The 500,574-nt window shown below is 41.1% G+C and overlaps 9 protein-coding genes and 1 pseudogene across 13 annotated transcripts; 3 read left to right on the forward strand and 7 right to left on the reverse strand.

Annotated features, from left to right (window-relative positions):
* Positions 1–7,155: 7,155 nt before the first annotated feature.
* LOC308528240 (interferon tau-like) lies at positions 7,156–7,671 on the reverse strand (the record flags this gene model as incomplete). Its single annotated transcript, XM_081103801.1, has 1 exon — positions 7,156–7,671. One exon carries the CDS (start codon positions 7,669–7,671, stop codon positions 7,156–7,158), a length of 516 nt encoding a protein of 171 aa, XP_080959927.1.
* Positions 7,672–10,472: 2,801 nt separating this feature from the next.
* On the reverse strand, positions 10,473–10,966 carry LOC308528261 (interferon alpha-2-like; annotated as a pseudogene). The gene has a single exon. The product of its transcript is annotated as an interferon alpha-2-like (transcript).
* A 2,839-nt stretch (positions 10,967–13,805) lies between these two features.
* On the reverse strand, positions 13,806–14,321 carry LOC308528282 (interferon alpha-2-like; the record flags this gene model as incomplete). The annotated part of the gene is made up of 1 exon (XM_081103853.1): positions 13,806–14,321. One exon carries the CDS (start codon positions 14,319–14,321, stop codon positions 13,806–13,808), a length of 516 nt encoding a protein of 171 aa, XP_080959979.1.
* Positions 14,322–32,678: 18,357 nt separating this feature from the next.
* LOC308528551 (interferon omega-2-like) lies at positions 32,679–33,374 on the reverse strand (the record flags this gene model as incomplete). The annotated part of the gene is made up of 1 exon (XM_081104213.1): positions 32,679–33,374. Exon 1 carries the CDS (start codon positions 33,264–33,266, stop codon positions 32,679–32,681), a length of 588 nt encoding a protein of 195 aa, XP_080960339.1. The 5' UTR covers positions 33,267–33,374.
* A 3,703-nt stretch (positions 33,375–37,077) lies between these two features.
* On the reverse strand, positions 37,078–37,593 carry LOC308527517 (interferon tau-like; the record flags this gene model as incomplete). The annotated part of the gene is made up of 1 exon (XM_081102843.1): positions 37,078–37,593. The coding sequence occupies one exon, from the start codon at positions 37,591–37,593 to the stop codon at positions 37,078–37,080; it is 516 nt and encodes a 171-aa protein (XP_080958969.1).
* A 7,089-nt stretch (positions 37,594–44,682) lies between these two features.
* LOC308527688 (interferon omega-2-like) lies at positions 44,683–45,377 on the reverse strand (the record flags this gene model as incomplete). Its single annotated transcript, XM_081103105.1, has 1 exon — positions 44,683–45,377. Exon 1 carries the CDS (start codon positions 45,268–45,270, stop codon positions 44,683–44,685), a length of 588 nt encoding a protein of 195 aa, XP_080959231.1. The 5' UTR covers positions 45,271–45,377.
* An 18,286-nt stretch (positions 45,378–63,663) lies between these two features.
* Positions 63,664–69,166, forward strand: KLHL9 (kelch like family member 9; the record flags this gene model as incomplete). Its single annotated transcript, XM_081103802.1, has 1 exon — positions 63,664–69,166. The coding sequence occupies one exon, from the start codon at positions 63,664–63,666 to the stop codon at positions 65,515–65,517; it is 1,854 nt and encodes a 617-aa protein (XP_080959928.1). The 3' UTR covers positions 65,518–69,166.
* A 38,889-nt stretch (positions 69,167–108,055) lies between these two features.
* On the forward strand, positions 108,056–108,616 carry IFNB1 (interferon beta 1; the record flags this gene model as incomplete). The annotated part of the gene is made up of 1 exon (XM_081103803.1): positions 108,056–108,616. The coding sequence occupies one exon, from the start codon at positions 108,056–108,058 to the stop codon at positions 108,614–108,616; it is 561 nt and encodes a 186-aa protein (XP_080959929.1).
* Positions 108,617–134,354: 25,738 nt separating this feature from the next.
* HACD4 (3-hydroxyacyl-CoA dehydratase 4) lies at positions 134,355–177,582 on the forward strand. Of its 3 annotated transcripts, XM_081103493.1 has the most exons (7): positions 134,355–134,512; positions 135,833–135,936; positions 141,906–142,033; positions 152,930–153,042; positions 156,900–157,006; positions 175,038–175,163; positions 176,022–177,582. In XM_081103493.1, the coding sequence occupies exons 1-7, from the start codon at positions 134,484–134,486 to the stop codon at positions 176,102–176,104; spliced, it is 690 nt and encodes a 229-aa protein (XP_080959619.1). In that variant the 5' UTR covers positions 134,355–134,483; the 3' UTR covers positions 176,105–177,582. The 3 variants fall into 3 exon arrangements, with proteins under 3 accessions (XP_080959619.1, XP_080959620.1, XP_080959621.1); XM_081103494.1 differs by lacking the exon at positions 175,038–175,163; XM_081103495.1 differs by lacking the exon at positions 135,833–135,936 and having other exon boundaries at positions 134,361–134,512.
* A 6,969-nt stretch (positions 177,583–184,551) lies between these two features.
* Positions 184,552–472,384, reverse strand: FOCAD (focadhesin). Of its 2 annotated transcripts, XM_081103496.1 has the most exons (44): positions 472,329–472,384; positions 438,750–438,838; positions 436,186–436,260; positions 433,850–434,004; positions 416,607–416,711; positions 400,185–400,286; positions 396,262–396,466; positions 392,688–392,894; positions 379,734–379,821; positions 375,174–375,376; positions 365,636–365,893; positions 333,662–333,766; positions 333,153–333,254; positions 332,496–332,626; positions 330,480–330,606; positions 299,568–299,702; positions 298,183–298,233; positions 297,353–297,436; positions 286,169–286,307; positions 281,671–281,856; positions 275,239–275,360; positions 260,050–260,142; positions 253,352–253,440; positions 250,174–250,218; positions 245,203–245,311; positions 242,414–242,530; positions 239,617–239,855; positions 235,995–236,084; positions 228,308–228,455; positions 225,939–226,058; positions 224,490–224,612; positions 223,967–224,044; positions 222,757–222,828; positions 221,386–221,488; positions 219,012–219,092; positions 201,752–201,880; positions 199,310–199,425; positions 196,295–196,555; positions 195,616–195,705; positions 193,059–193,236; positions 191,481–191,578; positions 189,660–189,911; positions 187,385–187,460; positions 184,552–185,210 (listed from the first exon to the last, which is right to left on the reverse strand). In XM_081103496.1, the coding sequence occupies exons 2-44, from the start codon at positions 438,804–438,806 to the stop codon at positions 185,137–185,139; spliced, it is 5,418 nt and encodes a 1,805-aa protein (XP_080959622.1). In that variant the 5' UTR covers positions 438,807–438,838; positions 472,329–472,384; the 3' UTR covers positions 184,552–185,136. The 2 variants fall into 2 exon arrangements, with proteins under 2 accessions (XP_080959622.1, XP_080959623.1); XM_081103497.1 differs by lacking the exons at positions 184,552–185,210; positions 187,385–187,460; positions 189,660–189,911; ... (11 more) ...; positions 225,939–226,058; positions 228,308–228,455 and adding an exon at positions 232,031–233,875.
* Between the last annotated feature and the right edge of the window lie 28,190 nt (positions 472,385–500,574).

Below are 500,574 nucleotides of genomic sequence, written 5' to 3' on the forward strand. Positions count from 1 at the left end.
TCTGCCTCTCTGAGTCCCAGCAATGGCTGCAAAGCTCGGAGGGAAAGCTGCACTCGCTCTGACCAAAGCCAGGCAGTCCCGCTTCTCCCGTTTGAGTCTGGGTCCCTAAAGACTCGCCCGGATCTGGAGCTCAGAGTCTGCGACTCCCTCCGGATTGAAAACGCCAACCGCACCCTCCGCCGCCAGCCCGCTCCGCGCGCGCACTCCGCACCTCAGAATTTGACTTCAGCACTGCGCCTCCTCTGAGTGTCCGTGTGCGTTTCTCTTTACTCCTAGTTGTAGGACTTCCACTCAGCCAGCGTTCCAGTGGTTCTGGGTGATGTCCCTCTGTCTTTTAGTTTCACTTTTGAAGTAGTTGTTCAAAGCAGCAAACTCCGGCGTTAACCTATGCCGCCATCTTGGTTCTCCTCAATCTGTTTATACTCCTGAATTATACACAACTTGTTTTGCTCTGTGGATTTCCATTGTTTATTTTCTGTTTTCAGCTAATTTAAAAAAAAATTTTTAAATCCTCACCCAAGGATATTTTTCCATTGATTTTTAGAGAGAGTGGAAGAGAGAGGGAAAGGCAGAGAGAAATATTGATGTGATATTAATGTGAGAGGAACACATCAAAGACAGAGAGAATTACTGATGTGAGAGAGCCTTGCCTACTGCACGTACCCCCACCAGTGGGGGCCCAGGCCAGGGAGGTGCCTGCAACTGAGGTGTGTGCACTTGACTGGAGTTAAACTTGGGGCCCTTTGGTCCACAGGCCAACTCTCTATCCACTGAGCCAAACCAACTAGGGCTGTTATCAGCCAATTTTGACCATTATTGTTTTACCTTAAGTATTCATAACATTAGGAAATATTCATAACATTAGGAAAAATTACTGAGCATATTAAGAAACCCTTACCTTATCCAGCTCTACCAGAAAATGCAATGTGTTAAAAAGCTGCTGTAGCCAACAGTGTCACAATGAAGTCAATTAGTAACTTAATTAATAATTCCTGGAATCATTATATTATTAGCAGTCGTTACTTTGATGAGGAACTGAATTAGTTATCTATTCCTGACTAACAAATTAACAAATGAATTCTCTTACCAGCTGCTAGAGTAAAGTAGTATTATATGCAAAGTAGTATTACTAAGACATGATAAATTATCCTTGTAGATAATAAAGAAGTGATTTAAATACAATCTAAAATACATTAATATGATTTACTAGTACATTGATTACATGAAATCATTTATTACAAATATCCTATATAATAAAAGGCTAATATGTAAATCGACCAAAGTGCAGAACAACCGGTCACTATGACATGCACTGACCACCAGGGGGCAGACACTCAATGCAGGAGCTGCCCCTGGTGGTCAGTGCTCCCACAGGGGGAGTGCTGCTCAGCCAGAAGCCAGGCTCATGGCTGGTGAGTGCAATGGAGGTGGTTGGAGCCTCTCCCACCTCCACGGCAGTGTTAAGGACCCCTTGAGTGATGTCTGCCTGTCCCTTGGGGAGTGAGCCTAAGCCAGCAGGCAAACATCCCCCGAGGAACATCCCCTGAGGGCTCCCAGACTGTGAGAGGATGCAGGCCAAGCTGAGGGACCCCCCCTGCATGAATGTCGTGCACTGGGCCTCTAGTATACTGCCTAAAAGGAAAAACTCTTCTGAGTAAAAGTAACTCACATTCTTTCCCAGATCCCACACCATCTCCTTCTCCACTTCAGAGTCACTAACATCTCTTCTCTTACTTACGCTTCCAGCTACTTTAATGAGACTGCTTGTTAACTCCACCAACCATCAAGGTCCCCAATGCCACTTATTTTCATGATGTAGTGCGTAGTTTCAATCCAAGCTTTCCATAAATGGACTGGTGTTCTTCGAAGCACATTTATTTTCTTAAATACACTCTCATCCCTTTTCACTCTTGTTAGCCTGCTAATGTGTGGCCAACATACCTCTGTTTGCTTTGTAGCTCTTCTCTTCCTCCCCATTAAACATGGAAGGGCCTCAGAATCAAGTTGAAGCCTCTTACTCACTCCACACTGCCTCCCCACATGACCACCTACGCTCCTGGCTTACAGTGGCCACACATGTAACTCCACCCATTGAATTCCTAGTAAATTGCAAACTCACATACCCAACTGACAATGGACATTTGCATTTGGATGTCAACCAAGCAACTGTAGAGCATATCTACTGCTTTACATTGTCTTTCCTGGCATTCTTCACTCTAGCGGCTGGTGAGAGAATTCATTTGCTTTTCCTTCTCCTCAATATAGCATGTAACATCACTGATATTCATTTTAATTATTGTTCTTTTATGTTTTCCCCCCCACAAAATTCAAAGATACCAGAGAACAGGACTTGGGACATTCAAGGTGCAAGAGCAGCAGCGTAATTTTCAGCCTTTGCCTAGCGCCATGGTCGGCAAACCGCGGCTCGCGAGCCACATGCGGCTCTTTGGCCCCTTCAGTGTGGCCACGAAGTTTCAATCACACTCTACGTGCACGCCCGCACGTGGTATTTTGTGAAAGAGCCACTCTCAAGGGGCCGCAGTTTGCTAACCACTAGCCTAGCATTATAGTAAACTCACATGTATGCTGTCATCTCTAATTGGCTCTCCACTTTGTCACTAGAAAAACAACTGTCCCGGTGTCAGATACAGAGCCACAAACCTAAACTCGAGCTCTCTCTGATTCATCAGCTCATAGCAATGAGACAATGGACCACATGACTTTCTGGTGCATCTTCCCTGAAGTGGCAATTACCTACCTTTATGCTGAGATTCTTTGGCAACCCCCTCACAAAGAATGATGAGTGATCGTTTGCTTCCTGTTTTCTCCATATATTTCTGTGGGGTAGGGATTCCATTTTACTTTGAATTCTAACATTTGGCATGCAATAATTAGAGCATTTCTTTGGGCCACAAAGCAATAGTTTAGGTCCCGAGTCTTTTGTCTGCTTTTATTTAACTCCAAACCTGCTCATCCTTCTATATTTTCTAAGCATGGCTATATTCTCTCTTCTAGATGTCAGGTACATAGGCTTAAAGCTTAGGACCTGCTATAGTCTGAAAGTTTGTGTCCCCATGAAATTCGTATGTTAAAGTCTTAACCCCCAAAGTGGTGGTATAATGTGGTGGGGCCTTTTGGAAATACTTAGAGCATGAATGTGGAGAACCTCATGAATGGAGTTAGTGCCCTCATAGAAGAGGCCTGTGATGGGTCCCTCAGACTTCTGCCGTGGGAGGATAAAGGGGGAAGTCAGAGGTGTGCGACCAGATGCAGGCTCTCATCAGAAACTAACCATGCTGACACCTGATGTGAATTTCAGCCTCTACAACTGTGAGCAAAAGAGTTCTGTTTTTTGCCCTAACCGGTTTGGCTCAGTGGATAGAGCGTCGGCCTGCGGACTCAAGGGTCCCAGGTTCGATTCCGGTCAAGGGCATGTACCTTGGTTGCGGGCACATCCCCAGTAGGGGGCGTGCAAGAGGCAGCTGATCGATGTTTCTAACTATCCCTCTCCACTCCTCTCTCTAAGAAAAAAAAAAAGAGTTCTGTTTTTACAAGCTGCTCAGTCTTTGCTCTTTTGTTAAAGTAGCCCAAATGAACTAAGCTATGACAGGAACTATTTCCTCCTAAAAGATCGCCCAGATTCGGTGAAATGCCCAAGGAGAAAGAAATCACTTTAGCCAACCTTGTTTCCTATCTAGTCCAGTCCCTATCATATCAGGAGCTCAGTCAATATTCATGGAAAGGATAATCATGGTAATAATATGAGAAAGAATAATATCAACATATAACTCATATCTATGTTCATGTAACTCATGTCTAGGAGAGCACAATAGAGCTAAAGTTATTTTGTAAATACTTCATGGTTCTACAAGGGAAATTATGATTGAATCTGGTGTGAGCTGCTATTTTAAAAAATAGCTCATTTGGTTGTGGGATATTTTCTCCAATATATATTTTCAGTATTTAAAATATCAGGATGAGAATCCTGGGCCTGGTCATAAAGGAAGACCCATTCGTTATTATTTCCCTTAAGAACCTGCAAGGTGTTGCCCACTCATACTTATTTGCCTCAGATGGTGAAGAAACAACTTGGAATTTGCCATGTGCCTTGAGACCTCAACTAAACATATGTGGCCATTTTCCAACTTTCGTCTTACTCCTGGGAATCAACCTGAATGCTCCTTTCAAAAGGTCAATGATGCTGGGAACTCCAACCATCGACACCTATGCCTTCTCCCCAGGTCTTAATTTCTGCAATCACTTGCAGTGTTCTTCTTGATCTTGATTAACAAGAATATTGGTTATTTTTTTTTTCACCAAAAAATCTTTAGTGCAAATAGGGTAAAGATAAAGAGTAGTTTTATTCAATAAAGTTATGCCCTGTTCCATTGATTAGCAGATTAGAGTCAATTTCTCAATTTTTTTGCACTTAAGTGCATCACCAGAGAAGAGGTGCAGACCAACTAATGGAGCATAAGTGATATTGCCTTGTGCACTCCTGGCCTTAAAAATACTCCATGTGATCTACCTCAATTTCCTTCTACAACTGGTTAGAATAGACTGGAGTTCCCAGAGAAATTTGGATGCTTTGGAAGTACTTCCGGACGAGAATTCCCAAATTGGGACAAGCCCCATTTTCCTCTTTTCTCTGCTGCAGGTGCTTGCAAAAGGGTGCGTTTTGGGAAAGGCTGCACTTTGGAAAGGGCTGCGTTATGAAATGGCTAAATTATAGGGGAGACACTGCTTTTAGGGAAATGCACTTGGCAGCCTTCTCTCTGTATCAGGCTGATCTCAGAGTAGGAAAGGGTCAAGGACACACCAAGCAACGTTCTGCTGCTTTTCTAGTGAATGAACCAACTTTCATTTGAAATGGAATTTTTGGACTGGAACCCGGATTCTTTGTCCGCCAGAATAGAAGAATGAATCCACAAGAATGAATCCACGGACCAAAGGTGGTATAGAAAAGGTGGAGATTTCTTAAAGCACAAGTACAGACTCCAGGTGTGGAGAGGAAAAGGTCCCACTGAGTTCCCTTTCCCTAAGGCTTATAAAGGCTGCAGATCCTGGTGCCTTGATATCCCCTCTGATTGGTCACTATTCCCTTAGACTGGTTACTATAGTAACTCCTGGGCTCAAACATTGAACCTCACAGGGACATGTGAGGTCCCCCCCTTCCTTATTGTCTTCCTATTCCCTTTGGGCTTTCGTCTCCTTCTGGATGAAGGGCTTCCTTCTTTTTATTTTGTAAATATAGACTTTTGCTGTTCCCAGCTCCCTCATTCTATGGAAATGTACCTGTTGCAGCTTTTCAGCTTTCCTATCATATGGAAATATACCTTCTGCTGCTCTGCAGCCCTCTGCTTCCAACACGGTCCCTTTAATTTCCAAAAATTTTAAAATTTCCTAAACCTATAGTATTTTACCCCTAAATTTCCTGTTTCACATTCAGCAGCAATGGTTCAGGAAGAAGGAGTCACAGGAAAGTGGTCAGGGGGACTTTTCTGAGGCTGCGTTTTGGGAAAGGCTGCATTTGGGGAAAGTTTGCCTTTTGGAAAAAGCTATCATGGGGATAGGCTGCCTTTGGAGAAAGGCTGGGCTTTGGGACACAATGCCATTTTGGAGGGGCTGCGTTTTGAAAAAGAGTGCTTTTTGGGCAAAGGTTGCGTTTTAGAAAAGGCTGCGCTTTGAGAAAAGCTGTAGTTTGGAAAAGGCTGGGTTTGGGACACACTTCCCATTGGAAAGGGCTGCATTTTGGAAAAGGGTGTGTTTTGGGAAAGGCCGCTTTGGGGGAAAGACTGCGTTTTGGAAAAGGCTGCGCTTTGGAAAGGGCTGCGTTGTGAAATGGCGATATTGTAGGGGAGACACTGCCTTTGGGGAAATGCACTTGGCAGCCTTCTCTCTGTATCAGGCTGATCTCAGAGGAGGAAAGTGGTCAAGGACACACCAAGCAACTTTCTGCTGCTTTTCTAGTGAATGAACCAGGGGCCCCTCAGCAGCCATGGCTGAGGGAGAATGAGTCACAGGCAGGTGATCAGGTGGACTTCTGTGAGTGTGAGTTTTGGGAAAAGCTGCCTTTAGGGGAAAGGCTGGGCTTTGAGGGATGGCTGCGTTTTGAGAAAAGCTGTAATTTGGAAAAGGCTGCGTTTTGGAAAAGTCTTTGGTAGGAGAATGGCTGCATGTTGAGAAAGGCATCCTTTTGGGTTAGGCTGCCTTTGGAGAAAGGCTGGGCTTTGGGACACACTGCCATTTTGGAGGGGCTGCATTTTGAAAAAGGGTGCATTTTGGGAAGTGCTTCTTCGGGGTGGGGGGCAAGGGTGCGTTTTGAGAAAAGCTGTAGTTTGGGAAAGGCTGTGTTTTGGTCAAGTCTGTGTGATGGGAAGGGCTGCAGGTTGAGAAAGGCTTCTTTTGGGGGAAAGCTGCCTTTGTGGAAAGGCTGGGGTTTGGACACAGGCTGCCATTTGGGAAGGGCTGCGTTGAGGAAAGGGCTGTGAGAGAATAAAAGATACATTTAGAGAAAGCCTGCCTCCCGCTGTGCACCTGTGTGGAGCGGACTGCAGCTCCCAGGGAAATCTGGTCACACATGTTGAATATGGCACAGCATCCAAGGAGAAGGCGCCCATCACCATCGGTCCCCGTTCAGGAGAGCCAAACAGAAGAGCCCTCTGACCAGGAGAGCTTGCCTTGTGCTCTTAGACGGATGAACAGTAAAGTTCTATAATGACCACGGTCTGGATAGTTTTCTGTGGATCAGTTACAAGAGCCAGCGTGACCTTAACTGGCAAATGTCTTTAACAAAACAGAATCCTGAAGAACCTTTCCATTAATAAAAAATTGGAATGTTCGGTTTGGAAACAGCCACCAGCCCCTACCTACTCCACCACCACCCTACCCCCAAATTAAAAACACAAACGATTATGTCATAAAATTGTTTATTTAAGAAAATAGATCATGTGCCTCTCTCTAAACATCATTTTGTCCACTCGCGGTGTACAAGGTATTTTTAAAATAGCCCCTGGATTTCGATGTCAGGTGTTTCTCCGCTGGTGCAGAAATGTGAGCGGAGATCGCTTTGGGGCTGAGCAAAGGATGCAGGTGAAGAGCGAGAGTCACCAGAAGGATGTCCTTCTGCATTTGTTGACTTTCCTTTGAGGGTGGCTACAGGACCAGAAGGCGGACTGTCACTTCCACTCTAACGATCTCCCAGGCACAGGAGCTGTATCTCTTCTGTCTCAGGTAGGTATGGATGCTTTGGAAGTACTTCCGGACGAGAATTCCCAAACTGAGACAAGTCCGGATGTCTCCTTCCCTCTGCTCCAGGCGCTCCAGGCTGTGATCAAGGCTGGACAGTAGGTGAGACAGGAGGGTGTGGTCCCATGCAGCCAGGCTGCGCTGTGCTCCGAAGAGGTGGAAGATCTGCAGGAGCATCAGATGGTGGAAGCAGGTGCCTTGTGTCTTCTGCATTTGGGTGATTGTCCCTCTATTCCAAGGGAATCTGAAGTCGTTTCTGTCAGCCAGGCACAAGTGAAGGGGAGTCCTTTGCAGTTGCGTCAAAAGATTGAAGATTCTCAGGTTGTCTCCTCTATGGACATAAAGTGCGTCCTCCTCCAGAGAAGCAGCAGGGATGCAGCAGAGCATCACCCCTGCCGCCAGCCACAGAGCGATCTGGGCCATTGAGAGTTCCAGGGGGAACCTCAGGCAGGATGAGCAGCAACTCATCTTCTTGGGAGCCCTGGGAAGCGCGATTCTCTGGCTGGCCGCAAGAGGGAGCAGGTGGCCTTTTCTGATGCTGCCTTTCTGAAGAGCAGTCTTGGGAGCCTTCCTTTCCCATCAGTCTGGTCTCAGTAGCAGAGCAGTCTGAGCCCTACCAAGCGACTTTCTGCTGCTTTTATAGTGCGCTCTGCATTGTGAGAAAGGGTGCTTGAATTTGAATATCGGTGCGTTTTGGTAAAGAAGACTTTTGGGGTAGAGGCTCCTTTTGGGCACAGGCTGTGTTTGGGAAGGACTACCTTTTGAAAAAGGGGTGCGCTTTGGTAAAGGCAACTTTGGGGGAAAGGCTGGATTTTCAAAGTGCCGGGTTTTTGCAAGGACCTTATTTGGGGAAAGGCTGCGTTTGGAGAAGGGCTGTGTTTTGGAAAGGCTGCGTTTTGGGAAGGGCTGCGTTTTGCGAAGGGCTGCGTTTTGAAAAAAGGGTGCATTTTGGTAAAGGCTGCCTTTGGGGAAAGACTGGGTTTTGGGACAGGCTGCTGCGATCTGCGAAGGACTGCATTTTGAGGACGGGTGCTTGGAAAAGGACTGTGTTTTGGTAAAGTCTGCAGTCTGGGAAGGGCTGCATGTTGAGAAAGGCTGCGTTTGGGGAAAAAATCTGGGTTTGGGACAGGCTGCCATTTGGGAAGGGCTGCTTTTGGGAAAAGGCTAAGATGGGGAATGGGCTGCATTTTTAAGAAAAGCTGCGTTTGGGCCAGGCTCCAAATTGGAATCAGCTGCGTTTTGCAAACGTCTGCCTGCCTTTGGGGAAAGGCTGCACTTTGGGAAACACTGTAAGGGGAGTATCCTCTTGGGAAAGTCTGCGCCTGGGGAATGGGTGTGTTTGGCAGAGGGTGCGTTTTGTGAGAGGCGCTGAACCTAGGCACAAGGAGCTGGCAGGAGGCCTTTTCTGCGTTTTGGGAAAGGCTGCTTTTGGGGACAGGCTGTGTTTTGTGAAGGGCTGCGTTTAGGGAAAGGGCGCATTTGGTAAAGGCAGTTTTTGGGGAAAGGCTGGGTTTGTGGACAGGCTGCCATTTGGCAAGGGCTGTTTTGAGGAGGAGACTGCCATAGAAGAACAGGTGTGTTTAGAGAAAGGCTGCTTTTAGAAGAAGGATGTCTTTTGGGGAAAGGCTGCGTTTTGAAAAAGGGTGCAATTTGAAAAAGGTGCGTTTTGGGCAAAGGCTGTGTTTTGAAAGAGGGTGCGTTTGGGGGAAAGGCTGCATTGTACAAAGGGTGTGTTTGGGGGAAAGCCTGCTTTTTGAGAAAAGCTGTAGTTTGGAAAAGGCTGCGTTTGGGTACAGTCTGCGGAGTGGGGCAGGGCTGCATGTTGAGAAAGGCTTCGTTTTGAGAAAGGCTGCACTTTGGGAAAGGCTGGGGTTGGAAGACGCTGCCACTTGCGAAGGGCTGCATTTTCTAAAAGGGTGCGTTTTGGGAAAGGCAGCTTGGGAGGAAAGCCTGCGATTTGGGAAGGGCTGCATTTGGGGAAAGTTTGCCTTTTGGATAAGGCTATCATGGGGATAGGCTGTCTTTGGAGAAAGGCTGGGCTTTGGGACGCAATGCCATTTTGGAGGGGCTGCATTTTGAAAAGGGTGCGTTTTGGGCAAAGGTTGCGTTTTAGAAAAGCTGTAGTTTGGAAAAGGCTGCGTTTGGGTACAGTCTGCGGAGTGGGGCAGGGCTGCATGTTGAGAAAGGCTTCGTTTTGAGAAAGGCTGCACTTTGGGAAAGGCTGGGTTTGGGACACGCTTCCCCTTGGGAAGGGCTGCGTTGTGAAATGGCGATATTGTAGATGAGACACTGCCTTTAGGGAAATGCAGACTTGGCAGCCTTCTCTCTGTATCAGGCTGATCTCAGAGGAGGAAAGTGGTCAAGGACACACCAAGCAACTTTCTGCTGCTTTTCTAGTGAATGAACCAACTGCCCTTCAGCAGCCATGGCTGAGGGAAAATGAGTCACAGGCAGGCGGTCAGGTGGACTTTTGTGAGTGTGCGTTTTGGGAAAAGCAGCCTTTAGGGGAAAGGCAGGGCTTAGGGGAAAGGCTGCCTTTTAAAAGGGGGTGCGTTATGGGGCCAGGCTTCCTTTGGTTAAAGCTGCCTTTTGGGGAAAGGGTGGGTTTGGGGAATGGCTGCTTTTTGAGAAAAGCTGTTATTCGGAAAAGGCTGTGTTTTGGGAAAGTCTTTGGTAGGAGACTGGCTGCATGTTGAGAAAGGCTTCATTTTGGGTTAGGCTGCCTTTGGAGAAAGGCTAGGCTTTGGAACACACTGCCATTTTGGAGGGGCTGCATTTTGAAAAAGGATCCATTTTGATAAAGGGAGCTTTTTGGCAAAGGCTGCATTTGGAAAAAGGGTGCATTTTTTAAGAGGGTGCGTTTTGGGGAAAGAATTCGTTTTGGAAAAGGGTGCATTTTTATTGGAATGGTTGGTTTGGAAACAGCCACCAGCGCCCACCTCCTCCACCACCACCCTCCCCCAAATTAAACACACACACAATTATGTTATAAAATTGTTTATTTAATAAAATAGACCCTGTTCCTCTCTCTAGACATCATTTTGTCAACTCACGGTGTACAAGATATCCTTAAAATAGCCCCTGGACTTCGATGTCAGGTGTTTCTCCGCTGGTGCAGAAATGTGAGCGGAGATCGCTTTGGAGCTGAGCAAAGGATGCAGGTGAAGAGCGAGAGTCACCAGAAGGATGTCCTTCTGCATTTGTTGACTTTCCTTTGAGGATGGCTACAGGACCAGAAGGCAGACTGTCACTTCCACTCTAATGACCTCCTAGGCACAGGAGCTGTATCTCTTCTGTCTCAGGAGGTTATGGATGCTTTGGAAGTACTTCCAGACAAGCCCGGATGTCTTTCCCTCTGCTCCAGGTGCTCCAGGCTATGATCAAGGCTGGACAGTAGTTGAGACAGGAGGGCGTGGTCCTATGCAGCCAGGCTGCGCTGTGCTCTGAAGAGGTGGAAGATCTGCAGGAGCATCAGATGGTGGAAGCAGGTGCCTTGTGTCTTCTGCATTTGGGTGATTGTCCCTCTATTCCAAGGAAATTAGAAGTTGTTTCTGTCAGCCAGGCACAAGTGAAGGGGCGTCCTTTGCAGTTGCGTCAAAAGATTGAAGATTCTCAGGTTGTCTCCTCTATGGACATAAAGTACTTCCTCCTCAAGAGAAGCAGCAGGGATGCAGCAGAGCATCACCCCTGCCGCCAGCCACAGAGGGACCTGGGCCATTGAGAGTTCCAGGGGGAACCTCAGGCAGGATGAGCAGCAACTCATCTTCTTGGGTGCCCTGGGAAGCGCGATGGGGCGAGCAGGCGGCCTTTTCTGATGCTGCCTTTCTGAAGAGCAGTCTTGGGAGCCTTCCTTTCCCATCAGTCTGGTCTCAGTAGCAGAGCAGTCTGAGCCTTACCAAGCGACTTTCTGCTGCTTTTATAGTGTGCTCTGCGTTTTGAAAATGGGTGTGTTTTGGGTAAAAGCTGCGTTTTTAAAAAGGGTGCATATTGGGGAAAGGTTGCGTTTTGAAAAAGGTTGCCTTTTGGGGGGAAAGGTGCTTTTTGGGGTAGGCTGCGTTTTAAAAAGGGTGCGTTTTGTGGAAAGGCTGCGTTTGAAAGGGGTGTGTTTCGGGGAAAGTGCGTTTTAAAAAAGGGTGCGATTTGGCGAAAGGCTGCGTTTTGCAAATGGGTGCGTTTTGTAGAAAGATTGCGTTTTGAAAAGGGGTTCGTTTTGAAGAAAGGCTGCGTTTGGAAAAAGGGTGTGTTTTGGGGAAAAGCTGCGTTTTGAAAAAGGGTGCGTTTTGGGGAAACTTTGCGTTTTGAAAAAGGGTGCCTTTTGGGGAATGGTTGCGTTTTGAAAAAGGTTCGTTTTGGGGAAAGGGTGCGTTTTGAAAAAGGTTGGCTTTTGGGGGAAAAGCTGCGTTTTGGGGTAGGCTGCGTTTTAAAAAGGGTGCGTTTTGCGGAAAGGCTGCGTTTGAAAGGGGTGTGTTTCGGGGAAAGTCTGCGTTTTAAAAAAGGGTGCGATTTGGCGAAAGGCTGCGTTTTGCAAATGGGTGCGTTTTGTAGAAAGATTGCGTTTTGAAAAGGGGTTCGTTTTGGGGAAAGGCTGCGTTTGGAAAAAGGGTGTGTTTTGGGGAAAAGCTGCGTTTTGAAAAAGGGTGCGTTTTGGGGAAACTTTGCGTTTTGAAAAAGGGTGCCTTTTGGGGAATGGTTGCGTTTTGAAAAAGGTTCGTTTTGGGGAAAGGGTGCGTTTTGAAAAAGGTTGGCTTTTGGGGGAAAAGCTGCGTTTTGGGGTAGGCTGCGTTTTAAAAAAGGGTGCGTTTTGCAGAAAGGCTGCGTTTTGAAAAGGGGTGTGTTTCCTGGAAAGGCTGCATTTTAAAAAAGGGTGCATTTTGGGTAAAGGCTGCGTTTTGTAAAAGGGTGCGTTTTGGGGATAGGCTTCATTTTGCACATGGGTGTGTTTTGTAGAAAGGTTGCCTTTTGAAAGAGGGTGCGTTTGGGGACTGGTTGAGTTTTGAAAAAGGTTCGTTTTGGGGAAAGGGTGCGTTTTGGGGATAGGCTGCATTTTGAAAAAGGGTGCGTTTTGGGAAAGGCTGCCTTTTGTAAATTGGTGCGTTTTGTACAAATGTTGCGATTTGCAAAAGCGTGCGTTTTGGGGAAAGGTTGCGTTTTGGAAAAGGATGTGTTTGGGGGAAAGGCTGTGTTTTAAAAAAGGGTGCGATTTGGGGAAAGGCTGCGTTTTTCAAATCGGTGCGTTTTGTAGAAAGATTGCGTTTTGAAAAGGGGTTCGTTTTGGGGAAAGGCTGCGTTTTAAAAAAGGGTGTCTTTTGGGTAAAGGCTGCGTTTTGTAAAAGGGTGTGTTTTGGGGATAGGCTTCGTTTTGCAAATGGGTGCCTTTTGTAGAAAGGTTGCCTTTTGAAAGAGGGTGCGTTTTGGGGATCTGTTGAGTTTTGAAAACGCATTCGTTTTGGGAATAGGCTACGTTTGGAAAAAGGGTGTGTTTTGGGGAAAAGCTGCGTTTTGAAAAAGGCTGTGTTTTGGGGAAACTTTGCGTTTTGAAAAAGGGTGCCTTTTGGGGAAAGGTTGCGTTTTGAAAAAGGTTCGTTTTGGGGAAAGGGTGCGTTTTGGGGATAGGCTGCATTTTGAAAAAGGGTGTGTTTTGGGAAAAGCTGCCTTTTGTAAATTGGTGCGTTTTGTACAAATGTTGCGATTTGAAAAAGCATGCATTTTGGGGAAAGGTTGTGTTTTGGAAAAGGATGTGTTTGGGGGAAAGGCTGTGTTTTAAAAAAGGGTGCGATTTGGGGAAAGGCTGCGTTTTTCAAATCGGTGCGTTTTGTCAAAGATTGCGTTTTGAAAAGGGGTTCGTTTTGGGAAAAGGCTGCGTTTTAAAAAAGGGTGCCTTTTGGGAAAAGGCTGCGTTTTGAAAAAGGGTGCGTTTTGGGGAAAGGCTGCCTTTTGTAAATGGTTGCGTTTTGTACAAAGGTTGCGTTTTCAAAAAGGGTGTGATTTGGGGAAAGGCTGTGTTTTGCAAATGGGTGCGTTTTGTAGAAAGATTGCGTTTTGAAAAGGGGTTCCTTTTGGGGAAAGGCTGCTTTTTTTAAAAGGGTGCCTTTTGGGGAAAAGCTGCGTTTTAAAAAAGGGTGGGTTTTGGGGAAAGGCTGCGTTTTACAAAAGGGTGTGATTTGGGGAAAGGCTGCGTTTTGCCAATGGGTGTGTTTTGTAGAAAGATTGCGTTTTGAAAAGGGTGCATTTTTATTGGAATGGTTGGTTTGGAAACAGCCACCAGCGTCCACCTCCTCCACCACCACCCTCCCCCAAATTAAACACACACACAATTATGTTACAAAATTGTTTATTTAATAAAAAAGACCCTGTGCCTCTCTCTAAACATCATTTTGTATACTCGCGGTGTACAAGGTATTTTTAAAATAGCCCCTGGATTTCGATGTCAGGTGTTTCTCCGCTGGTGCAGAAATGTGAATGGAGATCGCTTTGGGGCTGAGCAAAGGATGCAGGTGAAGAGCGAGAGTCACCAGAAGGATGTCCTTCTGCATTTGTTGACTTTCCTTTGAGGATGGCTACAGGACCAGAAGGCAGACTGTCACTTCCACTCTAACGATCTCCCAGGCACAGGAGCTGTATCTCTTCTGTCTCAGGTAGGTATGGATGCTTTGGAAGTACTTCCGGACGAGAATTCCCAAACTGGGACAAGTCCAGATGTCTCCTTCCCTCTGCTCCAGGCGCTCCAGGCTGTGATCAAGGCTGGACAGTAGTTGAGACAGGAGGGTGTGGTCCCATGCAGCCAGGCTGCGCTGTGCTCCGAAGAGGTGGAAGATCTGCAGGAGCATCAGATGGTGGAAGCAGGTGCCTTGTGTCTTCTGCATTTGGGTGATTGTCCCTCTATTCCAAGGGAATCTGAAGTCGTTTCTGTCAGCCAGGCACAAGTGAAGGGGAGTCCTTTGCAGTTGCGTCAAAAGATTGAAGATTCTCAGGTTGTCTCCTCTATGGACATAAAGTGCGTCCTCCTCCAGAGAAGCAGCAGGGATGCAGCAGAGCATCACCCCTGCCGCCAGCCACAGAGCGATCTGGGCCATTGAGAGTTCCAGGGGGAACCTCAGGCAGGATGAGCAACAACTCATCTTCTTGGGAGCCCTGGGAAGCGCGATGGGGGGAGCAGGCGGCCTTTTCTGATGCTGCCTTTCTGAAGAGCAGTCTTGGGAGCCTTCCTTTCCCATCAGTCTGGTCTCAGTAGCAGAGCAGTCTGAGCCCTACCAAGCGACTTTCTGCTGCTTTTATAGTGCGCTCTGCGTTTTGAAAATGGGTGTGTTTTGGGGAAAAGCTGCATTTTGAAAAAGGGTGCATATTGGGGATAGGCTGCGTTTTGCAAATGGGGCCATTTGTACAAAGTTTGAGTTTTGAAAAAGGGTGTGTTTTGGAGAAAGGTTGCGTTTTGAAAAAGGTTGCCTTTTGGCGGAAAAGGTGCGTTTTGGGGTAGGCTGCGTTTTAAAAAAGGGTGCGTTTTGCGGAAAGGCTGCATTTTGAAAAGGGGTGTGTTTCGGGGAAAGTCTGCTTTTTAAAAAAGCGTGCGATTTGGCAAAAGGCTGCGTTTTGCAAATGGGTGCGTTTTGTAGAAAGATTGCCTTTTGAAAGAGGGTGCGTTTTGGGGATCGGTTGAGTTTTGAAAAAACATTCGTTTTGGGGAAAGGCTGCGTTTGGAAAAAGGTTTGTTTTGGGGAAAGGGTGCGTTTTGGGGATAGGCTGCATTTTGAAAAAGGGTGCGTTTTGGGAAAGGCTGCCTTTTGTAAATGGTTGCGTTTTGTACAAAGGTTGAGTTTTGAAAAAGGGTGTGTTTGGGGGAAAAGTTGCGTTTTGAAAAGGTTGCCTTTTGGGGGAAAAGGTGCGTTTTGGGGTAGGCTGCGTTTTAAAAAAGGGTGCGTTTTGCAGAAAGGCTGCGTTTTGAAAAGGGGTGTGTTTCGGGGAAAGTCTGCTTTTTAAAAAAGGGTGCGATTTGGCGAAAGGCTGCGTTTTGCAAATTGGTGCGTTTTGTACAAAGGTTGCGTTTTGAAAGAGGGTGCGTTTTTGGGATAGGCTGCCTTGTGAAAATGCATTCGTTTTGGGGATAGGCTGCGCTTTGAAAAAGGGTTCCTTTTGGGAATAGGTTGTGTTTTGAAAAAGGGTGCCTTTTTGGGGAAAGGCTGCTTTTTGCAAATTGGTGCGTTTTGGGGAAAATTGCTTTTTGAAAAAGTGTGCGTTTTGGAGAAACGTTGCGTTTTGAAAAAGGGTGCGTTTTGGGATAGGCTGCATTTTAAAAAAGGGTGCGTTTTGCGGAAAGGCTGCGTTTTGAAAAATGGTTCCTTTTGGCGATATGCTGTGTTTTGAAAAAGGATGCGTTTTTGGGAAAAGCTGCGTTTTTAAAAAGGGTGCCTTTTGGAGAAATGGTGCGTTTTGAAAATGGTTGCGTTTTGGGAAAGGCTGCCTTTTGTAATGGGTGCATTTTGTACAAAGGTTGTGTTTTGTAAAAGGGTACGTTTTGGGGAAAGGGTGTGTTTTTAAAAAGGGTGCGTTATGGGGAATGGCTGTGTTTTGAAAAAGGTTGCGTTTTGAATAGGTGCGTTTGGGAGAAATGCTGCATTCTGACAAACGTGCCAGTGGATGAAAGGCTGCACTTTGCACAAGGCTGCCTGCCTTTGGTGAAATACTGTACTTTGGGAAACACCGTATGGGGAGCATTCTCTTGGGGAATGGGTGATTTTTGGAATAGGGTGGGTTTGGGGAAAGGCTGCTTTTGGGGACAGGCTCCCTTTGGGCACAGGCTGTGTTTTGTGAAGGACTGCGTTTTGGAAAAGGGTGGGTTTGGTAAAGGCAGCTTTTGGGGAAGTGCTGGGTTTGGGGACAGGCTTCCCTTTGGCCAGGCTCGGTTGAGGAGAAGACTGCCATAGAAGAACAGGTGTGTTTAGAGAAAGGCTGCGTTTTGAGAAAAGCTGCCTTTGGGGAAGGGCTGTGTTTTGGGAAAGGCTGTGTTTTGGGAAGGGCTGCATTAGGGGAAACTGACTTGAGGAATGGGCTGCATTGGAAGAAAAGCTGCGTTTTGGCCGGGCTCTGTATTGGAATCAGCTGCGTTTTGGAAAAGGCTGCTTTTTTGGGGAACACAGCATGGGGAGCATTCTCTTGGGAAAGTCTGCAGTTGGGTGCGTTATGGGATAGGGTGTGTTTTGGGAAAGGGTGCTTTTGGGCAAAGGCTGTGTTATGTGAAGGGCTGTGTTTTGAAAAAAGGGTGCGTTTGGTAAAGGCAGCTTTTGGGGAAAGGCTGGGTTTGGGACAGGCTGCCCTTTGGCAAGGGCTGTGTTGAGGAGGAGACTGCCATAGAAGAACTGGTGTTTAGAGGAAGGCTGCGTTTTGTAGTTTGGAAGGGCTGCGTTTTGGGGGACGTTTGCCTTTTAGAAAAGGCTATCATTGGGGATAGGCTGCGTTTTGGGGAAGGCTGTGTTTTGGGAAGGGCTGCATTAGGGGAAACGCAGATCTGGGGGAAATGCACACTTGGGGGCCTTCTGTTTGAATCAGTGTGATCTCAGAGTAGAAAAGCAGCCCAGTCCCCACAGGGGAACTGTGAGATGCTTTAGTGCTGAGTGAAAAGGCCTCCATAGGCACCTGTGACTGCTGCGGACGGAGCTCTGCCTGGGCCTCCCCTGGGGCATTATTCTGAGGAAGCCAGCACTCTCCCAGGAGTTTGGGGCTTTCCTTTGACACAGGAACTCCAGCGAGGCCATTTCTACCAAGAATCCCTTTGCTGAGGGATCAGAGGCTGGAGTCAGAGCGTGTTGGGTCGTTTTCACGGATTAAGGAGGGTTTCTGCAGGAGATGCCCACAGATTCAGAGCCAGGTACCTGGGAACCACAGGCTGCGCTGCTGGGGACGCCCTGGACTTGAGTTGGGGGTGTGGTCTTCTGGGGTCACCAGGCCAAAGAGAGCCAGCAGGGATGGAGCAGAGCATCGCCCCTGCCACCAGCCACAGAGATGTGGGCCATTGAGGATCCAGTGGTTCAGGGGACCGCCGCCAGAGAGCATCCCAGGCACAATTAGCAGACACTTCCCTTCTTGAGTTGGGAAGAAGCAGGCAAGCAGTTGCCCTTTTCTGATGCTGAGTTTTGGGAAAAGCTGCATTTGAAAAAGGGTGCGTTTTGGGTTTTAGAAAAGGCTGCGTTTAGAGAAAAGCTGTAGTTTGGAAAAGGCTGCGTTTGGGTACAGTCTGCGGTATGGGGAGGGCTGCATGTTGAGAAAGGCTTCGTTTGGGGGAAAGGCTGCACTTTGAGAAAGGCTGGGCTTGGGACACGCTGCCACCTGAGAAGGGCTGCGTTTTGAAAAAGGGTGCGCTTTGGGAAAGGCCGCTTTGGGGGGAAAGCCTGCGTTTTGGAAAAGGCTGCACTTTGGAAAGGGCTGCGTTGTGAAATGGCGATATTGTAGGGGAGACACTGCCTTTGGGGAAATGCACTTGGCAGCCTTCTCTCTGTATCAGGCTGATCTCAGAGGAGGAAAGTGGTCAAGGACACACCAAGCAACTTTCTGCTGCTTTTCTAGTGAATGAACCAGCGGCCCTTCAGCAGCCATGGCTGAGGGAGAAGGAGCACACGCAGGCGGTCAGGTGGACTTCTCTGAGGCTGCCTTTTGGGAAAGGACTGCTTTCGTGGAAAGACTGGGCTTTGGAAAAGGCTGCGTTTTGGTAAATTCTTTGGAAGGAGAATGGCTGTGTGTTAAGAAAGGCTTCTTTTTGAGAAAGGCTGCGTTTTGGGAAAGGCTGCATTGGGGGAAAGTCTGCCTTTTGGAAAAGGCTATCATGGGGATAGGCTGCCTTTGGGGAAAGCTGGATTTTGGGACAGGCTGCCATTTGGAAGGGCTGCGTGTTAGTCGCTGAAGGAGGACCTCAGGAGGCCAGAGTGGTGATGGATTAAGACTTTATTTGATCATCCGCACACCAGGTGGCTGAGCCTGGATGGCTCCAGCCCCCAGTGACAGGAGTCAGCGGCTTTTAAAGGACTTTTGGCAGGCTTTTTTTTCTGGGTGGAGACTTCTTTATGCATACCCGGAGGGGAGAGAATGAAATTTTGTCACCGCAAGTGAAATGTGGTCTTCAGCAAAGGGAATGTCCATAGTGAAATGACCTGAAAAGCCAGTTCCCTGGGAAGGGGTATGAAATCAATTGCTCGATCAAACTTAACATTCCAGCCTTTTTGTTTTATGGAATAGGAACAAAGGTCATATCTTGTGTAATGACTTCCTGCTGAGGGGGGACAATATCACAAGGGAATGGACTTCGATAGTGGCGGACTGGACGAGGGGTGCAGCAGCATGATCTCCCCAAGAGACTGGTTGGCAAAGGCTTAAAAAAACGGTCCCGTTGAGGGACTTGGGAGGTAAAAGCTGGTCCTGAGGCTGCCACAGCGTCATTTGTCTAGTTTTGCTGCTTTTCTGGGCCTGGAGCTAAAATACAACTGAGACCTAGATGTTATCTTTAGTGGGAAAAGATCAGGGGTCTTAGTTGCCTGACTAGTGATATGAATGGGGAGAATAGGTTACCCTGGGTTTGAGGTTCCTGTTTTTTTTCAGTTTTGCCCCTTGCTGGGCATCCACAAGTTTCTTGTAGGTCCTGAGACAGGGTTTCAAAATAGGTAGAGCAGTGGTTAAGTCCCGATGGCAGTTCCAACCCCTACTGTGATGCCCAGGGTTATTAGGAGAAAGGGCTTTTCGTTTGTGTCAGACCTGATGGGTTACGGACAGAGGTAAAGACTGATTATTGGGGGCCACATCTACACTGGGTGAGAGATAGATGAGAGTACAGGTTCCTGTCCAGCTGATGGGGAGACAGGTGTATGTGTTCTCCCCACAGAGGAAGACAAATCCCTGATCATGGAGACAAGCTGAAAGGTGTAGAGAGAAGAGGTGGGCTAAAGGGTATGAGGTTCCTTTTCCAGTTCCATGCTCCAAGCTGAGAGGGTAGTCGCCATGGCACTACCAATAAGGGGTGGCAGATGGGTGGTTGAGAGTGTATTGCAGTGAAAGTGGGAGGGAATGCCAGAATGGGCTGTTACCCAAGGGAAAAGAGAAAGGGAAGGAAAGGAGCAGTTGAAGCCAGGCACCTGGATGGTTGGGTAAGAAGTAGACAGACTAGCCTGGCTGTGATCAATTAGTTGTAAGACACCACTGCACTTGGACCAGCCAAATTTAGCACTTTAAATTTCCTGAGGTTATAGCTCCCGTCCACTAGCTCCGTGGTCAGCAAACTGCGGCTCGCGAGCCACATGCGGCTCTTTGGCCCCTTGAGTGTGGCTCTTCCTAAGCCTCAGGAGTACCCTAATTAAGTTAATAACAATGTACCTACTTATATAGTTTAAGTTTAAAAAATTTGGCTCTCAAAAGAAATTTCAATCGTTGTACTGTTGATATTTGGCTCTGTTGACTAATGAGTTTGCCGATCACTGCACTAGTTTAACTTCTTATTTTTACTGAACCTTAATCCTTACTGTTTTTACTTTTAAGCCTTAACTTACTTTTACTTTCTTTCAAACAGAGCAACCAACTTGGTTGTCTTCCAGAAAAACAGGTAGGAAAGAGACATGCTGCAATGCATACATCTCAAGTAAAAGTAACTTTCTTTTTCACTTATGGTGTCTCATTAATGGTGAGATTTAATGCTTGAATAATAACTTTTAGCTTACTTGGTAAATAGTAGTGGAAGATATTTTTAAATTTCTTCTTTTTAAGCTTAAATTTACTTCTGAACAGCATTCTTTTCTGTTAGTGCTCATTTGCATATATATGCAAATTTTACTTTGGATTTTACTAGAACCAGTTGCTCATAAAATATTGGCTTCTCATATGAATGAGTGTATATGAGACCTCGATTATATTGTGAAAAGCTAACTTTTCAAGTAATTAAAGTATGCTCCTTTATTGAAAAGCAAAATAAGCAAACCTACATTTGACCCATGAAGCACAGATGTCCGTCCCCCCCAGCCCCCCAGCCAATCTGAAAAGCAGGCTGAGTGGGGGTCTGAGGCATTATGTATGCTCCTGTCTTAAAATTCTGCTGCTGAATATTCTGGTTTAGCTTAAGAAGTATCCAGCAACCTTGTCCTGCCAGGCTTGGAGGCTGAAATCTCACTTTCTTGCTCAGAGTAAAATGACCCTTTTACAATTCTTGCAAATCGTTAACTTTAGAACTTCTTTCTTTCTTTCGACATTTCTCTTTTCCTTCTCATCACATACACGACCTTCACAAATCTCACACTTTCAAATTAGCCTTCAGACCTTCTTTCTATGTCCTTCAAAAATGCATAACCATGCCTCAGACCTTCCATTAAGTATTTCTACTCTATTATTCTTTCTTTCTGTCATACCTTCAGCAACTTGTACAGACCTTTTCTTTCTTTTTTCTTTAAAATGTATTAGAATTCTTCGCTCTTAGAAACCTTAATTTCCCAATGATAACCAAAAAGTAAACAGCCAACATTTCTTAGATTGGCACTTATCAACACACTTTAAGCACACTCTTATTTTCAAGAAAATATACATTCAACCAAGTACAAGAGACCTTCTGTAATAAAAACTAAGAGCAGGCGAATTAAAACATGTCTAGCAATCAGTGTTTCAATATTGTATGCTATTTTAAAATATTTAGATATTTATCATTTAACTAAGCAATGCTCCAAAGTCTTTAAGTTAATAAAGACTTTGGAAATTTATGTATAGGCATATGAGGCTGGAGGAAAGGCAGGGGGAGGAGGGAGCAGGCCTGGCAGCCTGTTCCCAGGCCTCTAGCCCAGCGGTTCTCAACCTGTGGGTCGCCACCCCTTTGGGGGTCGAACGACCCTTTCACAGGAGTCACCTAAGACCATCGGAAAACACGTATATAATTACATATTGTTCTTGTGATTAATCACTATGCTTTAATTATGTTCAATTTGTAACAATGAAAATATATCCTGCATATCAGATATTTACATTACGATTCATAACAGTAGCAAAATTACAGTTATGAAGTAGCAATGGAAATAATTTTATGGTTGGGGGTCACTACAACATGAAGAACTGTGTTAAAGAGTCGCGGCATTAGGAAGGTTGAGAACCACTGGGCTAGCCACTTGGATTCGAAACTGCAGGACTTTTCCCTAGAGATAACATGCTAAGGTTTGGGAGATAATGAGACCAGCTTCTGATAATAGCCAGACTATTTATTAAGTAAGCATGTGCAGTAAAGAAAGTTGTTCTTTGGGAAAGGTGGGTGGGGGTGGGGGTGAGAAGGCGCTGAGGTCAGAGCAGTTTTCAGAGCATTAAAGGGGTGAGAATGTTGGTCTTGGGATCTAAGGGCTCAGTGAGAGGGTCCCTTTGTCATGTCATGTCATAGAGGAGCTTTGCAAGAAGACGAAAATTGTGAACCCGGAGGTGAGAGTACCCAGTGAGCCTGAGAAAGAAGAAAATTTCTTTCTTTTTTTAAATATATTTTTATTGATTTCAGAGAGGAAGGGGGAGAGAGAGAGAGAGAGAGAGAGAGAGAGAGAGAGAGACACATCAATGATGAGAGAGAACCACTGATCAACTGCCTCCTGCACGCCCCCCACTGGGTATCGAGCCCGCAACCTGGGCGTATGCCCTGACCGGGAATCGAACTGGTGACTTCCCGGTTCCTGGGTCGACGCTCAACCGCTGAGCTACACACGGCTGGGCAAGGAGAAAATTTCTTGTTCAAAGGAGGGGACAGTCATGGAGGAGATAAGGAGATAAGGCATTTACAGTCCAAGGAATGGCTCGGCCTTGTGGGGTGAGAGAGTGAAACTGAGGTAGGTGATTGTGGTTTGGGACAACTGGGCTTTATGAGGGGATGCATGGTAGCCCTGGCCGGACACTGAGGTAGAATGAGAAAAGAGCAAATGGGGGTATTTAGTAAGATGCAGTGTAGAGGTGAGGTGGCTAATGGCTGTGAGACTAATCTGTCAACCCCCATAATAGAGCCTGAGGAGGGGACAAGGTCCCAGCGAATTCGGAGAGGGCAGAATACGTGGCCCCAGTGTCAGTTAAAAGGAGATCGGCTTACTTGCCACCACAGTTGTTACCCGAGGCTCTGTCCTGGTGATGTAAGTCTGTGGGGCCCTGTCAGGGCCTGGGCAGCTTCTTCAGTGGCCAGTCCCAGGAGGTCTGGGAGCTCCAAACCAGATCCAGAGGGTGGCCTTGCTGGACTAGCCAAGGTCTGACCCGGAGTGGCCAGACTACAGTCTGATTTCCAGTGGCCTTCCCTTCCTCACCTTGGGCAGGCCCCAGGCAGGGGTCTCGGGTTCGAGGAGGGCTTGACTCAGTGTCCTTCCTTGTTGCATTTGAAGCATGGGCCCAGAGGAGGCTTGGCCTCTGACGTACCCGCGGTCGGAGGACCGGCACTTTGTTTGCGGTTCATGAGAGCGGTGACTAGGAGCTGGAAGACCTCCTTCTGGGCCTCAGCTTGGCCCGATCTCACCTTTGTTTTTGGATTTGGGCCTCCTCAGCTCTGTTATTAGAGACCTTAAAGGCCAGGTTAACGAGGTCTTTTTGAGGGGTTTGTTGGCCCTGGATCTATTTTTTGAAGTTCGCAGCGTATGTCGGGGGCTGGTTGGAATATAAAATGGGTGTTCAGAAGAAGGGTTCCCTCTGGGGAGATGAAGTCTAAGGTGGTAAATTTCTGTAGAGGAGGACAGGAGGACATAGATGTTGTGCTAGGTCAGGACGTAGGGCTGGGTCAGATTCCTTAGTAAAGGTGGTCGGGTTGGAAAAAGACCTGAGACGCCTCTCAATCTGTGTGAGGCTGGACATAGAGAATGGGATGTGGACTCAGACTATGCCCTCAGGTCCTGCTGCCTCCCTCAGGGGTAGAATGGGCACAGGAATAGAAGAGGCTGTTGAGGAGGGTGGTCTTTGGGTGGCCCGAGAGCAAGTGTTAGGTGGGAAAATGCGGTTTTGGAGCTTGCATTCTCGAGCTTTGGGCTCTCAGGGGCCGGGGAGATGGTGGTTGCTGGTTAGGAGGATCTGGGTTTTGGGAATCTGCGGCAGGTGAGCAAGGGGAGAGGGTGGAGGTCAGTGGTCTGCTGGGTCAAGAGTAGATTCAGGATCAGAGGTGTTAAGAGTAAGATGTTTTGTGTGAAGGAGAAAGATCTGATGGGTAGAGTAGGACTGAATGAGGGGAATCTCTGACCATTTTCCATTGCAGTGACAGCAATTATCTAAATTGCTCAGTGTGTTAAAATTGAAAGTGCTGTTTTCAGGCCATTGAGACTTATTATCTAGTTTATGTTGTGACCCAACAGTGTTATAAAGTAAAGTGAGGTGATTGGGCATGATGTCCCCCGTGAGTGTGCAGAGGGAGTGTGGCGTGGCCCACGAGAGAGGAAGGGTGAGCAACAGACCACAAATCCAAAGGTGACTGTTTAGGGCGGGCGTCCTTGCTGCTAAACAAATCACCACGAGAAACGAGAGGTGACCCTCTGGACTGGGCGTCCCCAACCCAGAAGGACCCAAAGCCAAACGGCTGAGGAATCTTCTGGCCTGGCGCTAGGACTTTCGAGAAGTCAGAGAGAGAGTGGGCAGAAGAACCAAGAGAAGGAAAATTGTGGGATGTCACTCACCTAGAGGAGATTCGCCAGTGTGGGATGGAGGCTCAGCAATGGAGAAGGAGAGATTCCCGGTCTGGTTTCCTTCTTGGCTGGCTGGGGAAGACCCCATGAGGGAGGGAGGCCCAATCAAGGCCGGCAATCGAGTCACCTGAGTAGGTTTCAGAGGTAAGCCCAGGACGAGCTGCCGCTGCCTACTGCTCTCCGAGTAGCAAGCTCAGATTGACCGAAGCCGGGACGAAGGCTACACTTCAGCACCAAATGTTAGGTCGCTGAAGGAGGAATGCATGAGGCCAGACTGGTGAGGGATTACGAATGACCAAGGTCTAGAAAGTTTCCTGTTGTTTCTGTCAGCCAGGCATAAGTGAGGGGGCGTCCTTGGCAGTTGCCTCAAAAAATTGAAGATTCTCAGGTTGTCTCCTCTATGGACATAAAGTGCGTCCTCCTCAAGAGAAGCAGCTGGGATGCAGCAGAGCATCACCCCTGCCGCCAGCCACAGAGCGACCTGGGCCATGGAGAGTTCCAGGGGGAACCTCAGGCAGGATGAGCAGCAACTCATCTTCTTGGGAGCCCTGGGAAGCGCGATTCGCTGGCTGGCCGCAAGAGGGAGCAGGTGGCCTTTTCTGGAGCCTTCCTTTCCCATCAGTCTGGTCTCAGTAGCAGAGCAGTCTGAGCCCTACCGAGCGACTTTCTGCTGCTTTTATAGTGCGCTCTGAGTGCGTTCTGCGTTTTGAAAAACGGTGCTTGAATATCGGTGCGTTTTGGTAAAGACGACTTTTCGGGGAGAGGCTCCTTTTTGGCACAGGCTGTGTTTTGTGAAGGGCTAGGTTTTGGAAAACAGTGCTTGAAAATGGGTGAGTTTTGGTTAAGACTACTTTTCGGAGAAAGGCTGCTTTTTTTTTGGCACAGGCTGTGTTCTGTGAAGGGCTGCGTTTTGGAAAAGGGTGCTTGAACATGGGTGCATTTTGGTGAAGGCTGCTTTGGGGGGAAGGGCTTGGTTTTGGAAAAGACTTACCGCCAGGGTTATTCGGGGACACAATTAGCAGCAACTTCCCTTGAGATCCCTAGAAAGCGCGCTTCCCCCGCTGGCCGCCAGAGGGCGCGCAGGAGGCCCTGAGCGGAGCTGCTCTGGGGAAGTGCAGTCAGGCGGGTGTGAGAGCAGAAGCGCTGGCCGCCCGCAGAGCGCCCGGTGCTGCTTTAATGGTGAAGGCGAAGCCCCCCATCCGGGCGCCGCGGCCGCCGCTGAAGAAGCCGCTCTGCCTGCGCCTCCCGCGGACACTGTGCTCAGGAAACCAGCCCGGCCCGGCCTGCCCTGCGCTTCCCCAGGAGTGTGGGGCTCTCCTTTTGCACGGAAGCTCCAGCGAGGCCATGCTCGCCAGGAACCCGTGTGCTGGGGGGTCAGAGGCTGCAGGGAGAGCGTGTTGGGGGGTTTGCACAGAATCGGGGCGCTTGCTGCGCTGGATGTCCACAGACTCAGAGCCGGACGCGGGGAGGACGGGCGCGCCTGCTCCGCGCTGGGGACGCTGTGGGGTGAGGGGGGCGCCCGGCCCGGGAGGGGGGCTGTGCAGGGGTTTTGGGGTTTTGGGGCTTTTGTGCGATGTTTCAAGGTGCCAACCTTAGGGAGCCATGGGGTACAGTTACAAACACTGGAGAGCGCGAGCACTGACACGGCTCTTCCTGAAGCTACTCACAATGTTAAAGTACTTTCATGTTAAATGTAAGTATGAAGCCTGATGTCTAAGAAATATTTTATATTCAAGCATCAGTTAATTAACCTTTTAAAATAGTTAAATAGTTTAGTATTAAATAAATGTCGCCGTAAATTTTTAAATATTTTTCAAACGTAGAAACAACTCATTCTCTTAAACTTTAAAAAATATTTAAATATTGATTTAAATATCCACGTAATATTTAAACTATTTTAATCTGAAGACATCATCCTATTAGGATTTTTAAAATACTTATACATCGAATATTAACTATTAACTGAAAATTTAAAATGTTTTAATTTTTACCATTCAGACGATAAAAAGTCCATGTATGAAACTTCCAGTTTATTTCAACTGTATTTTATTTGTACCCAAACAAGGATTTAATGTAATTTTACTGTCTTGGCTGGAATGGAAGCAAACACTGTTTAGTATTGTCAGGATGACTTGTGTTCAGCCTGGCCTGCCTGGCTCAGCGCTGGAGCTCCAGCCTATGAAACAGGGAAGTCCTGGTTTCATTTCCGGTCTGAGCACAGGTCCTACTTGCAAGCTAGATCCCGGATGGGGCTTGCAGGAGGGAGCCCATGAAGGATTTTCTCTCTCATCATTGATGTTTCTATATGTCTCTCCCTTTACCTTCTGCTCAGAAATCAATGAAAGTATTTTATTTAAGATAATATCTACTTATATAAAAACCATGGGTGGTGTTCATAATATCCAGAAGAACCTCCACAACCAAGCAGAAGGAAGTCAGTCCTGCATGGGTTGTCTTGGCAACGGTTGTGCCCTCCCCCAAGCTGTTTCCCAGAGCTGTTTCCTGTAAGGGCATGGTTTGTGGCAGGACCCGCCCTGTGAGCATGGAGGCAGATCTTTCTAAAGTGTGCCACGAGCCAGCATGGCCAGGGGTGAACCTGCTATAAAATAAAGGCATGGCTGTGGGCGTGGTCACTGTCTCTCAGAGAATCAGTGTCCCATTGAGACCCGGCTTTCATTCTCTTGTCTGTCTTTTCTAAGCCTTTCAGCTGTCCCCACTCAGGTTCATCCTTGGCTGTGCTGGCACGGCACACTTTATAAAGATATGCCTCCATGCTCCCAGGGCAGGTTCCTCCTCAAACCCCGCCCTTACAGGAAACAGCTCGGGGGAGGGCGCAGCCGTTGCCAAGACAACCCCTGCCGGACTACTGACTTCCTTCTGCTTGGTCACCGCAGTTCTTCTGGACGTGATGAACACCACCCACGGTTTTTATAGAAGTAGATGCTACAAGGCAAAGTAAGGGCATGACCAAGATGTTTACAACATTCTCCTGGATTTCAATCCTAACTCAACTTCATGCACCTGAACTCTATCAAGCCTACCTCACTCAGGCACGTGGGGCCACATGTTCAGACCATAGGTTCAAGCGTACAACTACAGCTGTTTGCTATAATTGTGCTGGAAGGGCCCTACCCTCCAAGCTGGGACTTGCATGTGGCAATGAAAGGACTGTGCCCTGTCATCAGTCCAAGAAATGAACCTGTCCAAAACACTTGTACCGGCTACCCGTAATAAAGTTTTAATTCTGTTTCTTTGTTACTAATGTTGTGGCCCCACCCCATAACAAAGAAACAATTTCCAGAAGATGAGGCCCAGGAATCAGGATTTTAAAGAGATTCCCAGGTGATTCTAATGTGCAGCCAAGGTTGAGAACCACTGCTATAGATAATATTAAAAATATATCTAAATATGCAAATCTTTGTCCAAAACATGAGCATGTTCAAAAATTAAGGAAATTTGGATATACTCGGAGATTTTCACACATATTTGAGTGATGATTCCATTGATTCCACAAATGATGCTGAAAAAGAAAATTATTAAAGTGAATTTCTTAATAGTATTACTCCTTCGGGAATGCCGTGTCATGAATTAAAATTGCAAGTGGGTGCAATCATCATGCTATTAAGAAATCTCAATAGTAAATGGGGTCTTTGTAATGGAATTTCAAGTGGAAGGTCATTTGATGTCTCTAAAATGTTGACATTTTGTTCACCATGCATGTCCTGCATTAATTCATTTTTTCATATTGCCTGGAAGTATTGTGTATCTTGCTGACTCAGATGTGAGTCCTTCTTAAACTCTGTGCTTGAGGGAAGTACCCTCCCCTCTGCTAACCCAGGAAAGAGCTTTGGAATGAGTGTTGTGATCTTCAAGAGCTGAAAACCTAGGTATGTCTCATTTCTTGAGAGCATCACTCTCTGCCTCTTGCTTGCCTGTTTGGTTATGTTTTCCTGAGCCTCAGATAACACCCCAGAGGTGGTCCGCCTCTGAGGGTACAGAGGGGACTATTAAGCTCATAGTTCCCACCCACAGAACAGCAGTGTTTTGTCAGGAACCTTTCCTCAGGGCTGGTTCTCTGCAGAGTGGCGCTGAGATTCCTCTGGTTCCTGTGCCAGGCACTGATCTCGGTGTAACTCCGTGCCGTCCAATTTCCCCAGCACCTTTAATTGAAGAGTCTGTCTTCCTCTGTTGTATGCTCTTGCCTCCATGACAAATATTCATTGTGCAGAGTCGCATGGGCTGACTTCTGGGGTCTCTGTTCGGTTCCAGTGGTCTCTATGCCCGTCCTTGTGCCGGTGCCAGGCCGTTAAGATGACAGTGGCTTCCCAGCATCACCTGATATCCGGTGTTGTGCTTCCTCCAAGTTTGTTCCTCCTCCTCACTATTGCTGCGGCTATTTGAGGTTTTCTTTGGTTCCATATGCACTTATGGAGCATTTCTTCTAGATCTGTGAAATATGCTGCTTGTATTTTAATAGGGATGGCATTGAATCTATAGATTTCTTTGGGTAGCATGGGGATTTTAAGGATGTTATTTCTAGGAATCCATAAACACTGTGTGTTTTTCCACTTTTTTATATACCTTCCTCTATCTCTTTTGTTCAATAGTTTTCTAAGTGTAAGACTTTTATCTCCCTGGTTAAGTTTATTCCTAGGTATCTTAAGTTGTTTGGGCACTATGGTAAATTGGATTGTTGCGTTAGTTTTCCTTTCTGAGAATGGATTATTAGTATATAATGCCATAGAGTAAAGAAAACCTGTTCAATAAATGGTCTGGGATGATTGGAAAGCCACATGCAAAAGAATGGAACAGGGTTACTGTTTGTCCCCATGAATAAAACTTAACTGAAAAGGGATCAAATATATAAATAGAAGGTCTGAAAAAATAAAATCAATAGAAGAAAGCTTAGGTACTAAATGTATAGGCCTTGGCTGTAGAGAACATTTTATGAACTTGACTCCAAAGGCAAGTGAAGTAAAGACAAAAATAAACAAATGGGACTATGTCAAACTAATAAGCTTCTGCACAGCAAAAGAAACTGACAACTAAACAAAGAGGTAACCAACGAATGGGAGATAATATTTGCAAACAATAGCTCCAACAAAGGTTTAACATCCACACTATATAAAGAACTCATAAAACTCAACACTGAACAAACTACCCAACCAGACCATGAGCAGAGAACCTGACTAGATGGCTCTCCCAAGAAGACATACAAACATCCCACAGATATATGAAAAGATGGTCAATGTCACTAGCAATTCAGGAAACGCAAATCAAAATGACAGTGAGCCACCGCGTCACATCAGGTAGAATGGCTATTACCAATAAGACAAGTATTAACGAGTTTGGGGAAGCTGTAGGTAAGGGGACCCTCATTCACTGGGATGTAGGTGCAGCCACTATGGAAAACAGTCTGGCGATTTCCCCCAAAAATGAAGACTAGAGCTCCCTGCCATATGAGCCAGCAATCCCTCTCCTGTGTATATACCCAAAAACACTCAAAAACATGATTCACAAAGATATATGCACCCCTCTGTTCACTGAAGCATTATTCACTGTGGCCAACACATGGAAACCAGCAAAGTGTCCTTCAATAGAGAATTGGTGAAAGAAGATATCGAACATAGACGCCATGGAATACTAATAAGAAAAGATGAATACTGCCATTTGGGACAGCGTGGCGGGATCCTGAGAATATTATGCTACATGACATAAGTGAGGCAGAAAAAGCTGAGCACCATGTGATGTCATATGTGGGATGTCAAACTAAACACATGGACACAAACAGTAGTGTGGTGGTGGCCAGAGGGATGGTGGGGGAGGGTTGGGAGTGAAGAGGGACTTATAGTGACAGAAGAGGATTTGACTTTGGGTGGTGTGCATACAGTGCAATATACAGCTCTTGTAACAATTCCACACCTGAAACCTATATGACCCTATGAACCAGCGTCACCACAAGACTTTTTTTAAACAAAAGAGAGAGAAAAATAAATAAATAAACCCTTAAATCACTCACGGGGTGTTGCAGAGAATGTTCCCACGTGGCTTTATGTCAGGGAGAAATGACATAACCCAATTCATACAGAGTATCTGGGGTCATAGAGACACAGGTTTAGAACTCCACTACCCCTACCATATTTTATCTTAGATCCTTGTGATGATTACTTTTGTGTTTCAATTGGATTGGCCCATGAGGTGCCCAGCTACTTGGTTGAACTTTCTGAATGTGTCTGTGAGGGGGTTTCGGTCTGAGACTGACAATTCAGTAGATGGACTGAGAAAAGCTATTGTTCTCCCTCATATGAGTCCACCTCAATTACCAGTTGAAGGCCTTGAATAGAACATAATGGCTGACCTTGGAATAAGAAAACAATAATTTAGCTAAATTCAATGTAACAAAACTTGTAGCAAAAGGGAGGATGAAGGGCACAATAGGAGTAAGGAGAGAGCACAAGCTGTTTGCCCCAGCTGGGGGATGAAGGAGAGTAACTTTTGTCTCATGGCCAACCTTCAGCTCTGCAAAACCAGCCACATGATTATTGTTTCATTTTTTCCCAGATGTAATCAGTTGGGAACAAGGAATGGAAATCATACCAATCACCTCACAAAGGACTCACTTTAACTAAGAACACCCAATTACTAATACTCTCTAGCAAAATAAAGGATGTTACTCATTTTCAATGTGCATTTCATATGATTAATGAATCCATTCAGCGACTTGGGTCATCGACTAGTAAATACCATTACGACTCAAGATGACGTAGACGTGGGCGATGTCTTTCAGTGGTTAGTGTTGACCCACCCGTGGAAAGGTCGAGGGTTTACTTCCAGCTCAAGGGCATGTACCTAGGTTGCAAGTTCAGTCCCGGCCTAGTCAGCTGCAAGCAGAACTCAACCAATATATGTCTCTCTGACATTGATGTTGTTCTCTGTCTCCCTTCCTTTGTCTCTGAAAACCCCTTTAAATAATAAATATAAGAATGACATTACTGAGCACCTACTAAGGTCTAGCCACTATTCTGAGCACATAAATTCATGGTTCATTCCTTTGAACACGTCTTTGAATATGTGCATGTATGAAACAGGTGTTTCTCAAGCACCTTCATGTGTCAGTCTGTTCTTCTATCTTTAGTACAGGAGTTAACAGATTGGCAGATGTGGTTCCTTTCATTATCCCTTTTTTATGAAGAAGAAGACAAAGCCTCAGGGAGATTAGCTTCCCCAAGTCCATAGTAATCCTTGAGGATCTAGGAGTTATGACTCCATAGACTAAGCTCTTAACATTCTAGGAATTTCCCTCTTCCCAGGAACAAAGAGGCTGCTGAGCATCGGAGCATCCTTTCTCCAGGACAGTCCGTGTGATGGTTAATTTTATCTGTCAATTTGGCTCCGTCAACCACCGGCCACCCTGAATTTCATCTTAAAATGTTCCTGGAGGTAGAGAAGCATAAATACAGCAGCCCAGAAGGTCACAGTTTCAACCAGCAGAACTCCAAAATGGCCGAACAACCTCTTTGGAACTTAAAAGTAACACAATTGACTTCCATTAAATCTGCAAAGCAAGTAAGAAGGATCATAGCATTAGAAGGGTGATAGACAATCAAAGAAAGGAAAAAATCCAGAATTGCCAGGTTTTTCTACTTTGGCTAAGCTGGTCCTGAAGTAGAGTAGTAGAAGAGAGAAAGATAAATGATGGATATATGTTAAAATATTATCTACAGTTTATTTGCAAGTGAACTGAAGCATTGGCTAGATCCTCTGAGGCACAGATTCAAGAAATCCTCCCACATTGATCTCTCTGCCTGCTCTCTGAGATATTCACACAACACGCACACGCAGTTATGTGAATTTGGCTGATTCCTTTCCCTTCAGCAGCGATGTCATCACTGAGACATTGGCATTTGCTCAGGGCCCAGAAGCACACGTCAGCGCGCTCCTAGAGACAGAAGTGTCTACAGCACTTTGAAGAACATAGCGCAGCCGCTCAAAGTTTGCTCCCTCCCTTTGGCTTTTCTTCTGTTTAGAAACCTTGAAGCAGAAACCACAGCAAAACTAGAGGCAGTGAGGGCGGGGAGGGAAGGGAGTGAATACATCCAGTACAGCAGGACTGGGAGGCTGGTAGGAAGAGGACCAGATGCCAGTATCAGCCAACCAATACCATATATCTTTTCTACTTCCCTCTTCCGGACTCCTCCCAGATAGGTCCACCCTCTCCTTGCTGACAGAATAGAAATCGGTTACAATTCTGACATTATCCCTGAGCATCTTCCAAGTTCGCCAGGACGCTTCTCAATTCCATGCGCTGCCAGCTTTGCATAGGCACTTTCTGAGAAGTGGAGGAACTGCTCTAAAGGACTTAATAAAAGAGGACTATTTTGAGATAGATTAAAAAAGATGAGGATTTAGGTTTTCAAAATTAAAAATCTCAAGAAGTTTTCTTTGATACGAATCAAATAAAACAAAATGCAAATTTCATAACAGAAAAGTTACGTTTTATAAATTTTAATGTAAGATAAGAGCAAATATTGGTTACATAAGTACAGAAATATGATAACATGAAAGAATAAATAAATAAATAAATATATAAATAACAATAAATAACCATACAGGCAGTAACCTATCAGGGACTGTTGACCCAGGAGCTGAATTTTGTAACATTTTCTCACTTAATACCCTGACAACAGATTTCCTGAGGAAATGTCAATAAATTCTGTCACTAGAGCAGATGTAACAGCCTTTGCACATGACCCAGAACAGACGGGCAAAGGTGATGAGGCACATTCATCATTGAGGATCCTTTCATGGGGATCCCACGTCTCCATCCTTATTTCTTAGCCTTTCTTGCAAGGCTGTTGTTGAGGAGAAGGATCTCATGATTTCCGCTCTGACAACCTCCCAGGCGCAGTCACTGTATTTCTTCTCCTTCAGGTAGAGACGGATGCCCTGGAAGTACCTCTTCAAGGCCAGGGTAGGGCGCTGCATGGCCAGGGCAGATCCTTCCTCTCCCATCTCCTCCACCAAACACGTGTCCAGGTCTTCCAGCTGCTGGTGGAGTCCTGAGCGCAGTTGGTCCACGAGGGTCGTGTTCCAGGTGACAGAGGAGTTCTCTGTGGCCAAGAGGTTGGAGACCTGCTGGAGCATCTCGTGGAGGACAGCGATGGCCTGGGCCTTCTGGACCTGGCTGCCGTCCACCGTTGCCCGGGGGAATCTGAAGTCCCTTCTGTCCTTCAGACAGAAGAAAGGGGAGATTGTGCTCATTTGGCTCAGAAGCTCTAAGTTCTCCCTGCTGAGCAGGACGTGGTCCTGAGGCAGGTCACAGCCCAGAGCTCCCCCGGGGCCAGCGCTGAGCACCACCAGGGCGGTGAGTAGGGAGAGCAGGAGGGCCATGGGCGAACGAGGGTGCTGCTGGCCTGGCTGAGCTGGGCGTCTGGAGAACAACCTGGGGCCAAAAGTTCTGCAATGACCTTCTTTCTAAGCATGGCCCTTAAATAAGGAACACAACGGTTTTCATTTTCTAAACATTTCTTTCCACTTTCCCTTCCTTTTTTGTTTTCTTTTAGGTGGTCTAAGGAGATGTCATCCATCTACAATATTAATTTCTATTTTGAATTCCCACAAACTGTAGATGTTTCAGTCCACGTGGACACTTGATCAAATGAAAAGGTCTTTGTCCTAAAGTCAGAGTTTAGGTAGGTGTGTAAATACATACATGCACATACATATGTTTTTATTGCATAAATACAGCTCTTCTCTGCTTTAGACACAGAATTGCGCCGTGACTCTGGGCAACCTGGTGCCCTGCTGACTTTCCACAGGGAGCCAGGCTCCCTCATCCCTGTGGGCTTGTGTATTTTGTCAGGTACTTGCCAGACTCATATGGTAAATAATCTCGTTAGAACCAAGCACTGAGTGTAATTTACTGTTGTGTTCACTGCAGAGGCCAAGGTGATTAGTGACTGTGTCTGGGGATGTTTCTCTTCTAGAACCCATTCCGGCAGGGCCCTGTGGTTATGCTTCATGTGGGCCACCAGGTCAGGACTCTAGACATTGCCATTTCTTTCCGGCATTTGTAACTGGTTGTTTGTGCTCCTCAGGCTGTGCCAGTACCCCCGGCAGGAATCCAGGTTCTTTGCTGGTGGCTGTAGGTGTGGAGAGTCTCATAACAAGATAATAATGTTCCCAGCACCACCCCATTCACGATGCCGATAGCAGCTCTAGTCACCCTTTGCCTCTGGAATGACAGTGTCCTCAACCCAGACTCTCTGGGACTCCCCCCCTTGAGGACAGGCTCACCCCATCCTGAGGTCCTTAGAATCCTCCCCAGGTGGAGGGGCTTGTGTCTTGCGGCAAAATAATCATCAGGATCCTTCTGCTGCCCCTGGAAGGTTTGTGTGAAGGATTCTTGTTTTCTGTGGGACCTGCTCCTTTCCTGAGCCAGCACCCATGTGTCAGTGGGGTCCCAAGCCGGCAGCGCTGACAGCAAACGTTTTTTTATCTAAGTCGATGGGGGAATTAGGTATCCATTTGCAATCACTGATCTTCAGGAGGCCAATAATTTTTATTTGGCAAGTGCAGCTTCTATGATTAAATTCTCTATTTAAATTATTGAACACATTATGCTCAGTATTTGTCAGCTGGGCACACAGATTCCATGACGTCTCTCAAGAGAAACTTGTAGAACAGAAGCTGGTGAACTTCAGCGGTTCATTCAGTCTGTGGGTTTCTCTTGGGCTTCTCTGTTCCCCCCTCTCTGTCTCACGCTCAGGGTGCAGGGCAGTGAGGCTCAGGCGACTAAGTCAGGGAGAAACAGCCTTCTTTCCTTAATTATTCCTGATGCTTCCTTGTAAATGTCAATAACAACATCCTCATTACATAGTGTTTTACTGGGCATAGTCTGTGTGACTCCTCTGACATGATTTTCTACTTCATCCTGAGGTTCATATAAAGGCAAGTAAGAAAGACAAAGGGACTTCACCATTTTTCTCTAGAATTATCACGACTTGAGACTTTTTATTTCTCATTACGACTTACCCAGAAAGCAAAATCGACAGTTTTTTGTGGGCAAAATTAAAACTAATCGAATTCTGAATGTCATAAAAGTGAAAGAAGGGAAGTGGCTTCTGCTGACAAAAGGACAAAGTGTCAGTTGGCAGAATTGACTGCAGCCACACCGGGTCCCTGATACTGTGGCAGAGGGAGGGGGAAGCCATCCCTGAGCTCCTCCAAGGCAGGGATGGGCTGCCTCTGCCAGAGGCTCAGAGAAGAGGACCTTCTGGGTCAGTGACCAGCCATGTCATTTCCTGTCATTTAATCCACATGCGATCAGCTCTGAGGACAGCAGGGGAGACTCACAGCCACCACCTCTCAACAGCCTGAGACCTCGAACACCACTGCTGGAACCGTAACCTTCCGTTCCTGTGCAGTGGACATTAACCCTGGTCTGGGTGCTAGATCTAGTTAATAAATCCACTCAGTTTTGGAGTAGATTGCCTTGAGAAATCTGGATTTGAGAGCAATGGAATTGGATGTTCCTAAAGAGTATGCTCTTAATTTAAATAATAATTATATAAATATTTTACAGTTAATGATAAAATTTGATTGCATGCTCACTATGGTCTAACCACTGTTGTAAGATCTTTGAATTGGCTACTTTAACCTGCTCAATGTCCCTGTTTTCATTAAACTTTTTTATACCACTATCATGCAGTATCAATCTGGAGCGGTGAATTATTTGGAAGGTACCAGGAATCCAAGGTCAAACCCTTAAGGAGCTTGAGATAACTGATTGTCGGAAAGGGCCTGTTTACAGATGACAAGGATAGTAAAGGACATGGGATTTGTGCACCAAGGAGAGACCACAGCGTGATAGCACTGAGCAGGGAGGGTGGGGTGGTAACAGATTCCAAGTTCCACTTCAAATGCCAGTGGATTGCTGTCTATTCCGTATGACATCACCTGTGTGGTCTGAGTCCACAGAACTGACTGACTTTAAGTTCTAAGGAAAAGCAGACAACATTCCCTTTAAGAAGCTTTAAAGAGTAGACTTTTCTGACAATTGAAACAAGTTTGTGCACTGGAAAAAGCGTGGTCCCTCCAATTCCCAGCAGGCTGCTGTGGGGGTGTCCCCTGTGCTGGGGGCACTGCTGTTTGCACGTCTCTGTGGGAGAGCTCTGCTCTCAGCATCCACTTCCATCTTCCCCCCTCTGAACCAGAAGGATCTGCAGAAACAGGTGTCTCAGTGCAGGCCCTTCCCATTGTTTCCCTCCTGAGGGCCTGCCTGTTCCAGTCCAGGCTTTACCTGTCTCTGTTCTGCCCAGTTCTTGAGCCACTGCTGACTCTCTGTCTCCTGTTCCTAGATGTGCTCTGTCTCCTGTTCCTAGATGTGCTCTGTCTCCTGTTCCTAGATGTGCTCTGTCTCCTGTTCCATGATCAGATCAGAGGCTACTTCTCAACCCTTTGCACTTAGTGCATCACAAAGATCGGTTCAGACCAGCTGCTGGGAGCATAAGTGATAGTGGCCTCTACAGTCCTGACCTTGAACACACCCCCTGTGATCTACCCTAATTCCTCTCTGTACAACTGGGTAGAATAGAATCAAGTTCCCAGAAAAAATTGGCGACACACCTTGCGTTGGCCAAGTTCCCAAATAGAAGGTGCCCATGACCTACAATCATTGTTTGCACTTGAGCCAAACTTAAGAGTCCTCTGATCTGAAATGCTTGGACTGTGCTCTTCCACAAACGCAAAATAAAGTTCTATAACGATCCAGGTGAGGATTGTTTTCTGTTGATCAGTTACAAGAGCCAGTGTGAACTTAACTGGCAAATGTCTTTAATTAAACATTATCCTGAAGAACCTTTTCATTAACAAAAAATTGGAATTTATAGTTTAGAAACAGCAAATAACCCTGGCCCCTCCCCCACCAACTGTCTCCAAAAATTAAACAGTAAAAAAATTATGTCATAAAGTGATTTATTTAATAAAGTAGATCATATACCTCTCTGTAAACATTTTGTAAATTCCTGATGTACACTATATCTTGAAAATAACCCCTTGATTTCGGTGTCAGGTGTTTCTCAGCTGGTGCAGAAATGTGAGTGGAGAATGTTTTGGGGCTGAGCAAACAATGCCATCGAAGAGGGAGAGTCAGTCACCATATAAATTCATTCTGAATTGGTTGCCTTTCCTTTGAGGATTGTTACATGATTCCAGTGCGCAGTGTAATTTCCACTCTAACGACCTCCCAGGCCCAGGAGCTGTATTTCTTCAGTCTCAGGTAGGTATGGATGCTTTGGAAGTACTTCGGGACGAGAATTCCCAAATTGGCATGAGCCTGGATGTCTCCTTCCCTCTGCTCCAGGCGCTCCAGGCTGTGATGAAGGCTGGACAGTAGGTGAGACAGGAGGGTGTGGTCCCATGCAGCCAGGCTGCGCTGTGCTCTGAAGAGGTGGAAGATCTGCAGGAGCACCAGATGGTGGAAGCAGGTGCCTTGTGTCTTCTGCATTTGGGTGATTGTCCCTCTATTCCCAGGGAATCTGAAGTCGTTTCTGTCAGCCAGGCACAAGTGAAGGGGCGTCCTTTGTAGTTGTGACAAAAGAATTAAGACTCTCCCGTTGTCTCGCGTATGGACCCAATGGATGTCCTCCCATAGAGAACCAGCAGGGAGGGAGCAGAGCATCACCCCTGCCAGCAGCCACACGGAGATCTGGGCCATTGCGAGTTCCAGTGATGCAGGGACGGCCGCCAGGGGGAGGCGCGGGCACAATGAGCAGCCACTTTCCTTCCTGGGATCCCGGGAAAGCGCGCTTCCCCCGCTGGCCGCCAGAGGGCGCGCAGGAGGCCCTGAGCGGAGCTGCTCTGGGGAAGTGCAGTCAGGCGGGTGTGAGAGCAGAAGCGCTGGCCGCCCGCAGAGCGCCCGGTGCTGCTTTAATGGTGAAGGCGAAGCCCCCCATCCGGGCGCCGCGGCCGCTGCTGAAGAAGCCGCTCTGCCTGCGCCTCCCGCGGACACTGTGCTCAGGAACCAGCCCGGCCCGGCCTGCCCTGCGCTTCCCCAGGAGTGTGGGGCTCTCCTTTTGCACGGAAGCTCCAGCGAGGCCATGTTTGCCTGGATCCCGTGTGCTGCGGGGTCAGAGGCTGCAGGGAGAGCGTGTTGGGGGGTTTGCACAGAATCGGGGCGCTTGGTGCGCGAGGTACCCCCAGACTCAGAGCCGGACGCGGGGAGGACGGGCGCGCCTGCTCCGCGCTGGGGACGCTGTGGGGTGAGTGGGGCGCCCGGCCCCGGGAGGGGCGGCTGTGCATGGGTTTTGGGGTTTTGGGGCTTTTGTGCGATGTTTCAACGTGACAACCTTAGGGAGCCATGGGGTAGAGTTACAAACACTGGAGAGCGCGAGCATTGAAACGCCCTTTCCAGAAGCTACTCAAAATATTAAAGTACTTTAATATTAAAAATAAATATGAAGCCTAATGTTTAAGAAATATTTTATATTCAAGCATTAGTTAATTAACCTTTTAAAATAGTTAAATAGTTTAGTATTAATTAAATATCACTGTAAATTTTTAAATATATTTTAAACGTGGAAACTATAAACACATTCTTTTAAACTTTAAAAATATTTAAATACTGATTTTAATATCCCCATAAAACGTAAACTATTTTAATCTTAGACATCGTTCTATTAGGATGTTTAAAATACTTATATATCGAATATTAACTATTAACTGAAAATTTAAAATGTTTTAATTTTTACCACTCAGATTATAAAACTCCATGTATGAAACTTCCAGTTTATTTCAAGTGTATTTTATTTGTACCAAAACAAGGATTTGATATAGTTTTACTGTCTGTCTGGAATGGAAGCAGACACTTTAGTAGTTTCAGGATGACTTGTGTTCAGCCTGGTCTGCCTGGCTCAGCGCTGGAGCTTAAGCCTATGAAACCTGGAAGTCCTGATTTCATTTCTGGTCTGGGCACAGGTCCTGGCTGCAGGCTAGATCCCGGGGTGAGACTTGCAGAAGGCAGCCCAACAAGGATTCTCTCGCCTCATGGATGTTCCTATCTGTCTCTCCCTTTACCTTCTATTCAGAAATCAATAAATATTTTATTTTATTTTAAATATTTTATTTAAGATATTATTTTTTATAAAATGGATTTCTTGTTTTTGTTAAGTTTCTTGTAACCACGTGACAATGGTGAATCCTTTTTCTTTAACTTCACTTTACTGAAACGTCATCACAGGTTTGGATCTTGAATGAATCGTTAAAAGTAAAACTTGGTGCTGTGTACAGGCTGGAGAGAACAGTTAGCAGGTCAGATCTTTCCTTTTCTTTGGTTAGAATTTTGTAGACTGAATGGAACTTGCTAAAATTATATTTGCACCATTTTCCATCCCTTCGAAAGCTTCTCAGGGACTTGCAAGTGGAAGGCCATTTCATGTCATTATAATGTTGACATTTTGTTCACCATGGATGTGCTGCATTAATTCATTTTTCCGTATTGCCTGGAAGTATTGCGTATCTTGATGACACAGATGTGCGTCCTTCTTAAACTCTGTGCTTGAGGGAAGTACTCTCCTCTTCTGATAACCTAGGAAAGAGCTTTGGAATGAGTGTTGTGATCTTCAAGGGCTGAAAACCTAGGTATGTCCCATTTCTTACCAGCATCACCCTCTGCCTCTTGCCTGCCTGTTTGGTTATGTTTTCCTGAGCCTCAGATAACACCCCCAGAGGTGGTCCGCCTCTGAGGGTGACAGAGGGGACTGTTGAGCTCATAGTTCCCACCCACAGAACAGCAGTGTTTTGTCAGGAACCTTTCCTCAGGGCTGGTTCTCTGCAGAGTGGGCGCTGAGATTCCTCTGGTTCCTGTGCCAGGCACTGATCTCGGTGTAACCTGTGCCGTCCAATTTCCCCCGCACCTTTAATTGAAGAGTCTGTCTTCCTCTGGTGTATGCTCTTGCCTCCATGACAAATACTAATTGTGCAGAGTCGCATGGGCTGACTTCTGGGGTCTCTGTTCGGGTCCAGTGGTCTCTATGCCCGTCCTTGTGCCGGTGCCAGGCCGTTAAGATGACAGTGGCTTTGCAGCATCACCTGATATCCGGTGTTGTGCTTCCTCCAAGTTTGTTCCTCCTCCTCACTATTGTTGCGGGTATTTGAGGTTTTCTTTGGTTCCATATCCATTTTTGGAGCATTTCTTCTAGATCTGTGAAATATGCTGCTTGTATTTTAATAGGGATGGCGTTGAATCTATAGATTTCTTTGGGTATCATGGGGATTTTAAGGATGTTATTTCTAGGAATCCATAAACACTGTGTGTTCTTCCACTTTTTTATATACCTTCCTCTATCTCTTTTGTTCAATAGTTTTCTAAGTGTAAGACTTTTATCTCCCTGGTTAAGTTTATTCCTAGGTTTCTTCAGTTTTGTGGGCACTATGGTAAATTGGATGGTTGGTTTAGTTTTTTTCTGAGAATTGATTTTTAGTATATAACGCCATGGAGTAAAGGAAACTTGTTCAATAAATGGTTCTGGGATAATTGGAAAGCCACATGCAAAAGAATGGAACAGGGTTACAGTTTGTCCCCATGAATAAAACTTAACTGAAAAGGGATTAAATACATAGATAGAAGGTCTGAAAAAATAAAATCAATAGAAGAAAGCATAGGTACTAAATGTATAGGCCTTGGCTGTAGAGAACATTTTATGAAATTGACTCCAAAGGCAAGTGAAGTGAAGGCAAAAATAAACTAATGGGACTATGTCACACTAACAAGCTTCTGCAAAACAAAAGAAACTGACAACTAAACAAAGAGGCAACCAACGAATGGGAGATAATATTTGCAAACAATAGCTCCAACAAAGGTTTAACATCCACACTATATAAAGAACTCATAAAACTCAACACTGAACAAGTTACCCAACCAGACCATGAGCAGAGAACCTGACTAGACATCTCTCCCAAGAAGACATACAAACATCCCACAGATATATGAAAAGATGGTCAATGTCACTAGCAATTCAGGAAACGCAAATCAAAATGACAGTGAGCCACCGCGTCACATCAGGTAGAATGGCTGTTACCAATAAGACAAGTACCAACAAGTGTTGTGGAAGCTGTGGGTAAGGGGACCCTCATTCACTGGGATGTAGGTGCAGCCACTATGGAAAACAGTCTGGCGATTTCCCACAAAAATGAAGACTAGAGCTCCCTGCCATATGAGCCAGCAATCCCTCTCCTGTGTATATACCCCAAAACACTCAAAAACATGATTCACAAAGATATATGCACCCCTCTGTTCACTGCAGCATTATTCACTGTGGCCGACACATGGAGACCACCAAGGTGTCCTTCAATAGAGAATTGGTGAAAGAAGCCGTGGAACATAGACGCCATGGAATACTAATAAGAAAAGATGAAATACTGCCATTTGGGACAGCGTGGCGGGATCCTGAGAATATTATGCTACATGACATAAGTGAGGCAGAAATAGCTGAGCACCATGTGATGTCATATGTGGGATGTCAAACTAAACACATGGACCCAAACAGTAGTGTGCTGGTGGCCAGAGGGATGGGGGGGGGGGAGGGTGGGGAGTGAAGGGGGACTTTCAGTGACAGAAGAGGATTTGACTTTGGCAGGTGTGCGTACAGTACAATATACAGCTCTTGTAACAAATCCACACATGAAACCTATTTGACCCTATGGACCAGTGTCACCCCAAGACAATTTTTAAACAAAAGAAAGTGAAAAGTAAATAAACAAACCCTTAAATCACTCACGGGGTGTTGCAGAGAATGTTCCCACGTGGCTTTATGTCAGGGAGAAATGACATAACCCAGTTCATACAGAGTATCTGGGGTCATAGAGACACAGGTTTGGAACTCCACTACCCCTACTGTATTTTATCTTAGATCCTCGTGATGATTACTTTTGTGTTTCAATTGGATTGGCCCATGAGGTGCCCAGCTACTTGGTGGAACTTTCTGAATGTGTCTGTGAGGGGGTTTTGGTCTGAGACTGACAATTCAGTAGATGGACTGAGGAAAGCTATTGTTCTCCCTAATATGAGTCTGCCTCACCTACCAGTTGAAGGCCTTGAATAGAACATAATGGCTGACCTTGGAATAAGAAAACAATAATTTAGCTAAATTCAATGTAACAAAACGTATAGCAAAAGGGAGGATGAAGGGCACATTAGGAGTAAGGAGGGAGCACAAGCTGTTTGCCCCGGCTGTGGGGATGAAGGAGACTAACTTCTGTCCCATGGCCAACCTTCAGCTTTGCAAAATCAGCCACATGATTATGGTTTCATTTTTCCCCAGATGTAATCAGTTAGGAACAAGGAATGGGAATCACCAATCAACTCACAAAAGACTCACTTTAAGAACACCCAATTAGTAATACTATGTAGCAAAATAATGGATGTTCCTCATTTTCAATGTGCATTTCCTATGATTAGTGAATTCATTTACAAATTTGGGTCATTTACTAGGAAATATCATTACTACTCAAGATGACATAGAAGTGGGCTATGTCTCTCAGTGGTTACTGTTGACCACCCGTGGAAAGGTCAAGAGTTTGCTTCCAGCTCAAGGGCATGTACCTAGGTTGCAAGTTCAGTCCCGGCCTAGTCAGCTGCAAGCGGAACCCAACCAATACCTGTCTCTCTCACATTGATGTTGTTCTCTGTCTCCCTTCCTTTGTCTCTGAAAACCACTTTAAATAATAAATATAAGAATGACATTACTGAGCACCTCCTAAGGTCTAGGCACTATTCTAAGCATATGTATTCATAGTTCATTCCTTTGAACACGTCTTTGAATACGTGCATGTATAAAACAGGTGTTTCTCAAGCACCTTCATGTGTCAGTCTGTTCTTCTAACTTTAGTATAGGAGTTAACAAATTGGCAGGTGTGGTTCCTTTCATTATTTCTTTTTTATGAAGAAGAAGACGAAACCATAGGGAGATTAGCTTTCCCAAGTTGCTAACAATCCTTGAGGATCTAGGACAGTGATGGCGAACCTATGACACGCGTGTAAGAGGTGACATGCGAACTCATTTTTTTGGGTGATTTTTCTTTCTTAAATGGCATTTATATATATACAATAAATATCAAAAATATTCAACTTTGTTTTACTATGGTTGCAAATATCAAAAAACGTCTATATGTGTTACGGCACCAGAGTTAAGTTAGGGTTTTTCAAAATGCTGACACGCCGAGCTCAAAAGGTTCGCCATCACTGATCTAGAAGTTCTGACTCCATAGTCTAAGCTCTTAACATTCTAGGAATTTCCCTCTTCCCAGGAACAAAGAGGCTGCTGGACATCAGAGCATCCTTTCTCCAGGACAGTCCGTGTGATGGTTAATTTTATGTGTCAACTTGGCTCGGTCAACCACCGGCCACATTGAATTTCAACTTAACATGTACCTAGAGGTAGAGAAGCATAAATGCAGCAGCCCAGATGGTCACAGTTTAACCCAGCAGAACTCCAAAATGGCCGAACAACCTCTTTGTAACTTAAAAGCAACACAGTTGCCTTCCGTTAAATCTGCAAAGCAAGTAAGAAGGATCATAGCATTGGAAAGCTGACAGGCAGTCAAAGGAAAAAGTCCAGAATTGCCAGGTTTTTCTCCTTCTGCTAAACTGGCCCATGAAGTAGAGTAGTAGAGGAGAGAAAGATAAAGGATAAAGATATATGAAAATATTAACCACAATTTATTTAAAAGCAAACTGAAGCATTGGCTAGATCCTCTGAGGCACAGATTCAAGAAATCCTCCCACATTGATCTCTCTGCCTGCTCTCTGAGATATTCACACAACACGCACATGCAGTTATGTGAATTTGGCTGATTCCTTTCCCTTCAGCAGCGATGTCATCACTGAGACATTGGCGTTTGCTCAGGGCCCAGAAGCACACGTCAGCGCGCTCCTAGAGACAGAAGTGTCTACAGCACTTTGAAGAACATAGCGCAGCCGCTCAAAGTTTGCTCCCTCCCTTTGGCTTTTCTTCTGTTTAGAAACCTTGAAGCAGAAACCACAGCAAAACTAGAGGCAGTGAGGGCGGGGAGGGAGGGGAGTGAATACATCCAGTACAGCAGGACTGGGAGGCTGGTAGGAAGAGGACCAGATGCCAGTATCAGCCAACCAATACCATATATCTTTTCTACTTCCCTCTACCGGACTCCTCCCAGATAGGTCCACCCTCTCCTTGCTGACAGAATAGAAATCGGTTACAATTCTGACATTATCCCTGAGCATCTTCCAAGTTTGCCAGGACGCTTCTCAATTCCATGTGTTGCCAGCTTTGCATAGGCACTTTCTGAGAAGTGGAGGAACTGCTCTAAAGGACTTAATAAAAGGGTACTATTTTGAGATACATTAAAAAAATAAGGATTTAGGTTTCAGATTTAAAAAACTCAAGAAGTTTTTTTTATACGAATTGAATAAAACAAAATGCAAATTTCATAACAGAAAAGTTATGTTTTGTAAATTTTAATACAAGATAAGAGCAAATATTGGTTATATGAATACAGAAATATGATAAGATGCAAGAATAAATAAATAAATAAATAAATAAATAAATAATACATAAATAACAATAAATAACCATTCAGGCAGTAACCTATCAGGGACCGTTGACCCAGGAGCTGAATTTTCTAACATTTTCTCACTTAATACCCTGACAACAGATTTCCTGAGGAAAAGTCAATAAATTCTGTGACTAGAGCAGATGTATGAGCCTTTGCACATGACCCAGGACACACGGGCAAAGGTGAGGCGGCACAGTCATCAGTGAGGATCCTTTCAGGGGGATCCCACGTCTCCATCCTTATTTCTTAGCCTTTCTTGCAAGGCTGTTATTGAGGAGAAGGATCTCATGATTTCCATTCTGACAACCTCCCAGGCGCAGTCACTGTATTTCTTCTCCTTCAGGTAGAGACGGATGCCCTGGAAGTACCTCTTCAAGGCCAGGGTAGGGCCCTGCATGGCCAGGGCAGATCCTTCCTCTCCCATCTCCTCCACCAAACACGTGTCCAGGTCTTCCAGCTGCCGGTGGAGTCCTGAGCGCAGTTGGTCCACGAGGGTCGTGTTCCAGGTGACAGAGGAGTTCTCTGTGGACAAGAGGTTGAAGACCTGCTGGAGCATCTCGTGGAGGACAGCGATGGCCTGGGCCTTCTGGACCTGGGTGCCGTCCACCGTTGCCCGGGGGAATCTGAAGTCCCTTCTGTCCTTCAGACAGAAGAAAGGGGAGATTGTGCTCATTTGGCTCAGAAGCTCTAAGTTCTCCCTGCTGAGCAGGACGTGGTCCTGAGGCAGGTCACAGCCCAGAGCTCCCCCGGGGCCAGCGCTGAACACCACCAGGGCGGTGAGTAGGGAGAGCAGGAGGGCCATGGCGAACGAGGGTGCTGCGGGCCTGGCTGGGCTGGGCGTCTGGAGAACAACCTGGGGCCAAAAGTTGTGCAGTGACCTTCTTTCTAAGCATGGCCCTTAAATAGGGAACACAACGGTTTTCATTTTCTAAACATTTCTTTCCACTTTCCCTTCCTTTTTTGTTTTCTTTTAGGTGGTCTAAGGAGATGTCATCAATCTACAATATTAATTTTCTATTTTAAATTCCCACAAACTTTAGATGTTTCAGTCCACGTGGACACTTGATCAAATGAAAAGGTCTTTGTCCTAAAGTCAGAGTTTAGGTAGGTGTGTAAATACATACATGCACATACATATGTTTTTATTGCATAAATACAGCTCTTCTCTGCTTTAGAAACAGAATTGCGCCGTGACTCTGGGCAACTTGGTGCCCTGCTGACTTTGCACAGGGAGCCAGGCTCCCTCATCCCTGTGGGCTTGTGTATTTTGTCAGGTACTTACCAGACTCATGTGGTAAATAATCTCCTTAGAACCAAGAACTGAGTGTAATTTACTGTCGTGTTCTCTGCAGAGGCCGAGGTGATTAGTGACTGCGTTTGGGGATGTTTGTCTTCTAGAACCCATTCCTGCAGGGCCCTGTGGTTATGCTTCACGGGGGCCACCAGGTCAGGACTCTAGACATTGCCATTTCTTTCTGGCATTTGTAACTGGTTGTTAGTGCTCCTCAGGCTGTGCCAATACCCCCGGCTGAATCCAGGTTCTTTGCTGGTGGCTGTAGGTGTGGAGATTCTCATAACAAGATAGTAATATGTTCCCAGCACCACCCTATTCACGAGGCCGATAGCAGCTCTAGTCACCCTTTGCCTCTGGAGTGACAGTGTCCTCAACCCAGACTCTCTGGGACTCCCCCACGTGAGAACAGGTTCGCCGCATCCTGAGGTCCTTAGAATCCTCCCCAGGCGGAGGGGCTTGTGTCTTGCGGCAAAATAATCATCAGGATCCTTCTGCTGCCCCTGGAAGGTTTGTGTGAAGGACGCTTGTTTTCTGTGGGACCTGCTCCTTTCCTGAGCCAGCACCCAGGTGTCAGTTGGGTCCCAAGCCGTCAGCGCTGACAGCAAATGTTTATTTTATCTAAGTCGATGGGGGAATTAGGTATCCATTTGCAATCACTGATCTTCAGGAGGCCAATAATTTTTATTTGGCAAGTGCAGCTTCTATGATTAAATTCTCTATTTAAATTATTGAACACATTATGCTCAGTATTTGTCAGCTGGGCACACAGATTCCATGACGTCTCTCAAGAGAAACTTGTAGAACAGAAGCTGGTGAACTTCAGCGGTTCATTCAGTCTGTGGGTTTCTCTTGGGCTTCTCTGTTCCCCCCTCTCTGTCTCACGCTCCGGGTGCAGGGCAGTGAGGCTCAGGCGACTAAGTCAGGGAGAAACAGCCTTCTTTCCTTAATTATTCCTGATGCTTCACTTTAAATGTAAATAACAACATCCTCATTACATAGTGTTTTACTGGGCATAGTCTGTGTTGCTCCTCTGACATGATTTTCTACTTCATCCTGAGGTTCATATCAAGGGAACTAAGAAAGACAAAGGGACTTCACTACTTTTCTCTATAATTACCATGACTTGAGACTTTTTCTCATTTCAACTTTCCCAGAAAGCAAAATCGACAGTTGTTTGTGGGCAAAATTAAAACTAATAGAATTCTGAATGTCATAAAAGTGAAAGAAGGGAAGTGGCTTCTGCTGACAAAAGGACAAAGTGTCAGTTGGCAGAATTGACTGCAGCCACACCGGGTCCCTGATACTGTGGCAGAGGGAGGGGGGAAGCCAGCCCTGAGCTACTCCAAGGCAGGGATGGGCTGCCTCTGCCAGAGGCTCAGACAAGAGTACCTTCTGGGTCATTGTCCAGCCATGTTATTTCCTGCTATTTCAGTGATGGCGAACCTTTTGAGCTCAGCGTGTGAGCATTTTGAAAAACCCTAACTTAACTCTGGTGCAGTGTCACATATAGAATTTTTTTTAATATTTGCAACCATAGTAAAACAAAGACTTATATTTTTGATATTTATTTTATATATTTAAATGCCATATAACAAAGAAAAATCAACCAAAAAAATGAGTTCGCGTGTCTACTGGGAGCCGGTCCATCCGTGCTGCTTGACACAGTTGCTGCAGGGAAGGAACATCTGCAGAGCATATGTTTCAAGGGACCTGGCATATATGGCATACTGTTCTTTTTTTTTTTTTTTTTAAATTTTTTAATTAAATCTTTATTGTTCAGATTATTACATTTGTTCCTCTTTTTTCCCCCCATAACTCCCCTCCTCCCAGTTCCCGCCCCACCATCCGCCCTCACTCCCCACCCACTGTCCTCATCCATAGGTGCACGATTTTTGTCCAGTCTCTTCCCGCATCTCCCACACCCCTTTCCCCCCCAAGAATAGTCAGTCCATTCCCTTTCTATGTCCCTGATTCTATTATAATCACCAGTTCATTCTGTTCATCGGATTATTTATTCACTTGATTCTTAGATTCACTTGTTGATAGATGCATATTTGTTGTTCATAATTTGTATCTTTACCTTTTTCTTCCTCTTCCTCTTCTTAAAGGATACCTTTCAGCATTTCATATAATCCTGGTTTGGTGGTGATGAACTCCTTTAGCTTTTCCTTATCTGTGAAGCTCTTTATCTGACCTTCAATTCTGAATGATAGCTTTGCTGGATAAAGTAATCTTGGTTGTAGGTTCTTGGTATTCATCACTTTGAATATTTCTTGCCACTCCCTTCTGGCCTGCAAAGTTTCTGTTGAGAAATCAGCTGACAGTCGTATGGGTATTCCCTTGTAGGTAACTGAGTTTCTTTCTCTTGCTGTTTTTAAGATTCTCTCTTTATCTTTTGCTCTTGGCATTTTAATTATGATGTGTCTTGGTGTGGTCCTCTTTGGATTCCTTTTGTTTGGGGTTCTCCGCGCTTCTTGGACCTGTAAGTCCATTTCTTTCACCAGGTGAGGGAAGTTTTCTGTCATTATTTCTTCAAATAGGTTTTCAATATCTTGCTCTCTCTCATCTTCTGGCACCCCTATAATTCTGATGTTGGTACGCCTGAAGCTGTCCCAGAGGCTCCTTACACTATCCTCGCATTTTTGGATTCTTTTTTCATTTTGCTTTTCCGGTTGGGTGTTTTTTGCTTCCTCGCATTTCAAATCATTGACTTGATTCTTGCGATCATCTAGTCTGCTGTTGGGAGTCTGTATAATATTCTTTATTTCAGTCAGTGTATGCTTAATTTCTAGTTGGTTCCCCAATATAACATCGAGGGTCTCATTAGTTTTCTTGTAGATCTCATTAAGTTTATCGGCGGCTTCTAAACAGTTCTTGAGAGACCTTAAAAGTGTGGTTCTGAACTCTAGATCTTCCATTGACAATTTTGTCCTGTTTCTTTGTCTCCGCATTTTGTTATGCTTCCTTGGTGCACCCCCTAGTGGTCTTTGTTTGTGGTTTTATAGTTAAATCTTGATGTAGCTAATTCCAGGGAGGGTTTGACCTCCAGGCCAAGTGGCTATGAGAATCAGCTGTGTCAGCAGTGAGAGAACTTCTGTCCTCTAGGGAGGTAGCATACTGTTCTTAATATGTTTGCTCCCCTTAGTGCTATGTGTTTTAACCAAGGTCATCTCTCTGAGAAAGGTTGTTTCCCCAGGTGGGGATCTTCCCCTGAAGTTAGGGAGGGAATGAAACTCCTTAACTAAGTGCCAGGCAGGTAGTTAATCACTTTAACTACGAACAATCACACTTAAGCTACATAATCTTTCCTCCCTGGAATGGAGATAAGAAACACCCTAACCTTTGGAATAGAGACTGATAGAATTGGAATCAACTGGTATAAATACAGATGTAACAAGACAACAGGACACAGAACCTAGAGACAGAACCTAGGGAGAGAACATGGCTAAAGATCCTGGACAGAAACTGGCCACAGATCCTAGAGACAGAACCTGGCTACGGAACCTGGATAGAACATGGCAAGAGAATCTGACTAGAACCTGGTGACCGAACCTGGTTGGAGAACCTGGACAGAACCTAGTGAGGGAACATGGCTACAGAACCTGGCTGAAGAACCCAGCAAGAGAACATGGACACAGAACCTGGCTGGAGATCTTAACCAGAACTTCGCTGGAGATCCTGACCAGAACTTGGCTAGAGATCCTGGCTAGGCTGCTGATCAACTGAACACTGTCTCTGTGTCATTCCTTCTTTGCCGACTCCGTCCACACCTTTGGGGACCCCTGCTGGGGTCCAACCCCAGCAGGTCCAGGGGTCCCCAAAGGTGTGGACGGAGTCGGCGAAGAAGGAAGGACACAGTGACAGCGTTCAGTTGATCAGCAGCCTAGCCAGGATCTCCAGCCAAGTTCTGGTCTCGATCTCTAGAGAGGTTCTGCTTAGGATCTCCAGCCAGGTTCTGTGTCCATGGTCTCTTGCTAGGTTCTCTAGCCAGGTTCTCCAGGTTCTCCAGCCAGGTTCTGTAGCCATGTTCCCTCGCTAGGTTCTCCAGCCAGGTTCTGTCCAGGTTCTCCAGCCAGGTTCAGTCACCAGGTTCTAGTCAGGTTCTCTTGCCAATTTCTGTAATCAGGTTCAGTCCAGGATCTTTTGCCATGTTCTCTCGCTAGGTTCTGTCTCTAGGTTCTGAGGCCAGTTTCTGTCCAGGATCTTTTGCCATGTTCTCTCCAGCGAAGTTCTTCTGTCTCTAGAGAACGTTCTGTGTAGGTTCTGTGCCAATTTCTGTCTCTCTCTCTGTCTCGTTACATCCGTATTTATACCAGTTGATTCAATCCTATCAATCTCTATTACAAAGGTTAGGGCGTTTCTTATCTCCATTCCAGGGAGTAAAGATTATGTAGCTTAAGCATGATTGTTCGTAGTTAAAGTGATTAATTACCCGCCTGGCACTTAGTTGAGGGGTTTTATTCCCTCCCTGACTTCAGGGAAAAATTCCTACCTGGGGAAACAACCTTTCTCGGAGAGGTGACCTTGGTTAAAACACACAGCGCTAAGAGGAGCAAACATATTAAGAACAGTATGCCATATATGCCAGGTCCCTTGAAACAGCAAGCAGGGACCGGCTCCCGGCAGACCCCTGGACCTGCTGGGGTTGGACCCCAGCACGTGTCACCTCTGACACGCATGTCATAGGTTCGCCATCACTGTGCTATTTAATCCACATGCGGTCAGCTCTGAGGACAGAAGAGAAGACTCACAGCCACCACCTCTCAACAGCTTGAGACCTCGACCCCCACTGCTGGAACCGAACCCTCCGTGGCTGCGTAGTGGACCTTAACCCTGGTCTGGGTGTGGATCTAGTTAATAAATCCACTCAGTTTCGGAGAAGATGGCCTTGAGAAATCTGGATTTGAGAGAAATGGAATTGGATGATCCTAAAAGAGTGTGCTCTTAATTTAAATAATAATTATATAAATATTTTACAGTAAATGATAAAATTTTATTGCATGCTAACTGTGGTCTAACCATTGTTCTCAGATCTTTGAAATGGCTCATTGAAACTTCTCAATTTCCCTATTTGCATTAAACCTTTTTATACCACTATTATGCAGTATCAATGTGGAGCAATGAATTATTTGGAAGGTACCACGAATCCAAGGTCAAAACCTTAAGGAGTGGAGCTAACGGCTTGTGTGGAAGGGCCCTTTAACAGACGGCAAGGATAGTAAAGGACATGGGACTTATGAACCATAGTGGCCGTGGCATGAGAGCACTGAGCAGGGAGGGTGTGGTGGTAACGGATTCCAAGTTCCACTTCAAATGCCAGTGGATTGCATATTTTTCTGTATGACATCACCAGTGTGGTCTGTGTCCATAGAACTGATTGATTTTAAGTTCTAAGGAAAAGTAGAGAACATTGCTTTTAAATCATTTTAAAGAGTAGAATTTTCTGACAATTGAAACAAGTTTTTTGCTGGCAGTGGAGTAACTCTGGTCCCTCCAATTCCCAGAAGCCTGCCCTCCTCTTGGAGGCTGCCTTTGTCACAGTTGGCCACCAGGGGGCTGTCTTCCCTGTGAGGAATATCATTTTCCCTTGGACACCGTGGGTCTTGCTTTCTTTCTTTTCTTTTTTTCTTAATTAAATCTTTATTGTTCAGATTATTACATTTGTTCCTCTTTTTTCCTCCCATAACTCCCCTCCTCCCAGTTCCCGCCCCATCCTCCGCCCTCACTCCCCACCCACTGTCCTCATCCATAGGTGCACGATTTTTGTCCAGTCTCTTCCCGCATCTCCCACACCCCTTTCCCCCCCAAGAATAGTCAGTCCATTCCCTTTCTATGTCCCTGATTCTATTATGATCACCAGATTATTTATTCACTTGATTCTTAGATTCACTTGTTGATAGATGCATGTTTGTTGTTCATAATTTGTATCTTTACCTTTTTCTTCCTCTTCCTCTTCTTAAAGGATACCTTTCAGCATTTCATATAATACTGGTTTGGTGGTGATGAACTCCTTTAGCTTTTCCTTATCTGTGAAGCTGTTTATCTGACCTTCAGTTCTGAATGATAGCTTTGCTGGATAAAGTAATCTTGGTTGTAGGTTCTTGGTATTCATCACTTTGAATATTTCTTGCCATTCCCTTCTGGCCTGCAAAGTTTCTGTTGAGAAATCAGCTGACAGTCGTATGGGTATTCCCTTGTAGGTAACTGAGTTTCTTTCTCTTGCTGCTTTTAAGATTCTCTCTTTGTCTTTTGCTCTTGGCATTTTAATTACGATGTGTCTTGGTGTGGTCCTCTTTGGATTCCTTTTGTTTGGGGTTCTCTGCGCTTCCTGGACCTGTAAGTCTATTTCTTTCACCAGGTGAGGGAAGTTTTCTGTCATTATTTCTTCAAACAGGTTTTCAATATCTTGCTCTCTCTCATCTTCTGGCACCCCTATAATTCTGATGTTGGTACGCTTGAAGCTGTCCCAGAGGCTCCTTACACTATCTTCGTATTTTCGGATTCTTTTTTCATTTTGCTTTTCTGGTTGGGTGTTTTTTGCTTCTTCCCATTTCAAATCTTTGCCTTGATTCTTGCGGTCCTCTGGTCTGCTGTTGGGAGTCTGTATAGTATTCGTTATTTCAGTCCGTGTATGCTTAATTTCTAGTTGGTTCTTTATCAGAACATCGAGGGTCTCATTAGATTTCTTGAGGATCTCACTACATTTATCGGCGGCTTCTAGACAGTTCTTAAGAGACCTTAAAAGTGTGGTTCTGAACTCAATATCCTCCATTGACAGTTTTGTCCTGTTTCTTTGTCTCTGCATTTTTTATGCTTTCTTGGTGCATCCCCTAGTGTTCTTTGTTCGCAGTCCTGTTGTAGTTAAGCCTTGATTGTTGTCGGCAATACCGGGGGTGATTTGACCTCCAGGCTAACTGGCTATGAGAGTCTGCTGTGTCTGCAGTGGGAGAGCTTCTGTGCTGGATCTCTAGGGCGGTGCTAATCTAGCGTTTGCCTGAGGCTATCCGGCAAATGGCTCTGCACAGGGCTTGGGCGGGGCGGATCCCTGGGGATCTACAGGGCGGGTCGGAGCAAGCAGTTATGGCTGCTCTCAGTTCCGTCCCTAGGGGCTCTGCCTCACAGAGTCCCAGCAACCGCTGCAAACTTCGGAGAGAAAGCTGCCTTCGAGTTCCGACCGAAGCCAGACAGTCCCGCTTCTCCCGTTTGAGTCTGGGTCCCTAGAGACTCGCCCGGATCTGGAGCTCAGAGTCTGAAACTCCCTCCCGATTGAAAACAACAACCGCGCCCTCTGCCTCCAGCTCGCTCCTGCACTCTGCACTTGAGTATTTCACTTCAGCACTGTGCCTCCTCTGAGTCTGGGTATGATATTCTCTTGCCTCCTAGTTGTAGAATTTCCACTCAGCCAGCCTTCCTGTGGTTCTGGATGATGTCTGTTCCGTCTTTTAGTTGTTTTTTGAAGTGGTTGTTCGAGGCAGCAATCTCCGGCGTTAACCTATGCCGCCATCTTGGTTTCAGATTAGTCGGCATTTCTTATAAATGGCAAATATATATCCTACTGACAATGGACATTTGCACTTAGATGTCTACCAGTCAATTGTAGAGCATATCTACTGCTCTACATTGTATTTCCTGGCATTCTTCACTCTAGTGGCTGGTGAGAGAATTCATTTGTTTTTATAGCATTTATATACCTGATATTAATTTTGATTATTGTGTTAAGTTTCTTTCTCCACAAAAATCAAAGATATAAGAGAGCATGAACTGTATTGTATTTGTCATTTTCACCTGTATATCATGAGGGCAATGCAGAACCTGGCTTAGAGAAAGTCCATACTTATAATTTTAATGTAATATTATGGGCAAATGAATTGTGCCATCCACTCTTTAATCAAGTTGCATAATCTGGTTTGGTGTTTCTGTTTAGAATAAGAAGTTTACTTTGGCAAACATTTAATATATGCAAAAATACATAAATTGACTAAATATAAAGAACATATTTTATTATAATAACACAATATAAAGATGCCTGTACCTGATATTATATAAACAAAAACAATTTAAATCTTATAAATAAATAAAAATAATTGAATATTGATTGATTGATTGACTGATTTCAGAGAGGGAGAGAGAGCTGGAAACATCAATGATGAGAGAGAATCATTGATTGGCTGCCTCCTGCATGTGACCCACTGGGCTCAAGCCCACAACCCAGGCACGTTCCCTGACTGGGAATTGAAGCATAACCTCCTGGTTCATAGGTAGGTGCTCAACCACTGAGCCACTATAGCTGGCCAAAATAATTGAATATTTAAATAAATACATCCACATGGGCCTCTAAGCCACTAATGCCTGTAGAGTTGAACATGATATGGCTTAATATTCCTGAAAACATTTGACAAATTGATTTCATTCATGTCATGATTACAGCAGAAACAAAAGGGAGTTCGACATGGGAGAACAGGAGGAAGTGTAATATTGGCAGTTAGTGAGAATCATTTCCGTGTTGAACCAGGTGTCATTCCTTACTCCTTAATCTTTCCTCCAAGTTTGCTGATAAAGACCAGGATCTCATGGTTTCTGCTCTTGACAGTCTCCCAAGCACAAGTATGTGTTTCTTCTCTTTCTGATAGAGAATAATGCTCTGGAAGTATTTCCCCACAGCCAGGATGGAGTCCTCCTTCATCAGTAGAGTCTCTTCCATCTCCACCTCCTGCCTCAGACAAGCTTCCGAGTGATGATAAAGTCCAGTGCAGAGTTGTTCTTGAACGGTCTTATCTCAAGCAGCAAACAAGCTGTCTTTCCTGAAGAGGTGGACTATCTGCAAGATCAGCTCAGGGACGACAGAGCTGGCTTAAGCCTTCTGGAACTGGTGCCGCCAAAGGCTTCCTGGGGGAACCCAAAGTCGTTTCTCTACTTCAGGCAGGAGAAGGGGAAGATTCTCCTCATTTGTACCAGAAGAATCAAGGCCTCCCTTTTAGCCAGGCTGTGGGTCTGAGCCTGTCATAGCCCAGAGAGCAGATGGAGTTGCAGGTGAGTATCACCAGAGCCATCAGGAAAGAAAAGGGTAGGGCCATTGGGGACCTGGCAAGTGCTGCTGGCCTGGCTGAGCTGGGTGACACTCTGACCTTTGGCCTCTAAGTGAGCAGGGCAGAGGCTCTCTGTGAAGCCAGAGTCTAGAAGGGGTGATTTGTGGGCTCTTGATTTTTCCTGACAGCCAACAGCCACCTTGGGGGAGGGGATTGTGACATTTACTCAATGCTATGGGCACGCATCTCACACAACCTAACGCTCCTGGGTACACTTCACATGTCCAAAAAATTGTATGTATATAAGTCTTGTGCTATTCTTTGTGACCAAAACAAAACTTTCAACTTTTAACATATATGTTGAATCCCTGAGAATGTCCACCCATGTCTTTAAGCCAGAGTACTGAGGATTATGGAGATACAAGTATTCAATAATTCACTCCTCTTGAGCACACATCTCAGATACAGTATGTTCATTTTTATTTATATACTGCAGTTATAAAATACTATGCATATCATAAAGTGTATGCTTATAATAGAAATTTAAAATGGATAAGTAAATCTATGCTGAAACATTTTTAAAGTGTATTTTTATTATTAAAAGGACATGATTTATCCTCAAAAAATACATACATGCTTCTAGGATGATGTGACCATCTGCAGCAATATGTGTTGCAAGGTAAGTATTACAGGAATACTATGCTATCTCACAGAATCTGAGTCAGAGTTAAGCAATAAGGCCTGATAAGAGGTAACAATCACCTAACCTCCAGCGACCTCAGAACATTCCATTAATGTTACTTGACTCCTGAGTCTAAGGTTCTGGCTTTCTTGAGTCAAATTCTTAAGACTAGTTTTCTGATTGGCTCACACTGGTTTACCAGCTATAGGCAACAGCAACATAGCTTGCAGGTCCCAATGTCATGGGTGGAGGGCACTTCTTATGGAAGGCTGTGAAAATACATAATACAGCCTATGGAAGTACACCCATTGGCTTCCCAGTATCTACATCAGCGATTTTCAACCCATGTACTACAAGAATTTTTAGATCACTAAATAACTATTTCATCAAATGCACTGAATTTTTTCCCCTTATCAGTGGTTCTCGACCTTCTGGCCCTTTAAATACAGTTCCTCATGTTGTGACCCAACCATAAAATTATTTTCGTTGCTACTTCATAACTGTAATGTTGCTACTGTTATGAATCGTAATGTAAATATCTGATATGCAGGATGGTCTTAGGCGACCCCTGTGAAAGGGTCGTTCAACCGCCAAAGGGGTCGCGACCCACAGGTTGATAACCACTCCCTTAGATAGACTAAAAAAAGAGGCAGAAGCCAACAATGGCCAGCTAGTATGAGTGAATCAAAATTATACCTATTGTTTTGGTCAGATTGGCAAAATATATATTTTTTGGTGTGCTGCAGAATTAAAATCACTGGTCTACATCATTCCCGTTCACACAGTTATAAAGGTGCCCAGTTCAATGATCCCATCCACTCAAAAGATAAAGCGCTTCTAATCAATATCCCAGGGCCGAAGTCCTTAGGTATACTTTGTCTGTCAAAATGCTGTTGTTATGCCTTTTGCAACTTATGGGCCAAGTTGAAAATTTGGGAATGCGCAAATCCATACAAAAGAATAAAAAGGAAGAGGGAGAGAAACAAACAAACAAAACCCCCCAAACACTCATTTTTTTAAAAAAGGAATAGTACTCTCGGATCCTTGCTTCCAAGATAACCAAGAAAAGGAGAAATAGTAGTTATGCCAAATACGCCGAGGCCTATTTGCTCCACCAATTGCACCTGCTGTGTGCATGACAAGGTCATTAAGGAGTTCATCATTCAGCCGTAACCGGTTTGGCTCAGTGGATAGAGCATCGGCCTGTGGACTGAAAGGTACCAGGTTCGATTCCAGTCAAGGGCATGTACCTTAGTTGCGGACACATCCCCAGTAGGGGGTGTGCAGGAGGCAGCTGATCGATGTTTCTCTCTCATCGATGTTTCTAACTCTATCCCTCTCCCTCCATCTCTGTAAAAAATCAATAAAATATATATATTTTTTAAAAGTTCTTCAAGCCCTGGCTCGTGGCTCAATGGTTAGAGCATTGACCAAGCATCGCAGGATCTCTGGTTCAATTCCTGGTCAAGAGCACATACCTGGGTTGCAAGGTTTGATCCCAGAGTCAGGGTGGGTATGGGAGGCAACTAGTTGATGTCTCTCTCTCACATTGATGTTTCTCCCTCTCTCTTCCACTCTAAAAATGGAAAAAAATTTTCTCACAAAAAGGAAATTTGTCATTCAAAATGAACTAGAGGCCACAGTTGTTAGGAAATTTCCATAGCCAGTGTCTTTGATGCCTGTGTGCTTCCCATCGCCTTCCCTTTTATGCTGTTCAGCTCCTCAGTTGGCTATATTTATGCAGGCTAATTACTTGAGGTTCTTGTTAGGCTTCCTAAAAAACCTGAGGTTCCTTACCTCTGTAACAAAGCTTAGATGGTGCTATTTTCGTATAAATTTGGAGATGGAAAGATGTCTGCAGAGAAATACTACAAATTATCCTGTGGAACCATCCTGTCCAACCCTTAAGACACCACCTTGGGAAACTCAAAAGAAGATTCTACTTTTATTCTTCAAGGCAGTGCCTACATCAAGAATGGAGCCAAATAGATTTAGTTTACAAACACACATCTAGTCATACTTCCATGATTCAATTGTTTCCTATAATCCTAAGAATGAAATTCAATACTTTGGCATTTATATTAGACATTTAAAAAAAATTTTTTAATTGATTTCAGAGGACGGGAGAGGGAGAGATAGAAACATCAATGATGAAAGAGAATCATTTTTCGGCTGCCTCCTGCACGCTGCAGACTGGAGATTGAGCCCAAAACCCAGGCGTGTACCCTTACTGGGAATTGAACCGTCACCTCCTGGTTCATAGATTGACACTCAATCACTGAACTAAGCTGGCCGGGCTATATTAGACATGTTGATGCACCATTCAAATCTCCCTCCCTCTAACTGCAGATGGAACTCCTGGCTGACAGCACTCCTGTGTAAACCCTCTGAAAATTGTTCTTGGCTAAAGTGAGACATTTAGCCCCAAGTTACCTCCCCTTAGGGCTCAGTCCGAGTCAATCACTGCAGGGGGAATCCCTGGTTTTGTCATTCCACCAATGGACTGAAACATGCCTTGTCCAATCAGAACAGCACAATTATATCCTCATTTGCATCTATACCAATCAATAAGAACTGCGCTGTGATGACCAACCAGAATGCATGACACTGACTAATCAGAACTGGATGATTCCGACCAATTAGAACTGTATGAATTTGGAAACCTCATTTGCATTAAATTGGACTCGTTGGGAAGTTGGGTGGGAACTTTATAACAGGCAGTCTCCCACTTTGCCTCTGTGGAGTATATTTTCAGTTTCCGCAGAAGGCTGTGTTTGTCCTCTTTGCAAATTGTTTCACCTGAATGAGGTCTCTCCTTTTCTAAATCTCTCCTTTTCCTGCATTTCTTTGGGAATTTGGGGTTACAATAGTCTAAACCAGCCGCGGGCGGCCTGTTTGAAATGAATAAAACTAAAAAAAAAAAAAAAAAAAAGACCGTACCCTTTTATGTAATGATGTTTACTTTGAATTTATATTAGTTCACACAAACACTCCATCCATGCTTTTGTTCCGGCCCTCCGGTCCAGTTTAAGAACCCATTGTGGCCCTCCAGTCAAAAAGTTTGCCCACCCCTGCTAGGCACAGCAACCAAATCCTGTCCTTGTCTGTTCTCAAAATGTACTTTTTTTTTTTTTTTTTTTTTTTTGAGCAATGGATTCATCCAGGCCCCAAGGCGTTTCTTACTTTTTACAGCTCTGTTTTAATCTTGCAGCACATCCTCCAGTTTCCCAAGGTCTGTAGGAAAGCCTCTTACCTATAGTTAGTAAGGTGAATAATCATTAAACAACTGTGGTCCTGTTCTTATTGCATCCCCTTCCCCCTATCACCTCCCTTGCCTCATTTACCTCCCTCTCTGTTGTTTAATCATTAAGTCCTCAGGACAATGAGGTTCTGCTCAACAACCAACAGTCTTAGGAACAAGGCCCTGGGTCTGCTGACTACTGAGACAGAGTGAAACATAATATCTTGACCTCGGTTGTGTTTTAGCTCTGGACCCAGGAAAGCAGAACAGTCCCACAGAACAAATCCTTGTGAAACTGAACAGAGCAACTGCATGGCTGACATCAGGACCAGATGCAATGGTTAAATACCCCTACCCTAACACCAACCACTCAGTAGAGACCACAGCCCAAACTCCATTAGTCACCATGATTAATGATTTTTCCTCTATGTCATCCATCCCCTGGAAGCCACCGGGGAGCCAGGTCTTTGAGCAGGAGCTACCTGTGAGCAGGAGCCCCATCTCCTCAACACATTGAGCCCCATGTCAGTCACCGGTGACTGACACTATACTTTCCGTCTGGAAGACAAAACAGGCTGGGCGCTTAACGTGTTAATAAGTCCTTTCTTTCTTGGCTGCAAACTCCTATTCGTGTCTTATTGGGCTTTGATGCATGTAGGCAAACGAACCCCTTCAGTCTGGTAACAGAAATCCGAAGGCTGCCCAGTGAAGGCAGAGAGTCCTGCCAAGCCCTTGCCGGTCATTCTAGGAAGTGGGCATTTGGGTTTGTACTTTATATATTTTTGTTTGTTTTTCTCTCTCTTACCAACTGAGGCCTACATTTTCTATAGTTCTGAGAAAGGCTGGCACATTTTTTTTCATTTTTTTTTTTAAATTTGAAGATAGTCATGGAACCTGTGATTTGGATATTCAAGTATTACATATAGCTTGAATGAAATGAATGAACCGCACCTTCATCCTTCAATTGAAGTTGCAAAATCAGTCTTGGCATTGATTTATTAAAAATAAACATGCAGCCGAAACCGGTTTGGCTCAGTGGATAGAGCGTCGGCTTGCGGACTGAAAGGTCCCAGGTTTGATTCCGGTCAAGGGCATGTACCTGGGTTGCGGACACATCCCCAGTAGGAGATGTGCAGGAGGCAGCTGATCGATGTTTCTCTCTCATCGATGTTTCTAACTCTCTATCTCTCTCCCTTCCTCTCTGTAAAAAAATCAATAAAATATATTAAAAAAAAATAAACACGCAAAAAGCTTTTGAAAGTAAAACTTCAAATAATATAGAAAATTTAAAAATATAAAGGGGAACACTTTTAATGTAAATGTATGTAATATGTAAGAAAAGGTAAACATGATATGCAAGAAAATATTGAAATACAATAAATATAGTAAAATAGATCATGAAGTAGATCTGTATATTAAAAGGCCATCTACGCTGGGTTGGTGCCCCTTCTGTACTGGATGCATTAACTCATAGTGGCTTAATACTACTGAAACTGGCAGTTAACAATAAACATGTTTAGGTATTATATCATAGAGTCTAGAGATATAGGTGTAGGCTTTAACTAAATGTTTCAATTGCTTTGGTTGTCACATGGCTGAGAGTCAAAGATTAAGAAAAGGTTGGTCATGTTCTGAAGGCGCGCCTACTAAGCAAGTTCTAGGAGAAATGTGTAAAAGTACACTTTGCTTGACATAATAGAAAATACAACTAGTTAAGCACAAAACAATATAAGTTAATGGCGATGGTCACAAGATGTATAGCTTCTGCTTTTTGCTTTAAAGATATCTGACACACAATTATGAAATATTTATGCAGAATCTTGGTTCGTCAACACAGCACCCCTTATTCTCACAATAAAGTTGCTGATGTCCTGTTTCTTTGTCAAACAGGAGGAGATAGCTCAGGGTCACAAGGAGAATTTATGAGTGTGTTTTACATAAGGAATAAAAGTTGCCACCAGCTGCGGATGCCCAGAAGTCTGGTTGCACAAAATGTTATCTGTTATTGAAGAAAGAGTCTTTCCCTTAGGTTCTCTGAAACTCTCCCCCCGCCCCGTTGCCCCCCACCTCCCTTGCCACATAAAAGCTCCCTACTTTTGCTTTGTGAGGAAGAAAGATTTGAAAGATCTTGCTCTCCTGTCCTCTGTCTTTAGCCAAATTGAAACCTTTCTCTATCTCGAACCGCCAGTGTTGCAGAGTTTGGCTTACTAGTGTATTGGGCACGCAAAAACAATTTTGGGAGGTGGTTCAGTAGCAGTACTGATAAGTATTGTGACAAATTTAACATTTCATGATGAAGGCAGAAAAAAATAGTCTTTTGAAATGATGAATTGCACTGGTCTGTAATAATTGTTTTTTTGTGTGTTTTTTAAAATATATATTTCTTTATTGATTTCAGAGAGGGAGAGAGAGATAGAAACATCAATGATAAGAGAGAATCATTGTTTGGCTGCCTCCTGTACACCCCCTACTGGGGATCGAGCCCACAACCCGGGCATGTGCCCTTGGCCAGAATCGAACCTGGGACCCTTCAGTCCGCAGGCCAACACTCTCTCCACTGAGCCAAAACAGCTAGCGCAATAATTGTTTTATTAAGAGCACAGAACTGATTCCATGGCTGTCAATCATTCTCGGAAGCTTGATAAAAAAGAGAAAGGTACCATGATTTCTTCCTCTCACAAATTTCCAGGTACAGCAGCTCTCTGCTTGCATTTCCATAGAGAGACTGAGTCCTTGGAAGTCCATCTTCAGGTCCAGTATGGAGTTTTCATGGCTTAGGAGAGTCCTTCCATCCCCAGCTCTGACACCAAGCAGGTCTCCAGGACATCCGAATGCTGATCAAGTCCAGTGAAGATTTTCTCCAGGCTAATTTCATTCCAACCAACCTCTTATGCTGAACATCTTGAAAACTCGCTGAAGGATTTGGTGGAGGACAGCAGTGGTCCAAGCCTCTGGACCTTGCTGCCATCGCCCCAGAAACAACAGGAAGCAATTGGGACCAGCTAAATGTCCATGGGTAGGGGACTCCCTAAATACTTTAGGACACACTCACTCAGTGGGAAACAATACAACTGTTTAAAATAAAGAAGTTCTCTATATATTAATATGGGAAGATTTCCAAGTGAAAAGAGGTGCAGAACAGTGAGTATGGTATGCTATCTTTTATTAAAAAATAGGGAGAGTGTAAAAAGAATGTAGCTATATTCTGATTAGTTTGCATATGCATAAGTAACCTAGAAGAATTTAAGACAGTAATACAAATTGTGGATAATGTTGGAGGAATATGTCAAAGTATACGGTACAATTATTCATATGCCAAACTTAAATTTACTAGTAACTAAAGAAGAAATTCAAGTTAATAAAATATCTGTAAAGGAAATATTAATAGAGGGAAATGCATACTCTAGCATTGCTGGTGATGTTTTGGAAAGAAATATTCATCCTGAATTCAGTATTCTACCTTTAGAATATACCCCCAAACAGGGCAAAGTGTCCACATTCTATGCTTATTACAGATTGTATAAAACAATGGAGGATAAGAAGGTATGTATTCAGAAATAAATAATGGGCAAAGGAAACTATTGTATGCGTAATTACTGGACAATTGTGTAGTCATTTAACATTTGTGAGTGGAAAAGAGAAGCATGAAAAAAATTACTGATGATGGCATTCCACTGGGAGGCAAAAAATAAAAAGGTTTTATTCACATAGCATGGTCACAATTGGGTATTGAAGAGACAAATGAAATGTATTTTAAATGATTAAAATTTTGAAAATATGAACCACAGTTATAATTGAGATGTCCATGAAATGGCGTGGGATATAAATTATAAAGCCTTTTATAGAGGAAAAATTCTAAGCATCTTCCCCTCCTAGGTCTGCCTCGTTTCCTTTCAGTTTACAGCCAGTGGTTCTCAACCTTCCTCATGCCGCGACCCTTTAATACAGTTGCTCATGTTGTGGTGACCCCAACCATAAAAGTATTTTCGTTGCTACTTCATAACTGTAATTTTGCTACTGTTATGGATCGTAATGTAAATATCTGATAGGCAAGATGTATTTTTAGGGGTCGCGATCCACAGGTTGAGAACCGCTGGCACACAAAAGCCGCATTTCATTGTTATTCAAAAAGCAGAAGTCAGGATGCGTAAATCTTAAAGAACACACACTGGCGGGCCGCGCCCAGGTGCTGTTAAGCGTTCACACCAAAGGCGCAGCATAAATGCGCCCACCGATTCCGGCCTTTCTCCCACCAAGTGACCAGAGGCCCTGCGCGCGGACCCCTCGCAGCCCCCTCCCCGCCCCCGCCCTGCGCGTCCCTCCCCCCCACTCCCTCCCCCCCGCCGCTCTCCGCCGAGTCGGGCGACCGCGCAGGCGCAGTAGCTGCCGCGGCCGCTCCTAGCCCGAGGGATCCTGGGACTCGCTCGGCCTTTCCGGAAGGGGCGGCTGGGCGTCGGCGTCGGGGCTCGGCCGGTGTTCCAGGCCCGCGTTCCAGGCCCTTCCTCCCAGGCTGGCCCGGAGCCGCGGCGACGCTCTCGTGACCGCGGAGGACGCGACGAGCCGGGCGGTTCGCGGAGGTGCCCGTCCTCACCGCCGAGGGAGCCGGAGCGGGCTGACGTGGCGGCGCCTCCCCCTCGCCTGGAGCGGAACTGCCGGAGGAGCCACCGCGCGGGCCGCCGGACCAGGTGAACCGGGTTCCCTCGCCGCCTGCGGGGGATGAATCAGCCGCGTAACAGTCAGCGTTGAGGCGCCCAGCCCGTGGCGGTCCTGCTGCGCCGCAGCTTAACGGGGGTGACCGGCTGGCCTGCCTGCGGGGCGCCGCGGTGACCGCTTGCCCTTGACCGGGAAAGCGAGCCGCCGGGCTCCGGGGACATCTTTGTTTCCTTGAAAGCGCTCCGGTGTCCCCCCCTCCCCCTTTCTCCGGCGCGCGTCTTGGCGCCAGAGGCTCTTCCATGAAAGTGTCGCTGGGTAACGGAGACATGGGCGTCTCCGCCCATTTGCAGCCTTGCAAGGCCGGAACCACACGCATTTTTACCAGCAACACGCACAGTGCGGTGGTCCTGCAAGGCTTTGATCAGCTTCGGGTCGAAGGGCTGCTCTGTGATGTGACTCTGGTGCCCGGGGATGGCGAGGAGGTCTTTCGCGTGCACCGGGCGATGATGGCGTCGGCCAGCGATTATTTCAAGGCCATGTTCACCGGCGGGATGAAAGAACAAGACTTGATGTGCATCAAGCTTCATGGCGTGAACAAGGTTGGTCTGAAGAAGATCATTGACTTTATTTACACGGCAAAACTTTCTCTTAATATGGACAGCCTTCAGGACACCCTTGAAGCTGCCAGCTTTTTACAGATTTTACCTGTTTTGGACTTCTGCAAAGTGTTTCTTATTTCAGGAGTCTCTTTGGATAACTGTGTTGAGGTGGGGCGGATAGCCAACACCTATAATCTCATAGAGGTGGACAAATACGTCAATAATTTCATCCTGAAGAACTTCACGGCGTTGTTGAGTACTGGCGAGTTCCTGAAGCTCCCCTTCGAGCGCCTGGCCTTCGTGCTTTCCAGTAATAGTCTGAAGCACTGTACTGAACTTGAGCTGTTCAAGGCCGCCTGTCGCTGGCTCAGACTGGAGGACCCTCGGATGGACTATGCTGCAAAATTAATGAAGAACATTCGATTTCCACTCATGACACCGCAGGACCTCATCAATTACGTGCAGACCGTCGATTTCATGAGAACAGACAACACCTGTGTGAATTTGCTTCTGGAAGCTAGCAATTACCAAATGATGCCGTACATGCAGCCGGTGATGCAGTCAGACAGAACAGCCATCAGATCCGACTCGACACACTTGGTCACCTTAGGGGGAGTGTTGAGGCAGCAGCTGGTTGTCAGTAAAGAATTGCGGATGTACGACGAAAGGTCTCAGGAGTGGAGGTCTTTAGCCCCCATGGATGCTCCTCGCTACCAGCATGGCATTGCTGTCATTGGAAACTTCCTCTATGTAGTCGGTGGTCAAAGTAATTACGATACAAAAGGAAAAACTGCCGTTGATACAGTGTTCAGATTTGACCCTCGGTATAATAAATGGATGCAGGTCGCATCACTAAATGAAAAGCGCACGTTCTTCCACTTGAGCGCCCTCAAAGGACATTTGTATGCTGTTGGTGGGCGAAGTGCAGCTGGTGAACTGGCCACAGTAGAATGCTACAATCCAAGAATGAATGAGTGGAGCTATGTTGCAAAAATGAGTGAGCCCCACTACGGCCATGCAGGAACAGTATATGGAGGCTTGATGTATATTTCAGGAGGAATTACTCATGACACTTTCCAAAATGAGCTCATGTGTTTTGACCCAGATACAGACAAATGGACACAGAAAGCTCCAATGACTACAGTCAGGGGTCTGCATTGCATGTGCACAGTTGGGGACAAGCTCTATGTCATCGGTGGCAATCACTTCAGAGGAACAAGTGATTATGATGATGTCCTGAGCTGTGAATACTATTCACCAACCCTTGACCAGTGGACACCAATTGCTGCTATGTTAAGAGGTCAAAGTGATGTTGGAGTTGCTGTCTTTGAAAATAAAATCTATGTTGTAGGTGGATATTCTTGGAATAATCGTTGTATGGTAGAAATTGTCCAGAAATATGATCCAGAAAAGGATGAGTGGCATAAAGTTTTTGATCTTCCAGAGTCACTTGGCGGCATTCGAGCTTGTACTCTCACAGTTTTTCCACCTGAAGAAAACCCAGGGTTACCTTCTAGAGAATCACCTCTTTCAGCACCTTCAGATCATTCCTAGGACAAAGGTGTTATATCTTTGTGGTGCATAATGGATGATCTCATCCTTCCCCTTCAGTTATAGCTTCCAATGATTGGTCGAGTTATTAGAGAGAAAGGTAACTGATGTTGTTTGTATTGTTTGGCTTAATATGTTTATCAAATGTTTAAATGCATTCTGAAAATATTCAACATAGCCAGCTGTTTTAACACACAAAAAGATAATGTAAAAAATGTTAGATGTCTTTTGTGGTGTTATGTCAGTCAGACTGTAGGGTGATTGTAGTAAATGTATAGTAATGTTCATCATGCTTCAAAGTTGAAAGTTTTCGTCTTTTATTACAAAACATCAAAGGGTGGCTGCCAGCTCTAACCTAAAATAATAAGGAAAAGGTCACCAAGTATTATTAGCTACTTCTCTTCTTTTCATAGAATTTTTGACATAGCTGCCAACTCACTAGATTGTGTGGGTGTATTCAGAATATGTGAAGTTTCTTAGGCAGACAGGAGAAATAATAAACTCAGAAATATTAACTTGAAAAAAAAAATCAGTATAGCCCTAAGTCAGAGTTTGTATTTCTGGAGAGAGTGAGAAGAAGAGAAAATGCACACAAATACATATGTACATACATACATACATATGTATATAAATATACATGCACATATCTCATTTTTAAATTGATTGGCACTTCAAGTAGAGAGTAATTGCTTTTAAATTTAAATTCTACCTAGCAGCTATTCCTATTCAAATGGGAATTCAGTATCAGAGTATAAATGTCTGTATAGTCATGCTGACTGAATTGAAATAGATAAGTACTATAACATATTGAATTGACAACCAAGTTTAGCGTTTGACTAAGTTGTTCCTGCCAGATGAAACATTACTTTTTCTGCTTGTATATTGTCTTCTTAGAGTTAGTTGCTTTTATACAGATTACTTAGCAGAGCTCAGGTTTCAGAGCATTGCTTTTGCTCAGTAAATTTAGGCTCTACTTTCTACCTTTTAGCTCAGTAAAACTTATGATTATAAAAGCAAAGAAAGAAACATGCTGAACAAAGCTATATGATTTTCAATTCAGTCTCCCAGTGTAGTCATTCTAACAAGATTATTTGATTTGGCGTGGCTGCCCTGGTGCTGCTCCCTCCCATGCATCCTGAGAGCTTTGTGTGATCTGCCTCAAGCCATGATCTGTGTAAGCAACAGATAAACTCTGTTCTGCATCAGATCAGAAAAATGTCCTTTTGGCTATGTCTAAAGGACAGGACAAACTTCAGATTCCCTAAGGAGCCAGCTACAGAAAGCGCAGGACACTGCTATCTCTTGCAGGCAGTACTAAAGTAGATCTCCATGTTCTTCAATACTAAGGCATCCCTATTTGTTGAGAACTACCTTGGGAGATCTTAATGGGACTTATCAGCAAAAGGAATCACAGGAGTCCTCTGCAGTAATTCCTTTTTTAGAATATTTTTTAAATTGATTTTATAGAGAGAGAGAGGAAGGGAAAGGGAAAGAGAAACATTGGTCGGCTGCCTCCTGCACGCCCGCTACTGGGAATTGAGCCCACAACCTGGGCATGTGCCCTGACCAGGAATCAAACAGGTGACCTCTCAGTCCATGGGACAACGCTCAACCAACTGAGCCACACTGGCCAGGGCTGTCAGTAATTCTGAAGTACTTTCCTGGAATGTCTACCTGAAGAAAAAATTTACATATATACACTTAACATACACGTATATGTATGTGTATATCCCTATACTTAGGAAATTGTCATAGTGTCATCCTTCTTATTATTGACAATACCATAATAAAACTCAGGAACCACAGCAAAAGGAATTGGCTTCCAGGGATCTGAACTTCACTGCCCATACAAGTGTTGATTCATTTCAATGCTTTTCATGATTTCTGCATTGGCAGAAGTTTTCATACTTCTATGTTTTTTTTTTTAATGACTCCGTTTTTTATTACTAAAAATAACACATTTGAGTATATTTAGAAAATAGAAAATGTAGAAATGGCTGTGCATAGAAATTAGCCTTGTGCATAGAATAAGCAAGAAATGGCATCCTAATTATTTCCTTGATTATTAATGAGGTTAAATATTTGTTTCCTTTGATGAGATGTCCTTGTCCTTTGCCTTTGTAGTACCTATTGGGGTTGCCTTGTTTTTCATATCAAGTTATAGGATCTCTTTATATAATAAATATAATTTAACTGGCATTTGTTCACATTGATTTTTTTCCTCAGTATTGTAACCGAACAACCAATGGGTCCGGCCTGTCACTACTTGAGCCAATTAAACAGAGACAGAGTTGAGTCATATATAAGTGTTTGTTCCAATAATGCTCTCCCCTCCCCACAAATCAGCTAGAGGGACAAAGATTACATGGAAAAGTAGGCAAGATAGAGTGGTTACAGGTTACAGGCAATGGGGTTTGGGGAGGTCACAGAGGGTGAGTGCCTCTGGGACCAAATTATCTCAGCAACAAGGTTGTTAATCTAGGCAGTTCTCAGAAAAGGAGGATGGACTGCATTTTGATATTAGCTCCCATGTTCCAGAGCGTACAACTCTGAACCAGGTTAGAATGTGCTTTGTCTAATCAGAGCAGAAAAATGGTTAACAAAGCATGATTAATATTATAATTATAGCTAGTCCCCAATATTGTATTTCTACCCCTAACAGTATTACAGTTTTACAAAGACAGGGCCATTCAGTTAATTTTTGAGATCAAAATTGCTTTTTCTTTGCATTTTGACCTTTTGGAGTTAATTTTTCTGTTTTTTTACATAGTACTGATGTCACATTCCTTGTCCTTTATCCTATTGCATTGGCAGTGCCAATTCTTAACATGCTAAAGTGGCACTAACTGCTTGTGTCCTGTTTAATAGTTTTTCTTTCTGGTTGAAATGAAGAGTAATTTTTATTGAAATCTTTATTTTAATAAGAATATTAATCTTTATTTACAGCAAATATTTTCCCATCATTTTTTAGTATATGTATTAACATACACCTTATTTTTGTAATGTAGTGAGATTAGTTTTTCTTTTATCACTTTAAAAATGCTTCCTTAATTTTTTCCCATGATGAGGTGGTATAATTATCCTAGTATTTTGTTGTTATGGATATGACTCTTTACTAGACTTCTGATAAAAAAATTTAATGTATGTGTTTTTTTTTTTAAGGTGTTCAATTTTATATTGTGGTAAAGTACCCATAACAACATTTATCATTTTAACCATGTTTAATTGGAAACTTCAGTGGCATTACACACATTCACATTGTTGTGCAACCATCATCATCAACAGGTTTTTTGGAAAGAATGAATTAATGTAATGAGATTGTAAAGGACCTTGTAAGCCATCCTAAGGAGTCTGACCTATATTCTCTAGGCAATAAAAAAAAAAAAAAAGGTACATGTAATGAGCATAAGAGAGGAAAAAGCAATCAAAAAATATTTGGAAGACTAAATTTACAGTAATGACTCTCAACCCTGACTACACATTAGAAATTTTTAAAATCAATCATGCCTGGGTCACACCCCACACCAAGTCAATCAGAACCTTTGGGGAATAAGACTAAAAACATTCCAGGTGATTCCAGTGTGCAGCTAAGGCTGAGAACAGTGAATGCTAGAGCAAAGATTCTGCTTAAAATCAAAATGTGGTCCCCAGTTCAACAGCATCACCTGGGAGCTTACTGTATGTTTTCAAGTTGTTATCTATGTTCCATCACCACTTTCTGAATAATCTTCACTTTCTCACTTAGACCACTGTAAGAAGAATTTTTGTGAGTTTGAGTCAAACTGTCAACAAATGCCGGGAAGTAAAATCTCAATAGATTGAGATAAAGGAGAATGGCTGTTTTGCATCTTGTTTTATACATTACAATCAAAGTGAGTTACATGAAATCCATTGGTGATACATTAGGGAGGTGGGAGAAAGCAAAGTGAAATCTTTGGGATCAGATAAAAAATAAAATGATAATGAAGTGGGGTGAAGCTTCGTGGAACCATTCTCCCTTGCTCAGGGGTCACCACCTGCCCATCCCAGGGCACCTGGCTGCCTTGTGCTTTGTCCAGTGGCAAAGGCCTCTCCAGGGATCAGGGGGAAGCAGGGAAGTAAGTCTTGAGTTTCTTGTGATTTAGATTCTAAACTGTGATGATGAAATTCTCCACAGACCAGAACATTCTCAGCTCTGAGCTCCCCATGCACCAGTGATGTTGGCTTTGAGCGGGCAGGATCTACTCGAGAGGCCTCAGAACTCGTGAGCACCTACTCGGTTCCTGTGATTGCTTCCCGGTAAGCAGGGAGCAATAATGTTGCAGAGGAGTGTCCAAAGTTCTGGAAGCCAGAGGTCTGAAATCCAGAGGCTCTAGAAGGGACCTGAAACTGCTCAGCCAAGGTTTACAATAAGCAACATCTAACAGGTCAGAGATCACTGTCAGCTGGGTGTGGCTGACATCTCCGAAGCATCTGACATTGACCACATCCTCTATTTGAAGTCTGACCTTCATCTGGCTTCTGTGCCACCATCGCCTGTTTGCCTGACCCTCCCCTCTCCTTTGTTAACCATCCCCTTTCATTTTAGGGACTATTGGTGTTCCTCACAGTTCTAAGCTCGGTGCCACACTTCATCCTCTCTGCACATAGTCTCGACCTCCCAAATTGTTCCAAATGTCATTTCCATGGTTATGACTGGCATATGTACATCCTTAGTCAGAATCATGTCTCCAAACATGAGACGCATATTTCTACTGGCTACTCTAGAATACCTCCACTGAACATGTCCAAAGTTGAATATATATTTTTAGCCTTTCTTGCCCTTAGGCCCTGCTCTAGTTTCTGTGTTCCCTGCCCATATGAAAGGGCTCTGTCATTCTTCCACTCAAGGTAGACGTGGACATTTTCCTTGAGTCCTCAAATATGCAAATAACAAAGCAAATAAGACAGAGTCCAGTTTCTAATGAGCTGATTTGCTGAAGATGCCTTCATACCTACTGCTTTAGTCTAGTTCAGGTTTTGATAACAAAATACCACAAAGTGGGTAGCTTATTAATTACAGATTTAAGATCATTGCTTCAGCATGGTCAGAGGGCCTTCTGGATCGCAGACTTCTTGTATTCTCACTAGCTAGAAGGGAGGAGGGACCTTCGGGAGCCTTTTTTTAAATATGGGCAGTAATCCCCTTTATGAGGTCTGGGCCCTCACAACTTAAGCACCTTCCGAAGGTCCCACCTACATCACTCCAGGCATAGGATTTAAAAAAATAATTTGGGAGAACACGAACATTCAGATACTAGCACCTACCATTTAAAGCAGCGGTTCTCAACCTGTGGGTCGCGACCCCTTTGGGGGTCGAACGACCCTTTCACAGGGGTCGCCTAAGACCATCGGAAAACACATATATAATTACATACTGTTTTTGTGATTCATCACTATGCTTTCATTATGTTCAATTTGTAACCATGAAATTGGGGGTCACCACAACATGAGGAACTGTATTAAAGGGTGGCGGCATTAGGAAGGTTGAGAACCACTGATTTAAAGAATAGGAATCTAGAAGGCTGAGGCAACCTGGCTTCCTATGCAAAATAAAAAGAGTAAAGAAGAGTTCAGGGTCAGAGTTGAAAATTAATCACATGATAATGTTTATGCAGTTACACATTTAGGTCAAAGCTGTTTCCTTTTGTTTGAAAAGACTAGGCTTGGATTGAAACCACTAGAGGTCCTTTGGGAAGTTAGATTTAATTCAAAATACAAAAGATTCAAATTGATGATTTTGTCTAAATTGTCTTCTCATTGTCCAGTGCTAAACAGAAAAAGTGTTGACAATATCTAGATGAATATCTAACAGCTGGTGAAGTTAAAAATTATTTTCTGCTATGAAGGCAAAGTAAAAGTTAAGTACCCAAAAGTAAATGTTAAGAAAATAATTAAAAATTTCAAAAATATTTAGTAGTTTTGAATGATTTTAAATTATATCGGTAGTATTTTGAAGTATATAAATTTTTATTTGAATATGTAATTGGATAAATTACTGTTTATTTAAGTTAATGTAGAACATTAAACACTCCTTTCTGGCTGGGCCCCAGGGTTAGGAGTCCCTGCAGGGTAATATGAAATTGGGTGCTAGAATAGCGCAGAACATGGGGAGCCAGCACGCACTCACTGCTGCCTTAAGATTCATTGCTGGTACCCAAAACTCCAGTGCCCCCAGCTTGTTTGAGCCCTGGGAGAGACCAGCACGCCCGTGCCCCTAGATGAGGACTTAAAACGAGGCTCACAGCCACCTGATACCGGTACCCGGCTCTGAGCCAAGGAACCCCCAGACTCTTTCTTCCCTTGCCTCCTGTCTCCTCTGCTTCTGCCCTGACAGTGCACCTGCCTCAGCAGGCTTGGATTTCGTGGGCGCATGGCGCTGAGGGGGAACTGGAGCTGCCGTGGCTCGCAGACCCAGAGTTCTGCCTCCTGCCACCCCCCCTGCCAGTTCCCCAGCCAAAGCGCCCCTCCACGCTGTGGCTGTGCGCCGGGGAGGAGGAGGGATGCTGGTTATCGGCTCCATCCCAGGGCGAGGTCCCCTGGTGGCCGTTCATTGTTAAGACAATGGGACTGAAAATCTTTTCACCTGATACTTGCTGTAATCACTGAGCCACGCCATCCAGGGCTGTGTGATCTATTTGATCAGTTACTAGTCTTCTTATGTTTATGCAAATAATAAGACTAAACTAAAACTGGACTTAATGCAGACTTTCTAAAAATGAGAGTAATCTCGGGGAGCAAAATTATATGCTAATAAAAACCACAATACTCAATTGTGGATATTGGACTCCACTACAATGAACTGTCTTCAGAGTTTTGTTTTTAAGGCTATGTCTGCACGCCACACAGAACTCAGACCTGATGACATCACCAGAGATGTTCAAACTACAGATAATCCATCAGGTTGTCATTGCTTGATGCCATTCCAACGAAAGCCTTACATCTGGAAATCTTCTCAAATGGTTTATAATTTGCTATGTGTTTTGTTTTCTTCTCTTTTCATAAAACGTATGCCTATGTCCTTATTTACCTGATTGCTTACTCACACAATATAAGCCTCACTTTAGTAGCCAGCTGCATCACTGTGTCCTAAAGTGAAACAACAATTTGGAATTATAATTGAGCCAATAAAAAATGGACAGTCTATTGGTTTCACTTGAAACTGCTTTCCCTTTTCTGTCTAAATGGTTCAGACAGAGAAGGCTCACAGTTTCTCATGGGGGAAATCTTAGAATATTTCTCTTAACTTTAGTATGATGGACAGAAGGGCTTCAGACAGGTGTGACACACCGGCCTCCAGGGAAGCCGCTCCTCCAGAATCATCTGGAACACTGTAAGTTAGTATTTCCCTTTATCACATGGGTTTACATCTCACCAGATCTTTAGTTGCCATAAGCCTGCTCACTTTTGAATTATGCCTTTTAATCTTCTTTTCAAGTTTATTACTTCTAGAGTACAGTAAGAATGCCAGCTTGTCTGTCGCGTCATCCTCTGGACATTGCTTATGTCACTTCCCGGGGACACCAGGCTGACCTGGACTTTGCAGAATCCCTCTTCCCTGCATGAAGACTCCCCTTCCCGTTTGCTCCTCCTTCCTCAGTCAGACAGGAAGATACTCTGAGCCTTGGGATAGGCAGGACTATGCCCCTTGACAACAGAAAGCAATTATAAGAAGATGGAGATATTCACCCATTTATCTCCTTGTAAGATTACAAGGCTTAAGTTCTTGAAGGGAGAGAGTAATACCACTGTGGTCAGCTAGTTATTAATAATAGGACAGAAGCAAAGGGAAGGTCAGATATTATAGGCTTGTCATTTGCGCAGTTTCACCAGGAAGCTGCAACTTTGCACACCCAAGGGAGCCACTGGCCTATTCCCTGCATAACACTGGGGAAAGGGATCCAACAAAGGAAAGACAGATGCATGTCCAGTAAAGTTGGGGTGACCTAGGGAAGATACTTGTGTGTCAGTCACTCCGGAGGCCAGATCATTGGCCAAAATGAGCGTGGCCACTGCAAGCATGCAAATATTTGGGAATACACAATCTTCTAAACAAAGGAGTTCTCTCTCTTGTTGCTCTTACGCTCTTGGCTTCCTTGCATTTCCCCTGCTTCCTCGATAGCCATGTGGTCGTGTGGACCCCACATGCCATGGACTGATGGACTACAGTGGGGAACACAGATTATGCGAGCCCGATGCTGGATTGGATTCTGCTCTAACATGGAAAGGAAACCCTGGACATAGACTGATTCTAGTCCTATTGAAACCCTAGCTACACTTCCATGACTGGGCAAAGGGAAATGGAATTTTGGAAACTCAGGGACATAATGCCATGGAAAGACAGCTTTCTACAATATCACATCCTCCTGTGTGAGTCTCTTTTTCTTGGGATATCGCAGGAAATCCACCCCCACTAGCAACTGGGGGAGATGAGGACCTCTCTTGTCTGTTATACCCATATCTATATACAGCATTCATTTAATAATTCTGATACCCGGCACAATTTCCCCTTCCCCTCTGCTTTCTGGATCCCACTCCTTCACCCCCATATCTTTCCCTTTCACGCCAAGTAGAAATCCCCAGTGTGTTTCCTTCATTCACTCCTCATTACGCTGTAACTGCCCATTCATGCCGCTGTTTCCTTTTTCATTAAGGTTTCCGGCTGTCAGTTTTTCCTTCAGAGTACAAAGCCACCAATTGAAAGCAAAAGTTGAGTGAAAGTTCGAGGCTTAGGGAAACTCTCACATGAAAGGATTTTTCCCTCCCTGAGAAAGTTTTTGGAAAGGGAATGCCCCTGTTGCAATGATGTAACAGTAGCTGTAGCAAAAAGGAAATAGAAAGTAGGATCCATTTTACACTGTGGACTGTTAAAAAAAATTTGTATGAGAAGGGTGCCACCTACTGGCCAAGATGGATAAAGACTGAAACAAGGTCTAGGGATCTGGCTTCTTATATATGCAGAAATCTGTCTTGCAGATTTAGCTCTAGGGTTTCAAAAAAACCTCTTGCTAGGAAAGAGCTGATCTTCATACCGAAAGAAGCCCGCGTTCTAATATTTTATATATTTTTAAAATATAAGCTTTAATATATATATATATATATATATATATATATATATATATAATTTTTTTTTGAGAGAGAGAGAGAGAGAGAGAGAGGAAGGGAGAGGGATAGAGAGGTAGAAACATTGATGAGAGAGAAACATCAATTGGCTGCCTCCTGCATGTGCCTCACTGAGGATTGAGCCTGTAACCAGGGCATGTACCCTGCCTGGGAATTAAACTGGTGATCTCTTGGTTCATGTGTCAACACTCAACCACTGAGCCACACCAGCCTGGAGAAATATATACTTTATTTTTTAGATCAGTTTTAGGTTCACAGAAAAACTGAGAAGGTGTAGAGATTTCCTACATACTCCCTGCCCCAACATATGCATAGCATACTCAAAATTGTACCTATTTTTTTTTTGTCAAATTAGCAAAAAATATACTTTTTTTGGTGTAGAAATAGAAGCCCAGAGAGAGGTAGGTAGGTGTGGGAGGCCTGCAGATGCGGGTTGGCCAGGCAGTTAACCGCAGCCTTCACCTCAGTGGAATAACTCTGACGAATTTGGAAGCTGAGTAGAATGTTCTATTGGGAATGAACCCTTTCATGATTAGATTCTGAATGCCTAGGGCAGGGGTCCTCAAACTACGGCCCGCGGGCCACATGCAAATACAAATACTGTATTTGTTCCCGTTTTGTTTTTTTACTTCAAAATAAGATATGTGCAGTGTGCATAGGAATTTGTTCATAGTTTTTTTTTTAAACTATAGTCCAGCCCTCCAACTGTCTGAAGGACAGTGAACTGACCCCCTGTTTAAAAAGTTTGAGGACCCCTGGCCTAGGGATTAGGACTCAAGGTCAAAATTTCAACCCAATAATAGTAAGGTTCACAAATGTATAGCACAGTGCCATATTAAAGTTCTTTCATACACATTCTCCCAAGCGATCATCACAATGACCCTGTGAGGTGTGCAGGCCTCATTAAATGAGGAAGCTGAAGCTTATGCAAGTTAACAACTTGGGGTATATCCAAAGGCAGGGCCCAGAAAGTGTGCCTCCAAAACCAATAGTCCTTCCACTACATTTCACACCACCTCCTACTGGCCAAGACCTGTGGCTGGAATCAATCACTGCTCAACTCCCGTGGGTGGCCAGAAGAGGGATCAGGAGGAGTCCTAGGCCTGCTATCCCTCTTCAGAAGCTCCCCTCCGAAGTCATTATTTCCTGAGAATGCCTGGTTCTAGGAACTGTTTGCCTCTGTGACTGTGGACCTGAGCCCCCATGAAGGTCTGTTCAGTTTAATCCAGGAAAGCCTGGCATTCAGCCGCAGAACATACCCTTTAAGACTGCAGCTTTCTCTTCCTGCCTCTGTGTTGATGCTGAAAGACAAGAAAAATGACACGGTAAGGATTTCACCCCCCTCTTTCTAAAAGCAGCAGACATTTATTATTAGTGAATAGCCCGAGCTTCACATTGATTTGAGATCTGCATTCTTTCTAAGTTCTTCATTTTTAAAGAGGATAAAATATTTTCAACTGACCCTTCTCTGAAAAACTGGTTTTTCCGCTCATGGCTTTCTGCACAAGGTCCTTTCAAAATATTTCATGGCTAAGTTCTCTGCTGAAGAAAGGCCCAGAATCTCAGATCTGCAGGATCCTGTGTGTTCCCTTTGATAGGACTTCACCCTGAGGACATTTTGAGTGTATCTGTTTGGAGACTTTCAGCGGCTCATTGTTGTTCTCCATGTTGGCGCTGCCTGGCCAGAGATGCCTGAGCTGAGAAGTAGATACTATTTTCAGTATTATTAGTACTAGATAGATTATATAATTCTCCCAAGGAGAGTGTAATAAAATTAAAAAGAAATGTGTAATACTACTAGGAAATCATGTTAGATCTGAAATACTATCAAGAATATAAGAAAAATACTTTATCTCATTTTTTGCTTATGCATGATTTGTAGCATCATGATCACATGACAATGAGCACTGTGTGTGGGGGCTGAAGGGATAAGGACACATTGGCACGGCTGGAAGTGGCAGCCAGAGCGCTCAGAGTTGGGGTAGGGAGCAAGCACCAAGCACCAAAGGTTTTAGAGCCAGAGGAAAATTCTCGGTGGAGGAAGATCCAGTGGGGTGAGTAGCTTGTGATGAGGCTAGAAGTGTAATTTTTTCCCAGCCATGCTCAAAACCTTCCTGTAATAATCAGAGGATTGTTCTAAGTAAATGGAGCATAAAAGCTGAACTTCACCTCCATCCCTTGGAGCTAAGTTTCTGATTTCCCTTTCAAGTTGGACCTGGGATTATGGTCCAGGACCAAGAAGGCCAGGCGATGTCTTTGGTTAAGGATTGCATCACTCACTAGCCAGAGCAAGACTCCAAAGCTGAGGGCCTGGAGCACAGAGAAGGAATGTTGCCTGAAACCTTTATTCTTTCATTGTTTTAGTTTGACTCAGTTCATCATTGGATAGTGAATCACCAAAAAAAGACCTACAGTAGCAGATGGAGAGCGTGGTGTGATAATAAATACAAACTGCTTAAACTTCTCTAATAAAAGATTTGGTTTTAAACACATTTTCATATATATCAATATTGATATTAATATTGCCATCTCTAATTACTTTTCTCCATTGTATTTTCTTTTTCTTTCTTTTTTATTTTTTCTGCAAAAAGCTTTATTGTTTCATTTGGTCCCATGCATGGGAGAAGGCTTCAGGGTGCCTAAAAGAATGGCTAGTAGTTTCGGGGAGAGGCTCAGGGAAAAGCCAGAGACACCAGGGGGATGCAGAGGGGCCCCTCAAAGGCCTCTGAGCTCCTCAGGCTCCTACTTGTGCTTGGGGGTGAGCCTTTCCAAGAGATATCGCCCAGCCCAGCCTGGGGGCCGCAGCCTGCGGAGGTGAGTCAGGTGTAGCCCATCTTCCTGATGAGTTTCACCTCCTCCCCCCGGAAGTGGTTCTGCAGGGAGTCACAGAGCTGAGGTCTGCGCGGGGAGAACCAGGGCCTGCAGCTCCCAAAGGGCCTGGGTCAGGCTCCTCTCCGAGGCCAGGGCGGCTTCCATGGTCCTGAGTTTTGCCCCCTCATCTGGGGAGGCCTCAGCGCGTCCTGGAGAGAATGCGGCGCCGCGCTGGTTTAGCATCTTCAAGACGCTCAGCGCCCTCGGCTTCTTCTTCTCCGCCAACTCGCAGGTGAAGCGGCCCACGCCCTCCGGAGCCACATCGTCAAGGTCGAAACAGAAGCCCAGAGAGAGGTAGGTGTGGGGGCCGCAGATGCGGGCTGGCCAGGTGGCTGGCCGCAGCCTCCACGTTGGTGGAATAATTCTGACGGATTTGGGAGCTCAGGGCTGTTGGGCAATAAGGAGTGAAGGTAGGAAAAAACCCGGTGTGTTGGCTGGTCTGGAAGGTGGTTCTGAGGGTGGTGACTCGGCAGAGTGGCCTGAGGCTGGAAGAAGGGGCGTCCCTGGGTCTGTTCCGTCCAAACACTGTTGAAGCAAGAGACAGATCGGGGCCCCTGAGGGCACTCTCCATTGTATTCTCTTGCGCTGCTTTTGCCCATCTTTTCTTTTACTGTTTGAGTATTAAGTATTTAGTATTATTTGATTTTAGGCTTTTCTCCCGATGCAAAGAAATAATGGGGATTTATAGTATGTTCTCATTAAGAATGATGACAAAACAACAGAAAATACCCAGTGAGCATATACTTTCTTTTTAAAAAAATATATATTTTGTGTTTTTTTTTTACAGAGAGGAATGAAGAGGGATAGAGAGTTAGAAACATCGATGAGAGAGAAACATTGATCAGCTGCCTCCTGCACACCTGGTACTGGGGATGTGCCTGCAACCAAGATACATGTCCTTGACAGGAATCGAACCTGGGACCCTTAAGTTCGCAGGCCGAGGTTCTATCCACTGAGCCAAACAGGTTAGGGCTACTTTCAATGAATGGGTTCTATGAAAGAAACTGATATGTAGAACTTAGAAAGTTAGTGATGGGAAAGGTGGGTGAGCAGATAGCAGAACTTAGGATTCTTGGAGAAAACGGGAACCAAAAAGCCCAACTCCTTCGCCCCAAGTTTCAATTATTAAAATTTGATTAATTGTCTTAGTGTGGTGCTTGATACAACGTAAATCAGCCAGGGATAACAATAATAACAACAATATTGTTAATTAAATAAAAGTGTCTCTTTCTTCTTTAAATTAGGTTGTTTATATAAATGTGGCAATTAAATATGTAAACTTTGGAGTAAGAAGATGAATAAATATGTGGATCTAAAAACATGAATTTCACACTATTAGAATCACTATTATGACTTAGAGTATTTTGCTTCACTTACATATTTGTTTCTTTGTTCGTAAAGGGGCATGACATAAAAATGTTCTTTTTAAAATTTCCAATTCCCTGCCTTCTTCCCAGCGGGAGGTCATGGAAGAGAGCCCAATACCCAATCTCTAAGCCTCTATTTTGACTTATATCCAGTAGATGGCAGTATAACACCAAACATCCATATCTTAACAAAACATGTTTTTATTGATTTCAGAGAGAGGAAGGGAAGGGGGGGGGGGGGGAGATAGAAACATCAATGATGAGAGAGAATCATTAATCGGCTGCATCCTGCACACCCCCTGCTGCTGATAGTGCCTGCAACCCAGGCATGTGCCCTGACCAGGAATCGAACCGTGACCTCCTGGTTCAGGGGTCGACGCTCAATAATGAGGCAACAAATCAATGTGCTTCTCACATCAATGTTTTCTCTCTCTCTCTCTCTCTCTCTCTCTCTCTCTCTCTCTCTCCACTCCACTCCACTCTCTAAAAATCAATGGGAAAAGTATCCTCTGGTGAGGATTATAAAAAATAAGATAGAAAAACAGTAAGAATACGAAGAATTGGGAAACACAATTTAAAAGAGTAAATTACTGACATACCTCGATGTGGGGTTGGAGGGATGAGAAGAAATAAACCAAAAAACTTATATACTTATATACATAGCCCATGAACACGGGCAATAGCGTAGTGAAGACCTAGTGGGGTGGGTAGGGGCTGGGAGGAGTGGGGGCGGGGAATGGGGAGAAAATGGGAGATATCTGTAATACCGTCAACAATAGAAAATACATTTAAATATGAAAAAAAAGAGTAAATTAGTGGTTAAGACTCTGGGGCACTATAATTCAGAATAGGAAAAATAATTTCTTTAAAATATTTATAAATAATTCGCAAAATTTTTCATATATTAGATTACAAAGAAAATATCAATAATTTCTCCAGAGAAAAAATACTAGAGGTTGTATGCTCAGATAACAAAGCCTGAATTAATTTTAAACAAATTTTAAACCAATTATTTAGACATTTTAAAACATATTGATAAATTACAATCAAGTCAGAGAGAAAAAAATAAAATGACAAATTTAGTAAGTAATGGAAATTAAAACACTATTCTTAAAATTTGTAGAAGTAGTCAAAGTTACACACTGAAGTAAGCTTATAGGTTTATCAAACATAGGACTTGCAAATAGACTGTCCTCAAACATTAAAGTTAGTTAATTCTAAATAACATTAAAACATATAATAAGAGCTAACCTTTATTGAATGTTCTTTCTGTGACAGGGACTGTGATAAGCACTTTATAAAAATATTATTTTTTATCTTTTTTAACAACCCTACCACATTCTTAAACGATAGCTTATTCTCTACTGCATGCCCTTATATGATAACTATCATTTATTCAGTACCTACTATGTGCAAAAGCAACAAACCACAGAAGCTATCAAGTAGCAGAACTCTGATTCAAACACAATCAGTATTTTCCCAAAATCATATGGGTTCCACTGTGACAGAATTAAAACATCACATTAATAAGCCCATTCACCATGACTAAGAAGAGTATCTTAGAAATATAAAGATAATTTGATACTAGAAAATATATTTACATAATGCATCATCTATCACACCAGAGCTCAATAAATGATACTTTCTTAAATATTACTTGCAATGTGGAGTCTAAAACTAAAACTGAACTTTAAAAATTCTGCTACCTAAAAATCTATCAATTTGACTGTCCTTGAATGAATCTCTTTTACCCATGTGTGATTTTGTACTATATGTATCAATCATTTGGAAAATATTCGTTCACTGAGATAGTGAGATCTTACAAATCTATTTATAAAGGGTGTCCCAAAATTCACGCAAGAAGTAATTTTGATAGAAAACACAGGTTTATAATTAAAAATTGTAAATTTTTTATTGATTCCTAAAGCATACAGTATAGGGTTATGTATGGAATAGCACAGCAGGTAAATGGCCTCCACGGCTTTGCTGGCACATACACAAAGCTGTGGTCATCATTGATCTTCATTGTCCCTGCTCCTGGGCCATAATTGGTACTTGGTAATGCTTATCAAATTGAAGGGATTGAAATCAAAGGGCAACAGATATTAGAATCTGATTGAATAAGCCAAGTAAAATTAGGCTTTTAGTTATTTTTGTTATTGTTAATGCTCACGCAAAATTCAAATCTTGTGTGAATTTTGGGACACCCTTTATTTCAAATTTTCAATTAAGTAATTCATTTGTTAATATCACTTTTCTTGTCATCAGAAAAGTCTTTACTGGTAAGTATTGCCAAGTTGTCAAGTTCACAGTGGTAGATTTTCTGAAATTCTAATTTTCTACTGAAAGGTCAACTGTTATAATTGGCAACAGGTGTGGGATTATTTCTGGGCTCTCTATTCTTCCGTTCCATTGGTCCATGTGTCTGTTTTTATGCCAGCACCATGTTGGTTTGATTATTATGGCCTTGTATTATAGTTTGATATCAGGTAGTGTGATACCTTCCACTTCATTCTTCTTTCTTAAGATTGCTGTGGCTATTCAGGGTCTTTTCTGGTTCCATGTAAATTTTAGGATTATTTGTTCTAGTTTTGTGAAAAATGCCCTTGGTATTTTGATAGGGACTGTGTTAAATATATAGATTGCTTTGGGTAGTATGAACTAGTGGTCGCCAACCAGTGGTCCATGGGGTCCTAAAGGTTAGCAACCGCTGGTATGGAACAGTTTAGTGATGTTAATTCTTCCTATTCGTGAGCACAATATATGCTTTCATTTCTTTGTATCTTCTTCAAGTTCTTTCTTAAATATTTTATAATTTTTTTATATATTTTATTGATTTTTTACAGAGAGGAAGGGAGAGAGATAGAGAGCTAGAAACATCGATGAGAGAGAAACATCGATCAGCCGCCTCCTGCACATCTCCCACTGGGGACATGCCCGCAACCCAGGCACATGCCCTTGACCGGAATCGAATCCGGGACCCCTCGGTCCGCAGGCCGACGCTCCATCCACTGAGCCAAACCGGTTTCGGCAAATATTTTATAATTTTTTGAGTACAGTTTTTTTTTACCTCCTTGGTTAAATTTATTTCTAGATATATATTTTTTTCAAGTGTAAATGAGGTTGTTTTCTTAATTCCTCTTTCTAATAGTTCATTATTGGTGTAGAAAATTCAACCAATTTCTGAATATTTATTTTGTATCCTGCTGTTTTAGTGAATTCATTTATTAGTAGTTTTGTGATGGAATCTTTAGGATTCTCTCTGTATGGTATCATGTCCTCTGCAAATAATGACAATTTTACTTGTTCCTTTCCAATTTGGATGCATCTTCTTTCTTTTTTTCTTTTGTCTGATTGCTGTCACTTGGACTTCCAATACTATGTTGAATATAAGTGGTAAAGGTGGACCATCTTGTCTAGTTCCTGATCTTAAAGAATTTGATTTTAGCTTTTCCCGATTGAGTATAATGTTAGCTGTGAGTTTGCCATATACAGCCTTTATTATGTTGAAGTATGTTCCCTCTATTTCCATTTTGGTGATCTTAGTGAACAGGATTCATCCCAGTGGGTCTGGTACCGCCAAGACCTCCCTTTGGGTGTGCAGCTTGTGGAGCTAATCGGGTGGTGTTCTTTTGTGATCTGAAGCTGGCCACCAGGTGTGCTGGTCCTGGGGCCTCTTGGGAGGGACTCCAGTGCAGATCAATGTCAGATGCTGCCTGTGACTGGTGGCGGGGTGAGGGGGTGGGGCGACATGTTAGGCGCTACATGTTAAAGCCACTCTCCGTTGGAAGCTGGCTGTACTGAGCCTGGGTGCATGTGGGAGGGGCCTCACTGTGAACTGAGGCCAGGTGCTGCCAGTTTAGCACCAGGCCTAAGGCAGTGGTTGGAAAACTGTGACTCGTGAGCCACATGCGGCTCTTTGGCCCCTTGAGTGTGGCCACGAAGTTTCAATCGCACTGTATGTGCGCGCCCGCACGTGGTATTTTGTGGAAGAGCCACACTCAGGGGCCGCAGTTTGCCGACCACTGGTAAGGCATCTCCAAACCTGAGACCATTCACCGGCTGTTTGTAAGGCTCGGTCACCGTAAGAGCCTCAGTCAGAATGTGAGTTGGGTGAAGCAGGGTCCCAGGTAGTTATCTGGGTGGAGCTAATGGAGTTGACCAGACTAATGCAGAGTTAGGTTTGGCCACAAGGGGGAAAGGCTCACCACAGGAATGATGGGGCCCATGAGCCATGGGAGAGGACACCTCAACACAGAGACGTTGGCAGCTGTCCCTCCAGCCCTTGCCCTGAAGCCACACAACTCAGTTTCTCCTTGTATGCCTGTGGTGTTCTCCAAGCCGCTGTTCTCTCTCCAGAGCCCATGGTGGGTGCCTGTGAGCAAGAGTTTGTGTGTTCATCCTTTAATAGGACACGTGGGTTTCCAGCAGCCTTCTGTGTCACTGGGACGAATGGAGGAATCCCTACTATATAGTAATAGTAACACATGGTTATTACAATATTATTTAAAGTCATTCCTGTACTTCGAACAAGAAAGAGGAGAAATTATAGTTCCAGGTGGGTATTAGACTTATGGGGGGAATCACTTCATAAATTATATGAATGTCTAACCAATATGCTGTACATCTGAAACGAATCTATACATATAAAAGCCTAAGCGACTGTCTGACCATCCGACCATCCAACTGGCTGGTAGGTATGATGTGTACTGACCACCAGGGGGCAGATGCTCAATTCAGGAGCTGCTGAGCTGCAGTGACTTGGCAGTGGCAGTTCTCAGGTGATGCACCCGGACCCAGAGAGGAGGAAGCCCAATTCCTCATGGGGCTGCGGGATTCTACCTTCGGCCATGGGTTATGTTGTGCTGGGGCACTGTCGGCCCTGGTTTACTGCTGAGCTGTGGTGACCGCAGACGCCCTTCCAGCCACAGAAGAACAACTGGCAGCAAAGATCCACTGACCAGCGCCGCCCACACCCTGGTTCCCTCAGGTTTTGCGGCATCTGCAGGATTTGGTGGGGACAGAATCCCTTATAGATCCAGGAACTTGAAGAGGTCCACATCGCTGTCACTCACAAAGTTGTACCAGGGCTTGGGGGAGGAGAAGGGCCCCTCCAAGGGGCCGTGGGGTGAGAGCAGCTCTGTGAAATCAGGGTCTGCAGAGAAATTTCCAATGTCGGGGCTCTGAGGCGAGACTGTGGCCTCGGCTGGAGCTGGAGCTGGAGCAGGTGCAGTGGGGACCATGCCCTGGGTGCCCTGCACAAGGTCCTATCAGGCCTGGCTGTAGCTGGAGGCACTGGGATCTGCTGCTGGGAAGACTTGCAAGGGACAGTGTGGAGGGAGGCTGCATAAACCTGGGCCCCCATGGTGCAGGGTGGCTGCCGGGAGCACAGGGCCCTCTGGGAAGTCAGGGTCCTCTGGGAGCACAGGGCCAGTGGGGAACACTAGCTCCTCAGGGAACACAGGTGAGGCGGGCAGCACAGGTTTGGGGGTGGGGGGTGAAGAGTAGTGAGCACAGAGTGGGCTGGGAAAACAGGGCCAGTTGCCCAGCTGTGGTGCCACCCCAGGTGTGCCCTGCGGCCAGGGAGGGACTGTGTGAGTTTGGCTCCAGGGCAAGTCTGGCCTGTCTTGCCCAGTCCCGCCCTGCCGGCCACCTTCTAATTAATTTCCTTTCGATGTGCACAAATCTGTGCACCAGCCACTAGTATAAAATAATATTGAATGTCAACTGCAATTGATAAAATAATAAAAATCCTAATTCAATGGAACGCTCATCATCTGAACAAAAACCTACTTTGAACTTTTAATGATAGAACCATCTGGTTCTTTCTTCCTGTTGTTAATAATAACTTTTAAGGAAACTCTACGAGGCTTAATTTTTTCAGACCTTCTTTTCCCCCGCCTCTGGATATCCCTCTTGGAAGTGTTGATCAGGTGTGACATATATCTGAACGTTATTTTATATTCATGGATCTGACCTTGATCTCTGCTGCAAAACATTTAGTTTTAAATTTGGTTTTATTTACTCTATTTAATTGAGAAAATTACTGACCATTTGCTATGTGCCAATCATTATGCAGAACTCAGTCTGGATACATTAAGAAAATCACACCTCCACTCTTGCCTTCAAGAAGAGGAAAGTGCAAGCACTATTCTCAGGTGTTCAGGCAGTTAGAACATGTCCCGGCTGCTGCATGGCAGCCTCTCCGCCTAGCCCGGGCCATCATCCCAGTTTCTATTGAAGACGTGGTTAAGCAACCTAGTCTTTTCCTTAGGTATTTTTATTTAATTTATTTTAATTTATTTTTTTAATCCTCACCTGAGTATATTTTTCCATTGATGTTTAGAGAGAGTGGAAGAGAGAGGGAAAGACAGAGAGAAACATTGATGTGAGAGAAACACATCGATTGGTTGCCTCCTGCACTAGCCCAGACCGGGGCCTGGGCCAGGGAGGAGCCTGCAACCAAGGTACATGCCCTTGACTGGAATCAAACCCGGGACCCTTTGGTCCGCAGGCTGACACTCTAGCCCAGGGGTCCTCAAACTATGGCCCGTGGGCCACATGCAAATACAAATATTGTATTTGTTCCCGTTTTGTTTTTTTACTTCAAAATAAGATATGTGCAGTGTGCATAGGAATTTGTTCATTGTTTTTTTTTAAACTAAAGTCCGGCCCTCCAACTGTCTGAGGGACAGTGAACTGGTCCCTGTTTAAAAAGTTTGAGGACCCCTGCTCTAGCCACTGAGCCTAACCAGCTAGGGCCTTAGGTATTTTTTTTTTATAATTTAAAAATTATTACCTCTTTTTCTGTATTTATCTTTTCACTTTATAGAAGTTATCCTAATGCTCCTGTAATCATTTCTATTTCCACTTTGAGGTTTATTACAAAGACAAAATAAAACAGGAAGAGAAAATATAAGGGAAAGAAGAGGGAACGTATTTCCTCTACAACTTTCGAGACATCAGAACTTTCCTCTCTTAATGATCCTAGAAAGTAAAAATAACTGTGGAAAAGTACGCGCAAAGGCAAGTGGAAAGTAAATGCTGAAAATGAAAAACATGAAGTGACATCTTTTCTATCCAAATGAGAAAGTGTCACCTAACCACACAAGTCAGGATTCAGAGCTCCAGTAGTATAATGTGCCACGTTTCAAACCAGCCCTTGTGAAATTGTTGTAGCTGCAGACAAGTCCAGAGGAGGGCAGCCAGCTCTTGAAGCAGGCTGTTACCTAAAAGCAGTGGTTCTCAACCTTGGCTGCACATTAGAATCACCTGGGAATCTTTTTAAATCCTGATTTCTGGGCCTCATCCTCTGGAAATTCTGTTTCTTTGTTACTAACGTTGTGGCCCCACCCCATAACAAAGAAACAGAATTTCCGGAGGATGAGGCCCAGAAATCAGGATTTAAAAAAGATTCCCAGGTGATTCTAATGTGCAGCCAAGGTTGAGAACTGCTGCTTAAAAGGCTAGTTTCAGCTTTGCTAAATCAGAGAATCTGTCTATTTATCGTCTATCAATCTATCATCTATCTGTCTATGTAATCTATTGATCATCTATCTATTATCTATCTATCTATCTATCTATCTATCATCTTTGTCATTGTCCATGGAGGTTATCAGAGTCCAAGGATTTAGTCACACTCAAAAGAGACTGGTTATAAACTGGATGGCCATTTTAATGTGTGAGAGGTCAGCTATTACCTGGAAGCTATAGATGTTAATCATTTGGACAGGACATTCCCTGTCACATGAACTCAAGCTCATGTTCACATAAGAGATGAGATTAGAAATGAAAATGTTCATTAGTGAACTGAGAATTAAAGGAGGGGAAGCTGATCATTTCAGGGAAACTTCCATTTGGTTCCCATAGTTGGATGGGTTAGTTTTCTCCGTTGTGGGAAAGGCTAACAGATGTTGAGTGCTTATTTTGTTCCAGGCATTATCTTAGGTACTTGAGGCCACCCGTCTTCACCACAACACAAGGACATAGGTATGATGATCATTTCCATGTAACGGAGGAGAAAAGTCACACAGCCAGTGCAGGCTGGAGCTGTGACATAAGCCACGACACTGCAGTCCCAGAGTCCACTGGCCTAGCCACTAGATTGGGGTGTCTTCTCTGACGATGTTCTTCCTGTCTTAGGAAACACTTAGTGAGTCCTTACTCTCCCGTTCGCATTTTTCATGGTCAATAAAAAGCAACACTCCCTCATTTCAGAGACATTACAATGCACTTAAAGAGGATGTAGCTTCTTTTTCCCGTGCTAACTTCCAGCCCTGCCTTTCAAATGATGTGTTTTGTTGAGTTCTACTGGACCTTTGAAACTTCCTGTTAACCATCTGAGATAGTTTTAGAAATGATCTGGGAGGTAAAAGCATCAACTTGAAATTGATTCTTGCCATCTTTGTGTTCAGAAGTCTGTCATTTTCTGACCCAGTGCCCAAATTCTAGGTCTGCTCACTCTTTGGAACATGAGTCCTTTTGTACTTGCCGTGGGACGGAGAGCCCCCTGTGTCTCCTCTGTGACAGACACCTTGCTGGACACTCGGACACTGCCCTCAGGGGACTGACAGTCTAGCGGGCACTCAGATCTTAAACTATTAGACTGATTAATTAATTATAAACACACAGAATGTAGTTAAGTTGAATGCGGAGTAATTGTGCAGACAGAACAGTTCAACAATAAGCACCGCTTATGTAACAAATCACGCTGTTAGCAAATTAAGTAATCTCTCTGAATTTGCAGTTTCCTCGTTTGCAAAATGTCAATAATTATAGCAATTAGCACATAGGGAAGCTGTGAAGATGAAATAAAATAATGTTTGTAAAACACTTTGCTGAGAGCCTGTATATAATTCAAGGTTGCTGCATTAATATTATCAAAAATAATCTGTATATTACAGATTTAATGAAGACCTGCCATGGTAAGCTTTGGATACCATTGCAGTCCCAATATCCCTGAAAGCGTGGTAGGTATCGCTTTTCGATGGGATATCTAAGGAGATGAGGTTGCCTGCTACTCCACAATGACTGGGGCAAAGTTTCTACTATGAAAGCTTGTCCTCTTTACAGAACAGGGAGAATCACGTGTTGGCAAACTTGAACCTTTCAGGAAACCAGGCCCTAACAGTGTCTGGCAGAACATAGGTGTGCACAATTTATTTTTAATAAGTTATATTTGTGAAATTGTTCCCCCCAAATATCTTCAGTGAATTTAAGAATGACTCAGGTGATACCTTTAAGGTACAAAAACAACTGACAATTTTTTTTAAAGGGGGAAAAAGTGTCAATGAGGAGAAAATAAGAAAATTCATAATCTGCTCTTTTATATTTCCTGTTGTCCCGAAAAAGCTGCCATTTGTCGTATAAGTGTGTCTCTCTCCTCTGACTCCATCTAGGCTTTTCTCCCCCAAAACACCCCAGGAGGCACGAGCAATGTGTTTTAATGCTGTGGGAGATATCGCACTGGCACACGTGGTGGAATTCCCCACTAGGCGCTCATATCAATAAATGCACATTTTTAATTGACATCATAAAAAAAAAAGAGAGAAAGGAAAGTGTGGGGGTGTGAGGGGGAGAAGAAAAAAAAAACAGAAATGAAATTTCTCTCCTCACTATTCATTGATTGATTTTGAGAGAGAGAGAGAGGGAGAGAGAGAGAGAGAGAGAGAGAGAGAGAGAGAGAGAGAGAGAAAGAGAAACAACATCAATGGGCTCCTCATGCACCTGCCCAACTGGGGATCTAACCTGCAACCTGGGTATGTGTCCTGACTTGGAATTGAGCCCACCACCTTCTGGTGTATAGGGCAATGCTCCAACCAACTGAGCCACACCGGCCAGGGCTCCTCACCGTTTAAAAGGCACTCATCTCCAAAATCTTTGCTGAGACCCCACCTCAGGCACTACTGCAAGCCCCCCTACCCCACCCCTCCCTCCGCTTCCCAATGGCTATGCACCGCAGGCCCTGGCTGCTCTCTGGGCTCTGACCTGCCTTTGAGTCCTGTTAATCCAGAAATCTTCACACTTTTGAGTCAAAGGGAGAGAAAATCCGTTCTGTCTTGTCTGAGGGACGGGTCTGACCTCAGATTTCCTTGGCTACTTGTGGCCGGGAGCCAGTCAGCCAAGACAAAAGGCATGGGGCTCATGCCCGCGATGCCCCACAGATCTTCAGCCTCTTCAGCGCCAGTGGCTCTTTTGCGACCCGGGATGAGACCCTCCTGGATAAACTCCTCCATGGCCTTTATCAGCGGCTGGATGACCTGGAGACAGTTTGGAGAAGGAAAGGGAGGTGGAACAGTCACCCCTGGGAGCTCTGACCTGGCTGTGAAGAGGGACTTCCGAGGAATCAGCCTGTATCTGAAAGAGAAAAAATACAGCCAGTGTGGCTGCGAGGTTGGCAGGGTGGAAATCAGAGGGCGCGTGCTCTTCTGTAAGGAGCTCTCAGGAAAACTCAGGAAATAGGAAGATGCTGAGTCTGAAAACTTCATTTAGTCAACTACACGGCCCCTTTCTAAGACTCAAAGTGCAATCTTCATCTCTATTTTTATAACAGATGAAAAAGAAGAAACAGCAACTGTATAAGATTACTATACTTTTATATTAAATGTTGTAAGTTATAATAAGTCATTTAATACAGAGACATGAACAATCCATTTGCTATTCCTGAAAAAAAAACAACACACTTTTGTAATTTTTATTTAAATGATTTGAAATATTTATGCTGTTCATAGTATTTAAATACGAATTGCCATAAGATACTTGTTTAGTATTATATTTTGTACGAGATTACTGTTCCTATCTTAGTTATGGTAAATACAAGCAATTAAAAACAACCCCCCCCCCCATTTTGTTTGATTGAATGAGGTTCCCTAAGATACAGCTTAGGGGGGAAGGGACATCTGTGGAGGGAGGGCCAGGACCTTGCCTGCTCGGTGCCTGAAACAACGAGATGATTCAAGGTGAAGCGGGGAACGAGCAGATGTGAGGTATCTGTTCCTGCTGCTGCTGTTGGGAGCTGTGCACGTAGTCAGTCAGTAAATAGTTACTCATCTCTGAGTTTGCTGTAGTAATTACATAAAGGCATTCAGCAGCCTCTTGATCTTTGGTTAATGCCTCTACATTTCAGGAGCTGGGGAGACAAATATGCAGAGGAACTGATTGAGAACGTACAGTGTCTCAACAACCACAGAACAAGACTTTGGGGCTGGGGTGGCGATAACAGTCTTGCAGAGACAACAACAACAACAAAAACCTAATTTAAAAATGGGCACAGGACTCAGACAGACATTTCTCCAAAGAAGATATACAATGGCCAACAAGGCCATGGAAAGATACTCAACATCACTATTCATTAGGAAAATGCAAATCAAAACCACAATAAGATACCACCTCACACTCATGAGAATGGCTGCTATAGAAAAAGTGTTGGTGCCCTAACCGGTTTGGCTCAGTGGATAGAGCGTCGGCCTGTGGACTTAAGGGTCCCAGGTTCGATTCCGGTCAGGGGCATGTACCTCGGTTGCGACACATCCCCAGTAGGGAGTGTGCAGGAGGCAGCTGATCGATGTTTCTAACTCTCTATCCGTCTCTCTTCCTCTCTGTAAAAAATCAATAAAATATATATATATTTTTAAAAAGTGTTGGCGAGGATGTAGATACATTGGAACCCGTGTGCACCGTTGGTGAGAATGAAAAATGGTGCAGCTGCTATGGAAAAAAGTATGGTAGTTCCTCAAAAAATTAAAAATAGATTTACCGTACAATTCAGCAACTCCGCTTCTGGGTATATACCCAAAAGAAGTGAAAGCAGGGTCTCAAAGAGATATTTGGACACTCATATTCATAGCATCGTTACTCACAACAGCCACAAGGTAGAAACAGACCAAGTGTCTATTGATAGATGAATGGATAAGTAAAATGTGGTGTAACCATGCAATGGAATATTATTCAGTGTTAAAAAGGAAGGAAACTTGGGGGTGTAAAGTACAGCATTGAGAATATAGCCAATAACATTGTAATAATTATTTATGGTGTCAGAAGTGTAGTCACTGGAGTTATCAGGGTGATCACGTCAGGTTATATAAATGTCTAATCACTATGTTGTATGACTCAAATGAATATTATATGTCAACTATAAAAAGTTTATAAAATAAAATAATAGTAAAAAAAAGGAATGAAATTCACCACGTTATAAAATGTTTGTTCCTTGAGTACATTATGCTAGCTGAAATAAGACCAAAAGACAAATACTGTATGATTTCAATTAGATGAGGTATCTAGAGTAGTCAAATTCATAGGTACAGAATGATGGTTGCCACAGGCTTGGGGGAGGAGAGGATGGGGGTTTGTTTAAAGGGTATAGAGTTTCAGTTTTGCAAGATGAAAAGAGCTCTGGAGATTGGTTGTGCAATGTGAATATACTTAACACTGTTGAACTGTACACTTAAAGATGGTTAAGATGATAAATTTTATGCCTGTGTATTTTACCACAATTAAAATAAAATAAAAATTGAAATCTTGCATGAACAACCAAAAATCATATCATTATGGGTAAGGACATGGGATTGTTTAAATTCTGGCTTTCTGCTGATTAACTGAATGACCTTGGGAAATATACTTAACCTTTTGAGCAGCTTCAGTTTTCTTCTCTGCAAAATGAGAATGTTAATACCTTCCTTGAAGTGTCTTTAAATGAGATAATGTATCTACTATAGAATAATACTTAGCACCTAACATGGATTGTAATTATTGTAATTATTAAAACTTAGGAAAGTTTATTGAAATTGTCAACCAGGTTCTTGGTGATTACGAAGAGGGTAATGTCAGTAATAAGTTAGTGACAGACTGGGCCCTATTCAGTGAGAAATGTGAAGGCAGTATTAAGAAAATTATTGCCGAAACCGGTTTGCCTCAGTGGATGGAGCGTCGGCCTGCAGATTGAAAGGTCCCAGGTTCAATTCCGGTCAGGGGCATGTACCTGGGTTGCGGGCACATCCCCATTGGGGGATGCGCAGGAGGCGGCTGATCGATGTTTCTCTCTCATCTATGTTTCTGACTATCTCTCTCCCTTCCTCTCTGTAAAAAATCAATAAAATTTATTTATTGATTGATTGATTTTTTAATATATTTTATTGATTTTTTACAGAGAGGAAGGGAGAGAGATAGAGAGTCAGAAACATCAATGAGAAAGAAACATCGATCAGCCGCCTCCTGCGCATCCCCCACTGGGGAAGTGCCCGCAACCCAGGTACATGCCCCTGACTGGAATCGAACCTGGGACCCTTCAGTCCGCAGGCCGACGCTCTATCCACTGAGCCAAACCAGTTTCAGCTAATAAAATATATTTAAAAAAAAAAAAAGAAAAAAAAGAAAAGAAAATTATTTCATCATGATGAACACACACACACACACACACACACACACACACACAGAACTAAACCAGGGACTCATGGAAACTTCTAAGATTACTAGTGGCCTGGTGCACAAAATTCATGCACATTAAAAGGGAATTAGAGGAAATATTTTAATATTGCTATTTGCCCTTTCTCTATAATAGAAGTGTCAGATATGAAAGAAAATTAGTAAAATGTATATGAAAATCTTCCTCCTGTCAGGGTCTGGGCACGCCACAGGACCCAGGGTCAAGTCCCCGCCCACCCGCACGCACTTTGAAATCACAGGAGACCCAGACCTGGCTAGCCCCACCCGCATTGGGCAAGAACCAGACCTGGCCAGCCCCACCCCCATCAAGCCCCTCCAGGCTTGGGGGCACTGCCTGAGGTCACCCAGCCCGGCACCGGGGTGGGGAGTGTAGCCTGAGGTCCCCCGCCCCGGCCAGGCACCATGCAGCCTCAGGTCCCTGCTGATTGGTCGTTATGTGTCATGGCATGATGACCATTTGCATATTAGCCTTTTATTATGATGATGAGCTCTCATCATTCTTTTCTTGCTCTAACTTATTGTAGCTCCTTGCATGTACATTTATAAGGCACTACCTAGTACTGTTAATAAATATTTCATTTTGAAAATCTACATCAGGGAGAAAAATATTTTTTATTTTTTAACATTTTTTTATTGTTTAAAGTATTACATATGTCTCCTTTTTCCCCCATTGACCTCTCCCTGGCCATCACCGCCCCCCCCCCCAGCACATGCCCTCAGCCCCCTAGTGTTTGTGTCCATTGATTATGCTTATATGCATGAATACAAGTCCTTTGGTTGATCTCTTCCAACCCCTCCCCAGCTCTCCCTTCAGCCTCCTTCTGTCTGGCGTTTGACATCTGTTTGATGCTTCTCTGTCTCTGAATCTATTTTTGTTCATCAGTTTATGTTGTTCATTATATTCCACAAATGAGTGAGATCATGTGATATTTATCTTTCTCTGACTGGCTTATTTCACTTAGCAGGATGCTCTCCAGGTCCATCCATGCTGTTGTGAATGGTAAGAGTTCTTTCTTTTTTACGGCAGTGTAGTATTCCATTGTGTAGATGTATCACTGTTTTTTAATCCACTCATCTGCTGATGGGCACTTAGGCTCTCTCCAAATCTTAGCTATTATAAATTGTGCTGCTATGAACATAGGGGTGCATATGTCCTTTTTGATTGGTACTTTTGAGATCTTGGAATATATTTCTATAAGTGGGATTACTGGGTCAAATGGGAGTTCCATTTTTAATTTTTTGAGGAAACTCCTTACTGTTTTCCACAGTGGCTGCACAAGTTTGCATTCCTACCAGCAGTGAACGAGAGTTCCTTTTTCTCCATATCCTAGCCAGCACTTGTTGTTTGTCGATTTGTTGATGATAGCCATTCTGACAGGTGTGAGATGGTACCTCATTGTCGTTTTGATTTGCATCTCTCAGATGACTAGTGACTTTGAGCATGTTTTCATATGTAAGTATTCTCAGCTCCTTCTTTACCCCGGTTTGTGTCTCTCAGTGATCAGTGTTGGGTTCACTGGAGTTAAGGATGAAGACACAAAACTGAAGTTACTCATTGGATAAAAAAGTCAACCACCTGTTCAGAAGGTGGCAAGAAGAGCAAGGCGGGCTGGGGTTTGCAGAGAGACAGATAAGAGAGAGATGAGGACGAGTGGCTGCCATGATAAGTGTGACTTTAAAGAACTAAAGAGGATTTCTGAAATTTACTTACATTTACAAAATACACTTGAATATTTATTGCCATTGTTAAATTTTCAAAAAATTTGTATAAGGGAAAAGCCCACCCTTGACCTATCGGGAGATCCACTCCAATCCCACACTGCTAATACTCAGTGTGTATCATCCTTCTCTATGTATTTAGTAAATCTATACATAATAAATACTTAGCATAGATCATACAAATATTATTCCATATATATCAATCTCTGATATGTTTTTTTACTTAATAAATCTTAGAAATTTTCCTCTATTAATATGCAAAAATTTACTGCATTCTTTTTAATTGCTGTTTTGTATATTAATGTGAGACAACTCCTTGCAATTTGACAGACAGATGCTTGTCAAAGCATAGTATTTATTCTGAGAATAGTATTTATTCAATAAGTAATACTTAAGTTCCTACCATGTGGTAGACATGGTGCTAATGACTGGAGATACAAAGTTCAGACTCAAAAAGTCTCATCTTCAGGAAGAGTCAGAATAAATAAACCATCAATTACAGAACAGAATGATAAGTCTTCTAATAGAAGTGCTATATTTGCAAAGAGCCATAGGCATGGCAGGGTCGGGGGAGGGCAAGGGGGTATAAAATAGAGAGTCATCATCAAATAATTGATACTTTAAGACTGATAGATGGGTATGGGAAGACATTTAAAGATTGGACAATGGGAGAAGGACTAGTGATGTGAAGGCCATTTGGAAGCAAGATCTAAATCAAAAGGGTTGGCAAAATTGGACATTTTATAAAAATAAATAAGAACTAAGAACAAAATCAAGTTTCCTTCCCTGTAAGGGGTCCAGTAAAGAGAGATTGGAAAGTTAGGCCAGGCCTTGAATGTTCCTACAAAACTTAAAGACTAGCATGTTATTGTTAAATTTATTAACCCAGGAAGGGAAAAGAGACCCTACTGTGTCCATTTTCCTTATCTGTTAAACTAAGATAATCACAGTACCACCCCATAAAGCTGCGGTGAGGATTAATTGCTTTAATTTATGTAATGTGCTCATAATGGTACCTGGCACTTAGAAAGGGCTCCTCACATGTTGGCTCTTCTGTTTGAATCTGGTTAGAACATTGTTCCCTAGAGTTCTGGGTCGGGGGACAGGAAGATGGGCAGTTCCCTGAGCACTGTCTAGGAGTCTTTTTATTACCAACTCAACCGTTGCACAAGGGGGAGGAGAAATAGCCATTCCCTGGGATGATGGGCAAGTGTGTCGTAGTAATAGCCCGGAGTTCTAGGCAGCCATTCCTACTTGTCACACACAACAGTTGTCGGCAAGGATATATATACATTCTTCCTCTGGTTTCCTGGTTTTTCCTCATGTTCAGAAACGGAAAATTTCCACAGGCATCTTGCAGGCAGCCAGAAGAATGCTCTCCTCTCCTCAGCCACGCCTTGAGGCCATTCTTCAAAGCCAGGCCGACAGCTTGTGTTTGGTTTCCTTTTCAGGTATTGCATCAGCTCATTGTTATTTTCCGCACTCCCTGGCTCATGACACAATCCCTGATGATGAAATAAAACCAAATGTAATTGCAAGTTTCAACTATGCAGAGGGTTTTCACTCTAAAGATCCTGAAACTGCTCCAGAGCCAGGAAACTCGGTTAGAAAACAGACAAGATGAGCCTGCGCATTAGCAGAGGGAAGAGAGGTGGTGCTTATTGAGCAGCTGCTGTAAATGTGTTGCCCATTTGATTCTCTTCTCAACCCTAGTCCTGGCTCAATCCTCTCCTAAGAGAATTACATAGGCCCAGCTCAGAGAACTGCCTGGTATCTGAAGGGAAAACTAACCCAGGCTTGGGCACACTGGCATCTATATTTCGAAGGCCCATCTGGAATCTCTATAGCAGGAGTCCTGGCAGCAAGTGGTGGGAGTCAGTGGACTTTTGGTTCCTGAACGTGAGAAAAACCAACAACAAGAAACCAGTAAAATATCATGTCATCTGCAAATAATGGCAGCCCCTATATGTCCTGGGCCATTAACCTGTTGGTGGGCGTGTGGTAGGAGATGCAGAGGACAGAAACCTCTTGTTGTGAGTGCATGTTGCAGGAGGGCTGTGGTTAGCAAGAGTTAGACAGGGCCCCAGCAAAGTGGCCTAGTCTCAGAGGTAACAAGGAGGGGTACTGAGGAATGAGTCTAGTCAAATACCTGAGGGTAGATATCCAGGATGTGGGAAAGCGAAAGGGAAGAGAGGGGTTGGAAACCAGTGGCACTGAGACCTTAGTTTAGCTGCATATTCTGTCTCTTCACCCCAGGTGGGAGGCCTGAAGGCGGGGTCTCTGGCTCTCCTGCTGTTGGCTTGTAGTTACAGGGAACTCCCAGCCTGGGCAGAATCAGCTCAGGTGCCAGTTGAGAGGGAGTGTCCTAGATCTGTGAAATATGCTGTTGGTATTTTATTTTATTTATTTATTTATTTTTTATTATTTTTAAAAATATATATTTTATTGATTTTTTTACAGAGAGGAAGGGAGAGGGACAGAGAGTCAGAAACATTGATGAGAGAGAAACATTGATCAGCTGCCTCCTGCACACTCCCCACTGGGTATGTGCCTGCAACCAAGGTACATGCCTTTGACCGGAATTGAACCTGGGATCCTTGAGTCCACAGGCTGGCGCTCTATCCACTGAGCCAAACCAGTCAGGGCTGCTGTTGGTATTTTGTTTATTTATTTATTTTTGCTGTTGGTATTTTAATAGGGATTGGATTGAATCTATAGATTGCTTTTGGTAGTATGGACATTTTAATGGTGTTAATTCTATCAATCCATGAACTTGGTGTATTCTCCCACTGGTTTATATCTTCTTCTATCTCTTTTTTCAATGTCCTGTAGTTTTCTGAGTACAGGTATTTTATCTCCTTGGTTAAGTTTATTCCTAAGTATCTTAATTTTTTTGTTGCAATGGTAAGTAGGATTTTTTTTTTGGTAGCTTCTCTTTCTGAGAGTTCATTATTGGTGTACAAAAATGCCATATTTCTGGGTGTTAATTTTATATCCTGCTACATTGCTGAATTAATTTACTAACTCTGGTAGTTTTTGGTGGAGTCATTAGGGTTTTCTATGTACAATATCATATCATCTGTGAATAATGATAGTTTTACATACTCCTTTCCAATTTGGATGCCTTTTATTTCTTCTTCTTGTCTGATCATTGTGGCTGGGACTTCCAATACTATCCTGTCTAATAAAACAGAAACATGGTAATTAGCATACAACCACTACCCTTCCCATTGGCTAATCAGGGCAATATGCAAATTAACTGCCAGTCAAGATGGCGGCCGGCAGCCAGGCAGCTTAAAGCGAACATGAGGCTTGCTTGCTTCAGTGATGGAGGACTCCAATGTTCCCCGCCTGCCACTGCCGGCCTCTGAGCTGCAACTCTAAGCAACTATGTTACAAATATAGAAGCTAAACAAAACCCCAGAAACCTGCTTTAGTGGGCCAGGCTTCAGCCAGCAGGATCGCAACATTGTTTCAAATACAGAAGGTAAACAAAGGCCAGAAACCTGCTTTCAGCAGCGGAGGCCTAAGAGCTGGAGCCAAGCCTCAGAGCTAAAGCTGGCCCAGAATAAAAAAAGAAAAAAGAAAAAAAGGAGCGGTTGGGAGCTTCAGTCACCTGCCAGCCTGAAAACAGCCCTCAGCCCCTCACCCAGACTGGCCAGGCACCCCATTGGGGACCCCCACCCTGAAGGGGGTGTGACCAGCTGCAAACAGCCATCATCCCCTCACCCAGGCTGGCCAGGTACCCCAGTGGGGACCCCCACCCTGATCCGGGACACCCTTCAGGGCAAACCAGCCAGCCCCCACCCATGCACCAGGCCTCTATCCTATATAGTAAAAGGGTAATATGCCTCCCAGCACCGGGATCAGCGTGACAGGGGGCAGCACCCAAATCCCCTGGTCACACTGCGGCTCTGTGTGTGACAGGGGGCGTAACCTCCCCATCAGCCCTGCCCTGAGTGTGACAGTGGCAGTGCCCCAACCCCCTGATCGGCCCTGCTCTGTGTGTGACAGGGGGCGGTGCCCCAACTCCCCTATCGGCCCTACTCTGTGAGTGACTGAGGGTGGCATCACAACCTCCTGATCCGCCCTGCTCTGTTCATGACAGGGGGCGGCGCCCCAACTCCCCAATCAGCCCTGTTCTGAGACCAACCAGGGGCTGCACCTAGGGATTGGGCCTGCCCTCTGCCACCCGGGAGCAGACCTAAGCCAGCAGGTCATTATCTCCCGAGGGGTCCCAGACTGCAAGAGGGCACAGGCTGGGCTGAGGGACCCCCCCTTCCTCCTGAGTGCACAAATTTTTGTGCACCGGGCCTCTAGTCCTATATAATAAAAGCCTAATAAGCTAAGTGTCCAGTCATCCATTCAACCAATCAAAGCATAATTTTCTAATGATATGCTAAGGCCACTCAACCACTTGCTATGACCTGCACTGACCACCAGGGGGCAGATGCTCTGACTGGTAGGTTAGCTTGCTGCTGGGGTCTGGCCAATCGGGACTGAGCGAGATGGGCCAGACATGCCCTGGAGCCCTTCTGCAGTCCCTCCCCTGCTGGCCAACATCCTGCATCCCTCCCCAGCCCTGATCGTGCACCAGTGGGGTCCCTTGGCATGGCCTGCACCCTCTTGCAATCTGGGATCCCTTGGGGGATGTCGGAGAGCCGGTTTTGGCCCGATCCTGCAGGCCTCTAGTGTTGAATAAGAGTGGTGAAAGTGAACATCCCTCTCTTGTTCTTAGGGGAAATGGTTTTAGTTTTTGCCCATTGATTATGATGTTGGCTGTAGGTTTGTCATATATGGCCTTTATTATGTTGAGGTATGATCACTCTATTCTCACTCTGCTGAGAGTTTTTATCAAAATGGGTGTTGGATTTTGTTGAATACTTTTTTCTGCATCTGTTGATATGACCATGTGATTTTTATCTTTCAATTTGTTTGTGTGATGTATCACGTTTACTGATTTGCAAATATTGTATCAGTCTTGCATCCCTGGAATAAATCCCACTTAGTCATGGTGTATGATCTTTTTAATATATTGCTGGATTCGATTTGCTAATATTTTGCTGAGGATTTCAGCATCTATGTTCATCAGTGATATTAGCCTCAATTCTCTTTCTCTGTAGTGTCTTTATCTGGTTTTGGAATGAGGCTAATGCTGGCCACATGGAAAGAAGTTGGAAGTGTTCCTTCCTCTTGGGTTTTTTGGAATAGTTTGAGGATAGGTGTTAGTTCTTTGATTGTTTAGTAAAAATCCCCTGTGAAGCCATCCAGCCAGGACTTTTGTTTGCTGGGAGTTTTTTGATTGTTGCTTCAATTTCATCTGTTGTTATTAGCCTATTCAGGTTATCTGATTTTTCCTGATTCAGTTTTGGAAGATTATATATTTCTAGAAATTTGTTCATTTTGCCCAGGTTGTCCAACTCTTTGACAGACTTCTTTTGGCTTAATTTTATAGGTAGTTTTGCCAATGTTCATAGAATTTCTCGGTAACTCTTCATCTTGTCTAATTTATCATTTTTATAGGGCCCCTTTCCTTGTAAAAAAAAAAATCGTTGAAATGAGAAGAAAGCTGTAATCTTGATTCCCGGATACACAATTGTCTTGCATAGATAATCATATTTTAAAAGGAGTAGAAGGAAACTGTCTGTGAGCTGTATAGCAAAGCGGCTCCAAATTCAACTGATGATTTCAAGTGGCTGGAAACGTCGTTCAGGTTTTACTTTCTACATGTCATTCTGCCTCTCCGAGAAACCTCATTAACCAGCAGAAACTGCGTTAGAGACTGGAAGTACTTCTCCATACCACAGAAAGCCCGCAGGGGAGAATGCGTGCAGAAACAATCTCCACAGACGACGAAGTGAAAAAATGGCTTCGGCCAATGGAAAAGATGAGAGGAAAGGGCTGGGCACAGTCCTTGCCAGGCAGGTGTGCATCAGGCTGGCCTACAGGCAGCTTTCTCTGCGAGACACAAGGTTACATGGATTTTCCTGGTCATTGTGACAGAAAGCTAATAAATTAGGGGAAATGAAACGAAGTAAAAGATGGTGTGTTGCAAAGGAAGCGATTTTAACCCATTCATAGGTGGACTTCTGATGTGACTATCACCAGATCCCCGGGAGAAGGGCTCAAGGGCAGACCTCATGCAGGCCTGGAAGAGAATATTAGGAAACCCCTCAGTAATTATAAACACTGCACTCTGGCATTCAAGAGCCCCCACAATACATCTCCAGCTGATTGTTTTCACCCCCAGTCCCCTTGACTCCTAACACTTAGTCTGTCCTCAATTTGAAGCTCCTTCTATTTGCTCTTGCAAACTTGTTCATTCCCCTGGCTCGGTTCTCGCTGGTCCCTCCATGGAGAGATCTGCTGGCCATTCTGGTGCCATGAACCCACATGTAGCCTGCTGAGTTACACTTGACCGGTCCACATTGAGCTGTACTCTGAATGTAAAAATATAGATCATAGTTGGAAGACTTAGTATGAAAAAGAGAAACATAACTCTCTTAATAATTTTATATTGATTACATGTTGAGATGACAATATTTGGATATATTATGTTAAAATATACTGGTAAGCCCAGCCCGCATGGCTCAGTGGTTGAGCATCGACCTATGAACTAGGAGGTCATGGTTCGATCCCTGGTCAGGGCACTTGACTGGGTTGTGAGCTCAATCTCCAGTGTGGGGCGTGCAGGAAGCAGCTGATCAATGATTCATTCTCATCCTTGATGTTTCTATCTCTCCCTTTCTCTTCCTCTCTGAAATCAATAAAAATATTAAAATAAAATAAAATATACTATTAAAATAACTTCACTTGTTTCTGTTTACTTCTTTAATGTGGCTACTAGGAAATTTTAAATTGCCTGTGTGACTCACATTATATTGCTATTGGGTGGCACTGGTCTAGAATGCCCTCTACCATGGCCCCTTCCCCAGAGCCACCTCTCCGGGTGATCACCCACTGCGTTAGGCACACTGCCTGCACTGAGTGTCTCCTTACCCTCCCCAGAAGCTGTAATTCCTTCTTCCTTTGAGAGTCACCATCGCCACCTTGGCACCATCTCCCTATTTGAAGGCATTGGCCAGGGTCTACTTTGTACTCTTACTGTGGTAGACAGAAAAGAGCCCAGGTTGGATGCGATCCACTCATCTTATTAGCTTTGTGTGTCTTGAGCACATTGCTAAGCCTTTCTGAGCCTCAGTCTCTTCTGTGAATTGAGAAGGTAATAACCCACCTCAAATGTTTACTATGAGAATTATCCAAAGAATGGCACATAGTAAGTGCTCATAGATTGTATATGGTAACTGATACTATACGACTACTAATACTAATACTACTAATATTACCACTATTATTTTTATTTCATTAGATTATGAACTAGCTCAGCATGGAGGATGAAAGGCCTCTAGGCGTGGGCAGGATGAGCAGGCTCTTTGTCACACCTGGAGAGGTCAGCTCTACATGAGTTTAAAAGTCACACTGGAGGGGCAGGCCCCAGGGACCAGATTCTTTGGACCACACCCTACCGAGTGCAATGGACCATCTCCAGGTCTGCTGGCCTCTGTGACTCCTTGCATTGGCCTTTGTGCTGTGAGCTGTGGCTGATTCCAGACGAATCCAAGGATTCTTTTCAAATGACTGACATAACTGGGTAGTGAAACAGCTGAGGGATGCTTTTGCTTTTTCCAAAACCCATTGCATGGAAGCCATGAGATGGCTGAGGTTCTGCTCAGAGCTGGCAGGCAAAGGTCAAAAGGCAGAGAGACGGAAACCCACATAAGAGGCAGAGTAACCAGAAAGCGCGGGGCTTATTGGTTCTTTTTTAGTGTCAATTAGTTTGTAATGTAGATTAACTTGTAATGTGGCTACTAGAAAATTTTAAATTGCCTGTATGACTTGGGTGCTTTTTATTTTCTAATGACACAAGTAACATGTTATAAAAAAAATTTAAATGTGAAGAAAACAAAAAGTTTAAAAATGTAATATTTGCCAGGCTAGTGTTGCTCAGTGGTTGAGCATTGGCCCATGAACCAGGAGGTCATGGTTTGATTCCTGGTCAGCGCATATGCCAGGGTTTCGGGCTCAATCCCCAGTAAGGGGGCAGGGGTGTAGGAGGCAGCCGACTCATGTTTCTCTCTCATCGATGTTTCTATCTCTCTCTCCCTATCCCTGACCCACTCTCTGAAATCAATAAAAAAATATTTTTAAAAATTTAGTAACATTTATTAAACTCTTTCAAACAAAGAAGTGCGCTAAATTATAAGGGCCTAATAATCCTATCCCCCAGATATTGTCTTATCATGGGGGAAGACCTATGTACAAACAGTTCTAAAGGTACACAGTGAAAAGGGAAAGATGCATCCTCACCTGTCAGCATTCTCCCCTAGGGTAACTGCTATTAATAGAGGAGTAGATGCACTGCTTATTGGTGTGTATCAGCATACATATGTATATCTTTCTATCTATAATAATAAAAGCATAATATGCTAATTAGAATGGACAGATGAACGACCTTCTGGACGTCCTTCCGGACGACCTTCTGGACGAAGCTGGGGCAGCGAGGGCCGAGCCCCTTGCATGAATTTCATGCATCAGGCCTCTAGTTAAGTTACAAAACAAATGATAATACCATGCCCATTATTATATGTATTGTTCTTTTAACTAAAGATATCTCAGGTATAGGTCCATTTCAGCTGACTTCCTATTTAACATCTATATAGTATTCTATTTTGGTCTGTATTATAATGTTACTTAACCAATTCCCTACTGATGGATATTTAATTTGTATTTTTGCCATGACAGTACTGCCATGAACATTCATATATGTTTGTGTAACATGTAATATTGTGTAACAATGTGTAATATTCATACATACAGACAGACATATAAACATACTTCTGTAGGAATACCTATGGTAAATTTTGAAAGTAAAAGGGACAATTCCATTGCTTAAAATTTATCATTTTGAAATACATTGCCAGTTTCTGTGAGGTCTCTCCCTGTGAGCTGTCTGGGGCGTTCTCACAGGTTCAGGGCAGCCAGAGCATTCACATGGTGGCTGATGGCTTCAAGAGCAAGAACTCCAACTGCCACGGCAGACACAGCATCATCTTTCCTGAGACAGCCTCAAAGTTATACACCGTCACTCTCACACAGAATTTTGCCTGGATTTCAGGGGAGGCACACAGACCCCACCTTTTGATGGGCAGAGTCAAAGCTATGCTGAAATTATCCCAGGGGATGGGAGACAGTGTTCTGGCTACAATTGAAAAAACAATCTTTCCCATGCTCCAAAAAGTTTACATAAATGTATACTTTTATTGAGCGTGATTAGAACACCATTTCCCCACGCCCTTTGCAAATGGTATTGGTGAAAGGTGGCTACCTCGTTACTGGTTTGATTTACATTTTTAGTAACATTGAACAGATTTTTATATCTTTATTGGCCCCTTATATTTCTTTTCCTGGTGTCTGGCTATTTATACACTTTTCTATTGGATAGTGTTCTGTTAATTTTAGGAGCTCTTTGTAAGTGAAGAAAAGTATCCTTTCCTCATTGTGTGTTATAACTATAATTTTTTATATTGCTTTTTCTCTTTGACTTTATGTTCTTGCCATGGTGAAATTTATAGCTTGTTTATAGTCATATTAATAAATATTTTATATTATACTTCCTGGGTTTTCTATCTTCCTTACTCCAATATTATTATTTTTTTAATTTCCAAGGTGTTTTTTTTTTCTGATTTTGTTCATCTTACCTTATAATCTACTCTATATAATGTTATATGGGCCATACACTATTGAAAACATCCTATTTTCCTGACAATAACTCCCTTGGTCAATATATACTTTTTTTAAAAAAATTCTCACCTGAGCATATTTTTCCACTGATTTCTAGGAAGAGTGGGAGGCAGGGAAGAGGGGAGGGGGAGAGAGAGAGAAAGAAAGGGAAGGAGGGAGGGAGGGAGGGGGAGAGAGAGAGAGAGAGAGAGAGAGAGAGAGAGAGAGAGAGAGAGAGAGAAAGAGAAACATTGATTGGTTGCCTCCTGCATGCACCCTACCGGGGGTGAGGAACTTGCAACTGAGGTATATGCCCTTGACCAGGAATCAAACCCAGGACCCTTTGGTCCACAGGCCAACACTCTAACCACTGAGCAAACCAGCCATGGCTATACGATTTTTAATGTACTATTGGATTCCAGTTGCTAATATTTTTCCACGGATAGGATACTAGTATTTCTCCAGTGCCAGAATTCTCCCAAACTTCTCATTTCTTGTGACTATATCTTATTCAACAAAACTTAGAGTTTTTCTTTTATTTCTAATTATTTCCTACATATATTACTTCATTTCCAAGTTTGTATAATTCTGATTTAAGCTGTTTTATATAACTTAAATACTAGTATTTTTAGACCCCTTTGTTAAATACTATGTTAACATTTTGATCTATTTTGTGTGTCACTGTATTCCTGGTATATTTTCATTATCTGTAGAGGTATTGTTCTCCGTATTCTTCTTTTTCTAAAAATAACTTTATATGAGACTCAATCTTAATACCATTTTGTTTTGACTGAATAGGAGCTTCTTTTTCCTGATGAGCTCACAGTGGTCCCGGGACTTTTCTAACACCCCAGAGCTCCCTCTTCTGTTGCTTTTGCGAAGTGTTCAAACACAGGGACACTTGCTTTCTGAGTGGCCCACCCCTACACTAGTCTGATCTTCTCTTTCCTCGTCCCTATTGCTTCTGTCCTGCTCAAGTTGGATTTCACTTCTGGCAGTTTCTCCTCAGCGAAAGGTTCTTTCCTCTGTACCTTCTTTGCTTGAAAATTACTCAAGTCCTAGACTGTTTCAGTGCTTTTCGGAACTTATGAGATCCTCACATTCACCTGCTATTGTACTGGGCCAACCCCCTTCCAGGTTCAGCTGCTATATTCTGATTGGCCTGGATGGCTTTCCAGTAAACGTTCTTGGCTATTTTGGGGTTCTCAGGTCCATTGCTTTCCTCTGCTTTCTCCCACATGGACGGTGCTACCAGGTACGTCTCATGGCAATTGGTGGTTTGTCTTTACCTGCTTGCCTTTGTGGCTTATGCCACCCCGTTGCATGTTAAAGGGGGCTTTGGTTTCTATCTATTTGCAGTGCCTGGTTTTCTGTGGGGACTGAGGGAAATTAAAAACTGCCACCATGGCCATCTTCTTAGAATCTCGTCCCGATATATTAGGATTGTGTGCTACATTTTTCAGCTCTTTTTTGTGTGTGACTTAAAGAGGGGTTTGTTTTTCTCACGAAAGGAGAAATCCAAACTGTTGTTCAAAGGTACACTTTCAACTCTTAATACTCGTCGCCCGTTTGAAAGAATGACACTGATATTTTTCCCACTCCCCCAGTTTAGAAGGAAGATAAATTTCTTCTTTTGTATCCCAATCAGGAGACATTGTATCAGCACTATTCAAGCACAGGTAGGTTTTAAGAAATACCTCATACATCACCAATGGATGGTTATTTCTGGGGAGAGCTGATCCCATACAACCAGTGAAGAGGAAGGAATAGGAATGGAGGGCTATTCAGGAGATAATGTTGAGCATATTGTGAAGATGAGAAGATAGGACATCTATTGATGATGGGAAGCCTGGAGCTCAGGGTTGCTCCAGGTTTATAAATCCACACTGACCCACATACTCCAGCCTCCACTGCACTTTGGTACAAATAGAAGTAATGACCCTCTATATTTAACCATATTGAAATTATCACAACCAATAAAACCGATGCAGCTATCTGTAATATGATGGCGAATTTCTTCAAGCATTTGAATCTGGGTGGTCAGGAAATGAGAGAATTCACATAAATGAATTCATCTTTCTCTACCATGAGCTCCCTGGTCTAAAATATTGATAAATCCCCTAAACTGTTCTGTTAGTACTTATTCTCTTTTCCCTCTATTACTTATTGGTTCCTGTAGAGAGAATATTTCCCCATCTCCCAAACCAAATCAAATCCACTCACCTAAAGCCCTTCTATGGCTTCCACTGGTCTTAGGATACAGAAAAACTTAACATGGCCTCACAGTCCCTTTGCTAACTGGCTCCCACCTGCCCTCTGGACTCATCTTACCAGTCTCTGACTTGAAGGTTAATCACAGTGGCCTTCAGTCCTGTCCTTTGCCCTTATCATGCATTCTCTGACCACAGGGCCTTTGCACAGGCAGTCCATCTACCTTCCTTCTAATTTTAGCTCCGGTGTCACTACCTCAGGTCAGTCTTCTCTGACCTCTCCTACTACATCATGTTCCCATATTATAGAAACCTACACAACCACAAACCTCTTCTCTACAACACTTGTCACCGTTGCATATTACATTTGTGCATTTCTTTAATACTCTTTTCTCTAATTAATTGCATGATCTGTGAGAGCAAGGATTACAGTCTGCAGCAGCTCATGCTATAGTTTCTTGCATGCAGTGAGGTTTGAATTCATGTTGAAAAATAATGCAAGCTCTTCTGAAAACTGAAAATTAGTACCTTATATCATAATTATTATTATAATTTTATGTTTGTATTAAAATATTTAAAAATATATCATGTCTCCCTGATTATATAAGCATGATATAAAATTGTAATTAGATTTAAAAATTATACCTCTTATGAAAATTAGTTACTACAGTCTAACAAAAAAAAAATGGTCTCAGGAATATTGAGATAGGACCATTTACAGATGGCCAACAAGCATATGAAATAATGCTCGACATTACTAACCATCAGAGAAATGCAAATCAAAAGTGCAATGAGATATCACCTCACACCTGTCAGAATCACTATGAACAATAAATGAACACCATTTGCAACGTCATGGATGGAACTGGAGAGCATTATGCTAAGTAAAATAAGCCAGTCAATGAAGGAAAAATACCACATGATCTCACTCATTCATGGATAATAAAGACCATTATAAACTTTTGAACAATAATAGATACAGAAGCAGAGCTGCCTCAAACAGATTGTCAAACTGCAGCGGGAAGGCCGGGGAGGGTTGGGGGGCAGGAGGTAGGAGGGTAAGAGATCAACCGAAGGACTTGTATGCATGCATAGAAGCATAACCAATGGACATAAGACACTGGGGGATAGGGGAGGCCAGGGGATTGTCAAGGGCAGGGGGAAAAAAAGGACATATATGTAATACCCTTTGTAATACTTTAAGCAATAAAAAAAAATAAAAAATAAATAAATGAACAAACTATAAGAGTTGGTGAGGTTTTGGAGAAGGGGAACCCTTCCTTGTACACTGTTGGTATGATTGTAAAGATGAGAAGATAGGACATCTATTGACGATGGGAAGCCTGGAGCTCAGGGTTGCTCCAGGTTTATAAATCCACTATGGATAAATCCATAGTGGTACAGCCGCTATGGAAAACAGTATGGAGGCTCCTTGAAAATTTAAAAAATAGAACTACCATATGACCCAGCAATTCCACTTCTGGGTATTAATTTAAAAAAATCTAAAACACCAATTCAAAAAGATCACTCCCCTATTTTATTGCAGCATTATTTACAATAGCCCAAACTTGGAAATAATCCAAGTGACCCTACATATATGAGTGAATAGGGAGTATTACTCAGCCAGGAAAACAAATGAAATCTAGCCATTTGTGACAACATGGGTGGATTCAGATAGAAGGCGTTATATTAAGTGAAGTAAGTCAGACAGAGAAAGACAAACACCATATAATTTCACTTATATGTAGAATCTAAAAAACAAAATCAATAAACAAATGTCTAATCACTATATTATACACCTGAAACTACCATAATATTGTATGTCAACTGTAATTGAAACAATCTCAAGGAAAAATGTAAATGACAAAAGAAAACAGAAAGGAGAACTGAAATTGGGAATTTCCTGTGAACTAGAAAGATGGCCTTATAAATAGGCCCAACTCCTGGAGAGAAGGCATTCGCACTGCAAGCCCTGCAGCCTCTGCCTCGGACATCACTGCTCTTCTTGCCATCATGACCAACAGGTGCACCCTCCAGCTCACCGTCCTGCTGTGTCTCACCGGGGCCGCGCTCTCCGTGAACTACGGCAAGCTCCGCTTCCAGCAGGGGAGCAGCAATTCAGCCTGTCAGGAGCTCCTGTGGAAGTTGATTACAAGCCCTCAGCATTGCCTGGACGACAGGATGGACTTCCAGATCCCCAAACAGGTTGAACAACCACAGGAGTTCCAGAAGGAGGAAGCCATGGTGGTCATGTACGAGATGCTCCAGCAGATCCACAGCATTTTCAGAAGAAATGTCTCCAACGCTGGCTGGGATGAGACCATTGTTGAGAACCTTCTGGAGGAGCTCGATGAGCAGATGGACCGCCTGGAGACAGCCCTGGAGGAAATCAAGCAGGAGGGAAAGTTCCCCTGGGAAAGCAGGACGGTGCTGCGCCTGAAGACCTATTACTTAGGCATCCTCCAGTACCTGAAGGCCAAGTTCTACAGCAGATGTGCCTGGACAGTAGTCCAAGTGGAAATCCTCAGGAACTTTTTCTTCCTTAACGGACTTATAGGTGAGCTCCAGGACTGACGGTCTCCCTGCCTGCACCTCTGGGAAGGAACTACACTGACCGTGACTGCAGGCATCTTCAACCAGTCACTCTGGAACTCCTCACAGCTAATGCACTGCCTTTGAAGGGACAGCTGAAGACTTGTAAATGTTAAATTATATATTAAGTTATTGTTTTAATTTATTTATTCTTTTACCTTGGAAAATAAATTTTTTTTTGAAACAAAGTCAACATGGCAGTTTGTATTTCAACTTGATTTCTAGAACCACCCACGTTAAAAACGACAGGGCACCTGTTCGCTGTTCTTTCTGAAATCTGCCTGCAGATAGTGCTGGCCCCATCTTCAAGGAATTTAAAACTCAAGGAAGCCACAGGTAAGAGGGACTGTACAATAAGGGGGACTGTATCTCAGTTGGGAACAAGCGTGGCTTGAGCCTCTGTAGAACGTAAACGGGAGAGGCAGGCAGGTGGAACCAAACCGGGGTCCCTACTGCTGCTCTGCAACCCGGCCCTGGCCCTCTAGTGTTAGAATTTGACTGGCTCCCGGGTTCACCATAGGAATATCTCAGTCAGTGTTCACCCCAGACTCATCCCTGTTATCCGGGGATGCCCTGCTCGCCACCCCAGCCCTGCAGGGTTTAAACATATCTGTGTGCCTCCCACCAAGCCCACAGGCGAGAAGTCCCGGGCACTTCTGTCACACTATTAAGGAGCAGTTCCTCACTCTTCACGGACGGTCTGTGGGTTTCTTAAGGGAGTTGTGGTCTCTGTCTGTTCCCAGGGCACAGAACCACAGAGAGGAAAAACTCTGCTTTATATTCCGGCCATCTGGCTAGGTCCCCCGGCCCCTTTTTATAAAAGAGAAGCGAGTCTGTTCCTGGACTCCCCTGCCTTGTTTATACAGAATTTCAGGAAAATTCTACCTGATTTTCCTGCTGCTCTGCATCTCTGGATGCACATACTCCCTGGAGCCAGTCCCAGGAAGGCCCCCCCCGCCCCCCGGCACCCCCCGGCCCCGTGTTTCAGGCCAAGTGAAACAACAGGGTGCCTGGGGGAAAGGGAACTCAGCTGGGGTGGAGAGGGCTCGGACTTTTCCCAGGGCGCACAGTGGGAACGCCAAGTTTTCCTGGGAGCTCTTTGGCACAGGGCCAGCGTGGCTGGGTTTCTGGTTTGTGCTGAACCCGTTGGGTCCTTGCACTGTTTGTTCCTGGTGCGAGCAGTTGCCATCCAGGTGGTGTGCTGAGCTCTCTGCATGCCATTGGGTGGCGTCCTCTTCACAGGCACCCCTCAGGCAGCACAATTACATTATGGCTACTTACAGCTCGGGAAACTGAGTCTCAGAGAGGTTTAGTAACTGCCCAGGGTCGCATAGCTAGTGAGTGCAGGTCTAAGAACGTTCAAAGGGAAGAATCACATGGGCACGTTCTCCTAGAACAGACCGAAGAACGAGTTCCCTTTACCAGAGTCTGTGAGACTGTCAGTCGCAGTTTCGGAGACGCCAAGTATTGTGCAGACAGTGAACTCGGGGCTCCCCCTTCTGACTCCAGGTGGTAACACGCTGGCTGTGGAACCCCAAAGCGCCATCCTGGTGGGCCTGCTGCCATAATCCCCAGCCAGCCAAGGTCCCTTAAACCTTCCCTTCCCCTCCAACCCCTCATACTTTATGACCTCACACTGTGCTCCCTTTTGCTTGGGAGTCAAAGCCATGACTAGCACATGGAAATGCAAGGGAACAGGCAGAGGCTAGAACAAGAGGTGCTAACGAAGTGTCTGTGCAATGGGCTTCTACTGCCCACCGCCTTCTCTGGGCCCAGCAGCTGAACTGGCCCAGAAACCGAGAGGCTGGGCAGCCCTGGAAAGGCCTGCTCTGCATGTGTGCGGGGCCCAGATGGACACCGGAGAGACTCTAGGTAATTGTGCCACAGCTGGGCATGTCGACCCATCCGGAATACCAGGAGTATGTTCTTCACCCGTAGGGGATAAGTGTATGTGTATGTGTATTTGCACATGCTAAACGGAGAGCTGCTTATGAAGGTGTAATTGATTAAATTATTCTGGAACCAGCATGTCTTGCAAGGAGGGCACTCATTGCTTAGAAAAATATCAAATGTTGTAGGTGTAGCCACACAAAAGACAGTACAACACCAATGGCTTGTGTGTGTGTGTGTGTGTGTGTGTGTTTCTGAGGAGGAAAAAGAGAGCGAGTAACTCAGCAGGTGCTCTGGAGCGGAATGCTCCGTGGGAAAGGACAGCAGCCATCCTGGTCGGGTTTTCTATGTGATACACCTGCGATCTACCCAGCAGAGAAGGCAGGGCCCCCGCTGGGAGGCAGACAGACAGAGAGAGCCAGCAGTAGGCAGTGGAGTTGGAAGGTGGATGGCACCCAGAGTCAGACCTTGGCAATTGCAGGCATTGTCTCTAAATCTGTTGTACCAATGCTTATTGGGCCTAAAAATCTAACTATTTTATAAATGTATTCTTTTGTTTTCAATGTACACTGTTACTTTCAAGCATCAGTTTAATTGCCTAAAGTCTCCTAGAACAGTTAGTTTAAAAATATCAAACTCTGTGATTGGACTAGAATTACCAACACAGAAGCATACTCTCTCCTACCTCAGCGGGACCAAGTTCATCACTTAATTGGTTAATTGACTTGATGGGGAGCACCCCAGAGACTTGTTCATATCAAATACGTACCACCAAATCAACAAATCCTGCTTCAGTTGGCATTCTGTTTCAAAATTCCTGCTTTGCTTTATTATTTTTTAAAAAAATATTTTATTGATTTTTTACAGAGAGGAAGGGAGAGGGATAGAGAGTTAGAAACATCGATGAGAGAGAAACATCGATCAGCTGCCCCCTGCACATCTCCTACTGGGGATGTGCCCGCAACCCAGGTACATGCCCTTGACCGGAATCGAACCCAGGACCCTTTAGTCCGCAGGCCGACGCTCTATCCACTGAGCCAAACCGGTTAGGACTCTGCTTTGCTTTATAATTCCCAGAGTAGGGTAGGTGTAGGAAACCCAAAATGCATTATTTGAACTATATCCCCAACAATTAACTTAGGAACAAGAAAAAATGGAGCTCACTTCAGAAGACCCTCTTTAGAAAATGAAAAGACATGTCATAGACTGGGAGAATATATTTGCAAGGCACATATCTCACAAAGGACTTATGTCAATACATGAAGAACTCTCAAAACTCAATAATGACAAAACAACCCAATGAAAGGTGGACAAAAGATCTGAACACATGCCTCACCAATGAAGATACACAGATGGCTAATAGGACAGGAGAATATGATCACCATTATTAGTCATTAAGGCAATTCAAGTTAAAACCACAGTGAGATATCACTACAGGCATATTAGGATGGCTAAAGTTAAAAAGACTGATCATATCAGGCATTGGCAAGGATGTGAAGCAACTGAAACTTTGATACAGTTGGAAATAAAACATGCTACAACCACTTTGGAAAACTCTTGCAATTTCTTAAAAAGGTAAACTACGCCTTCTATGTGACCTGGCCACTTGGTTATTTACCCAAAAGAGAGAGAAAAAGTAAAGCAGATTCTCATGCACAGACTTGTATATGAATCTTTGTAGTAACTTTATTTGTTATATCCCCAAGTTGGAAACAACTCAAATGTCCATCACAGAATAATTAAAGCAATTGTCATACATTTATGTAATGAAATATTATTCAGTAATAAAAAGAAATGAATCCCCGATACACACAATGACGTGGATGAGTCTTGAAATAATTATGCTGAATATAAGCAAACAGATAAAAAAAAGTGTACATTCTGTATTGTCCCATTTATATAAAATTCTAGAAAGAAAAACTAGACTATAATGACAGAAAGCAGATCAGTGGTTACCTGGGGTTAGGGACAGTGGTAGTGAGGAATGAGTTGGAGAGAGAAATTATAAAGGGACGCAAGGCCACTTTTGACAGAATATGAATATGTTCACTATCTTGATTGTGCTGATGGTTTCAGATGTGCACACATATGTCAAAACTTATCAAAGTGTTAACTTTAAGTATGTGCAGTTTACTGTATGCCCATTATACTTCATTAAAACTCTATATCCAGCTATCTGTCTCTTTCTCTCTATCTATCTCTCTATCTACCTATACATAAAATGAAATCAAAGTATCTTATGTTCAGAATCAACATATTTTTTGATGTCCTAAGATCTATAATAATTAAAGCATAATATGCTAATTAGACCAGACAGCGAAATAATCTTCCGGATGTCCTTCTGAATGACCTTCCGGACCAAGCCGGGGCTGAGAGGGCTGAGCCCCTTGCACGAATTTTGTGCACCAGGCCTCTAGTTTCTTTATAAAATTCCGAGATAAAATTAAATCGATAGACCCTTAGGAAGAAAAATATTATCTTATGGTTGAAGTTAATCATTGTCAGCAGTTGGATTGTTAGAGGTTATGCTCACATTTGCAATAGTTTTTCATATTGTAAAAGGTTGCCCAAGAAATTGATCAACATTGTCAAGTGCTAAAACTATGAAAAAAGCCCAGAGCACTTTATACATTGCACACCGGCACCAGCTGCATTTCAAATGGTAGAATACAAAGCCCAGTGCACAAGGAAACTATTTTTTATTTTTTATATTGTAGTAAAATATATGTAACAGCAAATTCAACATTTTAACCATTTTTAAGTGTACAGTTGTGTGGAATTAAGTACATTGCATATTTGTACAACCATCACCACCATCCATCTCCAGAATATCTTTATCTTCCCCAACTGAGGTTTCGCATGCATTTCTCCCTCCCTCCAACCCCTGGAAACCACCACTCTACTTTCTGTCTCTATGTATTTAACCATTCTATGTACCTCACATAAGTGAAATCATGCAGCATTTGTCCCTTTGTGACTGGCTTATTTCACTTACCATAATTTCATCAAGTGTCATCCATGTTGTAGCATGTGTAAAAATGTCCTCCTTTTTTCTTAGGCTGCATAATATTCCATTGTACATGTATATTACATTTTATCCATTGATGGACATTTGAGTTGCTTCCATATTTTGGCTATTGTAAATAATGCTGCTATGGCTATAGGTGTAAGAATCCCTGTTTGAGTTCCAGATCTCACTTCTTTTAGGTCTACATCCCGAAGTGAAATGTCAGGATCCTATGATAATTCTACATTAAAATTTCGAGGAATCATCACAGCAACTATTTTAAGCCATACCTTCATAGTACAAATATTTGCAATCATAGAATAATGCAAACCCCACAGCTACATTTCTTAAGGACATACGTTCTGCAAGGGACTCTGCTAAGTGTGTTATAATTATACTAGAGGCCCAATGCACGAAATTCCACACCTGCGGCGCCCGGCTTCATCTGGAAGGTCATCTGGACGGTTGTTCTGCTGTTCAGCCATATGGTCTAATTAGCATATTATGCTTTTATTATTATAGATACCATATTATTTAATCCCTGAGAACCCTGGGGTTAAAGTATTACTATCTCCTTTCTACACATAATAAAAATGAGCCTCAGTAAAGTCAAGTATATTTCCATTGCCAAGCCTACAGTTGGTAAAGAACAGAGAGCACCCTCTCAGCTACCTGTAGGCATCGGCCAGCTCCCAAGTGTTCCTTTCATCCACCTGCCGGCACGGATACAGTGACTGAGAGAGGGAGCGAGAGGCTCTTCCCGAGCTCCTTCGGCAGGAGGGACTCTCCTCACCCGAGCACTTCGTTTCCCTTCCACCCCCATTCAGAACAGGACTGCCCCCCTGTTTCTCTACAGAGATTAGGAAATTCCCATCTGCTCTCTTGCCAGACTCCACAGAGAATATTTTCTCTCGAGGGTTTTAGAGGCAACTGCCTGGACCATGACTCACCGTTCTCCCGGCCAGGCTGCATTTCCTCCTCCCGACCACTGTGCTCTTATCCCCAACGAGGTCTGCGTGCAGTTTCCTTTTCAAGTTGGCCCCAGCTGCTTTTGTTCTCTCCTAGGAATGTTCTCTCCTAGGAACCAAATGGCCTGCATTTTTAAATAATTAACACAAACAGTTTTTTATCTTTCCCAATCGCTTTTAAATTTCTTGGCTTCATTTCTTTTTTCTTTTTCTTTTTTTTTTGTAAAAACCCAGAGGTAAAACAAATAGTTTTCAGAACCAAAAGTGACTTACTAATCCCAAATGCATGAGTTAGAAATCTGTGAACTTAAAGGTTCAAATATTAAAAAAATAAAGTTTACTATTTTTTCTTAAAAAAATAAAGGACATGGAGTTATACAAACCTGAGAGCTAATGTGGGTTCTGCCATTTTTTAAGTGTCTGATCTTAGGCAAGTTATATAAATTGAAGATGATCATACCTCAAATTCTTGAAGAATGCATGGACTATATGCTGTGGTCCAGGACAGGACCTTGCCTATGGTGATACCCAATACTTAATTTAGTTTAAAGTGAATAAACATTTTACGCTTTTATTATTATAGATATCACATTGTTTAATCCTCCTGAGAATGCTAGGATTAAAGTATTACCATCTCCTTTCTACACATAATAAAAATGAGGCTCAGTAAAGTTAGGTGTGCTTCTAGGGCACCCTTTCCAAAATCTCATACAAAAAGCAAATGTTACAAAGAAGGACCTGGCAATTCTGAAGAAATACAAAATGCTAATTTGAAAAGACATGTGCACCCATCTATTCACTGCAGAACTATTTACAACTAGAGGCCTGGTACATAAAATTCGTGCACAGGTAGGGTCCCTTGGCCTGGCAGGTGACCAGGGCCGATCTGTGGGGCGACTGGTAGGGCGTTCAGGACCCCCCCAACCCCCCCGTACCTGCCTTGGCCTGGCGCCGCCTGCTCACCTGCTCCACCATCCCGCTGTGGTTTCACTCTCATCAGGGCCCATCAGGGCTGGCAGCGCCTCCACTGCTGCCCGCTGCCAGCGCCACATCACCAACACCCGCCATGTTCCATGCTGCCCCTCGTGGTCAGCACACGTCTAACTCCTGGTCGGTTGAACTCCTGCCCGTGGGGGAAAATTTTCATATTAGCCTTTTATTATATAGGGTAGTCTGTTGTTCTCCTGTTATGCATCTGAACTGTGCTCTGCTGTTTCCATATTACACTGGGCCTCTGCTGCTGCTGTGGGGGTGGATGCCTGACCCAGGCTGGGCTGCTGAGAGCGCTGGCATCACAGGGCCACAGTGACTGCTCAGAGGAGATAAGTGACTCACGCAGAGGCCATGAACATAACAAGCAGAACTTGGCTGGAATGCTGGGGGGAGAGGGAGGGGTTCTGTCTGTGGTGCAGGTGTCTTGGTCCAGGGTGAGACTGGAGCCAGAGCAGCCACAGCCGGCTGCACAGCTTATGTTCTGAACCTGGTAAGCTGAGCCTGACATGCTCCACATTGGAAGAAATGTTTAAAAATAAAGCCAACTCAAAGGACAACAGAAAGGAAAGATAGACAAACACACATTCTTGCCCTGGCCAATGTGGCTTATTTGGTAGGAGCGCTGTTCCATAAACCGAAAGGTTGCTGGTTTAAGGTCAGGGCACATACTTATGTTGTAGATTTGATCCCTGGGGCATGTGCCAGAGGCAACCAATCAATGGTTGTCTCTCTCTCTCTCTCCCTTTCTCTCTCTCCCTTTCTCTTTTTCTTTCTTTCTTTTTATTTTGTAAATATATTTTATTGATTTTTTACAGAGAGGAAGGGAGAGCAATAGAGAGTCAGAAACATCGATGAGAGAGAAACATCTATCAGCTGCTTCCTGCACACCCCCTACTGGGGATGTGCCTGAAACCAACGTACATGCCCTTGACTGGAATCGAACCTGCGACCCTTCAGTCAGCAGGCCAACTCTCTATCCACTGAGCCAAACTGGTTAGGGCACCCTTTCTCTTTTTCTAAAATCAGTAAGCAGAGGAAAACCAAGATGGCGGCATAGGTAAATACCGGAAATTGCTGTCTCCACCAACAAATTAAAAAATACAACTAAAAGACAAAACGGACATCATCCAGAACTACAGGAAGGCTGGCTGCGTGGAAACTCTACAACTAGAAGGAAAGAGAAAAGCATACTGAGACTCAGAGGAAGTGTGGAAGTGCAGAGCTACGGAGGCGCAAGTGGCAAGGGCTGGCAACTGAGGACGAGGCTGTCTTTTTGAATCAGGAGAGAGTCACAAGCCCCCGACTGCTCTGAACTCCAGTTCCGGGTAAGTCTCTGGGGACCTAGACTCATATGGGGAGAAACTGGACTGTCTGGCAGCAGGCAGAACTTGGAACTCAAGGGCTTCTTTCTCTCAAAGGTGCTTGCAGCGATTACCGGGACACTGAGATGCGGGGCCCCTTAGGGCAGGGCTGAGGATCAGCCATAGCTGCTTGCTCCGCCCTGTTGATTCTCTGAGACCCCGCCCCACCCAAGCTGCGGCAGAGGCTTTTGCATATGAATGCCCTGGCCCTTTGCAATCTGAAAATTACCTAACAAACTGCAGCTGGGCCAGACAGACCCAGAACTTCCAAGAGAAGGCCCAAGGCCCCACAGCAGCTTGCATTGCTTCACAGCTGTGCCTCATTTGGGCACCTCAAAACCCCAAATAAGGAAGGGGAATCTTCAGATCTCCTCGTAGCTCCTGCTGGGTAGCCTCAGGCAGAGGCTAAATTAGCACCTCCTTAGATCCAAGAGCCAGTGTACCCAGTGGTCAGAGTGGGACCATCCAATTACAACTCCTCAGATCCATAAGGGACACACTCAGGGGTCAGACTCAGTGAGCACCAAAGCCCCACTGAAGCAAGTCTTGCCTCATAAGGGTGTCTTCAGCACAGAAGTTCTCCCACCATAGACACTGCTGATTCTCACAGCCAATTGGCCTGGAGGTCAAGTCCTCCCAGTGATACCTACAACAATCAAGGCTTAACTACAACAAGACTGTGCACAAAGCCCACAAAGGGATGCACCAAGAGTGTCCACCTCAGGTAATTGGGGAGGCTGAGCCACTGGGCCCTATAGGACACCTAGCACACAAAGCCACTCTACCAACACAGGGAAGCATAAAAAAAGCGGAGACAAAGAAACAGGTCACAAATGACAGAAATGGAGGAAAGAAAATGACTGGATATAGAGTTCAAAACCACACTTTTAAGGTTTTTCAAGAACTTTCTAGAAACCACCGATAAATTTAGTAAGACCCTCAAAAAGACTGGTGAGACTGCCGATAAATGTAGTGAGACCCTCAAGAAATCTAGTGAGACCCTCGAGGTTATGAAAAAGGACCAACTAGAAATTAAGCATACACTGACTGAAATAAAGAATATTATTCAGAGTTCCAACAGCAGACTAGAGGATTGCAAGAATCAAGTCAAAGATTTGAAATACGAAGAAGCAAAAAACACCCAACCGGAATAGCAAAATGAAAAAAGAATCCAAAAATACGAAGATAGTGTAAGGAGCCTCTGGGACAGCTTCAAGTGTACCAACATCAGAATTATAGGGGTGCCAGAAGAAGAGAGCGAGCAAGATATTGAAAACCTATTTGAAGAAATAATGACAGAAAACTTCCCCTACTTGGTGAAAGAAATAGACTTACAAGTCCAGGAAGCACGGAGAACCCCAAACAAAAGGAATCCAAAGAGGACCACACAAAGACACATCATAATTAAAATGCCAAGAGCAAAAGACAAAGAGAGAATCTTAAAAGCAGCAAGAGAAAAAAAGTCAGTTACCTACAAGGGAGTACCCATATGACTGTCAGCTGATTTCTCAATAGAAACTATGCAGGCCAGAAGGGAGTGGTAAGAAATATTCAAAGTGATGAATACCAAGAACCTACAACCAAGATTACTTTACCCAGCAAAGCTATCATTCAGAATTGAAGTCCAGATAAAGAACTTCACAGATAAGAAAAAGCTAAAGGAGTTCATCACCACCAAACCAGTACTATATGAAATGCTGAAAGGTATCCTTTAAGAAGAGGAAGAAGAAGAAAAAGGTAAAGATACAAATTATGAACAACAAATACACATCTATCAACAAGTGAATCTAAGAATCAAGTGAATAAATAATATGAACAGAATAAACTGGTTATTATAATAGAATCAGGGGCATAGAAAGAGATGGACTGACTATTCTTGGGGGGGGGGAAAGGGGTGTGGGGGATGCACGAAAAGACTGGACCAAAATTGTGCACCTATGGATGAGGACAGTGGGGAGGGAGGGTGGGGGGGAAACCAGGTAGAGGGGAGCTATGGGGGGGGAAAAAGAGGAACAACTGTAATAATCTGAACAATAAAGATTTAATTTAAAAAAATCAATAAGCATATCCTCAGGTGAGGATTTTTAAAAAAAAGACACATTCTTGAAAATATTGTTTCAGCCATGACTGAAGCCAGGTGAACTCCTAAAATGTTTGTTTTCTGAGCCATGAAATAGTGCTAGAGGGGACTGGAAAATCAACTAAAACCTCACTCACCTTTTGAAGCAACCTATCTGTGCTTCCTTCTCCTTAAATTTTGTGAAGTGTGCTCCAGTGAGGTCTGCCCATCCTTAGAAGCATGTGTGTGTTCATGTGTGTGTGTGTGGTACCCACAGCCCATGCCTGACTGGCTTTTCCTTGCTCTTCAGTGTAACATGATCTTTATGTACTAGTCAAAGCCAGCGATTTATACAGCTGCCTACAAGCTCACCACTGAATGCTTTAGATTGGGATTTGGCTAAACCTTTACAGAAAGATAGCCAGGGCTTCAGAGTTCAACTGTCCTCTCATTTCTATTTAAAAGCTATGTCTTCTCAGAGGCACATTGTTTTGTCCTTCGGTTCAATTCAGCAAACATTTCCCAAATGTCCAATGCATACCAGACACTGTGCTAAGCGCTGGGTTTATGCAGACAAACACAATACAGACATTATCCTCAAGAGGCTCATTTTCAAGGGAAGGCAACAGATACGTATATGACTGAAAACGATAGCATGATGATAAATGTCATTCTAACATAATGAACAGTTTCCTAGAGAAGCCCAGATTTGCTCTGACAGGATTTGAGCAGCCTTCACAGCAAAGATATCTGAGCTTGGGTTTGAAGTGATAGCAGCATTTTTTCAAATGAAAAGAAAGTGATAGAGGGTATTTTGCAAGAAAGAGCTATCTTAACAACAGAACCTCTCCTCAGCTCACAAGAAGGCTGATGAGGAGTCTCTAAGCCAGAAACCATGCACAACTGGTTAGGCACAGAAGATCACTTGGAGAGATTAGCATCCTCTACTGACATGCAGTGTGTAAGTGAATGTGTGTGCGAGACAGAATACTGTTCCTGTCTGATTGTATTTCAACTGCTTTTCCTGGGAGCGCTTCGAAGGCTTTCCCATTCAGTGGGAGGTGTTGCCAGTCCTTCAGCTGCCTGCGTAGGGCGTGTGCCCTGCTCTCTGGCTCATTCAGCAAAGCCAGACAATTCTACTCAGTGTCCCCTCTCTCATCTGCAGGTGACAGTCTCGTAACCCTGGTGAAATCCAGACTTTGCCAGCGGGGTGTAGTGGTTGGTTAGGGCTGCTGTAACAAAGCACCACAAACTGGGTGGCTAAGACAACAGAAATGTAGTGTCTTACACTCTGAAGGCCAGAAGTCCAAGATCAAGTTGTCAACAGAGTTGGTTCCTTCTGAGAGCTGTGAGGCAGAATCTGTCCCAGGCCTCTCTCCTGGCTTTGGTGGTCTGCAGGAATCTTTGGCTTCTGCTGCATCTCCCTGATCTTTGCTTTTATCTGCACAAGGCGTCCCTTCCTGTGTCCATGTCTGTGTCCAAATTTCCACTTTTTATAAGGACATCGGTCATATTGGGTTAGGGGGTCAACCCTACTCAGTATGACTTCATTCTAACTTAACTAATTACATCTACAACAACCCCATTTTCAACTAAGGTCACAACTGATGTCCTGTGGGTTAGGACTTCAACATATCAATTTGGTGTTGGTGGTGGTGGGGGATGGGGCACAATTCAAACAAATAACATGGGGAAGATGAAGTACCCCTCTCTCTCCTCTCCACTACTTTGTGTGGAATGGGCGGAAATTTATCAACTCTTCTGTCGGGGTTTGCCTTGAAAGACGGTCCCCCTCCCTACCTCAGGTCCCACCAGCTGCAGTAGACAGAGGCACAATTTCACCCGTCCTTCACATGCTGCTCTGAAGCCTAAATGAAAACCAGTCAACGACATGCCAGAGAAATCTTCAAAGGCTGTTAAAATCATTCCTTCCATTTTATTTGCTGTAAACTTTATAAATAGTTTACAGGACAGGAATATATCTATTGAGTTGGCTTTAGGACAATTGGCCCCTGTTGGGCATGTGCGGACCTTAGCATCTGTGGAGGAAGGGGAGCCACTAAAAGGGTGAGGACAACATTTAACATGAGGTCCTTCCCCTCCAGGCTGCAACTTGAGCTCTCCCACAATCCAACATAGCTGAATCCCACGGGTTAATTTTCTATCATACAGCCATCCCTGGAACAATACATGTGGTCTGCCTGAGATTCATTTCCTTCCTGTTTACTTTTTTCTATTCTTTATGGCCCAATAACAGTGGATTTACAAATCGAGAGTGCTTAGCCTCTCTGGGCTACATAGTAATAGTTTCTATGCTAACCAAAAAAGAAAGTTCCATTTTCAAATTGCTTCATTCTAAACCATTGGTTTTACTCCAGGCTCTGTAGACTTGGGGAAGTCTGTGTGAAGGGACTGTGGCAGACAATTCCATCCTGTATCCACCACCTGTGGAGGAGTTGTTCAGCACATGCCTGCATGCAGTAAGAGCTCGATAAATGGTGGCTGGTTTTTTTTTTGTCTTTGTAGACAATTGCTATCTATTCTCTTGCTGAAATATAGGAGCCTCAGAATTTCATAAAATCTTAGATAGCTCAAACAAGAATTCTCTTCTATGTAGTTAAAAGGAACAACATGGTTATATAGTCGGCTTGCCAATAAGGCAGAACTTGGCATGAAGCCCATCATTATCTCAAATGTGTTTTTAGAAATAAAAAGTAGACTGGACTCTTATCTTGTCTTATGCTGACTCCATGGTCAAAGTTTCTGTCTCACTGTCCAGTTTCACAAGCCCAGCCTCCCACTGGAAGTCTCTTTAGGTTTGGTTCCTCATAACGGACTTCGAGGCTGACTCTCACTCCCCACTCACTGGGAGCCCAGCCATAAACACACCACAATGAAAAGGATGACAAGAGCAACTTTCTGTCTTTATATGTCTTGTCACAGGGGACTGTTGCTAGTCCCTTGTGAGCCTTTCCCTCCACCCCCCACTCCTTTTTTAAATCTAGCTTTCCTCTCTGATTCTCACTTGACAATGGAGGAACACAGGCAACCTACAAACTGAGTCACCGGGGACACTCAGTTGGGGCCAAAGTTTTGGAGTAAGCAGCATGGTAGACTATCTAGCTATGATACTATGCAAGGAGACATCATCTCACTCATCAGTAATAACTTTTCCACCAACAAGTGTAAGGACTTTCCTGAACATAAACACACACACACACACACACACACACACACACACACACACAGCTTTCCTGATTGTTTTTCTTTTGACTTGTTGGAAGTGATAAATGGTGATAATTCAAATAGAAAACAGTAGTGGAGGGAAGCAGTGGGAGAACAATGTACAATTCTGATTTGTTGGCCTCCATGAACTGCTGTCCTTGATCAACTTGGAGAAGACTGTCCCTGCAGACCCATTGTCTGACTGCACCTGCTGTGATACTAAGTGCTCACCTACCTGGCTATGTGTGAAACACAGTTTGCCTCCATTAGAATATGGCCCATTGGTAACCTTGCCCACCATTATCCAACCAAAAATAGGAGGAAATATATTTTCACTGACTTTTCTCCAGGTTTGACCATGCAGTAATAAGATTTGCATAAGCTCAAAAAAACAATAATCCTCAACTAGTTCTAATATTATTTCCCTCTTGGTTAAGACAACCAATCTAAGGGCACACCATCTAGTCACAATGCCTTCTGTGTGTGTCATATATTTCTCAGTATAGCATTTTAATTCCAAAAATTAGAAAAGCAGATGAGAGACCTGAGCATTGCCTTCCCTCCCTCGGACTTCATTATTCCCACTCAACAATCCACATGCCCTCCACAACAGATAAGGATTTCAGCAACAACCCTTGGGACTTTTTCAGCAGAAGTGAGTGCCCTAGGGTCGGCAAACTGCGGCTCGATAGCCACATGCGGCTCTTTGGCCCCTTGAGTGTGGCTCTTCCACAAAATACCAACCTCTGCACATGGGCCACGAAGTTTCAATCGCATTGTACATGCGTGCCCGCATGTGGTATTTTGTGGAAGAGCCACACTCAAGGGGCCAAAGAGCCGCATGTGGCTCACGAGCCGCAGTTTGCCAACCACGGCCCTAGGGAAAAGGAAAGAACATGCTAGGTCACATGAAGCTTGATCCAATATACTTAAATATCAAAAAGAAATGCGAAGTTCCTGGTTCAAGATGACAGACAACCTCCTTTTGTCCTCTTCCCATATGTCCTTGAAAATAATAGTAAACAAGTGTTTAGTCATGAGATATTCTCTAACATGAATGAAATAAGACATATCATTTAAGTATGTAATGTATACTGGTATTTATTCTCACACGTATGTTATATTATGCTTACAAAGTCACCAATGAAGAATGAAAATAATATAATTTTTTCTGTTAACAATGTTTTCAGTAACACATAAGCAAATCCTTATTAACAGTATCTTAAACAGAAAAGGCCTTACAATCCCCACCTGCAATAGATCCAGAGATAGGCAGTCAGGGCAGGACAGATTTCAACAATGGTACCTGGGACTCAGGTGCACTATTTCTGCTCCATTGTTTTTATTGTCACTGATACATTTGTCACCTCATGGCTGTTGCACCTGCAGGCATTGCCTCCACACTTCAGCAAGAAGAAGCAGAGGCTCTAGCTGGTTTGGCTCAGTGGATAGAGTATCAGCCTGTGGACTGAAGGGTTCTGGGTTTGATTCGGGTCAAGGGTACATGCCCAGGTTGCAGTCTCGATCCCCAGTAGGGGGCTTGCAGGAGGCAGCTGATCAATGATTCTCATTGATGTTTCTCTCTCTCTCTAATCAATAAAAATATATTTAAAAACAAAAAGAAGCAGAAGCAGAAATGGGTGTAACCTGACTCAGGAGAGCAGAAGCTTCCCGAGAATTCTTTATCTCCCAAATGGTCTGGGATGTGGTTGTCTTAGTTGGACATACTGCCTCTGTTAGGATGGCAAAAGAAGGGCTGGGAAACAGGAAAAATGTTTTAAAAAGTATAACTGCAACCCTATCTAACACAACCTAGAGAAAAGAAGTGGCAGTGATATAAACAAACTATCTTACTATATTTTAAGACATGATGTAAAAAGTTATAATCTAAATCAATCAATCAATAAGATTGCAGTACATTATTCAGAATTGCAGAGCTAATAAGTTGTAAAAGAAAACGAATAGAAAGCAGGTTGCCTCTGTAGTTCGGAAGTGTGGATGATACAGTGAGAGGATATTTTTTCATTTAATTCCATTCTGTTTGAACCTTTTTTATACTCTGTGCATGTGATATAGTTATAAGAACTATGAAGAGAGAGAGAAAAATGTGTGTTGATTTTGTACTTCAAGCAGGTGAAACAGAATAGATTTGTTATAAATATGCCCAATACCTAGCACAATGCCTACCTAGCACATAGTATACGCTCAACAAATATCTTTAAATAAAAAATTGATTTGTAAAGTGAAATTAAATATTTATACACTCCAAAAATATCACAAAAGGATGACAGGTTATATTATGCTCTTCAATTTGATGAGACAATGCCATTGTTTGCTTCAAGGATTTGTGGATTGGTTTAAATGCCCACAGCAAGCAAATATTTTAAGTGTGTGTACCTCAATGTGCATGCCCTTGGCCTCTACTTCAAATCAGCCTTTCATAAGCCCTAGGGCAGTGGTTGGCAAACTCATTAGTCAACAGAGCCAAATATCAACAGTACAATGACTGAAATTTCTTTTGAGAGCCAAATTTTTTAAACTTAAACTATATAGGTAGGTACATTGTTATTAACTTAATTAGGGCACTCCTAAGGCTTAGGAAGAGCCACACTCAAGGGGCCAAAGAGTCAAATGTGGCTCGGGAGCCGCAGTTTGCTGACCACGGCCCTAGAGAGAAACTGTGAAGGCACATGAAAGCTAGCAGAGGGATCACAGCCAAAGTGAAGAAAGGAGCCAGGAATTGAGCAGGCGTACAAACTCGATCTACTGCATGATTTTGCCAGCAGCAAAGAGAAGAGTTGAAAAATGGGGGTGGGGGTGGGGGATCTAAGTTGACTTTCTTCTCTTCCTGTCAAATGAGAATAAGAATACTTACCTGAACTTTATTTTAGAAGGATTCTTTTAGAAAGATGTGAGGAACTTTTTGTGCTGTGAATGTCAAACACCATCCATTGGGCTTGAAAAGAAACCAACAGACCAACAGTCACTGACTTCATGTTTGAAAAATAATAAATACCCAACATTAGTAAAAAGAAATGGGCATTGAACACAAATCAATGCAACTTTCAGGTTATAATATAGAATATTCAAGTACTTAGTAACTGGTATGACAGTGGAGGGCAACAGAATACAATTGCTGAAAACCTTAAAAGTGTGTATGCCCTTTGATTCAGCAATTGCTTCTAGAAAATTCTCCTAAGAAAATAATTAGACATATTTTGAAAATATCTAATTTTGTTATTTTCTTTTACAAGGATGTCTATTGGTGCAGACTTTGTAATACCTAAAACTTGGGAGTAAATATAAATTTCTCACCATGGAAGATTAATTAAGTTATGCTATCATTTCAAAATGGAACACCATATAGCCATTAAAAACAATTATGCTAGGTCTCTATGTATTGACTTAGAACTTATTCTATAGCCAACATACTGTTAAGTGGCAAAGATACATTTTAAAACAATATACAAACTATAACCCCATTTTCATGAGAAAAACATATGTGTAGAATAAATAAATGCATAGAATAAAGCCTAGAATGATGTAAGTAGTGAATTGTAAATGAAATACTGAAATAAGCATCTCTGAATGATAGGTTTATTTTTTTCTTTGCATTCTTTCTGAATGTTTAACACATTCAAAACATACCAGATAATGGCTTTTATAATTATTTAATAGTAATAAAGTGATCTCAGTTTTGAAGAGAAATCACATCATCTTCAATCTTGTCACAACCCTAATGAGTCATCTGCTCTAGCTGTATCTTGACATTCCCTGTACTGCAGTGTCCATGACAGCAAAGCAACTGATACCATAAAAACAAGCTCCGCTGGACACAGTTATAAGCTCCAGTTTAACTTCTGAGAATCACATAATGGTAGTTTTAAAAATGATGTAGTTTTAAAACATAATTTCCCACCCAAACTTTTATGATTGAATGTAAAGGACTTTTCCTGCTGGTATGAATATACCTAAAGCAAAATATATCTATATTTGAAACCTTGTATTTATAAATCAACACTCATTAAATTGTGACCTTGAACACATTTCTTAACCTTTCTGAAGTTCAGCTTTATCACTTTAATATTGGCTAATAAAATGATCTATTTCTTAAGATTTAAGGTATGAGATTTTACGTCTAAACACCTGGCACAATACCTGATACAGAGACAAATGTTAGGTATTGTTATGGTTGGCTGTGTCGGTTACTCTCCTGTACTCAGACACAGCTGAAGCTCTAGTAATAAGAGAATATGTAAGATTGAGAAGAAGAAAACTGAAGTTTTATTAGTATACTAGAGGCCCAATGCACGAAATTCGTTCGAGAGTAGGCCTTCCTTCCCCCGGCTGCCAGGACCAGCTTCCCGTTAGGGACCCAGGCTTGCTTCCCTCAGGCTGCCCACAGGCACCCTGGGGCCCTGGCTGGCTTCCCTCCTGGCACCTGCAGGCACCCTGGACCCGGGCTGGCTTCCCTTCGTCCCTGGCTTCGTCAGGAAGGTTGTCCGGAAGATGTTCAGTCTAATTAGCATATTACCCTTTTATTATTATAGATATCTACATGTCTTCAATATGTTAAATACAAATAGATGTTCATATTGATGCTAAGTAGGAAAGAAGGAATTGATGGGAGAAATAAGACATGATTCTACAATCATAGTTTCCTGGGTACCATCAAAGGAATTCTTAATATATAAGAACTTGAGAGTCATCTTTTCTTGTCATTATTCAAAACAATGTGTTTTAAAGTGTTTAACAGTCACCACCAGTTAGAAAACTCTAATGAAGTCAGCTCACTTTTTAATAGTAGTTAAGCAATAATTTAATTAACATAGATTCTTTACCCATTTTCGTTCAAAAGTCTTCCTTAATAAATTGTATTTAAACAGTTTTAATACTCAGGCTTGCCCAAAGTTTGCCTGTGATTTTAGAAAAACACAGGGTGTTTTTTTTTTTCTTCTGCTCTGTAAAACAGCACTTGAAAGTACTCTTGTAATTCAACTCCCAAATTCTGAATTTCAAATGGAGAGCAGGGGATTTACCAAGTATGCGATGAAGAATCATGTTTTTCATGTTCTTTCATTTTGGCAGGAACTCTTGTTTCAATTGAAAACACTCCCTTACCATTAAAGAAACCCAGAGGGCAATCATGAGTTAGACCTGGAAAATAAAACTGAGAGGAAAGACTGGAACAACATGTGGTTGTCATTTTCAAGGCAACAGAGAGGGGAAGTGGGTTTCCAGGGCTAGCTAAGCAAAGGCAAGCCCACATACCGTGCTGTGTGAACAGTGGCGGGCAGCTAACATACGAAGAGATGGTGGTTCCCCTTTTTCATTCATGGTGAAGCAGGTGCTGACTTGCCTGTAGTTAGGACTGCTTAGTTTAGGATCTTGATGTCATTTTATATTTGAGGTGAAGGCTTTCTATTTACGCGTGTGGTCTCTCACAATCCCTCTGAAAGATACTGCCATCCCACACACGCAAGCTCCTCCTCCACAAAGAGGAAGCTTAGGAGTTGTGAGACTTCCCCAAAGGCCACAGTTAGAAGTTCAATAGGAAATCACTATCCCTAATCATCTCACAGATTATTCCATCTGTCCAGGCCTAGAAAGAAAGTAGTTAGAAAGGAAGGAAGAAAAGGAGGGAAGGGAATGAGGGAGGGAGGGAGGGAGGGAGGAAGAAAGGAAGGAAGGAAGGAAGGAAGGAAGGAAGGAAGGAAGGAAGGAAGGAAGGAACATAGAAGAAAGAAAACTGAAAGAGTGGTATTTTTGTTTCAAAAATATATTTATGACAGTAAGTTATAAAAACAGTACGTGTAGAAATCACTTTATAATTCTCCCTGCCTTCTTTATAGCTTGGGGCCACCTGTCTTGTTTAATCTCCCTTCATACACCAGACTTAAAAACCGCTGCATCCATGCTCAAGCAAATAAGACACAGGCCTAAGATTTTGTAATATTTACATGGGGATGGCAACTCCCCTCCCCCCTTGCGGCAGTCATTGCTAGCTAACTACAGTACTCTGGCCACCTAACCTAGATGAAGCCTGGATCCTTCTCACTCCAGATGACTAACATCAATTGACTGGGGAAGAAATCTCTTTGTCATCTCCAGTTTAGAGCATAGTTCCTCAAATCTTTTAGCTCCTTCACCCAATAACATTGCCTCTGCCAGTTATGTGATCTTTGGTACTTTTAATCTTTCTGAGATTCCCCCCCTCATCCATAGAATAAGGATCATATAATTATTCCACATTTAGTCTGTAATACAATAATGTATATAAAAACGCTATGCAAACATAGAAGAACTATTATTATCTTTAACATTATACAATAATTTGTTTTCCACTCATTTTAATGGTTCCCATCATAATTCACTTTCTCCTTAAAAAAATGCTGGCCTCCCTTACACACAGTAGTGCATCAGCTAGCACATACCTGCATAATTGTTTCTCCATGAACGTTAGCCTGCCCCCTGCCCATTCCTGACTCTTAGTAATGTTACTATTCACCAGCTGTTGGTTTTCACAGTGTAATTGGCCTCGGTTAAACAGATTCCAAAGCATAATGTCTCAAAGAAGGATTTAAAAATATCATGACAGCCTTCACTACCCATTCACCCTCAGGTCTCTACCACATACTGTAGCTCACAAAGGGGAAAACCCTAGAAAGGAGTATACTACAGGGGCAACGAGCCCTTTCCCCCCCCATGACAGTGTGATGATAGTGCTGCTGCTGCTAGTGATAGCAATAAACATTGAACATTTCCTGTCTGGTCACTAATCTTTACAACAACCATATGTGATAATATTATCTTCACGTTAGAGATCAGGAAATTGGCACCGAGAAGTTAACTTGCCAAGTTCATGAAACTATTAAGTTGGTGTAAGGGTTCTCCAGAGAAACAGAACCCATTGGAGATATAAATATAGACGTAGATGTAGGTAGATATAGATGTAAATGATATAGATATAGATAAAGAGATTTATTACAGGAATTGGCTCAGTCAATGATGGAGGCCCTGAAGTCTCATTATCTGTCATCTGCAAACTGGAGAACCAGGAAAGCTGGAGATATAATTCAGTGTACATGCCTTTGGCCTCTCTACTTGGAACAGGATAGAGCAGTGGTTCTCAACCTGTGAGTCGCGACCCCCTTGGTGGTCGAACAACCCTTTCACAGGGGTCGCCTAAGACCATCCTGCATATCAGATATTTACATTATGATTCATAACAGTAGCAACATTACAGTTATGAAGTAGCAACGAAAATTAATTTTATGGTTGGGTCACAGCATGAGGAACTGTATTTAAAGGGCCAGAAGGTTGAGAACCACTGGGATAGAGGCTAGGTTGGGGAATAATGATGCAACAAGACAGTACTCAACTCCAGGGTCTGATCTTCTTCTGAATGGAATAGTAAATGGGGAAGCTATTTAAAGGAACAGTGGCTAAAGTTCTAGCAGGGAAGTAGAAGCAATGCTTTGGAGCAGCTGGAAGAGAGTGACAATAGAGGCCAAGAATATGTCTAGGCGAAGATGACAATAACTGACTATCGATGACTAATTCCTGAGTGAAATAAGATAACAAGGCAAATATCCATGAAACTTTGCACAGTCCTGAGGAAAGAGATCTCAACCCAGTTTTAACTAGCTTTTTGGTGCCTGAGAAATGAGGAGATTGAACCACATACTCTCTAGGGTCCTGTATGGACCGGGCAGTCCATGACATTTCCAATCTGTACTATGGGATTGAGAGGGGGAGCGGGAAGGGGAGGGGGAGGGGATTGTGATCCCTGAAAATTCCAGGTAGTTGAAATAAAAAAATATATATCAAGCACTGAAAGATATCAGAGTACAACTGGTTCCTTACGGAGCCATTTGTGGCTAATGGAAGGAAAAGGGGCAATGGCCACTTTTCCAGAATCTCTGTTCTCGCTGAATATCACATGAAGTACTGGTATTCAAAAATAAGATTGCCAGGGGATGGGAGAGAAAGAAATACAAAAACAGGACACAGGATAGATGGGTGGATAAGTGTCCAAAGTTAGGACATCCAACCATTGGATTTGATTTCTCTGAAGATCACTGTGAAATAGTATATTTTAATCACTTTTTGTAGAGGGTTTTTAAAAAATCTTGAGCCATTCTGGTACTGCCATAAAATGTTTGAAGGCTTTAGTCTCCCAACTGGTGTTCATAGGGATAACAATAAATTTAAATAGTTGGCCCCCCAAAAAAAATAAAACTCCCATGTTCAAATAGTGTTAAAATTCCTTCCAAAGACAAGAGTTTATTAATTATGAGTTATTTGAGCTGTCTTGGCCTCTGACTTCTTCTGTACAAGTAGATAATTGGAAGTTCACTGTGCACATTACAGTAATGTAACCATCACTGAAAGTTTTGTTTGCTTTTGGTTAACATTGTGGGAAAGGCAAATTCACACTGGGTTTCATCCATTCACTCAATACAATATGGACACACCTATCATCCCAAACACTGTCCTAGGTGCTTCTATACATTTTCACCTATACATTTTTTTTATTTACTCTTTCCAACAAATGCAAAGTTTTGACAAAGTAACCATTGGTTAGAGAAGTTAAAATCTGTCAAATTCGTACTGTTAGTAAATGGTTTGGGAATCTGTAATCTAGCTGAGTAAGCAGGAACCTCAATAAAACACCTTAAAATAATGTCATCGTAGATATCCATTAGCCCAGTCTGGCATCCAGAGGAAGGCCTGGGAAGGCTTTTAAAAAATGTATAGAACTTTATGGGAAAAGATTGGTCTGTGAGAAGGGAAGGAGGTAGAAGAGAAGTTCAAAGTAGAAGTTTCACAGAGGCATGATGGCCATGGACTGGCAAGTTGCTGTCACTGGTGTGATAGGGCGGTACGACATGCCAGTGTGTGAGAGGCTTGCAGAAGGAGAAGATATCACTCTAGCAGGCAACAGGGAAGCAGCACAGGATCTTGATCAGGAGAATATGTGGTCATCTGGGTGGGAGGACAGACTGGAGGCAGGGAGCTGGAGCAGGCTGTGTTGGTAATGCTGGCAGGACCTGTGGAGGACCCGTGTGTGTGTGTGTGTGTGTGTGTGTGTGTGTGTGTGTGTGTGTGTGGTGGGGGGAGGGGAGCAGCTCCCAAAGGAAAGGGAGAGTTTCACTTCCCATCCAAAATGTTCTCTCATAACTCTCTTCAGTACTTATTCTTGAAAACAAGGTAGAATTCCCTAATTGCTTGATTTGAAAGGTTGGGATTTTTTTGTTATTGTCTGTAGTTGTTCTTTGTCTAGCAAGTAAAGAGGAGGGTTTTTTGGGGGGAGGGGGGTGGGGGCAAGTATTCTGGGAAGCAAGGAATGAAAATGGAACACTAGCCCTAGCTGGTTTGGCTCAGTGGATAGAGCGCCAGCCCAGGAACTGAAGGGTCTCGGGTTCGATTCCAATGAAGATCACCTACCTCAGTTGCAGGTTCAAACCCTGGCCTTGGTCAGGGCATTTGTGGGAGGCAACCAATTGATGTGTCTCTCTCACATCGATGTTTCTCTCTCTGTGGCGCTCTCCCTCCCTTCCCCTCTTTCTAAAAATCAATGGAAAATATCCTTGTTGAGGTTTAACAACAACAACAAAAAAGAAAATGGAACACTAGTTATCAGCAGGGGATCTCGAAATGATGGAAGCAATAGATTTTGATTGGATGGGTAAACTTAATGATGACTCCCCAGTTTTAAAACCAAATGCCTAGGACCATGGTGGTCTCCCTGTGGGAAATGAGACAATGACTTGGGAAGAAAGACAGTATGCTTATTTTAAATAGGTTCCATTGGAAGCTAGAATAGGATTTTCATGCAGGAATACCCAGAAGCTGTTGAAAGGCAGAGCTGGTGTTCATAAAAAAAGCAGGGGCTGGAGATATAATCAGCCAGTGTCTGTAGGGACACACAGTCATGGTGCCAGGTGTTTGTGCTGAGGGATAACATGGTGGCAAGAGAAAAAGATTGACCAGGACAGACCTTTGAGGAAAAAGAACAGGAGAAGGGGGCCACTGAAAGAGAGAGGGAGGACGAAAGAGGGAGAGGGAGAGGGAGAGAGAGAGAGAGGAGAGAGAGGAGAGAGAGAGAGCAGGAGGCAAGAGAAGTAGAACATGCGGAGTTGTAGGGGTAAAGGGAGGGGGTTGAGGATGTAGCTGCAGGGTCTGTGTTGTCTGATAAAGGGTCACTTCCTCTGGGCTGACTTTCCTCCCTCTCCCTTCACCCCACTCCACGCCATCAGGACTTTTTTCTTTTTCTTTTTTAAATATATTTTATTGATTTTTTACAGAGAGGAAGGGAAAGGGATAGAGCGTTAGAAACATTGATGAGAGAGAAGCATCGATTAGCTGCCTCCTGCACACCCCCGCTCCCCCCCCCCCACCAATGGGGATGTGCCCACAACCAAGTTACATGCCCCTGATCGGAATCGAACCTGGGACCCTTCAGTCCGCAGGCCGATGCTCTATCCACTGAGCCAAACCAGTCAGGGCTCATCCGGGACTTTCTTGTGGATGCCTGGCCTGAGCACAGGCGACCCTGAGGACAGGTCAGCCACCAGTGTTTGCTTGCATATCACTTTCCCCTTTAGATCAAGTGCTCCTGGATAGCAAGGACTGCGTGGGGCATGTGCACACGGAGTACAGGGTGGATGGAGACTCGGAAGAAGTTAGGGCAGCTCCCTGAGAGAGCAGTTTCGGGAGTGCTGTGGAGGAAACCGCAAGGTGTTATGAAACAGGACGATGGTTAAGAAATGAAAGAAGTAGCCTTAGCCAGTTTGGCTCAGTGGTTGGAGTGTCAGCCCTTGGACCAAAGGGTCAGGGGTTCGATTCCCAGTCAAGGGCATGTACCTCAGTTGCAGGCTCTGTCTCCCACCTGGATCAGGGCTCCTGGGGGAGGCAACCAATGGATATGTCTCTCTCACATCCATGTTTCTCTCTCTCTCCCTCCTCCCTCCCTTCCACTCTAAAAAACCCAACCAAACAAAAAACAATCACTGGAAAAATATCCTCAGGTGAGGATTAAAAAAAAAAGAAAAGAAATGAAAGAAGCATCTGATCATGAGAGAGGGCAGTCAGGGAGTTATGGGAAAAAGGACAGAGAAAATTATATCAAGAGGGAAGCAGAAAGAATGAAAGGTTTAATTCTTGCGCAGGAGAGATTTGAGTACGTTGCTAAACTGTGGTGAAAGCCAGTGAAAAGGGAGGATGAAGATGAAGGAAGAGGCAGTGACAGGGTGATAACTGGTAAATGCAGAGCAGGGGGAACCCCTGACAGGGGGCAGGGGTGGGTGATGGTGCAGACAAATGTAGAGGCGAGAGGTGGGCTATGAGGTGAGAGGTCAGAGTGGACTATGAGGAAGGGAACTGTGGCCTAATGGGGAAAACAGCCAAACTCGACCTGGATGTTCTAATACTGCCACTTACCAGTCATGTGACTTATGGCAAGTGACTTAACAATTGTCAAAGCCTCAACTTCCCTTTAGGTAAAATAGGGGTATTACCTTCCAACTCCCAAACTGGGTGATATGGTCTCACTTTCTTGAAAGTGCTTTCTTGGCTATTTCCTTATCTATCTATCTATCTATCTATCTATCTATCTATCTATCATCTATCTAGGGATGTTTCCCTTTGAGGGCATAGAACCTGGCAGATGGTCTGGATCTTAGCAAAGGATAAGGCGAAGGATAAGGAGATGAACACACATGAATATGAATATGTAAAAGGATGTGCAAGCATCAGTGAGGACCCAGGGGAAATTAGAGGCCAGGATGCCTAATCGGAGATGAAAAGAAGGTGCTAGGGAAGATGTGGCCGCAATGTTCCTGCCAAACCGCCCCACAGGTGAACCGCCCCACAGGTGAACCGCCCCACAGGTGCGGGCAATGCAAGGCGCTCACCTGAGGCCCACGCATCCCGGGAGGCTTGGGGAGGGCGTGATTGCCTGCTTTTAAAGGCCAAGTGGGAGGGCCCATTCATTGCCACGAGGCTGCGACGGATCCCTGAGATGAGGACGCCCTGAAAGGGGCTGCGAGAACCTGGGGAGCGCCGCCCGCGGGGGTGCTGGGCCGCCAGGCAGCTCCCTGGCTCAGCAGGAGGCGGGTCATCTGTGGTGCAGCGCTGGCCGCCGCCGCCACTTGAGGAACTTGGTTTGCAGCACGAACTCCTTGCACAACCTCGGGCCTTTTTTTTTTTTTTTGTAAATTGCTGATTGTGGAGAGGCCCCGCCCTTCCGCACGCGGCCCCCGGCGGCCCCTCCCGAGCTCCCGCCCGGAGCTCCTTCCCCGGTCGGCGCTGCAGGGCTGGTGGCGGCGGTCCCTCCGGGCCCATGGCGCTGCCCGCCTGGCTGCAGCCCAGGTAGGGCGCTCGGCGAGGCGGCAGGGAGGGGGAGGGGGTGCGGGAGGGAGGGGGTGCGGGAGGCGGGGCCTCCGGGGCGGGTCTCCCCCGTCGCGTGGACTGCTGTGCAGGCACCAGCTGAGCCACGCAGCCCCGCGCCGCGCATCCCTGCGCTGCGGACGGGCGTGAGCCGGCTCAGGTCCCCGACAGCCCTGGAAAGCAGGCTCCGTTACTCCCCCCGCTTTACAGACGAGGAAGCGGGAAGGACAGGCGGCCACCTCCGCATTTGAACTCCTTGCCAGTCCTCCTTTCCTCTCCCCACCCTCCCCCCGGTGCCCTTCCCTTGGCTTTCGCAGACGTAGTGCTGGAGGGTGCATTTCACACCCACCTGCTGCCGAAACCTCCGGCACGTGCATCTCCGAGGGCCCGTCCCAGGGAACAGGACTCGGCGGGGGGCGGGGGGAGGCCCGCGGAACGAGACCCTTTGCAGGTTAAGGAGGCGTCCCTCCCCCTCCCCCTCCCCCTCCCCCGTCAGCAGCGGGCGCAGCTGCAGGGCGTCCCAGCAACACGCAAAGCTACTCTGCATCTGCTTTTTAGCTCCCTTGCAGAGGTCCCCCAACCCCAAGGAGGAGAAAACCTGGTCTGCGGGGACAGGGCCACTCCCACTCCCCTTCGGAACCCCCGGGAACACTTCACACAGCGCTCGTCTGGGCGCCCTCAGGGGCTAATCTGTCAATCATCGCTGGGTCGTCTCTCCAGCAACGCAGCTCGACTTCCCTTTTCTGGCCCAGCCACCAAACTGCTTCTATGTGTGTCTGAAGGAAACATCTGCTCTTGCCACATGGGAGCCAGTGGAGAGATACTGACCCTGAACCCATAATGCACCCAAGTCAGGCGTGCCCAGTTACCGAATTATCCACCATGTGGGAATGCCGCCATCACTACTCCCCTCTTGTAACTGGAAACCAGTCATCTCTGCACTTCAACTCATATTGACCGAGCACATCAACCCCTTCTCCATATTCCCCCACCTCCCAAATATTCAAGGCAGCCTTTGCAATGCTTACTGTTAATCCCTTGGTGAGCAACAAGGTTAGAACTTTATCAAAGATGAAGTGGATTTTGAAAGAGCCGTATTTCGCTTTAAGATACTCATTAGTGGATCCTGTGTGCTATGGTCCTTTCGAAATCTGGTGTGCATTAGAGGGGTAACCAAATAAAAGACTGATAGGGAATAATTTTCTCTTGTTTGCTCAGGTTGGTCAGTAGGTTAGTTCAGTGTCATGTGTTGAAAGGATGATTATAAAGAAAGTGTTTAATGGTATTTTTCTGTATTTATAGGTACAGGAAGAATGTCTATCTTTTCATCTACTACTTAATCCAGTTCTGTGGCCACTCATGGATATTTACAAATATGACAGTCAGGTTCTTTTCATTTGGAAAAGGTAAAACTCTAAGACACTTTTTAATTTTTTTTACCTTTTAATCCTTGTTTTTGCCTAGACTTAATATTAATTTTTTGGTCTATGGGTTTACCTAAAATCCTCTACTCCTCTAAATTTAGTGACCACAGTTTTCAGAAAACATACTTCTTGCTTAGTACATAAAGCAAAACCGTTTTGGAGAAGAGGATAAGATGAGGAAAATGGATTTGGCTTCCCCCTGAGTGGGCAGTTTGCCCTGAAAATCTAAACCTGGCATTGGGGTGATGCCATCTCTCTCTTCCTTTTTGGTTCTGCACCAACCTTAGCAGATTTGGTGGGTTTGGAGAAAATATGTAAATACCAGTACCTATAACATTTTGTGTAGAGAAATCAGGAATTAACCAAATTCTTCCCTTAGTCTTTATTCCCCAGCTTTAAGGTAACTCTACTAATAAACGAAAGAGAAGCTTTATATTCCTCAGGTTTTTATTTGGTCCCCTTAAGGATTAGTGTGTCCCTAAGAAAATGGCACACTTGTAGGTGACTCATCACTTATATGGGAGTTGGCATTAATGGTTTAAATCAAAAGCTTCTTCAGTTTCCTCAAAAGTAAAGATTTAAAAATAGCATTTCAATTTTCAAAAAAAAATGACTATGAAAATAACATTCATGTTCCATCCCCACATGGGTAAGTGTCATCACAGTTTACAACTGCTGGGTGACTTGACAAGTTGAGCAACTGCTCATTTCAGCTAAAAAAACAAACATGTAGACTGTATCTGGGAAAAGTCATGCTGTGCTCATCAATTCCAACTGCTGTATCATCAGGAAATTAATTAACGTTTGAGGTATCATAAACTATTTTATGCTGCTTTTTTTTTGTTATTGCAAATCTGCAGAAAAATTCTTGTCTTTCTTAAAAACTTCCAAAGGCTCAAATTTCAACTGAGTGCTGGGGGTCTTCAAGCAGAGGAAAACACAGGCAATGGGAAAACGCCCTGTTATTTTTAGAAACACACACACACACACACACACACACACACACACACACCCATCACTTCTAGGCCTTGGAAGTTGGCTGTGGCTTGTGACTTTGTGGGCATCTCACAGGCCATTCAGAGCACAAGTCGAAAGCAATGAACTTTTCCTTATGCTGCCTGTTTATCATCAGCAGTCTATTCATTTCTTAATTTTTATCCTACCGTTATAATTATAAAAGCTACTTATTAAAGAAACATAACATATTCATATGGAAGGCAGACTGAAAACAACTAAGTGGGGGTTCAGTATAATTCTTGGATCAACATATAAATCAAGTAAGCGGCTTATAGTAATCTAATCACCCGAGCCAGCACCACCTGCTTCCTTCCTCCGTGGAACCGTGTAATTGATGAGGCCATATCGTGGCAAGTGCAGGCTGGTGGGTACTAGAAGGACTGTCTCGGCCTCAGAACTCGCCTGTGAAATGGGGAGGATATGAACTGTGTCCACCTCATAGAGCTGCTGAGATGAGAAACCCTTAGTGCTCGATGATAATTTATGATCACTAGGCGGTAAAGAGAGCAGCATCTTCCGTAGAAGTTTCTTACTATGGCAGGATTTCATTTTAAAATTTAAACCAACATATTTGTCCTACTTAGAGGAACATCTTCCCCTCCCATTTCGGCCCTCTCCAAATTTGTTTTTTCATGTGGGCCCTCTGCAATGCATATTCCAAAGGTTCCCCCCAGAGGTCCGCGTTCTGGTCCTTAAAACTAACGAAGGTTTATTTTTGTGTATGGTGTGAGTTGGTGGTCTAGTTTCATCCTTTTGCATGTATCTGTCCAATTTTCCCAACACCATTTATTGAAAAGACTGTCTTGACTCCATTGTATGCTCTTGCCTCCTTTGTCGAATATTAATTGGGCATAGTGGTTTGGGTCGATTTCTGGGGTCTCTATTCTATTCCATTGATCTATATGTCTGTTCTTGTGCCAGTACCAAGCTGTTTTAAGAACAGTGGCTTTGTAATACAGCTTGATATCTGGTATTGAGATCCCACCTACTTTGTTCTTTCTCAGTATTGCTGCAGCTATTCGGGGTCTTTTTTTAATTCCAGATGAATTTTTGGAACGTTCGTTCTAGATTTGTGAAATATGCCGTTGGTAATTTAATGGGGATTGCATTGAATCTATAAATTGCTTTGGGTAGTATGGACATTTTGATGATGTTGATTCTACCAATCCATGAACACGGTATATTCTTCCATCTGTTTATGTCTTCCTCTATCTCTTTTTTCAGTGTCCTGTAGTTTTCAGCATATAAGTCTTTTACCTCCTTAGTTAAGTTTATTCCTAGGTATTTTAATTTTTTTGGTGCAATGGTAAATGGGATTGCTTCTGTAGTTTCACTTTCTGTAAGTTCACTATTGGTGTAAAGAAATGCCATGGATTTCTTAGCATTAATTTTGTATCCTGCTACATTGCCGAATTCATTTATTAAGTCTAATAATTTTTTGATGGAGTCTTTAGGGTTCTGTATGTACAGTATCATGTCATCTGCAAATAAGGACAGTTTTACTTCTTCTTTTCCAATCTGGATGCCTTTTATTTCTTCTTCGTGTCTGATCGCAATGGCTAGTACTTCCAGTACTATGTTGAACAGGAGTGGTGAGAGGGGGCATCCCTGCCTTGTTCCTGTTTTTAGGGGGAATGGTTTTAGTTTTTGCCCATTGATTATGATGTTGGCTGTGGGTTTGTCATATATGGCTTTTATTATGTTGAGGTATGATCCCTCAATTCCTATCTTGCTGAGAGTTTTTATCAAGAAAGGGTGTTGGATTTTGTCAAATGCTTTTTCTGCATCAATTGATATGACTATGTGTTTTTTTTCTCTCAATTTGTTTATGTGATGTATCACGTTTATTGATTTGCGGATATTGTACCATCCTTGCATCCCTGGGATAAATCCTACTTGGTCATGGTGTATGATCTTTTTGATGTACTGCTGGATCCGATTTGCTAGGATTTTGTTGAGGATTTTGGCATCTATGTTCATGAGGGATATTGGCCTATAATTCTCTTTCATTGTATTGTCTTTATCTGGTTTTGGGATTAGGGTGATGTTGGCTTCATAGAATGAGCTGGGAAGTGTTCCTTCCTCTTGGATCTTTCGACATAGTCTGAGGAGGATAGGTTTTAGGTCTTCCTTGAATGTTTGGTAAAACTCCCCTGTGAAGCCATCTGGCCCCGGGCTTTTGTTTGCTGGAAGCTTTTTGATTACTGCTTCGATTTCCTCCATAGTTATTGGCCTATTGAGATTTTTAGATTCTTCCTGGTTAAGTTTTGGAAGGTTGTATTTATCTAGGAATATGTCCATTTCCTCCAGGTTGTCTAGTGTGTTGGAGTAGAGTTGTTCATAGTATTTTCTAACAATCCTTTGTATTTCTATGGGGTATATTGTTATTTCTCCTCTTTCATTTCTGATTTTGTTTATTTGGGTCCTCTCTCTTTGTTTCTTAGTGAGCCTGGCTAGAGGTGTATCAATCTTGTTTATCCTTTCAAAGAACCAGCTTTTGGTTTTGTTGATCTTTTGTATTGTTTTTTTGGTCTCTATGTCTTTATCTAGATCACCAACTCACACCATACACAAAAATAAACTCAAAATGGATAAAAGACTTAAACGTAAGGCGGGAAACCATAAAAATACTAGAGGAATCCACAGGCAGCGAAATCGCAAACATATGCCGAAGAAATTTCTTCTCTGATAATGCTCCTAGGGCAATGGAAACTAAAGAGAAAATAAACAAATGGGACTACATCAAAATAAAAAGCTTTTGCACAGCAAAGGAAACCATCAACAAAACAATAAGAAGACCCACTACATGGGAGAACATATTTGCCAATGATATCACCGATAAGGGTTTAATTTCCAACATTTACAGGGATCTCATGAAACTTAACAAAAGGAAGATAAACAATCCAATCAAAAAATGGGCAAAGGACCTAGATAGACACTTTTCGAAAGAGGACATACAGAAGGCCGAAAGACATATGAAAACCTGCTCAAAGTCACTAATTATACGAGAGATGCAAATCAAAACGACAATGCGTTATCATCTCACACCTGTCAGAATGGCTATCATCAACAAATCAACAAACAACAAGTGTTGGAGAGGATGTGGAGAAAAAGGAACCCTTCTGCACTGCTGGTGGGAATGCAGACTGGTGCAGCCACTGTGGAGAACAGTATGGAGCTACCTCAGAAGACTAAAAATGGAACTCCCATTTGACCCAGTGATCCCACTACTAGGAATATATCCCAAGAAACGAGAAACGCCAATCAGAAAGGATATATGCACCCCTATGTTCATAGCAGCACAATTCACCATAGCTAAGATTTGGAAACAGCCTAAGTGCCCATCAGCAGATGAGTGGATTAGAAAACTGTGGTACATATACACAATGGAATACTATGCTGCGGTAAAAAAAAAAAGGAACTCTTGCCTTTTGCAACAGCATGATGGAACTGGAGAGCATTATGCTAAGTGAAATAAGCCAGTCAGAGAAAGATAAATACCACATGATCTCACTCATTTGTGGATTATAGAGAACAACATAGACTGATGAAAAGGGACAGACCCAAAGACTGAGAAACAGCGATCAGGCTATCAATCCCCAGAAGGAAAGTAGGGGAGGGCGGGGTAAGGGGAAGAGATCAACAGAAGGACTTGTATACATGTATATAAGCCAAATCAATGGATATGGACAACAGGGGATGGGAGCATGAGTTTGTGTGTGTGTCGGAGGTTGGGGGTTAATGGGGGGGGATGAGGACACATTTGTAATACCTTAACTAATAATAATAAAAAAAAATTACAATAAAAAAAAACAAAAACAAAAAAACGAAGGTTGAAGAACAGTGCTCGGCAAACTCATTAGTCAACAGAGCCAAATATCAACAGTACAACGATTGAAATTCCTTTTGAGAGCCACATTTTTTAAACTTAAACTATATAGGTAGGTACATTGTTATTAACTCAATTAGGGTACTCCTAAGGTTTAGGAAGAGCCACACTCAAGGGGCTAAAGAGCCGCAGTTTGCCAACCACGGGTAGCGGAAGGTTGAAGAGGGTAAAGGGGAGCAAATATATGGTGACAGAAGGAGCTTAGACTTCAGTGGTGGACACACTATAGGGTTGCCGGTATCATACTAGAAAGATGTACACCTGAACCTGATGTTCTTAACCAGTGTCACGAAAATAAATGTAATAAAAAAAAACCTAACAAAAATCCAGAGAACTTGCCCTAACTGGTTTGGCTCAGTGGATAAAGCCTCAACCTGCGGACTGAAGGGTCCCAGGTTCGATTCCAGACAAGGGCATGTACCTTGGTTGGGGGCACATCCCCAGTAGGGAGTGTGCAGGAGGCAGCTGATCGATGTTTCTCTCTCATCGATGTTTCTAACTCTCTATCCCTCTCCCCTACTCTCTCTGTAAGAAGTCAATAAAATATATTTTTAAAAAAATCCAGAGAACATTAAGTATGTATAGGACATACATACTGGATATACATAGATGTTATCTGCTATCATGCCCTCATTAATGTCATTTCTATAAAGCTCCTCTGAAATCATATTTTTCCCATTTCTCATTTTCTTGTCAATGGAAAAGCTGTGAGCACAGCTGCTTCTTTAATAAGCTCACCTCCAACCAGTTTACAATTGATGTAGTCTCCTGTAGCTGATTGCTTTTATATGGGGGTTGCTTTCTAATCTCATACATGGGAAATAAATGCTATAGCTTTGGCCATGGAGCCAAACTTTTTCAAGTTTTACTTCTCTTTGGAAGAGAAGCCATTAAAATATAATATGAAGCACTTTCTTCAATTGCATAGTCTTAATAATGTAATAGTCTATTTGTAAAGAATCTCAATTTTATTTAAAAGTGCTGCAGACATGTGTGTTGTGCTCTAATTTTGACCATATCTGTATTTTTAATTCCCTGGACACAGATTCGATGGTTGACACTTTCTATGCTATTGGACTTGTGATGCAACTTTGCCAATCCATCTCCCTCTTGGAGCTGCTGCACATCTATGTTGGCATTGAATCAAACCATCTTCTCCCTCGGTTTCTGCAGGTAGGTTTTAATCACATTATTATTATTGAATCGGTTTTATACTTAACTTGCTCTATTTATGGCCTCTCTTGACTTTATGGCAGTTAAAAAGCAAACCCTTTCAAACTTGAAACCCAAATCACTAATCAGGAGAATTCCATGAAAAAATGACCTCATCCTCAAACACTGCACCTTTAGAAGAACCAGTTGGAGACATTTGGGGCAATGAGGCTGTTGCTCTGTGCAACACTGCAGTCTCCTCTCCTGGGGGGAGATTTCACTTCACTTCGCGTTCTGACTCTGCCAGGGCTCTGGGCAGGGTGGGACTGAGGAGAGGCATTGGGTTGGAGAGACATTCAGACTTGAGTTTGATGCCTGGCTCCTCTACCTGCCATTAGGGGATCATATCACCGACAACCATTGGGCTGTTTGGGGGAAAGAACACCACCCCCAATACCTGGCAAAGAATAGATGATCAAAAAAGAAATCTATTCTACATTTTTCGAGAAACCTCTGTACTATTTGCCATAAAGGCTGCACCAATTACATTCTCACCAGCAGTGTCTGAGGGTTCCTCTTTCCACATTCTTGCTGACACTTTTTACTTCTTGTCTTTTTTATAACAGCCATTCTAATGGGTGTGAGGTGGTATGCCATTGTGGTTTTGATGTGAATTTCCCTTACAACTAGTGATGTTAAACATCTTTTCACATGTCTGTTGGCCATCTGTATGTATTCCTTGCAAAAGTGTCTATTCAGGCTCTCTTCCCAATTAAAAAAAATTTATCTTTATTGTTAAAAGTATTACAGATGTCCCCCCCCTCCCCCCATTGACTCCCTCCATCCTACTCCCATCCCCACAGGCCTTCACCACACTATTGCCTGTGTCCATGGGTTATGCATGTCTGCATGTAAGTTCTTTGGTTAATCTCTTCTTGACTCACCCTCCCCACTTCCCTCTGAGATTCATCAGTCTATTCCATGCTTCCATGTCTCTGGATCTATTTTGTTTGTCGGTTTATTTTGTCCATTAGATTCCACATATAAGTGAGGTCATGTGATAATTGTCTTTCTCTGAGTGGCTTATTTTGCTTAGCATAATACTCTCCAGGCCCCTCCATGCTGTCTCAAAGGGTGAGATCCTACTTTTTTGCAGTTGCATGGTATTCCGTTGTGTAATTGTGTCACACATTTTTTAAAATTTATTTTTATTTTTTTATTGTTTAAAGTATTATAGATAGTAGTACCTATGCCTCCTTTTTCCCCCCCCCATTGACCTTACCCCGGCCTCCCCTACCCCCCGGCACATGCCCTCACCGCTCCCCCTCCCAGTGCCTTGTGTCCATTGGTTATGATTATATGCATGCATACAAGTCCTTCGGTTGATCTCTTACCTCCCCCCACCCCAACACTCTAAATTTAGAGTGAGATCATGTGGTGTTTTTCTTTCACTTCCTGGCTTATTTCACTTAGCATAATGCTCTTCAGTTCCATCCATGCTGCTGCAAATGGTAAGAATTCCTTCTTTTTTATAGCAGCATAGTATTCCATTGTGTAGATGTACCATAGTTTTCTAATCCACTCATCTGTTGATGGGCATTTAGGCTGTTTCCAAATCTTAGCTATTGTAAATTGTGCTGCTATGAGCATAGGGGTGCATATGTCCTTTCTGATTGGTGTTTCTGTTTTCTTGGGATATATTCCTAGAAGTGGTATTACTGGATCAGATGGCAGTTCCATTTTTAAATTTTTGAGGAAATGCCATACTGTTTTCCACAATGGCCGCACCAGTCTGCATTCCTACCAGCAGTGAACGAGGGTTCCTTTTTCTTCGAATCTTCTCCAGCACTTTTCATTTGTTGATTTGTTGATGATAGCCATTCTGACAGGTGTGAGGTGATACTTCATTGTTGTTTTGATTTACATCTCTCTGACAATTAGTGACTTTGAGCATGTTTTCATGTGTCTCTTGGCTTTCTGAGTGTCCTCTTTTGAAAAGATTCTATTTAGGTCGTTGGCCCATTTTTCGATTGGATTGTTTATTTTCCTTTTGTTGAGTTGTATGAGTTCCCTGTAAATGTTGAAGATTAAACCCTTATCGAAGATAACATTGGCAATTATGTTCTCCCATGCAGTGGGCTTTCTTGTTGTTTTGTTGATGGTTTCTTTTGCTGTGCAGAAGCCTTTTATTTTGATGTAACCCCATTTGTTTATTTTCTCCTTAGTCTCTCTTGCCCTAGGATCTGTGTCTGTAAAGATATTGCTACGACATATGTATGTCTGCAATTTTGCTGCCTATGGAGTCTTGTAGGATTTTTATGGTTTCCTGTCTTACATTCAAATCCTTTAGCCATTTTTAGTTTGTTTTTGTGTATGGTGTAAGTTGGTGATCTAGTTTCATTTTTTTGCATGTATCTGACCAAATTTCCCAGCACCATTTATTAAAGATGCTGTTTTGACTCCATTGTATGCTCTTGCCTCCTTTGTCGTGTGTCACACATTTTTATCCATTTATTTACTGATGGGCATTTGGGCTGTTTACAGATCTTAGCTAGTGGAGAAAAGGGAACCCTAATATACTGCCGGTGGGAATGCTGGCTGGTGCAGCCACTATGGAAAACAGTATGGGGTTTCTTCAAAACATTGAAAATGGAACTGCCATTTGACCCAGTGATCCCACTTCGAGGACTATATCTTAAGAAACTCAAAACACCAATCAGAAATAATATATGCATCCCTATGTTCTCTTCCCAATTTTTAATCATATTGTTTTGTTGTTGAGTTGTGTGAGCTCTTTATATATTTTGGATATTAGTCTCAGATGTTGAATTATAATCTTATACACCTGAAAATTACATATTATTAACCAATGTTACCCAGTAAGTTTATTTTTTTAAAAGTTCCTTTCAGCCCTGTTCAGAGAATAGAATATTTCCTAGCCACTTCTTGTTTACTCTGCCACTTGTCCTGAATATAAATGGAAAGAGAGATCATTTATGGTTAACTAGCATAGTGTCTAAAAATAGATTTGGGGGATCTATCAGACCTGGATTCAAATCCTAGTTCTACCTCTTAGTAGTAGTATGCATTTGAACAAGTCATATAGTTGTTCCAAATCTAATTTTCTCATGTGATGTGAAAATAACATGTATCTCATGAAGTAACTGAGAACATGGGAAGGGATAAGTTTGCAGTACTTACTTAAGATTACAATACTGACAGATATTGCTGTTATGTTAGCTTAGCTATTATTTGTTCTCTCTACCATGTCTCTAGCCCTAGTTGACCATGTTCGTTTTAAAGGCAGGTTGAAGGAAGATGGGAAATTCAATGGTAGCAATTTAATAGCAGAAGTCATTGCTGGATCAAGGCAAAACAAAGAAAAAAAGTTGTATTTTCCATTAAAAAAGGCGGGTTAGGCGACTATATGAATACATTTAGAATCTTCAGGAAAAGGCATTTACATGAGTATAATTTTAACTATGCACAAAATAAATTAGAAAAATGGATAAGCAGGTAAATTTGACAAATTGCATTGTAAAAGTAAAATGTCAGAATCTGATTATAGTGCCAGCACCTAGCAAAGTGCTTAGAACATACACCTTAAATTTTTGTTGAATGAAGGAGTGGCATAGATTAAATTTTGCTTTTATTAAAATTTATATTAAGATTTTCTTAAAATACCATGAAAATTGTAAAAGATGGAAATAGGAGTATATAATACTAAGGAGTCTAATAAGAACGATGTCGTATGAGTTTATGGGAGATTTTAAATTTTACTTATTAAATAAAAGTAGAGAAATAATATTCGTTAAGATGAGGACACTATAGGTATTGAAATATCAAATGTAAAATAAAAATCAGGGCACTATGTAGAGTATGAACTACCAATAACAGAGTAGTAGTGAGCTAACAGTCAGCTAGCCAAGACCTTGATGGAATTCCCTTAAACATATTTCCTTATAAAAAGGGGGGGAGGGGATACATATCTGTCCCAGAAGAGGCATATTATTGGGGAACAAGATTTATTGATGTTTATTACTTGTTAATGGCCAGAATGCATATAATCCCAGCATCCCGTGATGCTAATTTTAGAGAACAGAATTAACCACCAGGTTAAATGAAAGTTGTGTTCTATCATATGAATTTTTTTATTTTTTGGAGCATGGTCAAATTCACCTAAAATCTAAGCCATGTTTTCTTTTGGTATACATTATTGGACTTTTTACTTTTGTAAGCTAAAATGGCTAATATTAATTTCAGCATTTTCAAAATTAAAAGTGGTGTTATTTTAGTTATTGCCAATGTAGGGAATGCAAGTGAGAAACAGGACAGTTAAAGTTGTAAGAAAGAAAATAGTGTGCTTTGAATATGCCTTGAAAATGGTGCACATTTTTCATGCTTTCCAAAATTATATAGGCTTGCCTAATAATATAAACTATTCTACAAGTTAGAAATCTGATTTCTTAGAGTTTCAGAAATCCCAGAATATTAAAATATGACTTTAATCACTATTAATTGAAACTGTAATGGCTTGTAGAAATATCACTATAATCAAACTATACCCTGGTTTGGGAATTAAAAATAATGGCAAATATAGATTGAAACTTTTTATTCAAAGGTGAGGTTGCAGAGTCCACTTTTAATGGGGCTCACATGATTTTTATGTCTATTTTGTTGGTAGGGATAACAAGTGAGGGGTTACTACATTGAGATTACTACATTCTCAGCCTGGGCTGATTATTATTAATTTTTGTTGTGATTATTTGGTTTCCTGTTTTTATCTTTTTGGAGATTTCATCTGTCCTCTATTTCTTTTATTCATTTACTATCTTTCCTATGGTGTTCAGAACAGACATGGCATTGGAGAAAGCTTCAAAAACACATGTCATCATGTTCAAAGTTTCATTTTCTTCCCCTTCCTTTATTAGCATTCTGCAGACAATTAAAATTCCTTCATGTGAGATGCAGTGAGATGACTCCGAGGTCCCTGCTTTAAAATTACCAAACAAAACTCTAAGGTTGTGAAATTTTTCTTCATTTCCCTGTTTCCCCATTTGTAAGTGAAGAAACTGTAGTTAAGAATGTGGTCAAGCTACTGACACAGGAATCATAGCTGATTGCATATGGTGTCTTGAAAAATGCAAGGTGTCCATAGTTTCAAGTAGGCAGGAAACCATGTCCGCACATTTGTGATGTTATTTTGCCATTACCTCTGTGAGGCTGCTAAGTCACTACTGAATTCTCTTTTTGGGAACTGGTCTTCCAAAATATCAAGATAAGTCATTCCAGAAAAATGGTAGGCATGATAAGCTAGTTGAGCAGTTAAAATCACATAGATCAAGTGGTGGTGGTGTGCATAGGGGATTTTTTTTGGGTATTTGTTCTGTGCATTTTAAAATATTTTATAGACAATCTTTATTTTGACAGAGAATATACACAATTGCTAAAGGAAAAAGGAGAAAAAACCACTTATAATAAGACTATAATAATTTAACACAGATGTGTATTTTTATGTATGTATTTATTTTTAAAAAATTTTTCAATATTTTAAAATTTATTTTATTGTTGATAGCATTACAGATATCTCCATTACCCCCCAACCCTTACTCCCCTCCGCCCAGCCCAGACCCACCGCCCCAGGTCTTTACCACACTACTTTTCATATCCATGGGCCATGCATATAACATATTTTTATGTATTTAAAGCAACACATTTTATTTTATTTTATTTCATGTGCCCGCAACCCAGGTACATGCCCTTGACCGGAATCGAACCTGGGACCCTTCAGTCCGCAGGCCAACTCTTTATCCACTGAGCAAAACCGGTTTCGGCAAGCAACACATTTTAGAGGAAAAGGGCAAAACTATACCATAAATAGTTGTTTATAGACATGTTTTTGGAAATAATTGCATGCCAATTAAAGTTATATAAGGAAATAGAGTTAACTTGATATTTTAAATTTATAAAATGGGAAAATAAAAGGGTCCCCAAAATGCATATATCTCTTATAGGAAATGATAATACAAGTGGAAACTAAGCATCTCGCATTTCCAACCCCTTCCTCCCCAAAGAGCTTGCATATGTTATTAGCTTGGTAAAAAAAAAAAAAAAAAAAAAAAGAGTTGAATTAATAAGTTAGTTTATTTCAGTAGGCTTAATAAAAGCAAGTTGGCTTTTACAGAGCAGAAATACTACCAACCCTGAAATATTGATTTTGAATGGCTTTGTTCTGACTTGGCTTGAGTGGAAGCCTGAGAAAGAAGTTTTTATTGCTAGACTTGAGGATGCTTCAACTCAAGGAGGGAAAATATCCACAAAACGAACCTTTGTGTCATTAGATTGGCATGTCTTCAGGAAGCCCTCAAAGTGATCCAGTTTATTCCTTTATCTTTTGAAAAATGCTCGAAATGCAAGGACTTCAAACATAACTGCATTAAGATGGCCAAATTCTGCCTCCTTACCTTTGCATCACAATAACACTGCTGCACATGTATTCATTTTACACAATTTTTAAAAATCTAGAAATAAAACAATAGAAATTGTTACCCCAATATTACTGTGCCTACAAAAATTCCATGTGGGAGCCCAAATGGCAAGAATCATCTTTAAATTTACCAACATCACTCTCGATTTCTGAAAGGCAAGCAAAACCACTCCAAAGATTTCACAGTCACAGAGGACAAATATAAGGGAAATCCCCAAAGAGAGTGTTTTAAAATAAACCCTTTTAGGGAAACAGCCAAGTTGCACCCTAATTTCTTTTTAGCTATGAAGTAGGTACTTCGTTGCAGTGCCAGATTAAATACGCGTATTTTCCGTAAAATCATATAGATTTTCTCTCTAGTTTTGAGTTGGAAATAGGTTTGTATCATTAGAGAAAAACTAAAGATAGTGTCGAGCTATGAGATTCTCCTGGGAATGAATTACACATGCAAGGCACCCAGGAGGCAAGATTTTAGATTTCTCCTCTGTATTTTGCATTTGATTCATGGAGTTCTTCAGTGTGATAATTATAAAGTTATATTCACAGTATAATTTTAAAGGCACTGAGATTAACATTTTATTCACTGATTGTCTTGATTATCTGTACAGAAAGTGTATTTTCCTATAAGATACTAATCACTGCATTAAATTGTTTTCTTAATAATAATAGCGTACAAGTATAGGGCTTTCTATGTGCCACCAAATACTTTTCTAAGTTCTTCACATGTATTAACTCATTCAGTATTCACAACTTTATCCTATATAGCTGCTATATAATACTGATTATTATCTCCAATATAATCACTGAACACAAAAGTTAAATAAAAGTACCCACGATGACATAAATTGTGATTGGTGCAGGAAAAATCTGAATTTAGGCTGTTTGTTCTGAACTCTTAACCATTATGCTACCTTTGTTTGCTGTCTCTCTCACTAAGTGGGATGTAAATTCCATGGGACTTGGTCTTGTTCATAGCTACCCTCCCCCAGGACCCAGAACAATACACTTAATAAATATCTATTGAATGATGAGTGAGTAAACAAAATATTAAAACTAGAATTACTTAAATGCTTTTTTCTTATAGGAGAAAGCAATTGGTGGTTTTTAAACAGATAAGGGTGTATATATGAAGTGCTCAACAAAAGTTCATAGGATGGAAAAAGTAAAATAGTCCTTGAGGCTAAAACCAATTTATTTTTTTAAGATTCATTTTACCCCCTTCAACAGTTTATAGCTGAAGTTCTAGCTGCCATGTATAAAGTAATAGCGTAGGTTCAGTCATTGCTTAACCTGGAGTTTAAGATTCCCAAATAGAATATAAAAATGCAAAATATTTTTATTTTATAGTTACCATACTTTTGAGCAGAGTACATTACCACCATGCTTATTTGGGGCTAAGTTATAGAAATGTTTTATTATACCTGTTTGAGTTGCACTAAACATTATGAGATCATTCATTAGTAATCAATGGTGTTCTCACAGGATTTGTTTTAAAATGACAAAGTGCTAAGTTCTCTCAAATGTAAAGCTCCAAATAACTGGTGAAATGATTGTATACAAAGGAAAGTAAAATATTTAAAGTCTGTTCCTCAAAATTGTTTTAGTGTAGATTTAGAAAATCAAAGTTCTTGTTTTCAGGTTTAAGTTTTGGGGAGAGGCTTTTTAAAAGAATAGACTATAACCTGGAGAGTAGGTGCAGGGGTAGCCCATAAAATAACAAAGATGACGTCTTAGTGTTTCAGAACGCGGGATTTAGAATCACATTGTCTAGATTTTTTTTTGATTTTTTAAAAATATATTTTATTGATTTTACAGAGAGGAAGGGAGAGGGATAGAGAGTTAGAAACATCGATGAGAGAGAAACATCAATCAGCTGCCTCCTGCACACCCCCTACTGGGGATGTGCCCACAATCAAGGTACATGTCCTTGACCAGAATCGAACCTGGGACCTTTCAGTCTGCAAGCCGTCGCTCTATCCACTGAGCCAAACCAGTTAGGGCACATTGTCTCTAGATTTTGATTCCAGATCTTTAGGTAGGTCACTTTCATGTTATAAAATACAGAGGCAGATAATAATAATAGCACTTACTTCTTAGGGTTGTTAGGGAGATTAAATGAGGTGATTTATAATTGGAATCTGGCATAAAGTAACCAATAAATGCTGACTTTTCAATTTAAGAATATCTCCACTAAATTATTTCATTGTATTGCCATTCAATGGTCAAGTTAGAATAACCATCAGATACTTTGTTAATTAGACTGACATTGTAGGGGGGATCTTCACATATCCACATGTATGCACGTGGTTTGTGTGCTTTTGGGGGCATGTTGATTGCTGATTTCTATGCAGTTGGGATTCTCTCACGTAACATGTCACAAACCCTCAAGTGATGATTCTGAACAGGGCGAATGTCATTGTGCAGCTCCAGTCTCTCTTTGTGAAGATATTTTCTTCAGTAGTCAACCATGTAATTAGAAATATGTGTTTTTTTTTGCCCTGGCCAGTGTCTCTAAGTGGTTAGAGCACTGGTTCCTGAACCAAAGAGTTGGGGATTAGATTCCCGGTCAAGGGCAGGTACCTGGGTTGTGGGTTCACTCCCCACTCCTGGTGGGGTGAGTGCAGGAGGCAACCAGTGGATGTATCTCTCTCATATCAATGTTTCTCTTTCTCTCCTTCTCTCCTCCTCCCTCCCTTCCTCTCTTCCAGTCTCTCTGAAAAGCAATGGAAAAAATATCCTCAGGTGAGGATTAATAACAACAACAAAAAGAAATATGTGTTTTGTGTATTCATTCATGTGTGTGCATCTCGAGATTTTTATCAAAAAGTGGATGATTTTCCTAATTAGCAGGCACCAATTGAACGTAAGCTTAGGTAGTTCCTAAATTGTTTGCTGCTAAAGATCTTGTATCTGAAGGCTGCCAAGCTTGGGTCATTCAGTAATTATCATTGCAGTTAAATATAATTCATAGAACTGGAATTAAAATAAATCAAGAAACAAGAGGCTGACAAATGAAAAACAGCTGTGTAGATAGCTCTAGTTGTTTGACTAAGGTTTGAATCATATCTAAATCCCATAGCTCAGCAAGGACCCTCTTGACTCACTGCTGTGGTCATAAACATTCTGATAGAGCTTATACAAGTGGACTTCTGATCATGTGACCACTGTTGGCAAATCTTGGATTTCTCTGCACTAAGTGACTTTCCAGGACCAACAGCCTATGATTCTAAGTCATAGATTATCCCAGTCTTTTCTCCCTGGGTTGCTTTAAGAACAGGGACAGCTATTGAAACCTATCAAGCAACCCTGCCCTTTCTTTTATCACTAATATGCTCCCTCAGTTTCCAGTATATTTTCTTTTGACCATTGAAAGAAAAGTCAAATGTCCTATTAAAAACATAAAAATGCAGACTGTACAGACTGCATGACTACAATATAAAAAGGCACATTACACCTAGATTGAGAAAAAGGTGTATATTTTTTGAGGCCAGTAATTAGAGCTAAGCCATAAGTTGTGAATGCTCAATGATTTGTAAATGCTTACTGTCTTGAAGTAAATGAATGTGTTGAATTCTTTTAATTTGCCACTAGCTTATGAGAGTGAGGATTGTACTACTTCCCCTTCTCCTCCCCGCCCCCCCACCAATCACTAAAAAAATAGAGTTACGATGGCTCCCTTGTTGGATGAAATGGAAATTTCTCGGTCTGTCATTCAAAACCCTTGACAACCCAACCCCCAACACAATTCAGTTTTATCTCCTGTTATTCCCTTCTGGGCACCCACTCCAGCCCCCAGGGGTGTCATTACTCCCCAGGGCACCCTGAGTTTTCACATCTCTGCCTCTTTGAGGCTGCTCCCCTTGGCCTGGGATGGCCCTTTTCAGAGCTAGTCTACCTCAAAACTCCCATCTGTTCTTCAAGATCCAACTGAAATGTTGCCTTTCTTTATAAATCTGCATCCTTTCCCCAGACCGGCATCCTCCTCACCTGTGCACCTGGACAGAGCACTTTGAGCGATGGCGTTGCTCACACTGTGCTATAGTTGCTGCCTCACATTCTCTTGATGCTGTTACCCTCTGGAGTGAGGGCCGTGCTTTCATAATCTTAGCATCTAATACATAGCAGACACGCAATACCAGCCTGTCAGAGTGAATAAAAACATGTGTGCATGTATTACAGGAAGGGAAATATCCTGACTCAAATAAAATATGTTATCTTTTCATTTATTATATATGATTTGGAGAATACGGGGGGAAAAAGGAAATGAAATTCACCTATAACCCTACTCCTTCAGAGGTCAAGTTAACAGCTTAGGATACATATTTCTAGTTAAAGCATACTTTTAAGAGGAACTCTGGTTTTTTTAATTAGAAAATTATATGCTTAATAAATGATCCTAATTCTTGACTCTGATGGTTTGTTGTTGTCAGCTCACGGAGAGAATCATCATCCTGTTTGTTGTGATCACCAGTCAAGAGGAAGTCCAAGGGAAATACGTGGTGTGTGTGTTATTCATCTTCTGGAATCTATTGGACATGGTTAGGTAAGGAGGCAAAATAATCTCTTAAAGGAAGCCAGATTGCTTTCTTCAGGGAAACTATTAATAGCTGCTTAGGTTTGATTACTTGGAGTGAGAGAGAAAACAATTATTTTATGTTGATATTGAAATGTATTTTTATTGCCGTCCATAATGGGCATACCGAAGACGTGAAAACCTACCGTGGTGTTACAAGAGCACATCAGTGCAGGTATCTAGCAGGAGATGTGGCATAACACCAATTTGGAATAAACCTCACAGCTGTTTGCGAATGAAAGGCATTCCTTGCAGTTGCTCTGGTCCATGCTACTCTAATAAGCAAAGCAAGACTTTTATCATATCATAGTCAGAACTTAGAGTTGATTTCTGCGAATTCAAGAATGTTTTCAATAGAGGCCCTCATCTCCCTGAGAAACACTATACCGCCACAGTTTTGTATGCAATTCCAGTGGGTTCACATGACTGAAGTTTTCGTGGACTCCTTGCGAATCCTTAGGCCTCAGGGTAAGAGCCCTTTGCTTGTAGATCATCTCATTTCCTTCTAATTCTAAAACTTCACAAGGAGATGAGCCTGGCTTATCTCTAGCAGCAGTGGGGTAAACCGTCTGCTCACAGGCTTCCTTTGAGGAGTTGTCCTAACTGCTACCTCAGCTTTCACAAATGAGAACTGCCCCTCCGGCTTGAAAGATCTGGACGTGGGCAGGTAACGAATTAGATGAGGTCATGTAAATTCTTTATTACACTGTCAGTAACTTAGCTGAGTTAAAATACTTTTAAATAATGGGTTGAGCCCTAGAGTGAATGAGAATATTTTGTTGAATTAAAAATGACTGGAATTTTTGGTTTATAGAACTTAGCAAATCATTTCTCATTTTTAACTGATAAAGATTTTTAGACTTGGGACAAAGTTCATGGACTTTCGTAGCCCATGACTCCCTGTTCATGCGACACAGAGCCTCATCTGGGCTTTCCAATGTATCATTCCCTGGTATGCCTGACTCTTTGTGAGCTGATTCAGGCTCAGATAAGCTCAGTAGACTCACCACAGAAAACAGTGACTTGTGCATTGGGAGTGGCCTCATGCTGTCATGGAAAGACTTTGGACATAAAAGGAGAAGCTCTCAGGATGACCCCACTTTCACTATAACTTCCTCTATGATTTTAGGCAAGTCACTTAACCTTTTCTTTTTTAAAAATAACAGCATTGAGATGATTTACAGACCTTAAAATTCACCCTTTTAAAGTATAAAATTTGATGTTTAATGTATTCAGAAACATATGCGACCATTGCCACTATCTACTGTGAGAACATTTTCATCACCCCCAAAAGAAACCCCAAACCCTTTAGCAGTCACTCCCCATCCCTCCTTCTCCCAGCTCCTAGCGTACTGTCTCTACAGATTTGCCTATTCTGGACATTTCAGATACATCGTCATATAATATGTGGCCCTTTTGTGAAGGGATCCTTTTACTTAGCATAATGTCTTCAAGGTTCAACCATGTTGTAACATCTATCAGTACTTCATTCCTTTTTATGGCTGAATAATATTCCCTCGTATTGATATATTGCACTTTCCATTTGGATTGTTACTGCATGAATGTTCATGTACAAGATTTGTGTGCACATATTTTCATTTCTCTTAACATAGGAGTAAAATCCCAGAGTATCTAACCTTTTTGAAACTATTTTTTTCTTCTATAAAATGGGATACAATTATCTTCCCAACTTATCCTAGAATGACTTTTTAAAAAGCAAGACCAGGGAAACTTCTCAAGCTCACAGCTAACATGGTGGTTAATGATGAAAGACTGATGCTTTCATCCCAAGCTCAGGAACAAACAGACATGTCTACTCTAGCCACTTCTATTCACCATTGTTCTAACCATGGCAATTAGGCAAGAAAATGAGGTAAAAGGCATCCATATTGGAGAGGAAGGAGGAAAACTGTTTTTATTAGCAGATGACATCTTTCTTCCATATATATAAATTATAAGGAATCCACTAAAAATATTAAAACTAATAAACTAGTTTGGCAAGTTTATAGAATACAAAATCAATATACAAAAATCAATTATATTCTATATACTTGCAATGACCTAGAGTAAAATTAAGAAAATAATTTCATTTACAGTAACATCAAAAAAAATAGGAGTAAATTTACCAGAATATGTACAGAATCTTTACACCAAAAACTATAAAATGGTGTTGAGAGAAGTTAAGAAAAAATAAATGGAAAGATATCCCATGTTTGTGGGTTGAAGACTTAATATTGTTAGACAGCAACACTCTCCCAGTAGATCTACAGATTTAGTGCATCAGAATCCCAGTTGGCTTCTTTTCAGAAATTGAGAAGCTGATCCTAAAGATCATATGGAAACTCAAAATCCAGCACAGTCAAAACAATCTTGAAAAAGAAAAACATAGTTGGAGGACTCACACTTCCCAGTTTTAAAACTTACTACAAAGCAACAATAATCAAGAGTGTGATGCTGGCATAAGGATATATCATAAAATGGAATGGATAGTCCAGGGATAGCTGTCATATATATGGTCAGTTGATTTTTGACAAGGGTGCCAAGACCATTCAATAGTCTTTTCAACAAGATGTTGGGACAACTGGATATGCACATGCAAAGGGATGAAGTCAGACCCTTACCTCATACCATATAAACTAAAAAATTAACTCAAAATAGTTTTTAAAAAAACAACCTAAATGTATGAGCTAAAAGTATAAACCCTTCAAAAACATAGGGGTAAATCTTTGTGATCTTGGATTTGGTAATGGATTCTTAGATATGTCACCAAAAACACAAGCAACAAAAGAAAAAAAGCTACTGGACTTCATCAAAGTGGCTGTTAAACATACCTACTCTTATAATTTAAAAAAAAAGATAGTGAGATACAATTTTCACTTAGATTGGTACAGATACGAAAGCTTGATAATATGCAATGTTTAGTGAGGACCTGCAGTATTGGTATATGGTATATGTAATACATATACACATAGAGAAGCAAATGCAAAACATATTTCTGAAAGACTGTAAGAAACTGGCATTGGTCATTGCCTTTGAGGAGTGGAACAGGGTCCTGGAATGAGAGAAAGATTTACTTTTCACCATGCTTTTAAAGGTTTTGGATTTTGTTTGACCATATGTATTCACTACCTATTCCAGTAGTTCTCAACCAGTGGCCTCAGCCACTGGAATCTGTTCGTAACAAATTCTCAGGCTCTACCTTGCATCTGCTGCAGCTGACACTTTGGAAACGGGGCCTTAGAAAGCCCTCTGGGTGATTCTGATGTTTGCTTAAACTTGAGCACCACTGGCCCATTCAGAGAACAGGGAAATACAAAGATCTAGACCGCTCCACCTATTACACCATAAAAGCAGGTTTTAAACTACTACACTAACCCAAACAACTCCTCAGGACAGTTCTTTAAGATGGCACAATTACATAAGCACAGGGATGCCAATAGAACTTGGAAGTCATATTTTTATTTGTAAAAGTCTTTCCCTAGTAGATACAAGTTTTGTTTGTGGAGAAAAGCAAACAAACAACCAACCTAGCTGCCTGTTGCATACAGTGGGCTTGGCTTCTGAGTGAAAATGAAGTCACTAATCATAGAGACTTGATTGCGATCCACCTCATGACATAAGCCAGACTGATGTGGTTCCCCTTCCCCCATTTTTAAAACCTCTTCTGCTTAAGTAACAGGAAATAAAGTATGGACTCTATACTCATTCCAGTTTTATCTGTGTATTTCATTCTTTTATTTCCCAGACATCAGCATAATAAAGTATTTCATTCTTTTATTTCCCAGACATCAGCAAATGATGCTTATAAGTTCCTTGTCTCCTTTCAGGTACACGAATAGCATGTTGTCAGTCATAGGAATTTCCTATGCTTTCCTGACATGGCTCAGTCAGACACTGTGGATGCCGATTTATCCTTTGTGTGTTCTTGCTGAAGGTAAGAAAAGAGTGACTTGCTCTATTGCTCACTGACAAAAGCCACCTTAGTTATCAGGGTTCACTAAATGTTTTGATGATTAAATTACTATTTTCGGCACTGCTTAGCTGACTCAATGTTTCTTTCCTAGCATACTTCCCTTGAAAAGGGAAAGCATGAAGAAGCAAAGTTACAGGGGGAAGTAGCTCTGCCCAGTAGACAAAATACTGGATAAGGAATAAAAACTTGAATCTACACCCTTAACTTCATTAACTCACTGTATGAGTTTTGTATAAATCACTTAACCTAAGTCTGGTTTACTCATCCAAAAGGGGCTTCAAATTTAGTGACCCAGCGATGACTTTTCCCCCAATTAAAAAAAATATTTTAAATTATAGTTGACATACAATATTAGTTTCAGATATACAATGCAGTGGTTCAACATTTATATACTTTACAAAGCGGTCACCACAATACCATTTGTCACCATACATAGTTCTTACAATATTATTGACTCTATTCCCTGTGCTGCACATTACATCCTATGACTTATTTTTAACTGCAAATTTGTATTTCCTTTTTTTTTTATTGTCTAAAGTTTTACATAAGTCTCCTTTTCCCCCAATTGATCCTCCCCCCGCAATCATTCCCACCCCGGGAAAGCCCCCATTGCCCCAGTGCTGTGTCCATTGGTTATGCTAATATGCATGCATACAAGTCCTTTGGTTGCTCTCTCGCCCCTCCTCCCCTGCCATTTGTCTCTGGATCTATTTTTGTTCATCAGTTTATGGTGTTCATTATATCCCACATATGAGTTGATCATGTGATATTTATCTTTCTCTGACTGGCTTATTTCGCTTAGCAGGATGCTCTCCAGTTCCATCCATGCTGTTGCAAATGGTAAAAGTACCTTCTTTTTTATAGCGGTGTAGTATTCCATTGTGTAGATGTACCAAAGTTTTTAATCCACTCATCTGCTGATGGGCACTTAGGCTGTTTCCAAATCTAAGCTATTGTAAATTGTGCTGCTATGAGCATAGGGGTGCATATATCCTTTCTGATTGGTGTTTCTGGTTTCTTGGGATATATTTCTAAAAGCGAGATTACTGGGTCAAATGGGAGTTCCATTTTTAACTTTTTGAGGAAACTCCATACTGTCATTCACAGTGGCTGCACCAGTCTGCATTTCCACCAGCAGTGCACGAGGGTTCCTTTTTCTCCACATCCTGGCCAGCACTTGTCATTTGTGAATGATAGCCATTCTGACAGGTGTGAGATGGTATCTCATTGGTGTTTTGATTTGCATCTCTCAGATGATTAGTGACTTTGAGCATGTTTTCTTTTTCTTTTATTTTTCTTTAATTTCTTTATTGGTTAAGGTATTACAAATGTGTCCTCATCCCCCTATTAACTCCCAACCTCCCCCCACCCCCTCATGCTCTCATCCCCCTGTTGTCTGTGTCCATTGGTTTGGCTTATATGTATGCATACAAGTCCTTTGGTTGATCTCTTCCCCTTACCCCCACCCTCCCCTACTTTCCCTCCGGGAATTGACAGTCTGATCACTGTTACTCCATCTCTGGATCTGTCCCTGTTGATCAGTCTATGTTGTTCTCTATATTCCACAAATGAGTGAGATCATGTGGTATTTATCTTTCTCTGACTGGCTTATTTCACTTAGCATAATGCTCTCCAGTTCCATCCATGCTGTTGCAAATGGCAAGAGTTCCTTCTTTTTTACCGCAGCATAGTATTCCATTGTGTAGATGTACCACAAGTTTTTAATCTACTCATCTGCTGATGGGCACTTAGGCTGTTTCCAAATCTTAGCTGTGGTGAATTGTGCTGCTATGAACATAGGGGTGCATATATCCTTTCTGATTGGTGTTTCTGGCTTCTTGGGATATATTCCTAGAAGTAGGATCACTGGGTCAAATGGGAGTTCCATTTTTAGTTTTTTGAGGAAACTCCATACTGCTCCACAGTGGCTGCACCAGTCTGCATTCCCACCAGCAGTGCAGAAGGGTTCCTTTTTCTCCACATCCTCTCCAACACTTGTTGTTTGTTGATTTGTTGATGATAGCCATTCTGACAGGTATGAGATGATACCGAATTGTCGTTTTGATTTGCATCTCTTGTATAATTAGTGACTTTGAGCATGTTTTCATATGTCTTTCGGCCTTCTGTATGTCCTCTTTTGAAAAGTGTTTATTTAGGTCCTTTGCCCATTTTTTGATTGGATTGTTTATCTTCCTTTTGTTAAGTTTTATGAGTTCCCTGTAAATGTTGGAGATTAAACCCTTATCAGTGATATCATTGGCAAATACGTTCTCCCATGCAGTGGGCTTTCTTGTTGTTTTGTTGATGGTTTTCTTTGCTGTGCAAAAGCTTTTTATTTTGATGTAGTCCCATTTGTTTATTTTCTCTTTAGTTTCCATTGCCCTAGGAGCAGTATCATAGAAGAAATTCCTTCGGCATATGTTTGCGATTTCACTGCCTGTGGATTCCTCTAGTATTTTTATGGTTTCCCATCTTACGTTTAAGTCTTTTATCCATTTTGAATTTATTTTTGTGTATGGTGGGAGTTGGTGGTCTAGTTTCATCTTTTTGCATGTATCTGTCCAATTTTCCCAACACCATTTATTGAAGAGACTGTCTTGACTCCATTGTACGCTCTTGCCTCCTTTGTCGAATATTAATTGAGCATAGTGGTTTGGGTCAATTTCTGGGTTCTCTATTCTATTCCATTGATCTATATGTCTGTTCTTGTGTCAGTACCAAGCTGTTTTAAGAACAGTGGCTTTGTAATACAGCTTGATATCTGGTATTGAGATCCCACCTACTTTGTTCTTCTTTCTCAGGATTGCTGCAGCTATTCGAGGTCTTTTTCTATTCCAGATGAATTTTTGGAACGTTCATGCTAGATCTGTGAAATATGCCCTTGGTATTTTAATGGGGATTGCATTGAATCTATAGATTGCTTTGGGTAGTATGGACATTTTGAGGATGTTGATTCTGCCAGTCCATGAACATGGTATGTTCTTCCATCTGTTTATGTCTTCCTCTATCATCTCTTTGTTCAGTGTCCTGTAGTTTTTTGCATATAAGTCTTTTACCTCTTTAGTTAAGTTTATTCCTAGGTATCTTAATTTTTTTGGTGCGATGGTAAATGGGATTGCTATTTTAGTCTCCCTTTCTGTAAGTTCACTATTGGTGTAAAGAAATGCCTTAGATTTCTTGGCATTAATTTTGTATCCTGCTACGTTGCCGAATTCATTTATTAAGTCTAGTAGTTTTTTGATGGAGTCTTTAGGGTTTTCTATGTACAGTATCATGTCATCTGCAAATAAGGACAGTTTTACTTCTTCTTTTTCAATTTGGATGTCTTTTATTTCTTCTTCTTGTCTGATTGCAATGGCTAGTACTTCCAGTACTATGTTGAACAGGAGTGGTGAGAGGGGGCATCCCTGTCTTGTTCCTGTTGTTAGGGGAAATGGTTTTAGTTTATGACCATTGAGTATGATGTTGGCTGTGGGTTTGTCATATATGGCTTTTATTATGTTGAGGTATGATCCTTCTATGCTTACCTTGCTGAGAGTTTTTATCAACAAAGGGTGTTGGATTTTGTCAAATGCTTTTTCTGCATCAATTGATATGACTATGTGATTTTTATCTCCCAATTTGTTTATGTGATGTATCACGTTCATTGATTTGCGGATATTGTACCATCCTTGCATCCCTGGGATAAATCCTACTTGGTCATGGTGTATGATCTTTCTGATATATTGCTGGATCCAAATTGCTAGAATTTTGTTGAGTATTTTGGCATCTATGTTCATGAGGGATATTGGCCTGTAATTCTCTTTCATTGTGTTGTCTCTATCTGGTTTTGGTATTAGGGTGATGCTGGCTTCATAGAATGAGCTGGGAAGTGTTCCTTCCTCTTGAATTTTTTGGAATAGTCTGAGGAGGATAGCTTTTAGTTCTTCCTTGAATGTTTGGTAAAACTCCCCTGTGAAGCCGTCTGGCCCTGGGCTTTTGTTTGCTCGGAGCTTTTTGATGACTGCTTCAATTTCTTCCATAGTTATTGGCCTATTGAGATTTTTTAGAATCTTCCGGATTGAATTTTGGAATGTTGTATTTTTCTAGGAACATGTCCATTTCCTCCAGGTTGTCTAGTTTGTTGGAGTAGAGTTGTTCATAGTATTTTTTAACAATTCTTTTAATTTCTGTGGGGTCTGTTGTTATTTTGCCTCTTTCATTTCTGATTTTGTTTATTTGAGTCCTCTCTCTTTGCTTCTTGGTGAGCCTGGCTAGAGGCTCATCAATCTTGTTTATCCTTTCAAAGAACCAGCTCTTGGTTTCATTGATCTTTTGTATTCTTTTTTTGTTCTCTATGTCATTTATTTCTGCTCTGATCTTTATTATCTCCTTCCTTCTGCTCACTCTGGGCTTTTCTTGGTGCTCTCTAATTCTTTGAGTTAGATGATTTACTATCATTTTTTTCTTGTTTTTTTGAGGTAGGCCTGTAGAGCTATAAACTTCCCTCTCAGGACTGCTTTCATTATGTCCCATAGATTTTGGATTGTTGTGCTTTTATTGTCATTAGCTTCCAGGGTGTTTTTAATTTCTTCTTTGATCTCATTGGTAACCCAATCATTATTTAGTAGCATGCAATTCAGCTTCCAAGTGTTTGAGTTTTTTGGATTGTTTTTTATTGTAGTTTATTTCTAATATTATGCCATTGTGGTCTGAGAAGATGCTTGGTAGTATTTCAATCTTCTTGAATTTGGGGAGACTTTGCTCGTGACCCAATATGTGGTCTGTTTTTGAAAATGTCCCATGTGCACTTGAGAAGAACATATATTCTGTGACTTTGGGGTGAAATGTTCTGAAGATGTCAATTAAGTCCATATGATCTAGTGAGTCATTTAGGATTGCTGTTTCTTTGCTGATTGTTTGTCTAGAGGATTTATCCAGTGATGTCAGTGGTGTATTAAAGTCCCCTACTATGATTGTATTGTTGTCATTTTCTCCCTTGATATCTTCCAGGAGTTTTTTTATGTATTTGGGTGCTCCTGCATTGGGTGCATATATGTTTATCAGAGTTATATCCTCTTGTTGTATAGATCCCTTTAGTATTATGAAGTGGCCTTCCTTATCTCTTGTTATGGCTTTCACTTTGACGTCTATTTTGTCAGATATAAGTATTGCCACCCCAGCTTTTTTTCATTTCCTTTTGCCTGAAAGATATTTTTCCATCCCTTCACTTTCAGTCTGGGTGAGTCCCTTGTTCTGAGATGGGCCTCTTGTAGACAGCATATATATATGGGGCATGTCTTTTTATCCATTCTGCCACACGATGTCTTTTGATTGGAGCATTTAGTCCGTTTACGTTTAAAGTTATTATTGAAAGGTACTTGTTTGTAGTCATTTCTATTTTTGTGCCTGTGTTCTTTCTTACCTTTTTATTTCTTCTTTTTATAGCATTCCCTTTAGCATTTCTTGCATTGCTGGCTTGGTTGTGATAAATTCCCTTAGCCTTTTTTGTCTGCGAAGCTCCTGATTTCCCCTTCAATTTTGATTGATAGTCTTGCTGGATAGAGTATTCTTAGATTCAGTCCTTTGCTTTGCAACACTTTGTATACCTCCTTCCATTCCCTTCTAGCTTGATGTGTTTCTGTTGAGAAATCATTTGATAATCTGATGGGGGATCCTTTGTAGGTAACTCTCTGTCTCTCTCTTGCAGCCTTTAAGATTCTCTCTTTGTCATATGCTATCGTTATTATGACATGTCTTGGTGTAGGTCTTTTGGGGTTCATCTTGCTTGGGATTCTCTGCACCTGTGTAACTTTTTTCTTCCCCATATCTGGGAAGTTTTCTGTCATTATTCCTTCAAATAGATTTGCTAATCCTTGCTGCTCTTCTTGTCCTTCTGGCAGCCCTATTATGTGTATGTTACTTCATTTCATGTTGTCCCAGAGCTCCCTTAGGCTCTCCTCCTGCTTTTTAATTCTTTTCTCCAGTTTCTGTTCAGATTGACCTTGTTTCTCTACTTTATCTTCTAACTTACTAATTTGGTCCTCTGCTTCTTCTAGTCTACTGTTGAAACCTTCCACGGTGTTTTTGATTGTAGCTATATCATTTTTCATTTCTTCCTGATTCTTGCATAGGTTGTTGATTTTCTCATCCATCCGGTGAATGAATTGTACAACCATTACTCTGAATTCTTTTTCTGTCATGTTGCATGCTTCAATTTCATTAATTTCCTTTCTTGGCGACTCCTCATTTTCTTTCCTCTGGGGATTGTGTCGTCTCCCCATTCTGACTATCTCCAGATGGTTCAAACGTCGAGTTGCATGTTGCGTGGGCCTGGGCTATGTGCAGTGGGAGCTTTGCACCACCCTAGTGTCACTGAAGAGCTCTGACACTAAGATGTGTGGTTGTGGTGGGTTGGTGGGAACCAGGCTCGCTCAGAGTCAGCATTACCAGCGCTCAATGTGGCCTCGTGTGCGCACTTAGAATCAGGGACCCCGCCTGCACCGTGCTGAAACAGAGACACCTGCCCCCCCTGGAATGTGTTGAAAATCAGACCCCCTAGCATGTGCCAGGAGTCAGAGTTCCCCAAGAATCCAGTATCAGAGTCTCTGTTGTTTCACGTGGCCTTGCATTGAGAATCAGGGTCCCTGTGTGCACATGCACCAAGACTTGGAGTCACTGGCTCTTAGTGTGAATGCACAGGGGATCAGGGGTCCCAGGCGCAGGTGATAAGAAACACAGTCAGGTCACTGGTGCTTGGTGCTGCCTCCCGCCAGGAGAATCGGGGTCCTGGAGTCCTTGCTGCGGGGAACAAGCCCCCAGTGTTCCCGCACTTTCAGGTCAAGACTCCTGCAGCTGGTGCTGTGGAGAGCAAGTTCCCAGTGTTCACACACTTCTAGGCCAAGACTCCTGCAGCCCATGCTGCGGGGAGCAAGTTCCCAGTGTTCCCGCACTTCCAGGCTAAGACTCCTGTAGCAGCACCGAGGCCTGGGCGAGGGGTGGGTCTATCAGTTACTATGGCACTGCCCGCGAGCCTGCAGGGAGGGGGATGGGCTCTGTTACAGAGATCTGCAGCTGGGATGTCTGGATTCTTGGTGTCCCTGGGTCTGTAGCAGTGGTCGCAGGTCTCTGTCCCCAGTGGCTGCAGGGTCCTGGTTTGTGTCTGAGACCAGACTGGGTGGTGCTGAGGCCAGGATCTTAGTCTCAAGCAGCTCTGTTTCTCAAGATGGCATGGTCTCTGTGCCCATGCTGGCCACCCAGGAGTGTCCGTGCTGGGAGCGGGGCTCCGCCGTCTAAGACTGCCTGGTTTAGCAGCCCCTTAGAAGACCTGCAGAATCTAACTGTCCCTAGCTCATACACATGCACACCACACACATCCACACACTCCTCTATCACTCCCTCGCGCTCTCACCCTCCCTCCCTCCCTCCCTCCCTACCTTCCTGCCAGTCGCCATCCTGAGCATGTTTTCATATGTCTCTGGGCCTTCTATATGTCCTCTTTCGAAAAGTGTCTATTTAGATTCTTTGCCCATTTATTGATTGGATCGTTTATCTTCCTTTTGTTAAGTTGTATGAGTTCTCTGTAAATTTTGGAGATTAAACTCTTATGGGAAATATCATTGGCAAATATGTTCTCCCATGCAGTGGGCTTTCTTGTTGTTTTGTTGATGGTTTCTTTTGCTGTGCAGAAGCTTTTTATTTTGATGTAGTCCCATTTGTTTATTTTCTCCTTAGTCTCCATTGCCCTAGGAACTGTGTCTGTAAAGATACTGTTACAACATATGTCTGCTATTTTGCTGCCTATGGAGTCTTGTAGGATTTTTCAAGTTTGTATTTCTTAATCCCCTTCTCCTTTTTCACCCAACCCTGCCCCTCTGGCAACTATCAGCCTGTTCTCTGTATTTATGAGTTTGTTTCTGTTTTGTTTTTTAGATTCTACATATAAATGAAATCATACAGTTTTTATCTTGACTTATTTTACTTAATGTAATACTCTCTACCTGGGTCCATCTATGCCAAGATTTCTTTCTTTTTTAAAAAATAGCTGAGTACTGGTACCCAGAAGTCACTGATTGTCTCTTCCTTGCCTCCCTCTTCCCCCCTCCCCATCTCACTTCCACTCTGCACAGAGGTCTTTGGTCATTTCACGTGTATATTTTGTTCTCAAATAGGTGGTAAACTCTTGGCGAGAGAGAATTTTGGCATTCCTCATGGCTTCCAATTTGGTGCCCTTTCCCTCCCCCCTGCCCTATACTAAGGTTTTCTTGAATGGTGTCTATAATTCACTACATGGGATAGATTTCCTCAAACCATTTTTAACCTTCATCTTGGTTATTACAACTTAGCTTCTGATCCAATATTGCTGTTATAGTTGGATTTTATTCAAATTTTAATTCCACATTTCATCTCAAAATGTAGATTAAATTGTTAGTTTTGGTTATATATTTTTTCTTTTCTTTAACTAAGTGAATTTCTAAGTATTTTAAGACTAAATCCGAATCGAGTATTTGTGATGACGTAATTGTATATGATAGGAATCCATCTTGAACAGCTAAATTACGATCTGAGAAGAGCCATTCAGTCACCATTAGGTCATCTAGATGTACTTAGCAATACTTTACCTAGACCTCTTCTCCTTGACTTGTTTAATTGTGCAATTAGTTTATTAATGATGACATTATGTTAGATTGATTAAAGTTTCTCCTTGAAAAGGAAATTTAAGGTTTTTACTATTCCCTTATGTGAGGAGAGATGCAGCATATATTATTTACATCACCTTAAATATAGAAAGTGGGAAACTATATATAAAAAGGCCTGACATTTTTAATTGATTTTTTATCTGGAAACTAGAGAAAAATTCAGTAATCCTAGTTCGACGCATTATTTATTCAGGCCTCACCCATTAAATTTCACTTCCATTTTGACCAACTGATCAAAATTGGTCTGATTATGTATTGCATTTAAATTTTTTAAAATGTTCAATTATAGTTGACATATAATATTATATTTGTTTAAGGTGTATAACGTAGTGGTTAGACATTTATATACCTACTGGAGGCTCAATGCACGAAATTCGTGCAGGGGGCTGGCCCTTGCAGCCCCGGCTTTGTCCGGAAGGACATCCAGAAGGTCGTTTGGCTGTCTGGTCTAATTAGCATATTATGCTTTTATTATTATAGATGTAGTGGTCACCACAATAGGCCTCGTACCCATCTGGCCACATAGTTATTACAATATTATTGTCTATATTCCCTATGCTGTATTATATCACATCCTCATGACTAATTTATAATTGGCAATTCATACTTCTTAATCCTTTTCACCTTTTCTCCCCACCACCCCAATTCCCCTCTCATGTGGCAAGCATCAGTTTGTTCTGCGTATCTATGCATTTGTTTCTGTTTTATTTATTTTGATTTTTAGATTCCATATGTAAGTGAAATCATACAGTAGTTGTTTTTCTCTGACTTATGACCTAGCATAATTCTATCTAGATCCATTCATGTTGTTGCAAATGGCAAGATTTCATTCTTTTTATGGCTAATATCCCCTTGTATATATGTATGTACAAAATCTTTATTCATTTGTCTATTGATGGATGCCTAGGTTGCTTCCATCTTGGCTATTGAAATTATTGCTGCAATGAACATAGGGGTGCATCTATCTTTTTGAATTAGTGTTTTGGCTTTCTTTGGATACATATTAGAAAGTGTAATTGCTGGGTCATTAAGTCTATTTTTAATTTTTTGAGGAGCCTCCATGCTGTTTTCCATAGTGGCTGCACAAATTTGAAGTCCCACCAATAGTGCACCTGGGTTTCTTTTTCTCCACATCTTTGCCAACAACTGTTTGTTGACTTGGTAACAGCCAGTCAGACAGGTGCAAGGTGGTATCTCATTGGAGTTTTCATTTGCATTTCCCTTATGATTAGTGATGTTGAGCATCATTTCATGTATCTGCTAGCTATTTGTATGCCCTCTTCAGAGAAGTGTCTATACATGTTCTCTGCCCATTTTTAAATGGAATTATTTATTTTTTTAAAATTGTTTATTGTTGAAAGTATTACAGCTATCCCCTCCCCCTTTCCCCATGACTCCTCTTCATCTCTTACCACCACTTGCCCCCCACGCCAGTCCTTCACTGATCGCACTCTTGTCTGGGTCCATTGGTTGTGCATACATGCATATAAATTCTTTGGTTAATCTCTCCCCACCCCCCCACCCCCTCTTCCCTCTGAGATTTGTCAATCTGTGGCATGCTTCTGTGTCTCTGGATCTATTTTGTTCATCAGTTTATTTTGGTTATTATATTCCACATATGAGTAAGATCATGTGATAGTTACATTTCTCTGACTGGCTTATTTTGCTTAGCATAATACTCTCCAGGTCCCTCCATGCTGTCTCAAATGGTAAGAGATCCTTCTTTTTTTACTGTTCCACATAGTGTTCCATTGTGTAAATGTACCACAACTTTTATATCCACTCATCGACTAATGGGCACTTGGGCTGTTTCCTGATCTTAGCTATTGTACATAGTGCTGCTATGAACATCAGGGTGCATATATTCATTATGATTGGTGTTTTGAATTTCTTAGGATGTATTCCAATAGTGAGATCACTGGGTCAAATGGCAGTTCCATTTTTAATTTCTTGAAGAAACTCCATACTGCTTTCCATTGTCTGCATTCCCACCAGCAGTGTACTAGGGTTTCGTTTTCTCCCCATCCTCGCCATAAGTTGTGAAACCATGAAAATCCTGGAAGAAACCATAGACAGCAAAATCTTAGACATGTCTCTTAGCAATATAATTGCTGAGACATCTCTGAGGGCAAAGGAAACCAAAGGAGAAAATAAACAAATGGCATTACATAAACATAAAAAGCTTCTGCATGGCAAAAGAAACCAACAAAATGAAAAAAGAGCCCACTATATGGGAGAACATATTTGCCAATGATACATCTGATAAGGGGTTAATTTTACGAAAAATATATAAAGAACTCATACAACTTAAAAGGAAGACAAATAATCCAATTAAACAATGGGCAAAGGACCTAAATTGACACTTCTCCAAAGAGGACCTACAGATGAATAAGAGATATATAAAAAATGCTCCAATTCACTATTTATCAGAGAGATGCAAATTAGAGGGACAATGAGGTAGCACCTCACACTTGCCAAAATGGCTACCATCAACAAATGGATTGTTTTTTTTATGTTAAGGTGTATGAGGTCTTTATATATTGTGGGTATTAACCCTTATCAGATACATCATTTGCAAATATCTTCTCCCATTTAGTAGGTTGCCCTTTAGTTTTGTTGGTTTCCTTTGCAATGCAGAAGCTTATTAGCTTAATTTAATCCTATTTATTGTTTTTCTTTTTGTTGTCTTTGCCCTAGAAGACATACCTAAAAAAATATTGCTAAGGCCAGTGTCAAAGTGTTTATTGCCTATGTTTTCTTCTAGGAGTTTTATGGTTTCAGGACTTATAGTTATAAGTCTTTAATTCATTTTATTTTTGTATATGATATAAGAAAGTGGTCTAGTTAATTTTATACAGCTGTCTGTCCAGTTTCCATCATCATTTATTGAAGAGACTGTCTTTATCCCGTTGTAAATTCTTGCCTCCTTTGTTGTATGCTAATTGACCATATATGCATAGACGTATTTATGGGCTGTCTATTTTATTGCATTGGTCTATGTGTCTGTTTTTATGCCAGTACAGGTATCGTGCTGTTTGATCACTATAGCCTTGTAGTATAGTTTGCTATCAGGTAGTGTGATACCTTAACTTTGTTCTTCGTTCTCAATATTGCTTTGGCTATTTGGGTTCTTTGTTGGTCCCATATAAATTTTAGGATTATTTCTTCTGGTCATGTTAAAAATGTCATTGATATTTTGATAAGGATTGTATAAAATCTGTAGATTGCTTTGGGTGATATGGACATTTTAACGATGTTAATTATTCCTACCCATGAGCATGGTGTATGCTTCCATTTGTGTCTTCTTCAATTTCTTTGCAATGTCTTAGTTTTCTGAGTACAAATCTTTTACATCCTTGGTTAAATTTATTCCTAGATATTTTATTCTTTTTGATGCAATAGGAAATGGGATTGTTTTCTTAATTTCTCTTTCTGATAGTTTGATATTGCTGTATAAAATGCAATCAATTTTTGAGTATTCATTTTGATTCCTGCAACTTCATTGAATTTATTTATTAGTTCTAATAGTTTTTTTGGTGAATTCTTTAGAGTTGTCTAAATATAGTACCAGGCATTGTGCAAATAATGAGTGTTACTTCTTCCTTTCCAATTTGGATGCCTCTTATTTTTCTTGTCTGATTTGTATGGCTAGGACTTGCAATACTGTGTCAAATAGAAGAGGTGAAAGTGGACATCCTTGTTTTAGTCCTGATCTTAAAGAAAAAGCTTTCAGCTTTTCACTGTTGATTATGATATCAGCTATATTTTGTTATATATAGTGGCCTTGATTATGTTGCGGTACATTTCCTCTGTACCTACTTTGCTGAGTTTTTAATCATGATTGGATGTTGGATTTTGTCAAATGCTTTTTCTGCATCTATCACTATGATCATATGATTTTATCCTTCATTTAGTTTATGTGTCATGCTAATTGATTTGTAGATACTGAACCAGCCTTGCATCCTAGGAATAAATCCCACTTGATCATGGTGTATAGTCTTTTTAATGTATTGCCAAATTTGATTTGCTAACATTGTGTTGAGGATTTTTGCAGCTAAATTCATCAGGGATATTGGCCTGAAATTTTACTTTTTTTGTGTTCTTTGTCTGGCTTTGGCATCAGGGTAATGCTGGCCTCATAAAATAAGTTTGGGAGCTTTCCCTCCTCTTCAATTTTTTGTAATAGCTTGAGGACAGGGATTAATTATTCTTTGAATATTTGGTAGAATTCACGTGTGAAGCCATCTGGTCCAGACTTTTGTTTGTTGGTGTGTTATTTTTATTAGTGATTCAGTTTTGTTATTAGTAATTGGTCTATTCACATTTACTATTTCTTCCTGATTCAATCTTAAAAGGTTGTGTGTTTCTAGGAATTTATCCATGTTTTCTAGGTTGTCCAATTTGTTAGCATATAATTGTTTTCAGCATTTTCTTATAATTCCTTGTATTTCTGTGGTTTCTGTTGTCATTTCTCTTTCATTTTTTTATTTTTTGGGGCCCTTTTTTTTTCTTGATGAGTCTGGTGAATGATTTATCAATGTTATTTATCTTTTCAAAGAACTTGCTGTTGGTTTCATTGACCTTTTCTAGTGTGTGTGTGTGTGTGTGTGTGTGTGTGTGTGTGTGTGTGTTTTAGTCTCATTTATTTCCCGTCTGATTTTTATTATCTTTCTTCTGTTCATTTTGGGCTTTGTTAAGGTTAGATTATTTGAGATTTTTATTGTTTCTTTAGGTAGATGTATGAATTGCTCTTTTAAAACTGCTTTTGCTGTGTTCCATTTTTGGTCATTGTGTTTGCATTCTCATTTGTTTTAAGCTACCTTTTGATTTCCTACTTGATCTCATTGTTAACTCATTCATCATTAAGTAGCATGTTGTTTAGCCTCCATGTGTTTGTGGGTCCCCCCCCCCAATTTTCTTGTAATTGATTTCTAATTTCATACTGTTTTGATCAGAGAAGATGCTTGATGGGATTTATACTTCTTAAATTTATTGAGACTTGTTTTGTGGCCTATTCTAGAAAATGTTCCACTGCACTTGAAAATGTATATTTTGCAGTTTTTGAATGAAATGTCCTATAATTGTCTATTAAGTTCATCCATTCTAATGTTTCATTCAGGTCACTTTCCTCGTTGATTTTGCCTGGGTTATCTATCCATTGATGTAAGTGGGGTGCTAATATCCCCTACTATTATTGTATTACTGTGGATCTCTCCCTTTATGTCTGACAATATCTGCATAATATATTTAGGTGCACCTACATTGGGTGTATAGATGTTTATGAGTTATGTTCTCTTGTTGGATTGATCTGTTTATCATTATAAAATGTTCTTCTTTGTCCCTTATTATAGCTTTTGAGTCTATTTTGTCTGATATAAATATTGCTACCCCAGCTTTTAAAATTTCCATTTGTATGAAATATCATTTTTCATTTGTTTAGTTTATCTCTGTGTGTCTTTTGATCTGAAGTATAGGAGCATATGTGTAGGTCTTATTTTATCTACTCAGCTACCTAATGTCTTTTGATTAAAGTATTTAGTCAATTTACATTTAATTATTGATAATTATTGCCATTTTATTAATTTTTTGATTTTTTTGTGGTTCTTCTGTTCTTTTCTTCTCCTGCTCTTTTATATATTTACGACTTTATATAGTGTTATGTTTGGATTCTTTTCTATTTTTTGTGTATCTCATAGATTTTTGGTTTGTGGTTACCATGTGTTTAATATAGAACAGGATGCTTTAAGTTGATGGTTGCTTTTAGAAAACATTCTAAAAAGGCATTTTTTTCTGATACTCCATTTGTTTTGTCATTTTTTACCTCTTTTATATGTGTTTGTATCCCTTAATTTATTATTGTATTTATGCATATTCTTCCTACTTTTGCCTTTAATCTTCATTCTAGCTTTATAATAGGTTAATCCACTACCTTTACTAAGTATTTGTCTTTGTCAGTGAGATTTTTCATTTCCTGTATTTTCTTTTTAGTTTTGACCTTTTCTACTTAAAGAAGTCCCTTTAATATTTCTTGTAATGTTGGTTTAGTAGTGATGAAATCCTTTAGCTTTTGCTTGTCTGGAAAACGTTCTCTCTCTTTCGATTCTAAATTATAACCTTTCTGAGTAGAGTAATCTTGGTTGTAAATTGTCCCCCGTTCATCACTTTGAATGTTTTATGCTATTTCCTTCTGGCCTGAAAAGTCTATTGAAAAATCTGCAAGTTTTCTTATGGGAGCTCCCTTGCATATAATTAGCTGCATTTCTCCTGATACTGTTAAGATTCTCTGTCTTGATCCTTTGGCATTTTGTTAATTTTTATTGATTTCAGAGAGGGAGAGGGAGAGAGAGGTAGAAACATCAATGATGAGAGAGAATCATTGATCAGCTGCCTCCTGCATGTCCCCTACTAAGGATCAAGCCTGCAACCTGGGCATGTGCGCTTGACTGGAGTCTAACCCAGGACCTTTCTGTCTGCAGGCTGATGCTCTATCCACTGAACCAAATCAGCTAGGGCTAACCTTTGGCATTTTAATCATGATTTATCTTGGTGTCAGCCTCTTTGGGACTTCTTGTGCTTCCTGGACTTGTGTGTATATTTCCTTCACCATATGAATAAAATTTTCTGTCATTTCTTCAAGTAGGTTTTTAATCCTGGTGTCTCTCCCTTCTCCTTCTGGGAGCCCTATGATGTGAATGTTGATGTGCTCTATGTTGTCCCAGAGGTCCCTTAAACTATCCTTTTTCTAAAATTCTTTCTTTTAGATCTTCTGATTGGATGTGTTCTACTACCTTGTCTTTCAGGTAGCTGATTTGATCCTCTGCTTCATCTAATCTGATGTTTATTTATTCTAGTCTAGTTTTCATTTCACTTATTACTTTCTTCAGTTCTAAAAGGTACTTTAAAAATATTTTTTTACCTCTTTGTTGAAGTTCTCTGTATCCGGTATCTTGCTCGTCTCCATTTCATTTAGCACTTTTACTAGAGTTTTGTCCAGTTCTTTCATTTTGAACAAGTTTCTCTGTCTCCTCATTTTGGATGACACTTTTTTATTTTTAATTAACTGGGGTTATATTAATAACTTCATATAAATTTTGGGTGTACAAGTTTTGGGTGTACAACTTTATGACATCTGTATACTGTATTGTGTGCTCACCCACCCCCAAGTCTAGCCTCCTTCCATTACCATATATTTGACTCCATTTACCCTCTTTGTCATCCCCCCCCTTCTGGTAACTACCATTCTGTTATCTGTATCTGTGAGTATGGCTTTTTAAATTTTTATTTTATATCCCACAAATGAGTAAATCACATTTCCTGTCATTTTTACGTCTGACTTTTCACTTAGCACAATATTCTCAAGATCCATCGTTGTCACAAATGGTAGTATTTCACCTTTTATGAATGAATACTATTCCATTGTATAGATGTACCATATCTTCTTTATCTAATTATCCATCGAAGGACACTTAGGTTGTTTACCTGTCTTGACTATTGTGAATAATGCTACAATGTAGGGGTACATATGGTTATAAATGTTTTAAAAAATTTCAGATAGATTTCCAGAAGAGGGATTGATATGGTAGCTATAAATTTCTTTTAGGAACTGTCATACTGTTTTCCACAGTGGCTGCACCAATTTACAATCCCATCAGCAGTGTATAAATTTTCCTTTTCTCCATCCCTACTTTAACACTCGTTATTTCTAACAGGTATGAGGTGGCATCTCATTGTAGTTTTGATTTTTATTTCCTTTATAACTAGTGATGTTGAACATGACTAGCAAATTAATTTTTAAATTTCTTCTTCTGATTGTTATTAGTGTATAGAAACATGACAGATTTCTGTACATTCATTTTGTATCCTGCTTCTTAATTCATTCTATTAATTTTTCAATGGATTCTTTAGGGTTTTCTATATTTATAGTATCATGTCATCTGTAAATAGTGAGTTTTACTTCTTCCTTTCCAACTTGGATGCCTTTTATTTCCTTTTCCTGTCAGGTTGCTAGGATTTCCAATACTATATTGATTAACAGTGGTGAGAGTGGGCATCCTTGTCTTTTTTTCTGATCTTAGATTTTTTCACTGTCCTTTATGTTAGCTGTAGCCTTGCCCTCTATAGCCTTTCTATACCCACTTTGAGATTTTTTTTTCATAAATGGATGTTGGATTTTGTCAAATTCATTTTCTGCATTTATTGATAATCATATGACTTATCTTTGGTTTTATTGATGTTTTTGTGATATTGAACCTTTCATTCCTGGTATAAACCTCACTTGATCATGGTGTATAATCTTTGAGAATTTTTGTATGCATTTCATCAGGGATATTGGCCTGTAATTCTTTATGTAATTTATGTGTGTGCGTGGTTTTAATACTGGTTACGCTGGCTTTGTAGAATGATTTTGGAAGCATTCTTTCATCTTTTGGTAGGGCAACCATGTGCTATTGCTGCAGTGCCCTGCTAGTAGGCTCTCTAATGCTTCCATAGGTATGTACTTTCTCTGGGTTGGGGAGCCTCACACACATGTGTAGCCCAGTGGTTGCATGTAGCAGTGCCCTGCAGTATTTGCTAGATTTGTCCTGTACATGGCACCCTTCTGTTCCTGCTGGAGCTAGCTCCAAAGGGATGGCTGGGGACCTGCTACAGCAGCTCTACAAGTTGGCCAGAACTCCCACCCACTGTCCCAAGTGCAGGGAAACAAACTGGTGCCTCCAGTCCTGGGTTGTTCCCCCAACCCTCTCTCTGTGGTCTCTCTTACTAGTTGTGCAATTGGCCCTCAGCTGACTCTCAGGAGAAATTGTTCTAAATGTAGGTGTACATTCGATGTGTTCTTGGGAGCGGGTGAGCTTAGTATCCTCTTATGAGGCCATGTGGGGCCTGCTTCTGAAACCAGTTACTTTATTGCAGAGCTTTTCAGAATCTCTCCTATACTAAGGTGTGTTGTGAACCTCTACGAGGAAAACATGCTGCATTTTCTGTTTGTTCATCTGTCACCCACCCCTACTTGTGGCTAACGGGACAGGTATTTTGAGGTACCATTTGAAGAAACATTGTAAATTATCTCTAAAGTATAAGATGGGCAAAAATTCAACCAGTCACACTGTTGCCATGGTCTTGCCAGTTTAATCATTCAGCATATTTCTATACCAAACTGTAGCTTTAGCTAAAAGATTCAGCACTCGTCACAAAACTGTCATTATCAAATTCAAAATATCCTCCCATTGTGCAGACACATCTACCCATACATACATATTTCTAAAGCAAGCTAAGCAGAGAAACCTCCATGATTCCTTCCTTTCTTCTTTAAACAGCATTTGCCGTCTATCAGTCGCTGCCTTACTTTGAATCATTTGGCACTTACTCCACAAAGCTGCCCTTTGACCTGTCCATCTACTTCCCATATGTGCTGAAACTATATCTCATGATGCTCTTTATAGGTAAGTGGCGTTTCTGTTTTGTGCTGCCATCAACCTTAACAGAAAGGTCTACAAACATGGGAAAGAACAAAGAGGAAGCCTGACAGAATGAGCTATAATTTGTAGGTGCTTTACTAACAAGGTCTAATACTTTTTTCAAGATCAAATGAACCAGAACAGTTTTACTAGCAGAAAATGAAACTGCATTATATTATATATGAAATATAGAAGTTTCTACTATAGACACAAGTATCTAAAAATATATAGATGTCAAAATAAGCAGTCCTATTTCTGATTTTTCCATTTACAGTGGGGCCTTGACTTACGAGTTTAATTCGTTCCGAGACCGAGAGACAGCTGGTATCTCAAAAAACTTGTTAGTCAGGACACGCGTAAGTCAAGGCCCCACTGTATATCTATCTAGTTATCTGTTCCTTTCCTAGCAAGTAAGAAAAATGTATGTAACAAAAACTTACAGTTGAAAAAATTTGGTCAATTTCCCAGGAAATGGGGGAAAAGACTTCCATTGTTAAATTTTAGCTTCCCCAGCTCTCACCATCACAAATCCCCAAGAATAGTGATTATCGCTAGAAGGTAACAACTATCAAATATATAAGAACAATACACAAAAGAGAAGACAAATGTGAAACATTAGGGGACGTGGAGAGCTCCCTTAAAGAAAGGGAAAAATGAATTCCTTTCAATAAACAATCAGTGAGGTGGAGGGGTTTGCTTTACTTTCCCTTCTGTGAATCTCCCCTGCCAAGTCTGAGCCCTGGCATTCCAGGCAGCGCTCTAACTGTATTTTAAAACTATGGTTCGTTCCAAAGAAATGGTTAATCAATCTTACTAACTTTTACCATTTCCTTCTCTCGACAGGTATGTATTTTACCTACAGTCATCTTTACTCAGAAAGAAGAGACGTCCTCAGCGTCTTTCCCATCAAAAAGAAGAATCTGTGAGCAGCATTCTGCTGTGATATAAGGAAAAACAGGCTGTGGATTCCGCTGCAGAAACACCACAGGAAGCGTGCTGGTGGGGGAAGACGAGATTGTGACAGAAATCCATGAATGATCTCCTCCCCGGACACCTCACAGCAGCCTGTTTTGAAAATATAATGTGTGAGACTCACAGACTCTGAACCACCTGTTTCTCCAAAGCTGTGGATTTCATACAGGTTAAGTTTGTATTGTATGAAGCCTGATAGTTTCCTGTAAGGGTAATGAGAAGTAGATTCAATTAACCTAAGACCAAAGTTGTTAAACCACATCTACTTCTTCTCACTTCCGAATTCCCCTGTAGCAGCAGATCCACAGGAGGGAGCGCTGTGAAGTATGGTCTGCAGGGTCCACAGTGACATCTTGTAGATGTCACCGTTCCCAGAGGTAACACTTGTCAGACAACACTTACAAAAGAAAACCATTTTCCCAACCCTGAAAGACCATTCATTAATATTACACAAGTTACCTGGGCTTTGATGCTGTAAAGCAGGACCCTGATGCAAACAATAAAGCTTTGATACACAAATAACGCCCCATATTCCTTTAAAAAAACAGGTCACATATACCTTACATTGAGATAAAAGCTAAGAAAATTAAGAACTAGTCATGTTTCATATCATTTATTACTGAATTACTATTGTTAATTATTCTAACGTTATAAGCCATCACTTATAGCTTTGAAAATTGATCCTTTCTTTGAAGATTTAAAATATATATGAATAACTGATTAATGGAATAATTTCTGAATCACTGGAATATCATTTGCTTTTCTTGGAAGAATTATAGAATTTTATTATCCAGCAACTATATAAAAAGGGTACTTAATATTTTGCTACATAAAAACCAGGTAGTAAAAATGTAATTACAAAAAAAGAATAATTTTACACCATTAAATAAAACAATCAAGCACTAAAAGATAATTTGATATCTTTATAAATTTAATGCCAGAATTTTAAGTATTAAGATTATCCTTTTAAAAAGCTACATTTATTTTGCTTTTAAAGTTGCTTATTTTACTTCTAAATTAAAAGTTCCTGAAAACTTTAGTGTGCAAATATTCTCTTTATAAATTGTAGGTGACTTAGTCTAGCTCCCTCTCAATAAAGATGGCCACATATTGCTGAAATATACATCTAGAATCGCTAAAATGAAGTTAAAGAACTAGAGAAACTATACTTTATTGGTTCATTACAAGAAATTAAAATTTCATTATTAAATAACACTTTAATTTTTAACGTAAATTATCTGAAGAACCTTCCTACTTCTTAAAATAGAAGACCAAAAAGAAGTAAATTTATAATTATGGTAATTTTGAAACAGAAATAAGGATTGACAATAATTTGAGATATCTGCAGCATTTGTAATTTCCTATGGTGACAATTGTTATTATTGTGGTTGGTTGCTTATATTAAAATTGAAATACTGAATTTCACTAGAGATTAGTGAAAATAAGGATGTGCTTTCTTCTTCCACTCAAGTTCATGTTCCCCAGGTTAAGAAACCAAGAGAGTAACCACCTAAGTAATTGGCTGTTATCAAGATTGAGAAGTTTTGACTGTGTCCATCAAATCTCCACTGTGTTTTGTTCAGTGTGGTGAAAGAGTTTCTCTAATGTAAGAACCATTTGGTATTTTGAAAGCATAAGATATGACTTCTAAATGATCTTTCTTTGGAGTTTCAAATGCCAAGTGAATTACCTGAAGTTCTAATAACTTAAGCAAAGAAATAGTAATCACAGCAACAGTGTCTCTGGTGCCAAAAAACCAACAATAAAACTACACCCAGTCACACTGCTGTGGAGAATTTACTCCATCACTCAGAAAAAATCTACTAAAATATACAAGGGAAACCCTCGCACGGAATATCAGAGTCCTGAACTTTTTCTTCATCAAAGTAGTTGTATACAAAGCAATGACAAACTTCTTCCCAACATATTCGTTCAGTTCCTTTTACTGTAGTATGCTTGTTAAGAAGCACTCCTATCCTGGTCTTAGCTTTTGATTTTATTCTACCTTAGCAGAGTGAGTTGATCCTGAGTCGGCTGTGTACACATGCCTATGTACACTCAAGAAACACTCATATTGTGCCCACAATGTACCAGTCACAGGTCAACACGATAAAACCTTTACCAAGTTTGTTATTAAAGAAGGTACCACATCTCACTGAAGTCCCTAAGAGAGGGGGTAACTTTTTTTTTTTTTACTATACCAGACTCTGCCTATGAAGAGCAAATTGTCACATAAAATAATCTTTCTTCCAGAAGTGTCTGAAGTAGCTATAACATCAAGATCTAAATATTTATCTGGAGAAATGTACATTTATTTAAAATTTATGTGCAAAGACAACACAGTTACATTTTGTTTCATTGTGCTCAAGTATTGAAGTGATTTAAACAAAAATGACCTTACCTTTTTGTTTATTTCTGTCATTTTACTCTCTTCTTCTGGACCTAAGTGATATGCTAATTTTGATTTGGCACTTTTCTCTAGGGCAGTGGTCGGCAAACCGCGGCTCGCGAGCCACATGCAGCTCTTTGGCCCCTTGAGTGTGGCTCTTCCACAAAATACCACGTGCGGGCGTGCACGTTCAGTGTGATTGACACTTCGTGGCCCATACGCAGAAGTCAGTTTTCGGCCTGGGCGAGTCTATTTTGAAGAAGTGGCATTAGAAGAAGTGGGGGGTGGGGGGTGGACATATAGAGAGGATGAATGAAAGGAGATAGACGAAACAAGTATACAAGACAAGTGCGGATGGGAGAGTTGGAAGGGGTCGACCTCAGCGAACGTACCTCAATCAGATTGAGGACGTTTTTAACAAAGGCCAGCTTAGGAGTACCCTAATTAAGTTAATAACAATGTACCTACCTATATAGTTTAAGTTTAAAAAATTTGGCTCTCAAAAGAAATTTCAATCGTTGTACTGTTGATATTTGGCTCTGTTGACTAATGAGTTTGCCGACCACTGCTCTAGGTCATTTATTCGAAGTAATTCCAGGGAGCAATGGTCACAGAGTTAACCAGAGGGCCTGTTTGGAATGCAGATCCCTGGGTTTCCCCCTGAAGATCTGCTGAATCAGAGCCATTGGTAATGGCCCAGGAACCTGCATGTTGACAGGCCCCTCAAAATGAGCCTCACGCTGCAGTTTGAGAACCACTGCTATTGAGTCTAATGTACTGCAGCTTTGGATGGAAAACTGCTAATAACTGTTTAAATAAAAGTCAACATACAATGTTCTGTTTTTAAAACAGATGATGACATTCATTTGTTAATCCTCACCTGAGGATATTTTTTCAGAGTGGAAGGAAGGTAAGGGGAAGGGGGGGAGAGAGCGAGAGAGAGAGAAAGACATCAGTGTGAAGAGAGACACATAGACTGGTTGCCTCCTACATGCTCCTTGACCAGGGGCAGGGAGCAAACTGGCAACCCAGGTATGTGCCCTTGACCAGGAATTGAACGAGACCCCTGAGTGTGCTCTAACCACTTAGCAACACCAGCTCAGGCTAACATTCATTTTTGTTCTTATGCTTATCTAGTTTTTAAACATATTAAATAAGAATTGTTAACTATAATTTATATTTGCTAAGGGCAGCTGGCGTTTTAAATATAACAGGGTTAGTCAATTCTATATGAAAATCAATTCATAAAACATATCCCTTAATTCATGAGATACTCATAGGTGCCCATTGTGTACTCACTTTGTGGTATTCACCTGGACTGGGGGTCCTGTGAGGGAGATGTAGTCCGGAGGTAGAACTGGCTTGGATTTGAAATCCTGCTTCAATATTTGCTACCCTTCAGGCCTGCATTCAAGCATCACAGCTGCTATGTATTTTCAGTGAAACATATAAAAGGGGTAGCATCTCCACTGCAGTTGAGAATTTATAAAGCATTTTTGTATTCTTTCTCTTAATCCCCTATAACTACTTTGTGAAGTTGGTTTTATTTCCTGGATTAAAGGAATAACCTAAGTCAGGGAGCCATCACTGTCCTTTTCACTCAGTTGCACATTCAGTCATTTAGCTGGACGTCACTTCACCGGGGCCCCAAGTCTGACAGGAACTGAATGACCTCTCTAAACTGCAATTTTAAAAAATGTACTGTTTGTGAAGATTAACCCATTATGTGCCAACTTACGCTCTTAATAGTGATCCGTATCATACATTTTAAAAGAACTCCCAGATTCTGAATAAAGTATTTCCTTCCAGGAAATAGAAGAGCATATTACCTTGTCCTAGGCCAGAGCAACGATGATACGCTTTTACACGCGAAGGTGATGCTGTGGGGGGGTTGCCACACGAGAGACGAGGGATGTGAACCGTCCCATCCGCGTTCAGTCCCGTGCTTCCAGGCGAAACCCTGCAGCTAAGAGTAGGCTGGTTTCGCCATGCTGGTGTGGCTCAGTGACCGAGCGTCGACCTATGAACCAGGAGGTTACTGGTTTGATTCCCTGATTCGATTCCTGGTCAGGGCAAATGCCTGGGTTGCAGGCTCAATCCCAAGTAGGGGCGTGTAGGAGGCAGCTGAGCAATGATTCTCTCTCATAATGGATGTTTTTATCTCTCTCTCTCCCTTTCCTTTCCTCTTTGGAATCAATTAAAAAAAAAAAAAGAATAGGCTGGTTTGTGTCACAGATACAAACTGATCAGAGATGTAGCCTACAACTCGGGCTTTAACACTAGATTGCCCAAGGAAGTCATTTTGACTGCTTTTTAATTTCAATTAGGAAAACAATTATGTATTTAAGGACACAATGTCTTAGAATTTTGTGACTTTTTGTACAACATATAAATGCGTTTATTAATAATTGTAGTTACCTCCCCCTCCTTCATTTCCGGTATATATATATATATATATAATACCTATATTGCCCAAAAGCAGTCATTTTGGCTGCTTGGGGGAAATTTTAAATAATCAAATGACTCTTATTATTGAATTGAGTAAATTTCTTATATGACCAGTTCGACTCTGTATTGAAATAACAGTTTTCATTTTTTCTCGATTACCGTCACATGATAACATACAAGTACATGATAAATTGTCGGTACTTGATAAGTTGCAGTTGCTCAATAAGCTAAACTAGTACTTGTTATTCGAATCTTTATGCAGTGATACTTGTTCTAATAAGTTGTTTATTTTATTTCTTTTGTGCCCTAAATTCATGAAAGAAATGTCGAATAGAAGTGAGTTATTGGAAAAGCTAAGGAACATAAGTGAAGAGTGCTCGATATTATTCTTTCACAATGCAGTCATTTTGACTGCTTTTGGGCAATATAGGTATATACTAAATTTCAGTCTTTCTAGTGTTAAGGAAGGCCCGTCTTCTTAACCAAATGTTCTGATTTCTGTTCTAAAACAGCAATTTACCAAAATATTTACCAGAAATCTAAAACTACTGCTTACTTTCAAAGCGACTAAGTTATTTCAAGATACTAGTTGAGCCCTTAACAAAGTCTTATTCCTTATACCATCATAGTATCAATATCTTTGGTTAAAAGCCTTGAGAAAAGTTAACTCTGGCAATTAACTTTAAAAAATGGTTATTCACAGCCTATTAGTTACCATGGAGCCATTGCATTACAAATAAAACACAAAGGTTTCAGGCAGTTACATGAATCCCAACATCTGCTCCAAGTGTACACTTTTCAAATCAAGAACCAGGGTGTTGGGACATTTCGGAGACACCTGGCTTTAACCCCACACGTTAACCTGTTAATCCATCCCAGCGTACGACTTGTCTTGGCAATTTACGATTTCAAAAACTAACGGGAGATGGCCTGTAAGGAAACTTTTCCTTTTGGATATATTTGGGACACCTGGTCTAAAAAAGCAGAGGCTTCTGGTTTCTAGAGAACGAAGTGAAATATCCTAAGAGGATAACTTAATTCTTACCTGAGGTCTGGCGGGGAACCGAGTGACCTATTCTGGTGACCTATATGTTAGAAGGCTGAGATTTTAGAACTTCTAAGATTTTCAAATTTACAGCCGTCCATTTTAGACTCTTTAGAGCAGCAGTTCTCAACCTGTGTGTCGCGACCCCTTTGGGGGTCGAATGACCCTTTCACAGGGGTTGCCTAAGAGCATGAGAAAGCACATATGTAATTACATATTGTTTTTGTGATTAATCATTATGCTTTAATGATGTTCAATTTGTAACAATGAAAATACATCCTGTATATCAGATATTTACATTATGATTCATAACAGTAGCAAAATTACAGTTATGAAGTAGCAACGAAAATAATTTTATGGTTGGGGGTCACCACAACATGAGGAACTGTATTAAAGGGTCGCGGCATTAGGAAGGTTGAGAACCGCTGCTTTAGAGGTTCCCATGAGTAGGAAAATCCCATACACTTTATGCTCAAGGCTGCTGGAGACAAAAACAGGGAGCCAGGGAGGAGAGGACTAAGTCTATCTTACCCCCTTTGTACTCTTCTGTTTTTTCTCAAAGCCAGGGGCAGGGACAAAGTTTGAATGGGAGGAGACTGGGCTGAACCAAAAAAGGAAGTGGGGTTTAGAAGTCTGGGCTGATTCTTCACCCTTTCCGTGGGCATGGTGAGCTCTCTCAGGGGGGAAATGCAGAGCAGTTCTTCAGAGCGTTACACAGTGAAACACCAGTGTGTGAAACCTGCAAACTGCTTTTTACTGCCGCCCAGGTTAGCAACCTGTTCTGGGAGTCTCAAATCCTTCAATCCACGAAGGACCTGTTCCTTTGCACCGTAGCTCCCAAACGTCCCAATTCCAGAGACTTACTCACGGGAGGCAGGATTGCTTCTTTGATCTGATTACAGAAATCTACAGTAATCATATTAAGCCGTCGGTTTAATAAAGCACATTAAACCATAAGCACATGAATACCAAGGTGTAATCCTTGGTGGGAATTTTCATCTTAAAGTAAGTGTTGAGGAGCCTGAGGCAGTGGAAGGAGCACTGGACCTGAGGTTCTAGGAGCCTGGTTCTAGGCATAGCTCTGTCGCTTATTGGATGTGCCTTCTCCATTTAAAAATAGAAAATAAGGCCTCGTCACAGTATTGCTGCAAGAGTTAAATAAGATCATACAAGTGAAAACTCTAGCACACTAACAGTCTGGCATCTAACAATAAATATTAGATAAATTTCAACCTCTCATTGGAGGAAATTTAAGAAACTGTATATAGGTGGGAAAAAGAGGGAGGCTGGCTTCTAACAGAAACTTTCTACCTCTCTGCTTCCTTCAAATTCATTTCCCTCTAGCCCAGGCTCTAAAGAAGATTATCTATGAAATATGGGCAACACCAGTCAATAGTACCTGGGAGCTTGCCTTCCCTTCTGTAGGCATCTCAGCACCCTGTGGAGTTCAGCAAAAGAACTGTGACCTGGTAACAGAGTATAAGTTACACAGTGAGACACAACTGTTGGAAACCTGCAAACATAAACCCAGCTGTTTGAAAAACAAAACCGGTAGATCTATTTTTAACCTGAGTGGTAGGTAGGTACACTTGGTGACACCATCAAGGTTCTGTCCCATGGGAATACTGAACGGAACGTTCCGGGTGCCTGTAAAGCAGCAGGCACTGAGCTATAGCATGCTGGACACAAAGTCCATTATCCCAAACATTCCCCACCCCCCCGCGATCCACAGGTGTCCTCCTCAGTATGTTGATATGACTGGCTAAAGGCACCCCTGATTAATGACTGCATGGAGGAAAGATAGTTAGCAAATATCAAAATTAAAATGCTGGCTGATTCTCAAGCCCTTGAGTAAAATGCAACTCTTGAGGATATGGTCACATACCCTACCTTCATTTACTTGTCATGAGGCCGCTAGTCGTCCTGATTAAGACAGGGATTTGTACTAATAAAACAGATTAATCTTTCAAGGCGTATTTGTCACTTTTTGCTCGCCTCGCATCCCAATTCAGGTGGACCAGGCGCACTAACAAGTAGAGGATCCCACTTCCCAGGGACTCACATGTGACGTGAGATGAGTCAGAGTCCTCCCCGTGTGGCTGCTGCCATCCCTGTGAGCAAAGACACCTTTCCTTCCATTGAGGCTGCTGGCAGCCGTCTTGACAGCTATGCGGAGTGATCCTGAGAGGAACAAAGCCCGGTGGCACGGTCTGACGCCCTGGGTGCTACTGTGCCTGAGCAGATCTATCTTTAACTTCTGGTCTGTGAACTAATGACAGTCTCCTTTTTAGCTGAAGTCATTTGAATTGGACAACTTTCACTTGCGTTCAAAAGCCCCAAGCTCAGGAACATCACAGCCGCCGCTCATCCATCTGGTTTAGCTCACGGTTAACACCACGCTTATTATTTCAATGTGTCTAGCGGAGAGTATTTCACCAACAAGGATAAGAAAAGCTGTCTCACTTACTGAGCCGATGGGTGTCCTCCAGAGGCTTCATGGGGAATAGACGAATATTAGATATTTAATTGAATGTTTAATTAAAAGGTAAAAACAAAACCAACGACCATCTGACCCTATCATAAAGTTAGGGTCCGGGGCTCACTGGAGCAAGCATACCTGTACTGAAACTATTTGAACAGGCATCCACAAGCCCACAGCTTTTCTTATCTGTCATGGGTCCCTCAGGGATCAACTTACTAGTAAAATAGGGAAGTTCTGTGTAATGCCTCCGGCACCACCAGGGTTGGGTTTGGTTATGCCTGAAAACAAATAAAAGTCACATGCACAAAATTCATGGGATTATTTTACTAGAATCTGGGGGACAAGAAATGATAGAGTCAAAGTGGCACAAAGAAAATCTTCAGATTGAACTCTAGCCAAATGAAAGTTCAAGTTCTCTTTTCATCCTCCACTGGCCTGGGTACAGAAGCAGCGTCTCCTTTCTTGGCACTCAGGGTTCAAACCATCAGTGAGGTGGCCTCCCTCTCATGACCATGAGATGCATCATGTGTCAGGGGTCCCAGACACACATTCTGAAAAATTCCTTCCATTTGTGTGGTTTTCCTCTTCTGGCTGAGAATGCGGCTGGCTACGGCAAAACTGTTCACCAGCCGTACGCTCTGGTCCACACTGCTTTCTTCTTAAACTCCGGGAGAACCCTTAAGGACAGCAGGGTGGCTAAGGGGACAAGAAAGCAAAGTGCGCTGTTGCATTTGGTGGAGCGGCATTTGCAAAGGTCATTTAGATCAAAAGAGTATCAGGATGGAACTTGGCTAATCTTCAAGACCAAGAATTACCACCGAGCCTTAGACAATATTTTAATGGCAGAAAAAACCATTAATAAAGTTTGCGAGGTATTTTTTTTTTTTTTTGTACCAGGTCATAGGAAATTCTGCAGAATTAAAACAAAAACTGACTTCAGGGATGCTGGTAATATTCTTTTTCTTAATCAGGGTGCTTATTAAATAAGTGTTTCCTTTATAAAAATCTACTTATGACTTGAGTATTTTTCTACATGAGTATTATTTAAAAATAATCTATATTATTTTCCCACTAAATATTTAACTAAAAGGTAAAAACAAAACAAAACAAAGCCAAAGACCAACTGACCCTATCATAAAGTTAGGTTCAGGGACACAATGGAGCAAGCATACCTGTATTAAAACTATTTGAACAGGCCACGAGTCCATAGCTTTTCTTATCTGTCATGGGTCTCTTAGGGATCAACTTAAAATAGGGAAGTTCTGTGTTATACCTCTAGGTAACTTATATATATTATTTTGGAATACTAATAGAAATATACTGAGATATTATTTACAATATAATAGTGTGAAGGAATGGAGGTAAGCCAGAGTTACACAATTATTGTGTGTGACTCTAATAAAGCCCTTGAACAGATAATTGAGCTAAACATTTACTTTCTTGACCCAAATTACTCTTTTCCTCATCAGTATCAATTCTTTGTTATCTTCATAACCTAAGACAGTATATGTTGGCAGTATTATGGTATTATGGACCCATGGTCATTACAAATAAGTCCAGACTCCCCCATGCAAACAAATGGAGGACATCCTAGCAGCAAATCTCTAGGGATGGATCTAGGGCAGCTGTGGGCAAACTATGGCCCGCGGGCCGGATCCGGCCCTTTGAAATGAATAAAACTAAAAAAAAAAAAAGACCGTGCCCTTTAATGTAATGATGTTTACTTTGAATTTATATTAGTTCACACAAACACTCCATCCATGCTTTTGTTCCGGCCCTCCGGTCCAGTTTAAGAACCCATTGTGGCCCTCGAGTCAAAAAGTTTGCCCACCCCTGATCTAGGGGAACTGTTTCAGGCCCCAGCCCTATTCTCAATGAAGTTCTGTGACTGATCAGAATCACCTTCACAGACATGTCCTCCACCCTCTTTGTGGGTAGGGAGAAGAATCAGACACAATACATTAGGAAATTCTCACTTGTTTGGCAAATAATAAATTATACCATACTTAAAGTAAAATATGGTCATACTATGACTCTAGCCTGGAGATAGGCCCGACAGATTATAAAAAGTTAGGCCAACACACAATCTTCCCAGGTGAGCCGTTTCAGGGCAGTATATCACAGCCCATGTCTGGGTATCCACAACAGCTATTGGCAGGATACAGCCCCTACCCATCCACCCACAGAGCCAGCCCTAAAGACTTCTCCTATTTGAGTAAAAAAAAAATCTATATAATTTTCACAGAAATATCTTCTATGTTTGTTGTCCCAACAGTCATAGTTTAACAAATCAATAGAGGAGTACTATAAAAAAAAAAAATCACAAAAAGACATATAAATACCTGGGAAATATCCAACTCCCTTGGCAAAATACCAGGCAGCCATTAAAAATACTAGGATGAAGCCAGTGTAAGAAAAGGTTAAATGCTTTAAAAATAATTTTAAAATATAAAAGGAAGTATTCAAAGTGTCTGTGTATTTTCTCAATTATGTATAATTTTAAACACGTTAAAACAACACATACACAGAGGGGGCAAAAACTTCTCTGGAAAAGTATCAAAGTTATCACTGGCCAATGGGATTCTGGATTCCTCTTTGCTTTTAATGAATTTTCTAAGTTTTGGTTAAAGTCATATTTTACAATTATAATAAAACATTTTAAAAACCATTTAAATAAAAATTAAATGCACTGAAAAATTAAATCCACTTTCTAATTCCAAAGGCCACACTGGTGGCAGCTTCGAGTTTCTTCTTCAACTGAACCAGGACGCGCCCCTTCAGGGACCAACACCCACGCAGATGCTGCTTCGCAGCGCGGACAGCACTGGGAGGTTTTCACCTATAGTGGGCAGGAAGCACAGAAGTCATACCTTTTAAAAGACCCCTGGATTCCACAGAGAGGCCTTCCTTAGGACTTTCCATGAGGTTGAATAGCCAATCGATGAACTGGAATGAAAATGAAGAAGGGCAGCATCAGTCAGAGATCAGTCAGCCCTTGGGCCTGCATCCACGCGGATCAGAGCAATAGTCCCTGGGGAGCACCTGACTGGGCTGGGGGAGGCCCTGGAGAAAGGGACCAGGCACAAGACGTTAAAGACAGACACAGCTCCCATTTAGTCAGAAGACCCACAAAGTCAAACCACCTTTCCTTGCTGAATACCGAGACCTGCTATAGGTTTTAAGAGTGAGGGACACATGGGCTCCGAGGGACTCCTGTGTGCCATGAACATTCTCTCTTGTTATTCTGAGAGGTCCAGATTGGTCAAAAACCTTGCCCAGTTCCACTCTCATTGAATAGCAGAGTCAAGATCTGAACTTAAGTATACGTAGCTACACAGCCTCACACTCTTGCTGTGGCCAGTGCGGCTCAGTTGGTTGAGCGTCATCCCACGCACCAAGAGGTCGCAGGTTCGATTTCCAGTCAGGGCACATGCCCTGGTTATAGGCTCGATCCCCAGTAGAAGGGTGGGGGTGCAGGAGGCAGCGGATCAATGTTTCTTTTTCATCGATGCCTGTCTCTCTATCTTTCCCCCTCTCTTCCTCTTTCTTTAAAAATTAATGAAAAAGCAGCCCACACTATTTCTTTGCATCCTGCTGCTTGCTACCCGGGTCTGTGTGCAGCCAAGCCTCGGCTCCTAGGCTGAGGCAGTACACAGGGAAACTCATCAGATGTAAGCCACTGCTTCTAAAATGTGTTCCTGTAGATAAGAACAGTTTATGCCCAAATGAATATAAAACAGCAAGCTGAAATGCAAAATAAAAAAAGCATAACATAATTTGCTAGGTAGCGCCAAGTGTGTTAACTGCACATAGATCCTGCAAATGAGGTAGAAACTCATAGTCTTTATGACTTTGGACTGATTTCCTACGGTGCAGCCAAAATTGTTTTTGAATTGGATATAGGGTAATTTCATTGATTCCTGAATGTTGCCAATCTTGACTCATTTGAACTTTGGACATAGAAGCTGGGTTGAAGAAAGGGTAACATAAAAAGAAAACATTCCTAATTCCCTGCTTTAATTAAAAGTTTTTTTCTTTGTTTATTTTTTCTCAAGTTTGCTTTAAAATACCGTACTGGTAAAGTAAATAAATCAAGCACTACAAACACACAATAGATGCAGGATGTTTACATTGTAGTTCAAAGCAAGCCTGGTGTTCTAGGCCAGAAATAACATGAGGTAATACCACATTTAAACTGATTTTCATTTATGATGACACAGAAAACACAGAAGTTGGGGCAATACTACTAATGCTTATCAGGTTTAAGAAAAGAGGCATTTTCATTGAGATGCTCAGGGGAGTTGTGCATAGCTAAACTATGAGTCTGCAGCTCAAAAATATTTTTAAAGATTAGTAGTCAGGTTTTAAGAATAAGCCACATAAAGTTAGTTTTAAGCTATCAGCCTCAAAAAAAGAAATTCCAATTTTGATTAAATGGGATTCAGAAAAGAATCCTCCAAAACAACTATTAAAATAAAGACAGGTCAAGGCCACGTAACGAGAATTCTGGGAAGCACAGGACTGTCATCTGCTTGGCAGTACAGCGAGTAAGCTGGCGAATCTTAATATCAAAAGCGTAAGGGACTTCCTGAGGGCAGGGGTGATCACCTCACATCCCACACATGTCCCCACAGCCTCCAGCACAGCCCGGAGCACGGCGGCGCCTGGCAGGCGGCTGAGCTGGGCTATGAGATGATGGCTGCTCCAGACTCATGTTTCCCCTCAGATTCCCTGACACCCGCCCCCAGGCACTGCTGATCACCCCTCCCTTGTTCATCACCACCCTACACTCCTTTCCCTCTTTATCATTCCATCTTGCAATCTTGAACTTGTCACCTTCTGAGCTCTCAGAGCTTACTCATCGTTTTGTCCCCAAGATCAAGAACACATGTGTCTTTGATAAATGAACGGGGGCAGAAGCGTTACTTGCCGCGCCCCCTGCCACCCCCCCCCCCCGCCAGCAAGTTGGTTCTGTTGTCACTATTAGTCCCCGTCTCTGAGGCTCTGCACCTGGCTGGGATGTGGGGCCAAGCATGAAGGCCTGTGGTGTGAGTCCAGTTTCGCTGACCTCCCACTTCACACCTACAGCAGGAGCTGCCAAGGAGGAAACGGCCACCTGCCCCGACAGCAGGCGGCGGCCCTCACCTTCTGGGCCTGCTCCCGCCAAGGCTCCTTCTGCAGCAGCAGCAGCACGCTGCTGGGAAGGAGCGCGAGGGCCGCCTGCAGAGTGACCCTGTGCATTGGGCTCCTGCCAAGGAAGCTGGATGCTGGCCCAGCCGGGCCCTGTTCTTGATGCCATGGCAACCAACTGGCACTGAGGCCGAGGAGGAGCGGGGCGGCATGGTCGGCCCAAGCAACCACCGCCGTTGCAAAGATCAGCAACAAGAAGTCCAGAGCCTATAATGGAAATAGACACAAGGCTAGTCACATGTTTTAGCCACTCAGAGTAACACATGTTCACATACACAGTCCTCTAACGATGCAATGCTCTTTCCCCTCCCCTCCTCCCTCCTGTCCCACCCCTGCCCCAGAAGAGGACTGAACTGAAGAACAAACTCTGTTTCCAAACTTAATCAAGAGACACTGTAGGGCAAGCATGTCAGACTCATAGCCCGCGGGCCATGTGCCTCATTTATTTGGCCCGTGTTAGCCTTTGAGTTTGACATGCTTGCAGTAGGGCTTTGGTAGGTTTTTGGGGTTCTCTTTTGGGAATACAGAGGGAACATCAGTTTGATTATTAGTGCTCTAACATTTCAGGAGAAACATAGTTAAATTCCTAATCATACTGAGCTTCAAATACTCATCTGGTTTGGTGTTTTCTAAGAGATTAAAAATTAATTAAGAGTGCTATGGAAAAGTATATTTAGATTTATTGTTATGTGGCTAAAACTGATTTTAAAAATATTGACAGTTTTGTTCTATTTTTGAACAATAACAAATGACTCTCCTCATGCATTCTACTAAGTGTGTCTAGAATCTGTCCCTTTAGATTTTAGACTAATCTAGACAATTGTAGAAATGGTGGTAACAGGGGCTGCCTCTAAGATGTTGGGTTACTGTGATTTAAATTACACTTCTTTCTGCTTATCTGTATTTCCTAGGTTTTAAAAGATTTTCATAAGAAAATGGAGAAGGCTAATAGAAACTCGGAAGATCAAAAGACAAAGAGGACAGGTTATGCTTGTTAAAAAAAAGTTCAAAAAGAACTCAATCTCTTAAAATTCCCAGTCTCACTAACTAAAAATTTAAAAACACACGCAACTCCTCAGAAAAGTGGGGCAGAATTTCAAACAACATTCCAGGCTGTGCACATTTTTACTCACAAAGGAAACATGTGAATGAGACATGCCTATAGAAAAAAAACCACCTGTACACCTCAAAATTGCACAGAGGGCAGTCAAGAAAATGAGGCAAGGGGGGAAAGTGGTGTCATCATTTCATTTACTAATCTTTCTTTTTTAATTCACCCAATACCAGTGATTCTTAACCTTTTTTGGGTCAGAAGTCAACTTGAAGCTGTGCTGAAAACTCTCTAATATATGCACACACGCCCACAGGTAGTGTTGTGCACACAGATTACTTGCACACACTCCAGCAATCTCTTCAAACCAGGTGTGTGAAGCCTCTTGGGCCAGCATGGAGGCCAGAGCCCTAGACCCCACCTCCTCTTGGGGTCAAGCCCAAGTACATAGACCCTGGGTTTGCCCTCCAGCTGGTGTCCTTTGTGTGCTGCCTGTCAAGGAACGTACTCTTTTGACATCTTTTTCAAGGTGTAACTAGGTGTCCACAAGAACCTGGTAAGAACATGCATTTCTTGTGACATCAGAGTTATCACCGCTGTTGTTTCCCAAGAATAAAAGGAAGGAGGAAAAGAAAGCCACAGGCAGCAAAATATTCCTCTTTTTGGGAGAGCACATATAATTTTTATGTTTTAAGAAAGCTACAAATTACTCCTCTGAATTGTACCTCATCAACAGCCACGTTCTGAACAGAGGTTGACTGGTAAGCTATATTTCTGATATAACCCATCAGGTCCAAGAGCCATTCCATTCTCTTCAACACACCTGAAAAGACAAAAACATTTTCTTACCTGACCAGGGTTTTCCCTTGGAAATGCAAAACAGAACAGTAATAACTATCATAGCTCAAGCAGAACACCTGGTGAGGATGTCATGAAATAGTTTCCAGTTCTCTTACCACACCCGAGACTTGCGATCCCTGTGAGAGTTGACACTATTCACAGCAGATGACCGTATTTCGGTCTTCGTTTTCAATGGCTAATTTATTCTTCAAGCCTACCCACCCACTAGTGGTAAGACATTTATTGGAGTTCTTTCTCAACATTAAACACACTATGAGAAATCTGGCACCCAGCTAGCCAGTAATATTGAATGCCAAAATTGCACAGAAACCTATCCTAAAGACATAAAAAGTGAAAACCAGATGTGATAGGGTAATTAGAGAATAAACAACACATTATTTTCCTTTTTTTAAAATAAAAATGAGGATTCCCATTATAGTAAAGACTATGTTGAAAGGTTTTCAAAAATCTAGTGAATAAGAACAATATAGGGATTAAGCTTGAAGGTTAGGACCAAGGGCAATCTCAAATTTATTTCAATTTGCTTAAATTATCTTCACGCTTAATTGGGAACACCTACTGGATTTCCCCCCCTGATACATATAGTTTCAATTTTGAGTAAAGAAATCTAGTTTCTCCTCATTTTTCATTGGTGAAGCACACACACAGATATGAGACAACCATCTCAATTGCCAAAGAGGAAGAGGAATCAACATTTCCAATCCAATTTTGAAAAGAGTATTACAAAGACGTTTGCCAGTTTTCTCTCAAAACTTTAAAGACACAAGACGTGGGGAAAACGGGCACAGAAACATAAGCAGCTGGCCCAAGGTCACAGGGCTTCCCGGCCATTTCTGACCCGCTTTAGCCAGATACCACTCAGAACTCGAATGCAGACTCAGAAATTCTAAGCCTCTGACCAAAGGCGTGGGAGGGGACATGAAGGAGTTCCCTTTTCAGATGGCTCCTAGAGTCTAAATGTGTAAACAGTTTAAAAGTTTCGCCATAGGACTCATTAGCAGAGCTCAGGCCTGGACCTCCTGGCTTGAGGATGTAGTGAGGTCATGCAGGTTTTATTCTTCTCACCGCTGAGAAGTTCTTCTATAGAATAACTATTCAAGCTCATTGTTGCTGTTTTTTGTTTGTTAAATGACGCCCCAAAAGCCATTTTCATGAAAACATCAGGCATCACCAATGGATATCCTGTCTGACAGAATCTACCTGATAAACTTTATATCCTTGAGGGCCACAAACGAGATAAAAATCCTCAAAAGAATTCGTTCCCATTGCTAAAGAGTGGATGTTGTGAGCTGTACTGCTCACTTCCAGCCAACGTGCTCCTCATTCGGGGTGACAAAGCCTCACCTATGTCAAGCACTAAATCAGCTTTCAAGTTGGGGAAACAATGACAACTGAAGAGATGGCTTCTTCCTGTTCCGATGCTCGCCCTGTGGCCTCCTCACCTGTGTTGGCGTGGCTCACAATCCGCGCGTGGTACAAGCTGTGCAGGATCACCCAGGCCAGTACGTCTTTCTCCCGGTGCTGAGCCACCGCGCCGAGCATGTCATTCACGCCCATCAAGGGGAGCCGTCCTTGTGAGACCAAGTACAGCCTGACAAAGGCAGCCTTTTCTAGGCTGCTCTGCAAAAAAGCCAATTGCTCAGTTACTATTAAATGAACTGTAGTTGTTATAGAACCTCAGCGCAAGGGCAACACAGAAAGGGTGAGTGTGAAGTTGATTATTACTCCAAATGCTAAAACTGTTCATTTCCTGCAGCGTGTGACCCACTCCCCTGCGCGCTCCACTAGAATGTATATGCAGATGGTGCTGTAGTGGCACCTCCTGCTTCTCATAAAAGCCATCAATGACTCTGGGGTCAATCAGTGATGCTATTTAGTAAGAATACACAAATAATAATAATGATGGTACTTGTCAGGTGCTAGGCGCCATTCCAAGCACATGACACGTGTTATTTTGACAGTCCACAAAGTATGGTACACAGTCCTCTGGGGGACCCCAAGACTCTTTTACAGTGTCTGTGAGGTCAACCTATATTCATAATAGCATTAAACTGTAGTAATGTCCATTGTATTTTTCATCCCCACTTGAAATTTTTTTTAAAATATATTTTATTGATTTTTTACAGAGAGGAAGGGAGAGAGACAGAGAGCCAGAAACATCGATGAGAGAGAAACATCGACCAGCTGCCTCCCGCACATCTCTCACTGGGGACATGCCCGCAACCCAGGCACATGCCCCCGACCGGGATCGAACCCGGGACCCTTCAGCCCGCAGGCCGACGCTCCATCCACTGAGCCAAACCGGTCTTGGCCCCACTTGAAATTTTTGAAAAAATCTAGTTTCACTTAAAACATTCCTGTAAATCAGTGATTTCAACCTTTTTCTTCTCATGGCACATATAAACTAATTACTAAAATTCCGTGGCACATCAAAAAATGTATTTTTTGCCGATCTGACCAAAAAATAGGTATAATTTTGATTCACTCATACCAATGGCTGTTGTTGTGTTGGCTGTTGTCATTTTTTATTGGACAATCTAAGGGAAAAGAGGTCAGTGCCCCTGACTAAATAGTCAGGTATTGTATGTTTTAGAAATTCTTGTGGCACACCAGTTGAAAATCACTGCTGTAAACAATATAAATTATTCATTTCATTAAACCTTTGCCCTTGAGTACACATCTTTTTAATATTCTGTGGGACAAAGTGGGAAGTATCCATAAGGGGCTTCTGCTGAATACCGAAGCATAATGGTTGTCCCAAGGAAAAACACTTCAACATTGAGTTGTAAGCCGAAATGGCCACTCTTTCCGTGATAAACATCATTTACGTAAGTTTTGAAGTTTTACATAAAGTCCATTCATGTAAGCATTTCTTTATACTGCCTCTCCCTGCATAACCACCTACGGCTATTCAAACTGTGTATTTGACAGACAGCCTTTTTAAAAGTGAAGGACGTGAGACTGTCACTTCATGGAAAACACTTGACAGAATTCACTGCCAATAATAAAATCGGAACTTTCAAGCAAAAATTAGATTTTTGGAAAATTTGTATCTGCTTATATGAGTTTGGCAGTTTCCCAATGCATGAAAGACTGGTGATATTAACCAATACGATGTGCTGGTACATATAAGGAAATGTACCAGCCTTTGGAAGATTTTCAAATGGCCAATGTCTGATATTACAAAATCGTGCACTGGTGAGAGGCGCAGAGCACAAACTGACGCATGGTTTCTAACATGACAGAGTGAGGAGTTCACCATGAGCAGGTTCCACACTGCAACTCACCTACGAGAAACCGCTACTTTTGTGTTTTGGCGCACAATCAAGGAGAGATCCATAATTATCTGAAAAGCCTGCAAACACACTCTTCCCCTTCCTCCTACATATCTGTGTGAGGAGGAAGGGGAAGAGTAACACTTCACCAAAATAATGTCTCAAGAGACTGGAAGGGCAGCGCCACGAGGCCCCCGCAGACATGGAGGAGCCTTGCGGGAATGTGAAGTAATGCCACTTTCCTCAAGAGTTTTTTTTATTTTTCTGGAAAATACTTTTTTCTTATTTATGTTAAGCTGCAATGGGTTTGTTATTATTACTTTTAAGTAAGTAGCAGGTGGAAAAAAATTCATGTGAGACCAGAACTATTTTTTTTTTGAACACCTTCCATGCACGAGACAGTTCTTCGGTGAGAACATTCCCATCCCTGTGATTTTTGTATTGACGACATTGCGCTGGACTTAATTTTGCCCACAGGTGACACTAAAGCAACTGGTGGTTCATGAGGTCGGAAAGGTTGGCGACTGCTGCACTGAAGTGTTCTTGATAAAGTGGGATGAATTCGGTTAAAACGTTATTACATACATTTGTTAAGAACCAACCACTCAGAGTAGACGGGACACAAGACCCAGAGTGAAACAGGAATAGTTTTCTGAACTTAATAGTAACACATAGGAAACAAAACTAGCCTCAATAATGAACAAGTACATAGATATGTTATTACCTCGGTAACCGGGGCAAGCCGATTGGCTTCATCATCTGTCATCTCCGAGAGGCATTTTGCTACCCCGATGTACAGCTCTAAGTCATTTCTCTGGTGAAGAACAAAGCCCAAACGTGTCAAAATACAATGTGAGGCAAGTATGTTCCTAATGTTCCAACAAATGATTAGATTTGCTCATCTCCACGAATAACCAAACCAAAACATATGGTCATTTGTTTCTCATTTAAAAAACATCTTTCTTGTTATTTTATGTGTTTGTTTGCCTGTCCTTTCTTTTATCTCATCAGGACCCACCATTCCAAAAGGAATTTTAACATCTTTGTAAAACCACAATTCAGGGATCCCTGGGGGAGGGGAAAGGCTAGCACTCGGTCACTTCATATGAATAGCAGTGAACGACGTGCCCAGGTGAGCTTCCTCAGCCTCCACAGGCGTTGGTAAGAGGCCGAGGAGCGAACTTCCTGGTGAGCCAGCTTCTGAGCTTGCTTAAGACTTTGGTTCTAAACATTCAACCTCAGTTTAGATCTTGGAAGCAAACACATTCTCAGTGGAGAACGTGGTGACTTCTTGCCAGCCTTCCCACCACGTTCTTAAAACGTACACCTCCCTGCTGTGCCAAAAAGGCTTTAAAAAATCCCAAACACAAATGGTCAGGAATGTAAATATTTTTGTTCCTCACCCGAATCTTATTTGGCAGAAGGTCAAAAATGTTCCCAGTAGCCTCGCTGAGCAGGCTCCAGAGGTGGTGGGCAGGGCTGGGCAGCTTCATGGCCTGGCTCAGGCCCTGCAAGGCACTCGGGCGTAACTCCGGACTGGCAAGCGGGGAAGCGGCTTTGAAAACGGCCACCATTAGGTTTTCAACGAAGCCCAGGATCTGTTCACCAGAGACGTGTTTGACCCACAGCGGTGCAGACACCAGGAGGTATTTCTTGATATTCAGCTGGAAGGAAAACAGCAAAGGTCAGATGTAAACAGGCAGGCCTGGGTTTACAATGCTTACACTCCCGGTCATCGCTGTGCTTGAGAGCAGCTGCGAGAGAAAAGGTGCAGGGTGCTTCCTGCCCCTGAGTTTCCCACAGCCTCCTGGTCCGACGGGCCACCAAGGCGTGTAATTTGGCTGCTGCAGGGACTTCTGATCCAGTCTGACTCGTGTATGCATGGTACCTGCCAACCCATCTGCGAATGACTCGCTTAAACCTGGGGTCTTTTCAGTGAGGGGAAGAAAATGCTACATCATAGTCATTGCTGTTCAGTCTTAAAAAGCCACATTTTCTGTCAAGAAGAGCTCTGGAAGAGGAAAGGCTCACCCGCTGGAAATCAACTAAACCCAGGACCTGGCAGTCCCGACTCTGTCTTCTGAGGAAGCGCAGGGTCATAGTAATGAGAGGAACTGGCACGAGGAGTCCATTGCTGACCAAAGAACAGCAGCCGAGCATGTGAGAGCGACCCTGGCATCTAAGAGCTAAGAAGGGGCACAGTTAGTAAAGTCTCACAGACTTATAGATCAGGCTTCAAAAAGTCTCAGAAACAGCCTGGCCGGTATGGCTCAGTGGTTGAGGGTCGACTTATGAACCTGGAGATCATGGTTCAATTCCCGCTCAGGACACATGCCTGGGTTGCAGGCTTGATCCCGTGTGGGCATGCAGGAGACAGCCAATCAATGACTCTCTCTCCCACATCCTTCCTCTCTGAAATCAATAAAAATATATTAAAAAAAAAAATCTCAGAAACAGAAGTATGATACTAAAGGGGCAGTAAGTCTAAAAGAAGTGATATAAAAAAGGAAAGTCTGACAAAAATCAGTAAATTTCTAAAAAGAGTAATGTTGTTGCATGAGTTATCTGAAGAGCTCACATTAAAGAATATGCCATTTCAGACCATTTTTTAATGAGAAGGTATGTAATTAAGAAAACGAATTCACAAATTTAATTCATTAATTAACAAAGATAATATGAAAGGCCCATAATCAAGGACAAATGCAAAAGAGTAGGAGATCTGAAAGAGAAATGCAAAGAAGACTAAAACCTAGAAAATTTCTGAGGTCAGTAACACAGGTGAGACTACGAGAGTTATACCCAATTCAAAAGGAAGGAGCTAAATAGTATAGTGTTTAAGACATGGGCTTTGGGGTCACCCGACTCTCTTCCACTTGTTGGATATGTGGACTTTGCTTAACCTTCGTTTGCCTCAGTTTATCAACCTGTAAAATGGAAATAATAAAGTCTACTGTGCAGAAATAAAATGAGCCACACACAGAAGACTTCCTATTGTATGATTCCATTCTAAAGATTTTCTAAACTTTATATGACACTTAAATTTATAGGAAAGTTCTTTTAAAAAGGCAAAATGACAGAGACAAGGAACAGATCAGTGGTAGCCGGGGTCTGAGGCTCGGAGTGGAGAGTGACTACAAGTAGGCACAATGGAACTTCCGGTGATGGAAATATTGTCGGAGATGGATGAAAATAAGTGGACTAAAACTCAAATTACACTTAAAATGGTCATATTTTATGGAATATAAACTTTAACTCAATAAAGTTAAAAAAAAAAGGCAGCCTGTCAGGATTGAAGAGACTTAACCTGATGCCTGAAAGTACTCACTGAGTGCTTACATGTGGCAGGTGCATAGCAAGTGCTCACTAAGCGGCAGTGGGTGGGAGCTGCTTGGAGCAGACAGGTAATGGTGAAGGCTGACAGACAGGAGGCACGCATCGAGAACAGTGACCTGCAATTCAAAATTATTAGGAGATGCGGGAAAACGTAAAGGAAAAAAGCGAAGAGGCCTGGCGGGTGTGGCTTGGTGGTTGAGCATTGACCTATGAACCAGGAGGTGACAATTTGATTTCCTGGTCTGGGCACATGCTTGGGTTGCAGGCTTGATCCCCAATGGTGGGGGGGGGGCGGGGGGGGCGTGCAGGAGGCAGCTAATCAATGATTCTCTCTCATCATTTATGTTTCTCTCTCCCTTCCTCTCTGAAATCAATACAAATATATTTTAAAAAAGAAAAAAAGTGAAGAATAGAGACTGAAGACAAAAGTTTGAGGAAATAAGGAAGAAGGGTTTGAAGTATCCTCAAAGACTTAAAGCCTCCTAGAATAGAAGAATAACAAAGATGAGGTCATTGAACTTGGAATCCATTGGTAAACCTCGAAGGAAGCAGGGGATGCTCCCTGCAAATCATTTCTTCCTCAGCTCTGTGCTCAAGCTGAACACCTCACAGAGATGTTCTACTCTTTGCACCTACATCCCTGGTGCCTCTAACTGGATGCCTAACCAAGTCCTACTGAGCCCTCAAGGCTCACCTTCATTGCTGCCTTTTCTGTGAGAGGGGGGCTCAGATGTCCTGTACATGTGGATTTGTCTTTCTCTTACTACCTACTGAATGACTATGTGCATCATATAAACAAGTAAACTTAGGTTCAACGACTTGCTAGCTGTATGAACGTGAGAAAGGAACTTGAATAACTCTGGTCAGCCTGTTCCCCTTCTGTAATACATGGTAGCTGATAGCATAAATGGTGACAGTTATGGCAGAGTCTGAATCACACAATTTTTCACTCTGTTGGCCACCCTCAGTTTTTATAAAATCCCATTCGTCCACTCTTTACTTTGAGAACACACCCCAAATGCATGTTAATCTCCCTCCAGAAAACCGTATCCTCCTGTTGCCCGACACCCTTAGTTACTACATACGCTGAGACCGTGGAGCAGCGGGGGCGTCACCCACAGTCCCAACAGCGCAGCCGCGTTCTGGGAGGACTGCGCCTGGGTCACCATGATTTCCAGGCACAGCTGCTGGACCTCTTCACCTGAAAGAGAAGAAAGGAAAAGAATATTAGTGCAGCTGCTGCTCTGCTTTTCAGCCTTCAGTGTCTCAAATCAACGCACCTGCTGTGTGACTTCTACAGGGAACAACTGCAGTAAACCAAGGTATTCCTAGAGACCTCGGAGAGATGAGGTAAAAGAATGTACCACTGGCCCCAGAATCCCAGGGCTTAGGACTGACAAGGGCCTTGAGCTAGCTGGGGTGATCTCTCTCATGATACCCAGGTAAACCTAAACACTCAAATACTATAAAATATTTGAGGAAATTTTGGCTAAAGATCTCTTTGCCTCTGTTTCTCCTCCTCTCCACCTTGCCCCCCGGCACACAGAGAAATCTGTCTAGATCTGGCAGGACTTAGAGATGGAGCCACATTCTGCAGGGACCAAGTCTTTTTAATGGTCTGATCCCATCAGCAGACAGCTTTTCTTTTTTCGTCTCTTTTCCAAGGAGTTTTACTAAAACATGAACTTTTTCAATAAAGCATGCAAAAGCAGGGCAGAAGGACATATTTTTCAAATAAAATCTCTGATGACAGTATAGTAACATCATATCTTATACTGGGATTAGGTTAAAAATGAAGCATTTAAATAAAAAAAAATTGTGTACAGTCAAAATCATCTTTGATTATCCCTTAAATTGCACATAAATCACAGCATAACAAATCTTTCTGTAGATCACGTATAAGCACCTACTGTAAAATAACATTCATGACATATGCACACAAACATCCCTAGTCACAGCATTGTTAAAATTATTGTCCCTCCCTCCCTTCCTCTCTCTTTTTTAAAATTTTCTGAAGGTGAGGGGCAAGTACATGAAGTTAAATCTGCATGTGCTAAGTCCATGGAAGAGGTTGCTGCGGATGAATGAGAGAGAGCTGTGGAGGAGGCATCTCTTTGCCTCTCACCACACGTACCTGTAGCAGACAGGATACTGGCCCCCAAAGATGTCCACATCCCAATCTCTGGAACCAGTGAATACGTTACCTTGTATGGCAAAGGGACTTTGCAGATGTGATTAAAGTTAATGACCTTGAGATGGGAGTTATTCAATTGGACTCATTAATTACATGAATCCTTAAACATGGGTAACCTAGTCCAGCTGCATGAGAAGGCCTCAGCCCTCTGCTCCTTGCTTTTATGATGAAGGGGGAGGGGGGGCACAAGTCAACAAATGTGGACAGCCTCTAGAACAGTGATTCTCAACCTTGGCTGCACATTAGAATCACCTGGGAATCTTTTTAAAATCCTGATTTCTGGGCCTCATCCTCCGGAAATTCTGTTTCTTTGTTATGGGGTGAGGCCACAACATTAGTAACAAAGAAACAGAATTTCCAGAGGATGAGGCCCAGAAATTAGGATTTTAAAAAGATTCCCAGGTGATTCTAATGTGCAGCCAAGGTTGAGAACCACTGCTCTAGAAGCTAGAAAAGGAGAGAAAACAGATGAACAGATTCTCCCTTTCTTAGTCTGTTTGGGTTGTTAGAACAAAGTACCATAGACCGAGTGGCTTATAAACCAAAGAAATTCATTCCTCACAGTTCCAGAGGTTGGAATTCCACGGCAAGGGCGCCCGCGTGGTCAGATTTCGGTGAGGATCCAATTTCTCACTGTGTCCTCGGGTGGTGGAAGGGGCTAGGGAGCTCTGTGCTGCCTCTTTTATGAGAGCACTCATCCCATTCAGGAGGGCTCCACCCTCATGACCTACTCAACTTCCCTAAGGCCCCATATCTCCTAATACCATCGTACAGGAGGTTAAGATTGCAACATATGCATTTGGGGGTGGGGTGGCATGAATGTTCAGACCACAGCACCCCGCTAACGCATCTAGGAAATAATGCTGCCCTGCGATACCTTGACCTTAGCCCCGAGAGAACCCTGTTGGCCTTGTGACCTGCAGAACTAACTATAAGATAAATAAGTAAACATGTGCCAGTTCAAGCCACTAAGTCTGTGGTAACTGGCTACAGCACCCCATTGTCTGCTTCCATGAAAGCTAAGGCAGAGGCAGTACAGTTTGATAAACAGCCCAGCCTTCTGGTGCCTGCAACCCATGCCCAGCAACATGCACATGTCAGCCAAATACTGCCTTGATGAGTTCATCTTTCTGTATCTGCCTGTGTCTTCAACCTCCCCTCAACTATTTAGAAAGTGACCAGTGAATGTAACCCAGGGGCCCCAACCACGAAGTCAACCCTCTAACCCCAAAGGTCTATCTAGTCAGTGCCGCCCATGACACAGAACCCATTTTTCGACCCAGGTCACACCCTAAAAGCAGAGTCTGAAGGAGTAAAAACACTTGATATTTACCAAAGTTTAGCCTCATAAGTGGGGAGAGCAGTGCACCCCAGTTCACAGGAGGGTACTGGTGGCTTTCGCCAACCGCCGCGATGGGTTTCATCACCACCTTGAGAAGGGACGGGGGCACTGACTCAGGACCTGCAACAGAAGGAAATCGGTAACAGGACATTTCCGGGGCATCATGCATGGAGTCGGCCAGTGATCCCTCCTGGTTCTTCTGTTCCAAAGGAACTGGTATCACATCTTCCACTGTGGTCTATCCTTTAGTCCTGTCCTTTTAATTTCAACCCCACTTACTCCAAAACCTGGCTCCCTCTGCTCCTCTCTCTCTCTTTCATTTGGCTCCGGTCTGTTCCTCTTGTCCAGATGGGAATATTCAATGTAACTGCTTAGCTGTCTTCCATGCTTCCTCATGTCTTTTCACCCAGCTTTCTAAAAAGAGTAATGTTCTCTACAATACTTATTGCCTCACTGCTGGCTCATTGCTCATTCACTTCCAGAAAAGGAGACAATTACTGCTGACGCAGGAAAATTACCTTCAGGGCCTGTGGCCCTAAATGGGTATGCCCTGTGCCTTGTGATTCACTGTTCCATTCCTCAGCCTGTGCATGGCTGACTACTCCGGAGGTGAGCATATAATGTGACAGCTAATCCATACGTTAACCAGCTATGACACAGTACCATGACTTTAATATTATATTCTTACTAGTGGCCTGGTGCACAAAATTCGTGCACATTAAAAGGGGATTAATTAGAGGAAATATTTTAATATTGCTATTTGCCTTTCTCTATAAAGAAGTGTCAGAGATGAAAGAAAATTAGTAAAATGTATATGAAAATCTCCCTCCCGTCAGAGTCTGGGGCGCACTGCAGGACCCAGAGTCAAGTCCCCACACACCCGCGAATGCCTCAAAATCGTGCAAGACCCACCCCTGTCAAGCCCTGCAGGGTGGAGGGGGCACAGCCTCAGGTCCCCCGTCAAGCCCCATTGGGTGAAAGGTGTAGCCTCAGGTCCCCTGTCAAGTGCCGCTGGGTGTGGGGCGTGACCTCAGGTCCCTGGCCCCAGCGAGAGGGTGTGGGGGTGTGACGATCATTTGCACATTAGCTCTTTATTATATAGGATTCAGGTGGGGTAGTAAATTGAAATAGAAAAAAATGAGACATAGCACAGTTATAAGTGGAGCCATAGGCATAGTAGGAACTGGAGTAGCCATTAAGGGTCATGAAGTTACAAGGAGGCCAGGAATGATGTACAGAAAAGTGGAAGACCAAGAGGGATAAGCAACAGTAACAGGGGCATCATGAGCGGAGAAGGGAACCCAGCATCAGCAGAAAGACAAGCAGAATGAGCAAAAAGCATCACTACAAAAAGGAAAAGCAGGGTCAGAATCAGTAGAACGAGCTGCAGAATCAGCAGCCAATGAAGGGGAAAGCAGAAGTGGGAGCAGGGCCAGCAAAAGGAAACCAGCTGCAGAAAGGAGAAACTCAGAAAAAGGAGAAGCAGCGGCAGAAAGGGCAACAGAATCAGCAGACACTGAGGAGAAAGCAGAAACAGGGACAGAGTCATCAAAGGGAAACCAGAGGCAGAAAGGAAAAGCACAGAGAAAGGAGAAGCAGAAAAGGCAACAGAATCAGCAGGCACTGAGGGGAAAGCAGAAGCAGGGACAGAGTCATTAAGAGGAAACCAGCTGTAGAAAGGAGAAGCACAGAAAAAGGAGAAGCAGAGGCAGAAAAGGCAACAGAATCAGCAGACACTGGGGGGAAAGCAGAAGCAAGGGCAGAGTCATCAAAGGGAAACCAGCAGCAGAAAGGAAAAGCACAGAGAAAGGAGAAGCAGAAAAGGCAACAGAATCAGCAGGCACTGAGGGGAAAGCAGAAGCAGGGACAGAGTCATTAAGAGGAAACCGGCTGTAGAAAGGAGAAGCACAGAGAAAGGAGAAGCAGAGGCAGAAAAGGCAACAGAATCAGCAGGCACTGAGGGGAAAGCAGAAGCAGGGACAGAGTCATTAAGAGGAAACCAGCTGCAGAAAGGAGAAGCACAGAGAAAGGAGAAGCAGAGGCAGAAAAGGCAACAGAATCAGCAGGCACTGAGGGGAAAGCAGAAGCAAGGGCAGAGTCATCAAAGGGAAACCAGCAGCAGAAAGGAAAAGCACAGAGAAAGGAGAAGCAGAAAAGGCAACAGAATCAGCAGGCACTGAGGGGAAAGCAGAAGCAGGGACAGAGTCATTAAGAGGAAACCGGCTGTAGAAAGGAGAAGCACAGAGAAAGGAGAAGCAGAGGCAGAAAAGGCAACAGAATCAGCAGGCACTGAGGGGAAAGCAGAAGCAGGGACAGAGTCATTAAGAGGAAACCGGCTGCAGAAAGGAGAAGCACAGAGAAAGGAGAAGCAGAGGCAGAAAAGGCAACAGAATCAGCAGACACTGAGGGGAAAGCAGAAGCAGGGACAGAGTCATCAAAGGGAAACCAGGTGCAAAAAGGAGAAGCACAGAGGAAGGAGAAGCAGAAAAGGCAGCAGAATCAGCAGGCACTTAGGGGAAAGCAGAAGAGACAGTGTCATTAAGAGGAAACCAGCTGCAGAAAGGAGAAGCACCAAGAAAGGAGAGGCAGAGACAGAAAAGGCAACAGAATCAGCAGACACTGAGGGGAAAGCAGAAGCAGGGACAGAGTCAGCAAAGGGAAACCAGGTGCAGAAAGGAGAAGCACAAAAAAAGAAGCAGAAAAGGCAACAGAATCAGCAGAATCTGAAAAGAGGGAAAACATATGTGAGGCTAGAGCCAGCAAAAGGAAAAATAGCCACAGAAAAGAGAAGCACATGAAAAAGAATAGAGGCAAAACAGGCAGAAAGGTAGCTGAATCAGCAGATGCTGAAAATGAGGAAGGAGAAATGGAGACAGAGTCAGCAAGAGGAAAATCAGCTATAGAAAGGAGGAGCACAGCAAAAGAAGCTGATGCAGAATCAGCAGGAAAAGCAGCGAACTCATAGGCTGAAGAACTGGGAAAGCAGATGCAGAGGCAAAGTCAATAAAAGGAAAAAAATGTTGAAGAAAGGAGAAGTATAGGGAAAAGAAGAAACAGAAAAATGGGAAAATAACTTGAATAGACATTTCCCCAAAGATGATACAAAAATGGCCAACCAGGATATGAAAAGATGCTCAACATCACTAACCACGAGAGAAAAAAAATAAAAACAATGAGATATTACACCCATTAGGATGGATACTATAAAAAAAGAAAGAAAAAAGTGTTGGTGAAGATATAGAAAACTTGAAACTCCTGTACTGCTAGTGAGATTGCGAAATTATGGAACCACTATGGAAAACAATATGGTAGCTCCTCAAAAAATTAAAAATAGACCTACCATATGATTCAGCAATCCCACTCTGGGTGTATGAACAAAAGAACTGAAAGCAGAGTCTTGAAGAGATAGTTGTACACCATGTTCATAGCAGTACTATTCATAATAGCCAGGAGGTGGAAGCAACACAAATGTCCAACCTATATAATAAATAGGTAATATGCAAATTGACCATCACACCCTCGCACAAAGATGGCTGCTCCCATTGGTTACAATATGGCTACCACAAGATGGCCGGCAGGGGAGGGCAGTTGTGGGTGACCAGGCCAGCAGAGGAGGGTAGTTGTGGGCAATCGGGACAGCAGGGGAGGGCAGTTAGGGGCGACTAGGCCAGTAGGGGAGGGCAGTTGGGGGCAACCAGGCCTGCAGGGGATGGCAGTTGGGGGCGACTGGGCTGGTAGGGGAGGGCAGCTGGGGGCAATTAGGCCGGCAGGGGAGCAGTTAGGTGTTGATCAGGCTGGCAGGAGTGTGGTTAGGGGGTGATTAGGCTGGCAGGCAGAACCAGTTAGAGGCAATCAGGCAGGCAGGCAGGTGAGCAGTTGGGAGCCAGCAGTCCTGGATTGTGAGAGGGATCCCAGATTGGAGAGGGTGCAGGCTGGGCTGAGAAACAACCCCCCCCCCCCAGTGCACAAATTTCATGCACCGGGCCTCTAGTTGACAGATAAATGGATAAACAAAAAGTAATATATATGTGTATATATACAGACAATGGAATGCTATTCAACCTAAAAAAAAAAAAAAAAAAGAAATCCTGTCACATGCTACAGCATGGATAAACCTCGAGGACACTTCCCTAAGTGAAATACGCCAGTCATAACAAGACAAATGCTGTATGATTCCTCTTATGTCAGGTAACTAAAGTAATCAAATAGAAACAGAAAGAATGGTTATTACCAGGGGTTAGGATGAGGGGAAAAGGATAAGTATTGTTTAATGGGTCTAGAGCAGTGGTTCTCAACCTTCTGGCCCTTTAAATACAGTTCCTCATGTTGTGACCCAACCATAAAATTATTTTTGTTGCTACTTCATAACTGTAATGTTGCTACTGTTATGAATCATAATGTAAATATCTGATATGCAGGATGGTCTTAGGCGACCCCTGTGAAAGGGCCGTTTGACCGCCAAAGGGGTCACGACCCACAGATTGAGAACTGCTGGTCTAGAGCTTCAGTCGAAAATTTTTTTTAAAAAAATTACAGTTTATATTCTATGTTATTTTGTACTAGAGGCCCGATGCACGAAATCCATGCAAGAGTAGGCCTTCCCTCCCCCAGCTGCCGGCACTGGCTTCCTTCTGGCACCCGGGACCCGGGCTTCCCTCCGGCCACCAGCAGGCACCCGGGACCCGGGCTTCCCTTGCAGCCCTGGCTTTGTCTGGAAGGTCGTCAGGAAGGACGTCTGGTCTAATTAGCATATTACACTTTTATTATTATAGATTAGCTTCAGGTGTAAAGTTAGTGGTTACACAATCATATACTTTACTAAGTGCTCATCCTGATATTTCCAGTGCCCAAATGGTACTGTACAAAGTTATTTTCCTATGCAGTACTTTACATCCCCATGACTATTTTGTAACTACCAATCTGTACTTCTCAATCCCTTCACCTTTTCACCGAGACCCCCAACTCCTCTCCTATCTGGCCACCATCAGTCTGTTCTCTGTATCTGAGTCTGCCTCTGTTTTGCTTGTTTGTTTATATTGTTCTAAAGTTTCAGTTTTGCAAGGTGAAAACCTTCTGGAGATTGTTTTCACAACTTAACACTATTGAACTGTACACTTAAAATGGTTAAGATGATAAATTTCATATTATAAGGTTTTTTATAATTGAAAACTTTTTTTTTTTTTTAAAAGAGAGACGTTGGGTTTCCATTTCTGCATATGAGGAACTTGGAAGTCCCCACTCTGTTCTAACAACACATAAAAAGTTGAGCAGATTGAAAAATCATCTTATTGGAGCCCTAAAAAAGGGAAGGACACAGGGCACACTGCTGCCCGCAATTTGGAGTCTGACAGGCTAATCAGGAATTGGCTTTATTGTGCTCTGCTTTACTGCACTTCACAGATAATTGTGTTTTCGTCAATACTGAGGCAGGACCCTCCACCAGGAAAAAGATTACGACTCTCTGAAGGCTCAGATAATGGTTAGCATATTTTAGCCAAAAGTATTTTAAGTTAAGGTATGTAGGTTTTTTTAAGACATAATGCTATTGCACACTTAATGGTATGCTACCCTAGATGAAATGGACCAATTCTTTGAAAGACACAATTTGTTGAAACTCACACAAGAAGAAATAGATAATGTGAATAGGCCTATAGCTATTTAAAAATTGAACCAATAATCAATAACCTTCTAAAATAGAAGGCACCACGCCCAGGTGAGTCCAGTGGTTGAATTCTACCAAACATTTAAGGAAGAAAATATACCAATCCTCTGCAATCTCTTTTAGAATATAGAAGCAGAGGAAATACTTAACTCATTCTATGAGGACAGCATTACCCTACTAGCAAAACCAGACAGAAACATAACAAGAAAGCTACAAACAATGCCTCTCATGAACACAGACAAAAAAAAATCCTCAACAAAATATTAGCACATTAAATCAATATATAGCAGATAAGGCAACAGAATCAGAAATTATACACCAGACAATGGACACAGACAATAATGTGGTGAAGGCCTAGGAAGGGAGTGAGAATGGTGTGGAGGGGGTCAGTGGGGGAAAAAGGGAACATCTATAATACTTTCAACAATAAAGATAAATTAAAAAATGAAAACTCAACACACCTGCTACTTTTCTAGTCTGTGTTACCAGCAATGGAAGCTTTATTTCTAGTTCATCTTGAGATGTCATACTAGGAGAGCAGGAAATATTATCAGGAGCTAACCATTGCTATTACAAGGAGAAGTATTTCTGACAAAAAGTAAATACATCCATGAACACATTCATTCATTCAGCCAGTAACTGAGTATCTGTTAGGCACCAGGCACTCTTCCATACATGAAGACGGAGTTGAACAAGACAGAATAAGTCACTCTGCTCATGGAGCGGATATGCCAGTGAGAGGACACACAGCCATGGGAAAATCAGGTGTAGCAAAAACAAAACAGCAGTGACAGGAATTCACATAACTCTATACTGGTCACACACATGTGACAATTGTCCCTAGACAACACTGGCTGCAAATTAGAGTCTTTGATTTCACAAAAAAAGCAAACAAAAATTCAGCTGTTTTTTGGAGTCCTTTTGGCTCATGATTCATGAAAATGGCCTGATGACTTGGCAGACAGGGGGTGGGGGTTGGGGGGGGGGGAAGAGGGGAGTAAATATCTGTGCATAGAATTACTTTTTTTTCTCTCCTTTTAAGGACTAGCATAGAATTCTATATTAGGTATCATTAATTTGTAAGCAGATTTCTATTAATTTTCTTTTTTAGATCAAGTGTTTTCAAAATCACATAACATTTTACTTCAGGTCCTTCTACAGACTTCCTTATACAATTTTTGCAGTTTCCAGAGGACCTAGTTTCCGACAGTGGTCGGGCAGTGGTTGGCAAACTCATTAGTCAACAGAGTCAAATATCAACAGTACAACGATTGAAATTTCTTTTGAGAGCCACATTTTTAAACTTAAACTATATAGGTAGGTACATTGTTATTAACTTAATTAGGGTACTTCTAAGGCTTAGGAAGAGCCACATTCAAGGGGCCAAAGAGCCGCATGTGGCTCGTGAGCCACAGTTTGCCGACCACGGACTAGGGAATCGGGGAAGACACTGAACCTGCCCTCCTATACCAGGACCCCGTGCGAAATATGACCATTTTCTAGATGTTTTATTGCTGAGACAATGAGCTCTCTCTTGACAGGACAAGAGAACTTTGGCCAATAACTGCATTTTACCGCGCACTTCCCATGGTGTTCTATGTTCTTTAGCATTGATCTGATATGTATAACCAAGTGTCGGAAACCAGGAGACCTTGTAGAATGGAGCACAGGGCTGAAAACCAAAAAAGTACTATAACACAATAAACCCTCCACAGCTAAAGGGCAGAGGATCAGTACCTAACAGCATAACTAGATTCACACAAAACGTCCCACCATCCTTGCAGGGAACTAAGTCTGGCCCTACCCGGAATGAAAGGAATTATAGTAACTGCTAGGAATGAAGAAAATTCCCGACAGCCCCACGCATGTGGGGGGATGTAAGGGCAGAGAGCGGGTCCCCAGGCCTGGGGAGAATGAAGTCACGTGGCTTCCTCCCCAGAGATCTTTAGCATTGCACACGAGAATCCAAATCTCAGCCCTGGGAATGGCTGGCTCCCTTATTACAGTGTTTGCCTTTCAAGCAAGTGCCTCAGATAAAAGGAAATACTGAAGTGCTTTATAGACAATGGATTTGGGACTGAGGCGACCTAACAGTGCTTGTTAAAAGGATCCAGATGTTTTAAAATCCAGATACAAAGTTGCTTTAACTCTCTCATCCAGTTGAAGGCTTCAAAGAACCCTGATACAAATGGCATATCGGAACTAATGCATTACAACGGGACCCATTACCACACATACCCTGGCTACACGGATTTCAGATCTCGGTGCCACAGTGCACGTGTGTAAGCCCTTTGGTGAAAGTCTGGCAACTTGCAGGCTAACAGCTGGCAATACACACATTCCCATCACCAGCGCGTGGCTGAGTAGTGTGGAGATGTCTTTACTTTCTCCATCTTCAGAGTTGCTTTGCAGCGACTTAGCTTAGAACGATCTATTCCCAAGTACATGCTTAAAGCTGTAGATCAGGGGTCCTCAAACTACGGCCCGCGGGCCACATGAAAATACAAATATTGTATTTGTTCCCATTTTGTTTTTTTACTTCAAAATAAGATATGTGCAGTGTGCATAGGAATTTGTTCATAGTTTCTTTTTAAACTGTAGTCCGGCCCTCCAACGGTCTGAGGGACAGTGAACTGGCCCCCTGTTTAAAAAGTTTGAGGACCCCTGCTGTAGATCAACAAAAATTGGAAAACGATTACTTGCTAAGTACTCCTCTCTAAGCATTTAGGATGAAACACAGATGCTCTTCCTGCCTTTGATGAAATTACAATTTGAGGCGAAAGACAGATTTTAAACAAAAACCCCATAAAGAATTAAGCAAACCATTATACATATACAAAGTAGTATGAAAAGCACACAGAAAGACACCACGTGAGAAAGCTAAAGTGATCTGGGACCACCAGGGACTCCTCTCCCCTCACCGAGGAAAGGATGTTTAAATCAAGATGAAAACGGTGAGCAGAAATTTTCCAAAGTCCTCAGAAAACAAGGTCGGGCAGTTACAGCAGGCGCATTTGTGGGCTAGGAGGTGCTCAGCGCCCTGCCAGAAACGCCTCCATCATTCTGACAGTCATTGGAAACAGCATGATTCTCACATGTCAGTCAGATACCAAGAGCTGGTAGGATGTTCTGTCTTAAGACCAAGCACCTCAGCCACATTCGGAGTCATTAGAAACAAACATCCCTGGCCCCTCAGCACCGGGAGGAGTGCCAAGCAGGTGGCTGCCCAGCGGAGACCAGGGCCTGAGAGCAAGGCAGCTATGCCCAGTGGAAACAGGGGGGTGATTTCATTTAGGGGGGCTCAGAAAGTGAGCCAATTTACTGAGAATAATGGGCACCAGGTTTCTTATTGTCAGAGAGGAAGCTAACAAATATGAAAAAAGGGAAAGGCAGAGGGAACCTGTGGTGTTGAACTGTGATGGGAGACATTACTGTAAATCTGTGGTTTTCAATATACATATAGCTAGATATAGAAATAAATACTGACATGAGAGAAAGGGAGGGGCGAAGGGGGGAGGGGGAGGGAGGGACAGAGAAGGAATTTCCTGACTCTGTCCACTGAAAGGGCCTGACAGCATTGATGGGATGATATGTGGCCACATCTTTGCTTCTAAATATCAGTCTGCACTAGGAAGAAGCTGCACTATCTGGCTATAGCAGGGCTGAGGATACTACAACATGAGCCTTAAACATCTTGTCCACAAAGAAAGAAAGTATCTCAAAGAATGACGGGGTCATGCCAAAAGGACACGAGCCAACTTAGAGAGGCCCTTACTGATCTAAATCTGGAACAATGTGAGGATCCAAACAATTGATAAATAATTAAATAAAATAGGAATTTAGAGACCACCAACTTACACCATACACAAAAATAAACTCAAAATGAATAAAGGACTTAAACATAAGATGGGGAACCATAAATATATTAGAGGAATCCACAGGCAGCAAAATCTCAGACATATGCCGAAGAAGTATTTTCACCGATACAGCTCCTAGGGCAATGGAAACTAAAGAGAAAATAAACCAAATGGGACTACATCAAAATAAGAAGCTTCTGCACAGCAAAAGAAACCATCAACAAAACAACAAGAAAGTCCATTGCATGGGAGAACATATTTGCCAATGTTATCACCGATAAGGGTTTAATCTCCAACATTTATAGGGAACTCATACAATTTAACAAAAGAAAGATAAACAACCCAATCAAAAAAATGGGCAATGGATCTAAATAGATACTTTTTAAAAGAGGACATAAGGAAGACCAAGAGACATATGAAAATATGCTCAAAGTCACTAATCATCTGAGAGATGCAAATCAAAATGACAGTGAGGTACCATCTCACACCTGTCAGAATGGCTATCATCAACAAACCAACAAGTGACAAATGCTGGTGAGGATGCAGAGAAAAAGGAACCCTCATGCATTGTTGATAGGAATGCAGACTGGTGCAGCCACTGTGGAGAACAGTATGGAGTTTCCTCAAAACAACTAAAAATGGAACTCTCATTTGACCCAGTAATCCCACTTCTAGGAATATATCGCAAGAAACCAGAAACACCAATCAGAAAGGATATATGCACCCTTATGTTCATAGCAGCACAATTCACCACAGCTAAGATTTGGAAACAGCCTAAGTGCCCATCAGCAGATGAGTAGATTAAAAACCTGTGGTACATCTACACAATGGAATACTACGCTGTGGTAAAAAAGAAGGAATTCTTACCATTTGTAACAGAATGGATGGAATTCGAGAGCATTATGCTAAGTGAAATAAACCAGTCAGAGAAAGATAAATATGACATGATCTCACTCATTTCTGGAATATAATGAACAACATAAACTGATGAACAAAAACATATCCAGAGATAGAGACGCATCGATCAGACCGTCAAACCTCAGACGGAAGGAAGGGGAGGGAGGGGGTATGGGGAGCGATCAACCAAAGGACTTGTATGTGTGCATATAAGCCTAACCAATGGACACAGACACCAGGGGGGTGAGGGTATGAGTGTGTGTGTGTGGGGGGGGTAATGGGGTGATAAGGACACATATGTAATACCTTAATCAATAAAGAAAAAAAAGGAATTTAGTAGTTTATACTAAGAAAGAAAGAAGGAAGGAAGGAAACAAAGTGGGAGAAAGGAACGCACAGCATTCCCTTACAGCATAATGCCTACTAAAAGTAAAAGGGGTAACAGAATTTTAAGAATCACCTTTTGGCAAATACTATAGTAACAATTAATTCAGGCAAGAAAACATTAATAATATTAAAACTAATGGGTGAAAGAAGGATAACAAATGGGATATTCATAAAGTCTCAAATTATCTCCACACAAAATATTGATTGATAAGGGAAAAGGGATATGTTACAGTGGAGAAACCTGGAAGGCATCACCTACGTGATCAAACCTAACATCCCCGGAGGGAGACAGACACCATGTGCCACCTGACGGGATGCGGGGAGAAGAGCAGAGCTTCAGGGCCCTGGTTTTCCTGCCAAAGATGATGGACCCGACTCTATCATGAGGAACAACAGGCAAACCCAAGCAGAAGACTGTTCTAGGAAATATCTCACTTCTAATTTTAAACATGTCAAAGGCATGAAAGTCAAAGAAGGCTTGAGGGACTACTCCAGGCTAAAGGAGACGAACAGATGATAATAAGCACAGTGTGACATTCCGGATTAAATTCTTTTTATGCTAAGGACACCATTCCGACTGTCAGTGAAGCCTGAATATCAGGTGAAAGGAATATAGGAGTTACCTGGCTATTTTCACTGTTTTGTAAGTTTGAAACTATTTCACAAGAAAAAGTAAAAGAAAAAAGGTACACTAAAAAACTCTCTAAAATTTAAATTAAAAAAAACAACCTCTCAAGCAAGTACATGCAACAGTGTTTATTCCTTCTGGCAATGAAATGCAAATTAAAGTCTTAAGGTATCATTTTATACCTGACTGGTTTTTACTGTAGTCATTTGTTTATATGTTGGTTTGCTCTGTAGTATGATAACTCGAAAGGGTTTATTATTTACTTTGTTTTCTGAGCGCTGTTACATAAAGCAATTCATAAACTTGTAATCCTTACAATGACTCTATAAACAAGATTCCATTATTTTCTCCATTTCCAGGAGCAACTGAGGCTTTAGAGCAGCTGTGGGCAAACTACGGCCCGCGGGCCAGATCCGGCCCGTTTGAAATGAATAAAACTATTGAAAAAAAAGACCGTACCCTTTTATGTAATGATGTTTACTTTGAATTTATATTAGTTCACACACACACTCCATCCATGCTTTTGTTCCGGCCCTCCGGTCCAGTTTAAGAACCCATTGTGGCCCTCGAGTCAAAAAGTTTGTCCACCCCTGCTCTAGAGACTTAAGCCACTTGCCTAGAATGACAGAGCCAACAAGCAGTAGAAGCAGGTATGAACCCTGGCAGTCTGACTGCCCTGCTTTAACTGCTACGATTCCCTGCTTTGCATCTTCAGACAGGGCTGAGGTACTGAAACCTGGTACAACCCTTTTGAAGAGCAATGCATGAGGCCATGTCGTCCCTATAGTCAACAAGTCCTCAGGCTCTTGCCTACTAATAAATTGCTGAGAATTTATCCCAAGGAAGGCTACATGCAGAAGAAAGAAAACTAGATGTATAAAGATGTTCTCCTTGGCTTGGCCCTGGCTGGGTAGCTCAGTGGTTGGAGCACCATCCCGATGCACCAAGCTTGCGGGTTCGATCCCTGGACAGGGCACATGCAAGAATCAACCAATGAATGCATAAATATGTGTAACAACAAACAGATATTTTTCTCTCTCGCTCTAAAATAAATTAGAAGCCAAAACCGGTTTGGCTCAGTGGATAGAGCGTCGGCCTGCGGACTGAAAGGTCCCAGGTTCGATTCCGGTCAAGGGCATGTACCTGAGTTGCGGGCACATTCCCAGTGGGGAATATGCAGGAGGCATCTGATCGATGTTTCTAACTCTCTTTCTCTCTCCCTTCCTCTCTGTAAAAAATCAGTAAAATATATTAAAAAAACAAAAAAAACAAAATAAAATAAATTAGAAAATATTAAAGATGTTCTCCTTGACTTGGGGTGGTAAACACACAATACAGTGTACAGGTGATGTGTTGTAGAACTGTGCACCTGAAACCTGTATAATTTTGTTAACCAGTGTTACCCCAATCCTATATAATCCTGTATAATAAGGAGCTAATATGCTAATTAGACCGGACAGCGGAATGACCTTCCAGAGCGACCAGAGGGCTGGGCCATGGGACTGAGAGGAAGCTGGGCCGCGAGCGCTGAGGCAGCCAGGGCAGCGAGGGCCTACGCTTGCACGAATTTCGTGCATCGGGCCTCTAGTAAATTCAATAAAATGGAAAAAAAACCCAAACAAACAAAAAAGAAAGTCCTTAATTATTTTTGAATAAAATAAAAAAGATGTTCTGTATAATAGAAAAATTTTAATGACTAATAGGTTAAACGTTCATTTTGATTAACTTGATGGAATAGTCTACAGTCATTTAAAAATGGATAATTATGGAGACATATGGGAAATAGGCAAATTTTTATAATGTAATATTAAGGTAAAAATATAAAGTATATGTATACTTGAAAACATGTAAAAATTGTGTGTACATAAAAACAACAAATTAAAAAGTAAAGTTCAAAAGCGATAGTCATTGTTCAAGGGACATGGAATAATTGGTGACTTTTTTGATTTTACATATTCTCATGGTGTTTACAACAAAATTAGAAATTAAATATTCCCAAAACATACCCATGAACAAATATCCAGAAAGTAATGCAAGGATTCTTTTTCTGCTTCCCTCCAAGCCTCCCTTTGGAGGAGATCAGTGGTGATTATGTCCATGTTCATGGGAAGTTGTCAAAAGCAGACAAAATACTATAAATTTTATGATTCAATATAACACACCACCATCTAGAAAAGTGGTTCTCAACCTGTGGGTCGCGACCCCTTTGGCGGTCAAACGACCCTTTCACAGGGGTCGCCTAAGACCATCCTGCATATTAGATATTTATATTACGATTCATAACAGTAGCAACATTACAGTTATGAAGTAGCAACGAAAATAATTTTATGGTTGGGTCACAACATGAGGAACTATATTTAAAGGGCCAGAAGGTTGAGAACCACTGATCTAGAAGGACATACACTGGAATGTCTACTGTGGCCTCCTCTAGGAAGTGAGATTGTGGGGGATAATTTTTTCTTCTTTATACCATTTTTAAACTTAGTGCTATACACATGTATCCATTTCTAATACTCTTTTAAAAAGAATTGTATAGGTCAATTATTACTAAATTAAAATACTTTAAAATAACAGTCTTGGCAACTGGCTGTAATTTCATCAGAAAAATAGCACAGCTTTCTCATATCGTTTATTCTACACTCAGAGTTCACTAATTTTGCTCCTTTGGCTAGACTTGTCAACAATTATAGCTCATGTTAATTGTTCAAAAATGATTGAGAATATACCTATCTATAGTTTATACATAAGCCCAATACTTATATATACAGATATCACTGATCAATGAATTCATATCAAGGAAGAAATGCCATTCACAATGACTTTATTATAAGGATTTAAATATACTTTCCTCAAATAATACTTCTTACTGTGAACTTCAAAGTCAAATAGAAAAATATAAGCCTAAAAAATTAGTCACATTCCCCAGCAACAGAATGGTAAGAAAAATAATCTTAAATCATTAGGTACAAATACATAATGTTAGCAACAGAAATAATTACTTTTATTAAGAACATTTAATACATTTAAAATGTTTTATAAAAAAAGTAAATGAAATCTTGAAATCTGAAATATGCAATGAGGTTGGAAAAAACTACAAAATATCAGAAGTCAGAAAAAAGAATAAATGAATTGAAAAGAAGCAAAATAAGAGTCAAAATTTAAAGTTCCTTAAGGGGGAAAAAATGATTCCATGATAGGAAGACTTAAAAATTAAAAACAAATTTTAAGCCTAGCATAGTCAAGGAAAGTCCATAGGAATAGATAAGGACAAAGAACAAGGAATAATACATCTGCTAGAAGAAGGCCAGAGCTATTAGGGAAGAAAAGAGAATGTTACCGGATATAGCAAAAAAAAGTTATATTGAAAATTATTAACTGAAGTCTTTAATAACTAGAAGGGATTTAATCTATTTGGTATGGTTTTAAAATGTAGGCCTACTATGAACAGATAGGATTCTATGAACATCTTGTGTGTTCTATCGCATGAGTATTAAAGTGAGAAGAGCCCTAAGCATCAGAAAGCAGATAAATAGATTCGCCCTCTCAAATTTGATTGCCTAAAATTGAGATCATGATGCCCAATTTCCTGGCATGAGTGTGGCACAGGGTAAACTCATCCCATTGGTCTTCCTCATGTGAGCTAGCAAATGGCACACAGAGGCAAAGGAGCCACGCTCTCCCTATAGTTGGCCATCTTCTGCCTGTACCAAGCATGATTTTTATCCACGAGAGCCATTTCTTCCTCAAAAGAGCTCACCAAAGTTGTCATCCTTCCCATCAGCAGCTCCACTGGGCTCTGGGGGATGACATCCAGACATTTCAACTCAAAAGCTGCTTCAGAAGGGAGTTATTAAAATTCAAATGAGCTGTGCATATTGAAGAAGAACAGTCGTTTGCATGCACACCTCCACACTGGGCCACCCCTTCAGTCCCCGAGAGCAGGGCCTGGTTTTGTTTTTGTAAATGGGCTTCGGAGACTGAGGTCAGCCTCCCACGGCCCCCACTCCTCGGGGTCATCATTAGTAATGTGTGAGGCTGAATAGATTTTCCTCTGAATCTAGTCAGCAAACCTGACAGGAAGGCAGCCCTCTCCCACAACCTGAAAGCGCCAACAATCTGACTGGTAACAGGGCCTTTTTTCATACTTCATTTATCTGTTTCAAAACAGCGTTCAGGAAGGCCGCAATGACATCGCCGAGGGCAGCCCCCTGGCTTCTCAGGTTTGGAGCGAACGCTCCCTGTTGTGCCACGACTGCATCATCATAAACATTATGTTCAACTAAGAAGGTCCCACAGGCTTCGGAGAAAATTCATTTCTGCCAAGAACTATGGCTCTGGGAAGCCAAATGACATTTTATTCACTGGGAAAGAGTCTATCTTTCATTTGACCTTAAGGATTTTTTTTTCTCTCATGGAAATTATCTCACATTATCACCATTTAAAAATTTTATAAGCTATCAGGGAGCGACCAAACAAAAAATTGAGCAAAAATATATATCCCTGGAATTATCTTAGCCATGGAAATTTTAGATGCTCCGTTAGTAAAAATATAATTTTTTACTTATGAAGACATCTTTCTTAGCATATGTACTTCATATAGACTTGATGGTGCTTTAAACAATGAACTTCGCATTATGAGTAATGCGAATATGACATGTTTAGATATAACTGTATCACGTACAACAGTGACATAACCACGTTTCAGTTTCCACTGAGGACCTGTGAAAGCAAATCACACTAACTCAGGACCCTAGGAGAATAGCACAATTTCTAGAACTGCAGAAACTAAAGGAATTCATCTCCAAGCTCTGAAGGGAGTTTCTAATCTGGAAGCGCCAGGGATTTCTGTACCCAGTGGGAAATCAGATGACGTGACCTTTGCCATCTCTTTCAATGGTTAAGATTTTATTCTTCCACATCTTCATGAATCAAACTCGCTTCCTTCAGATTTCTTCATGTTCATTTGTTTAAAACCTTTTCCCCCTAAAATCGAGATGGCCTTGTGATACAGGCACTGGCTTCGCCCAGACTGACCTACCCTGCCCAAGGAAGAATGGAACCAGCAAACAGCAGTGGAGGGTAATTACATGATTGAAACTGGTTCCTGAGCTGTGATGTGTTGAGTTCGAATCCATTTTCTCCCCGCAGCACTGAACAGTATGTGTATCATTAAAGAGTATTTATTTAATAACTTAGATGGCATTAAAGAGTATTTATTTAGTAAGTTAGATGGCATTCTTTTGGCTCCAGTTAATACAAAAGGCACTCAATCTCTGTGTTCAGATTGCCCGTGCTCTAATTTGGGCGACAGGAAGAAAGAATCCCAAAGGACAAATGTTTGCAGAGAAAAAGAACATGAGCTAAAAATAAAAGCTGGAGCCAGTGATTCCAACAACACAGGGTGATCATACAAGGTCCAGGGGAAGACCCACTTCCCACTCAGGTCCTGAAACACAGACGCACCCAGGCCTGTTTCCTCTCTTTAGGTGACACTCACTTGAAACTGACAGGAAAGTAATGTGTGCTTGTTCCTTTGACATCACCGGATGGAAGATGAAGAAAGGTCTTCACAGAGTACCCCTCCCTCTCACCCCACCAGGTCAGATACGGTGATTCCGGGGGACTCTGCACCGTGCGTGCTTTCTGTGCCACTTACTGTAGTTGGGATCCCCGTCCTCACTTTTGCAAAGATGCTCTAGAGGAGGAAAATCATCGCCCCTTCAGACCTGTGCTATTTACTTAGACGGAAGCATGCTCAGCGCACACTCCTTACTTAATATGCAGAAGGAAGGATAAAACTTGAGAAATGTGTTTACTTGCCTTTTTTTCCTCCCGTAACAAAGAAGCCAATGGCTGCTCTAATAAAACTGCTTTCAGGCAAATAGCTATAGTCAGTAGGAACTGTGGAGACAGAAAAATGATCAAATTAACCAATGAACTTGGCGGGGCTAATGAAGGAAAGACAATGCTGCCAAATCAACCCAGAGACAAACCGGCGATGTTTACACCATTAATCTCAGCACAATTCTCTGTGGCTGCACCTAATTCTATTAAAGTGGCCAGCCTTGGAGTCATTGCTTAGGCGAGGCAAGCTATCTAAAATGGTAGTAAACCTAGTAGAATCTGGAAACCACAGAGGATGAATATTTTACTGAAGTGGTTAAAAAAAAAAAATCCTTGCCACATTGTCTCATCAACGAGCCCCAAGCCTGTGACCTCCTTAGTGTCAGGAAGGTTTCTGCCGGGCTTGCAGGCTGAGACCACCATTCTGGGAGCCACTTCAGGACATCCCGAATCGGATATAGGAGCCATGAGATATTACAATCAGTATCAACAGCAACCCATCTCTTACATCATGAGGCAGGGACTAAGGGACCAACATGGACAAATAAACAGGTGCTGCTGACCTGGAACAGCGAAGCAGTGATATTTATGCTCGCTGAGTCCTGGGAGTTTCCAGGATTCTTTTCCTCCCAGAAAATTCCATCAGAAACAAGTAGCTGTACTTTTCCAGACATATAATCATTTTGTTCCAAAGAACCTGGGTGTAGAATGATTCACTGTGACGGGACCTGAGTTTATGTGGGCCAGACCACATAGCCCATTAACGTTTAAAAACCCATGTAGACCTGGCTGGGGTGGCTCAGTTGGTTGGGCATCAACCCATGCACCAAGGGATTGCTGGTTCAATTCCCTGTCAAGGCACATGCCCAGGTTGTGGGCTTGATCCCTGGTGGGGGTGTGCAGGAGGTGTGGGGTGTGCAGGAGACAGCCAATCCATGTTGTGTTCTCACATCGATGTTTCTCTCCCTTCTTTTCTCTCTAAAAATCAATAAACTATTCTTAACAAAAAAAGCCTATGTAAAAAAGCAAACATGCTATTGTACCAGGACCCTGTGAGAGCACTGCCCCTTAAAACTAGCATTACCAAGGGTTTCCTCCGATGACTGCGTTTTCTTTCTGTTCTCCATTTTAATATGACAGCTGCCAGCTGTCTAAAGTTCATTATGTTGAGAATGCCGCGGAATAATGTCCTATTTCTGTAGCTCAGGAGTGATTGAAAGTGAGGGAGACAGTAATTACAGGGGCCCGTGTTCACGGTAATGCTGTCCACACACTACCTGTCAGGGGATATGTGGAACTAGGTTTTAATGAGGAATCTTTGGTACCTAAACCCCTCTGGCCTGGGTCCAAGAGAGCCAGTGGGTCAAAATTCTATCAAGAGCGAGGAGCAGATACAGATCCCAGTACATTATAGTGATGCCTCCCAGAAAATCTTCAAGTACGAGCATAAATTAAGCATGTGGGAATTGCAAATATTCCTTATTGCTTGTTATCAAAAAGCTGGAAATAGAAAAAGCCTTGTTATACTAAGACCTAGAATTTCAGTTCCAGTCAATGAGATGCACAAGTTTAAATGCACTTATCCCATTATTTTTTCAAAAGCAGGGGCCAGAAGAATTCTAGCCATATGTGAAGAGACCTTTATTTTTTTTTAATTTAAAAAATATTTTTATTGATTTCAGAGATGAAGAGAGAGAGAGAGAGAGACAGAAACATCAATGATGAGAGAGAATCACTGATCGGCTGCCTCCTGCATGCCCCCTACTGGGGATGGAGCCTAAACCTGGGCATACGCCTTGACCGGGAATTGAACTGTGACCTCCTGGTTCATAGGTCAATACTCAACCACTGAGCCATGCTGCCTGTGTGAGGAAGAGACCTTTAATGAATATGAGTAGTATACAAACTATGATTATTACATCTGGTGAAAAAAAAAAAAGAACTTTGTTCCAAGCTTCAGAGACCTGGTTCTTTTTTTTTCTGGATTTGTCACTGAACCAGCTCTGTACATAAGTTACATAATATTTCTAAGCCTCAGGTTCTTCATCTGTAAAATACAAGATTAGACTCAATGTCTGAACTGTTCTCTCAGGGAGGCAGAAAGGAAGAGTGAAAAGAGCATGGGCTTTGGAGGCCGACAGGTCTGAGTTCAAACTGGTGTCCGCCACTAACTGCCTTGTGACCCTGGGTAGGTCAGGCAGCCTTTCCACAGCCCATGTCCTGATGTCAAATTGGGGTGGTAATTCCTATCCCCATCCCTGAGGGTTGTTGTGGAGACTAATGCTCTTAATAGTTCATAGCCCGAGTCAGCACCCTCCTTCCAGCTCGTGTCCTATGGCTCTACTCTTACCGGAGGTTCTGCTTTGATTTGAGGACAGAGTAGACAGATGAAGATGTCCTAGAAGCCAGATTGCATTGGACTGAAGACCAATCACCCCGGACACACTGATGACCTATGGATGAAAATGTGACAGTTCAGTGATGGGAAAGGATCCAAACTCAACTCAATAAATGGCCACTCACAGAAAGTCACTGATCTCTCATGAGGTGGCAACGAGAAGCTCTATGACAAGGTGTAACATCACCTGTCTAGTCTACTAAGTCTGGGATGATTTAGTCGGTGATCAACAAGTGTTGCTGAATGAATGAATGAGCAAATGAATGAACGAGTGAATCAACTGATGATAGAAGAGGATAGTAGTGCTTGTCTCAGATATCCCCGAGTCAGAGAGGTCTCAAAATATTATCAAAAACTGGAAAAAGAAAATCCAAAAGGTAAAAAGAGGTGATAATTTGTTTAAAATACCTCTAACAATGGAAGGAGATATTAACAATGGAAGGAGGTATTATTTTGTTCTCTTCTTTAAATAATTTTCAATTAATGCTTGATCATTCATAATAAGCATTTTTAAAATAGTTTAAATTATAGATTCTCCTCCCAAGTTATAGCAACTTAAGTTTAAATATTTTTTTAGAATATTCATATTCATACAGGAAAAAGACAGTTTCTTCTGTTCAGAAATTGATGTTTGCTTTTGAAACTTGAATTACTGGAAGTTCTTCAGGTGTTATAATCACCAACATTTTACAAGACAAAAATTACGCGAAGTGACAAGACTAGGACACGAAGGTCTATGTGCAGTAAGAATTCCGAGTAGACAAATGAGATGCCTGAAAGCAATGTGACAGACACTCGGGGCAGTCCTTCAGGCTGGGAGGACCAGCTGTGGTATTTGTTCAGCTTCTTCCATGCTGTCTGTACCTCCAACTTTTACGCAATGATCATTAAAAAATAAAAATACTGAGTTAGACAATCATTTCTCAGCACATAACTATGCTCATTCTTCAGCCAAGGCTCACGCTGACAGTGACTTACCCACATCCTTGTCTCAGTGACATGGGAACGGGTGCCTCGACTAGCTACTCAGACATCTGCCTGCCCTCTGATCACCGTTCCCTTCTCCTCGCAGGGTCAGGTTTTGATTTTTATGGGAAACTAATGCCAACTTAACTCAAAACGCCAGCTTTCTTTTTTTTCCAGAAGAGTGCACGTATGTCAGCAAATGCAGGGCCACAAACCATTTTCAAATGCCCTGAAACTCACCATCAGTAAACAGCTTTCCTCATTTTCTAAGTAAAACAGTTTGTATCATGAAAGAGAAAAAAGACAAAAGGGGGACATCCGTGTTCCCACTGAAGGGCTTTACCTTCCTCCTCTCACCTGTGTTAAGGCTCGAATGACTTCATTGAGTCTGGCTTGAAACTGAGAGGTCTGGATGGCTTCTGACTTCAGCTGAAAGAAAAAAAATCCACTCCAACATCCCCGAAAAAGTATGACATTCCCAGTGATGAGCGACCATCTTCTACACTCCGCAGTCATTTATCACTATGTCCTTGTCTTTCAAAGTGGGACTCCACAGTGAGTCCTGGAGAGCAGGGGCCAGGCTTTATTGATCACTGATTCCCTATCATCCGTTCAGCGTGGCACGCAGCAGCCACCTAATACTCCTGAACTGTATAAACAAAGGAGGTCCTTGGAATTACTTACAAACTTATGCATCTATGTGTCCACTATGGAAAACATTTTATCATTTTTTAAGAAATATTTTTATTGATTTCAGAGAGGAAGGGAGAGGGAGAGGGATAGAAACATCAATGATGAGAGAGAATCATTGAACAGCTGCCTCCTGCACGCCCCACACCAGGGATCGAGCCCACAACCAGGGCATGTGCCCTGACTGGGAACGGAACTGTGACCTTCTGGTCAATGCTCAACCCCTGAGCCACGCCGCAGCGCTGGAAAACATTGTAGAGTGAAAAAAACAAAAAACAAAAACGTACTTAGATACTAACTTAAACATTACAGATGTACAATGGAGTTTCTTATAAATGATTTCTGTAATTTCTTATGATTCATTAACTTTTCTCAGGCAGGGAACTTTGTAGCAAATACATTAAGTTGACTAGGTTTAATTCCTACAAATCAAATAAAAGGGAAAAAAAATCTCTATACAAAGAATTCTCAGCAAAGAACAATCTTCTGCCCTGGCTGCTAAGTTAGCTGAGTGGCCTCCCAACAAGCACCAAGAGGTCACCAGTTCAATTCCCAGTTGGGGCACATGCCCGGGTTTTGAGCTCGATCCCCAGTAGGGGGTGCAGGCGGCAGCCGAATGATGTTTCTCTCTGTCTCCCTTTCCCTTTCTCTCTCTCTCTCTCTCTCTCTCTCTCTCTCTCTCTCTCTCTCTCTCTCTCTCATCAATAACCCCCCCCTTTTTTTTAAAGCACAATTTTCCATACATTAAAGTCACTGCAAAGCCCAGTGTCACCATTACGATAAGCATATACTCTTCTGTCCTCAGCATACTGAGATGCTAGGTGTTCTGCTCTTGCTGTGGCTAGGTACACATTCAGATTTCTTTCTTTCTTTTTACCTGCATTACATCCCCTTCCGAGCCTACCAAGGCCACCATACCATGGAGAGCTGCCAAGCAAAGCATTGTGGGAGAGCCCTGAAAACAAAGAATATGTCATGAGGGAAACAGTCCTTGGGTTTGAATTCTAGAAAACTTATTATATCATAGAGAAATTAATGGTCAAAATGGGTAGGGTCAACATAACCTGTATCACTGAACCAAAAATGGCCTCAGACTTGAATAAAGCTACAGGCTGAAGGTGTTAGAACATAAGTGGCTTCTTGTTGTTTTTTTATTTTTTAAAAACCACAATGTTGTTTAAAATTAAAACATTGGCCAAATAACCAGTTTTAAAAAAACTATCATAGTTGACAGGATGTATCATGTATAAGGGTTGAAAGCACACGTTTCCCTTTCATTTGAAATCACCCATTCTTCTATTGTTAAGCGATATACCTGAGCAGTTATCTACAAATGGTCCAATTAACTAGCCCTTTTCTTTTATACAAAACTAAAATACCATGCAGGCGGCGACCTCTACCTCTGCTAGGACAATCCTGATCCAGGCAGGGAGCAGCTTGCTGCCCAAGTCTTCGGCTTTTCCATGTCCACACAAAGACAAACCATGAACTATGTTGCCTAACGCCAAGGCAAAACCTGAAGTCTGTTACAAACAAACAGAAACAAGGGGTAAGGAAAGGGAAGAATGTTTACATATTGCAGCACAAGCACTTCCTGGCCCCCCCCCGCCCAAGTTCTTTAGGCATCTGAAAATCAGGGAGCGGCAGATTTAAAAAATCTAGACTTTGGTTTGCAACAGAAGCTAGTCTAATTGCAAGGGAGTCAGCTGCAGTGAGTGGTTTATTTGAGGGAAATAATACCGCACTATTGAGCAACGTGGCTCAAATGATCCACATTTCAGAAGGGGTTCGAGTGAAAATACCCAAGTAGATCGCACAAGCTGTCAACTCCCAAACAAGAGGAGAAAATGTCTCATAATGAGCACTGCGTATGTAAACGTCTACATTTTGATGTTGCAAACCCTACTGAACATGAGCAGGCAAATAATCATAAAGTAGTAACAATACCAAACAATATACATTTAAAACCAGTGAATCCTGAAATAACCCACTATGGCCAATATTGAGACTTGAGAGAAACCTTAAAAAACAAAAAAACACTACCACCAGCAATGAGAAGATTCTAAAGCATGTGTAATCAGACAGAGCTTTTTTCCCCTTCAATTCTTAAAGTTGTGGTAAAATACATATAACATAAAATTTACCATCTTAGTCATTTTTAACTATGCAATTCGGTGGTATTAAGTACCCTCACATTATTGTATAACCAATCACTACCATCCATCTCCAGAACTCTTTTTATTTTGCAAAACTGAAACTCTATACCCATTAAACAAGAACTCCCTCTCCCCCTCCCCCTGGCGACCACCATTCTATCTTCTATTTCTATGAATGTGACGACTCTAGGTGCCTCATATAAGTAGAATCATACAGCATGTGTCTTTTTGTGGTTGCGTATTTCACTTAGCATGAGGTCCTCAAGATTCATCCCTGTTGTAGCATAGTATTTCCTTCCTTTTTAAGGCTGAATAATATTTTAGAGGAAACATTTAAGGGTATTTAATTTAATTTACAGGCATTTAATCTTTCCTATACCTATTTAGTCTATATTCTTTGCCTTGTATTTGCTAAGGTTTGACCTTATCAGAGCCCTCTATGTATTCATTTTGAAAAGGCTAAGTACTCTCTCCAACCAATTAAAAAAAAAAAAAGTCTACCGGAGGACATAAGGAATGAGAGAGAAAGGCCCCTGTGGTTGTTGGCTGTAGCTGTGAGACGGGAGAATAGTTAGAAGCTCCTCAGTTCTGGGCATGAAAAACATCCCACTATCCTCTAATCAGAGGAAGTCAAGATCAGGGCCAAGCAGCAGCCTGGGACCCACAGAGGGAGGGAACCGGGCGCCTTCCCACCTGCTGGTTGCTCTCTGCCAACAGGCGGAGCTTGCTCATCGTGTCCTCGGCCTCCGCAGCCTCGATGATGCCGGCACTGAACGCCGCTGTGCACACGCAGCTGAGGGTGTAGGCCAGGACCTGGGAGAAGAGACAGCAGGACAATGTTTCTTCACAAGGGAAAAGAAAAGAACAGGGTTAATTGACACAAATATTCGGTCAAACTTCTCCCCAGGAAGGAATGGATTTAAGTACGCCTCCCACAGACGGGCACTGCTTCGCTGCCTCACTTCTATTTCCTAACGATGTTATGAGGTGGGCGTCATTATTCCTACTCTATAGATAAGGACGTTGAGGCTCAACTACACAGAGCTAGCAAGTGACAGGAGCGCGATTCAAAACCAAAAGGCTCCCTCACCAATTCAGGACACACCATCTATAGGTGGTAGAAGCCGGTCTTCATCACAATGGACGTTACTAATTGCCACAGGTCTGATCCAAGGCCAAGCAGCGGAGGGATAGAGATGAGGCTACGTTAAGATTCCCCAGTAGCAGAAGTGGAGCAGAATGGACAACTGAGGGCTTTAGAGTCAGATAAATTGTGTAAAATAGAGATAATATTCCCTACTTCCTAGCACTGTAGGATAACATAATGAGTAAATGAATACATGAACAGATTACAAATAAAAATGCTGGGAGTAGAGACGGAATACTCAGGTGTATATTCCAAATTGATCATTTATTGGCTAAGTAACGCCAGGCAAGTCAAACAACCCATTTGAGCCTCAATTTTTGCAAATCATAGTTAATCACCCCCTCCCTGTTATCTTGCATTTTCATGAGGAAACCCTCCCTTACAAAGATACTCAAACCAAAGTGGAAATGTGTATCTCCCAACCCTGGTTTATTCAGCCGGAAAAGAATAAGTGGTTTCTAAGGTAGAAATTGAATAATAAAACATGAGAGGGGAGAAAAAAAACAAAACATGTGTCCAAGGCCTCACACATCAAAACATCAAGTGGTCAAATGCCTGTTAGGAAAACCTTGCTCTCATTTGTTAGCCAAAGTGCTCCTTGGCGGCAAAATTTTCTTTTCTCCTTTTGCTTAAAAAAATATGTCCTTTTGAATCATGCTCTGCTTTGAAAGTGGCAATGGGGGCATGTCTTAGACCAGTGATGGCGAACTTTTTGAGCTCGGCCTGTCAGCATTTTGAAAAACCCTAACTTAACTCTGGTGCCGTGTCACATATAGAAATTTTTTGATATTTGCAACCATAGTAAAACAAAGACTTATATTTTTGATATTTATTTTATATATTTAAATGCCATTTAACAAAGAAAAATCAACCAAAAAAATGAGTTCACGTGTCACCTCTGACACGCGTGTCATAGGTTCGCCATCACTGTCTTAGACAGTGGTTCTCAACCTTCTGGCCCTTTAAATACAGTTCCTCATGTTGTGACCCAACCATAAAATTATTTTCGTTGCTACTTCATCACTGTCATGCTGCTACTGTTATGAATCGTCATGGAAATATCTGATATGCAGGATGGTCTTAGGCGGCCCCTGTGAAAGGGTCGTTTGACCGCCAAAGGGGTCGCGACCCACAGGTTGAGAACCGCTGCCTTAGAACAAAACGTCAGCCCTCTGTGCCTCAGAAATCCACCGACTCAACCAGCCCCACGGCCTGAGAGGAAGGGCCGCGCAGGGACACAGGGCCTTTATGCTCCTCAATAGCTCCTGCTCCAACGGGAGGGAGAGTCTGGCCGGGCCGAGAGGTCACCTCCGGCTCCTTCGGGCTCGGAGCACGGGGCCGGCCTCACCTGCGCAGGACAGACTCCCACACGCGAGGCCGACACTCACAGGCCGCTCACATGACCTGCAAGTCTGCATGTGTCTGCACCACAACAGAAAAAGCTCTTCATTTAATGTGGTGACGGGAACCTCTTCAGTGATTCTCATGCTGGCTGCCATTTCAAAAAGCAAACGCCTTTTCGATCTGCAGTTTCTTAAGCTATTTCCTGGCCGTTTTTTTTTTTTAAAGTGACATGGGCTTGGGCCTAATTCTACCTCTCTCCATTTAACCCCCCTCCAGAAACCACGGCGCTTCTTAGAAAGTGCCTGCTCGTGCTGCTGACTCGGGAGTCTGTATTCAGTCCAGGCTCTTATCTTACTTGCCACATTTAAGTTGAAGTTGATTTAAACAGCTGCACAATTTGAAACCCTTATGATCTATTATAGGTGGCTTGCCACTCAGATTTTCTCCTTATCCCACTTGAGGGTGAGGAAGAATTTAATTCCAGGGTCACCAAAATGTGAGAAGCAGAAAATAAGCAGCAACATGAAGCAAAAGCCGGGAAAGGGAAGGAAACCGGGACCACGCCTCGTACCTCCTGGAAGGTCCTGCTCTGGCTCCCGCTGTCATCGAGGTACGCCGACAGCTTCCGCAGCGACGCGGCCACGTGGACGCGCGACTCCGTTTGGCTGCTGTGGCTCATGAGGGACAGAACCAGGCCAACTCCCAGGATACAGCCCGTGCTTGGAGGCCAAAAAGACGAGGCGTTAAAAAGCACAGACGTCCGCGCTTCCCCTTTCCCAGGAGTTTCCAGTGCTCCACTGGTTGGGGTGAGAGGGCTGGATTCGAATTCTGCTGCCTGCTCTGTAAGCCTGTCCCACAAAACACCACAAGTACACACCCTCCCTCCTCAAAAGGCAACCTTTACAAAACAACAATGAGGTACCATCTCACACCTGTCAGAATGGCTATCATCAACAAATCAACAAACGACAAGTGCTGGAGAGGATGCAGAGAAAAAAGGAACACTTGTGCACTGCTGGTGGGAATGCAGACTGGTGCAGCCGCTGTGGAGAACAGTATGGAGTTTCCTCAAAAAGTTAAAAATGGAACTCCCATTTGACCCAGTGATCCCACTTCTAGGAATATAGCCCAAGAAACCAGAAACACCAATCAGAAAAGATATATGCACCCCTATGTTCATAGCAGCACAATTCACCATAGTGAAGATTTGGAAACAGCCTAAGTGCCCATCAGCAGATGAATGGATTAGAAAACTGTGGTACATCTACAAAATGGAATACTATGCTGCGGTAAAAAAGAAGGAATTCTTACCATTTGCAACAGCATGGATGAAACTGAAGAGCATTATGCTAAGTGAAATAAGCCAGTCAATGAAAGAAAAATACCACATGATCTCACTCATTTATGGATAATAAAGACCATTATAAGCTAATGAACAGAAATAGATACAGAGGCAGAGCAGCATCGAACAGACGGTGAAATTACAGCGGGAAGGCCGGGGAGGGTTGCGGGGAGGGTAAGAGATCAACCTAAGGACTTGTATGCATGCATATAAGCATAACCAATGGACAGAAGACACTGGGGGGTAGGGGAGGCCGGGGGAATGTCAAGGGGGGGGGGAGGAGACATATGTACTACTCTTTGTAATATTTTAAGCGATAAAACAAAATTTTAAAAAAAGGGCAACCTTTACCACAAAACAGGTGTTTGGTGGCCCATGCTAGTGCTGTGTACCCACTGGAGAAAAACAGACAAGTAAAATCACGAAACAGCTGGACTCAACATTCCATGACGAGGGGAGGAGGAGGCATAAACAGCAGTCAAGCCAGCCCTATCGCTGCACTGAGAAGAGCTGTGGTACCCCCACCCCACCCTCACGTTGCGTGCGCTGTGATGAACCGCATAAGGAGAGAAAAGACGACATGTAAGGATTTGAGCCGAGGAGGTCTCACTAACAGCAGGACGGAGCAGTGCCAGGCCTGGTTCCCAGGTCCTGCTTCGTGCTTCGTGTTTCCTAGTCAACTTCAGCAAGTGGAATTTCTTTCTCGGAGGAACTGTATTCGCCTGTGCACAATGACCTCAATCCTCTCCTCCCCGCTGATCTCTCGGGGTACCACCGGGTCAGGGGAGAAAAGGGACAGAGGACAGGCTTGTCAAAAGTTACCCCGAGTGACAATTCAATCGGGACCCTGGGCTTTTTGTGCCAGAGTCCTCCTGAAAGAATACACACCCATTTAAAGAAACAAATCCTTTTCCCAGAACGTCTCGCTAGTATGATAAGAGAATGCAGCTGTGAGGTCATTTCTTACTTTGTACGAAAAGGTTTTGTCTTTGTTGCTGTTTTTCAAATTGAGGGGAGGCTGAGTTTTCCAGCAACTGCCCTGGCTCGGGTCTGGCTCGCCTCTCCCCAGGGCGGCTGCTGGGGTGGCAGGCTCCAGGGCACTTCTCCAACCACCCATTTCCGCGCCTGTGTCATTTGGCTCGTACCTGGCGTCTCTCTCCCTGGCTGGCCTCAAGGACCTTCGCATCCTTTCATGAACGTGCTAGTTATTTCCCCCAGCACCTCTTGGTGCCCTGCACGATGCCATGAAGGCAACATGGCTCAAGTGGGTGTTTCTAGGTTCCACTGCCTAACAGCCTGGCGTTAGAAAGTCCTTTGTGAAGAAGCGACTGCAGGGTCACCCATCATGAGCCAGGCGGAGATGCCGGTGCAGCAAACATGCTAACATGAAGTTAACAGCATCAAGCACTTCCAACCCGCCACCTCGGCACGGAGCCCGAGCCGCCTGCTGTCGGGACAGAGCAGGCTTCCGAAGGAGGGGCTGCTCCCATCAGTACGGATTCACGTCTCTTCTCAGAATCTAAGGGAAGTTTTTCTGGCTATCTCTCTTTTTAAAAATTTTTTTTATTGATTTCAGAAAGGGAGAGGGAGAGAGAGAGATAGAAACACCAATGATGAGAATCACTGATCAGCTGCTTCCTGCACACCCCGCACTGTGTATCGAACCCGCAACCCGGGCATGTGCCCTGACTGGGGATCGAACCGTGACCTTCTGGTTCATAGGTCGACGCTCAGCCACTAGAGCCACACCGGCTGGGCCTGGCTATCTTTCTATACGGATGCATATACAATTTGGATAGGATTATCCCAAAGATATAGCTAGACACAATGTGATTAACACTTTGGAAATTCTGACTTTTATTCCCTCTTTGGCTATGTAATTGCTACTTCTGCTTAAGATTTCAAATGTGACTTCCTCAGGGACACCTTCGCTGGCCCAGCAGGGAAGCTCTTTCCTATTCTCCCATCGCACCCTGTACTAATTTACTTCAGACCATTTTAATTATAAATCCTCATCACAGTGAGGATTATTTGGGGGACTGTTTAATTACCATGCACCGCATTCTCCAGCCTGCACGCTCCATGCCATGCGGGTGGGCGCCTTTTCTGGTTTTTCCTCACCACCATGTCTGTGCACCCAGCACACAGCTGGGTGGGGACAGGCATCCAACTCAGACCCACTGAACACGAGGAAGGGAGCAAATGCGGAGTTTCAGGGCGTGTGAAGTGGAGAAGAGCGACCCAAAGGAAAAGAGCAAAAGAAAACCAAGCCTTGGTTCCTTTGTTCAGTGGGAGGCAACATTTATGAGCTGTAAAATCCACGGAGTACACCATCCAAGATTCAAGCAAGAAAACTTGATTTCTACTTCCTGCCAGACCAATTTAAGAAAAAGGGGCATCAGGTTCACGTGGAAAAAGGGTTCTTCCCAAAGCTCACTTGAGTACTGGGGTTCATCCTTTTCAGTAAATAGGTAGTTACCCAAATCTTGCTTTTGGGGCTATTTTGGGAGCAGAAAAATCCTTCTCCCCTGGATGGAGGCTCCTCCTTTACCATCCCCAGGCATATGGGCACAAAGGCTCAGAAGAAAGAGACCCCGCTTTCAGTTCACATTTACCTAAATATTATCACAGCATAATTAGTCTTAGGCAAGGTTACCACGCATGAACGATTCTATTCATTGCTCCAGTGGTAATTATTTAACTGTTGTAACACAGGAATACATAACCCACCTATGTATACACGTGCCAATGTAAATACGTAGAGTGTGGGCACCCACTGACCTGCTAAATTGTTTCCTTCTGCTTCTTCTCACTTTTCCAGCATGCACCAGGAAGGTAGTTCTAAACCTTTATTCCTGATGTTTCCTTCTGATTTCCAAATCTTCTGTATTTCAATGCATTTTTTTTGTCCTTGGTGAATTAAGATTCTATATTTCAATGTGTTTATTTTTTGTCCTTGGTGAATTAAGATTCTATATTTTAATGTGTTTATTTTTTGTCCTTGGTGCATTAAGATTCACCAAGTGCTTAGTTCAGCATTTCTACCTACACTTGATCTCCCCCTAGCTTCCCTTTGAGAAGTCTGCCAGCTCTAAACCGAGAACAATGGGCAGAGGTGGCTTTCACATCTTTCTGATGACTGAAAACAGAAAGGAGTTAAGTGTTGGTGTCTCAGACAGATGCCCTGGCCCGTGTGCTCAGTGGTTAGAGTGTTGGCCTGACCGAAGGGTCTTGGGTTCAATTCCTGGTCGGGGGCACTTACTTGATGTGTAGCTCTCACAGCGGTGTTTTTCTCTCTCCCTCTCTCCCCCTCCCTCCTTCTCTTCCACTTTCTGGAAGAAAATATCCTCAGGTGAGGATTAACAAACAACAACACACCCCCAAATCAGACAGATGAAATAAAAACAAGCTGTACTAGTATTAGGTATAAAACTGAGGTTTTGGAATTGCCATGAGTCTTGTATGAGAATACTGACAGCCCTGGCCAGGTGCTTGGCTGGTCGGAGAGTTGTCCCCGACACCAGAAGGTTGTGGTTTGATTTCCGGTCAGGGCACATACAGAGGCTGCAGGTTCAATCCTGGTCATGCATGTATGGGTGGCAACCGATCAATGTTTCTCTCTCACATCGAAATTTATCTGTCTCCCTTCCTCTCTCTCTAAAAACCAATGGAAACACATCCTTGGGTGAGGGTTAAAATAAGAATACTAACAAATGATAAAGAGAGTTTGAGTTTTAAAATTATAAGCCCTATTATGACATTACTTATTTGAAGGTCTTACCCAAGTATATTAAAATATCACTACCAAAAAGAAATTTTGTGACTTAAAAGCTATGCAATTCTCATATGTGTGTTGCCACATCAACTGAGATATAAGGCTGCGTATTTTCTAAAATTACCGAGGTGAATCTTCAATTCCTCAGTTTGCCATAGGCTGTCCTGCAGATTAAGTACTAGGCCATCTAATAATTAGTTCTAATAACAGTTAACATTCATATAGCACTTTGCCCTTTACAAAGTGCTATACAAATATTGTATTTGTGAAAGCTCAATAGTAATTACCCAAGGCTTAGGTGGATAGCATGACCGGGCCTGTGAGCACTGCAATGGCACCATGATTACCACTAGATGGCAGCAAAATGTAAGCGATGGGACCACAAACACAGCCCAGCCCAGGTGCTTGGTTCTCCCAGCAGGGACATGTCCATTAAATCCAGGAAGCGTGATGAATTCGCTCTGGGTGAATTCTCTCACTTGAGGTAGCACGCTCCCGGATCCATGAACTACCTCCTGGTAACGCTCCCACCATTTCACTGGAGGGAGGACTGCCCAGGCTTCTGCAATCTCATTAGACAGGGATGCTTTATGCCAGGAGCCAGGCATTCAGGCCTGAGACTAGACATTTTTTTTTTTTTTTTAATGGCAAGCAAGACCCGCATGTCAGAGAAAAAGAATAAACACTGAACATTAAGGGTCAACCTACTTTCTTTTTTTTTTCTGATTTTAAAAAATATTTATTTTATTTCCTCATCCTCTTCCCCTTCCCCTTTGGCAACCATCAGCTAGCTCTGTATGTTGATGGGTCTGTTTCTGTTTTGTTTATTCATTTGTTTTGTTTTTTAGATTCCACAGATAAGTGAAATCATACACATATTTCTCTCTCTGTCTGATGTATTTCACTTGGCATAATGCTTCTAGGTCGATCCATGTTGTTGCAAATGGCAAGATTTCATTCTTTTTTGTTGTGAGTAATATTCCAGATTTCTCTCGATTGAAATGTTCTCCATGTTGTACTATCTAAGAGAAGAAAATGACTTTGAAGTCAGACAACCTAGGGTTTCTCTCCAAGCTCTGCCACTCATTGTGTGACCTTGAACCAGGCTCCTCTTTGAGACTCACTTTCTTCATCAGTAAACCAAAATGAAGCTGACTCCTACTTTGGTGTCAACATTTAGGGTGTAATCAAGGCTTAATTACATGGGAAAGGGATGTGAAAATGCCTCGAACAATTTGTGGCTACTCAGTAAGTATCAATTAAACCTCAAACCCGAGAGGGAACAACATACTAAGCACTGCCACCCACAAAGCATTAGACATGACAAAATACTAAACTTCATTAGCGAGAGGAATAACGGGAGCTTTGAGAGGATAAAGAGAGGGTTCCTTGAAGGGCCTGAGTTTCTAATTGGGGCCCTGAAGACAAGCCAGATCTTCCTAAATGAACAGGAAATTTCTGTTCTACCTGACTCTGCTGGTTCAGCCCCTATCTAGGCCCATCCTTCCTCTCCCAAATGCGGTTGCTCAATCAAATTAAAAAAAATAGTTAAGAAGGTAAGAATCAAGAAAGAAGTAAGAGTAAAGAAATAAGAATCTTATTAAGATAAAAAGTTCATTTTAAAGTTAAATATGCTTAGACATATTTGGTTCTTACACGTGTAAAGAGCCACACTGTGGACAGTTCCGCTCTCACCATGGTCCTCCTTACTTTCAAACAACCTTTCCGGAAAGTAATGAATATAATACTTGAAAGTCATTCTTGGTAGTTTCAACTGGCTGAAAGTTTGGAGCATCTTAATCATAAAATTTTCCCCCAGCTATGATGAACACCTTTAGGGGGAAGATAGAAAGAAGGAAGGAGGGAGAGAGGGAGGGAGGGAGGGGAGAGAGACAGAGAGAGAGAGAGAGAGAGAGAGAGAGAGAGAGAGAGAGAGAGAGAAAGAGAGAAAGAGAGCGAACCCAGCTTACTCCTTGATTATAAAAGGCAACACCACTAATACACAGCTTAGCCTCAAAACTCTCAGCTTTCCATGGCTCTGTACCATCCGTTAACCTGGGTTGGTATCAATGGTTCTTACCCAACCTTAGCCTGTGTCTGAAAGAAGGCCTGTCATGACCACCCACTACGTGAACATCTGATTTTGTTTACTCATGATGAATACTTGATACGTGAAGCTGCTTCTACCATTTACTCTTTTGTCACTTGGAACAAACAGGCTAGATGGTATAAATGTAATTTCAGATCATAAGTTCCTAAAGGCCAGAAATGCAAACCCTGATTTAAATGCCCATAATAGCAAAGAGTAAATGAATTCAGAAGTTGGGGGTTAGTGCTTATAATCTGTTGAGTTTCCAAGTAATAATACACCCCAGAGGATCTAAACCTGAGGTTCTAAGTAAGACATGCTTACGCACAAAAAGGTACAATGTAGTCCTCAACATGTCAATACTCCAGGGAGCCTAAGGAAACCACATTCCTCCCCCCCCTCACCCCCCCAGGTCACGAGGCTAATGGAAACACTAAGTGTCTCACTAAATGAGTATGTTTAACGCTGGTCTTCGAGACATTCTTTTCTGATTATTCCTCTTCATTTTGTTATCTTTCATAATGGCAATGAGAAAATGCATTACATTTTAAAATATTAGTTTCATGGACAAAAATCATGAGGTCTGTGGGGCAAAAATGGATCTATAAACATTGAGGAGGTGGGGAACCCTGGTGTAACCTGTATTTGTTTCCATTTTTATTCCTCAGCCATTGGATTTCACAGGGGAATCTAAATCATGGGTCTCAGATTCTTTTAGTCCAAATTAAAAAAGTTTCTTTAAAAAGATTAAATCAAGCACACAAGCCTCCAAATATATGCTTGATGGGAGATGCACAAGCCAGAGCTAAGGTATTAGCAATTGAACGACAGCCCAAGGACACGTGCTGCTCTGTACCGAGGCGAACTACTGCCGAAACACTGCTTCCAGAACAGGTACGCTTTGAGTACAGATCTTTGGTGATTACTAAGAATCTTTTGCAAAGGAATTCAAGATCGGGTCCTGGAAATATCTCACCATAGAATTCAAAGTTTATGGCAGAGAAAAAACCAATCTCTAAGAACCTGCTAGAGAGGACATGGGATCGACATACTTGTGTTCAAGGCGGGGGTCAAAGCAGCAGTTCTCCAGGGCATCCAAGGACTTCATCAGCAGAAGGTTCATCTGGTGGCCGGAAACGTCACTAGGGAAAGGCCACGGGGAAAAGGAGTAAAGTCACTCAACTGTCCAACATACTCACTCTACAATATTTTGCTCTCAATATTTTACTGAACATGCATTTACTTTAAAAAACATAAATGTAACAATCAATACTATTGATGATTCATATACATTTATTTTGTAGACAGAGAAACGGAGTCAGAATTTATTCAGTCATTGGGTTTCTGAACATGACAATTATTTGCAAGCCAATAAACAGTTACTTTCGCATTTTCTCAGCTCATTAAAACTTTTTTTATAATTGAAGTATAGATGCCATAGAATATTATATTAGTTTCAGATGAACACCATAGTGATTCTACATTTATATACCTTAATATGTGATCCCTACAATAAGTCTAGTAACCACCTATCACCATACACATTTATTACCATATTATTGACTGTACTCTCTGTCCTGTCTAAATAAACACATTTATTTATAGCTGGAATTTTGTCCCTTCACCATTTTCATCCATTCCCCCACCCCACACTCCCTCTAGTAACCATCAGTTTGTTCTCTGCTTCCATGAGTCCTTTTCTGCTTTATTTGTTTGTTCATTTTCTTTAGATTCCACATAGACGTGAAATCATATGGCATTTGTCTTTATTTCACTTAGAGTATAACATTCCCTAGGTCATCATGTTGTCACAAATTTTGTTCATTCAGATTTAAATCACTAAAAAATAAAAACCAAAGCCAGAATTCCAAAAAAAAAAAAAAAAAAAAAAAAGATATTTCTAAGTGCTAAAGGGGTTGTCGTCAGAATATTTAAAAAAAACACCATTAAGCTCCTATTATCAATAATGGTTCCCAATCTCTTTCATGCAAAGACTTACTTTTGATTCCATGCCTCCATTGTGGAGGTTTTAAGTTCTACTCCTTTAGTTACACTTTTTTAAAAGGTGGTGGTGGTGGTGGGGGGGGGGACACCAGCTCCCTGTTTTCCTGTCTGCGGTAACTGATGCGATTTTGTCATTGGCTTGTATAGTAAAATAAACATAAAAGGTAGTGTTTTCAGGCAGAGCCGTGGGCTTTATCACTGACACTTGATTATCAGGGTCCCACATGTCAGGTCTGGTGCTGCTGCCTCCGCCTGCTGGGGGAACGCAGCTGGGAACCCGGCGCAGAGAGCCCTTCCCACGTCCTCAAACCAGGACTGCAGCCAGCGGTTTTGCTTGAGGTGAAGGATTAGATTTTGCAATGAAAACACACACACACACACACACACACACACACACTTTTAATGGCTTTAACTAAGTAAGTTCTATTATAGTTGTTCTCTGGAGTAAAATATACTTAAATATGCTAAACAAATGCTGAAGTGCTATATCCTCTGGGAGTCATGACGGAAGCGAGCTTTGAAATAATATGCTTTCCTGAATGGATTCTAGGCCAGAATGTAAATTCAGGTGACTTGTCCATAAGCTTGACCAAAACAATGGAGTGACTGCCACCATTCTCTTTCACAAGGTGATTTTCCATTCTCGGAACCAGCGCCTTGTCCTGAGGGGCTGTTTGGGTTACTTCTTTGATGTCCTTGACTGGTCAGTCAATAGCCCTCAAAACATTTGCCTTCATTACAGAAAAATGGAAACTTTCTCCAAAAATATCAGTATCTGATGACAATGTCACTATCTAGCAAAATATGTTTTAGTACCGAAGGCATATATTTCAGATTCCTCTGCTCCAAGAAATAAGGAAGATGGGAGCCATGAGCTGGCTGCTGTACTAAGACACCAGCTAACAGGAGGATGCTATCAAACAGGGTCATTAAAGCCACATTAAGATCTGCAGCTACTCGGAGGGCACTGGGCCATGGGAAGAGCCTCCTGAGGTCCTGCCCTAGGGGTTCCTGCAGGTGCAAAGTCAGGTAAGAGCAGACAGGGCGGGAGGCAGCCTGGGCACCAGAGTGATGCTTTAGCTGAATCACCGTGGGTTTCTCCAGGCAGTGTGATTAAATGAACCACGAACGCAAGCTCGTCAAACCCTAAAACCAGCAGCGGCTCATCAAAATCTAATGAGAAAGGGAGCCGGGGCCAGGAGAGGATGAAATGAGTTGCCTGGAATGAAGCTGCCATGGCTCATTTTTAGCTGTAAAGCGTGTTGCTTGAAAAGATACTGAAGAAAGAGCAGGAACGCAGATGGTGAAAGGGCTGCCATCGGTCGCACAGTAGCACAGAGGGAAAACTCACTTTCAAGTTTTAACTCTTTAAAAATACTTTGTGTTCTGTCACACACACACAAAACGCGTTAACAGTCAAACACACGCAAAGGGCCGCTTTTTGTTCACGTCCAGAGCCAGGCCTACGTAGACGAACACGGGTGAAGAGGACAAAATGAGTATTCTGGAAACGTTTCGTTTATGATCGCAGGGACTAAGCCAACTCTTCCCAATGGCCTGACAGATGTTTCCAAGAGCTGAACATGATTATCTGAAATATGGTATTTCCCCAGATCAATGGCAACTTTCATAAAGGTTTCCTTTATTGGCATTTGCACAAAACTCTGTAAATTACAAATGGAAACGTAACCACTGGTTTAAAACTGGAATCTAAACATAGCATCATGTCATCTAATGTCTCCACATCAGCACCATTTCTTGCCTTTGGACAGACAGGAAAGTTTAACAATAGCCGACACCACACAGGGTGCCTCTCCCTCTCCTCCACTGCTGGACAACGGGGCTACATTCCAAGTCAGTAACATCTAAATATCCATGCTGTACCACACTACAATAAATCTATATAGACACATATATAAAATTCTAAGATTGGCTATAAAATGTAAAATAAAATGGACAACAAAACTAGATTCACATACAGGAAGATTTTCCCATTTGGTGGAATTTTCCACCTGGGTCTTTGATCGTCTATTAGCTCCATTCACGGGTAAAGCTAGCAGGCCAAAAACCGAGCAATCAAACGGAATAAACTACACAGTAAAATATGCACAGATTAAGACTCTTTAAGGATTATATAACTGTAGCCAGGGCACAGGGTAAAAGCAACAGTTAACACTGGGTACATGCAGTTCTCAGGCGATTCAAGGATTCCCACACCCTCAGGCACAAGGGACACCCCAATCCTCTCCCTCTGTGTGATAGTGATATCAATAAACGATCAGCAATCATTTTCAGCTACAAACCAGGAAAAAGGCAGCTTTTCTTTATAGCACCATAGATTAGACTTTTCTTCACCTCTATTACACAGGTGTATTCAGGGCTTTCATCTAAGCATGAAATGACGTTCCAGTAACCAATTACTTTAATAAGAGCAACCCTTAAAACACGTTAATATCTATGTGATGGAATTTAGAAAGACAAATTCACTCATAAAGCAGAACTCATGATTGAGGTGCCCGTCTCAGAAAGTTCAGCAAGCACGTACTGCTCAGATCAAACAGCAGTGTGTGCGCGCATGCGCGCGTGCGTGTGTATGTGCGTGTGCGTGTGTGTGCAATCCTCCACCGGCACCACAAAGAGGAAACGCAGGGCTGTGTTAACCCACTGTACCTGAGTTTCTCCTCACACAAGCGCGAGAGAAACATCCCCAAAGCGAGGCCCATGTGGATTTGCACGGCTTGAGACTCATCAGCGCTTGGTTTCCCAGGTAACCTGGCAGTCAGCATGGTCAGGATTTCCTCCACCTTCTCTTTGCAAGAGATAATGAAAACTGGCACGAGCAGGGACAAAGCGGAGGCGGCCGCGGAGCGGGCGATGGCACTGGCTGTGTTTTCCCCGGAATAGGATTTCTAGGACATGCCAAAGAAAGAAAACGGGGTTGGCCTTTTGTTTAAAACATGAAGGAAACACACCGATCACAAAAGCCCTCTGCAACAATACGGGCTTCTCTCGGATCCACTCCTGCCAAGCAAACAAGTCATTCAAAACATCAGGTGCTGTGTTTGTGTACAGGTCACATTTTCACTCCCACTGAAACAACTGGCTGCTAAACAGTCTGCCAACTAATAACATCCTTTTAAATGTGGAAAAAAACAAAACAAATTCTAAGTGCCTCCTTTTAAAGGGTGTGAATTCCCTCACTGGAAAGCCTGCAACAATTTCAGTTTGAAAGCCCACATGTGCATATAGTGAACGACCCAAAGTGAAGCTATCCAAGCTTGGGGAAACCACCCAGCCACGTTATAAATGTCCAGAAAGCTAGCGTCTTCCTGGAGAGCCAGCAAGGGGTGGGGGAGGGGCCATTCAAGTTTAGCATGGAAGGACAAGTGTAAATTTAGCTCAGGGATCTATTGGCAGATCTCCCAAAATCTTTGGTGGGAACCCTTCCCAGTAGATGGATTATTTCCTGCAGGGGGCTAATTCCTTTTAATTAAAAAGGAAGTTGAAATCCGAAAAGCCTCTGGTTACAAAGCAATAACCAGCTATTGAAAATGAAATGGAGAGCTCTATATGTGCCTCCCTATATGCAATCTCGGGGAAAGAAATGAGTAACAGCCCCAACACCATGACGGGGAGCTGAATAGGAACAGCTTCTCTCAGGACCTCACGCTGGAGGGCTCCACCAGACATCACGCACACTTGTCAACATGTCTCGAGTGGGAAGTCTGCTGACCACTCCTCCCTATTACCCACTTCAAATTTCCACACACATCCTAAAGGCCGTGTTGTCTCTTGTCATCCAAGCACATGAAAAAATGTTTTTAATTCTTTACTCATTCGCTCTCTAAGCTTTAGTATTTTAAGGATAAAAATCAAGCATGTGCTAAGATGTTCTTTTAGTTGATATAGCACTATTGTACAGATAATACTACTCAAAATGACCCAGGCCGTAGGTCACTGGAAATAAAAAAAAAAGTGACTTTTGAAACAGGGCTTTGAAAAAGTATAACAATGCAAAATCACAAAGGTCAGAGGCAACCCTGACCTAGCGAGTAAGGAGACTATTGCTATTGGTTTGTGAGAACTACGCAGCAGTATTAGAAATCTACATGCTATGTGTCCTCCTGAACATCTGGACCGTGGAGCTAGTGCAAAGACCTCAGCATAAGCTAAGAAAATATTCATCCATCATTAAGAAACCAGAACACATCCGACAGAAAACAAATCATCGTAAAGAAAGTACTGCTGTGAGCAAAATCTACCTTCCAATGTAATCCTGCATTATCCCTGCTTTGTCCTCAAGTATAGTTAAAATTTTACTTCTAGGCCCTGAGCCCCAGATGAATACATACCAGGTCCTCCCCAGGGCAGGGCAGAGGCACAGAGAGGAGACCTCAGGCAGCGGAGTTTCAGGCTACATTTGTGATCTTAGCAACTGATCAGGACGCGTGCTATATTTTTATTCAAATCAACTCTAATCCTCTGCCGCTCAGCTGATTGCCCCATGATCACTGTAATTCCCTAAACGCTGGATAGCGATAAGGCAGAACCAAAACAATACCACGCAGATACAGAAATAAAGCACTCACTACCGCCAATAAAGGGGAAAAGGAACCCAAACAAAAACAGTGTGTTTTCATTTTGCTTCAGATCTTGGGATATAAGCATGAAGAAAGAGAAGGTGCTTAGGATCAACAATATGACTTTGTATTTATAAAGTATTTCAAAATTTTCAAAATATTTTCCCATAAATTATATAATTCCATCCTCACTTTTTTTGTTTTTTGTAAAGTTGGCAAAGCATTAGTTTTTACTTCATTTTACAGATAAGAAAAATAAGATGATGGGTTAAGTGTCAGGTCAACGGTAACAGAATTAATAAGGGACGAAGCTAGGGCTCCAATCACTACTGATAATATTGCTCAATCACCTCATTTTATAGACAGGGAAACAAGGGTCCTGAGAGATAAAGTGAACTGCCCAAGCTCACATACCCTGAAAAGGAAACAAAACACCGTGACAAGAAACTCAGGGGCTCCATCTGCGGCCAGTGTTTATTGTACCATAACTAGAGCTCTTGCCTCTGCCTACACGTTCGAATAGCCCAGAATGCTTCAAAGTGCTGATACCAGGGCCTATCCCTGCGCAAAGGTCAGAGGTAAGGCCTACACATCAGTGTTTCTTGTTTAAATTATATATATTATATATTATATACTATATACTATATATTATATACTTTATACATATATATATACACATACACACACATATATATGTATACATGTATATGTATGTGTATATATATGTGTGTGTGTGTGTGTGTATATATATATATATTTACAATTCCCATCGTGATTCTAATGTACATCTAAGAATCATTACATGACATCATGGATTTCATGTGAATAACTGAGATGAGAAGAGTCATCCCTTGAGTTTGCTATCACTTTCCATTTCTCAGACTTACGTAATAGAACGAGCAGAAAAGTTGTCCTCTGGGTTGGTAGTGGCTATCCACAATGACCAGGAGAGTGTCAAACACCATGGAAACCCAGTCTTTCATGGAAAGGAAATTCGGTTGAACCTGCAAATGAAGAAACACATGGAACGATAACATTATTTCTAGGTTCAGGGTATAGCCCCCTTCTGTATTCAAGAATGGCATGCTGTTATCAAAAAGTCAACTGCACCTGCCAGGACTGAAGGAGGTGAGCAGGTATTTGACAAGCACACATGCTCACCTGTGCCCCACCAGGAATACTGATCTTTTACACAGGACTTAACAGAAGTGAGAGGATGGGGGCTGCAAAAAAGAGCGTATCCAAGGGCGCCCCAGAGCCCTCCCAGGTTCAGTGAGGATAATGTGGAGGTTCAAGGGAGAGATGTGCAGAGAAAGCAACTCAAAATTTCTCAATTCTATGACTTGTCATTTCATAGAGGAGGCAATAAAGCAGCTTACATGATTCTGATCACCATCACTAGCATTTCTGCTACCACCATATATTTATCGTTCAAGAAACATCATTTTCCTAGCTAATCAGTCATAAAAACATAATTGATTTTCAGTTTGGAAAAGGAAAGAGAATTGTAAAAAAACCAAAACAAAACAACAACAAAACCCAACTCATTAAGAAGAGAACTTGGCTTTAAAAATCATTCATGACCCTGGATGTCAAAAGCATTCATTAACTCCCATGGTATATTCAGGTCATGTAAAGTATAAAGGTCAATGCAGTGTTAAATATCTCCTTGGAATTAATTCCTTGAATCAAATAAGACTACAATCTTAAGCTCTTTAGCTATTGGTGCTATGCAGACTTAGATGAAGTTTGAAAACTTCAACTTCAATCAAATAATGAGGTCTTGAGTGTGTACTGAGTAACAGCCAGAGTCAAGGTCATCAAGAACAAAAGCAAAGCCCACCTCTGGGTTGTGCGGCCTCTCGATGTTTTGTGCGTTATGTGTTATGTGTTACAGTGCAGAACCAAAGGGGGGGGGGGGCGGATAAAGAAGAAGAAGAGGACCTGGCATTCAAACTCTGAGCTACATCCCCCCCCACCCCCCCCCCGCCCCCCCCGTTACTGCTCGGGTAAATCACGAGTACAACTGCACGGCTCTTTTTAAAGGATATGAAACATTTCCTCTCTTTAAAAATTCAACTTACTCATCATTAAAATAAGATTCTGGGTTTAAAGTTAAATTTTCATGAAGTAAGTAATTACGCTTGCATTTTATCCTTCATACAATCACCCCTTGACCTGTTTCCCTCTCTCACCTGTAATACACATTGGTAGCTTTTGCCACACGGCACCTACTGTCTTGTTTACGGGTAATAGCACCCTTTGGGAAATTCCCTCCTCCATGATTTGAAGCTTGATTAAATGCTCAATCTAGCTACCTGTCCTACCCTACCCAAGTGAAGGCTGGGGACCCAGGGGACTCTAACTCTTCAGTGAGTGATGCAAAGGCAGCAAATGACTAGATTATCCATCCCAGTGGGGGTTCTCCTGTGATGGCTCATCAGTACCTGTGCCTGGACTCCCCAGGTTGCCTTGGTTACTGTTCTTCCCAAAACCCGATTTTTCAGCTCTGCCTTCAATCCCATTGGCTTCCAGATTCCTTATCTAGTTCCTCTTTTAAATGAGAGCCATTTTCTTTGCTTGCAACCAAATAACCCCACCATGAAAACAAAACAAAACAGTACAACTGTACAGGTTGGCTTAGCAGTTAATAACAGGCTCAGGAGCCAGACTGCCTGGGTTCAAATCCTGGTAATGCCAATTGCTGTGTCACCTCAGGAAAGTTGTGTAGCCTCTCTGAGCACTTATTGAAAAACAGTGTAGATGGCCCATAAGACATTCTGTGGGGACAGACACAGGCTGAATAACACTGAATAAACTGTTTTTGCAGCAAGAAGTGATGCAGTCTATGCTAATGTGAATGAGGACTATTACTGAGCGGTTAGTATCTACCAGGCACTGTGGTTTTTGTATATTAATTCATGTAATCCTTCAATAATCCTACCTGACTGGTATCGTTATCCCCATCTTATAGACGGTGAAATAGGCCCCGAAAAGGGACGGCAGCAACGGCACACCACAGCGCCAGCGAGCACAGGTATTAGGATTTCAATGGCGGGCTCCCCTCCACCAAAGGCCGTTTTTAACCCCTTGGCTAACTCCAGATGCTGATGGCTCCTAGATAATAGGGCTTGTGGGAAGAAGACACCCGTGCCTTTTTATTTTGACAGATACGAATTATCTGAAAAAGTACGTCGGAAATGAACACTGACCAGCTCGCTACATGTTTAATTAAGAAATAAACGCCTTGCAAAAATGAATAGGCACTTTGCCATTGACATCTACAATTAAAATGCAAAAGTATAATGTTTTTTTCAGTCAGTAAACACTGCTAATTTATCATTTTTTTGACAGCATTGTTCACTTTCAGTAAGCCTAGTTAACCTCCTAAGACTGGCTACCACTGATGTCATCACAAAGAGACAAGCCCTGTTGCATGAAATTGCTCCCTTCACATTGAAATGACCACTTAACTGGGAGGGAGGAAGCAGAACAGAAAGCTGCGAAGAAAAGCGTCTTAGGGGCACCAGAGCTCCCAGTGTAAAGGCCCGTCAGCTGGAAGGACTTGGTGGCCCAGGCAGACTCTAACTTCGTGAACTCAGAGCCGGCTTCCAGAGACATCTCCCTTTCCAGCGGTTACACAGCGGAGCCCACGGTTCAGATCACCCCGACTCACCTCCTGGGCGCCCTCGCTGTCCGAGGAGAGGCTGGCTTCATGTTTGGATACGACGACAGCAAGGCTGCTTAAGGCTAACAGCGCATTGCCTTTCACCACCGGGCTCTCCCTGTTTAAGAAGAAAAACATTCCAAGAGAGGATTTGGGGGCATTAGCCTGGAGAAGAGAAGGTGCTATTATAGGGAGGGCAGATGAGGGCAAAACGCACTCCACTCCCTCACGGAGCCTCGTAAGCAGGTCTGCTTGTTCCCGATGCCAGCAGCCTCCCCGCTCCTGGCACCGGTGCTGATTTGCAGCTCTTCTTATAGATGTGCGGTCATTATACTTTTTTGTAACTTAAAAATCCAAGCTCGCCCTAGCCGGTTTGGCTCAGTGGACAGAGCATTGGCTTTGGAATGAAGGGTCCTGGGTTTAATTCTGGCCAAGGGCATGTACCTTGGTTGCAGGCCCTAGCAGGGGTGCATGTGGGAGGCAACCAGTGGAAGAGCCTCTCTCTCATCGATGTTTCTTTCTCTGTCTCTTCCTTTCCCTTCCACTCTCTCTAAAAATCAGTGGAAAAATATCCTTGAATGAGGATTAACAAAAATTAAAAAAAAAAAAACACCCAAGCTCATCATACCTAACGACTTCCTAAAATGTTTATTTCGTCATTTGATGTTACATTTCCTAAGTGATCTTCTTCTGTCACAATTGGCCAATATAAAAGCATCGAAGTGTTCTGAAAACAGGCCAGGGCAGTTGTGTGAATGAGCCCGGCAGAGCGAGGTGGCGTCTGGCTCCTGAGCACTGGTGTGTGGAGCCCGACAGCACACCTTCCCAGCAGCCGGCCCACCGGCAGCTTCCCTCAGTCATTATTATCCCCTTCTTTCTCGGAATCCATCGAAGCCAGTGACCTCAAAGCCAGATTGCTACATAACTGAGGCTCTAGATAAGATGCAAAAAGACCCATTTTTAGACTATGAGGATTGAGAGTTGCCCTTCCTTTCATCCAAATGATAGTTTTCTAATATTAGCAAAATCTTAAATTTGACTTCTGAATTTAATATCAAGAAACTGAGCCTTGTTAATACTCCCACCACCTGAAAGTACACAGTGCGTATTACTCCATCATTCCCAGGTGACCCTATAGAGTGACCGCAGGAGGGACACGGAGGAGATGCCCTTGGCTGCCAGCTCTCATGACAGAGCGCAGGCAGCAGAGCACCCAGCCGCCAGAGTCCGGTTCTCAGCCAGCCCTACGATTGTGGGTTCCCACACATACAGGGAATGTGTCCCCAAACCCGGACTTCACACCTGAACCTGAATCAGCGTACACATCCCAGAACCCTTCCCTGCTTACCTAGTGTTGGGATAGATGGATGTGTGGGATAAAGAAGACACAGACCTGACTGAACATGTGAGCTAGTGAGTATTAAAAAACTAGTATACACGTGTTCTTGTGTTTTTGTTTCCATTTGGTAAGAATGGGGCTCAGATGTGCCATAGTCAGGTTACTCCATGTATCTATTCATCCATCCCCCCCTTCCTCCCCTCCCTCCCACCTCGGGGTGGGTAAGCTCAGTGAAGACTTGCTCTGCACACTTGGTCATTTTGTTCACCAATTTGTTCTCCTTGATTCATTCCTCTATGAGACCTGCCTTAAGTTGATAAGACACCAACATTTACACTGGGGGTTGGTGTGGAGGAGAAAATAGGAAGAAAGACTTGTGATCCAGACAGATAGCTTTGCGCGAGGTTTTGCTAGAGTTCTGCAGTCAGGATCACTGGGAACTCATACAGCTGATAATATCACAAGAAGCAAGGCAAGATCTGGGCATTCCTAGGTGCCCTAGCCATGAAATCATTTAACAAAATCCAAATTAAATCTCTTACTTTACTGGCTCTTTCTTTTAGCTGAGATTATCTTGAAGTCCATCTTATTACAAAATAGTCATAAATTACTAAAGTTAGGTAAAAAGTCGTTTTGAAATTCTCAGTGGTCTGAGAACTAGTTCGCCAGGTTTTTTCACCCTGTAGAAACACTTTGGTGGTCACCAGAAATCAGGCACCACATCTTTTAAAACAAGAATAGCAAACAAGATAACATAAAAAGTATCTTTTTTCCTTTTTTTTTTTAATTGATTTTTTACAGAGAGAGGAAAGGAGAGGGAGAGAGAAACATCAATGTGAGAAACATGGATAAGCTGCCTCCTGCACACCCCCTACTGGGGATGGAGTCTGAAACCTGGGCATGTGTCCTGAATGGGAATCAATCCTGAACCTTGTGGTGCATGGGATGATGTTCAACTAACTGAGCCACACTGGCCAGGGCAAAAACAAAACAAAACTGAAATTCTGAAAGAGAATTTAGCCTCGGTTTTAAAACCGTGGTCCAACATGATTTTATTTCAAAAGTTTCACTGCTCTTGACATTCCTGAGCACGTATTGTTTCTTGTAAAATGGAAAAAAAACATATTTAAAGCCACTGCTAATTAGACTTTCTGTTACAGATTAAATGCAAATTTGGACATTAATCTTTGAATTAAAAAAAAAACAACTAGCCCACAGTTGCACAGTGCTGCTTAGGCCAAGCTCTACATTTCACACAGGTATCATGACTCTCTCTTGACCACCTATGTATTCCCTTCATGCCTAGCGCAGTCAGCGATGGAGAGAAGACACTCGATGCATATTTAGTGAAGCAAATTCACGGAGGAGCTGGCCAGGTGAAAATCTACAACTGGTTCAGTAAAAACTCATCACCTTGTTGATCAAATAACTGTCCCCTACAGTCAAGCAGCAGTAATTTGCATAATGACATGTCAGCATCAGTACAGTATTTATCTAGGCAGCACCACTGACATTTTAATTAAATTGTCCTTTGCAACAAACTGATGCCATTAACCTAATTAAAACGTGCAAGGAAGGATGAGCTGCGATGATGCTTTCTCAGGGACACAGTATTACATTACATATCAGTAAAGTGACCCAGTCCCTTGGGGATTTTTATCTTCAGGTTCAAATCTATTTAATTAATAACTGTCAAAACAAACACACATCAATCATCAGGTTGTATCTGTGTTATGATTCTCTTTCAGCCCTAAACCTGATGCTTTAGAAATAAATGCTCTCAAATAAGTATATCAGCCTAATCCGGTGATGTTTTACTTCCTGCTTTTAACTTATGGCTCAGATCAAAATAAGTCTTACGCTGGCCTGTGGCAGCCGTGGTCCAAGGAGCAGAAGGCTTAGCTGGCAGGGGGTGGTGGTGGGGTCCTCACATGGTTGGGGGAAGCCAGTGGGGAAAGCAAAGGGAGGGAGGCAGAGTGCTCCCTCTGCTCATCATTAATCCCTTTGCCCCTAGACCTTAACTGTCTCCTATTCACTTGCCGTCATGGATTGCTTTAATAAGATAAGGCCTATAAAATGCTTTGAAATTTTTGATGAAAAGGTAACACCATGAAAACATGAATTCCTTTTACCCTGCACCTCTGAGAATGGCAACACACTCTTCTGAAGTATTAGTCATGAAACAATGCTCTGGAAAGCTGAAGATTACAGTCTTGTTGAAGAATTTTAACAATGTAATTTTAACAATTACAGTCTTGTTGAAGAATGAAAAATGTAAACGCTACTGGAGAGGCAAAATTGTAGTTTGTTTTAATAGAAAGATGCTAGTTCCTTCATCACTGTTTGCTGCTAATGTCAGAGCACCATTTTTTAATAGGATATAGAGATATAAGTAGACCAATAGAACAGAACAAACTACCAGAGCTCAGGCCAAAGGCAGCCCCCTCCCGGCACCCCGCCTTTCCAATCTGCAGCTGGTGCTCTCCCACAAGGTCTGCAATTCACCAAAGCAGGTGAGCAGACACAAATGACTCCCTGCAGAAGACTCTCTAACTTTAGTTTTCATTTTGTCCACAGTTTTGACCACAGAGAGTCCCCCGACTCCCACCAAACTGAGCACAGAGCAGGGTCACCACTGCTGCTGGCCTTCGCTCAGGAGACACGAGGCTGAGGAGTTCATGTGCCAGGATCGGCCTTCACAGTTAGTCCTGTCTCAGAAATGATGGTGGAAGGCTAACTCTAAGGCACATACATCATGTGTGTGTTGGTTTTGTTAAGGCAGAATCTATTTAGCTACAGAGGGTGTTGGGACATGATAGGGATAAACTATTCTGCAATGAAATATTTCTGGATAATGGACTTTCAATGCACATGAAATCCTCTAGGTCAAAGGTCTATCTGTGTTGTTTGGTGAATAAGAAGAAAGGATGTCAGGGAATGTCAGCAGCTGAGGGTGACGGTGGAAGGGAGAAGCTAGTAACTGAGTGTAACTTACTGCCAGAAACAATTAGCTTGTTAACAAAGGAAACTGAGGAGATTGCTTAAGCAAGTTCATGAGGGTTGGCTTAAGATAAAAAGCCTCAAGATAGTAATACTCGAGTTATTTTTGTTAAAACAAACCAAGGATATGAGTGAAACCATTTTTTTTTTTAACTGGATTTTTGCATTAGTTTCTAGTATTTAAAAAATTCAGTGTGTAGATACCCTGCACCCAATAACACAAAGGGAATAAAAGGAAGTACTATTTTGATTTATTTGCTGGCTCACAGCTGAGATTGAATAATCTATTTATTAATTCACATTAGCAAGGATTCCCCACCCATCTCCTTCACCCAAACTAAATTAGAATTTTAAGAACCGAAGTCAGCCCAGGGCCCTTTCATACCTGTACAACCTCAGTAGCCTCTTGTAAAAGTATGTGTTTGTACTGATTCCTCTGTATTTTCACGAAGAGACACACAGTAAGAATTAACATGAGAAAGGATGACTGATTTTTTAAAAATATAATTGAAAACTCCTTTAAAATTCTTAAAGCTATGAAATACCCTAAAAGGAGAAATTGTATGTACCTTGCAGGGAAAAAACACCACACCACACACGTTTATAGAAGATTTGTGGCAAAGAGAATAAGGGGATCTTACTTTGCAGCTGACTTGGTGATCTCATCCGTCAACATGTCTCGGACCCTGCAATGACGATGCAAAGACAATCCGTGTCAGAGTTTACGTTAGAGCAAGAACTCAATCTTTTTGCTTCTTCATCAATTATTAAGAACCTCTAGAAATGATTCCAGAGCTAAAAACGGTACTTGAGGAATTTCAGTGTAAGGTGACAGAATGGTACCTTACACTGAAGGTACCTTACACTGAAGGGCTTTACTTCAAAGGGAGTTTCCTCTTCCTTCTCCTTAGGCCACTAGTGGGAGGAGGCGGCGGCGGTGGTAGCTAAGGAGGGATAGGGATGTGATGCTGTCCTCTCTTAAACTGGTTGGAGAGTAGGTGTGTCCTTCATATTATTCTCTGCTATGGTCTGAATGCCTGTCCCCTCACCCCAGCTTCATATGTTGAAACCCGAGCTCCTGATGTGTGGTATTTGGAGGTGAGGCCTCTGGGAGGTGCTGAGGTTGGAGTCTTCAGAAATAGCATTAGTGAGTGTCCTTACAAAAACAGTCTCTCTCTCTTTCTCTCTCTCTCTCTCTCTCTCTCTCTCTCCTCCCCCCCCCCCACCTCCCCACTCTCTGCCCCTTCTTCCGCATCTCTTTCCCCTCTTCCCCATGTGAACACACAAAGGTGGCCATCTGAGAACCAGGAAGGAGGCCCTTACCAGCGCCAGACCCCCCAGCACCTTTACTTGGACTTCCAGCCTCCAGAATGGCGAGAGACACATTTCTGTTGGTTAAGCCACCCTGGCTCTGGTATTTTTGTTATAGCAGCCCAGACTGACTAAGGCATTTGCCTTTTTTGCACAGGAGTTCACCAAAACAGCAATTTTACTAGTTCCAAATTGTAAATAATAGTCACTTGCATGTATATGCAATAAAACTAAAAGCATAGGTTATAAAATCACTCTGAAGCTAAAACAAAATAATTACACTTGTGCATATGAAGGAAGGTGTGCTCAATTCAGATAGTCAGTGGATTTTAAAAATGTCAGTAGAAGAGCCTTGAGATAAAGTGAAAAACAACCACTGACTGCCAAATTCACATTCTGAACAGGATACAGACATTTTCATTGAGTTTCAGCAATTCAAAGTTTTTATAAATATTATGATTTTTGCAAATATAAGTTATCTTTGCATTCATAAATATTTTCATTTGAAATCTAATAAAATCTTAGCTATTCAACACTCTCTGAGAATATAATTTCTAAGAGCCAAGTTTTTCAGTTAGTTGCAAACTGCTCCTATAGATCTTTAACTTGTATTTTATAAAATCATTTGACAATAAATTCTCTAAATTGTCCAATCTCAGAATGGCCAGATGGCGAATAGTACAGTTAATGTATTCTTTTATTGGTCAATGTGGAATATTTACAAATGATGACTTGCTTATACTTGCTTCCATGTAGGGCCAAACCTTCCACAAGTGGACCAGGTCCCTCCTTTTACCCATCTCTTCTCTCTGCTGCATCACCAATTTTTTCTTTCCTATTTCTTTTACTTGCCTTAGCATGAGAACACACTGAAATATCTGTCATCTTAAAATAAGAACAAGCCCTCCAACCACTGTCCCATTTTTCTGCTTCTCATTCATCAGAACTCATATAAAATAGTGTGTACCTGACTCAAGTTCATCTCCTTCCACTCTCTCTGGGCCCTTCTATAATCTGGCTTTGTCCCCACGACTCCACCAGGGCAGCCGCTGGCATGGCCACCAATGACTTTCAAGAGGCCAAATTGATTTCCAGCTCTCGGTCTCCATCTTTGGCCAACTCACAGCAGCAATTGACCCAATTGGTCGCTCCTTTCGAGAAACACTTTCTGCCCTTGGCTTTTAAGAGCCCATGAGCTCTTGGTTTTCTTCCTACATCACTGGTCACTAATTTTCCGTTTGCTTTATTAGTTCCTCCTCCACCTTCTCCAGTTCTAAATGTGGAAGCGCTCTGGGCTCAGTCCTCTGACTTTCTGTCCTCAGTTACTCGCGAGGTGAATGATATACTGATAATTCCCAAGTCTGTACTCCAGCCCTGACGTTACCCTGAACTCTAGACTCATGGTCAACAACCTACTTGACATCTCCAGCCGGTAGCTCAGGCTTAGCAAGTCCCAAACCTGATTCCTCTGTACATAGACCTGTTTATCTATTGTCTTCCTCATCTTAGTAGATGGGAACTCCATACTTTTAGTTATTCAGAGTTAGATTATTATAGTTATCCTTGACATCCATCATTTTCTCACATTCTTCATGCTACATATCTCTTTCTCTATTTTGAAAAGTGTAGCCAATATACCACCTGCACCAAAAGCTTATTTTCAGAAGATGAAATTAAAACTACATGTGAAAGATAATACCAATTAGAAAGGGAAATCCAAATTCTTAATCTCTAGCCATAAATCCAATGACATACATTTTAAACTGCTTTGCTTTTTTTAAAATAAATCTAGAAAATGAAACTTAGAATAGATTTAGTCACACACACACACACACACACACACACACACACACACACACGCACACTCAGCTTTTGCTTTTCTACATATGCCAATTGTCAGTAAATAAAAACCTAAAATTCAGTAACCTTTGAACAGATTTTTGGATTAAAGAAACCTGTGGCTACAGGCAAAGCTATTTAGATTCTGGGCGTTTAGATTTAGGCTGCTGCAACATTAATCTGACACGGTATTTATCCCAACCCATGTAATAATTTAAATTGCCTTTAATGTACCAGCATGTACACATTTCTAGATAACAGAGTGGGAATTCTCTAGGGGGGTATCTGTTAAAGTTGCTCCTGATAATGAAGCTGTCTTGGAGAGGGAGGAGCAGGTGAGTCAAAGGTATTTCTTGACCAAATGTGAGTTAGAAGGGCAATGAATTAAGTGGAGAAAAACAGAAATTTTTATTCAAAAAAATAATCTGTTCTAAGGGGAAAAAGGAAAAGCAAACCATTTCCACACTGCTTTAGAAAACAATAAAAAACATTCAATTTATGAATAAAGCTCTCCTCCTTATATGTGAGGAGATGAAAAAATACAGTTACCAGATCTTCAGTCCTTCCCCCTTCAGGCTCATACAGAAGTTAAAAGCCCCAACATTAAAGCCTTTAAAGTAGTCGCCTTCCCACAGTTCACTTCCCGTGACGTCATGGAACCCCCCTTACCAGAGCCAGGCTGTGCCTTTTTTGAACTGCACCTCCTCAGCGCTCTCCTTTCCGTGTTTTAGCTGCAGCTCCAGCTCTGCTATCCTTCCCTGCAAAACAGCATAAATCAGCATGCTAACTTGATGGCCAAAATGACCTTAAAATTTCTATGAAAAACACTTAAAGATGGCAGACATATCCTTTCCCAGTTCATCGTAAGTGTTCCTGATAGGTTAGTAAATTATGAACGAGGACGTGTGACAGAGATAATTACATCACTGCTCAGATATTTCTACATTCACCAAATAAATATATCCTCGGGAAGTTGTGTTTGGCAAATTTAGTGCAGAGTGCTTCATTTTGGGATATCTATTAAAAGCAGAGTTTAATTTCAAAGGTGCCATTCAAAAACACCTCCTATAGTAATAATCAGCTTGTATCAACAGCTAATAATTTTAACTAACATTATCCGAAGATTGGGGTCTGGGTACCAGTATCATAATAGAATGGCAGAATATGAGTCGGAGGGTATATAACATTTAAATTCAGGTAACATATAGCAAAGGTTATTTTCAAACAGCTTAACATTTCCATTTCTTGAGTGAACATATAAAAATAAATATTTTTTGTTTTGTTTTGTTAATATAGTTTTTTACTGATTTCAGAGAGGAAGGAAAGGGAGAGAGAGAAACATCAATGATGAGAGAGTATAATTATCAGCCGCCTCCTGCACGCCCCACACTGGGGATCGATCCTGCAACCTAGGCATGTGCTCTTGACTGGACTCAAACCCAGGATCCTTTAGTCCACAGGCCAAAGCTCTATCCACTGAGCCAAACCAGCTAGGGCTAAAAATAGCTAGGGCTAAAAATAGATATTATACTTCTCAACTTCTAACATGTAATAAAAATATAGCTAATACTATGCCTTTAAAACCAAGACCTTCAAATATTTATTATCCTCTTTTTTTGTTTGTTAATCCTTACCCAAGGATATTTTTCCATTGAATTTTAGAGAGAGTAGGAGGGAGGAGGAGAGACAGAGAGAAACATTGATGAGAGGGACACATCCATTGGTATGTGCCCTTGACCAGAATTGAACCCAGGACCCTTTAGCCCGTGGGCCAATGCTCTAACACTGAGCCAAACCAGCTAGGGCTATTCTCCTCTTTTTGTACTCAAAATGATTTTGATCAGATGCTTTCCCCTCTATTCCATCACCAGTTACATTATTTAAGTGTAATTTGTTTATTGATGAGCCCTACATTTGACAAGAACTTAGACTGCAGATTGTATTACTGGGAAATCCCACACCATTTTCAGAAGTAGTGTGCCGCTTACATCTCACCAGCAGTAAGCAGGAGGTCCAGTAATTCACATGCTCACCGACACTGGGAATTGTCAGAACTTTTACTTGGACCTTTCTTGCGGAAGTGAAATGGTGTTCATTATAGTTTTCCTTTTCATTTCATTGTTCACTGATGAGCGTGCGCATCTTATCAAATGTTTATTGACTATTTGGGTTTCCTATTCTTTCCATTTTTCTATTGGTTGTCTTACTATTATTGATTGTAGGGTTCTAAGGTATGTCCTACAGAAGAAAAGTATGTCTCTATGTACACCCTAGAGCAGTTATATATATATACCATAGAGCAGCAGTCATCAACCGCTGGTTGGCGACCACTACTCCAAAGGTTTCCTTAAACCAGCAGTTGCCAACCTTTTGGACCTCATGGGCCACCAGTAGTCCGCGGACCACCGGTTGGTGACTGCTGCCCTAGAGAGGGAAGCAATATAGTTTGTTAAGAATGTAAGCTCTGGAATCAGAATCTAATGCCATTTCCACTTACTTGAGGTATATAATTGGGTAAGTTATTTCACTTCTCTAAGCTTCAGTTTCCTCATTTGTAAAATGTAGCTAACAACTATCTCATGGTATTAGAGCATCATATTAAATAATGTGGAAAACTGCCTAATACAGTGCCTGATAACAGATAATAGCTACTATTACCAGGTTTGCTGTCAAAAAAATAAAATACCCTACTTCCCCTTATAATCTTCTTACAAATCATTCTTTCATGAATATCTCGAAATCCTTTGTAAAATAATTCATATTTTCATCTGTATATTCTCATAGAGTGAAAGGTTCTCCAAAATGTAATTGCCAGGCTATACAGTTGCTTGCCCTTATATTTCTCTCCAGTCCTCTCAGTTACTAGCCTGTGAGCTCATGGAAAGCAAGGCCTGTTTCACCAGTGTAAGGAGTCCTGTACACAGCAGCACCTCCAGCCACAGTGCCCTGGGGCTCCCCGCTCAGGCACTCCGCTATACCCATGCCCACCTCCCTGTGTTCACAGACAGAACCCTGGCCTTTTCCTTCTCCCTTCTTTCTCGTAGAGCAAGGAATCAAAGGTGACCAAGCTGGCAAGACATTGATATTAATATTTAATGTTGATAATGGCCTCCTAGGAGGGTAGGCAAAATAGAAAATACATTTTATTGCCTGTCTTTGTCATGCTCCTTAAATTATGCCTCTTTCTTCCTAAAACACGTACTTTCCATAATGCTTTCCCCCTCAAAAAGACAATAGGCAATCAAAAGGCTAAAATCTGTTTGGAAATAAACAAATCAAAAAAAGCGAGTACACACGCAGCCTCTTGAGAAGGCCCGGTTTTCTAATCTCTCCCGTGGCCATAAACTAGCACAGCCATCCATTGTGACCTCGTCTCGTTCTTCCTCCTCAGGGTCTCTGTCCTTCTCAACACCCTCTCTGGAATGCCCCACCCCTTCTACCCGGCCCACGTCAGGCTGTCCATCCAGATGCACTTTGCCTCCCAGTTCTCTGCCTGCTGCTAACAGAGACCCGGCAGCATCCAGCCAGTCGCCTCTGCTTCTGGCTAACAGCTGTGGTGAAGGCTGGGACGCATGCCTGGGACAGAAAGGCTGAAATGGTCTCCTGAACTGAGAGTTTGGGATTGCCTGGAGATTCCAATTCTTAAGCTATTGATCCCTCCTACTTAAAAAATAAATAAAAAAATCTCCAGCCTATGCAACCAAGAGCTTGCTGATTACAGTGAGCAATTTCACCTGGCTCCAAACCTACACATTAAAACAAACAAACAACCCTTACAATGGCCAGAGAGTAATTTACCAGGGGGCACAGCTCCTGACCCTGGTTGGATTTCAGATTATTTTGAGCGAGCGGACCGGCTCAGGAGATATGTCTACAGTCAGCCTGCCTGAATTCCTCTCTCTTGTTTGAGGTCAGATTCAAAATGCCTAGGAGCCCTTTACACAAAAGCTGGAGCCCTTAACTTCCTCAGCATCCCACTAGGGCAGCGAGGTAAAGACGTTTGTAAAAGGCGCCTTATCAAAATGGACTCTGAGCTGTCAATCAACTTGTATCTGCAGTTTCCGTCTTAATGAGAAGAAATCCAAATTCCTCCCTGCGTCAAGCACTTACTTGGATATGCTTATCTTTTCAAACCCCACATCTTATGGAAAAGGTAGGGGAGGCTGGAAGCAGACATCTAAGCAAAAGCCTCTTGTGGTGCTCAGATCTCACTCATTCACCGCAAAATCAACCTGCAGGGAATTATGTGGAATGTACCCTTTTGCTGTCTCCTGGGCTTAATGGAAAACAACGTGGCTCCTTGGACAGATCCTCTAGTTTAATGCTACAAAGTAGGTCTCGCACATATAACTCCTGTGCAGAAGACGTATCCTCCAGGACAAGGAATTCTTGATGTGGACAAGGAGTCTGGCAGTTGCTTGAAGTCTTCTAAGATACCACTGATTCTAATTAAGTGTGGAGTCATTTACAAAACTTGTTGGATAGTTAGAACATACCAGTGTACCTTAAAATCATAGAGATAGCCGAAAAATATTGTTGCGCCTTCAAATAGCACTGACAATCTTATTATAGTTGACACTTTTTCACTTTTATCACCAATTCTCAAAGGAACTGGATCTGTTCAAAATTCAAATCCTATATAATAAAAGGGGAATATGCAAATTGACCCTAACAGCAGAACGACTGGCAATGACTGGTCACTATGACACACATTGAACACCAGGGGGCAGACACTCAATGCAGAAGCTGCTCCCTGGTGGTCAGTGCGCTATCACAGGGGGAGCTCTGCTCAGCCACAAGCCAGGCTGACGGCTGCCAGCACAGCGGTGGTGGCAGGAGCCTCTTCCGCCTTCTCAGCAGCGCTAAGGATGTCCGACTGCAGCTTAGGCCTGCTCCCCGCTGGCAAGTGGACATCCCCCAAGGGCTCCCGGGCTGCCAGAGGGATGTCTGACTGCCAGCTTAGGCCCGATCCCCCCGGGGAGTGGGCCTAAGCCAGCAGGTGGACATCCCCTGAGGGGTCCCAGATTGCGAGAGGGCATAAGCCGGGCTGAGAGCGACCCCCCGCCCCGAGTGCACAAATTTTTGTGCACAGGGCCTCTAGTGATAAATAAAGATGAACATGATCACAACACTAGAAAAGCAGAATAATTGATCTACATTACTAAAAATACTCAGCTGGCTTTTCAAAAATAGATCTATCCTTTAAAATCTTAAAGCAATTTGCATTATTTGTTGTTACAACTAATGTGAAGCATTATGCATTAGGCAAAAATGCATGATGCAGTGGGAAAGGCCGAGGTTCTGGAGTCAAAAAAATTCCGGTTAAATTCCAGCTCTTTCACTTAGTGACTGTTGGGTTTTGCACCATTTGCTTTGCTTTCCTAGCTAACCCTATTTATAATCCCATTATATGTGGGGTTGACAATACCCTCTTCAAAGGGTTTCTGTAAAGATTAATTGAAATCACATATGGTAAGTATTGGACACACACTAGTTATTCAGCAAATTGTAGCTCTTACTATAAAAAACAAAACAAAAACCATGGAGTTGTACTTTAATCAACTGCAAGTCATCTGCATGAGTTATACCATAATCCCATTCAATTTAGACTTCCTTATGCTAAGAGCTAAATACAATTTGCAGTTCACTCTGGAGGAGGAGTGTATCCTCTACAAAAGCATCGCGGATGCACTGGAATTGCTCCTGTACATGTTCGTCTCCAGCACTGGACAGGCAGCTCACTGACAGGAAGGAGTGCTTTACTCCCCTTCGTGTCCCACACCCTGGCACAGGGCCCAGCCAGTAAAGAGCGCCCCATAAATGTTTGGTGAAGGAAAATACTGCGAAACTGCATGGGGAAAAGTAACTGTGAGAAAAAGCATACTGACTTGTAATTTCACTCATCTCAAATAAAAACTATAACGGTCATTCACTCATGCACCTATTCACAACTGAGTGTCTAGACGTGGCTGAGGATAAAAAAGTGTGAAAGCTGAGCAAAGGAAACAATTGTTCCAAGGGAACATCTTTAAAATGCGGGTTCCAGTGTAGTTTGGTGGACACCATCTAAAACACATTTGCTCAGGGTGAGGTTGATAGACTGAGTTAAAGTCACCGCAGAGTTTGGTAAACATGGAGATTCCTGGTCCCATATTCAGTTCTAATGAATAGGAATCTCCGAAGACGCATCAGTACTTTATAAATTCTAGACTCAATAAAATATGTTGCAACAAGGTTTTAATTTGAGAACAATGTTCAGATGCATAGCCATTCCTGCCACCCCACCTCTCCTTACACACATGTGTACACACACACACACCCCACCACCACCATCACCACCACCACCCACCACCATCACCATTTAGGATAGCTTTTACCTTTAACTGTAACACCTGACACTCTATGAAAATCCAATTTGGGGCCATAAATTACTTTAGTACCATCAGATTTTTTTTCTATCATCCTTAAAAATGAATTCTAAGCTCAGAAAAAGAATTTTTAGTTGTTTTCTTATATTGCTAAGTGTTCATATATTCTCACACTGATTAAAAGTTATTTCTAATATTAAAAATCCACAGACTATAACCTATATTATTATTGGATTAGATGAAGTCAAATGGAGTATAATTCATTTATTTAGGGAGCACCTATCATGTTTTGACATATGTCAGGTTCTAGAGACAACAGAGAAGAAGGCAGAGCTCTTAGTCCTTCGGAGCAGAGACAACAGGAGGGAGGCCCCAGACAAATGACTAAGGTGAGAAAGGCCTCAGAAGAGACGCATGGATTCCAAGGAAGCACAAATGAGCAGCACACAGTCCAGTGTGTGAGGGGAGGCACACTGGTGCCTTCCCAGATAAAATGATCTAAAGCACAAGTAGAAATTAGGTAGGCAAAGAGGGCGAGGTAGTACCTGCACCAGAAGAGAGCAGGAGAGACATGAGAGTTTGAAAAAGAAAGACGTTAGCAAGGCTGAAACACAACAGTCAGAGGAAGGGTGACAAGATAAGGCTGGAGATGTAAGCGAGTCCTGTTGAAGAGGCAAGGCCGACAGTGAGCTCAGACTGGGGCGGGGGCGGGGGGGGGCACTCAAGTTGAGGTGCCCTGGGACATCCGCAGGGGAAGATGGGACATCGGGGAGAGGCTCAGAAGGCAGCAGGATGTGGGGGAGGAGCGCCACGAGGGCGCTCTGGCCGGGACACGGGGTGGGGAATCGGCATTTATGTCTTCCATTCTTTATCAGCACATATGACCACTGCATGTTCGATAGTTCTGTTCCCAAAGTGCTTTTACATTAACACATATTTGTAGTACAACTTGAGATAAAGAGATGCTCCCCTGAAGCAAACTATCCCATGTTTCCTTACCTGTAAGATGGCATGATACGCTCGGCCCATGTACGCCAGCCAGGCCTGTGGGAGGAAAAGGGCGCGGTGCCACTCTGAGAGCTGGATGTGAACCTGTGGGAAAGACGAAGCACAACGCGAGTCAGGCGGCACAGTGTTCAAACAGGGTACCACTGAACTATATCATCAATCCTTTCTTTCCCCTGACTTAAATGGTTATGTTCTAAAACAAACCAAACCAGTCTAGGCTCAGAACCACAAATAAGGCCTTTTGGATATTTTCAAAGGAGAAGAGCTTAGAGTCCTGAAATTTTCTAAATTAAACCAAATAGAATCCTACAATAATAACAAGCTGAGATGTACATGTTATACAAATATGTCCCTGAAAATGAGGGGGAAACTCTGTAAAGCTTCTTGCCCATGTCAGGAAACGAGGTATTGTCTAACAAATCCCCCCAGTAATTTTAAATAAAAATAAATATTGCTCACATCCTGGATTTCCACTCTGACAATTTCTGAAGTAATAAACTTAAATTGCCAACAGAAATATCATGTTGTGTAGAAACCATGGTGGTGGGAGCATGCAAATGAGCGCGGCGCCCAGCAATTGTGTGCACCACCAGATAAAGGCCCTTTAATCAGTGCGGGTAAACAAGCGAGAAATGAAATCTGCCAGCCCTGCAACCCCGTGTCTGAGGCGAGGCCCAGACACAACATCTGGTTTCCATAGTCATTTCTGTTTCTACCTATTAGTACGCGGCTATCTTGAAACCAATCTTCCCAAGGTCTGCTTCTGTTAGAGAAAAGCTCTCTCCAGAAAAATAGCCACGGCACATCACATTTCATGTTTCCTGCAAATCATCTCATCAAACTCAAGCAACTAGAACTTTAGTGTGGGTCCTATAGACAAAAACTAAGAAACAGAAACGTCCACCAATTTTCATATAATTTCCCCAGAATCATAAGTAGAGTGTTTAAGGAGATTTTACTGCATTGTGAGGACGGGTTTTCTCAGCTGCTTCATGGTATGGCAGAGAAGAGCCTCTCTGAATAGTTGAATAGCAGTTCCCATGGCCTCTGGTGTTTTCTTTAGTTCTCGTCTTGGTGTGGGCCTACTACACACAGGGTATTCTGGGAAAATGTATGGTGCCAGGTGACCTGTGTGTGCAGGGAGCTTTCTCGTGTGAGAATCAGAAACAGGCACCGAGGTTAACGCCGGAGATTGCTACCTTGAACAACCAAATTGAAACACACCTAAAAGACGGAACGGACATCATCCAGAACCACAGGAAGGCTGGCTGAGTGGAAATTCTACAACTAGGAGGAAAGAGAATATCATACCCAGACTCAGAGGAGGCACAGTGCTGAAGTGAAATACTCAGGTACGGAGTGCGCGCGGAGCGGGCTGGCGGCGGAGGGCGCGGTTGGTGCTTTCAATCGGGAGGGAGTCTCAGATTCTGAGCTCCAGATCTGGGCGAGTCTCTAGGGACCAAGACTAAAACGGGAGAAGCGGGACTGTCTGGCTTCGGTCGGAACTCGAAGGCAGCTTTCTCTCTGAGGTTTGCAGCAGTTGCTGGGACTCTGTGAGGCAGAGCCGATAGGGAAGGAACTGAGAGCCGCCATAACTGCTCTCTCAGCCCGCCCTGCTGATCCCGAGCCCTAGCGACCCACCCGCCCCGCCCAAGCCCTGCGCAGAGCCATTTGCCAGATAGCTTCAGGCAAAGGCTAGATTAGCACCTCCCTAGAGGACAGAAGTTTTCTTACTGCAGACACAGCTGATTCTCACAGCCAGCTGGCCTGGAGGTCAAATCCCCCCAGTGTTAACTACAGCAATCAAGGCTTAACTACAGGAGGACTGCACACAAAGACCACTAGGGGGTGCACCAAGAAAGCATAAAAAATGCGGAGACCAAGAAACAGGACAAAACTGTCAATGGAGGATATTCAGTTCAGAACCACACTTTTAAGGTCTCTCAAGAACTGTCTAGAAGCCGCTGATAAACTTAATGAGATCCTCAACAAATCTAATGAGACCCTCGATGTAATGATAATGAACCAACTAGACATTAAATATACACGGACTGAAATAACGAATATTATACAGACTCCCAACAGCAGACCAGAGGACTGCAAGAATCAAGGCAAAGATTTGAAATGCAAAGAAGCTAAAAACACCCAACCGGAAAAGCAAAATGAAAAAAGAATCCGAAAATATGAAGATAGTGTAAGGAGCCTAGGGGACAGCTTCAAGCGTACCAACATCAGAATTATAGGGGTGCCAGAAGATGAGAGAGAGCAAGATATTGAAAACCTATTTGAAGAAATAATGACAGAAAACTTCCCCTACCTGGTGAAAGAAATAGACTTACAAGTCCAGGAATCACGGAGAACCCCAAACAAAAGGAATCCAAAGAGGACCACACCAAGACACATCATAATTAAAATGCCAAGAGCAAAAGACAAAGAGAGACTCTTAAGAGCAGCAAGAGAAAGAAACTCATTACCTACAAGGGAGTACCCATACGACTGTCAGCTGATTTCTCAACAGAAACTTTGCAGGCCAGAAGGGAATGGCAAGAAATATTCAAAGTGATGAATACCAAGAACCTACAACCAAGATTACTTTATCCAGCAAAGCTATCATTCAGAACTGAAGGTCAGATAAAGAGCTTCACAGATAAGGAAAAGCTAAAGGAGTTCATCAACACCAAACCAGTATTATATGAAATGCTGAAAGGTATCCTTTAAGAAGAAGAAGAGGAAGAAAAAGGTAAAGATACAAATTATGAACAACAAACATGCATCTATCAACAAGTGAATCTAAGAATCAAGTGAATAAATAATCCGATGAACAGAATGAACTGGTGATCATAATAGAATCAGGGACATAGAAAGGGAATGGACTGACTATTCTTGGGGGGGAAAGGGGTGTGGGAGATGCGGAAAGAGACTGGACAAAAATCGTGCACCTATGGAAGAGGACAGTGGGTGGGGAGTGAGGGCGGAGGGTGGGGCGGGAACTGGGAGGAGGGGAGTTATGGGGGGAAAAAAGAGGAACAAATGTAATAATCTGAACAATAAAGATTTAATTATGAAAAAAAAAAAAAAGAAACAGGCACCGATTACACGGCAGCATGTAGAATGCATGAAGAGTCTCTGGGAACAAAGAGAACAAAGATGAGTTCTGTCTCCTCCCTATCACCTCTCAGCCCACTGCCGTGTTGTAAAGAATTAGGTACTCAAACAGCACGAAAAGGGTATTGGAACCATGAAATAAACTTAACAAAAAGAAGAAGATAAAAACAGGTTTCTTCTATTTCTGATGACGTGCCCTCTCTGTTGAGTGGGGTAGGGGAACCTTGACAACATATTCAAGCATCCTCGAAGGAACAGGCCCGCCAGTTCCTGCACCTTCTCTCGCTTTCCAGAAAGCAGACTGCAGCTGCGGCCACATTTCAAGCTGGGGGGCATTAATCAGGCCTTGGTCTTGCTCTGTTTCCAAAATGCAAGGAGTTTTCTTCACTTTCTTTCCTGTCGATTCTGTGCCATTTTCATAAACTATATTAACTTCTTTAAGTCATATTTTGACATCTGGGTTTAACTGAAAGAACACTCAGACACCACAACCAAAACTTTTATCTCTGACTTCAGAACCTCAAAACCTTAAAAAAATTTTTTCCTGCCGAGTAATTTCTGGACGTCATTACCCTGCTCTACTGAGTTGAACCATGGCCTCAGCAAACTGGCTGTAAGAGCACTGACTGTTTTTGGAAAGACAGTGGTCTCAATTAGTTCTTAAGCCTGAGTTAAAATAAACAAACAAAAAAAGAAAGTATTATGGAAAAAAATATAAAGGAAAGTGAGCAAATCAAGTGCTGAGCTTCTAGGAACAGAGACATCCATGCCAGGAAACTTATTTAAAAGGAAGTTATAAACTGAAGGTGAAAGCTAATCCTCCTCCTGCTGCTCCAACCACATCTGAAGGCAGTGTAGACGCTGGAGCAGAGACACCAGCCTGCATGCCTTATACTCGTGAGATGAGACCTTGTCGTGGTGTTCCACGGAGTTCGCTATGCACACACCTCTAAGGTGCATTCTCCTGCTTTCTCTGACTGAGGAGAGACTAAGGAAACAGCTTGAAGACAGTCATCACCTACACTCCAGGTGTGTTACTGGCAAAAGAGGAAGCTATTACCATTCAATATAGAGCTTCCCATAAAGATTCATGTCCCTAGGCTGGAAATGCAATTAGCTTTTTGAAAGTATGAATAGGTTGTAAAGTTTGCTATCCTTGTGAGAAGCCCTTGAAGGAAACCCAATCAACAAAATAATTCCAAATCATGAAGTTGTAACCCTGTTATTCAGCAGATGATAAAGCAGGATTCTCAACCTCCGAGCACCAAGTTTTAAGGAATATGTGAAGTTTACTGTTTCTGTAACTACACATACTCTTGCAATGACAGGTGTCTGGTGGACTGTTAAGATGAGTAAGTCCTATGACTTGGGGAAGAGTATGAATTTCTATGAGCAACAGGTAGTAAGTATAATGAAACAGTATGCATGTGCCTAAAAAAAAGTTTTGGGAAACATGCTGGTAGTGTAAGGGGGAGAAGAATGCTAAGGAGATGAGGGTAGAGATGGGAGCGGGTTACAGGGTTAAATCAGGTGGTCAGGACTGATCTCATTGAGAAGGTGAAGTATGAGTAAAAACTGGAAGGAAATAAAGATGTAAAAACCAGGGTACGTGCTAGTGGGAATGGAAAATGGCTCAGCTGCTATGGAAAATGTTTGGTGGTTCCTGAAAAAGGTAAACATAGAGTTACCATATGACCCACCAATTCCACTACTAGATATATATCCAAGAGAAATGAAAACATGTATTCAAACAAGTACTTGTTACATGAATGTTCACAGCAGCACTTTCAAAATAGCCAAAAGGTGGAAATAACCCAAAGGCTCATGAATGAAGAAATGGATAAACAAAATATGGTATGTCCACAATGGAATATTATCCAGCCACAGAAAGGAATGAGGTACCGATACATGCTACAGTGTGATACATGCTACAGTGTAGATGAACTTGAAAACTACGCATAAGTGAGAGAAGCCAGACACAAAAGGTCACTCATGGCATGATCCCATGTACATGAAATAAGGTAAATCCACAGAAACAGAAAGCAAGTCAGTGGTTGCCAGCGGAGGGGACAATGAGGAAAGAGACTAGAAAAAGAGAGAAAAATGGGAGATGCGTGAGGGATACATGTCTCATGTGAGGGTGATGGAGATGTTTTGGAACTAGATGGATGTGTATATTGTGAATGTGCTTTAACCTGGTTAGTTTTATGTTGTGTGAATTTTAATTTAATTTAAAAACAAAAAAAGATAAAAACAAAGGTCCTAAAATGAGGACATTACATGGCTGATCTGCTTGAGAACAAAAGAAGGCCAGTATCAAAGCACCGAGGGGAGTAGGAGGAGAGTAGGCTGGTGAGTTAACAGGGGGCCCAGAAAATTCAGGGCCTTCTTGGTCATTTTTCAGGACTTGCCTTTATTGTTATTATTATACAATTTTGAGAGGGAAGAGTACATGATCTGATGGATATTGTAAAGGAATCATGCCGACTGCTATAACAGTCGGGGGCAAAGGTCAAAGCGAGGAAACCTACTCCGAGGCTACTGCAACAACCCAGGTTGGAGATCAAGGTGGCTCAGACAGAGCAGGGTCAGCAGCACTGCAGAATAACAGTTTTCAGATAGCTAGCTATGTAAGTTTTTCCACCCCACCCAAAATGTGAAGGAGAATGCCAACACAGGAAACAGATTAGTAAAACTTGTCCAGATGAAGTCAGGGCAAAGGCTGGGGGCTTGGCACTCCACCCTCTTGATCGTCAGACTGGAGTTTGCTGTGGTCCCAAGGACTCTTTAAAACAGTTTTACTATGAAAAAGATCAGTAGTTACAAGGAAAGGAGGTGGGGGAAAGGGGTTGGCCACAAAGGAGCACGGGGAATTTTTAGGGGGACAGAACTGTTCTTATCTTGTCTGTGGTACTGGTTACACGAACGTGTGTTCCTGTTAAAATTCCTAGAACTATACACTAGAAGGTGAAAAACCTACTGCATGCCTATTCTACCCCAATAAAAACAAAATTAAAAAGACATAGTTTGAAAATCACTACTTGTAGAACATGTACTTCTCACCCACACACCTCCCACCATGTATTATACACTGTACACTGTCATCATCATTCAAAACCTACTCTTCCGCTTATCGTCCCTGTTTCTATCAATATTACCCATTGATTTCTCAGTCACATAAGCTTAAAACTTCTTATTTATCTTGGACCTCTCTTTCCCCTCAGTCAGCTGTCAACCCCACCTCTGAAATGTTTATACTTGTCCTCACTTTCCTTCTCATTGGTTTAGTCATAATTCCTGCCTAGATTACTGAGGCCACCTAACTAATCCCCTAACAGACTAAAATCTTTCCTCCTTCTGACACAACCTACATGGTACAGTTACTATCACATTAACTCAGCACTTCTTTTAAAACACCCTTGATGGTTCATTATAAAGTTCAAACTCTTTTGTACTATGTTCAAAGCCTTTGAGACTCAAAAGCACAACACTTGCTTTAAGAAATAATTTTTTCTCATGTAAGAACTCTGCTGGCCAAGATCCTCAACCTATTTCCCCCACTTGGTTTTCTGCTCTTTTCTTTTGTTTAACCTGCATTCTGGCTGAACTGCATTATAAACCAATTCACACGCCTGCCCTATATTCTATAGGACCTTTGTACCCACTGTTTCCTCTCCTTGAAAGCCCTGTTTCCCTCTCATCACTACTAACCGAAAAAACTTCTCCCATCTCTGTACTCCCAGTACACTACAGGCCTCTCCTGTAATACTCAGTAGACTTCATCTTAGATCATATGTGTATGGACATTAATCTCATGCAATCCTATGAGCAGAGACCATGGCTTATTCATCCAGGAATCCCTCCCATGGTACCCGTAACAGTGTCTTGCACATAGGTGTTCAGTTAAGTACCTGCTGAGTTGAACTGAACTAAATGTGCAATATTTGCTTTAAGACAAAAATATGTCATGTGAAAACCATACTATCATAAACAAGTGGTTGGTCACAAAACATTATGATGTGCAACCTCCAATCATTCTAGAAGCACAATTTTAGAAAGCCTTTTTTTTTTTCTTTTTTTCTTTTTTAAGTAGAAACAGCTAAACTCAAACCCAAATTGTGAGGACACGGTTATTTGAAATTTTACAAAAGCATGTCCAAAAACTTCTCGCCAGGAAATGTTTAATTCCAGATAAAAACACTGATTGACAAGGCAAAAATTTGAAGCAGGTATTATAAACTTGATATTTTGATATTTCATAACTAAACTCTTATTTATATCACATAGGTTCTAGTTAACTATATCTGAAACACTAGCTCAACAACAACAAAATACTCTGCTTAGAACACAATTCACAATGTAGGGAAGTGCTGAAGAGCAGATAAAAGAGTAGATTTTGTTTCCTCACTGATATGCGTTTTACCAGAAGGGACGACATGGTCACTAAATCAGTTAATTTACTGTTCAGAAATTTAGTATTATTTTCTAGGTAATCGTAACAGATAAGATTATTCATTTATTTTTAAAAATACCCATTTTAACAGCCCCTCATTAAATACTATAAATCAAGTAAGACAAGCTTTGGTGAAGTTGTTTGATTGTCAAACTAGAACAGGATAAGGTGGGCAGCATGCAAAAACTGCCAGGTAAACGAAGTGCTTGCTATTGATTTCAAATCCCAGTCTCACCAAGCAAGGCATTCTTCATGCTCCCCAGGTACACGTATTATCGAAATAGTAATAGTATATGACTTCAGTTGCTACACAGACATGTGAATGCTGAGCCACGACATCTGGTCTGTGACAAACACACACACTCCTCCCATATTCCCAGGAGAAAAGCCATTTGTACTCACTGTTAGAGACCCTAAAGCCATCCAATGTCCCACTGCCTATATATAAGGAATAACAGGTTTCAATTTTCTGTCAACAGTAATCTTGTTTGCCCAAAATAATGTTCTGTTATTCCTCTCCCCTGACAAACAGTGATTGGAAAACAAGAAGGGGGGCTTGTAAAGGACACATTTTAAAGCAAAATGGCACCATTTTATTCTTTGTAGGTGTTTCTGGACATTTAAAACTCTCTCTCTCGTTCACCCCTTCCTCCCTCGTTCATTCTTTCCCATCAGTTTACCTTTCTTCCCCCCCCCCCCCCGCAACCCCATTAGGGTAAATCAGCTTGAAAGCTGACAATTCAATCACATCTCAAGCAATCATTTACTCCGTTATTTAATAGGAGGGGGGAAACCCAGTTACCATAACAACTCACATCACATGGTAATTATGGAGTCTCTAAAATACAGCAAACCACACTTTTCACAGTGTTTTCTAAGGGGAATGTATAATAAGCACAGACACTACTTCTCCCAATCATTATTCAGAATTTTCACCTAATTGTCTCATATTGCATGAATGGCTATACATGATGTTCTTCATAAGATAGATAGGGTTTTAAATAAATAAGAAACTGAAAGAAAAGGCAAACACACTCCTTATATTTCAAATAATGTGTTATATATCACATGTACTTTTGGGCACCTAGGAAAAAAATGTAAAGGAGGCAGAAGAAAAACAAAATTAATTTATAAGGTAAAAATAACCAAATGACAATCAATACAAAAGGGAATTTAGAAACAAAGATTTCATTCAGAGTAGTGCCACCAATAAGACCAGATAAGGTTCCCCTGAAGTAAAAATGAGAGAAGAACACACTGTCTAATGCTCACATAGAAATATGACTGGGTAGCAGCAGCAGGATCAGGACACTCTGCATGTGCCGGAAGATGGGAGAAATAATGAGGCAGGACTGGCATTCTCATCCAGGGACAAACCTGTATCACTCCATTTAGGGGAGTGTCATGTCAGAATTAGAAATGCCAATGGATGACAAGACAGGGAAGGAGTCTGTCATTCACCTTCAACTTCCTCATCAACAGCTGCCAAGTTAGTTTCCGGAAGAGAAGGGGCAGTTACAAATCATAACAGAAGGGGACAGCCCCTTGCGCTGGGACAAGCCCTGGAAGATCTGAAATGACCCCTGCTTGTCTCCTGGTCAAAGGAGCAAAGAGAGAGAGGACACTCAGTTTTAAAGAAATCTAAACAGGAGCGTGTGATGGTAGTCCCCCCTTATGTGCAGTTTTACTTTTTGAGGTTTTAGTTACCATAGTTAACTGCAGTCTGAAAACATTAAATGGAAAATTCTATAAATGATTCATAAGTTTTAAACTGAGCACCCTTCTAAGCAGTGCAATAAAACCTCACGCTTCCTGCTGCACCCCAGCCAGGATGTAAATCGTCCCTTTGTCCAGGCTCTTAGCAGCGGTCTCAGTTGTCAGCTGGACTGTTACAGTGTCACAATGCTTGTGTTCACGTGCCCCTCATAGTAGCCTCCACCATGTCATTATGCCTGCATCATTTGCCTCACTCCATCTCATTATGTAAAAATTGTATCAACTCACATCATTGCAAGAATAAGGGTGAATAGAGTACAATAGGGTATTTTGAGAGACAGATCATATTCATACAACTTTTATTAGAGTATATTGTTATAATCATTCTATTTTATTATTGTTGCTAATCTCTTACTGTGCTAACTTACAAATTAAACTTTATCATAGATAAGTATAGGAAAAAGCATAGTATATATATAGGGTTTAGTGCTCTCTGTGGTTTCAGGAGCTCCCGTGGGGCTCTTGGGACGTATCCCCCATTGATAAGGGAAGGCTACTGTATGCAGAACTGCTCCTGGTGGTCAGATCAAACCCTATCAGATTTGGATCAATCTGTGTAGCTTCGAAAAGAAACACGGGAGAGTTTCACATCAAGAAAAGTCAATGAGCCGAAACCGGTTTGGCTCAGTGGATAGAGCGTCAGCCTGCGGACTGAGAGGTCCCGGGTTCGATTCCGGTCAAGGGCATGTACCTGGGTTGCGGGCACATCCCCAGTGGGGGATGTGCAGGAGGCAGCTGATCGATGTTTCTCTCTCATCGATGTTTCTAACTCTCTCTATCTCTCTCCCTTCCTCTCTGTGAAAAATCAATAAAATATATTAAAAAAAAAAAAAAAAAAAAAAAAGAAAAGTCAATGAAAAAATGAATTTCCCCCTCAAAAGAACAGGATATAACATTTTCCAAAAGAATTCATCACAGATTACTTTAATTAGCTAGTTCTCCATGACACTGAAAATTACTTAATTTAACTAACATAGTTATTGAGAAATATTGACAATTAAATAAAGCGAAACACACTTCAAAATATGAAGAGCATATTTCTTGAACATACAAAACAAAGTTCTGTTACCCATTTGTTCACTCATTCACCCACCAAGAGCTATAGGCATTAAGAAGGCTACAGAATATCCTATAGCAGTGGTTCTCAACCTTCTGGCCCCTTAAATACAGTTCCTCATGTTGTGACCCCAACCATAAAATACTTTTGTTGCTACTTCATAACTGTAATTTTGCTACTGTTATGAATCGTCATGTAAATATCTGATATGCAGGATGGCCTTAGGCGACCCCTGTGGAAGGGTTGTTCGACCGCCAAAGGGGTCACGACCCATAGGTTGAGAACCGCTGTCCTATAGGAATATGTAATCTTTGGCAAGGAGGAGAGGCTAAACCATATAAATGAATAATAACACAAAACAGTACTTAAGAGCTTGTTCAAATGACAATGTCTTTTCCTAGTAAGACTTCAACAATTATCAGATTCACCACCAATTTAATAACATTTCTGGGGAAAGGAAGCTATGCCACTAAATGCACATATAAAACACAACACATGCAACAAACATTTATGAAGTGTCTACCATGTCACACCAATACCAGCACGGAGCTACATGTGACCAAAAAAATACCTCCCTGATTTTATGAGCTTTACGCTTTAAAAGAGCAGACAGACACTAATTGTCGTATATGGTGGGCCACCCAAATCCTCTTTCAGGACTAGGAGGGATGGTGGATAGATGGATAGATATGGATGGACTGGTGATAGATAGATAAAATAAATGCATGCTCTCATATATTAAATAAATTAAATTTGTAGTCACAAACATTCCTAAAGAAATCTCTAAGTCTAGATGGTTTCACTGGAATATTCTACCAAACATTAACAGAATTATTTATTCGGATAGCATTACCCTGACAACACACCAAACAAAGATATTTCACGGATACTATACAACAATATACCTCATGAGCATAAATTCAAAAATTCCTAACAAAATTTTGTTAGCAAATCAAATTCAGCAATGCATACGTAGGATAATATATATGATCAAGTGGCGTTTATCCCAGCAATGCAGGTTTGGTTCACAATAGAAAAATCTACCAAAATAATTCCTCATATTAACAAACTAAAAAAGTATACAATCATATCAAAAGATGTGAAAAAAAAACATTTTATAAAACTCCCATCCATTTGTGAGGGGGCCGGGAACCAACGCCCAGCAATTTAGGAATACAAGGAAAGTCTGTCCACCCAATAAAGAATATCGACAAAAACTCTGTACTAACACCATGTTTAATGTTCAGACACTAATTGCTTTCACCCAAAGACTGTGCACAAAAAAGTCTTCTCACACTACTCCTATTCAGCATGGTACTGGAAGGCCCTACACAGATCAATTAGGAAAAAAAAAAAAAAGAAAGAAAGAAGAAATACAAATCAAAAAGAAATTAAGACCATCTCTATTCACAGGCATTATTACAATGTATAACAAAAAGAACCTACAAAAAAACTACAAGACTACATAAGTGACTTTAGTAAAGTCATAGAAAAGTATCAATTATATGTTTATACACTAGTAGTAAGCAGTCAGAAATTAACACAAAAAAGTCGAATTGCATTAGCACCAAAATACTTAGGATATGCAATATTTATAAAATTTATCAAAATATGTGCAAGATTTGTAACAAGATAACTGACCTGAAATAATCAAAAGACGTATCTTGTGCATGGTTTGAAAGACTCGGTATTGTTAAGACGTCAGTTTGAGAGAGCCCAAATAGATCTACAGATTCAAGGCATTTCCAATCAAAACTGCAGCAGGGATTTTTGTGGTTTCTCAAAGCTGATTTAAAATTTATATGGGAAAGCAAAGGGCCTAAGTCAAATTTAAAAGCAAAACAAAATAACTGCAAGAGTCACATTAGTTGATTTCAAGATTTATTATAAAGCAATAGTAATTAACTTGTGTGGTCTTGATGATACTATACACACATAGATCAATGGAATAGATTGAGTACAGATATAACCCACATATCTATGGACAAATGATTACTGACAAAGGTGCCGAGATGAAGGATGGCATATTCAACAAATGTAACTCAGACCTTAGGAAAAATTAACTCAAGTAGATCATAGGCGAAGATGTAAACCTTAAGTTATAAAACTTCTACAAGAAAATATAGGAGATCAGCAAGTGATTAATGGATAAAATATCTATAGCATATTCACATAATGAAATATTATTCAGCCATACAAGATATGAAGTACTGATACATGCAACAGTATATATGAAACTTGAAAGCATTATGCTAAGTAAAAAAAAAAAGACAAAAAAGACCACATGTTGTATAATTCCATTTATATGAAATGTCAAAAACAGGTAGATCTATAGAGACAGAAAGTGGATGAGTGGTTGCTACAGGCTGGAAATTGAGGAAAATGGAGAATGACCACTAATGGGTACAGAGTTTCTTTTTGGTGTGTTGAAAATATCTATAATTGATTGTGGTGATAACTATAAATATATTGAAACCACTGAACTGTACACTTTAAATAGGTATATTTTATGGTACATATGAGTCATACCTCAATTTTTTAAAATAAAAAAATATAATAGAAAAAAGAAAATCTTTGAGACTTTGGGTTAGACAAATAACAAGAACCATAAAAAACAAAACAAAAAAACCAAAAACTTGATAAACTGGAATTCTTCAAAACTAAAAATCTGCTCACCAAAAGACACTGTTAAGCAAATAAAAAAAACAAGTTACAGATTAGGTAAAAAACATGTGCAAAACACATTTCTAATAAGTTATACCCAGAAAATATAAAAAAAAAATACCTGATTAAAGATGGGTAAGAATTAAGACACCCCAGGAGGAATAGGTATGCATGACAAATATATGAAAAAATCAGACACTAAAGTCATTAGTCACTAAGGAATAATCAATAGTCATGAAGGAAACACAAAAGGGAAACCACTACCCACATATCCTGTATGAGAATGTTTATAGCAGCTTTAGTCATAACTACCCCAAACTGGAAACAACCCAAAGATCCATCAATGGATGAATTAATTACTGAATCCAGTAAACACATTGAAACATTCATGACAGTTTTGTTTTTTGTTTTTTAATAAAAAGACTCAGCATAAAGTAGCAGTGGAAAGCAAAGCAGAGTTTGAAGAAACTTAGGCTAGAAAACCATCACATGGACTGCAGCAATAAAAGGGCCAGAAGCAAGAAGAGTTAGGAAATACCAGGGGCATCTTGGAAAGACCCAAAGGTGTTTTTACTAGTAAATGCTCTCTGCTGAACTTGGGAGGGTACGCGGCAGTTTAAGGACCATGGAGTGATTTGGTTTGGGTTCCATTTCCAGGCTCCTCTCCTTACTAGCTCCATGGTTTCTAGCACAGTAACAGCACCAATCTCACAGTGTTGATGTAGATATTAAATGAATTCATATATTATAGCAATTTTTAAAGTGCCTGAGCTGGTTACTACCTATTATTATTTCACATTCGCACTTTTTCTTGTTTCTGTTCAGATTTTAAAATCAGCTGTCCAGTAATATTCAATACTTTTATTATCCTTCAAATTACTAAGTGCACAGCTTAAAAACACAAAAAGGTACCAAATTTCTCCCATCTCCACACCCACTAAGATGCTAGGGAAAACATATCCAGAAATCACCTGTTTTTCCCTCTTTCATAACATTAAACTTTTCTTCTTCCTAGAGAAACACTGCTCTTCCTAGATCTTTCTTCCCTCCTTAGTTAAATGAAGACACGATATTAGACAAATATGGTTCTGAACCAAATAGTCACAGAATTCTAAGTGGCATAAAATAAAGATGGGTCTTTAAAAACCACTTTTGCTAACTGGTGGTCACTGGTATACACTCAGAATATAATCAAACCAAATTAATGTTACCAAGATTTATAAATTGTGCATCAATATAAGATTTAATACAAACATAGTGTAGAAGCCCTAACTATTTTTACATAATCTCCATTAACTTTTTTATTTATTTATCTTTATTGTTGAAAGTGTTACTGATATCCCTATTCTTCCCCATTGACCCCCTCCACCCCGCTCCTAAGCCCCCACTAACTTTTTATAAAATAATTTGGCTTTATTTATAGTTGCTATATAAATTACATCTATATTAGATAATCGTCTTTGCTGTGATATTTTGTTATTCATTCATGTCTTTTCATTTATATACACTTGAATGAGCACTGCCAGAAAAAAATAAAAAACAACAACACACCACACATCTCACAAGTACTTCCCAGCTTCCCACTTCCCTCAGGTGTTGCTATAATTTGTAATGATCTGGTTTCATGCAAATCACGTAATGACATCAGATAGCTTTATTTAAAAAAGGTAGCCTAAAAGTAAACTAAACACTAAAACCAAAGCTGTTGTTTTTTAACCTAAACATGTTTATTTACTTTTAATTCCCTGACCTTCAAAAATATAAATACTGGTGGCCTACATAATTGCAAAAGATTAGAATAAACACACCAGATAATTTCTTTGAATAAGAAGTTAGTTTTTATTCTTTACAATGGACGTTAAACATTGATGAAATAAGTCAAATTCCTAGGTTCTTTTCTCAAATTTTAGGTTAAGCCCTAGGGGAAGCAGGCCAGTTTCTCTCAGAAACATATCAAAATGTTTTAGAGAGTCAGCTATTTTGCTTACCTTTAAAAACAACTTAATTATGATAAAGAGAAAAATTATTTCTAAATAGACACAAAATCTCACGAGCATAAAGTAAGGAGGAAAATCCCAAAACAAACAGGGAAGAAGATCCTCTTAGGGTGTGGGCAGGCACCTACCTCATGCACCAGAGCAAGTGAGGTCTGCTTGAAACTTCGCCCTCTACTGGCCATCAGTCGATTCAAAGGTTTGCCATCTTTACTCTGATACATTGAAACATCGTAACAAAACAACATACCCCCTTAAAGAAAACATAAAAGCATTTCTTATGAAAAAACTTTATCAGATTCACAGTAATCAATATTTAATCAATCTGGATCTAGATATTTATGAATTAAAAGAATGTGCTAAGCAAATTATATTTGGCTATTGGTGTCTAAGGAAAGAAAAAAATAGCCAAACCAATTTAGCTCAGTGGATGGAGCGTTGGCCTGCGGACTGAAGGGTCCCAGGTACGATTCTGGTCAAGGGCATGTGCCTTGGTTGCGGGCGCATCCCTAGTGGGGGGTGTGCAGGAGGCAGCTGGTCGATGTTTCTCTCTCATTGATGTTTCTGGCTCTCTGTCCCTCTCCCTTCCTCTCTGTGAAAATCAATAAAGTATATTAAAAAAAAAAAAACAGAAAAAAAATTCATAAAAAAATAGAAGATATAAAAGTTATAAACTATCACTTATTTACAAGCTTTATTCATTTGTAAATAAGTGAATAAATTTGCAATTCATGACACTTTAAATTTTATAAACTGTTACTTAAGAGATTCTATTAAGCTTTAAAAAATAAATTCCAATTAAAGAGAAGTGCTTGCACATATCATTTCTGAATCCTGATAAAACCTGGGTTCCTTAGTTTATACCTACAAGTGGACAAGTTTTTCCTCATACCTGCACTCACGTACATTCATTCTCCCCTTTCCCCTCCAGTCTCCTCTCACCCTTCTCTGACCACTCCTTCCCACTCTTGTCAACCAAGTTCTCAAAACTGAGCTTCCAGCTCCCGCTGGCCCCAGTGTCAATGGAAATGCAAGGGCAGGCAGCCAAGTGCTAGAGTGAGCGAGGGTAGTCTTGGAAACTACCTGGGTAATTCTGAGCCAATGAAAAGACACATTCAAGGGGTAAGGTAATTTAAAACAGAGATCGTTACATTTTTAAACATCTCTTTTTGAAGTATGGTACACATAGAGAAAAGTGCACATGTAATAGGCATACAGAGCTCAATGAATTTTCACAAACTGAACAAACAAGTCTGACCATCACCCAGATCAAGAAACAAAACACTGTTAATACCCCAGAAGCCTTTCCCCATGTCTGCTCCCAGTCACATGCACTCCTGTCCCAAAGGTAGCAACCTTCTAGTACCCACTTTGCCTACTTCACTACTTTATGTTAATAGAATTAGACTGTAAAATGGCTTTTTAAAAATCTGGCTTCTTTCACTCAATATAGTCATTGCAATAATCATTCACAGTTATTGGCAGTCACTGCTGAATAATACTCCATCATGTGAACGTACCACGATTTATTTATTCATTTTACTGTCAACAGGCATTTAGATGGCTTCCAAGTTTAGGGCTACTCAAATAGTGCTGCTATGCACATTACAGTGTGTGTCTCCTAATGACTTCATTCGGGTCTGTCCCTAAGAATGAAATAGCTGGGTAACAGTGTAAATGATTTCAATACAAGTTTTCCAAAGTGGTTGTACTAACATGTAACCATTGCTCCACATATTTGCCAATTCTTTGTATTTTCCATCTCTTTTTCATTTTAGCCAATCTGTTAAATATGTGGTGGTATCTTATTGAGGTTTTAATTTGTATCTCTCTGATGACTATGTTGATTGTTTACTCATATGTTCATTGAACATTTAAATACTCTCATTTTATTTATTTTATTTTATTTTTTTTAATATATTTTTTTAATATATATATTTTATTGATTTTTTACAGAGAGGAAGGGAGAGAGATAGAGAGTTAGAAACATCGATGAGAGAGAAACATCGATCAGCTGTCTCCTGCACATCTCCTACTGGGGATATGCCCGCAACCCAGGTACATGCCCTTGACCGGAATCGAACCTGGGACCTTTCAGTCCTCAGGCCGACGCTCTATCCACTGAGCCAAACCGGTTTCGGCCAAATACTCTCATTTTAAAGGGTGTGTTCAATTCTTTTTACTGTTTTCTGATTGTCTTTTTCTTATTAATTTGCAAAAATTCATTATATTTTATTAATTTGCAAAAATTCATTATATTTTATTAATATGCAAAAATTCATTATATATGCTAGATATGAGCTCTACATCAGACACATGTATAATACTCTCTTGCATTTTGTGGCTTGTCTTTTCACTCTCTTCAAGGTATATTTTGATTAACACATGTCCCTGATTTTAATATAATTTGTCACTATTTTTATAACAGGAGTTTTTCATTATAGAACCATTTGTGATAAAGACCCCTTTTCTCCACAGCTCTACAGTGCCACCTTTGTAATAAATCTGTGGCCCTATTATGTGGGTCTGCAATAGTCTTCCACTGGCCCGTTTGTCTATCCTTGCACCAACCCCACACTGTCAATTATTGTGGTTTCATAAAAAGTCTTGACATGTGGTAATGTAAATCCTCCTACTTTGTTTTGATTCTCCAAGATTACCTTGGCTATCTGTTCATTTTCACACAAATTTTAGAATCTACTTGTCAGTTTCAAAGAAAAACAACAACCACCTATCGGGATACTGATTTGGATTGGGTTGAATCCACATATCAATTTAAAGAAAATTGACATTTTTACAACACAGCCTTCAAGTCCATAGATATTGTATATCATTCCATTTGTTAGAATTTTTAAAATTTTTCTTCATAATGTCTGTAGCTTCCAGCATAAGGGTTTTACATACTTTTTGATAAATTTACTTTGGGTAAGCAATATTTTTTGATGCTACTGTAAATGATAGTGTTTTCAAATTTTATTTATTTTTTGTTATGGTATATAAAATATATCACTGATTTTTTGGGGCATTTTCTTAGTGACTTTTATTTCTTTAATTTTTAAAAACCTTTTTCAATTATCACTGATTTTTAATATGTTGACTTTTGTATATATGCATTAATCTTGCTGAATTCATTTATCAACCCTAATATGTAGATAAATTTGAATTTTCTATGTATATAATCATGTCATCTGCACATAATGACTATTTTATTTCTTCCTTTCTAACCCTTATTGCCTTTCTTCTTCTTCTTCTTTTTTTTTGGCTTATCACACTAGCTATGCCCTCCATTACAATACTGAACAACAGTGATGCTAATAAACATCCATATCTTTTCCCCAATCTCAGTATCTGAGTACTAAGTACGACAATGGAACTGTAGATGTTTTTCATCAGAATAAAAAAAGTTCTCTTCTATTCAAAGTTTAATATGAATCTTTTTTTAAAAATCATGAATAGAAGGTAAATTTTCAAAGATATTTTCTGTATCTATTGCTATAATTTAAATATTGCTCTCCCTTTTTCTATTAATATAATGACTTATAGTTTTAAATAGTAAATTGACCCCATTTAATTGTTATGTATTATCTTTTGTATCTATTGCTGAGTTCAATTTTCTTTTTTTTCTTTTTTTGTAACTATGTTCAAAGAAAAGATTGGTTTGTAATATTCCCTCTTGTACTTGTCAGATTTTGGTATAAAAAGTATGCCAATCTCATAGTTTTTGTTTTTTTTCTCCTATTCTCTGTTAGAGTTCATTGAATACAAATATCATTGCTATTGCTCCCTTAATTTTGGGGAGGAATTCACCAAGGATGCCATGTGCTCCATGGTTTTTATTCAGTACCAGTGGGAAGGTTGTTAGAGGTTCAATTTCTTTAATACATTATCAAACTATTCATACAGTCTATTTATCCTCCTGTCCGTTTTGTAAAGATTTATATTTTGATAAATTTCCACACCTTATCTAAACTGCGAAATTTACTGGCTAAGGTTCTTTATAAATTCTTTATCTTTTTGAATGCTATAGGCTCTGAAGTGGTATCTCCTTTGTTATTCCTGATAACAATATTTCTCTAATTTATTATCCAAACTTACACTGACTTTATCATTTTGTTAAGCTTTTCAAAGAACCAACTTTGGCTTTGCTCATTGTCTTTAATTTATGTTTTCTAATTCATTAGTTTTTATTCTTCTTATTACTTCTTCTTTCCTTTCATTACATTTAATTTTTTGTTCTTTTCAAAGCTTCTTGAGATAGAAGCTTCAGTCATTATTTTCCTTTTTTGTTTTCTAATATATTCACTGAAAGTATAAATTTCCTTCTAACACTGTTTTAGCAGTTGGGATATGGCTTATTTTCATTATCATTCAGTTTAAAATATTTCCTGATTTCCATTTTGATATTTAGTTTAATCCTTGGATTATTTCTCAGTGTCCTGTTCAATTTCTAGGCTACTGGAGACATCCTAGTTAGTTATTTTTGGGGTGTTTATTTTTTAGCTTAGTTCCATTGTCATCAGAGGACAGACTCTTAATGACTTCAGTATTTTAAAATTTTTTGATGCTTATGGTTTGCCATATGGTCAGTTTGGTAAGTTTCCCATGTACTGTTGAAAAGCATAGGAATTCTATCGCTGTTCTTTGTCAATTAAGTCAAGTTTGTTGACAGTGTTGTTCAGATAGTTTGTAAACTTATACAGTTTATTTGTCTACTTATTCATCAAGCTATTGAAAACTATGTTTTAAAGTTCCCATCTTTACTGCAGGCCTATTTCATCTTTTAGTTCTGCTAATTTTTATCATATATCTTGAAGCTATGCTATTTTGTGTGCACTGACTAGGATAGTGACATTTTCTTAATAGGGTGACTTCGTTATCTCCGTGAAATGTCCCCTTCATTTCTAGCTTCTTCCTTTTTCATATGTCTAGTAATTCTTCACTGTATACTGGACAGTAAATAAAAGAACCACAGAGCCCTAACCAGTTTGGCTCAGTGGGTAGAGCATTGGCCTGCAGACCCAAGGGTCCCAGGTTCGATTCTGGTCAAGGGCATGTATCTTGGTTGCGGGCACATCCCCAGTAGGGAGTGTGTAGGAGGCAGCTGATCGATGTTTCTCTCTCATCGATGTTTCTAACGCTCTATCCCTCTCCCTTCCTCTCTGTAAAAGAATCAATAAAAATATATATTTTTAAAAAAAGAACCACAGAAATTTTAGTCTAAATGATGCTAACCTCCTCTTCCCTGTTAAGCAGATAGGGAAGCACTGATCTCCTCAACCAAATCGGGGACTGGACTGGGTTAGACATAACTACAGCTCTGGTGGATCCCAGCCCATGTCTGGCTCAGCCTGTTCCGAGGGCAGGACTCCCCATGACTTCCCACTGACAGCCTAAAGGGACTCCTCAGTATGGAATAACTGTGAGAGAGCCAGGTCTGTCCTCAGGTTTCCGGCTCACCTCTAACTCTCCCATCCCTTCAAGCTCCAAATTTGGGCAAATGTCATTCTGAAGGGAGAAACGGGCTGTGTGTTTGAGATTCCTCAAGTCTCCCGTTCTGTCACTCAGGCACCACACAGATGTCAAGGTCTCTGCTGGTTTCTCCGCCTCCTGCACCAGCCTGAAGTCCCGCCCCCAGCCCAGCCCAGGCCAGGCCAGGCAATGCACTCGGGTGAAAAGCGCTGCCCCTCATCAGGGCCAATTCCCTGCTCCTGTGCTTTGTTTCAGACCCACTCTCCTAGCTGGTCCTTGTCTCCTGAGCACAAGACGGAAGGAGATTTCACTTGGCCTTCCCGAAGCATCAGCCTACTTCTTTAGCTTTCAGTGCAAACTCAAAATTCAGCAAAAATCTTCTGAGGAAAACCTCCAATTTGTCTCCTATATTAGTCAGAGTCTTCAGCAAAACAGAATAAGAAATCTACACCCGAGAGCTGGAGAACCAGGGAAGCCAGAGGAATAATTCAGCCCAAGTCCCAAAGTCTGAGAACCAGGGGTGCCAACGTCCAGGGGCAGGAGATGGATGCACCCGTTCAAGCAAAGAGCAGATTCACTCTCCCGTGGTTTCCTGTTCCATTGGGGCCCGGACACCCTGGTGATCTTTACTCAGTTTACTGACTCAAAGCTAACCTCTTCTGAGCACACTCACAGACACACCCAAAATGTTTCAGCAGCTATCCGGCATCTCTTAGCCCCATCAAGGCACATAAAATTAACCAGCACAGCGCCTTCATCCAGGGGAACCACTAAGAGCTCCACTGTTTCTCTAGCTTCCTTCCTGGCCAACCCCCAATCCTAGCTCACAACCAGAGTCTGGCTACCCTCCTTGGGGATGAGGACAACCCTAAAATGTTCTCCTATTCTGGATTTTTTTTGTCTATCTATCCATCTTTGCTTCTATAGTTCTCCGGTGCCTTTAAAATGTGATTGCTTCTTGCCATTTATCCAGCTGGGCCTACATGTCAGCAGCAGCAGCAATGCCCTTCCATGCCCTACTCCGGCCTGCCTGGAAACGGGAGTTAAAACAATGCATTAAAAACTCGTACCTGGATACTATGTACTGTGCTCACCTGCAAGGCCAGGTTTCAAACCTGGTTGCTTGTTTGTTTCATACATTTTCAATATAAAATTGGGGATTCCTGCTACAGTCTTTCCTTGGTCTGAGCGAGCACCTCCTTTTAATGCCAAGTGATATACCCCACGGGGCATATTCACCATTTCTTGCTTCACAAGCGATGTAAAAAATTCCTCCAATGCTGAAAGAGATAAAAGGAAATTAAAAGTAGAGCATTACAGTATGCTAGAAGAGAAACACTCATTCTTTTAAAAAAAATCTTTATTGTTGAGACTATTACAGATGCTGCCCCCATTTTCCCCCTTTGCCCTCCATTCCCCCCCTCCCCCCAACCGGCTCCCACCCCATCCCAGGCCTTCACCACCCTATGGTCTGTGTCCATGGGCAATGTAAATATGCATATAAATTCTTTGTTTAATCTCTTCCGGCCCCTACCTTTCCTCTGAGATTCACCAGTCTGTTCCATGTTTCTGGTTCTATTTTATTCATCAGTTTATTGTGTTCGTTAGATTCCACAGGTAAGTGAAATCATGTCTTAACTCACACCCACCACCACCAGCACAGCAGCAGTAACTTAGCCTATTTCAGGCCAAACTTCACAAAGTAAAAAGAGGACTCTTGATTCCCATCCTTTTTTATTCTTCCCCAAGTCAGACCAGGGCACCCAGTTGCTAAAGCTTAAAAACTTAGTCATTCTTGACTTTTTTCTTTCCCACACTCCTTATATGTACTCCACCAGCAAGTCCTTCTACATCAAACTTCTAAAATATATCCCAAATCCACCCATTTTCACTGCTACTTGCCCAGTCATTATCTTCTCTCTTCCTCATCTGGACTAATTTAAAAACGGATTTCTTGGTTTCTACCCCTACAAACCATCATCTATCCAAGCTAGAATGTGTGTCATCCCCTCCCTAACATCTTCCAATGGTTTTTCACTGCGCTTAGAATAACATCAAAAGCGCTGATATTATCAGAAGTTTAATCATCTGTAGCAATATCAGTACAATTATTAAAAAGCAAAATATTGGTTCACTATTTCTTTGCTTGTGGTCCTAATTAAGCCCAAGATCTTTATGCTTGACATGTTTACTTATTATAAGGTAACACAGAAATGTGGGATCAAAAGACAATAGATACCTAAACAAAATACTTGATAAGACTGCAGGTTTGTATGCAAGTGTTATTTTCCTAAGAACCACTAGAGGTTGCCCAATGCAGAAACAAACACATTTAAACTAAACAAATCATATGGGAAACAAAAAAGGAGACTCCTGCAGGTGCCTCTTATTATAGGGACAAGAAGCAAGGATCCACCCAATAAAACTGGAATCTCACTCTGAATAGATCTAAAAGTCTTCTTTAAAAGACATGATTAAATTAAAGGGAAAGTGCTCACTGGCGCATCTATTATGTGCCTGGCTCTGTCAATGCTAGATACTTCAAGATGCAGCCAAATTTCTCCAGTCAAAGCCCAGGGAACACTGTATGGGATACTTTCCATTTACCCCTCCAGACCCATCCTCCACCCTCTCAGCCTGCTCTGTGCCCTGGAAGAATGACCTTTAACAACTGCATCACCAGGCTCCCTTGTTCTCTGGCAGCCAATGGGAAACACTGGCAGGAGGTCACAGGGTGGAAACACTGTGAGGTCAGGCATGTATCCCCCAGACACCCACCTACAGGACGGCTACCGGTTGCCTGCATGCCTCTTACGAAGGCCTGGCTCCCCTACTTATGACTCTCACTCTCCTAACTGCTACCTCCCCTTACACCTTCTAGCTAAGGGACATCATCCCACGCTGGGATGATTCACCGTTGCTTGTGATTTTCCTTTAACCTTGATAACATAACTGTAAATAGTCTCTATTAAACTCTCGGTTGCTCCATCTGAATGTGACTTTCCTGTCAAGACCCTAATCAATACATCATCGAAATGACAGGGACGAGGAACATCCAACTGCAGGCCATATACCCCAATACCTGCATTCACATGCATGTGCATGACCGCTTCAAGCTAGATGAGTGTGAGCACAGCTGTTCAGAATGAAGCCAGGATCATCGTGTATGAGGACACTAGTGCTATGATGAGAGGAGTTATTTCATGCTTTCCCTGAAGGGTCCTCTTCTGGCAAAGCTGATACATGTCAAGAGATAAGTACACATGTGCAATAGACTAACCCGGGAATGGAAATTTTTCTACTTGGCAAGCTCTTCAGAGGACTAAGGATTCTAAAATTAACTCCAGCCCTGAGAATAGTGTAAATGAAGGCATGACTGCAATTGATATAAAAAGCACCGTCCTCCCCAGCCACTGAGCTAGCAGCTAGGATGTTTTCCATTGTCATAGCGTTTTGCCCTGTCTTTGACCAGGTGAGAATTTGAAAAGAGCTGAAAAGCTGTAAGTTGCAGTGTTAGATATAAAATTTTAAAACAACCCAAATGTCTTTCAACAGGTGAGTGGATAAACAAACTGTAGTACATCCTACAATGAAATACTACTCAGTAATAAAAAAGAACAATTCAGACAGGCAAGTGTTTGGATGGATTCAAAAACAGGCTGAGGAAAAAAAAAAAAAAAAGCTAATCCCAAAAGTTTATATAATGTATGAAAAAACCTGGTAAAATCTGAAAGGTCTATAGTTATTAATATCATACCAATGTGAAATTCCTGGTTTTAATAATGAACTAAGGCTTTGTGGGCTTTTAGCAATTGGGAGCAGGTGGGTAAAAGTACACAGAAACTTTCTAAACTGTTTTTGTGACTTCTTGTAAGTCTAAAATTATTTCAAAAAATTTGATACCATAACACCCCTATTAAAATAATGCAAATTACTGAGTTTACTCTGCAATTGAATTTGTGTTTACTTGAAAGTAAGAGGAGAAAAGGGCCAGGATTCACTTACTCAGTGTGATCTGGCTTTCCGCCTACTTACTGCACCCAGAGACCTAATATGGATCATCCCCCCTGGACCCTCCAGGGCATACACTCCTTTGGCTGGTGCTCTTTCCTGGGTGTCTTGTTTGCTTTTTGAGTAATCCCAGGAAGAGTGAGGCACAGAACAATGAAGAACCCTGCCATGCTGACATGGCTCGCCAGATGCAGGCAGCCTCTAGATTACCCACCTGATTCTAAGTACTGAATTTTCTCAAGTAGATACAATTGTTGATCTCAAGTCTTCCCCTTCTTTCTCAATGAAAGGCACTAACAATAACCAAGGACAAAGCACGCAGAGGAGCCACTTCATGGCCACCACCGACTGGGAGGTCAGACACAACAGCACCGCTTGGCAACCAATGTCTTCCCCCTTCTCCCACCACAAGCCCGGGGGGTGAGGGGTGAGAGGTGTGTGTGTGTGTGTGTGTGTGTGTGTGTGTGTGCGCGCGCGCGCATGTTCCATGTAAGAGGGAACAACATCCTAAGGCTATTGTAGGATACAAGGGGCACTCTGATAAATGCAGGCTTTTTACTTTGACTCACTATTAACTACACGAAAAGTTCCAGACTCTGGAGAGCCCTGAGGTAGGAAGTGGGGAAGAACAGAAGAGAGGACAGGAGCCTGGGCTTTAAGGCTTGTTCTGGGCATCAGGAGAAAAGAAAGGGTGAGCTCTTTGTCTCAGCTGTGCCATCCAGCTTTCCCTAATGAAAGGAGGTGGGGTTTGGGACAGGAGCTTTGTCTAGAAATTTGTAATATTTATTTGGCTGAATTCCTCAGGAATCTCCACGTGGGATGAAACCAAGGAAAAAATCTTTCAACATTATAGGCTAGTGAGATTACGATTGTGAAGATAAGATGACATTTCTTGTGTTTATTGAACTTAATTTTAAGAAATTTATACATTCATGAACATTCAAACTAGAACTGGGACAGGATATATAATGCATGGTCAGCAAAATGTTGGTTAATACTGAATTAGAATAATTAGAAATAATTAGAATATTTTTTAAAATGCCAAGATTCTGTAAAGTTTATGTTGAAACTAAATGACTATGCAATTCGATCTATTTTTTAAAGGCATTCATTTCTAGTTCTTGAATATTGGTACCATCTTTGGAATAATTCTCTTTAGAACAAATTTATAATGATGACACTAGCCAGTAAATCTTGGAAGATTCTAATAATCTTTTCACTTACCTTATATGACAATGACCAGTTATTTGAATCAGTGACTTAAAGTCCCACTGCAAACTTATCTTACAGAATAAATTTAGCATTTGAAATACATTTTAATTTCTTAGTAAAAATGGTTTTTAAACTAGTTTTCCAGTTCAATTTTATTTGAGTCTAACATATTCAGTATATTTTGAATACCATACTACCTCAAGCAGTCCTATGGAACAGATGGAGGCATTTTGCATTTCAGATAGAAAATGAGCATGTAAGATTAAAGCAAGCTATAATATGTACACATCACAAAAGAACACGATTAAATCAGATAGGTAAAAATCACTGGAAAATGATAGCTTCCCTGCCATTAAGTAAATAAGTCACCTGGTAACACCAAAGGTGAGGTGAGTGGCAACAGTTTGAGATAGCAAGAGCCAGCAATCGAAAGATCCACATCCTTTTCATCACCCTCCTCATCTTCATCTTCATCCAGCTCGTCAGGAGGACTGATTTCTGGTCTTATCTGAAATGACAGAGAAGACAATACTAAAGCATCATGTAAAATCTTTTCTTTTTCCTTTTTATGTCAAGATTTAAAAAACCAGCTAGATTTAGTGCTCTATAATGTCAAAAGACCATTAAAAATAATTTTTCAAAAAACTATTCATTTTCAGATTAACTAAATGTTAACCTGTAATCATATCAGGTACAACCCCAGATCCAAGTAAAGAACTAATGATATTGTAAGAAAATCACCATAAACCAATATAAGCAATGATTTTATAGAAAAGTAATAAAAGTTTACACCGTCAGACAATAAAATGCAAACACTGACACAGTGTATATAGTGGACTTCTATGGTTTATAATGAAATTATTTGCCTAATCTAAATATATTTTTTTAAAAATTTGTGATTCTACTCACATCTCTATGATACAGCTTAAAATCCTCCAGTAGAATATATGGTGGAGATCAGGAAGGAACAGAATGCTTTAGTTGACTTTATTTTAGACTTGGCAATTTGTTGCTAGAGAATATAAAAACACTAAAATCTGTAATTGGTAGCTACACTTTATTGTGGGATTTGCAATTTGAAGATTACCACTATTGTAATTTCCACAAGATATAACTGTCAAGCAATTAATTAAATTTTTAATACTTTCAATGATACACCATCATAATGCCCACATGGAGATAATTAAGCATTAGGGGAGGAAATCAAAATATATAAAAGTGGTTGCTATAACCATAAAGTGCCAGAACCCAGTCATTACCATTAGCCTGTCTCCTGGAGTTATTTTTAGAAACAATTAACAATTCCTGCCGACTGCCTTCTTCATAGGTCCCCAAAGCACTGTTCCATTTAGGAACTGCAGTGAGCCGGGGTTCTAGCAAGGGATTAAAAAAAAAAGAGGAAATGCTTCTCTTAAGTATAATAACTTCAACTCCAATGAAGCCTTCCAACCGTAACTCGCGTCCTCTACAACAGTGAAGGAGGGAAAGCAAGCCGACTGCCCTAGCACTTGCTAAGACAGGCTTACTTCTGAGGCAATAGAGGGCCTGGCTCTCAGAGCCTGCGCCAGCCACAATTACAGCGATAACAATCCATGCTTCACACAGGGCATTTGCTGACATCAGTGCATACCAGAGAAACCCGGGCGCGTTTGCAAACCTTTTGGTTCCAACAAGCGGAGTTATCCCACTTTCTCGGGTCTACATACATACTCGGAAGTTGCCAGGGTTAGTATCATCAGGAGTTATCTCGGGGATTCTAACAGTCCCCGTTGCCTAAAAAGTTCCCCCAAAAGGAGTTGGTCTGGGTCCGTTTGCCTTACTTCCTGACTTTTTAACACATCCACAGTACAAATGGAAAAGCATCTGAACACCACCCTGGGGAAGCAGACAACACTGCTTACAGCTGGAGCCTACATCAGAAACACCCGCTACCACGCAAGGCCACCCAAGCCCTGGGAAGCCCTGCTGCCCTTCACATTCAAGGTGATAGGAGACTTGGGGAGGGGCGCCCATGAAAACTCAGAGGAACGGTGGGGACGTGGAGAAATCAGAACCTGCATACACTGCTGGTGCACATGTGAAAGGGGGCGGCTCCTTTGGAAAACAGGTTGGCAGTTTCTCAAAATGTTAAAGACAGTTCACATGAGTTGATAAGCCCCAGGAATCCCACTGCTAGGTATATAACCAAGAGAAATGAAAATATACAGTCACACAAAAAACTTGCGCGTGAATGAATGTTCAGGAATGTGAATGCATTATTCATAATAGCTAAAAAACAAAAACAAAAACAAACCCCACACAACACCCCCCCCCCCAAAAAAAAAAACAAAACCCAAAAAACAAAACAGGCAACTGAAATGCCCATGAACTGATGAATACATAAACAAAATGTGGCATATCTGTACCTTGGAATATTATTTGGTCATAAAAAGGTATGAAGTACCATTCATGCTACACATGAATGATCCTTGAAAATATGCCATTAAGAAAGCCAGTCACAAAAGACCACATACCTTATGATTTCATTATAGCAAAGGTTCAGGCCAGGCAAATTTAGAGACAGAAAGTAGATTAATTGTTGCTTAGGGCTTGGGGAGAGGAAAGGGTAATGGGAATTAACTCATAATAAAATGTTCTAAAATTAGATTTGTTGCTCTTTGATTAGCTGGAGCAATTCTTTGAATGTACTAAAACCACTGATTGTCTGCTGTAAATAGGTGAATCATATGGAATGTGAATCATGTTTCAATTAATCTGTTTATAAAGAAGGAAGGCGGTGGAAGGAAAGATGGGAGGAAGGATGAAGGAAGGAAGGCTATAAGAAAGAGGAAGTGGGAAGAGGGAGAGGGAGGTGTTAGTGGCACAAGCGGAAGAGTAAGAAGCAGAAGCCACCATTGCCTTCAGAGGGACCTTAGCTGGTGCATGAACTATGCCAAATGATCCAATGCTTCTAATTCCAGAATCATCCTATATAATAAAAGCCTAATATGCTAAGTGTCTTAACTGTTCAACCAGTTGCTATGATGTGCACTGACCACCAGGGGGAAGACACTCCGACCAGTAGGTTAGCTTGCTGCTGGGGTCCGGCTGATCAGGAATGGGCAAGACAGGCCAGACAAGCTCTGGAGCCCTCCCAAGGTCCATCCCCGGCCCTGATCGTGCACCGGTGGGGTCTCTCAGCCTGGCCTGTGGGGATCGGGCTGAAACCAGCTCTCTGATATCCCCTGAGGGGTCCTGGATTGCGAGAAGGTGCAGGCCAGGCCAAGGGGGCCCACGGGTGCATGAATCCGTGCACCAGGCCTCTAGTCCTATCTAATAATAGACAAACATGGTAATTAACAGTACCTCCGACATACTTCCCATTGGCTAATCAGGGCGATATGCAAATTAACTGCCAACCAAGATGGCAGCCGGCAGCCAGGCAGCTGAAGCGAACAGGAGGCTTGCTTGCTCCAGTGATGGAGGAAGCCAAGGTTCTCCGCCTGCTGCTGCTGGGCTCTGAGCTTGCACTCTAAGAAACAATGTTGCAAATATAGAAGCTAAACAAACCCCAGAAACCTGCTTTCAGCCAGCCACGCTTCAGCCAGCAGGACCGCAACATTGTTTCAATTAAACAAACCCAGATCCCTGCTTTCAGCAGCCAAGGTCTCAGAGCTGCAGCCGGGCCTCAGAGCTAAAGCCGGCTTTCAGCTCCAGTGATAGCCATAGAAGGTAAATAAATCCCAGAATTTAAAAAAAAGAAAAAAAGGAGAGGTTGGGAGCTTCAGTCGCCCGCCAGCCTGAAAACGGCCCTCAGCCCCTCACCCAGACTGGCCAGGCACCCCAGTGGGGACCCTCACCCTGAAGTGGGTGTGACCAGCTGCAAACAGCCATCATCCCCTCACCCAGACTGGTCAGGCACCCCAGTGGGGACCCTCACCCTGAAGGGGGTGTGACCAGCTGCAAACAGCCATCATCCCCTCATCCAGGCTGGCCAGGCACCCCAGTGGGGACCCCCACCCTGAAGCAACAAGATGGTGGCTAATTTACATACTGAAGATGGGTGGCAGTGGGCAAGGCTGTCCGTGGTCTGGGACCCGGATCCGTGACCCTGCCAGGCGGGGGGCAGTGCTTGAGGCTGTCTGCAGTCTGGAACCCGGATCCGTGACCCTGCTGGGCGGGGGGCAGCGCTTGAGGCTGTCTGTGGTCCTGGGACCCGGATCTGTGACCCTGCTGGGAGGGGGGCAGTGCTTGAGGCTGCCCGTGGTCCCGGGACCAGGATCTGTGACCCTGCCGGGCGGAGGGTAGTGCTTGAGGCTGTCCACGGGACCAAGACACGGATCTGTGACCCTGCTGGGTGGGGGGCAGTGCTTGAGGCTGTCTGCAGTCCCGGGACCTGGATCCATGACCCTTCCCAGTGGGGCGGCAGCTTGCACAGGGGCGGATCAGCCGGGGTTGGGCAGGGCAGGACGCCTGGCTTCCGCCCAGCCCCAGTCACTCTGGGCAGGTGAGCAGCGCAGAGAGCCTCGGGACAGGGGAGGCAGGCCGGTGGAGGGTGGCCTGTACTCCCCACATGGAGGTGGTGACAGCTGTGAGCGCGCCAAGCGGAGCCTGCAGGCTGAGCTGAAGTAGTAGCCTGCAGGCCATCAGTGCCCAGGAGTGTCTGCGCAAGATCCGCCTCCTGGCCCAGAAGGTGCAGGGTCGCAGGGACAGCCACCTTGGCGGGCCAGACTGATGTCCTCCTGGCCGCACCATGGGGGTTTGCGGATCTGCAAAGCCAGAGGCCTCCGGTGTGCACATCCCTCCCGGAATGCGAACATCCCCAGCACACTGTCACCCTCCCACGCCTGCAACAGTTGCAAACCAAGGCGTGCACCAGTTCCTCCCGCCTCTCCACCGCACTTCCATCAACCCAGCATGCCTAACACCCCCACAGGATGTGCACACATCCCCTCTGATGCGCTCACGTCCTTTGGAGAGTCTGGGTGTTCTGGGTGCTGAGGGTGGGCACCTGTGAGATGACAGTGAGAGGGCGGAGTGGTGATGCTCTGTTCCCACGGAGGCCAGTGCAGCTATGAGATCACCTCTGGGGGGTTAATGCAGGTGCTGAGGCGGGAGCAGGTGCAGACAGACACACCCGGTGGGCACGGGCGGCCCTCGCTGAGGTGCCTTCGGTCAGCGTTCAAGATCAAGAACCCAGAGGTGGAGAGGAAGTCTGTCCTCTCAGTGAAACAGTGGGATAGTCGGGGTGACTGTAGAGGAGGAATGTGCACTTTGGGTGCCAGCACCCATGAGCGAAGGCTGCCCAGGTCCCTTGCTTGCTTGGGGCCTAGCGCACTCCTGCCGGTCAGCATGTGGCAGGACGTGCTTTTCCGAATTAATGAGAGAAAATGTTGATTCTCCTGCTGCCCACGAAGGTGGAAAGTGAAGTGGGGAGACGTGGGGAGTGAGCAAGGTTCCCTGTCTGGGGATTCCAAATCTGCTGTTGGTTTCTTTTACCACTGACTAGAGATATACAGGGTGTCCCCCCAAAATGTATACACACTTTGAATACCTACTAATTCCAATGGTTTTAAGCATAAGAAAGAAACAACAATGGAGCTATTATCTGTTAAAAGTGTGGGCACAAACAGGCAGTTGGATATTCTCTGAGGGGTCTCAGATTGGAGAGGGTGAAGGCCAGACTGAGGGGACCCCCCCTACCCCAGTGCATGAATTTCGTGCACAGGGCTACTAGTCTATATAATAAAAGCCTAAGTGACCATTATGGCAGAATGACCAGAATGATTGGTCGCTATGATGCGCAATGCAGGAGCTGCCCCCGGTGGTCAGTGTACTCCCACAGGGGGAGCGCCGCTCAGCCAGAAGCCTGGCTCACAGCTGGTGAGTGCAGCCGAGGTGGTGGGAACCTCTCCCGCCTCTGTGGCAGCGCTAAGGAGCAGCCAGCTGAGTGGTGAGCCGAGCGGTAAGGAGCAAGGGATCCCAGACTGTGAGAGGGATGTCCTACTGCCAGCTTAGGCCCAATCCCTGGGGGGATTGGGTCTAAGCCGGCAGGCGGACATCTCCTGAGTGGTCCCAGACTGTGAGAGGGCTTAGGCTGGGCTGAGGGATCCCTCTGTTCCCAATGCATGAATTTTGTGCACCAGGCCTCTAGTTTACTATAAAAGGGATACAATCATTTTTGCACACATGTTAGCCTATCCAGTCTTTCTGCTCAGTCAACCTAGATTACTTAAAATGAGTCACAGCACCCAGCTACCAATATTTCTAGAGCCATGAAAGAAAGACCTACTAGGTTGGGGGTAAAAAAAAAAATTGAAACACTGACCCATCTTAAGTTGCCCAATTTCACATTCACATAACTGAACACCTATATTAATCTATCAGCTATATAGTAAACAGCATATGTCTGCATCTCATAACAAGGAAACTACAGATGTACTGTGATTTCAGTATAAATGACATCCTCTGCCTACATATAATGCTATGATGACTCCTTCAATTTTGTTTCTTCAAATGCGAGTTGATTCTCCCGAGCAAATCAGCACTATTGTTAGAACTTGGTTCCATTACATTTCTGTCCTTTTCTGCTCGTCTCTTAAAGAGGCATTTATTCCAGCTTCCCTATGCTAGCTCCAGTCTCTTCCCTGGGCTTGTGTGCAAGGACTATGATCAATATGAGTACAACTAAGGAACATCAAAAGACGTCATGTGAAAAAATCTGTTAAAATTTCATAATTTGGGCAATTATATTACATTAGCTGCCAAAACACCCAGGAAACCTGCACATATATTTGAAACATAAACACACATGCATGTACACACACAACTATGCCCTTCCAATAATAGCTAAGCTTTACTGGAGACACTTTAATAGAGAGCCAAGTATAAAATGATAAATTATTTTTAAAATCTGCTTCAAATTGAATACTGGAAAGCTTACCCCACAAAATGCCTTCCTGTGGGTTCTGAGCCAGATAACCTTTCAACCACCTTTGTTTGTGTGTAACCTATGAAAACCCAGGAGTTTGTGCAGAAACAGAGGATTTTATTTGGAACACGTCAAGTATCTGCATAAATTCATTTAAAAAGAGAAACAGCTTCTGATGAATGCAGTGACATTCACTTAAATCAAAGACGAACAGGTTACACCACATTAATACCAACCCAGCATGCATAATGAGTCCTTTTATATTACTCGCTTCTAAAATTAGCTCCAGAAATCAACAACACAATTTATCTTAAGACCTCTATAATAAAAAGTTTAATTTTTAAATAGCTAAATATTTTTTAATGAACCCAAGTCAGAGAAGAGAGTCAATCTTCTATCTAAACGTTTATCTATTACTGATTGTTTTATCAGGAAAACAATTCTCTATGGGTTTTTTTTGTTTGTTTGGTTGGTTGCCTTTTTGGGTTAATTTTTTTTGTGTGTGTGTGTGTGTGTGCTAACGAAGGCAGAGGAGAAGGATAAATCGCTAAAAAAAACCCCAAAACAAAACAGAACAAAAAAACACACAAAAAACCCCAAAGAAATATAAACTAAAAGGGAAGAAGCACTCATCTGTACTTTTTATTTTATTGATTTCAGAGAGTTAAGGAGAGGAGAGAGAGAGATAGAAACATCAATGATGAGAGAGAATCATTAATTGGTTGCCTTCTGCATGCCCCCTACTGGGGATCGAGCCAGCAACCCTGCCATATGCTCTTGACCAGAATTCAAAACCGGGACTCTTCAGTCCGCAGGCCAATGCTCTATGCACTGAGCCAAACCATCTAGGGCTCATGTGTATATTTTAGCATTAGAATCAATAAGTCCTCAATGAAGGCCCCCAGATTTTTTGACCAACTTTAGATTTGCAAGTTTCAACTAATTAACAATATTTTTACAAACCAACAAAACATATAGTAGCCTAGCACTTAGTATATGTCCAATAAATAATTATTAAACCAATGCAAGTGTTAAGTGTCTATCTCCAATAATCTCACAGAACTTCCTAAAAAAAACCAGTGACAAGAAAAATGAGTTACTGAATTTGATTTCAAATCCCTGACTCACAAAGTATCTTATTCAAATCTATTACCCAATGGCATTTCCCCTCTAGCCTTAGATGTGATGTCTTATTCAACCCTAAATTTTTTTCTGATGTCTGCCACTTCTCTAATACCGTTTGTTCTACCAGCCTGTTAGCTTTCAACAAGTTTCAGTTTTAAATTAATGCATCTATCAACAAATCTTTCTTCAGTAAATTTAAAAAAGGGCAGTGCTAATTGCAAAAGTAGCTGAATTACAATCCATAAATGTAGCCATGTTGATAAGGATCCACTATTCCTTTTTTTCACATTTCTACTTGAAATTCATACTGTGCTCATTTAGAAGACTATTTCACAAGTTTCCACAAGCAGAAAAAGAAAAGGTGGACGGCCATACTTTCACTGGAAAGTACAGGTAACTTTCAGCTTCGTGAGTAATTGAAATTGCCCTAAATACGGAGGAAGTAGTCTCTGACAACAACAACAAAAATCTTAGTTTTTGTATTATATTAGCCCCTACCTGGCAGGGACTTTTAAGATAATTGAAAACAAGCTTTTCTGGAAAATGGGCCTCACTGTCACCATCTACAAAGCAGAAGTGGAACGCTGACTTGGTTGTCTCCTTAGCCTTTGGGGACGTGGGGGACTTGTTTGGATGTGAATACATGGGCCGCTTTCTGGACTTTCAGTCCTGGGTATTCTAACAGCCAAACTGAAAATCATTCATCATCAACAAGAAGAGGAATGCATGTTGCAGTCTTGGAAGCAATGATTCTCCGTGGGGAGGCGGGCCCTCTAGATCAGAAGATGGTCTTCAGAGGTGGAATCTTTTAAAATATATTTTATTGATTTTTTACAGAGAAGAAGGGAGAGGGATAGAGAGTCAGAAACATCGATGAGAGAGAAACATCAATCAGCTGCCTCCTGCACACCCCCTACTGGGGATGTGCCTGCAACCAAGGTACATGCCCTTGACCAGAATCGAACCTAGGACCCTTCAGCCTGCAGGCCGACGCTCTATTCACTGAGCCAAACCGATCAGGGCAAAGAGGTGGAATCTTTTAAACCATTTTTGTCTGTTCATCTTAATCCCAGTTGAAAATATTCACATTAGTGAACCACTATTCATATCCCTGAAGGGGGTTAGGGCAGAAGAAAAGATTGAAAAGCATGGCTAACAAAGGACAAGTCTTCGAGATTTCCTTTACAGCTCTTCATATGCTGATGGTGAAAACCCAAGCAGACTTAGAAACCCCAACTCTACGCATATCACTACCCTTTGTGTAGGGAGGTATGAAGAGCTATATATGCTACTAGGGATCAGACAATATAGAAGAGCTAGGTTAAGGAAGTACTTAATATTTGACTGAGAATAGCACTTATTTGAGTATAAATTCTAACAACCATAATCAGAAACTGGACACAACCCTAAAGTAGGAAAAAATATAAGCATATCAATATTTGAAGAGATAGAGATAAAATAGCCAAGTGAATCTGAAAGTTGCTTAACAAAAGCTATTTATTCCAGCTGAAATATTACAAGAATGAGAGCTGAAAATAAAGGTAATTATCATGCAGTGATGTAAATTAGAAATTACTTAATAACAACAACTACAATAATAATAATAATAATAATAATAATAATAATAAAAGGTATCTTCCCATATCTATTGGTAGGAGTTTGCACACCAAATTTACATGTATCTTCCCCCCTTTTTTAAATTTTATTACTTTTTTCTCTTTCCCTCCCTCCCTCCCTTCATCCCTCCTTTCCATAAGCTATGGGTATTGCTAGTAGCCATAGTGCAGTCTGAAGTCCCATCTGTTTTTCCCCACCCAGTCTCAGTCCATTCTCAGAACACACTTCATAACCTGGTTTCCAGAACTCAGACTGAGCAGTGGTCTCGTCATTAACAACCAGGACTAACAGTTACAGCGGCAGAGGCCTCCCTAAACCTCCCTCATCTCTAGCCTAACCAGGCTCATCCCCTGGCCCCACTTTCCTGACCTTTATAATCCTCTTAGGCTCTGAGCCGGCATTGCCACCAGCCTTGGGGCCCAATCTTTTAAGGAAAATACTAGGGGCTCATCCAGGGGCTGCACTAGGAAACGGGGAGACACCCGCCCTATGACCCTCGCTGTAGTGCCCTCACACCAACCTCCCCACCCCACTACGCGACTCGACCCCGCCACCCACCACTGCCTCTGAAGTCCCATCTTTTTTAATTTTATGAGTCATAAAACACTTTTTAAAAAAAAAAATGTTTTATTGATTTTTTTACAGGGAGGAAGGGAGAGGGATAGAGAGTTAGAAACATCAATGAGAGAGAAACATTGATCAGCTGCCTCCTGCACACTCTCTACTGGGGATGTGCCCGCAACCAAGGTACATGCCCTTGACCGGAATCGAACCTGGGACCCTTGAGTCCACAGGCCGATGCTCTATCCACTGAGCCAAACCGGTTAGGGCAAAACACTTTTTCTTAAGTCTTCCCATTTGTGATAACTGCGTGACAAGGCAGCCAAGCTGCTCGGGGACATGGGAAATCCTGCCTTAGATTTGGTTTTACAGAAGTCTGTCCTTCAGTCCCACTTACATGGTGGCTCCTATTCAATTCAATAGACAGAAGTTTGTCTGATTCTTACTGGTATCTAATCTCCATATAATCTCTGTCGAGAAGAGAAAGAAAACCCATTTTAATGCCCAAGGAGCCCAAGAAATCTCACCAAAACTTCTTGCCATTTGGCCTCAAGGACAGATTTTGTGCAATGTTGCACATAACTTCTTCTACTAGTGTCTGCCTTACACTCTAAAGGCATTTGTGCATGTGGGTGCATTTGCATTAGTAGCAGCACTAAATGTGAAATCAGACACTTAATTCCAGACAACCCAATAATTTGAAGTTGTCTATATTACATAGATACTAGAAAAGGTTGTGCATTTTTAGTTTAGTCTAAACACTACGATAATGTCACACTATGCGTTAACCCTTAAAAGACAGTAATACTTTCCTCAGCCAGTTCTCTGGTGCTAACCTACACTTCGTTTCACACTAAGCGAATAAATAACAGATTTTTTTTCACATGGCACCTCAACTTTATATCACAAACAAAGATCTTTGGTTGCACAAGCAATATAGATCTTAGTCTGTATAGGCCCTGCTTGGATTTGAAGTCCAAGACGGTATCCTAACTGGGCAAAGTGGTTCCTACGGTGGCACAGATCTTCTGGAGTGAGCCGTGGGCACAGGCATGCAGCCATACACCCAGTCACCTGAAGGAGACTCCACTGGCACCACAGGCGTCTCCCATCTTCTTCAAAGAGATTTAAAGTCACTATCTGTGATGTCTAACACCACTACCGTCTGAGTTCATTACAGCTTAAACAGGTAATGAATATAAATTCTTATCTTTCATAGACAACATATCTATAATTACATATACATCCGTCAGGTACGAATCTCCTAAGGGGAAAGGAGATACAAATCAAGTTGTAAAGCTCAGCAGGAAGGAGAGCAGTGAGAGAGCAGACGGGCCTACCTGTTCGGGCAGGTGAAGAATCGTGTGCTCGCCAGCGCTGAAGCGTGACAGAGATTGATAGGCAGCCTTTGCTACAACCGAGTCCTGGGTAGGAAAAAGGTAAGACAAAGAAAATAAACAACGTATAATAAACAACTCCCTCTCCACCCTCAGAGTTCTATGGTCGGTGCTCCAGGAACGGCATTAACTTGCTTAATCCATCCCAATTGGAAATGGAGAGAAAAGCACTGGGTAGAGGGACCAGAAGCACTAGGATTTGTGCCCTAGTTTGGACATTAAACATAAAGTAATGCATAATCTCAGGCCCCCATGGCGTAGTAGGGCTTAGTGGAAGGGGGCTCAGGGGCTAGAGTCTGATAGGCCTGGAACTGGATTCTGATGCTCCAGCTCCCAGCAGGGAAAGCTAGCCTTTGGGAAGCTAAGCTTTTTCCCTTATGCGTTGGAAACATCAGCCACACCCTCTTCTCTATACTCCTTATTGGAAACAATATTAAAAACATGGACTGGGTGGTTGCTTGTTTGGTATGCTTGCTGAGGGGGGAGGGACAAAGCAGGACAGGGAAGGAACATTAAAAACATGAGACAATGGCATCTGTCCCTCTTCCGACAAATGTCAGCTTCACAAAATAGTACGTGCACTTCATGGTGAAACGTCTTAATGAGAGCAAATCGAGAATACGTTTTAAAGTCTAAACCTGTGGATAGCTGCGATTCTTCTAAAATCAAGGAGCCATCATTTCAAGGGCGTCCCCTTTTTTATTCTAAGAACCTGATTTGGTAGCTCCTTCCCCAGCCTGGCTCTGTGTCAGGGACACCCCGTGTGATAGTACCTTGTTCTGAGTGTGAGTCCAGAGGAAGCTGAGGACTTGAACTTTGAAATTCTGAAAAAGTCAAAATAAACATCAGAGTAAAATGTTAAGACAAAGATAAAACCGAGAATAAACATCTAGTAGCAAATAGTGGAAATTAAATCACCTTAAAAGTTATACCGCCAGCCCTAACCGGTTTGGCTCAGTGGATAGAGCGTCGGCCTGTGGACTAAAGGGTCCCTGGTTCGATTCCGGTCAAGGGTATATACCCTGGTTGCGGGCACATCCTCAGTAGGGGGTGTGCAGGAGGCAGCTGATCGATGTTTCTCTCTCACTGATGTTTCTAACTCTCTATCCCTCTCCCTTCCTCTCTGTGAAAAATCAATAAAATATATATATTTAAAACATAAGTTATACCCCTAGTAATTGACTTAACCTGTATTTACCCACCATTCATAAAATGAAAATACTTGGAAACAGACTCATCACTTAGATACATGGATATTTTAAATACAATGGGATTTTAAGATTATCAAATTTAGAAACCTAACCATTTCCTACTGTCTTATCACATGATCAAAAATATAAAAGGGACCAATATTGGAATATGATGGAGGGGTGGTTTATCAAAATCCATGACTCAAACTAAAAGTCTGGCAAGAAGTAAAAATCAATTGCTGCTCTTCGAAAGAAAAGGAAAAAAGATGAACATGGAAGGGGATATGGCCACAAAAGAGGAGGCGTAAATGAATTCAACACCTTCTCTATTTCACTCACAGAAGAGATAACTGAAGGAAACGTTAAGCAGGAATCTATGATTTTGACAGCAAAGCATCTTTCACCAAGTTTTTCAATTCATTAGGATGACAAACACAGAGTTGTCATAAAATTATTTTTCTCTTCTAATGGGTTGGTTTTATAATCATACTCATTGAAGAGTATAGTTGAAGGTGACAGATGTATGTAGAAAATGTGAACTAACATGTAAAAACCAAATCTCTATGGCAAAGCTAGGAGCAAACTGACAATATGTCTATAGTAATGGAAGATTCTTTGTATATTTTTTAGAACTTAAAACACCAACAAAATGAATTTAAACTGTTGGTATGATGAAATCTATTATTTTCAAAATACTTTTTAACATGCTGACTTTTTAAAATCTTGACTATACCCTCATAATAAAAACTTGGTATTCTTTATGTAAATGAGTCTTAAAGGCTCAGAATTGATAAGGGTAGATATCTTCCCTACTCCTGAGGGTCCATACAGATATCAACATGTTCTCAGAACAAAACATGCTAAAGGATTTTGGGCAAAGAACTACAAATATTTTATCCAAAAGTTATTAAAAAGCACACGTCTTCCCAGTGTAGAAACAGACAATGTCTTGAGCTCCAAACGCATACCTCGTATTCAGCTGTGTTGACAGTTAGGGAAGGCACCAGAGAAAACAGTTCACTGAGCGTCTTCAGTATGAGAGGTCTGGTGTCGCAGCTCAGCTTCGGGGAGAGAGCGTTCCAAGTGGAGCGAATACAAACAACCTGCGAAGCAAATCAAGAGTGAATGCCCAACAAGATCTCAATTCCTAAGAAGCCATTAGTAAAGAGCACTATCTTTTTCAAAATGTTTTTATTTTTTAATTACAGTTGACATTCAATATTATATTAGTTTCAGGTGTACTGCATAGTGGTTAGACGTTTATGTAACTTAGAGGTGATTCCCTCAAGAAGTCTAGTACCCTCTGGTACCACACATAGTTATTACAATATCATTGACTCTACTAGGCTGCACTTTACATCACCATGACAAGAGTACTATCTTTTGTTATAAGGAGACTTAAGAAAAGAATAAGAACATTTCTAGAAGTTAAGATTTCATAAGGTACTGCCCTCAAAAGAAATGATTTAAACCAACGTAATCTAAACTGTTGTGGAAGAAGACCTAGCCTGCCTCATACAATTGCTTTCTTGCAAGGAGAAAAAAAATCTCTTTCTTTCTCTCTCCTGCCCCACCCCCACCCTCACCCCCACCCCCCACTGCCCCTCGCCCCCCGCCTTTCTCTCTCTCAGGCACACACTTGATATTAAATTCCAGATTAGCTACCTTCATTGCTGAGAAGCAGTCTCTGAAACACAGAAGAGTAAGCTAATGTTAGGACATTTCTAAGGCCAGGTGTCCACAGTCCTGGCAGTTTCTCAGCACTGCCGAAACCACAGCACCACCCGGAAAATGGGGAGGCTACTATAAATAAATTGAACACTCTCAAATCATCTTAAAGCTTTTAAAGAAGGGAGGAGAATACTTATATTATTTAAAATAATAATTTGAGACTTTGTCTTAAAAGTCATCTCAGATTTTTTTTTTAGGAGGCTAAGAGATCAAGTAAAAACTAAAGCCTAAGAAAAATGTTTAAGCCCAATTTCCTTAAAGCAAGTGTTCTCAGTTCATTTTAATATCTGGTTTTATGAATATTCACATGTCTTTGTAAGTTTAATTCCAACTCCAACAGATGAGTTCTTCACTTATAGATATTTTATTAAATTTTTAAAACCCAGGCAGGAACAGTGCCAACACAGATCAATTAGATAGAGTTGAACAAGGATTAATCTTTCTAAAACACTCCAACCTCTTCTCTTAAGCTTGAATTAACACACACAATTTATCTCCATCTACACATATAAATTATTTAGAAAAGCTACAGGAGGTAGTCAGTGGAAAGATGTCAAAGATAAATGAATAATACAGACTTAAGAACACAGATTAAGGAGAGGTTCAAAGAGAAGACAGAGGAAAGTATCACAGAAAACTTAGATTTAGTGCTTTTGCTCTTTTTTCTACTTTCCATGAAACAGTAAAAAAAATGTGCTTTGACTTGAGATCGACTACAAATTTGATTCCAGTAACATATACTAAGAGCAGTGCGACGTGCAAGGCATGACAGTAGGCACATTTATACAAAGTAGTAGCTCTAATATTACAAATCAGCAGTATTTGAAATTTTAAAAACACACAATTCCTTAAAAGCTTTCAATTCAACATTGAACCTATAACCAGAGTAGTTAGTATACAGCATTAAGAGGAACAATAAAATAGAAAACATAACCTGAACCTTCACAGAACTTAGCACCTATTAAAAAGAAAGAGAAGTGCATGTAATTCTAAATTATCAGAAAACAAAAGGTATATGATTAGATTTTGAACCTTGTTTAACAGAAAGTAGTTTCAAGAGGAATCTAAGGAAGAAAGATATCAGTAGATGGGAGTCACCAGAATATCGAGGCAGTATTGAGATGGGACTTGAAGAAGGAATGGACAATCCTTCTTCAGCAGAAAACCCACTAGGAAATGGAAAGCTTAAGTCAGAATCCATCCCCCAAAATGCATGCTGTAGGCACAAAACGCTTGTGTAACAGTGAGGAAAGGCTCGTGGGTCAGAGTACCTGAAATGTCAAAGCGTCTGTACTAGAATCAAAAAGAAAAGGCAGCCTCTAGAGATATCTGAATTGGGGAATAAATAAAATTAAAATGCTACTTTGGAACGATTCATTGGGTAGTGCCAAAGTCAGAACAGGCATCCACCCCTCTCTCTCGAATTCCCATCTCTCACTAGTCTCTAACACATAAGGAGCCTCAAAGTTTTTTTTTTTAAATCTTATGCATAATATACTCACTAACTGTCTGTGCTTTCTCCTCACTTTAAATGCCTATCCAGTTCCAATCTATGTTGTTTCAAGACCCACTTCAAACTCCACTTCCACAATTAAGTTTCTCTTACAATTCAGGCTCTCATTTTATTACTTTCTTTCCTCCAATTTCTAACATTTAAAACTCTGTCTCCCAATTTAGCATTTAATTATATACTGTCTAGTATTGTTCACAATTTTCGAGAATGTAAATTGTCTCCTCAACTAGATAGTAAATTCTTCAAAAACAATGACCCTGTCTTATAGGTCTCATTTCCTAGTACTAAGCACAGTGGTAAGTAAATAACATTATCAGTACTTAACTACTTATAGCATTGGAACCTGAGGCATGGTAAAGCTAAAGTGGAGATTAAAACAAATAAAAAAAACTTGGATAATGAATTGGAAAGTGGGATATTTTTGGCCCAGAGACATGAATAAAATGTAACATGAAAAAAGAAGGGGAGTGGTCGTGCCTGGCCATTCTTAGTTGGTGGAACAATTTGTCTGGTTAATCCCAATAACAAACTAGACTCTGGCATACTAACTAGTTATGTGACCCCTGAGCACTATGGAAAACAGTATGGAGTTTTCTCAAAAATTAAAAATGGAACTGCTATTTGACCCAGTGATCCCACTTCTAGAAATATATCCTAAGAAACCCAAAACACCAATCAAAAAGAATATATGCACTCCTATGTTCATAGCAGCGTTGTTTACAATAGCTAACATCTGGAAACAGCCACAGTGCCCATCAGTAGAGGAGTGGATAAAAAAGCAGTGGTGCATTTACATCATGCAATACTATGCAGCTGTAACAAAGAAGGATCTCTTACCCTTTGAGATAGTATGGAGGGACCTAGAGAGTATCATGCTAAGCAAAATAAGCCAGTCAGAGAAAGATATGTATCAGATGGTCTCACTCATATGTGGAATTTTATGAACAAAATAAACTGATGAACAAAATAGATCCAGAGACATACAAGCATGGAACAGACTGGCGAACCTTAGAGGGAAGGCGGGGTGGGAGATATTAACCAGGGAACTTACAGACTTATATGAATAGCATTGACACAGACAATTTGGTGAAGGCCTGGGATGAGGGTGCGAGATGAAGGGGGGAAGTGAGGAGCATCTGTAACACTTTCAACAATAAAGATGAGTTTTATTTAAAAAAAGGGAAAACTAGAAAAGGGAGATGGGGTCTGAAAAGTTCTATTTGCTATATGTTCTGCACATTACCCAATAACTTGTTTGTTTTTTAAAAAAACCGATTGACTTCTGCTCCAGCAATATGATGGGCCACACTCGCAATGACTGATAAAGTTCTATACATATATGGCTTAGCTGAAAAAAAAAAAATGGGGGTATTACCTAGGGCTAGAAACAAAGAGGAAAATACCTGTACTGAGGTATTATAAGGAAGTTATCAGTTTCTATAACCTAATAGCTTGTGTTCAAATGCCCACACGGAAAGGATAGGGCCTTTAGCCTTCATAAGGCAGGAGTTGGAACAGAGACCCTCACATAAAGCCAGCACTCTTGAATGGCAATACCCTCGGTGAAATGGTTGAACTGGAAACCACTGAGCTGAGAAATTAATATAAAAAATGGCAGTGAGTTGGGGCCACCTGAACCACTCTCAAAGGGTACTCCCATAACACATAACCCAAATTTATGCACACAGAAAAATAAGTTAAATCCCTCTAAAAACGAGGTCATGACAAAAGAAAAAGTTCAAAACATAGAATGATGCATGAGTCCAATCTGAGTGAGAATCAGCACAAACAACTAGCAGGATAGACACCCACGACCTTCAGATAACAGAACAAGTAGAAAGCAGCACAAAAGCACTTAAAAGAATTAGAGATGAAAACACATTTAATTCCCAGTAAAATAACAGGGCATGATGGAAAAAAGGCAAATCTGGGAAAGAATCAAATGGAATTTCTACAAGTAAAAAATACAGTCACTGAAACTATGAACCCAATGAATAGGAAGTATCCTAAGTATAAACCAGAGAGATGAGAATTCTAAAATATAAAAAAGGAAGTTCAAAGTCATATGTCTTTGAATGAGGTGTCTTTCTTATGTTCACCAAGAGTTCCTAGAAGAGTTTAATTTTAAAATGGCTTTTAGAGAAGTGGTTGGTTCCAGGGTTGGGATAGGGAAAATAAAAAGTCTGGAGCAAATTCTGGTTGCCAAAAAGTAAGGACGTGTGCATAAAATGAGGTGAACTTGTTGAAAGGGCACAGAAGCCAATCTGAGAGTTCCCAATGGCCAAATTAATATCCACGAGCCTACACTAGTATAAATAATTCAATGAGTGAATGAATAAAAGAGAAGTAACAGTTCTTCCTTACAGAAGAGTTCCAATTAATAAATGTAGAAGCAATGAAAGAAATAAAAAAATCACCATTAGACAGATACCAGAGGAATGATTGTTATAGGCAAAATGTGCTGATGAATGTTGAAATTAGTAGGCAAAAGTTTGAGGACAAGCAGGATGACAAACTAGATAGTCTTGAAGTCTCTCCTGTGAGACATTTATTATTTACAAAAGAAAAAATAGTAATATGCTATGGAAAAACTCAGGATACATCACCGTAACCAACTAATTAAGGTTAACATCACCAGTAATAAAACATATCAACATCATGCACCCCTGATAAGACATACTGAGAAAGGCATATTATTTCTGTAATATTCTAAAATACTACATCTAGTCATGAGGAAACATCTGTATACCCAAACCAAAGGACATTTTACAAAATAACTAACAGGACTCTTCAAAAGCGTCCAGGTCGTGAAAGCAAAGGAAACGGAGAAACTGGTGTAGACTGGAAGACTGAGTACACATGACAACTGGGGTCATGGCCCGGTGAAAAGTCATTAGTGGGAAAACTGATGAAATCTGAAGACAGTCCACAGTCTAGTCAATTGCACTGTACCAATGTTTACTTCTTATTTTTGGTAACTGTGCTATAATGATTAAAGCAAGGTGTAAACATTAGGGAAAATGGATGAAAAATATATACGAGAAATCTATGCTATTTTTATTTCTTTTTTTAAAAAATAACAGCTTTTTTTAAAGATATAAATCACAGATCATACTATTTACATATTTAAAGTAGAATCCAATGGTTTTTAAAATAAATATATTTTTATTGATTTCGGAGAGGAAGAGAGAGGGAGAGAGAGAAACATCAATGATGGGAGAGAATCACTGATTGGCCATCTCCTGCATACTCCACAGTGGGGATCGAGCCTGACCGGGAATAGAACTACGACCTCCTAGTCCATAGGTCAATGCACAACCACTGAACAATACTGGCTGGGCCAATTCAATGGCTTTTGTGTACTCACAAAGTTGTTGCAGTCATCACAATCAATTTTAGGATATTTTTGTCACCCCAAAGGGAAGCCCATAATCATTTGTTCTTCCCCGTTTCCTCCCATGCTTCCATAACTCTGCGTTTTGTCTCTAAATATGCGTTTTCTAGACCTTTTCTATAAATAAAATCATAGAACATGTGGTCTTTTGTTATCAGCTTTTTTCTATTAACATAATACTTTTAGGTTCCTTCATGTCATCCCATGTATCTGTACTTACTCTTTCTTATTGCCAAATAATTTTCCATTCTACATCACTCTGTACTACATTTTGAAACTTTTCTGTAAGTTATTTTGAAATAAAAGGTTAAACACTAGGAATAGAAAAATGTATTACTTAAAGAAATCATGGCTGAAAATTTCCAGAATCAATGAAGGACATTAATTCTCTAAGTCCTAAGTAGGACAGGTAAAAATAAGTTTATATCTATATACATTATAATGTGACTGTTTACCACCAAAGGCAAAAAAAAAATCTTCGGAGCTAAATGGAAGAAAATAAAGACTATATACAAAGAAACAATTTATAGAAACAACAGACTTTTCAAAATTAACAAGATCATGCAGTAAGATCCTAAAAGTGCAGAGGAAATTACTGGCCTATGACACTAAATCCATCATTCAACAGTAAGGGCAAAACAAGCATAAATAAATAAATAAAATGGGAGGAACAATACCTAGGTATTGTGCACATATAGCAGGAACAATACCTAGGTATTGTGCACATATAGCCTATGAATATTTATGCGCACATGACTCTGAATATCTTGCTTTGTTTGTCTATGAGGTTTTGGAGAATTTATCCCATTCTAAGTGCTTACATTATGCATATTTTGTTTCTATTTTTGTTTCTCCGGAGAATGACACTTCTCCCATGTTATTCCTTCCCAAGAATTTTAGCAACGCTAAACCGCACAGATTACAAAGGCGCTATGCAGTATGGTACCCTGGAAAGTGCATGATTGGAGTCAGAGACCCCAGGCTCTCCCATTTGGTGGCTGTGTGACTATGGCAAAGTCATTAATCTCCTTCAATCTGTTTCCCCAGCTCCATAAAGGAAATCCTACTAGTAACACCTGCTCTGTGTATAGCACCAGGTTAACAGAAAAGGCCACAGTGAGGCAATTGTATGCAAATGTGCTTTATACACTGTAAAAGATGGTGACTGCTGTTACAACCAATGGGAAAAATAATGAATCCCCAAAGAATCCGAGCCCTTGCTTCGAATGCTTGTGCTGCAAGAATGACTTTGTGCCTCCGCAGAGGAACAAATAGCTATCTTCTAATTTTACTTCCCAAAGCTATTTCTAGCAATTCCGGAGAGCAGCCTACTCCCTTTTGTTCTGATGCTTTACTCCAACCGAAGGAAAAGCTTTATAAAAACGTTTAGGCTCTGAAAACCGCCTTATTTGCCCTTTGCATAATGAAGGTAAAAGAAACTGCCTTCACTGTTAAAGGACTCCAGTCATCATGATGTGGTGAAGCCCTCGTAAGCTAATTCAGCACACACAATTCACCAGACAGGAAGCTTCTGTTACCAAAACAGGGGATAAGAGGAGAGTAAGGAGACACAATCAATGGGGCAGGAACAATGGGAAAAATAACATTCTTTCTCATCCCAATAACATGGGGCTAAAGGTTATAAGTGTAAAAAAATGACTAACAGGTTTATGTAAGCAATTTCACAGTCTTTTAATGTCTGAGACGAGTTTATTATCAAGGCAGTGCTGTAGGAAATAACAGGAATAAGTACTGAGTTTGCCTTTTAAGTCCTAAGGACAGTAATTCCGATGATTTTCTATTAGAGTCGCTCAACCTCTGTCCTAAAGGCACATACCTAAATCCCAAACTGTGCGCCTCGGTCCATCAAAAACATTTGTACTTGATGCGGTAAAGCTACTTCACATCCACAATCCCTAATATCACTATCTAAAGTAGGTGCATCAGAGACCTTTCAAATTAGTCTGTATTTCTGAAAAACTGTTTGGCAGTTTGTAGTGCAGACTTGTAATTCTATTCTCTGAACAGAAGAGGCTTAGAACCGAGTAAATGGCGTGAGTAAAAACAGAAGAGGCATTTATCACACAGATTGATCTAGCAAGCCTCCCAGTGGCCTGGGATGTTAGGTCTCTCTCCTCCTCATGTGAGAAGTTGCAGCTTCCCTGAGATACCTCCCATCAGGGAGCAGTATCTCCCAATGCAAACTCCATTGATTTCTCTGCAGGAACAGAAAAAATGACACAAAGACTCCTGCAGCGACGTGCACTTCTTCGGTTTTGCTACATTCTGTCTGGATTAATGATCTATTTCATGGTGAACATCCTTCTGGCATGAACTAGCAAGCGTGCAGTAAGAACTGTCAGAAGTATTCTTTCGCCAAGAGAATGATTAGTGCTTTATTCTGCCCCCATCTCCTTCTCCTAGTCTCATAAATGGAGGTCAAATGCCAAGGTAGTAAGGAAAAATATTAGAAATTCAATCAAAATAGCTTAAAACCCCCAAAACCAAACTGCCAGAAAGTTGTTCAGCAGCTACAAAATTAAAAGCCAAGCAAACTGAGTATCCATCAGCAACAAGCATAAAATACCATCCATTTATTTTTAAATAGGGCTAAAGGGACTATTATAACTGTATTGCAGAAAGAGACTGAGAAATACAGTTTAGTGCCATTTCATATCGAAAAATCAACATGCTGTGTATCAAAAATAATTGATGAATTAAGCAGTCACTTCAGAGGCTCTGAGAACACTTTAAGAGCAATTTTAAATTGCAGAGAGGAAGCTTTTAGGGATACCTATCGAGTTCATTCCACTTTAAAATACGGAGTTTGATGAATACATTTCTAAGGAACTAATGTTGACAGTTACTGGAACTTAACCTGATTTCATGTTCACTGAAAATGATTCTTCCACCCCTGTCCGTTCAATGTATCTACAGATTTTCGAATAAGAGAACAAATGAATTCTTCGTGGATAACAAAAGTGAAGATCAGTCTTTGGGGCCTGAAAGGCTTATACAGCCCCCTAATAATAAGAAGAAAATATGCCTGTGACCCCTTCACAAACAAACAAATAAGCTCCTGATGAAGAAAATAAAAACTAAAGGCTAAACCTATAACCTACAAGTTCAAAAGAAAAAAAATAAATTCTGCAGACCTTCTTTAGGAATTACTTTGCTTTTTTAGGGCTAAAAGCCAGTGAATTATTATAAAAACTAGAGGCGCGGTGCATGAAATTCGTGTGGGGGGGATGGGGGGGGAGGTCCCTCAGCCCGACCTGCACCCTCTCCAATCTGGGAGCCCTCAGGGGATGTCCTACTGATGGCTTGGGCCTGCTCCCTGTGGTTCTCTGCTCTCTGCAGACCTGCCTGCTCGATGCCACCACAGGTCCTGGTGTCTGCTCTCTGCGGGGGCCTGCTTGCCCCTTGCCACTGTGAAGAGGGGCAAGCAGTGCCCTGCTGTCTGCTCGCCATGGTGGACTGGGGCGCTGCTTGCCCCTTGCCCGTGTGGTGAGGGCTGAAAGGACTGGGGGACTCTGGTGGTGCTGAGGAGACTGGGCGCCACCATCTTGTGCCTATGGGCACCACCATCTTTGTTGTGAAGCGACAGTCAATTTGCATATTCTGTCTTTATTAGATAGGATAGCTCCCCAAAACAAGGTTGGAATAAGTGTAAATAAAGTTTTTCCATCCACACACATATGCAGCATCTAGCACAGAGCTTGGCACGTAAAAGCATGCCCCTCAAAATAAATTTGTTGAATGAATGAATGAATGCTAATTGGCCCACCAACAACTAGCACAGGGCTGGGTACTTCTGCCAAGGGCTGAACTTCATTTTAGGCTTTGTGGGCCACACAGCCTCTGTCACAACTACTCAACTGTGCCATTGTATTGTGAAAGCAGTTATTGATTAAACAACATAAATATGTTGGAAATATTGATAAGTTATCACTATACATAAAAATAAAATAAAAAACAGAAAGGGTGTGACTTGTGTGGAAGAGAGAAATGGCAACTTGATTTTAAAATTTCTCTGCCAAAGTCAGTATTTTGACTTGTCCCTGTTTGAAACCCTGAAGGTTTTAGACCTCAGAGCAATGGTCTGAGGCCATGGTCAGCAAACAGCGGCTCGCGAGCCACATGCAGCTCTTTGGCCCCTTGAGTGTGGCTCTTCCTAAGCCTTAGGAGTACCCTAGTTGAGTTAATAACAATGTACCTACCTATATAGTTGAAGTTTAAAAAATTTGGCTCTCAAAAGAAATTTCAATCCTTGTACTGTTGATATTTGGCTCTGTTGACTAATGAGTTTGCCGATCACTGGTCTAAGGAATATTAAATAGGTAGAGATCTACTTTCCTTTAACAAAGGAGGAAGGAGAGTTGGGAAAGCAGAAGCAGCATGATCTCAGATAAATGTTAGTGAGGAGCAGACAGTGAAGTTGAAGCTCTGGAAATGTAGTCACTTAAATCTACTGATGTTTACCTACCCCTTAGAAAATCTTCAAGTTTCCCAATGTACTCCAGCTTGGAGACTGTGGCTTTAATGAATTGTTCCCTGCAAATTGTCAGTGCTAACTCCCTGGACTCAACTCTCTTGGGCGACAGCAAATCCAAACCACTCCTAAGCAAATACCAAGGAGTTCAAAAATTCAAATTACTGTATATATATATATATATATATATATATATATATATATATATATATATATAAAATCCACAACTCAAAGTGAACAATTAATGTCTTCTTCAATTATTCTCAGAAGCCTACATTACAATTGAATTGCTATATCAGAAATCCCAGAAAAACATCAGTCCCACAGCAGTGGTAAAGGGCCCTTTCAAGAAAGCAAACCGCAACTTCTGAAGAGAAGATAGATTGCTGATTTCCAAGAGTCTGCCTGCCACAGGAGAGACCATTTAAAAAGAAGAGGAAACAAAGGGCACCAAAGAGAAATGTCGGCGACCTAGCAGAAACAAGGGTAGGGCTTGGAGCCCAGGAAAGGAGGGAGATGTTTATAAGAAAAGCTTCCCAAGGCTTTTTATACTCCAGAGAAGTTAGGAAAGTATAGCAAAACTATTGGTTTTGCCAGTAATAGTCTTTATTTTTCACCCAAATTTTTGCTTTTCACACACAAAAACAACAGAGAGTTTAGATTCAGTGTGTGGGCCTATTTAACACCAGGGGAATAGGTATTTGGGGTAGTAAATTAGGGTAGTATTTTTATTACTTAGGATTCTCCAAAAATCAGAACCGATAAATAGACAGATGATAGATAGATAGATGGATAGATAGAGGAGACTTATTATAGGACTTGGCTTACACAGTTATGGAGTCCAAGAAATCCCATAATCACCCACCTGCAAGCTGAAGAATCAGGAAAGCCGGTGATATAATTCAGTCTGAGTCAAAGGCCTAAAAACCAGGGGCCACGTCTGAAAGTCCCACAAACTAAAGGCCTGAGAACCAGGAGCTCGGATGTCTAAGGGCAGGAGAAGGTGGATGTCCCAGGTCAAGAAGAGAATTTGTCCTTCTTTTGCCTTTTTGTTCCATCTGGGCCCTCAATGAATGGGATGATGCCACCCACATTGGTGAGGGCAGGTGGATCTCTTTACTCAGTCTACTGAATCAAATGCTAATCTCTGCCAGAAACACCCCCACAGACACACCCAGAAATAATGTTTTACCAGCTCTCTGGGTACCCTCCAGATAGGTCAAGCAGACACAAAATCAGCCATCACAGTGTTAACACCAAGCTCACAAGGTTACTATGAAGACGCCTGTAAAAAGACAACACAGTACTTGGCAAGGGGTATGCGGTCAACACGTGTTTGCGGAACCACCATCCGTGTTCAGTACTAGGCTGGCTGTGCTTCATCAGAATTCAGCTCCCATGGGTACTTTAATCAACATCTTTTCTGAGGTCTGATGAGCAGTGACACCTTAGATGTTCATTTGGCATCAGACTCATCCAAAAGTGCCAACTGTTGTTACCATGAAACTCCCCTAATATTATTTGGGAAAGTTTCCCAGGCCAAGTGGAAGGTGTAAAGAGATTTTTAAGCTCTTGTTTCTCCTTTGTGCCATTTTATCCTCACTTTTTTTTGTATTGAAATTTTAGCTGCTAAAACAGTTTGGGATTGCAGTTAACAAAGTCCAAGGAAAGGAAAATAGAAGCACCAAGAAGTAGGCTGCTTCCACCTAGATGGGCACTAGTTTTAAGAAAGGAAAATAAAGATTTGCTTCATTGTAAGCTCGCCCCTTCTTTGTCCAATATTGAGCATAAAGGCTTGAGTCAATTTCTGGGTTCTTTGTTCTATTCCATTGATCTATACGCCTGTTCTTGTGCCAGTACGAGGCTGTTTTGATTACAGTGGCTTTGTAGTATAGTTTGATATCCAGTATTGTAATCCTTCCAAATTTGTTCTTTCTTCTCAAGATTGCTGCAGCTATTCGGGGTCTTTTTTGGTTCCATATAAATTTTTGGAGTATTTGTTTTAGATCTGTGAAATATGCCATTGGTATTTTGATAGGGATTGTATTGAGTCTATAGATTGCCAGGGGTAGTATGGACATTTTAATGATATTAATTCTACCAATCCATGAACATGATATAATCTTCCACTTGTTTATGTCTTCTTCTATCTCTTTTTTCAACATTGTATAGTCATCAGAGTACAGGTCTTTTACCTCCTTCATTAAGTTTATTCCTAAGTATCTTAATTTTTGTGTTACAATGGTAAATGGGATTATTTTTTATTTTCTCTTTCTGAGAGTTCATTATTGTTGCATAAAAATGCCATTGATTTCTGGCTGTTAATTTTGTATCTTGCTACATTGCTGAATTCATTTATTAAATCTAGTAGTTTTTGGTGGAGTCTTTAGGGTTTTTCTATGTACAATATCAAGTCATCTGCAAATAATGATAGTTTTACATCCTCCTTTCCAATTTGGGTGCCTTTTATTTGTTCTCCTTGTCTGACTGCTGTGGCTAGGACTTCCACTACTATGTTGAATAAAAGTGGTGAAAGCAGACAACTCTGCCTTGCTCCTGTTGTTAGGGGAAATGGTTTTAGTTTTTGCCCACTGACTATGACATTGACTGTAGGTTTGATAAAGGAGGAAAGAGCATGCAATGGAGTAAAGACAGTCTCTTCAATAAATGGTGTTGGGATAACTGGATAGGTACAAGCAAAAAAATGAAATTAGACCACCCACCTACACCATACACAAGAATAAACTCAAGATGGATAAAAGAATTAAATGTAAATTATGAAACCATAAAATTCCTAGAAAAAAAAACACGTAAGCAGCAAAATACCAGACATCTCACATAGAAGAGTTTTCACTGATACATCTCCTAGGGCAAGAGAAAGGAAAAATAAACAAATGGGACTACATCAAAATAAAAAGCTTTTGCACAGCAAAATAAATGAGCATCAAAATGGAAAGGGAACCCACTGTATGGGAGAACATATTTGCCAATGGTACATCTGGTAAGGGGTTAATTTCTCCTTGTTTGTATGGTTGTTATATAATGATGTTCGTTCCTCAATTACTCATTGAAAGACAGTTTTTCTAAGCGAATGACATTCTAATTTCTTTAGAGTCAGTGTGTTATTGCTTCAAAGCATTTCTATATTATCGAATAAAACAAAAGCTGAGAAAAAGTCATCTTAAGCAGACCTCTTTATAATGACAGCTTGTATGACACCTATGAAAGATTTCTTAGCATAAGTTCCACAGAAACATTTTCTGGACCAGTGACCTGTAAACATGCTTGTTTGTACATCTCTACTGGTACCAAATGTTTAGCATACCAGCATATATGTTATACACATGAACACTTACTTATATGTTATATACATGAGCTATAGAAAGAAAAATATTAGGCAAAATAAGACTAGTTGGAACAATGGGCCTTAATTTTAAAAAATGTGTAACATCTTTAAGTTCAATAACACTTGAACCTTCATGTAATACAAAAATGTCTGTCAGGTACACTCCCAATCTCAGTGAAAAATACTGTAAATAATATAATCTGCCAATAAGCAACACGGAGAGATGCTCAACACCATAAGTGATCAGGAAACTGCTCATCAAAACCACAATAAGATATACCACTTCACACCCAATAAGGATAGTAACTAATGTTGGCAAGAATATGGAAACTCCCATACCACTGCTGGCATGTAATGTAAAATGGTATATCCACTAGGAAAAAAACAGTTCGGCAATTCCTTGAAAAGTTAAAAACAGGCTTGTCATATGACCCAGAAATTCCATTCCTGCATAATCCAGGAAATATCCCCATCGCAAGATTCTTAACTTAATCACATGTGCAAAGCCCCCTTTATTACATAAGGGAAACACCCACAGGCTCCAGAGATTAGGACCTGGGTATCTCTGGGGGCCATTGTTCAATCCACCGCAGCAAAGGTTTAAGATCTTCTGGCATTTGATAATGGTGGTCAAACACCCGAAATCAGCATGTTTAATAAAATGATGGAAATAAATATATCTCCTATAAGTTCATGTAACTGGTATCCATAAACTGCAAGGGCCAGCCATTTTCTGTGAAAGGGGAGGTGATGCTGCAACTAGTCTTAATTGGGGATTCCCACCTTCCTTTAGGACCCCTGGTCTGCTTACAGGTGACACATGATCATCTGATGGAAGTGCAAGTAAAGAAGCCATCAATCCATATATTAAATATAACTAAGGCTTAACTTCTCTCTTTTTAAGATAAATAAGAAATATTCTAATCTTTTCTTCCCATACCACCTGAGTGGACTTACACACAGTTTGCTTTAGAAACTGCTGCTCTTGACAATGGCCTCAAACTTCACTGCACATCAGTGTCTCTGGGGAACTCGGTTACGAGTAGACAGCCTAAGCTTCATCTCTAGAGGCTCTAAGTCAGAAGCACAGGCTATCCCCAAACTTTGGAAGGCCCTATTCTGCACACTAGAAATCAATGCCATTCATTTTTCTTTGAAGTCCATGCTTTAGGGGGAGTAGCAGAGCCAAACAAGTGAAAAAAAGAAAATGCACTCCAACTGAAGTTATAAGTGTAACAGAAAGAAATAAGGTCAGTGGTATTCTTTTGTTTGACCTGTATTTCAAACAAAGCTGTATGTCCCTGTCATATGTGTAAGCAAGTAAATTGCTCAAATGACCACTTATGTAAGTAGAGGGAATATGCCGTGGCTCCAAAGCAAAAAGAATGGTACTCATGAGAACATCTGACTCGTACCCCCGAATTAGAACCTAGGACAATACATTCCACCAGGCTCTTGTGAGAAGAATTAGGTCCAGATTCTTTTTTTTTTTAGATATATTTTATTGATATTTTTACAGAGAGGAAGGGAGAGGGATAGAGAGTCAGAAACATCGATGAGAGAGAAACATCCATCAGCTGCCTCCTGCACATCCCCTACTGGGGATGTGCCCACAACCAAGGTACATGCCCTTGACCGGAATCGAACCCGGGACCCTTCAGTCCGCAGGCCGACGCTCTATCCACTGAGCCAAACTGGTTACAGCAAGGTCCAGATTTTAATAAAGCTTGAAAACCAGACAACAAGGCCTATCTTGCATGGAGTCATCTAAAACATAAAGATAAGTAATGTGTATTTAACCCATGAAAAGGCGTTAAAATAACATCCAACTGATAGTACAGTCCTCAGACTAATGAATCCTTTTCTGTCAACTATAAAGAGCTTGAAACTAAACAACTTAAAACCAAACGCGTATATTATCATTTTTAAATACTGCTACTGGGTTTGTGTGCTTGTTGGAGAGGCATTCTGAGTAAGTGTGTAACTATGTAAAGGCTTATCAAATTCTTGCTGTTTTAATGCCAAATATTTCCTAAGCACTGCCTTTTACTAACACATGATTTTAGTCACTCACTCAAGGTAAAGTCTTTTCCAGAAATGAGTCTCTTAGTGATATTTTATCCTAGGCCAAGAGAAGGTGAGATATATATATATGTTCTTAGCACATTTATATAGTAGGAGATGAGCTTAAATACCACAGATAATTCCATTTTTTGATTTAAAAAAAAAAAGTTAATTGTAGCTCAGGGATATATCCCTATATGCTAAATAAAACATTTTTAAAAGACCTACTAATTTCTTGGAAGGTATCAAAATAATGCTTTCAATCAGATCACAAAATCCATAAAAGCTTTCAAACCATTGATGCCACTCAGTCTACTATCCTCTCTCCACACCCCATTTACATCCCTCTCCCCAAAGAAAAACCACCTCTTGTATAAGCTTAAACCAATATATATTTTTCACTGGAATTCAGAATGGCACACAATTAGCATCATTTTAGTCGTGTCATTATTTCCAGCTCAGTGGCATTTATTCAGATGAGCACAGTTTGCAACCTCAGAGCCCAGCTCTTCTGATGTTAACTGGCATCATTAAAACTCTCCCAGTGTCCAACTCGTTTGATCTTTGAAAGAATGCCCTGGGTTTGTGACTGAGAGCCGGAAGCTCCTGGCTGGAAACCCCGAACAGCATTCACGCTCGGTCACAAACTACTCACATCAGTTAATAATCCTCAGAGACCAAGATTCCAATTCCAGAGAGAAAGCTTTTCACATAAACACTATTTAAGCACCAAAGAAACAGAAAATTGGATTTAAATAACGTACAGGAGGCATGAGAAGCTCCTAAATGTTATAACTTTAAAAGCTGAGATTGTAAGTTTTTCAGAGTAGAATATCTTAAAAGAGCATAGCAAATCTGAGTGTGGAAAAGGGCAAATAGCAGAAGAAAGATGTTTGAAGTATAAAAGCAAAAACAAGAAATGGTGACATTTCAAGACCTTCTATTTAAAATTTTCTATGGTAAGTTTTGATCTAGTGCTCAACTTCACATGATCTTCAAATGCTTTCTTAAAAAAAAATTAAAAACAACCAATTAAGGAATAGTGGGAAGCTTAATTCTTCTCTATTTAAAGAAAAAACACACCATATCTTTATTTTCCCACACATTTCACACATGGCCATGTGTGAATACTATTCCATTATACAAACACACTACAGTCAGTTAAAATTTTATTTAGAAAATGAAAAACCATTTTAAACCATATTTTAGAATCTACTTACAGAATGACAAAGTGTTATAATATCCACAAACGTTTAATAATAGGCAAGTTCCTGCTGTCCTTTTAAAGTTAAAAATAAGGCCAAACTACAACTTTCAACTGCAAAGAGTCATTGTGGCATATAAAAAGCTCAGCATGGAAATAGATTCAACAAATGTAGAAAAGGCGTTTTCATGCCCAAGAAGAATTGAAGGCATCAAAAAACATGTCCCAACTGCAAATAATGTAGAGCTCAGTTCAAAAAGACCAGCAAATTCCTTCTCTAATGCATAGCAAATTAAACTTAATCAACTCCTCTGCAAGGTTGAACAGGCAATCCACCTTTAAAAGTCCCCACAAACAAAACGTAGGAACAACAAAAGAGGTTCCGGAGTGCAATAAATACCGAGTCCACAGTAGGCGACAGAATCCGTACTGTACACAGCTGAGAAACCCTGCCATGGCACAATGGATCACATTTCCATATTAAATTATGTTTATCACCCTGAAAAAAATGCTTTAACAGCATACGGGACTCCTCTTGGCCATTTCTACACCACACTCACTCCCTAAAACCTCCCAAACCTGCTGCGCGCCATTGAAAATCATTCCCACCCCATGGCGCTCAGAGGGAGCCGCCAGACAAAGGGCTGGGATGATGGGAGAGGGCAGGGACAACCACCTTCCCCGCGATTTCAGAAAATAAATCAATACAAGAGGGGAGAATAGCCAAAACGTAACCTTGGCATAGGGTATTTCCGGGAAAATTGCTGCTGTGACAAATGGCCCGAAGTGAACTCTTCCAGCGGTCACAACCCGCGGAAAGGGCCCTCCCCTCCTTATCTGTCGCTCGGTTGTACAATACTCCACTTTGAAAATAGAACACCCTCTTGGGGCTGGGCAAGATGAAAGAGCTTTTCTTCAGGGTCCTGCAACGCCTATTAATTTTTGCTCCAACAGACTCGCAGCTGATTTAAGAAAACAGGGGGTGGGCACTGCCTCCCGTCCCCATCTCAAGACTTGAGAGGAGATGTGGAAAGTGAGCGAGTCCCCTTTTCACGGCAGCGTACCGATTTTCATTTCTGCACACACCGCGAGCGGTTTCTCCTCCGGCCACCGGCGATGTGCTTACACTAGAAGTTCTTTTCCTCTTGGAGACGGCGATAGGAAGGTTACTAGATGTCTAGGCAGGTACAGAATTATCTTTCCAAATTGTTGTGACTCATTCATCACCACTCACACAGCACAGGGCTAGAAATCAATGACTGAAGGAGCAAAACTTCAGCTGTCCCCAAAGTATACTCCTCACACTTTTATCACAGTTGGTAAAGCAACATGACAGAGTGGGAAAGCACAGGAATTACAGTTAAACCAAAGAGCACTCAAATCCCCAAGTTACCACGTTTCTACATCGACTGGATGTTAGACTTCCTATGCCCATCAGCAAACATCACCTATATCACAAGACCTTTGTGAAATCTAATATCAGATATTAGGGTAACCAGGTAACCAGCATGAAAAATTGTAGCTTTTATAGTTTTGGTGTTGTAAAGTATAACATGCTGTAAAAAGTATTGATCTTATTTATGCAGTTCGGTGAATTCAGACAGGTGTATATGCTGTTATAACCACCACCCTAATCAAGATGTGACCATAGAAATAAAATGTGAGCCAGATGTGCAATTTTTAAATTTTCTAGTAACTACACTTTTAAAAAGTAAAAAAAAAGAGAAATGAAATTTGAATATGTTTTATTTAACCCAATATATCCAAAATACTAGCATTTCAATATGTAATTAAAATATTGTAAGATATTTTACATTTTATTTGTACTATGGCTTTGTCCATGTAGTTTACACTTACAGCACATCACAATTTGAACTGGCCAGAGTGCAGGGGCTGATTAGCCATGTGTGGCTAGCAGCTCCTACACTGGACAGTGCAGACAGAGACCACAGTCCAGAAAATTCCCCATGCCCCTTTCTAGTCTGTGCCCTTCTCAACCATCAACCACTATTTGGATTTCTACTCCATAGATAGATTTTTGCCTGTTGTTGAATTCCATAAAAATATAATGTATGAATGGTCTTGGGACTGCCTTCTTTCATGGAGCACATTTCTGAGATTCATCCATATTGTTGCAAATAGCACGGTCGAATTCCTTTTATTTCTAAAGAGTATTCCACTGTATGAATACATGCAACTTATTTACCCATTGACCAGCTGATGGACATTTGGGTTGTTTCCAAAAATGCTATCATTAATAAAGCTGAAAGGAAATGTTTTATTTTGTGGACATGTTTTCATTTCCTATGGTAAATATCTAGAATTAGAAATGTTGCATAAGGTAGGTTTATGTTCAGCTTTATAAGAAACTACCAAATACTTTGCCACAATGGTTACATTATGATATATTACTGACAGCAATGCATCCAATTACTTCACACCTTCTCAAATATGTAGTATTGTCAGTTTTTTTTCATTTTAGTGATTCCAATGGTGTATACATTTCCCAATGACTAACAATATGACTTCTTTTTTCATTTGTTTATTAGCCATATGACATCTTTGTTGAAGAATGGTTTGGAAAGATGAAGGGCAAGTTGTTAAGAAGGCAAACTGACATTGCTTACACGAAATTATTTCTAATGTTAAAACAAGGAACACACTTGCAAAGACTAGATAATGTACACCTGGAAGCAAGGGGATGACAGCATTGAGAGTACATACTCATCCACAGGGAGCGACAAACTGCTACCTGACACCTTTTCACGGGCCTTTTTCATGTGTAAAAGCAGCCCAGGTACTTCCTGTTTCACTGAGATAGGGTCGATATTGATATTTTTACTTTAATTAATACTAGAATTAATTTAAAATAGTAATCCTATGATAATCAAACAAAATAGGCCATAAGTTTTCACACTTTGATTCATAAATATGTTGGTGGTTTTTATGAGGAGAAACATCCTTAGTATGGTAAACATCAAACCATTCAGGATTGCTACTGATTACTGGTCAAACATGGTACCTATGGAGACAAGGCTTGGCGATCCACCAAAGGCAGATGACAAAATTGTTTTGAGTGGCAAGGCAACAATGTCCCAGATAAAGTTGGAAACAAACAATTGGTCAGGGCACCTCCCCTTTCCTCTTTCCTAATAATTCTCTTCTATGGCAGAATATATGCTATTGTATTCTTATTCTTCCTCATCATATACATGTTAGTTTTGAGTAACAGTGAAGGCAACAACTAACAATACTTCATAGCAATGCCTACCTCATAGTATCTGCGTTATTTGGGAAGAGTAGAAGAAAGATGTATGTTGGGCAAACGTAAAGCAGTACAGCTGCTCTGGAAAACAGTCTGGCAGTTCCTCCAATAGTTAAACACTGAGTTATATCATCCAGCAATTCCACTCTTAGATACACACCCAGGAAAAATGAAACGTGCCCACACAAGAACTTGCACATGAATGTTCACAGCAGCATTATTTATAATAGCCCCCCAGTGGGAACAACCCAAGCGTCCATCAACTGATGCACAGATGAATAAAATGTGGAATCGTCCTACAATGCGATATTACTCAGCCATAAAAAAGAAGGAAATGCTGATATATGCTACAACATAGATGAACCTTGAAAACATGATGCTAAGTGAAAGAAACCAGACCCCAAAGACCACATACTGTATGACTCCATTTATACGAAATGTTCGAGCAGGCACATCCATACAGACATAAAGTAGATTGTTGGTTCCCTAGGGCTGGAGGGCATGGAGAGTGTGAGATTTCTTTTGGGGGTCGTGAAAATGTTCTGAAATGGATTATGGTGATGGATGTATAACTCTCTGAGTATTCAAAAAGCCACTGAATTATACACTTTAAATGGGTGAGTTGTATGATATGTGAGTTTTCTCTCAATACAGCTGTTCACATAAACAAGGAAGAAAAACTAAAGGTACTGGCAAGCCACAGAGCCCCTCTCTTCTCCCACATATTATTTTCCTCCACTGCTTGAGGTAGAGAGAAATATTCCTGTGATGGCTTATGTCTCTCCTCTGCACTATTTCTGAATTGCAAATATACTTAGTGCACTTAACACAACGTTCTCCCTTACTAGACTGTGAGTTCACAGAAGCCGAAAATGTCTGAGAAATCTTTTTATCCAGAAGAGGGTCTTGCACAGCCTGGCTTGTATTTTCAATATTTTTATGCTAGGGTTAACGCTTTGTGTTCTGCCGAGGGAATCCGAGCCTACGAGAGCTGTGGCAGTGGACACAGGGCTTGAGGGGGAAGTTGCACCATGTCCTTTTCCTGGCTCTCCTCACCACCTCTGCTCATCAGAGGATGAATAAATGACAGTTTGGCCAAACACTTCTGAAAGGCTGCCAAACCTTCTACTTGAACATCTCCTGAAACAGACAACAGACTGTATGAAGTAAATAGGATCCCTTTTAAACTTACAACCCATAAATCTATAAAGGAAAAGAGTGATAAAAACATTTTAAACGTATAAAATAAAAGCAAAAAAAAAAGAAAACCCCCAAAAAACAAACCCACAAAAAAAACGAAAACGCTGGAATGGATTTAAATATGATCTCTAGATGAATTTTAAAAACTATCATAATAATACACAAATGACTTAAAAAAACAAAATGAATAAAAATATACTTAACTTTTTAACAATTTTTATTTAAAAGTCTATAATGGGTTTAATCACCACCTGTTCTTTTTTATTAATAACTAGAGACCCAGTGCACAAAATTTGCGCAGTGTGTGTGTGTGTCCCTCAGCCCGGCATGCACCCTCTTGCAGTCCAGGACCCCTTGGGGGATGTCCACCCTTGCAATTCAGGATCCCTCGCTCCTTACCACCCACCTACACGCTGTTCCTTGGCGCTGCCATGGAGGCAGGAGAGGCTCCTGCCACTGCTGCTGCGCTCGCCAGCCATGAGTCCGGCTTCTGGCTGAGCAGCACTCCCCCTGTGGGAGCGCACTGACCACAAGGGGCAGCTCCTGCGTTGAGCATCTGCCCCCTGGTAATCAGTGCTCATCATAGCGACCAGTCATTCTGGTTGTTCCACCATAATGGTTGCTTAGGCTTTTATTATATAGATTCTCCCAAAAGCTAAACCTACATGGGATAAAGACACTCTGAGTAAAGAACATTCAAGTTAGACTTTCCCTCTGCTTAATAACAGCTTGTATTCATTGGAGAGAAGGGATTCTGGATTCCTGGTAACAAGTAGAATGATCATAAGAAGAAAAGCTACCCTAGACTCAATGAAGTAGTGACTCAATTGAACTGTTCTCAGTACTAACAAATAGTATTGCCAGAAACTTGGATACAAATTACTACGTTCCACCTCTTTCTCATGCTCAGGTAAGCATGGAAAGTTATTAAAAATGAATAATAACCTAACTATTTAACACAATTATATCTTTAAAACTCTGAAATATTTAGCTCAAGAAAATAATCCAAAAAAAGGAAAAACTTTACATATGTAATTACTTTTTAAACTATTGAGTATATGAGAGAAAAATGGAAAGTAACTTAGAAATCCAATAAAAAATAATTTGATTACTTATAATGCTTACACTCGATGGAAATAAGCATGCCACTAAAATTTGTATCAAAATAGAAAATCTTTATAGCACAATATAGAGAAGATGAAAATTGTAAAAAATGTATGTATAAAACATACAATGGGCAGGGATATAGAAAAATTAAAATGGCTTTATGAGAGGTATGGTAAGAAATACTATAACAATAGAATGTCTTTAAAAGAGGCATGAAATCATTTTATGCATCTTTAAAATATAAAATATAACCCATAAAAACACTGAAAATTAATTGATTTGAGCTCAAAACATCTTCTTCATTAGGATCTTTATATAAGGCCTAAATAATGTAAAATCTCATGCATTATCAATTACAAAGGAAATGGAGAAGGAAAAGTACAAGTAACGAGTACAAGCATCATGCTCACAGAGATTTCTCCAATAACAACATGACATGGTGGACTAAACACAAGCATGGTGATAGCATGTGCATTACATCTCAAACAAACAACATAGTGATTAAGAAATTGACTTTGAATTTAGACAGACCTGAGTTTAAATCCTGACTCTACCATCTTTTAATTGAATGACTTTGAGCAATTATTTAATCTCTGTCAGTCTCCGAGAAGAAAATGGTACCTATCACAGACAGGGCGTTTTAGTAAGATTAAATGAGATAATAAATATAATAACATAGTACATAGTGCTTAAAATATAGAAAGCACTCAGTAAATCAATAGGTACTTACTACTATTATTAAAACATCTCCAATAATTCTACAGCTAAAAGCATTCCACTAATTTCATATGAAAATGAAGAAAAATGTTACACATGGACAAAGTATCAAAGTAGATTATAGGTTTCTTTATTGGGTCTTCTGTATGGTTTGATAAGCTCTTTGTAATAAAAGGCCCATAAAAGATACACACACAAACTCATTTCCTTTCCTTAGAAGCATGAGGACAATATTGTTTTTACTAATCATTCCTGTAGAAATGAAATATAACTTGGCTGACCGGGGAAGTTAAAAGCAATGAAGGGGAGAATATTTAAGTATCTTAATTTCTCCAAAAAGATATATAAGTGGCCAATAAACACAGGAAAAGATGCTCAAAATTATTAGTCAGCAGGAAAATGCAAATCAAAGCCACATGAGATACTACTTTACACTTACTAAAAGGCTACTTTTTCTTTCTTTCTTTCTTTCTTTCTTTCTTTCTTTCTTTCTTTCTTCTTTCTTTCTTTTTTTTAAGCAGATAATAACAAGTGTTGCTGACGATGGGGAGAAATTAGAACCTGCGTATACTGCCAGTAGGAATGTAAAATGGCATAGCCACTTTAAAGAGAGTTCTGTAAGTTCTTTAAATGGTTAAACATTGAGGAACTGTATGATCCAGCAATTCCATTCCTACATTATACCCTTCAAAAAATGAAAACATATATCCAAGCAAAACCTGTGCATAAATGTTCATAGCAGTATTACTCATAATAGCCAAAAAAGAGAAAAAATGTCCATCAACTGATGAATGAATAAATAAAATGTAGGATAAACAGGTGGAACATTATTCAATCATAAAAAGAAATGAAGTATTGGTGCATGCTACAACATTGAACCTTGAAGGCATGTTAAGTGAAATAAGCCAGTCCCAAAAGATAATATATTATATGACTCCATTTATAGAAAATGTCCAGACTAGGCAAATCCATGGAGACAAAAGTAGAATAGTGATTGCCTATGGCGAGAAAAGGATTGGGGGTTAGGAGGTGGCAGCTAAAGGGTACAGGATTTGGGGGGAGGGTGATAAAAATGCTCTAAAATTGATTGTGGTGATGACTTCATAACCCTAAATATACTAAAAACCATTAAGTTGTACACATGAAATGGACGATGTAAATGGTATGTAAATTATATCTCAGTAAAACTTTTTAAAATGAGAGAATATTTCTTCTCAGAGCCATAACTTTATATTAAGTAAAAAACAATAAAACCAAAACCAAGGCATATGGGGCCAATGTGAGGATATGAGAAAGCTGAATGGCAAAAATAAAGAAAAGAGAATTTGTAGAACAAAGTTGGAGGATCACAATACCAGATATCAAGCTATAATACAAAGCCACTGTTCTCAAAACTGCCTGGTACTGGCACAAGAACAAACATATAGACCAATGGAACAGAACAGAGAACCCAGAAATCCATCCAAGCCGTTATGTTCAATTAATATTTGACAAAGGAGGCAAGAACATACAATGGAGTCAAGGCAGTCTCTTTAATAAATGGTTTTGGGAAAATTGGACAGACACATGCAAAAAATAAAATAAAAGCAGACCACCAGCTTACACCATACATAAAAATAAACTCAAAATGGATAAAGGACATAACATGAGATGAGAAACCATAAAAATCTTAGAAGAATCCATAGGCAGCAAAATATCAGACATATGTCATAGCAATATCTTTACCAATAGAGCTCCTAGGACAATGGAAACTAAGGGGAAAATAAACAAATGGGAATACATCAAAATAAAAAGCTCCTGCACAGCAAAAGAAACCAACAAAACAACAAGAAAGCCTACAGCATGGGAGAATATATTTGCCAATGTTATACATGATAAAGGTTTAATCTCCAAAATTTATAGGAACTCATACAACTTAACAAAAGGAAGATAAACAATCCAATCAAAAAATGGGCAAAGGGCCTAAATAGACACTTTTCGAAAGAGGACATAGAGAAGGCCAAGAGACATATGAAAACATGCTCAAAGTCACTAATCACCCAAGAGATGCAAATCAAAACGACAATGAGGTACCACCTCATACCTGTCAGAATGGCTATCATCAACAAATCAACAAATGACAAGTGCTGGTGAGGATGCGGAGAAAAAGGAACCCTCGTGCACTGCTGGTGGGAATGCAGACTGGAATGCAGCCACTGTGGAAGACAGAATGGCGTTTCCTCAAAAAAATTATAAATGGAACTCCCATTTGACCCAGTAATTCCACTTCTAGGACTATATCCCAAGAAATCAGAAACACCAATGAGAAAGGATATATGCACCCCTATGTTTATAGCGGCACAATTTACAATAGCTAAGATTTGGAAACAGCCTATGTGCCCATCAGCAAATGAGTGGATTAGAAAACTGTGGTACATCTACACAATGGAATACTATGCTGCTATAAAAAAAGAAGGAACTCTTACCATTTGCTACAGCATGGATGGACCAGGAGAGCATTATGCTAAGCAAAATAAGCCAGTCGGAGAAAGATAAATAGCACACGATCTTACTCATTTGTGGATTATAATGAACAACAGTCTGATGAACAAAAATAGACCCAGAGGCATAGAAGCATCGCACAGACCATCCAACCTCATAGGGAAGGCGGTGGTGAGGTGGAGGTAAAAGATCAACCAAAGGGCTTGTATGCATGCATATAGTAGTAAGCATAACCCATGGACACAGACAGTGGCGGGCGGGGGGCGGGGGGAGGGGGGTAGGGGAGAGGGAGGGTATGTGCTGGGGGTTGGGAACATCCAGAGAGAGGTCAATGGGGGAAAAGGGAGACATGTAATACTTTAAACAATAAAGAGTTTAAATTTTAAAAAAGAATTCAATAATATAAATTATCTTAGAAAATGACAAGCCCTCGGCTTGAAAATAAAACTTTTAATACCCATAATTATCAAAGGAATATCGCTCAGAATAACATAAGAGCATTAGATTTGGAGAAGTCTTGTGTCTACTTTTCATTTTTTAGCCATATGACCTTAGGAAAGAGAAAAATTTCCAGAACCTCGGTTTTGTTTTGTTTTTAGCGTAAAATGAATCCCCATAATACAAAATGTCCAAATACATACAAGGAATCCAAAAATATTAGCAATATTTTAAGTAATTCAGCCTAAAAAAATTTTGTGAAGTCCTAAATCAATATATCAATAGTATTAAAGAAAAGATAATTGAAAAGTTTCTCTTTTCCAATTCTAAAATGCCAAACTGCATTCTTGTCTTTACTGTCTACCAAGATTCTTAGACCTTTCTCTCTCCATTTTTTTGTCCAGTAAAGTAGCACCAAAGAAAACCATATTATAAATACAATTTTGTCAGAGTTGGCCTTGCGGTGGAATATATCCTTTCAGTCTCTGGAGACCATGATAAATGATTAAGCAGCAGTAATTGCAGGCTTAATCTGACCCTACCAAGGGCAAAGGAATTTCATGATTGTGACTTTTGAAACTGAAGGGTCCATTGTCCATTTTTAGAAAAAGAGCTCTACTTTTTTAAAAAAAATACATATATTTTTATTTATTTCAGAGAGGAAGGGAGAGGGAAAGAAAGTAGAAACATTAATGATGAGAATATTGAGTGACTGCCTCCTGCATGCCCTACTCTGGGGATTGGGCCCACAACTTGGGGCCCCAACCGTGACCTCCGGGTTCATAGGTCGACGCTCAACCACTGAGCCACGCCAGCTGGGCAAGAGCTCTACTTTCTATACAAAGGCAAGGATGGGAAAGCTCAGTAAAATCCAATTTTGTATGGTTTTCCAATTGAGGTATTTTCTTAAAGACAGGATTACTCAATTCATTCTCTTATCCTTATTGATTTTTAAAGTTTCATTGTCTTAAGTTATCTTTCCATATTCTTAATTATATTTGATAGTCAGGGATCTAGAGAGCAATGGACAGACAAATCACTGCCAAATGCTGCAGGGAAAATAGACTTATAACCATGCTGAATATTTTCATTCTTGAAACTCTTGGCAACCATTAATGTTTCACACATGAAATCAATTAGAAGACAGAATAAACAGCCTCGCAGAATGCATGCTGGCTTCTGTGGACAGCATGCTGGCAAAAAAAACACACACCCAAAAGATTAGCCCAAAATTAGTAAATGTGACCTGACAAGGGCCACCGAATTGAGTATATTTTATAACTTTAACACACATCACAGGACATAACAGCAGCAGTTTCCCAACTGATGAACACATACAAAAAAAAGCGTAGAAAGGCTTAAAACAGAAAGATACATGATTACCATGTAGGGCCTAGATTCTAGGCCAAGCATGTCAAACTCAAAGGCTAACATGGGCCAAATAAACCCGCAGGCCGCGAGTTTAACATGCTTGATCTAAGCCATTGAGGGAGGATACATTATTTCTACTTATTTAGATGAACATAAAGTTATTCACTACCAAACATAAAAAAGAATATTTATTAAATCAAAATTAACAGTGATGCAGTTTCAACAAGTTTCACAACTCAGGACTTTTGTAATATCTATAAAGAAAACATGATTAATAACACTTGTCACCTTTAGTAAATATCAAAAAAATAGTGGGTTCATCCTCTAGACAAGAAAGAGATGATAAATAAGAGACAAAAAAGTAAGTATTCCTTATAATAAAATGAAGTTAACTGATTGCTGGTATTGCTTTAAGATCTATTAATGCTCATCTTATTATGAAAAAAAAAAAGGTTTAAAGGGGATAGCATCTATTTGTTAGGAAGATAACATATTGAATTCTTATTTCATTTGCAACATTTCAGTTGAAGTTTCCCCCAAAAGCTCTCTACTTCAGGCAAGGATGGGAAAGCCTTTGATAAAAATATTATATTGAATATTGATTTCATAACATTAAGAGAAAAAGAAATGCCTTTAATCGAGCAAAGAAAAGGATTATTGATGTATCAAAATAAGAAAAAGCCTTGATACTTCAATTCTTCTGGAGGACAGATGAAATGTGAGAAGTACTCTAGTTGATATAGGCTAAATGCCTGTGTCACCCCCAAATTCATATGTGGAAATCCTAATCCCCATGATGATGGTATTATGAGACAGATCTTTGGGAGGTGATGAGGTCATGAGGGGAGAGTTTTCATGGCTGGGATTAGTGTCTTTGTGAAGAGACTCCAGAGAGCTGTCTTGTGCCTTCTGCTGGGTGAGACTACAGTGAAAAGACAGCCATCATGACAACGGTGGCCTTCTATGAACCGGGAAGCATCCCCCACCAGACACTGAATATGCCAGTGCCTTGATCTGGCTTTCCCAGCCCCCAGAGCTGTGAGAAATACATGTGTGCTGTAGCTAAGCCAGTCAGCTCATGTTATTTTTGCTGTAGTGGCCTACATGGATTTAGACAGTATAATCGTGGTCTCAAAATTACCATTATGGGTAGTAGTTTGGGTTGGGGGAATGGATTCGGGGCTAAAAATTCGACAATCCAAAGTGGTTTCCTTTAAGTATAGAAATAAGTGCCAAGAGCCCCAGCAGCGAAGGGATAGGATACCGTTTGGAGAAAGAAATTAAGTCACCATCATTGCGTGAGTTTTAGGGAAAAGATTCAAAAACAAAAACAAAAACCATCTAAAACCTTCCTAATGGCATTGATTATATCGAATTGTGTACCAATATTTCTGGAGCAAGTTCAACACTTAAAAAGCACCGCTATGGATAGATATCATGCTAAGTGTTTTTGTGTGTAATCGCATTTTGTCGCGATTTGAAGAAACAGGCTCAGGGGGTCACGTAAATAGCAAAGGAAACAGCTAATGGATGCTACCGTCACGGGATTGCCTCAGCCTGAAAAGATGCTTTCTACCTCATCAGGGAATGTTCTTCCTATCTCTGGTATGAGCTACAACGAATATTCTAGAGAAACGGAATGAGAAAACAGCACTCTGAGGACATCTTACGCATCAATAAGCACCAACAGACAAGAGCCCCACAGAAACAGCAGAGGAGGCCAGGGGAACCCAGCGGGATTACAGGCACAATAAGACGAAATGACTATTTTTTAGGGGAAAAAGTTAATTTTAGAAATAAGTTGATTTCTGTTCGGAAAAATAATAAAGAGAAATATTCCGAAAGATAAATACCACATGATCTCACTCATTTGTGGATTATAGAGAACAACATAGACTGATGAAAAGGGACAGACCCTAAGACTGAGAAACAGCGATCAGGCTATCAATCCCCAGAGGGAAAGTAGGGGAGGGCGGGGGTAAGGGGAAGAGATCAACAGAAGGACTTGTATACATGTATATAAGCCAAACCAATGGACATGGACAACAGGGGGATGGGAGCATGAGTGTGTGTGTGGGGGGGAGGTTAGGGGTTAATGGGGGGGGATGAGGACACATTTGTAATACCTTAACTAATAATAAAAAAATAAATAAAATAAAAAAAGAGAAATATTCCAAAATTATAATAGTGGCCACCTTTTGGAGGTGAGTGTATAAAATTCTCCTCTCAAAGATTCTGTTAAAACCTCATTTAAAGACAAGGTTTTATGAAAACAATATAATGATTAAGGTGATACTTCCCAATTCTAGATGACTGATGGGAGCGGTAAAATACAAAGTCCTTGGTTATGCTGTAATAGTCCTCCGTCTTGAAACCCTAAAAATCTCTGCCAACTACTGGCACTGAAAACACTGCCCTCCGTGCACAGTTCCCATGCAGCGGTGGAGTTTACTGCCTGCTGAAATAAGTGTGTACCCAGAAGAACATTAGTTCATTCTCAGACCCGGTCCTGAGGAAATATCTAACCTGCCTCTGAGGCCTGTTGTCCTCACCTATAAAATGGTGTTATAATCCCTGCATTGCAGAGTTGTTGAAGAACATAAATGAAAAGTGCTCAGCACAGGGACATGAGCATATGAACATTCAATCCAGCCACTGCTTGTATTATTATATTACATTCATTACCATCATATCAAGCATAATTATCACAAGCTGAAATAATTCTACTTAGTCTCTTTCTCTAAAAAGGCACAATTTTGTGTAGGTATGTTCACTCTGGCAAGAACCAAAGTGTGGTTATTGAAGGATCACTTCTGTCATTATCGCATTTCTCCCAGCAGCAGAGACTTTCTGCTGGGCTGTCATTTGTGAGCTGTCTGAAGTTCAGAAAATGAGTTCGAGCCTCAGTTCTAACACTGATGCATCCAAGCGGATCACTAGGAAAGCAAGGCTCCTTAGCCAGTCTGCAAGCCAGCAATAACGGTTGCTGGTTATGAAACTGCCACTAGTCCAGCGGTTCTCAACCTGTGGGTCGCGAACAATGAAAATACATCCTGCATGTCAGATATTTACATTATGATTCATAACAGTAGCAACATTACAGTTATGAAGTAGCAACGAAAATAATTTTATGGTTGGGGGTCACCACACCATGAGGAACTGTATTAAAGGGTCGTGGCATTAGGAAGGTTGAGAACCACTGCTAGTCCATCCCAACCTTTTCACCTCATCTGCTTGTAAGGCTCTCTAATCACGAAACTAAGAAGCAAATGTATTCAAGAATTCTCCTATAAGCATAACTTTCCTTTCTATATTAACAGAAATAAATAAGAGAATAAATAATTCTCTAGAGAATGTCTACATAACCAGATGTTTCAAGTCTCCCCTCTACAAAGAATGGGTAAAGTAGAAGGTCTTGCTTCACTCTCTCAACCCAAAATCCCTGGGAATGAATATCCAAACTTTCAGTTACTTGAATCTGATCTTACATCCTCGTAACTAATATACCTTGTAAATTCTTTTCTTCACAATTATATAAGCCAGTTCAAAGAGCCTACCTCGGCTTGGCAGAGTGCATGGAGACCTTGTAACACCAAGGCCGCTGGGGTGGCCTGATCAGGCTTGGTGCACTCATTCAGCACCTGGGAAATGGCGGCCAGCATGTCTGCGCCGTGCTGATAGGGCCTGCAGGAAACGACAGTTCAGAAAGAGATGACAGCCAGAGAGCTCTATTACCGTCTCCTGGTCTTTTGTCTGAACAAAAAGCATTAAAGCTTGTCTTTACCCTCTGCCTCCTAAATATTGACCCTCAAATAATAACACCATGTATTTTTCTTCAAAGATGGTCATCATTGTAATTTTTGCTCTAACTTAAGGCACATTTTTGATATAGAACTATGATTTCCAAAGGAAGACACTTCTTAAATATATTCTCCCTAAATCATAAATGTCTGAACTGACAATATTTCCAGCCTATCAATGGTGAAAAGAACTGACTTACCTTAGTGAGATTGTCCATAAGAATTGAGCTAAGCCTGCCCAGAAGTTGCTCTGGTATCAGACACTGACTACAGAAGCAGTACTGGAGGTCAGAAGGTCATTTATGATCGTAGTGATACTAACAGAAGGGGCTATACCTACTACACAATGTGACAATGATGATGATGATAATAATAATATGAATTATATATATAATTATATATATAACTGACAGAGCATCTACCCAAGCACTGTGTTGAATTCACTCACTCTTCCTCCTCCCCTCCCTCTCCTCTCGATTCCACATGCGTTGTGCTATCCACAGAAGGCTTTTAACTCAGGTCATCCTCTGCATTACTTCAGTGATATAATACTGTACTCTAATTGACAAAATATCAATTGGTGAAATTGCCTGACTGGAATTCTATTGTTTTACTGTCCTGACAAACAGAAATCATTTTCCAAAACTGGAAAAACTGACGGATCTTGAGGGGGTAACTGAAAGGAGCACTGGATAAGTTCTCAAAAGACTGTCTCCCGAGCGGCAGCTTTATGAATGCAAAATTGAACTGTCAGATAATAATCTCTCATCTCTAAAACTTTTCCCATGCCAATACTCCCACAGCTTCCAGACTCTCAGGTCTTGTGTTGGATGTGTGTAACTTTTAGACTGAGGTCATCTTTGTATTTGCAAAAGGCTGAGGCTTATAAGAGACGCAGAAATGCTGAGGCTTCGATACAGTCTGATCCGAGAGTTTTCCTGAAACACTCAATACGGTCACCTGGGCCAGTGAGCAGCATGTGGGCCAACCCATTCATTGCACAACTTTAGAAGTACCATTCACAGTGTCATTACGGACAAAAATGAGATATACTCCCCCCACCTCTGCCCCGCCCCGGAATTCTACAGTGCAGAGGTGACACATGGAATTGCAGGATTACAACTCATTCAAATGTCTCAAATCTATTTCCTCCCTAAATATTTTTACCTTACTCTACTCAGGGAAAAACGCTGGAGCTTTGCTTGGTGCTAATGCAGTCGCGTCCCCTCCTACCTATTTATCAAGCCATACTCTAGACCAGCAAGCAGGTCATCTCTCTAATATCTCCATACCCTCCTAAACCCTAGAGCATACATGGGAATTCAAGATCATTTCCTTCCTTGTTGTAATTCCTAATAATCAACTCCATGCAATGGGTTACAAACAAGGCCTTCTCTGTTAAGACTATAAAAGTCAACACAACACTGGGAGAATATAAGGACAATTGGACTACAGTCCACTGCTTAGGTCACAGGGATTTATATAAGGAAAAATAAAATACATAAACTCATATGCTTTAGTACAATACTCAATTGCTATCCAGAAAAGGAGATGAATATCCTACAAAGCTAGATTAAATATAAAACATGCTTGCTTGTCAAAGTTATTTTTCAATCTTACTGAATTTTACAATCAGAAAACTTAAATTGAAAATTAATTTATTCTTACTCAAATATATTCTACCCACCTTTCCTAGATTCTTGCTTGCAATAAAATAATAAATGCAAAATAATAAATCATGATATACATTCTCAAGGGGTAAGCACATCTTACCTTTGCTTACATATGTCTCTGATGGATGCTGCTTTAGCGATCAGTTTCTCCCACTGGACTTCCTTGCCCGCGGACAGAGAGGGTGCCTCGGACATGGCCATGAACCGCTGCAGTTCAGGATAGACACGATCCTAAAAAGACAAGTTCACAAAAAAAGCAATTTCCCAATTTGAGTTGAATAATCATTATTTCCTGTTATGCAGCATTTTTCTCTCCAAATCTCCCATTTGCATTGCAAATTATAATGTCTTTCTTCTAATCAGCAGGGAAGAATGCTGTTTTGATTGCTGGGGATTTCTTACAGTCCCATGCACTGTTCATCTCATAAAACAAGAAAAAAGTGGTTAAACCTCACCCTAATTACAAAGGCTCTAATCACTTATTATCATATTTTTATTACTTTCCCACACACACGGAAAAATAAATTTCAGAATCAAAGAAATCAGATTATTTCCCAGTCTCAATTTCTCTGAGTCAATCACAACTGACTGCATTACTGACCACAAGCATCACACTGCATCAGATTTCTCCACGCGGTCACTGATGTCGCACACTAATACCACTATGTCAAAGCACCGCCATACATAATGACAAAATCAGTTTTCGTCACTGAAAGAAACATGTTTAATACTTACACAAGTGTGTATCTGAGCTCACCTGCTTTTCCCACAAAGATGTCAACAAGCGCAAAGTGACAGCTCGAAGTTGTGGAGTGGTTCCAAGAAGTTGAATTACTCGTAGAATTTGTCCTATGCACACCTAGGAAATATTTCAAAATTTTAGGCTTCATAAATGTAAATGTACATAATCCCCAGGTTACCAAAAGAATTAAAACCCCCCTCATCATAAAATAAAGACCTAAATGGAACTTTATTACAGTATTAATGTCTTCTCAAAGGTTGGGGGTACCTTTGAGATGTTAGGTAGCAATCTTAGGAACATAAAGACCTTATTTCAGATAATAACCAATGGAAAAACTTGGCTACTAATTGATTTTAAAGAATTATGCTTCAGATTTCTTAAAAAATACATTTGGCCCAACAAGGGAAGCAGTGATCACAGCAAAATTAAAGGCTCAAAATTTCATATGATACCAACCAAAATTCAATGTATTATTCATGACTCACTTTCTTTTTTCCTTCAAGTAAATTGGATAATATACAAACCTTGTGAACACCAAGTGTAGGTAAAGTATATAAGATATCAATGTATAATGCAGGCTCCAGTGGTCTTCCCAATTTGAACATCAAAACTGGAATCAAATTTGGTACCTGAAGTGAATTTAAAGAATATATTAATTATGCCTTATGAAGGAAATCAACCTGGAAAGCAATCACTATTCATTTTTATTCAAAGGAGTATTATAAATATATATGAATTAGAAGACTGAGAAACAGTCAGTTAGCAATTTGTTGTTGATGGTAATTTTATAGTGCCACTAATATTCTCTCTCTTATATAATTAGCTGCCAGATACCAATCAAAAAAATGTTTTTTCTTAAGCAACTATGATATTACTCTAAGCAACACAAAACTAATAAGATATATACTGCCCCAAAGAAATGTATAGTTCTAATGAGCAGCTATACTTAGGATATAGAAATAATAAACTAACTCCACATATTGAAATATTCAATTATGTTATTCCAATATGAAATAATTAAAATCAGTTCTACTGTAAGGAAGGGGTGTTAATAAGCAAGGTCCCCATTTCAATACCTATGCATAACACAATAAAACAAAAAGAGCAATTCATTTGTGGATCAAAAGACTTAATGGTGTTAATTTAAGATAGTAATATTTCCCAAGTAGATCTACAGGCTCAATGTAATGCCTACCAAAATCCCAACTGGCTTCTTTGGCAAAATTAAGGAAGTAATCCTAGAATTCATATGGAACAGCAAGGGAATCCAATAGCCAAAATAATCTTGAAAAATAAGAACAAAACTTGAGAATTCAAAATTCCCAATTTCAAATTTGACTCTAAAGCCAAGGTAATCAAAACAAGGTGGTACTGGCATAAGAATAGAAATACAGATCAATGAAAAAAATACTCAGATGTCATTAAATTAAAAATACTCAGATGTCAAAAGATACTGTAAGATGAAAAGACAACACACAAAATAGGAGAAAATATTTGCAAATCATATTTCTAGTAAGGGACTTGTATCCAGAATATATAAAGAATTCTTGTAACTCAATAATAAAAGGACAAATGACCCAATTTTAAAAGAACAAAGAATCTAAATAGATATTTCTCCAAAGAAGATAAATGGCCAGTAAAAACAGGAAAAGATACTCAGCCATCATTAGCCATGACAGAAATAAAAATCAATACCAGAATGATTTACTATTTCACACCCAATAGGATGCCTATAATAAAAAGCAAACAGACAATAAATAGCAAGTGTTGGCAAGTATGTGGAGACCCTCAGACACTGCTAGTGGGAGTGTAAATTGGTACAAATACTTTGGAAAACAGTCTCAACTGGTTAAAGAGAATTACCGTATTATCTAGTAATTCTACTTCTAAACATATACCAAAAAGAAATAAAAACATGCAGCCACACAATACATGAACATAATGTTCATAGCAGCATAATTCATAATAGCCAAACAGTAAAAACAACTCAAGTGTTCAACTGATGAATGGATAAATAAAATGTAGTCTAGCCATACAATGTAAAGTTATTTGCCCATAAAAAGGAATAGGAGTCAATATGGATGAAACTTGAAAACACTGTATAAAGTGAAGCCAGTGACAAAAGACCACATATTGTATGATTCCATTGATACAAAATGTCCAGAATCGGCAAATATACAGAGAGAAGGTAATTGCTTAGGATTGGGCGGTGTAGGAAAAAATGGGGAGTGATTACTAATGGGTACAAAGTTTCTTTGCTGGGAAGGATGATAAAAATGTTCTCAAATTATATGTAATCATGTTTTCACAATTCTGTAAATATACTAACAGTCATTGAATTGTACACTTCGAATTATATGGAATGTGAATTATATCGTAATATATTCTTTTAAAAATTTAATTAAAAATTATTGAGTAAATACCTACTATGAACAAGAAACTACTTAAACATGCACAAAAATTTTCGTTTCCATATAGTGCATTTTAGTTTTGTTGGCTAGAATTTGTTGAATGTTCTCTACCTGCTGTAATCTTAGAAAGCCTATTTCTTCTTAGCTTAGAAGGTATATACTTTAATTCAATTTCAAGGGGGAAATAACATCTTAACCCTACCACCAAAAATGTAACAGTTAGCAGTTCATTCATTAGTGAGCCTGATCATGGTATACCAGGGCAGCATTTAAAGATATGCATGTAATGGCTATAGACTCACAGCACAGCCAGATTTATGACTTTTAACAATTGCTGGTGCTCTGTTAGAACAGAAGTTCCATCATCCTCACCTTGAGCAAATGAAGGGAGACAAATTTTTGAATTGGCTTCTCATTCCCCATTTTAATTAAAAACAAAAGGTTATCTTGGATTGTCTGTGTGTCTCTCAATGAATTATCCCTTCTGGGAAGAGTTCTACCCAGGCACTGACAGATTCTGAGTTCTGGGAAGGGCAAGCAGCACATTTAGTGGCATTTTATAAAATAATTTATTTAGTTGTGTGGCTCTTAAAAAACTGCTTTAATTATATTGTCAGGAAAGAAATAAAGAACTGTGTTTATGCTAAAGAGTACAGTTCCTTTATGAGCCTTAGAACTAAAGAAGTAGGTAAGGGTATTTATTTTCTCTGGCAAGTTTAGTAATGTTCTCTTTTACAGCAAGTTCTCTTAGGCCTAATACAGTTCTTGATGCTATTATAACCCAAATTAAATCCTCAGGTCAATGGAATCCCAAACAGGTGTTATTTCATCAGGAAAAGACAGATATAGATATATAGGTGTGGACAATTTTTTACATGAAGCACGACTGTTGTTTTCCTAATGAAGTAACATACATGTGTATTTATCGACTTCCTTGAGAGGTCATATGAGCTCTTGGTTCCTCTGCTCCTGGCTCTCTACACTCAGGAGTAAGGGCTCTATAATAACCCAAGTTAAGACCTTTGGGGTTTCATGAAACTCAATGCTTTCTTTACTCTCCTTCAGAATCCAAGTCCTTAGTAAACATATTAATTTAAAATGATGGGATTACTAAGGAGCCCCATAATGCTATAAGCAGATTTCTCAGCAAAAAAATAGTGAAAGTCAAAGGGGTGAAGGGTGATATATTCAAAGTGCTGGAAGAAAAAAAAAAAGCCAAAAATACTATATTAAGCAAAATTTTTCCAGATACACAAAAGCTGATAGAGTTTATCCATTAGACCTGCCTTATAAGAAATGCTAACAGGAGTCCTTCAAGTTGAAAGGAAAGAACACTAGAAAGCAATACAAAAGCATATGAAAGTATAAAGCTCACTGATAACAGTAAATATATAGAAAAGTACAGAATACTGCAATACTGGAGCATAAATCACTTTTAGTTCTGGTATAGAAGTGCAAAGACAAAAATATAAATAACTATAACTGTAAAAATATGGTAATAGATACACAATATAAAAAGATGTAGCCTGTGACATCAAGAACATAAAGTGTGGGGAATAAAAAAGTAGAACTTTTGTATGGAATTGGAGCTGTTGTTATCAGTTCAAAATAGACTGTTGTAACTATAAGATGTTTTCTGTAAGCCCCAGGGTAACCACTAAGAAAATACCTATACAAGACACATAAAAGATAATGAATAAGGATACAAAGCATGTCACTACAAAAAAAAATCAATGAGACATAAGACAGCAGAGGAAATGAGAGAAAAAAGCTATGAGACAGAAAATAATTAACAAAATGGCAATAGTAGGTCCTTTCCTATCTGTAGTTTAAATTTTAATGGGATAAACTCCTCAATCAAAAGACAGTGATGCCCTGGTCAGGTGGCTCCATTGGTTGGAGCATCCTCCCATGCACCAAAAGGTTGTGGGCCAGTTCCAGGTTGGGGCATGTGTCTGGGTAGCAGGTTCGATCCCTGACCAGGGCATGTGGGGGAGTATGGTGGGGTGGGAGGCAACTGATCAATGTTTCCCTCTCTCTATCCTCCTTCCTCCCTCTCTATCTCTCTCTTTCTTCTCTCTCTCAAATCAATTAAAAACACATTTTAAAAAGAGTGATTAAAAGTATAACAAACAAGATATAAATAAGAGTCCTTCTATAAGGACTCTTATAGAAGAGTGTAATATCGATAAGAGATTCACTTTACATTTAAGGACATACATAGGCTAAAAGTAATAGAATGAAAAAACATTCCATGCAAATGGTAACTGAAAGAGAGCAAGTGTAACCGTACTTATGTCACACAAAATAGACACATACAGTCACAGAGACAAAAAATATTATATACGATAAAAAGGTCAATTCGCGAGGAAGATAGACTATATAAATATATACACACCCAACATCAGAGCAATATATGTATACCCAACTGTATAGAACTGAAGGGGGAAGTAGGAACACAAATATCAGTAGGAGATTTCATTGCTCCACTTTAAATAATGGGCGTAACATCCAGACAGAACAAGGAACAAGAGGACAAGCACAATCCGATAGACCAAATGGACTGATCAGATATATAAAGAACATTCCATCCAACAGCAGCAAAGTATGAAAGGAGACATCACAACCAGTACCACAGAAATAAAAAGGATGACAAGAGATAACTATATATAATTATAGCACAACAAATTCCTGGAACATACAACTCACCAAGACTGAATCGTGAAGAGATAGAAAACCTAACAGACAAATAACAAAGGAGACTGAATCTGTCATAAAAAACCTCCCAACACAGAAAAGCCCAAAACCAGACGGCTTTCAGATGAATTTTACCAAACATTTTAAAAAAGAACTAACACCAATTCTCAAACTCTCCCCCCAAAATTAAAGAGGCAGGAACACTTCCATATTGAACAATAAGAGACTGAAAGCTTTTCCTTGAAGATCAGGAAAAAAGCAAGGATGTCCATCCACTCTTGTCATTTCTATTCATAGTACATAGCATTAGTAGAACACAGAACACAGTACTGAAAGTCCTAGCCGGAGCAATTAGGCAAGAAAGAGAAACAAAACTCATCCAAATCAGAAAGGATAAAGTAAAATTATCTCTGTTTGCAGGATTCTAATCCTGCAAAAAACTTTTAATGAATTCGGGAAAGTAGCAGGATACAAAATGAACCAAAAAATGGTTGTGTTTTCATATACAAACAACAAATATCTGAAAAGAAAACTAAGGAAACTGTCTAAAATCACACTAAAAAAATAACACGAAATACTTAGGAATACAGTTAACTATGGGAATAAAGGACTTGTATACTGAAAACTACAAAACATTGCTAAAGAAATTAGAGGACATAAATAAATGGAAAGACATCTTGTGTTCATGGATTGGAAAATTTAATATTGTTTAAATGTCCATAATGCCAAAAGCAACCTGCAGCTTCACTGCTATCCCTATTAAAATCCCAATGGCATTTTTGCACAGTAAAAATAAATCATATTATTCATATGGAACCATAAAAGCCCCTGAATAACCAAAACAATTCTGAGAAAGAATAAAGCCGGGTGCCTCACACTTCCTTTCTTCAAAAGACATTACAAAGCTACAGTAATCAAAACAGCATGATATTGGCACAAGACAGACAAACAGACGATGGAACAGAATAGAGAGCACAGAAACAAACCCATGCATATTAATTTATTACAATTGAGAAAGTATAGTCTCTGCAACCCAATGGTGCTAGAAAAATTGGATATCTGCATGCAAAGAAGGATACTGGACCCCTATCTTACACACACACAAATAAGTAACTCAAAATGAATTAAAGGCTTAAAGCTAAGACCTGAAATTATAAAGCTCCTAGAAAAAAACACAGGAGCCTGGCCAGCATGACTCAGTGGTTGAGCATCTACCCGTGCACCAGGAGGTTGCTGGTCCGATTCCAGGCCAGGGCACATGCCATGGTGTCAGGCTTGATCCCCAGTAGGGGGCATGCAGGAGGCAGCCGATCAATGATTCTCTCTCACCATTGATGTTTCTATGGCTCTCTCCCTCTCCCTTTCTCTCTCTGAAATCAGTAAAGACATATTTTAGAAAACATAGGGGGAAAACATCATAACATTGATTTTGGCAATGATTTCTTGGACATGACACCAAAAGCACAGACAACAAAGGCAAAAACAGGCATGTGGGTCTAAATCAAACTGGAAAGCTTCTGTGCAGCAAAGGAAACAATCAACTTAGTAAAAAAAAAAAAAAAAAAAGACAACTTACAAAACGATATAAAATATTCACGAACCATATGTCTGATAAGGGTTTAATACCCAAATATATTAGTAAGTTCTACAACTCAACAAATAACCCAATTAAAAAGTGAGCAAAGAACTTGAATAGACATTTCTGAAGAAGAAATAAAATGGTTACAGGTATATGAAAAGGTTCTCAAAATCACTAATCACTGAAGAGATGGAAATCAAAACCACAGTGAGATATCACCTCACACCCAGTTAGAGGGCCATTGTCAATAAAATAGAAAATAACAAGTGTTTGGCAAGGATGTGGAAAAATTGGAACCCTTGTGCACTGTTGGTGGAATGTAAAATGGTACAGCTACTATAAAAAACAGTATGGAGGTTCCTCAAGGAATTATAAGTAAAACTAATATATGATCAAGCAATCTGAGTTCTGGGAGTTTCAGTACAGGCAGTAAATAGTCTCTTTTAAATTTTATTCACCAAAAAAAAACCCCATTAACTGCACAGTTGCTGTTAGTTGCCTGTTCTAAAACAAGCCTTTTTATTGAAATACAAACTTTTCTGTAACAATTTATGAAATATAAAGAGATTAATTTTTTTACTTAACTTGGCACTGTTAGTTTTTATAATGAAACACATATAGGCATTTTTGGAAATATTTCACAAGAACTGAAATCAGGATCCCAAAGAGATAGTTGCACTCCCATGTTCACTGCAGCATTCTTCCCAATAGCCCAAGTATGGAAACAACCTAAATATCTACTGACGAATGAATGGATAAAGAATACAATGTCATATTATCCAGACATTTACTGCAACATGAGTTAACCTCGAGGCATTATGCTATGTGCAGCAAGCCAGTCACAGAAGGACAAATACTGCATGACTTGACTTGCGTGAGGTTTCTGAAGTGCTCAGTCTTACAAGAAGAAAGTAGAATGAGGGTTGCCAGGGGTTAGGGGGAAGAGGAAATGGTGAGGAAATGGTGTTCAATGGGTATGGAGTTCACTCTTGCAAGATGAAAAATTGTATACAATACTATACGGTACATTTAACTTTTTGATGAGGTATACTTTGTTATGTGTTTACTACAATTTTAAAAAAGAATCAGGGCTTGTTTTTTCTTAAGAGTCAGAAGAGACTTTGTCAAGTTCAGATGAATGAACAGAGGCCTAGAGGGGTCACAAAGTTAGCTGGTGGCAGAGTGAGGATGGGAGTCCCTGTCTTAGTTCGCCCCTCCATTCCACCTTGGCAGAGTGAAAGCAATCAGAGTCCAGGCTGCCTATAACAGGATGGAGAACTATTGTGCCACTGTTCTCCCTGTATTTGGACAAAACACAGGAAAAAATAATCAGAAGAGACACAAACCAGCATCTCCCTGTAGCGTATCATATGCAGAATGGAGTACAGAAGTTTAACTTGGATTCTATGAAAAATGTCCGTGTTGGCAACACCATATGAAGTTACACAGATAACAGAATAATCTTTCACACAATTCTATAATGAAAATCCTGAGTAGTGCTATCTACTCATACATTCTGAGACATAAAAAGGGTTTGTTTATTATTCACTTTAGTTGTTAAAAGAAAATATATATATATACTTGATGTTTATAACTATCTCTCTATTTTGAAAGTATGAGATAGTTCACATTTTATTACTATATGAGAAATGTAGTAATAAATTAATATAAATAGAAAACAAAGATACCAGTGAAAAGAAATAACTCAAGACATGATCATCTAATGGAAGAGGCAAAAACTGAGAGCAGTATCTGCTTTTTCCTTTTTTCAGACTTATGTTTTATAAAACTAGATGTGAACTACAACAGTAAATTCTTTTTTTAAAAAAATATATTTTATTGATTTTTTACAGAGAGGAAGGGAGAGATACAGAGAGTTAGAAACATCGATGAGAGAGAAACATCGATCAGCTGCCTCCTGCACATCTCCCACTGGGGATGTGCCCGCAACCCAGGTCCATGCCCTTGACCGGAATCGAACCTGGGACCTTTCAGTCCACAGGCCGACGCTCTATCCACTGAGCCAAACCGGTTTCGGCTACAAAAGTAAATTCTTAGTTTGTATTTTATCCATATCCTTAGATTAGATAAATGCTGAACCACCTTTGCATAAGACTTTCTTCTATGGAAAAAATGGAAGTAAATTTTAAGTACACAAGTACATTTGTCATTTATAAAACAGGGGTAAGATAACAGTATGTGTTAGGTTGAAAAACAAACAAACACAAGACCATGAATTTTATATAACAGAATGAATACGCTTGAATGGTTCTTACAAACAGAAGCATAAATGACATTACTTTATAATTTTAACATCAAAACTTTAAAAAACTCATTCTACAAAAAATGGGCACAATTTCTATTAAGCCTTTGAACATCAGTTAATCCCAGCTTCCTAATTACTTGACATTTCTATTCATGGTATCTTCTCATTACTTAAGTAATACACTGAAAAGCAGCCCACAGACAGAAGTGCTGAAAGCTAATCACCCCTTCCACTTATGAGGAATCTGCAGGCATGTAGCAACATCAGAGACGTGTAAGCATAGTATAATTCTATTCTGTAGTTCAAATTATATTTATATCATAACATTATAATTAAGTTAATGATCTAGGGTCTTGAAGTTTAACCTTTGAGAGTTAAATAATGTCAAGGGAAGAAAGGTATGGAGACTAGCAAAGGCCCCTACCGGGCAATCTTCTATTTGATATTCACTCTGCTAGTAGCCTTATTCCAGTCCAGCTTGAGCATCAGCTCTGTAATGACTCCTCTAAAAGTTGCAGCTAACATCTACTGAACAGTTCCTATAAACACTCTTCTAAGCACTTACAGAAAATCATGATCATCACCATGTTTCAGATGACAAAACTGAAGCTCATAAAGGCCAAATAATTTGCCCAACGTAATAGGGTTAATACATACTGGAGCTAGGACTGCACCAAAGCCATATACTTGCCACTTTGCGTTAACAAAGGCAGTGATGACATCTTTTTCATCTTGGTATCTCTAGTTCCCAGGATACCATAAAATGCTTTTAGGATGCACAAACTACTCCTATTTTTTTTTTATCTGTTCCAATTCCATTCAACAAGATAGATTCTGTAACAGTATTGCAGCTATTTGAAACAACTGTATGCATGCATATGAGTAAAACCAATGGACACAGACAGTAGTGGTGGGGGGGGGGGGTGCGGTGAGGGCTTGTGCTTGGGGGAGAGGGTTGCAGGGGAGAGGTCAATGGGGGGAAAAGGAGACTCATGTAATACTCCAAACGGGGAAAAAAAAAAAAAAAAAGCCTATTACTTGCAAAAAAAAAAAAAAAAAAAAAAAAAAGGTACTTAAATAGTACTCTGACTAAATTAACTTAGAATCAGAAAAATTTACCGGTTAGGTAAATGTCACCAGGATATCAAAATGTTGAGGTAAGATTTTCCCAGTATATACTAAAAGGTAAATCACATAAGAGCTCCAAGTATAGAAAAACAGAGGAAAGATCAGACTGGAATAAGATAAAGTATCATATCATCATTTCAGGAGTTTGAAATACTTATAATACAATTACCATGACCTTTCCTGACCTAAACTTGATTAACAGGTTAGTCTCTTTAGCCATCTGAGTCTTCATTATCTCTCAGAGTCAAAGGCAACTTATATATTTGAAAAATGATATATGAAAATTTAATTCATAAAGTAATGATTAGTCACACTATCAATATGTAAAACCATCCGTGAGAAAAGGAGTATAATCAACATTTATTTTTTCAATTGCTAACATTTTGACAACTTGCTATCAATGATAACTATTAATGACTGAATTCTTATAAGCATAAAATTTCCTTCCGGAACAAAAGTACGTTTTACATTTATATCATGGTGCGATCTAAATCTTTGGCAGTCCAACTGGTAGAACAAAAGTTAAAAGCCAATGTCCTATAAGTAAAGTATAATGTATATCCACTGTATTTTTCCTTTCAATTAGGTACAGTCGACTTCCACTGCTGCCTCTGTCACTGGCAATGTGTTTTCTATCAGAGAGTTGGAAGGAGGAATTTGAATGTCTTCCAACAATGAGATCTAATTAAATGCAGCTCAGCCAGGTAAGCAACTATGTAATAAAACTAGAGCGATTCAATGCTTATGAATTTATTAAAATAGTAAATTACTCACAGAACCCAAAGCTATGACAGTCAGGTCAATTTTATTGGGATATGAAAAACTACACAAGACTGATGATGATAAATGTAAACCACTCCATACTACATTTGAAGTGGGGGGAAAAAATTGAACAGCCGACACAAGTTGGAGAAATAAAAAGCAGGACTCCAAATCTTCTTTCCTTCTTCAATGACAAAAACCGTTTGATGTTCAAATAAGTGATAACTTATACCATGAATTTTATAAGGTCCAAATTCAGTCTCAAATATAAGATTAATCATTAAATGGGGTCAACATAAATCATGGTAAACAAATGATACAGAAAACTAATATTAAGCAAGAAGATTCACACCCAGGATGAAGTAAAATTAATTTAACAAGCCATAAACATAAAGAAAGTATTGATTTAAATTTCTTGGAACAAAGAATAACAAAGAATTCTGATTCCACTGCTTCAAGTAAACAGTGTATTGATAAGGAATAACAGAAAACAGATTTAGTAAATTCCTACCTTGCATAATATTCTGCATTCAGGAAAATTATTAGAGTAGAAAAAAGAAATAAGTATTGTAAGAAGACACTAATAGTCACATCCATAAAAGAAGCAGACTACGCCCTGGCCGGCTTGGCTCAGTGGATAGAGCGTCGGCCTGCGGACTGAAGGGTCCCAGGTTCGGTTCCGGCTGAGGGCACATGCCTGGGTTGCGGGCTCGTTCCCCAGTGGGGGGTGTGCAGGAGGCAGCCAATCAATGATTCTCTCTCATCATTGATGTTTCTATCTCTCTCTCCTTCTCCCTTCCTCTCTGAAATCAATAAAGAAATATATATTTAAAAAAAAAAAAAAAAAAAAGAAGCAGACTACAAGCCAATAGAAAAAAAATTAAGCCATGAATGGTGTTAGAAAAACTGGCTAGTGGCTTAATAGGGAGGGGAAATTCTAACACATTACCATGCAATAAAAAATTCTAGGTGAATTCCAGAATTAAACATCAAAGAGAAATAATCTTTAAAGAATCTAGAAGAAATATTAAGAGAATACATGCTCTCTAGATAGAAAAGAACTCACTAGGCATTAAACAATTGAAAGACTAGTAAGTAAATATAGATACAATTGAAAAGGAAGAAACAAAAAGAGCTGTTAAATTAAAAACATATTAGTACAACAGAAAATTCAATAATGTTGAAAAGATAAAGTTAAGGAAATCTCCCAAAAAGTAGAGTAAAAAAACACAGTGAAGGATTTGGGGAAGAAGGGATAAGAAAATTAGAAGACCAGTACAGAATTCAGGGTCCAAACAAGAGAAGTTCCAGAAAGAAACACACACACACACACACACACACACACACACACACGTTAGTAAAGAAAAAGAAATTAATTTAAAAAATTTTAAAAATCCCAAGAATTCAAAGACCTGAATTTCCAGATTAAAAGATACACCAATTATTCAGGACAACAGATGAAAACAGATTCACACAAAGGCACATGATCATGAAATCACAAGAGTTACCAGGGACAAAGAGAAGAGTCTAAAAGCTTCCAGAGAGAAAAAATAAAAATTAGTTTCACACTAACATGTATTCAGCAATTCAGGAATCAGAATAACTTTGGATTTCTCCACAGCAACACCACAAGCTATGGAAGCAAATAAGCAAGATTGTACAGGAATATGAATCTCAACACAGAATTCTACCCCCAGCCAAAGTAACTCAATACCTGCCCCACACTTTCTAATAGTTTGCACTTTCTAATAGTTTATTTTGAAAAAGAAAACAAACATGTGTGTGTATATAATTACCAACCAATAATCTGACAGTGTAAACTAAAGGATGCAAATATTTTAGGATAAATACAGATTCCTATCCCCCACCCCAAATATGGGCAAAGCATATAAATCTAAAATTCAAAAAGAAAAAAGCAGCAAATGAGAACTTTAAAATTTTTAATCTACTTTTCAAACTGAAAATTATAACAAGAATTTTCTAACATAATAGAGTCTAAAATATTTTTAAATTATAAAAGTTAATGTAAAGATATAGTGAAACTGACATCCTCACATAATTCTGGGGGAATAAAAGATAATACAATGTTTCTAAAAAGAAAACGTTCAAACTTCACTTACAAAGTTCAGCTCCAATCTCAGATTTGCTTCAAAATAATATTACAGAATTGGAGCTGGGGAGGGGAGGGTACAGAAGATACAGACTAGCTACGCAATGACAAATAACTGTTAAGGTTATGGGATGTACATAATGGGTTTATTCTCTATCTTTATACTAACTTACACTATTCTCTTCCCTTTTGAATATGCTTAAAATTTTTCATAATGAAAGGTTTAAATTCTTCTAATTTTGTGTTTCCTCCACATAAATGTATTTTTAAAACAGGAATACAATAAAATCTAAGAGACAAGATCTCTTAGATACACATACAATATATACAATAGCATGCATTATTTTCACATCACATTAAATGAACTAAAAAAAAAAGCAAAACAAAATAAAAACTTCCATATGAAAAAAACACCAATAAACAAAACATACCAGGAAAAAATTCTACAAATAGGATATTTTGTTATAACCACAAAGAAGAAGGGCAAAGAGAAACAGAAAATTCTGTGTTCCCATACTACAGAATGGAAGAATTGAAGATAATTGATATACATATGTAAAAAGGTTAACATCAAAGACAAACTGGTTTGTATTTTGTAATCCCAAGGCCCATACTGAAAGGTATATATGGGTTAAATATAGAAAAGGAGTTATAAAACTATATATTTAGAGGATAGAGTGTGCTGCCCCAAGAAGCACGAAGTTTTCTATAACCAAAGGTACTCAAAATAAAACTATCTACTTAGAAGGTATTAGTGCGTATATTCAAAAATGAAAAAGAGGAGAGGAAATTCTAAGGATTAGAATCTACTACTCAAAATATAGAACATAACCCAAATTAATAAAAATTTAAGTACATATTTCTGAAGAAAATCGTTAACACAGCAGGCCTGAGGAGCCATCTTTAAAAGGCCTGCTTGCAAAGTTCACCTTTGGGTGGGGTCTTGGATGGTAGATCTGGAGAAGGCCTCTAGTACTACGATACTGTTTAGATATTTTACATATATTATAAGAATAATACTTTAGTAATCTGAAATGTTATTTTACTAAAAGTATTTTTAGCTATGCTTCAACGAGTGATGGAGTGAACGGGATGTTAAATTCCCGGTAGCCCGAGGACTATTAGGTAGAAGAATAAGAAGTAGAGCAGCAGAAGGATCCTGCAAATGCTAAGTGGAGGGATGAGGCCGAGGACCAACTTCCTGCCCAGAGGAGATAGTTGATGTCAGGGAACAAAGTCGGATCATGTTCTCTCCTGCCTTCTTACTCAGCTTACTTTTCAAGGCACATCTAGTCCTTCCACTTACCTGATGAACTTGTATGCTCTTCCTTTTCCAAACTGATAGTTCAACTACTCATGCAATACTTATGAAAAAACAGTGTTTTACAACCGCAAAAATATTAAAGGATAATGGAGTAATTGTTTGCCCCTTTCCAGGAAAAGAATATTCTAAGTACTGTTTGTCACGCTAGCTTTGCACACGACTTTATGTCATATATTTTGGTAACAGTCTTATTCCCAATACTGTGGCCCACACTAGCCTGTGACAACCTTACAGGCAGTTTTTCTTTCCTTCTTTGCATTTGCGCAGGACCACACATACAGCAAATACTCGGTAAACATGAGCTAAATTAAACTCAAGATTAACTACAGAAGGAAGAAAAGGTTAACAAAGTATAAGTTTCAAGACTGGCTACTTCTCTCAGAAAATGCTGCCAGATAGTCCATCACCCTCTTAGTACCTTCCTAAAAACCCACTTTAAATATTATTGTTCTCAAACATTATAGGTTTCTATTTTAAATATTATTGTTCTCAAACATTATAGGTTTCTATTACACTGCAGGGACTATGAAGCTATTTTCAGCTAATAAAAGCAATGGGAAGAGTATTTCTAAATACATATTTACATCTATATCAAAGAAATGAGCATTGGGATTTTTAGTACTTTCGCACTATTCAACATAGTAGCCACTAGCCACATGTGGCTAGTGAGCAGTTAAAATGCAGCTAGTCCAAGTTGAGATGTGCTTTAAGTGTAAGATATACACAAGATTTGGAAGGTTTAGTACAAGAACTACATATAAAATATTTCATTAATAGTTTTATTTTGATTACATATGGAAATATTTCAAATATATTGCGTTAAATACAATATATTTTTAAGATTAATTTTACCTATTTATTTTCACTTTTGTTATGTGGCTACCACAAGATTTAAACCTATATATGTGGCTTATATTGTATTTCTACTGAACAGCACAAGCCTCTATTCCCTTTATGTATCTAGATATGCGTAGTTTAACTTGCATACACACACACAAACACAGGCACACACAGGAAACAGTGATGTCTTCATGCACTTGGGGAATAAAGTATGATAATAAACCCCAAATGGTCAAGGAACATGCCTATTTGGCTAAATAGCTTAGCACTGATCCTAGAACATAATGCAGCAGATAAATAATTGTGAAATGAATAAAAGGACCTATGAAAATCAACTACAATTTTAATAACACATAACTTTAATTAAGCACTGATTATGAACCACATACTATACTCTGGATTATCTCATTTAATCCACATGATGAGTTTAATTACTTGGGTTCTTTTATTATTCTCATTTTACACATGAGAAAACGCAGAGATACACAGAATTATAACAGAACCTCTAGTATATTTTGCAATATTACAAGAAACAATTCGATTTAGAGAGTCTATACAGGAAGTTTACACAACTTTAAATATGTATTGGGTACCTTCTATCACACTTCTACTAGGTGATGTGACATTAAAAGAAATCATAGCTCAATTCAGCAAAATATAAACATGTATAGGTTAAATTCTGTTACAAATTCCCCTATTATTATCCTATAACCTACCAAAATATTAACAAGTCTGACTAATAACTAATAATTCAGCAATACAAAATTTTTGTTGAATTTAGACTATCTTTTGGAATTCAATGTAAAAACTGGCATTCATATGAAACTTTACAATGATTTTTTCATGTGCAAGTTCTTGTCATCTTTACAATACCCCTGAGAGGTAGGTATTATTAGAGGTTGGGTGGGATCTTACAAGTAGTTAGGTTCAGGATCTGACCCAGGGATGCTCCTTAGCAGGCTTTAGCTCTGGTCCTGTGCCTTGCCTTACAGGCTACCATCCGGGATTTGAGGGAAGTGGGAGTAGAGAGGGAGCTTTAGACAGGCCACTTGCAAAATTAGTTTGGTTCCAGATTCCTATTACCTTCAGAAATAATAGTCTTGTGCTGAGCAAAGAATGAAAACAGTGTAATTAAAAACTTTGTAGGAGGCTTAAAGAGGCAAGTTTCAAATAACTTACCCTTTCAGAAAAAAGAAAAGCATTTAAATTTAAAATAGGCCTTCATATAGAACTAGTGGCCAGGTGTACGAATTCGTGCACATTGAAAGGAAATTAATTAGAAGAAATATTTTAATATCGCTATCGGCCTTTCTCTATAATAGTGTCAACTAAATTCATGATTGACAATGACAGATGGAAACACATGCGTGCGATTGGCACCAGCAAGAGCTTTATATGTATCATGCATGCGCGAGTCAACTTAGCCTTTCATAGATATAGAACAAACTTGCTTAATTAGACCTGCTTTCTAAGGTAGCTAAACTTTTCCCAGCCCAGTGAAGCACCCCAACTTCTTTTTCAGGTAATTGTCAACAACACAGCAGTAAATATCAACATGACGCAGATTATTATTGTGGATCTGCACAGGGAGAACAAAAGGTAAAATATTTAACTGCAGCAGTGTTTGACTATATTCTGTGCAGTGAGAAAACCTGAAGTCATTTTCAAGGTCCATCATTTCTTACTTCTTTTCAGTCGGGTCAAGTTTCTAAACTTTCTATATATCCATTTTCTGGCTAATGAAAAATAAATAGGATTCTACCAAGTCTCCTATCTACCTACTCCAGGACTTCTGTGAGGATCAAATGAGATGAGGCACAGGAAAATGCTTCACAGACATTTGGTTACAGTATAAAGCGTTTCCACCAGGCTATAAAGCAAGTTGTGTTCCTGGGCTGAAGAAACTGCAAGGAGGCTAGTCATTGCTAGAAAGAGGACACAGAGCGTTGCTACATGACGTCATTACCCAGACGAAGGGAAGGACACTTAGCATATTAGCCTTTTATATACATAGATCATTTAACTAGCATCAATTGGAACGAAGTCATCCCTTATTCAGCTCTCTTTTAAAAACATATTAGGGCTCAAATGTTGGTCCATCTTGAAAAAATAAGCAATATTCCATACACACTAAATGGTCAACTTAATTTTTAATGACTAAGTGACATGGAAAGAATGGTTCAAGCACTTGTAAATACTAAATGTCTGGGTATGTCTTCATTGGCTTTTGAATAGTTTCAAAGAGCAGACATGAGGATTCATTAGCTCTTAGCACATATGAACCTGCTCCAAAGGCAGCCAAGAGAGTTGCCTAGCAACAGTGCATTTTGCATCTCTCATCATCCCCAAAGATGCTGCTGCAGCAGCAGCTAGGTCAAGCCTCTCATTAGCAACCTGACAAAGGGTTTCTATCTCCCATTTTATTAAATTATTTTTATTTCCAGTGAAGCTCAAATATCTATGTCTTTTTCCTACTGACAATGTATTCCCTCCCCTCTATTCCTTCTTACCAAATCACATTTCGACAGATATGTTATAACAAACCCATCAAAATACCTGTAGCAAAAGCAAGCACTGAGAAATCCAAGAGAATTTATGTGCCTATTCACATCACTCTAACAGTTCCATATTTTTTAGGCAATAAAGTAAGGAAGCTTTAGAAGAAAGGATGAGAAAAGACATCAAACTGAAATAATGGGAAGAGGAAAAAAGTCAGTTATTTGACTTCAAAATTAACAAAAAATTTACTCAAATTATTTGCCATGCTAGTTTTACTTTGTTCTTATACCACAAAATCTCAATCATTTAGCAAAATAGCAAGAAGACAGAAAATTCCCGAGTGGTAATAAATTGCAACAAATAGATTGACAGTTTATAATGAATGTAATCCATTGGAAGGAAACTCTGGTTCCCAATTTAATAACTGTTATAAGCTTCACCTCAGATCAACTGCTATTCATTTACTTTTGAAAATATGTTTTTAAATATTTACCACTGCCCTAGTTGGTTTTTCTCAGTGGTTAGAGCATCAGCCTGAGACTGAAGGGTGAAGAGTTCTATTCCGGTCAAGGGCACATACCTTGGTTGCAGGCTCAATCCCCAGCCCCAGTTGGGGCACGTGCAGGAGGCAACCTTTGATGTGTCTTTCTCACATCGATGTTTCTCTCTCTCTCTGTTTCTCCTCCTCCCTTCCACTCTCCCTAAAAATCCATGGCGGGGGGGGGGGGGGGGGCGGGGATATACTTGGGTAAGGATTAACTATATATATGTTTACCGCTAACCATGGTTGCCATGCAGAACTAGAATACATACTCACATAATCTTCCTAAATACATGCAAAAGAACCTTCAAAGAAAATAAAATAAGCAGACAGAGATTTCGTTGCATGTAATGTAAAGTGCTTACTCCAGATTTTGGCATAGACCACCTATACCCTGCTCTCAGCTTTCAGGCTATGGTGAATTTCCCTACGGAAAAGATTACAGAATGGGCATGCCATGTTACAAAAGATGAAGTGTGGTGCTAATGGACACAGTTAGGAATGGTGTCGTGAGGAACATTCCGAGGCAACCGTCACCTCACCAAATCAAAGTAAGTACAAATTTTAAGTGATCTGAAAAGAACAATGTGATTTTCCCCCCTGTACACTGTTTGATGTACAAACAGTGGGGGGAAAAAATGAATCTTTAGTAGGATTTCCCAGAGGGTGTCATTTACCACTAAAATATTTCATTCCAGCAGTTGAAAGACCATAAAAGGGTGAATGTCCTCCAGAGTCCCTAATAACGGTAATAGATCTTGTGTTACTATGCACAAGTGACCTCTCAGTCAGGCGATTTAATTCTTCCCCCTGCAGCATGGCTGGCTTCACACACAGTGTAATAACAGTTTTTGCACAACAAGACAATTCATCCGATTAGAGGGACTGTATTAAGTCTTTCTTGAACAGCATGTGTCACTGCAGTCCAGCTAGGATTTGATGTAAGACAGCCTAATATATGCACGCATGATTCTTCCTTTTTCTATGGTTTTAAAGAAGATTCCAGGACTGTCTTTAGCAATTTTGCAGACCATTGCCTGAACCCTTCCTGGCTTCAGAAAAATAACTCCGGTCTCCTCCAGAGCTCACTGAGCACTTTAAAACAGGCGACAGAAATGTGCAGAAGGCTCCTCATTTCTACGCGGGTTACATACAATTCCACTGACATCTCAAAAGAGACAAGGGACAGAGCGGGCATAACTGTTTGTTGCAATTACTTTTATGCTCCACAACATTTCAGCAATGCACCATTAATTATAAAGACAATGCGGCATTATCGGGAAAAGCTTTCAAGTGAAATTTGAGACCTCCATTTTTAAACCTCAGCAAAGCACAAAAAATTCACAAGTTGAAACCAAAGGAAAAGGTGGGAAATAAATCAACCGCCTGGAATCTCTACAATAAATGGTTCGGCATCATCCACTGCCCACCGAGGCCTACACCTAAGAACATCTACACATGTCTTGCTGCCTTGCTGAGCCTGGGGAGGTCTTATTGAGAATCTCCGCAGCAGAGGGCCGCAGCGAGAGTTGGGGGAATTCTCAGGGCTTCCCCCAACCTTGGTCCCTTTAATAGATGCCGATAGGCTTGGCTCCCCTTCCATCCTTGGATCTGGGCAGGCTCCCGAGGAGCAGCGTCAGCATCCTTGGCTACGAGGCTAGGAGTGTCTCTACAGCTCATGTGCCCTACAGGGACCCTCCTACTGCTCCACGGCAAGCAGCCCAGACCTACAGGATTACGTTCTCCTTAGGTTTTTAATGCCGGTAAGATGCTCTCTTCTGGTTTAATTGTCCCACCCCCTCTCGCAGAAGCCTTGGATCCCCTAAGCAGACCTATAAGAAGAGATGAGAAAAGTCCATTGCAGTTCTCTTGCTCATACTGCCCCCATTTTATCCACAGGAAACACAAATTCTAGGCATGCAAGCCAATCCTGACATTGTAGGATTCTCTCCTTTGCTTCCACCACCACACCAGATAGGCAGTCCATCGTCTTGTTTAATTTTGGGGGGCAGTGGCCAATCTACCATATGTATCTGTCTACCCCAACTGCAAGGGATACATGACGGGGTCAGGGGTAGTGCCACCGAAATCCCTGTCACTGGGCTTGAGATAAGAGGCTAGCATTTGTAGGACTCAGCACTTACAACCTACTACAAGTCCTCTCTCTTCTCTTGCCCTATCCTCTCATTTCCTAATTTCTAGACCCTTAATATGAGTGAGGAGCTAAAAACTGCAGTAGTACTCAGATATCAGGGCTTATTCATAATGCTCTGCAAGTTCTACCAATGTTCTGTCTCAAAACTCATCTTGCTATCTCAAGGTCCCCACCAAAACTTCTAGCATCCTGTTAGATAACTACTAGAGGTCCGGTGCAGGAAATTCATGCATGGGGGAGGGGAGGAGGGGGTCCCTCAGCCCAGCCTACACCCTTGGGGGATGTCTGACTGCTGGGTTAGGCCCGATCCCCAGGGCCTAAACTGGCAGTCGGACATCACTCTTGCAATCTGGAACGCTGCATGCACCAGTGCCATACTTTTCATACAGGTGAAAGGCATCTTGCTGTTGTATGGGCAGCTACATTTTTTTGCCCCGATTATAAAATGTAGTACATAACATGATCCTTCTGAGGCAGTAGTACCATCTTCTCCATCTATGGGTGGAAAAACTGAAGCAGAGAGAAGTAATTGGCTTTGTCACACAGTTATAAGTGTCAGAATCAGGGCTGACCACAAAATGTACAAGCCAGAGTCCATGCATGTCATCGCTGCATCATCCTGTTTTTTCAGTGTTAGATTTAAAAATTAAAACCTGGCAAGGCTATTCTAAGAGACTGCTCCTAATATATAGGGTAAGGTCCCTAGGCCTGGCTGGCGATCAGGGCTGACCTTTGGGGCGGGCGGGGTGATCAGGGGGCCCCCACTGGCACCAGCCTTGGCTGGCGGCTGGCCGGCCACGCCCCCTGATCGCCACCTCCACCTCTGGTTGCCTCCCTCTCAGGGGGCAGACGCTCAAAGCAGGAGCTGCCCCCAACCGAGGTAGCTCCAGCATTGTCTGCCCCCTGGTAGTCACTGCGCGTCATAGCAATCTGTTATTCAGCCGGTAGTTCCGCAGTTTGGTTGATTTGTATATTAGGGTTTTATTATATAGGATCTCCTCTGTATCTGATTACCCAATACTTTAGATAAGTTCTCATCTCATGCCTTACAGCAAGGCTCTTCAGATCTTGCTTCCAAAGGCTGGCCCAATATCCACTATAGGATCAATTTCCCTCCCCCTATAGATCCCAGTTTCCTATGGTTCTATTTACAGTCTCATTACCCCAATGTGACTGCCACACATCTATGTCTTTGCTTCACTTACGCTCTCACCCTACCCAGAATGCCCTCCTTTTCCTGTGCATCAGGGAAACTTACGGGTTGCCTCATGTATGTTCCAAAAGCACTTACATACCTCCGTAACGGAAACTACCATCTCGTATTCAACAGTCATTTGTAATTCCTCTGTCAACCGACTAGGCTCTTTGATTTCTGAAAACAAAGACTGTATCCTTTCATTTTAGTTTTACCAGGACACGTGCCATACAGTGTTCTCCCTCTCTCTCTCTCTCTCTCTCTCCATATACTAGTATACTGATGGATAAAAATGCATGGTAACTAAAATGGCACCTAAAAAAACAAGGTGTCTTCAGTATTTCAAGCTGAATGATAATTCTACACAGATCAAGTTGCACCCTTAAAAACTGAATACAATGTAACAATTAAATTAAAACACCACTGGTATAATTATCACTAAAAATAATCTAGACTACTGGAAACAATGAAAATAGGACTAAATCAGAGAGAAAATGTTAAAATAAAGTTCTATTACTTTCACAAAAATACTGTACCAAACCAATTAGCCAAATGCTGCAAAGTGCCAGTCCCTGCTGATATGTCTTAATGAATGGATAATTTGATCATTTTAAATGTGCACACTCATTGTACAAATGCAAATGAGCAAAACCAAAGTGCCTCAAAAAAAATAACTTCAACATCAGCTTATGTTTTAACTCAGCCAATATCAAATTACCCAGAACCCTAAATTAATAGGATTTCATTTAATAAGATTTTACTGTCATCTAACCTAACCTACTAGTAATCCCTCTCCCTGGACTCCGCACTGTTGCCTCAATTCGTTTGGGAAACACATGCCAATACTAGAAAATAGTTTGTTGTTTGCAGGATGATAGGTACATACATCTAACATTTTTATGTGTTTTCAATCAGACAACAAGGCATGCAAAGGCCAGGAACTGTCCAAGGTTTCTAGGAGTCAAAAACAAGTAGACAGTTTCCCTTGAGGAATTCCTTTTATGAGTTTTACATGTAATGTAATCTAGTGAAGACTTTCTTTGAAGAGAGCTTACATTCAAGATAACTACAGGACACTTGAGAATGCTCATTTGTCCTTACTCATCTCATTCATCTTTAGTGTTGTTTGACTCTGACATGATAAAGTCAGGCCAGGTATATTTTACATGCTTGTTTTCTTTAGTTAGAGAAAAATACACAAGTTGTCTCACATGCAGACGTGATCCACTACGACAAGAATGCTAATAAACAAGATGACAGAACAAGGTCTCCAGAAGTCTCATTAATCCACAGAACGCCTGACTCGCAGAAACCATCCCAAGCCACCTCTTAACTACTGTCTGGCTCCACTGAGTTTGCAACCATGTCTATCTACCCTTTTGAAATAAACTGACTGTAGGCTGCCCAATTTCATTACATAAACTGTCTTGATAACTTGCCAAAGAGTCTGTTACACTGTATCTGTCATGAAAAGCTCAAAATTGTCACTGGTGGTGTAGAAGTCCAGTGCGCTCCAAAGGGAAAGGCACAGAGGAAGTCCCAAGGCTTCTGGGAAGAGAGCTAACATCGCTGTCCAACTGTAAGAATCCGGGAGCAGACCTTTCCCACCAAATCCACCAAATCCCCGCCTACCCTGTCAGTTACAGCTACCAGATAGGAGCTATCATTGCGACTGTCACTGGCTTTCTTTCCCTCCCCAGCGAGAAAGTTAAACCTGAAACACGAGAGAAAATCACCGCAGTGAACCTCCAGTTCACAGAGTGAATAACTGCTCCAGGGACTCTGAAAATGTATTCAGCCCACTGTCTGCCCAGCAGCAGGACTCAAAGAGGTTCGTGTGTCATTTATAAACAGAATTCCATTCATAACAGAAACAGGCAATGTGCTTCCAGTTCACTTCAAAGATGTTCTTTTTTAACTTGTCAATAAGACTTAACCCATGAATCAGGAACTCCTGATAGTCTTCCTACTATGGCTTAGCTGCCTCTTTCTGCATCGCAGCACTTACCACAGGCTATTCTGTCACTTGCCCATCTTGCCTATGCACTTTGAGTTCCCCAATAACTGTCTCCTTATCCTAAGCTCCAATTAAAACAAGAGTCCCAAAACGGTTCTCTACAACTATTTACTGATTTTTTTTTTGCATGTTGTTTAAAGATCCTATATTAACTGTATATCATGCCAAACCTTTTAAATGTTTCAAACCTAACAAACAAGGTATAATTTTCTCAACATTTTATAAACACTTTTCAAAATAAAGGGAATATAACATAGTTTTCTCTTCACTAAAAAATATTGCTGTATTTGATTAGATTTCAGAATCTTCTAATTATGATCATTAAAAACAAAAAAAATATGTAAAAGACTAATTCTTGAGTCCGGCCAGCATGGCTCAGTGGTTGAGGTCCATCTATGAACCAGGAGGTCACGGTTTAATTCCTGGTCAAGGCACATGCCCAGGTTGCAGGCTTAGTCCCTACTGTGGGGTGAGCAGGAAGTAGCCAATTAATGATACTCTCTCATCACTCATGTTTCTATTTCTTTCTCCCTCTCCCTTCCTCTCTGAAATCAATAAAAATTTATTTAAAAAATAAAAGGCTGATTTTCTTATATTGAGCCATAGTCCCAATTGCAAGGATGCCTGCTGATGCTGATTCACTTAGACCCTCTCAATCTTTGATATGTGCTTACTGGTACATGAGTCATGACTCTGCGTATACCTATTCTATTGAGGTATAAATATCTGACTAACTGTGATTGCTTATTTATAGAAGGGCTAGTGGAAGCTAGAATAGAGACAAAAATAAACATGCAAGGTTGAAGATCCGGCCGGATTTCAACCAAATGTTGAGGTTCTTTTAGCTTTTAATTATCTCTACAACTGACTAGGCCAATCTAAAAAATGTAAAGCTAGTGAACCCGATTTCAAAAATATATATTTATTGATTTTTAGAGAGGAGGAGACAGAGAGAGAGAGACAGAGAAACATCTATGTTACCTCCACACTCACCCCAACCAGGGATCGAACCCAAATCCTGGGTATGTGCCCTGCCTGGGAATCAAACCCACAACCTTCTGGTATACATACAGGATGATGCTCCAACCAATTGAGTACACAGGGCAGGGCTTAAAAATATTTTAACTAAAAGTTGTAGAGAGACTGTACAGCATACTGAGTAAGAGCACAGACTCCGGAACCATATGTCGGGTTCAAATCCCAACTGCCAATGAGTTTGTTGATATTGCAAATAAAGTGATTAGAATAGTGATGGGTATATGAAAACATGTCAATATTGGTTATTTTTTTAATCCTCACCTGAGGATATAATTTATTGCTTTTTAGTGAAAGAAAGGGGGAGGGAGGGACAAGGAGAAGATGGGGGGGGGGGTAGACTGGGAAGAGGGGAGAGTGACCTTCCTGGGACAATACTGGCTATTTGTATTAGCTATTACTTTGTTCAAGAAGATAGTTGAGCTTCTAAATGAGTAGACTACGTTAAAGCCTAGGGAGTTGACGTGGATTGCTTCTGTAGATGCAAGAAAACGTTTCCTTAAGTAAGACTCTCCTCCGATTCGAAGGGCTGGCTATGGAAGCCAATGGAAGGGGAAGTCAACTGGCAGCTTCACTTGGGGTTGACTGGCCATGTTAGTAGCAGGGGCCCTTTCCCTTCCCCTTCCCTGTCCACTCACTAAATTAGAAAAAAAAATTTCTGGCAATGGTGGAGTTCAGCGTACTTTCCCCTTGAGCAGAATTCCTCATGCCTGTTATGAAATTCAGTTACCACAAAATCCGACTCCCCTCTGGGTCCTTCCCGACACTAGAAGCCAATCCAAGGCAGGTCTCAACCAGCAGACAGAGCTACTGTTACCTGGCATTCCAGTGGAGCAGACAGACTCCACTGTTGTCAGTGCAGGATCGGGCCCCATCCTCACCACCCCTCACACTTCACCTCATTCTTTCAGATACTCATCGTTCAGTGACACAAGACAAGTGGCTTCTGTTCAAGTATATTAGTAAGATAGTAAGTGTCACAGTGACGTAGAATTGAACTGAAAATCACAATCAAACCATTTTTTCAGTGAGAACTGTAAGCAATTTTCAATCTGTAGGCTCCTCGGGAGAGAGTCAGCCCCATAGTACCACAATTTCAGGAAAAGCAAGAAATTGACACAGAACTGTCTCACCGAGTGCTCTCGGCTTTCTGCAAAAACAAAAACAATCCAAAATGGCACAACATTAAACAGTTCAAATGCCAGCTGAAAACATGGATTCTAGACATATCTATGTGGATTTTGTAAAGAGGAAACACACAGTGCCACTGGATGGAACAAACACTCTATTTTGTATTGCGACCCATGTTTCTCTTTGTCTAATTGCTTTGTGCTGACCAGCTCATCCCAATTTTGCCCCAGGCATAACCGAGGGGATAGCAGTACAGTCCTCCTTATCTGCAAAGCTCTTTATTAAAAGGACTGTCCATTTAGGCTTCTTTTTGCTGTTGTGAGGAGCAACCAGACTTCAGGAAGCCGACCGACCTCGGGGGGTAGCAATTCATAGAACCTGGCGACAATAGAACAGAGTGCAGAGCGTCCAAAGAAAGACTCTTTGTGCAAGTCCTCTTATAGAATATATTTCCTCCTTTTCTCACAGCAGTAACTTACAGACCATTAAATCTCACACATTTCCTTTTCATTTTCCATGTTAAAATATGGCTTATGACCCAGAGCATTACTATCACAGGATTCTACCTTGAAAGTCAGCTTTCTATTTGATAATATATGACTTTTAAACGACCAGCATGTCATGGGCCATGAACCTAGCCACATAAGTGATTTCAAATGGCTCAGAAGTGTATACATTTTTACAAATGGAACAAATTAAGGCCTGAAAACATTAAAGGATAAAATAAAATTATCGAAGATTGCAACTGTTCCATTAAGCAAGACCTTTAGCTAGACTTAACCACCAATATGCAAAATCGAAGAGTCCGCAGAGTTGTAAAATGCAAGTTAAATCAAAATTAAAAACAAAAAACCACAAAGCTATCTCCACTTCCAAAAAAGAGAAGCAAGCGAGGAGGAAGGGTTTGAAAGAGGCATTGAGTTTCACAAAGCTTAACTTGTTAAGCTCCGCAGTGAGGGAAGGTTTGAAGGAAGGAACTTGTGGTTCTCTGAAGTCAAAGCTTATTACCCTTTCCTCTTTGGCACATTGCATTTTATAAATCAGTCAAAAGAAACTGATCTGCCTTATACAAAGTATTTAGAGCTAGTCCATTGAAGTAGACATACTAAGCTATTACAAGATTTTATTTAAACCATCTCGGCCTATGTAAAAAATTACGAATCTTTGTGGTTAATGTTCAATTCAGATAAAACACATTTTCTTAAGTTCTAAAATCACTAACAAGTATTCTTAATTTCCAAAAGAGAATATAATCTTTTGTCAGGGGTTCTCCCTACATTTATTTATAAGACATATTATTAAGCATCGAATGATTCCTATAAGGCTCTTGTAGAATCACTCAGCCATGTGAAAAAAGCTTCCACCAACATCTCTATTATTCTCTAGGGCAGCGGTTCTCAACCTGTGGGTCGCGACCCCTTTGGGGGTCAAAGGACCCTTTTACCGGGGTCGCCTAAGACCATCGGACAACACATATATAATTACATATTGTTTTTGTGATTAATCACTATGCTTTAATTATGTTCAATTTGTAACAATGAAAATACATCCTGCATATCAGATATTTACATTACAATTCATAACAGTAGCAAAATTACAGTTATGAAGTAGCAACGAAAATAATTTTATGGTTGGGGGTCACCACAACATGAACTGTATTAAAGGGTCGTGGCATTAGGAAGGTTGAGAACCACTGCTCTAGGGTATAATGCTTCAGATGGAGAAACCTCAATACGGACAGCTATAGGGAAGCCACAGTTAATAAGTAGCTAATATTAAAAATAATTATATAAAGTTTTATATTTAATGTTAATAATTACATACTAATTAGCTAATAAGTTAATATAATACATCTAAGCTAATAGATATCCAGAGGTAAATAATATCCCTTTCTTCTCAAGGAGTCAGGGGCCAGAGAACATGGTGGGGGATTAGTGAGGGGCATCCCAGCAAGTTAGAGTTTACCTGAAGCTGCCAGAGGGAAGATGGGTGGAATTACCGGAAGCTAAAATCACAGTTGGCAAAGAACTACACATACAATCCAGAATGAAAGGGAGAGATGAGAAGAAAGGAAAGAAAAAGTAAGGTTTCTGGCTGAGAGTCTTAGAAGCCAGACACCATCAGGTGTATAGAATGGGTTGAGGAAGTACAACCCATGTGCTATCACCTGGTGAGTCTGTATTAGTGGCACCCAGTGCAGCTCAGAGCAGGTGTGGTTCTCACTAAATGAGAGGTCACAGCGTTGGGCTCTTGTGAATGGAGAGGTAAGAGGTCAATCAATACTCGCTGAGTAACTGAGAGTTACTAACCTCTTCTTAAGGAGGTTACGTCAACCTCGGACATTTCCAAATTGTCCACAGTCACGTTACACAGTTTGGTCAATCCCTGTCTAAGGGTTTGAAATATGATTTAATATTGCCCAGAAAAAGCTATAAATTAAAGTTCAGAAAAATGTCCTCATTTAGTCTTGGGGTCCACATTATCCTTTAATTAACTCAGAGCCTATTTTAACATTCATTGCCATTGATGTCACACCAGATGTGACCAGATCCTGGACAAATTAGAGGTAGTAAATAGCCCTCCTCCTCTGAAGAGGAAAGAATAGGCCAACTAGACTTCACTGTACATGGGCCTAGAAGCCATGTGCTTCGATTGGCATCAGGCATCTCTGAAGACAGCCTGAATGATTTACTTCTAAAAAAAAAAAAATCACACACACACACACACCACTCCTCACTGTTATCAGAAAGGCAGTAACTGATACATAAATATAACCCAAAAGCATGTGAGCCTATCAACTGTTGCTTCCAGAAAAAAAGAACACACACAAATGAAGGAAATGGACGGCACTCCATTTATTATAAGCGTAGACTCTGATATGGAAACCTCTCTCCAAACTAAATCAAAGTGTTGACAACTTTTAAGACCCATGGAAATGCACACAGGATTCTCATTCTTGGATCTCTCCCCAGAACACTCCACGACACTCCCTCAACAGTGCAACAGGCACTTAACTTTTACTGAGCGCGGCCTGACCGGAGCTTGTAGCTCTGCAAAGTAAGTCTCATGTCCGCAGAAGAAAACTATAGGGATTATTAGTAACTACTGACATTTCTACATCTAGGGGAAAAAAGTTCCTTACTACTTTTTTTTACTACTTGATTTATTGCTGCGGCTTTGGGTAACTATCTAGTTATTTTAACATCATCTGTATCCAGTTAACTCTAAAATGGTGTGCACAAGGCCAAGTTCCCTTCAGACTACTTCGCTTCATAATCTTCCACAGTCCTAAATGTATTAAACCTAATGGAAAATGCATGCCACAGGGGAACCCCGTGAGAGACGAAGGATAAAAACTTATGGGGGAAGAGGGATCCATCAAAGTACATGACAAGTAAGAAGTAACAGAACCACATGTTTTTTAAAAGCACATTTTCTTATCATCATTAACACTAATGGACATTATTAGTGTTAGTATTGATATATTGATCATTTGTATTACTATTAATTAGTACTACTAAAAATAATTTCTATTAATACTTCAGAACCATAATAACAGTAATGCCAAAACATACTTCAGGTATGGTACATCTCTATCAATATTTGTTACATAAAACACAATTCTTAGGTAAGTATTCTGCAGGCCAGCAGATTCTACTATAGAAGGTAAGTGATCATCGAAACAGGTGAAGTCAACCTCTAAACTCCTACTCTCACCTATTGACTTAGCTTCTGTTTATTAGCAGTCTAAGACTTTTCTTTACTATCAACTCGCTCATAAATTTAAGCCAAATGATTGCTTATATGTAATATAGCTTCTTTCTAAAAGTGAGGAAAAAAATAAGCATGCATGAAATATGAAAACATTTCATGTAATCTTGTTAACTTAAATAGATAATACTCCTCCAGTAATAAATTACAACCCTAACTTGTTTCGATTGAATCTACTTCAAGTACTTCCTCACAATTAGAAAACTTGCTTTTTCAAAATATTCAGTCTTCTTTTTTTGGCTGCTTTCCCTTGTAGCTAAAGGCCTGTGAAATGATATGATCTGGTCACTTCATAAAGAAAAGTGAGGACAAACACTATCTCCTACTTCTGGGGCATTTATTTTGTTCTTTTCAAAACACCTCCACTTTCAAGTTCTTATTGATGACATAGCCTTTGCTTCTGCATGGATTTGTATTCATTACAGTTAAACATTTGACCTCACCATTCCTCTTAACAAGCACAACTACACTAGGTATCTGTTCTATTTGCTTTCAAAACTAAGAAGTAATCAACAGAGGTGTAACATATTGACTTCAATTTATGGTACTGCTTCTTGATGAACATTTGTTGCATAAATAAATGAACCTGGATCGCCACTCTAGTGCTTCCCAACCTTTCCCATGTGTATAAGAATATTGGAGTAAGTAAATGAACACCAGGTGGCCAGAAGCTACCAGCTAAGGACGCTGGCATCCTGAACTTAGGCAACTACCAGGCTACCTGAGAGCTGAGAGGTGGGAGAACAATGTTAGCACACCTGCAACTCGGTTATAGCAGTTCAGTGTCCTCAAAATGCTAACTATGAAATTCTTCTCCAAATTTTTTTCCTACTTTGCATACTCCTACTTTTTTTTTTTTTTAACCAGGAAACTATTTTTTCTTTGAAGACTCATCCCTCCCTCATTCCTCAGAATCCTGGTGGCATAGATGAGGTCAGGACCCTGACACCTCACTTGCCTCCATTCTACCAAGGATAACCAATTCAAAGCCCCCGTCCTGCCATGATGGTTGATCCAGGGTGAGCACATGGCCCAGGCAAAGCCAATCCACACTCTCTACAACTCTCTTCCTTTTAGGTTGGAAATTTTAGGTTAAAAAGCTTTGGCCTTCCAACTAAGTCACAGAGGAAGGAAAGAAATTGTGCAATGAATACACTGTCTGGGCCATGGCTGTCCTAAATTCTAGAGCAAATAAAAACAGTTTAGATACAAGATGCTACTTGCACCCAAAGTATCTCTCTAGAATTTCAAAGACTCAATGAATTTCCTGAGTATCAACACATATGTATTGTATGCAATACATGTTTCCTATCAGTGGCACACGCAGATCAGGTAACCTACTGTCTGACTTCTTTAGGTATCTCCAGACATTATCTGGGTGATACCTATTCTAAAGAGATTATCCTACAAAGTGTAAACACTGAAAGCAAACATTTGGTAGAAGCGAGATCACTAGGGAAGGTGAAGGGAGAAATAAAGTAGGAAGGAAGTTGAAATGAGTCCACCATACAAACACCAGGAGGCAAAGGTCCTTTGAGTACATTACATGCCCATTTGCAGAATCAGACCCAAGGAAAAGCCTTTGTGCGAGAGCAGCAGTTATTTTCTTGACAAAAAGGAATGAGCATGACGAGTTGGAGACAAAAAGGAATTCCAAACACACTAACTTCACATCTTAAATAAACATTTACCCCCCTACACCACATTTTTTTTTCCTATAGGAACACAATTTTCCTTAAAGAGATGGACTTTTTCCTCACCATGCTTAAAAAGAAATACAAGCACAGATGCCAATAAACAGAAAATAATAAAAATACCACACCGACTTGGTTAGAAAACCCCTCAGAGGAAATGAATTCTACAGATCCTATCCAATGGGGGGAAAAATTACAGAGTACTATGCTAAATATATAGCTCATTTAGCTGCTATAGAAAAAGAAGGAACTTTTACCAGTTGCAACAACATGGATGGACCTGGAGAGCATTATGCTAAGTGAAGTAAGCCAGTCAGAGAAAGATAAATATCACATGATCTCACTCATTTGCTGAATATAATGAACAACATAAACTGATGAACAAAAATAGATCCAGAGACAGAAAAGCACTGAACGGACTGTCAAACCTCAGAGGGAAGACAGGGGAGGGCGGAGGGGTGAGTGAGTGTGTGTGTGTGTGTGTGTGTGTGTGTGTGTGTGTGTAAGAGATCAACCAAAGGACTTGTATGCACACATATTAGCATAACTAATGAACACAGACACTGGGGTGGCGGGGGCTTGTTCTGGGGGGTGGGAGTGGCTGGGGAGATGTTGATGGGGGGAAAAGGAGATATATGTAATACTTTAATCCGGGGTCCTCAAACTTTTTAAACAGGAGGCCAGTTCACTGTCCCTCAGACCGTTGGAGGGCCGGACTATAGTTTAAAAAAAAACTATGAACAAATTCCTATGCACACTGCACATATCTTATTTTGAAGTAAAACACCAAATGTTTTCGGCAGGCTGCATGTGGCCCGCGGGCCGCAGTTTGAGGACCCCTGCTTTAAACAATAAATTTAAGAAAAAGGTGGGGGCGGGGGGCTTTAGTAATGTCTGACTACTTATTACACTCCAATTCCGTGCAGATAGCAAGAATGACTATCTTCACGTCCCAGAATGTTGATCAATGCCATATGGCAAGGAACCAATACTTTCTAGTTTATTAATTTACTGAATAAAGATAGGATCAAATTGCAACATTAAGAAGTAGTTAATGCCTATCAGATAGGCACCTTTAAACTCAATTATTTTGCATCTATCTTAAAAGATCAATATTAGAATGAAAGGATATGCATCTTAAATAGGCTGCAAGAGTTAACAAAAGAACTTCAAATTAGCAAATCCACCAATAGACAAAAATGCTAAAATAGCATCATGGGAGATTTCCTTGCAAAGTATGCTTTCATTAAAGAAATATTTGCATACATAACTCAGAGTAAGGAGAGGAAACAACAGATTGGGATAGGGACAGGAAATAAAAGGGAAAGAAAGCCTTTCTTTACCTGACAGGAATCTGCTTGGGCTAATTCTGTGGTGACCTTCAGTATTTGGCGAAGATTTTGTCCTTTATCTCCAACAAGGAGGTGAACCAGCAGCAGAAGAACATGCACAGGGATCATTGTAGTAATAGGGAGCAAGGACTCTACAGAAGCCAGCCAGTCACTCGCTGCAGATTCGTCTCGCAGTACTTCAAGGATCCTCCAGGTTGCAAATACTGAAGCATATGTGCTAGAAATGGGGAGCGCAAGCTTAAAGGGCAGCTGAAAAATAAAAGCATAAAAAGGTATGAAGAAAATGAGGTAAATATATTGGTCAGAAATATATTTCCTGACATGCATGTATGTTTTATATTTCATAATAAGAAATCAATCCTTCCAACAAAATGAGTACAGAATTTTCAATGCTTTCTGCAAACTCTGCACATAGAGCTAATGGAATTACACAAGGAGAAAACAGTTGTTATAAGAAACTCTGGAACAGTTTGCACTACTTTTCCTCTTATTTACTATTTGTTCCCAGTTAAGGCAGAAAAAAACAAAAAGGATCAATAAATAAGACCCAGAGGCAACACCGTTTGGAAAAGCCATTATCACTAAGAAAGGATTCACCAACGAGAGGAAAGATACAAAAAAAACCCACACAAATGAAAAACATTGCATTTGCCCAGCTTCAGACCCTGGTAAGAGGCAGCCTGGACTACGGGGACCAGGCTGAAACCGGCTCTCCAACATCCCCCAGGAGTCCCAGATTGCGAGAGGGCAGTTTTCGGGTGACGCACCCCAGAATCGGGCTCCCTCCTCTCTGGTTTGGGGTATGTCACCTAAGAACTGCAACTGCCAAGTCACTGTAGCTCTGCAGCTCCTGTGTTGAGCATCTGCTTGCTCCCTGGTAGTCAGTGCGTATCATAGCTACCGGTTGGAGCGTCTGCCTCCTGGTAGTCATTGCACATCATGGCTACCAGCAGGTTGGCCGGTTGCTTAGGCTTTTATATATATAGATATGTGTACACACACACACACACACACACACACACACATAATTTAATAATTTTAGAGAGGAAGGGAGAGGGAGAGAGAGAGAAAAACATGAATGATGAGAATTACTGATTGGCTGCCTCCTGAAAGCCCCCTCCTGGGGATTGAGCCCACAACCCAGGCATTTACCCTTGACTGGAATTGAACCTGGGACCCTTCAGTCTGCAGGCCGACACGCTACCCACTGAGCCAAACTGGCTAGGGCATTACCAATTACATTTTTTAAGGGTGGAGTGGGATACTACATATTTGTATTTGCTTGTATATGCAAAGGTAAGTAACTACACAAATAAAAAAGGCAACTAATATACATCAATTTTCATTTTCTATTTGCAAGAGTGGAAACTGGACAACTTAGAATCAGGATGAGAAAGAGACTACACACTGTACACCATTTTATAACTTTAAATTACTGTTATGTATTATAATGTATTAAAATCATAATTTAAAAAATTAAATATCTAAGTTTATTATAGCTCTCTTTCTCTCCAAATACACCTTTTCCCCCAAAAATGCAATTCATTAGAGATTACAATCCATTTCTTTAGACTAAGAACACAGCATTGGGCATGAGATTTGAAAGACGAGGACTCAGCACAGCCATGGCAACAACTGGCTGTTATACAATCTCTGAGACTTGCTTTTTGTATTTGTAAAACGGAAGTTATGACTACCTTCCTGTCAAGATTACTGAGGTAGGTAATAATACAATATGAATTAAGCACCTAGCACAGTATCTAAAGTTGCAAAATACAGGAAATATTATCACTGTCATCTTTAGGAGAGAAAAATACAACTGGTAGATAGGAGTATAAAAGAAAATAATTGGAAATCACCAGAAACAATAAGTCAAAAGCAGCAACATCACACAGACATGTAACAGTCAACATACTGAACAGAAAAGCAATCCTACTTTACTTGAACTATTATGTCCAGCTTAGGCTCTGGGTTTTGCTGGTTTGTTTGCAGGAGAAGGGCACGGTGTTGAATAAGATATCACAGGACAACCTCCCTGGCCCAGTGAGGGACGGGTGTGGTTCCCTGGCACAATCCCAAGGCGAGGACGCAACAAAGGTTTTCTCTCAGTACCAGCCACCAAATCCTGGCCCCCCAGCCTATGGAAGGGCCTGTAAATGTGCTATTGGGCTGTGTTTTAGAGAAGAAAGTGGCTGTTTGAAAATAAAATGTTTATGTTAAGTGAATTATATCTCTATAAAAAATAAAACCATATCAAAAATAACTGCATTTCAATAAATATTAAATGGTTATAAAGCATCCTTTACAGATATAAAAGAATTGGGAAGCTTTATTTTAACAAAGCTTTTAATAAAAGTGTTTAGGTGTGCTGGGGTCCAACCCCAGCAGGTCCAGGGGTCCCCAAAGGTGTGGATGGAGTCGGCAAAGAAGGAATGACACGGAGAGGGCATTCAGATGATCATCATAGCGAGGTTCTCTAGCCAGGATCTCCAGCCAAGTTCTGGTCTGGATCTCCAGAGAGGTTCTGCTTAGGATCTCCAGCCAGGTTCTGTGTCCATGTTCTCTTGCTAGGTTCTCCAGGTTCTCCAGCCAGGTTCTGTAGCCATGTTCCCTCGCTAGGTTCTCCAGCCAGGTTCTGTGTCCATGTTCTCTTGCTAGGTTCTCCAGGTTCTCCAGCCAGGTTCTGTAGCCATGTTCCCTCGCTAGGTTCTCCAGCCAGGTTCTGTCCAGGTTCTCCAGCCAGGTTCAGTCGCCAGGTTCAGTCACCAGGTTCTAGTCAGGTTCTCTTGCCAATTTCTGTAGTCAGGTTCAGTCCAGGATCTTTTGCCATGTTCTCTCGCTAGGTTCTGTCTCTAGGTTCTGAGGCCAGTTTCTGTCCAGGATCTTTTGCCATGTTCTCTCCAGCGAAGTTCTTCTGTCTCTAGAGAACGTTCTGTGTAGGTTCTGTGCCAATTTCTGTCTCTCTTCGTTCTGTCTTCTTACATGTGTATTTATACCAGTTGATTCCAATCCTATCAATCTCTATTCCAAAGGTTAGGGCATTTCTTATCTCCATTCCAGGGAGTAAAGATTATGTAGCTTAAGCATGATTGTTCGTAAAGTGATTAATTACCCACCTGGCACTTAGTTAAGAGGTTTTATTCCCTCCCTAACTTCAAGGGAAAATCCCTACCTGGGGAAACAACCTTTCTCAGAGACCTTGGTTAAAACACATAGTGCCAAGAAGGTGAGCAAACATGTTAAGAACAGTATGCCATATATGCCAGGTCCCTTGAAACAGCAAGCATGGACTGGCTCCCGGCATAGGTGTGTTAAATATTTAACAATAAGACAGACATCTATAGCAGTACTTCTTTGTCTAAAATTGTAAAGACAGGTGAAAATAAATATTTCCATTAACTTTAAAGAATAATACCCATCTATCACAGTAATTAAACAGGCTTAACAAAGGTAGAGCCTAGAGCCTGGTCAGTGTTGTTCAATGGTTAGAGTATGGCATAGACCTTCACTTCCATTCACCAGAACTGGGCTGCTGAGAACTCCTTAAGTTCTAAATCAGACACTAAGTCAGAGTCACCAGTCTAAAATGAACTGATAGAAATAAAAACAACAGAGGTCTTTCTACAAAGGTCTTTCTGTAATAAATCAAGATGGTGAAATGATCTGAGTATACATTCCTCATTGAACAGAAATTTCCTGATTGTGATTACTGAAAACAAAACTAATAATTTCAACCACCTGTTATTTAAACAGAAGGAAGCACAAAGACTCTTGTTTTATTAATTACTAAAAAATTCTCATTATAACAGGTCTACTATGCCGATGAAACAAAATATGGTCTTGATATTATTCTGCAATATAAAAGAAAGAAATCCTGCCATTGGCAACAACATGGATGAACTTTGAGGGCATTGTGCTAAGTGAAATAAGTCAGACAGAAAAAGACTAATACCATATGACTTCACTTATATATGAAATCTAAAAACAAACAAAATGACCTAATAGCTACAGAGAACGGATTGGTGGTTGCCAGAGGCAGGGGATGGGATGAAAAGGTGACAAAATAGGAAAAGTGAATTAAAAGGTACAAGTTTCTGGTTATAAAATAAATAATTCCTGGAATGTAATGTAAAACATGGTGACTATAGTTAATACTGTGTTGTATAATTAAAAGTAGAGTAGGTCTCAAAAGTTCTCATCACACACACACAAAAATTGTAATTGTGTGTGATGATGGATGTTAACTAGATTCATTGTAGTGATCATTCTTCAAAATATATATACCAGTGTCCCAGTGCACAAATTTGTGCATATTGAAAGGAAATTACCTAGAAGAAATATTTTAATATCACTATTTGCCCTTTCTCTATAATAGAAGTGTCAATCAAATTCACGATTGACAATGACATCAAAACACACATGTGTGATTGGTGCCAGCAAGAGCTTTATATATATATCACGCATGCGCAAGTCAACTTAGCCTTTTATAGATATAGAATAAACTTGCTTAATTAGACCTGCTTTCTGATTTAGCTAAACCTTTTCTAGCCCAGTGAAATACCCTGAATTCTCTTTCAGATAATTGTCAGCAACACAGCAGTAAATATCAACATGAAGCAGATTATTATTGTAGATCACGCAGGGAGAACAAACAGTGGAATATTTAACTACAGCAGTGTTTGACTATATTCTGTGCAGTGAGAAAACCTGAAGTCATTTTCAAGGTACACCATTTCTTACTTCTTTTCAGTTGGGTCAAGTTTCTAAACTTTCTATATCTCTGTTTTCCGGCTAATGAAAAGAAAATAGGATTCTACCAAGTCTCCTATCTACCTATTCCAGGGCTTCTGTGAGGTGCAAATTAAATGAGGCACGTGAAAACACTTCATAAACATTTGGTTAAACTGTAAAATGTTTGCAGCAAGTTGGGTTCCTGGGCTGAAGAAACTGCAAGAAGGCTAGTTGCTAGGGAGAGGAAACTGAGTATTGCTATGTGACGTCATTACCCGGACAGTCAGATAGTTAGCATATTAGCCTTTTATTTATATACTAGAGGCCCGGTGCACAAAAATTTGTGCACTTGAGGGGAAGGGGGGGTCCCTCAGCCTGGCCAGTGCCCTCTCGCAGTCTGGGATCCCTCGGGAGATAACGACCTGCTGGCTTAGGCCTGCTCCCGGGTGGCAGAGGGCAGGCCCAATCCCTAGGTGCAGCCCCTGGTCGGGCTCAGAGCAGGGCCGATTGGGGAGTTGGGGCGCCGCCCCTGTCATGCACAGAGCAGGGCGGATCAGGAAGTTGCGATGCCACCCTCAATCACGCTCAGGGTAGGGCCGATTGGGGGGTTGGGGCACCTCCCCCTGTCACACTCAAGGCAGGGTCGATGGGCAGGTTACGGTGCCACTCCCTGTCATGCACAGAGTAGGGCCAATCAGGGGGATGGGGAGCTCCCCCCTGTCACTCATAGAGCAGGTCCCATCAGGGGGGTTGGGGCTCCGTACCCTGTCACGCACAAAGCAGGGTTGATCAGGGGGTTGGGGAGCTCGCCCGTCACGCACAGAGCAGGGCTGATCAGGGCGTTGGGGAGCTCCCCCCTGTCACTCACAGAGTAGGGCCGATGGGAAGGTTATGGCTCTACCCCGTCACACACACAGCAGGGCCCATGGGGGGCGGTTGGGGCGTCACCCTCTATCACCCACAGAGCAGGGCCTATCAGGGGGTTGGGACACCGCAGCCTGTCACACACAGAGCCGCAGGGCAATCAGGAGTTTGGGGGGCTCCCCCCTATCAGGCACAGAGCAGGGCTTATCAGGGGGTTGGGGTGCCTTCCCCTGTCACGAACAGAGCAGGGCCAATAGGGAGATTGTGGCCCCGCCCCCTGTCACACACAGAGCCACAGGGCGATCAGGGGGTTTGGGCGCTGCCCCCTGTCATGCTGATCCCGGTGCCGGGAGGCCTCTCGGCTCCACTGATCCCAGTGCTGGGAGGCATATTACCCTTTTACTATATAGGATAGAGGCCTGGTGCACGGGTGGGGGCTGGCTGGTTTGCCCTGAAGGGTGTCCTAGATCAGGGTGGGGGTCCCCACTCGGGTGCCTGGCCAGCCTGGGTGAGGGGATGCTGGCTGTTTGCAGCTGGTCACACACCCTTCAGGGTGGCGGTCCCCACTGGGGTGCCTGGCCAGTCTGGGTGAGGGGCTGAGGGTTGTTTTTAAGCTGGCAGGTGACTGAAACTCCCAACCGCTTGTTTTTTTCTTTTTTTTTTTTTTATTCTGGGCCAGCTTTAGCTCTGAGGCTTGGCTCCAGCTCTTAGGCCTCCGCTGCTGAAAGCAGGTTTCTGGCCTTTGTTTACCATCTGTATTTGAAACAATGTTGCAATCCTGCTGGCTGAAGCCAGGCCGACTAAAGCAGGTTTCTGGGGTTTTGTTTAGCTTCTATATTTGTAACAATGTTTCAAACTGCAAGCTCAGAGGCCGGCAAGGCAGGCGGGGAACGTTGGTTTCCTCCGTCACTGAAGCAAGCAAGCCTCATGTTCGCTTTAAGCTGCCTGGCTGACGGCCACCATCTTGGCTGGCAGTTAATTTGCATATTGCCCTGATTAGCCAATGGGAAGGGTAGTGGTTGTACACTAATTACCATATTTCTCTTTTATTAGATAGGACATTATATATATATATCTATATCTATATATATCTATATCTATATCTATATCTAGATATAGATATAGATATAGATATCTATCTATCTATCTATAGATGGCCAGTGCACATCATGGCAGCTCCTGCATTGAGTGTCTGCCCCCTGGTGGTCAGTGCATGTCATAGCTACCGGTCGGACAGACACTTAGCCTTTTTTATATATAGATATCAAACTATAATATTGTACACCGAAACTAATATAATGCTACATGTGACAAACAATGACTCAGATATAAAGAATGCAAAGATAAACTAGGATGTTATCTCTTGCTGTAAGTATGTGGAAAGTAGAAAAGTATTTAACAACTGGCTAAATATTTTTAATTTTCTGCTCTACGGTCAGCTAAAAATGATAAAGCAGAAACAGGGTGGGAAAAATACAAAAATTTCAACAATTGTTGCAATTTAAATATCAACATGCTTAGAAAATAAAGGCAAAGCATGAATAGGGCCAAGATTCTTCCCCTCAGTGAGCTCATAGCATAGCTAGAGGTACAAATATGCAATCCCTAAACTAAGCATAACATCCTATATAACCAAAGCCTAATATGCTAAGTGTCTGGTCGTCCATTCGTTCATTCAACCAATCAAAGCGTAATATGCTAATGATATGCTAAGGCCACTCAACCACTCACTATGACTTGCACTGACCACCAGGGGGCAGACAGTCAACTGGTTGACCAGTCCCTATCATGTGCACTGACCACCAGGGGGCAGTTTCTCCAAAGGTTAGCTTGCTGCTGGGGTCCGCCCGATTGAGACTGAGCTAGATGGACCGGAGGTGCCCTGGAACCCTCCGCCGGTCCCTCCCTGGCTGGCCAACATCCCATGTCCCTCCCCGGCCCCGATCATGAACTGGTGGGGTCCCTTGCCCTGGCCTGCACCCTCTTGCAATCTGGGACCTCTCGGGGGATGTCAGAGAGCCAGTGGGGAATTCATGATCCCGCTGGTGCATGAATTCATCCACTGGTCCTCTAGTTATTGAGTAAAATGCTAGGGACGCAAAGAAGAGTAATGAATTCTGACTCGGGGAGGCTGAGAACTTTTAGCTGGGTCTTGAAGAATGAATAGGTCAGGCAAAGAAGACAAAAAGCAAAGATTCTGGAAAAAAAACTTGGAGAATTGGGGCATGTTAAATTTATAGGTATGTGTGGAATATAGAGTCCAAGACAGGTGCAGAAGGAAAGCCAAAAATAAACTGTGGTTTAAATTTTTAAAAAGGGTGGCCGGGTGGCTCAGTTGGTTGGAGCACTGTCCTGTGGACCAAAAAGGATGCAAGTTCAATTCCTGGTCAGATAACATATCAAGGTTGCAGGTTCAATTCCCCGATCAGGGTGTGTACGGGAGGCAAATGATTGATGTTTCTCTCTCCCTCTCTCTCTCTAAATATCAACTTTAAAAACACATCCTCACATGGGGATGAAAGGAAAAGGGGAGTGATCATATATCTACTCAAAGCAGCATACTATCATCAGGAGGTTTTTATAGCCCTCAGCATATTCCTTCCTCCTCCCTCTCACCCAGCTGCTGAATAGAAAGCCTCACTATTCATGTGGTTAAATAAGATTCACACACCTGAGCAAATAGTAAGCTGAGTACTTAAGTAGTAGAGTCCTCAGTAAATATCACTTATGATTTAAAGGAACAGAATTTTTAAACATAGTACTTCCTGCCCTGCCCCTAATCCCATGCAGAATCCAATCATTGTTCTGCATGGCCAAGTCAAGGGGGAAGGTAAAAAGCTACTAGAAATTTTCAGCCACATTTTGTACTCCTATCAGGGCAGATGCAAGAACTTCCTTCTCTTAATACAAATCAGTTACAAATATCAAGTTTTAAAGTTTTAGTCAAACAAATAGGATTTAGGGAGCTGCAGGATACATTCAATTTGCCTACAGGCTAGTTTCTGCTGCATGCTCAGAGAGTAACAATGCCTGGATTTTTGCTGCTGGAACATTTAACACTACATGATTAGAGGGATCCACTTTTGCAGATGAAACAACTATGGCACTAGCGTGCATTTATGTAATACCTCTCTCTGTGGAGACTTAAGATGCTTCACCAGTTTTATCTTATTGTAGCCTCATTCAATCTGCATAAGAGTAGTACTTGGAAAGTAAGTTTCACTGAAGGCAAAACTGAAATAGCAAAAGAGAAAAGGTCTGGCAAATACAGGTCTAGGACCCAGCCGCTATCCAGACATTCACAACATACTAATGTAAAAAGCAACAGGAACCGTGACACTGAGTGAGTATGCCTAGCAGGCAGAAAGAGGAATGGAGTGTGACGGGCCTGCCATCTTCCAGGCGAAGGCAGCAGAGGAGGGGCGCACAGAAGACACCAAACCCAGGATGCCAGGAAAGGGGGCCTAAGGTGCCATATTCAAAATGAAATCTTCCTTACGGATCTCAGAGCTTCAGGCATTTGAGGAGACCTCCCACCTTGAACTGTCCCAGATCCAACAACATGCTGCACTTATTAAACAGTGTGACAAGTCCGTCCATGCCCAAGTCAGTGGGAGAAGCCCTTGGTGAAACAGAACTAGTGCCTTCTCTGCAGGATTCCTCGGGACCCTGACTACTAATGTACCTGGGAACTCGAAGAGAAAAAGGATTCTACAGCACTTCCAAAACTTATTTCACAACAGGACTACTGCCTCTCTCCCTGCCCAGGACAATATACTAACATCTACACAACTGCCCAACAATATGGTAAAGTTCACAGATAGAGTTTAAGCCCCACACATACACTCATAAGGAGGTGAGATTACCGGCAGAGACATAACCCCACTTTACCACTTTACTTTTACTTAAGGGAGACAAGGATGGACTTCATTACCTGTTGGTGGTCGTCTCTGTAGCACCCTTGCTGTACCGTTTCTAAAAGCTTCAGGGCCAACTGCTGCCTCGAGGGACCATCTTCATCCGTGGATATGCAGTCTTCCAGGGCCGTAGAGGAAAGTATCTGCAGAACTGGCATGACTAGCAGCAAGGAGGACTTTGGGATTTTCTGACCCTCAGCAAAAGAGAGGAGCTTCAAAGCTATTCATCAAAACAAAAATTCGTGTTTTTACAAACTAATACCACAGTGAAACAAAATGCTATCTTGTTTAAGGGGGATATGCAAGAACTTTCCTTACAACTGGTCACACATATAACTAAGATAATATATCTTATCTTTTTAGAAATAAAAGGAAATTAAATAGTATCCAAAACAAGTTATTTCTGTATATACTGAAAACCTGATGAAACTCTTAGAAAAAAATACATATCATATGTCAGAAAGCATAAAAACTTTTTTCGGTCAGTACAAATTTCTTTAAAATACAATTCAACTTTTGTCCTTGTTCTGTCAGACCCTTCTACTGCCTTCCACAAACAGAGCCAAAAGCCCAGAGTTCCTGCTCAGTGGAGAGCAAGGCCCACGAATGCGCTTCCCTTACAAGCCCAGCTGAGCACTGTATGAGACTAGTAAGTAAACAAGGTGAAGCTGGGCGAGCTTTCCAATTTAATTGCTGAGAAGCAGATCAGGAAAGTTTCAAAGTCCATAACCAGCATAACAGTCAAACCCAGTTTTACAAATGATTCTTTTTTTCTAACATGGACACTCAATTTACACATCAGAACCACACATGCAAATGCACAATGACTTTCTCACATGTATAGTATCTCCTAGGCCCGTGGTCGGCAAGCTGCGGCTCGTGAGCTACAAGTGGCTCTTTGGCCCCTTGACTGTGGCTCTTCCTAAGCCTTAGGAGTCCTCTAATTAAGTTACTAACAATGTACCTACCTATATAGTTTAAGTTTAAAAAATTTGGCTCTCAAAAGAAATTTCAATCGTACTGTTGATATTTGGCTCTGTTAACTAATGAGTTTGCTGACCACTGTTAAGGCTTAAATGTACTTATTTCATGGTTACTGAATGAACCCTTATTTATGATGTTATTTATAGGCTTCTAAGCTAGATTGTCAAAGCAATAAACTGATATCCCCACTATGCCAAAGACAAAAAATTTTATAAGCCTCACGTCAGTGAGTTGCTAGTATTTCATTATTAAATCACTTGGAAGTCAAACCTGAACATAGTATGAAGTATAAATACCTGTTTCTCTAACACTATTAATTTACATTTTTTGTCTAAATATTAGTATTAATCCATTATTGTCTGAGATATGAAAATTCATTATCATTGACAAAGCATGAAATGCATATAATATGAATATTTATATACTCTATTATAAATCTTCCAGGCAATTTTATAACTTGCTATTTACAATCAAGGCTAGGGTTAATATTTAAGAAGCATAATATTATATTAATGCTCTGCATTTTTCAAATGTGAAATAATCAATATACCCTTGGTTATTCTATTTTTTTGAATGCTTGTTCCCAATAATAGTAAACAATAGTTCTTCCTTATTTTTCAAAAGGCATGCTGGCTCAGTAGTTTTCAGTATGATTTCAATCTATTAAGGTAACTTCAAATCAGAGACACTGGTTTAAAAAAACAAAAAGTCTGCTATCCATCAAATAATGAAAGTATTGGGGTGTTTGATCCTATAGCATCCTATTATACATGAACCACAATAAGAGTGTACCTTCAGAATTTAAAAAGTGAGTTCTCTACTGCTTCGGAATTTCTTTTTGTCAAAAAAGAAAATCCATTTATATGAAACTAGAGGCCCAGCATGCAATTGAAATTGCATGAGGTGCCGCCCCACCTCCCGCCATGCAAGGAGGCAACTCCGCGGGGGGCCGGGACTCGCACCCACTCATGCCGCGCCAGCCACCGTGGGAGTCAGGCTGGACCGGCGCCATGGGGGGGGCCGGGCCCACGCCTGACTTGCAGTAGCCCCCGGCCCCCCTGCCTGTGTCTGCTCCGGACCGCCTGAGCTGCCGCACTGGCTCGGGCAGGCCCCCCTGCCTCTGTCTTGGTCTCTGCTCCAGGCCTCACCTGCAAGCACAACCTCCTCCTGTCTGGTCGTGACCCGTTATGGAGTCCCGCCCTAATTTGCATATTACCTCTTTTTATATAGATATATAGATAGATATCCACAAAAGGCAAATTTATAGAGACAGAATGCACATTAATGGTGGGAATGAGGATTAACTATTAAGTGGGCACAAAAAATGCAGGGGGGTGGTGATGGAAATGTTCTAAACCTAGATTGTGGTTCTGGTTGCATAATTCTGTAAATTTCATAAAAAGACACTTTATTGTACATTTTTAAATCTTAGAATTTACGGCAAATAAAATATATCTCAATAAAGCTGTTTAAAAATATGTGGCCGTCAGAAGTAGTAGCACTAGCAAATTACACATGTGGGATGATGCCATGTTCATAGTTATGAGAAAAAAGGCAGAAGTAATTCAGGAAAGGATCAGCGTGGAGGACACAAGTGAGCATAAGGCCAACAGGCAAGGGCAGGGCAGAGATCAAGGCCACAGAGCCAAGGGCCCTCCTCCATGTGCTAAGGCCATTCCCAAGACAGACTGCAAGTGCAGGAGCAATCCACCCTCAAAGTCATGATGAATTAAAATGCCCAGAATAATAGACGACACCAGTGGTCGGCAAACTAATTAGTCAACAAAGCCAAATATCAACAGTACAAAGATTGAAATTTCTTTTGAGAGCCAAATTTGTTAAACTTAAACTATATAGGTAGGTACATTGTTATTAACTTAATTAGGGTACTCCTAAGCTGGCCTTTGCTAAAAACGTCCTCAATCTGATTGAGGTACGTTCCCTGAGGTCGACCCCTTCCAACTCTCCCATCCACACTCGCCTTGTATACTTGTTTCAGATAGAGGAGTGTGGATGGGAGAGTTGGAAGGGGTCGACCTCAGCGAACGTACCTCAAAACAATGTACCTCCCCTGTGCCGCGTCTCCCGTCACCCGACCGATCGACACCCCCCACTTCTTCTAACGCCACTTCTTCAAAATAGACTCGCCCAGGCCGAAAACTGACTTCTGTGCATGGGCCACGAAGTTTCAAAAGCACTGTATGTGTGCGCCCACACGTGGTATTTTGTGGAAGAGCCACACTCTAGGGGCCAAAGAGCCACATGTGGCTCGCAAGCCGCGGTTTGCCAACCACTGGACTACACAATCAGTATTTACCTCAAGCACGTTTTTAAAATGAGGGTATCATGGCACTATCCAACAATTTACACAGAGCCTCCATTAGCACACGGATTACACTGGAGCCATAAAGCTGGGCAACATTAATGTAAAAGCCGCATTTAAAGGTGTGACTTATTTGCTAATCTGCCAGACCCAACACCTTGATTCTTTACCACATCACTCTTTTTTTTCCCCAAAAAAAGCTCAAATGCTTTCAGATTTCTGCTTATGTCACATTGGCTACTGTTCCATAAGCCAAAGCAAATCAAATGACTTTTTAAAAATATATATATTTTTATTGATTTCAGAGAAGAAGGGAGAGGGAGAGAAATAGAAACATCAATGATGAAAGAGAATCATTGATTGGCTACCTCCTGCACACCCCCAACTGGGGATCGAGCCTGTAACCCAAGCATGTGCCCTTGACTGGAATCGAACCTGGGACCCTTTAGTACACAGTTTGACGTTCTATCCACTAAGCAAAACCAGCTAGGGCTCAAATGACTTTTAAAAAATATTTTTCTTGATTTCAGAGAAGAAGGGGGGGTGGGAGAGGGAGAGAGCGAGAAAGAGAGAGAGAGAGAGAGAGAGAGAGAGAGAGAGAGAGAGAGGAACATCAATGATGAGAGAGAATCATTGATTGGCTGCCTCCTGCAAGCCCCCACCCAAACTGGGGATCAAGCCCACAACCATGTGCCCTAACTGGGAATTGAACCCTGACCTCCTATTTCATAGGTCTATGCTCAACCACTGAACCACACTGGCCTGGCCACATCATTCTTAAACAGAACATTTTTGCCTCCCTTTAGTCCCATTCCTCACTTTTCTTTAAATAATACTGGACAGTGGGGAGAATGTTATCTTTCATTTGTCTCACTAGGTTAATTAATAACCATAAATTAAATTTTGTCCAGCATGGCAAGAGTTTTGAATAGTCAGGGTATAGTTTTCAGAACAAATACAAATGCTAAACAATTATTTTGTTTCAAGGGTTTTATGCTATTGATTCTGAGAGTGCAGTACAACTGTGAATAGCTGCTATGCCCTTCAATATATTTGCCAATGTCACTGCTAAATGGTTCTGCACAAGGTAATACCTTGTTGGACAAGAGAGAGAAGATTCTATGTGATAATGATTAATGAAGAAAATTCCTGAACAGAAACTCAAAATATACAGGACTTTACAGCATAACAGGATATACTGTATGTAGTTCAAGGGACTCCTGCCAACCCTCAGGCTATGTTTACTTCTCCTGTAGTCGGTGTCATTTACCCAGACTTAAGATTGGCTTCTGCTGACTTGCAGGAGTCTGTAGAAGTAGCAAAGCTATTCCAATTATGACCAGTTCCACAGGAAAATCCTAAAGAAGAAAACACAAAGAGTTAAGAAGTTCCCAGAGCCATGGCTTTATAACATGTACCAGGAAGCGTATATTCAACACGAAAGATTATTAACCTGTTAGTCATGCCTCCATACCTGTGGGCTCTGTATCCACAGATTCAACCTACTGCAAATCAAAAATACCTTAAAAATTGGTCGATTGTCGCTGACGTGCACTATGCAGTTAGACCCATGATGGTTGCATCTGTACTGAACAGGTACAGACTTTTTTCCTTGTCATTATTGCCTCTTATTCCCTAAACAATATAGTATTAACAACTATTTACATAGCATTTATATTGTATTGGGTCTTATAAGCAATTTAGAGATGATTTTAGGTGTGTATAGGAGGATGTACATAGACTATCTGCAAAAACTACACTAATTTATTTAGGAAACTTGAGCATCCTAGAGTTTGGTGTCCACGGGGATCCTGGAACCACTCCTCCAAGGACACCAAGGGATGACTGGACACAAATTATGACCAGTTAGCCTCTTCTACTAAAGAAGAGCCGGTGGGTGCCAGAGCACTCATACATAAATTCAAAATCTTATATCCGGCCAAAGAGCAATAGGCTAAAAAAAATCATTTAGAGGAGTAAGACCTTAATACAATACAGCAGCATGTCTTCAAAACAGTGAATCTTTGCAAGCCACTAAAGACAACCCGAAATCCTGAATTTAAGAATATTTCATTCTCAAGAAGTAGCTCAGTTGTCTACTTACCTAATACAGACATGATTCATCTATATAACTCACATAATAAATTATACTAAATGCATTTTAATATATCATATTATAATGGAAGAAACATTAGTGCCTAGGGAGGCAGAGATTATTTTTAAATTACAGTAATTTATTAAGCATATTTAAATGCAGCAAAGCAATAACCATAGAAACTTTAAATCATTAATTTCACTAAGTATATGAACAAAATGAAAAAGAGAAATAGGACATGTACATTAAGTTCCAATAAATAAGATACAAGTGACATACGATATTATTTGAGGATTCTAAATACAGAAAACATTAACATATTATGGAACTAACAGAGAAAGGTCTACCACACTTTGCTAGAATTACTTCATTCTGAAATTTCACAGAAGTACCTGCAGAGCAGAAATACCTATAAATCATGAGGACAGGCAAGGAAAAAAGGATACGTGAGGTAAAGCCACATTAAAGAAACCCTTGTGAGAAAACAACGTCTGAACCACTCAAGTTATAATCTTGGGGATGCTATCAACTCTGGCACAAATTAATAAATATCTCTATGTATAAAAGCCTAAGCAACCGTTACAACCAGACGGTAGCTATGATGTGCACTGACCACCAGGGGGCAAACACTCAACACAGGAGCTGCCCCCTGGTGGTCAGTGTGCTCCCACAGCCAACTTCCAATGGCCAGCCAACCTCCCGCAGTCCCTACCCCCGGCCGGCCAGCCAGCCCCAATCACCTGATTGGGGGCCGGCCAACCTCCTGTGGTCCTTCCCCCCTCACCTCCCCCGCCCCCGGCCAGCTGGCTGGCCCAATTGGCCCTGATAAGGACTAGGTGAGATGACCCTGATCGCTGGCCAGGCTGAGGGAGCCCACCCATGCACCAGGTCTCTAGTATATCTACAAGTCATTTAAAAAGTGAAATTAATCACACTGCAAAATCTTCTAAGAATGTTTATGGACTTAAAAAAACCAGCTAGCCTGGCCAGTGTGGCTCCGTGGTTGAGTGTCGACCTATGAACCAGGAGGTCACGGTTCGATTCCTGGTCAGGGCACAAGCCCAGGTTGCAGGCTCGATCCCCAGTGTGGGGCATCTAGAAGGCAGCCAAGTAATGATTCTCTTTCAATATTGATGTTTCTCTCTCTCTCTCCTTCTCCCTCTTCCTCTCCCTTCCTCTCTGAAATCAAAAAATATTTTTTTAAAACAGCTAGAGGAAAATTATTATGATTTTTTAATGGAATATATTCTAATTTGTGTCTTCACAGCTTATATATGTTCACTATTTTGAAATACAGTTGAGAACCATGAAGCATTGTTATCTATTTGAGGACAATAAATGCATTTGAAATAAATACGCTTACAGTATACACCATCACACTATTCTTTGCTATTATCTTTTCCTCAATTTCATTTCAAATTCTGCATGTTCATAAAAAACAAAAAGAAAACCAGCAAGACGATTTAAATTTCAAGTTTACCACCTACCAAGAGGATCAGAGACAAAAGTATTCCTATATTTGAACGCTATCACGGGAGAGCCTTTTCCACACAAGCTGTCACTGAAAGGGTCACAAAGCTTTTCAGGGTTCTGAAACAATCTAGACCAGCGATTCTCAACCTGTGTGTCACGACCCCTTTGGGGGTTGAACGACCCTTTCACAGGGGTCGCCTAAGACCATCGGAAAACACATATATAATTACATATTGGTTTTGTGTTTTTTTTTTGTTTTTTTTTAGAACTCCAAGAAATACCTCTTATTTTTATTTTTATTTTTTTTGCTTTTTTTTTTTATTATTGCTTAAAGTATTACAAAGGGTATTACATATGTGTCCATTTTATCCCCCCGCCCTAGACAGTCCCCCAGCCTCCCCTATCCCCCAGTGTCTTATGTCCATTGGTTATGCTTATATGCATGCATACAAGTCCTTAGGTTCATCTCTTACCCCCCTACCTCCTGCCCCCCAACCCTCCCCGGCCTTCCCGCTGCAGTTTGACAATCTGTTTGAGGCAGCTCTGCCTCTGTATCTATTATTGTTCAAAAGTTTATAATGGTCTCTATTATCCATGAATGAGTGAGATCATGTGGTATTTTTCCTTCATTGACTGGCTTATTTCACTTAGCATAATGCTCTCCAGTTCCATCCATGACGTTGCAAATGGTAAGAGTTCCTTCCTTTTTAGAGCAGCATAGTATTCCATCGTGTAGATGTACCACAGTTTTCTAATCCATTCATCTACTGATGGGCACTTAGGCTGTTTCCAGATCTTAGCTATGGTGAATTGTGCTGCTATGAACATAGGGGTGCATATATCCTTTCTGATTGGTGTTTCTGGTTTCTTGGGATATATTCCTAGAAGTGGGATCACAGGGTCAAATGGGAGTTCCATTTTCAGTTTTTTAAGGAAACGCCATACTGTCTTCCATAGTGGCTGCACCAGTCTGCATTCCCACCAGCAGTGCACAAGTGTTCCTTTTACTCCACATCCTCTCCAGCACTTGTCGTTTGTTGATTTGTTGATGATAGCCAGTCTGACAGGTGTGAGATGGTACCTCATTGTTGTTTTGATTTGCATCTCTCAGGTGATTAGTGACTTTGACCATGTTTTCATATGTCTCTTGGCTTTCTGAATGTCCTCTTTTGAAAGGTGTCTATCTAGGTCCTTTGCCCATTTTTTGATTGGATTGTTTATCTTCCTTTTGTTAAGTTGTATGAGTTCCCTATAAATTTTGGAGATTAGGCCCTTATCAGATATGACATTGGCAAATATGTTTTCCCACACAGTGGGTTTTCTCGTTGTTTTGTTGATGGTTTCTTTTGCTGTGCAGAAGCTTTTTATTTTGATGTAGTCCCAGTTGTTCATTTTCTCTTTAGTTTCAAGTGCCCTAGGAGCTGTATCAGTGAAGAAATTGCTTCGGCATATGTCTGAGATTTTGTTGCCTTTGGATTCTTCTAGAATTTTTATGGTTTCCTGTCGTACATTTAAGTCCTTTATCCATTTTGAGTTTATTTTTGTGTATGGTGTAAGTTGGTGGTCTAGTTTCATTTTCTTGCATATATCTGTCCAATTTTCCCAACACCATTTATTGAAGAGACTATCTTGGCTCCATTGAATGTTCTTGCCTCCTTTGTCAAATATTAATTGAGCATATTGGTTCGGGCCGATTTCTGGGCTCTCTATTCTATTCCATTGATCTATATGCCTATTCTTGTGCCAATACCAGGCTGTTTTGAGAACAGTGGCTTTGTAATACAACTTGATATCTGGTATTGAGATCCCACCTACTTTGTTCTTTTTCAGGATTGCTGCAGCTATTCGGGGTCTTTTTTTATTCCAGATGAATTTTTGGAGAGTTCGTTCTAGATCTCTGAAGTATGCCGTTGGTATTTTAATGGGAAGTGCGTTGAATTTATAGATTGCTTTGGGTAGTATGGACATTTTAATGATGTTGATTCTACCAATCCATGAACACGGTATGTTCTTCCATCTGTTTATGTCTTCCTCTATATCTTTTTTCAACGTCCTGTAGTTTTCTGAGTAGAGGTCTTTTACCTCTTTAGTTAAGTTTATTCCTAGGTAGCTTAATTTTTTTGGTGCGATGGTAAACGGGATTGTTTTTATAATCTCTCTTTCTGAAAGTTCACTATTGGTGTATAGAAATGCCTCAGATTTCTTGGGGTTAATTTTGTATCCTGCTACATTGCCAAATTCATGTATTAAGTCTAGTAGCTTTTTGATGGAGTCTCTAGGGTTTTGTATGTATAATATCATGTCGTCTGCAAATAAGGACAGTTTTACTTCCTCTTTTCCAATTTGGATGCCTTTTATTTCTTCTTCTTGCCGAATTGCAATGGCTAACACTTCCAGTACTATGTTGAACAGGAGTGGTGAGAGGGGGCATCCCTGTCTTGTTCCTGTTCTTAGGGGAAATGGTGTTAGTTTTTGTCCATTGAGTATGATGTTGGCTGTGGGCCTGTCATATATGGCTTTTATTATGTTGAGGTATGATCCATCTACTCCCACCTTGCTGAGAGTTTTTATCAAAAATGGGTGTTGAATTTTGTCAAATGCTTTTTCTGCATCAATTGATATGACCATGTGGTTTTTTTCTTTCAGTTTGTTTATGTGATGTATCACATTTATTGATTTGCGGATATTGTACCATCCTTGTATCCCTGGGATAAATCCTACTTGGTCATGGTGTATGATCTTTCTGATGTACTGCTGGATCCGATTTGCTAAGATTTTGTTGAGGATTTTGGCATCTATGTTCATGAGGGATATTGGCCTGTAATTCTCTTTCATTGTGTTGTCTTTACCTGGTTTTGGTATTAGGGTGATGCTGGCTTCATAGAATGAGCTTGGAAGTGTTCCTTCCTCTTGAATTTTTTTTAGTAGTCTGAGGAGGATAGGTTTTAGTTCTTCCTTGAATGTTTGGTAAAACTCCCCTGTGAAGCCGTCTGGTCCTGGGCTTTTGTTTGATGGAAGCTTTTTGATGACTGCTTCAATTTCTTCCATAGTTATTGGCCTGTTGAGATTTTTAGATTCTTCCTGATTGAGTTTTGGAATGTTGTATTTTTCTAGGAGTTTGTCCATTTCCTCCAGGTTGTCTAGTTTGTTGGAGTAGAGCTGACCATAGTATTTTTTAACAATCATTTGTATTTCTGTGGGGTCTGTTGTTATTCCGCCTCTATCGTTTCTGATTTTGTTTATTTGGGTCCTCTCTCTTTGCTTCTTGGTGAGTCTGGCTAGAGGTTTGTCAATCTTGTTTATCCTTTCAAAGAACCAGCTCTTGGTTTCATTGATTTTCTGTATTGTTTTTTGGTCTCTATGTCATTTATTTCTGCTCTAATCTTTATTATCTCCTTCCTTCTGCTCACTCTGGGGTTTTCTTGTTGCTCTCTTTCTAATTCTTTGAGTTGTAGAGTTAGCTGATTTACTACCATTTTTTCTTGTTTTTTGAGATAGGCCTGTAGAGCTATAAACTTCCCTCTCAGGACTGTTTTCATTGTGTCCCATAGGTTTTGGATTGTTGTGTTTTCATTGTCATTAGTTTCCAGGATGTTTTGAATTTCTTCTTTGATTTCATTGGTAATCCAATCAATATTTAATAGCATGCTATTCAGCTTCCAGGTGTTTGAGTATTTTGGGTTGTTTTTATTGTAGTTTATTTCTAATATTATGCCATCGTGGTCTGAGAAGATGCTTTTTATGATTTCAATCTTCTTGAATTTGGGGATACTTTGCTTGTGACCCAATATATGGTCTATTTTTGAATATGTGTCATGAGCACTGGAGTAGAATGTATATTCCGTGGCACTGGGGTGAAGTGTTCTGAAGATGTCTATTAAGTCCATCTGATCTAGTGAGTCATTTAGGATTGCTGTATCTTTGCTGATTGTTTGTCTAGAGGACTTATCCAGTGCTGTCAGTGGTGTATTAAAGTCCCCTACTATGATTGTATTGTTGTTGATCTCTCCTTTGATATCTTCCAGGAGTTTTTTTATGAATTTGGGTGCTCCTGCATTGGGTGCATATATGTTTACCAGGGTTATATCTTCTTGTTGAATTGATCCCTTTAGTATTATGAAGTGGCCTTCCTTATCTCTTGTTATGGCCTTCACTTTGAGGTCTATTTTGTCTGATATAAGTATTGCTACCCCAGCTTTCTTTTCCTTTCCATTTGCCTGAAAGATATTTTTCCATCCTTTCACTTTCAGTCTGTGTGAGTCCCTTCTAATGATGTGGGTTTCTTGTAGACAGCAGATGTATGGGTCATGTTTTTTTATCCATTCAGCCACTTGATGTCTTTTGTTTGGAGCATTTAGTCCGTTTACGTTTAAAGTTATTATTGAAAGGTACTTATTTGTAGCCATTTCTTTTTTTGTGTGTGTGGCTGTTTTCTTTCTGAGCTTTTTATTATTTTTATACCAGTCCCTTTAGCATTCCTTGCATTGCTGGCTTGGTGGTGATAAACTCCCTTAGCCTTTTTTTGTCTGTGAAGCTTCTTATTTCCCCTTCAAGTTTGAATGATAGCCTTGCTGGATAGAGTATTCTTGGATTCAGTCCTTTGTTTTGCATCACTTTGTAAATTTCTGTCCATTCTTTTCTGGCCTGATGTGTTTCTGTTGAGAAATCATTTGACAATCTAATGGGAGATCCCTTGTATGTAACTTTCCGTCTCTCTCTTGCAGCCTTTAAGATTCTCTCTTTGTCCTGAACATTTGCCATGGTAATTATGATGTGTCTTGGTGTGGGTCTTTTCGGGTTCACCTTGTTTGGGACTCTCTGGGCTTGTGTGACTTTTTTCTTCCCCACCTCAGGGAAGTTTTCTGATATTATTTCTTCTAATAGGTTTTCTAATCCTTGTTCATCCTTCAGTTGTTCTGGTACCCCTATTATTCGTATGTTGTTTCGTTTCATGTTGTCCCAAAGCTCCCTTAGGCTCTCCTCCTGTCTTTTAATTTTTTTCTCCAATTGCAGTACATTTTGGGTGTGTTTTGCTTCCTTGTCTTCTAATTCACTAATTCGGTCCTCCGCTTCTCCTAGTCTACTGTTGATACTTTCAATGGAGTTTTTCATTGCAGCTATATCACTCTTCATTTCTTCTTGGGTCTTACTTAAGTTGTTGATTTTTTCATCTGTTTCTTCTAGCTTCTTCCATATGTTATCAATTTTTTCATCTGTTTCTTCTTGCTTCTTGCAGAGGATGTCGATTTTTTCCTCCATCCGGTTTATGCACTCTAGGACCCTTATTCTGAATTCTTTGTCTGTCATGTTGCATGCCTCTGTATTACTTATCTGCTTTTCTGGAGAGTCCTCCTTCTCTTTCCTTTGGGGGTTTCTTTGTCTACCCATGTTTGATCTCACTGACATATCTAGACGTTGAGTCGTTCAGTGGTTGCTCCCTTGGTGGCAGTGACTCCTTGGTCTGTGGTTGCTCTTCGGGCGGTTGCGGTAGCAGCTGCTCTTCAGTTGGCAGCAGCTCCTCTGGTGTGTGCTATTCACAGCTGAGGTGGCTCTTCTGGCTGGTGGGGCGAGGCTTCACATCCATATTGGTTTTGTGATTAATCACTATGCTTTAATTATGTTCAATTTGTAACAATGAAAATACATCCTGCATATCAGATATTTACATTACGATTCATAACAGTAGCAAAATTACAGTTATAAAGTAGCAATGAAAATAATTTTATGGTTGGGGGTCACCACAACATGAGGAACTGTATTAAAGGATTGCGGTATTAGGAAGGTTGAGAACCACTGGTCTAGACACATTTTACGTGGAACTTAAAGGTAGGAAGGCAGAAACAAGAGTAGCCTCTTCAGAACAGAGGGTGCAAGGAAAGAGCTGGAGATGCAAGACACCAAAAGTAAGGAACAGTCATTGTGGAGATTAAATAATCCTACATTGCTTTCACTTCTGAGAGGTTGCAAGTTTTTTGTTTGCTTGATTGATTTCTAACAGACACTAAAGATTGGTATCATTTCATGAGCTCTTTTCATAAAAGCTGTGTTGGACATCTCGTGTGTCACTTCACACACTGCTGTAGTTCCTCTTGCTTCCGACCAGTGAGACATCCCAAAACCCAGGGAGTTAAAACTTGCCAAGTAGGCAATGGAAGCCCAAGAACAAATATCTCCCTCTTTATTCTGGGTCCTTCAGGGGGGTTCTGAGACATTTCATACGGCTACTCAGAATATTCTGTGGGATGGAGCAACCGGTGCTTGTAGCAGTGACAAACTTGATAATATCTGTATCGCCTCTCCCACGGTCAGTATTTCACTCTTCTTGTCCCTCTCCCACATGCTTCCTGCGATTGCACTTGCAAATGAATGCCTGTTCCATCAGCCTCTGCTTTGGGGAGACCCAGGGTCTGCTTCTGTTTATTTTGGGGGAACCCAGGCTAATTCAGAGCCTACCTAGAAAAGGAAGTCAAATATTTTAAAAATGACGGAAATGCCATTGGAGTCTACCCTTGGAGTCTACCCTTTCGAGCGCCACCTACGTGCCAGCACTGATGTGCCGAGGGATGTCGCTGTGAACAAGATGGTAGGGAAAGCAAAGTGTAAGAAAGGCTACATCAGGGGTTAGTATCTGTGGCAGACACGGTGGCGATGGAGCCCAGCTCGCGGTCTCCCAGGGCCATGTCTGTGCCTACCCTGTCCCAAGGGCAGAGCTGACTGAGCCAAGCTGGGCCAATCAGACAACAGGGGCTTGATCAGATTCAGGATTTGTTTAGTTTCATTTTTTGTTTCTAAGACGACCGGGAGTTGTGTGGTCTTTCATCCAGAAGCGCATGTGTGTTGCTCTTCTTTTTTTGATGTTAGTAGCTGTTGAAGTTCAGTGCCTAATTCAATTAATTCATTAGGAGTTAGAGAAACTTGTCCGAGTGCACCAAGAGGACGCAATCAGCAGAATTCACAATGTAGAAAACGCTACAGCTCACATAAACCAGGTCTTTCAATACATACAAGGGCGGGAGGGGGGGCAGAAGTAGATAATACAGTAATTATTAATAACAATATTAGAATAAACTCTGTTTTGCATACTCACACTTATAAACCTACTTTTTTCACCACCTTGTATACTTCAAGGGAAAAAAGTAAGGGAGGGAACGGAAGGTAATGACCTTTAGTATAAAAGATCATGCACACAAAACTGTATTATGATGTGTAGACATATGCATTTAGGTGTAAAAACTGTTTTTAAAATGTAAGAAAGAGACTCCTATAGAAGTCAGGACAGTCAGGACAGAGGAGGTTGCGATTAGGACTCGGCTTGTGGGAAACTTCTGTGGTGACTAAAAAAGTTCAATCTGTGTGATGCTTACCAGGTTGTTTGCCTTATATGCAAATAAATATATATCTCACCTGGGGCCTAGTTTAAAATACAGATGCTTAAGCCTCACTCAGCCCTGCTAATTCAATTTCTCTAGGGGCAGGCCCCAGGCATTTGCATTTTAATAAACTCTGCCTAGTGATTTTCATGCACACTAGCTTGTAAGCTTCACAAACCTTGTCTGTTTTTACCTAATTATTTGTAGCAAAGTGTTTGCCACAGAAGATGCTTACTAAATATATGCTAAGTGCATAGTGTGGGGAGGGGCAGATATACAATAAGATTGTCAGAGGAAGATAGTAAAAAGACTAAACTCTAAAATTATAATTGATAATCATGTCACTATGCAAATGAATCTAGTACAAACACAAAGGAACAATATGAGGTACAGTTAATAACACACAACTCTTGGTAATTTAGCTATATAATATTTTCTATATAATATTTATCCACAAATTATCTGTCTATATTTTTCTATATCTTATTTATTATATACCCAATAGGCAGAGCCATATATAGATATTATATAGATATATAATATAGATATAATTATACATCTGAGGGAATTTAATATGATTTTATAATACTATGTATTTATCTATATGTATAAAAGAGTAATATGCAAATCGACTAAACAGTGGAACAGCCAGAACGACCGCTCGACCAGTCGCTATGAGGTGCACTGACCACCTCTCGGTCCCTCCCCTCGGCCGGCAGGCTTCGATCCCCCAATGGCGAGTGGGAAACTGGGGTGAGTGGCGGCGGTTGGTGGGGCCGGCTGCCAGCAGCTGGGGAAGATGGCCCTGATCACAGGCCAGGCCAGGCCTAGGGACTGTACCTGCACATGAATTTCGTGCACTGGGCCTCTAGTTAATATATAATAGGTATTACATAATACATGACAGATACATATTACTGTATATTGTCAATGCACATCACTACTATACATAACATAAACATATTATACTAGAGGCCTGGCACATGAACTTTGTGCACGGTAGGGTCCCTAGGCCTGGCCTGCGATCAGGCCAATCTTCCCCAGCTGCTGACAGCTGGTCCCTTCCCCTGCCGCTCCTGCAGCCCACCCTCTGTGTGTGGGGCAACCGGCAGGGCGATCAGGGCCCCGCTTGCACCTGCCTTGGCCTGGCACCGCCAGTGTCCACCACCACCCACCCAATTCCCCATTCCGCATCGGGCAATAAGAGTCTGCCGGCCAGGGGGAGGGACCAAGAGGTTGGCCGGCAGGCCCCAGTTGGGCGATTGGGGCCTGCAGGCTGAGGGCAGCTCCTACATTGAGCATCTGCCCCCTGGCAATCAGTGTGTGTCATAGTGACTGGTCGTTCCGCCATCTGGTCAATTTGGATATTATGCTTTTATATACATAGATAATAGTATATAAAATAGTATTATCTATAGAGTCCAAGCATAGAAACCATTCTAACCACAAGATTGTGAAATTGACCAATGAATTACTTGAGTCTTCATCTTTCACCAAAACACATTCACTCTCCATTTCCTTGCCTGCCATTCACTCCTTTAATCCAATTTGCTCCTACCACCACCACTGCACTGAAACTGCTTCCCCTAATGTGGACAATAAACTTCCTCCTGCTGCATCATAAGAGTACTTAATTTTCTAATCTTACTTCACATCCTCCCTCCATGACAATGCTGACCATTCCCTTTTTAAGAGATTCCTGTCCTTGATTTTCATGTCACCTGTCTCTTCTGCTTGTCATACAACCTTTTAGCCATACTTTCTCAGACTCCTGTATCAGTACACTCCAAATATCAACAGTCCCTGCAGTTCCAAGCCAAGCCCTGTCATGCAACCCCATAGTTAAAATTTAAAACTCTCTTTCTAAAGTAAATGTTTACAAATCTATACCTTTAGCTTAGGCTTCTATCCTGACTTTCAAAACTATTCAGTCAACTGTTTATGATCCATACATACTAGTACATTAAACCAAGCAAATCTCAAAACAAAGTTGCCATTTTCCTTCTAACATCAGCTACCTCTTCCAAAAGTGAATGATACTATCCAGTTGTCCAAAATAGAAAACTAAAAATCTACCAAGGGCCCTCTACTTGACCATCTAGTCACCACAAAGCCCTATTGGTTTCATCTCCTATATTTTTATTTTCCCATCTTCATTTCTCTAATTAGCCCCTTGCTATAAACCGGATTGTGTCCTTCTCACCCCAAATTCACATGCTAAAGCCCTACCTGCCAATGCAATAGTTGTTGAGTAAAGAAGCAATTAAAGTTAAACCAAATCACAGAGCAGAGCCCTATTCTAGGAGGATTAGTGTCCTTATAGGAAGGAACAATAGAGAGCTCACTCTTGTTCTCTCTCTAGCATGTGAGGACACAGCAGTTGTCCACAAGCCAGGAAGACAGATAGCCCTTGCTAGGAATCAAGTCAGCCAACAGCCTGATCTTGGACTTCCTCGTCTCTAGAACTGCAAGAAAAAAATTCTGTTGATTAAGCCAACCAGTCTATGATACTTTCTTACAGCAGCCCTATCAGTCTAAGACATCCCTCCTCATTTCCTGCCCGTGTTACCCTGTTCTAAACCCTCCTCCACTCTACCATCAGAATAACCTTCCACACACAAAATAGCAGGGCACCTCTCTGCTAAAAGGTCTTCAATAGCATGCCATTACCTAGAAGATAAAATGTGAACTCAACTCTGGGCCTTATCTCCTATACCTTGACCCTTCAACAATACTCAACACCTTCTCGTTTTCTGAGCGGGCCATGCCGGCCTGCTCTCTCATGCTTCTGTGCCTGGGCACATGCTGTTCCTGCAGCCGGAATGCCTTCCAGCCTCTGGTGTGCACCAGGCCAACTCCTATGCAGACTTCTCACATCTGAACTCATGCCCTACTTTCCTTAACTGTGCCCTTTCAATACAGCAAAGCATTTACCTTACTGTATTGTAATTGTTTATTTGCATGTCTGTAAGTCCCCTGAGGTCACAGAATGTACCTTTTCATCTATGTATTCTATAGGGTCTGGCATCAATAAATGTTCATTACTTGTGTCCTACGTGAGTAAATGGAAAAGTGACAGAGTGGCAGATACTTAACTGATGCTCTAAAGAGTATTTAATGATTCATTTTTATAATAAATTATATTAGTAGTTGTACATTAGTAGTACGATCTAATCATATGACAGCAACACACCTTTGATATGATAAAGTGCGTACCCACCCAGCTCCTTCATATAAGACCCACTTAAGTGATAATTGACTCATTAAAATTTCTTACTATCCTTACCTCCTTCAGCAGTTCAACACTACGCTCCAAAAGGTGAATTAAAGATGAGCATTCCCCAGTTATCTTCAAGCTGACTTCACAGACGCACAGCAGTTGAAGGGTCAGCTGGGTAAGCTGAATTTTCCAGAAACCAGGGTGACGCGAAAGGCTTAAATATACTTCCTCGATAAACAGCATCACTTCTGTTGTCTGTATCAAATCCTTTATCTGTTTTAAAAAGTCATTATATAACATTACAATAAAGTACAAACCAAAGAATAATTTTAAATACACAATAAACGTTAACAATAAAATATTTTCCCCTTAAACTTATAAAGTCTTAAGGAGATGCAGAAATGTACAGAACTCATATGGGATTAAACTATGCACCTCTGCCTTTTCCATGTGCCACTGAACAAAATAATTGCTATTGTCTTTATTACTGCTGCCTGGCACCACTTGTTTTCATTTATTTTTCTAACTTCTCCGAGTGCAGATTTCTTAAGACAAATTACATGACAGTGCCAACATCTTGAAGAAATTTAAGTTGGTTTTGAGCTCTCCAAATGAACTCTCCTTTCTACAATTGCAACGTAATTACCTGATAGTAAAGGGCTAGTTATTCTAATTCACTGTAAGTTCTTCATCTGCAAGGTATTTGCTCAGAACACCTTAACTGAGAGCATCATTTCCACACTCCACAGGCGTGAGGAAAGACCATATTCAAATGGCAGGGTATCCTCTCCACAGGCTAATGTATTAGGTAGGAAAGACTTGGATGCTCTTGAAAAATCTCAATTCAATTCAAGGCCAGCTGTTCTGATCACAATTCTGGAGCCGGCATTAAGGATATGGTCCTGCTAGCAGACACATTGGCATTTCCCAGAGATTAGGTTACAAACAATGAACCATCTGCTTCAATCAGGAGCCTGTGTCTGTTAAATTCATCAACAGGAAAGCCTACAGTTGACCAGCTGTACCTTTCACCAGTCGTTGTCACCATAATAACCCCAAGTTATACACAGAGAGAAAAAGTAATCCTAACAAGAGAAAAAAGATATTATAAGATCAAATGGGAGGAGATAGTCCAAAGTACCAAGTTATAAAAAAAATAAATGTAAAAGGTTCAGTAAATTATTTTGCTCTTTTGCAAATATAGAGTAGGAGAGGCAAAAGGCCACCAAAAAAGGGAAGGGATTTAAAATTAAGTAAAGCCTCATGTCTGACATTTCCTTGAATGCATTTTTTTTGGTGCATAACTGAAATTTTCCATAATGAAAAAGTTTTTGAAAGCAACCTCAGCAAGTTAGCATTAAAGGCTCTCTAATCGTTATCATTACCAAAATTCTGAACAAGAAACATTTTGAAGTAGAAACAGATCATGTACAATGGTAACATGTGTGATGACAAGAGTCACAATTAAAAAGAAAGAACTGCTAGGACCAAAGTCAACAGTAAAGTTTAAGACAGGTAAGTCCCAATGAGAAAATATAAATTGAAGGGCAACTGGCATGAGGAGAAAAGGAAATAGAAGTTCCACTGACTGCCCTCTGATCATAGGCCAGTAGGGTGGCATGGCTATTTCTAAAAATAATAATAATAATAATTAATGTGATTCTCTGCAGGTGCTCAGTACTGTATTCAGCACTAAGAGGAACACTTCATAGTAACGCAATCTGAGCGCCAATAAACTAGAGAATTCCTGCCATAGGACAGTGAAGTCTGGAAACCATTTCATATGAAGAAGTAAAGAAATGGATGAAGGAAAGAAAGGAGGAAGAGAGGGAAAGGAGGGAAGGATGGAAGGGGGAAAAGGAAGGCAGAGAAAAACAACACAACATAGGATGCAGATGAGCTTTTGAAAAAGCTTTTTTCTGAGAAGAATTGTGACTAATGAGTAAAGTCCTGGGAAAATGCAGGTACATTAGAAGAAGTACTTGCTAGAAGGGAGGAAGGGAGGAAGGGAGGAAGGGAGGGAGGGAGGGAGGGAGGGAGGAAGGGAGGAAGGGAGGAAGGGAGGAAGGGAGGAAGGGAGGAAGGGAGGAAGGGAGGAAGGGAGGAAGGGAGGAAGGGAGGGAGGGAGGGAGGGAGGGAGGGAGGGAGGGAGGGAGGAAGGAAGGAAGGAAGGGAGGGAGGAAGGGAGGGAGGGAGGGAGGGAGGGAGGGAGGGAGGGAGAAAGGGAGGAAGGGTGTCCTTGCAAAATAGCATGCTTCCTGTCACTAAAATATTTCACATTCATGGGATGGTTGTCTTTTAAAGAGTATAAGAAATGCCTGTAATCAGTGGGAACATGGATTACATTGCTACTAAAATCCTTCCTAACATTCAGATTCCTCATTCTAAAAAAAGCCAATATGTTCAGTGATTACATGTGTTTATGTTGATAGTTCCATTTGTTTCAAATGGTGTATCCTTTTTTCTCCTCATCTATCTCAGCTATATTAACAAGTTTCATATTCCCAGAAATATTCCACAGAGTTCACTTCGAATAAGTATGTAGGCTTGTCAATATAGGCTCATGAAGATGAAGACCAACACCTATCCAAGAGCAGAGAGCAGGGTAACGCCAAGGAGTGACAGAGTGTACCCTAGTTCAAGATGTTCACCACATTGCTTACTGCCCACACAAAACAAAAGCTTGGGAAAAGCCACAGGAGAATTCCTGTTAATTCCCTTTGCTCTGCCTTGATCACAGAAAGGCCAATTTCTGAGTCACAAAGGCAAGAGTCGCTCTCATCATTCCTTGCTAACACAACTTAAAACAGGTTATCTGTGACTGCAAGTGATCACTTTGAAAAATATTTTCTCCATCCACTAAGCCACATGGTGCTCAGATGCTAGGCAAAGGACAAACCCTAATGACGGGACGGGATGGCCTGACAAATGAACCACTACATTAAAATCACAACACACTGGCAACTGCAGTTTTTGGTGTGTCTTTTTTTTTTTTTTTTTTTTTATCTGCAGTTATAGAGACATTAGCTCAGATTTATCTCTCCCCTGAACTCCCTAGGCATTTTATCCATACCTCTGTTAAACATCTTTCATCCACCTACTCTGAATTATGAAAATTTATATACTTGGTTTAACTCCCTGACTAGACCCTGGGCTTCTCAAAAGCAGGACCCGTCAGGGCCTCGCACATGTTGTACGGGGACACATGGAAAAGGAAACCGAGCCAGCACTGGGCCGTCAGCCCTGGGTCCCAGGGCTCTGTCTGGCCCGAGATACACCTTTTTCTAATTTGCACAAAGAGATCTATTTTATTTTTCTGATAACTCGCTTAGTCTCTTGCACAAGGAGAAATTCCACTCAAGATTCTTTTTCCTGAGACGCCTTTCTGAAGCAAAGGAAAGTTTTCACTCCTAACTAATCCTAACATGGAGTGTGCCGATTTACATATCTCTGAATTTAGTTAGCATTGTATACATCAGCCTTAAATCTAGATTTGGTTCCTTCATCCTTTCCAAAAGCCTGCAAGCTTTTCCGGAGCCGGGACTGTGCCTGAGTCTGCCAAGTCACAGGGTTCTACTTTACACGTGACGATGCCAATCAGCACGTGCTGATGCTCCGAGGGGAGGAGGAAAGGCCTTACCTGCAGGCACGGGACCATGTCGCAACACAGCTGAAGGATCTGCTGCTCCAGGGCCGATGGCTGTTCTTTGTCACAGAGAACCCGGGGTTGAAGGAGGACCTTCAGCAGGGCTAGTCTGAGGTTAGCATATTCTTGCAACTGGGATGGCTCACAATACAGATACCAGAGAAATGGTGCCATTATTTGGACGCATGAAGCTTCTGACCTGGAAATCATGTGACACAAAAGCCAGTCACAGAGTATCAAGCAAGTAAGTGTCCGAGTATCAACTGATGGCTCCGGACCTATCATGAACTGTGTTAGCAGGTGTAACTACTTTTTATGATTCTTCTATTCCACCACGACTTGCCTATACCCCCACCAAACAGTTCCTTGTGCGCTGGAGAAAATGACAGCCCCCGGAGACCATAAGCTGCTGGCCAGAACTCAGGGTCTCTACCTGCACCCTAGAATAGCATCTACATCTCACCCTAGAATAGCATCTGCATCTCACACTAGAATAGCATCTGTATCTCACACTACATCTCCAGCATCTGTCTTTGGTGAACAGCAGAATCATCTGAGAACCTTTCAAGAATTATAGATGTCAAGACCCATTTTCCAGGAATATAATCCAGGCATGCATTTTCAGAAAAACTGTGTACATGAGATTCTATATACAACAAAGCCACAAAGACAACATATGAAGATTATAAGCTAATATTTACTTGTTAACAGGGTGTGCAAATAACTGCACCTTATGCCTTTAAGGTCATTTGATCCTCACTACAAAGTTATAAAATAAAATAAAATATTATACCCCAATTATCCAGAAACTGAGGCAGAAGGAGGTGAAGTCCCTCCTTGTAAGCTATTCCTATGCAGAGGAGGAAGGCAAACATTACCAATTTTTTCTATCTTTAGATTTCAATATATCCCAATAACTCCAAGTACAAAGTTACTAAAATGCCAAAATGACCTTTCAAATGTAAAATTTCATCATGTCATTAACTAGCTTGAAAGAGTTTACCCTTAAAATATTTAGTCCCATTCATAAACCCTCCATAATTTTGCTGCTGCTTATCTTTCCAGCCTCCTTTCTGGCTCTTCTTCACTCTCCACTGAATCTCCGATGTAGTCATCCAGGCTTCTTTCTCCCTTGCTATTCCCTCTGCCTGTAATCCTGTCCCCTTTCTCCCTTTCCTGTTCCTTCCTCTGCCCAATTTCTATCATCTTTCAGCTCTCTCCTTTAAAATGACTTCCTGAGGGCCTTCCCTGACACCTAACCTGGGTCGGAGCCTTATTATCTGCTTCCAACGGACAATGACTTTATCACTATTATCCAATACCTTTATTCCTTGCCAGACTATAAGCCAAATGAGGGCATGGACTATGGATTTCTGTTTACTTCTGTATAACCAGTAACTGTACACAGTAGGCCTTCAAAGAGATGCTCAGTCTATCATTAAATTAACTGAATCAGTTACACTAAATTTAGAGTTATTTTATAATTTGCATACACCAATTAAAATATTAATGTTTTTCATATTTATTATCCATAAAAAAGTATTAGATACAAAGATAAACCAGGCATTATCTATTCTTAAGAAGCATAGAATCTAACAGGGGCAATCAGTTTTGTTCCTGAACTAGAGTATAGAAAGTGGATATCGCTAAAAGAAAGGTATGCTGCATGAAGGAAATACTATTAGAGTTATGACTGACAATGTAACTTTATAACATTATAAATTCCACAGCAATGTGATTTTAAAATATCATTAACATTAATAACCTTAAGTTATCAAATTGATAAGATTTAATTAATTTATCCATTTACTTATTCGCTTTGCAAAATGTACTGAATACCATACCATTCATTCTTCTATGTGCTAGAAATAAAAAACAGATTAGATCCTTGCTCTAATGGAACTCACAGTCTGGAGGTTAATTTTTTTTTTCCTCAAGAGCAAAAATACTTATATAATCTACAAAAAACACACAACAACCCACAAAAGAAGGACTTTGAGTTAATAATTATTACTGAAACATGTTTCTTTATCCAACCATCCACTTTAGGAAACTAAAAACAGCTTCATAGATCAAGCAAGCAGATAATGTATTATGAGTTAGACTATGAAGCACAGGTTTCCAAAAAAGAGATTTAAGAAACATTGTCTCACCATCTCTCTCTCTAATAATGTGTTCCCCACAGAATAAATACTCTCCAGGTGTCAAGAACATCCACCAATAGCTTATCAGTTTTCTCCCACTTTGAGATGCTGAAGGTGAAATGCAAGGTTCATATACAAAAATATATTTCCAAGATGCTGTCATTATTTGACATCAGAAGCATAATGCTGAACTTTATTAAGGACAATATACTATTATGCATTTAAAACTCTCCATGGCTTAATCCGTCCTGATTTTATATATTGCATTACTTATGTGGTATCTAATGATTAACTATCACTTCAGTACACATGTATGAAATTACCAGGGCTTAAGGAGAAAAGGGAAATAATAAAACATAACCTGAAATCCCAAAGCGATCAAGAATGTTTAAAAATGTCATCAAGTGTATCTACATGTACATCTTCAATCTTTCTGTTTACCACTAATGGAGAAGTGGCAGGGAAAGGCCTGAAGTGAGCGTCCAACGCTGAGGCTTCCGGCCCAGCTCCACCATTAACTTGCCATGTGACCTCGGCAAGTCATTTAGTATTGCTCTCCTCCGTTCCCTCAGCTGGAAAATATGTTAGACGAAAGTATCCTGGTCTAGGGACCATGACATCAATGTCAATTTATGCAATTCTCAGTTCCATGAAGGTGAAGTTTTTAACATCACAAGGCCTTCTATAAATGAATGCAGAACTTAGTTATAAAATAATGCCCCCACCCTGGCTGGTGGCTCAGTTGGTTGGAGCATCACCCCATACATGGAGAGGTCACGGGTCTGATTCCCAGTCAGGGCACATACCGAGGTTGTGGTTCAGACCCTGGTTGGGGCACATTGAGAGACAACTGATCAGTGTTTCTCTCTCACATCAATGTTTCTCTCTCCCCCCCCCCCTCACTCCCTTTCTCTCTCTCTAAAAAGCAATAAAAGCATGTCCTTGTGTGAGGATTAAAATAAATATATATATATATATATATATATAATGTCCCCCCCAAAAAATGTATATACACACTTAGAGTAATTATAAAGGCAGTGCTTACTAAAACACATTTCATTTTCAAAACTGAGCTATCAGCAGTTAAAATGTGTATACATTTTGCGGGACACCCTGTAATATATATATATATATAAAATGATACATATATGTTATATCTTCTAAATGTATTATGTATGGCGTATCAAAGCCTTATGCCCTATTTTATATTATCGCTAGGAAAAAGTAGTTGACTTATGTTATTTTGCTTTATATTAATTGTTTAACACAACTATTAACATGATTTATCATTAGCCTAGCCGGTGTGGCTCAGTGATTGAGTGCCAATCTATGAACCAGGTCGATTCCCAGTCAGGGCTCGATCACAGTGGGGGGCATGCAGGAGGCAGCTGATCAATGATTCTCTCTCATCATTGATGCTTCTATCTCTTTCTTCCTCTCCCTTCCGCTATGAAATAAATAAAAACATTAAAAAAAATGATTTACCATTAAAAAAATTAAAAACCGTAGTAGTTTACTGAATATCTCTAGTCAACTTTCCTAAATAACCAATGCTTAACTTCTTTAATAATAGCTGCTCTCATATTTAAAATTTGAACAATCAAGAAATACGGTTTTGGTTTTACTCTTAAAAAGAAAATATTAAACTACATATGCTCAAAGACTTTTCTTCAGGAGAAGACACTGTAGTCAAAGCAGCTTAAAAAAGAAAAAGCCAAGTTCTAAAATTAGCATACCCCACTCCGTCGCCCTCGCTATTTCACTTCACATTACCTTTCAGGGCATTGCTGGAAAAAAGCTGTCAGCTGCTGCAAAAGCACGGGCCAGCAATCAGGTCTGTGCTCGAGCACAGTGATCAAAGGCTGAGGATGATTTCTGAAAAACACAGGAAGTCACATTGGAAACTGTCATTTCAGGACTCAATATCCAAATATAGCAGAGGGAAAAAAGCCAATGCCATCTAGAGATTTTTTGCAGAATTCATAATTGCCACAAACTCTCATTTGCTGCATTGTTGCAGAGTTGGTTCATTAGAACTGACATTTTCCCCCCCTTTAAGCTGTTTTGCAGAAAAGAGAATAAACCCAGAGAGTCTGAGAGACCCGAATCTGAGAACAGACTCTCTGCCACTTAACAGCTCTCTGGCCGACCAAGCTCCTGACCCAGCAGCTGTCTCCTCTCCATCCCTGATGCCTTCGTTCCTGAAAGTCATGCCTCCCCTCCTGCTGCTCTTTCCAAACCTGAAAGGTTCCATTTTTCTCTAACATTGCCCGACTCCTAAGCACTGCCTCTCCTCCATTCCCACTCCCCGCACCATTCCTCTCAGGGCATGGCTCTGCGGTTCCCTAGCATATCTAAGAAGAGGAAGAAGAAAATATTTCTCCCATCTCAAACAACAAACTGTTTAAACTGAAAATGCTGGAAATTTCTCTCGAATGAGGATGAATCTTTTTATTTGGGCTATGTGCATGAAGATACCTAGAAATATAAATGTAAACATGTATATATAAATATGTATATCATAAAATCTGAAATATAAAGTATTTTTATAATATATATTTTATTGATTTTTTACAGAGAGGAAGGGAGAGGGATAGAGAGTTAGAAACGTCGATGAGAGAGAAACATCAATCAGCTGCCTCCTGCATACCCCCTACTGGGGATGTGCCCGCAACTAAGGTACATGCCCTTGACTGGAATCGAACCTGGGACCCTTCAGTCCGCAGGCCGACGCTCTATCCACTGAGCCAAACCGGGTAGGGCTAAAGTACTCTTAAGAAAAAAAGAAGCACAAGTAACTTATTTTAAATAGTTCAAAAAGTCTACTAGAAACTGTAAATTCATTATATTTTTTTTTAACTATGAAGCATTATACAACATTTTAGTTATTATGGATGTGGCTTCTTCCAAAAATTTGTTTTAAATAAAATGTAAATGCTGTCCTGGCCAGTGGTCTCAGTGATTAGAGCATCGGCCCAAGCACCAAAGGATCTTGGGTTTGATTCCTGGTCAAGGGCCCAGACCTAGGCTGCAGGTTTGACCTCTAGCCCAGGTAAGGTGTGTGCAGGAGGCACCCAATTGATGTGCCTCTCTCACATTAATGTTTCTCTCTCTCTCTCTCCCCCTTCCTCCCTCCCACTCTAAAAAAATGTCCTCAGTGAGGATTAACAACAAATGATGTAAAAGCTCATTATACATTAAAAAATACAGAAGTATCCATCTTAAAAAAAGAAAAGAACAAGCAGACTAGTTACCGAAATGATGTAAGAATGTGCGATCACCTTACCAGCAATATCAGTATCACCTGGGAACTTACCAGAACTGTAAATTCTCAGCGCCAGCCCAGACCTAACAGCCCTCCAGTTCTGATGCACTGCCATGAGGCAGTGGTTCTTAACCCTGGTCTGCAAGTCAGATTCATCTATGGAGCTCTTTAAAAAGTACCAAAGTCTAGGTCTCAATTATACTGAGGTTGCCAGGAGTGGAGCCCAGGCATCAGTCATTGTCAAAAACTCTGCTAGCAATTCTCATGTGTTGCCAGGGTTGATAACCACTGCAAGTGAGCCACCACAGAAGAGGGAGGTTGTTAGGAGTTAGAAAGTTTTCTGATTTTTGTTTTCTCTCTTAAACAGGAAAGCATGTCGCTTCCATCACATTGAAACACTCCTCTTAAACACCTCTCTGACTCTACTACACAGTTTCTGGGAATTATAACACCATCTCCTTCTTTTCTCCTCAACCTCACCTAATCCATCCCGCACTAACTGCCCTGGCTGGCTGCGTGTTTTGCTAAAGCGCAGGCTCTTTCTGACTGATCAGATTACTGCCATTATAAGGGATCACTCCAAGCAATTTTTTTATGCCAAAACTCAAATCATATCAAAATCACTTTTCCAAATTCCAAACTCTTTGGCAGTTAAACCTACCTAGAACTTGCTTCTACTATGGTTGTCACAGATATTAAGTAACAAATGTAACAAATCCTAAAAGCGTCTCAGGTACGTATCATTGACCAAACTTCTTAGATTAAGAGTTCAATAGGTCATGTTCAAGTAAACATCAGTAAAAAGATCAGAACAGCAGCTGCAATTGTTTTATCTATGGCTTTTCCTTCTGACAAGCATCAGATATAATCACCACTAATCCTCCAGTTAGTGGGGGCATTTATAACTATTTAAAAAGAAAATCCAACAAGTCACCACATAGTTTTGGGGTGATTTATAAAGCACTGAAGTGCTTTTAATAATATACTCTTCCAAGTCCTTTGTTACCCCCTACCCACTCCTCAACCCCTAAAAATGTTAAGGATCTATCTCCTTTTTAACAGTTTTGTCCAAATTAAATCAGGTCAACAGAAATAAGAGACACGTAGCTTTAAAGTCGGATTAGAAACGATGCACACATGGCAGAAAACTCGGCTGTAACTCAGCTTCTACTTCATTGGGATTGTGAGAACCACCATCTAGTCTAGCAACTCTAGCTTTGCTGCTTGAAGCTGGAGTCCAGCTTTGCTAGCTGCTGAATTCTGCACATTCTACTTAGTATCTCAGACTTAAACTCAAAAGATAAGATTAAATAGAATATAGCAGGATAAGGATTGTCAGATTAATTATTAATTTAGACATCTGGATAATTAACTTTTTCACAGAAATGATTATGTCAGATCTAAGTGGAAATATGGTAGGAAACATACAATATTGATTTCAAGAAAATGAAAACCTTAAGGGAGAAGTCCAAAATAAGAACAATGAATCTTCCTGTTAACATTTGATTACTAAATATTATCTATTTCAACAGGTACAACAAACCTAAATTAACCATAATTGCAAAAACTTTGTTTTAATATGTTAAGTATAATGAAGCAAAGATAAATTGGTATGTAAATATACATATAAAATATATGAGGCCTTATGCTTAAGTAATAGGATGGATGCATTTTCTAATTCAGTATATTTTATCGTGCACCTGCCATATGTAAGGGTTTCTCAATCTTGGTAGTACTGACATGTGGGTCAGACAATTCTCTGTTACGGAGTTTGTCGAATGAACTCTATGTTTAGCAGCATTCCTGGCCTCTCCCCTCTGGATGCTAATAGCATTCACCTTAGTCATGATGATCAAAATGTCCCCAGACATACCAAATGTCATCAGGGGGGCAAAACTGCCCCTGGGTAAGAGCCACTCCACTAGGCAAAATGACAAGCACTATGAGAGGCACAGAGCCGATTAGAACATCGTACCAGCCTGAGTCATTGAAAAAAACAAAAAACTATGATTTCATCTGGACCCTTCTTCTCACTGAACCAAAAGCAATCAATCAATTATGCTCGAAATTGTAAGTTTCTTATAAAAAATATAGTCATCAAATAGTAACAGTAGGTATGTAAGAGAAATTAAAATGGAAAACAACTGTAAAATTATGCCTCTGCAAAATATAGAATCATTTTCCAAAATAAATAAAGCAGCATTAAATAATGTACATACTAATTTGGATATGACAGAAAATAGTTATTTTCCTATTTAAAATATTATAATTTGAGCATTTAAAATGTCAGAAGGCTAAGTATAGTTCACTCTTGATGTATTCAAGGACTGATTATGAAATTTATGGATTATTCAAGAGTTTTCTTTCTTCCTCTCACTCAGTGCTTGTTAGCCATTCTACTTCTTTCAAGAACATATAACTGAGAAAGGTCAAGGTACATGAAGGATCCACAATTTAAACAAGTCAACTTTGCTCTTTATTAGAAGCATGGTTGACCACAAAAGAAATAATGTGGTACAAAAGCACACCAAAACAAAACCTGGGTTATGCCTTAAAACTTCAATTATCCCCAAACCTGCTATTCAAGTTATAGAGTAAGTTGACTACAATACTTCATTCAAAATGATAGATGGGTTGACCATACAATCAACCTCATCACTTGTATAGCTTGTCTGCCACTGTTTTACAAGTTCTGAAAACAAACACAAATGGGGGGCACTGTCATCATCATTGTTATTTATGTAAGCAGTGCCTACATAGTATCATCAAAAGTATTTACTGTTGTACTGCCACTCCCATATCTCAGAAAAGAAAAAGAAAAAACTAGAAGTGCAGAGGTGAGGTGAAATAACAGAGGGAAAGCATTGAACTAAGAGTCAATATCCAAATTTACATTCTGGCTCTGCAACAAATCCTGTGATCTCAGGCAAGAGAATTAACCTTCCTTGGGGCAGTTTCTTTATCTGTAAAATGAGGAAATCAGACTAAGTACCTTCTGCTGCTAAAGTTATATAACCCAAGCCACCCATTAAAGCCCTAACCTTCACACTGCTCAGAACTAGAGGTGAACCAAACCCTGTAAAAGCAGAAGCAGTGAGTGATGATGGCTCTCAGCTATTAATAATTCTATGCCAAGCTTAAATGGCTCTAAGAACAATGTCTATTAAAATCTGAGACCTCAAAAAAGAGGTCTCCTATTTTTATCTCATCATCTTATATTTTTTATTTCAGAGAGAAGTGCTGTGTCCAGAAAGAGCCCACAGAAATTTTTAAATCAGAATTTTCTAACTCTTGAGACATCCAATAGATTCTGCTTTCTTCTTAGAAGAGAAAGACATTGTTTCTAAAGATCAAAATCAATACAAACCAGGCAACCAGGTCACCCTTCATTGGCCTTTAGTGCCTCTAATCTCTCCCTCACTGTGCATTGTTGAGGGTTTTTTTTCCTACCATAGAGCAACCGATGTGTTGCACGTTCTTCGGCACTTCCCTATTTCATAATTTGTAAATGTTTTAATTGCTATTTGAAATAAAGTATTTACCATAGTACCTAGCACACAGAATAGTCCACAAATGGGGTGCTATTAGATTGTCATGCAGGTAGGTTTGTATCTTAAACTAGAGCATAGGCAGCCTGAAAGCTGGATCTATGTCTTATGTTTTTTGTTTCTCTTTCAGTGCCAAAGGCACATCTAGAATAAATGTAACACACACACACACACACACACACACACACACACTTCCCCCAAATAACCTTTTAAACTCTTTGACTGGATCAGTTTCATAGTCCAGAAGCTCAAAGGAGAAAAGCACAAGAAGCAGACAGAATTTGGTACCTGATACTTCAAAATATTTTCAAGGACACACATTAATATGTGCATCTTAACAGAACGGAGTGGGGGGGGGGGGGCTCAATTCCTGGTTCCACTAGACCAGCACAGAGGCAATGGTAAACTAAGGCATGTAACTAGATTCATCTTTCCGAGTGTAAGTACATCCATCCTAACAGAAAAGGAGTAAAAAAAAAAATTAGTCTTGTGGTAGGCAAATCAAAAAGTTATTTGTAACCTTTAGGTCACCTCAACCTTTCTGCTCCATCTCTGAATGGAGGAAAGCCAGGATTTGATTTACATCATAAATTCCACGACAGACAGGGATCGCCTTTCTGTGTGAGGAAACAATGCCTACAGTCACGGGCATTGTCATGTACGCAGCTGTGACCTGGCGCTTTCAGAAGCATAGCGCAGCACTTACTACATCAAACATGCATTTTAAAAGCATTTCTCTACCTGCTCTGAATTTTTATTTGAAAGCACTGGTTAGAAGCCAAGAAGGAATTTTTTTTTTTTAAAAAAAAAAAAAAGCTCTGCAGATTTTAAGTTTAAAAATGAATACTAAAAATTATGGTTAAAATTCCAAAATGAATATTACTCTAAAAAAGAAAATTAAATAATAATTGTGAATTGTTATATATCCTATAGTGTTTTAGGATGAAAGCATTTTATCCCGTCCACACAAGCTCCCCCAAAAAGGAAGACTTGGAGCAAAAATTATTTTGAATTTGACAAATTATTTTTGACCGATAAGGCCAACAGGGAGACTATAACATTTCTTTGAAAATATATATACTTCATATTACAATGATTCCGCCCTCACACCATCTTTTATAGGATCCCTATTTTGAGAGGCAGGGATTTGTTTAAATAAAATTTATTGCAGTGACATTGGTTAATAAAATTATATAGGCTTCAAGTGTGAAATCCTATGCTACACCATCTGTATAGAGGCAGGGATTTAATGCAAAGGTGTCTGCTAGTGTCACAAGTGTAGCACTAGTTTAGATGCAGGTGATGGCTGGAGAGAAACATACAAACATTGAGTTAGGGATCCAAAGATTGTATTATTAAATTACATGCCACGACTGCCAAAAATAAAAATAAACTAGAGATAAGATAAATAGGCTAATAAGGCAAACATTATAACATCTTATGGTCTTAAAGACGTTTATCAGCAAATTACCATACTAATTTTAAATTAAAAATCCACCTTTAGAAGAACTTATAAAGTGTTTTCTAGTGGCAATTACTAACTAGAAGATTGTACAATGTGTGCAGCTTACTCTTTAGGTCTGATTCTAAATCCCAGGTATAAAGCCCAGATAATTAGAATCATAAACTGTGAACAACGACTCTCCAGGGTGGGAAAGAGAAAAGAGTAAATAAAAACATAAGCAAAACATGCCGTTCAAAAGAAAGAACCAAACTGCAAAGAGGCAGATGGCCCTTGGAAAGTATTACTGCTCTACTTCCCCGCTTGTGCATACATGCATGTACATTTTCTAGGGAAAAATACCAAAGTTTTGTGAGATTATCAAGGAAGGTCCTGACCCACCTCCAAAAAAAATGTATCTGTTAAACTAAGCATATCTAAGGTAACTGCTGCAGTTCACTTGTTAAACAAACACTTCCAAAAAAACTATAAAGCAAGCACCATTTCCCCTTAACAAAATAATAAGTTATATACAATGTGTTCTGCCCAGAGACCATGGCACCTTAAGTATTAAAGTTTCTGTAATTTCAGCAAAATATATTAATGTATTCTACTGGCTCTAATCCCTTATGGAAGCTTGATTACATAGTACAAATGATTAAATGATGGTGTCATGCTTACTTTATGCTAAATAAAACCAAACATCTACATCTCAGGGGATCCCTTTAGATAATATATTCAATTATTGAAATTATCACTGCCTGAAAAAGCGAAATGCTTACCTTGACAACAAAACCATATGATAATAGCTGATAGTCCAGTGGTTCTCAACCTTGGCTGCACATTAGAATCACCTGGGAATCTTGTTAAAATCCTGATTTCTGGGCCTCATCCTCCGGAAATTCTGTTTCTTTGTTACTAATGATGAGGCCCAGAAATCAGGATTTTAACAAGATTCCCAGGTGATTCTAATGTGCAGCCAAGGTTGAGAACCACTGTGATAGTCGCTATTTTAGAGCTGCAAGACTCTAAGCAACCTCATTAAGATAGTAAAAGTAATAAGGAAATCTGCATAGAAATGAAAAACAATAACTATTCTTAAAGACGAAGAGGTTTCTTTTCAGTAACTTATAAAAAGTAGTTTGCCTTCAGAAATAAATGTAAAAGGCAAAACACTAAAAATTCATTGGTAGACATGCAAAAATATTACAGAATAAATAAAATGTGGTAGTTCGTGCAATGTAATATTATTTAGCCATAAAAAAGAATGAAGTACTAATCATGCTACAACACAGATAACCCTTAAAGATTATGCTAAGTGGAAGAAGCCAGTCATTAAAGGCCACATATTATATGATTCTATTTATATGAAAGGTCCAGAACAGACAAATCCACAGATAAAAGTCATGTTTTCTAGGGGCTGGGCATATGCAGTATGGGGAATGGCTGACTGATAATGGGCATGGTGCTTCCTTGGGGGGAGGGTGAAAATATTCTGGAATCAGATAGCAATAATAGTTAAACAACTTTGTGGATATAATAAAAACCATTCAACTGAACACTTTAAAAGGATGACTTTTATGGTATATTAAATTATATCTCAATAAAAAAAGACATTAAAGAATATTTCTAACTTAGACACATACTGTTTTCAATTTAGTTAACTTCTTGATTTAAAAATAAAAAGTCATATGTACCATGTGAAGTATACATAATCATAACTTGGATTTCCCTTATAAAGAAAATAAATTCAAATCAGAACCTCATTTATTGCCTCAATATCCGTGTTGAGAGCTTAATTATGTTCATTTTAAAGATGAAGATGTGGAAGAAAAGGAAGTTAAGGGTGTTTTTTTCTCTATATTATAAAAGGCCAGTGGCTGTAATGACCAAACGACTGGTCACCAGGAGGTACATAGATGGGTCTCGCAGTGCGGCAGGTCTGGGGTCCTGCGGGATTTCGTGCACTGGGCCTCTAGTGTAATTATAAAATATCATGGCATTAACTGGTATATGAATGATTTGTCCATTGATTCCCAAGCCTAATTCTACATCAGAATCCCTTGGAACTTTTTAAAAATATACAAATTCTAGATATTCACACTGGCTCCCGCCCGAGATTTGTAAATGAGAATCTACAGAGGTAGAGCTTTAGAATCTACACATTAAGTGGATTTCCAGGGATCCCTATCATTTCTACTCCTAAAATTTATCTCCATCTCCACTGTCACCATTAAGTGTGAAGGGACTGGTGGAGTTGGGAAATCATCATACTGAAATCATCACAGAGAAGATTGGTGGGGGGGGCTTGTGAGCTTAATGAGAACCAGGATATTTGCATGGTCTCAAAGTGCCTCACAGATTAGTTATTAGTGACAAGAGGAGAAAGGTAATTATACAATAGAGGAACCAGATACCACCTTGAATGGGTGATCAAAATTAAAATCCCAGTGAAGGCGAGATTTTCTAGGGAAAATCTCACTGTTGTTTAACCAGTGAGGACCTCAGTGCCTGCAGATGTAATAGCCTGAGAAGCATCACTTTCATGGTATTCAAAATTGTCAATGTCACAAAAGAGGATGAGAAACAGTTCTAGATTTTAAAAGATTAAATAGAGACCTGGAGGGTGGTGCAATTTGTTGAAAGGTCATTCGATTCCTGGCCAGGGAATATACCTAGGTTGCAGGTTTGATCCCTGGAATGCATGCAGCAGGCAATGGGTCAATGTCCCTCTCTCACATCACATCTCCATCTCCCCCCCTCTCCTACCGAACTTCCCCTCCCTTCCCCTATCGAGCCCCTCCCCCTATTGCATCCCCTCTCTCACATCGCCCCTCCCTAAAAAAAAAAAAGTAAAATCAATAAACACATCCTCAGATGGAGAGTTTTAAAAAAACAACTAAAAAGATATGACAACTAAAGACAACATGTGATCCTACACTAGATCCAAAAGGGGGTATAAAAGGACAAAGGACAAAATTGGCATATAGACGGTATTCTGAAGCATTGTATCAACATTAAATTTTCTCAATTTGATAACTGTACTCTGGTAATATAGGAGAATAACTTTGTTCTTAGGAAACACATACTATTGAATACAGTATATGCAATCTACTCAAATATTCCGAGTTTGTTTTTTCTTTAATCCTCACCCAAGGATATGTTTATAGATTTTAGAGAGAGATGAAGGGGGAAGAGGGAGAGAAAGAGAAGCATCGATGTGAGAGAGAAACATTGATTGGTTGCCTCCTGTATGCACCCCAACCAAGGGCACAATCTAGGAATATGCCCTGACTGGGAATTGAACCCACACATTTTGGTCTACTCCTAGGACGATGCTCCAATCAACTAAGCCACCCTGCCAGGGCATGTTCGGGGGGGGGGGGGGGGGAGGTTTGAAGGGGAGGGTCTGTGTGTGTGTGTATTTACTTATATAGGAAGAATGATAAAGCAGATGTGGCAAAGTGTAAAAGGAACTGATGAATCTGGGCAAATGGTATATGAGTATTTTGCTCTGTTCTTGCAACTTTTCAAGACCTTCAGACTATTATTTTAAAATAATAAGCTAAAAAGAAAAATCTTCAGTGAATTTCCATTACTCTCACCCCTCGCCCTCCCACCCCCCACTACTCTTTAAATAAAACCCAAAGTCCTTGCCAGGGTCTCATTATATTCTAGGCCACACCCACCTCTCCAGAGCCTCTGGCTAGGCCTCTCCCTCCCTTGAGCACCAAGTTCCAGCCACTCTGCCTCCGGTTAACTCCTCTGGTGCACCCAAGCTGTCCGCCCAGCAGCACCTAAGCACATGCTTTTCCCTATAACCGCAATGCTCTTCCTGTGCTCTTTGCATGGCAGACTCAAAATGGACAGAGGTCTTTCCAAATGGATAGAAGAGAAAATGCCAAGAAAAGTTTAATAAGAAAAAGCTAGTTATCAGAATTAAACTGGGCTATGTTTTGATATCAACAATCACAAATTGGTTTTAGTGCTTTGTGTATTTATCTTGAGAATTTCTCTTGTTTTTCTCTTTTCACCCTAAGGGATAAATGCATTTGCCTTAAGAGATAAGTGGAAAAAAATCAATATGAATTACAAAGTACCTTAGCCTTTAGGAAACACATCTTTAAGTTCTTAAAATCAACTCTCCATCTAAATAAACTACACAGTCTTGCACAAAGGGATGAACAAATACACATATCGAGTGCATAACTTTAGTTTACTCAGGGTATAACTATCCATTACTATTGGCCTAATCACCCATTTCAGAGCATTCTATCTGCCAACAACATTTAATATCCCCTTATTTCAGAAGCACAGCTTGATGAGGATCAGACCAAACCTTTCCACAAATAACATTTGGTATTTGTGCATGTCAGCCACTGTCTGGCACATCCGAAAGATGCACAAATTCTGGAACAAGCAGTTACTGCTCATGAATTCACAGCTATTTCCTCACTTCAGCTGAGGGAAGCAAGATCTTAAGGAGGCTGCCATAATATGAATATGCAGAGGAAAAATAAAAAGCAGAAGCACATGATAAAATTTCAGGGTGAAAAATAGCACATTACAAAGCAAATGAGAAAATGAGCCTCTAATAATTTATAAATAATAAAAATTTAGTTTAGTTCTTCTTCCTTGCAACCAAACACCGGCCGCATATCAGTTCTCTGCTGCACGCCCTGCTGGTCAATATTCATGAGCGCTTAATGGCTTAGTTAAATGCACCCGTGTTACAGGAAAGTGGAGTTCAGGCTAGCCAACAAAATTCAGCCCAAGCGGAAGTGGAAGAAGGAAAATAAGCCTGAACTAAAGGATGTCTTAGAAGTGATTTTTTTAAAAAAGTAATTAGTATAAAAATTGTTCACAGCTAGAAAAGGCTTCTAAAATTTTTAAAAACAGTCAAGTGCCTAAACCAGAGGTCACAAACTTACTGCCTGTGAACAGATGTGTTTTGTCTGCCTACCCTGTATTTTTTTAAAAAATATTTTTATTGATTTCAGAGAGGAAGGGAGAGAGAGAGAAACATTAATGATGAGAGAGCATCACTAACTGGCTACCTTCACACTGGGGATGGAGCCTGTAATGCAGGCATGTTCCCTAAGAATTGAACCTTGACCTCCTGGTTCATAGGTTGAGACCCTACCACTGAGCAACACTGGCCGGGCCTACCCTGTACTTTTAAAAATCTAAATTGTTTCCCAACATTTACAAGTCAGGAGATTCATATACAATGTAATTAATCCTGAAAGAGATCCGATGGCCTGGCAAAGATGAACCCCCATTTCCTCACTGCAACAACTGGGCAGCAGTTCTCAACCCTCCCAGTGCATCAGAAACCACCTGGGAAGCTCTGAAAAATTACCAACGCTGACACTCGTCCATTCCAGGAAGAGCCCAGCATCTGTCAGAGGGCTCGGATGTGCTCCAGGGTTGAGACTCAGGGGCCTAGGATTTTATGTTTGGCATATGCTCCTCATGTAACCACAGTAGTCAAATGTACTGTATGTTCTTCCAGTTACCCTCATCCTAAAAGGCACTGGAGGTCGAAATCCTACTTAAATATCCCCCATGTAAACTTGTTTAAGCCACACAACTAAAGAAGGGTCCACTTAGGCAACATGAATTTTATTAGCTACACACATGCTAATCTAGGGTATCTATAGGATGGTCAGTAGACCACCTGTACATCCAAATCTCTTATTAAAATGCAGGTTTGCAGGCATGTCCCAGACACACATATCAAACACTCGAGAATGAGCTGCTTCTGCACTGTAAACACGAAAAGCCAGTGGTGGTTCCAGGAAGGTGCTGAGGGCTCTCTTCACCTCCTGCTCCTGCAACCCTCCACCTGACCAGGAAGAACCTGCTGTGTCAGAGCCACGGCAGTATTTCATTGAACAGAGCAATGGGATTTAAATCGCTTAACATTCTCTCACGGGTGTGTGCACTTGGCTTGCTCTCACTGGATTGCTTTTCCTTTAGAAAAGTATTTGATTCTGCTCTTGGCCTCTCTATTGTCCATAATGGACATGATATAATGAACCTGGGGCCTTGGGGCTTAGGAACATTACGGACTTTTTGCCTCCCAAATAAGAAACAGAGGCAGGGCGACACAAACCCTCAAGAACTACTTCCTAGTCTACCCCAAAGGGTTCCTTGCAGCTCATATGTGGCACCATTAAGCTCCCAGGAGCTCAAGCAGTATTTCTCAAGTGTGATCCACAAGCAACCTATATCCGTACCACTGACCAGCCAGACAAACACACTGATGCTGAATCTCACACCAAACCTACTGGATGAACAAGAATCTCTGGCAAGTGTTCTTGAGAAGCTGTACTTTTAACAGGCTCCCTAGATGATTCTTATGCACAGAAGTTTGAGAACCACTGATGTCCAGGTTCAACCAAGAGAAGGCCCCCTCCAGAGCTCCTCCAGGAGAGACCCAGGAACCAACAAGGCCCAGGTGACGAGAATGCATGTTAAAGGGTGGCTAGCATTCCATCCTGTACGCACCGTGAACCAGAATCACCTGGGCAATTCAGCACAGACTCGAATGACCACATACTTGGTTTTACTACAACTCAAGTTAGCTCTTAAGACAAAAAGAAGTGAGAAATACTTAAACCCCAAATGTTTACTAGCAGAGTCCTTCATACCATTAAGAACAGATTAGTTTCATGCCCAGAAAGCTTCCAATGGTTTCATATTACTTCCATTTTAAATGAATCCTACAGCATAAGCAGGGAACACCTCTGAGCTTCTCATATCCTTTCTATGCTTTCAAACACAGCGCATCAGTTGCCTCTCCAAGGCTGGGTGATACTGCTAACCAGCATGTGGCAAAGAGGCTCTAAAGCAGCGTGGCAAGTTCATGCCGGACTCGGGTAATCACCGCTCTCTCGAGGGGAATGTGCTCCTCAGGCTCACCTCTCCTCCGTTTCTGCCATCCACAATCCCCGCTGGAGGAACGTAGAGCTCTTGTCACTCGATTACACTCTGCTGATTTATAGTGCCAAGCAGCCGTTCACATAAGGGCTCTCCATAAACATTACTGGATTATGCCAACTCAGGTGATTGATTCCGGACCTCTTAATGTGCCACCAATCTAAAAACAAAGCTTTCAGCTCCTCAAACCAGGCTCCCTATCCACGCCTCGCACCTACTCTCTTATGAAAACAAGGCTGCAGTTAGAAGAACTAACTACCGGAGAATATAAATTATAAGTAAACACGGGAAACATTACAGATGACTGAAGGTCGAACACTCACAGCGAGGACAATCGGGATAACAAAGAGAGTGACTCCACTTCTGCATGAGAGAAAATTTCCCTTTACCATCACCTACACAAGGGCTTCTTAAACTTTAAGGTGCCTCTACATTACCTGAAAAATCATACCAGCAGGCAGACTCAGGTCCAGATAGTCCACGCTCCTGCACTCCCAACAAGCCTTGAGGTTCTGTGGATGCTGCCCGTAGCTCTGCTACTTATAGTGGGTGGGGAATCAGCAGCACCTGGGAGCCTATCATAGAAGAATCTGGAGCCCACTCTAGCCCTAAGGAAAGAATGTGCCGTTCAACAAGGCCCCAGGTGACCAGAATGCACGTAAGGAGTGGCTAGCATACCATCTTGTACTCACTGTGAATCAGAACCACCTGGGCCTTTTTAAAACTCCAAATGCCTGCGCCGTATGGCAGAGATTTTGATTCATTTGGGGTATTTGATTTTTGATAGGTTCCACACCCAGATGGTTTTAAAGAGCAACCAGGGTTGAGAGCCATTAAATTAAATGGGTGGAGGGAAATATGGAGTGACAGCTAATGGTGAGGTATTTTTTTAATGTGTTTTTATTGATTTTAGAGAGAGAGAAACATGGATGAGAGAGAGACCATCAGTCGGCTGCCTCCTGAATGCCCCTTACTGGGGATCGAGCCCAAAACCTGGTCATGTGCCTTCATCAGGAATCGAACCTGCGACTTTTGGGTACATGGAACGATACTCAACCAACTGAGCCATACCAGCCAGTGCTTCATTTTTGGATTGATGAAGATGTCCTAGAATTGATTATGGTGATGGTTGCATACTTCTATCAATATATTAAAAACCATGAGAATTATATGCTTTAAATGGGTCATTTGTGTCATGAAACTGTTATATAAAAATATAAGTGAAAAACTTCAATAGCTTTCCTATCTTAAAATAAATAACCCTCAGTGAACAATAATGAAATGAAATCATTTTCTATCCTGAAACTCTGGCCCAAGAGATTGAACTTCTTTTGAAACAGAGAAAAAACACAGATGTTCATATGACTCATCTAGAAATATTAAGATCTGCTCATCTACTCCTTAGGTTCAATTCTGATCAAGGTAATGGGTAAAGGACAAACCTGAAATAAAAACCTGTGCCTCAGGAGGCACCGCTGTTAAAAAGAGAGAAGCATATTTATCAATTTGGAAAGTTTACTCTGCACACCCCGTTTCCACAGTATTTTCAAAGAGCAAATAATTTTATTTTTGCTTCTTCTATTTAAAATCAAATTACTGAGTTAACAAACAAGTTAAGGAATTTACTAATTCATTGTACTGCATCCTTCCAACTTTTCCATATGTTTGAAGACATCAAAAACATGCTAAGAAAAAAAATATGTAAAATGCAAATCTGACCTTGTTTAAAAAAATTGGCTTTAAAAAATTCTCAATGTACTCATAAAAAATAAAAGAGATCGTAAATAGCACTAAAACTTCAGGAACGATCATTGTAACGAGACACTGTTGACTCAAGCCTCAAAAGGAAAGCACTGTAAATCTACGTGAATAGGCAGCACTCAACATTTCAGAGACTCTCAGAGCTTCTGATAGCTGGTGTCAAATGCTCAAAACTGCAGGTGCTGTGTGCTCCAGCCAATGAGGATTCACAAGGATCTGATTTACTTTCTTTCCTTTTTTCTTCCCAAATATCTGGGTATGTTTATATGATTTGGGGGGGGGGGCAACAAATATGTTTTAAATATCTGAATAGTTAAGTTGGAGATCTTTTTAAGTTTCTATCTGGATGTTAGACATCAGAGACAGTCCTCATTTGCTTCCAAAAAACTCAATATTTAGGAGGACTCCAAGCCTCCCATACCTCTGCTCTGCAGCCTTGTAATACAAGGATCGACAGTAATACAATGGAATGACAGTAGCTAAGATACAATGAAAATTGTGTGAGCCTTAGAGGAAAGTGTGCAAGGCCTCCTGATGGTTTAAATCTACTAGGATGATCAATCAACCAAGAGAAATCCATTCAAAACGTACTGCAGTCCTTCTCATCAGATCCCCACAATCATTATCTGTGTCACAGAGCCAGTTGATTTACTTGCCCTATTGAATTGCCATAGCCCATGCGAACCATTTTCCACCGTGAACCAGTCCCCTTGTTTATGGTCCCAGGTTCTCATTCTTTAGAAGCAGGCACACTCTGGATGCATCACTACACAGAGTTCCTTGGACAATACACATTGGTTACATGGCATCCGCCGGGGTCCTCTGCTCACTAAGTGGGAGTTCCTCTCTCAAGAAATGGCTTTCTAGGACCTCCAAGGCACCTTCACAAATAAGCCTGATGCCATCCTTTGTCCACACTCCCCCATAAAATCCAATGCATTTCACTGTCATTGCTGCGGTGTGGTTTTTCTTTTTAAAATAATTCGATAGATTACATTCTATAGATGACAAAAAAAACGCAAATCAATGCTCGCAACTACCGACCCTGCCCTGGGTAATAACCCCTTGCTAGTCGCCTATTCGTCTTCATGGTGAGGAAGTTCACCCTCCTGCTGTAAGTACATTTGCTCAAGCTCTGAAATAACTGTTCTTAACGGATTAGCATGTCCCAGTTCATAAGCTCACAATTCACACAATAAAAAATATGTTTTTTAAAGACAGGGAAAAAGGCTTACCTAATAGAATATAGATCCTGAATATGCTTCTCCCCAGCTTGTCCTTCCTTAACAGCTTGCATTTGTAATAATTTCATGATAGCTTTTATCAAGCCATGTGTATTCCTATATAAAGAAATGTTACAATATGTTAAATGTTATAGACATAAAGCAAATATTCTAATGAGGGGCTTAATTCTACCACTTTTAAATAATTGAACACTTGCCACCCAGTGAATGGTAGCCACCCAGCTCGTTCTACATCACAGCCAAGAAGAGGCCTATAAGCAGACAGCTCCCATAAAGGAGAAGTAGAGCCGAAAAAATCAGACCACCAACTTACCAATAGCCTAACTCACACTTGGGGTAAAACCAATCAGGAAAAAAACAAACATTAGCCCACATAATAGCAGGCAGTGACCACATCAGTTCCCCATACTGAATAATCAAGCCCTTCATTTATAAATATTAGCAGACCATGAATTATTATTCCAGACAATGAATAATCAGATACATGAAATGAATCTGGTGGGCCAGGAGACTAATTAGAACAAATAAGCACCATTAAAACAAAGCTAATGGGAGCAGGGAATAGAACTTTAACTTTTTCCTTATTCCTGTATGAGAATAATATATCAAAAAGAAGACCTATGATTACTTTTTTAAATTATGAAATGGGATTTTTTTCCAGCTTTAGCTTTATTGAAATACAATTGACAAATACAACTATAATATATTTAAAGTGCACAATGGGATATATGTACTGTACTAGTACACTGTGAAATGATGGCCATAATCAAATTAATTAATGCATCATGACCTCACGTGGCCACTTTTTATTTTATTTTTTACTGCAGTAGCCAATACTGCAGTGATGTCAATAAAGTACGACTTTTGCCTCTTCCTCCAGCTGTGCCCTCTACCCAGCCGAGGGACGGGCAGATGGGGAAGCAGGTGGAGGAGAGCAAAGGAGCAGTAGTGGTCCTTCCCTCATTGCAGTTTCCCAGTCAATCAACATTCTCTCAATTTGTGATAATACTTATTTCTAGTTTTTTATTGATTTTACATTTAAGTTAATCCTTTTGGAATATATTTAAGTACTATACAGTTAAATAATTGTCCTGATATCATTTATTGATTTTTTTTTGGGGGGGGGGGGAGGGTGAGAATGCTTAAGATTTACTCTCTTAGCATATTCCAAGTATACAATACCACATTGTTAGCTGTAGTCAACAAGCTGTTCGGTAGATCCTCGGAACTTATTCATCTTGAAACTGGAAGTTTGTGCCCTTTGGCCAACCTCTTTCCATTTTGTCTACCCTCCCACCCAGCCCTTGGCAACCACCAATGTACTCTTAGTTTCTATGAGTTCAACCTTCTTCTTAATTTTTTAGATTCCACATGTAAGTGACACCATATTTTTTTGTCTTTCTTTGTCTGGCTTGTTTCACTTAGCTTAATGCCCTCCAGATTCAGCCATGTACCCATGTTGTCACAAATTACCCTACCCTTTTTATGTAAGTGATTATATTTCAGTCATGGTTTTTAATACTTCAGCGCATTTATTGTAAGCTACATATTCTCCTAAGTGCTTACCATGTAATAAATTGTCATTTGCTATCCAAAATAATAGTAGGTTACAAATCACTGTTAACCTTATTTTGGGGCTAGGACAGCCGTGGGCAAACTACGGCCCGCGGGCCACATCCGGCCCGTTCGGCTGTTCTATCCGGCCCGCGGAGCCGAAAGAGCGGAGGGTTCTCTTGCTCTCCCCTCCGCTAATTCACCAGCAGCAGTGTTAACATGTATTAGTTCACACAAACACTCCATCCATGCTTTTGTTCCGGCCCTCTGGTCCAGTTTAAGAACCCATTGTGGCCCTCAAGTCAAAAAGTTTGCCCACCCCTGGGCTAGGACAAGGACTTGGGCTAAATTGATATTAGTTGGTGCGATTATGTGAGGTGTGACTGAATGGACTCTTTTATGGCATTTAGAGTTTTCAAACTGTACTGGCCAATACAGTGGCCAATAGCCATAGTTGGCAACTGAGCATTTATAATGCAATGAATCCAAATTGAGATGTACTGTAAGTATAAAATACACGCTGGATTTAAAAGACTTAGGAGATATAAAAAGAATGTAAAATATCATGTATAATGTTTTATATTGATTACATATTGAAATAATATTTATGATATGTGGAGTAACAAACAATACATTATTAAAATTAAAATCCCCTGTCTCTTGTTACTTTTTAATGTGGCTACTAGAACATTTTAATTATATATGCAGCTTGCCCTTGTGGCTCACATTATATTTATACTTCCCAGCTCACCTGGAGATATTAACATGGTTTAGTTCCTAGGAAGGTTCTTTGGGGAGCACTGAGGATTCCCTTGCAGCCCAAGCATTTCCCACAATCTTTACCACAGCACGTTTTGTCTTGCATGTGGATCTTCTTATGACCGTGCAATGTAGGGTCATGAGTGAATCTTTTGTGAAAGATATCACACGTGTGTGGTTTCTCTCCTGTGTGGATTCTCTGGTGAACACAAAGTTCTCACCACCACGTTCACATGAAGCCTTTCCCCTAAGATCCTCTCTCCCACATGTGCTCTCTGATGGATGTCAAACTGAGAGTTAGGTTTCCTCACATACAATACCTTGGTATTGTGTCAATTCCATGGTACTTTATGTTACCTCAAAATACGGCCAGTTAGTCCCACTGTCACTCAATAAAAGTTAAGAAGTATTATTATTATTTTTTATTTTTTTAAGATATATTTTATTGATTTTTTTACAGAGAGGAAGGGAGAGGGATAGAGAGTTAGAAACATCGATGAGAGAGAAACATCGATCAGCTGCCTCCAGCACACCCCCCACTGGGGATGTGCCTGCAACCAAGGTACATGCCCTTGACCGGAATCGAACCTGGGACCCTTGAGTCCGCAGGCCGACGCTCTATCCACTGAGCCAAACCGGTCAGGGCAAGAAGTATTATTTTTAAGAGACTGGAGAGAACTGGAGCTATCTGAGGAAGAGCTGACTGCACGGCATCTCTGTGAGCCCTCCTGGGAACAGAGGCGTTGCCTTCTTTCCTTCCTTTGGGATTGTTCACATTCTTCTGACGACCGTCTCTACTGATACTCTGAGTTTCTAGAATCCTCCTCCTCTAAGCTTAGGAAAGATATCTCAACATCCAAACTTTTAGAGTAAATTCCTTCTTCATACCACTCACTTTTACAGAGTCAAATACATTCTATATCTGAGGATCCTGGACTTTAAGGAATGCTACCTTCCCGCATATCCTCCAGCTCTTTACAACCCTTCACACACTCTTTGACAAAGACCTGGAGATCTTTCCGCATGGAAATCGTAATTGTTCTGTAACCAATTTATTAAGAAGCTACTCCTGGGAATGAATGTCTGGACTCAGTCACAGAGGGTGGAGCTGATAGAGGCTCCTGGGAGTTTCAGGGCAGTGTGACTCCTCCAAATATATACATTTGCTAACTCACCAGACATCAGGGTTGCAGCTAGCTTTTTGAAAGGTAGTTCTTGAGATAATACCAACCCCTGTGGCTCTGACCCAGGCCTGTGCCTAGATGTTGTACAAGACCATGAAATCTAAGGTCTGTAGCTGTATTTAGCAGATAAATTTCCATTGTCAGGTGTGAGTGAGCAGTTCCCAGATTGCAGTATCTGACTGAGACCTGTCACAGAGGCCGACACTGGTTTGCGTTGGTCAGAGGGTCATTACATGTTCAGAAGCGTCCTTGTCTTCGAGCCTTCAATGTTCATGCAGTTGGAAATCAGCTCTAATGTCTGGTTAAGCTCAAATGACTGCATCTATATGGAGAAAGTCCACGCTGCACCAAGTAACCACATGAGGCCACTTCTCCTGGGTCTAATGATTAGCTTAAACATTATTCATTTTAGATGATCAGTGTTAATTAAATTTATGACTGAATTTCTTCCAAGGAATATAAATTTATTAAATGCAGGATTCCTTGGAGATATTATGGTTCGGTTCCAGACCACCATATTAAAGTGAGTATCACAATAAAGTGGGTCATAATCTTTTTGCTGGTGGAGGGGCTTGTCATCAATTTCATATTTGTGAAGCACAATAAAATGAAGTATGCCTGTAATCTTTTTTTGTACATGAAACTGTATTGGTTTTCCTTTCCTAATGATTTGTCACATGACAAGAGTTTTAGAGAGACAGATAACAGACTTATGATTTTAACCAACATGGACCACCTACCTCTTTATGAAAATAGTAGAATCCCAGAGAAAAGTACAACATATCATATTTGCATTGAATTCCAGGGAGTTCACAGAACCACTGAGGTTAACAATGGACTTCAGATTTTTAACCTTTAAGTTAGGTCTTGCTTGGTCTTATTTATGAATCTAGATTTTACTGTGTGAATAACTGAGATCTTACTGTATTTTAAGTAAGAGTTAGCATGAATAGATTACGATTTTTGAAAGATACAGTGTCAATCAAATCACATATAGAACTATTCAAATAGTAACACATTTGCCTTAAATTCAATTGAATAACTATTTAAATTATTTAAATATTTTAAGTGGGTTGAGAGGGATGACTTCAGATTTTTTTTAAATTGCTTTCAGAGAGGAAGGGAAAGGGAGAAACAGAAACATCAATGATGAAAAAGAATTATTGATCTACTGCCTTTTGCATGCCCCCTAATAGGGACCGAGACCACAACCAGGAATCAAAACCTGACCTCCTGGTTCATAGGTCAATGCTTAATCACTGAGCCACACTGGCCAGGCAATCTTTATGTAAATCCTTGCTTTAATTCTAATTAGCTAGGTAATATTGGGCAAACCACTTAACATCTAGGATGATAACAAGCTCAGCTCTTGTTTTGTATTTTTGTTGTTGTTGTTAATCCTCCCCCAAGGATATTTTTCCCATGGCACAATTTTGTAAATAACTAAAAGTGAAATGTACACTTTTAAAGGGTAATTGTATACTACATGAATTATATCTTCATTAAGCTTTTATACTTTTAAAGATAAAGCATAAGAAATAATTGACGAGATAGATGTAGAGTACAAAAAACTTAGGTCAAAGTGAATACCAGAAAAACCTACAGTCAAGTCTTTAGCATTTTTCAAATGTGGCTATAAAGATTAAAGTAATTGTTAAGAGAGAACTGGTAGGAAAATGTGAAAAAGAATCCCCAAGGTAGGAAAATGTGAAAAAGAACCCCCAAGGGGAAAAAGGGGGACATATGTAATACTTTCAACAATAAAGAATTTTTTTTTTAAAAAAAGAACTCCCCAAGAAAGACAATCTGTAACTAAAATTCCCAGATACTTTTAACAAAGTTGGTAAGAAGGGTTTCCAGGGGGAGAGAAAACAAAATTAAAATCAGAGACAGTCTGAGAGAAATTATTTATAACATATATGATAGAGAAAATATTAAGATCCATAAGACAAGAAAAGCAACAAAATAAGACAAATCATATATTAGAAACATGAGCAGAAATTATAGATATGCAAATCACAGACGAATAAAATTCATAATATCCAGTGTTGAGTGAATAAAGAAATAAGCACTTTTGTGTTAAGTATATATTGATTATGCTTTTATGGAGAGCAATTTGGCAGTATCCATAAAAACTTTTAATATATATACCCTTTTTCTCATAAATTCCACTTCTAAGAACCCCTCCTAATAAAATACTCTTATATACCCCTAAAAAAAAAAAGGTATTATACTATATTTGTTACCTTTTTCTTAAAAATAAAAAATACATGTTTATTAACAGTTAAAATAGGACACATCCATATTATAGAACACCATGTGACCATTAACAAGGATGCTGCTTCATATGTAACTGTGCAACTACGATTATGTGAATTTCTGTCTCTAAACCAAAAGCGTCCTGAGTGTAATGACTATGTCTGCTTTCCCCACCATGATATATCACAGTACCTCACACAGGTATACAGGAAACAGTTAATAAGTATGTTTAACTAACGGAGGGGTAGATGAAAGACTGCAAAGGCACTGTCTTGCTTGGCTACAGAGATGAACTCTAAAGGTAATCTCTAGTTGTAAAATGACATGATTTTACATATGTACATTAAAATTATAGTATCTAATAGCTTTGATATTAAAATTCGTTAGTTTATTACTAACGAAACAAATATAAATGGTATTATTAGTTGTGGTTATGGGCCTCTCATTTTAGAAACTGCACATCTAGCAAATGAGGGCACTGTAAATACTAGGAAAATAAAATTAATATAAAGTGCTTTTATATTATTAAGCAATGAAATAACCCTGTTGGGGGTAGAGAGGCAAGTGTTTTTTCTTAGAGTTTGTTTTGTGGGGGTTTTTTTATACGTCTTACTTATCTCATGTACTTACAACAGTAAAATCAACTTAAAACTCCTGATAAAATAAGTAAAAGATAAATATTTAGCATGGTTAATAGAGATTTAACTGCTCTGGTGAAGACTGCCCAGCCTGCTGCTAAATTCGCCAAACTGAAAATTAGCTCCTAAATGGCTCCTGTGACTAAAGGTCAGAGCGGCCGCAATAAGTCCCTTTCGGAAAACGCTATTTTCTTTTACGCCCTGCCCTCTTAAATCATTTGTTACATGTGAAAATTATTAAATAGCAGTAGGACTTTTTAAGCTTTACTTAGATTTCTCTCTTGCAACCTCCTTCTCTCTCTCAAGCTGCTTCTAAAGTGTGGGTTCAAAACAAACTCACTCAAAACTGTGAAAAGTCTCAAAAAAATCATTAAAATAGAGAAAAGAGGACTAAAATACATAAATTATGTTTAAATTCATGAGCTCATTATTATCTATCTATATATACAAGGCTAATATGCAAAGTGTCCCCTCAGGAGTTCGACTGGGAGTTCAATCACTCGCTATGATGTGCACTGACCACCAGGGGGCGGCATAGAACATAGTGGGTGACCAGCGGTGGTGCATGGGTGCTGAGAGACTGAGGGAAGGAGGAGGTGGAGGGAAGGAAGAAGTGGGGAGGCGGGGAAGCAAGGAACCTGATCAGCCCTGATTGCTGGCCAGGCCTAGGGACCCTACCCATGCACGAATTTGGTGCACTGGGACTCTAGTCCTTTATAAAATGAAATCTAATTGGTCAACACTGAAGGATAAAAACTGATTATTTTGAAGTTTAGTAAATAAAGAGAAAAATATATATAGCCTGCCTTTCCTATACAAAGTGTGCTAAAAAGTAACCAAATAGTAGGTATGGGTAAGGTTCTCTTTAAAGCAGTAGTTCATGTAATAAGTGAACAAAAACTATAGAATTAGAATTTCACCATTTTGAATCTCCTGATGAATTAATAGATCAAGACACGGAGCATCAACAGCTAACAATCAGATATTATGTGCCTCCTGGCAGAAGAACACATTACCACCTCCAAAGAAGTCTTCCCTCTCCAACACCCGCCCCCAACAACAACAAAAATTTACTTTCCATATCATCAAATTTCTAGAAGCAAATTTTCAGTGCACTGGAAATACAGAGAAATAAGTTAAAGTACATGGAGATACAACCAGCAAAATCCACTGGTTTCCAAGATATGTGGTGGAAATCACTGCAAACCACCAAGTTTCTTCAGCAAATTGTAAGAAAAAGAGAGATAGAGACAGAGGGAGATAGATGTGAGGGAGAGATCCCTATAGATTAAAAGAGATGTAAAAGATATAACAACCAATTCTTACTTAGATGTTCATGCAAACAAATTGTTAAAAAAAAGATTGAGGTAATTAGGAAACTGAAGACTGACTGGACATTTAAAAAAAATATACACGAGCCCTAGGCAGTTTGGCTTAGTGGATAGAGCGTCAGCCTGCGGACTGAAGGGTCCAGGGTTCTATTCCAGTAAAGGGCACATGCCTGCGTTGTGGGCTCGATCCCCAGTAGGGGGCGTGCGGGAGGCAGCCAATCAATGATTCTCTCTCATCATTGATATTTCTATCTCTCTCTCCCTCTCCCCGTCTCTGAAATCAATAATATATATATATAAATTATACACGAGCACACCTATATATGAAGGTATAATAACGCCATTACTATTATGTGTTTTAAAAAGAGATAAACACTTAAATCTCTATAGAATAAGTCAGACAATGTCTAGGGCTTTCTCTAAAAGAATATGGCCAGGATGGAAGTAAATGGGGTTATGGAGGAAGCAGGACTGGCCATGGGTTAACAGTTGTTGGGCTAAATGACAGAAACAGGAGGGTTCATAATACTATTCTAGTTACTTCGAAATTATCTATAAAAGGTTTTAGAAGTCATAGGAGGAGTTCCTCTTTGTAACACTCATTTCTTCCAAAATTTTCCTAGTCATTTTGTGTGTGTCACACTCCAAGCTACTATGTCCTTCCTTTATCTCCCTTCCCCTGAGAACCACGGCAGTAACCACTATCATTATTACTGTTTGGAGAGATGATTTGCAGTTTCAAAAAAATATTCCAGAGGATGATGGTGGTGGTGGTGGTGGTGATGGTGTCATTTTGCCATCACACTGAAACAAGTGTGTTACCTCTGACAATGAATCTATGTCCACTCAATCTCCCCTCCCTTTATCCCTGTCAGAACAAAGCAGATCAAATATTAGTCATTCATACTTAAGCACAATTATGTTCCAGAGCTAGAGCTGAGCTGAGAGGCTGAGAGATACCTATTTCCAAATTCCTGGCTTTCTCACAAGTTCAACCCCAGTGCAGAAGACTCCTCGGGAATAGTGTTCTAGTCTCCTTTCTGTTTGGGAATGACCACATCTTTCCTATTTATATGGTTACTATACACAAAGGGCCCTAGCACACATATGTTCACACAATAAAGACACACCCTGTAGAAGGTAAATTATTTCCCCCAAAAGGATACGTCATAGTCCTAGCTCCTGGTACCTGTGAATGCGACTTCACTTGGAAATAGCGTCTTTGCCAATATAATTAAGGATCTCAAGATGAGCTCATCCTGGATGAACCTTAAATCCAATGCGAAAGAATAGAAATTTGAGATACAAAGATGCACAAAGAAGGTCATGAAAAGACAGAAGCAAAGATTGGCGTTATGCAGCCACAAGCCAAGGAGCACCCCAGGTTGTGGCAGCCTCAAGAACAGTGGTTCTCAGCCTTCCTAATGCCGTGACTCTTTAATACAGTTCCTCATGTTGTGGTGACCCCCAACCATAAAATTATTTTCGATGCTACTTCATAACTGTAATTTTTCTACTGTTATGAATCATAATGTAAATATCTGATATGCAGGATGTATTTTCATTGTTACAAACTGAACATAAAGCATAGTGATTAATCACAAAAATAATATGTAATTATATATGTGTTTTCCGATAGTCTTAGGCGACCCCTGTGAAAGGATCGTTCGACCTTCAAAGGGGTCGCGACCCACAGTTTGAGAACCGTTGCTCAAGCACGAGGAGAGAGATGTGGGGCAGATTCTTGCAGCCAGAAAGAACCAATCCTGCTAACATCTTGGTTTTGGACTCCTGGACTCCAGAATTGTGAAATAATCCATTTCTGTTGTTTTAAGCTACCAAGTCTATGGCCACTGGTTACAGCAGCCCTAGGAACTAATACACAGCCCCTGGCAGAGTTGACTGGGCCAAGAGCAAACATCTCACACACGCTGGGTCCTAGCCTGGCAATTCTTTCATTGTGACCAAGAAATTCCAACCTCAGCTGGGCTGTCTCTTACACAAGAGATGTAACCCAGGTCCTCGCCGGGTGGCTCAGATAGTGAGAGCATCATACTGTACACCAAAAGGTGGCAGGTTTGATTCCAGGTCAGAAAACATACTTAGGTTGCGGGTTTGATCCCAGGTCAGGGCACACACAGGAGCCAACCAATTGATGTTTTTCTCTCACATCAATGTTTCTCTCTCTTTCTCCCTTCCTCTCTCTAAAAATCAATTTAAAAATATCCTTGGGTGAGGATTTAAAAAAAGAGAGATATTAACCCAGGAGCAGGCGGTGGCCTGTGGAGAAGCAGAGGAAGTCAGCTGCAATAGAGAAGAAACACACAGCCTGTATCCAGTTCGTTTCCGAGGCCCCGGTGCATCCTTGTTCTTGGTTCCTATGGGATACCTCTTTACCAAAAAATTAAAAATCACCCTTCTTTGCTCAAACTAGTTCAAGTGGGTTTCTGTAAGTTGTTACCCAGAGTCCCAACGCCCTCAGGAACCTGCTGCCAAAGGCCTTCAGCTGCCACACGTCCTTCCTTGTGTTGAGGGGGGAGAAGGAGGGAGATATCAAAAAAAGCTAATTGACTCAAGAGCCCTCTAAGGGAGAGCAGAGAAAACGTCAGGCCCGAGCTACCAGCACAGGGGCAAGAGACAATGCAAAACGGAACCTCAATTTTCACCACGCATATGAGCCAAGACCCAGATCTTATCATGAGAGGGAGTGTGGGTCAATAATGATATTGACTATTCTAAAAAAAATAAAAAAAAATAAAAAACAGAAATGAGAAAAATTTTGGTCAAGTTACACAAACTATGCCAACTAAAACCACCCAGGAAAATTGCTTTTCACTAGATAAATGTAGCATAACTGTTATTGTGTATAGGAATAACATATATCAGGTTTCCTTTGTTTGGGGTTCAAATGATAACAATATAATCACTGCTCTTGTATTTCGGTCTCCTGTTGAAAAGATTACAAATAATTCCTGGTTCTTGGCTTTCGAGACATTCCAAAGGTGAGGTACAAGGAAGTGCCATACTAATTTTTTGGCCGGAGATGAGAATAACAGGGTTGAAGAGAATGACACAAATATCCCCAAAAAGGACATCCCCTGGGTATCATGGAACAAATGGTCAAATATAGCCAAGTCCCTTTTTTAACTGCAAAGGATAACTGGTCAGCCTTAAGCAGAGTAAGTCACCAGCAAATTAGATAATGGTACACACTAGATTAAAGAATAAAGCATTTTCTGACTTTATTAGAAAAATTATGTGGGAAAAGAGAACCAGGAAGAAAGAGAGGAAATTTAAAACAAAAGGAAACCAAAAAAAAGGGGGGGAGGAACAGTTCTGAGGAAACCGTGCTTGAATAAATGACAAAAAATAATGCTTCTTTTAAAAAAATCTAACCGATTGTGCTCTGAGTTGTGCTTGGGAAAGTTCTGTACCCTCATTTGTCTTCTAAGTACCAGACAACAGTCTGATTTCTTCTGAAGCATTTTTCCATTATAAAAGTCACATGTTCAGCAGTTCCTTTCCTTAAATCACCTAGAAAACATCTTAGCAGAGACACGTGACTGGAAGATTTTGTGACAAACAAAGCCTTCAACCAGATCAACTAACTTAAAAAAGAAGTAGGGCAGAATGTCCTAGACAAGGAAAGTGGCTGGAATTACTTTTCTGGTTATGAGCTGCAATTTAGGAGAGGTTCTGGGATTTTGGAGAAAGAAAAAGCATTGGGAAGAAAGGAAAAGAGGACATCTGGGAACAAGCTAAACAACTTAAAGGAATGTTTAAAAGAAAAGGTAAAAAACCAGACACTATCAATTAATTCCGTCACTCTCAAGTAGGAGTTAAATGAGCGATGACACCAATGTAGACTTGAGCCCTGAAACCATCTCAATTCATGACCAACACCCTGACAGCCCCAGCGGCAGATGAGAGCATGCTAACTCTTCCTGAGAGGACACCTTAGAGGAAAAAGGCATCCTTCCTTGGCTCTTCTCCTGCCAAATAAAGAGAAGGAAGCTAATAGTACAGAAAAGCCTCGGGAATACAAGGCACAGCCCTGGATGGGGTGGCTCAGTTGGCTGGGTGTCGTCCCATGCACGAAAAGGTTACCAGTTTGATTCCTGATCAGCGCGCATGCCCAGGTTACAGGCTCAGACCCTGGTAGGAGGTGTGCAGGAGGCAGCCGATGGATGTTTCTCGTTCTCTCTCCCTCTCCCTTCCTCTATCTCTAAAAATCAATAAAAATATTTTTTAAAAGAATACAAGATATAAATGCAGTATCTCCTTAGTTGCTGGCCATTTCCTACATAATAACAAAGCCATTAGGTGTCCCAAGAAACAGGGTCATCAATACAAGAGAACACTCTGAGCGAGAATTTTCTCACAAATTACCCTAAATCTTAATTCCAAATAGTTTTCAGAATCATTTTGTTTTTAACCAAATTGGACCTTCATCCACCCATGATCAAGAACTCAGTGAGTCCAACAGCTTTAGTGAGGACACACTAAGGGCATTTGTAATACCCTCTGCAAAATTTCATTTAAAAGTAGACTTCAGGAACCTCAGAAAATAGACTTTTATCTCTCACACCTTAATACACTTTATTTTCCCAAATACGTAAATTGCAGTTCTTTTCTCTGTTTGAAAGTGCAAAAGGCACACAAATCAAGTGCTCGCCTAGTTTATCTAGAGCATAACTGTTCTACCAAACACATTTTTAAAAGAAGGTGGGGGGAGAGGTTGGGGAAGCAGTTAAACTGAAATTACAGGCTGTCACGACATCTCAATATCGAAAACTGAATACCTGGTTCCACAGGACAGTACGGTTTTTATTCACAGTCCCGTTACTAAGCAACTATAACAATGGCTGCATCAGCTTTCTTAGAAGCTAGCATAGTTAAGGGGGTGGGAAATGTAAGAAAAATGGGGACACCCTTTGCTTTGGGAATCATTATGTTAGGATACAGTCAATGTCAAAACAAACAAGCAAACCCCAAAACTATCTACACTTAAAACAAGCAATTCCTTAAAAGACAAGAAAAGTACATGCTACTATGTATCATTCACTTTAATTTCAGTTTTGTTTAATTTGAAAATTCACATTTAACTGGTGATAATGACTTCCGTTCTGTGCTGCCTTCTTGGTCCCCTTCTTTCCTTCACCCTCCCTGGGGAGTTTTTTTTTTTCTTTTTCAAATTTCCTTACTGATTAAAGGAACATTTTGGATCTCTTAAATCCATTTCTTTGTTTACAGAAGCTGTAAAAACTGGTCTACAATTGTTTCATGTTGCCTCAGCTTTGAACCAAGAATACTCTTGGACATCAAACTACTCCTTTGAAGGGAACAGTCTCTCAAACAGAGCCAGGCGCTTTCCCAGCCCCTCCCCGAAGTTCAGACAATCAGAGCTTTGCAAATGTCACGTCTTTTTCAAAGTCAGACTATACAATGTGGGTTAGTTTTGAGGCGGTGGTGGAGGTCCAATGCATGTTCCAAGAGAAATTTATAGACTAGACCTGCCAAGGCCTAAGGGGCAGGTTACAAAGTTAGGAGAGCTGGTCTCATCAACATTGCCTTCCATCTTTCCTTGCAGCTTTCAACATTTACTACCATATTGAGAAAGTTCCAGAAACTTCTACATTCCCAAATATCTATTCCACAGAAGACTGGTTCCCACCATCAGCCCCCGCACCAGCATGAGTGCCCTCTCTCTCTCTCTCTCTCTCTCTCTCTCTCTCTCTCTCTTTCTCTTTCTCTCTCTCTCTCTCTCTCTCTCTCTCTCTCTCTCTCTCTCTCTCTCCCGTCTCTCTCCCTGAAAGATGGTAGGCTTGTGGGAAAGAAATTTTTACAATTATTTTCTACATCAAAGCTGAGCGGCTCTGTTCCCAGAGATGCTAATCTAGAGATGCTAAGATGCTAATAAACCTCTATGCTAAGAAGAGAGTTCCAGAGACAAGTAGACATTTGAATACTGGAAACTGAAGATCTAAAATGTCTCAGCCAAGAGGCACAGGCAAGTGACAAAGTCATTCCTGCTTTTAAATCCCACAGATAAAGATGGTTTTCTATCTCAAGATCCCCTGAGCAGCATTTGGAGGAGGAGGCTATTTGGATCTCCTGTTTTTAATTAGATTTAGTATAATTTCTTAAATGTAATTCTCATTTGTTTGTTTTTTAAAGAAATAATGATTAGTTGTTGTAATGGCTACAAACCACAGAGCTCTGCTACTTGAAATAAGCCAAATAAAGAAAATTCTTCACATATAATTATTACTTCTACTGGTAACAATAAAGAAAACTTAGCACTTATATAACACATTGTATGGTGCCCTAGCTGGTTTGGCTCAGTGGGTAGAGTGTCAGCCTGCAGACTGAAGGGTTCCAAGTTCAATTCCAGTCAAGGGCACATGCCCGGGTTGTGGGCTCAATCCCTAGTAGGGGGCGTGCAGTAGGCAGCCGATCAATGATTCTCATCATTGATGTTTCTTTCTCTCTCTCTCTCCCTCTCTCTTCCTTTCTAAAATCAATAAAAATATATTTTAAAAAAATTAAATTGGTTAGCTGCAGAGTCTATTCTATCACCATTTCCCTGTGGCTAACAATTTAGACAACATGAATATTCTCAGATAAAAGATATTTTATAGCCCTAACTGGTTTGGCTCAGTGGATAGAGCGTCAGCCTGCAGACCGAAGGGTCCCAGGTTCGATTCTGGTCAAGGGCATGTACCTTGGTTGCGGGCATATCCCCAGTAGGGGGTGTGCAGGAGGCAGCCGATCAATGTTTCTCTCTCATTGATGTTTCTAACTCTCTATCCCTCTTCCTTCTTCTCTGTAAAAAATCAATAAAATATATATATTTTTAAAAATCTTTTAAAAAAAAGATTTTTGTAAAATAATTTTTTTCCAGGATACTTTAATTGTTAAAATTCATATAATTGCATATTATAAAATTCAGTGCTTTCTTCTATAACTAATGACCTCTGAAAACTAATGGTTACCTATATGTGTAAGATTATATTACTCACTGAAGCACTGCCTATAATGCAAATAATTGAAAACAATAGGAAATTGATAAATTATGGCACATTCACACAATGAAATATAATGTAGCTGGAAAAATTTCAAAGTACTTTATGTATGTTAAGAAATTATCTCTAAAATATATTTTTTCAATGAAAAATGCAAAATAAAGAATACTATGTATAGTGGACTACTAATTTTGTGGGTTTTCTTAAAGAAAAAAAATTTACACATAAATTTCAGTTACATGAATATGTAACACATTTAAAAGGATAATAAGACAGAGACATTGCTACATATGCTCTTTTGAATTTTTTTATCATGTATTATCTATTCAAAAAATACATTTTTAAAATTTAAAAAAATCTAAGGTTATTGACAAATTATAATATATACATGGGATGCTGATTCATTATCAGCAAGGAGTATGCTTTCTAGTTTACAATAGTGATGACGGACTACTGATGTGTGAGGAATATATCACACCAGCATCATTTTCTAACATGATCTTCTAGAACTAAAGGTATAATCTAACTTGGTCGAATATCCCTCACATACACAGACGAACTCCACTCCCTTAGCTGCTGATACTCTGGCTTTTAAGTATAAATAGTATAGCACAATACAAATGGATTTTATATTGTGCATTTTAAGGCATTTGAAGACTATGTAGGGGGGAACAAATACCATTACTGTACCTGCATTTGAAAAAAAAAGGGGGGGGGGTAATGCAAAATCTAGGTGGCCTGCTTAAAGTCAACCAATAAGTTACAAAAAAGAGCAACACATTAAAACTTAACTCTTTAAAAGCCTTCTCAAAACTACTTTTTTTTAAATGGGTAGAAAATAGGATCCTTCTAAAAGCGTGGTGTATGTGTGCGTGTGCATGCAATGTGAGCGTGCAAAAAGAAAAAGACAGAAAATAAATAAGTTTTTAGGCATGATCAAATCCTTACTTATTCAGAAACTAGAGGCCTGATGCACGAAATTCATGCAAGAGTAGGCCTTCCTTCCCCTGGCTGCTGGCACCGGCTTCCCTCTGGCACCCGGGACCTGGGCTTCCCTCTGGCCGCTGGCAGGCACCTGGGACCCGGGCTTCCCTCGCAGCCCTGGCTTCATCCGGAATGTTGTCTGGAAGGATGTCCGGTCTAATTAGTATATTATGCTTTTATTATTATAGATAGTCGGTCATCTGTTAGAGTGCACTAGAGATGAAAATACAGGTTGAAAAGAAAACTTGAAAGAGCAAGGAGCCCAGCTGAGAAGAGGGGAGTATCTAGGTAGGAGAGGTGACATCTCAGTGAGCTTTGAAGGATGAAGATGAAGTCAGAAAGAGAAGGAGAAAGAACATTTCATGTGGAGGCTGAGCACACGTGGAAGTTCAGGAACGGGGAACAGGTGTGTACAGCTAGAGGCGAGCGTTCACGGCAGGGAATGCAGGTTGAACAGAAGGCTGCAGGTAGTTTGGGAAGGAAGGGCATGTACCACACTCAAGGGTCTGGACTTACAACTATACTCAGCAGAATTTAAAGAAAAATTAAGGTTCCAAAAAGATATAAAGAGGTGATTTAAGGAAACTAACAAGACTTGTGAAGAAATGAATTTAAAAGGCCAGAGATTATTTAACCTAATAAGCTTGAAGCCCAGGAAAGCATCTTCCACAGACTGAGAGGAAAACTCTTCTGCCCAACAATGAGCCTGAGACTCTTTCCCCCTCCACCGAGAGCAGGAAAAAAAGATGAAGTATTCAGTTCTGATGCTACTACAATAACGGTGAGTAGAAAACACTGGTAGGAGTTCGGAGGAGGCAGAAGCCCAAATGACTTACAGGAGGCAAATTAAGACCATTTCTTGAAGCAAAGAGTGGCATCCCTTTTTCAGGGAGTATTTTGCAAGACAGTCTTATTTCCACAGGATGGTTCCAATACGGTCCTGTTTAACCACCTCAGGATGGCGTATCCCCTTTTAGCCCTTGTGATTCCACTATGCTCAGTCTGTGAATGTACTAAATAAAGTCATACCAAACAAATTTAAAAACACGCACACACCTATACGTACATCATTCACTTGGATAATAATCAGGGGAAGACATGTTGAAATCACAAGATACACATACGAATGCCAAAGTATTTTCAATAGTGTAGAAACTTGATCACTGTGGAAGTACTGCTTAGAGGCAGCCTTCTTTCTTAAAGTAAGTCAGGAATGTGCACTGCAATTGTACATTCTTCACTACGCAGCTATTTTCTTCATAAAACAGAACAATGACAAATTTAAGCAGAGCCCCAAACTTAAGTACAGCAAAGGCCCACAAATTCTAAACCTGTAGAGTTTAAACGAGCATGTTCTCATCACATATGAAATATCAACTTCATGACATTTTAAGAGAAAGAAGAACAATGGTAAGTAGGTTAAACGTTGGCCTTTCATGGAAATTAGTGAATTGTTTTTCTAAGACTTTAAATTGTTAACTGATCCGACAGGAAGAGTACCTGGCGGAGGGAATCAGGTTGAGGATCCCATTGAGAACATAGCTGAACTCCGCGTGATCCTGCACAACAAGTGCCACCAGACCCTCGCAGCAGGCTGTCCGAACCACCACGTTATCACTGCAGCACTTCTCCCAGAGCAAGTTCAAAGCAGGGGTCTGAAATCAAACCAGTGGTTAAAGGACACTTCCGAAGAGCAGCAAATGCATACACACCCCTAGCCATGCATCACAGTGTAATTGGTTCACAGTAGGCTAGCTCTCCTGTATAAAGATGCTGCTGTCACAGCACTTGTAGAATAAACTACAGTCTGTTTCCCAAGAGAGGTAATGGATCTGTTCTGACATAGCAACTCTCTCTCTCATCTGGTGTATTTGCTGCAAAATAAGTCTGGCTGCCAACAGTTATAACCTGAGTTCAAGCAATGCAACAGAACTAACCTAACAAGGGATCAAAACTAAGACTTGTCTCTGGCAGTGCTAAACCAAGCCCTTTCACCAGACACCCACGATATCAGCAGATCAGTTAGTCTAAGTTGAACCCAAATCATACCTATGCTTCAGGCCCTCAATTTCAGAAAATGTTCCTAATCTCCTACCACCAACCTCTATCACCTACATGCACCCCATCCTCACCGCCCCCCCCCCCCACACACACACACAATGTCCCTGCCCCAATGGGCACAGAGGGAAGAGAGAGAAGTAGAACAGGCTACCAGCAAGCTGCTGGTCCCATGGCTACCAACAAAAGCCTAGAAAAACTGTTTTGGCCAAGAGAGAGACTGTGATTTTTCCCTACCCCTCACACCATGAGTCTGTCATCTTTCACAGAAAAGCACTGGAAGGGTATATAAGTTCTTCATTTTGAAAAATCCTATTAAAGCAGAGGTTCTAACTTTCATAACTTTCTCAGGAACCCATAATTCCCTCACCAAAAAAAAGTTCAATATTAATGGTAAACCTATATTTAAATATATTGTGGGTTAAGTCTATTTAGATTGATACATGGTTTGGGAATTTTTTGGGTTTTGGCCTTTTTTTAAAGAACATATAATAAAACTATTTTCCTTTCTGTCCTTTCCCCAATAATTTATTGGGAAATATATAATTTGGAGAAATGCCTGGCTCCCATAGAATAACTAAAAGAATGAAAATCACCATTTTATTGTGTTCACTTTCCTACTGTAGCTAGCTCTGAGATCCTTGCAATTATAGGATCCCACTATGACAGAACAATAGAGTTAATAGTTATTACAGGAAAGTAATATTTATATTCTATTTATTTTATTTAGAAGGAAATTTAAATCACCCAACATGGATAATATGAAAGGGGACTAAATTACTAAGCTGGAAAAATAATATAAATAAATAAAAAACTGTCCCTTCAGATAACACTGTGATCTCATGGAAATAAGCATTCATTTATTAACGGAAGAGGAAATATTTGGTTACAGGGATTGACATTCAATAAATCCTGGCAATTTAAGTAAAACCACTAGATCTTGTCAGAGTACATAATGTGATTACAGGAAGGATTAAGATCAGGGTTCTCAGAAAACCTAATTTAAATCACTGCATACAAACTCTGGATAAATGCCAATTAGTGAAGTATATACCCCTACACTTCCCTCAACCTGTTGGCAGAAGCAGCAAAGAAATGTGACTTGGAGCAGTTAATCAAAAGGAATGTGAGAGGAAGGAAATCAGTTTGTTTCTGCTGTGAAAAAACATCTCATTTCCATCATCTATATTCTCTATGGAGTTTACCTTAGAGCACCCACTTAAATAGAATTTCCAACCAGCATGTCAAAATACGTAACACTGGTCAACCAAAACCCAAGTGATATATATCTCAGTAGGCTGGCATTGCTTCCACACTTAGCATTCGCCTGCCCTATGCATGGTAAGAATTTTTTCCCCAATTCCAACTGTCCAAGCATGACCTTTTCATACATGGGGCCATTCTTAGCACGAAAAATCTCCCACACCCAAATAGAGCCACTATGTTCACTTTCTGTATTAAACAAAAATATTCCCTCAGAGGTAACCCTGTCAACCTTCTCTTCTAAAGCATGCCTACACTCATTCCACTCATGTTATTTTTTATTAATAATTATAAAAATACTCCCCTCATCTCCTCCATATTTTATTCCTGGAATCTATTGTCACAAATTTTAAATGTTTTATTTGGAAGAAAAACATAGCAAACAAACAAAAAGGCAATAAACTTCTCACAGTTTCTACAGTGACCTGAGCTGTGAGGGAAACAAGCAAAGTGATTCTGTGGTCCAGCTGGTAGCAATATCGGAGCAGAACTACAGCACAGAGTTAAACACAGACCTGGTTTGTGGATTGACTGATCTTTTCTGAAAAACCATTCTCCTTTAGGACTGCAGCAAGAAGATGACCCACAGCCTAAAAAGAAAAAGAAAATACATTTCCTCAGAAGTTTTCTCCAAATAGTGCATTTGATGGTAACAACTATCAATAGTAGTTATTATGACTTTGAGTCATATCAGTCAATTGGTAATAAAATTCCAATTCACTGAGGACGCGCTCTATAGAAGGCACTGAACTAGTCAGTCCACATACATAATTTCTCATCTTCATAACAACCCTCAGGGTAAGCATTTTTATCCCGACTTTTATCCCAATAGGCAAACTATCATTCATAGATCTTAAGAAAATTGCTAGATTTTCAGTTTAAATTGCTGTCATTTAATATTAGAAGAAACTTTGAGACTGTTTAATCCATGAAACCGTTAAGACAAATAAGAAACTCCACAGCTTTTAAAATCATCTTTGTATCTAAATGAAATCCATCACGCTTCCTCATGCCCTTAATGAAGATGGAGAAAATGCATTCTCATCTTTGACTATGGCCCACACAGACCTGAATCCATAGGTCTCCTGTGACCACAAGCATTCTCCCTCCTCTAGGCTCTATGACTTAATTTCTTTATTATTTTGTCATAGGTTTTAGTGCCGTAACAGGCTTTCAGTCTAGTAAATCTCTAAATTTTCCCCAAATCCTGCTTTGATCCCAAAGCCCAAAATTAAAGATGAGACTCTTAACAGGAGTGTTGATTACGTAAATACATACATATCATTACCTCCAACCACCTCACTCTCATTCTCCTCGCTCTTCAGCACTAACCAGCCCTGCTGCCTTGGAACCTAGGCCAACAACAATGGCAGCCATTCTGTGTGTGGGTTGGAAATACGTGGCAACTGCCACAACTGTTGATCCTGCACTAGGAACCAATGTATGATACAGTTGTGAATACCTGTCAGTCTTGCAAAGTTTCCAGAGAAGTTCAAATAAAAACACAGCATCCAATCCTTCATCTCTCTTTGTATGTCACATATTAAAAGTGCTTAATGACCTCAAAGCTTAATGGTCTCAGTTTTGCAATACAAGTCATTCGTTTAAAGGAATATTACATTTAGATCAATTAACTGTCTCTTATCTCCTATTTAAAGGGATAGTAACAAGAATTAAAAACCAGTGAATAGTTTTGGTTCCTGTTTACAAAATACAGCATATTTCACTGAATGGAACTGGCCAGCAACTACAAGATATATCAATATTTTATGTAACAGTAAGAAAGAAAAAAAGGCTGCTAATTAATCTATATTATACAATGCTTCATATGGTTTAGAATTTTTATTTTATATTAAGAAAGTTCTTTCAAACTCATTTAGAAAATCATGGCCAAGTTCACAAATGCACAGGCAATACCAACTGTATGATGACTACTGCCATCAATTACTAGATGCAACCCAATTTCACAGGCGTGAAAATCAGAGAATATAGCCTAGATTGATTTTAAAATACAAAATCCAAGAATATATCGGCCTACATTGTTACTTCAGTTTTGCATAACAGAATAGTTTAAAAAGACATCCTACAAAAAGTATATATGTACATATACACTAAAAGTGTATATGTACACTTTTCACTCGATTTAACAGTAACACACATAGGCCTTTCTTGATTATCCATGCTAATGAAGGGACTCCGGGCCAGAGGGAAAAAAAATTGAGGCCAGTATTCTCCAAATCTTCATTTCTTCTTCATGGTAAGAACCTGTGCTGTGCAGGATAAGACTCCAACCCAGTCAGGCAGAAGGGAATCTTGCATAAGGAGTGTTCTTCTCCTCATGGAAGGGCTCCCCACTACCCAGCTAAGTCAATTCCCACAGCAGGCATCTCCAAAGTTAATTGTTGAAAGTGGCCAAGATGCTGTCCGTGGTTAAGTCTTCAGGCAGGCTTCTGCTCTGTTATCTTTACTCTCACAAGAAAAGACAGTAAGCCATTATGATACTTTGATTAACCACAATGCTTCTAGCTAGCTGAAAGCTAACCAGAAAGCCATCTTTGGTTTAACCCTAATAATTGAAAAGCTCTTTAAAATAAATTATAATCTCCTGCCTGAGTTAGAGTTTATAGATTGAAGTTTTTTAATCCAGGATAGTTTACTTACTGTCATTATTATAAAAATCTATTTTTCTTACATTTGTATAGAGGTAGAATATACATTTTAAGATATTAGTCTCTCATACTCTATAAATGCATATATCTGTAGAGGCATAACCATTTATTTCTGTTCCCAATAATTAATTATAGAGCAAAATGTACATACTCAAGGGGTTAATCAAGGTTTTATTATTTCTAAGTATGACATAAATAGAAGCTGCAATTGGTCAACTTCAAATATTTATTTTCTTGTCAAATACAAATTTTCAAAATAACTCATATAAAAGCTGTTTAATAAAATGATATCTCTAATATAGAAAAAATATTCAATGTTAAAAATATAAAGTTAAATTAACAATCTACCAAAAAAGTTCACTTGTTACCACGAAGCATAAATAAATAAATTAATTAATTAATTAAATTACCTGTGTTTGGATAAGAGAATTTGGAAATTCAAACCTTTTCCTGATATCATCTGACATTTCTGCTTCTCTGACATATATGTATGCAGATTCTGTAACCAAAACAAAAAAATATTTGTTAATCTGGAAAAGGAGTTCAAACCAATTACTCCTCAAATAACATTAAAGTAATTCATTCCAAAGTCAACAATGGAAATAAAGCGCAGGGCTCTGCTGAGTAATCCTTACCATACACTTCACTGTTAACCTCTTCAGTCCTCAAATGCCATGGCTGATAAACTAAAATGTCCAAAAGCTCTTGGTGTTTCCCATTAGAACTAATTCAGAAACAGATGAATTCACACTATAGAACCTCCGCCCCACCCCTGCCCCTGTCCCCAAAATCCAAAAGTTCTAGCCTAATAACACGATTTTAAAAAGTCAATAACATGTTTGAAATAGAAATTAATTTTTTTATTGATCAAAACTTCTAAGGGAGAAATAGTCAAACTTTCAAAAATTGTTTAAACTATGCTTTGCTTTGGAACAAAGCTTTCATTTAAGCACTAATTCAACAAGTGTAAAGCCTGGGTGAGCTGTTTTCAGGGAGTAGAGAAATGACCTAGAAACACACATCAAAACAGATTGCTTATCTTCTAAAAGAGGAACCAGCAAGCAATTAAGCACCAATTTTTAATATTTGCATCGCACCTCTCATTCCTACTGCGGTCTCAAAAAATATGCAAAAGGATGAAGGAGGGCAGGTAATAAATCAAAGACACAGAACTGGTAAGAGGATTTCCTAAGAACCCAAATTTATCCAATTCCTATGCAGCACTGAACCCACCAAATTACACTATCTAAAAAAATGGATGCTTTAGGCCACCCATTTATTACATATACCTTTCAAAAATGTATGTCACTTCAGTACTCTAGGTTGCTTTTAAAAATAATAGGCTGCAAAAACAAGCTCTCCTGATCTCAACATTGAAGGCAAACTACTTTCCTCCCTTTCTTTCAAAGTTAACCTCCCCGAATGAATAGTTTATCCTAGCTTCCTTCTTCAACACCTAGGTCCAACTTTACTCCTTGAGTTTGCTATTTCACAGCACTGACACTGGTTCTACGACGGCAAATGATGCTCCCTGTGTAAATGTACTCTTTAGCTGAGGCAGGTCAAAATCTCAACTTTCCAGTTGCACTAATCTGACCTTTCTTGAAATTTGCTTCTCTTTTGAATTCCATAAGACATCACAGCAGAATTTTCCAAAGTATGTCCTTGGGAAACCCACAATAAAGAGATCTCCACAGGGAGAAAAAAGGAGTGTGTAGGAACATATATTGCCATCTTGAAGATTCGATCATTCACTTAACAAACACTTATTAGGTGCCTACTGTGAATCAGAAACTGTTCTAGATGTTTAAGTTACCTCAATAAATAGCACAGACAAAAATCCCGACACACTGGAGCTCACAGTCTAGCAGGAAGAGGCAGACAGTAAATTAAAAAAAAAAAAGATTAATGAAATATAACATGGTAAAAGGTGGTAAGTGCTATGGGGAAAAACAGTAGTAAAGTAGATAGAGTAAAGGGAATGAGAGATGAGGGGAGGGCACGCTATTTTAAATATGGCCGTCTTTTCTAGAGAGGGTGGTATTTGGAGTTGTTAGGCATACACATATTTGTGGAAAGTGTCACAGGAACAGAAAACAGTGAGTACAAAAGCCCTAAGCTAATGAAATGCTTAAGACCTGTTCCAGAAAGAGCAGAGATGGATGGGGCACAGAATGGAGGAGGAAGAAAATGATAACCAAAGAGCCAATGAGAAGCCAGTCCTTCCAGGCCCTGAGGCTCCTGGACGGACTGCTGCATGTATCCTGAGTGAAACAGGAAACTACTACACACAAAAGGGGGTGAGATTTTAACCGAATCACCTGAGGTGAGAAGTGGTCCAATTCGGGATATCTTTGAAGACAGAGCCAACTGTGGTTGCTAAAGAATGAGATGACAGTAGAGGAGGGAAAAGAGGTCAAAGGTGACTCCAAAGTTTTGGATCTGAGCAGCAACTTTATTTTTAATCTCATTTCTTTTGGGCATTTTACGCATCAAACAAAACAATTTATACATTACTTACCACAGCATTTTTTACAAAAGGAAAATATGCTGTTGCCATCAACTGAGATGGAAAACAAGTTTTGTGGGGGAAGACCAAGATTCCACTTGAAACAGGTAAGTTTTAGAGACCTAACAGAAAGCCAAGGGGAGATGCCAGGCAGAAAGTTGTATACATGGATCTATAATTTGAGAGACAGATCTAAGTGATAGTGCATGTCATTAAATAATCTGAGAGGTTCTAAAGCAAGTTTGATGAACTTTAACCCCGAGTTTCCCAAACTTATCTGATCATGGCACTTTTATTTTTTCTAGAAATTTCTGTTAACAGTCTATACAGCCAGCCTTTCCTGGGACACACTGCTCTACCAAATCCTCCTATTCCTCTCTCCTCTCTGATTCCTGAAGGCACCCCCAAGGCTCTGGCCTTGTGCTCTCTTCCTGTATGTAAATTCTCCCAGAGCCTTCATCTAGTCCATATCTCCAAACACTCCCCTACTCTCTCTTATAAGGCTCTAAAACACCAGAAATTGGAGATGTCAAAACCAAAACACATATTTTCTCTCAAAAAAACTGTTCACGTTTCAGCTTTGCCCAATTCTCCTCTCACAATTTCCCTCCCGCCATTCTCTAAATCCAGTCAGTCCCAAAGTCGACCTCATTCTTTCCAGCCTCTCGGAGGCTGCTTTCCCCCTCCATTTCCATCCCCATCATCTGAGTTCCTCACGAGAGGCTTACTTCAGTAACTGCTTAGTCTTGCTTGAGTTCATCCCATACACTGCTGTCAGATCATTGTCCCAGAATGCTATTTCCATCACATCAATTCCCTTGACGATTTAAGACAGTTTTCAAAAGCCTGTCAGATTAAATGCAAATTTTGATTCCTAGTTTTTAAGCCCTGCAAAAATCATCTCACCTATTCAACTGCATTGTCACTCTGTCCAATTCCAATTGGGCAAAAACCATTTTAAAAATAATCCCACATGCTCAAAATGTGCTCTCTCCCACATAAAATGCCCTCCTACCCCTGGCCATTTTTTCTCAGTGGTTAGAGTATCGGCCCGCAGACCAAAGGGTCAAGTGTTCAATTCCTGGTCTAGGGCATGTACCCTTGTTGCAGGTTCAATGCCCCGCTTTGATCAAGGTGAGTGCAGAAAGCGACCAGTTAATACGTCTCTTACATTGATGTTTCTCTCCCTCTCTCCCCACTCCTGCCTCTCCTGCCTTCCTTTCACTTTCTCTGAAAATAAATGGAAAAAATATCCTAGGGTGAGGATTAAAAAATAATAAAGTAAAATGCCCTTCTATGTTCCCACTATTTAAAGATGAAATGCCTTTTGTCGCACAGCGTCTCTGTTAAGACATTCCCAAGTAGCCACATATGATAGTAATTGCCTTGGTTTATGTTCCTTCAGTGCTAGTGCATTTGGTCTGACCCATGCCATCATGTGACTACTTACATTAGGATTGTTAGTATTTTTCTGTAAAGGGTCAAATAGCAACTGCTGGAGTCTGCCACTGCAGCAGGAAAGCAGCCATAGACCATGGCTGTGCTCCAATAAAACTTCATTTACAAGAATAGAAGGCACCGGGTGTGTGTGTGTGGGGGGGGGGGGGGGGGAGGGTCATAGTTAACTAACTCCTGGTTTACATAATGACTATTTAATTTATAAAATTTGTTAATTTAATTGCGACAATTAACATTCAAATTTGCCCCTGTGCCTCCAGCCTCAGGTAAATATATAAATAAGGTAAATTACACATCTTTTATTATCTAAAAGTTGGGTAAGTACCCTTTATCAAAGAAAACAAACTTTTTCATGCCCCCAAACTCTGGAGGAAATTCCTCATATTAGACTTTATATATGGAATACAGAATGCCATTTAATAAGCAATATTCTTAATTACATAATAGGGAATTTCATGTTACTTCTTTTTTTAAAAATCCCTGGATAAAGCCATGTGTATTACATAACATGTAATTCAGCAACAGAGCCTAGCTCATAGGGTCCTAGTGTAGTTTACTGATGATCTAAGCTAATTCAATAGAAACTAGGCTGTACATTATCCAGAGGAGCAGATGGTTATCAGGGTATCACAGAATAGACTTACCCAAATGTCAACAGTGATAGAGCTAAAGAAACGAAATGTGGGGTTTTACCCTCTGATCCAGATCTAGAATGGGGGAATTCCAAAATGCTTTGGGGACCAGATGAGCAGCTGGTTAGGCTAATAGATTGCGGCAGTGAAGAGACCAAACCCTCCAGAAAAATGACTGTCTCCAAAAGGTGGGTCAATGGAGTAAAATAGTACTGTTTTTATCAAAATTAGGCTCTATTTATTTCCTATGTACCTAGCTGCTGGTCCTCAGTGGTTGACATTGACCCATGAACCAGGCGATCACTGTTCGATTCCCAGTTCAGGGCATAGGCCCGGGTGGCAGGCTCAATCCCCAGTAGGGGGTGAGCAGGAGGCAGCCGATCAATGATTCTCTCTCATCATTGATGTTTCTCTCTCCCCTTTCCTCTCTCTGAAATAAATAAAAATGTAGTTTTTAAAATTAAGTATAGATGGCAAATACCTCAGCTTACAAAAGATAGTCCTTATTTCGATGTGACACTTTAGAGAATGAATACATTTTTAAATCTGTAGTAAATGTATCTACCAAATGGTCAGTAAGCATTCTCAAAACTACTCCCCAAGCAGGAATATGATTTGATATCATCCTTGATTTGCTACCCTTGGGCTATAAATTATATGTGTCTTTCATCTACTAGAGACTTACATTTCAAGGTTAATCACAACCACTTGGCCTTTTAAGGTATCAAAACATCATATTCTCTCAGGGAATTAAAAAAAAATACATATGCTTGCTTTAGCATTGGCAGTGTAGTAAGTGCCCCACTTCATTTTAATCTCAACTTCCTTTGGGCACTACGTACATTAAAACACACACAATTTCTTCTTTCCATGGCATTCTTTACTAAAAGGAAACTAGTCCCAACATACTCCATACACCATGATACAAAAATAGAGTGTTTGATTTTCAAAGATTTATCAGTAACCTGTCAGTCTGCCTTTTTTGTGAAGGGGGGGGAGGGGTCTGTCTAAATCTAAATCAGAAAGAGAATTTTTAATGAGGTCTTAAGTTCCAAATGAATCAAAGCATTTGTTTAACTTCAGCAGTTATCCTACCTGTCAGGGCTTTTCAGCCCCATAAGAACACTTCAAGAAAGTAAAACTATCAATTGCATCCTAGAAGTAATAAAGGAGTAGCAGAGAGATAAAGCGCTTTAGGTTTTCAACTTTTTCAATAGTTTTTCTAGGATACAACAAACAATATACAACGGTATATCAAAAAAAGTATTTAGTGTCAAACTTCAAATGAAGGCCACAATCTAAAACACAAGAGAAAAATCTATCTAGTAATATTGACAAGTGCTATGGGAGGCAGCAAAGAAATTACTCAAGGTATTCGGCTGGCATGGGGTGGGGGTGAGTGGTCTATTGGCCAGAAAAAGATGACTTTGACCCTCCTGTCTACCAAAGCTCTATATAGGAAGAGCTCAGAACAGCACGTAGGACTATAGAGAGCACATTCTTGAAGTTGGTTTACATGAGCAATGTCATCAGCAGGCTGATGAAAATACATGCTTCATCCACATTAATGGGACTCTGCATTTGAAACACAAAATCTAGGAATGTTTTTTCTTTCTAATTTTATCAAATATTCCAATTATTAGTTATGCATTTATTTAGTTTCTTCCTCCTACAAAGTAAGCTATGGAACCATAAATCTGAGGATTTTAAACACATATTTTGACAATTTTTTTCTTTTTTACTACATTTTTTTTTTAAAAAAAAATGGCTTATAGAAAAGCTGATGGGCACAGTCAATAAATTTGAGCTGATTTTATAAGTTTATCAAGGCTGTGGTTCAGGGGTATGTTCCGGGAACTCCTAGTTGCTCTGCCCTGCCCCTTTAAAAAAAAAAGAAAAAACACCTGTCTATATTTTTTAACTGCCCACCTTGCGATATTTATATCTTCCTTATTCTTCCACCTGCTTAGTTTCTCAACTACCAGTTCTTGGTCCCTAAGTATTTCTACACATCCTCTCAAGGGTCTGGCAGGTAGTTCTGTTTCATCACCCTGTATTAAATCCTGACACCTGTTAAAAGAAACTCAAGCTGAGCCTGAACTCTTGCTTCAGAGCTTCAAAATACAACAGTCAGCTATATTCTCAAATTAACAGGACAAGACAAACAGAGCCCTCCTAAGTGCATGAGTCATTAAAATGACAAAATCATGGGGAAATCGCAATGGGAAGTTTTCAAAACTAATGAGCAAGCGTAAGAAAATAGTAATTTCTAATCATTACCTTCTCAAAGAGGTCACCAAGTCATCGTTAAATTAGGCTGAGAGTAGAAAATATCTTTATGTTAGCAGTAATTTCAAAATCAAGCCAAGGCAGAGGGCAACTAAGTGGGTGACAGAGCTACTGGGTCAACATGTTATAATCAGAGAAACCGGGATCTGCATAGATATGGCAGAGACCACTAACTTCAACATCTGTGCTCTCCTTCTTCACTATAATTCCTAGACTCAAGTAAGGTGAGGTATGGCCTGTAACCAAGTTCTCTCCAGAGGCGTTGGAACAGAGGTGATGTGCTGCTTCGAGGCTCTAGAGTGCTTCCTCTTCTCTCTTCCCAACCCAAACCAGGTCTTGGCAACAACTCAGATTCAATCATGTGCATGAAGACAGTGCACTAGGACAGTAATTTTCAACTGGTAAGCAGCAAGAATTTTTAAAACATGCAATACCGGACTACTTAGTCAGGGCACTGACCTCTTTTTTCTTTAGATTGTCAAATTTAAAAAATGACAACAGCCAACACAGTAGCTGTCTGGTGTGAATGAACAAAAAATATACCTAATTTTTTTTGTCAAATCAGCAAAAAAAATCTATTTTTGGGTGTGCCACAGAATTTTAGTAATTATGTGTGCCATGAGATGAAAAAGGTTGAAATTGCTGCTCGAGGACATCCTATATAATAAAAGGCTAATAAGCAAATTGAACGGTGAAATGGTCGCTATGACATGCACTGACCACCAGGGGGCAGACACTCAACAAAGGAGCTGCCCCCTGGTGGTCAGTGTGCTCCCATGAGGAGCACCGCTCAGCCAGAAGCCAGGCTCACAACTGGCAAGTGCAGCAGTGGTGGCGGGAGTCTCTCCCGTCTCCGCAGCAGCACTAAGGATGTCTGACATCAGTCGGACATCCCCAAGGGCTCCTGGACTGCAAGAGGGCACAGGCCGGGCTGAGGGACATCATTAAATTACTCTCAGCCTAATTTAACGATGACTTAGTAACCTCTTTGAGAATGTGATGATTAGAAATTACTATTTTCTTATGCTTGCTCATTAGTTTTGAAAACTTTCCATTGTGATTTCTAGTTGTTGAATAAACAAGATGGAAGAAATTGGACCTCTAAATGATAGGTTAGAGCAGAACTGAATACCTGGACTTCCAAAGCTCAGGTGAGAAGAAAGGTTTCCTGAATTCTAACCCAGTGTTTCCCTGGACCATCAATAGCATGAGGCATGACAGGCCCAGTCCACATTACTGTATCATGCCCCAGGAATTTTAAGATCTATAGTCAAAGAGCTGAGCAAATTTAGGTGACTACTAATTCTGATGATCTCACCAGTTGCAATTTAATGAAATACATCAAATACAATCAAATCCCTTTTCAATTGAGTTCCTTTTCAGTTATATCATATGATGCAGACTTTGAAACGGTAGTCTAAAATCTGATTGCTGTCCAAAAGATCCAGGCATTAAAGTAAGAGACAAAACCACCAACTGGAATAATACCTGGTTTGTTACTGTATTTTCTCTAATTATCCTTAAGTAATCTCTTATATAATCTATCTATAATAATAAAAGCATAATATGCTAATTAGACCAGATGTTCTTCTGGACGACGCTGGGGCTGCAAAGGAAGCCCAGGTCCCGGGTGCCTGCCGGAAGCCGGAGGGAAGCCCAGGTCCTGGGTGCCAGAGGGAAGCTGGTGCCGGCAGCCAGGGGGAGGAAGGCCTACTCTTGCACGAATTGCATGCACCGGGCCCCTAGTGTATATATATAAAAGCTTAAGCAACCATCCGACCATTCAACCGTTAGCTAAGACATGCACTGACCACCAGGGGGCAGACAACGCACAGGCATGGAAACTTGGAACAGACTAATGAATCTCAGAGGGAAGTGGGGTGGAGGGAGGGCGGGAACAAAGTAACCAAAGATCTTATATGCATACTAGAGGCCCGGTGCACAGAATATCGATTTCAGACTGAGGAAGGGAGAGGGAGAGAGAGAGAAACATCAATGATGAGAGAGAATAATTGATCAGCTGCCTTCCGCACACTCCCTAATGGGGATCAAGCCTGAAACCCCTGGCATGTGCCCTGATCAGGAATCAAACTGTGACCTCCTAGTTCATGGGTCGACAGTCAACTACTGAGCCACACAGGCTGGGCTCCAATAGTATAATTTTTAAATACTTTGTTCCACCAAAAGAATACTCAAATTGTTCAGTACATTTATGAATATTTTATGTTGATACAATAATCTACAGTATAATTGTAATAAAACTGATACTCCATCACTTTAAAGATCTTAAAATGTCTAATCTGAATAACTAAAATCTCCATATTCATAATCTTACTTCAAATGCCATTCAGTTAATTAAAATCTAGTACAACCCCACAGACGTATCTTATAGGTATTTTACTTATACTGCTTCCCCTCAAAACTGACTCAAATTTTGTGCTTTAGTTCTCTAAAATAATTACTTCTTAGCAAATATTAACATAGTACAAATGGAGGTATTTATGGAATAATGATGTGACATTTGGGATTTTCTATAAAATACACCAGTCTACCTCCAGTGGGGGGGCGGAGGGAAAGGAAATAATAAAAGACACAAGAATATCTAAACATTGATAATAGATGGGTACATTAAAGTTCATAACACTATTATATTTTTACATATATTTGAAATTTTCCATAATAAAAGGTTTTTAGCCCCTCCACCATCAGCTATGAACTAGGAGAGGACCTCATCCAACTATACTGGTGTCCTGATCTCACACTTCCAGCCTCCAAACAGCAAGAATTAAATTTCTGTTGTTCATTACCAAAAAAAAAAATTTAAACTCTATGTATGTGGTTCTTAGTAGGGCCAGGCAATATTCTATGCATTTTACCTGTATTAACTCTTTTAACCCTCACGATAACCCTATGAGATAGGTACTCATTTTACAGATGAAGAAACTGAGGCACAGAAAAGTTAGGTAATTTCCCAAGGTCATTTAGTAAGTTGCAATTTAAATCCAGGCTGTTTGGGTACATACAGGGGTGGACAAAAGTAGGTCTACAGTTGTTCATATGAAAAGTAATTAATAAATAATAAAAGAATAAACTCTGTGTTTCACGTACTCACAACTGTAAACCTACATTTGTCTACTAATATACATACATAGAAAAGCCTGGAAATATATAAATTATGGGTGCTTTTTATATTTTCTTATTCCTATTTTCTAATTTTTTTTCCACAAGACACTGCTTTTATCACTTGAGGTTACCAAAAACATGAAAATCTTTATTCAAATACTAACACAGAGAAATAGAGAAAATGAGTTTCTGAAACTCAAAACACTGCAAGCGTAGAAATCCATCAGTAACAGTTATGTTCAAGTGAGCAGCAACTAGGAAAATTTTAGAAATGATAAAAGATGAATTACTGTGTTAGCCATTTATCCAATTCTTTATGGAAAGAGTAATACTGAAATGAGGTGAATGTAATTTAACTGGATAGATTCAATTAACTTTAGACCTTTTTAAAACTTCCTCCATTTTCAAGGAGAAACATAACCATTACTAAAGTTTTCTCAATTAGACTCCTGGGAAATTTTACACCAGAGTAAAAACTCTTATTCTTAAAAAGAATTATGTCAACTTAGTGCAAGTTAAATGGCAACATTTCTTTTAATTGCTACCAACTGACCAACTGCATTTCTTATTTTTATGAAAACTAACTTATTAAATTTATGTACAATGGAAGTTATAGTTTAGTTATTTTAACTTGCATTCTTAGTTCAATGAGAGCTAAAGATCAAATGAGCAAAGAAATTTTACAGGAAGATAGTAAATCTCCCTGCTGTAAACTAAGTCAATGTAGCCCAAGATGGACATGGAGAATATCACTTTATTCCAGTCCTGAATGAATACAACCAGAAGGCAACATAAGCACCACACTGTTAGAAACACCATTCTGAAAATGTTCAAATGAATACGGTGAATAGTGCACGATGAAGCAATGTCATACATGTTTTGCAACCTCTTAGATTGTTTATTGTGAAAATGAGAAAACATTTTTAATTTGATCATACTTATAGTCTGACATACCCCTATCATCATGATGACAGAGAGCAAAGTACATGGGTGGTAGACGGGACATGGATGCAAATCCTGGCTCCAGCGCTAGCCATTACAATTAAGGTTAACCACTTCCTACCTCCAAGCCCTTTCTTCATTGGTTAAATATGGGAACACTTGCCTCACAAGGTAGTGAGCTATGAGATGTGCCTAAAAGCCATGGGGGTCTTGACACAGCAGGTACTCCAAAAAATGTGTGTGTCTTCCCTCCCTTGACACCACGTGGGCTAGTCAAGGGAGGTGAATAATGAAGAGAATGAGTTTTAGTGAAAAGTAGGTCATCACCAATCAAACACCAGGATGGGATCTTGTACATAAGTTACCAGATAGAGCAATAAGACACTAGGCCAGTGATGGCGAACCTTTTGAGCTCGGCGTGTCAGCATTTTGAAAAACCCTAACTTAACTCTGGTGCCGTGTCACATATAGAAATTTTTTGACATTTGCAACCATAGTAAAACAAAGATGTATATTTTTGATATTTATTTTATAGATTTAAATGCTATTTAACAAAGAAAAATCAACCAAAAAAATGAGTTCACGTGTCACCTCTGACACGCGTGTCATAGGTTCGCCATCACTGCACTAGGCCAAGGTTAGGAAATACATGAGATTCACCAATTCTTTATGGAAAGAGTAATATTGAAAAGAGGTGAATATAATTTAACTGGATAGATTCAATTAACTTTAGACCTTTTTAAAACTTGCTCCATTTTCAAAGAGAAACATAACCATTACTAAAGTTTTCTCAATGAGACTGTTGTCCCCCTCATAGTTTTGATCGCAAGCTCGAATGATCATCATTTACTTATTTCTGCTGTCCCTCTCTACCCACCAGCAAACTCTTGAGGGCATGGGACTGATCTCCATTTTTGAGCACTATAACCCCAGGATATAGCAAGTGCCTGCTCAATAAAGATTCATTGTATAAACACCAAGCTCATTTAGAATATCATGCTGGGCCCTGGCCAGGTAGCTCAGTTGGTTAGAGCATCATCTCAATATGCCAAGGTTGCGGGTTCAATTCCCAGTCAGGGCACATACAAGAATCAACCAATGAATGAATGCATAAATAACAACAAATTGATGTCTCTCTCTCTCTGTGTGTGTTCCCCTTCCTCTCTCTCTCTCTCTAAATTTTTTTTTTTTAATTTTAAATACCATATTGGTTGAAACAGCTCCTATATGCCAAGCTCTCCACAGAATACTTTAACGAATCTCATTGAATTTACACAATCGTCTGATGTAAATATTATTAATTCCATTTCCCACATGAGAAAAAGGGAGCTCAGAAAATGATTTGTCTGAGGTTATACGGCCATATTAATAGCCAAGATTTATTGAACATTTCACCATGAACCAGGGAGGCACTGTCAAGCTTTTTACATGTATTCTCTCACCCAATATTCAAAACAACCCCATGACATGAGTACTATTATTAGCTTCATTTTTATATGAAAAAATAAGTGAGGCAAGAAGAGGTCAAAATTAATTGCCTAATTATGTAAGAAGCAGGGCATGGATATGAATCGTGCAGTCAGCTCACATTCTTTCCTTTTAATATATTTTTTTAATTGATTTCAAAGGAAGCGAGAGGGAGAAGAGATAGGAACATCAATTGATTTAATTGACTGTCTCCTGCACCTCCCACACTGGTGATCAAGCCCACAACCTACGCATGTGCCCTGACCAGGAATCGAACTGTGACCTCCTGGTTTATAAATCGACACTTAACCACTGAGCACACCGGCCAGACTCCAAAGTTCACATTCTTAAAAACTCCTCTATAAAGCATGTTTGACACAAAGTTTTTGTAAAATTAAGATAATCCATTAAAGCACTTCTCTCAGAAGAGACACAGAACAGCTTTTAAATGTTAGCTATTATTTTTAGTCTAAATCCAACGTTTTTTTCCCCCTATTATATTTGCTGCATCCCCCAGAGAATCAAGCAAATATTAAAAAAAAAAAAAAAGGAAAGAAGGCCAGAAGGAAGGAAGGAAGGAAGGAAGGCCAACCAGGGTTTAGATACACAGTATGAAATCAGGTTCCCAAAGCAGTTCATCAGGATGTACAAACAGCTCTGTGTCTTGGTATAGATTGCCATCTTAAAAACATGTAATCAAGTCTAATATGCAAAAGTTACATATTAAAGGGTGCTCACTGCTGTGGCACCATCACCAGCAATACGTCTCCCACTTTTGTGTAAGTTCCTTGATTTTATACTTTTATTTCACCACTGACCATTTAGTTTAAGTCCAGTGAGCATCTAACAAAGGATAAAGATTGCCCACTTTCATCATGGCCATTAGAGTAGATCTTTAGTAAATCCATGTTTCTTGCCTCTGATGTCAACTCCTTCATATTTACATTTTCCATTTTTTAAATAAATAAATATTCATTAGAATAGATGAAAGCAATCACTTGCCCACATGACTGCTCAAACACTACCACACAGACACAGATGGCTACCCTGCTGCAAATGAACACCTGGCTGGCATATAGCCCCACCACATACATGTCAGTGCAAAACAGTTTGATGAGACAGGGCAATTTCTGGGTGAATGAGTAAAAACAAAGAGTTTGAAATAACAGTGGAATGTTCTAGAACAGTGGTCGGCAAACCGCGGCTCGTGAGCCACACGCGGCTCTTTGGCCCCTTGAATGTGGCTCTTCCACAAAATATCACGTGCGGGCGCACATGTACAGTGTGATTGAAACTTCGTGGCCCGTGCACAGAAGTCGGTTTTTGGCCTGGGTGAGTCTATTTTGAAGAAGTGGCGTTAGAAGAAGTGGGGGGTGTCGGTCAGTCCGTTGGGCGACGGGAGACGAGGTGCAGGCGGGCCGCGGGATACACAGCGCGGGGGAGACGTGCACGATTCATACACGAGTTGAGTGAGCCAGTCAGTCAGCAGTCTCATTGTGCAGCGGTATTAAGTATGATATCAAGTTATATTCAACGTACCTATCGTTTAACTAAGACTTAAAACTTTAAGTAAAGTTTATTAACCCTACCAGACCGCTGTACCGATTTTTCGGTAATTTCCACACAAAGGTGGAATATTGGCGCTAGATGAAAGGTAGACCTATTTTCTACAATGTCTCCAAGTTCCATCTTATTCTAACCACTTGTTTGCATGTAACTAACATTTTTATATATCATGTTGTTTTTTTCTCTTTAATGCTCAGGAGCCCAGGTATAGGGGACAGTTAGGTTCAGGGCCTCAGGTCTGGTAGGATTAAGTTAATTTTAGGGAACGTTGTGGAGTGAAAGAAGATGTAGTGTCGAGGATTGAGAAAGGTGTGTTGAGATGGTTTGGACATATAGAGAGGATGAACGAAAGGAGATAGACAAAACAAGTATACCAGATGAGTGTGGATGGGAGAGTTGGAAGGGGTCGACCTCAGCGAACATACCTCAATCAGACTGAGGACGTTTTTAGCAAAGCCCAGCTTAGGAGTACCCTAATGAAGTTAATAACAATGTACCTACCTATATAGTTTAAGTTTAAAAAATTTGGCTCTCAAAAGAAATTTCAATCATTGTACTGTTGATATTTGGCTTTTTTGACTAATGAGTTTGCCGACCACTGTTCTAGAAGAAATGTCCAGAAGCAGGAAGATCAAGAGGAGTCCACTGCATGTCCTTTCTCATTTCCCACAGCTACCTGAGAAAACGGGGCTTCAACTACAATTGGACATCACATTCCAGGCAAGGAAACTACCCGGATATGGTGCAGAGGGGCCACATTGCAGAGCTAGGATCAGACGATCCCTAAGGCCCCTTCCAGCTCTGAGAGGACTGTCATTAGTCCTGAAGACGTAGATCTCACTCATTCGGAAGGGCTAGCTTCCATCTGTGCAGCAGCCTTTAGTATAAAGATGAATTTGAGCCTAGAGCTCAGACAGGAGGGAAGTAGCTCAAGCAGCAGGCCTCGGCCCTGACCAACTCTGCTGCATTATTCTCTGGATTTGTGAGTTTCTTGAAGGAAGCAGCTGAGTCTTGTTCACCTGCTGAAGGGCATGACCAGGAATATATGTTTTTTGAGGTACTGTGTTTCACGCCATACCTAACACACAATAGAATTCCTAGAATTCTACTGTTTATTTTGTTTTCGGATCAACTTTCCCAAACATTAAGTGATAGAGAATAATCTATATCTCTCATTCACACTAATTAAGATTCATGAAACAAAGGCAAAAATATATTAATAAGAACCAGAAGTAAAAAAATAAATTTGTAAACAACTTTATTTTCAAATTAATACAGTAATCTGAATTTAGTTATCCACACATTAGAGTTTGAAAATAACTAATTCTTTTTAGGCACACCCCTTTCACCCAGCTTTTAATTTTATTTTTTCACTGATCAAATAACTTTTGAATAGGTTGTATAAAGATGACTTTCAGCCAAGTCCAAATCCCAAATCAATGGAATCCAGATTAGTGAGATTTTAGTACACTGTGATTCATTTGGGTACATTTAAAAAAAAGTCAAAGAACACATGCAAAAGCTCACAAGACTGGTTCTTCACTGTTTCCAGCTGAATATAATAGAGGTGAAAAATGGATCTTTGTTATTTGAATACATCATAAGTTTTACATGAATGCTTCAGTTGACAGCTACTATTTATCATAGCTTTGCTCTTAATCTGTTATGTAGTACAACCCTTTCAAAACAGGCAGCATCACCTCTGTGTAGTGTTCCCACTGGGGTAAAAGGCATTTTAAACATGTAATTAGCCAAAGAAGTAACATTTACCAATTTTCTATTGCACAGCTGGCATTATTCATGGCTGTTTTGATTTGTAAGGTGCTTAATAATCATATATTAATTAACCTTCACAACCAGCCTGGACAGAAGATCCTTAGTGAGTCATTTCACATTAGCAAAGAGACATCAAGCAGCATATTCAATAATTAGAAGAGGATCCTGAAATAAAATGCTGATATCTAGCTAGCACAGTAGAGTACGTAGAATTATCTATCTATTGATCTATCTACATAGATAAAACCCTAATATGCAAATAGACCGAACGCAGACAACCAAACAACCAAACAACCGGTCACTATTAGGTGCGTTGACCATCAGGGGGTGCGCGTGGAACATGGTGGGCGTCAACAACAGGTGGCAGAGTATGGAATATGGCAGGTGTGGCTATGGCAAGATGGTGGAGCAGGTGAGCAGGGACACCAGGCCAAGGCAGGGTGCCAGTCGCTGTCATCAGGGCGAGACTCTGGTGGTCACTGAAAATTCTTTGCTCCCATGTGACAGGGTCCCGCCCGGCACTCTCACCTGCTGCCGGCGCCAGCTCCACTCACATCCGCTGCCAATGCCAGAGCCACAGCTCACACCTGCTGCCGGTGCCCGGTGCCAGTCCCGATGGCTTGGCACCATCAGCGGGTGCCAATGGCGGCTGTTGGCCCCAATTGCCCCTGAGGGCTTCTCCACCTCACCCTGCTCCTGAGGGGCAATTGGGGCAGTAGCCGCCACTCGTACCCACTGACAACGCTGGCCCTGTTCGCACCCACTGCTGGTGCTGGCCCCAATCATTCCGTGCCATCAGTGGTGTGAGCAGGGCCGGCGCCATCAGCATGTGGGAACGGCAGTGGCAGGAACAGGGCTGCCAACAGACAGGGGACAGGGGGCCGTGGCGGGAGGGGCTGGGCAGGGTCACGGAGGATGGGCAGAGACCCGCCCCTGGGCCCACCACAGCCTCACAGACCACAGTTCCTTTCAAGGTGCACGAATTTGTGCACTGGGCCCCTAGTATTTAAATGAAAAAGAAGGAGGGGGGGAAATCATGTAGCTCTTCATGAGAATTTTTTTAAATTTCACAGAGTTTATAACCAATACATATATACCTAAGTATTACAGGTTCATATATGTAGTCATATGTTCAGGTTAAATGGAACTTTTGAGCACTATGTTGGAAGTAAATGATTGACTAGATGAACAGCAGCAGCAGCTCCATAGGCTATCTACTCACAACGTATCCAGTGTCCAAACAGCTTCATTTCACCCTCAAAGCCTACTTGTGCCTCTCAGCCCAAATGGAACTGCCCAAATGAAACTTCTCCCAACCTGGCTTAGCTCCAAACTGATACAGAGGTTCTCAAAGACCAACCGGGTCAGCTCCGAAGCAAAGCCACAAAAAAGAGGGCAGAAACAGCATGGTTCCCAGGACCACAGTCTCCCAGGCCTCACCCACAGACTCAAGTCCACAGGGAACCCAGCACAGTAAAGCTGAAAGTTGGGGTAGGTAAAAACCACTAGCCCCTTCTCTGGGATGAGGGGGCACTCAGGGTGTCCTTACTGAGCATCTGGCCTTAGTGTTTGACACTTCTTGGCTATACCCCAAAGTGTCACACACATTCCTCAAGTTCTAGTCACCTCCATTTCAAAGTATAAAAATACAAAAGGCTTAAAGGAAGCATCTTTTGTGCAAAGTTATTCATTGACTGAGCTACACATTTAAATACACACACATATATACACACACACATACATACATACACACACACACACACACATGATTAAGAAAAAAATGAAGTGAATATGCAAAAATGTTAAGGTTATTTCTGGGTACTAAGATGATGAGTGATTACATCCTATTATATTTCTCTTTATAAATGCTACATTTAATTTTTTTCCCTGCAATGGGTGTATATTATTTTTACATTAAATAGAAATTATGAATTCTCCTCAAATAAAAACATAAGATCAGTTTTTAGGCTCAACAAAAAAATTAGTGATCTCATTTACTCACTGGAAACCATGGTCCTTTATCACTGTCTAAGGAGGCAGTTTCCTCACAGCACACATCAGATAAAAAAGGCTTAACTTGATCCAATTACACTACTTATTAAGAGCTATTTAATGAGAAAGTCACACCTTTGAGTTATTAGAAGCTATAATGGTCCTGCAGAGTTCCAAACAAGTAAGCTAACAGAATTACCTTTGATTCTAAATTGTTTGCCAGGAGATTAATCCATCTGCCCCTGAAAAAAATTAAGTGTTCCTCCAGTGTGTTCAACTTCCTCTAATCTCATTTTAATCAAGTATGTTAGCCTCAGTCGAGAGAGTAGGGAGTTTTAAACAGATTTACTGGAGTAGAATTGATATACAAAGAAATGCATATATTGAATGTGTACAGTTTGATGAGTCTAGACATACAAAACACTCATGATATCACCACCACAATCAAGGCAACAGACATAGGCAACACCCTCCAAGCTTTGTCTTTGTTTTTTTCTGTGAGTGTGGTAAGAAATCAACATGAAAGCATAATACTATACTCACCATGCTGTCAACTATAGGCACTATGCTATATCATCTCTACAACTTATTCATCTAATATAATTGAAACTTTATAGAAGGAAGGTATTTTTAGTCACTTATATTGCAGTACAAAGAGCTTAATTTTCAAAATGCATATAAAATATAACACCTAAAATAAATTGTAGTCATCAATAGGTAAATTTTAATGGAAGTCTATATATGTTTTGATCTGTCAAAGACTAAAGAAAGGCCTTTCAGATATGATGACATTTGGACAGAGATGTGAAGGAAAAAATGAGCATTCCTGGCAGAAGACCCACCGAGGGCAACACCCTTAAGGTGGAAGCATGCTGGGCAGGTTTAGGAAAGGCCACGGACACCAGTGTGGCTGGTGCAAGTGAGCAAGTTGGGCCGTAAGAGACAACAGAGTGAAGCAGGGACCCAGATCTCATAGCTCCTGGGGGGCACTGTGGGCCTTTGGGTTTCCCTAGAGGATTTGGGAAGGAGAGATGGCATACTTAACTGTCATTTTTAAAAGATCATTCTAGCCCTAACCGGTTTGGCTCAGTGGATAGAGCATCGGCCTGCGGACTGAAGGGTCCCGGGTTCGATTCTGGTCAAGGGCATGTATCTTGGTTGCCAGCACATCCCCAACAGGAGGTGTGCAGGAGGCAGCTGATCAATGTTTCTCTCTCATCAATGTTTCTAGCTCTCTATCCCTCTCCCTTCCTCTCTGTAAAAAATCAATAAAATATATTTTTTAAAAAATTAAAAAGATTATTCTAGCTTCTAAGGAGAATAGACTCTCAGAGGGCAAGAATGGATAAAAGGAGATCAGTTAGGAGGTCACAGCAATAATCCAGGAAAGAAATCACGTTGCCTGAGATGAGGGGAATAGCAGTGAAGGTGGTGAGCAGAGGTCAGACATTACATATATTTTGACAAAATCTGCTAATGGGTGAAATGTGGAATGAAAGAAGAGTGAAGGATAACTCCAAGGTTTGGGGTTCTGACAACTGGAAGAAAGAAGCACACACCGATAAGCAGAAGACTAAAGGCATCATTCATCTCTTTTTAAAACGTCACAGCCATGCATGAATCTTCTCAGTGTTTGGGGAACAATTTACCTTTGTCCATGTCAGCAGGGTGCTAAGTGCAGAGAGTACAAGTTTGATTTACTTCTCAAATTTATTTGAGACCAATTTTGACTACACAAGGCAAATGTTAAAATTTGTATGCTTAGCTGCAGCCTAGATTAACATTCAACTCATACCCAATACCAATGCTGCTATTAACATCTGTCCCAGGCATACCCACTTTCCAACCCTCTTAAGTCCTCAGTGGCCCTCTAAACCATAACTATCCTACACAGCTTTAAAAAATGTTACAAACTAAAAACAAAGAAGAGACAAGGAGAGAGGGAATTGAGACAGGCAAGCTAGTAGGTAGTAGGTGGGTAGATAATCCTTACTCCCTCCACTTCCACAACCTTCACTGTCATTCCATTTCATATCTCCTTCCCAGCTTTATGTCAAATGCTCAGTACATTCTGAAGGTACTGTATACATGTGCAAATATACGATTCTGGGAACAGAAAAGGTAAAAATTAGTTGTGAAGTGATATTGTGAACAGAGATGTGAAAAAAAGAATTAAAATGTATTCATTTCTTTAAAAAATATATTTAAAGGTATTACATCACTTTGTTAATATAGAATTGATTTGGGAATGAATCATGAATTACTGCTAAAACTGTTAGGTTAAAAAATGATGGGAACTTCCTTTTAGAGAAATAAGGATGACCCCACCTGAACCCATTGATTCATTTTAGCATCACCAAAAGGGAAAAACCAGACATTGTATCCTCATGATGTGATGGAATAAGACATACACAGAACCCTCTAAGAATACTGTTGCCTAAATAAATTCAAAATGGATCTACACAGATCTGTATATTGAACTACCAATTTGTAGACAATACAATAGGTAAAGGAACAAGGTAAACAAAACCATTTTAAGAACAAATGACTGTTTCTCCAACCAATCAATGGCATGGGAAATGGAAGGGGTGGAGGGACTAGTATAGTATAAGTGACCAGAGAGACACAATAACCAAATACAATTTGGAAACCTTATTTGGATTCTGATTCCAAAAAATCAACGATAGCAAGACATCCTTGGCACAAGTGAGAAATTCTGAAATATGGACTCACTACAAGGTAACAGTAAGGAATTTGTGTTAATTTTGTTAGCTGCTACAAGAACACAGTAGTTAAATTAAAAATTAAAAGTCCTAAAAAATGAAATAAAAAGTCCTTATTGTTAATTACTTTTTTTAAAAAAAGCTAGAGGAAGAAAACCTGTTGGAGGAAAGAGAAAACAAGATTGAAAATGTTGATTTTTGTTGAAACTAAGTTCCCTCTCTGTACTCCCTACTTATGTGTGTGTTTGAAATTTTCCTCAATATGATATTTTTTAAAATAAAACAAAATGGAAAACAATAACCTGAAGTTGTACGATTGCAATGTAACCTGTTTAAAAATTATTACTGTTTGCAACTGGTAACTTATGTGAATGGAGTTTTCCTTAATAGTATGCAACAAAAACAAAATACAAAACCGAAATATAAAAATAAATTGGAGACTGAGGCACTTAAAAGATTATCATCTTCATTCATAATCAGTAATTTCAAAGGCTATGCCCAGTTCTGCAAAGAGGCTGTGGTTGCAAAGTGGCCTCCAAATGCTGAAGGAGCTGAGAGGCAGAGAAGGAAGCAGACAAGTCCAGCTCGTCAGATGATGAGTTTAATACGGAACTTAGTACAGAACTGGCATCCTGGGCCACAGCAGGACACTCAGTGCCCTCTATGATCCCTGGTTAGAGATGGACCCATGTTCTAGAAAAGGAATTCATGGGTGGTCAGGGGGAATCATGGGGTCAGATACCAGGAGGCCCTGGCGCCAGGGTGAGCTAAGAGAGATAACACGGAGGACACCTTGCCCCAGAGGATTAATGAAAATTCCATGATTAGCCAGAAGCCTCTGTACACATTCCAGAGGCCAACGGGGGATGAAGGGAGGTCAAAGATCAGGGCTCCTTCCCTCAGAAGTTAAGCAGGTATATTACCTTCAAGATGGAGTCAGCCCTGTCCTCACTTGCTCATTATGATAGCTTCAAGATTCAGACTGAGTTTATAATAAGATTATGCTATCAATCAGTATGTAAAATACTTTAATTTTACTAATAAAAACATCTCTCTTACCTGAAGTTCTCAATAAAATATTTTGGAGACAGGGAAGGTCCAACAGTTTAACAAAAAGGGTTGAAATTTTTCTGCCTTACACTGTTCCTTTCACATATTCACTATTTCATCTTTGCTTTGAACAAAAATGTTATGATGTACAACTCAGAGTGAAGAGGTTGCTATTAAGAATCTACTGAGCAGGCATTCTCTGCAGCTGATTAGAGAATATGATGCTCTGCTTTCAAAGAACAAAAAGCCTAGATGGGAAGAACACTTTGACAGCAGACCTCTTAAAAAGAAAAACGGATCACAAAAGTACCTGCACAAAAGAGGGCAGGAATTTCCTCAGATAAGAACCCAGAATCAGTTTCAAGAGTTTTTGCATCAACATGGAAGAGATACCTAGGCCTGGAAAACGTTTGGTACCAAAAGCCTACCTTTCATTCATTCATTCAACAAATATTTATTAGATGCCTACCTTGTGCCAGACACCGTTCTGAGCACTGGGGATACAGACAAAAATCCCTGGCTCTACAGATCACAGTCTTAGTAAAGGAAAGATAAAAATAAGCAAAATAGTGGATAACACTATATTTTATAAGATGAGTGCTAGCCCCAAAAGTAAAGCAGGGGAGGGGGTTAATATTAGAGAGAGGTTCCAGTTCCAAAGAGGGTGACCAGGAAAGGCTCACAGAGGTGAAACATGAGCAAAGACTTAGAGGAAGTAGAGGAGTCCATAGTCTCCAAGAAGAAGACTGATTCTAGGCAGAAAGAACAGCCGTATAAAAGCCAGAGGGAGAGTAGGCCTCGTATGACTACGAAACAGAATAGAAGCTCACTGAGCAGATTTAGTTTGCGAGGGAGAGGGGAGTTGGAAATAAAGTTAGAGACGCAACCAAGGGGTCGGGTCATGGCAAACCTCACAGACCTCTGCAAAGATGCCTTTTAACTTTGAGTGGTAATGGGAAGCCATTGGAGAGTTTAGGACAAAAAAGAAAGGAAATCCACTCAGGTTTTGTTGTTTATTTTGTTTATGTTCTAGTTTTTAATCCCTTTACTGCTGTTGACAATATTAAAGAGGGCATTGAGAGAATAGAAGAGACCAGTTAGAAAGCTATGGTAGATTGCGGGGGGAAAAAATGGCCCCCAATTCTTCCCAATTCCTGTTTGCACCTTTCTGTACAGGGGACTTTGCTGTTCCCCTCATAAGGAGGCAGTCCATTTCTCCATCCCCTGAATCGGGGCTGTCCTCATGATCTGCTTTGATTAACGGGCGGAAATAAAGTGGGAATTCTTAGTCCAGGTCTCTAAAGGCCATGCGGCTTCCCCTGGCTCTCTTGCTTCCATTAAACCACCATGCAAAGAAGCGGGCGACAGCTTACCAGGCCACATGCAGCAGAGACAAGCCATCTGAGCTGCAGCTCCCAAACCTACCAATCCCCATCACTACATGAGTGAGCCCGGGCAAGGCCAGTGAAAGACCTGCCCCCCCTCCCGGGAATAGGTGGTAACCAATAACAAATACTATTACAGCATCAAGGACATAGACAAATGGGGGCTCGGAGCAGTGGGGAGTGAGGAGTACTCAGATTCTAGATGTATTTTGAAGATAACAGCTAACGGGCTTTTTCATTAGTTTGTATGTGGATTATGAGAGAAAGAGTCAAGGATGACACCCAAGTTTTTGGCCCGAGTCATGGAAAGGATGGAGTTTCCATTCACTGAGATGGGGAAGACCACAGGGGCAGCAGGTACAGAAACTCCCAGCAAACAAAAGCCCTGGTCCAGACGGCTTTACCAAACATTCAGAGAAGAACTAGCACCTGTACTCCTCAAACTATTCCAAAAAATCCAAAAGAAAGGAACACTTCCAAGCTCTTTTTATGAGGCCAACATTATCCTAATTCTAAAACCAGACAGAGACACTACAAAGAGAATTACAAGCCAATATCCCCGATGAACTTAGATGCTAACGTCCTCAGCAAAATATTAGCAAAATGGACTCAGCAATATATTAAGAAGATCACACACCATGACCAAGTAAGATCAAGGAAATGTTCATGGATGGAAGGCTGGTATAATATTCACAAATCAATAACCATGATATATCACTTAAATAAACTAAAAGACAAAACTCACATCCTATCAATAGATGCAGAAAAAGCATTCAAAAAAATACAACATCCAATTTTGATTAAAACTCTCAGCAAAGTGGGAATAGAGGCATCATATCCCAGCATAATAAAGGCCATATATGACAAACCTACAGTGAACATCACACTCAATGGGCAAAAACTTAAACTATTTCCCCTAAGAACAGGAACAAGACAGAGATATCCGCTTTCACCACTCTTATTCAACTTAGTACTGGAAGTGCTAGCCACAGAAATCAGACAAGAAGGAAACATAACAGGCATCCCAATTGGAAAGGAGGAAGTAAAACTGTCATTATTCACAGATGACATGATATTGTACATAAAAAACCTATAGACTCCAGCAAAAAACTACTAGATTTAATAAATGAATCCGGCAATGTAGCAGAATACAAAATTAACACCCACAAATTGATGGCATTTTATACACCAATAATGAACTCTCAGAAAGAGAAACTAAAAAAAAAGAAAAAAATCTTATTTACCATTGCAAAAAAAAAAAAAAATTAAGATACTTAGGAACAAAATTAACCAAGGAGATAACAGACTATTACTCGCAAAACTAAAGAACATTGAAAAAAGAGATTGAGGAAGATATAAACCAGTGGAAGAATATACAGTGTTCATGGATTCATAGAATTAACATCATTAAAATGTCCATACTACCCAAAGCAATCTATAGATTCAATGCAATCCCTATTAATATACTGAAGGCATATTTCACAAATCTAGAACAAATACTCCAAAAATGTATATGGAACCAGAAAAGACCACAGCAATCTTGAGAAAGAAGAACAAAGTTGGAAGAATCACAATACTCGATCTCAAGCTATACTACAAAGCCACTGTACTCATAACAGCCTGGTACTGGCACAAGAACAGGCATATAGATCAATGGAACAGGACAGAGAACCCAGAGATTGACCCAAGTCATTATGCTCAATTAATATTTGATAAAGGAGGCAAGCGCTTACAATGGAGTAAAGACAGTCTCTTTAATAAATGGTGCTGGGAAAATTGGACAGGTACATGCAAAAATATCAAACTGGACCACCAACGTACACCATACACAAGAATAAACTCAAAATGGATAAAAGACTTAAATGTAAGTTGTGAGACCATAAAAATCCTAAAAGAAACCATAGGTAGCAAAATCTCAGACATCTCTTGCAGCAATGTGTTTGCCAATACATCTCCAAGGGCAAGGAAAACAAAGGAGAAAATACACAAATGGAACTACATCAAAATAAAAGGCTTCTGCACAGCAAAAGAAACTATCAACAAAATGAAAACTTATGAACAATAATAGATACAGAGGCAGAGCTGCCTCAAACTGATTGTCAAACTGCAGTGGGAAGTCCAGGGAGGGTTGGGGGGCAGGAGGGAGGGGGGTAAGAGATCAACCGAAGGACTTGTATGCATGCATATAAGCATAACCAACGGACATAAGACACTGGGGGGTAGGGGAGGCCAGGGGATTGTCAAGGGCGGGGGGAAAAAAGGACACATATGTAATACCCTTTGTAATACTTTAAGCAATAAAACAATTAAAAGAAATGAAAAGAGAGCCCTCTGTATGGGAGAACACATTTGGCAATGATACATCTGATAAGAAGTTAATTTCCAAAATATATAAGGAACTCATACAACTAAACAAAAGGAAGACAAGTAATCCAATGTAAAACTGGGCAAAGGATCTAGATAGAGACTTCTCCAAAGTGGACATACCAATGGCCAAGAGACATACGAAAAAATTCTCAAAGTCATTAATCATCAGAGAAATGCAAATTAGAACAACAATAAGCCCTGACAGTTTCTTGGTGGTTATAGCATCGACCCATGGACTGAAGAGTCTCAGGTTCGATTTCTGGTCCAGGGCATGTATCTCAGTTGCAGGTTCCATACCCAGTTCCAGTCAGGGCAACTGCAGGAGGCAACCAATCTCTCTCTCTCTCTCTCTCTCTCTCTCTCTCTCTCTCTCTCTCTCTCTTCCCCCGCCCTCCCTCTCCTTTTCTCTCCTATCCTCTGCTCTCCTCTCCTCTCCTCCCTCCCTTGCATTTCACTCTCTAAAAATCAATGAAAAAAATATCATCAGGTGAGGATTAACAAAATTAAAAAAATAAAACAACAATGAGGTATCACCTCACACCTGTCAGAATGGCTACCATCAAGAAATCAACAAATGACAAGTGCTGGTGAGGATGTGGAGAAAAGGGAACCCTGGTGCACTGCTGGTGGGAATGCAGACTGGTGCAGCCACTGTGGAGAACAGTATGGAGGTTCCTCAAAATATTAAACGTGGAACTACCATTTGACCAGGGATCCCACTTTTAGAAATATATCCTAAGAAACCTGAAACACCAATCAGAAAGAATATATGCACCCCTATGTTCATAGTGCAATTTAGATTAGCTAAGATCTGTAGCTAATCTAAGTGCCCAAGTGCCCATCAGTAGAGGAGTGGATAAAAAAGTGGTGGTACATTTACATCATGGAATACTATGCAGCGGTAACAGAAAAGGATATCTTACCCTTTGAGACAGCATGGAGGGACCTGGAGAGTATTATGCTAAGTGAAATAGGCCAGTCAGAGAAAGACAAGTATCACATGATCTCACTCATATGTGGAAACTAATGAACAAAATAAATCCAGAGACATAGAAGCATGGAACAGACTGTCGAATCTCAGAGGGAACTCAGGGGTGGGTGGGGAGGGGAAGAGATTAACCAAAGAACTTGTATGCATATATGCATAACCCAAGGACACAGACAATAGTGTGGTGAAGGCCTGGGGTGGAGGCAGGTACTGGTCAATGTGAGAAAAGGGGACATCTGTACTACTTTCAACAATAAATATAAATTTTTAAAGAAAAGAACGATCTTGCCCTAGCCGGTTTGGCTCATTGGATAGACCATTGGCCTGCAGACTGAAGGGTCCCAGGTTCGATTCCAGTCAAGGGCATGTGCCCAGGTTGAGGGCTCCATCCCCAGTAGGAGATGTGCAGGAGGCAGCCAAGTGATGATTCTCTCTCATCATTTGCCGGGGTCCAGCCCCAGCGGGTCCAGGGGTCCCCAAAGGTGTGGACGGAGTCGGCGAAGAAGGAAGGACACGGCGACAGCGTTCACTTGATCAGCAGCCTAGCCAGGATCTCCAGCAAAGATCTGGTCTGGATCTCCAGCGAAGTTCTGTTTAGGATCTCCAGCCAGGTTCTGTGTCCATGGTCTCTTGCTAGGTTCTCAAGATTCTCCAGCCAGGTTCTGTAGCCATGTTCCCTCGCTAGGTTCTCCAGCCAGGTTCAGTCACCAGGTTCTAGTCAGGTTCTCTTGCCAATTTCTGTAGTCAGGTTCAGTCCAGGATCTTTTGCCATGTTCTCTCGCTAGGTTCTGTCTCTAGGTTCTGAGGCCAGTTTCTGTCCAGGATCTTTCGCCATGTTCTCTCCAGCGAAGTTCTTCTGTCTCTAGAGAACGTTCTGTGTAGGTTCTGTGCCTAGGTTCTGTCTCTCCCTCTGTCTTCTTACATCTGTATTTATACCAGTTGATTCCAATCCTATCAATCTCTATTTCAAAGGTTAGGGCGTTTCTTATCTCCATTCCAGGGAGTAAGGATTATGTAGCTTAAGCATGATTGTTCGTAGTTAAAGTGATTAATTACCCACCTGGCACTTAGTTAAGAGGTTTTATTCCCTCCCTAACTTCAGGGGAAAATCCCTACCTGGGGAAACAACCTTTCTCAGAGACCTTGGTTAAAACACATAGTGCCAAGAAGGTGAGCAAACATGTTAAGAACAGTATGCCATATATGCCAGGTCCCTTGAAACAGCAAGCATGGACCGGCTCCCGGCAATCATTGATGTTTCTATCTCTCTCTCCCTCTACCTTCCCCTCTGAAATCTAAAGAACAACCTTTAGACTTAGCAAAATGAAAGTCATTGTGACTTTGAGGAGAGAAGTTCTTTTAGAATGATGAGGAGGAAAGCCTAATTAAATTGAATTTAAGAAAGAATAGGAGGAGCCCTGGCTGAGTAGCTTAGTTGGTTAGAGCATCATCCCCATACACCAAGGTTGCAGCTTCCATCTCCTATCATGGCATACACAAGAGACAACCAATGAATGCATAAATAAGCATAATAATAAATCGATGTCTCTGTCTGTCTCTCTCTGTGTCCCTCTGTCTCTCTCTCTCTCTCATAGGTAAGTGGAAAAATAAATATCTCTCTCTCCCTTCTTCTCTAAATAAGTAAATAAATAAGAGGAAAGTAATTGGACACATAAGCATAGTTTTCCCATAAAAGGAAAAAATAGAAATTATGTTGTGGCTAAGAATGAATGTGATCAAGAAGGAATAATACATGTATAACCCAAAAGTGTGGTGAAGGCCTGGGGCAAGGGTTGAGGGTGGGCTAGAAGGGTTCAATGGAGGGGTAGAAAAAGGGACGTATGCAATACTTTCAACAATAAAGATTTAACTTTTTTAAGAAAAGCAAAATTTTTAAAAGCTGTATTTTCTTGCTATGGCTGAGTGGCTCAGTTTGGTTGGAATACCATCCTGTACATCTAAAGGTTGCAGGTTCAATTCCCAGTCAGGGCATGTATGGCAGGTACCTGGTGGATGCTTTTCTTTTTCTTCCTTTTCCTGTATATCTAAAAATCAATAAAAACATATTCCTGGGTGAAGATTAAATTAAAAAAAGCTGGCCCAGCTGGCATGGCTTAATGGTTGACATTGACCTATGAACCAGGAGGTCATGGTTCAATTCCCAGTTAGGGCACATGCCCAGGTTGTGGGCTCAACTCCCAGTGGGGGGCATGCAGGAGGCAGGCAATCGATGATTCTCTCTCATCATTGATGTTTCTATCTTTCTATCCCTCTCCCTTCTCTCTGAAATCAATAAAAACATATTTTTAACAAAAAGTTGTATTTTCTTGAATTTTCCATGGCCCTAATAGTGATGTAAACAAATAATTCAACTAATGGCTTGTGGACAATATCTAAAAAGTATCACAAGGTGCCGAAACTGGTTTGGCTCAGTGGATAGAGCGTCGGCCTGTGGACTGAAAGGTCCCAGGTTCGATTCCGGTCAAGGGCATGTACCTGGGTTGCGGGCATATCCCCAGTAGGAGATGTGCAGGAGGCAGCTGATCGATGTTTCTCTCTCATCGATGTTTCCGACTCTCTATCTCTCTCCCTTCCTCTCTGTAAAAAATCAATAAAATATATTTAAAAAAAAAAAAGTATCACAAGGTTATGAATATTATATTTCAGGAGAACTATCTATATATATAAAATGCTAATATGCTAAGTGTCCAACCATCTGACCAGTCACTATGACACGCACTGACCATCAGGGGGCAGATGCTAATGCAGGAGCTGCCATGATGCGCACTGGCCATTGACAGAGAAACAGCACCGTGAACCTGGCACCCACAAACCAACACTCGGCTTCCCCCAACTGGGGCACAGGCCCTGCCACCACTCCAGAGCGACAGTCCACCGAATCGCAGTCGATGCTGCCAAGACCCCATGGCGCAAAATGTGGCCCACAGCCCAGCCCGGCCCAGCTAACAGTCGCTGTGGGCACCGGGTAGTGATATCACATAGCAATGCCTGGCTTCCTCTCCCTAGTGACTAGCCTCCTTGGAATCTCTTCAGCCCAAGAACTCGACTTGCTTTATAGCCAGATGGAAACATTTCACACTTTAACCAAATGTCTGTGAAGCATTTTCCCATGCCTCATCTCATTTGATCCTCACAGAAGTCCTGGAGTAGGTAGATAGGAGACTCGGTAGAATCCTATTTTCTTTTCATTAGCCAGAGAACGGAGATTTAGAAAGCTTAGAAACTTGACCTGACTGAACAGAAGTAAGAAACGGTGGACCTTGAAAACAACTTCAGGTTTTCTCACTGTGCAGAATATAGTCAAACAGTGCTTCAGTTAAACATTTTACCCTTTGTTCTCCCTGCGTGATCTACAATAATAATCTGCTTCGTGTTGATATTTACTGATGTGTTGCCGACAATTACCTGAAAGAGAAGTTGGGGTGCTTCACTGGGCTGGAAAAAGTTTAGCTAAATCAGAAAGCAGGACTAATTAAGCAAGTTTATTATCCTATATAATAAACAGGTAATATGCAAATTGACCATCATGCCCTCGCACAAGATGGCCCCTCTATGTGGTCAAAGATGGCCACCACAAGATGGCCTGCAGGGGAGGGCAGTTGGAGGTGACCGGGCTGGTGGGGGGGGGGCAGTTGGGGGGAACTGGGCTGGCAGAGGAGGGAAGTTGGGGGTGACTGGGCCGGTAGGGGAGGGCAGTTGGGGACAACCAGGCCGGCAGGGGAGGGCAGTTAGGGGCATCCAGGCCTACAGGGGAGGGCAGTTGGGGGAAATTGGGCCGGCAGGGGAGCAGCTAGGTGTCAATCAGGCTGGCAGGGGAGTGGTTAGGGGTGATCAGGCTGGTAGGCAGAAGCAGTTAGGGGCAATCAGTCAGGCAGGCAGGTGAGCAGTTAGGAGCCAGCAGTCCCAGATTGTGAGAGGGATGTTTGACTGCTGGTTTAGGATTGGCAGTCGGACATCCCCAAGGGGTCCCAGATTGGAGAGGAAGCAGGCTTAGTTGAGGGACAACTCCCCCCCACCCCACCCCCACATGAATTTCATGCACCAGGGCTCTAGTCCTATCTAATAAAAGAGAAACATGGTAATTAGCCGTACGTCCGCTACCCTTCCCATTGGCTAATCAGGGCGATATGCAAATTAACTGCCAGCCAAGATGGCGGCCGGCAGCCAAGCAGCTTGAAGCGAACATGAGGCTTGCTTGCTTCAGTGACAGAGGACTCCAACATTCCCCGCCTGCTGCTGCCGGCCTCTGAGCTTGCAGTTTGAAACATTGTTACAACTATAGAAGCTAAACAAAACTCCAGAAACCTGCTTTTAGCCAGCCGGGATCTCAGACCTGGAGTTGAAACAGTGTTTCGATTATAGAACCCAAACAAACCAGATACCTCCCTTCAGCAGCAGAGGCCTAAGAGGTGGAGCCAAGCCTCAGAGAATAGGTGGAGCCAAGCCGCTCCAGAATAGAAAAAAAGGAGCGGTTGGGAGCTTCAGTCACCTGCCAGCCTGAAAACAGCCCTCAGCCCCTCACCCAGACTGGCCAGGCACCCCAGTGGGGACCCCCACCCTGAAGGGGGTGTGGCCAGCTGCAAACAGCCATCAGCCCCTCATCCAGGCTGGCCAGGCACCCCAGTGGGGACCCCCACCCTGATCCAGGACACCCTTCAGGGCAAACCAGCCGGCCCTCACCCGTGCACCAGGCCCCTATCCTATACAGTAAAAGGGTAATATGCCTCCCAGCACCGCGATCAGTGGAGCCGAGAGGCCTCCCGGCACCGGGATCAGCGTGACAGGGGGCAGCGCCCAAACCCCCTGATCGCCCTGTGGCTCTGTGTGTGAAAGGGGGCGGGCCACAACCTCCCTATTGGCCCTGCTCTGTTCGTGACAGGGGAAGGCACCCCAACCCCCTGATCAGCCCTGCTCTGTGCCCGATAGGGGGGAGCTCCCCAACCCCCTGATCACCCTGTGGCTCTGTGTATGACAGGCTGCGGTGCCCCAAGCCCCTGATTGGCCCTGCTCTGTGTGTGACAGGGTGCGGTGCCCCAACCTCCCCTCCACGGGCCCTGCTCTGTGTGTGATGGGGTAGAGCCATAACTTCCCCATCGGCCCTGCCCTGAGTGTGACAGTGGCGGCGCCCCAACCCCCTGATCTGCACTGCTCTGTGTGTGACAGGGAGCGGTGCTCCTCAACCCCCTGATCGGCCCTGCTCTGTGCATGACAGGGGGGAGCTCCCCAACCCCCTGATGGGCCCTGATCTGTGTGTGACAGGGTATGGAGCCCCAACCCCCCTAATGGGCCCTGCTCTGTGAGTGACAGGGTGAAGAGCCCCAACCCCCTGATTGGCCCTGCTCTGTGTGTGACAGGGGGTGGCGCCACAACCTCCCCATCGACCCTGCCTTGAGTGTGACAGAGGGCGGTGCCCCAAACCCCCAATCAGCCCTACCCTGAACATGACTGAGGGTGGCATCACAACTTCCTGATCCGCCCTGCTCTATGCATGACAGGGGGCGGCGCCCCAACTCCCCAATCAGCCCTGCTCTGAGCCGGACCAGGGGCTGCACCTAGGGATTGGGCCTGCCCTCTGCCACCTGGGAGCAGGCCTAAGACAGCAGGTCGTTATCTCCCAAGGGGTCCCAGACTGTGAGAGGGCACAGTCTGGGCTGAGGGACCCCCCTGCCCCCCGAGTGCACAAATTTTTGTGCACTGGGCCTCTAGTATATCTATAAAAGGCTAAGTTGATTTGTGCACGCGCGGTACATATAAAGCTCTTGCTGGCGCCAATCGCATGTGTGTGTTTCGATCTGTCTTGTTGATCATGAATTCAGTTGACACTTCTATTATAGAGAAAGGGTGAATAGCAATATTAAAATATTTATTCTAATTAATTTCCTTTCAATGTGCATGAATTTGTGCATCAGGCCACTAGTTTTAGATATCATTTTACTCCTGCAGGAAGGCCAAGAGATGTACTTATGAGTACAGTACCATCAATCAGTCAATAAATGAAAAACTATTGTTACATCTTTATGGATATTTTTATTCTCAAACTAATAATTTATTACCTTTTGGTTATCAATTCTCTACTGGAAGCAGCAATCAATTAAAATATAGTAAATTTTAGGTTGATAAAATAATGGTTAACATATCCACATATTGATAGATATTAGCCAGGTAATGGTAACTACCTAACATTAACCAAGTAAGCAAATAGCCCAGACAGAGGTTTTAGATACCACTTATCTATAAAAGGGAGTAAAATTGCTTTGAAAATTGCATTCATATCCAATTGTTTTTATATCATACCACTATATGTTACATTTAAAAGCTTCTGATTATTATATTTCAAAATTCAGATGAGTCATAGTGCTTTGTATACAGGAGTTGGATGTGAATCAAAATTAAAAACATACACTTGCTTGACAGTCAGAAACGGAATGTGAACAAATTCAAAAAATTTAACACTTAAGCATAAAATACAACCTGCGTTTTTAAAATGGTCAGGTCTGTTACACAATAAACATGCCATTTGCCCCTCCTATTGTTAAACATCTCAAAATTACAGAATATTTCAAACCCACCCTCCTCTCTTTACAGATAGGCCTTCAGACCTAGGGGCCTTTAGTGGTACAGTTAGCAAGATTAGGGCTCTGGGCCGTCATGGTCTGAGGCTTACTAGAAGAGAAAGTAAAGAAAGCAAGGAGGTCCCAGAAGAGCTCTGTCTTATGATATAGGATCATAAGCTTCTGTTCCTAAATCTAGAACCTGAAATTGAACCATCAACAAAAATTCCATCTCAAATCTAGAAAAGAAAACTGGCAGATAAACTGATAGAAAAGGCAGGAATGCTCATTTGTTTGTAGCTTAAGACCCTGACCATCAAGGCAGCCATCAAAAGGTCTGTTGAATGGATGAAGATTGCATGATACTTGACAGGATGACTTCACTGATTTCAGAAGCTCCAAATTCAGGAACTAAACTAAGGGATTAGGATGCCACAGCTGAAATTAAAACTCACCGGGAGCAGGTGCAACATAAGTGCAAGTCTCCGCATAGCTTTTGCAGACATTTCAAAACATACATGTACGTGCTATTATGTACATACAGGCACATACTATTTCTTAGGGTAATTCCCGCAAGTGAGGACCAGAGAACCAGGAGATCTGAAAGCAGGCCCTGCTAACCCATAAACCTTTGCACTAAAGTGGACAGGATCTGAGTGAGTCACTAGCAGTGAGGAGACAGTCACCCCAGGCCAGACAAGACACGGACAGAAGCCCCTGCACTGCCCTGGACTTGGGAACCCTTCGAAGAGTCTGCAATGACTGCAAACTACTGCAGGTAAGATGCAAGGATCACATGATCAGTTTCCGAGTCAGGATCCCGCAGACCCCACCGCAGGCACCAGAGCTGGCCCCACCAGGCATCATCGCGCTCTCTAACGAGTAAGGCCTAGTCCCCGTGAGGTCCAGAATCCAGAAAAGACTAGACAAGGGCAAACGGCAAGACGTGTCCCCTGCAGGCCGCCCCACGCCGCGACACGGCCCTGCGGCCACATGCTCCACTGACCCATCTCCCCGGAGAGCGCCAGGCCCGCAAGGCCTCGGCCGCCCGGCACGCAAGCTGAGATAAGCCACAGACGGGTGCGACCCGGCGGCGTCCGATCACGGGCAGCGGCCGACTGTCCGCCGCCTGCCACCCCGCATCGCTTACCTCTCTTTTGCCACACGCTCAGCCCCAAGCTCGCAGCCCAACGTGGCCCGCCCCGCCGTCTCCAAAGCCGGGAGGCGTGGTCTACGAGGCGATAGCCAATGGACTGCTTGACTGCGAGAGCTTGCCCCGCCTCCTCCAGCTTCGGCCCGCCCTCCCTCGCTAGTGCGCACGCGTGTCCGAGGCCAAGGCAGGGCTCAGCGTCCGTTTGATGGCGTGGGAGGCAGAGCCTGGCTCAGCAGCCAGCCCAGCAGGAAGGACCGCGCGCAGGTGCCGGCTGCGAGGCTGCGCCGCGGCGGCGGGGAGTTAGCCCCAGGGAAAGCAGATTGAGAACCTGTCTGGAGAGGCCACTGCAGCGCGTCTGGTGGTCCTGTTGGCAGCCCAGACGCGATGCAGCTTTTGGTAGCTACTTAGGATTTGGAGATTTTGTTTCCCAGGGGAAAAAATAGTACCAATAGCTTAAGGATTCAGGAAATTTGTTGAAGATAACAGTCTTGCCACTCAGTGTTTTCCCTTGTAGCTGTTGCTTGGCCAACACACAACACTGCGGCTTCTGAAGCGAACTGTGTGAACTAAAAGGGGCGACAGAGTAGACTGGACGAGTTTAGGGATTATTTGGTGGACCTGACAAGCCCAGCGACTGAAAGTAATTGCACAGCGTTGTCTTAGCATAAATTCCTCACTGGGCAGATCATGGTGGAAAGTCAACATTACAGGCCTATAGCTTCCTTCGCAAAGATTAATCTTTACCTTAAGCGAGCCCTGCCCAGGGTTTTGTTTTTGTTTGTTTTTTAAAAAAAATATATTTTTATTTATTTCAGAGAGGAAGGGAGAGGGAGAGAGATAGAAACATCAGCTGTGAGAAAGAATCATTAATTGGCTGCCTTCTGCACACCCTATACTAGGGATCTAGCCTGCAACCCCAACCAGGGAATTGAACCTTGACCTCCTGGTTCATAGGTGAACCCTCAACCACTGAACCATGCCAGCTGGGGCCCTGCCCATTGTTCTTATGCATCTAGGATAATATACCTTTGAAATATCAGTGTAATTTTCTTTTCTAGACCCCTTGAAGGCACAGCTGGCACAGGATCAACAGAGCAGGAGACCACAAAACTCCTCATTGTTATTTTGTTGCATCCATACCATCTTTATGTATTATAAATGTTAAATATTAACTGTCCTGTACCCACCAATTTCAAAAGCCAGTCCTAAAGGTTAACCCCATTTTGCTTTCTCCTACCTCCTTAATCTACCACCAACAAATTTCGTGTACCCTTTCTTACACTTTCTCCTTTGATTCTAAATGTATAAAATAAGCTGCAAAACTGCTATTTTTTGGAACATTTTCTCAATACGTTGAGATTTTGCTTCTGTGCATGTCCTCAAAACTTTGGCTCAGATAAATTCTTATAAAACTTTCTGAAGGTTTGGACATTCATCAATAGCTGATATATCCATACCCACTTGTTGCAGAGTCGTAAAGGTTGTTTTAGTCCAGACATTTTGTTGATTTAATGTGGGGAGAACTGGCACTCATAATTTTTACTAATATTGTTATTATTTTTCTCTAATACTTATTGAGTGTCCACCATGCATGAACATACATTTTCACAGAAAGGCTGTAACAAATCAAGCACAATAGAACAGAAGCTAGAAGACAGCAGAAAAAATTAGAAGATATCATGGAATTCTGCTTGTGGATAATAGAACTGGAAATTAGATACAAACAAAAGAATTAAGACAAATTGCTCTAGAGAACCTGACTTACCCTGCAGTTTCTAAATCCCAGCACACCTTTACAAGTATTTGGGGAGCTTTATTTTTTTTTTAATTAAATCTTTATTGTTCAGATTATTACATTAGTTACTCTTTTTTCCCACCATAACTCCCCTCCACCCAGTTCCCACCCCACCCTCCGCCCTCACTCCCCACCCACTGTCCTCATCCATAGGTGCACGATTATTGTCCAATCTCTTCCCTCACCCCACACCCCTTCCCACCCCCAAGAATAGTCCATTCCCTTTCTATGTCCCTGATTCTATTACAATCGCCAATTCATACTGTTCATCAGATTATTTATTCCCTTGATTTTTAGATTCACTTGTTAATAGATGTGTATTTGTTGTTCATAATTTGTATCTTTACCTTTTCTTCTTCTTCCTCTTCTTAAAGGATACCTTTCACCATTTCATATAATACTGGTTTGGTGGTGATGAACTCCTTTAGCTTTTTCTTATCTGTGAAGCTCTTTATCTGGCCTTCACTTCTGAATGATAGTTTTGCTGGATAAAGTAGTCTTGGTTGTAGGTTCTTGGTATTCATCACTTTGAATATTTATTGCCACTCCCTTCTGGCCTGCAAAGTTTCTGTTGAGAAATCAGCTGACAGTCGTATGGGTATTCCCTTGTAGGTAACTGAGTTTCTTTCTCTTGCTGCTTTTAGGATTCTCTCTTTGTCTTTTGCTCTTGGCATTTTAATTATGATGTGTCTTGGTGTGGTCCTCTTTGGATTCCTTTTGTTTGGGGTTCTCTGCGCTTCTGGACCTGTAAGTCTATTTCTTTCACCAGGTAGGGGAAGTTTTCTGTCATTATTTCTTCAAATAGGTTTTCAATATCTTGCTTTCTCTCTTCTTCTGGCACCCCTATAATTCTGATGTTGGTACGCTTGAAGCTGTCCCAGAGGCTCCTTACACTATCTTCGTATTTTTGGATTCTTTTTTCATTTTGCTTTTCCGGTTGGGTGTTTTTTGTTTCTTCGTATTTCAAATCTTTGCCTTGATTCTTGCGATCCTCTGGTCTGATGTTGGGAGTCTGTATAATGTTCTTTATTTCAGTCCGTGTATGCTTAATTTCTAGTTGGTCCTTTACCACAACATCGAGGGTCTTACTAGATTTCTTGAAGATCTCACTACATTTATCGGCGGTCTCACCAGTATTTTTGAGGGCCTTATTAAGTTTATCGGTGGCTTCTAGACAGTTCTTTAAAGACCTTAAAAGTGTGGTTTTGAGCTCTATATCCAGCAGTTTGCTTTCCTCCAATTCTGTCGTTTGTGTCCTGTTTGTTTGTCTTGGCATTTTTTATGCTTTGCTGTGTCAATAGAGTGCCTTTCTGTGCTAAGTGTCCCAATTACCTGAGGTAGACACTCTTGGTGCACCCCCTTGTGGGCTTTGTGCACAGTCTTGTTGTAATTAAGCCTTGATTGTTGTAGGTATCACTGTGAGGAATTGACCTCCAGGCCAATTGGCTGTGAGAATCAGCTGTGTCTGTAGTGGGAGAAATTCTGTGCTGGAGACACCCCTCTGGGGGTAGACTTGCTTCAATGGGGCTTTGGTGCTCACTGAGTCTGCCCCCTGAGTGTGTCTATTATGGTTCCACGGAGTTGCAAACTGGATGGTCCCACTCTGATCTCTGGGCTTCCTGGCTCCTGGATCTCTAGGGAGGTGCTAATCTAGCCTTTGCCTGAGGCTATCCAGCAAAAGTCTCCCTGCAGGGCTTGGGTGGGGCGCGTCCCACGGGATCAACAGGGTGGGGCTAGCAGTTATGGCTGCTCTCAGTCTTGCCCTCAGAGGCTCTGCTTCTCAGTGTCCTAGTAATTGCTCAAGCCCCATGGAGAGAAAGCTGCCCTAGGGTTCTGAGCGATGCCAGACAGTCCAGCTTCTCCCGTATGAGTCTGGGTCCCTAGAGACTCGCCCGGAGCTGGAGCTCAGAGCCTGAGACTCCCTCCTGATTGAAAACAACAACCACGCTCTCAGCCGCCAGCCCGCTCCGCATGCACTCCGCACCTTAGTATTTTACTTCAGCACTGCGCCTCCTCTGAGTCTTGGTATGTTTTTCTCTTTCCTCCTAGTTGTAGAACTTCCACTCAGCCAGCCTTCCTGTGGTTCTGGATGATGTCTGTTCCATCTTTTAGTTGTATTTTTGAAGTGGTTGTTCGAGGCAACAAACTCCGGTGTTTACCTATGCCACCACCTTGGTTTCTCCTTATTTGGGGAGCTTTAAAAAAAAAATACCAGAGCCTGGGTCCCCATCTCTAGAGGTTCTGGTTTAATAGCTCTGATGTGGGGCTTTAGCACTGGTATTTTCCTAAGTTTCCAAAGTCATTTAAATGTACTGACAAGAAGTTTGGCTTCTTATTTCTAGAAAGGATTTGGTTCCCTAACTCCACTTAGGAAAAATAATTATGTACCACAGACCATCTTCAGTTCTCTCTATAATTTATTATGCACTCATTCTGTAAGAATTTAAATTAATTTTGAACCTACCCTTTGAGAGAAAGGAGTTTTATACGGTTTATAATTGACTTCTTAATTTTATGGATTTGGATGATAATCCCCTTTGGCTTTAATAATCCAAAAGCACTAGCACTTCTTTTAGGACCTTTTTAATTCTTTAAAAACTTATTTTTCTAGTCCCATACTTCTTGAGATACCTTAATCAAAATTATAATCAAATACTTAATGATATGAGCAGTATTTTTCTAACTATATCAACTCATTTACTCCACAAAATAACTTCACGAGGCAGATAAAATAATTACCTACATTTTATAAATAAGGAACTTTAGGCATAAAGGTGACGCACCTTGACCAAGAACATGCACCTATCTAGTGGCAAAGCCAAAATTTGAATCCAGGCCTCCTGACTGTCAATGAGTAAATGCACTGCCTTGCTTATAGACAGGCTGGTTTTAGGAGTGTTTGGGTAAATACCCATTTAAAGAGTGATGGTGAAAACAAGTGTTGTTGAAGATGTGGAAAAAAGGAACCCTCATGCATTGTTGGTGGGATTGCAAATTGGTGCAGCCACTATGGAAAAGAGTATGGAGGTTCCTCAAAAAATTAAAAATAGAACTACTTATTACCCAGCAATTCCACTTTTACGTATTTATTTTAAGTAATCCAAAAACACTAATATAAAAGATATATGCACCCCTGTGTTCACTGCAGCATATTGAATTATAAATTGTAATAACTATGTATGGAGCCAGGTGGGTACTAGACTTATGGTGGGGGGGGGGGGGGAAGGGGAGTGAGAGGTCGCTGTAAATTATACAAATGTCTAACCACTATTTTTACACCTGAAACGAATATAAAATAATATTGAATATCAACTGTAATTGAAAATTTTTTAAAAGAAAAGAAAAACTAGTTTTAAAAATAAGAATGATGGTGAGTCTGCGATTTTTGAGATATGCCCTAGATTCAGATTTAGGAGAGGCCTGGGGGATTTAGGCTTTTAAACCTATAGCCTAGAATGAACTTGACTGATTTACTGCAGATCTTGGGCTAGGCTGGAAGTGCAAGGGTTCACCCCCTTTTGGGTTATACTCACCCTACTTCTGGGATATACTTCTTTCATGCATGACTGTAGTTCAGAGGGATCATTTCACCTTTTAATTGAATTAGTCTATTACTATATCAGGCTCGACATGAGAGATATGAAGATCAGAGACACAATTCAGAGCCTCAAGGAACAAGATCATACTGAAGACCAAGTCAGTAGCCACCAGATTTATCTGGACAGGAGTTGAAGTACCGGCTTTTAAAACCAGAAAGGTTCTCAGAAGCTGCAAGTCCAAGAAAAAGTTTTCACTGACAAGAGGCAAAGTTTTTTAATAAATAAATAAGTAAATAAGTAAGTAAATAAATAAATAATTCCCATCAAGATGGCAGCTCATGCCCTGACTGGTATGGCTCAGTGGACAGAGCATCGGCCTGTGGACTGAAGGGTCCCAGGTTCGATTCCAGTCAAGGGCATGCACCTTGGTTGTGGGCACATCCCCAGTAGCGAGTGTGCAGGGGGCAGCTGATCGATGTTTCTCTCTCATCGATGTTTCTAACTCTCTATCCCTCTCCCTTCCTCTCTGTAAGAAATCAATAAAATGTATTTAAAATAAAAAAAAAAAGAAGGCAGCTCAGGTAAAGGCAATACTCAGAACCTCCCACAAACACATCAAAATTACAACTAAACTACAGAAAATCCATCATTCAGAACCACCTGAAATATAGCTGAATAGAAGTCCTACAACTAGAGATTTAAAGAAGAAGCCACATTGAGACTGATAGGAGGGGTAGAGACACAAAAGGGTTAGTCCCACGCCCACATGTGGTGGATAAAAATCGGTGGGATATCGCCACTGCAGAGGTCCCCCCTGAGAAGTGAGGGGTCCCAGCCCCACACCAGGCATCCCAGCCCAGGGTTCCAGTGCCAGGAAAAGAAGTCCCCATAACTTGTGGCTATAAAAAACAGCAGGCATTGTAGCTGAGTCAGTGGAGAGCTATTGGAGTCCCAGGCAGTTTCTCTTAAAGGGACCATGCACAGTCTTACTCAGACTTACTCCTGCTAAGCTCCAGTAATGAGGCAGCAGTTCAAAAGGCACAGAGACGTTTGGAGAGGAGCTGAATTATCTGCCATCAGGGTGAGAGTGGTGGGGGGAGAGGGGATAGCTTTCTGCCAGACAAAAAATGGTGGCAGAAACTATTGGTCCTTTTTTAGAGACCCCCCCCCCAGCCACACACACACACACACACACACACACACACACACACACACAAAGCTAGCAGATGGGTGCCATATCTGAGTATCCATGAACCTGGATCACACTGTTTGCCCCATGTTGGTGATTCCCTGAGTCTCCACTCCATCCAAATTGTGGACCACCCAAGTGGTTTCCAGTGGCTTTTCCATACAAATAGCCTGTCTTGGCTCATGTTTCAGACTTTCCTAAAATCTCTCAAACAAGCAGCATCTAGTCTGTACTTCTCAGTAAGTGGCCCAGACCTGGTACTAACAGCAGCCAGCCTCAGTCCAAACCTTGGCCTCTCCCAGACACTTCTATGCTCAACATGCAGATGACTCTGTAGCTTTAGGTCAGGAAGCAGGGCACAGACAGTGGCTGACCTTGTGCCTCCAGGGAGGCCCCAGAGTCAGTGCACCCAGTAGACAGCTTCAGACCATGCTGGATTGCAACCCAATCACCTCCAAAAGTAACACATTCAAGGGGAAGACACAGCAGCACCAAAGGCCTGCTCCATGGTGTCTGCCCCTGCACAGCAGCTCTGATATAGTGGCAGCTGGTCCTTGTCACAGGTCAACCTTGGGATCAATCCCTCCTAGTGACATGTCAACAGCAACCAAGACTCAACTACAACATGACAGTCGACACAGCCCACATGGAGGGCATACCTGGAGAGCCCAGCTCAGGAGACTAGGGAGGCTATGCCCAGCAGACATAGCAGCTCTACCTCATACAAAGAAGAAAAAAAGAAGTTTTAAAAATGAGGATACTTTAAGGAGCTTCTGGGACAACTTCAAGCACACCAGTATCATGGGATTGTTGGAAGGAGACAAGAGAGAGCAAGAAATTGAAAACCTATTTGAAAAAAATAATGATAGAAAATTTCCCTAACCTGGTGAAGGAAATACACATATAAGTCCAGGAAGCACAGAGAGTCCCAAACAAGATGAACCCATAGAGGCCCACACCAAGACACGTCATAATTAAAATGCCAAAGGTTAAAGACAAAGACAGCACCTTAAAAGCAACAAGAGAAAAGCAGTTAGTTACTTACAAGGGAGCTCCCATAGATTGTCAGTTGATTTCTGGACAGAAATTTTGCATTCCAGAAGGGATTGGCAAGAAACAAAAGTCAAGGACCTACAACCAAGATTATTCTACCTAGCAAAGCTATCATTTAGAATCAAAGGACAGATTTGAGTTTCCCAGACATGAAAAAGCTAAAGGAGTTCATCACTACCAAACCAGTATACAAGAAATGTTAAAGGGTCTTGTTTAAGAAAAAGAGGAGAAGAAAGATAAAAAATATGAATAATAAAATGGCAATAAATATATATTTATCAGTAATCACTTTAAATGGAAATGAATTAAATGCTCCAATCAAAAGGCATATGGTGATTTAACAGATAGTTAAATAAGACCCATATATATGTTGTGTACAGAGACTCACTTCAGATTGAAAGACACAGAGACTGAAAAGTGGAAATGGAAACAAAACTAAACAAAAATGCTGGGGTAACAATAATTATGGCAGACAAAGTAGACTTTAAAGCAAAGGCTATCACAAGAGATAAAGAAGGATCCAGTAACTCCATTTCTGAGTATTTATCTGAAGAAATCCAAACAGTACATTGTTAAGACATATACTTTGATATGTTTATTGCAAAATTACTTACAAAAGCCAGCCAACCTAAATGTCCATCAATAGATGAATGGGTATGCTCTGGCCAGTGTGATTCAGTTGGTTGGAGCATCATTCTATACACAAAAAGGTTTGATTCCTGGTTGGGGCATATACCCAGGTTCCAGGTTCGATCCCTGGTTGGGGTGCATGTGGAAGGCAACCAATCAATGTTTCTCTCTCACGTTGATGTTTCTCTCTCTCTCCCCTTTACCTCTCCCTAGAATCAGTAAAAAAGTAGATGAATGGATAAAGAAGAAGTGGTGCATATATACATTGGAAAATGACTCAGCCATAAAAGAGAATGAAATCTTGCCATCTGCAACAACATAGATGAACCTAGAGGGTATTGTGCAGAGTAAAATAAATCAGACAGAGAAAGACAAATGCCAGATGATTTCACTTATAGGTTGATTCTAAAAAACAAAACAAACAAACAAAGATAACAGAAACAAAGTCATAGCTACAAAGAACATTTTAATGATTGCCAGATGATAGAAGGGTTGGGTGAAGGGGTAATAAAAGGTGAAGGGTCTTAGAACAGTGATTTTCAACCTGTGTGCTGCAAGAATTTTAAAACATGCAATACCTGACTATTTAGTGAGGGGCACTGATCTCTTTTCCCTTAGATTGTCAAATTTAAAAAATGACAACAGCCAACCCAACAATAACCATTCAGTGTGAACGAATCAAAATTTTACCTATTTTTTGTCAGATTGGCAAAAAAAAAAATAGTATATATATTTTTTTTAGTGTGCCACAGAATTTTAGTAATTAGTTTATGTGTGCCATGAAATGAAAAAGGTTGAAAATCACTGATTTTCAGAATAGTCATGGGGTGTAAAGCAGAGCATAGGGAATATAATGAATAATATTGTAATAAGTATATATGGTCATATGGGTACCAGATTAATCAGGATAGTCACTTCATAAGTTACAGAAATGTCTAATTATGGGACTGTACATCTGAAACTAGTAAAATATTGTACATCAATTGTACTTTTAAAAAATTAAAAAGTAAGGATAATGTATTGAGTTCATTCATTCATTCATAAAAATAAAGTTATGATTTAAAGAACTGTCCTGTTTCTGAATTATGCTTTGATTTTTTTATATTAAAAATATTCTCTTGTATGAAATGACAATTGCTAGATTATAGTTGTTGGGAGTTTTATTATTTCTATGACTTTAAAGTCCTGTGGTGATTCTAAAAAAATTTTGATGTTTTACTGATTTAGTTTAATGCCATCAATGTACAGAGAGAGAAATGAAAACTCAGAGGATGAGGTCCAGTCCTCTCTCTACTGCACACCACTGGAACGACCCATTTCATGTAGAGCTAGAAATATTTTTTAAGTAATAATAAATTTTTTTTTAAAAGAAATCAGGGTCAAGGTTAGACAACAAAGATTAGAACAGGTTCTGAGAGGCCAACTGTGTTTTAGCCAGAAGGAAAAGGTGCCTGCTTGCTTAATTAACCAAATTAGCTAAATAGCTTGGTTTTCTGCTGAGCTGAAAGGGGAGAATGGGCCTGAGGGAATAGAGCTACTATATATAGTTATATTGATTGAGGTGAAACCTAGGAAAGATCAGCTTGATTGAGTAGGGCATGCCCACATCTGATACAAACATTTGGATATTAGGAGCCCTGCACAAGTGGTTCACTGACAGTCCCCCTTGGGAGAATTTTTGAGAAACAGCAGGAAGAGGGTGGGCTGTCAAAGGGAGGGGCAATGGGAGGTAATTCAACTTTATTCATGTAACCTGCATAGCAGGATTTAGGCATAACACCAGAAGACCCAGTACAGATGGAAATTTCAATTGAAGGATTAAAACAGACTTCAAATTTGTACATTATTTTCTGACTAGTTTTAGATTGAACATGCAAACAAGCTCTGTCTTTTAAATATTCAAGACACCCGTCTTGAAGAGGTAAGCAGGCAGATGGCATTTCCCTGTTTAACTCCTTGTATTATTTCCCCTGAAGTAGTTAAGCAGTTAGTTCTCTATTGTACCAGACCCTTTAGCTAAGCACGCTTTTTTGAAGTCAGTATAGAAGGGCCTATTGACTTTACCAACAACAAAAAAAGAAAGAGTAAGAAAAACGTGCCCACTCCCAAATCATTAACTGAACTGAAAAGAATATGCTAACAGAAAAAGACACTGTAGTCTCTGAATCCTATACTGTAAGGGAAGGTCATGTCCCCCACAGCATCAGGAGAGACTCAAAGCCTTGAGCTCAAGCCCAAGCATGCTGGGCCAGCTCAACACGCCCACACATTCATCAGCAGGCAGGAGACCAGGAGGAGAAATTCACAACAGTCACGGCGCTCCACTGTTGGCACATAACAGAAAGCAATCTTATTAGATTTAATTAGATGTGAGTGAGTATGTGATTCTGATGGCTTCCCATTTCTTTCAGAGTAGAAGCCAAAATCCTTACAAAGGCCAACAAGGCCATACCTGATTTGACTCCCATGCACCCCACACCTCCATCCCCAGCACATGCAGACAGCTTGTTAAATCTTTGGTCTTGCCTTCTACACTCCTCCCCAGCCTTCTCACTGCTACAGGATCTTGACACTTCCCCCACTTATCTTCATGACTCATTTTAGTGGATTATTCAAGTCATTGTTTAGATATTACCTTCTGAATAAGACCTAGTCTATCAGCCTGGGTCCCAGCAGGAAACTGATGGTAGGATCAGGTTAGGAAAATGGGAGGAGAGTTCCGTAAGGGACTATAAACAAAGATGTGGCAGGAAGTAAAGAGATCACAGGAAAGACTCAGAAACACCGTGGCCCCCAATCACACCTGAGCCTAACAGGGCAGGGGAAGCAGTTACCAAACACAGAGAAGGTTGTGTACACAGAGGGTCTACCTGACAGGTACTGGACACTTTGGTCCCGTTGCTACAGGACTAAAGGGGTCTATTTGCCTACGCACATCAAAACCCAACAAGACATGAACAGGAGTAAGGGTTTATTTTTAGGAAGTGGCCCACTCCTAGAAACAGGTGAGCTAATGCCCAAAGGCCTGGCTTCCAGAATGCTTCCAGATGATGGGTTATATAAGGGAAAGATTATTAATCATTGCGACTAAGGGCGTTAGGGTCGTGGTCATAGTCATGGCCTCTACTTGATTGGTCAGTGCTAGGATAGGGGATAATTGATCATTGCATTTGGTCCTGATGTCAGCCATGGTGTTGCTTCATCTGGTTTTGCCAATTTTCTGGCCCTGGTGCTGAAACACAGCTGAGGCCTAGATGTTATCTCTAATTTGACCAAAACTCTGTCTCTGTGGTCAGCAGACCCAAGGCTTTGTTCCTAAGATTATTTGATGCTGATCAGAACTTCATTGCCTGGAGGGCTTAATGATTAAGGGAGTGGTCCTTTGAGGGGAAAGGAGGCAGGTGTGTCAGGGTGCTGGATGTGGCCAGTTTGAATCAAAAGGAAAGAAAGGAGAAAAGGTCATATTAAAGAAATGAAGTTCCTATGCAGTTCCACCGTGCCCAGTAATTAATACCTTGACCTTCCTCATTGTCCTCTCACCTTTTGATCTTCTGAAGCCAATGGTGCAGTTCATAGAGGTCAGTCTCCTGGGTCACAGTGACTCCAGGGAATTACATATCCAAGAGCAAGTAAATAAAAATTTCCTTTTTTCCATCCTCCAGTCTCCAAAACTTCCCATTGGCTGATCCAAATGGAAGTCAGAGGGCAAGGAATCCCTTTTGGTGCAATCCATAGAGGTCAGCCCAGAGTCCAGTGGGGGGGCTAATGAGGGGCTTAGAGAGGCTCATGGAGACTACCGAGCAGGTTGGACAGACAGACAATAAAGTTCACCTATAGTTAATACCACTACTTGGGCTGTAGGCTTTATAGTCCAGACACTAAATTACTTTTGAACTTTGCTACTTCATTTCTATTAAGTAAAAAAAAAAAAAAATTAATGTTTTTAAGGTTTGTCCAGATGAGGCAGGATTCAACCTCCTGACACAGCTAACACTTGACATAGGGCAGCTCATATGTGAAAGGTGACCTCCTGAGAGACAGCCATTTAACTGGCTCCTGACAGCTTCAATTATGACTAATGGATCCATTCAGTGGCCATCATGCCCTGTAATCACACCAGTTAGGATTTTTACAACCTTTAGAGCTTATTCTAATTTCTCTCTTTTCTTCCCCCTGTACTTTTTTAAAAAACAGATGTTGCTTTATATCAGAAGATAGAAATAGAAATATGAAAATAATACTTAGCTGGTAGTAATTGCTGCTTATCACCAGGAATATTTTCTTGCACAACATAATGATACTGGCAGATAATGCTTATATCAATAAACTTTGCTTATATCAATAAACTTTGCTTATATCAATAAACACTTATAAAATGTTCCTCTTGATTCATGCTTCCATCTGAGTAGGTTAAGAGGGTGCTCTTCATCTTGCTTCTCTTTTTGTATCTAGTTGTTAAAATGGAGTCAGTAACGATCAAATAGTTCTGGGGTCATTTCCCCCCCTTATGACTAAGTGTTATAAGTATTGAGTAATGAACTCTCAGTAAAACGAAGAGAACTTTGTCATTATGATTTAACACCTAATTCTAAAAAAATTACTAAAGAGATAGAAATAAAAATGGACTTTTCTCTACCCTATTAACCAGGAAATGCATTTATTTACAAGAAACTATGCAATTAAATCACATTTCACTCAGACGTTATTCGAGAAACTTAGCTCTCCCAGAAAGAGCAACAGAAAAACAAGGCTGCACTCCCGCTTCGCTGTCTGAACACTTCAACCTTTGGTAGTGGCGTCTACAAACAACTAAGAAAATGAATAATTCGGCTCCACTGGTATTATCTAATCAGAATGATCTCCTTGATAAATACAATGAAGAAAGAATCCCTTCTCTATTAGGGAGATAGGGAGTTTGCTTTTTGACTGATTTTGTTGTTTTGGACTTTTTTTGTATTTCTTTATTTTTTGGAAGTCCGAGGTTTTTCACACATAAACTTGCCACAGCCTGAGCCTGGGGCATTACCTCCTATACAGCAGTGACCATGTGCGAAAGGTCTTCAGCTGTAAAGCACCTAAAAGATACTCAGAATTTCTGTAGTGGTTTCCTTGGTAATTCCTTTTTGTCCTTTCAAGGATGTTCCTGGACTCCAGGCTAACATCACAGAATTAAAATGAAAGACTCATTGTCAGGGATGTGGCCAAGAGTGGGATTAATCTGGGGTGGGGTTAAAACATGAGCCGTTTGCTGGTTAGTTTTCCTTTTATAGTTGAAATCTGCAATTATAAAATTATATAGCACACTCAGTTTATTGCTTCTGGGTTAACAACTCTGTAGACTTTCCTTTCACTTTAAGAGCCTGACAATGAGAGTTATATAAGACCATTTCAATTTCAGATGAATAGGTGAATGACTTTTTAGCTTTTCCTAAAGTATATGGCCTAAGGGACTTCAAATTTAAAACAATCCTTTATTTCCTAATAAAAATATGCAAAATTAGTGGGTGTATTGTTGTGCTTTTTTTTTTTTTTTTTGGCCAACTAGAATATGTAATATTTTAGGAACATTGAAGAAATACTAAAAAATAATTTAATAATTTATTTTACACACATGTTTATAGTATCATGTTATTTAATATCATTTTAGAATGTTTTCCTATATGTTTATTAAACAATTTAATTCAAACTCATCACTGGCGTCTACATCATCAGTATTTTGTCAATAATACAGCCACATTTTAAATCATTATAATTTTCCAGCACATCTCTAAGTTGCTTAAGGTTAAGTACTTATTTATTAAATCTATATATGAGCTCTCATTGGAAATTTTATTCTAAGTCATAAGTACCTAGCAAACTCTTTCTCTCTTTCTTATTCTCTCCATCTAGCAATGTAGTCCTATCACAATTTGGGGTTAAATCAATTTTCAGTGTTTACATTATTATAATTATGTTAATATTACTCACAATTGAGTTACCTTGTGTGCAAGAATATTTTCATTATTGTACAATTTTTCATTTATTTTTTTCTAGTATTACTGATTACCTCATTTGTTTTCATTGCTTTGTCTTCTATGTATCTATTACTAATTTACCTTCAAACTCTCAAAGAAAACCGTAAAGCTTTGTTCAATATGTCAAAACACATCAGGTAATCTATATGTTTTATTTTTTATGGGCAAAATCACTCATGAATCTCTTTTTCTTCCTGTATTATCCTAAGGACTCCTTTCTTTGTAGTCCTTGTCATCATCATCATCATCGAAATTCCCTTCACCTCTTTCCATTGATGGATCTCTTTTTCTTATCCACCCCCCCCCTCCACTTCTTTTTTAGTTTACATTTTCACTAGCTTCCTAAGAAAGGAAGGGACATACAGTTTTTGAAATCTTGCATTCTGAAAATGACACATTATTTTTTCATGTTGATTGATAGTTTAGCTAGGTGTAGAGTTCTAAATGAAAATAAATGTACCTGCAGTTTTAAATGTGTTGTTCCATTCTCCTCCAGTGGTGCTATAGAGAATTCTGAAGTTATTGTGATACTCAATTATTTTCAGGTAAGTTGTTGGTTTGTCTTTGGAAATTTTAGATATTCTCTTTATCCCTGATATTCTAATATTTTATCTTGATATATCTTAGTGTTTGTCTCTTCTCATACTTTGTTGGGCTGAGTATGAAAAGGGCACAGCATGTTTTTTAAATAAGAAAATTCTAACCAACTAGCTCTGGAAATTAGTCTTAAATTATTTCTTTAATAATTCTTTCCCACTATTTTCTCTGCTTGTTATTTTTTCTTTTCTATTAGTCAGATGTTAAACCTTCTAATTTGTTTCTTTTATTTTGTTAAAAAATGAAATTCAGCCCTGGCCAGTGTGGTTCAGTTGGTTGGAACATCGTCCCATGCACCAAAAAATCACCAGTTTGATCCCCAGTTGGGGTGCAGTCGGAGTGCTTGCAGGAGGCAGCCAATTGATGTTTCTCTCTCACATCAAAGTTTCTCTCTCCCCTCTCCATTCCTCTCTTTTAAAAAATCAATAAAAACCATAGGCAGTCACACACATCAAAACATATGGTTCCTGCCAACAGGGTCTGTATAGTTATCAGATTTCCTGTGCGATGGCTCCATACATGTAAAAAAAAAAGATCAATAAAAAACAAACAACAAACAAAATTCAATCAAGTAAATGTGAAGATCTAATTGGCTTTATTAAGTGTCTCATGAAGGGGACAGCACCCCATCTAGATGCTAGAGGTGCGCCCAGAGGGGTTATACAAATGGAAGGTTTTTGTACAAAAGAAGAGTGGGGCAATAAAACTACTAGCAAAGAAAGGATTCTTTTTGGCCTGGGACATTTTTTATTTTTTTGAGGGGGAGAGAATTGGAAGGGTTTTAATATGCACTTGTCTCTTCTTTCTAGGGGAGATGAAGAGGGCCCACTTGACAGATTACCCCATGGTGTTAATCAGAAAATTTTAGACTGGTTGATTAATATTATGTTCCTGCCAAATGTTGAAACAGCAATTAAGTCAGGTATTAAATCTGGGTTTAGTATCACCAGCTTTAGCACAAGTGATGCCATTTGGGGCCTGTGGTTTTCTCTTCCACAATCTAAAACATATTTTACATTGTATTCTTCTAGGGCAGTGGTCGGCAAACTGTGGCCCTTTGTGTGTGGCTCTTCCACAAAATACCACGTGCGGGCACGCATGTACAGTGCAATTGAAACTTCGTGGCCACACTCAAAGGGCCAAAGAGCCGCATGTGGCTCGCGAGCCGCGGTTTGCCGACCACGGTTCTAGGGTGATGAAAAATTTTGGAAATTAGAGAGAGGTGATTGAATAACAAGATGAATGCACTAAATACCACTGAACTGTATTCTCTAAAATGGTTATTTGTATATTACGCGAAATTCACCTTAGCTAATTTTCTCTCTTATTCTTCATCTCTTTGCCTTTTTTGGTCCTACCTTCCTGGGAACTTATAGACTTCTAAATGTCTGTTTCTGTATTTTCACTTTTTAAGAGACTTTTGCATTCTGTACATATTTTTTACAAGACACTGTTAGTTTATGAATGTAATACTTTATCTTTCTGAAGGATTTCTTTTTCCATAATTGTTTTGGTTTTATCATTCTCCCTGAATTGTTTCTGCTTTCCCAGAATTCTTTTTTTAATATATTTTTATTGATTTCAGAGAGGAAGGGAGAGGGAGAGAGCGATAGAAACATCATTTCCAGCTTTCAAAATGTTATTAATATCTCTGATCTGCTATTATCACCTCCCCTGTTTTATCTCTTTACTGCCATTATTTAAAATATGTTTTTATTGATTTCAGAGAGGAAGGGAGAGGAGAGAAAGACAGAAACACCAATAATGAGAGAGAATCATTGATTGGCTGCCTCCTGCATGACTCCACTGAGGATTGAGCCTGAAATCCAGGCATGTGCCCTGACTGGGAATCAAACTGTGACCTCCTGGTTCGTAGGTCAACACTCAGCCACTGAGGCATGCCTGCTGGGCTCTTTACTGCCATTTTCACTGCTGTTTTCTAAAAGTGGCAGAGAGAAATGCATATCTTTGTTCCACCAAATTTAATCAGAAACCTGTATTTCTTTTTAGGTGAATCTTACAAAAAAGTATGTTTTTGTTTTTAAATATATGTTATTGATTTTTTACAGAGAGGAAGGGAGAGGGATAGAGAGTTAGAAACATCGATGAGAGAGAAACATCGATCAGCTGCCTCCTGCACACCCTCTACTGGGGATGTGCCTGCAACCGAGGTACATGCCCTTGACTGGAATTGAACCTGGGACCCTTCAGTCTGCAGGCCGATGCTCTATCCATTGAGCCAAACTGGTTAGGGCTTGTTTTTTAATTTTATTTTTTTTTAAACTTATTTTTATTGTTGAAAGTATAACAGATGTCTCCCCTATTTTTCTCCATTGACCCCCTTCCACCCTGCTCTCTTCCCCAAAAAGTGTTTTTGTTTGTTTCAAAAAGTATGTTTTAATGACCAAAAAATGCCTTTAGTTTAAGGTCATACTCTCCCACACTAGCAATAAGGACTATGGTAAAGCTTTTCTTTTGGACAATGGAAATATCAGAATGAAGTAAAAATGCAGAGATATGAAGGGATGGGAGATAAGCAAAGATTCAATGGTGTTCCAGCCCATGGTTCTAGTCATCCCTGATGTTAATCCTGTCTCCCTTTCCAGAAACATAATTCTTTTCTCTTAATTCTATGAGCCTCCTCAATGTCCTTCCAATAATTTCCACTGCTTTCCTCTCTCTATTTTTAGCAACAAAGGAATTAAGATTAATAGGTAGAAGTCAGATTAGAATTGGTTTAAAATGAGTGATATAAAATACAGCAGAATAACCATAATAAGAAATAGATAAGAACGATATTTAAAAAAACCTACAAAATTTTACTGAAGAACATAAAAGAAGACTTGAATAAATGGGAAGTCCTGCCATGTTCCTTAGTAACAGTGACAATTATAAAGATGTCAGTTTTTCTTAATTAATTTATAGGTTTAATGAAATTCCAATCAAAATCCAAATAGAATATCATTAGAAGCTTGAAACGGTGATTCTAATGTTGATTGGCTAGAAAAAATAGAGAACAGCCAAGAAATTTTTGAACAAAGAAAACTGATGAGGGGAACAATGAACACCTACTGGGTGCCCTCTTTGGCTTAAAGTATTCTATAGTGGTGCCTCTCTAATTGCCTCTCTGGTTCACGGTGATCCTTGACCCTGGCCACAGTTGATTGGTCCATGGGTATTCTCCCTTTTGCCTAAAGCAGTGATGGCGAACCTTTTGAGCTTGGTGTGTCAGCATTTTGAAAAACCCTAACAACTCTGGTGCCCTGTCACATATAGAAATTTTTTGATATTTGCAACCATAGTAAAACAAAGACTTATTTTATATATTTAAATGCCATTTAACAAAGAAAAGTCAACCAAAAAAATTAGTTCGTGTGTCACCTCTGACACGCGTGTCATAGGTTCGCCTTCACTGGCCTAAAGTAACTCTGTTGCCCACTGACTGGGAATTGAACCTGCAACCTTTTGATGTAGGGGCTGACGCTCCAACCAACTGATCCACACCGGCCCCAACGACTCTTAATAAAAGGACTTTCCCCACAGTGTTTTAAAAGATATTAAAACAACACATAAGCCCCTAACTGGTTTTGCTCAGTGGATAGAGCATCAGCCTGCGGACTGAAGGGTCCCAGGTTCAATTCTGGTTAAGGGCATATGCCCTGGTTGCGGACTTAATCTCCAGTAGGGGGCATGCAGGAGGCAGCTGATCAATGATTCTCATCATTGATGTTTCTCTTTCCCTCTCCCTTCCTCTCTGAAATCAATAAAAAGATATTTAATTAATAAATAAATAAATAAATAAATAAATAAATAAATAAATCAAACAACACATAAAACAGAGTACTACTAGTGTAAACACATATACACATATTTATGGAATGGGATAAATAGCCATAACTAGAAGCATTATGTATGAAATGATGTAAATTATAAAGTTGGCATCACATTTCAATGTTTAAAAAAATTATGCAAAAAATTGGCTAGCTGTGATAAGTTAAATTGCCAATCTATAGCATATACTTCCCAAATTGAGATGTTAAATTTGAAAAATGTTCAATATGAAATAAACCAAGCAAATATTTTAAAATGTGCCTGAAACATAACCAATATTTGCCAAAGTATGGCTATAAAGCTAAAAGAATATTTAGGGAACTATTTAAACTATTTACTTCTTCTAGAGCTGAAGGAAGAATTGTCTAAGCATAAAATCAATGGGCTAAGTCACAGAGGAATCAAAATTAAAGCTTGGACTACGTAAACAATTTAGAAGAAACCATAAAAAATTGAAAAGTAAATTACACAGTAAAAATATCTGATACAAAGTAAGTAGCAGTTTAAATCAATAAGGAAAGCACTGAAACTTCAATGGGAAGTGTTGTAACAACAATGTACAGACAAATGTCAAAAGGAGAAATAAAAATGACCAATAAATACGTGAAGCAATTCACCATTAATAATTACAAGATAAAATGAGAAAGAGAGAGAGAGAGTTTCTGGGGCTTCACTTGAAACTTCAATGTGTTGTAACAACAATGTACAGACAAATGTCAAAAGGAGAAATACAAATGACCAATAAATATGTGAAGCAATTCATCATTAATAATTACAAGATAAAATGAGAAAGAAAGAGAGAGAGAGAGAGAGAGAGAGAGAGAGAGAGAGAGAGAGAGAGAGAGAGTTTCTGGGGCTTCACTTCACTCCTATTCTCCCTCCCCTCCGCCTCTGCCCTGCCCCGTTTGCCTTGCTAATCCTATTGAGTAATTCAGGTCTCAGTTGAGACCTCACTTATCAAGAGGCTCTGTTAGTTGCTGGTATGGTGATTTGCCTAAAGGATTTTGTTATGGTTATCTTAACTTGGGATAAGGATAAAGAAAATTCATGTTGAATATGTTTTGATTTGGAATATAGTGTTTTGGGTAAGTGAATTAGAGATAATATTTTGCTGGTCAGCAAGACCTGGTCACAAAAATATTTTCATTCTTAATTAGTTTAAACATTGCCTCTGTAAGTTAGCTACAGCAGCATATCAGTAATTTTTAAGCCCTAAAGTAAAATGCACACATCTCTGTAGAGTACAGTTTGATGAGTTTTGACCACTGTATACACCTGAGTAACTAACACCCCAGTTGAGATGTAGAATTTTTCCATTACCTCAGATAGTTCCTTTGTGCCTCTTTAGTTAGTTCCTTCATAAGGCAGCTACTGTTCTGATTTCTATCACAATCCATTAGTTTTACATGTTCTTGAATGTCATATAAGTAGAATCATAAAGCATATATGCTTATGTGGCTAAATTACCTTCTTTTGCTCAACATATGTTTTTGAGATACATGCATATTGTTGAATATGTGGTAGTTCATTCTTTTATCTTTACAAAATATATGTTGTATTGATTTTAGAGAGAGGAAGGGAGAAGGAGAGAGAGACAGAAACATCAATGAGAGAGAAATATTGATCTGCTGCCTCCTGCATACCCCCACTGGGGATCAAGCCAAACCAGGACATGTGCCCTGACCAGAAATGGAACCAAGAACCTCTTCGTACAAGTGTCCATGCTCAACCACTGAGCAACACCAACCAGGCCATTAATTTTTTCTTGTACAGTATTCCAATGTAGTGTATGAATTGCTATTTGTTTATCCATTTTATCAGTGCTTATGTTGGACTTATGGATTGTTTCCTGTTTATAATGATCAAAATATTTTCACATGATTCTTTTTATAAACATATGTTTTCATATTTCAAATTTAATAAAAATATAGACATTAAATATAACTGGATCATAGAATAGGTATATTTTATGTTATTGTTGGAAATGGCTAAACAGTTTTCCGAAGTGTTGATACCATTTTCTACTCCACATACTAGAAATGTAGGCAAGTTCTGGTTGTTCCACATCCCCCCCAAACTCTGGTATCGTCAACCCTCCCCACCCCCTTTCTTTTTGTCAATCTTTTTAATGTTTGCCAATCTGGAAGTGTGCCATGGTATCTCACTGCAGTTTTAATTGGCATTACCCTGAAAGCTAAGGCTGTTACGTACCTTTTCTAGGTTTCTATTCTGGAAGTCTTAGGGTGTGGCCTTCATCCTCATTCCTACAGAAGGGCTGCTGGAGCTCTAGCGGTCACTCTGAATTGTTGGCAGAAAAAAGAACCAGGATCCAGGTCCTGACCAGGCCTCTGTTGAGTCTTCCCAGAAGCCCCATCTGGTGGCTTCCGCTTACATCTCATTGGTCAGAATTATGCCACATGGCCACTCCACTGGGCAAGGAAAGCTGGGAAATGCAGCTTTTAAAAGTTGGTCTTCTGCGTATCGATTGATGTCTAACCAGCCAACTCAAAACTTAGTGTCTTAAAATGAAAAAGAGTTTTTCTCACAAATGTGCCATTTGGGCAAAGCTCAGCAGAAATGGTCTGTCTCTGCTCCACTTGGCATCACACAGCAGCAGTTGATGCTGGATGTGGGCCAAGAAGACTCGAACTTGGAATGTGGTTAGAACACCTACCCAAGACCTTTTCATGTGGCTGCTTGGCTCCCCACACTATGGTGGCTGAGTCCCAAGGGTGAGAGTCCCAGGAGAGACCCAGGGGAAACCATATTGGCTTTTATGACCAAGGCCTGGAATTCACACAGTGTTACCTGTGCTGTACTCCATTCCCTATGACAACCCTGCCCAGGTTAAAGGGGAGGGAAAGTAGATTTTACCTCTTAGTGGCAGATTCTAGAAGAACATGTGGGATCAAAATATTGGTGTGGTCATTTAGAGGAAATACAATCTGCTGCAATGGGGCATGTCATTTGCTTCCCACCAAAGTAGGGTTCTCTTAACAGGAAAAACATGGTTAATAGATAGTGGGTAGGCAAAGTAAGTTTCTGTCATGTTCCTTTCACATATCACACTATAATTTTTTGCTTTGCCACTGGACTACTAGTATAATCTCTATGAGAGCAGCAGCCAGGCTTGTCAATCTTGTCCATTATTGTTTCCACAGGGCCTAAGAGAAAATAGGTATTAAAGAAATATTTGTCAATGAGTGATTATTAAACCAAGTAAAATTTTATAGAGATGATCAGTTTTAGAAAACTAAACTGTGATATAAACATTAGGAAAGAATAAAAGAATTAAAATTTTAAAAGTTGCTAACCTCCAGTCTAATAAACATTTATGCTAAGGATAAAAACAAATATCCTTATTCCATCTTTTAAAATAAAAAAAAAACACCCCAGAAAACAAAATATTAACTTCTAAATTAGAAATGTGTGCACAAATAAGTTCTGTCTGATTATTATGCGGAAGGAAGGGCCTCTTAAAAAGGATAAAACACGCTTCAGTGGGGTGATCAGGGACTACTGGCCAGTCCCTTGAGGTTTTGCACATATTTTGTCAAGTTGGTTTGGAATACAAACCATTGACCATTATTTTCTATTAGAGGCCCAATGCATGAAATTCGTGCACTGGTAGGGTCCCTAGCAGCTGCTGGCTGCCAGCTGGGTACTCTCTCCCTTCCCCTCCTTTCTCCCCCGCCCCCCTCCCTGCCTGGTGCCTGCTGCAGCTGCCCAGGGCCTCCCTCCCTTCCCTGGGCTGGCCCTGCCCCTTGGTTGAACTCCCCAACAAACTCCCAGGCAAGGAGACAATTTGCATACTATGCTTTTATTCTGTAGGATTCCTGGGGACAGTTTGGTAACTGGAACATCCCTAGTCCTTCCTGGATCAGTACTGAGGTTAAGAACTTGTTCATTTAATAAGTTTTTCATCTCTATCCTTAACTACACTGTAGGTTCAAGGGGCTTAAACTCTTTTCTGATTACTTTCTTTGATATGTTTCAATCTTTTTATTGTTTTTATTAGTTTTGCAATTCCTTTCCAGGAGATCTTTCAAAGTTTTTTTTTTTTTTTCCTGGTGCATTTAGTAACTAGTTCACCATTGACCATGTCTTTGCATGGCACACTCCCTAGGACTCTGACTAATATTCTCACACTGTGATCTTTTTAACATGAAATCTGATTGTTACTCCTCTTCTCAAAACTCTTTCAATAGCTTTCCACTGGCACAGACAAACTTAAAGTTCTTAGCATGACATACAAGGCCCTTCAAGGGAGGTCTCCTCCTCCCACCACTCTGCTTCCCTCAGGCTACTGAGCACCTGTGCTTTCTCGGGTCTCAGTACCTCTCCACGCCACCTGCCGAGTGGCTTTCCAGGCTGAGGGGAGAATATCTGGTAAGCGTTTTCTCTCCATTTCCCTACTTTTTGTCCATGTGACAAATTCTTACCCTTCAGTCTCATCTCAGCGTACACTTCTTGTGGACCCCGTCCCTGAGCTTTCCTCACAGACTGGGTGCATTTTCTTGGTCTTAGTTTGAAAATCTAAATCTGGATTAGGGACTTAAAAAAAACTTTTTTTTTTCATAGTAAGCAGTTTTTCACTCTCCCGTTCTCTCTCCCACTTATTTTTGTAGCAGTGAGGAGATGAGGAGGGGAGAAAGGCACCCTGCTCCTCTGATGCTCCTTTCTGTACTTGGCATGGGCCAGAGAAGGAGCAGACAGGTGGAGGGTGGGGATGCTCTTATGGAATGCCAATGTGGAACAGGCCACTCCTTGAAGCATCTTCTGAAAATTTTATTCACTCGGCTGCAACCATGTATGATTTGGGAGGTAATGGAGGGCAGAAACTTGGACGGGGGGTGGGGGGGGCCTGTCAATACACTCTCTTCTACCTGGCTTCCTACTGCCACCTGCCTCCTTCACCAGCTTTTAGGGTATATGTCCCCATAACCCATGGGACACCACCCATCCTCTCTGTTCTCTGATCACTGGCCTTGTCACAGGGTCTTTTTTTTTTTTTTTTAAAAAAAAGAAATTTTATTGATTTTTTACAGAGAGGAAGGGAGAGGGATAGAGAGTTAGAAACATAGATGAGAGAGAAACATCGATCAGCCGCCTCCTGCACACCCCCTACTGGGGATGTGCCCGCAACCAAGGTACATGCCCTTGACTGGAATCGAACCTGGGACCCTGAAAGTCCGCAGGTTGACGCTCTATCCACCGAGCCAAACTGGTTAGGGCCAGAGGTTCTTTTTTAGTGTGGTGGTCTCATGACAAAGCAATTATGATGATTGAGGGGAAAAGGCCAATAGACACAGACAACAAAAAGTTTCCTTCATGGTCATGGATACAGAAACTTACAGAAACAGCCAGACAAAGCAAGAAACAACAGGGCATGCTCCCAGTTGGACTGACAGACTTTTCAGGTTGCCACAGTCCCCGCTTGTGAAGAGTGAGACATCTTTGCCATTCTCGTGGGGAATTTCCAATCATCCCTCTGTCTGATTTTCTGGAAACGTTGCAATTACCATGTCTGCTCTACAGCTGCAAGCAATTGGTGCAAATTAACCCTAGCACATTCTGGAGTGTTTATTAGAAGACGAGGTGAGCCGAAGGTGAATCTTCCAAGTGCAGCATCGTGTAAAAGGCCCAGGTTTCGGGGTTGCTTTTGTTCGATCTATTTTTACATAAGGTGTTTCCACACTTATTAGATTATCCCTGCATTATTGTGAAGGCGAGAGCACCTTAGTAGCATGGAGTCTGGAGTCTGGAGTCAGATTGCCAGGGTTTAAACTTTTGGGTGGCCACCCATCCTGATTTTCCCAGGACTGAAGAGTTCTACTGGGGATGCAGGACTTGTCAAAGGACACTTCCAGGCAAATTGGGACAGTGGGTCACCCTAGATCAGCGGTTCTCAACCTGTGGGTCGCAACCCCTTTGGCGGTTGAACGACCCTTTCCCAGCGGTCGCCTAAGACCATCCTGCATATGAGATATTTACATTATGATTCATAACAGTAGCAACATTACAGTTAGGAAGTAGCAACGAAAATAATTTTATGGTTAGGTCACAACATGAGGAAGTGTATTAAAGGGCCAGAAGGTTGAGAACCACTGCCCTAGATCTTTGTTACCCAGTAGCTTAGTGACCTTCCACAAGGTATTAATCGTTCAGTGCCTCAGAGTACTCAGGCCTAACACGGAGGACATAATAGTATCTCAACCTCATGGAAGTATTATTGGGGTTAAAAAGTTAATATTTGTAAAGTACTTATAACAGTGTCTGGCATATATAAGTGTTTGTTCAATTTAAAAAATTAGGAAACATGTTTTACCTTGGGCATAATCTCAGTGTCCAAGCAATGCTTTCATTATCTTAGGGATTTCTAAAAGTACATTTCTCATTTATTTCCACATTTATAATACGCATATAAAAATTCTGACTTGTCAAGTTTTTACCATCTAATTTTCACATATAACAATACATACTCAAAAGTAACATTTCCATAGTAATGTTGAATGACAAAATGGTATTATATAAAGTGATGTGAGTAGCAGACGAAGACCCCTGATTGTGAAGAAAGTCTTCTAACCCGCTAACTCTCCTGTTCTCACGCTACTTTATTATTTTATTTATTTATTGACTTTTTTTTTGAGAGAGAGAGAGAAAGAGAGAGAAAGAGAGAGAGAGAGAGAGAGATTTGTTGTTCCACTTGTCTATGCATTCATTGGTTAATTCTTGGCCGGGGATTGAACCTACAACTTTGGTGTATCTGGATGACGCTCTAACCAACTGAGCTCCCCGGCCTGGGTGCTGTTATGCTACTTTAAACAAAGCTCCATTATAACTAATATAATGTTATATGTCAATTACACCTCAATAAAATAAACCTCCATTATAGTAATTACTGTATTGCTTTCAAATTGTATGTCTATTACTACACGAATGAGAATGTGAAAGGGGTGGGATGAGCACAAAGGGAGAGACTGCGCCGCAGCTAACAGCACGGAGGGACAAGAGAGTGTAGACCAGTGGCTGGTAACATTGCACTCTTCCGCCAGAAATGAGAGACCCAGTGAGCGGGAGACTAGCCACCCTTTCTCAAATGGAGGGGAGTGGGGACTGGTGGAGAAGGCAGTAAGAAGTGTTCACTCCCACATTCTATCTAGGGAAAGGAAAAGAGAGATAGGTTAGGGATTTTTTCCCTACCCACACCTTTTTGACTAAAAGCCCCTTCCTTTAAAATATTTGTTAATATTTTGAAGCTTTAATCCTTGCGGCTCAAATCTAGAGCAGTATTCTTTTTTAAAAAAATATATTTTTATTGATTTCAGAAAGGAAGGGAGGAGAGTGATAGAGATAGAAACGTCAATGAAGAGAGAGAATCATTGATCAGTTGCCTCCTGCATGCCCTCTACTGGGGATGGAGCCTGCAACCCAGGTACATGCCCTTGACCTGAATCCAACCCAGGACCCTTCAGTCCGAAGGCCGACGCTCTACCCACTGAGCCAAACCAGCTAGGGCTAGAGCAGTGTTCTTGACAAAGAGTGAAGTCCATGCAAACTTAAATATTTTAAATTAACAGCATGATGCTTACCAGAGGGAAAGGGGGTGGAGGTGGAAAGGGATAAAGGGGGTCAAATATATGGTGACAAAGGAGATTTGACATTGGGTGGTGGGCACACAATGCACTATCCAGATGATGTATCACAGAATTGTACACTTGAAACCTATGTAATTTTATTTAATGTCACCCCAATAAATTTAATTTTAAAAATATTTCACTAACACCAAAAAATAAGATCTTTAGGGGTTTTTTGAACCCCATGAATAAGACCTATAGATTCCCCCCAAATATTCTTAAAATCATCTTTTCTTCTCCCATATGTCTTCTGCTCTATTCATCGAGGCAGCCCAGTACCTTCCCTCCTCAGAGCCCACTCTCATTTCCTCACTCCACTACATTTCACACTCAAGCCTAGAGGCATTTCTTCCTACTCCACTTTTCCTATACCCCTGAGCACCTTATTATATAAATGGACTTAATTGCTTTGCGAAATTGTTGCCTCCTCCTAGGAATATCCTCATGTTCTAAATCTGTGCTGTCCTTCCAATTTGCTAGCACCATTGTGGCTACTGAGCACTTGCCACATGGCCAATTCGATTTGAGATATACTGCTACTGTACAGACACTGAATTCAAAGATTTACTATGAAAAATGATTGTAAATTATCTCATTCATAAGTTTTATATTGATTGCATACCGAAGTGATAATATTTGAATATGTTGGTTTAAATAAAACATATTAAACTTAATTTTATCTGTTTCTTTTTCTTTTTTAAAAAATGTGACTACTAGACTATTTAAAATTACATGCATGGCTCATATTACATTCCTATTGAACAGTAATGGTACCAATCAGGTCAGCAAACATTTTCTGTAAAGGCCAGAAGGGAAATATTTTAGGCTTTGTGGGCCATATGATCTCTGTCACAGCTACTCCATTCTGCCTTTTTCGTGCAAAGAACAGCCATAGATAATAAGTAAACTAATGGGTTTTACTATATTCCAATAAAACTTTATATGTAGACACAATAATTTGAATTTCAAATAATTTTTACGTCATGAAATATGTTGAAAAGTTTTTATTTAATTATTTAAAATTTAAAAGCTTTACTTATTTATTTACTTGTTTATTTATTGGTTTATTTTAAGCTCAAAAGACTTAAAGCCTGATATGACCTGCTGGCCATAGTTTGCCCACCATTGACTACCCACATCTGCTGTATATCAGCAATGGGATCCTAGGGATAAGATTCTCTTTACTGCCATATAAAAGGTCTCAAGGGCTATGCCCATTGAGTAAATGAATGCAATAGACAGAGAACTGTAGGTAATTGGAGAAGGATTACCTAGACTAATGAGGACCTGAGGAGTCTTCTGTGTTGTCATTCAGATATGTGAGCCTTTGGGTGGCCAGATCTTTTTTCTTTTTCAGGAGAAGGAAGAAATTCACATACTTATATTAAATTTTCCAATTACTAATTCCACCCCCCAAACACACACACACACACACACACACACACACTTCTTATATAATCTTCTTTTTTAAAAATCCTCCCCTGAGGATATTTTTTCCATTGACATTTAGAGAGAGCGGAAGGGTGGGGGAGAGACAGAAAGAGAAACACGGATGTGAGAGAGGCATATCAATTGGTTGCTTCCGGAATGCACCCTGACAGGGCCGGGGATGGAGCTCTTCAACCGAGGGGCTTACCCTGACCTGAGGTGCTTACCCCCACGACCCTTCAGTCTGAGGGCCGACGTTCTAACCACCGAGAAAAGCTGGCTAGGGCTCTCCTTTTTTTTTTTTTTTAATGATTTTATTCTTTGTGAAAATGTATTCTTTCCTGAAAATGGCTTTTAAATGGCTTGTAGATGAGAACTGCCATGACTCAACAAAGCCAGACTTTTAGTTTTACCGTGATTGTTTTGGAGAATAAGTACTGAGAAAACTATGTGTATTCACTGCACTGAAAGAAAAACAAAACAAAACAATACCAACATGAAAACTGATTTGGGGATTTAAAAAATACCAC

The sequence above is a fragment of the Myotis nattereri genome (genome assembly GCF_964212035.1).
Source record: "Myotis nattereri genome assembly, chromosome: 12".
Lineage (NCBI taxonomy): Eukaryota > Metazoa > Chordata > Mammalia > Chiroptera > Vespertilionidae > Myotis > Myotis nattereri.

Bases quoted from the DNA above. Each gene is read 5' to 3' on its own strand.
- HACD4 (XM_081103493.1), top strand. From the start codon at position 134,484: ATGGCGCTGCCCGCCTGGCTGCAGCCCAG. The intron at 153,043-156,899 runs GTAAGGAGGCAA...GTCTCCTTTCAG, and splicing joins AATCTATTGGACATGGTTAG to GTACACGAATAGCATGTTGT. The intron at 157,007-175,037 runs GTAAGAAAAGAG...TTCTTTAAACAG, and splicing joins TTTGTGTGTTCTTGCTGAAG to CATTTGCCGTCTATCAGTCG.
- FOCAD (XM_081103496.1), bottom strand. From the start codon at position 438,806: ATGTCAGATGATATCAGGAAAAGGTTTGAATTTCCAAATTCTCTTATC. The intron at 260,143-275,238 runs GTAGGTGCCTGC...TCTTTCCCACAG, and splicing joins CACTTGCTCTGGTGCATGAG to GTTCACATCCAGCTCTCAGA. The intron at 195,706-196,294 runs GTGAGGAACAAA...GTTCTTCACCAG, and splicing joins TTCTGCCAAATAAGATTCGG to AGAAATGACTTAGAGCTGTA.